Source organism: Centruroides vittatus, unplaced genomic scaffold, assembly GCF_030686945.1.
Source record: "Centruroides vittatus isolate TY-2023 unplaced genomic scaffold, ASM3068694v2 contig_620, whole genome shotgun sequence".
In the NCBI taxonomy this organism is placed as follows: domain Eukaryota; kingdom Metazoa; phylum Arthropoda; class Arachnida; order Scorpiones; family Buthidae; genus Centruroides; species Centruroides vittatus.
This window is the reverse complement of record NW_027122381.1, coordinates 6,061-582,776: the sequence shown is the minus strand read 5'-3', so window position 1 is coordinate 582,776 and position 576,716 is coordinate 6,061. Positions and strand designations below refer to the sequence as shown.

At 32.5% G+C, this 576,716-nt stretch overlaps 20 protein-coding genes and 2 long non-coding RNA genes across 31 annotated transcripts; 10 read left to right on the top strand and 12 right to left on the bottom strand.

Annotated features, from left to right (window-relative positions):
* Positions 1 to 41,015: 41,015 nt before the first annotated feature.
* On the top strand, positions 41,016 to 48,398 carry LOC136979382 (uncharacterized). Its single transcript, XM_067275324.1, has 3 exons — positions 41,016 to 42,003; positions 44,230 to 44,280; positions 48,088 to 48,398. Exons 1-3 carry the CDS (start codon positions 41,016 to 41,018, stop codon positions 48,396 to 48,398), a joined length of 1,350 nt encoding a protein of 449 aa, XP_067131425.1.
* Positions 48,399 to 131,792: 83,394 nt separating this feature from the next.
* Positions 131,793 to 140,901, bottom strand: LOC136979360 (uncharacterized). The gene is made up of 8 exons (XM_067275302.1): positions 140,819 to 140,901; positions 136,727 to 136,877; positions 136,144 to 136,405; positions 135,977 to 136,041; positions 135,316 to 135,591; positions 134,486 to 134,515; positions 132,144 to 132,272; positions 131,793 to 132,007 (listed from the first exon to the last, which is right to left on the bottom strand). The coding sequence occupies exons 2-8, from the start codon at positions 136,866 to 136,868 to the stop codon at positions 131,988 to 131,990; spliced, it is 924 nt and encodes a 307-aa protein (XP_067131403.1). The 5' UTR covers positions 136,869 to 136,877; positions 140,819 to 140,901; the 3' UTR covers positions 131,793 to 131,987.
* Positions 140,902 to 149,096: 8,195 nt separating this feature from the next.
* LOC136979406 (rRNA N6-adenosine-methyltransferase ZCCHC4) lies at positions 149,097 to 166,616 on the bottom strand. The gene is made up of 9 exons (XM_067275354.1): positions 166,405 to 166,616; positions 165,375 to 165,760; positions 162,655 to 162,746; positions 162,044 to 162,116; positions 157,423 to 157,725; positions 155,275 to 155,396; positions 155,130 to 155,205; positions 151,501 to 151,694; positions 149,097 to 149,289 (listed from the first exon to the last, which is right to left on the bottom strand). Exons 1-9 carry the CDS (start codon positions 166,487 to 166,489, stop codon positions 149,217 to 149,219), a joined length of 1,404 nt encoding a protein of 467 aa, XP_067131455.1. The 5' UTR covers positions 166,490 to 166,616; the 3' UTR covers positions 149,097 to 149,216.
* Positions 166,617 to 172,598: 5,982 nt separating this feature from the next.
* Positions 172,599 to 186,635, top strand: LOC136979405 (RING finger protein 37). The gene is made up of 4 exons (XM_067275353.1): positions 172,599 to 172,850; positions 176,045 to 176,358; positions 179,374 to 179,790; positions 185,570 to 186,635. The coding sequence occupies exons 2-4, from the start codon at positions 176,088 to 176,090 to the stop codon at positions 186,352 to 186,354; spliced, it is 1,473 nt and encodes a 490-aa protein (XP_067131454.1). The 5' UTR covers positions 172,599 to 172,850; positions 176,045 to 176,087; the 3' UTR covers positions 186,355 to 186,635.
* Positions 186,636 to 189,844: 3,209 nt separating this feature from the next.
* LOC136979412 (protein FAM184A-like) lies at positions 189,845 to 224,820 on the bottom strand. Of its 4 annotated transcripts, none has more exons than XM_067275379.1 (17): positions 224,568 to 224,820; positions 210,008 to 210,139; positions 206,755 to 207,335; positions 206,456 to 206,510; positions 206,317 to 206,383; positions 204,774 to 204,853; positions 203,757 to 203,915; positions 200,741 to 200,862; positions 200,175 to 200,313; positions 198,812 to 198,991; positions 195,963 to 196,116; positions 195,762 to 195,889; positions 195,505 to 195,689; positions 194,460 to 194,606; positions 194,264 to 194,378; positions 190,444 to 190,527; positions 189,845 to 190,368 (listed from the first exon to the last, which is right to left on the bottom strand). In XM_067275379.1, exons 1-17 carry the CDS (start codon positions 224,688 to 224,690, stop codon positions 189,874 to 189,876), a joined length of 2,946 nt encoding a protein of 981 aa, XP_067131480.1. In that variant the 5' UTR covers positions 224,691 to 224,820; the 3' UTR covers positions 189,845 to 189,873. The 4 variants fall into 4 exon arrangements, with proteins under 4 accessions (XP_067131480.1, XP_067131481.1, XP_067131482.1 ...); XM_067275380.1 differs by having other exon boundaries at positions 195,762 to 195,850; XM_067275382.1 differs by having other exon boundaries at positions 190,194 to 190,379.
* Positions 224,821 to 228,013: 3,193 nt separating this feature from the next.
* LOC136979359 (uncharacterized protein ZK1073.1-like) lies at positions 228,014 to 278,302 on the top strand. The gene is made up of 13 exons (XM_067275301.1): positions 228,014 to 228,177; positions 252,684 to 252,734; positions 258,249 to 258,312; positions 266,261 to 266,378; positions 270,460 to 270,522; positions 271,172 to 271,232; positions 271,714 to 271,800; positions 272,905 to 272,982; positions 276,486 to 276,595; positions 276,681 to 276,719; positions 277,753 to 277,888; positions 277,976 to 278,027; positions 278,104 to 278,302. The coding sequence occupies exons 1-13, from the start codon at positions 228,127 to 228,129 to the stop codon at positions 278,259 to 278,261; spliced, it is 1,068 nt and encodes a 355-aa protein (XP_067131402.1). The 5' UTR covers positions 228,014 to 228,126; the 3' UTR covers positions 278,262 to 278,302.
* A 9,863-nt stretch (positions 278,303 to 288,165) lies between these two features.
* Dhpr (dihydropteridine reductase) lies at positions 288,166 to 342,801 on the bottom strand. Its single transcript, XM_067275351.1, has 5 exons — positions 342,664 to 342,801; positions 311,400 to 311,589; positions 297,450 to 297,590; positions 292,438 to 292,630; positions 288,166 to 288,861 (listed from the first exon to the last, which is right to left on the bottom strand). The coding sequence occupies exons 1-5, from the start codon at positions 342,751 to 342,753 to the stop codon at positions 288,762 to 288,764; spliced, it is 714 nt and encodes a 237-aa protein (XP_067131452.1). The 5' UTR covers positions 342,754 to 342,801; the 3' UTR covers positions 288,166 to 288,761.
* A 138-nt stretch (positions 342,802 to 342,939) lies between these two features.
* On the top strand, positions 342,940 to 393,060 carry LOC136979400 (E3 ubiquitin-protein ligase KCMF1-like). Of its 3 annotated transcripts, none has more exons than XM_067275349.1 (8): positions 342,940 to 343,159; positions 360,487 to 360,654; positions 368,642 to 368,781; positions 382,946 to 383,047; positions 384,689 to 384,842; positions 388,022 to 388,352; positions 389,344 to 389,827; positions 392,312 to 393,060. In XM_067275349.1, exons 1-8 carry the CDS (start codon positions 343,144 to 343,146, stop codon positions 392,327 to 392,329), a joined length of 1,413 nt encoding a protein of 470 aa, XP_067131450.1. In that variant the 5' UTR covers positions 342,940 to 343,143; the 3' UTR covers positions 392,330 to 393,060. The 3 variants fall into 3 exon arrangements, with proteins under 3 accessions (XP_067131450.1, XP_067131449.1, XP_067131451.1); XM_067275350.1 differs by having other exon boundaries at positions 342,941 to 343,159; positions 389,344 to 389,555; XM_067275348.1 differs by lacking the exon at positions 392,312 to 393,060 and having other exon boundaries at positions 389,344 to 390,085.
* Positions 361,031 to 365,062, bottom strand: LOC136979403 (uncharacterized). The gene is made up of 2 exons (XR_010881382.1): positions 364,994 to 365,062; positions 361,031 to 361,232 (listed from the first exon to the last, which is right to left on the bottom strand). It is a non-coding gene; the product is annotated as an uncharacterized lncRNA (long non-coding RNA).
* A 94-nt stretch (positions 393,061 to 393,154) lies between the features above and the next one.
* Positions 393,155 to 395,893, bottom strand: LOC136979399 (hemocyanin B chain-like). Its single transcript, XM_067275347.1, has 9 exons — positions 395,633 to 395,893; positions 395,339 to 395,565; positions 395,040 to 395,260; positions 394,572 to 394,968; positions 394,374 to 394,502; positions 394,162 to 394,302; positions 393,906 to 394,092; positions 393,613 to 393,833; positions 393,155 to 393,479 (listed from the first exon to the last, which is right to left on the bottom strand). The coding sequence occupies exons 1-9, from the start codon at positions 395,823 to 395,825 to the stop codon at positions 393,288 to 393,290; spliced, it is 1,908 nt and encodes a 635-aa protein (XP_067131448.1). The 5' UTR covers positions 395,826 to 395,893; the 3' UTR covers positions 393,155 to 393,287.
* An 8,620-nt stretch (positions 395,894 to 404,513) lies between these two features.
* On the top strand, positions 404,514 to 410,155 carry LOC136979358 (uncharacterized protein B0416.5-like). The gene is made up of 10 exons (XM_067275300.1): positions 404,514 to 404,672; positions 407,062 to 407,220; positions 407,729 to 407,942; positions 408,712 to 408,788; positions 408,857 to 408,994; positions 409,063 to 409,179; positions 409,352 to 409,504; positions 409,577 to 409,737; positions 409,816 to 409,874; positions 409,950 to 410,155. Exons 1-10 carry the CDS (start codon positions 404,595 to 404,597, stop codon positions 410,114 to 410,116), a joined length of 1,323 nt encoding a protein of 440 aa, XP_067131401.1. The 5' UTR covers positions 404,514 to 404,594; the 3' UTR covers positions 410,117 to 410,155.
* A 1,734-nt stretch (positions 410,156 to 411,889) lies between these two features.
* Positions 411,890 to 418,783, bottom strand: Ciao1 (cytosolic iron-sulfur assembly component 1). 2 transcript variants are annotated; one of them, XM_067275342.1, is made up of 6 exons: positions 418,596 to 418,783; positions 414,689 to 414,949; positions 414,532 to 414,620; positions 413,589 to 413,790; positions 413,436 to 413,520; positions 411,890 to 412,140 (listed from the first exon to the last, which is right to left on the bottom strand). In XM_067275342.1, exons 1-6 carry the CDS (start codon positions 418,723 to 418,725, stop codon positions 411,909 to 411,911), a joined length of 999 nt encoding a protein of 332 aa, XP_067131443.1. In that variant the 5' UTR covers positions 418,726 to 418,783; the 3' UTR covers positions 411,890 to 411,908. The 2 variants fall into 2 exon arrangements, with proteins under 2 accessions (XP_067131443.1, XP_067131444.1); XM_067275343.1 differs by having other exon boundaries at positions 413,436 to 413,514.
* Positions 418,784 to 421,432: 2,649 nt separating this feature from the next.
* Positions 421,433 to 423,866, bottom strand: LOC136979357 (uncharacterized). Its single transcript, XR_010881378.1, has 3 exons — positions 423,712 to 423,866; positions 422,866 to 422,906; positions 421,433 to 421,630 (listed from the first exon to the last, which is right to left on the bottom strand). It is a non-coding gene; the product is annotated as an uncharacterized lncRNA (long non-coding RNA).
* A 3,083-nt stretch (positions 423,867 to 426,949) lies between these two features.
* Positions 426,950 to 442,364, top strand: LOC136979356 (nucleolar protein 16). Its single transcript, XM_067275299.1, has 5 exons — positions 426,950 to 427,075; positions 436,890 to 436,998; positions 437,092 to 437,176; positions 438,956 to 439,062; positions 442,192 to 442,364. The coding sequence occupies exons 1-5, from the start codon at positions 426,969 to 426,971 to the stop codon at positions 442,321 to 442,323; spliced, it is 540 nt and encodes a 179-aa protein (XP_067131400.1). The 5' UTR covers positions 426,950 to 426,968; the 3' UTR covers positions 442,324 to 442,364.
* Positions 442,365 to 452,649: 10,285 nt separating this feature from the next.
* Positions 452,650 to 453,612, top strand: LOC136979381 (adenosine receptor A2b-like). Its single transcript, XM_067275322.1, has one exon. It carries the CDS (start codon positions 452,650 to 452,652, stop codon positions 453,610 to 453,612), a length of 963 nt encoding a protein of 320 aa, XP_067131423.1.
* A 2,042-nt stretch (positions 453,613 to 455,654) lies between these two features.
* LOC136979398 (protein SERAC1-like) lies at positions 455,655 to 481,518 on the top strand. Its single transcript, XM_067275346.1, has 13 exons — positions 455,655 to 455,917; positions 457,491 to 457,618; positions 458,202 to 458,360; positions 459,877 to 459,998; positions 464,064 to 464,189; positions 464,273 to 464,558; positions 465,786 to 465,939; positions 473,848 to 474,070; positions 475,689 to 475,789; positions 477,234 to 477,331; positions 477,443 to 477,631; positions 481,043 to 481,186; positions 481,268 to 481,518. The coding sequence occupies exons 1-13, from the start codon at positions 455,844 to 455,846 to the stop codon at positions 481,471 to 481,473; spliced, it is 2,010 nt and encodes a 669-aa protein (XP_067131447.1). The 5' UTR covers positions 455,655 to 455,843; the 3' UTR covers positions 481,474 to 481,518.
* A 2,917-nt stretch (positions 481,519 to 484,435) lies between these two features.
* On the bottom strand, positions 484,436 to 486,474 carry LOC136979402 (uncharacterized). The gene is made up of 3 exons (XM_067275352.1): positions 486,291 to 486,474; positions 485,632 to 485,666; positions 484,436 to 484,990 (listed from the first exon to the last, which is right to left on the bottom strand). The coding sequence occupies exons 1-3, from the start codon at positions 486,322 to 486,324 to the stop codon at positions 484,526 to 484,528; spliced, it is 534 nt and encodes a 177-aa protein (XP_067131453.1). The 5' UTR covers positions 486,325 to 486,474; the 3' UTR covers positions 484,436 to 484,525.
* Positions 486,475 to 492,042: 5,568 nt separating this feature from the next.
* On the bottom strand, positions 492,043 to 513,446 carry LOC136979397 (uncharacterized). Its single transcript, XM_067275344.1, has 2 exons — positions 513,414 to 513,446; positions 492,043 to 497,053 (listed from the first exon to the last, which is right to left on the bottom strand). The coding sequence occupies exon 2, from the start codon at positions 495,656 to 495,658 to the stop codon at positions 492,374 to 492,376; it is 3,285 nt and encodes a 1,094-aa protein (XP_067131445.1). The 5' UTR covers positions 495,659 to 497,053; positions 513,414 to 513,446; the 3' UTR covers positions 492,043 to 492,373.
* On the bottom strand, positions 496,323 to 497,045 carry LOC136979380 (uncharacterized). The gene has a single exon (XM_067275321.1). The coding sequence runs from the start codon at positions 497,043 to 497,045 to the stop codon at positions 496,323 to 496,325; it is 723 nt and encodes a 240-aa protein (XP_067131422.1).
* On the top strand, positions 508,855 to 509,499 carry LOC136979378 (uncharacterized). The gene has a single exon (XM_067275320.1). It carries the CDS (start codon positions 508,855 to 508,857, stop codon positions 509,497 to 509,499), a length of 645 nt encoding a protein of 214 aa, XP_067131421.1.
* Positions 513,447 to 519,667: 6,221 nt separating the features above from the next.
* LOC136979394 (leucine zipper putative tumor suppressor 2-like) lies at positions 519,668 to 545,130 on the top strand. Of its 2 annotated transcripts, none has more exons than XM_067275338.1 (4): positions 519,668 to 519,737; positions 540,231 to 540,470; positions 540,714 to 541,211; positions 544,125 to 545,130. In XM_067275338.1, the coding sequence occupies exons 2-4, from the start codon at positions 540,252 to 540,254 to the stop codon at positions 544,803 to 544,805; spliced, it is 1,398 nt and encodes a 465-aa protein (XP_067131439.1). In that variant the 5' UTR covers positions 519,668 to 519,737; positions 540,231 to 540,251; the 3' UTR covers positions 544,806 to 545,130. The 2 variants fall into 2 exon arrangements, with proteins under 2 accessions (XP_067131439.1, XP_067131438.1); XM_067275337.1 differs by lacking the exon at positions 519,668 to 519,737 and adding an exon at positions 528,695 to 528,853.
* A 40-nt stretch (positions 545,131 to 545,170) lies between these two features.
* On the bottom strand, positions 545,171 to 566,873 carry LOC136979395 (inositol polyphosphate-5-phosphatase A-like). 3 transcript variants are annotated; one of them, XM_067275339.1, is made up of 4 exons: positions 566,765 to 566,873; positions 562,715 to 562,789; positions 549,031 to 549,667; positions 545,171 to 548,174 (listed from the first exon to the last, which is right to left on the bottom strand). In XM_067275339.1, exons 1-3 carry the CDS (start codon positions 566,864 to 566,866, stop codon positions 549,050 to 549,052), a joined length of 795 nt encoding a protein of 264 aa, XP_067131440.1. In that variant the 5' UTR covers positions 566,867 to 566,873; the 3' UTR covers positions 545,171 to 548,174; positions 549,031 to 549,049. The 3 variants fall into 3 exon arrangements, with proteins under 3 accessions (XP_067131440.1, XP_067131442.1, XP_067131441.1); XM_067275341.1 differs by having other exon boundaries at positions 549,631 to 549,667; XM_067275340.1 differs by lacking the exon at positions 545,171 to 548,174 and adding an exon at positions 548,636 to 548,834.
* Between the last annotated feature and the right edge of the window lie 9,843 nt (positions 566,874 to 576,716).

Sequence of the window (576,716 nt, the reverse complement as noted above, 5' to 3'; positions counted from 1 at the left end):
GATCAACACACTAACTAACAGATGTTTTATTTTATACACTTTAAAGATAATCTATAATGATTTGTTTTATTTTATTTTAAATCTTTTATGTTAAATTCTATAATAAATTTACAGACAGATCGACAAACGAACAATTTAAATTTTAAAATTAAAAAAAATAATTATTATATTTTACGTATTTAAAGATAGATTATAATGACTTTCCAAGCTTATCTTTATCGAACTTACGGACAGACCGACAGACTAACGGATCTTTTATAATGATTTATGGTAATTATAGAACTTCAATAAAGACTTGTTTTCTTGTTTTTTCGTTCTAAAAACCCAATTTATTTCGGTTTTAAGCTGAATTTTTCCAATTTTTAAGATTATTATTTGATTTTTCCCCCGTTTAATTTGCATTTTATAAAAAAATTTATATAGAAATAATTTAATGAGAATAATATAATTGATGATAAAAAATATATATTTGATATTTTTAGAAACAAATATAATAAACCGACTGAGTTAAATCATGAAGAAAATCCTGATTCTTTCTACAGTTTCAATTTTTTTTTTTTTTTTGTTTCACAATCATCTTTCTTTACTTTTTATGAGCAATAAAATTTCTTTTTTATTACGTTTTATTGCATTTTTATCTAAAATAAAATATTGTTTACAAATATATAAATTATTATTATATATTTTAATTTATAAATTAATTTTTAGCAAATGTAAAGTTGAATTTTCTTCATTTTTGCTGAATTTATTCTTGAATATTCTTAATTTTTAGTTCATTTTATGCTTAAATTTTTAAAATATTTTTAAGTTGTATTTAATTTATTTTCTTTATCTTCTTAAGAAAGAAACTACGAAATCTTTCGAATGTATTTTTTATTTTTATTATTTTATTACAGTAATAAATTTCTTTTGATTTTTTAATGATATTTTGCATCGATAACTTTACGCAGCCTCTTACAATCCCTATATTTATCAATTAATTTTCTAATTTTTCTTAAGTCTATAAAATCTAATTTAATCTAAAGGAGAGGGGTGGCTTTACTCTTAAATTTAAATATATTTATTGTCTTTGAAGTTCAAAGCATTTTCCGATATATTAAGATATTTCCTCCCTCGTAAAGTATTGCATTTAATTTATCTTCATCATCTTGAGTCGAAAGTCGGCAAGTACAAAAATAACTTTACTCCTAGGGCAATCTTTGAAATTGCCGAAATGTTCTAGAAGTATTGAAGAATATAAAAATCAAAAGATATCCCCGAAGGATCTATGCAATGTATAGCAAATTATGTTTTATATATAACACTGATACGCTATTTAAATTAATAAGTTCTCATTTTCTAGCGATTTTATTATGTAAAATATGTTATTTTTCATTTAAATACTTGATATTTTTCCATTTTAAGCAATTTATGTTCGCTAATTTTACTTTTCTGATGCGGAAATGTGAAGATAGTTTATATAGTAAGCTCTGAAAATGATACTTTGATGCTACGTTTGCTTGATAATTTCTTATTTTAATTAATAATATTTTAGTTAGATAACCTTTAAACACGTAGAAAATATAATTTTAATGTGTTTTGTATGTTTTTTGTTTATTTATTTTAATACTTTATTTATTTAATTTACATAAAAATTACTTCTTTGATGGAGAAGACATCGAGGAATCATCTAAGTTAAACGTGACTTACAACAAGTTTTGTCAAAGAAATTTTTAAAAAATAATATAAATAAATAAAATTAATATAATTTTTGTGTTTTTTAGATTTTATTATGTTTATATTTTTTAAAATTTAAGTAATTAAGCTTTTCCTGATTAACGTTGAAGTGTAATTTTGAAAACTTTTCTTAGACGAAACAATTGGTAAGCAATTTCAATCCTTAAAAGAACTTTAAAGAAAACAAACAGCTAAGAAAAAAAGGAAAAAAACTAAACAGATGAGACTCAGATAAAAGAATCGCATAACAAAAAAAGGTGAAAGTTGTTTTAAAATAAAATAGAAAATGCAATTTAAAGACTCAGTGAAAATGTTGAATAAAAACGCAATTGAAATCGTAGAAAAAACTTTAAAAAATTAAATCTGCAAGGAAAAAATTAACTTTAAAACACATTAAAGTATATGATTATTACAAAAAACACAATAAAAATTAAGAAAATATACAAAAAATAAGTCGTAGAAATGTATAAAAGTATCACACGGTACGTTACTTTCTGGAGTAATTCCTTAGAAAAATTTTAAAGAAACGATATTAAAATAATTTATAAGTTAATTAAAGAAGATTATTTTATAAAATATTTTTTATAAGATTTTAACTGCAGTGCGGATAAAGAATGTGTAGAATAACATCATCTGATGGTTAGCCCCAATGGAATGGAGTCGTCTGAGAGTGCAGGGATCTTCAACAAATCGATTACTGGATAAAGGAATGTATACTGTCCAATCTCTCCTGAACAATGTAGGATAAAGGAACAGAAAAGCATTATAGAAGCCTCTAATATAATAACAATAATTGCAAAACAAAAGGAATTAAAATCTTTCGTCAAATTTATTCATTTATAAAATTACAGCCTGCATTTAAACCGTGATTTACTGCTAAAAATATTATTAAATTGTTTAAATTTAGCAAATTTTGCAACTTTTTGAGAAATAAAAACTTATTTTTTATGTAAAAATTGCGTGCATTTTTGTCCTTTACGCTTGATTTACCCTTAAATTGCCCTTACACGTTGAAGAAAAACACGATTTCTTCACTGAAATTTATATAAAATCTTTAAAAAATTAAAAGTTAATTACAAAGAAAAGAGAGTAAAAAATTTCAAATTAATAAAAAATTGCTCAGAAATGAATTATTCATAGGAAAATAAAGAACATAAATCGTGATTCTCAGCTAAAACCTGACTTAACCACTTTCAGAATTATGAATATTTTGATGAATTTCTTTATTAAAAAACTCAAAAGTTGTTTAGAAAATTTTTCAATTAAACTCTTCAATAAATTTAATTTAAAAAAAAATTACAAAAATTTTTGAAATGTGAAATTTTCAACTTAGAAATCATTAATTGAAATTTTTAAATTTCACAGCCTTTAATTTAAATCTAAAATACTTTAAATTATAGAAAATTAGGAATTTTCATACCATTTTCTTCCATTTAAATATCGTCAGTTTGCTTTAAATTTCTTTTGAAATTTGTTGTAATGTTAATTTATAGTTTAAGAATGTGTAAATGAATAAATGAACGAATAACTCAATTACAAACTTCAAAAATAAATCTGAAATTTAAATAAAGTCGAAATAAAATAAAATTAAATTGGAAAAAAACTAAAAAATTTTCAAATTTCGAATAAAAACACAAAATTGCAATTAAAAAGTTCAAATAAAATCATGAAATTAAATTCAAAAAATTCAATTAAAATCCTAAATTAAATTTGAAAATTTATCTCTATGAATTAAATATTTAAAAAATCAAAAATCCAGAAAGAAAACTTGCGTAAGATACGAACCTTCGTTGATATTTTCATAAAATATTTTGAAAAAATAAGTAAAATTAGCATTAAAAACCATCTAAAAGTTTATTTTTATCCAACAATTTATTTATTTTTTAATTTAAAACATAAAGAAAAACTCGCCATTAATTCGAATTAATATCAAATTATAGACGATATTCCTTTCTAAAATTCCAAATTAAATTGTAAAAAATCCCAAAGGATATAGTTAAATTAAAATCCCAAAAAATAAGAAGAAAACGCGGTATTTACGACGAAACTAAATGAGTTTTAATAATGCAGAGTTTAAGCAAAATTGAATTAAAAGAAAATATTAGTTGCTGAAAGGTAAATTTGCATGAATGACTGCGGAAGATAATCATTTCATAAATATGGAAAAGTTCCATAAAAGTTTCTAATTAACTAAAGCTTGTTACATAAATCATTAATTAAATTATCTTGTTAATCGTTGATTTGTAATCGGTAAATAATTTTCCAATTTCGAATATTTTACTTATTTCTTTGAAAATTTCACGCCTTCATCTTCATTTCTTTCCAGATAACACTAATAAGAACGGTCGCGGGTTCGCACCCGACTGACAGATTGGCCACGTATTGTTTTCTGAGTTTCCTTCACGTGTCTGGCACTTAAAGAGGCCAGTTTTTCATAGAAAATCTTTCTTGAAGGTCCCTCTTGGCAGATTGCCTTACCGTATCAAACCAGAGCTCTTATATAAATAGTATCTGACACGAACCCGTAACCTACAGGCATGAACGTGTTAACTTTGTTGAACGTTTTTGAAATTTTACAGACATAGATCGTGTATAGATCGTAATCACTTGTCATATGTGCTGAAATATAAAATAAATTTGGAACTGTGGGGTGATTTTCACAGAAATTTGAAAAAAAATAAGTAAACATGTTTTTGCCCCTTTACCAAAATGCTATCAGCGGTTGTGCAAAGTAGCATAGTTATGTTATGACCATTATTTAATAATAACATGTGGTGTACAGAGAAGAAACCCAGAAGAATAAACCAAAAAATACAATTTATTAGACTTTAGTATGTGTAATTTCAAACCACAGCCTCGCCGATATTGTTAATGAGTATTGTTGCTCCTATTTGCTCCTGTGTTATACACAGAAAACTCCACATGGCTAGCTCGTTTCTTGAGGCAGGAACCCTCTACTAACTACCAGTGTCTAGTGGTTTTATCCACTCGATTATGGATAGGATCCTAGTACTTCGTAGGCCCAACTCGTCCTACAAAATACTGCCAATACCGGCTACAGATGGGTCTGTGAATTCAGACTACTACAAAAACATGCTATCTGCTAAGCTGATTTCAACAATCAATGAACAATTTTGTGGCATTAAACCTTGCACCTTCCAGTATGACTCTGTGCCATGCCACCCTGCCAAGATTGCAAGTACAGTACTGTAAGTGTGTCTTTTCTCTGCGGTTTGTTAGTACAACTGACACAAGCTGTCATTTAGATAGAAAAATTTCTACAAGAAGTCCACACACAAATAACAATGACGATCTCAATCCTATTGAAAACTTCTGGCATATGAAAGGCGTAGTAATTGGATAGACGAGGCCTGAAAATGAAAACTAACTGAGGGAGTGTCGAAGAAGAGTTTAGTGTATAATACTTGAATCAATTCTATGCTAGAACAAAGAAAAGTTGCATAGAGGTCCTACAGCAGTAAAGCTGTAAGAGGGGCCCTACGAAATAATAGGATCTCATTTAACAAGAAAGAACTGTTAATGTCTTTCAGGCATACTTATGTGTGCCTGAAAGTTTTTAAACTTTCAGGCACGAATTTTAAAAAGTTTCTTCAAATTTTATTTACTTTCTTCTTTCAATTCTTGACGAGAAAAAATAAGTGTAGAGCGTAATTTCGGATATTTAAAGGGAAATTCTTGTAAATTTCCTTTTTAAAATTTTTATTTCATTTTATCCTTTGGAAATTTTGTAATTTTCAAGCATTTTTTTCTTTACTTTCATTGTTTTGTATTTTTTAAACATTTTTCTCAAATTTTTCTCTCATTACTGTCCTAGTGTTATAACAGAGGAAAAGTAAAAGAATGACGCTCAAGATTTTTGCATTTTTGGACCCGGGAGACATCGAAACTTCGAGAAATGAAAAAAAGTTGGGGATTTTTCCCTGTTATGGGGATGTTTGAGTGTGTGGGGGCACGACCATGTTCGTCACTTTCAAGCTCAATAACTCCCGTACCTTTTGTTGAAAATTGCTGAAATTTTTTAGAAACGTTTGTGAATTAGTGTCATTGAGGCTACTGAATTTTGGTGGTTAAAGGTCGAGAGATTAGGGAGATAGAGGGGGTCACATGTCGTATCTCCAGTGAGGTCGGACTTAAAAAACATTTTACTAAAATTTATATATAACGTTTGCAAATATTTACGAAACTCGTCACCACCTCAAAATTAAGCGTTTTGTCATTTTAGTAAAATCGCCTAAGACATGACACGCAATTTTTAATTTTTTGCTGGGAATGTTACGCAACTAGTTGTTAGATCTTAAATTAAATTTTTAATTCTTTTTTTAATGTTTTCTTTTACATTTTATTTTTTATTTTACTTCTTCAGCAAAATTGCAAAGAATTTTCATTTGTGGTTTTCCCTCTTCAACAGAACAAAATAAATTTTTAATAATTATTTTATTAATGAAATGGAGTAAAAATCAAATAAAATTTAAAAATTCTAAACTTAAATAAAATAACTTTTACATAATTTGATTAAAATTGACTCAAAAAATCTCCAAATTCTCTTTATGTTGTGATATAATTTAACCTCCAATAACGGTCACCTGTCAACAACGGACATTATCTTCCAGGAACATTTTTTAATGAAATTAATAACAGATAACCTCCAAACGAGGGACAATTTTTATATTCTCGTTAACCAGTTTAATCTATGACATAATAATAAATTAGCTTTAAAAATTATTCTAAAACCTTTAAAAATTAATTACATAAAATTTTAATTGGTTATTTACTTCATTTTCATATTTATTTATTTTTAAATTATTAAATTATTAATCGATAACGTTGACAGATCGCGGACAGTAAAGATGATAATCATTAATTAAAATGTGTAAAAATTATACGTTTCTACGCATAATTTAACATTTACAAAAGTATAAAATCACATTTAATAAAGAAATTTAATAAAATATTGGTGTCATTTATTAAAATAAACTTAATTATTATAATTAAACTGCATTTTTAAGCGTTAAATATGCTTATCAGGCGCTTCTCATTGTAATTTGCAATGCAAGGATCATGCAACACTGATAAAAATTGTAAATCAATGCTGAAATACAATTTTAATAAAAAATAATAGCAATTCGAAGCTTATATTTATGCTAATTTAATGGTAAATTGCAAGAAGAGTGCAATGGGAAGATCATGGAATGCTGATCAAAATGTAAATCAATGCCATGTTTAGTGGGAAATGATAGCGATGAAGCGACATTAATAATGTCAAAGCACTAATGCAATGAAATGCAATGCAGTGTGATGATGATGCAAGAATAAGCAATTGAAAACGTATAATACAATTGTCCTATTTTAAATTACAAAATAATATCACCAATAGCATTGCATGCCACATGTGACATATACAATAAAAAAAACACGTTACATTCAATTTTTTCCCTTAAAATTCATCAACGTCACGTTCACGTTCGGTGCATTAAATTCACAAATTTCGAAATTAACAACTAAAGTTAAATGTAAACTACAAATTTCCTCATTAATTCATCGACGTCATTCGTAGAGTAACGTAGTAACAATTCCATAATTTTAATTAACGCTACCGTAACGTATCAATAGCGTAACAAACTTCCATTACTCTTTGTTCTTTCCGTTGTTTGGTCTTTAATTAAAAGCGGTGTGACGTTAGTTACGCTGGCATTTTATGAGAAATCGCAGTGAATTGTCATTTTTTAGTTTACAGCTTTTTAGAACGTAACATTATCTTAAAATTGATAAAATGCTATTTATGTTTTTATAAATATTGAATTTAAAATATCTTACTAAAATGTTACCAAAAGTAACTAAAGTGTTTTTAAATATGTTACTGACATGCTACTAAAATTTACTAGTAAAGTGCTATTAAAATGGTACTAAACGTTACTAAAATTTTTAATACAAAATGCTTCTAAAATGTTACTAAAATACTACCAAATACAACTAGAATGCTACAAATACTACTAAAATGTTACTAAATTATAACTAAAAATGTTATTAAATGTTTTAAAAACTGTTGCTGAAAAGTTTAACAGATTTTACTTTTATTCTGTTTTATAGCTGAAAGATTTTAGAATTTCTATTTAAAATATTAGAAAATATTTCTAGAATTCAGAATTTCGACGATTTTAGTTATTTTTGCCCAGAAAATTTTTTAACAGAATTACTAAATATATTAAAACATTTACAGTGTTTTGTATTGTATCTTTTATCCATTGTTGCGTTTTAGTGTGTTTTTCTTATCATTGTTGCGTTTTGTATTGTATCTTTCATCCATTGTTGCGTTTTGTAATTTTTTTTTTGCATTCATTGTTCTATTTTATGTGTTTTAAGTCTATTTTTATCGTGTTTTACGTTTATTGCAGTATCCCGTTTTATAAACCTGCCGCTGAATTTGCGTAAAGTTTTAATCTTAAATACTAAGCTTTATGCTCTATATTAAGTTACGTTTCATTAATTATGCTACGTTTTACATAGTTTGTACGTTATTCTACTGCGCTTCTACTCGTGTAATTCTGCGTATCCATCGATAGACTTACACATAATCTCAAATAAAACATTAAAGTAAGTAACTTGTCATACAAATTCCTGTTCAGAGTAACAATACTGACGAGTATGACGCAGATATCGTGCTGCTTGTAATGTCCCCCCAAATTTCCTTTACGACATCTGTCATTTTGTCACCTATCTCTGCTTTTAATCGTTGACAAAGCAGCTTTGGAATTAAGTTGGAAACCAGATTTTCCGAAGGATACGAAGAAATTTCTTCTATTATTTAATGTACAATTTATCGATTGTAAAAAAGTTACGTTTTTATAAATTTTTATGATGTTTTATAAAGTGTTTTTTTGAAGTTTTGCTTATTAAAAAAATCATAAAGAGGCTCATAAGGGCTATCGAAGTTGATAAGAAGGTGAAGGAAAACTCCAACATCTAAAAATACACCCGAGTACATGAGTTTTGTTTATTAAACATCAATCATTTCTTTAATGTAATATATAAATAGAGCTTTATGTGTGTTTTTTAGATAAGAATTCCATTATTTACATATGTACAGTACACACGCCAGAGGTTATATTGATTTATATTTAAATAGAAGGCTTCTCTGGTGAAGAATGAGAAGTTATATAAATCTTATATTGATAAAAGTATTAAAAAAAATTTACTTTTTTCACACCGAAGTAATTTTTTAATTAAAATTTCGATTACTTTCGAGTGTTTTTGACCCTCTTCTATTCAATCTTGCTTATGAAACACCGTAACTCGTGTACTTGATGCGAAGTGACGTCACTCACCGCCATTTGTAGAGGCGCGTTCACACGAGCGACTTTTCGACGCGCTACAAAGTAATCGCTTCTCGCTAATAATGGCACAATCACTTACACCAAAAGTGCAGTTTCATTAAAATATACCACGATTTAACACATGAAAATGAACAAAATTAACGAATAAGAAATGAGAAACAACAAACGTGTTTCCCTAAGTCACGTGATTGTGACGACACGGAAACGCACCTCATTCACGTGTGGGTTGCGAGAAAACTAATCGCCTGGACGCGTTTAACATCGCGTGTTCAATTAGTTGCAACAGTCGACTGGCGACAGCGACTACAATGGAACATGCTGCGTCTTTTTTTGTCGCTTGCCTAGCCACTCCGTTGAAGTATCTGATTTCAAAGACTTATTTGCAGCAGCGACAAAAACGATTTATCGCTGCTACAAATACTTGTCGCGTCCTCGCAATCGCTTTCGTTAACTCGATGTCGTGACGCAAACGCATGTTTGTCAATTTCTGCAGCAGATGCTGAGTTTAAGACTTCGCGAAATATATATCTATTTTATTTTAAAATATTTTTCGTTGTAAATATTTAAATTATTGTTTCTCGATTTTAGGAAATGAATACGTTAAATTACAATAAATTCATTGTTAATTTAAATAGAAGTAAAATAAACATAGTTAAAACTGTCAACAATACACGTATCCGTGCGTTTACTCTTTCTATACGGAATAAATTTTTATTGAAATATCTGCAACTAATTACACAAATATTATAGTTTATTCAATTTATTTACTTTTAAATTGACAAAACTCTATAAATATAACAAACTTTTAATTAAGTTTTAAAATTTTAATTTAATGAAAATATTCATTGGATAAATATAATTTTATGTTCATTTTTACGCTTATAACACTCAGGTTTATCGCCAATTTGTGTATTTCTTCAATTTTATTACGTACAAGTTTTAAAAAATGACTTCAGATTAATGTAGAAGTGTTCACTGGGCTACAGAACAAAGAAATGTGCAAGTGTACAGAATCAATTTTGTCAGGACGATGTGTAATTTTAAGCCATTTCGATGTACTGTACTTTTTATATTTTCTGTAATGATGTGTGAAATGACGTCAGACTGATGTAACAGTGTACATTTTGCTGACAAAACAAATGCCCTAATAGATTTGTTTGCTCGGTTAGAATATTGCACATTTTTTATGGGGTTAGCTTACTATACATTCTTTACGTCAGTTTATGAGTTACTGTATGCTTTTACGTCATTTCATGGGTTGCTGTAGTTCTTTACGTCAATTCAAGAGAAACGATAAATTTTTACGTCAATTTGTTGTGGTTTATTTAACTTTGTCCTTGTGAAATCATACACCGTTTGTAAATCTAATATTATTTCACACGTCCACTTTACAATAACGTACAGAAATGACGTCAGACCGACGAAAGTGTACACTACTCTGACGAAACAAATGTACATGCAGGTATGTTGTTCGTTTGTGACAAAGCTACATCGACCAATAAACAAATTTTTAAATAATGACGTCAAATCGACGTAAAAGTACTTTTTATCCCAACCAAAACAAACACGTCAATCTGGTTTATTCAGTTCGTCGCACAATTTAAAATTGAATACAGTTTAATTAAGATTATAGTTTTTAGGTCAGAATTTTAATAACGGATTAAAATAAATTTTCTTAACCCGCTTAAATCCGCGTCATTCACACTAAATCTAAGCCATTAACTATAATAAACGAATTCTGTTTACTCCATTGTTAAAACTTGATCGAGTTCCCATTCTTATCTGGATTAATTAACTAAGTTAAGTCCCGTGCTTTGAAGTGTAGTTAGGTCTAAGGAAGCTTAATAAGTTTTTGTAACAATCATTTGATTAGAAGAAAGCACGAAAGATCAAAACCGGAGTCACGTTTGTTTTCTGATAAATGAATTAATTCTGTTATCGAGTAGCAAAGTAATTGTCTAATAAAAGAGTAGTTAACTTTTACTAATTTATAGTTAAATAATACGTGTACGTCGTATACATTCCATCTATATTTAAAGTCTATTATATATAGAATATCTATAATAATAAGAATAGTTTGATGATTGATCGAACTGTTCTTGAGCTGATTTTAGTTCCAATCAGTAAAACGAATATGGTCCTTCTTCTTCTTTTTTTAACGATTTCTATTATATAATAAAATGTAACGTTTTTAGATAAATTTACTTTGCAAACGATATGCTTTATTCATTTTGCATATTTTAAACATATACAGATTAAATTGTAACATCATCATCTTTATTTTCCTTCTCTTTTTACTTTTTCCTTTACTTCTTTTCCTACTTTATCTTCTACTTTGTCTTTTTTTCATACTTTCTCTTTTACATTCCTTATTCCTTATTTCCTTAATTCCTCTTCTTCTACTTTCCTTATTTCGTCTTCCCACCACTTTTTTCCTTCGTCTGCCTCTACTCCTGTTTAGTCTTTTCTTACTCTTTATTTTCTTACTTCTTCTTCCTCTACATCCTCTTTCAACCCTTATTCTTTTCTTCCTTCTACTTTTTTCTACTTCTTCTGCGAGTATTTTACTACTATAGCCATCATTTATTATGGTAGCTATGACACCCTTCTCTATCAATAATAATATTTAGAAAAAATAAATCTAATAAAGCAAATTCTATAAATGAACTTAACGGTTTTGAAATTATTTGATTAATTTGTACACTTTAAATTATAATATGGTTTAAAAGCAATTCACGAGAATTAAGTATTAACAGACACGAAAATTTTATGCTCATCACGTTCCATTTAGGAAAGGAAATCATCGTTAAACGTTTAAAAGCAACGTGCTTTATTTTGAATTTTCAAATTTCTCCATTTCGACCAATCAGCGTAAAGGATATATTTTATTTTTAAAGTATCCTAACTTCTTGTAAATTGCCGGAACCGAAAAAGTAATATTAATTTATCTTTTATGTCAACATAAGTAATATTTACTTTTAAGATATTTTTAGCAATAAACTTGGCTCATCCTTAGAGATTTCGAGAGATTAATGCCCTTTTTTTCGATAATTATTGTGTTTTTGGTATCATAAATCTTTATTTGAATGTTTTAAAATATTTTAAATTTTCTATTCGTGTAAATAATATATATTTACACTAATACCTTTATCAGTTTTCATAAATACATACGTAGAGTCAAACTTGTAGACGACGGCCACCGCAGGAATATAATAAATTAGTCGTTCTTTGGAGGTGGCCGTTGTCTGCAGTTTATTTTGTACGTTCCTGAAAAATGGCTGCCGTTTAAAGGTGGCCGTTGTTAAGAGGTGGCCGTTACGGAGGTTTAACTGCATAAAATAAATCTAATAAAGTAATTTACAATACTTTGTATTTATTTTAATACAAGGAAATACAAGTCAATTAACCAGAGTATGGTCAGAATTGCCATCAATTAATTAATTTATGGTACTTTTACTTTAAATATTTTAACGTTTTAAAGCTATTTTAGATGAATTTTTATCAAGTAGTCTTATAAATAAACTATAAAATTCTATCAAATGAAACATGAAAACGATTATTAATTCATTGGGGCATAATTCTATTAATGATAATGATTATAATTTGCGACCGAGAAATAATATAAATTTGATAATTACACCTGAAAGATGATCATATTCACTAATTAATTATCATATACCGTTATAATTTATGAACTAATACCAAATTTACATAATTTGCACATATTATGTAACCTCTACGTTAAGAAACTGATTTTGAAAGCCATATAAACTCCTTATTTACTAATTAATATTTCGAATAATATATTAAAAATTATGCATAAATTATAATAAAATAGCACCTTCACTTCCCAACAAAGGCCAGTTTAAAATGGCGGCTATTTTTCAAGAACGTTCTTTACACTGCGTTAAAAAATAGTAGTGTTTATAGTTTAGTGTTAAAATCAAACCTGTGAACAACAGCCACTGATCAGAACATAAAAAGTGGCCGTTGTTTGAAGATTATTTTGTAAACTGTTTTCTTTCACACACACACAAAAAAAAAAAAAAAAAAAAAAAAAATTGGCTGCTGTTTAGAGGTGACCGCATTGGGAGGTGTCCGTTATTTGAAGTTCGACTGTGTTATATATATATTTAATACGTCTAAATCAATTATGCACATATGCGAGCATAACTATTGATACTGTATGCAAATTTATAATAATATAATATCTAAAAGCAATAATTGTTCGCTTTATAGTGTATATAAATATAAAAGACCTTGAACGTGTAATAAATTGTATTGCGTGTCATGTCTATCGATCGAAATTTTAAAAATTCTCACTTATCGAAATTCAATTTTTCGATATATTATATTAGCAAAATGTTAATATTTTAAATAAATATAATAAAATTTAATTTTAAATACAGTAAATACAGTAGTCTAGTTAACTGTAAGACTATAAGAAAGTATTTAATTTGGTTACATGCAGGGTGGCAGATTGGCCCAGTTATAATAGAAACTTTAACAATTAAAAAGTATTAAAATTTCTATTATAAAATGATTTATAACGAAAAATAAGTGCTTAAAAATCGATTTATTTGAATAAATTGAATGAAATTATTATTGTGAATATCGGTAGTCCTCCGCATAAAAAGTAAATATGATTTTAAATATGTTTTTAAAAGTTATTGACTAAAGAAATGGCTATCTGAACGTTGATTGGATAGAAAGTTGAGTTGCGTATAATGTAGGCGTGTCATTGATTATTTTGAATTTTTTATTCTTGAAATACATTAGAATTTTAATTAGCCGTTATTAAAATATATTTTGACTAATATCTAAAATATAACGCAAAGTATTGCTTAGATTTTTAAAAATTATTTTAATTTTAATCTCTTATGCCTTTGTTCAAAAATAATTTTGCTTAAAATTTGTTATCTTAACTACAAATAAAGTTATTTTGCATTGTTATTTTCCTTAAATATTTAATTTATAGATATTTTTAAAATTTCACATACAATTTTTACGCTAAAAATCATAGAATTAAGCAAATCTCAAAGATTTTAGTTATTGATCGCGTATTGAATTTCAGCATTGCATTACTCAATTACTATTTATACACTGTAACAGCTATATTAATTTAAATTTTAAAGCTTGTATTAAATTTGTTATAATTTGAATAATTTCAGAATATTTTATGGAATTTGTAGATAAATATTTTTTTAAAAAAATTCATGTTAAAGACGTCTCTCCTTTCTTAGAAAATTATGATAGGTTAGAATTGATGGAATCAGGCAACACATTTCTTGGGCGATCTGCCAAGGGGCGTGCCTCCTGAAAACTAGCCTCTATTTAAGTTGTTACACACGTGAAGAAATCCGGGAAACTCCACGTGGCCAGCACGTTGGTCAGCTGCGAACTTGCGAGTAATTTTCCATAGAAAATTCTCTTCGGCAGTTGGCTCATGTGTCGAGTTGACTTATCTGTACAATCCTACATCAAATTTTGCACCACCATTTCCAAATTTAGTATAAATTTTCGAAAATTCCTCAAGTTTTTTTTACAATTTTTTAAGGTTATGCACAAAATCTAGAAAAATTTCTGTCACTGTATAAATTTTTCCAAATATTTCTTAAAATTTTACAAAATTTTTAAAAATAATTAATTAAGTAATTTATTATTAATTCTAAAATTCGTCTTGCATTCTAACACAAACTGATCTGTTGAATTTCATGTAATTTATAAATTATAGATAATTTCAATGAAATAATTACAATAAAAAAAGAATTAATAATTTGTTACATTCGAACGGAAATGTGTGATTATATTTTATTGATTTAGAATTTATTAATTTCCTGAACGAATATAAATTTATAGTCGACAAGGATACAAATTAATGAATAAAGTGCAGTTAACAAATATATTTAACAAGGAATCTGAAGATGAAATAAAGTGGATGGACCAAGTGATTAAGATTGAAACGAGTACCAAACATTATTTAATAGATTTATAAATTCTGATGATTCAAAAGGTAATAAATTACAGAAAATGCTTGTTTCTGACAAGTTTCGAGTGATAAATCATTTAATAATTCATTAATTAGTACGAAATTAAAATGTAGAATCCATGATATAACGTTACTTAATAAGTCTTAGAAAATTTGTATTCTATCTTTAAATATTAGAAATAATCTATATTTTAAAAATTTATACGTATATACAATTGTGAATAAATGAATAAAATCGAATAATTATTCTTAAAAGATGGAAAAACATAAAAATAAAATTTTATAAACATTACTCGTCCTCTTCAATATATGTAAGATATTAAACCTGAAAACTTTTAAATTGTAATCGGATAAAAAAAATTGATTATCTTAACGATGATTGGTTAAGAATAAAATTTAAATTTTTGCAGAAGTGAGCAAAGATTAATTAATTTAAATTTAGTGGTTAGTTAATCTACACTTGTAAATAAATAAAAGCACCGATTGGTTAGTCTTAAATTTATTTAAAAAGTGACCAATAAGAATTTTATTTATTTAAAAGTTTAAATATTTAACTAATGCTTTCGTTTAAATAAATTTGAATTAACAATTTTAACGCTGATTAATTAGTTTAAATAATTTAAATAATGGCACATATTTTTGCATATTTTTAAATTTTTCCCCCAACCAATCATCGTTAAGACAACCATTTTACGTCCAATTAGCGTTAAAAAACTTAATATTTATCAAGTAGAATGCTAAATTTAAATAAAATTATAATAAAAATGAAAATTAAATTTAAAAAAAATGCAAAATTTTACGTGTTTATTTCTAATTTATTTATTAAAATAAATTTTTTAAAACTATTATTGTATATTACATCCTGAATTAATTAAATAAAACATCATTATAATGACAGATCGATGGTAACGAGAAAAATAAATTAAATTTTTTGTTCATTTTCATATTTTTTGGAGGTGGGGAAAAAACAAATATTGAATGCGATTTTCTCTAATGGGAATGAATAAAAATTAATTACATTTATTCCCCAAACTTATTTAATTAATGGACAATGCTGAGTATAAATGGATTTGAAATCAAAAATTGTGAAGTTACTATTGGAAAATCGAATTTTCCAATAGAAACAAATATGTATGAATTATTTAAGCCAACCCCGATATAAAGCCACATTAGTTCCGGCGTGTTTTCCAGCGTTACGCGAAGGCGGCGTTATATCGGGAGACCGCGCTAAAACGAGGTTTGACTGTGTTTATATTAACATTAATTTACATAGATATATACGTAAGTCAAAATAATTTAATTTAATATATACTCGTATACAATGTTTACTAATATAATACGTTACCGTGTGTATTTATAATTTAAATCTTATTATAACTTAAATTTTAAAAATTTACAGATTTGTTAATTAAAATTCATTTACATCGTTAAAGATGTAGAAATTAATATATTTATTTATGTATTACACAGTCGAACTTCTGAACAACGGACACTCTCGGAAACATAAAAGAAACCGAGGTTGTTCGGAGGTTATTTTGAAATAATTTCAAAACGAAACGTTCCTAAAGGCGGCGGCCGCCGTTTAGAGGTGGTCGACGTTTGCAGGTTCAACTGTACAATATTTTCCGTTGTATAAATCATATGCGAGAGACGTGATATGAATAAATTAGCATTATTTTAATATTTTAAAAAAATTATAAAAAATAGATATAAAACACAGAGAATTCAGTTAACCGATTCTCTGTACACACCAAGTCTATTTTGTGAATGCGAAGTGTCAACTGAATTTAGAACAATGCGTTTTATTAGAAAACGGGTGGAACCGTGCCAAAAAAAAAAAAAAAAAAAAAATATATATACAACAGTCGAGTTTTTGGCTACCCTGTACTTAGGGAATGTAATAATAACGTCATCGATAAATTACTACAACAGGAGTTATGTACCTTTCCAGCATTATACAGAATGTACTGTACGTACTGTACTGTACTGTACATAACCAAATGGGAACCGAACCCATATCCCTTGATACAAAATACAATACATCAACTATCTGTCGAGACAATTTCCTCTTGTTTATTATTATATAAGAGCATTGAACTTTACCTTGGTAACAGTAACAGATCAAAAACAATTTTTTTTGTGTGTGTTTAAAGTCATTGTTTCGTCATTATACGTATTTAAATAGAAAAATAACATATATGAATTAATTTAATAAAACATTATTATTATTATTATAACACAGCACTTGTTGGTAAATTATACAATAATTTACTAACAAGTGAATTAAAATTTTAACAATATTAAATAAATAAATAATATTTATATGAGTAAATATATGTCTGTTAATGTAAATATCTATTATAACTTTAATTAACTTTTTTAATTATAATTAACTTTAATAACTCATTCAAACAACGAGGAGAGTGACGAAAGTTTAAATTGTTTATTAAAATGCTTATAATTGTGTTAATATAATTCATGTTTAATGAATAAATAGAGCTTAGCATTGTTTACAATATTTTTGAAAACTTGTATAAAATTAAAGGTGATTTACTTTAAAATATAATTTAAAAATCCAGCAACAAGTTGCTTAACTTTCCTGTCGATATTTGGTGGCGCCATCTGTTGTCATATTTTATTTTTTTAAATTTTATAATTGTAACCATTATAAAATGTCAGAACGCTTTCTTTCGAGGATAGGAACGGGTTTTATAAAAAAAATTTGTGAATGCTGAGAACGAGTAAAATCGTCATTAAGACAGACCTTACTAGAGATACACATGACCCCTTTTATCTCCTCACCACTCGACCTTTAATTACCGAAATTTAGTAGCATTGATCCCTCTAATATACAAACCTCCCAGCAAAATTTCAGAAATTTTCGACTAAAGCACAGGAGTTGAGTTATTAAGCTTCAAATAGGGTGAACAGAATCGTGTCTCCTTCCCACACACACTTAACATCCACACAAGTAAAAAACACCCGAATGTTTTTCATTTCTCGACGTTCCAAACTCTGCTGAGTCCAAAAATGCAAAAATCTTGAGGGTCATTTTTTGACCGATTGTCATACTTTCCCTCCGTTATATATACAACAGTCGGGAAAAGTAAAAATGAAATAATAATACAGTCGAACCTGCAATCATGGCCACCTTTCAACAACGGCCACTTCTAAATGGAGACTATAAGTAATGTTTCTATTTGAAATGCATACAAAAATAACCTCCAAATAACGACCATTTTCGAATAATTGGTTTTCCCAGGGATTTTTTTAAAGCAGAAATACATACGAAATATCCTTCAAAGAACGGTCATTTTTGTTCCCGTAAGCGGTCATTATTCAGCGGTTTAATTTTATATTTTGGAATTTTAATGAAAAATAATATCTGAATTTCTAAAAGTTAATATTTTTAAAAAGTATAATAATTTCTTATAAAAAGTTTTGTGTTTTTAATTTTAGTATTGTTTTTTAGAATATAAATAAATTCTTAAAAAGTTTAAATAATTTAAGAGAATTCAAAAAATGCCATAAAATAATACAATAAATCAAAAACATTATGAAACAATGCAAGAAAATTAAAAAAAAACATAAAATATCATTAAAAAAGTTTAAAATAATATTTGAATGATTCAGAAAAAAATCAGGAATTCGATCAACGAGATAAAAAGATTCTTTCTTGATGTATTGATGCAGTGAAATGAAATTTCGTGCTTAATGTCCCGAAGAAAATGAATCAATGAATGAATAAAATAGGTTTAAAATCTACTTATTGTTTTATTTTAATCTATATACAGCATATAAAATAGAATGTCTGGCTGTATGTTCCCTATACACTTGTAAATCCATTGACCGATCTGAACATGATTTTCAGAGCCTATAATCCTGCGATAAATATAGAAACATCGACAATCATTCTTCCTCTTTACTTCCCCGCTATTAACTGCTAAACACTATCAGAGATCTGCACCAAATTTTTCAAAATTACTCTATAGGATCCTGCGGACAATATAGTCTATTATAAAATTTAAATACTTAATCTCCTCCCCTCATTTTATCTCCTTATTACCTTCTAAATCTTTTCACCAAACAAAATTTTTCAATCTCTAGGACTCTGCCGAAAACCAAGAGGTATGAAACCAAGCTAAACCAAACTAAGGGGATGGTATCAGGAATTGATATTTTTGATTCCATGCCCTTAGTTTGGTTTAGCTTAGTTTCATGAAATACAGCAACGCAAAACCTGGGCGATATGCCAAGGGAAGTGCTTCCCGAGAGACTTTTCCTGGGAAATTTATGTTTTAGGTGTCAGATATGTTATGAAAATCTGAAAAATTTCACTTGATCAGCTCGTCAGTGAAGCTCAAACATGCGACCAACTTCCAGTGTTCATCAGTTTAATCCACTCAACCACTGTTTAATCCTCTTGATACCGTGGTAATTTAAGTTTGATGCATTATTATATAAGTAAGATTTGCATAATAATTAAGGAAGGCGCTACGTAATTCATGAATCACATTCTTAGTGCTGGTTTCAAAGAATATAGGAACTAATAAATATTTTCCTTTTTTGTGTGAAATATTTATTATTAAATTATAATATTATACAATTCTAAAGGTACTGTAAGAACTTGTTATCTATATACATATAAATTTTATATACCTGTGTTATATATTATCTTAACTATATTCAGTATCTATATTTATGTATTAAACTTTCTAAATATATTAAGTTTAACTCGAAATTTAAGTTTTACAAAAATCTTAAATAAAATAGTAACTATTTTATGAATTTTAAATAATGTAACTAAACTAAAATAATTTTACAAAGAAAAACGGAAAAAAAGTAAAACCGGAAATTGAATCGTGATGCGAGCCATATTGTATTAGATACGCAACAGCACGCGACGCGACTGATGGATCGCATCGCGTGCTATCGCGTAAAATGTTAATAAAATATTTGTTATGTTGGATCGTTCGGAAAATTAGCAATTATCAAGAACATATGACAAACATCATATCTTATATCTGTCCTTTAGTTAGAATGGAATCATACTTGAGCACAGATATGCAGCATAGGCCTACAGACACGCTATACTAAGAAAAACATTCATAAGAGGATATTGTTAATTAACTGTACTGAGAGCGTGTATATTAATCAAAATCTTCATATAAATGATATAAAAAGACGCTAATTAACTTACGTACCAATATGTATCTTACAGGTTAATCATATAAATAATATTCTTCGATAATATTAAATTATGGTTAAAAATGTTTATTACCTAAATAAAATATTTAAGAAAATTAGAAAATTTTTCTTAAATTTACGAAATTTATTATTTTTTAATGAAAAATCCCGAAAAGCTTATGTAAAATTATATTTAAGAATAAAATTACGCATTGTTCATGTCAGTATATTCATTTCCATTTGAATAAACTTATGAATATTGAATATGATTTAAAACCAATTTGTTAAGTTAAAGATAATAAATTTATAAATTATAAAATTTATAGCTTTCGATTAGTTGATGTTAATTTAATGACGAATTCGATGATAAATTTATTATCCTCGGTTTAATGGAGACAAGAGTCATGATAATGACATTGACAGTAGGATGTCGATGTACTCTCGTGATATATTGCACAGAGCACGAAGCCACATCTATTCTCATATCACACTTATACGTTTGAAATACAGGTCATATCTTACAAATTTATCGTTATATTCCATTAAAAACGTTTAAAATCAATGTAGAAATTTAAAATATACTGCTGACACTCGATTTTACAAACCCTGATATAACGAATTTCGAAAACAACTCTAAGCTATGACTGTAACGGTTAGTATGCGGAATATCCACTAGACGGTGCTCCGTAGTCAGAATTAACATCCTGTATTTGGAATTGAATTTATGCAATAAGATAATGCAACACATGGGCAATATGATAAAGAGAGGTACTTTCCGGGAACACTTTGTATGGGAAATAATCCCTATTTAGATAGTAGAGACAAGTGAAAGAAACTGGGAAAACTCCATCAGTGTTCAGTGCTGTGGGCCAAACTTCTGTTTGGAAGCATGTGTTTGTTCCCATGTATTTAACACAATAAAGGTTGTTGGTGATACTTATATCTCATTTAAAGCTCAAAATTAGCTTTAAATGAGATATAAATTTTGAGCTTCTCTTTATAGTTCGTTATAACAGGGGTTAACATTATTTTAGGTGCCAGGCGTTTAAAGATAACAATTGGTTTTATGTGTCTAGCTACGTGGTTAAGTGTAAGTAATGAATATAGTGTTTAAAACAATGTCTACGTATTTACACACTCACGTATAAGCAGTTTAATGAACTTATCATAACTTTTGAAGTGATTTTCAAATAAATTCGCTACTTTATATAATATTACGGGTTTATTTTTATAAAAGCCTTCTATAAAAAAACGGAAACATTATTATATTTCATTCAGCGCGTCGTCGCGTCGCTTCTCGCCGCATTCAATTTATAATGGCGAATACTGTTTGGTGCATATCATATGCCGTAATTCTTTCATATTTTATTTGTTTAAAAAAAAGCTTTCTTTGGCGTGATAAAGTTTCATTAATTTTATTTAAAGTTCATAAATTTTTAAACTGCATCGGTTATAAAATTTGGCAACTTATACATAATATAAACATTAATTCATCCTAAAATTGCAATTTTGTGAAATATGGAACCACTTTGTTAGCTCAAATTTCGAATATTTTAATACTTTTGCTAAATCTCCAGTTTCAACGACGTGAATTTTATAGGAAGATTCAGAATTTTTAATATAAAATCGGTTAAGAATAATGGGGAAAAAAGTTGAAGAAAATGCCATTTGAGGATTTTGACATACTTAAGATGCTTTTCATCAATTAAGATTCAACAAAAAGGATAATAAGACATACGAGATACATCTTGAGAGTTTCGATAAGAACTTGATCTCTGCAACTCTCTAAGGGGATTAAAGAAAAAAATTTGACCTATGCGAGTTTTCTTAAGAGCTCAAGAGGAATTTAACCTAATAGACTAACCATAAGGAGCTGAGGGAAATTTATTAACTTGATTTACTTTAAGTACTTCAAGTCGAAGAGAGCTTAACCAAACTGATTCTCTGAGGAGAGTTTGAACGTTTCGATTCTCTTGGTAAGGAGAGGGAGGATTTGATCAAGTTAGATCTGACATTATAAGGAGCATGAGCAACTGACTGACTTCTTTCCACTTACGATAGTTTAAATAATTTTTACTTTTTCCAGCTGTTATATATATACAACAGAGGGAAAGTATGGCGGTCGGTCAAAAATTGACCCCAAGATTTTTCAATTTTTGGACTCAGGACACCTTGAAACGTCGAAAAATGAAAACATTTGAAATTTTTGTCTATGCCTGGATGTTAAGTGTGTGGGGAGCACGATTCTGTTCACCCTGTTTGAAGCTTAATAACTCATGTGCTTTTTGTCGAAAATTTCTGAAATTTTGCAAGAAGGTTTGTATGTTAGGGAAATCAGTGTTACTAAATTTTGGTAGTTAAAGGTCGAGGGGTAAGGAGATAAAGGGAGGTCTGTCTTAATGACGATTTTACTTGTTATTAGCATTTACATTTTTTTTTTTTATATATAAAACTCATCCCTATCCTCAAAATTAAACGTTTTACCATTTTCTAATAGAAATATAAAAGGAATTTTTAATGAAATATGATAAGAGATGGCGCCATCAAATGTCGTCGGGAAAGTTAAGCAACTCGCTGCTGGATTTTTTGCTGTTGATGTAGCTTTAGGAAGAAATAATAAATTTGATCAATTTAGTGTTTCTGAATGATCTGGATTTACTCAAAAGGACTTTATTTTAGATCGTTGAAGGATGACGAACCATACTTAAGGGAATTTTATGCAAAATTGCTTTATCTTAAGATTAAATCTTCATTTTAGGAGTTTTGATTTAAAGTTGAAATAAATTTTTCTTTAAATTTCCACACAAAAATTTAATTCTAATTAATTTAAGATGATGTAAAATCTGTAATCTTTAATTTCAGAAATTTTGAAATTAATTAAGACAAGTGATTATTTATTGTGGTATTGTCACAATGCCAAGCTGCAATTTTGCGTTACAGAGCTCTCAATTTTAGTAGTGTCTTGCTCCTGTACATCATACTTTTCTTGTTAACAATGAAGTCATGCCGGTGATGCAACTAACTCCTTACAGACAAAAATTTTTGAATTGAAATAACGTAACTTCCGGTTTATACCGGACATTCGTATATAGTTAATCGGGCCTTCTTTCCATACCTTGTTATGACTTTCATTTATGTAACACGAGTACAGTAAAATTGTTTAATATAAAAACTATCCAGATGGAAGGAAAGAAACTGATGAAATCCGAGACCGAAAACTTAGTGGTAGAAAGCCCCGATTAACTGTATACGAATTTCCGGTCTAGACCGGAAGTCATGTGATTTTAATTTAAAAATTTTCCCTTATAAGTAGTTAGATAGATGAAGGCACGACTCTGTTGCTAACAGGAAAACTATGATGTACAGGAGAAAGCCACTACTAATAATTTGAGGTGGAGAGCATATATTTTAAATTAAATAAATTTAAAAAATCATGATTTTAAATAATACTTCAATAAATAATAGCTCGTTATGCTTTCCTTACAACACGAAAGCGTAAATAATACTTAAGATTTAAGAATTTAATAATTAAAATAAAAAGAATGAAGAGAAGTGCCAATTTCAAAGCAATTTAAACACCATTTTTGATGTATTTTGATTTAATTTTCATTAAATTTGAATTAACAAGTCGAATTTCTAATAAGTTCTCAATTAAGAAATGATTCGAACAAAACCGAAATTCTTTCATGTAACAAGTAATTTGATATTTTATACTTTTAGTCGACGAAGAAAGTGTGTTTTAATTAATTTATTAATTGTTTCGACTTAATTAAGATAAGAATGAATGGATAACAGATTTAGTCCTTTCACGTGATTAATTTAATTCCTTTAGAACAGGAGAAATTACTGTTAAACGTGATGTGCAATTTTCCTTAATACACTGTTCTAAACTGGTGAAAACTTCTTAATATTTATTCATAAAATTCTTAAATTTATATTTAATTTATTTTATAATAATCTGTCCGTCACGTTCTATTAAACAAACATGATTGACGATGTCAATTCAATAAAAATATGGCAGCGCGACGCGACGTCGCTTCTTAAACACGATAAATTCCCATTTCTAGAAATATTCTCCATAAAAAGTTAAAGTTGACAAATCTTAATTTAGAATAAACACCATTTAAGATGAAATAAATAAAATTATTTATTTAAAAAAAAATACAATATTATATTGATGTACGGAAAATTGATTCACGCCGCGTCGCGTCGCCCCCCCCCCCCCCCCCCCCCCGCGACGATACTCTTCGAATTTAGCTATGTGACATTCCTCATAATTAAAAAAATTAATAAAATATGTCAAATTAACAAATATAGTGTGAAAAATGTTACATATACATAAAATTTCACATATTTCCTCGAACAAAATTATATAAAAGGTGTATATATATCATTTTCAGGATAGACATCCAGACATATTATTGATGTTAGGTACATAAAAGACAGGAGATTACACGAAGTACTCTGGAGATTTCTCATAAAACAGGTAAGATTAGGAAGCAATAAAGCGTGTAAATGTTTGAATGGAGGAGGTAGCACCAAACAATGAAAGATGTGGATATTTTTCTATCAACATTACAAAAAAGGAAAAATTCCTGATGCCATACATTTTTTATATCACTAGAAATTGATTTATTCCGATTTAATATTTTATATAGAAATAAAAAGAATATATATATACACACACACTCAGTTTATCTGAAATTTTTACAAAATTATTCATTTTAAACTGTAGAAATTGATAAATTCTTAAGACCATCATCAAGAAAGTCAAGAGAAAAAAGTGTATTGCTCGCTACATTTTCTTTATTTGTTGTCCGTCTGTTTGTCTGAATTTTCTTTAGAAAGCCCTTGGAGCACGAAATTTTCAGATTTTATAAATATTTGCTAAATGATATGCGATTTACAGAATTTTTCTCGTAGTCTCGTCCTATTTGCAATATTACAATAGTGAGTTTATAAGGTATTTTTATTGGTGTAAATTCAATTATTTCTTTAAAAATGTATTGTTTTATCTGTTTATATGTCTGTATTTTGTGTTGGAGCTCGGGATTTTTATATTTTTATTAATATCGTTTGAAAGCTAATGCCATATAATTCCATTTATATATAAATTGTTCCCTTTGTAATTTGAAAATAATTAGCTTTTCGGGTGGTTTTATTTTATAATTCCAAAACTTAAAAATATCTTTAGTGAAATTTTTAAATTTATGTATCAGCTATTGATTTGTATGCCAATAGTCGCCATTTTGTTTTATTACAATAAACAAAATGGCGACCGTTTAACGAAATAATGAATTTGTTTTGAAGAAATAGGAAAAAAACAGCAAAACATTTTTAAAATAATTAAAAATTCATTTTTCAAATTCATTCTTTTTTTAAATTTTAATTAAATTATCGAAATTTCAATTTCTTTACTTTCTCAATCTTTTTAAAGTAAAAAATAATAACTTGTTTTTTATAGAAATATTATTATTTTTTTTAAAAGAAAAATATTTACTTTTTTATATTTTATTTATTTTGGATTTATCAAAAGCTAGAAACGTATCAAAAGTATCAGATTATCGTGAAGGGTGTTGAATTTAGTTTTAAGAAAATCGTGAATTTAATTCTATATTTTTCTTTTTTATAGAGTCGATCAATTTAATTTTTCTTTTAAATGTAATTTATTGTAAATTTTTAATAATTTTGCATCATATTAAATTCAAATTACCTTGTTTAAAAGTTTCAAAACGAGTTTAAATTTAGGGTGGCCCAAGATTCGGTTAACCGTTATAAAACTTAAATTGTTGCCTAATTTAAGTATTTAATTACGTTTTTATCATGCTTTCACCAACCTCGGTTTACGATTCATATTCACGACTATCTCAAGAACACACAAAATACACGGTAAACTGATTTTGGCCTACTCTGAAAGCCGGATTTAAATATAAAATAAAGAAGCTAGAGTTTAGGGCCTCAACCATCGCTTTATTCCCGTAAACAATATGTATGATGTATTGTTATTTGATGGAGGAGGAGAAGACCTCTTGTATATTATAGTAAAGAACTATAATTAGCCTAAATCCACCACGAAAAATATATACAGGGTGGGCCAGCGAAAACGAAACGGCAGAGTGTTCGTGTTCGTCCAAGCAAAGCGCTCGGACAGGTCGATTTTACTCTCGAGGGGACATCTTTTGAAATAAAGTTTTTGCGATTTTGAATACAACAGACAACAAAAAATTTTAAAAACTCATTTATTTTGTATTAACTAAACAAGCATTTATTTCGAAAAAAATGTTTGTTTAGTTAATATTCAGAATCGCGAAAACTTTATTGCAAAAGATGTTCCCCTCGAGAGTAAAATCGACCTGTCCGAGCGCTTTGCTTGGACGAACACGAACACACTGCCGTTTCGTTTTCGCTGGCCCACCCTGTATATATATATAATTGTTTTTAAATACAGTGGGTACTCTGTTAACGAACAGTTCGGTTTAGTTCACCTGTAATACCAGGTGAACTAAATAAAGAACATTATTTTTGATCTGTAAGACTAAATATCTGCATCCATAATTTCCAGTATAATAAGTCCTGTTAATATATAGAAACTACTAGTATACAAAATAAATTTTAAATAAAGTTAATTAAGATCAAAAACAAAATTAAGAAAAAAATTTATTTAAAATTAAATTGGAAAATGCCCTTTTTTATGCCTTGAGTGAGGCCCCCGCTTATAGGAGGCCCTATGCAAGAGGCCACAATGGAGAGCAAGTGGTTCAATAATTTCTGCTTCCATCAGAACTCGATCCGGATCCCCTAAAGAAATCGGCCATCGTTTACGTTGTCTGGCAGTTTGTCTGTCCGATTTCTAGCACCAAAACACAAGATTGCTAATTACAATTTGACATTAGTGTAGCATAACACAGAACTATAAAAACAATATCACAAAAGGTGGCCTAAAAGTCCGAGATATAATTACCGTTTTCGATAAAGCGAGTGAACCACAAACAACGTGGATTTGTTCCAAATCAGTTTCAACTGTCCTTAATTATAATAGATATAGTTAACAGATATAGTTTTTGATCCACCTTGTGCAACTTTACTCATATTTTATATACCTTTTTTATATGGAAGTATAATAAATTATTATTTTATGCCTTTATAAAACACAATATAATATAATAAAACTATTTTTCTCATTGTTTATAAAGTATACTATACATATGGGAGTTTCTATTGATACATACGAAGTGAGGTATATCTTTTTATGAAAAATTTAACGTACATTTTATTGGGCATGCTTTACTTCACGGTGCCCTTTTGGGTACTCTACTGCATGCAGTGTTCTTTTGGGCATACTTTACTGGGTGAATTGCTTTGCAAGGTATACTTCATGTATGCCCAGTAAAGCATATCTTAAATGAAGCATACATTTTATGCGTATAGAGAACACTTTATACATAGTGATGCTTCACTTAAATAATATACATAAATTTTGTGAAATTATACAAAAAGTGTGCCTATTAGTGTTTTTCAATCTCCCATAATTGATAATCCCATTTTAACAAACTAAATGGCTGTTGGTCACTGTGCAGAGTTCGCGAGCTACCAGTTGTAAATTGAGAACTAAACTAATAATTCTGAAGGAGTTTTTTTTAAATAAAATTTATTATGATTTTATTTACAAACATTTATTGATAATTATAATTAACAAGATACGTAATTATCTCTTGTCTTAAAAATCCAATTATTCTTTATTTTGAGATAATTTGTAAGATGTTTGGAGAGGGAAGATGAAGTAAATTCTATCAAATTATTAAAACTTTTCCGTAATTAATTGATTCTATTCTTTATATTTTTTACAGTCAAACCTTCCATAAAGGCCACCTCCCAACAACGACCACTTATCCAGGAACATTTCTTTTTGAAATGCATACAAATTAACCTTCAAACAACGACCATTTGGCCGTTGTTAAGCGGAGTGATCGATTTTGGAGTTTTGAAGATAAAACAATAACAAATTAACTGCATTACGAAAATTATAGAGTTTTTATTCATTATTCGTTTAAAATTATTATTTTTGATAGAATTAAAAATTTTAACAAATTTTTGAACAGAAATTAAGGAAAAAAAGAAGAAATTGATGTGTTATATTCTTAAATCGATCAATTTACTGCATAATGCAAAATACACAGCACACTGTATCCCTAATACAACATAATAACACTGCATCACTGATACAATACAGTATAATACACAATACACAGCACACAGTATCACCGATACAGCATTATATAAAATACACAGCATATTACATCAACGATACAGCATAATACACAATACAGCAGACTGCATCACTAATACAGAGAAATATAACATAGCACAATTTATATACTATAAATTGTGTATTATGATACACAGTTATATAGTATAATGTATAGAATAATATGTCAAATTATAGTACAACACACGACCTACAGCACAATATAACACAGCAGAATACTGTATAATTAAAGTATAATTATTTATAATTTTAAATTTTAAATACATAATTATATTTTGAACACTTTTTACTTAATAAAATCCTTAAAATATGATTAAATTTTCCGTAAAAAATCATTAAAATGCAGAAAATTTATAAGCAGTTTTGTGTATATCGTATCATTAAAGAAAGATGTTGTTGCTTCAGTCAAGCAAATTTCTTAGATTTTTAATTTGTTTTATACTTTAAAACATGTTTAAATATATATAAACACTTAAAAATCACTTAAATTTTTTAAGAAAAAGCTTTAAAAATAACAAATTTCTAACTCAATTTACATATCAACTCGTAGAAGGATGCTGCTCTTTAGTGAGATAATAATACACTTAGCTCTTTAATTTAGCTGCAAAACTTAAAAAGAAATGTAATTTTTAGAGAATTTTTTGAAGTTAGAGCTTGTAATTCTATTTCTATTTTATTTTATTTTTTTTTTTAAATTTGATACAGCAAGAAAAATATAAACTTGATCTACAATAACATGTAGCAGAGTTGTTATTGACGATGAAGATGTCAGATCTCGTCAGAGATAAAATCCAAGAGTTTTTCTTGTAAATCCCTATCTAATGGCCATTATTGATTTGTTTCTCCTTTATTTCTAATCGTCATTAATGAAAACAGTTGCATAATTGCAGTCCAAACGTTAAATTTTAATCCAAAACTTATGAACAATTCAAATTTCTTAAATATCCTTCTTTTTATTTTGCCTTATAAATCACTTATTACGTTTAAAAAAAAGTGTTTAATTATAATTAAATTAACAATTAACATCTACTTTAATCCGAATTTATTTAGGGTGGTCCAACAGACGGTTAACCAGTCGCTTTTAACGGAAATACTGAATAAACAAGCAGTAATATTTTAAAATAATATACGTGAATTAACTTATTTCGGGCCGACATCAATAAAAGTTAAACAAATATTTAATTTTTTTATTAATTAAAAAAACACGGCAAATTTTTATTAAATTATCTTTAAAAATACAAATAAAAAAATTAATTAATTGGCCATTAAATTAATAATTTAATTTAATTTATATTATATTATTTTTTATCTCATGGCATCAGTTAAGTTACATTTATTATAAGATAATTAAACGAATAATAATAATAATAAATAGTACAAAATAAATAACAAGTAAAAGAAAATTAAATTGCATTTAATTCTTTTTAATTTCATTTTTTTATTTATATAATTTAATATTTGTTTAATTATTTCGCAAATTTCTCCAAGGCATGTTGCAACTTCTATTGACGTTCTATAAATAAAATTAAAGTTTTTATCTTTTAATATATTATTAGCAGCGATTACATTAATTTTACTGTTTAATTGATTAAATTATACCTTAAAAATTTTCTTTACTAATTTTAATCTTTTTTTTTTAATTTTAAATACGTTTAACTTTTTCTTTAACACAACAATTACGTAATAAAATTTTTAAGATTTTATTTATTTAAGATTTTTTGTAATTTTTTATTGAAAGATTACAAATTTTATCGATTTTATACGTTATTTTAGATATTTAGAAAGTAATTTTTTGAAATTATTTGCTGAAATCTGAAGAATTTTAGAAACTTTACAAGCTTTACAGATTTTTAGAAAACAATTACTGAAAGTATTTTCTAAAAACTTAAAATTTTCTAGTTTTTTTTACAATATACAATTACAATTACAACGGATTTTACCGTTAAAATTTTAAAAAATGTTTTATTATTACGTCATTTATCAGGCCGTTAAAATAACGATACCGGTAAATGACGTAATAATTTAAATGGTTTCCATTGTTACGTCATTTATCCAGTCGGTAGCTTAACCATATCGGTAAATGACGTAATAATCAAGTATATTTTAAATTGTAATTATTATTTTTTTTCTAAATATTTCGTGTGTAAATTCAGAATAAAAATAAGAAACTTATTCTGAACTTATGTACTTTGTAAATATCAATTTTCAAGGATAGAAATTGCTGAAATGTCGAGAAAATCAGGGACAAAATATTCTTTTTATTATTTTTTTTATTTTATTTTTTTTTAAGTGAGTAATCGTTACAGAGTCTGAACATAGTTCTGTATTATATGTCAAGAGACTTCTCATGTAAGATAAATGGAATCAGTTGAGTCTTAGTTATATAAAAATTTGTTTTGCAAAGTAGATTCGAGTAAAGAAGGATATTTTTCTTGCAAAGAATGTTGAAAATTCTTATCTTCTACGATATAAAAATATTTGTAATTTTGATCTATGGTAGTTTGAAATGTATGTTTTCAAATTGGCACATAGGAAGATTGAATATGGATCATCAATTCAAAATACAAACAAGATGGCTGTAAAATATTTTAATATCATAAATTAAATTAGTTTTCCATGTATGATTTGTTGTATGATTGATTAGTCACTTCTTAAAGTCTACTGGAAGAAGGTTGAAAAGATAGTGGAAGAAAATAGAACAGGGAAAAGTAGGGCCGAAAGCAAGAAGGGATATTCCGAAAGCACTGAAGATGAAGTGTCAGGTGAGAATCATCAGTAGCAAAGCAAGAATAAGAATGTAAATCGAACTAAAAGTTAATTCAATGAATTTAAGGGAAGAATTTAGAAGGTTCAGAGCAGGAATAAAAGCCAAGAGAGTACAGGAGTTCAAGAGCAAGAGTAGAGACCAACAGGTGTTCAAGAGCAAAGGGCTTATAATGCTTGAAATGTATGACCAGAAGCACAAAGAAGTTATACAAGATATTATTTTATATATATATATAGCATTTCTAAGAAATTATTCTTATAATATCAATTTTTTAACAATTTTAAAAACGGTTAATTAATATCACAGCATTATTATATAGCAGGAATAGCTGGTAATTGGGTAAAACTCTTATGGATTTAACTCATAGACACAGAGTTTTTAAGAAGTTGAAGAAGTTTTCTCGAAATTTAAAGTGTGCTTTTAAGAAGTTTAAACGAATTTTTTGATATATATATATATATATATTCTTTACTTGAGAAGCTAGAAGTTTACAAGTCTCGAATCAAGAAGCATTAGTAACATGAGAGTCACAAGAGCCATTACAAGTACGAAAATTTTAATTGAGCAAGGTAAAAATATTTATTTTATAATTAATGATTCATTAAGTACTTTATTAGTTTAAATAAAAGACATTATAACGTGATATTTAATATAAATAATTAAACGAATCTCTAAATTATAAACATTTTTAAAAATGTACAAGCCGAAAGTCAATTATCCATTATAAATACTAAACTTTTTGTTCAAGTTTCCAACTGTTTTGTAAAATATATACAATGTTGTAATACTAGTTAACGATTCACATTTGCAACTATATCTGGAATGCATATATAATAACATTAGACCACTCTATATAATATATATTTATTTTATTGATAATTATAAGATTTGCTTATTGAAAAAAAGTTACAAAAAAAAATAGGAAAAAAATAATAATTCCAAAATTCCTTACAAAATCAATAAAAATCCAATAGAAACGTTAAGTATTTTCAATAGAATGTTTTTTTTTTCTTTTCTGAAAAACTCAAAGATCTTCAAAAAAATTCTTCGAGTCAATAATGTTTGATAGGAAATTGAAAACTTTAGAATAAAAATAAATATTCAAAAAATTTCTGTTGCTAAGAATAGAAAATGTATAAAGAATATAAGAATTTATATACAGTATACGTATATAGGGGTTTGTCTAGGCTCAAAATGACCAGTGTCCGAGTGGATAAAACACTGAACACTGGTAGATGGTAGCGTGTTCGTGATCATTGGTCATTTGGGGTTTTCCGGGCTTTCTTCGTGTATTTTATACCTAAATAGGAGCAAGTTTTGCATAGAAACTCCCTCGGAGGCATTCCCTTGAAAGATCGCCCATGTGTTGTATTAAATTGATAGGATGATTGCGTGTTGCATTTGACCGTAATGGAAGCGCTAGGTGATGAAAAAAGGAGCACGACGTACCGGAGACAGACCACCCCCAAAAAATTCCTGACTTTTTTGAGAGCACAGATTCAATTACGGCTCCCCAGAGCAGCAGGCTAAAGTCTCAGCATCCAGAAGACGAAGGGGTCCACAAATAGCCGATTAAATAAAAACAATAAAACACTGATCGTGTGTTCGCAAACTCGTCATTCGAGTAGCCCTGTCACGTAGAGTTTTTCGGATTTTTTCACGTTGGTAATATCTAAATAGGGGCCAGTTTCCTTTAGAAAGTCCTCTCAGGAGGTATCCCCCTGGCAGATTGCGTTGCTGCTAGCAAATAAACCAAACCAAACTAATCCAAAAGATGCTGACGATGCTACTTTTCTTTCATATTTAAAGTGTATAATTATTTTTAGAAAGTACAAAGAGAAGAAAATACATATATATACTGAGATTTTTCCGTTTTATTTGTTGGAGTAGATACAACTTTTAAGAAGTATAACATCTGCATAATGGAAAATATTGATTTATATTCACTTGATTTAATATTTATATTCTGTCTCTCGATTATGATGTGTAAAGTAATATGTATTCAATGAATTAAGAGCAAAAAATTCTCTACCAAGTAAAGGATTTTTCATGTTACCGGTTGAAAAGATTTCTTAAAAAATCTTTTAAATCTTTAAACGGTTTCAAGATTTTATAAAATTCTTTTAAATTTAATTTAAAAGTTTAAATAATCTTTTAATAAATTTTTAATCATTTCTCTTGATCTGATTTAAGCAAATTTCATTTTATTCCTGACAGATTTTAAGAAGTTTTAGCGTTATTTAAACACGTTTCACACACTAATAACATTTTTTTTAAAAATAATTATAACGAGTTTAACAAGGTCTTAAAACTTAAATAATTACATGTCTGGGGCATCGGGGAGGATAAAAATATCAAAAACTTATTATAGGTATCCTCTCTTCATCATCTATCCTTCCCCATTATTGATCTAGAAAAACCCATGGGGGATATAGGAAAAAGGGCTTAGTAGTTCCTACAGGGTAGAAACAGAGGGAAAATGCAGTATTTTGGTATTCTTAAATATAATGGAATAGTTTTAAGCAGAATTGAACTAATTTTCACACGTTTTAATATAAAATCTATAACTTTTAAATACTAGTTTTTACATTTAAGAGTGTGGTATAAAAATTTTAATAATGAGATTGAACACATTTTAGCATATTTAAACATGTTTCGATACGTTTTAACTGAGTCTTATACGTATTTAAATCAATTTAAACACGATCAACAAATTTAAACTTGTTTAAACACGATAAAATTAATCAATTTTATAGAGTATGTTCAGAACAATAGAAAGACGGTTAAAGAACTTTATCTTTGTTTTTTCTTTTTCTTTCGATAAATAAAAGAAGAAAAGGGTGAGTTTCCATTATCAATAAAGGTCACTAATCTTAATTTTAACGAGAAAATTACATAATTACACTTGTGTAATTATTACAGTAGCCATAATTTATAACCTTTAAGACACTTTAAGTGTCTATAAATGTAGAAGTCTTCGTTAATATTTATTAGAAAATTTATAATTTTATGCTCGAAGTAAGATTTTATTGCATTAGTTTGTTTGTTTAATATATTTTAACAATATTAAAATAAATTGACGTAACGTTTTTATTTAATTTTATTAAAGTTTTATGCATTTTTCTTTCTGTTACTATATTTTCAATATAGAAATTTCCTATAAAATTTTATAAGAATCGATACTGCGATTATTCAGTGTATCAAATTCGTCACGTTGCTCTCGTGTGAACTGCTCAAGAACGGTTGCAAGCGATGTTAATTAACGCTAATACATGAAGTAAAATAATTAACTGACTATTATTTTTTCTGTTAAATAAATAGAAATAATTTTAAAATGTTATGATTTAATATTAATTATGAATGCGAATAGTTGATTAATTTAAATGAGATCGGTTGGCTTTTGATAACGGTAATACAAAACGTAACTAATATAGAATTCTGTGTGAAGTGAGAGAGTTAAATTAAGTTTCATCGAATAATTTCGAGATTATAGTCCGTCTAAACATCATTATTATCGATCGGTAACACAGTAAGATATAGTTACATTCCATTTAATAAAGAAGTCATTTTATATTATATAAAAATTAATTTAGAATTTATTATATTTTATAGCACGAAAATAATTTCATTCAAATAATTTAATTTTTAAATCCAATAAATTGAAAGAATTTTACTTAAAAACATTAAAATAAATTAATAATTAACGATAAGATTAAATCAAGTAATAAAAAAAAATTCGAAATTTTAATGATTTTACCGTTAAAATTTAAAAGGATGTTTTCATTGTTACGTCATCTATCGAGTTCGTTAAGCTAACGATTTCGATAGATGACGTAACAACGAAAACATTTTTAAAAATTAAAATACAGTGAAATTTCTGAACAACTATGGCTGGAAAACATAAAAAAATGGCTGTTGTTCGGAGGTTAATTTTAATGTATTTTTTAAAATTAATTAAAAACAGTTCCTAAAAATGTCCGCGGTTTACAGGTGTTGTTGGGAGGTGACAGTTATTGGAGATTCGACTGTATATTTTAAATATTCCGTTATAAATAATAATAAATATTAATTAATGATGATAGACGTGCATTAAACTTATTAAGTGATATCAAAATTATTAATTTAAACTTAATAAAATTGTGTAAAATATAATATACACGCGAAAGATTCACTCAATTTTTAAAATGGGCCATAAATGTTAATTATATAACATCAAAATGTGATTCACTTAATTAGAACCGCGTAGAATTTTTGTTACGGACAGAAGACCAGAATACTATTTTGAAAGAGCAGAGTGTTGGTATATGTTATGTAAGTATATCGAAAAGAAAATGTTAAAATAAATACATTTTTTAACATTTCTTTTATCAATATCCGACGTTACTGGCATTCACATAAAAGAAAATACGATTTAGCCACTAAACGATTTTTTCCCATATACAACCTATTATGAAAGCAGGAACCTTCCACACTACAGGCAAAAATCTTAATAACTTCTATTTCCGGTTTTGGATCGTACTGAAAATAAACAAGTGTCATGGCGCAAATATCAAGAAATTTTTGACGTCATTATCGGTTTTATATGTTAAACTGTTTTTCTATACGTCAGACATTTTAAACTCGTTATAGATATTATTATAAAATAAGATGGATCGATGAATGCTTTATTGATCTGTTTTTATTGAACACATATTCTTCTATATGCTATATGCCAATGTACTGTATGTGATCTATAACAGATATCAATTTGCAAGATATTAAATCAATAGTTGACCGTTTATTTCTAAATTGCATACAATTGAATTCATAATGTAATGCATTGTTTCTTTGTTGTAAGATTCAAAATAATGGCGTAAATTCGTATTAAATCACCGTATTTATTAATAATTAATTGATTTATAACATGAGAATTTTATGTATAATGAAAAGAAAATAAAATATGTTCGGGAAAATCACTCTCTTAAAAATACAGTCGGTGTGACATCATATGGCATCGAAATAATTGAAGCATCATACTCAACTTCACTTGTGAACTATAAAACACAGTGGAACCTTTAATAACGACCACCTGCCAATAATGTCTACCTGTAAACAACGGCAATTTTTTCAGAAACGTTTATTTTGAATAAAAATGCATACAAAATAGCAGTCTCAGAACAAAGACTATTGTATCTTTCAGTCAGTAGTCGTTATTCAGAAGTTCGACTGTCTTTGTTTCTTAGTTATGATACTATTAATGCACAGAATGTCCAATTTTCTGATGAATAATAGTAATATTGTATATCAATACAATCTATTTAATTTTTCAAATGTATTGTAAATATCGTATGCCATCTTCAATGGTAAATGTCTTGTTTTGCAAAGAACTGCTTGAAGTTATGAAGCCAATTACTTGGTTGTCTGATTTAGGCCTTCGCTATTCTAATAAATATAGGGAAATGTCAATTGGTGTGCTTTTTAGATCGAAATTTGGGAATTTTATTGAAGTAATATCACTATCGATATTTTAGACTACTGACAGTTACAATGAGCTTGCTTTTCACAGGAAATTTTTCATTAATATTGAAAGTATCAAAGAAAACCGCACATTTTTCATAGTACTAAAATCATAAATATGTTCTGAGTGAGAATAATTCAGATGAGACTTCAGCGAAACTCGTACTATGAAACTAATTCAAATAAAGATAAAACTGGTTATTTTGTTTGTTTATTTTATTTGTTTACGGCAAAGCAATACATGGGCGATCTGCCTAGGGAATATCTCTCGGAAGAGCTTTTTATGAAAATTAACCCCTATTTATGTGTTAGTAAAGTGAAGAAAACCCGAGAACTTCACAAGGTCAACCCGTTGGCCAATCAGTCAGTGGTTTTATCCACTCGGCCACTGGTGGGCTAAGAAAAACTCGAACTGATGAAGACGATTCAGACGAAGACAAAATTGATTCATCTATAAGATAAGTTTATTCTTGATTTTCATCAAAATTAATAAGAACTTGCACTGAAACTGTAGAAAGTCAATCAAAGCAATTTCAATACAAATAACGAGTAATGAAAGTATTGATCAATGTAAAATAAATTGTGAAATATGGATAAAGTTTCTCATCAATACTTTCATTATTGATGAAAATTTGACATCAAATTCTATAAATTTCGATATTGAGTCGAGAAATTAAGATATCGATTTTTAAAGTTAATTGTCTTGAATATTTTTTGTATAATCAATCAATATAATTATTTTATTTTTTAAAATATTCAGTTTATCTCCATACTCGATTTACTATCAATTTCAGAAGATATGAAACGGTGGCGCTAAATCGAAGTATGAATATACTTTATCGTCGAGAGAGGGGTTTTCCCCTGGCTATAGTGTTACCCACCTCTATAAATTAATGTTATTTACTAATGACGCCAATTTTTATTATAAATTCCGCCATCTTGAAATACCTTCATTTCAAAAATTAAATCATAATGCTGTTTACAAAGATATTTTGCCACCCGGAAAACATTTCCGTTAAAAGGATTAGCATAAAAATGCGCTACTACGGTACTTCTGGCATTTTGGATCTTAATACGTGTGGTTTTTGATTGTGAAGACACTTAAAAAGTATAGTTTATCGAAGACATGTTGTAAATTTGACAGCCTCGAAAGACAATGAGAAAGACATCACAGATAATCAATAATTGTCGGCCGTTGATCACATCGTTTATTGTCTTCAAGTTTTATGTAAAAGCCTTCAGATTTTACATAAAACTTCACTAAGATTTTAAATCTTTAGGGTGGAAACCACAATGAGCAACATCCCCTGAATCACTAAGGTTTAAAGCGGGGACCACAATGAATAGTAAACCGTGCATCACTAAAGTCTATGTATTGCACGAGTGTTTTGTATACGTAAAATGTTCGTTTCTTGCAGTGCCAAAAATGCCACAGTGGTGAGTTTTAGTACTACTTTTTATTTTTAAGTGTTTCCAAATATTCTGAAATGTCATCATACCAGATTTGGTTGCATTTAAACTGATAAATACCTCTCTAAACAGCATTAAACAGGATTAAATTAATTACAATCACCCAATAAATAAAATTTAAAACAACTCTTACTAGTTGAAAAATATAATTTTATTTTATTTTTTTTTATACAGTTAAATATAATTAGAATGAAATTTTATTGCAGTATAAATAAAGAGATACTTCAAATTCATGTAATAAAATAAAATTAAAAATAATATCGAATAAAGTGAGTAAATAATAAATAATTTATTTAATTAAACATAAAAATAAATATCATATAAACAAAAATTTTATTTTTTAAAAATTACAAGAATGAAGTGAAAATCTGTTGTTAAATATTAAACACGTCAAGCATTCAATAAAACGTAGGAAAAACAAAATAAATAAAATCTTTTATTTTCTCTTGACATTTTCTACATCTAAAAATTTATAAATTAGTTTTCTCTTCCTACTTTATGATAATTATAAACTATAGAGAATAATAATAAATTATATTTTTTTATATTATTAATTAATTAAATTATTATTTTCACTATTTTAAAAAATATACTGTATAAGCAATTAATAAGTGTATTTTTATTTATGAATAAATATAAAACTTTAATTTAAAATATTTTAATTATATATTTTTTTTATTTATAATTAAATTTAAAAAATAAATAAAATGTTAAAATTAATTTATTACCATTAGTTTAGATTAATTCAAATCAATTTTTATGTATAATAATAATAATGGGGAGGTACCCAATATAATAATAATAATCAAAACTTGGAACCAAGTCAACAGAATTCACAGGGCTCAACAGGTGAGTTACCCAATATTAACTCAAGTCTATTAACTAATTCGGCAAGTCAACTTGACACCACAACACCGCTTCTATGGACTAAAATATCAGATTTAATAAATGCTTCAAATGACAGACTGTTAGAACAAATGGCCTATATAAAATATGATGTAGGATTAATCCGTCAAGATATACATGAGACTAAGGAACGACAGATAAATATGGGTGAAGAAATTAAAAACTTAAAACAACGAGTAGAAAACCTAAAAAATGAAAATGAACTTACGCAATTCAAAATACACTCCCTAACTAATGATTATAACTATAAATAAATAATTCTATACAAATATCCGATCTCGAAAACCACATCTAAGTTAGAGGTATACAACTTCATGACTAATTTACTTAACATTCAAGATATAACCCAAACTGATATAATAGAAACAAACCTAATAACAAAGCGACCTAATATAACAGTAAGAATAACGTTCAGTAATAAGCAGCTCCGTGATAAATTTTTCTACACCTTTATTAAAAAAACAACAACAAAAAAATTTACTAGAAGAATGGGGAGATACGCAAATATCCCCGATTTAACAATAAATTCAAGGATAAAAAGAAAGAATTTACTCTCAGAATTTCATGAAATGCGAAAACAAGAAGACCAAGTTAAACTCCGTAACGATATATTAATAATAAATCAAGAAAAAATAACATATAGTCTAAATTTGAGTAAATTGGTTTACGTGAATACCTTTCGTTATTTCAATCAAATAAATACAGACAGTTGATATCACGATAAGCAAAAAAATACGTGTAAAAATAAAGTTATAAAGAATAATCAAATGGTTTCCATTGCTAATTGGAATGGCCAAGGAATAAAATATAAAACTTCACGGTTAATGTTACTCTTGGTGGCAAGATGGCGACCATAGGGATTTTTCCCTACATTCTAGACGGCGACGGGGAAAATTTTTCCTAATTCGAGACTGCTACGGGGATAATTTTTTCCCCTGCGTTCGACGTGGCTTACGCGTTTCCGGTCGCCATCTTCGTCTTCTATGGAGACTGCGCGTTGCGCACTGTTTCGTAATAACGCGACCTAGGAACTCCTATACTATAATAAGATACTGTAAACCCTATTTTAATAGAAAAAAAAACATTTTTTTACTCACGTTGATTGTCTGTCATTTCCCTTTTTTACATTTCCTCCCGACTTTCGAATTTTGATCTTCGTTTATAATAGATCCTTTTCACTCCCTTGTTTTGCGTCGGCTGCAACTTTCGATGACTTCTTATTTCTTCTTTTTTTACTCGCGGTGGTTGACGTTTCCTTATCCCGACCCTTCTTTGATTTCTTCTTATTATTATGACAGCGCTTGGTGGCCGTCGATACTGAATAGCCTAAGGAGCCGACAATGCCCTAGAAACTTATATCGTTTATTAACTGACTACTTAGATCACAGATACGCAGATCTTTGTTGCGGGGCACACACCATTCACAGGAAAGTCGAACGTGGATGCCCGCAAGGGTCGGTATGCGGCCCAATTTTGTGGAATGTGGTGTTTGATAACTTTCTGAGACAAGATTTTGGACAACATCATATTATTGCTTATGCGGATGACGCGATTGTTTTGTATGGGGGACGCTCAAGATCTGCACTTGAACAAAATGGCAATCATATCTTACAAAACATTTTACTCTGGGGGAAAGAGTATAAACTCAGTTTTAACGCCAAGAAAACTAAATGCATAATTTTCAATAAGCCACGACACCAGCACCTATATAGAAGGGTTCCGACTATAAAAATGGGCAGAAACACTGTGAAGGTTGAAAAAACCATCAGATACCTTGGGGTAATACTAGAACACCGACTGCTCTGGCAGGAACATGTGTCATATCTCAATGAACGCACTGGCAGAATCTTCAATACCTTCGCTAGCATGGCGAAAAGAAGATGGGGCTTAGCCTCAGAGGCAGTCAGTACTATATATAAACAGATTTTCATACCTATCGTCACCTACGCATGTGGTAGCTGGGGTCACGACATTCACAAGGTACACATTTACAAAAAACTTATTGCTGCTCAACGGAGAGCTCTTATTCAAATTACTAAAGCGTATCGCACTTCACCGAATGCCTCCATTCAGGTCTTGGCTAGAACACCTCCGATCACGAATGTGGTAGAATATTATACAAAACTTTGGTACATCAGATGGGGACGGAATATTAACATCAACGACCAAATCGTATATGCAGCAGATTTTGAAAGACCCGTCCTGTTCTCTCGCTCTAGTCACCCTGCTATGATAAACAACATCCAATTTGATTCTAACGATAATATGGATATTGAAATATTTACTGATGGATCTAAGTCAGAAGCATTGGTAGGATGCAGCTTCGTGGCTTTCCGTGAAGGCACGGAAATTGAACATCAACAATTCAGACTAGGTGAGAGTTGCTCTAGCTTTCAGGCTGAGCTATATGCAATACGCATGGCTGCATCCTGGTGTAGAGATCATTTTTCGCAGCAAAAAATTAACATTATAACTGACTGTGCCTCTGCTATAGCTTCTCTTAAGACAAGAAGCTTTCATCCACTTGTGAATGAAATCCAAAATATCATGAATTCTTCGACCTGCCAATACTTCATAAATTGGATTAGAAGTCATCAGGGTCATTTTGGTAATGAGCGGGCTGATAATCTTGCACGTCTGGCTTCGACTAACACTGATCTTCCAATTGCGTACAAAAACATTAGCATACAAACAATCAAATCTAGATTATGGATGGAAGTGATCGACAAGTGGCAATTAAAATGGGAGGATAATAATTCAATTACCAATCATTTTATTCCTGATATTCCAAAATTTCTCGCTATTAAATGGTATTACCCAAATCACTATCTGACACAAATGTTAACTAACCATGGTAGATTTTTTACATACCAATCTCGATTTTTGGGCACCACCTCTACCATGTGCACTATTTGCGAGTGCCTGGATGGAAGCAAACACTACATTCTACAATGCCCCATGCTTGAGCCTGAGAGATTTGTGCTTAAAACTCTCGCTGCAGCGCATAACCTTGTTTGGCCACCCCCTAACTTGGAAAGTTTATTTATCTTTAAAGACACATACGACGCATTTATCCGGCTTGTCAACATGTACTTCAAAAGAACTACTGTCCCAGCCTACATCAGCAGATAACTCAGAATACAAGCAAGAAGAAGAAGAAATTTTGGCTTCGCACCTCGTCTGTACCGATCATCTTTGCAACTCTACAAGGCAACATCTAGGGACCGTGCTGGCTTGTCTGCACATTAGTGCTGATTCCAACTTCAATACCGCCTCATTGACAGCACTGCAGATTGGTTTGAGTGAACAAGATACACGCTTTAGTTTGTTCACGGATTGTACAGATTTCTTGTACAAAGAACAACTTGGACTGCACAGATTGACATGTGCTGACTCACTCATACAGGAACTCTTCAGACTCCGACAGATGATGATCCATCATTATGCAACTTTAGAACTGTTCAGATCTACGTGAACACAGAACCTACTACTCAATTTGGACGGCGCAGTTGCACACTGGCTGTTCTTTTCTGCTTTACAACCTTCCACAGAATTCTACCTGTGCCGACCCATCTTTACTGAAGAGTGGTGGACTGTACAGCTTAACTTGTACAAAAAGTTGATCACTTGTTACATTTAGGTGTTATTTTAAGTTTTGTTATTTAAATTCAGGTTACTATATTATATATATATGTGTTATTATTTGCTGTTAATATTTTATTTGATGATAGTTAATATGTTTGTTGTTACTTATACATGATATTTATTTATATTTTATTTCTTTATGTTATGATGTTCGATGTCATGAATGTGCTGTTGCTCTAAATGTCTATATAATGCCGAATTGTTAATGTCTTTATTATTGATGTATTTTATGTATTTTATAATATTTAAACCTATTAATACCACTATAGATAATTCTTGTTCTTCAGAAAACTGCTTCATGTATCTCATGTTCTCACCCGGTTTTGTACTTAATGGCACCGGGCCTTAAGTACCTTATGTACCTTATGTATATTCATCAACAAATAAATAATAATAATAATAATTATTATTATTTATTTGTTGTATTATTAATTTGTATTAATTTGTATTATTAATTATTATTATTATTATCGACGTTTTGAACGGGTGCAGACGGAACTGTCTCGGGTTCTACACTAGCTTTTCGAGATATCCCGGATGCTAAAGCCGAAATCGTCGCTCCACATTCTAGACATAGGTAGTGCCATATGAATGACAAGATTCATCCCAAGGACAGACGACCACATTTGCTTTTAAAAGTTCCTTCGTACACTGAATATTTAACTGCACACGAACTGCATCTAAGTAGACATTCATTTCTTTCGCTTCTGTAATATAATTTGCATGTCTTATCGCACGTAGAACACTGCGACTCTATCTGCTGTATACCTAATTGGACCACAAATTTGAATGCATTATCAATTGCCGGGTTCAATCCCAATTCCGAATAATCTGTTTCTATCATTTTATAAAACTTCCTGGTAGTACATTTGGCCCAGAATTCCTTCGAACTCAAATCAACGTCACCCATGACGTGCACGAAATTTCGACAAATTTCAACAAACAAAATAGCAATTTCTTTATGTTTTTACTCGTAAAAAATATAAATTGCCTTTTTAGCAATTCGGAAAGAACGGATATTGTAAAAAAAAAAAAAATTTCGATGCCAACACTGAACATGCAACACACCACTGTCTTCTAAACTCCCTGCAAACGAAATTTGCATAATTCGACGATCTCGGCACCAACACATTTCGTCACAACATTTCCAAAGAGCTCCCTCTCACGTCACAAACGCAAAATCGCGCGTCTCCGTTTCGAGGTTACAGGAAACGCGGCCGCTACGTCGAACGCAGGGGAAAAAATTTTCCCCGTCGCCGTCTAGAATGTAGGAAAAAATCCCTATGGTCGCCATCTTGCCACCAAGGGTAACATTAACCAACTTCACTAATAAACAACTTTTGCGCTAAATATGAACCCGACATTTTAGCAATTACCGAAACTCGGATTACTTCCAATCTTTTCTATAAAACAAAATTTTTCAATAACTTTATAGTGGAATCGGTTCAAGCACAAAAACCTATAGGTCCAGGTCGTCCAAGCGGAGGTATATGCATCCTAATAAAAAAGATTTTTTGTAAAATAATTGACATAAAAAAACCCTAACAACTATATGCTACTTCTAATCTCCCTACAGAATTCTATTTTTGTAAACAAAGCTAACAATCTAATAATGTTATTAATTGTATACATTCCTCCTGATGATTTAATGACTCTAAAAAATACTTTTAAAACATTAGAAACTTGGAATTATATTTCTCCTTTCACTATAGTAATGGGTGATTTTAATGCAAGGATCGGTGAGTTAACAGACTCAAAATACAATGGTCCTAATTCCTATATATCCAACAAACGTCAATCGAAAGACAAACAAATCAATAGACTGGGTAAAACCTTATTGAGTTGTTACAGGAACGAAGATTGTTTGTCCTTAATGGTAGAATTCCACAGGACCTCCCAGCTGAATATACCTGTTTGACTAATACTGGTGCTTCGACCATAGATTTTACAATTTGCTCCGAATCATTTTTAGATTGCTGTTTAGAATTTTATACTACGAACTTCGATATTTCGGATCATTTTCCTACAATAGCAAAATTCCTTTTATTTCCTTTTAAGAATTCGAATAATTCTCATAACAACAATTTCAGGATAAAGTACAAATTTGCCAATTATAAGACTGATGTCGATAATCGTTTTAAAAATATGCCAGAAATAACCAACTATAATAGTGAAGATGTATATAAAATAATGATAAATATCATGAATGATTATATAATATTAAATAAGGATAATAAATTTCCTCGAAATAAAAATAAAAAATTCTGGTATGATTTCGACTGTTACAAGAAAAAGCCGAAGAAGCAACAAGATTTAAACATTCTTAGGCAAAATCCTAATAAAGAAAATTTGAGTAATTATAAAAATTCCAAACGAATCTACAATAACTTAATTAAGACTAAAAAGAAAAACTACCTTCGTAGAATTGAATCAAATTTAATAAATAATAGCAATAATAGTAAAATATTTTGGAACACCATTCGAAAATTTCGACCAAAAGCTAATCTAAAGGATAACAATGTGAAAATTCGAACCCGCCGGAACCAAACCGCTAATAATAAAATATTTTATTGCTTGGTTCCCACGGAGAAAACATGAATCATGAGGAGCAACATTCGAATAATGCTGGTTGGTGAAACCGAGAAACGTGACCGAGACGATAAAAGGGCGGCCAGAGAGGAAAAGAGGGCCGGTTACGTAGTATCACTTAAACTGTGTGTGTGCGCCGAAGTCCTGAGGAAACCCGACGGCGAAAAAGGAATACGTGGACCTAGAGGAAAGACCGACCCGGATCACGAGGTATGACCCAAATTCATGTAAACTCTCCCTCCGCGGATCCGAACTTAGGCGACAGTCGCTCGTCCCTCTTGTAACAGTAGAGTTAGCATTAATAAATCGTTGTTGTTGTTATTATCAGTTGTGATGTCCTTTATTCGATTATCGCCGCCGCTCTACCGTCGGACCCACCCTCTTCCGCACTCTCACTCGCGTAACGCGTGACGCGTAACAAAACCGAGCCGCCATCTTGACGTGGGCAGGTCTCACGGACCTGTTAGCCGAGAAAAAGGAGGAACGAGACTCCGTCCACCTCCCGGCACCCACAACAACATTGGTATAGAATTCGAAACTTGGAAGAAATTCTATCAAAGCTTCGCTGTAAATAATTAAAAAATTCCAATGGAAAAAAATATTAACTACTATGACGATTATTTAAATTCTGACTTGACCATGGATGAACTCGACAAAGTAATTCAAAAAACAAAAAACAATTCTACCCCTGGGGATGATGATATACCAACCAAATTTCTAAAAATGTTACCAATGAACTCTAAAATAAAATTATTGCAACTATTCAATGCTATGTACAGCATAATGTCCTACCCTAAATCTTGGAATTCCATTATTATGACGACGATTTATAAAAAGGGAGATCAGATGGCCCCAGAAAACTACAGACCTCTACTCTTAGAAAATGTTTCACCTCAATACTTGCTAAAAAATTCCAACATTGGATCAAAATCACCGAGTTAGAAGCAGAATTTCAATTTGCTTATACATAAAAACAAAGGCACCGAATTTGCAATATTTACCTTGTTCATGATTATTCAATTATACCTCTTAAAAAACATAGAAAAGTGTATGCCGCCTTTATGGATATTACAAAGGCATTTGATTCAGTATATGTTCCATTATTACAACAGAAAACTTAAAGAGAACTAATCGTATATGGTCCTTCCCGTTTATTTAAAACGTATTATTAAATTTTATTACAGACTCAAATTCAATAGCGACAACAATTTGATCGCTCTGTATCACGAAAATATCAAGCAAAGTAATCTCCAAAGAAACAAACAGCTATGGCATAATAAACTAAAAACTATCTTCAATTTTTTGGGAGTATCAGAATTATTATTTAAAGATAACATTCGAGATTGGAAAACAGGTTACTCACTACTTTTGAACTCAGCTATAGCACAATCCGTGAACAAAGATCAACTCTCCCTATACAGCAGTAAATATCATCCTTGGTACTTAGATATATGGTTGAACAGATGGTATTTTAAATATATGTTGTATTCGGTTAATTTGGATGTAAAACGTCTCATAGTCCAACTCCGTTTAAATAAATATTCGCTTTTTGTTAACAATACTTATATAAACTTTTCAACTAAAAAATGTTTTTTGTGTAACTCCGACCTTACCATTAAAATGTCAAAAATTAAATGATATCCGTCAACACTATGAAATGGCTCGGATTTGTAATTGCAACTCGCTAATAAAATTGTTAATAAACTTAAATAAAATGAGCAAAAAAGACTTATATAAAATTTATAATTACTTTAGTAAAATAGTCGACATTTATAACAACAAAACAAGTTAAAATTAACTAATATTCAAAATATGATATCATTAATGTACTATGACAAAAAAAAATTATAATAATTAAAATAAAAATGTACGAGACGTATTTGTGAAATAATATGTGTAAATTAAAAAATCAAAAAGTATTGTTATGAAAAAAACAAAGTAAATGTAAACCCCTTGTAACAGGGAAAATAATTCCCAATGGATAACAGTAGATGATGATGATAACAGCGATAATAAATACAGTAAAACCTTTTATAACGGACACCTCTCTAAATAGATCACACCTTCGTAACCGGTCAATTTTCGTGGTCCAGTATAAAAAGTATATGTAACTTTATCGCGATTAACCTCTCGGCAGACATTCTCCAACACATGAAATGAACTACTCGACCTCTCTTAACGGACACGGTATATTCTCATAGTCATTCCCATTCTTTGTTTAAAATTTCTGCGTGTGGAAGCAAGTCAATTTTCAAAAATCAGAATAAACTTGAAGATTGCCCATTTCTTATAATGTGAAGAGATACAACACGTGTTTTTTTCGTGTTAAAAAGAGAATCTGCCAGAGTCGATATGGCTCCATTTAAATCACTGAATTAAAAAAAGATGAAAAGTATTCAATATCACAATTCACAACACGGAATGAGAAAATCAGCAGAATTATTCAAAGTTGAGAAAATACAAGCTGCGAAAATTATTAAGAAAGTTACTCAGCCATTGGTGCCATAACAACAACGAGTTGTTGCAAGGTGGGAGCAGCACTCTCGTTGACTAGAAATCAAATAGAAAGGCCTGTATGACGAGAGGAATTATGACAGAGTGACTTTGGATGAAAGCATAATTGAATATTTCACAACAAGTACAAACGAATGTCGTGAAAGACGTGATCACAAATGTAGATTGTGAAGCATCGCTTAAAACGCAGACAAAGCAACGATTTTTAAGCCATTTCAAGTCTTTAGAGACAGGTTCTGCCGTCAACAATTAAGAGTTGTTTCTTCGAAGGCAGATTTCCTTTCGGCAATGGGAATGCTTACAAATATTGCAGCAGATAGGAAGACTGTACAGTGTACCACAAATGCAGCAGGATTTACCAATATGTCGATATCCCCACTGAATCACAAGATACAAAATCGCCTTCAGAAACTTTCTGATATTCAAGAAAGGAAGGATGATGATCGCAACAATGGCTTCACAGTCGAAATAAGACCTGCTACAGGGCCATCAATATGGTAATACAGACAGGACCTGGCTACATGAACAAACTGAAGCAATTTTAAATAGAAGAATATTCAAGGATATTGATAAATTTTCCCATCGAACCGATTGATTGTGTTTAATGAAACTTGACGAGATTAAATCATCATAATTAATATTAATGTTATTCATATCGTAAATATAAATGTATAATCACGAAGTAGTATATCAAATTTAAATTTGTATCGATTGTTACAAGTGACCTATTCAATTTATGCAAATTATAAATGAAAATTTGCATATTTTATAAAATAAATTTTAATTAATTCCTAAACGTATATTGTAGATTTTATTTCAATTTTGAAAGCAAAGTTTTAATCATTTTAAAATTAATAAAAATTATCGAATTAATTAATAATAAATTTATATCATTGAGGCGAATTTCGTGTGTCACTTTATGGAAAACGTATAAGCTGTATACAACGAGCTAGAATACACTATATAGAGTGGCCGTGACCATGATTACAACGCTCTTGGTGACAACGACGGATACTATCAAAGAGAGAATATTCCTGCTCGTTGCTTTTACACAACACAAACGCCACGCCCTTTGACTAAAAGGAAAATGGCAGACGTGTATTCAATTTTCCTCAAACATGGCGTCGCTTCAGCCACTGTACGTGTACATTCTAGTTCGTTGGCTGTATACCTCGAAATATACTCTTATAAGCAAAAATTCACTATAAACTTTTAATTTATTGTTAATTTTACTGTTTCTCACTCGTAAATTATCAAATTAAAACAAGAAATAAAACCATGGCTTAATGTTTATCAGATGAAGATCAGATGACAGGTTCTTATTCGAATTTTTTCATGTTTGTAGAATTTTGTGTCACAAAAAATAGTTGAAGTACAAAAGAAAAAAGTATATATATTAAAAATACTTGAAAAGAACTTTAACAAGACATTTTAACATCGTAAAGGACATTGCAAGGAAGCTTCATCAGGTACAAGGAACAAAACAGTCGGCACCCATTATAAGGACTAAATTTCTGTTGTATCATTATTTATACTCAAGTTTTCATTAATTTTGTAAATAAAACTGCTCATACGCGACTCAGCAGCCCGGCAGCATATTTCAGCAGCTCATTAACATTTTAATATTAAATCCTCAGAAATTCTTGAGTTGCTTACATCAGCTTAACAGCAGCTCTTTGATAAGTCAACGATGTATTGGCAACAGCATTGTAGTTATTGTTTTAAACTTCGTTTACAAATTCACATTTGCAAGTGTATATGGAACACAAAAAAGTACAATTAATCAACTATTCCCAGAATCGGCTTGAATTGAGTTGCTGGAAGAAGCAATGTCACACTGGGGGCAATCTGCCAGAGAGGGTGCCTCTCAAGAGGACTTTCTAGGGAAAGCTAGCTTAAATATAAGTGTTTGACATGAGAAGGAAACCCGAAAAACTTGTAAGCCTGTTTGTGAAGCGTAAACACGCGACGAAATATCCGTGTTTATTCAAGATTTTCGGATAAATTGCTGCTTTTCTTGCAAAAATATGATTAACTAATTTTTGGACTACCTTAATGACTATTAATGACTGATGTAACCTGTATTAAAATATTCATTAAAATATTCACAAAAGTAATCGTTATTATAATTATTCTCGACTTTTGTAATTAGCAATTCTTAAAAATTTAACAAAATTTCCTGAAAAATGGTATTTAAATCATGTACAAACGTGCCTGTTTCTAGTCAACATGCTCATAAAAATAATATTTGATGACGCAATTTACTTAGTGTTATACGGAAATTGAATAATATGTCCAATATTAAATCAAAATATAACCATTGTGATGTTCAAACTATCAGATCAATAAAGACCTAATTTAAATTTATCTTCAGATAAATATAATTAGGAGCGAAGAATTAATTATTTATTCAACATATATTAATAAAAGTTTAATAATTAATTTTAACTCTTATAACCTGAGTGAATAAATAATATCATGAGAAATTTATAAACCTAAAGCGACGTAAGTGTTTCTGTTTGCTTAATTCTCTCGTATGGTTAAATTATGCGTATAAACTACAGGGTGGTACACATCAATATGTTATCTGACCATTTAAGCTTTTATGCTGCAGGTTGTATCTTAGCCAAGTTCATTCCCCTGTGAGAAATGTTAATATCTCAGGTGATCAAAACTTTCGACAGTTCTTTACAATTGAATTGTTCTTAAAATCCTTTTTCTCCTTCTGTAAAGGCCCAGATCAATAGGTATTGGTGCTCGGAAACTTCAACATCTTTTAAGAGTCACCTCTTCATTTACAAAAAGTGGGTGTACGATGTGCGATATTGCGTCGAAAAATAATTGGTCTTCTTTATGATATTGTTTCCGCTCACGTGTACAAAGACATTATCCAACAATTTGTTCCGCTTCCGGAACCAAATGAGTGGCTATGGTGGTTTCAATAAGATGGAGCGATGGCACGTACGGCAAAGCCATCAATGGCTACCCTTGCAAGAATTCTTTGGAAATTGTTTAATTTCAGAAATTTTGTGGTCCTCTAGGTTGCCCGATTTATCACCCCCAGACATTTTTGGACAATCCATGTGATCTTAGAGGCACTGAAGACATCATCAAATATCGCCAAAAACACTCTGCTGCAAATAATAAATTTATACGTTCAGAAGCTTAAATTATAACATATCTTGTATTATTTAATTCTTTATGTTTATTATTATTATTCACAATGTAGTATGCAATACGGAAACCATTAATTGTCCGTGAAAATTTAAAACGTTGATTTGTTGATTTTATAACATCAAATATAAATATTTTTACAATTAACAGACTAAATAAAACTTTAACATTATTTACAGTATTTAATTATTTAAAAATTAAAAAGTAAAGAGAGCAGACTCTGTGTTACTAAAAGATTAGAGATGATAAAAAACAAAAGAACTTAAAATAGAAATGATTTAAACGTAAACGTTACTCAACATATCGATTTTTCTTCTTTATTTCAATGCAAACTTTATTTTATTATAACGTTTAAACTATTTTTACCAATTATTTATCGAGTTTGGACATTTAAAAATAGTGAAATATGCGTTTATAAACATTGGTGGTCCCCTGCAATATTTTATTGCACGTTTTAATAAAGTATTTTATACTCTTAAAGTTGATTGGTTAAAAATTTTTATTTATATTCGAAATAGGCGAAATAGGCGAAATAATTATTTCAACTCTACCAATCAATTAATCTGATATGTTAATTTTGAAGAATGTATTATAGTTTGCGTTCATTGGATGAAAATTTTTTAAATGTAAAGTAATAGGTTTGTTTATAATTATGAAAATTTTGTTAACCAATCATCTTACGACTTTATTTTCATTGATATATCATCAAAATGCACCTATGTGCATTTTGTTTCATTTCTCTTCTGTATTATTGTTTACAGTTAAGGTGTTTAATGTAGTTTACTAGATTATATATAATTCTATCTGTCCTGAATACTAATTATAAATTATTCCAACATAATCAAATTCAAATTTATCGCTGTTAAGTAAACATCAATTCTAATTTGTCGATAATTATAATTACTATTAGCATATTTACAGATTAATTTATTTGTAAATTATCCACACGTTATAAAGGTAATTTTGCATTGAAATTTGGAAATCACACATAAAATTGAATGAGTTAAAAATGAGGATAAAAACAGATCTTTGAAATTTTTATGCATATTTCTGTTTTACGTAAAATAAATTAATGATTTTAATGATTTAGCTCATAGTTACATTGATTTAATTTGTTATAAAATCTAAGCTGTTTATAATGATTAAATCTTTTAGTATAAACGTGAAAAAATAATGAAGTAAGTTTCTGTAAACATAGGCAGACTTCTGCGACATTTATGTACGCTTTTAATGATGTTTGTCAGATTCATTGTGATGATTGGTTGAACAATTTTAAATGTAACGGCAATAGGCGTGTCTACAGTTATTGAAATTTCACAAACCAATCGTTTTTAATATTATTTAAGAACAACATCACGGATAAGTTTTGGGTGTCGAAGATTACAGTCATTAGAATTATGGAACCCTCTATAAATTATGTGTATAATTTAAGAGGAAGAGGGTTGCAAAAAGTTTGTTTAGTGGCATGCGAATTTGTTCTCATAAGGCTACTTACTAGGCATATGAAGAAATTACCAGTAAGAAAATATTCACTTCAAGAGACTCTGTAACTATTATATACGTAATTAAAGGGGAGGGGATTGCCAAATATACTTCATTGTACACAACAGGAATGAAGGGGGATCAAACTCGGCTCAAATCTCTACACATAATTAATAGACAATCTCAAGGAACTATTTATCTAGATACAGAATTCTATTGAAGTGCAGTTATGAGATGTTTCGGAACGGATGAGATGAAAAGATAATCGTCCATCGAAACAATATTCTTAGAATGCATACATCTTTCATTTATGAATGGAATTTCAGATGAGTCAAACCTAATCGCGACAGTCATAGAATAGGCGTTCTATCCTATACTTCAATATATGCAGTCAAACCCATATATAGCTCTAAACAAGTAGTGATAACGTAGAAATGTTTCTCCATGTTAATATTACACCCACAGAAACAAAATTATTCTTAAGCAAAGTAGACTTAATAATTATTATTACTTCATTTGCATGAAGTCCGGTATTTTAAATTCACGATTAATATTTATATATTTAATTACAAATTACCCAAAAATGTATAATTGATAATTATTTATTCTACTATTAAGTAGCTCTTGACAGTTTTTAATTGTTTTATTATTAATTAAATGGAAACAGGTCAAAAATCAAATCTAATGATAAATATATGACGTAATTTTAATTACAACAGAATAATTTATAATTGGTTAATTAGCACGAACGATAAATTTTTAATTACCCAAATTGTATTCTGTTAAACAAAATCCAATTAATTTAATGATTTTAATCAATGATTATTGAAAATAATTAAAATTTTAATCTATTTTCTTTAGAAATATGATAATTGCAGAAAGTTTCGATGTTTTGGAATTTTATTCGAATTTATATAATTAAATTATTGTAATAAGAGGCTTATAACACTGTAATTGTGAGGTAATTACTTTCATGTTTAAACAGGGGAAAGTAATTAACCCATAAACTTGCTACACAAAAGGAACTTAAATACTATCATTATCGATATTTATCATCGTTTTCAGTTTACGTTTTCAGTTTACATTTCCAGCTGTTATGTATAACAGAGGACAGGTATGGGAATAGCTGAAAAAATGTCCCTCCCCACGATTTTTACATTCGTGGACTCGAAAAATCTTAAAACATAGAGGAATGCAAAAAATTTTAAGATTTTTCTGTATGTATGGATGTTAGTGTGTGCGGACGAACGTGATTTGTTAACACAATTTAAAGCTGTTGTGCCTTTTGTCAAAACGTTTTGAAATTTTGCAAGGAATTTTGTATGTTCGGGAGGAATGTTTATAGATATTTTCAGAGAAATTGAGCGATTGGTTCGGGAGATATCTTCCTAACCAATGATCAATGTTTCCAGGTTTTTATAGTAGAAGTTGCCATTCTTATTGAGATAAATGATATCATCATTAACAATGTTGCATTACCATTTTCGTTTTCATAGAAACAATCATACATTCTCATGTTTAATTGTTCTTATATAATGAAATTTCATTATTTTTATTAGGTTTTTCTTCATTATCACGTTTTATATTATTATCAGGTACACTTTTTACAATTGTAGTGTTCAAATCGTAATAAAACATTGCTGTTTAATTATTCAACGCTGTATGAAACGATATTTAGCAGTCTAAATTCAAAGAAATCTGGCATGATGACAACTCACGATATGAGGAAGACATTAACATAAAAAAATGGTACCAAAACTTACAATGGCAATTTGGCGCTACAAGCTACAAAAGTTTTTATTTGTACAAAACATACATGCTGTATAGCGATGCAGAGGATGATCACATACTGAAGATGTAAAACCTTAGCGATGCAGGGGATACTGCTTTATGGAAACCATATTTGAAAGAGTGTCCTTGATAAAACATCTTTCACAAGTGTCCTCAACATTAAAATTATACAGATCAAAATCCTTAAAGCAAGTACCCAGATGGTCTGTTGGAAAACATGAGGGATGTCCATAGTCAAAAGAAACATGCATTTACTGAGATGAATCTTTCTCGTTACCTTTCATATACTTCAAACTATTGTAACACTCCAAATGCAGTATAGAAGCCCTCAATATTATTGACTGACTGTTCAATGCTGTGGTATTATGTACTGTACAATGACTGTGAAGTGATTTGTGTCCTCTAGCGGGTTGAACATTTCTCAAATTGTGAAATTAATTTCTTAAAGAAAATAAGAATAATGTTCAATATTTGAAGCAACTCTTGTCTTCACAACGTGGCTGTAACAAGTGTGCTTATGGAAAGGAAACTGGTTTTCTTTTGCTTTCAGCGCCAAAGGTGCCATTGTACTCTTATAACGTCAGAAGAACCTCTTATAACGTTAAATTAATGCGATTTAATTATAATTCACACTTGTATTTTTTGAAAAAAAATTATAAAATGTTATTTTTAAAATGTTTTTCATGTTTTTAAATTAAATTTTAAGCACATAAATCGATAAATTTCAACGGAAAATGTGTATTTTTTCGTTGTAACATTTACAGACCGAGAGAAAATAAAAGTAAAATTTGAATTTAGAAAGATAAATTTATATTGAATATCTTAAAGTTTAAATTATTCTTTTTTAAATAAATATTTTTGTCGTTCTCTAATGTTTATTTGGATCATTAGAGGCTGCCACCATTGTAGAGCTCATACGAATGTTTACTTTAGTATTATTTAAACCATTCTATTTTAAAATATTCTCGCTTTTCACTTATTCTTTGCTGTTTTCTACTTGCAAAAACTCTTAAATTCTTTATATTTTACTAAAAAACTTGCCTTTATCAAGCCCCTCTTCTCTTAGTTTACCATTATTGTTTGTGTTGCCTCTTCTAACTAATCTGTTATGTAATCTTTTCGTATAAAGGTCTATTTATATCTTTCTTCTGAGTAAAATCTTTATAAAATTCTTACGGTTTCTTTTAAGTTTTGCTCTTTCATCGCTTTAAATTAAACAAAAATCAAAGAATCTGTGTTAAAAGAAATACGTAAATGAATGTAGGATGAATTTTCAATTGGAAATATTAAAATAAACCTTGTTCTTCGAATGAAAGAAGCTTCAAAAATTAAATTTGTGGTTGAAAAGCATAAATTTTCAGGAGTTTTGAAGCATGAAAATAGGGAAAATTACCTAAAACTGTAGGGATTTTTTAGTGAAAAATGTTTCGAAGGGTGGTAAAAAAGTTAAATGATGTAAAAAGATAGTTATTTTTTAAAATAAACTAGTGATATAAACACGAAATAATGTTAATATTTAACAGGGTTTAATTTATAAAGCATTTGTTTTCAGATGATAATGCTTCCAAATTAGGGGTTTTATGCGATTCTACAATTTCAAATTGTATATTATATTGAAAACAATGAAGTCATAAGGTGAAGATTTATCAACTGTTTTAGTCCATTCTAAAGATATTTCTTCTAATTGAATGGCGTTATAAGGATAAAAATTATGCAATTTACAGCATAATTCTCAACGAGTTTCGCTTTAATTTACACGAAAAATTTATTTTTAGCAAGTAATTATTTATTGTGACAGTCACAATGCTAAGCTGCAATTTTTAATTACATTTTTCAATTTATTTAATTTAAAATATATGCTCTCCACCTCAAATTAGTAATGTCTTGCCCCTGTACATCATACTTTTCCTGTTAGCAGCAGAGACTGTTCTAATCATCTATCTAACTGCTTACAAGGAAAAATTTTAAATTGAAATCATGTAACTTCCTGTCTAGATCAGAGGTTCGTATACAGTTAATCTGGGCCTCCTGCCCCTAATCTTTTCATGTCTAGTCTCACATTTTACTTACATAACTCCGTTCTCCATGTTAAGGAAAGACGGACAAAGAATAGGGGAAATTTATAGGTCTACAATATTCGACAAGACTATGTCTTGTTTATAAAATCGTACTGCCGGTTTGTGTTACCAGCTTAGAGATATAAAGGAGTACATGTCAGGAGTTGCAATTTGGCACAGAGTATTAGAGGCCCAAATCATTTGTGCATAAAAAAATCCAGAGTTGTAGGTAGTCAGGGGACCGAGAACCGAGTCAAAATAAAATACAAAATGGCGACCCTCTTCTACAAACAGGCAAAGCAGGCACCTCTCCCCACCGAAGTCAGGTGGAGAGAGTACCACCCACAGTCATTCTAAGAAGTGAATTTTGACCTTAGGACTGAACACGTAGTATTTTCTTTGTTAAATAAAATTTGTAATCTAATTTTGTAAATTTGGGAGTGCTTCAAATATGGCGTTAAAACGGTTTTATGTCGTTACAAGTGGTTTTTTTTTAACATTATCTAGTATAGTAAAATCATGGGACCGATAAAAACTTGACGTGTGGGGCAGAGGGCGCCACCACGTGACCTTCGCCCTCTGACCTCACCTTGTTCCCGAACTCCAACGAGGAGAGACATCTTTTCACTTCATGTTAGTTAACCTTTCGAGTCGACAGCCAAGTCGAAAATCATAAATTAATCTAATCTTCATTGATTATATCGTTTATTCTCGAAGCAATTAGGTATTTGCCTAATTGTAAGCGATGTTTTTCGAGGATACTTCACGCAAGTGGTAAATTCATCTATAACTTAACGAGTTTTGATAACTATATGTTATACATAATACATGAAGTGTTTCTTCATTTGTTAACATGATCCATTCTTCTTGGAGCAGAGAGCATAGCATTAAAAGATGTACCATTAACAATATTGTACATGTTTCCTTGGGGTTTAAAATGAAAAAAAAAAAATGCAGTTTGAGATGAAAATTGTAAAAGGAAAAAAAATTATTTCATTTTTTCTCATTTAAACCCTGAAGAAACGCTTATTTTTATAAGTAAAAAGAGCAATTTTTTTCATCTTTTCTGGAGTAATTTGCTCTTGATTCAATTTGTTTGAAGGACATATCTTCTTCTTTATGTAAGTGACTTTGAATCAAAATTGATATCTAAAGAAGTGTTTTTTTGCCATAAAATACATTAAAATCTTTTTAAAAAGTTAAAGTTTTTACATCAAAATAATATCTTTTTTTTTCTTAAAGTACATTATATTAAATTGATCTAATGATTTGAGTAATGTGAAGATACGAATCTTTAATTCATTAATGTACCCACTACTGATTGAATTTCATGTATAGGACTTATTATTTTATGAAATATTAAACTTTATTCTCATTTCATTTTATCACTATTTGATTTTTATTATTTTTTATAGCTAAGCTTGCCGTTTCAATAGAAACTTTGAAAAATATTCAATAAAATTTCAAATATTCTGGAAGCGTTGGTGAGTAAAACATCCTTGTACAATATTCTAGAGGTTAGATACATAAGGAAGACGTTCTCACATATTTTGTAAGTGTCATTAATGGATTTTATGGCAATCTTCGCATTAAATAATTTATCATTTAAAAAATCCCAAAAAATGGTACATGCTAATAGCTTGTGAGAGTTAACTAATATTCTTTACTCAAACGTAGTATACACGTATATAATCTTTCTATGAAATTTCTTGGTATAAATATGTGTATTAAGTCCTTCAATGTGAAATCTTTATCAAGGTACGGTATTATATAGTTCTTCTATATGAAGTCTTAATCAAGATATAGGTATGTAGCCCTTCTATGTGAAGGCTTTATTGATTCGATCCTGGATCCCTCGGCATTTTATAAGTAAGTGCTGAGGGAATTTTATGGATGTTTAGGAATCGAATAGTCTAATCAAAGCTATAATTTCTCTAAATCTCATCTCTTGCATCCCTCACCATCCATTTCTTGGATTCTGAGGGATGCAAGAGATGAGATTTAGAGTACTAAGAAAGCTTTTTAAAAGACATCATGGGTTTGCCAGGCCCACAATAGTGAGGAATGGGATCCAATGTGTGGCTGGATGGTGTGGAATGGGATCCAATATATCAAGAACAAAATTTCGGGCCACGTGAGATAAATTTCACGATTTAAGTCGTTTAATCTTCTGAATCATGAAACCATTAAGTAAGTAAAAACAACAAAATCCTATATATATCATCCTTAATCCTTCAAAGAGACATGTCGAATTAATAAGATAAAATTCTTACTTTCATATTATTTCAGTAAACAATGTAATCTTTTACTACTTATTCTTATATAAATCTAAATTATATAACATGTCGAGCGATTTTCCTGTTGACCTTGTTTTAGATATTGCCATATCGATTTGTTTTAATGTTTAGAAAAGTTCAATCTGACTTTCTGTTTTTTCTTCCAAGTTTAATAGGTAAATGGAAAGCTAATTTTTCTTTTCTGACACGAAAAACCGTTAAAAGTTTTTTTAAACTTTTATTATTTTGTTAGGAAACAGTGGAAAGTAGTTTTAATGCCTACTACCAGTATAGTTTCACATATGTTTGTCTGTGGCACTTTAGAGAGGCAATATTGAACCCCATGGGTGCAATATTTAAAATATATCTAAAGGTTACAATGTAATATTCATTTATATATTTAGATAATAGTATTGTTTTATGGGTTACGTGGTTTCGTGAAGAAACATGTGAGCGATCTACCTTCAGCAAAGACTTATCGTGAAAATCTGGCATATATGTAAAAGAAACCATGTGACCAGTATGTTGATAAGGTGTAAACCCTGTGACAAACTGTTCAGTAGTGTTATCTACTTGGTCATTGATGGATAGATAATACTGCAATATTTGATACTGCTCTGTAAAATGTTTTTTAAAAAGTATAATTTATGCTTGTAAAATGATTATATAGTAAACTACAATTAAGAATAGCTTGAAATTATTTTTTTATTGAAGTTCAAAATTCTTCATGCAATATGAATTTCAAGCTTTCATTAATGCGTTGTAGTCCCAGTTTTTTCATTCACAATTCGCTTAAAATGGCAGTTTTGTAAGAAATTTTAAGCATAATGCATTATTAAATCATTTACACTGAATAAACAATTCTAAAACAACTTACAATTTTTTAATTTATCTTTACAGTTTAGCACTGAAGTGTAATTAAGTCGTGAATGTCACGAATCATGGAAGTGGATTCGATTTCGGATTTCTCAGCATCCACTTCTATAAGAAATGGATACCGAGGGATGCAATAACAGCCATAACAGATGATTCATGTAAAAATCTTGTCAGGTAATCAAAAAGCATACAATTTACATAATAATTTTAAAAATTTCTACAGAAAATTACAATAATTCTTAGAACTTTTTTGAAATTTTTTACGTAAAATTCAATTTCGAATGCTTCAGGATCATTTGTAATAAAATTTTAGTACATAAAACTTAAAGTTTTACATTTTTATATTCTTTTATTCTTCAAAATGATTTCTGTATCAATGTTTTCTTAGATCAAATCATAGTTTTTATTATTTTTAAGTATAAAATGATGATCTGTTCTAGAAGATCTTCCTGAAGACCATTCATTGCACTTTGCATATTTTCTTAATTTATAATAAAATTACTTATATTTATATTAAATGCATATTTTACGATGATAATTAGATCAATTACTTTAAATTTAAATAAAAACTAAACTGCCAAAAAACATTTTTAATATAAAAAAGAAGAAATTTTAATCTATGGATAAACACTTTAAAAAATTCAATTATACTTTTTCTTTGCCAAACACGAATTTGCTGATTACTACTGAAATTTTATTAAATCATTTTTATTTAAAATATATAAAAAAATCAATATATTTTTCTATTAAATTTTCAAAGGAAATTTATTTATTCCTTTTTTATTATTAAATCACTTTCGTAAAATAAATTAATAAATTTACTTTTACTAAAAAATTTTGAAGTTTACACATAACAGCTGTTGCATTAGTAAATCTTTTAAAAAGTAAATTAAATAAAAAAAATTGATATAAGGGGCCCAAAAGCCGGTGAACCGTCGTAAAGACTCACTCGCCGTTATTCAAACAAAAACTGTTCAATACACAGCTCTTTCATACACTCAAAAGCCTTTAGAAAATTTGATAAAATTACATTTGAACCACCCCTTATATTAATTTAATAACAATTTTAATTATTATTTTAAAAAATTGTTATCTGTGTATGAAATATCTTTGTTTTTTTCAATGGGTTTTATTTTTGTGATGTATCAGTAATCTATAAATAAATCAAAATTTTATTACGGAATGTTTTTACTGTTTTGTATAAAAACATAAAATTTATACGGCAAAATATACTTTTTATTTGTATATATTATGAATAGAAGAAGTTCTTTGACGTGCTTCAATGATTGAAATTCTTGAGCAATGGAATACAACAACATCTAATTCATATGATCCAATGAAGAAAACTTCTGTATTCTTTTATGTAAAATTTTATTTATTTATTCAATGAATCGTGAAAAATTCAATTTTCATTTTCAATTTATTTGTGTAAGAAACTATATTTTCTTGTTAACATAAGAAATTCTTTTATTATAAGTTACACCAGTAAAATTATCCTTTATATGTGTTGCTACAGAAGAAAGAAATTTAGAATCATTAATGTTTATGGGGGTCTGTGTGTATAATAATGCAAAGTAAGAAATTTTGATAAAATTACTCAGAAAATCATACACATTTGAGCGTATATCTGCATAAATCTACACTTGCAATTATCTATAATTAATTTATTTATTCCTTAACTAATTTTTTCAATATATTTTGCAAATTGAAATATTATATAGACATCATTTTGAACATTTTAAACATATAATTGAAATAGATTCCAGGTTAAATTTCGTACAGACAAACGAACAGATAAATTTCTTCGATGTAGGCCCATAAACAGTTATAAGATACCCTACATTGTAGGGTATTTTATAACTGTTTATGGTGTATAAAATTTGTAAAAATAGAAAGACTTTTTATTATATTTTTGGCTTCTACTTGTAAAATTGAAAGATCAATTTTGGAAAGGGAGAAAATTAAAATACAAATATTGAATTCAATTTTGCAATATCAACAATTGAAGTACAAAATTCAATTTCAATTCTGATCCATTTTAATACTGAAATTTGTTGTAAAAAAAGGAAGAAAAATTTTCACAATTTATATTGTTAACAACCGTTAAATTGTTATTGTTTAACAATATTTATTCGAAACACGAGAATATCTTAATTATAATAAGAATTAATTGCATGTTTTTAGGTTTATAACTGAAAAAATTAAAGTATAAACCTCAACATGTACTTAATTTTATTTATTTAAAATGTTAAATTTAATTACAAATTCCGTACTGTAATTAAATATAATTACTTTTAAAGATAAAATTTTGTACAAAATAATTTAAATATATAAACAATTTATATGAACATGATTACACAATTAAATCCGAACCTATTTACATTAAAACTCAACATCTTTTACATACTTTTAACCATAAAAAAGCAGAATTCAAATATGTATTATGTTTAAATAAATACTTAATTATGTTCAACTCAATTCTTTACAAAATTAAATTCATTAATTCGTTCGAATACAGAATAATGTATTTAATTATGCATAAATGGAGTATTTAAATATACTGTATATACTTATATTTACAATTTATTTCTGTATTAATGGTTTAATTACTTAAAAATAAACTAAATATTTATCAAGTATAAAATTTTTATGAATAAAATTATGTAAACTTTTAAGAAAATGACTTTTAATCCTAAGAAAAATGCAATTAATTCTAATGGTAATTATCAAGTAAACGGAACTAATGTCAAATTGAAAATGTAGGCTAAATTTCCTTAGTTCGGTTGAAAAGTAAACTTTAGTAAAATATATAGTAAAATATACAAAATAATAACCATAATCTTTTTGATATAAATTTTGCTAATTATACAAATTAATTAAATATGTAATAGTCATCGATAAATATAATATGTAAATGTAATAAGTATAACATCATTTGTTTTCTAATCTAAATTTTCAAAATTTTTAAAATAAGCAGGGACTTAAATAGAGAATTGCCAAATAAGAAAACAGGAAACCAAATAATTGTGACACAAGCGGATACAATTGTAAACAATTGTAAAATGTTCAATTACATAACCAAAAATTTGTCAATTCAGCAAGCAAAAAAGTAGAAACTTGTCAAATGAGCAAGAACAAAACGTTAAAAATTGCGAATAAGAAAACACAAAACTACAAAATTGTCAATTGAGAAAGCAGGGAACCTGAAAATTACGAAATGCACAAACAGAAAAGCGAAAAAATGTGAAATGCACAAGCAAAAAAACTGTAAAATTATCAAATGCATACGGAGAAAACTACAAAATTGTCAAATGAGCGAGAAGAAAATCAAACAATTATGAATCAAAGAGAATTAAGCACAAAACTACAGAATTGGTAAATGAGAAAGCAGAAAACTAGAGATTTTTGAAATGCTCAAACAGAAAACTAGGATATTGTCGAATGAGCAAGACTAAAACTAGAGAATTGCAAAATAAGCAAACACAAAATTTGAGAATTAATAGATGTAAAAGCAGAAAACTAGACAATTATAAAATGTGCAAGCAAAAAAGCAGAAAAATGTGAAATGCTGAAGCAGAAAACCAGACAATTATGAAATAGGCAGAAAAAACTAGAAAATTGTGAAGTTTGCATGCAGAAAACCAAAAAATTGTAAATCAGCGCGCAGAAAACTGGAGAATTGTTGAAAAAAAAGCAGAAAACTAGAAAATTGTGAAATGTATAAGCAAAAACACAGAAAATTGTCAAACGCAAAGGCAGAAAAATGTGAAATGTACAAGCAGATTAAAATATTGTAAAATTCACAAGCATAAAACTACAAAATTGTCAAATAAGCGAGTAGAAAATAAAAGAATTGTGAAATAAGCAAGTACAATTATAGATAATTGTGAAATTCTCAAACAGAAAACACCGGAAAAATTGTAGAAATTTAAACAGAAACCTACAGAATTGTCAAATAGACAAGCAGAAAACCAGAGAATTGTGAAATAAGAATGCAGAAAACTATAGAGTTTTGAAATGTTCAAGCAAAACACGAGAAAATTGTGAAATTCTGAAGCAGAAAATTAGAAAATTGTCAAACTTGAAAAAAATTTCTCACTAGAAATTAATCTATTTTTTTATTTCGTCTCCAAAGTTCAAAATAAAATTGATGTTTTTCTTTTAATTATTTCCTAAAATTATTTTCAGATATAAAATATACTAATTTTTAACCATAAGTATTTAAATACAATAAACGAATTTTACTTATAATTTTTCAAGACTATTTCAAAAGAATTTAACTATAAATTGTTTAAATATATATATATATTTGTCTATTTTAATCTAAAACATAAGATTTTTATAAATCATATATAAAATAATATACGATAAGCCCAATAGAGAAATAGAAATTTAAAGAAAAAACAATACAGAAATTATACCGAATAAAATTAGCGTCATAGTATAATATATTAGATACAACTTACAAAACTTTTAAAGATCTTAACGCTTATTGGTTGTAAATATCATCTGCTATACAATAATTGGTGTAAAAGTTAAAATGGGCGGAGTTAGATTTATTTTTGAATTTAGATCGTTGATTTGGAACAAAAATTTGTGATTTATAAGCATAAATCTTTTCAGTCTATAAAGTGGACCTCACAAAATTGTGGATTATTCAAAGTATTTATATTAAAATTTATTTTATAAAATGTTTTAAATACTTTTAATTTTAAACACTCGTACTCATTAAAAACTTATAGTTATTCTTTTTACTTTCCCGGTGTCACATATAACAAAGAGAAAGTATGGCGATTGGTAAAAAAATGACCCCCAGGATATTCACATTTTTGAACTCGTAGAACTTTCAAACATCGAAAATGCAGAAAATCGAGGTTCCTTTCTGTATATTTGTGGGTGAGGGACACGATTTTGTTCACTCATTTTCAAGCTTAATTACTCCCGTGCCTTTTGTCAAAAATTGCCGAAGTTTTGGGGGAGGTTCATGTGTTTGGGCCATCGATACTCATAAATTTTCGTGGTTAAAGGTCGAGGGGTGGAAAGATATGGTATCGTATCTCGAGTAGAGTAAAACTTAATGAAGATTCAACATAGAGTTTACCATTTTTAAAATTTCGTTTCTACCCTAAAGATTAATGTTTTTTTGCCATTTTATAAGAATAACATAAAACATTTTAATGAAATCTACTAACAGATGGTGCCACACGCAAATTAACTCTTGCCGGAAAAGTTCTGCAACTCGTTGCTGAATTTTATTATTAGTAGATATCCGTCTGTTTAGATAAATATAATATTATATTAATAATTTTTTTTTGTCTTTAAACATGTAATAAACTTAAGTAAATATATTTAAGTTTGTTTTTTGAAAAATTAAATATCAAAATTAAATGAATCTAAATGTCTTATTTATTCTTTAAACATTTATTGGGCGGAGTAAGGTGAAAAGTTTAATTAATGTAGCGATTAGTTTGAAAGAATTTTAATTAAATTCTAATTTCAAAATTATTTAACACATCAATAATTTATCACAGAAAATAAAATCAATAATTTCATTTGTATTTAAAGAGCCATTTTTTTAAAGATTTCAATTTGAATTTTTTTTTCTAATAATTGGCAATTTAATGCGTGCTTAAGGCATAAATAATTGTTTAAGTTATTTTTTAAATATTTTTTTTAGAAAATAAACCTTCATTGAATGAAAAAAACTTTTATATGGTACTTCATTGAAGTAGCTTACGAATAAATTGATTTTTTTCGCTTTAAAAAATTAATTTATTTGGTTTATTCTTATAAAATTTTAAAAAATAAAGTAAAATTAATGTAAATATCATAAATTGAAAGCAATTTATTCATTCAATTTATATTTATTATTATGGGGAGGGTTTGTATTGATACAACAAGCAATGCCACACGTGGACGATCAGCCTCTAAGGAGGAATTTCTATAAGTAAATGGCTCCTATTTAGGTGTTAGGCAAGTGAAGAAAATTTGGAATAACCCACGTGGCAGCCTGTTGGAGAGATGCGAACCCGCGATTAATTTTGTTCAGTGATTTTATTCATCTTTCACTGATGATTAAGGGGGTAGATCCTGCTCAAGAGAGTGAGGGGATGATACAGATGATAAGAAAAAGGTCTTTAGTAGAATACTGAGCAGATAGGGGAATGATAAATTTAATAAATAATGTTTACATAGTATAATTTGTTATTTAATACCTTTAAACTTTAATAACTTCGGAAGTATACGTGATAAACATGTACTGTAAACGGTGTATAAAAGCTTAATTTTTATAGTTTTACAGCATTTAATTGAGCTTAGATTTTTAAACAGTAAAACAAAATTAAACCTTTTTTTCATTGTCGCTATTTTCTATTGCTTAAAGGCTCTGAATATACAATTAATATATAGAAACTTTCTGTTATTCAATCTTTATTATATTCTTTTCTTGATGATAAGTAAAAATTTCCTGTGTATAACACATAAGTTATTATTTCTTGTTTAAAAATTCAGACGAAAAAGTATCTTATTTAAATTTGAAAATTAAATATTAAAAAATGAATAAATGATTATCTTTTCCAAGAATTTTCATTTTTTCTCCTGTAAAAATTCTATTATTTTTCTCATTTCTACAACAGAATAATGCAAATTTTAAAATTGTCATTTATTGAATTTATTAAATTTAATAATGCACGCAGTAAACATTTTAATATAATTTTGTATAACGTTTAGAAATAATTTTATTCATTTATTATCCACATGCAAAAAATTCAAGAAAATTGTCTTATTTCGTGATAATAAAACTGTATAACTGTGTAAGATTAAAATTTATAAATAGTATATAATAAATTTAAGATAATTTTTTCTAATTTATATATTAAAATTTAATAATTGTTTAGAGATTCAGCTAAATTATGATTCAGAAGATGAGAGGATTTTACCAAAACGTGTTAAATTTTGCATTTTTAACATATATTATTTCTATAATTTTTAATTTTTTAAAGAATTTATTATCTTTGTAATCAATATAAGTAATTTTATACAAATCTGTAAATAAAAACGAGAAATTAATACCTAAAAATTGGCGAATTCACTGTAAAAGTGGCTTTCCCGCATAGCAAAGTCATGCAGGTTTGCTACCATACAGGACACATTCTTGTTATAAATGCGTTAATTTTTAGGATTTATTTTGTAATTTTGCTTAATAATGTTATATTTAATTAATTTTATCGTTTTCCTTTATTTATTATAAGAAAAATTATATTTTATGCTTATAAATTATAATTTTTTAACTTTTTTACTCGTAGGCTACATATACATATCTAATTATTTTCGTAAGTATCGATTCTAAATTTCAAATTATTATTATTATTATTAATGGTATGGCATATTTAAAGGTTAAGGCTAGAAGAAAGAAGGGGGTGAAGGTGAGAAAGTGGATAAGAAGGAGGAGAGGATGTCCAAATACAGATGCTGAGCAGATAAGATAAAGGTAGGAGCAAATAGGATCAGATAGGAAAATAAGAAAAATAAATATGATATTATATAAAAATTTCCTTAAATTTATGTTTTAAAGATTCTTCCTTTAATAATATTTAATGATAAATTAGTTAAAAATAGCATCTTATATACAAAGATATGATTTTTTCATTTTATAAACAGTTATATAAATTTTCAGAAAGAACTCTTATAAGTGTATCACTTGAATATAACTTAGTAAATTATAAAATTTGCTTTTTAATGTAGCTATTTATCAAAATTAATAAAGTTTAGAATATATTTTTAAAGAATATCAATATTTTAACAAGCAGAGGTAAATTTTTATATAATCAATAAGAATATTAAAAAAATTATCCATTAGATACTATTATAAACTGTAATAAAATGTTAACTTTTAGAATTTTTCAGTTTTTATTTAAAATTTCGTTAGTATATAATCTTCACTAGCAGTTGATTTTTACTAAATAAGGCATCAAGTCTTCTGTTTTAAAGCTTGTTGCCTCCTTCATCACTTTACTTCATCTTTCTCAATCCTCTCATTATTTCACAGCATCTTTTCTTATCTCTTCTTTTCATCTTATCCTTGATCGACCTCTGAATGTTGATTTATTAATATCCAGAACATGAGCATCAATCTATCGTTACTCAGGAGTACATCAATCTATCGTTTCTCCAGTCTTTTGCTCTTCGTATTGCCTGTAATCAAAGATTTTTCAACAAATTTGTTGTTTATTCTGCTGTGAATGGACATATTTGAGTAATTATTATAAATATAATATCTCAACTGTCATATAGATAAAAATTGTTAATTTAGTTTTCTAGTTAACACATTACAGATTCCATAATTTACCTATAAACTTATTAAAAATACAATGAGGTGACATCACATGACGTTCGAGTCAATGCTAAATGGTTTTGAAATGATTAATTTCCTTACTTCTTGTTTTTTCTGAGACAAGAAAGCCCGTTTACTTAGATAAAAAAATTTCCAAATGACTGAACATTTATCACTTATCTCATGTATGAATAATATATTTTACAATGTCATCAATTCGCTGATTTATGCCTAAAATACATTGTTACGTGTACATAATGCGTGCTACATTTTAAAGAATTTTAACAAATGACTCCAAAAACCTATAATTTAATTTTCGAAAATATAATTTATAATTTAAAAATTGTGAATTATTGTTTACATAATTCAGCTTTCCTGTGAAGCATTATCTTAGGTATGTTGACTTTTGTATAAGACATTACAGGTTAATGAGGCAGGAATAACGTTCTTATAAGGCAAACGTTTTGTAGTTCAACTATTACAAAATTGAAGATGGTGGCTTTCCTGTAAAACAAGATAATGTCTTACAGAAAAGCTATCTTTACAGGCTGTGAGATTGTAAGGAATTATATTTCAGGTTACCTCTGTCTTAGTAAGTTTGACAAATTTTATTATAAATTATACCGTTTATTTAATTATATATAATACATTTTATGCTAATTTAGTAACTGTATTTTATTCATTACGTTTCACTCGTTTTAATTGGCGTGGAAGAAGAATTATTTTTAATTTATAATGAATTATCTAATCACAAAAACACTAAAATAATAAATTTACAATGCGTATTATTCAAATATAATACATTTACTCGTAAAAAAATTTCACAAGAATCTGTAAAAAATTAAAAAATGACAAGTTTTATAACACAAAAGTCATTAATTTTCTTATATTATTTTTTAAAATTAAAGAAATGGCGAAAAAATGGATACATAAAGAAAAACAATCATTCTAAAACGTTAAATTAATGATTTTTCAAACAAAAAAAAAAATATATTTTTCGGGAAATTTGAACTTTATCCAGATTAAATTTTATTTTTTTATTTTAAATGTTAATTAATCCTAAATGATGCAAACTAATAAAACTAATGGTCTTGGCCACAAAATATAAATTTATCAGGAAATGAAAAAAAGTAAAAGATCATTTATCAATTTTTTTCCCTTCTTATTTTTTCTAAAAAATGGTAAAAATAAATATTAAACTAATTTACTTATATTTAAAATGCTCGTGTAAATAATTTTATTTAAATAAAATAGTACTAACTGATTAAAACGTTGCTTACTTTGTTAGCTTTGTTCGTTCGTATGTCGATACTAACTTTAATTTTGAGTTTATTGAAATTATATGTATTGAACTTTTAAGACATTTTTAATTATAATATATTATTAATTTAAAAATACGACTATTATATATTATTATCGTTATTGTTATTAGTGTCAACATCATCATTAAGTTGTGTTTTACATTAACATCATTATTTGTCGCTATTAAATTCATCATACCTTTGTGAATGAAGAAAGTAACACGGATAACTGGAAATTACGATGATGCTATCATCATAATTCTCATTATCAGCATCATTTTCTTGATATCATCGTTATCTCTAACATCAATATCATCTAATTTTTCATATTTTTCCTATCTACTTAGATGGATTTTTCTGTAATTATGTTCAAAATATTTATTTATCTTAAAACATCTTACAATTATAATTTATATAACTTATATAAGAAAATATCTATAACAAAAACTTCTTGATACATGAAATCTTCTGTGAAAAACAGTGTAATACATGAAATTTCTCGTAAATCTTTAACTATTGACAACAAAGAGAAAGTTTTACATGGGCAGGTTGCATTGAATAGACGAATGCTGATTAACTGGAAGAAAAAACATTCTATGCTCTAAAAATAAACGAAATAATGCCCATAGACTAAGTCTTCCTTGATCTATGGGCAGAGATGAACGAAGAGTAAAGAAAGATGCTATAAGATATAGAGCCAGGAATTGGAAGATTAAATCAGAGAATAGGTGATGAAGATGGAATTACTTCTCAGTTTAGTAAAATTATCATCATCATCAGTTGATTATAAATAAATAATTAATTAAAATAAGTTATATATACACACAGATATACATTTGAATAATTTTTATAATAGATATTTTTTCTAAAAAATATAAAAGCTAAACCGAAAAGTGTTTTGATACATTAATAAATAAACTAAATCAAAAACTTTTTATTTTTAAAAGTGAAACTGAAAGTTAGGATTAATATAATATAAGAAATCCTATTAAAAGTTTCGATGAAAAAATCTTAAGTTTTATGAATTGAATTCTTTACTAAAACAATAATATATATATAAATTAAAACAAGTTTCACGTAGACGAAACTTCTTTAAATTAAATTTATATATAAAATAAACAGGCTATAAATTGCACGTAGCCTGTGAGGTGCGAACCCACGACCGACTTTTATTCACTCGCCATTTAATGAAAGGGAATGTTCGACAAGTGTAAATTCTTCCCTACACTTTACTATATCATTATTATAATTCATTATTTCTTAACGTATATTTGAAATATTTTTTTTTAAATTCCTCATTTTTTTTGATCATTCCTCAATTCTTCTGCTGATCTTCAATTGAAATTTAAGCATTCCAAATAAAAATTTTCTTCAATTTAATAGTTTTTTTTTAATATTATATTTATGTTATTATAATCTTATATATATACAACAGCGGCACCAACAACAATAACAACAATATTGGATGTATCATTCACATCTTGCTGAATTATTGACAAGATTTTTCTATAAAATATTTTTGAAGAACGAAGAAGGAGAGGAGATTTAAGAATGGAACGAATAAACGTATACGAATTGTTATAAAAAAACTCTTATCCAAAAAATTCTTATTTAGAAATACAAATTCTGAAGATGTAAGAAGATGGATATCTTTGAAAAAATTGTCAAAAATATTATTTAAAAATTTCCTCTAACGTTTATTAAAAATTATTAATAACGGAATTAAAAATAATAAATTTTTAAAATACTCTATACATTAATTTTATTTATGTATTTAAGCATACAGTTTTATTTTAAGAATTTTAGCGCATTTAAAACATTATTGTAAGAATTTTAGCGCATTTAAAACATTATTGTAAGAATTTTAGCGCATTTAAAACATTATTGTAAGAATTTTAGCGCATTTAAAACATTATTGTAAGAATTTTAGCGCATTTAAAACATTATTGTAAGAATTTTAGCGCATTTAAAACATTATTGTAAGAATTTTAGCGCATTTAAAACATAATTGTGAGAATTTTAGCGCATTTAAAACATTATTGTAAGAATTTTAGCGCATTTAAAACATTATTGTAAGAATTTTAGCGCATTTAAAACATTATTGTAAGAATTTTAGCGCATTTAAAACATTATTGTAAGAATTTTAGCGCATTTAAAACATTATTGTAAGAATTTTAGCGCATTTAAAACATTATTGTAAGAATTTTAGCGCATTTAAAACATTATTGTAAGAATTTTAGCGCATTTAAAACATTATTGTAAGAATTTTAGCGCATTTAAAACATTATTGTAAGAATTTTAGCGCATTTAAAACATTATTGTAAGAATTTTAGCGCATTTAAAACATTATTGTAAGAATTTTAGCGCATTTAAAACATTATTGTAAGAATTTTAGCGCATTTAAAACATTATTGTAAGAATTTTAGCGCATTTAAAACATTATTGTAAGAATTTTAGCGCATTTAAAACATTATTGTAAGAATTTTAGCGCATTTAAAACATTATTGTAAGAATTTTAGCGCATTTAAAACATTATTGTAAGAATTTTAGCGCATTTAAAACATTATTGTAAGAATTTTAGCGCATTTAAAACATTATTGTAAGAATTTTAGCGCATTTAAAACATTATTGTAAGAATTTTAGCGCATTTAAAACATTATTGTAAGAATTTTAGCGCATTTAAAACATTATTGTAAGAATTTTAGCGCATTTAAAACATTATTGTAAGAATTTTAGCGCATTTAAAACATTATTGTAAGAATTTTAGCGCATTTAAAACATTATTGTAAGAATTTTAGCGCATTTAAAACATTATTGTAAGAATTTTAGCGCATTTAAAACATTATTGTAAGAATTTTAGCGCATTTAAAACATTATTGTAAGAATTTTAGCGCATTTAAAACATTATTGTAAGAATTTTAGCGCATTTAAAACATTATTGTAAGAATTTTAGCGCATTTAAAACATTATTGTAAGAATTTTAGCGCATTTAAAACATTATTGTAAGAATTTTAGCGCATTTAAAACATTATTGTAAGAATTTTAGCGCATTTAAAACATTATTGTAAGAATTTTAGCGCATTTAAAACATTATTGTAAGAATTTTAGCGCATTTAAAACATTATTGTAAGAATTTTAGCGCATTTAAAACATTATTGTAAGAATTTTAGCGCATTTAAAACATTATTGTAAGAATTTTAGCGCATTTAAAACATTATTGTAAGAATTTTAGCGCATTTAAAACATTATTGTAAGAATTTTAGCGCATTTAAAACATTATTGTAAGAATTTTAGCGCATTTAAAACATTATTGTAAGAATTTTAGCGCATTTAAAACATTATTGTAAGAATTTTAGCGCATTTAAAACATTATTGTAAGAATTTTAGCGCATTTAAAACATTATTGTAAGAATTTTAGCGCATTTAAAACATTATTGTAAGAATTTTAGCGCATTTAAAACATTATTGTGAGAATTTTAGCGCATTTAAAACATTATTGTGAGAATTTTAGCGCATTTAAAACATTATTGTAAGAATTTTAGCGCATTTAAAACATTATTGTAAGAATTTTAGCGCATTTAAAACATTATTGTAAGAATTTTAGCGCATTTAAAACATTATTGTAAGAATTTTAGCGCATTTAAAACATTATTGTAAGAATTTTAGCGCATTTAAAACATTATTGTAAGAATTTTAGCGCATTTAAAACATTATTGTAAGAATTTTAGCGCATTTAAAACATTATTGTAAGAATTTTAGCGCATTTAAAACATTATTGTAAGAATTTTAGCGCATTTAAAACATTATTGTAAGAATTTTAGCGCATTTAAAACATTATTGTAAGAATTTTAGCGCATTTAAAACATTATTGTAAGAATTTTAGCGCATTTAAAACATTATTGTAAGAATTTTAGCGCATTTAAAACATTATTGTAAGAATTTTAGCGCATTTAAAACATTATTGTAAGAATTTTAGCGCATTTAAAACATTATTGTAAGAATTTTAGCGCATTTAAAACATTATTGTAAGAATTTTAGCGCATTTAAAACATTATTGTAAGAATTTTAGCGCATTTAAAACATTATTGTAAGAATTTTAGCGCATTTAAAACATTATTGTAAGAATTTTAGCGCATTTAAAACATTATTGTAAGAATTTTAGCGCATTTAAAACATTATTGTAAGAATTTTAGCGCATTTAAAACATTATTGTAAGAATTTTAGCGCATTTAAAACATTATTGTAAGAATTTTAGCGCATTTAAAACATTATTGTAAGAATTTTAGCGCATTTAAAACATTATTGTAAGAATTTTAGCGCATTTAAAACATTATTGTAAGAATTTTAGCGCATTTAAAACATTATTGTAAGAATTTTAGCGCATTTAAAACATTATTGTAAGAATTTTAGCGCATTTAAAACATTATTGTAAGAATTTTAGCGCATTTAAAACATTATTGTAAGAATTTTAGCGCATTTAAAACATTATTGTAAGAATTTTAGCGCATTTAAAACATTATTGTAAGAATTTTAGCGCATTTAAAACATTATTGTGAGAATTTTAGCGCATTTAAAACATTATTGTAAGAATTTTAGCGCATTTAAAACATTATTGTAAGAATTTTAGCGCATTTAAAACATTATTGTAAGAATTTTAGCGCATTTAAAACATAATTGTAAGAATTTTAGCGCATTTAAAACATTATTGTAAGAATTTTAGCGCATTTAAAACATTATTGTAAGAATTTTAGCGCATTTAAAACATTATTGTAAGAATTTTAGCGCATTTAAAACATTATTGTAAGAATTTTAGCGCATTTAAAACATTATTGTAAGAATTTTAGCGCATTTAAAACATTATTGTAAGAATTTTAGCGCATTTAAAACATTATTGTAAGAATTTTAGCGCATTTAAAACATAATTGTAAGAATTTTAGCGCATTTAAAACATTATTTTAAGAATAACTTCAAAATTATTAAATAAAATTTATTTTTAAAAATACTTTACGATGTATCTTCATGAATATAAATATGGAGAGGAAAAAACAATTTTTATAAAAATATATATTGGAAACGTTTTATAAAACTTATTGATGTAAAATATTTTGACATAATTTATGTCAAATATTCTAAATTTATGTAAATTAATGATGTATCTTCAAAGTATTAAATTATTCAAAATTTTCCGGAGTATCAGTAGAAAAAAATTTAATTCGCAACATTTTAAGTAAATTTGTTACATTATAATTTATAAAATTGCTTTCAAACTTTAAAAGTTATCATTAAAAAAATTTTTTATATCAAATTCCTCCAAAAATTTCATCAACAATTTAAATTCTCTTGAGGATTTTATATAATTTAAAAACTTCTTTATTATTCATTAGATATGAATAATTAATTATTCATTATTACTGCTTTAAAAAATTAAAAAATTAAAAATAATCAAGTTATTATTGGTTGAATTTTAAATTAAATGAAGGTAAGTTAATTAATTAATTACAATAATACTAATAAATTTAATGTATTATGCTTTTTCTAAATTTTTGGATGATTTTAATAAGTAATGATTTATATATTTTTATGTTTCACGTATTTCGAAGAACGTGAAAGAAAATATTTTACACCTTTTCTTCTCTCTTTCTTTCTTCCTTCTTTTTTCCTCTCTTGCTCCTTCTTCCTCGACGTCTAATTCATTCTATTTTTCTTTTCCTCTTTTTTCCTTTTCTTCTCTCTTCTTTCTTCCCATCTCTTTCTATTAAGAGTGATGATAAGAGTAATAAGAGTAAAAGTAATCATAAGAGAGGAAGAGGAATGAGGAGAGGGAAGGAAAAAGGAAGAGAGAAAAGGAAAGGGAAAAAAGAGGAAAGTGGAAAGAAAGAGAAAAGAGAAGAGGAAAATTGAATGGCGAGGACGAAAATGAGGGGGAAGGAAAGAGAAAATGGGAAAAAAGAGAAGGTAGGGATAAGTGAATTATGAGGGAAAAATGGAAAGAAAAAGAGGAGAAATGGAGATGGGAACAGTAAATAAAGAAAGGGAAACTAGTGACAGATTTTCTTTTACCTCTTCCTCTCAAATAAATTGAGAAATAAATTCAAAAACTTATTTATAACATTAAATTAATATAAAGAATACTGGAAAAGAAGATAACATCACCCTTCAAATGTTTTCGCGGGATAAGAGAAAATCGAGTCAATGCATACGTACTACATTTCTGAGAAATATATTTGAAAATATTCAAAAATTTATAAAGTTTTAAATTTCGGGTATAAATTAATATAGAAATCGTAATTTATACTCGACTGTAGATCTATTATTAAGTTTATTATCAAAATTGTCTTTATTAAATCATATGAAAATGCAACAATGTATAAGCGAATGAGATTTTGAAAGAATAAGAGAGATCTACAAGGAGTAGCTGCGTGGTAAGGGCATATTATGGTGGAAGAGATGATAGAGACGAGAGTTAAAGAAAGAAAAAACTAAGAGTAAGTTTTGGAGAAGATGAAAGAACTTTAGAGGCTGATATAAACGCAAAAGAACTGATTGTAAAGAAGATAAAAGGAAGGGAAAAGTAGATACAGATAATAAGGATAGAAAAAATTAAAAATTTATATCATTTTGGTATTACAAAATGTTCTGTATTTATTTCCACCCTTGCTTTTATTAAAACAAGAGAAGGATAGATAGATACGAGATAGACAAATGCAATTTTATGTAGAACACGCCATTGCTCCGGTGGATAACACTAATGAATAGTTCGCGGGTTTGCGCCTGACCAACAAACTGGCTACGTGGAGTTTTCTGGGAATGTTTGCGTGTCTAACACCTAAATACGGCTAGTTTCCATACAATTCCTCCCAGAAAAAAACCTTTTTCTTGGCAAATCGCCCACGTGCTACGTTGCCTTATTTCCATCAATAAAATTTAATTCAATCCTACATAATTCAAGATGAGACCAACAAAATGTTTTCCTTACGATTAACTTCATAAGATAAGGTAGGGATTAAAAATGACGTAACACATACTCAAATAATAACTGTATAATTCCTAGAAGTGTTTTTACTACGCAATTTGTAGAAATGTAATTATTTTTTTATATTACAATTTTTATCTGTTTAATTTATGAGGACATTAATTAATTTAGCAGCAATATATTTAAATGTGGTTTCCAAATATGAAATAACTTTAATAAATAATTAAACTAAAATTTAATAAATTAAATAATAGCGAGGTTGAGACCGAAGTTTTCGACGTTCGACGTTCACGTTTTACAGATGAAAACTTCGGTCTCGACCTCGCTAATAAAATATGCGCCACCTGCAATTGTGATCATATAGCAGGAAATGACATCACAAAATAATATACGCCATCTGCAATTATCATTAAAGAACAGGAAATGACGTAGCTTCTATTTTATTAAATTATTTTTTTGAAACTGTCATTCAAACTGGATATAATTTTTTTCATCTTTCATAAAAGAATTATGACTTTTATCAATGTTAATAAAATATTACAAGCTTTTATTATTGTCTCTTCCGGATATTTAATATTTATAGACTAATTTTCGGAAGTTTATATAAATATGTGTTAAAATATTTATTATTATACATAAATAATGTAACATTTTTATTTAATAATACTTTATTTTTGTTAAAAAGATACTGTCTAATAATAAATATATATATCTTCATTATAAATACAGTACAACACAAAGAATTCCCAGGCTCAGTTAAATTAAAACAATTTTGATATTTTAATGTATAGAAAAAAATACATTAAATTAAATTTTAAAAATATTATTTATTACTTTTTTAAGATAATAACAATTTTTTTATCTTAACTTAACCGCTACGCTACCTGGCTTTCTATATCAGCATACTATAAACTATAAGATTAACCTTAATTTTAGTTTAGTTTGGTTTTATTCGTTTACGGTCACATGGGTGATCTGCCAATGAGGGAAAGCCTCTCGGGAGGTCTTTTATGGGAAATTGGCTCCTATTTAGGTGTTACAAACGTAAAGAAAACCTGTTGACCAGGCGCAAACCCACGACCAACTACCATTCCACTCGGCTACTGGTGGACCAACCTTAATTTTATCTAATTCAGACCCTAACCCGAAATAATATCATAGATAAAAGATGAGAAATGAAGTTTCAAACCGTTTGAGTCCGGATTGGATTCGAACCCGGATTCCTCAGATGATATCTTATTATGTATTATTCACCGACTTTATGAGGGTATTATAATCAAGAATAATTGCTACAAAGTTGTTTATAATACAAAATAATCTAAAATTAATGCTGAAATCTTTTCCCAATTCGAACAAGATGTAAATAAATACATTACTAAATGACTTTTATGCTTATTTATGAATAAAATTCATTTTATTTTATTCAAGTTACTTGTATATGTAATTATCTAGTTTTAATGATGGTAATTAATGACCGTGTATCGTGTTTATATCGTAACTCAACTTTAACACGTCGACAATGCTGTAATTAATTGTTTTGTACTCCAACGATTTTGTTTTAGAGATAACATACATCGAATTACAACGTAAATTATCTGTTTCCAGACAAACCGAAATAAATTAAATGAAAAATTTAAATTTTCTATTGTTCGAATTAAACAAATAAACAGAGTTTTTCTATATATTCTGCATTTTACATTGTTGAATTTCTCATTATCGTAAAAGGTTTCAGTCTATATTTTTGATTTAACTTGTAAATACAATTCATTTTAATTAAAACTTTATTTACATTTATTCTATACTTTTTAACTTTCCGTTTTATTTTTATAAAAGATAATTTGGTTTGGTTTAATGAAATGCATCAATGCGGCACTTGGGCGATCTGCCAAGAGGGGGTGCCACCAGGAGGACCTCCTATGGTAAACTGGTCCCTATTTAAGTGTTAGAGACGTGAATAAAACCCGGAAAACTTCACGTGACCAGGTGAGGACGAAACCCGCGTCCAACCCGTGTTCAGTTAATGAGGAGCAAAGTATCTGTGTTCAGTGATGTTATCCACTGATGGGCTTTTATGAGAGGAGAAAGCAAAGATTTTTCACAGGTTCGTCATAAAGAATAATTTAAATAAGTAATAAAACAATTAAAAAGTTATGTTTTATTACTAAAAATGTAGTAAAATTAAACTTAAAAATTATTATTTCTCCTAAATTTCTTGAACATTGTAAGAAAATTTGAGAGCGCCTTTCTTTCTTGATCTGTTAATAATGAAATTTGTTCAACGATATTAAATTTCGGTAATTTAAGTACTTAACACATATTTACACCAAATTTTAAAAAATTTTAGCTATTTTTCAGTTCCTATCTAATATAATTTTCGAGAATTCGACTACACATACAGGCAGCAGGCACATAGATAGGCACAACTCATCTGCGATTGTAATTAAACTTAATTAATACAAGAATAACTAATATATTCAAAGTTATATCCAAAAATGTACATATTCAGTCAACGTGTACTGATAGACAAATGGACGGACATTAATTTTTTTTCGTTGTAGTTAGAAACTATTAGTATATATTAATCTATAAAAAATTAGTCTTTTTTGAAATCCATTGCTCTACTGTAAATTAAATTATGAGTGCGGTAAAGTCGGTTTGTTTGCTGTTAATCTACTCAGAGATTCATTTATACTTCGTTAATTTACTGTGAATTCACTGTATATTCGTTTGCAGTGCATTAATTTACTAAGTAAATTTTATTTAATTATCTAATTTAATTACCAATTTTTTATTCGCAGCACATTAACACATAGGTGTACACCAATATTTTAATGTGCTGAGTGATAAAGTCGCTGAACAATAATAGTTGTGGGTTCGTACCTCTCCTCGTGGACTTTTCTGGATTTTCTTCACGTGTATAACACCTAAATAGGGAACAGTTCCTCATACAAAGTCCTCCCAGGAGTCCCTCGCGGTAGATCGCTCATGTGTTGCAATGCTCTACCCAAACAATCCAATTCGTTCATACAAAGAACACCACGTTTACTGTTACTCTACAGAATAAACATATGTCTTTCCCCTGTACAGTACATCATACTTTTCCTGTTAGCAGCAGAGTCTATTCTGGTCTTCTAACTCTCGATGGTCGTACATAGTTAATCGGGACTTCCTGTCCTTAAGCTTACCGTATCTGGTCTCTTCTTTCATTTGTATAACTACGTTCACGACATTAAAAAAGGACAGACAGAAGGACGAAGAGAGTAGAAATTTATAGGTCTATAATTTTTTTCAAATTATAGCCCAATTATTAATAATTTTTAAGAAATTTTTCTTGAATTTCTACTTAAATAAATTATAAATTTTATCTTCAAAATTACTGAGAAATTGTACCATACGAGAGATGCATGCATTAATTTTACTATTTTCAAGTATACATTTTATAATTAAAATCGATTAATTTTTTAATATACTAAACAAATTAATTATTATAAGACAATATAATTTTAATTAAAATTTAAAGAATTTCCTAATCGTATACCTTGAAAAATCTATTTTAATTTAAAGTTTTTAAAATATTTATATTATTTTATTTATTTTGAAAATAAAAATTAAATTTAAATTAAATAAACTTAAAACTTAAACTAAATATAAAATAAATTAATTAAATAATTCTACGAGTAAGATTATAACCGGATGGCCGAGATATTTAAGGCGTCAGCATATCACTCTAGGAGATCCTGAATCGAATCAGGGCGAGCAATTCTCGGAAAATTTTCAAGGGTGATCTGTTCCGGATATTTTAGGCACGTTCCCTTATTGCCTGGCCTCCTTAATGAGGGTTCTCTTAGAAGTTCCTACTTACGTGCTATTCACGTAGAGAATATCCAGAAAACTCCACGTAGCCAGCCCATTGAAGGCTCCGAACGTACCGAAAACCCTCAAAATTCTTTCTGGCCAACCCACTGGAGGCGCGAATTCAGGGCACCTGCCAAAACCCGCAAAAATTCACGTGGCTACCCCGCTGGTGAGGTGTGAACCCACGACTAGAGTTAGTGATGTTATCTACTCCGTCCCTGGAGGGAAAAGTATCGATTCAGATTTCCTGATTCTAAATTTAACAGAAGGTATTGTTGAAGGAAATCGCCTGTAAGAGAGAGAATTTATTGAACAAATAAAATAAAATAAAATAGAAAATAAGGTTAAAGTAAGAAATTTTAAACGTTTACATAAATTCCTATTTATTTACTGAATTTTTTTAAAGTAAATTTTCTACAAAATTCCTCATTAAATTAATTTATTAGCAATTTATTTTATTTATGAGGCGTAATTTGATTGATTATACGTCCATTCATTTGTTATCTGTCCGTCACGCTCTATATCTCAAGTAGTGTTTGTTTTATTACAGAAGTTTGATAGATATTTTATGTTTTTATGAACAAAGACATCCATAAATTTTATTTCTCGTGATATTTAGGTGTTTTAAAGAGGAGAACATAAACGGTGGCGCGACGATACTTTTCTTAATGTAATGATTCGTTTCGATGCTTATTCCTATACGAAATTAAATAATATTAACATAAAAACTATGCTTTATTAATAACAAAAATTCTGTTAGGTAAATGAATTAATTTAATATATATATATAGGCTATTTCATGTTTAATAAGCGGCGCGAGCAGCGACGCGTCGCACACCAAGAAGCGTTATTTGTATGTAAATACTCAACATAAAGGATTATGCTAATAAAAATATCATTTTCTACACTACAATATAATTATATAATCATTAAAACAGAGAATGAACCGTTTAAAAACAGGTCGCAATGCGACGGACCTCAACAACGCGTCGCGTCGCGTCAGAAATAAGCCGATATCATTAAAGATGAAGACAATTCCCAAGCAAGATTATATCAATTAATTGGAATAAAATGAAGATGAGGTAACAATTATCAACGGGAAGTCTTTGAAACTCATTAATTAGTCTCTGACACGAACATTTTCTTAAAGCTCATTAACATTCACAAATAGTTAAAAATCCGAGCGAAGGAATCATTAAACTGAATAGCACACACAAAAAAAATTAAAGTAAATTTATAAATTAGTCGATTTTTATAACAGTAATCAGCACTCAGCGCTGATATACTTGAATTTTAATTCAAGTATATTAGCCAACACTGTCATGGTGAATTATGCTGTGTTATGTAACTGCATATATGTAATTTGCACACCGCAGGTACGAGTATTCAAATCAAACTTGACTATAACTAAGGTATAATTCAGTTTTCTACTACCAGATTCTACTAATATCAAGGGCCACCAATAGCCAACTGGATAAAAATAATTTAACACCGGTCGTGATTGGCACCTCGACAACAGAGCTGCCCACGTGGATTTACGTTACGTGTCTAACACCTAAATAAGGGCCAATTTCCCGTAGAAAGTCATCCAGGTACCCCCAAAATATTGTTTAGTCTAGTTAATGATAACTTTTTTGTTTAGAATACCTCCTAAAAACCTTTAAATTTATTTACGATAATATACAGTGTGACGAGAGAACAATTTTATACACAAAACAAAACGAATTTCCTTAAAGCTTTATAGAATGCAACGTTAATGTTACCTATGGTTCCAAGATGGTGGCTTGTCTCTGATTCCAGCCAATAGAAGAAAGGAAACGGTGGGGACGCACGTTCTAACCTAACCTAACCTATTTTAAAAAATTACCATAATCATTACCAACAAAATTATTAGAATAGGTTAAGTTAGGTTAGAACGTGCGTCCCCACTGTTTCCTTCCTTCTATTTGCTGGAATCAGAGACGAGCCGCCATATTGGAACCATAGGTAACATTAATCAAATGCAAAATAAGTTTTAAAATTATAATTAAAATGGCAATTATAATTTTTTTAAAATTTAAATTAAAATAAAATATTCATTTTAAATTTACTTTGTATCGTAGTTAAAGCTTGTTTAAACGATCGAAACTATACGATTTGTTCTACATTCCCGCCTTTTATCGATATCCGTGTCAACATGTCACAAACATCGATACGTGTATTTCAGACAGAGTAAATACTTTCTTAAATAATCAAGTTGTAACATGTTTAAGTAAATATTTAAAATTCGTTATTTAAGAGAATGAATGTGTAAGGTACTCCTATATTAAAGATATATTCGTATATTATTTATCAAATTTATAAAAAAATAATAACTATTTTAAAAAATACAGTTTTCACAAGTTTCATTTTAAAATGTTATTGCTTAACGACGATTGGTTGATAATGCGTTGAGCCAAACGATAATTTGTTAAAGGAATGACATATCTGAACGGAGATTGGTTAAAAGAATAGCGATAGTCGAAGTGTATTTTCGCCTTTTTCGACACTCAGAGCTAATTTTACACAATGCTTATTTTAAATATTCTATACTTGAAAACATATATTTATAACACGGAAAAAAATTATGCCTATACATTTTGTTTTAATTTAATTTTGCTCTTTTCATTATTCTTTTCGGGACTAATTTATTTATCAGAACTGTAATATTAAAAATTTATTCAAAAAACTAAATATTAATTGTTAAATAACTGAAATATCAAACCTCACCTCTTACCATACAATTGCCGCATTGTAGATTTGGTCGAGCCTATGAAGGGCTTTTTCATGCGCATATTAGGTTCAACTAGATGTACAATGGACATTTTTCACTCTGCTCTGTGAACTTTAAAAGGTCTTTTAATCAAAATCATCATAAGTCTCCCAAAACCACAATGGGATGGCCGGATGTTAAAGGACCAGGCCCGACTTATCCGGGACAGATTATTCCCGAACTGCTAGGGATTTTGAGCACGGATTTGATTCTGGATCTTTCAGAGTAGTATGTTAAGGGAATAAACCCGACATATTCGGGGCAAACTATCCACGAAAATTGGTTTCGATCCCGTATTCCTCTGAGAGTTCGGCCGAACCCACAATGGGATCAAGCCCGACAGATCCGGGATAGACCATCCAAAGAATTGCTAGGATTCATTCACCATCTACAACGGACCATAAGAAGACCCATTCACCTATCTACAATGGACATTAAGAAAACCCTATAGATATGAAAATTATAACATATTCAAAACTTATTAGTATTATTTTAGATGTATAATTACATAATGTTAATATTAATATTAATATAATTAGCTATATATCATAATTAAAAGACAAATATTTATCTATAAACGTAAACTAATTAATTACAATAAACATCCAGCCTTTGTACGTGTACTTATGAAAGTCTAGGATTTATTGTTTTGATACAGAATGCGATTTATTATTAAAATATACTTTCGAAAATAGCCGTAATAAATCTTTAGATTTATATATAACAATAGAGTTAGTGAAATATCCTGGTTCTGTATTGTCCCAGCATCTAATGAAATAAATCCACATGAAAAATTATTCTATAAAATCGTTAAATTTTATTTTCGGTGCATACAATTTTGAATATGTTATTAAGGTATCTTCGAACCGACAGAAATAAACATTAAAGTTTAATAAATAAAAGTCAAATATATCACGTTTCAATCATGCGAAACATCAATAAAAAAATCAATAAAACTGCTTACGAGAAACTAATATTGGTTTAAAGCGCGAAAAAATAAATAAGTACGTAGTAATAACATGAAATAATAATTTTTATAAAATTGAATTTTTAATTTCATGTGTCATTTAAAAATAAAAATTAAAAAGTTGAATAATCAAATGATGTTAGAGCTCCGTAATAAACGGGGAAGAAGAAAAGGTGATGGAAGGTGATGGATGGTTACGACTAAACTGACATTTTTTCAAAAATCTTTATACAAAATACAGTACCATCAGATCAAAAGGAGGGAAAGGTATCTCCTACCATACCCCTGCAACTCTGCCCATTACAGGGGTAGAGTTACAAGACAGAGTTACAGGGGTATGGGGGCATTTCTTCCCCCTTCATTGTAAGTTTGATCCGGGATGCATACACTATTTACAGATATATGTATAATAAACAATTAGTTGTAATTACCCATAATTCTTAGTTACTTTTATCGAAAAGTTTCTAGGATTAGTAATTGTAATCATCGTCGCTCCGACCATTATATCGTGGCCCCCCAATGAATAGGTTTTTTGGGAGCTTATATAGTGCAAAGGAGTAGAGCGGTTATCTTTTGCCAATTTTTTAAGAACAAATGAAATACGTATGTGTTAAATACGGATGAAAAAATGAAATACGTACAATGTTTCTTTATTAATAAAAAGCAGTTTTAAAAATTTTATTTTTGCAAGTAAAAATTACATTAATTTATATGGATAGGGAACCACTAGGGACCTAAGTTTTCTCTGGGTTCAGAAAATTTCCTAGGTTTTCTCTTGAAGACTTACGTATCATTTAAGTATTTCCGTACCTAGGACCATCAGAGGTGAAAGGCCTGAGCAAAATACATATTGGGTCCCTATAAAAAATTAAATTATTATGCTGAACAAATAAACGAAGGAAACATTGTTTAGGCATTTTTAGTTCCAGGGTTTAGTTTGGTTTTAATCGATTACGGCAGCACAACACGCCGAGGAGAATGCCTCCCGGAGGTGTTTTATGGGAAAACCGGACCATATTTAGGAGTTACAAGCGTGAAGAAAATCCGGAAAACTCACGTAGCCAGCTTGTTGGCGAGGCGCGAACCCTCGACCAACTACCAGTGTTCGTTGAGTTTATCTACTCGGCCACTAGTGGGTTTTTGATCCCAAGGTAATTTGCTTTTTTGCACCTCTGTCCCCATACTTCTTAACTTTCTGCTGTGTTGTGTTCCTGTTTAACCTTGTGGGATGCATCGAAGATGTGTGAGCTTCGCTATTCCTTCAAAAATTCGAAACAGCTTGAACTTTAAGTCTTTCTCCAAAGAGCGAAGACCCTAATATGCATATGAAGAGTAGAAACGAGGAGAGAAAGACGGAGTAAATAAAAAAAAAATACTTCATTCAGTTCAATTCAGGAATATAATTTTACTCACAAATTTGTTTTTTCTTTCAATAATAAAACGGTTTTTATTAAATAGAAGTTAAAATTCTTGTGTCGTCCAGTCCGTTCCATGACAACTCTTATAAAAATTTAATTTAATTTTTTTCCTTAGAAATTCAACTATTAGTTCTGCATGGTTACTTGCAGACGTCATTGGTACACATTATGCAAATTACGATTTATTCTTACAAAAATATGAAATTTTCATTTAAAATATTCTTTGACGTGTTTCTCTCTTGTTGATCAACATGTTGTAAATTTAATTCCAAATTATCATAATACATATTTATTTATTTTTGTATTTTTAGTAAAATAAACGGTGTTTATTTTTTATTTGGTAAATTCAATTACAGTATATAAAATGAATACGCTAATGATTTTCGTGTAATTTTATTAAATACAATTTGTGATAATGTGATAAATTGCGTTATAATTTCAATTCGTAATTTACAAGCTCTCGCATGAATTTATTTTTATTTATTTGCTAGATTTATAAATTAGAAATGAAGATGGAACATAAAATATAGAAGAATCTGTTTCGTTGCTCGACGCCATGTTGAATGCGCGGCGCGCGTGAATAATCGCGCAAACTTAGTATGCATTTAGAAATCTTTATATATAGTTAATTCTTATTATATTCTTTAAAAATACAATTTAATAATACTTTTTACACTTAAAAAATAAATATGAAGCGTTAGTATATTTAGGTATATATTTAAATTTTGTTACGAGTAATGCAAATTACTTAAATTCCAAAATTAATTTTGTAGCCTTAAAAACAAAATATTAATATTTTAATTATTAAATAAAGATTTATTTTTATTTTCAAGCTTAAATAAATAAATTTATAATAATATTTATTTAAAAAATTAATGATTATTCTATTTATTATAATTTATATTTCAAAATTTTCAGTCGGTTCCATAACAGTTTTCACATTTTTTCCAAATGGTGGAAGTTATTGAGTAACAATTCTTAGTTACATTTATTATTATTTTTATGGAAATTATTATATTTCAATTAGTAATTACAGTAGAACATCGATTATCCGACCCCCGATCGACCGTCACATCGGTTAACCGACCGCGTTCTAGTCGGCAAATTCTAATGTCCGCTAGTGATGTGGCGCTACAATATTTGGCTATGTCTTGGCTACTTTAATATTGTTTTTGTGAAATTTTTGCGTGTTTTAGCTGGCAACATTGGCTCGACCATGAAAGGGAGGCCAGTATTTAAACCAGGCTTAATTTTATTTAACGACGCTATCCGATTGCTGTTTTTAAAATGTGTGCGAGATTTAGCGGCAAAAAACGAGTGTCAGCTGTCAAGCAAAAGAAAATTTTGGACTTCTTTTTCTAATGTATAGGCCTACTTTATATAAAATATGTAACCCGAATATATTTTTCAATATACAGTACAGTACTGTATTTATTTTGTGCAAAATAAAGAAATAATTTTTAACGATACAATAGCGACAATTATTATTTTTAAAAATTTTGTTAGGTTTAACATCGATGAAAATTCAACGCGAAGTAGGTTAATAGCGATATACTAATATACTAATTACATGAGATATACAAATATACTATACTAATAACGTATTTTTTCATACTTTTCGGTTATCCGTTTTTTTCAGTTATCCGACCGTCGGATAACTGAACCGATTCCCAATTGAGTCGGATAATCGATGCTCTACTGTATATTTAAAACTATTCTTAAATTTGCTAACTTTATTTTTTCATCTTTCCTCTTAGAAAAGTGAAGCGTAAGGAGAGATAATCTCTCCTTACGCTTCACAGTAATGAGCAATTCATTACCCCTTTTATTTCTTCCCAGCAACATTAAAGAATGTCGCCCCATAATAATGGGGTTCAAACGATATTCCACATGTTTTAAATGCCAACTCTCTACAGAAATCCTCCTATTCTGAATCATTGAAGATGAGACATTTCTAGATCACCCATCAAACAGTCCTTCTTCTCCATAATTCAGAGTACTTTCTGCCACAATAAAACAATTAAAATAATGAATTTTGTAATAAAAATTGTGTTAGTTTGAATATATTATAGATAAAATGCGTAAATAACCAAATTATAATATTCCAGGATTTCTTAACCCTCCGTAAACCAAAAAACCTGACTGTTACCTCGTGGTTTTATATAGATTTTAGTGTATAAACATTTAAATTTTCACAATATCTTTAATTTTTCAATTAATTATATTGGTTACAGTGCCCGTACCATGTGTACCAATACAGTATAATTACATTTTTGTATAAATCAGCGAAAACGCCTTTATTTATTGATAGCTCAAGTATTGTACATAAGACAACCCTTCAAGCTGCAATATTGATTAATCTACCAAAAAAAAAAAAATCGTTTCAGGATAGAAGATTGACCTTTTTAACTATATGTCGACTTTTAAGCTAACGATACGAGTGAATGGTTTTGCCATTGTGTTGTGTCCTATTATTGGACGAATGAACCATTTGTATGTATTGTAAGGAAGCCGAACCTTTTCTGCTAATGTAAAAAGTTTTATGGAACCGACTGTAAACACATAACAAATTATAAATTTCACTTTAACGATATTACACAGTAAAAATAACAATGTTCTTTCGGTAATAAACATAATTATGTATCATTATTTCGATTTAAATAATACGTATGTTAATGATAATGTAAACAATGTTGCGTCGCGTCGCAACGTCGCTTCTTGTCGCATGAAAATTCAATATGGAGAATGATTTACGATACAAACAGCAGACTTTTTTTTATATTTTCTTCAAATTGTAATCTTACAATCCTTATATTGAGGGAAACGAAATTATGAAATGTTTATATTTGTAAAAATTTACTATTTTCACTAGTACATCTTTAAATGAGTATAATTTTTTTTATTACACAAGAATATACTTTAACTTAAAATATTGCATTACAAATATATATATATATATATATACCTCGATTTAGTGTCACAATTTGTTTGGCTAAAGCACTAGCCAATAAACAGTAATAAATTTTGTAAACAGCATAGAGAGTGGCGCTAAATGGAGGTACTTGGCATTTATCTGAAAAGCCACATCATATGTAGTTTAAAACCAGTGTTTTCTCTGACTAGTGTTCAATTTTATTTGTGTTTTATTGAAATTTGATAAGGATAACAGCGAAGAATTTCCGAATTTATCGATTCTAATCACTCAAACTCTTAATAGTTTATTGAAACGAGAAGGTCAATTTGTAAAACGTGAAATTTTTGTTGAAGTGGTTCTTATGTATCATTAGGATCTGTATACTTTTCAGTTGAAGGAACAAAATCGATAACACGGAGTATGAGATTTCTACTAAATACGTTTTCAGCGTGTACTGAATATTATAAATTTCAAAATGATGTCTGTACAGAAGATAATCTTTTGATGGTATGCTTTTGAAAAATCAATGGACTGTAACGGCAAATTATTTCCATTTGTTTTATTCGTAACAGAGAGGTTTAACGTTCTCATTTCTGTTAACAAGATACATATTTTACTTCCTTAATTGATATGTAAAATTTCTAATGACTAATTAGATGTATCTATAACACTTTCCTTTCTTAAAAAAATTACAGTAAAACCTCGATTTAGCACCATTATTTTGCAGTAAATCGAGTGTGGCGCTGAGTTGAAAGAGCTCAAACAATATGAATTATATATAATTAATCAAATGACAAATTTTCAATTTAATATTTATTAAGTATTTGGTGGCGTTTTACGAGAATGGAGTTAATTATGGCCGCTATATCGAGGTTTAATAGTAATTACGAGATACGCGTAGGTGGACTTTTGCGTTATCATACAAAATGAATTTGAAGTGACATTATAAGAACTTTATTATGATTGGTTAATTTTATGGCTGTTTTAAAGATGATTTGTTAAAGATATGGTTGTCTTAATGATGATTGGACGTGGGTTAAGTATACGCTACTCTACTAGTTTTATTGTTGTAATTTTAAAGACGATTTTAAGAAATAAATTTATTTAATTCTTTGAAAAGAATCTTCAAATTTCTTAGCAAATTCTAGCAGTTTGCAGGCGTACAAGTCGAGTGTAAATGAATTATTTTACTTTTGTAGATAAATCACAAGGTAAATAAGTAATTGTAATTAAATAAATCTATAGTGCAATTGTGTTAGATAAGTAGCTAATACATCGAAAATGAAGAACAAAAATATACCCAAATTGCAAAAATATGCTTGACTTTACTTAGAATTATTTGGTATGCTTTTAAGTAAAGTGAATTAGAATCCGTGATACAAAATTATTTTATCTGTAAAGATCTTAGATAATTTTCTTATAATTTCTTATTTCGATCACGTTAAAGCATTTATTCAATAATAACATTTATCAAACCTTTGTAGAATTCTCTTCGAAAGAAAGAAGATACAAATTGTATTATCTTATTCTTTTAACAGAACTTTTTTCACTTGCATCATCATCAACTTATTCTTCTGAGAGAAAAGATGCAAGACTTGTAGCATATTCCAAAAGTTAATTTTCGCTTCAATTCTTCCTTCAAAAACTTAATTTTAAATGCAAAAATGTTAATTATATTGTTTTTCTAAAGTAAAATTAACAAAATTTGGTTACTTTTTCACGTGAATGGCATTGTTTTCTTGTAACAAAACTCAATACTTTTTAATACAGAAAGCTGCAATTACTGACATAATTTTACCATGTGCTTATAAATTTAATAACAGACAGATACTATTATACATGCGATTATATTTAGATGAAAATTCAAAGAAATTCCCGATTATGAATCATAAAAATCTCGGAAAAATATTGATTAACAATATCTCACACGAGAATTACAAATTTGACCAGTGACAAGAAAATACTTTGTCTTTTTATTATTTTCTAATTATAACTTACGAGTGAATTAAGAGATAATAAATCAATAAATTCTGATTTTTTTTATTAATAATTATTCTTTATTATCTTTCACATCATATAATTTCCTTATCGCCACATGTAATAATTAAAAAGGATCTTACACAAATAAATTGTAAAAATTTAATAAAATTTAGAACTTTTTAAGTAAATTATTATATAAAATTTAAATTTTCATATATAATCTATTAAAATTTTAAATTATAATGCAGTATATGTATATTATAATTTAATTAATAATGTATAAACAGACAAACGAATGACTAATTTAAAAAACTAATAAATTAACTAAATCAGTAATATGTTCGTGTGTTGTCGGTATAATTTCATATTTTAATAGATGAGCTCGCTGGATTTCTGACAGTTTTAGAAAAAATATTATAAATTATATAATTTCCCCTAAAATCAAAAATAGAATATTTATAAATGTAAAAGATTTATTATTATTTAGAAAAAATATTTAAAATAACGTTGTTAGTGCGCTACATCATTAGCATCATCAATATCATCCTCAACATCAACAGCGTTATCAGTATACTCGTCAGCAACTATAACAAAAAGAATACTAAACATCATCTTTAAAAATTTCCTCTCAAATATCTCTCCAAAATCATTAGTTTCATCAACATCATCCTGAACAATCTCGTCTAAAATATAGTCCCGAAAGCATTAGCATCAGCAACATCATCCTCGACGTCAATAGCGTTATCAATATACTCGTCAGCAACTATAACAGAAAGAATACTGAACATCATCCTCACCAATTTCATCTCGAATATCTTCCTGAAATCATCAGCATCATCGCTATCGTCCTCAATAACTTATCATCCTCATTCCTCTACTTCTTTTCTTCTTCATCATACAACTCCCTTCATTCTAATTGCTGTTGCTAATGATACCCTATCACTAATAATGTCACGATTAATTTCTTTAATTAAATTATTACATTTCTTCTTAAAAACTTTTAAATTAATCTTAATTTAAAACAGATAAAATTAAATTTAAACCTGATTTAAATTTATTTCAAAATTTTATAAATTTTAATTAAATAATTTATACTTTAAATAATAGTTTTCTTTATTTTTAAATATTTAATTTAAAACACGATTTTATTGTTAAAATTAAAAATATATCATTTGAAAAAATATATAAATAAATTATTATTTTTAAGCAGTATTTAATCTTTAGTTTATGATTTTTTAATTAATTATAATTAAATTTCCTTACAGAAATTATAATTTATTGAAAATTTTTATAGTTTTATAATTAAATAAAGTTTATACTAAGATTAATTATAATTAAACAATGCCGGTTTTATATTTTATTCAGTTTTATTAAGCTTAATTAAGTAGAGACAACGATCGTAATTTAATAAATTTGGATCCACTTAACATTTAAGAATTATTATTTTTCCATTATAATTAATGAATTTCTAATCATTTATAATTTTTCATTGTAATGAAGAATGTATATTTCAATTAATTTAATGCAAACAGACACACGAACGTACTAACGAAAAAAATTCAGTACTTCATGCATTTGCTGTCTGGACATGAAGAATTTCATTTTTAATCATTAACATTATCATATTTTATTAAATTTTTATAAATTTTAGTTAATAAATAAAAAATAGTAAATATAAATTATAAGTAAATCTAAATGAAGAGTTTTAAATGTATAAGGATAATTATGTCTTTTAATTTGATGATGATGATTAATTATTTAGAATAGAAGTAATCATCTTATTTTATTATGTCAATGGTATTTTATCGTCCGTAACACCATGAATACCATTCTTAACAATATCATCAGCTTTATCCCATCAGCTGCATTATCAATTGCTAATATCAACGTAACTCAACACGTGGGCGATCTATCAAATAGGGCGTGGGAAATTGGCCATATTTAGGTGTTCGTCACGTGAAGAAACCCGGAAACTCCACATGTCTAACCAGCCACGTGGGGTTTCCGGGTTTGTTCACGTAACCTGGTGGGTTTCCTTCTAACCAACAGCATGTTGATGAGGCACAAGCCCACAACCAAAGTGTCAGTGGTTTTATCCACAAGTCAATGGTAAGCCAACTGTGCCAAGTCCCAAACTATAACAAAGATTTTTTTAAAAATTTTATGAAATTTTCTCCCTTTTTATTATGCTCTAACTCAAATTCATCCACTTTATTTACGTTGCAACATGAAAGAAGTGCATGTTACTGTCACGATAATTAAAAATTTTTTAAATAATAAAGTTTATAACATTATCTTCTCCGAATTTCTATAATTTGTTTATTTTTACTTCGATAAAGAAGCAAATTATTAACTTTTATTATATTTATTCTTGTGGCATCCTCCTCCCAGAGAGTTGCAACTGATGAACCATTTCTCCTCCATCTTTCCCATTCATGAGCACTTCTCAGACCAGTTTCCAGATGTTAATTGCCTGAGATCCCGTGGCCAAATGTACAACAAATTCAGATCTTTGCTTAATGCTAATACAACGATTAACAATTTCTTTAATTCCATTCATCTTAAATCAAAAAACACCTTAAAATTTCTGATGGGGAGTATAGAAAGTTGTAAAAAAATAATAATAAAATTAATTGGAATAATAATTAGTAAATACAGTATTATTCAATGTTCTTACAGCAGAGAGTAATTATAATTTAATTTTTAGGATATTTTATTTAATAGGATCCAATTACTTAATCGTTTTAAAGAGCTGTTTTTACTTCCTATATCCGTTTTTTACTTTTAATAACTTTACAAATAGAACAGATTTAAATACAGAATATATCAATTTATATATTCAGCAGAACATCTAATAACGGGCACCTCTAAATAGCGGCCATTTTTAAGTTACTTTCGAAAAAAAATCTGACACAATAGAACTTGTAAACAACGACCATCTTTTATATTTCCATCAGTTGTCGTTGTTCGGAAATTATACTATATGACATAGGCAAGGTTTAGTATCTGTTCTATGTTTCTTCAAAGCAATAATTAGAAAACGATAACAGCACAGAGCAGAACAGGCAAATTACATGTTAAAACATGTCAAAACTTGTTATAACGTGTTTACACATATCTGGCGCCACAAGACTCACACTGTTTGAGAGTGGTTTCAGGGACACAAACAGGAGTTTGGCGTGTTGCCCCGACCACCAAATTTTCCATACTCTGAGTATCAGCGATACGAAAGATCCACTCTTCCATTCTTTCACAAAGAAATATGCAGAATAAAAGACCTACTTTTTGACTGCATGATACCAGATACCACGAACATCTTTAGATACCCTCGTTAAGTCCATGCCTGGAAAAGTCCGGGCTGCTTTAGCAGCGAATGATGAAGCAACGCATTTTAGCCACGTAATTTTAATGTTACGCTTAATGAGTGCATAATTATTGAATTATGTGTGATAGCTCAATAAACATATAATCCAAATGAGTGTCTCTAGCTAATGTGCATAAATGACGTATGGATCTAGTGTTACGGAATGAGGAAACTCAACACGAGGGGATCCAACGGGTTACCTGACGAGAAGATTGGAACCTATTTCGGTGTTAGACACGTGAGAAAAATCCGGGACACTCCACGCGATTAATATTTATGTACTCGGCATGGATTTACATGGATTTATCATTTTTCTTTCCTAATCTTTCTTTTCCTAAAGCTGTTAAAGTGTTAATACAAAAGCTAAAGTTAGTAGGTACTATTGTTTGAGGCCAAGTTTTTGTATTTTTACTACCTTCAGAAGTTCATCTTTATTGTTAAGTTTCACACTAATTTCTGTTTATAAAAAGGTATTATAAAAATGGAAGAAATTGGAATCAGGAAACAACCGTAGAGAAGAGATAACTTCAGATTAGTGACGGTACTATTTTTCCACTTTCCAATATGTGAAAATATTGAATGTTTCCATGTGTAAGCCACCGCTAGAAACATTAATGAACATATTTTTTAAAGTTTACCTGAGAATTTTCAATTACTTATGTGCAAAAATTTTATATTAAGAGTGGAAATTTAAAAAACAAGTAATAAAAATCCAGCGACTAGTTGTGTAACTTTCGAGGCAAGAGTTAAAATTGTGTGTGGCGCCATCTGTTACGAGATTTCATTTTAAAAACTTTTTATATTACTAGTTGTTATAAAATGGCAAGAACTTAATTTTAAGGGTAGAGACGAGTTTTATAAAACGAAAAAAAAACTGTAAATGCTAATAACGAGTAAAATCTTCATTAAGTCCAACCCACTCGAGATATGACACACGACCGCCTCTATCTTCCAACCTTCTTGACATTCAGCCACTAAAATTTAACCGAATTTGTGCCCATAATATACAAACCTCCCTGCAAAATTTCAGAAATTTTTAACTAAAGACACAGGAGTTATTCAGTTTCAAAATGGATAAACGAAATCGCGCGCCCTAAACACACTAGCATTCGTACGTACAGAAAAACAACCCGACATTTTTGCATTTCTCCAGTTTCGAGGTCTCCGAGTCCAAAAGTGGGGGTCATATTCTTATCACTCGCCATACTGTCCCTCTTATATATAACAGCCGGGAAAATAAAAATAATGTGACCTAATCAATGAATGACTGTTCCAGAACACTCATTCATTATGTCTTTTCAATAATAATCTTGTTATTGTCTTGTTAAAATCAATAAAATAGTGTTTCTATATTGGAAATTTATGTTGTATCAATATTATAAAATTTCCATGTGTTAAAGATGATATAATCGAACGTTTATCAATATAAATCTCTAAAACAATGATGATGATAAGCGATAATTATGATGATAAGCGAACGTTGGGTTCTATAAATGATGAAGACGAATAAGTTTATATAGAAAAGTAAAGATCTAAAAGATAAGCGAGTGTTGTGTTCTAAACACACTGATGACAAGTGAGTATTAGAATTAAGTATCTAAAAATGATAATAACAAATGAGTGTTGCGATCAAGACTGTAATTATTATAAGTGAGTGTTGAAATGTCAAGAATGACGACAACGATAATAATGATGATGATGAAGTTTCAGATTTAACTTAGTGAAATATAATAATAATTAATGTGTAGAACAAAATTTGAGCTCACACATTTTATTGTGTTTACGTTTAAAAGGGCAAGAAAACGCGGAGAAGTAAGAGAAAAATGCACCGATTTGATTCGAAAAGCATAGGAAAGAAAGAGGAGGAAGAAGTAAAATTCAAGATTAAGATAAGACTTTTTGTGTTTAGCTTCTAGGATTTAGGACAAGTGTTTTCTTCAGATTACTCGTTAATCAGGAATAAAAAAAAAATACTTACAATAAAAGCCCACATAAATCAGATCTGTAGGACTAAACAATGGTTAATTGCTGTAAAAATTCTTGTAAATAATCCAATTAAATCAGAAATATTCATTACTTAATTAATTAAATATCATTTATTTAATAGATAATATTCAAAATTAAACAATTTAACTGATTTTTATTTAAATAAATAAATTTATTGTAGCAACTAAGCGGTAGTTAATGAAAATTAATTGTTTACCATATGAATTTTTATTGTTAATTGTTATTAATTTATTTATAAAGTTAATTTTAATTAATTTTTATATCGCAATTTAATTCTTGTATAAACTTTTCGAGTGTAATTATATTACTAATGAGGTTTCATATTTTCTATTAATTAAATTTCTGTTGTAATTATTTTTAAAATATTTAATAATTGCTAAATAATAATAATAATAATAATAATCAACGAATGTTTCAAATTCATGACGTAATAATCAGAAATTTGAAAGCTGAGATTCAACTGTTACGTAATAATCGAATTTCAAGTTAAATTTTAATTATTGCGTAATAATTTGTATTTCAAATTACGCAACAATGCAACAACTTAATTAGTACGTAATAATTACGTCGTTGTTTAATTAAACGTAACTATTATGTTTTATTGCCACGTAATTTTATGTGCATGGGTGCAACAGTATTTGCTTAGTAATTGTTACGTAACAATCAAATTGAATTTGACTTTCAGTGTGATTATTACGTAACAACTTTACAAAGTCTGATATTGATAGTTTTCAGAATCAGGCCCGTCTTTGGCATAAAGGAAAGTAACAGTATAGGGCCTAGATGTGACGAGGCCTCGTAAATTAATTATGAAGGTCCCAACAGTTACCGAGTGAATGAAACTACTAAAATCTAGTCATGGGTTCGTGCCTCAGCTACTGACTGACCACGTGGAGTTTTCCCCGTCTTCTTTACATGCATGATACCTAAATAAGTGTCAAATACTTGACACTATTATTGGGCTACAATTTTCAAAGTTTGCAGACAAACTCCCATTGGCGTTTGTCTGTCTGTCTGTCCTTTTCTAATCTCGACAACAGAGTTAAATAGGTGAAAGTGAAGACTAGATCTGAAAAGAAGGGAGCAGAAAGTCCCAATTAACTATACAAAAACTACGGGCTTGGACAGGAAGTTATGTTATTTCAATTCAAAATGTTCCTCCTGAACGGAGTTAGATAAATTACCGGCATAACTCACAGGAAAGTATGATTTACAGGGGCGAAACACTACTACAATTGATAGCATTGTGACAATGTCACAATTAATAATAGCTCGTATTGTTACGTAATAATTAAAATAAAATTAATTTCATACTGAAACCTAAATTATTACATAATAATAAAATTAAAGTGTATTTTTATAATGCATATTTACAGTCAAACCTCTGAACCACGGCCACTGATAAAATGGTCGTTGTGGCAGCTGTATGGAGGTTTGACTCTATCTAAATTATAACTGTAGAATGACGTACAAAAATCAATTTAAAAATTTTAATTTTATATTTTAAACTTTATTTATTTAATTTTTAAATAAAATTAATAATTATCATAATAAAAACGTTTAAAATATAAATAAATTTAAATTAAATCTACGTATTTAATGTGATTTTTAATGACATTTTAAGCTTGACTCTGTTAAAAATGTCATAGAAAAATTAATAAATAAAAATGATATAAATTCTCCGCTTGATCTGATACAATTTGCCTTATAGTAAGTAAGTAATGTTTATTGTAATAGGATTGAACCTGTTACATGGGGTGTTTCAATTATTAACCAATCACAATCATATTACAACATATTAGTTCCATATAATATATCTTAGTTATTTAGTTTAACATTGACATATATTCATTATTGAAAGGTTTAACTTTTAAATAAGATGCTGTATAACTTAATTACAAAAATTTTAACAAATTGGATATCTTATAATTAGTTACAATTCTGCTGTATGAGAAGAAATTTGTATTTGCTATTTACGTTGATAATCATATACAACACACGGAAGTAATATCCATTTCGGGACTAATGCTTCTTAACAAGAACAAAACATAAATTGGGAAAGATCCCTACGTCCATAACAATATCATATCAACTTTGTTTAAGGTTAACTGTCATATTTTTTTAATACTTTTAAAATGATGTAATTATAGTACCTCCTTTAAATTGTCCTAGTTCCTATAAGATTTTTAATTCCCTCATGCGATAATATGCCGATACTATTGTTCCGAACTCTGCTAGAACTCACTGTCACATGAACCTTCCTCTCATCTCCATAACTTGGTATAGGTGAAGCCTAGGTAACTACAATATTTACTTTTTCGGAATTCCCTCTTAGTATTAGTTGTATCGAAAAAGATATAGCTCGTCTATCTTTATTCCTTGGCCAGTAGCAATAGGTCACCAGACAGATGCACAATCCACTAATACACCGCGCCTTGCCAATGTATGTTTTCGTAGTAAAAATCCTTAGTTTCTACGCATTCCAGATAACCATGTCACTATTAAACCAATGATGAAGTAGAATTTCATATTAGCTTAGGCAACACTATGAAACTTTCCTTACAGACTTGGAAATTCCAGAACCCATTAGACGTTTATTATTATTATTACAGTTTGTATTTATAGAAGGAAAATTTACTGTTAAATTTACATTGACTAATTGAATATCTGTATTTCCGATTTTCTTTCATCCAGTACGAATTTTCCTGGGTTTATTGTTGTAACATTATAAATATTCGAATCACTATTCGGATTTCTCAATGGAGGAACTTAAGTCAATTTCTTAGGAAGAAATTGACTTAATTGTATTACTTTATCTAAATTAATGTCGTACGTGAATATTTTATTTTCTATGATATAACAGTCATCTCTGATAATAAATTTGTTACCTTTTAATCTTTCTTGTTTAATTGTCGTTTGTAATTTTTTCCTTCTTAATCTGGATCTTTTGCATAAATCGGCTGTAAAAATTGTTTTATTTTTTCTCCTTTCTTCGTTATTAACTTTAGCTTTTAATTTCCAAAATTCTTTTAATATCAAGTTTCTATTATACAAGGAATCTATTACAATCTTCACAATACGGTTAGATCCGTTATAATTTATCCTGGTTAAGCTTTCTATAGAGATATTTTTAATTCTCAAATCCTCTTTAATAAACTGATTGATTTCGTTAGCATAATCGGTCGAAGTAAAAGGAAAATTTATGATTATGATATTTCTATTAGTTCTCTCATTTTTTAATTTATCTAGTTCAAATTCGAACATACCTCTGAAATGGCTATTGTTCTTAGATAATGTCTCTATTTCTTCCATTTTCTGTGACACTCTCACTAGTTCTTCTTGAAAATGCTTTTTTTCTTCCTTCATTAAATTAAGTTCTGTCTTGATTCCTTGAATTTCCCTATTAAGCTGTGAAAAGTTATTTTGTAGTAGTTCGTATATTGATTTTAGTGTGTATTGTGAATCTTCCTGTACCAGGGGATCCTTATCTCTTAATGCTTGAAAATATTCAGGTATTTTCGTAGATCTTGTGGTATCAAGACTACCTCCACCGCACTCCTCCTCAATTTGAAGAAATTCTTCATTCAATAGATTATCCACTTGATTTTCTTTAACTATTTCTTTAAAATTTTGCTTACGTGGCCTACCACGCCCCCTGTTTTGCATCTCCATTTGACTCAAATGTTGGGGAGAACGGGAAAGAGGACCTGGATTAGGTTCTATTCCACCAATTAATAATAGGCATATGATTAATTCCAAAATCAATCTATTGACGAATATCCACATCCTTAACTCGACCAAAATACGGTTATAATTTCCTGGTACGTTATAATACAACTGTTAAGCTCTGCGAAAAGTTCACCAACACCTTCAACAACCAACTCACACCCGACACAATTTGCCTTATAGTCGAATATAATTTTCTGATAAAATATTAAAAAAAGACAATAAAATAAAATTAAATTTCAAAAAATTCTCCGCAAATTCCTCAGAGAATTCTCTTTAGAAAGGTTACGTTTTATTTGAATTCTCAAGTCAATTTTTTAGTAAATACTTCCATATCTTAATAACAAAAAATACGTTTGTTTTTATATAAAATAAAATTAAAATATTTTGAAAATAATAAATAAAAAGTTTCTATAAAGATAAGAATTTAAACCATAAATAACCGTGTGATTTCCTTATTTTTTTGTACATGATATGGACTGAATTCTTTTCTTATCAGAATTATTTAGGTGAAAATTTCGTTTAAATTATTTTTAAAAATTATTTAAATTTAAAATTAGAATTGCTAATAGTGCTTTTCGCACTTTTTCGTGACAAAATTTGTCAAAAATATTATTTAAATTGTCTTATTTTTGCCACAAAACGCGAAGGAATGTATTGAATGCGACATACTTTCTTCTCTTTCACCACGAATAATTGTTTAATTTATTATTATATAAGTATTATAAATGAATTTATTTATAATTATACGTGTTTACTTATGTATCACGTACTTATATTAAGTGTGTTTTAATTTAGATTCGTTATATCGAGTGTTTAATCGATGTAACGATTGAGTATGATTTAAAGCCTGCAATTAAGGGACCATCTAGAAAAGGTTACTGCCATCATTTCTACTTTAATTACTACTGCACCTGCACAATAGGGTCAAAATTTTCTGATTTTTTTCGCCAAATAAATGCTCATAAATTTGCAAAGTTTAATAATTATCATTGTAAAGAGCTTTCCAAGGAGGTTAGAAATCTGGTTATTCGCCAGTTGTTGGCTGCCAAGTTACATACCCCAATGTATATCGGAAATGACGTATCGCGTAATTTTGGGGGTTTGGCTCAGCAGCTATTAAGTACACGACATTAAAAACGCTAAAATTCAACAATGTGTCTTAAAGTTGTATTTTAACCAAATTCTCATCAATTTTGCATATGTTTTAAGGATACAGAATCCCTAAATTTACATATTTATCGGTTTTGAGAAGAGACGTCGTTTGGCTCGACGTCTTACACATTTTTTGAGATCAGTCTCATCAATATTGAACCAGTAGTTTGGGTTGTACCCTGGTTACATTTTACCATTTCTTATATGCAGATTAAGGAGCTGCGATACACTCGAGTAAACTTTTAACATCAGAGTCTTGTACATCTTCGGAAGGAGATTTCAACAAAAAAATTTGGCTAAAATCGGACTATTGGTACTTCAGTAATTTAGTTTTGAAACATCCGCTGAAGTGTTTTAATTGTGGGTCAAACATTTTATGATGTTCTTCATGAAGGTATTTCTTTTATTTTTATGAATTTTATGTTATATAAATACCCAAATATCTTTTGTATTATGTAAATTAGCATGTATGATTATATAAGACTAGCTGTTACCCGCGACCTCGCCCGCGCAAATTTCGCAAGCAAACACTATTTATATTCAGTATTTCAACAACCATAGTAATTGTTATATAACACCTACAGCTGAGAATGATGAGAATTGCTAAAAATCAAACGAACTGTTTTCAATTTGATCAACTTTCTGAAACGTTTACAAACATTCTATAATCGAACCAATATGCAATAACAAATTCGAATTAAAAACGGTTCGAACATTTAGTTAAAAAATCGAAATATATAAAAATATTTATAACAACGTCTGAAATGTTATCAATTTAATACACCTAAGTTCTCAATGAAGAATAAACGTAGTTAAAAAGAAAAAACGCATCTAAAAGAGTACAATAGAAGTCGTTTTTCATATTAAGCGTTAATGCTCTCCCTCTCCCCCCGTGTGAACATTTCGAAAAATCCCTTCTTAGTGTGCGTTTCTTCGACGTACCCTAACTGTGTACCAAATTTCACCTCTGGGTTCAGCGGTTTGCTCTGGGCGATGATGAATCAATCAGTCAATCAGTCAGTCAGTCAGGACAAGTAATTTTATATATTTAGATTGTGTAAGAGCAAACAGAAATACTGTTCCTGGAGAATCGTTGTTAAGCGAGCTGTTGTAAGTCGAACCCTAAGTTTTCACAGGCTCAGTGTTATAATTTAATAACGAGGTTGAGGCCGAAGTTTTAAACGCGAAAACGTGTACGTCGGACGTTCAGCGCCGCTATCCTGTAAGCCTAGAAGTTTGACAATGGAGTTTGGAATGTCGAGCATGATTCCACTGACTTTCCAAACACCATTGTCAAATTTCCACGCTTACAGGAAAGCGGCGCCGAACGTCAGACGTACACGTTTTCGCGTTTAAAACTTTGGCCTCAACCTCGCTAATTGTTGTGCTCCTGAAATACCAATAGGTAATAAAGAATATATCATGATAATGATCAATAATCAATCATTTTTCTTCAATTAACGGGGATGCAAACGTACGCAAATGTAAAATTTATATAGATATAACTGAAAAATTTTTAAACTATGTAATGTTAGTTGATACTGTACAATAATAAGTATTGTAAGGCCACATTGAATCCTGTTTCAGCCTTACGCTATAGCATATTAAAGGCTCTTCTCTATCAAATAATAATAAACTTAAAAGCGTGAAACCTTAAACTGTATCCTCAAAGCGTGAATTTCCAGCTCACCGGTATCTTAATGGATAAAACCAGTGAACAATGGTGGTTGGTTGCTGGTTCGTGCTTCACCAATGGGCATGCCACGTGTAGTTTTCCGGGTTTTTACGTTTCTAACATCTAAACGGGTACTCACAGAAAACCCTCCGGGAAGAACTCCTCTATTGGCATATCACAAATATTATGTTGCTTGTCCTTTCATCCGATAGCTCTTGTGATAAGGCATACGTTACGACGTTTCAAAAGTATTAATTCAGTTTTTAATCGTACTTTTTTAGATAAAACATTTATTTATTGTTAAAATTCATTATTTTTAAAAAATATAATACAGTTTTTAACTCTGGAGGCATCAAAAAGGTAAATCATGAAGGCCTCTGGGGACATCCGAAAGGCACCGATTTCATTAATTAAATGCTTTTATTGCTTTTAATAATTAAAATATTTTATAAAGTTATATAAAATTAATTTAAAAATGCCAAGTTTAAGAAGAAAATGAACAAAAGTTATTACTGAAAACAGTTACGAAAAGGTTCAACATTAGTTTCGGGTACTGAAAATTTTGTCAATAAAATAGTTTTTCTTGCAGAATTTTTATTTATTCTTACAGAGTGAGCAATACATTAGACTAATTTACATATTATATAGTATTTTTCTCAATTTTTACAATAAAAAAACTTATCTGAAATGATTTATCATCATTAAATTGTCATCGGTCAAGTGGTCATTCATCATCATAGAATTGACATTCATCGATGTAAAAAAAAAAATTGTAATTCAACTATATGTAAAGGAAAATAATATTTAAAATATTAATTTCTAAGTTTAAAATGTTGAAAGAAGCCAAAAATCTACAAGCTGGAATGTTTCGGCCTATAATTTTGCTAATCATTAATTAACCAAATTATGAAACTTCTTATAATTATATCGAATTAAGGCGCCCCCTTCTGCTAAGAATAATAATTAATTGTATCACATGATGGCAGCTTGAAAAAAGGCCAAATATCTATCTGCCTTTATTATTTTTGACTAAAATTTGGTGAATTATTAATCAAACAAATTATAAAACTTTGATAATAGTAAGCTGCCATGTTCTGATGATAATAATGATCTTGGCACCAGATGGCGCGTTTTAGGACAAATTATATACTTGTATTAATTAGTTATAGCCAAAAATGTTTCAACTTATAAAACATTCGGCATTAGGAATCAAGCTACGGTTGTTTATCATCTTTTAAACTATTTTTTACGCAAAAATAAATAGAAAATTAAACAATTTGAAAGAATTGTTAAATACAGGATATTGCACAAATCAGTTAATTCTGTTTAAAATATATTTAATTAAGTAACTTTTCAGCCGTTTTGTATACTATTATTTTAAAAATTCAAATTCTTTATAAGTTATAAATAAATAATTTTTACAGTGATAAACAGTTTGCATGTTATCCCAGTATTTACATATTCGTTTGGTGTAACACAGACACACTTTACTAGAACAATTTCCCGATTGAAAACACGAACAGCATTAACTAACCATAAAATCCTGAAGGACATAATCCTGAAATAGGGCCTCCAAGGAACAGGCCCTATTCCAGATCCTCCTAGGATTGTGGGATAGCTTCACATAGCTTATCTACGGGTATTATACAACATACCATTATTTAAAAATATTTACAAAATATCAAAATAGAATATTCAATATTTTAAATAAATAATATAAATTATTAATTTTAGTGTATTTTTAAATGGTGTAAAAATATGTTCTTTTATTATTTAACGTAAAAAACTAAACCTCCAGTTTAAAGTGATAAATAAAAATGTTAATTCTTATAATTATTTTTATATACTTTAAAGTTAGGAGTAAGTAATTAATTTAATTTATAATGTAATACAGTCAAACCTCTGAATAACGGACACAGACATAAGAAGTAACCATTGTTAAGACGTTATTTCGTATTCGTTTATCTTCATGTCTCCGAAAAAAAATGGCTGCCGTTTGGTGGTGGTCGTTATTGGGAGGTTGGACTGTACATAAATAAGAAATTTAATATCTTAAAGTATTAAATAAATAAAATTGTGAATTAAATTGTATAAATGAAAGATTTTGAAGTACTTTCTTTCCCTTTTTTACTCGGTTTAAAATTATTTTTCTTCATTCAGTTTAAGAGCAATCAATAATCACGAAGCGATTAAAGTTTGCTGAGAGAAATTGGATCTTTCGAATTTAATTTCCATAGGAAAACACGTTTTGAGGATATTTTTATGAGAATTTACAAGAAATGAAGCAAATTAGATAGAAAAATATTAAATATTTACTCGAATTTCAAATCATTAAGATGAATTTTTTTTTAAAAACTTCCATTATTACTTTTTTTTAACTTTCAATAATAAAATTTGTTCATTATTTATTAAATAAATGTATGTATTTTTTAATAAAGAATTAACTAAATTTAAGAAATTTTATGAAATTTTTTGACAGATTTAATAGAAAAATGATCTAAAAAGCTATTTTTTTATTCGTAAATTTACTTTGTGTCTTTATTTAAAACTTTTCCAATTTATAAAAGTTCGATTTTTTTCTATTTTGATTTTATAGAAACTGATAAAAGTAAATCATTCTTACAGACCTGTAAGACATTATTATTATTATTATTTTATTTTAAACTAAAAAATAATGTTTTTAAGTAATTTTACGAATTTAAAGATTAAAAACTTATTTTAATTTAAGAACTTACTGTATTTATAACTAAAAATTTAATAATTAGACTAAAAATGGTTTTTATTATTTATTATCGTTATTTTTTTTTATTATTATACTATTACTTTTCAACTTGAACCAATCAATGTTTGGATATCTGTGCATTCAGCCAATCATCGTTTAAATTTAATAAATTCTTTCTGGTGTTACATCTTACTTATTTTTAGTGGACCTTCTGTGTTCAAATAAATTTGTTCCTGGCTTAACCTTTCTTTCTTTATTATTTATGTATTTTATTATAATTAAACGTCACTTTTTTATTTAATTACGTAATTATACTTAAATTTATATTTAAAATGAGATAAAAACGTTTTTTATAGATAATTACATATCAATAATATTCAATTATTTGATATATAATGAGAATCTTTCAATGATTATTTATGAAAAACAGATTTTATTAATTTAAATCTGATTTAGCCCTCATATATGGATCAATCATAATTTTCATCTTTCATTTGTGCAAACTGACCAAATTGACTTGAGAGTCATGCTTTTACATAATAAGCAAAATTCTGGCAAATTATGTAGCTTATAACAAGTTAGTGTTATAAGCTACCCATAGAAAGCCTTCCTCAACAGATCGCTTACGTACCATATACAAACAAATAAACAATAGACCCAATACTCTACAAAGGATCCGCAAAGCCTTTTTCCTCGGCCCTTATTTTTAAGGGAGCCTCAAAAATATTTGTACGAATAATTCATTCTCTTATAGGGTCTAAAAAAAAATAAGATTCCACGTACTTCTCTTAGCTTCTGAGAGATCGAGATGTCCTGGCCACTTCCAATAATATCATTTATTTTTTCAATAATCCATTATACTTCAGATATTAGGAAAAAATAAATCCGGAAAATCCAGATAAGTACATAAGTGGAATTATTGAGATAAAGGTAATAGAATGACGATAAAAAATTGGCTTTTATTTCGTTAAATTCCTAATTATTGTATTTTTAATTAAACTGTGCAACTTACTGCTGTATATTTATGCCCCAAAAATCATTTAACTATAATAAAAACTAAATTGCAATTAATTTGAGCAAGAAAAAAGACGATTAATATACAATTGAAGTATTATTCTTCCATTTTCTAAAACTATGTTGTTTCGGATTCAATTTATGATGCATATTAACTGACTTTGGGTCATCCTGTATTGTACAAGATTACATGTTTAAAATAAAATTTAGTCTGTATTCGTTTAATTCTTCCGTTATGCTAATAAATGTTATCGGTGTATCTAAAATAAATCTGGTCAAGGTTAACATTTGAGACGTAACTTCGTATCTTTTAAAATATACAGCATGATCAAAACTGAGACATAAAAAGTAGCTCAATTTTAAGTCACCCTGTAGACTAGTGCATTAATAAGAATTGAATTTATATACTGCAACTGACTTTTAATAAAGGAAAGTGTTGCACTTTTTCTCTGTTCTGTTCTCTTTTCTCTGTTCAGAAGATATGAGGAGGGGAGAGAAAATGATGTTTTAATTACAATAATTAGAGTTAAGTGACGTTTTTCATTCTTTTTTGTCTCGTTAACAAGAGTTATAAAGAAGTAAAAACACCATTTAGTTTGTATCTAGAACGATGCTATTAATTATAAAATGTATCACAAAGAGTAGTCATTAGCCATTTCTAATGTACTTTTTATTATCGCGTTAAAAACAGAATCGCGTTTTTCTTTTTATTTACGAAACAATTATACTTGGCATATTTTGTGGTAAATTACAAGAAAAATCACAGCCCTTGGAGAGTAAAATATGTAATTTTTTTAAATTACATTTCCAATGCCAAAGTAATATTTTAAAAATAAATAAGTACGTTTGAATATTGAGGATAGACGGCTAGATGGATGGCAGCCTACTGATCTGGGAAAACCAGATCAAAAAATTTCAGGACTTTTTCGGGGTGGTCTGTCCTCTTCGGGTGACCTGAAATTGTCTGTTTTTGGTATCCCCGTTCCTCACCACACACTGTGGGCATTGGTTTTGTCATGCTGTGTTCAAAGAATAGGGTTCAAATCTGTTGCATCCTTATGATTCTCTATAGTTGGCTGAGAGTCACCATTCCGCCACTAGCTGTTCTTTGCTTGTACTTCGGGTTCGAATCCAGACGAATCCGAACTCGAAACGCAAGCAGGTGTGGTTAAGAGTTTCTTCTATAGTTATCTGATAAAAATATTTCTAGATAATAAACTCTTCGTGGCAGTGATAATGAAACGAACTTGCAATGTGCTTCAACTATTGTTTCTTGTGTCGTGTGAAACCTAAACTGTCTACTTGAGTAATCGGATACTATACGTCGTTGTAAAAACATTATTTCCACCTCACCAGCTGAAAATTTATGGGGAGATAATTGCATAAACTGAGTTTAGAAGCTTCCACATACCACAGAATCATGATGGGGGCTCTAGAGGCCCCATCCTCAGTTGCAATCCATAGATCGTTAGCATTTGTGGAAATTCCATCCCGGGCCCTTCAGAATAGCAAGACAAAATTAAGCCGCTCAGTCATAGGGCCGAATTCATTAACTGGTAATCATGGAAGAGATACAGGCAGACTTATCAGACAGCTACACTTATCAGAAAAATGTTCATTTAGTACAGTATAAGCCATTTATTTATTGAGGCCTTTAGTATATGCAGTAGCAAAACAAAGTAAGAAAGCTGCGTTATATTTTTAAATAATAAAATGCTCCATAAAATTTTACTTTAATATATACAAATGTAATGAAATGAACCCTTCGTAACGAATGTTTTCGAGGGCCCAAGGATATAAAACCCAGGCAAAATAGTCATACTGATTTTCCCGTGATGGAGCATGATCGTAATATCAATTGTATTGTTGGCATTCCATTTAGAAAATTATATTCAAATCAAGCAAAATATTTGACAACTCAACCCCGAATGTTCATTATACGCAGAGTGAATAAAACCACTGAAACCATGGTTGCAAGTTCGTGGGTACGCATCTCACCAACGAACTAGCACGTGGAGTTTTCCTGGTTTTCTTCACGTTTCTAACACTTAAATAGGTGTAGTTTTGCATATTTCCGTAGAAAATTTTTCTCGGAGCCATTCCCCTATGCAGATCGCTCATGTGTTGCGTTGCCTTATCCCATCAGTCAATCCCAACCCTAAATATTTGCATTATTTAAATGCAAATTCTAAAACTTTTAAATAAAGTTTATTATCGTCTTTTATAGTTTTAATTCTTTGAAAATATGAATTTTAACTGTTTTTATAGTTTAATTTACATACCTACCGCTATTTTTAAATGGCGCTACTGTACAATTCACTTACAATTTGTAAATATCTTCCTTTCCTCTTCAGATTAGGCTTTACATTAACAAAATTTTCTTGTTTTTAATTTAATTAATAAATAATTTATGCAAAATTTATCTAGAATTAATCAAATAGTTTCTAAGCACTTTACATACTTTATTAAAGCTTTATTTGGCAAAATTAAAAGCTTTTAATTTTAAAATTTGATTAATTTGTAGCTTAGATATTTGTTTTTATTCATTAGTAATTAATAATTAATTTACTTAAAAATTTAAATTGTTCACGTACAGTGATCTGGCAATATGACAGATCTCTCTAGGCGACGTGCTGTAAGAACGGCATAGGATCCTTCACTAATAAAAATTAAACAAAGTAAGTTTGTCTTTATATATTGTAATTATATTCCGTAAAGCGTGCCTAAACATTAAACAACGACACAAGACAATTATAGATAGGAACAATCTTTTATTTTACAGAGTGATACAATATGCAAATATTTTCTCGTATCATAAGTAATATATAACTTACAATATCGCCGTTAAAAGATGCGGTGAATATGTAAATTAAACTATTCAAATCGTTGCAAATTATATTTTCAAAGAACATAGTGGAAACATTGTATAGGTAGCAACCAGTAAATCACTGGAAACATAGTTAACGTTTTTGAATAACGTCCGGTCTCAGCAGTTAAAATTGTAAGCATTTTCAGACTCATGCGTATTAAAAAACCATTCTTAGCTTGCTGCAGTGACTAGCAAACGTTAGAACGTGTGACGCCATATTCCCCTCGCATTTGGAATGGAAGTATTGTTGATAACGCCGCTTGGTAGTTGAGAACTCGGCCATCGACCATGAGCGTCGCCATTTTGTTAAAATGAAGCGGAGACAGACGCTTCAGTTCAACAAAATTGGCAAACGTTAGCGCTACAATTTTTTAACAGATTCTTCAACAGAACCAAAAAGAACACTATTGTTATCATTTCCATTCTTACGTTGCGCTACCATAGATAAGAGATTAAATCCAACATGGCCGTATAATGAGGACGTCTTGAATGTACGCGATCGAGTGAAATGTATATTATTCGAATTACTTTTCGACAGAAGCTATTTTAGTGAATGAAATAGTTGAGATAATGAGCAAAATTTTCAATGTTGATAACGTGTGCTTTCAGTGATAATTCATTTATTTATATACTAAGTCTGGCAATGTTACAAAGTTCTCTTATGCCGTGATAGAAATGGGCCTCAAAATTCAAAATAATGCAGTTATAAGACGGCGGATGGCGAGCGGTAAAAGGTAGGCAGCCTACCGCTCTGGGGACCCGGGATCGAATCCGAACGGGTCGAATAATCCCCAGGAATTTTTCGGGGGGTGGTCCGTTCGGATATGTCGGGCCCCGTCCCTCACCACCCGGTCGCCCCATTGTGGGCCTGGCCGAACCCATAATGGGCCTACTAAAAGAGGCCCTCTTAGTGCCCACAGGGCGGAAAGAGTTAAAAAAAAAAAAAAATAATGCAGTTATAAGAAAAAATTTATTGTCGTAAAATTAACAATAACTTTTAAAATTTGCGAAATTCTGAATTGTAAAACAATAAAAGCCAAGATTATTCGCTTGGCCAGTGTCAATCAAACAAGTTGATGTATAGACGGACTAGTTTCTTAAAAAGCAAAATAATATAAGTTAATATTTTGAATATGCATAATACATTTGTATTGTTTATGTAATTATAAGCATAGAATTGTAATGAAGACATACAATGAGCAAAATGACTTCTGAAATTGCAGCAATAAATTAATTACTCAGTAATTTGCACTACAGTATACCGGCCTCAGTTAGCGGCCATCTTTTTCGGTTTTGACCTTGATCTAGGGAGTATGTCTGCCGTGCTAATATTTACTCTATGGTTAAGAGAAGATATTTACATATTGCTTGCTTGCCCGCCCTCTGGCGGGATGGGTATTTACATATTGTAAGTGGCGTATACAATAACGCCATTAAACAGTAGCGATAGGTATGAACATGAAACTACGAAAACCGTTAAAATCTATATATCTGTACTTAAAAGTTAAAAATATTTTAAAAAATAATAATAAACGTAAAGTTGTAGGATTTACATTTAAATAATGTAGATATTTTGGGGTTTGAATACAACTTTCTCAATGTTATTGATACTATAGTCATGCCCTATTGCAGGAGATTCAGTAAGACTATTTGGTCTGGCCCTACATTTACGGGACCTTAGTGGTATTTGTTACAAATGGTTTGTTTCATTAAATTTGTGTGCATTAATAAGAAATAATTTTGGCATTTTGGCATTTTTTTTTTTTTACTTTTTGCTCTTTTCGCCCAGCCCTTTTTATCATATCATCGTGAGTACATCAGGTTCATAATGGAGTTCCGGGTTGTGAGGGGTGAGGTTGTACTAATTTTCATACAAAAATATGTAAATTTAAAGTATAAAGACATGAAAAGATGCAAATTTCTTAATTAATTTATGTATCATCATTTCAAATTATTTGTACGCAAACACTTAGAAGAGTTGTTTCCTGCTATGAAAACAATTACAGCCGAATTTTCAATACGGCCACTGTTTAGAAATGCATTTTGTATGCATTTTTGTTCAGAAAAAGTTCCATTTTCTCAGGAACTTTGCTGAAACGAACATAAAATAACCTGAAAAGAAAGACAACCTCCGAATAACGGACACTTTTATGTTTCTGTCAGTTGCCGTTGTTCAGAGGTTTGGCAATATTAGTTTCAAGAGATTAACGAAATACTAACGATTTTCTAAAACTAACGTTTCCACACATTAATACAATTTTATTGAGTTTTGGTAGGTTTATATTTGATTTAATTTAGAAATTATATTATGCAAATTCTTGTGTATTTTTAAATTATTGAAAACTTTTTAAATCCATTCTTCGATCAAAATCACGTGAAAAATAAGAGAAACGTTAACATTACAATGTTCGAACTTCAAAATATTTTAAATTCATTTAATTCAATTGATTTTTAATATAAATAAAGAGAAAATATTCAAATTAAATTATCCGAAAATATTATTTTGGTGTTAAATTATTTATTATTTTCATTTATGTCATTAAATTTTTAATTTATTTCTCCAATTTTTGACATTTAAGTTTATTTTTCAAACTGTAGAATTTAATTTATTATTTAGCATTAAAATAAATCTTAGACTAAATTTAATAAAAATAAATATATTCATCATAAATAGAATTACTCAATTTGTGTAGTTTGTGTTTACATTCACTTCACGTAGGATGATCCTGCACACGATAAAAACACAAAAGTTATTGTGTTTGTCTTCATTTGTGTTTGTATCTAGGTTTTGTATTGTTAAATGCCTGGCAAAATAGTTAACATTGTGTGTGGCGCCATCTAGTACGAGAATTTATTTTAAAAACTTTTTATATTAATAATTATTAAATGACAATACGTTTAATTTTGAGTTTTATATTAAAAAACAAATGCAAATAACGAGTAAAATATTCATTAAGTTCCACCTACTCGAGATATGACACACGACCGCCTCTATCTTCCCATCTTCTTGATGTTTAGCCACCAAAATTTAATAGAATTTGTGTCCATAATATACAAACCTCCCTGCAAAATTTCAGAAATTTTTAACTAAACGCACAGGAGTTATTCAGTTTCAAAATGGATAAACAAAATCGCGCCCTCCATACACACTAGCATTCATACATACAGAAAACAACCTCGAATTTTTTTTTGCATTTCCGTCGTTTCGAGGTCTCAGTGTCTAAAAGTGTAAAACTCTTGGGAGGGTCGTATTTTGAACACTCGCCGTATTTTCTTTCTTATATACAACCGGGAAAATAAAAATAATGTGACCTAATCAATGAATGACTGTTCCAGAACAATCATTTATTATGTCTTTTCTATAATAATCTTGTTATTGTCTTGTTAAAATCAATAAAATAATGTTTCTATATTGGAAATTTATGTTACCTTATAAAATTTCCATGTTTTAAAGGCGATGTAATCGGATTTTTATGTGATCACTTATGTAAGTGTTGATCGAATACTATATATTCTATTTTCAAGAGATTCAGTTTGCGGATTAAATTATTTGTAAAATAAGGAATTAAAACTAAATTTTTATATTAACTTATTTATAAATGCATAAATTAATAGCATTAAAATAACAGAATATTAAATTTTGATTTAGGAGAGAATATTGTGTTTCGAAATGAACAAAATTCGAATCGTAACTGTATAAATTTCTGTTTTTTTTTTAAACAAAATTCAACAAAAAAATTAATAAAGAAAATTCGTAATTATACAAAGTGATCATAATTAAAATTGTTCTGTTCAGAGGATTCTGCACCTCCAACCAATAAGCCGAACGACACCAAAAAATTCGTGTACACGCTATTCAAAAGAGGAGAAAAATTTTGTAGTTCCAAAATTGTCCGCTTGGGGGCAAACGGCGCTGCACGCATAGAAATGTGAAATCGTTGCAATATTGCAACATTGGCATACTTAAAAGATAGTATCGCGTTACATGTGCGAAAAATCACGGGGTCTACATCGAAAGTTCGTATGTCATGGTCTCCGATCCCTCACCTTTTCATACCCGGTCTCGATTATAGTAGTATTTTGCTTTTGTACACTAATACTTCTCCTAATAACAATCCAGTCGTGTTGGTCGCCTAACTCTGTTCTCTTTTAAATTGGGACCGGAAGTCACGTGATATTTTTTAAATTAAGACCAAAAAATGCAGCCTGGCATGGTGACGAAGCTGGTAAGGGCTCTTGTGTGACTTTCCTGTCACTCAAACAGTTAGTTAAGGATGTCATTAGGGAGATAGAAAGTAACAAAAACTTAAAAAAGTAATTTTGTTGAATTATGAAAAAATCTTCATTTAAAAAAAGATTTAAGTATACAAAATACTATGACTAGGGATTGCAATCCAGCAGTGTTTTGAATCCAGCTGGATTTTTGCTGGATTAAAATCATCCCAGCTGGATCCAGCGTGGATGTATTTTTGGTGCAATAAAGTGTTATCTATCTGTCTATCTATCTATCTATCCTGCAATTTATTATTATTATTATTTTTAATGAAATAAAACATTTTTAAAAAATACTTAAGAAGCTTTTATTATTTAGACTGATTACTATAAATCAGTAAAACTTCTTACACATTTAGGTAGTAAACTTAACTTTGGTTCGGTTTAACACTCGAGATAGAGATAATTAACTTTAAATGTTTAGTTAGATTATAATTATAATGTAATCTTTAAGTTAAATAATAGCAAAGGCAATTAATTTAATGATTAATTTATACTAATATATTATAATAATGTAAGGACGGATAATCAGTGGCTAAGTGGCTATCAGTCTTGCCAGTTTTCATATATAGGCTCTACATCAGGGGTCCACAACCTTTTTGTACCTAAGAGCACATTCTAGAATACCGGCCGGACGGCGGACACCATTTATTTTTTCAAGGTGAATTTATACTTGGACATAGTTAATAATACATACACATAATGTACAGAAGACATTTAATTCCAAAAGTGTAATAAAACATACACAAGACTATTAACAATAATTTTTACAAAACAAGTAATTACTAAACAATGCATACAAAATCTACAGAGTATAAAAATTCTTTATAAAAAATATAAATCTGAAAGTAAATGTGATTTTTGGCATTGCATTTCATTGGCCATTGCTTCGTAATTAGGAGAGTATGATGATATTCCTGCTCGTAAGCAATCGTCAAGGTGTTCGTCTGTAAGTCGTGATCTGTACTTTGATTTTATGATATTCAGAACGGACCGGTTTATTTCATTTCAGGTATGGGAAATTTGGTTGGTGAAGATTTGGCGGAGGGGAAAAAGAGATCGGTCGCATTTCGCTTTGTGCTTTTATCTATGTTGGACGCCATTTCTACTTTTGTGCGGTTAATCATTAAAAACGAAAAAACTTTTACGTAGCATTTTATTGAATACCGAAATATTTTCATTTTTATCGTGATCGCACAGCGGCGGGCACACGTAAAACGATCGGCGGGCGCTATGGTGCCCGCGGGCATAGGGTTGGGGACCACTGCTCTACATATTAGTCTGTAGTTATTTATAAGTATATAAAACTATGTACTGGAAGTAGAATAAGTTAAATAAACTACACCTTTATCAATCCAGCAAAATTTAATAAAATAATAACGTTTTCAATCGTTTTTAACGATCTTCTTCGGTTACAAAAAAAATAGAACATTAAATATAGAACATAAAATGTGTTCGGAATAAATATAAAAATTAACGGAAAACGCCCAAACGGACAAAATATAGATAAATAAACAAAATAAATAGCGGAAAAAATATATACAGGATGTTTTTTTAAACTGACGGTACTCAGAAACATCTGTAGAGCAATCCACCCCTACCGGCAAATTTGGGTACTACTTTTTTCTTCGCGGAATCTCTTTCCCATGTCGTCCTTAGTCACTCTCCCAAATTTGGCGACAGATTGCTCTACAGATGTCTCTAAGTACCGTCAGTTTAAAAAAAAACACCCTGTATATAAGATCCAACGAAACCAGCATTGTCCGTTAATAACATTAATTAATGTAAAAGGATCTCCACATGTTAGACAATGAGTCCGCATCTCTATGGTTTATACAACCAGTTGTCGTGTGCGCCTTGCAGATTTCCAATCTCAAGATGTTTTTTGACCGTTTGCCTATTCGTCGTCGTTTTTATAATTGCCGCTCGATCCCATTGGACGTTAACATCCTTCTGTCTTGCGTATGATGCCAGCGCAGTGTTGTCAAGGTTCTTACTGATTGTATATCTGTGCTCTTGAGCCTTTGTTTTAAACTGCGCATCGTTGCACCCACATAAACAAGCTTGGAATAGAAACGTTGGTCGTGTAAAGGCACCGAATATATACCCGTTGTTGAATTCCGATCCTCTTTCTTTTTATCGTTTCTTAAAAGTTTGAAAACAGTGGGATTACGTCGGTATACAATACGAAAATTATCAGACCTGGCAGTACATCTATGTATCTTGTTTAAAAAAATGGGATGTAATTAAGCACTATTATTTTTATATTTATTCCAAACACATTTTATGTACTATAGTTAATGTATTTTTTTGTAACTGAGGAAGATCGTTAAAAGCGATTAAATACGTTATTATTTTATTAAATTTTGCTGGATTGATTAAGGTATAGTTTATTTATAAATAATTTAATTATTAGTGTTAGTAAAGTAGTGAGTAAGTAATTAGTAGCAGTCTAGTAGTTAGCAAAGCGGCAACGCGACGACGTTAGACAGGGCCGGATTTACATAAGGGCATTTGGGGCCTGTGCCCAGGGCCCCCACAAAATAGGGGCCTCCACAAAACTAAAAAAAATTATGTTTAAACATAATTTTTTTTCTATTACCGCGACAGCCTAGTGCGGCCTAATCATGAGGGCAACAGGCAAAAAAAACCAAACCCGGGAAAAAACCTATGAAACATCGGAAAATTTCGGGAAAAAATTTCACATAGGTATTTTTCAGTTAAATTATAATACATATATTTTATTGTGTAAAACTAATTATGTTTACAATAACCTTATTTTTAAATGAAATTTACAACTTCCTAGTTCAAATCTAATTGAAAGTACAGTATTTTGTGTAAATTTTCTAAATCATCAAATTTGCCTACTCTTAAAGGGGGGACCCCCACCGAATTTGTGCCCAGGGCCCCTGGATTGGTAAATCCGGCCCTGGACGTAGAGTTTTGCGCAATTATTTAGAAAGTTAGTTGAGTATTTGCGGATCCGCAGCGCTGGAACCAGCACTTGGTGCTGGATCCAGCAGACCGAAGAATGCGCTGGATCCAGCACCAAGTGCTGGATGAGAGACCAGCAATTGCAATCCCTAACTATAACATCAATATCAAAGTTTAAATTATGTGTGGTGCCATCTATTATGACTTATTATTAAAAATAGCTTTTACATTATTAATTATTATCAAAAGGTTAAAAAAACTTAAACAACACAAAAATACTCCAAATTAACTTTATATATCTGTATGTATTTTTAATTCCGTTTATATATTTGTTTGTGTTTTTATTTTTTATGTTTCTATTGATTAATTTATGAATTTTTTTAGTTTTCTTGCTTATGCTTTATACTATTTGAGTGCGCATTTTTTTTTGTAACAGCCATTTTTATTTGTGTTTGCCTCAAACAAATGAAGTGAACACATAAATATAATTACATCAAATTAAACAACGATAAAAACGTATGATAAGAGGATCCATTAAAATTAATCAATAAAAATGTTCTTTACAAAAATATTTTTTCAGCTTTAAATATTTATCTCACAATAAAAGTGGAGGAGGCGCTTTAATTAAATTCTTTAATAAAGACTAGATTCTAGAATGGATCCTGCATTATTATTGTTTTTATAGTACAGTTATTAAATTCTTTTTCTGTTTTATAGTTAAATGATTAAATTATCTCATTTCAAAACTATATAAAAGCTTAATTTTGTTGTTGAATAAGTGGAAATTGCTTTCAAAATAACGAAAATTTTTAATGGTTTAATGTTATACTTAATCATAGTTGTTTTAATCTTATTCCCATTCATTTATGTAAGTTATTCGTAATAATACCTGAAACATTCATTAACACGTGATTAACTGAGTTTTGATCCGCCCTGTGTTATATTGTACAATTTCTTATAAGATTATTTGAATTATATTTTGAATTTTGTATATTAATTTTCTATTTTTTTTTAATGCTAAATTGTTTAAATTATTTGAGGAACCTCATAAATCTATTATGCTTAAAACTTGATGTTAGCTACACCCAAGTAAACGCTGATAGTTTGGTTACGGGTTCGCACATGACCAACGTGGAGTTTTCCGGATTTTCTTCACGTTTCTAACGCCTAAATAGAGACCAGTTTCTTCATAGAAAGTCCTTTCGGGTGCATCCCCTTGGCATATCGCCCACGTGTTTTCAATTTTGCATATTAATTTGCATTGTGTTGCTTTATTCTACAGTCCAATCTTTTAAGAGTATAAGAGTACTTTATGGTTGGATATTGCAGCGACCACCAATGCGCGAGTCGTATATTCACTGGAAAAACTTCTAAGATCTTATGAATGCACTTAAAAAAAATTACATTTTTAAGTCATAAAAATAAAAGGATAAAATCTAATAAAATCCTTGAAATAGTTCTTAGATTTTAACTATTACACAGAATGTAGGATACCATCTTTTATGGATGAACATTCGCATGCAATATCCAATACAACCGGAACCGCCCAGTTTAAATTGCGAAATTCTGGAATGGATTCGAACCGGGATCTTCCATAATCATTACATATGAGCTAAAGTTTTAGCCAATAGTATTTTTGGAAATTGGCACAACTTTCAGTAAAGGAGCTAGAAATAGCACAGATCACTTCAATATACAAAGTTTAATTTCATAAAAGTTTCTTTCGTGTCCTTTGAAAACGAAATTTACTAGCTTTTGCGTGATTTCCGCCATGTTTGTTTATAATGTTTACAATAAATTATGATAAAATTCTGCTTTTGCTAAAGAATAATTTCAATTTACCCATTCTTTACTTAGGTCATGGGTTCGCGCGTCGTGGAGTTTTCAGGGTTTCTTCGCGGGTTTACAAACGTGAAGAAAATCCAGAAAACTGCACGTGGTCAGCCCGTTGAGAGAATCGAACCCACGACCAATTCTACCAGTGTTTGGTGGTTTTATTCAGTCGGTCACTAGTGAGCCAATTTATTTCATGAACCGAATTTTAAGCCGAAAGATGAAGATTAATGCACAAAATCAAGAATTTCAAGTCGAAAATTATTCAGTAATTTTATATATTTTTTATTTAAAATAATGTAAGGATGAGTTGTTATAAAAATAATTCCTTTGTTTGTTTTTTTAAAGTTTAAAACTATTATAAAATGGCGATTTACAAAGCCAGCCGGATAAATCCTTTATATAAATAAATATATTTTATTATTTATAAGTCTAAATAATTTATTTTTCAAATGATAAAAGTTTTCTGTCTTAGTTTATTTATTTCTTAATATATCCTGTTTACTTCCATTAAAATCTTAAATCAGAGATTACTGTAAAGTTCTTATTTCTTTTTTTACGAAATTGTACTTTACCTTAAAAAAATTATATATATATAATTTTACAAAAACCAGAAGATTTTACAAATCTTGTTTTTTAATTAAAAACTGTAAACAATTCTTTATTATAATATTTCACATATTTTTTATTTACTTATAAATATTGTTAGAAAATATATTGAAGAAAGTTAAAATAGTCACATCAGTATAAAAATTTGATATCTTTTTCGATTCTTACCCACCGTTGGCCGAATAGAAAAACCACTGGCACTGTCGCGGGTTCGCATCCGATCAACGTCCTGCTCGCAAGTTTTCTTCACGTTTCTAACACTCAAATAAGGACTATAGAAAGACGTCTCCAGATGTATACCCTTTTGGCAGATCGCCCATGTGTTATGTTGCCATATTTAACCGAACCAATCAAACCTTTACTTTAAATATTTACAGACAAATTCGCTCAAGTAGCGATCACCATCCATTAGTTTGTGTTCCAGACGATACATTCTCGGCGACCGACCTTTCTTTTTAGGCTACGAGCCGTCGAAAAAAGCTAAAAAGTCTTTTTTTAAAACACAAAAAAGTTTCCAATTAAAAATAAAATATTTTCTAAAATCGGAACTGGTCCTTGTTTCTCCATCTTGCCTATTTGGGGTGTTTCGTCCTTTTGTCCACAGAGAGGAGAGCGCTGGAAAATGCAGATTAAAAAGGTCCTCCTGGCGACGATATTTCACATTTATAATTTATTATTTTTTCGTCCGATGAATGTATCGTCTGGAACACAAATGGCTGGTGATCCCTACTTGGGCGAATTTGTCTGTAAATATTTAAACTTAAAAATAACCATCGGACGAAAAAACAACAAACCTTTACTTGTTAAACAATTAAAAATAGTACAGTATTTATTTATTAAATATTAATGAGTTTCAGCTTCAGAAATCTTTTTCTTTATAGCTGTTTTTCGTCCTGCGAGAAGTAGGAAGGATTTTTTCCCCTATACATCGTGGGTTCGGTCAGGCCGATCCAATGAGGACTTGGCCACGATGTAAATAGAAGAAATGCTCTTTCACTTATCATTAGATCGAATCCGGGCAAGCAATTCCCCAAGAATTTTTTTATGGTTTATCCTGGATACTTCAGGCTTTGTTACTCACCAACTGCTTGTGCCCATTATTAGCCTGTCCGAATCCACGATGGGTTTGGAAAACAGCCCCATAGAAGGAAAAGAGCGAACATTTAAGAAAGACCAACAATAAAAATACGATTGATGAATGTGACATAATGATCAACGTATTTAAAAGATGGAAAAATCAATAGATGAAGATTGAATTTGAACCCGGAGCCATATTCAATTGCTACAAAGACCATATTTAACAATAAAAATAAATCTTAAACATAAATGATAATGCTCAAAATACATTTTTAATGTAAGATTATCTAAATTGGGAACAGTTTACCATAGAAAGACCTTCCAAGAGGTGCAACCTTGACAGATCAATGATTAGGTTAGGTTAGGTGTGTTGCATGGCCTTCTTCCAACAATCCACGCATTCATAAGTAATCAGATAATAATTTTTGAAAAATTTCTATTCAAAATATTCAGAAATAATTGCATTGTCAGCCGACTTCACGACAACTTATTTAATTTAATCTCTTTTCCCTAAAAAAAATGAATAAAAATTATTTTTATTGTTACTAATCATTAATTATTATTGAAGAAAGAGAAAAAATGTCGAAGAAAGTTATTTCCTTGTACAAAAAAATAATCATTATTAATTTTATTGATTCTACAAAATTAACAATCAAATTTAGTATTCAATTAAAGATTCCTGAACTTTAACGGTTGTTAAGCAAAACTTGATGATTTCTGCTTAATTAAGCGAACTAATTAACTTTAATTACTCGATCATAAAATGTTGATTTATAATACCTTTTAATATATTTTATATTTAATATATATATTTTTTAACTTGTACAGTAAACTTTTCGATTATACAATAGTAAAAATAAAAATTCTATAAATCTTAACACTTAAACAATACTTATACCATAGTATACTACCTCTAGCGGATAGAAATTAAACTAGTATATTTTGAGGACCGTTCATCCTCGATATCCATATTGAGACACTATATATATATATATATATATATAGTGTCTTAACAAGTAGTTCGCGAAACTGCATAATATATCAAGACTCAATAATAAAGCTCAGTCATCTGTAAGTTTGAGAAGCTCTTAAACAAACGAATATATTTTTATTATTTACATGATTTTACAATTTTTTTTTAAATATTTGAAAATATTGGTTAATGTTACCTATGGTTCCAAAATGGCGGCTCGTCTCTGAATCCAGCAAATAGAAGAAAGGAAACAGTGGGAACGTTCTAACCTAACCTATTCTAATAAATTACCATAATTATTAGCATCCAAATTATTAGAATAGGTTAGGTTAGGTTAGAACGTGCCCACTGTTTCCTTTCTTCTATTTGCTGGATTCAGAGACGAGCCGCCATTTTGGAACCATAGGTAACATTAACCAAAATATTAATTTAATTATATAATTTAAAATAAATTAATGAAAATGAATTCGTGCGAATTTATCAAAATTATCATTAACATAAAATTATAGTTTAATAATTAAAAAATGTTATTTATTATTTTTTAAATAATGAATAAATAATTATGGTTAATGTTTCGTAAAATTTCTATTCATTTTTTAAATGTTAAATTGCCTTTAAAATTATTTAAATGATGATAAATGATGCGTTTTATTTCATTAAATAACGTTTATCATTAAATTAAATTTCGTTTTTTAAAGGAAATTAAATGATTTTATAAATATAAAAGAAATTTAAGTAATAAAATTATATGTTTTAAGTGATATTAATAAAGAAAGTTCAATGTTTTTTTCAATAACAGATGCTTCGGATAATATTTTTCTTAATTGAATATATCTAATTCATAAATAATATAAAATTAATGATATTAATTTAAAATATTTGTTGGCGCTTCTTTGCACAATATTTAAAGCTGTAAACGATCTCATAAGAATCGTTATAAATAGCCTTTAAACGAAGATCCTTCAAAGATCTGCGAAGAATTTCAAAAATACCCGTGAAAACGTCAAAAGAAAACTAAAGAATCTCAAAAGAAGTTCCAAATGAACTTGTAAAAGCCTTTGAAAACTTCCAAAAAACCCTCAAAAATGTCTAAAAACTGCTGTAAAATCTTTTAAAGAGCTTCCAAAACAGCTTCAAAAGAATCTTCAGGGGGATTTCCAGACGAACCTCTAAGAAATCGTCAAAGGAACCTCTAAAAGAACGTCTAGTGTTGAAAGTGTCACTTGATAGGGATTTCAGAAATCCACGCCACGTGACATCTTTATTCGGAGGTTGTGCTGATAGCAACACCACTATTCGTGTACTGGCATAAATAAAGGATTGGCACTCACAAAGGCACCCATATCGTGAAGATCATTTCTTGTCCAGGTAAAGATGGCAGGCCAAAACAAGAGATAGGAAAAAAATAGAAGAGATTTCATCTGTCAGTTGTGCTGAAAGGTGTAACAAGATACATCTTAGTTCAATTTAAATGAGGTTGCTGCAGAGATACATCTCTCTATTTACTGTTACAACATGGTTCAATCCCAACTTTATATTCCCTGCTACACAATTCCTTTATTTCCTCTCTTTTCCTCTATAAACTGTTTCATTCTTAGAACTGGTTGTGATAATCCAGACAGAATTAGCTGTAACAATGTTACAATCTTATTTTTGCTTCTAGAACCATTTTACAGAAGAATGTATCCGTACTCTCTGCTGACTGACAAGAATCTAATCCCCTATGGAAAATAATTGGAGCATCGTAATTATTCAAATATATGGAGGAAAACAGCAATATGTGCATACAAGTGAATTGGAGCTCGTAATTTAGAATACCTGAAAAGAAATATCATTTCGTACACCTAGAAAAGTAGGACCCCGAAGGAATTTTTTTGATTATATTTGAAAATGGTGGCCAAATTCGTTGTTTCATTTTGTAACGGATGAAAATCTTCCTTAAATCGATTGAAGCTGCCAAAAATGGAAGTAATTTTTTGCTTAGTGTAGTCAAGTGTAATATTTCAATATTGTATTCATATTTATTTATTTGTTAAATATTTTAAGAGTCCTCTTTTAATTACGTCACATATTCTAATTCAAAACTACCTTTTGTCGTTTAGGTTTCCAAAATTTCGCCTTTTTATTTAAAATTTTAAAGTGATTTTTAGTGATTTTAAGTGACCTTTAGTCGGGGTGCCATTTTCCGTCCTCGTTTCTACAGGCTAATATAAAATATTTTACATCCTGTCTATTCTTTAATCTAATTTTCTAAGTGTTAATTACGATTAACAATTTAACTGCCGTTACGCCTAAAAATTCCGCTGTACGCAAGTTATGTTACGCAGTCTATACACCTTTTAACGTTAGACAGGTTTATGGCTTATATAATAGTGCATTGTTAGAAAGTGAATCACGGGACGGGGTGCTTTCTGTTTTGTAGAGTGTCCGTTTTAAGCAAGTTTTGCGAAAATGCATTTCTCTTCGTATATCTCGTGTATTACCTTAGTTACTGAACTACTCCATTATAAATTCTTCTAGTAACATTTTCGGAATATATTTGCTTTCTTGAGGCGAAAAAAAGTGAAGATAACTTTCTGCAATTTTTATTGCCATCGAATTTTCGAACGAACGATGGATTTATTTGTGATAGATTTTATACTCGAATGACCACAATAATATTTTTCTGCAGCTCATCCAATCATATTCTTAAATTCTGTGGAGTGTATCGGCTTGTTTCGTGGCTAAGAAAACTGGTGTTTTTGAATAGCAAAACGCGAATTCAGTGGTCCTGTTTAATCCAGAGATAAACGTAACCGAAAACTTAATTTAATCGAAAATAATCACTTTAATATTTTTTGTTTTATATAAATTTAAAAAATTAATTACCCTGCGCTTATGTTGGTTAATCTCATTGAGAGTTCTCAATGGGATCAACAAGCCGAATAGATAAAACCACTAAACACTGGTTATTAGTCGCGGGTTCGGGTGCGACCAACTGGCTGGCCACGTGGAGTTTAAGGTTTCATTCACGTGTTTAATAAAAGCATAACGTATAATATTTGTATTATCGGTTACAATTTTACCCATTATCAAAGGAATTGGATTGTATTGATAGGATTAAGCAACGCGACACATGGCAACACCAGGGAGGCATTCCACTTTGCAGATTTGCAAATATGGTACCACCCTCGCGAGGACTGTATCTGGGAATCTGGCCTGTTTATTTGTTAATAGAGCAGTCGAACGAAATAAGGGACGACCCCCGTGGTCACTAAGAGGGCATTTCTATCATGGGTTTAGTCAGACTCGAGGAACGAGGCTGGACCCAAGAGAGTCTTGAGGTTTCCGAATAGGATTAATGTGGTTTAAAGCTTCGGAGTGACGGGTAATGCCTTTACCGCATCTACCTGCCTGTTGATTAATTTATTAATTAATACATCATTAGTATCAGCGCACTTTGAGCTATGTAGTTAATTCTCCACTTATATCATTATAAGATCCAAGGAAGTATAGGCGAGCAAAAGTTTGGTTTGTTTCAGTTTGGTAAAATAGGCAACCTATACATGGACGATTTGCCAAGCGAGAATGAATCTCAAGAAGACTTTATATGTTAAAGTAGCTCATACTTAAGTGTTAGACACGTGAAGAAAACCGGAAAACTCCACGTTGCCAGCCCGTTGGTGCGGCATAAACTCGCAACCAGTATTTAGTCCATTTGGCCACTGCTGGGCGCAGTCATGATCAAAATATTCACAGAAATTTTCCAGGATCCATAATAGATTCATATTTGGAGTACTCACACACTTAGATTTATATTTTACTAGAGCCGCCACATGGCTTCTCTCTGCAATGTAAATTCTGAATTCCACTAACCTTCGAGACATATCTGTGAGTAATCTGTGCATTACATCTAACTCTAAAAGTTAATAATAAATTACACGAAAATCAGCGTGATAAAATACTTTAAAACATTATTTTACTAATTAAATAATTTAAATAAAAGCGAAAATGTTAAACGCGTTATGATTCTACTAATTCAAAATTTGAATTTTCGATAGTCACGCCTATCGATTACGTGTTTCCTGCTTCCAACCAATCACCGGTAAGAACGTTTACAGTTTTTAAAGGGTATTAACTGTCCGTGGATTACATATACCAAAAAATTGTATTACATTATTATATTGAAATTTAAGCATTTACATGATTAAAATTATGTTAAATGCTGCATAGCCAGTCAATTAAGAGTATAAACATGTATTTTTACCTAATAATAATTAAGAATTATGCTCGTTTTATAACAACGACATGTTTAACATGTTGTACTTAAAATATCATTATTATTATTATGCATAAATCTATGCTTATGGTATGCGTTAGCGTATAAATTATGCAAAAAATGCATAATTCTTTTATGCTAATCTCGAATTTAGTCACTACAAAGATAAACGATGAGATGGAAAATTGTAATCTATGTTTAAAAGTCACGATAACAATTAAATATGGCCTGTTAAAGATTATGACGATGGTAAATTGAGGCAATTAAATTAAAACTCGAGAGTTATTGTACTAATTAGCTTTGAGTATTAACCATGAAATCTTAAAGGCAATAAGATTCAAACTGATAATTATGCTTAAAGACAGCGCATAATTTTAATATTTTCATACATTATAGTTACCATAATTAAGCAAGAGACGAATATAACCTAGTAAAACAGCATACAAAACAGAAATAATGGTAACTATTATGGGTCACCTCATCTTCAGAAGGATTTATTCTGTATTATGCATTTATGTTTAAGGCAAATATGTCTACAGTAATCATAATAGTTGATTATTTACGATCTGGCAGAACGTTGTGGCCCATTACCATGCGTTACATCATTCATGATGTAATTGGGTTGTTCCATGAGTCTATGATTATAGTTATGGTAGGTATACCATAAGTGGATTATCTATAATAAATTACAAAGACAAACCGAAAAATTCAAGATAATTGATAAATTATGCACTGTGATTTATGGAGATTTATACCATAAACTATCCGAAATTTTAAAGAAATTAATGTAGTAAAATAATACAGTGAAACCTGCTAATGTGACCCCTGAAGGGACCAGCTCAAAGTGGTCACCTTTCACAGGTAGTCACGTTAGCAGGTTTCACTGTATTTTGAATGTTGAGAGATTTAAATATTTTCTAATTATAAGTAATGCATGTAATTTTTTTTAAAATTATACACAAATGGGAATCGACATCATGAATTACATTTCAAAATTTCCATAAAGAATAATTGGATATATCAAAAATAAATGGTTGTTTCTCGGTATAAAATGCATTACAAGAAATCAATTTTTGGAGAAATTAATCAAAAAAATTTCTGGTAAAAGCTTTACAGAAGCAATGTCTTGTAATATTAACGTTCGAATTTGATGTCATTCGAACAATTTTTATTTATTTTTTAATGGTATTTAACAATTTATTTGAAATTTTTCTTGTATTTTTATGGAAAACGAAATTATTAACAATTTATGCATAAAAATAGTTTTACAAATAAATAATTTCTTTTGTTTTTGAATATATTTTAAAATTCCAAAAGAATTATTTATATTTTTAAAAAATCTAGCGACGAGAGTTGCGTAACTTTCCCGGCTATTGAGTTTTTATTTAAGCAAAAATAAAATTGTGTGTGGCGCCATCTGTTATCAGATATTGTTATAAAAACTTTTTATATTTTTATTACTATAAAATGGCAAAAAAAAACTTAATTTTGAGGGGAGGAGTGAGTTTTATAAAAGAGTGAAAATGTTAATAGCGAATAACACATTCATTAAGTCCTCCCCCTCTCAAGATACGTGATCCCTTTATTTCCCAACCCTCTGGACCTTTCACCACTAAAATTTAATAGCATCGATGCCCCTCATATAAAGTCTGCTGTGCTTTTACGTAATTTTAATTGAATTTGTAAGTTGATTTTTCTTCAAAAGTACAATTAAATTCTGAAAAATTTATTTTTCTACATTTACATTTGCGAATTCTAACAAAAATTTCTTTGAAATTCAAAAAGCAATATCGATAGTTCGGTTTTAATTTAATTCTGTTTCAATTTATCATCATTAACTTCTTGTTTCTTTCCAGGATCTTCTGTAATTAACAGAGGAAAAGTATGGCCATCGGTCAAAAAATGTTTTTTTAATAAAATATCGTAACAGATGGCGCCGCCAAATGTTGCCGGAAAGTTAAGCAACTCGTTATTGGATTTTTTTCTTCTTCTCTTGTTGTTCTTGAACTATAGGTCACAATTCTTCATTGTCGTAATCATTATTGAAATTGAAGTATTTTATTCTTTGCTATCATCATCAAGCTTATAATTTAACTGTAGCTCCATCATCTTTTAATTCATTATCATTGATTAGTCATCAGAATCGACTTCCTCATCGATAATAATAATAATAATAATCTTAACCATGCTTCTAATTAGATGATGATAAATTTGATTTGATAAGATGATGATGACCTATTGAGTATCATCATCTTAAAACTACCAAGTTTCAACTTACATCGTCATTATTTCGTCTCGTTTTTAATATATTATCACCATTATAACCGATTTTATCTTATCATCTTCAATATTAATTATAATAACAGTATATTATCATCATTATCATTATCATAAATCATTAACGTCAACAATAACAGCAAGCTTAGATTGATACTTAAGTTTACCGCGTTGTAATTCGCATCGTCATAATTTCTTTCAGTTCTTTAACACGTTATCATCATTAGAAAACTATTATAATTCATCATCATGGCCATCATCATTAATAAAAATGCGATATTCGCCAAGCTCGACATTCAAATTCCAGCTCTATTATCTTCGATTGATTTCTACTCCAGCAATTAACTGAATAATCGAACCCTTTTTTTAAAATATAATCTAAGTTCGTAATTAATTTTATTTAGTGAAATATAAATTTTATTCACTTATCGTTTGCAACTTCATTAATTAATTTTCGCCATTAATTTGCACGATAATTCTGTTAATTAAAGATGCACGCTACGCTTGCTCTTTATACAATAATCATTTTAAGAGAACAAACAACTTTACACCTTAATGACTTTAAGTAAATTAATTTAATTGTATTTTCGGCGATTTAAAAATTAGTAAACTTACAATATTTAACTTCAATATTTTCGCCATTTTTAGAGCCCTAAACGTCATTAAACTTTCACGTGAATGGTAGAAGAAGACGCAGTTTCGTCCATGTTCAATCGTTTAAATCAGTTTTACTAAATATTAAATTCTAATAAGTTAAATGTAATTAATTAAATCATTAAATATGATCATTTTTTCGATTGTAAATGTAATTAACTTAATTAAAATTACTATTCGTGTACTATTTTCTTAAATAAATTAACGCCTTCGAGCTGTTTCAATGGATGTATTAGTGATACGAAGTTTATGAAATAAACTAAAGGGAAACGTTTAACAAAGGCCACCTCCCAACAGCGGCCATTTTTTCAAGAACGTTTCTTTTTAATAATAAGAAATAACTTCCAAACAGCGGCCACTTTACTATAACGGCCATTTTCTGTGTTCTCTCCAGTGGCCGTTGTTCAGAGGTTCGAGCTATATTTACAAATTTCTGGTTTTAAACACACGCCTTCTGCATAATAAAAAAAATTCGCAGGAAAGTTTGTTTGTCGCACCAAAATTAATTAATTTAATTACTCTTGATATTTTTATTAATTATCTACTTTAATTTTAAAAAAATAAATTTGACCTTGAGAGGGTTCGGATCCGATCAAGGATGTGAATGAAAGTGAAAGGAATCGATGCAAAAAACATGCAATTATCTTTGTCACTCATCTATGTAAACATTGAAAAAAAATCGATTAAAATACTAGCACGAACTCACGACTAATAAGTCGTGGGTTCGTGATAACGAAATAAAACGAAACGAAACCGCGGTTTTTTTCTGTTATAGAAGAATGTGAGTTCGGTTCTTAGTCGATATAAATGTATATATTTTTTTATTTTTTACGAAAATAAATTAACGAAAACTTCGTTAATTAAGTTTACTTTGGATCCGAACCCACATCTTTTCTTGTTAACAGAAGCATGGGTTCGGGCTACAATTTTCATTGATTTTTTTCGAATGTGTTTTTGCCGAATAAGAACCGAACCCACGTCTTTTATTGTTACTTAAAAACGGGTTCGTATCCGATCACATCTAAAAACATACATGATCATGAGTTGAATCGACCTCTTATATGACAATGAAGAAGGGGGTTCGGTTCCTACTTAACAAATATTTTGTAAACTAGAAAAAAATAGCGTTTACGTCCAATAAGAACCGAACTCGTGTTCTTTGATAAGAGAAAAAAATCATATTGAGTAAGAACTGAACCAATATGCTTAAATAACAAAAAAAAAGTGGGTTCGGTTCTTGTTCGATACGGCCACGTTATTTTTAATTTAAAAATGTTAATTAATTAATTTTATAAACGAACAGACGAATTGTTATTGGACTACATTTCGGCTAATTAATTAATAATATATTAAGCAATTTGGCTATAGGTAAGAGATTAAACTGCCATCTATTTTTTAAATTTTATAATAATTAGAAATGAATTAATTTAAAAAGAGATGGCGCTTAATGGCTACCTATAACCAAATTGCTTAATATCGTATTAATTAATTAGCCGGAATATAGCCCAATAACAATTCGTCTGTTCGTTAGATTGGTGAAATTTATCGAGTATATTTTCCGTATTTGTTAATTAATTATTTTATTTTAAAAATACTTTTGGCATTTTTAGCATTATTAAAAACTATTTTTTAAAAAAATAACAATAACAATAGAAATATTTATATCGATTTAAATATATTTTATTGTTATTTTATGTTTACTTTACTCTTGAAGCTTAATATATTTGCCTTTGGGGATATCATAAGAGTTATATTTTTCTGTATTTTTATATTAAAAAATGTAAAAAAAAATCGCGTAAAATATTTTTAAATTTATTTTGAAAAACACGTAATTCGTTATTTTCATTTTGTCGTTTCGGATGTATCTGTCTGCTTGTCTATCTGTAATGGTAAGAATTATATTAAGTTGTTTTTTTTCATTAAAATATTATAAATTTCTGAAAAATTTTAATAATTTTAAGGAGGTTCCTGGCTATAGTCTACTACTCTGAGGGATCCGGAATTGAGTCTAAGCCGGTCTCTAAATTCTCAGAGTAATGGACTTTGCATCCCATTATTTGACCATGCCCATTGTGGTTCTGGTCGAACCATAATGGGCATTCTATAGAAAATTTCATCATGCACGCAATGAGGAAAGAGTTGAAGAGTTCATTGCTTCGCTTACAACATGCCAAAACACACTATAAACTCATTATACGTTCACTATAAACTCTTATACGTTAATTGCTCTGCAATTTGAAAAAATTGTAGACCAATAAATTCGTCTGAATGTCTGTCTGTCCATTCTTAAAACACGTTGGAAAGAATTCTATGAATAAAAATTTGAATTTGAATTTGATAAGTGTTAATGTTCGTCATGCCGTCTGGTTGTAAATATGTAAACTAAAATTTTATTTTTGAACGAAGTAATCGTTACGTAATAATTACACAAATTTTATGTAATCATTCAATTATTACAACGCAATTGTTACGTAATAATTTAATAAACTTTTAGCAAATTGAAATCTTTTGTAGAAACGGTATAAATTTCGACAATTGTTATGTAACAATGCTATATTTTCTTACTGTTACGTAACAACGATGTAAAATGTTTATGTAATATTGCAATAAATTTGATCATTGTTACATAACAATGAAAAATCGTTTTATTACGTAATAATCCAGTAAGAATAAAGATTAAAAATTCGAATTTAGCGTAAGAATAGTGATAAAAACAGCTCTATTAAACCACTAACTCGGCGAGAATTACAAAATTTAGATATTAAAAGACATTTTGAACCGATAAAAGTCTCTCTTGATGCGAGCAGACAAACAAGCAGACTCAACGTTAATTTTAAACGAAAGTTTTTAAATTATTAACGTTCGTTTCAATTTGATTTTCAGCGTAGTAAATTAGAAATTCGTCCGAAAATTTGATCGATTTTACAATTATTTTTAACACATTATTTGTAAGATTCATTATATCAATTTTTATCCTATCAAACTACATTATTTTCGATGTGACAAGTTGATAAAATCTATTTAAATCGCAATAGGGAAAATTATCATCAATGTTAAATCTAATTAAATTAAACCTAATAAAATTAAGATCGTGCTGACTTTTTTTCCTGAAGTAATTTTAATTTTTAATGCCGTAGAATGAAAGTGGTAGAAAGTTTATTCAATTAATAATAATAAGAATTTGTTATCAAGAATAATAATAGTTTATTTAATTTATTCTCATTCCTGTTTTTTTTTTCTTCCTTTATCAGAAGACTAACAGGAGAAGGGAGGAAAGAATTAAATAAAATTTGAAAAAATGGTGTTAAATTATCAAAAAGTTTTACTTTAAAAGCTTTCTTGCAGTACATTAGTGATAAAACTAATCGATAAAGGTTTTTTATACATGAAAAATGTCAAAAAAAAAAAATTACAAAATTCTATCTTCTCCCCGAGGGTGTGAAGGTTCTTTCAATAAAGTAAGTTGAATTTATGTTAAAATAACGTATTCATTTACAACAAAAAAGATCTAAAACATCTGTTACTTCATTTATACTCTTTAAAGAATTTGATCCATTTGACAAATTTTCAAAAAACTGTCCCTCGACCTTCCGCCGGATAAAAATTACCATGTAAAATTTGATCCTGATAAACCAATTTTGCCTGATTCACGCGGAAAAGTACCGACTTTTTTACTATTATTTAACGAATTATAATTGTTTAATATGAAAAATACTACATTAAAAAGTTTCCAAATTTTCTTATCTCCCACCAGAGTGGCTGAAAACCCATTTCAAAACAAAATTGCTGTCTTATTCAATACTTTATGTTCGACTTTTGTCGAATTGCCTGCAAAATGCATAGTTTTGGGCCATACTGTATATTAAAAAATTCTTCTTAATTAAAGAATAAATGAAAGAATTAAAATTCGCAATTCAAATTTGCAATTGTTTTTATTGAATTGCGTTAAATAATTTAAATATAATTTTATACTTTTTTTTTTATATTTAAAATAATAATTTTTATATACATTTTTAGTGTATTACATTCTTCCTTTTTTTCACCCGATACTTTGTAATACAAAATATTAAAATTTAAATTCGAAAATTCGATTTAGGATATCGAGAACATTTTACTTAAGTCTGTAAACATCGATATCGAATTTTTTTTTCCTCCTTTAATCCTGAAGCAAAACTTCTTAACATTCAACTTCACCATAAATAAATAAAGCTTCATCCTCTTCAAAATTGAAAAAAAAAATGATATAGATTTAGATTATATATATATATATATATTCAGTTTTCTTCCACCGAATAAAGTTACGTAGCATCATTGACATCCATTGAGCATTGTTCGTGTCAGTTTATTCCTCATCATCTCCATTTGGGTAGCGACTCTTGAAGCTGCATAAGGAAAACACAGTTTTCACCTTGCGCAAACTATAATTTATCCTCTTCTCGTACGTTTCCCTTGTTAAATTATTATTCAAGACACAATTCTCGTTATCATATACGCCAAGGTGGTTCTTTGTGAAGCCATGCAAAGAAATGGCACTCATAAGATGTCATGGTAAAAGAAGCGGCAACGTGAAATTTACTGTTTTCTTCTAAAAAAAATCTTTTAAAAAATTATTTCTAAGATTAGGTAAATTGTATACTTACTGGTGCAGTGTGTTTTATGGACTGGTTGATCGTTTCGCATGCACCTAATGCTGCAATAAGACACACGTCCGCAATCTTGACATTTATATCTAGCTTCTTCTTCGCAATGAATGTTGTAACACTTCTTTCCTGTGGATAAAATGTTTTTAATTTTATAAATTTTTATTTAAAAGTTGTATAAAGTGATATTATTGAGAATATCTTTTAAAATCCTTTGATATAGAAATAATTGCATCATAGAAATTTGCCGCCATATTTAATCCTTTCTACTTACTAAATATTGCAGTTTATAGTTTAAAATGATTATTTATTTATATTTTATATAAAAAGAGAAGACTAAAAGTCTATGACTGTGATATAAAATACACGACATATCATATTTTAGTAAAGAAAATGGTAAAGGTGGACTAAATATGTCAGATAGGTGGCTCAAAAGAATGCGCTATTCTATTATTGCTAGCCCCGGAATTTCTGCAGAAGCTGCCATCTATCGGAAGGAAACTGCGACTATTAAAAATTTTCTTTTTTTTCTGTTTTTTTTTTTTTTTACTTTATTTGAGGCCAAATGTTTATTCACATTTTTCAACATTTATTTTTTATTATTATGTATTTTTTATTAATTGAAATTTAAATTTATTACATTAACATCTAATAATAATTATCAAAAAGTACCGTAATTAATTTATACTTTGGCATTTCATCTTCTCTACTGAATTTTAATTACAAAATATTCTTTATCTTCATGATTAAAGTTTATATTCTTTACTTGAAACAATTAAAAACTATTACAAGTATGTAAATAAGCTGCGAGAATTCTTCTTGAAATAACAATACCTTAATTATCTTCATTTGCTTTCACGGTGGATTGAGAAATTTTATTTTATTATGTTTTTGTGCAAAAAAAGAAAAAATAATAATGGAAATTAGTATCTTGTGAATATTAAACAGTATTTAACACGCATGAAATCTTAACAACGTGACGTCATGTGTAAGAGGCTTGCCTGTGGTCTAGTGGATAACACTAGTTGCGGGCCGATGGACTGGTCTCGTGGAATTATTCCGGTATTCATTCAGTGCCTAACACGTAAATAGAGGTCACTTTCCCATAAAAAATACTCTTGTGAAGTACCCTACTTTGCCTTACCCCATTAATCCAATCTATGTGTAAGACCTTTACATCACACTGTGATCATGTGATGATTGAATTTTTAATGTAAAATACCATCACGTTAAGACTATAAGATCGATTTAGAATTCAATATAAGCTTTCAGTCACATTAATTTTATTCAGGCTTTTTATAATGTTGTAATGTCGTACAGTATGTTACAGTTGTATAACGTAAATAGGGTTATGTGGATATTGTGTTTTATTGGCTCCTTTTATATATTATGGTTATAATGCCTTATATTCAAAGTGTATTTATTGTAACCTGGCTCGGGAGGACTATTAAAAAAGCCGGAATGCATCTCGGGATATTAAGTGTTAATTAAAGAAATCGGTGTGTGATAAGTCTGATAATTATAACAATAAGACCAGAAGGCTTATGTGGTTATTTACTACTTTTTAATCAATGTAGAATTTTACCCGTTATGAATAGATTATAAGTACAGTGACGTCAGCCAGCAAAGGTAACAACGTCACGTTTTTAGTTTGGTTTATTTGTTTACGTGTAACGCGACACGTGGGCGATATGCAGAGAGGAGATGCCTCTCGGGAGGACTTCCCATGAGAAACTGGCCCCTATTTAAGTATTAATAACGTGAAGAAAATTCGGAAAACACCACATGGCCAGCCCGCTGGCAAGACGCAAACCCACGATCGTGTTTAGTGATTTTTATCCACTAGGCCACTTGTGGGCAGCATATTTCTACATAAATGAAAAATTTTCATATTTTTTGTAAAACCTGACTTTTAATCGAATTAAAATCTAATTAATTAATTAAACACAATACACTAACATACTGGGGACTTTGTAGCCAACTACCTGGTACAATTACGTTATAGGAGGGTCTAGCCCGCAATGGGATCGACCAGCACGGATATTAATGAAAACGATACTGTCATAGTGTATAGGATAAATTAGCTTGGTATGGACTGGATTCATCACCGGATTCCTCGTAGCGGTAGGCTAATTTATATTTTTTTTAGCATAAAAATTTAAATATAAAATTTTAAGTCATTCATCGCAATTGTTTCATGTGATTTTACAGAGCAATTTTTTATTTAGGATCATATTTAAAATATATAATACATATTCAAACATAACAAAGTCTATATAATTCTACAAATATTATTTTATTTTTTAATAATTTAGTAAAAAAATAATTCTGGAATTACATACCAAAACCGGAAATTTTCTTTTTATTCTTTTCTGTTAAACAAAAATAAATAAAATTTAATAGAACAATTTAAGTTAAATGATAATGAAAAGCTATTTTGTATTATAATTTTGCCTATTCAAAAGAAATTAGCGTAAGGACACCCTCAAGTTGTGTATAATGAGTAAATCTGATCTCTCTGAGGTATGCTACTGTAAATGACAGAGAGAGAGAAAGAGAAAATGAAGTTTAGACTCTAACCATTATATAATAACCAAGATCAAATTCGAACCTGAATTTCTCATAGCAAAACTACTGTAATATTTTCAATCACTTCAAAAATATAAATATTGTATCAATTAATAGCTTAAAATTATATGGGGATTTTTTCTTAATTTATAGAGAAATTCGTTAAAAACTAAAACCTAAGTTTAAAACTTTGAATACATTCTATTATTATTTTTAAAATTTTTATTGATAGTATATAAACATATTATGTATCGTTTTCTGTGATACGCGTTAGATATCAAGTTTAAAAACTTTTATAACGATGATTGGTTGAATATATGATTATCTCGACGATGATTGGTTAACTCTAATCAATTTAAATTTTCAAATTTTCATGCGTGATATTCTATTTATATTTTAGAAAACGTTGAATGTTAACAATAAATTTCCTATTTGATTTTATATTATAAATAAATTTTTGAAATTTTATATGATACATAAACTTAGAAATTGTTCGAGAAATTCATAAAATTAGATTAAAATTTGTATCAATGATGTTAAGTGTGGATTAGGGTTAAAGATTTATAAAAATTAAGTTTCTTTTTATATCTAAAATTGAATTTACCGGGTAAAGGACGAATAATTACGCTGCGTGACGGATACACTTCATCTACTCTAGAAGTATTTTCGTGTAAAGAAAGATCTCTGAAATCTTCTGAGAGGAAGCAATACCTTTTGTCAACAAGTACACTCAATGATTCTTCTTTCGTTAAGTAACTTCTTAATTGGTTCAAAGTGATGGAAAGCTCTTTAGGTACAGTCACTTGACCCATATATTTTACAGCTGTTCTATCTCTGTTTGCCTGACACACGAGATATTTTATTGTTTCACTCTTTCTGTCTACAAATATAATTATTTTTACAATTATTCTTATATTAAATACGCTATTGTTTAAAGAATAACATTATTAAATTAGGGAATAAAATGTAAAAAAAAAGAACAAGAGAAAGATCCTCCTGTTAGTGATAAAGAGTGGTGCCATCTATTAGCTAAAAATTAAGCTGCAAGATAACAGCTACACGTGCCAGCACGTCACGTAGATTGTGCGATGCATTCTACGCGCTGCTCGCGTAGAACGTATCGCATAAGTTTAATATATTAAAATAAAATCTCTTCGTCTCCTCTCCAACTTTAATTCACCACTCTTATCAATTATGTACCACATAATAATCAATATTAAAGCTATAGAAAGGTGGAGGGATGAAAACATTTCTTTCATTCTTACCATTATTGCCAACCCAAACAACATTCTGCTTGTTGATTTTGTATGCTTTATTGGAATAATTATTACTAAAATAAAGTTATAAAAGAACATTTTAGACATACAACTCGACCCTTCTATAGAAAAAAAAATTAAACGATTAATTTGAAAATAGGGTGGTGCCAACTTACTTGGAAGTAATTCTTTCGCCAGACATTACCCAATTATTTCTTTTTATATCTTCTTCTCTCCTTTTATTCTTCATACAGGAACACGAAACTAAGTTACTGTTTTTGATTGGAATTTCCTCCAAGCTGTCGTAATTTTGTTCCACCGTGAACACGTTGTAACCAATGTCTTTGTGCGGGATCAAAGGAGAATCAATGGCGCGTCTCCACCTGTTTTCCACGAATTTCTCTTGCTTTAATTTCTGTCTTCTTCTCGATTCTGTTTCTAAAAGTTCAATTTCGTATCCTGTTTGCCTTTTATAACAATTCCTTAAGAGTCTAGCGTGTTGTTATGGAACAGCGCGTAGTCGCGTCGCATCGCATCGCCTCGTAAAAAAACCATTCAGATTAATAACAATAATACATTTGCTTTATTATATCCACTAAAAATACAAAATATGTCGCGATTTCTTCTATATTTTAAATGTTTTCTTAGTTTTTATTAATGGAAACTTATTTTAATACGTGTTTGCCTTAGTTAGGAAGCGACGCGACTTCGCGCCGAAGCGCCTTGTAACACGTTAGATGTTTATTATATAATACTTACTGCTTTTGTTCCTGCAGTAGCAATATATCACCACAGCTATAAACAACATAACAAGTGCCACATTTATAATAATTGCAGCGATCCAAGCAACTGGTTCGGATTTTTCTTCAGATCCTGAACGATCATCGTGACTATCGCTCATCTCATAAATCTAAATAAAAATATAAAACAAGTCAATGTATTTGTCTTTTAAATATATGTTAAATTATGCTTTACATAATAAAGTAATATAGATTTTATGCATTATCTAAAAAAGCCGTATATATAATTTTTTTTTTGTGAGTCGGGAGTTTCTAATACTATTATCTGAGCATATATCCAGCTTATAAATATACTTAGTGCTTAAATTAGTATTAAACTGCATAAAGAACAGTAGAAACACCCCATTAGCTCTGAATTAGCTGACAACACTTTGTAGTTATGTTTATTGCTTACATTAGTGTTAAGCAGTGTTGTCAGTGGTAAAATCGGAAGTTTCTAATGCTGTTTTCTTTCTATTTTATAAATATATTTAGTACTTAAATGAGTATAAACTGGATAAATAGCGCCATTTTACTCCTGACAACACTGCTTAACACTAATGTAAACACTAAGCGTAATTATAAACAGTGTTTTCAGAGCAAAATGGGAAGTTACAAGTGTTCTTTACTCAGTTTAAAACTAATTTAAGCACTGAATATATTTATAAACAGGATAAATGCTGATATAATTGCGCTAAAAACTCCCCATTCTGTGAGACTATCGACTTAATTAATTTTGTTAAAAATTAAATAAAAACGTATTATAATTTATAAAGATTTTTACAGGTTAATTGAATGTAAATTTCCAACAACCTTCGAATAATATCGATTCAAAGTTGATCAAAGTGACTAAAATAAAACCTTGACGTGCAAATCTTATAAAGAAATCTAAAAAGTTCCTAGAAAATACTTTATTTCCTTTCTAAAACAAAAAAATTAGAAAATAAAATTAGTTTTTTAGAATTTACATTCGTGTTTTATTCATTTTAATATAGTCTTTACACGTTATAAAGTAAAAAATTAAATAGAATTTCTCGTGATTTTTGTAGATAAAGGACTGAATTTATTAGTTTATTAATTTATTTTTAATTTATTAATACTTTATACTAAAAAGCATTGCTCTAAACTTATCAAAATTACATCAGATAAATTTATAAATATTAAAAACATGCTTAGTTTATCAATAACACAAAGTCAAATTATCGCAAGAGTCGCATCGCATTCGTCGCGCGGAGAACGCGACGAATCCTCTCTCACTTCTTAATAATACTTAGAATTTTATAATAATTTACGTCTTTTCAATAAATCGATAATGAGAAATTTAATCAATAAACCAAAAAATTTATAATAATTTACCTGCTTCTATTAGATCGCGGATAAATAATCTGCGGTCGCTTCGCGTTAGCGCGCGTTAAAAGCGACGCGACTGTATATCACTTAATAACAAATTTAATCATAATTTAAGTTCCTTCAATTGGATAATTTTAAAATTTAGCGCACATAATCTTATAAATATTAAAATTATTTGACATAATAATTATATTCATATGTTAAATCATTTATTAATTATAATAAGATTTGTAAGAAATGATAGCAGCATGAAAGAACACGAATTATACACAAAAATCCTTAAAAATAATTTTAAAAAAAATAAACAAACTGTAATTTAATTAAGACTTTACATAATGTTTAAAGTTTTTATCAATTAAAAGTGAAAAATAAAAATTAATGTATTTAAACACAATTAAGTGTATAGACATAACACATCAAATTAAAAGGAACGGGTTTAAATGAATGTTAAACTACTTCTTTAGTAACAAAAGTCAACATTTTTCCAATTTTTCGTTTACATAGAACAGTTGCCATGGCTACAAGCCAAAGATAAAAGGTTCAATGCTGCTATTATTCTTAGAAATGCCCAATTTACTAATGTAAAGAATGAAGAACATAGAAAAAAGCAAGAAAAAACCCAATTTTCTTAATTTATCTACATTTAATTAATCATTTCATTACTAAATTTATAAAAATTCCTTATATAAATACTCATTTTTAAGAATTTTACCTATATTTTTAACATTATAACACCTATCTCCACTATAGAAACATGTATAATTAATTATAATTAAAACAGTATAATTAATTATTAAGTATAATATATTTTAAATTAAATTCAAATTATAAAAGTTTATATTAATTAAATTAGACAGGAATCAAATTAAATCTTACATTAAAACAATTAAAACACATTTAAATAATCTTAAAATATATAATATTAATTTAATAAATTTAATAATAAATAAATAAATAAAATATTATTTCGAGTATAGAATTGTAATTATTTTTAATATATAAAAATATACTTTATTTATTTAAAATTAAATAATAAAATTAAAATATTTGTAAATAAATTTAATTCAATTTCTTAATTTACTACTTTTAAACAATTGAAATGCTTAATTTTAATTTTTAAATTAATTATATTTATTACACTTTAATTACAATCAACTTTTACTATTTAATTTTTCTCATCTAAAATTTAATTCTTCTGAATTAATTTATATATTAATTATTTTAATTTATTATTATTAAATTAATATAATTATAATTTAAATTAAATGAACATAATTTAAAATATTTTTAAACATTTTCTACTTAACAAATCTTAATAATTAGTTATGTAATAAGGTAAATAATTATTAAAATATTTAATAAATAATAATTATAATACTATAAAATAAGAAGAAAAAAAGTCATTTTAAACAATAAAAATATAAATAAATATTTTTTAAATATTCAGTTATTTAAAGTTTATTAATTAAAAATGATTTAATAATATTAAATATAATTAATTATTTAAAAAATTTTTTATCATAATTAATTCTATAAAATTACTGAAAATTACAATTGATTTTATCATAAAATATAAAATTAAATTAAAATTATTCTATAATAAAATTTTAATGATAATAGGGCCTATAGTTTAAAAAATTCAATTTTAATTTTCTTTAAAAACTACAGTTAATTAATTAATTACTATTATTTTATTTAATTAATAAAAAATTATTAAGAAGAAATTTATCTTTATTGCATTTAAACATGTCGAAAACTTAATCAGTTTTCAATTAATTAATTAAATTTAAATGCAAATTAATCGTAATTTCATGCTAGTTTCATGCTAGTTTAATTCCTAATTCCTCACTTGAATCATCTAACATCTAAATTAATTTCTGTGATAAATAATTTGCGATTAAACTGAACTTTAAAGTCGTGATTTTTTGAACTATCGCGTCGCGTGTCGCGTGTCGCGTCGTAATTTGTTAGTTAAAATTATAGCAAAAAGAATTATATTTCTCACAGTTTCAAATGTTTAATTCTTTTTAATTTATAAAATATATTTTCGTTTCATTTAAAACAACCTAAATTAATAAATTGAAGTTAGTTTTAAGGCATGAAATCGGAAGCGAATGGATGCGACGAACACGTGTTGTCGTTCGCGTGTAGATTTAATGTTCAGAACAGATAATAAGTATTTTAATCTTTATCATTCTGTTTAAAGTGTTAAATATTTAAGTGTTTGTAATAAATAAATAGTCTATAAATCATTAAATAATAAGAGTTTTATCGGTTTTTTTTTAATAGTTCAATCAGTAGCATCGATTAGGCGTCGAGTCCCGTCGTCGGATCAGAACGTCTTAATTAAATTTATATTTCTATATTAATGATCATATAAAAGTGTTTAAAAACATATTAAATATCAATTTAATTTCTTTTGTTATAAAATATTTTAAAATAATAAAATAATAAATACTTTCGTACCTATCGAAATCCACGCGACGAGTCGCAAACTATGGCGACGCGCTTTAATGAAAATCTCGTAATAATATATATTTATTTGTTAAAACACTTAAATATACAAAATATTAGACTATAATATAAAATAATTTATGTTAATATAATATAAATTATCAATTAAAACATTTTGAAGTATTTATTTCAAGTACATGCGAAGCGACGCGACGCGACGCGACATCTGATCGTTCGCATCCGTCATATTAAAATTCTAAGTTCTCACCTGAATCCCAGTGTTTCGATATTGCTTTTTTAACAATTATATTTTATATATTTTCATTTTTAAGCATAAAATTTAAGATAAAATGTATTTAGAAGGAGAACGGAAGGGGTTCTTCACGCGTTTAACTCGATCAGTCGATACGAGAAACTAGAACAATGACGTCAACAATAGTATTAAATCGGAACAGGTGTTTTTGTATGAAGTGCAACCAATCCCGTAATACGTGTCATTCTACTTGTTTCATTTATAATTTAAACTTTGAATTTTTAAGAAAAGAAAAAAAACACATCAACAAAATTAAGAACAGAAAAAATTCAAGGAAGAAAGTTTCGAGTGGAACAATTTCCATAGCAACCAAACTAATTTCTTGAGTTATTTGACAATATTTTTGAAGTCCTGAATCTATAAATATTAAAATAAAATATTAAAAAATGTATTTTAGTATCAGTTTCTTTCTACAAATCAATACATTTGTATTGTGTAAAGTCTTAAATCAAGCATTAAATTGGTCGAAGAACAACGGCAAATAAAGGTGCTTAAAGAAGATAAAATAATGTTTTTCTCGTTAATTATATAATAATAATCATTAATAAATAATCTCATGATGATAATTTTATCATTTTTATAGTTCAAGACGATGCGAAACAACACAAGATAGAAGCCTACATTCAGAGTTAATTAAGGTAAGCGGCATTTTCCTGCGATAATTTCTCTTTTAAAATAATTAATTAATCATCACTAAACAAAATCGAGGAAAGTGATAGAAATCTTATAAAATGTATTGTTTTTTAATGTTTTTTTTTTCCCTGATTTACAGCTTGTGTCGCATACGGCGCGGCGCGTATGTCGCAAAAGCGCCGCGATTGTCCTTAATACTCTATTTTAATTTTAAAATTACAAAACTAATTGAAAAAATTTAAGTAAATAAAGCAGAATATTATAAAGAATTTTTTAAATAAAATATAATAAAAAGATTTTTGTATAATTTCGTGTGTTGCGGGATGCGCAGTTTATATATTAAAATGGGCGCCATTTTGTTTCCGAATGGTAGAATTAATTAGAAAAATAAATTTTCTTGGCATTTATATGTACTGTACATTAACGTTAAGTTAATAATAATTAATCAGAGAATTGTGCAGTTTTAATTATTGTAACAATATAACAATTGTAAGATTCTCTACATTTACTAACTCGTGACAAGGATATAAATGTGATGTATAATGTGCATACATTATATTTAAATTTAAATTAAATAAACACTTAAAAATTATTTAAAAGTTTATTTATCACACTTTATTCTGTGTTTAAAAGTATATATAAAGTTATAAAAAGTATGTCGAACGTGACTACATAATTTCTGAAATTGCCGGATTACGATGAAGTTTTTTATTAATTATAATTTGGCTAATAAATGAATTTTAGTTTAAAGTAATTTGATATTACATATAGGCCATTCCGCCATCTGTTAAAAAATTCATGAACTATTTAAGATTATAGAAAACAAGTTTAGATAATTCGCAGAATGTATACTATAAAGTAATTTGAATTAAATTTCATTTAACTTTGTAAAATTATTTTCTAATTATTTGGAGAATATTTATACGAATGTGTGTTATAGTGCTTTATACATTTATTTTATTATTATATAAGAGCTGGCAACATTGCATCTGTACAAGTACATGTGAGGTTGCCAGCTCTACTATACACTGGGCAAAACGGCTTTTATATAACTGGACAAGCAAGCCGATAAAATTGTTCGTTTCATATGAAATGGGTTATAACAATGTAATCTTCATTTTCCCGTGTCATTTTGCAATCTAATAGAGAGGTTGAGGCGCACGTATTCAGCCCAAAACGCAAACGGCGGACGGACGAGCGCCGCCATCTGGCAATTCTATACGGTCGGTAATGACGTTCGCTACGTCTAGAATGGCAAGTAGACGACCGGCTTAAACTTCTCCATTTTTTTGTGTTTGTGGTTAAAATTATGATCTATTTTATTAAAATAATGATTATTTAAGCATTTACGAATAATATTGTAGAGAAACAGACGATTTTAATCCAGAAATTATTTAATTATTGAATTTTTTAGCAAGTGATGTGAAGAATTTACATATATTAGTCTTCATAATAGTTTATCTTAAGGTAGGTTTGTTCTTCCATGGCATCTTCTACCATCAACAGCGTAATACGTTTGTAAATTTTCTAAAAATTAATTTTCCGAATTTACATTAGCCACTACTTCTCTCGACAAAAGTATGAGGTAGTCCTATCGTACGGTAGGGGAATTAAAAATAATTATTCAGGGTCATTAAACACCTTATAAATACTTTTAAACAGTTTAATTTGTTTATTTACCTTTGCTAGTAACCCTCGATGTTAAATGTATCCGCCATTTTTTCACCAAATTTCTTCTTCTTCTTCTTCTTCTTCTTCTATGTTCCAGTTTATATGGAGATTTTAGCCTGTTCGCCTTTTCTCCGATGTACAGTACACCGCTTAACGATTATACGAAGCGGTTCGAACGATATATAAAACGTTCTAAAGCTTCCACGTGCTGACGACGAGGAAGGTCGACGTGAGCCCAGTAAATAGAAGTGAGGGTTCGGACTACTGTTAGATCTATTGATAAAGTGCGGCCGAGGTCTTGACAGGCCTACTTAAATTTTGGACAAGTAATCCAAAAATGGCGGGATGTTTCCGGAGCGCCATAGTTCGGGCAGTCGGGAAAGACACAAAGACCTCTGGAATAGAGAAACCCGTTTAATGGGGCTGTATCGGTTCGAAGGCGGGCCAAGAGGGTTTCGGCATAGCGAGACGAGGCGTATGAATATCGCCAGGGAACAAAAGGCCGGAGGTGATCCCGACCTTTTTGTCTAAGACTAGTAGACCAGGAGTCGATGTAGGTATTGATAATAATATCGCGCATGGCCCGGATTAGATCGCGTGCCAAGAGGGGCTGCCTCCAGGAGCCGGATGGGTTGTATTTTCTTGCCGCCTTGCCTGCTGCTTCATTGATTTGAATGCCGACGTGGCCCGAGATCCACCCAATCTCGACTGCCTTGGGATGCAAACTGATTTCGGCTGCTAAGTCGATTATTATTGCCGGAGATGAAAAATTAACATTACCCACCGCCTGTATGACTGATTTGCTGTCTGAGAGAATGACAGTCGGATTGTGGAAGCTGGAGCTGATTTGCAATGCTCGTTTTATTCCTAGAGCCTCTGCGCCAAATACGCTACAGTGCTCGTGAAGGAGTCAAGTTCCTCGGAGTTCGCGAGCCGGAAAAACTACACCTATCGCCGTACGGGTACTGGATTTGGAGGCATCCGCCCCCAAGAAGAATTTGCCCTACCAGGAGGACTCCAGAAGCTCCTGAAAACGTGCGCAATTGACCTCCGGAGGGTCAGTGGTAGAAAATGATAACTCGTCGAAGCAAAGATGAGGAAGAACACTAACTGTGCTCGGCGCCATATGCCTTTGACGATAGATACGTGACATTGGCAGACCCTCTCGGCGGAGATGGGATAAAACCCGGGAAACGTACGGACGCTGGTACAGGCGCCAATGATAATATTCCAAACAGGGTGCCGTGAGAAAAATTAAATATAGGGGGCTAAACGGGCCTCTGGAGATTTGGACGATGGCGTGGGACATCGCTCTTTGGCGTATTTTCGTCTGTAAGGGAATATAGCCTGTTTCGGCATAAAGCGAGATAAGGGGGGTAGACTTGCGGCCGGATGGCCGAGCGGTCAAGGTTAGCAGCCTGCCGCCCTGGGGGACCCGGGATCGAATCCGGACGAGTCGAATAATCCCCAGGAATTTTTCGGGGGGTGGTCCGTCAGAATATGTCGGTCCCCGTCCCTCACCACCCGGCCGCCCCATTGTGGGCCTGGCCGAAGCCATAATAGGCTTGCTATAAGAGGCCCTCTTAGTGCCCACTGGGCGGAAAGAGTTACAAAAAAAAGGGGGTGGACTTAGGAACACCCAACGCCGTGCGAAGAGCGGTGTGTATTGGTTTTTCGATACGACTAATCGTGGTAGGAGGAGCGCCGAAGGTTGCCATAGGACTTACAGTAGAACCATGTATACTAGACGAAGAATGTCAACTTTTCTGGCGCCATTCCGGCGCGAGGCGAAATATTTTAATAAGGAGCTTGCGCGAGTCAGTTTCGATTGCAGGAAGGTTTCATGTACATGCCACGTAAAGGTCTGAGAGAAATAAATATCTAAGATACGTAATGACGAACGTTGGGGAATAATTCCCGAGTTTAGAGACAGTGCTTAGGTGGGCGGTGGATTTTCGGAGAAAAATCTATAGTTGCACTTTTGGTGGCTGAGAATGACAGGCTCCATGTAGTTGCCCAGTGTTCGAGGTGGTGAAGAGCCGTCTGGATGCGGCAAGCGGCTTGGGTAAGGATAGTAACTTGTGGTTAGAAGGTAAAGATCGTCAGCGTAGAGAATTGCCGTTACATTGGCTGGGAGTGCTGTCCATAGGTCCGCCATATAAAATGTGAAAAGAACAGGGGCGAGAACGCTTCCCTGCGGAACACCATGCGGAAATGCACGAGGTGCTGATAAAACACCCCGCCAGTGGACTTGGAATGTACGATTCAGAGAAACGATGAGATCCAAGTGAGCAGCCTCCCTCTGATGCCAAAATATTCCAGTTTTGCCAGGAACCCCTCCTGGCACACTGAATCGTAGGCCCCCTCTAAATCGAGGGCGACCAGGTATACCCAGTGAAGTCTCGCTCGGGCTACCGCTATATGGTGATGTAGTACCACTAGCGCTTCCTCCACCCCTCGGTATGGAAGAAAGCCAAAGTGATGACTATTGAAGAAGTCGGTATGTATGACCAGGTTCAAGATGCGATACAGGATCATCCGTTCGAACAGTTTGGTGATGTGGGAAGTTAGGGAGATGGGCCGATACGAGGAGCAAGATGTCGCTAAGCGGCTTGGTTTTGCTATTGAAATAATGATGGCTGAAGTCCAAACTGGGGAGCAGGTCCCAGAGGTCCAGATATCGTTCAAACGGTCCAGTAAGATAGAGAGGTCCACGGAGGAGAGAGACCGTAACGCTAGAGCCCTCACCCCGTCTGGACCTGGAGTAGTTGATCTGATCTTGCGAAGAGCCCTGTAAAGTTCTATCTTATTGAACAGACAATCATCAATTATGAGTGGCCTCTGACGAGGGGGTCCCTAGAGAAACGAAAAAACCCGTCGGACGGGCTCGCCCGAAAAAGGAAGCTAGGGCGTCTATTTGTTGAGTTAGAGTTAATAAAGGGTCTCCTCGGGCGCCTGTGGAGTCCTCGGGAGACGAAATATCCGGTAGAGAGTGGACTGGGATGGAGGGGAGGCGCACAGGCGCTCCCACCACTCCCGTCGAGATTGGCGAGATTTTCTTCTGAGTAGAGCCCCATAGAATTTGTATCGGTACCACCAGTCAAGAGAAGCTAATTTACGTGCAAGACGGAAGGCACGACGTTTCTTTGCTCTTATCTGGCTGCATTCAATGGTCCACCACGGTAGTTGTCCCGACACAGGGAGAGATAGGAACGTGGTACTGGCCGCCACCGCCTCTTGGAGATGGTCAACAAAGGCCCAATACGAATCGGGTTGACTTTCATCTGGAGACCAGCTCTGGTCTAGGCAGCCGGAATATTTACTCCAGTTTGTAGTATAGTGTAGGCGTCGAGGAATCCGCCCACAATGGGTGCCCGGAATTGTGATTGTAATGAATATTGGAGCGTGATCACTAGTGAGGGTGTCTTGACACCAAATTTTCCGTGAGTCAATGCGCGACGTTCACTGAGTCACGTGATGATGTGAACGAACTCAGCAAGGTCTTATACTTGGGCTTAAAACGTCAAACGCGTACTTATGCTTGCCATACAAGTTTAACGCTTGTACTTGCGCCTCAACCTCTCTAATGAAGACAATATTCATGAGGAAGTACATTCAAACTAAACTTGAACAGATGAAAAAATGAGAATAAACTGTATATTACTACCTTGCATATTATTAGCATAGATTATATTAGTATTTAGTATACTAGAGGTTAAGAGAAACTGGTCTTCATTTACATGACCAAGTCTGTTGGCAAGGCACGAACCCACGATCGGTGTTCAGTGGTTTTTTTCCACCCTGCCACTGTTTGGCTCGCGAAACTTCTGGTAAAGGTGAATCATATATTAAGCTGGTCAGAATGGATATTAATTCCATAAAAGTTAAGCGGGAAGTCAAAGCCTTTACTGAAAAAAACAACAAACCGTTATCTACATACCGATATAACTACTAATCACTGAATAGTACCCTCTCGCCGTACAGAACCTTCTTATTTGTAATAGTGACGGAGTTCTGCGCTGCGAGAATAGAACAGAAAAAAACAAAAATATCGACACACTTGCATAAAGCAAACGAAGACGGAACTGATCATCCAGCTACTTAGATGGCAGGGAAATCCTCATAAATTTAGAGAGGGGAAGCTACCCCAAAGCTAAAGCTGTGCATCCAAAGTAGGAGACTGGGTTCGTACTTTATCAAATCCTCGTTTTTTGATCTATAAAGTTCTAGAACACTTTCCTACATCTGGCTAGCCACAACTTGTGTAGTGTCTTGCCCCTATACATCATACCTTTCTTGTTAACAAAGAGTCATGATCGTCATCTAACTCTGTTCTGGAGAAAATTTTTGAATTGAAATAACTTGACTTCCGTTCCAAACCGGAAGTTCGTATATAGTTAATCGGGGCATCCGGCTCCTAAGCTTTCCAAATCTGGTCTCGAATTTCATCTAACTCCGTTCTGTAGATTAAAAAAAAGACAGACAGCCGCCAGTAAGAATTTATAGTCTATAACTTTAAAACTGCAGCCAAAGAAAAACCTGTATAAAACGGAATGCGAAAATGAAACTTGTACAAAACGACGAAAATCAGCGGTCACGATTGTTCATTGGTTCTTTAGAGCTACGTCACGAGTGAGCGCAGCCGACAATCATATGAATACTGTACTCGAATATGACGTCACGTCGAAAGGCATCCACTAATTTGCGACGGGCTTAACGAGACGTATGGTATAAACCAAATAAGTACAGTACAGTAATGAAGGTGTTATTTTATATTAACAAAATTTTGAACGGAAGCTCATTTTGTAATTACAGAATAATATATGGGCAGAGCTGGCTCTAGATTTGATGATGGTTAGGGGTCAAACGTCGGCAAGACATGCATTTGACTCCTTATCTTTCTACATAAAATGAAAAAACCAATTGTTTTAAAATGCCATACCAAATAGAAGTGTCATACCTTGCTCCGTCGATTAATATTCAACTCACACTGTAATACAGTAAAGAATCGAAAATCGGAATCAATTGGGGACTGGGGTTGTTCCGATTAGTCATTTGTTCCGAACGATTATGTACGAAAAAATACATTAACCTGTCCGATGTTCAAATTTTTCTCCGTTGCGTGTCGCTTTGTGTTGAATTTTCGTCGATTTTAAGCCTAACGAAAATTTTTATAATAATAATCGAGGCTATCGTATTGTTAAAAATTATTTCTGCATTTTGTACAAACAAAATAAATATATTAAAAAATATAAAAAACATGAAAAAATTATACTTTAGAAGTAAATCTAGTATCAAAAACGTTCGATTCAGCACGACACAGTCCGACTGAAAATTGTTCCGATTACCGGCGTTCCGATTAACGACTCTCTACTGTATAAATTTATGAAAATTTGCCGCCCTGGGCAAATGCCCAGTTTTCCCATACGGTAGCACCAGCCCTGTATATGGAGACACAGGTATAATATACTTTCATCTATGAAAGACAATCAGGATTTGAATGATTGTAATATAACACCTTTATCCACAGGTGTTTACAATTGCTTCTCGTGCCTACAATAAAGTCCTTTCATTATGATTCTAAAAGAAATCCAAGATTTCTCGTCTTTTTTTAACTCTACCTCGTGGTAATAAGAGCCTTTTTGGCAAGTCTATTATTGGTTTGAAGTGATTCTTCTACAAGAGTCTAGATGCAGAAACACATTGGCTGAGACCAACCGTAGCGCCTCTAGCAGAATGTAAGCGAAATTGTAACCAGTAAGACGAACACGTGTTAACACATAAAATTAGGAAAGAAGCTTGGGATATGATCCCCTTTATCTCCACACCCCCTAGACCTTTAAATAATTGCTGGTTCAATATAGATTTTAAATTATTATTAAGCATAATATTGTTTAACGTTGTGATATTGTTCTTAATGCTCTTCCAATGGAAAGAAAATAGAAAAAATTTTTTATTATTACAAATTTCCATTGTTTTAAGGTTTACATTTAAAAATTCGTCTATATTAATCTTTCACATACTTTATTTTTTGTTCTTCTTGTCCTTTTCAACTGAGTACATTGTGTTTCTTTATTTTTTTAATTCTTTTAGCTTCTTTTACTTCTTTATTTTGAATTTTTCTAAAGAAAATAATAAGTCATAAATGAATAATATAATATTTTCATGCTTAATATGACTGGGAAGTGCATACATAAGACCATGACCAGTGGCTTCCAAAATGCAATCCGAAAGATGTAATAAATCCTGGATAGAATCAATAGCGTTTGAATTGTCTCTCTCTGCCAGATTGTCCGTTGAAAGCCACTAGTTATGAATGAATAGTATATCATCATTATAAGTACTTAAAAAACTTTTAAATTTTTCAAAAATTAATTTAAAATTGCAAATTATTTCTCTACTTTTTACTATTATTTGAATATTTTTAATATAAAAAAAATGCAGATCTTATATAAATATCTTATATAAAAGAATCATTGATGCCACACCACAGATCTGGATAAAGCTTTACTTTAATGGATATATTCAAAGAAACATTTTCCATTTTGAAGTAAGCCTTTCTTAGCATTGGATTTAACAAGTGAGCTCTATTATTTTCAATACTTATAGACATATTTTTTAAACTGATATTATATAATTGTCGATATACAGTAGAACATCAATTATCCGAATACCGATCGACCGAAACGTCGGTTAACCGAAAGCGTTCTGGTCGGCAAATTCAAATTTCCGCTAGTGCCGTGGTGCTGCAATATTTGGCTATGTCTTGGACTACTCCAATATTATTTTTGTTGGTGTATGTGTTTTAGCTGGCAATACTGGCACGACCATGAGAAGGTACTTAAGGATGTGCCAGTATTTGAATGAAGCTTTTTTCCCCCATTGTGAGTGGTGAGCTTTGATTGTTTTGTGTGGTGTTTTTCTGAGGACTGTGTGTCGGGACGTGTGTCATGCTGAATCGGAATGTTTTTGATACTAGATTAACTTCCAAAATATAATTATTTTGTTTTTATATTTTTCAATATATTTATTTTGTTTTCACAAAATAAAGAAATAATTTTGGGAATACCATAGATTACCACCTATGGAATTTCAGGTCTTTGAGTATACATCTGAACTCAGGAGACCGAGACGAGTTCATTGATACCCTACTTTTGGACCAGAGACGAAAAATAATAAAGTTATCATACTTTTTTCCAGCAATCGCGCAATGATAGGGAGTCGCGTCACTCTCTCCGCTAAATCTGCCTCGCTATCGCAATCGGGAGTTGCGTCGCTTGCCGTTAAAATTGCCTTTAGTAGACGTTTCCCCCCCTTTTTTTTACTTTGTTCAAGAACTACCGTGAATCGATAACTAGTGACGTTTAGCACACGGCGGCCTGCCGGCGGCTCCCCTCCGGGAGGTCAGTCGAAAGCATGAACAGTGGAAACAGCCGCCATGTACGCTGCCATAAGTAACATTAACCAAAATGGCGATCGCGCAATGATCGGAAGTTGCGTCGCTCTCTCCGCTCTCATATCGCGTGTTTAACCCTACTGAAGATGACCGTAGTCCGACGTCATGGTTTGCAGACTTTACCACAAGATGGCAGTACTAGCAACTATGGTGTCGTCTTCATGAGAGCATTAAAAAAGTATGATAACTTTTTTATTTTTCGTCTCCGGTCCAAAAACAGGGTACTGTTAAACTTGTCTCGGTCCCGAGTTCAAATATATAATCAAAGTCCTGAAATTCCATAGGTGGTAATCTATAGTACACCCATAATTTTTAACCATACAATAGCCACAATTATTATTTTAAAAAATTTTCGTTCAGTTTAACATCGACGAAAATTCAACACGAAACTACACGCAATGGAGAAAAATTTCAACACAGGATAGGTTAATATATTTTATCGTACATGATCAGTGATCTGAACCCCAGTCCTGAATTGTTTCAGATAATCGATGCTCTACTGTAATTATCTTGTCGCACAAGCAATGTGCACAAACATTGTGTAAGTGTAAGTAAGTGTGTTTCTGCATGCAACATGCATGCAGAAACACACTTACTCACACTCACACAGATGTGTTAATAGAAAGGTTGAGGCCGAAGTTTTAAATGTGAAAACGTGTACATCGGACATTCAGCGCCGCTTTCCTGTAAGCCTACAAGTTTGACAATGGCATTTGGAATGTCGAGCATGATTTCACTGACTTTCCAAACACCATTGTCAAACTTCTAGGCTTACAGGAAAGAGACACTAAATGTCTGACGTACACGTTTTCGCATTTAAAACTTCGGCCTCAACCTCGCTAATATATTCAAATAATACTTCAAATTTCAAACCGACCTTTTCAGACTTTCAATTTTCGGACAATTCTTTCTCTTGTGACCGGGATCACCACATATATGACAAGAACTCTCTCTTTGTATCAATTCACATTTATGATTTATTAAGACACACAGTTTGCAGTTATTGCAATGAATGTAACTTTCCTTTACGCAACGTTTGCATATACTGCAATGTTTGTATGGCCTTCCATCCTAAAAATAATTAGAAAGACATTGTTATATTCACAATTTTTCTTCTTAAATTATTTTTTAAATTTAAAACTTAAGATTACAATGAAATATATGGCAAGTCTCGTTATTTTGTGTGTACTATAAGAATTTAACTGTATTCCAGCAAATGTTAACAGTGTATGTTTCTGTAATTTTAAGTTATTGACATTGTTAGGTAATGATAACACTTTTAACATGCTCTGTTTTAATCCCTGGAAGAGATGGCCAGATGGAGAGTAGTTAAGGTGCCAGACTACCATTCTGAAGATCTAGGACCAAATCCAGACAAGTTGAGAAACCCCAGGAATTTTTGAGGGTGTTCCGACTGGATATGTAGAGTCCTATTCCTTGTCACATGGCTGTCCCATTGCAGGCTTTAAAATCCATAATGGGCTTGCTACAGTAAAAAGTCTCTTAATACCCACGGGAAACAGTTAAAAAAAAAAATCTGATACAGTAGCTGTGATTAAACCCTTAAGCTCAGAGTTAATATGTTGTAATTTAGATTATACATATAGCAATAAAGTGTAATACAATCCAAAATGAACTGCTATAAGAATTAAAAGTAAGAATCAAGTGAAGAGAATTAAAATACGAGCAAATATTTATTGTGACGTCATCACAATGCCGGGCTGCAATTTCTATTCAAATTTTTCATTTATTTAATTTAAAATATATTCTCTCCACCTCAAATTAGTAGTGGCTTACCCCTGTACATCATACTTTTCCTTTAACAAGAGTCGTGCAGAAAGGTGACCGGCACGTTATTTTTTAATTAAAATAACGTGACTTCCAGTTTGCATTGGAAGTTCGTATACAAGGTCTGTTCAAAAAATAACTGAACTACTTGAATTGGGCAAAAATGGAGTGCCCTAGTGTTGTGAAGTTGACAACACTATGTTTGTGATAACAACACTACCAAGTAAGCTGTTTTTTTCAGATTGCTGATATCTCATTTTGTTCCCATGTTATTGTTTTTTAAGTGAAACGTGTTTTGGTGTTTGTGGATATTTTTACAATGTGCAATTTATGGGAGCAACTGTACAACGTAAAGTTTTGCATGAAAGTGAGAAAAACTTTTACGGAAACATTTCAACTTTTGAATCAAGCTTATGGAGGTGACGCTCTAAATCGTATGCAGTGTTACAAATGGTTTACCCAATTTAAAAGTAGTTGTCAATTACTTGAAGATGACCTTCAACCAGGAAAGCTTTCAACCTTGACTGATGACACTCACATTCAGAAAATCAGAGTTGTGCACTTTAAATTTTTGCCTCAAGGTCAAACAGTCAATTGTCAGTACTATGCAGGTGTTTTGAAATATTTGTGTGAAAAAATTCGCAAAAAGAGACCAGGTTGTGGCGAGACAACTCGTGGTTCTTTCACCATGAAACATACCTGCTCACTCAGCCTTGCCTATTCACCAGTTTTGTGCCAAAAATCAAATGACTGTCCTCCCTGGCCTTCCTACTCATCCAATCTGGCTTCTTGCAATTTTTTCTTGTTTCCAAAATTAAAATCAGTGTTGAAAGGATACCATTTTGACATAATTGATGGCATTAAAACAAATTCATCACAAGCATTGAAGGACAGTCCAAAATTAGTTTACCAGGACTGCTTCGCAAAGTGGAAACACTGCTGGGATAAGTGTGTGAATAGGGGAGGGGAGGACTTTGAAGGGAACAAATAGCAATAATCTGTAACTTGAAGAACAAAAATTAAAAAGTAAAAGTGGAACAGACCTCGTAGTTAATCAGTACTCTCTCACCCTAAGCTTTCCATATCTGGTCTTCAATTTCATTTATCCAACACCGTTCTAGAGATTAAGGAAGGACAGAAGAACGACAGTGGGAATTTATAGGTCTACAATGTTCTTAAATTGCAGCCCAATATTCCAATTATATTACTTTTGATAATATATATTAGTGCTGTTCAAATCCATTACTGTTGAGAAACCGGTACATACTGAAATCAGTACTTGTGAGCTTAATATTCATTTTCAATACTTGTTACTTTGTTACTCTTTAGGCCAGTGGTTCTCAAACCATTTCTGTGGAACAGCTGTGTTCCATAAATTTGCCTGAGTATTCCACTAAAAACAAGATTTTAGAGTTTTTATTGCAAATTTATTCCAATATACTACAATATATTATTTAATTCATAGACAATTCCATGTTGACTGTTTTATCCAATAAAGGAATGTTTATTAATTTATTTCTTTATTGTTTTGTGACCATAGTAAGCATGGAATTGCTTGATTTTTACTTTCCCGGCTGTTATATATAAGAGGGAAAGTATGGCGATCAATGAAAAAATGACCCTGCACAAGATTTTCACATTTTTGGACTTAGGACACCTTGAAACATTAAGAAATTTAAAAAATTTGGGGGTTTTTTCTGTGTGTATGGATGTTAGTGTGTGTTTGCATGGAGATTTGTGTATTAGGGGACTGATGTATTTTCATGATGTTCAAAACTTTTAAATCTTTATTCTTTTAAAACACACATTCTATTAGTTCTAAACCTGACAATAACCATTAAAAATGGAGGAAAACACTTGTTTTTTGTTTAATTAAATCTAATTCATGCCGGTTGTCGGTAATTATGTATTTTACAGGTTTTGTTTTTTAATATAAAGTTTTGCAATTTATATCATGGGAGGAGTTTTGAGATTTGTGAAACTGATTAAGATCCTCAACAGAAAAGTATGGACATTTAACAACAAAAGATTAGAAATAAGAAGCAAGTTTGTCTACCAATGCTAATGAATTTAATAGAACAAAATAATATAACAGTTTTACTAGCACTTTCAACAGTTCTCAGGAGAAGAATTTAAGAATTGAATGGCATGTTATGAATTGGAATTGATTATAAATCAGTTTGAATAGAACAAATAATTAGAATTGTAATCAATTCCAATTTGTAACATGCCATTTGATTTTTGAATTCTTCATCCGAGGATGATAAACTGCTTGTAGCACTCATAACAGTAAAATTCAGAAGTTAGTACTCGTATCTCAAAAATGATGCACAATATAAAAAACGAGTGTTACAAAGTTGTAGAGCTCGACCAACTTAGAATAAAAGGACATTCCACGTAGGTGAATAGCATGAATAGAAGGTGCGAAATGCTAAAGAACACATTGTGTACAAACAATGTGTATTTCTTGTGTTCGTTCATGTTTATTTATAATATACTTATATCTCAATTCCATGTCTTCATGGTGCATTCATGACTGTGTCATATGCTGTGAGCTGTTCACAAATACCAGTGTATAAGGACTCTAGTGCACTCTGTATATACGACTGTGTTATTTATTTCGAATTTAAGAATAGTTCTTGCAAATTTTCCTTATGTACAAAAAATAAAATCAAAATATTCCTCAATAAATAACTCAGATATAACATTTATACTAACCTTAGAGGTACAAGCATTACATTTGAAGCAGTGCTTGTTTTCTCTGGCAACATACCTCTTACATATTTTACAATACCTGAAATAAAACATGGATATGAACTTTCATTAAATTAATATAATTAATGGTAAAAAAAAATAGTTTTACCTGTAATCGTCATCTGGTAATTTGAAATATTTAGCTTCTATATTAGTAAAAATGCGCACTGGAGAGCCGAACTTTCTTCCTTTCTGATTATTGTGAAATGAAGAGTGATTTATATATTGAACCTAATTCGAAAATAACAATTATTAAAAACTCTTAGAGTCTAGATAAGTTGGAAAAGTATGCATATTTAACATGAAGTTGGAGTGCTTTGTTTACACATAATGAAGCTAACTGTTCAAAAACCTCATGCTCTCAAAGATTTATTGACAATACGAGTTCTAATCTTTTGATAATACCAGAGTTTCAATATCCAATAGTAATAGGATTACTATTACTATTACTATTGGAAGCTAACATGGCATATTTGAAATCATACCCATTGTACCCAGCATACATATATTGTATGTTAGTACAAGGTCTGCATGACTCTTGTCACAGTTCGATATTGAAAGATCCACTGGAAAGTGAGAAATTCCCAAGAGAATTTTGTACGCCAGACAGTATTATAAAATGGGATCGTGTATGAGTGTGTGTCTGGTACGAAGGCAAGATCATTGTTTGATATAACCATTTATTGCAAGACACAAATCCTCAGGTTGTTGCTAAATGTATGGAAAGTCCACAAAGTTAGATTCTCTGTGTTTGTTCAATTAGGAACCCATGCAGAGAGAGTTTGTCAGAAAGAGATGAAAAGTTCTGGATCCAAAGAGTAGAGAAGGGTTGCCTGTTTTCATTAAAAAGAGGCACAAGCACACACAGTTCAATGAAAAGAAATCAGTAGTGATAAGGAATACAGTAATAGCACAGGATTAATCCAGTGTTCTTGAGACACTTCCTAACTGGGGTCTTATCTATTTCCAGATGGTAATTTGAGACTGACTTGGGCTATGGGAAAGGTCAACACCAGCATTTCATTCAATGCCAATTTCCAATACCAACCACAGATGTTTACTAATGTTGTCATTTAAATCGAGTTGTGTACTTCTCTTCGACAGTTACTAATTCAAGGCACCACTCATTCAAAATTTTGACTGCAAACAATTTATTAAAAATCGAATCTTTTTATTTCAGACTAGCTGACCCGGCCACGCGTTGTTGTGGCTCAAAATGTATCTATTATAAATGTGTAACACTTCCCCCATGGGGGGAATTTCAAAAAATCCCTTTTTAGTGTATATTCTGTTGACGTCACCTATTCAAACGCAATTAAAAACGCAAAAAACCGCATGTAAAATAGTATAAATAGAAGCCGAGTTCTTCACGGTAAGCCTTAATCCTGTCCCTTTCCCCGCTGGGGAATATCGAAAAATCCCTTTTTTAGTGTATATTCTGTTGACGTCACCTATTAAAACGCAATTAAAAACGCAAAAAACCGCATGTAAAATAGTATAAATAGAAGCGGAGTTCTTCGCGGTAAGCTTTAATCCCGTCCATCTCCCCCCGTAGGGGAATTTCGACATGTATATTATATAAAAACACGTGCATATTCGAATGCAACGTTGTGTCAAAATTTCAAAGGAATCGGTAGGAACAAACAAACGTTGTATTTTATTTATATAGATAAGTAGAAAATGATCTGCTTAGGTCCATTCTCACTGAAAAGCATAATGCCTTACAGAAAAGCAAACTTAGGTCGTCGGAAGTTAGCGCCATCTGTTGGACATAAAAGCCTTAATCCATATATAAATATATTTTTGAAAGGGGGGAAATGGTGATCTTCACATATGCCACAAACCTTCGTGGGAATGTATTAAACAACTTCCCAAAGTTTCATGGCAATCGGATAAATGGTGTGGTAATGCATGAAGGACAAACACACACACACACACACAGACATACATTCGTTTTTATATATATCAGATTCTTTGTAAGCTTTCCAACTGATAATGGAAGTAAATTCATCAATTATTGACAATTAAATAAAATGAATCCATCATTTGATTTAATTTTCAAACAGGATGATTGAGGAATGGGGATGATAAAATGACCCATATTGCCCTTATAAAACTATGATATCAAGCAAGGTTCAATCCCAGATCCCTATATAGGCTAACTTCTTATTGCGTAGCCATCAATTATTAATGTAATGCTTCTTTGATAATACTGAAGAATGAATTGAAATATGTACAGTACAGTACTTTATCTCACCTTATAGTCCATCATAACTAATGAAGGCATTGCTTCGGTCAATCTCGGTTCCATAAAATAGGGATTAAACAGCAAGATTGGAAGTTCGGTCTTAACACCAGTTATACTTGTCCATTTGCGAGAAATAGTCTTGTACGTTTGCATCAAGGCATCGACGTGTCCGCCAAAAGGCGGATCTAACAGGACGACGATCTTGTCGTCATTCAAATAATCATAAAAAATTCTTTCGGACTCTTCTCCGTCAAAAAAATAATTATTAAACATATTGTAATGGCAAAATGTTTCTTGATTATAAAATATTTTCTAAAAACAAAAGAAAAGAATAGAAAATAAGTTAAGTATTTAAGTTGAATAAATACTGCAAATTAAATATAATTTCTTAATTTCATTAAATAATAAAAATGGCTAAATATGATATAAAATTTGATCAAATGACATTATACTAAATGACTACACAAGAATATTTGAGTGTCCTGATTAAACATGACTTATTTAATGAGACTGTGCATTATCCAAATTGAATCATGAAAGTACACTTTGTCAACAAAGACAAGAGAATTGTATAGTAGTTTGTTTCGTGAGTCTTGACAAGGCAATGTGTAGTATTGAAAAGGGACTTTGAAAGCTTTAGAACCAATTTACTCTATTGACTTCTCACAGCAATATGAAAGATAAATACTTAAAAATAAAAAATAAAAGTAGGAGAATAATGTTTAAGTAACTTAAAATTAAATGGAAATAAAAATAAGAAAGTTTGATGTACAGTACATACAGTATATAGGGTATATCTGAATATCTGTCAGAAAATATGCACCCAAACTGCATTATATGTATGTAAACATGGTCCTAAAAGCATCCATTTTTAAAATACAACTGATTCTAAATGTCCTACATGAGGCAAACAAAGGCACAAGCAATGCATAAAATATGCGAAATGTGTAAATATCTTCCAGTGAATTAAATGCTGGGATACATCTTGAAAAATTATCAGCAGTGATTCTGTTAGTAATCTCTCTTGAATAGGCATTAAAAAATGTTTATTCGTTTGCAGAAACAACAGACATGCATTTATGTTCTATCGACGCCATTTTTTTTTCTTCTGCTGCCATTATCCCTCGTACGAGATCTCCTCTTTCTCCCCTTTGATTCCTCTCCACTTATGGTAAGTCAAATGGAAATGACTTTGAGACCCATAGAATTTATCAAGATTTGTATACAAACTGAAATATCTCATATATTAGATTAATTCTTCCAAATATTCAATGACTTTGTAAATCTGGAAAAGTAAACATCCAGCTTAATGAAGGAGATTAGGAAAGACCCCTGAAACTTGCAAGTGATGGGGCATGTCCTAAATTGAGTTATCAATTGATCTTCAATTAGCACTGGAGAACTGAAGTTTTGGAGTGGGTTGGTCACATAACCACTTGTATGGAAAATTTCGAATGAAGATAGTCTGTATCCCTACCATTTTAATCTGTTTAGTGACTGAAACTGAAAGATTACTCACAACGAATGAGCATTGATGAGCATACATGTGGAAACATGCATCAGTTCCTCTCCAAAGTTAATTCACTTTTTAAAGGAAGCAATGTTTTTACGAGAAATGAAATATCTAACTTCTACAACTATCACATTTGAGCCAAAGGCAATTTGTGTAGGATTAAACATCATCATCATCAAGAGTCTTTCTCAATGTTTGCGCAAGAATTGTGGGAGATAAGCCAATCAGTCCATAAGATGTACCTCCATGTCTCATAGGATCTTTGTACAATCAGTTTTTGAGGCAGCTGACAACAAGCATACTTCCCAAGTCATTATGTTCCTTTGCAATTTATTAGACATGGGATTCGTGCATGATGACGAACTGCTGCATTTTAGCCCACTAGTGCTTGGACGAAAAGTTTCCAAATAAACAGATAGGCTAAAATGAACCCATGGAGTGGCCACCTCACTTCCAAAATTTCATACCTCTTCACTTTTATTTATGGAGCCATGTAAAACAATTAGTGTACCATTAGACATTGATAATTTATGCAGATTGTCCAGGCATTCAGTAGATGTTGGCAATAACCTGGTATCTTTGAACAAGCACAATAGTCTACAATGCAGCTTGTGAAAAGTTATTTGGTTGTTTGGGCATACATTTTAAATACATGTTATGAGGGGCATTGACCTGTTAACTAAGTCTGCAGACTTTTGATTAAACACAAAACATGTTCAAACCTTGAATCAATCCAGCACCAAGGCATAATTCATTTTAGAATGTTAAACCTGAAGCATTCTATTCCAACAGTTTAAATCTGAAGAAGATCAAGAACGTTTGTTACAGAAATTATATCTTGGTGCTGGACCAATTCAAGGTTTAAGTGTATTTTATATTTACTTCTCATCCAGTTGTGTAGAAGATTTAACTTCATGATTTTTGATTGCTTTTAGGACCCACATTTATGAGAACTTTCTTACTTTAGTATACAGTTTACATATGCAAATTTTTTGATGAGTTCAGATACATCTTGTACATTAGACAGACGAGATCCTTAAAAAACAACCAATGAGCATAAAAAGATATTGCAGAAGAGAAAATTATATATCCTAAGTGTACACTAACAGAATAGGAAATATACAACAGACAAAACAAGAAAGACAATTTTCAAGAAAAGAAAGAAACACTATAAAAGTCATCTATATTAAAAATGTAAGGTTTGCCCGTTGGATATACAGGTAACCCCCGTATAACACTGGAGTTACGTTCCGAAAAATTGCCGTGTTATGCGAAACAAAGAACTACTGTGAAAAGTGGGGTTAGGTTCCAAAAATTAAAAAGCATGCTGTTAAATCCTTCTTTAAATTGGATTTATTATTCACAAGTCGAAATGCCGGATGCAGGCAGGCGTCGAGGCATACAAACTTACAAGTAAAAATAATAATATACTGAATATTATACTGTAAAAATATAAAATAATATTAAAATATTGTTAATTTAAATAGTTAATTTAAATAGCCGGGCACTCCTAGTGGCCATTTTTAGGATACAGTGATAGAATCTGCTTTTCAACTTTATAAAGTAGATTTTTTCATGGGTAAAATACTCATTTATTATTTAAGTAAATATTTTACCAGAGGATTATTCATCCTATATGATGATCTCAGCATGAGCATCATCAACTGGTAACAGTTTTTATTACATTTTATGTTGTACTGTACAAGTGTTTTACCTAATTCCCGAACCGTGTTAGAGCGAACCCGTGTTATACGGGGGATGTTCCCAATTCTCAAACCGTGTTAGAGTGAATCCGTGCTATAGAACGTATTCACCCCCGTATAACACGGCACGTGTTATACGGGGGTTACCTGTACATCAGAACTGGCAAATATTTATTGAGAATATAAAAAAAATGTCCATGTTCGTTCAGGCAAAGATCCCAACATCTCATGAGCAGATTAATGCACCTTGTGTAGAATTTGGTAGCTGCTGGTAAAAAAATTCTTCCACCCTAGCCTTCACTTCATTGTCTGAAATGATTCTTTGCCCTTGCAAAGCTTTCTTGAGAGGTCTGAAAATGTGAAAATCGCATGGCAACAGGACTATATGGCAGATGTTCTAGTATCTTCCAGTAGAATTTCTGTAATGTGGCACTGGTTGCACTTGCCTTACGGGGACGAGCACTGTCGTGAAGCATGATGACTTTTTGCAAGAAAAGTCCTGGGCATTTTGACTTTATTGCTTTATGCAGCATTGACAGTTTCACAATAGCATTCTGAGTTGATTGTCAACCAACAGCAGTCCATGGCAGTCAAAAAAGAAAGTCAACATCACTTTTTCAACACTGGGCATCATTACGGACTTATGATGTCCCAGGGAGGACGAGTGTGTTCATTGCTTGCTCATGTTCTTTGTTTCAGGGTCTTTGTTACATCACGTCAAGTGCTGCAGACCCAGAAACACATGCACAGTCTTGTGATCTCCAGTGAGGTTTTGGTATCTATTGTGCAGAGACTTTTTTGAATTGGAGATGTTTATAGATGATTGTTTGCACTGTCCCTTTGCTCAAATTTGTGGATACACTGATTGTGCAAGTTGTAACTAGTCAGTCACTTCTGATTATGTCGTCCACAGCAACAATTGATGCAGTGGAGATTACAGTGTGTGCTTGACCTGGTCTCGGTTTATCCCAAATTGACGTGCGGCCTTCTGTTGCACCAATTATTCACTGCTGTTTGTCCTAAATATTGTTCATCATAAGCACGCTTCATTCGTCTATAGATGTCGGTACCCATTTTCATCAGCTTACTAAAAACCAAACTACCATTGTTCAATTACGGACACCTCCTTTGTAACTAACTTAACATTAATCTGCCCACCCATAAGATGGCCCACCGATTACTAGTTCGCATGGCAAAATATGAACACGTGTACACTTTTCAATTGGGCAATCCATATATTTTGCGTAAATTGCAAGCACATTTATCTCATAAAACTTTCAAATTTAGTAATATTTCAGCTAATGTATAAATAAATTTGAACTTTTTAAGTGGAATTTGACAAACAGACAAAACATATTGAAGAAAATGTCACTTGAATATTACAGTAATAACATAATAAATAATTTTAGCATACATATCTTTCATCCAGATCCAAAAGCAGGCTTTTGAGACTTGATTCACACTTGGAATGTATCTGCTCATGAATTCTGCAATTAAACAATATCAAATTTTACTTAAATTTCATAAATTCTAGAATATAATAATTTCTAAAAATCTTTTATTTGTTTATTATTTTTAATATTACTTATATTAATCTGTAAAAATTTAATTTTTCTGTCACAATTTACTTTTATAATATATGCAGTTCTTGACTTTCTGACAACTCGGCCTTTTGTACTACGTAAAGTCCCTAAGTTGATTTTCATACATTTTCGGCTGGCAAACAGAAATTTCAAGCTATCATACATTGCTTCTTTCTGCCAGTTTCAGCACTAATAACAGCAAAATCATTTGTAAAATGAATTTTTATTGTCGTGATATAAGCTATACATTATAACAGGAATGACCAAACATTGTCTCAAGACCCATATAGTACCTATCAGAAATATGCATGAGCCACATCCTCTATTGAAGCGTACTTTTGTTTATTTATTGAAATATATAATAGATAATAAAAATATAATACAAATAATTAATTTTAATTAAATGAAAAAAATTTAATTTCCAAATAGTTGTTTGAATTACCTTGGTGTTCCAATACATAAACATCGTTCGTAACCCAGTAATTCGATCGATTCTATAAGGAATTTCACGGTGTTTTCGGAGAAAAAGAATTGCTAGAAAAAACAATTTTTTTTAAAAATAAATACTTTATCAAAAATTATTTTAATTTAAATGATGATTGTTTATGATACAAAATATTTATTGGTTAATGTTACCTTAGGTAGCCAAGATGGCGGGCTCTGTCTCCCAGCAAGGAAACAGTGGGATGCACGTTCTAACCTAACCTAACCTATTCTAATAAATTACCATAATTATTAGCAACCAAATTATTAGAATAGGTTAGGTTAGGTTAGAACGTGTGTCCTACTGTTTCCTTGCTGGAATCAGAGATGAGCCGCCACCTTGGGTACCTAAGGTAACATTAACCTATTTATCTAATAGCATCAGAATTTATCAAAATAACAGTAAACTAGCTAACAAACAACATACAGTGTGGCCCAAAATCTACCTAACAAGTTTAAAATATTATCATAATTAAACAATAAAATATATAAATCGAATTCAAATACCATTCGTATTAACTTTTTTTACCATGAATTCAACTAATGTGTTTGTCCCAACTTCATTTTTCCTCAATTTTATCTCAAGGTTTAATGACACACTTTGGAAAAACACTTCTGAGAATACAGAAGCTTTCACAATCAGTAGATGACCCAAACTTTTCCAGTTTGAGTTAGTTTAGTACATTCTATATCCAAGATAGCTCCTCAGAAAATTACGCAAATATATGTGTAAATTACACCAACTCACCAAGCAATCCAGCAATCATATTTTAAAACATCAAGTACCTGATAATGGCTATTAACATAATTGAAAACGTTTGTACATTTTTAAACTTACGTTGTGGACGTTTTTGCTGGATTGCTTGGCGAGTCGAGCGTAAATCTTAAGGATTCCGATCTGAAGAAAATGTATGCCAATCAATTCTCTCCTAAGATGCAAAGATTGTTAAGAGCAAACATATTATACGCATAATATAAATAGCTTCAAGTGCTTGAATGATACTCGAGTAAGATTTATATACCTTTTTATTCAATTTAGTAAATACAAAGTGCTTTTTAGCAATGTTATATCGCAATTTTTCACAAAAAATAAATCATATTAAATCTGTAAACAAAGTAAATTGTTAATTCTAAACTAAATGTTCATAAAAATAATCTTAATTATGGATACTTTTTCAAAAATGTCACATGATGCTGGAGTACATCTTACCCTCGGGTAACAAAATAATTCACTTTTGTTTCCAAAGTTTTACGCAAGAACCCATACTATTTGCATCACTATTTTGTATGTTATATATGTAATTAATAAAACAATGTAACATTTGCGGTACCCTGTGCTGTGTATAATTTCTTAGCACAATTAAAAGGATTGATCAGCAATATGCATTATGTAATTTTGGAGTGGGTATGTGTGACAAAGTTACAGAGCATTACAGGAGGTGGGATGGCAGTTGAAAGATAAAAAAATAGCATTATGTAATTTATGGACTATACCTTTCTTTACTTGATATATTTTCTGGAAAAATGTACCAACATATAAAATTTTTATTAATAATTTACTGTTTTCAATCAATATTATATAAAAATTTTCAAAATGATTCACTACTAGAAATTAAATCTTTAGAAATAGCATAGAAGCAAAAAGTTGAAAGTACAAAACACTGTATATGGTATTTCACTACACGCATTTTGAAATATAGGTATACCTCGCCTTACGTCGGTAATTGGTTCCAGGAGAGGTGATGTAAGTCGAATTTACACCGTCGTTACGATGTAAGTTGAATTTATGGTGGAAAATGCCAATAATGAGCACTTAAAGACCGCTAAATAAAACGACGACACAGAAACACAGATGTTTTCGTGTTTCCTTCTCTGGGATTTATGATGATTATATTAACATTTACTGTAGATATACATATTTTAATATGATTTTACGTGCTTTTACGCTTTTCTAGTGATATTACGACTTCGATATTTGTGGCAGATAGAAGTAAAGTTGAATAAAATGACTTAAACTTGATTTTTATTTTTCCATATACTTTTTTGACAAATGACGTATAATCGAGAACGACGTAACTAGAGGTATACCTGTATTATGAATAATCAATTATGTAGTACTGCATTTAATTTTTAATCTAAATTTATATCTTTATGCCTCTACATTCCCTTCTGCCATCTTAATACCACAATTATGTCTTTTTCTATCATTATTATAAATCAGTAGCAACTATAAGTTGCACTTGGAATCCCACATAAATCTGTCTGTAACAAAGAGTACACAGCTTAATTTGTTAATTCTTATTCTAATTAATTTATTATTTTTATATATTTGTTATTGTTATTTTGCATTTTATTATATATTTTAATGAGATTTGTTTATTGTTTATCAGGAGATGGTAATTATTGTCTTAGAAACATTGCCTGTATAAAATAAATAAATAAATCACATGACTTCTAGTTCAGACTGGAAGTTCGTATATACTGATACTTAATTGGAACCTCCAATTCCTAACCTTTCCATATCTGGTGTTGATTTTATCTGCCTAACTGTTCTCAAGATTAACAAAGGACAGACAGACAGCTACAGTGGGAATGTATAGGTCTGTAATCTGAAAATTGCAGCCCAATAAAATAATAAATAAAAAACTTTATCAAAATAATCATCATAATATACTTAACTGCTTCTTTCTTGTTATTTACTACAGGTAAAATAAAGTTACTTGGTTTTCCTAAATCTTCTTGTTTCACACAACAAACAACGTGCTGACTGTGAGCTTTCTGTTCATTGGGTAGAATAAAGCAGAAACAAGTCTTACAGAATCTTCTCTCAGACTCTTGAAGTTTAAAAATTTGTTTCATTCTTTTTATACATTGCTTATGTGATAATTTATTCTGTGTTTTCTTTAATTCATTCTCCCAATGATTTTTCCTACAAGAAGACATCTTCTCATCTTCCCATTGAAAAAACTGGCATTCTTTTCTATCTCTGCAAGCAGAACAGGCATAAAATCTTCTTCCAGTTTTTCTAGCATCTTTCACAAATTTTGTAAACAATAATGTTGGACCTTAAAAGATACACAAAATTAATTACTTTACATCTTTTCATATCTTAATTTGGGGCTGGACCGATTGGCTGGATCTCAACTTTGCATTATGTCGACACCGGGGCCCATACTGCCTTTCGGCATTGTCAATGTTCTGGAACCAGAACCTGATCATCATTAGAGCCCAAAAAGGTAAAAAGTGGCATTGTCAATGCCGAGTCGCCCACCATCATGTACCGAGACCTCTGACTAACGCAACCCAGAGAACACTTATGTGGCTTTTCGCAATGAACCACCCTTCCACCCGAAGGCAGTTGATACACCCATTGATACACCGAAGGCAGTTGCCAACCATCTGTCATAGGATACGTTTGGAAATTGTAACCAGTGTTACCGGTAACTGCTGTTAGTTACCAATGCGTTTAGAAAATGTGACGTAAATAACCAACCGTGTTTAAAAATCACATTTCTAAACGCATTGGTAACTAATGGCAGTTAATGGTAACGCCGGTTACAATTTCCAAATGCGCCACAGATACCACTATATATGAGGCTGTGCCAGCAAGGAGGGAAATGCAGTTCTGTGCGTTTCAATGCAAAGTCAATGATGGATCCATGAGGGTCAATCCAGCCCTCTTAATTTATATAGTATATGAATAACAAACCATGTGAGCATCTAGGGTTACTCGAAATGTCTTCCTGAATAACTAAATCGACGCCTAAACTTGTCATTCTTATATGTAAAATCATTAACTAATAACAATATATTTATATTTTTAAATTAGTAATATTTAGATATAACCAGTGATCACATTCTATAAACATTAAAACACGTGGGTCAACGCATGGAACGACGATTATTTGAGATGCGCCCTCTGCGAAATATGTACGAAAAATATCTGGAAAATTAACTTTCAAAAAGTGAAATGTTCAATTTTAATTTAATTATTAAATTATTATTTGAATTAAATTAATTAATTTTTAAAAATATAAAAATTTATCTATAACGGCCCGTGTGATTTTTTTTATTTTTTGTAATCTTCTCCCCTCTTTTTTCGTTTACTGTATCAAGGACACTAAGAAGGCTATCCATTGTGGATCGGCCACACTGACAATAGAGAGATTGGACAGAAATATTCATGATAAACCTCCATAAAAATTTCTTGAGTTCCTCGACTCGGTCTCTAATTCAATCTCCTTTGACAATCTCCTTATCATTTCGTCCATTCGTATCTCATTGAGAAGGTCGAATAGCCGAGCAGTTAAGATATCCGGCATTCGTTCCCAGATCCCACAGAGCGGATTTTATATAACATACTTTATACGTTTCTTTTTAGCAATTGCCAGCACTATTTACAGAAATAATAAAAATCAAAAATTAATTGAAACAACCTTTGTGTTTTTAATTGCGCGAATGATTTTTAATTAAATAGTCATAAATTTTGATGACTATTAGAATCTATCACTATAAATGTTTTCTATTGAGCCCTAGCAATGGACATTTGATACAGTGAGGAGTAAATAAGTTTTCATACTTTTTAACTTCGGAAAATTTTGTTAAATGGCTGTCATTGTCATCGGCAGTGTTAACAGCTTACGCACCAGTGGCGTGCCGTCATTGGAAGCGATGGAAGCGCTGCTTCCACCTTCCAATGACCTTCCCTTGTATTTTATAAAATATAAATTTTCATATTTTAACGTACTTTGAATTAATTAAAATTAATATTTTATTATAACTGCAACATGTATCTTTTACAAATTTCTATACTACGTGTGAAAAAAACGATAAGATTGCTATTGTATATTCGAATAATTCAGTAGCGGAAGGAATGTCGAAACCGGGTCAGTTTCCAATCAGCCGGATTATATAGAGGGGGTGCACGTGACGTCATATGACTCCACTCACATATACAGGCGCTATATTGGTTGCTGATTTCACGTTACCCTGCTTGATCACTCTTTTACGTTGATGTAATAAAGTGATCAAGCGGGGTAACGTGAAATCAGCAACCAATATGGCGGACGATTGTTTTGTTGGGAGGAGCGATGACGTTATATCACGTGACTGCACCCCTCTATAGGCATTGGCACATGCAGTTTACAGAGCACCAACCTCACCCGGTTTAGCTGGTAGAAGCAACACGCTCATAAAGCATCCAATTTTATATCACGGAGCGGTTCTGGGCTGTTAGCCGCCTGCCTGCTAGATATTCGGCTGCCTTCTCCCATTATGTGAATTGCGAGTAGAATTATAACTTAACCCAACTGATAGGAGTTTACTGGCATGTTTTTATGATAGTTCTGTATAGTTGACAGGAGTTTTAAAAAAATCCATTAAAATGTTTGATATATTTATTCTGCGTTTATTCCGCTCTCCCATCTAATATTACTTATGGATTTCAATGTTAAACCGGTGATATTACGATTATAGTATGTCCCATCTGTAAGGGAATGCAGAAAAACGTGTACAATTTTTGTATAATGTTAAAAAATTAACTGTTACTTTGGCAGCATCATTTACAACCAAATTTAATGAATGAGACATACAAGGTACAAAAAAAGTTCTAGAATAGAAATTTTCCTTAAATCTACGATATATATATCCATTGTCATAAAAATTTGTCTTTCCAATGTTTTCCCAAGACTACAGATATTCAAGTACAAAGTAACTGGTGTCGACTTGTTTCTACTAAGAAGTAGTTAAATAATTAAGAGATCAGGGAATGGGGACATAAATAAAACCCTGATGAAAGAGCCGAAATTTTACTTAAACAAAAGCTTAACGAACCAATCACTAGCTCAGTACAGTGGGGACTGATTTCCGTGTACACCTGGTATTAAAACGAATTAGTTAGAAAACAAATGACTATTAAGTTTAAATTCCGGGAAACAGTTCACTTTTTTCCCGGAAACCCGGGACAAGCAAAAGAGCGGAAAATGAGTAACCTTACATTTAGTAACGAGTGACGACCGATTAGAAAACGGGGTGAGTAGAAACAACCTTACTCGGCACTTACTCGACAACAGTCTGCGAAGACCGCCCACGTTGTCGTTTCGGATGGCTTTTTATCGCGTGGTGAGGGAGGTGAGCAAGTCAATAGGTGCAACAAAATAACTAAGTATTTATTGAATAATTAAATCATGAGTACAGGAGGCTATATAAATCCTAAGGTTAAATGCGGTTATGCTATACTACTTACACAAAATGGCGACGAATCTAGGAACTATGTCGCGTGTCTAATCTGGGTATCAGAGAGAGTTTACGAAGTTCAACCCCGAAATACCTCTAAGGCCGAATATGGAGGGCAGTATGCGACGATCGTGTGTGCATGGAAGCGGTAGGAGTCCTCGGTATCTTCCAATCGGTGTCTTCTCCCTTTAGCTGGATCGGGTCCGCTGTATAGAGGTCCGGGAGTCGAGGAGGCACTATCACCAATTATAACTTTCTATGAAGATCGCCCAGAGCTTCCGGTAGCTCTCGCTTTTAAACTATTGTCGTGGGAAAGGGGTCACGTGATCGTCAAATGTTGACGATGACAAAGCATTTTTGACAGCTAAGTGTCAACTTTCCCACTGACTTGTTATTACAATCGATGACCTACGATCTGATTCTCCGTTTTTTCTGTCGGGAACATTTATATTTTGGAAAAACGATTAACATAAATTTTAAAATCCCCTTTTAAAATCCGCGGGCTCACAGTAGTATTCTTGTACAACATACTTTTCCTGTTAACAATGAAATCATGCCTGTCATATATCTAACTACGTTCAGGAGAAAATTTTTGAATTGAAATAACGTAGCTTTCGGTGCAACTAGAAGTTCTTATACAATTAAGCGGTTCCTCCTGCCCCTAAGCTTTCCATATCTGGTCGCCAATTTCATCAGTCTCACTCAATTCTGGATATTAAGGAAAAACAGACAGTAGGAATTTACAGGCCCCCCAAAAAAACTCTACTTCATTCTAGAAAGATTTTATTTTCACTCTTGGATGCTTTACTAAATTGGTAATTTAAAATACATTAGCCAAATAAAATGCAATACCATGATGAACTGTAGATATTGCATAGTGTTGCATTTTGCATGGCCAGCAGTGTACTTATTTATAATAAATATTAATATGGGATATATAAATATTAATATAATTAATATTAAAGGAATATTACAAAACCTTTAATATTATAATTGTCAAATATTTTTTTATTTTCGGTATTAAAATTTATAGGGCATTGTCATAGTAATCCAATGATCTGGAAGACCAAAAATGGCAGTGTTATAACAGCTGTATTTATAATAATGATTGGCTAAGACAAGACACTAGATCAGGGATGACGAACCTTTTTGAGAAGTGGGTCAAATTTTGTTTATTATTTTTTTTTTAGTACTAGCTCGTGGGTCACTAAATTAGTGACGTCACATGGAAAGGAGAGAGGATGGTTAAAAACTAATTTTTTTTGTTTTCACTTTTAAAATCCTCTAAAAAGTTTCCTTTTTGTTTTACAACTTTTACTTTTGCAAGTGAAGAGCAAAAAATAAAGGTCGACGTCAAAAAATTGATGTCAATGGGGTGATACTATGAATTACTGCACCAGGTGACACTATGCCCAGTCGGAAGTCGCCCCTGCACCAAGTATTTGAATGAACAAGGAATAAAGAAAATCACATATGCATTATGAAATATTATTTATTAATAGATATGGTTATAGGTATGTGTATGTATAATAAAGTTGAAGTATATTTAATGAGAAATCTGTTGTTTATTTTCAGATAGTTTCTTAATATTAGGTTACAACTGGCATTACATTGGAAAATGTTTTTAAACCTTGCTTCGCACATAGAACTTGCTGGTGTATTATACAATGAAATTCAATCAGAGAATGTGTAATATTTTGTTTAAGATACTGAATAAAACCAATGTTTTTCCCCACCATATTGGGTGCACTGTCTGTTGTTATAGAAACAATTTTCTGTAGGTCAATATCAGGGCCGGCCATCGGGGGGTGCGGCGGATGCTACGCACCGGGGCCCCGCGATTGAGGGGGCCCCAACATTATCAAGAATGCAGTATTTTTAGTAATTTTTCTGAAGTAATTAATGTATTAGCAAGAACAAAATCACGCTTTAAATAAACATGCATTAATATATGTTCGTGTTTGTAAATTTTTTTATTTTAGAAAAACATTTGGGCCCAAATAGTTTCTTGCACCCGGGCCCCTTTATCGAGAAGGCCGGCCCTGGTCAATATCCATTTCTTTAAATGCAATATCAAATTCTTTAAAAATATCAAGACCAGTACACTTCCCTTTCAACGTTATTAGTTTCATTAGCTCTTCTTGCATTATATTGCCTGATTTATATCGAGCAAACACTGCTAATTGTGGATAACCATTTACATCATTACTCTCATCTAAAGCAATTGAATACATTTGTGCATAATTTAAGTCATTATGTATTTGCGAAAAAATATTTCTTTCTAATTCTATTACTCGATCTTTAATTGTATTGCGACTTATTGGTAACTCATTTATACGCTTTATAATCAAGTCCTTTTCTTTAAAATCTGCAAAGTAGCACTACATTCTAAAAACGCTTGTTTTACAAACTCTCCTTCTGAAACAGGTTTCCCCTGGCGAGAAATGCAATGGGCAACTTGAAAACTAGCAGCTGTAATGTTATTTTTTGGAATCAAAAAAGTTTCTAAAACACTGGTTTGTGAATGATTCTCTTTTTTTCTTTTGTAAAAATATATTCTTCTTTCTTCATCTGTTGAAAGGCTGAGACTAGAATGCAACTTTTTAAAATGTCTTTTTACATTGTATGTACGCGATGTAACTTTTTCGTTACAAATTAGACACAAAGTTGTTTTATTCTTTTCAATCACACCATATTTATCAAACCATTCTGTTTGATATGGTCTGGAACTTGTATCATTTGTTTTTATTTTTTTAACCACCGACATAGTACAGGGCTACAACTAAAAATATTTATATTTAGTGTACAATAATTTGAGAAAAAATTTCTTATTAACATTCCTGATATACATACATATGTAGATGAGAAACTTTAATAATAAAAAAATAATAATTTTGAATTATTAAACACTTTTAGACGCGTATGACAAGGCTGCCGTTTAGTTCAACACTGGTATATCCCCGAGCTGGTACATCTCCCCGTTCTACAATGCAACGAATATGTATGAGCGTCAAGTTTATGACTAACTGTCATGAATGCACAAGTGCTGTGACACAATAGAAAATCAGCTGGCCAATGTCCACTTGGAAATATCTACTATGTAAAGTATTGGCCTTTTCGCAGAGAGGGAACAAAAGAAGCGCGACCTTGTCAATTGGACCCACTGCGGTCAGGTAATATACCACTTGTAAGGTGTTGACTTGTAAACAGAGGAAAAACAAAGGAAGCGCCGACTTTGTCAATTGGACCCACCTGTGGTCAGACGATAGGCTGCTTGCCATATAAAAAACTACTAAAAATGAGTAGCGGACGCTAATGTAAGCTCATACTTTATTTTAAAAATATTTTTGATTGTCTGTTCTCTCTTTTATGATATAAAAAATAAGTTTATAAAAATCAACGCGTGGGTCATTTAAAAAGCCTGCGTGGGTCAGTGTCTGACCCGCGTGTCATAGGTTCGCCACCCCTGCATTAGATGCCCGGCCAGTCCGAAGACTTCGGTCTGTTACCAGGTCTCGAATATGTCGCATAGGTTACGATTCTAATATTTAAACATTGAGATATTGCCCACTTTTACGCCAATTTGGCATCATTTTTTTAAATTAATATTGTTCCTTGTTAAATAGAAGAGATGACGTCAAATCAACGTAAAATTTTATCTCATCTGGCAACACTTTGCGTCACGTTATTTATACCGTCGTAATGGCGGCTACTACGCGTTTTAGTGGGGCATATTCAGCCAACGGCGCTTTTACCAAGTTAGCACATAGTAATTAGGGGTTATAAGCGCCATTACGATATTATCCCAAGTATGCACGTTGATCTGAACTAATCGGCCAACTCGTAGTTAGAGAGTAAGGCATAATAGCCATAATCTCGACCACCGCTCAAGAACGACTTACGACGATTATCCGAGACGACGTAAGTCGATAGTTACGTAATTTAAGATTTTTCAAACGTAAATTTCCGATGCAAATTCATATTTAACTTCCTTCTTTTGTTTATATTTTACTGAAGATAATTACTCAAACAACCCGTAATTCGCCAATTTTTATTTTTCGTAGGACCAAGTTACTTCTAGGTCACTTATTACGTACTTAAAAGTAACGCCGGAAAATTGCGGCTCTGATTACGTGGGACCGTATCAGAGCTGTAGCCACGTGTCTGGGGTCAAAACCTCAAAATTTTAGATCCAAAAACATTCATCATGAACCCCAACTCCCCTAAAAGGGTAAGGTGTGAACTCTGAGTGAGGGATTTTCCACCTCTCGAAACATTTGCTGATGGAACCGTACTGGTACGTGTGACCCTTTGCTGGTTATTTGCCTCTGAAGGTTGGTTTTTACTGCCAACCAGTATACTGCGGTTCGTGACCGATGCTCTGTGTGTAGTCGTGTGTTTCGGTGGAGAGGATTCCCCGCAACCACCCGACGACTGTATAATACAGAGTACTTTGCAAACGGTTGAGTGGACTACTTGAAGCAGATGTAATCGCCTGGGCTAAATAGTTAAATGCGATGGTCTTTTCTGGCACGATGTGACTGCCGATCACATGCGGCCTGGAAGTGGGCCGATTTGGGGAGATGGTTCTCGCTGAGGGTAGAATTTGGTGGTGTGGTTCCGTTGACGTTTTTGCTTTTGTGAGTGTGGTCTATGGCTCTGATAAGGTCCCGACTGTCTGGTTTGGAAGTGTAAATGTATGGTGTTTTTGGTTGTCTGGAGGTCTAAAGTTTGGGAGGATTGGACCTTCCAAAAACCCAAACTTCAGACTCCCAAACCCCTTGTTCAGAACTACATTTGTACCCAAACTCATGCCAAATGAAGAGTTATAGGTGCTGATTTTCAGAAAATAATCCTTAATTAATCTTCTTTTTGTGACAGACTCTAATGCTTATAAAGATTACTATATTATGCAACATTGGTTAATGATGTGCTAAAAAGAAGTATTTATTGTGATGTGCTGACAATGTCAGGATGCAATTTTTATTTATTTATAAATTTTAAAGAATCATGTGACTTATGGTCCATGCTGGAAGTTTGTATATAGTTAATCCTGGCCTTCGACCCCTAAGATTAATGAATAATGGATAGACAACAGTGGGAATTTATAGGTCTGCAATTTGGAAATTGCAGTCCAATTAAATTATTTATTTTAGAAATTTTTTAAACATGATAATGACTATAATTATTTACAAGTTTGATTGCGTAATCATCATTGATATGGTCTGTTAGATATGCTCTACTAATGAGAAATGTCAATTTTGTCTTTATCACTGTACCAAGTCAATGTAATATTCATAGGTACCATATTACACAAATTATTATTTTCTTATGGATTTCTGCTTTTATGAGATGAAGGCATATTTCAGTTAGGCAAATTTTTGTTAAGCTATCAGATTTGACATTTGAATTTCATTTGGAGATGATTATTCTGATTAAATTCTTTCTGTTTTCTGAGGAAACCATTAACTTCTTGAGGATATATTCTAGATTCAAACTTATTGTGTTTAGAAACCTCTCATATCATTTCTCCCAAGCATTGATATTTTTATCTGTGTTATCCAGCCAGACAACTACTGTTAACCAGTTAATTGATCAGATTTTGAGGCAAATGGATCAAAAATAAAGTCACACTCTTGAAAGACCTCTAGGTACTGTACATATGTTTTGCTTTATTGTAATGTGCTATTCAATAGTTCTCCTGTTTAAAAGCTGCAGTCTTTTTGTTTGATACGAAAATCTGTTCCAGACGTGAATGAAGTTAATTCAACAAAAATATTGTAGGATAGCCTTGTATTATTAGGCTGCAATTTGCAAAAATTGTAGACCTATAAATTCCCACTGTCATCCATCTGTTATTCTTTAATCTTATGGGCCAAAAGCCCCGATTAACTATATATGAACTTCTGATGCAAACCGGAAGTCAAATTATTTCAATTCAAAAATTTTCCCCTGAAAGAGTTAGATGACTGGCATGACTCCATTGCCAATGGAAAAGTATGATGTACAGGGGCAAGACACTACAATACTAATTTGAGGTGGAGAGCATATATTTTTGTGAAATCCACAAATATGTGAAAAAATTGTAACACAAAATTTTTCGAAAGATTGTAAACATCTGCCAATAGAAAAACTACCGAATAGTTTCGGATCAGAGGTCACCCCGATTGTCAGCAATCTGATGGAAAAGTTGACACATAGGTGTCAGAAAATGCATTGTCATCGTCAACATGAACGATCACGTGATCGCTTTCCCACGACAATCGAATAAAAGCTTGAGCCCCGGGAAGCTCGGGGCGATCCAAAGGAAGTTATACTCGTCGATGTGATACATTCGTCTCCCAGCTCGACTAAAGGAGAAGACTCCAGTAGAAGACAGATCCCAGTTTCAAACTTCCATACAGCTCGCCATATCGTCTAGGATGATGATTCCAACAAACTGATTGACACATACCATTCGTTTCTTCATAGAGGTATTTTGTTAACCAATTGTGAACACACTTCAGCTATGGGAATAGGCTTAGCCTAGAGTAGCTCTCTGTATATATATCTTAGTAATTAATCGCATTTAACCGAGTTAGCCTTGTAGACCTTCTGTATGTCAATTTTAGACATTAATAAATGCTTAGTTATTTTATTTAACCTGTCTCCTGTCACTCCCAACCATCTGTTGACTTGCTCACCTCCCTTGCTACGCGATAAAAAGCCATTCGAAACAACAACGTGGGCGGTCTTTGCAGACTGTTGCCGAGTAAGTGGTCAGTAGGGATTCACCCCTGGCCCACAGTTTCTCACATTTTAAATTAAATAAATTAAAAATATGGTAAAAAATTTCAGCCTGGCATTGTGACCATGTCACAATAAATAATTGCTCGTTATTTGTTACATTTATTTTCTTTGAGGAGATACTTTATTAAACAGATTATCATACATTCGATCTTTATGGGAAATTTACAAAAACTAATGTTTTAATCAAATAGGATTCTTTGGATTTCCCTGAAGATGGCAAAAAAATATATATATATATATATATTTTTTGTTTTATAGAAAATTTCATTTATTCTAGATATTTAAGAAATTTTCAGTATTGATGTTTACAAACATTTGTTTTACAGATAAATGCAGAGCTACAACAGAAAGCTATAAAACATCTCGAAGATGGCTGTTAATTTTTGTCAAGAACATCATTTTCCAGCGATATCGAGCAGCCACGTATGCCGCGACGGATATGACGTCACTAATTTAATAGCCATCAATCAGGCCGTGAGAAAGAATGGATTTTGTGCTGAATACTTTATCAAACCTCCGGTTAATATTATTATTAAATTTCCCATACCTATTGAAATAAGTCATGTATTACTTGGTGTAAAATTAGGAGAATATCAGACAACCAGTTTGGAAATTTGGTCTAAATATTGGCCGGCAAATTGTAAGTATTTTTATATATATATATATAGAACTAATTAAATGAGATTTAAATTAGATATTATTTTTATGCTTAAAGCAAAGTTAGTTTTTTCAATAGCCAACATCTTTTAACTCATCTCATTAACCCATTCATGCAATAACTTATCAAATCTATATTCTTAATCTTCTAAAATATGCCAAATGCTGTTTAATAATCTACTATGTGGATTTTAACATTTATATTTTTCATCAAAAAGTCTAATTCAAAATGATGTAACCTACACTTGCATTTGTTTTTTATTCATATTGGGCACTTACCTGGCAAAGTGACTTTAATACAGCTGGATAAGCAAGCCAGTTTCATAGTCTGTTTCAAATGAAATGGACTATATTGTTGCTTGCTTATCCAGTGGTAGTAAAGTTGCTTTACCAGGTATTGCAACCGTGTTACCGGAAAACTGTTTAATATGCTGTTATTCTGAATAGTACGTGTGTTAAAATAGCACTAAATAATTGAAGGATGTTTAGTCTTTGTTTTTTCATTATCACATATTATTTCTCTCTTATGTTTTCTCCCTACTTCTGAAGTTTATTTAGTCAATCAATTTAGGATTATCAAAGCATTTGTAATGTTACATTAAGCATTAGTTTTGCACATTTGGTCTTCAGACTTGCAACTTTTCTCTTGAATTTCACTTGCCAAGGAAAGAATTTACATAGTATTCATACAGTTCAAATTGTGCCCGTTTTAATTACATCAAGCCGCTCTGTTCTCTACAATCTATAACTTTCATTTTCTTTTAATTTGAGGGAGCCGTATACCGTGTATCAGAAGTACACAAGAACTGTATCTGATATTGGAATGGTATTTTATACATAACCTACATATTGTATATATACAGAGGAATAGCACAAATGTCAGATCCCTACTCCTAAGAAATAAGATAGGGGGTCCCATATACCAAGCTGCAATAAGAGTCTAGGTCAGGGGTGGTGAACCTTTTTGGGTCCATGTGCCATACAGTAAGCATACTTAGCATTAAAGATGTTTATGTGCATCAAAGTTTAAGACCTTGAATAACAATATTTAAATAAATTAAACAAACAAATATGCTTTAATTAGAATAAATGTAAAAAAGCTGTTTGAAAAAAGGAGAATTGGGTGATAAACTGAAAGGATGATTGAAAAAGACAGATGATAAATCTAAATCATACGATACATTATGTGCAACGTGATTTCTCCTTATGTGCCATGGGTTCACCAGGTGAATCATATGTGGCTAGCAAGCCACAGTTTTCTAACTGTAGGTATATGATATATGACAATGGACATAAATGGGTCATATTGGGCTGTTCGGAAAATTCATAGTGATTTTTGATAGCTGACTGTTGAGGTACTGATTGACGCAAAAATGATTAGAATTGTACAAACCAGTGAATATTACAATAATTGACCTTGAGACGCATCTGTTACCAAAAATACCATTAAGATTATTCAAATATTGTTTTATTTGTCTCACTGCAATAATGGATGCAAACAACGTGCATTATCGACACTTGTTTCCTTCCTTTACCGTAAAGGCAAAAATGCTGTACAAACAGCAAAAAAAATATGTGATATTTAAGGTGGGAGTGCTGTAGCAGAATCAACTGTTCAAAAGTGGTTTGCAAAATTTAAAGCGGGTAATTTCAGCCTTAAAGATGCTTCTTGCTCAGGGAGACCTCCCATTATTGAAGAAGACCAGATCAAAGTATTATTGGATGAAAACCCTTATTACACAACTCTAGAGATTGCAGACATAGTGAAGTCATCAAACAGTACTGTATTTCAACATCTAAAGAAGCTTGATTATGTGAATCATTACGACATTTGGATACCTTACAATTTAATGGAAAAGAACTTACTGGATCGCATCTCCATTTGTGATTCTCTTGAAAGAAGAAATGAAAATGATCCTTTTCTGAAGCATTTAGTGACGGGTGATGAAAAGTGGATCGTTTGTAACATCAGCCAAAAACGATCATGGAGATAAGAAAAATGAACCACCATTAAAAACTCCAAAGGCCAGTCTTAATCCAAAGAAGGTCATGCACACTGTCTGGTGGGATCGGAAAGAAATCCTTTATTATGAGCTGCTTCCACAGGATCAAACAATTGATTCTGATAAACTGAACATGTAAATTAAAGAAAAACGTTCGAAACTAGCCAATAGAAAAGGCATTGTGTTTCACCAAGATAATGCTAGACAGCACACATCTTTATGAACATGCCAAAAATTATTGGAATGTTTTAGCATAGTCTGGGATGTTTATGGGATGCCCTAGACTGGGATGTTTTATCCCACCCCCATACTCACCCGACCTTGCCCCGTCGAACTACCATTTGTTCCGTTCTCTGCAAAATTTCCTTTATAATAAAAACTTTGATACTTTGGAAGCTTGTAAAAACCACGTGGATCAGTTTTTCGCAGGAAAAACTGGAAAGTTCTACGAAGAGGTTATGAAGCTCCCCTTAAATGACAACAGGTCATTAAAACCAATGGTGCATACATAATGGAATAAAAGTATATTTTTAGTTCTAAACAGTTTCTTTTATTTCTCTTAAAAATTACTATGAACTTTCCAAACAAACCAATATTGTGGTAAATATAAAAGGAAACAAATGCCACATTTAGCACAGATGCAAATAATGACTGCCTAGCACACAGTTGTAGTATTCTCAGATACTGTAAACTCTCACAGATGTCTCTAAACAGGCAGATTTAGCCAATTGTTTCTGAAAACCATTATATATGGGTCTGTAAAATTGAAGGTCAACAGTACAATTTTAAGTACCATATGTAATACTGCAAAAAGTATGGCATTTTATGAAATCACTATAGAAAACTGGTCAAAGTAGAGGAGTAGAGGTGTTGTAAAGAAAGTAGTTTTATAAAGTGGGGATCTACTGTCTAATTCATGTCTAAAAATTTTATAATTCTAATATTTTTATCATAACACAATCTCTCAATTATTTTAAATTAAATCTTTATTTCAGATGACGATAAAGATGAGAAATTCGAGCTAATAGGAAAAAGTACAAATATCATAGAAAGCAATGTGTTGTTTGCAAATAACAAGTATGTGCCGAGAAAACTTTTTTCCAAGTTACCAAAGAATATGTTACCAAGTGATGTGGCTTCTCGACGATTTACCGCAAAGCAGTATACTAATTTGTCCAGCATTGGTTCTCTACAAATAAGTTTAATCAAAGTTTCACGTAGCGGTTCTCCCCTTCTCTCTAAATTAGAAGTATGGGGTCAACCTGCCAGATCTTGTCTGGAATCTGTAGTGATGTCCGTTCTGAAAGCAGAACAGAACTCCCTCCCTTCGTCGTCATCGTCGTCTCTTTTTAAAAGTGGTAAAGACCGTTTTGACAAATTAAAGAATTTGGATTTGGATTTAGGCAAGAATGGTAAATATATTTTTTCTCCCTCACTTTTTTAGTAAATTTAACCTTAGATAACTGAACTTAAATCAGTGTTACTCTGTAACTAATCATTCGACTCAGACTACGATACTACTCAGACACCTTATACCTCTGAGAAATTATTAATTTAATTATGCAAACGTTTTCCACCTGTTCCACAGGTCATCTTCAAGCAATTTCTTACTTCTGGAATGTTATCTCGTGCAGGTGCATTTGCCAACTGCGTGGAAATTCATGATTGACAAACACCCCATTTAATCAAGCATATAGCATATCCTCATCCCCTATAAAAATATAGATATATATTATGTTAGTTTACGTCCCTTAAATTATTATTTAGCGGATCAATATGTTTATTGAATCAATTTTATTAATGTTTTTATTATTGTTTATATTTTAAATTTTACATGGAATGTTCCAACGGTTTTTTTAAAAATTTTGAAATATCGTGCTCATATATATTCGAACCTGCACGAGATAACATTCCAGAAGTAAGAAATTGCTTGAAGATGACCTGTGGAACAGGTGGAAAACGTTTGCATAATTAAATTAATAATTTCTCAGAGGTATAAGGTGTCTGAGTAGTATTGTTTTAAAACTCTGAGCATTTTATTCAGACTACGAATTAAAAACAAGTATATTTTTATATTTCTTTTATTTATAAAATAGCAACGAATTGAACCTTTAAAGAAATTCCAGGATAATTAATTGCAAATTTGATAATCAATTGCAACCTCTAACTACTTTTCGATCTACTTAGGAGATCTTCCTCGGGATTCATTAAATTGGATGTTTTAAAAAATTATTTAAAAACGTATAAATGAGAATTTTTCAACTAATTCTCTTTAAAGTTTAAAATAATATTTTAAATTGATTAAATCGAATTTAAATTTCTCCAAAATAATTTTTAATTTAACTGCTCCCTTAGGTACAATGATTGCCATGCATAAGATACTTGTCCTTCCTCTTTGAAATTAGTGCAACAGCCGCTCTTTATGGATTTAAATATTTCAAGAGCTTCCAGTGTCCTTATTTGGTCGTCATGTTTAGATCGTCTTATGATGAAAGCTTTGTCCAGGTGGACTTGAATATCGTTGTCTCTGGCATACCTGGCTAGGGCGGTGTTGTATTTTCCTTTACTGATATCATATTTGTGTTCAGCCAGTCTTACTTTGAGAGATCGTGTGGTAGCGCCGATGTATTCAAGATCACGCTGGGATCTATTGTCTCTCGGCATAATCTTATAAACGCCAGGGACCCTAAGCATGTCAGTGTTGTCCTTTCTGTTTCTAAGGATGTTATAAATAGTGGGAACATGCCTATAAGCTAATCTATCCCTTCTGTGATGGGCAATCTCTCTATATAAGCTTTCCATGTTGTTGTTATAATCTAGAACTATGCAGTGCATGTTGTGAGCGTTTCCACTTAGTGATACAATGTTATTGGGCATATGAGTACTCGTGTTGGAATAGGCATTTGCTAATTTACGAATAAGATGTTTTTCGTAACTATGCCTTTTAGCTATGCCCTGAAGACGTTTAAGATCTTTTAACATGTCCTTGTAGTATGCGCAGTGGGTAAAAGCATGTTTAGTTAAGGTGCGAAAGGCAGCTATTTTGTAGCTATATGGGTTGTATGTGTGACCGGAGGGTTGGCACTTCTTTAGTGCCTCATCAGGATTGACACCACTGTGTGTAGGTTGACACAGAAGCTGTGGTCTATTGGAACTAGGTCACGCGAGCGGTCGCATTACTGAGTGATCGGATTTAGGATGGAGTGAGAGAGACAGCGCACTGGAAGTGATTACACAGAGTATGGTAATAAAACAACAACATAAATTCTGTATCATTTTTATCTGTATTTTTAAAATTTTATACACCGTAGAGTCCTGCTAGTTCGAACTAATTGGGACCGAGCCCCGTTCGGATTACCAGATTTTCGGATTAGCCAAATAATCAAATAATGCCGAAGAAAGCAGTAAAACAGGTCTGGTATATATAGATCCAACACCATCAATAACATCAGTGCCCCACCCTGGACAAGGGTGAAAGTGCAACGAAATTGGCAGTAGAGTTTGGAGTGGGCAAGGCCACAGTAATTAACTGGAAAATAATCTTGCAGTTTTGTGCCTCTACTTCAGAAAAATCAGTTGAAAATCAACAAACAGCAAGGCCCTCAATGTTTGACAAGCTTGATGAGGCCTTATTCATGTGGTTCACCCAGGAAAGAAAAAGGGAAACACCCCTAAGTGAACCTTTTGTCGAAGAAAATTTCCTCTCCACCGACCTAAACACGTTTGGATTAGCGGGACTCTACTGTACATTTAAATGTACCATTCTATAAATAGTAATAATCATGTGCTGATTAATAAATCAAACGTGCTATAATTTATGAGATTTAAGGCATCTGAAACGAATTCTACCATTTTAAATTACTGCTATTATGTTAATTATTATCCAAAAAGTACACACCATAAGAGTTTCATCTCCCATCTTAATCTTTTAATAAAAGATTACATCATTTTGTTAAAGATTTGTCTATTATGAGTCGGCATGTTACTTAATTATATCAATTAACATGAGGATATGAAGTGATGCTTCAATTCTTATCACCCATGTCAAATTATGATTATTCAGATCTATTTCAAACTCATATTTTTATAGCACTAGACCAACACTTTTAGGATGTCTGGCCAATAAGATTCTAATTGGAGTATTTAAAAATTTTTCTAGTAAATTCAATTTGACACAATTTATAGTCAGTTATTACAATCAGTTAAATTTTACTTGGGATCTGTGGATAGACTGACATTTGAGCTTGTCTAGGAGTGATAATCACAATGGTTACATATTTATCTAAAATTGGAATTATATATTTGGAATATCCCTCTTGGAATATTTGAATATGTTAAAGATAAATTGAATACTACTTAAGCTTATTACAAGACGTATATAACAGAGTGATCCAATTCTTGGTGCAAATTTATACTTTTGAGCTTACTCATAATATACTTTTTATGTAAAAAATGTGGTAAAGCCTGTGTAAACTGGATTCGCACAGTACCAAATTATTTTTTAAAATTTTCATCTTTAAATTGTACCAGATAAATGACATACAGCTACATTTGTTTTTATAGTAAAAGCACTTTTACATAGTAAAAAAAATTTATTACAAGGTATAATCCAAATCTATATATATATATAATCGAGACGAGTTGATATTAATAATAATATAAATAAAAGTCAGCGCAGAGCCCAAATGGTTAGGAGTTGAAAGTTGAAATTTGGTACACAGTTAGCGTACGTCACGAGAACGCACACTAAGAAGGGATTTTTCAAAATTCCTCCCCATGGGGGAGAGAGACAGGAATAAGGCTTAACACTTCCATCAACAATGGAAGTGTTACGTAACAATGGAAAATTGTTAAGAGAAAGCGACGTGCAAGACGCAGATGCAGTTTTTTTCGTTTTTGCGGGAAATCGAACATATTTTTAGACCCATCTAAAAATTCTCTAGTTAGTCTGGAAACAGGGAAACCCAATTTTTGCATTCTGTGAAAACGGGTAAGGTTGACTATAACGTAATAATCTTAATCTTCGCTATCGTTAATTTTGCCCGAGCAATGCCGGGTCCACCCGCTAGTAATCAATAATTCAAAGTGATTACTAAAGAAAAGAGTATTTGAATGCAAGATCTAGACCTATTTGACGGGGAAGTTCTAGTTGAAGTTCTGAGAACAAGTGCTAGGTATTTGAATGCTTCTTGGATGCTATCGTTGAGTTAAAATGACAGTGAATAGGATTGAAATATCAAGAGCTATTCTTTTGTTCCTGCTCTGTATTGGAAATTCTAATCACGTTATAGTAATACAGAGGCCAAGTTATACGATGATCTGACTCTGCATGCACACCATTCTGACAGTATCTGTGCCAGATGTCTGGAAATACTCTTTTTGCTTACTGCCTGTGTTTTCCTGGATCATTTGCATATCCCATTTATCTGACAGCACACAATTAGTAGGTGTCCCAATACTTCTGTGAACATTGTGTATACATGTGATGATTTATGTAAAATTTCACTAAAGTATATTACTTTTGTTATCATTATGAATGTCAGTTGTACTATGTTATTTCTGTAATTTTTTTAACATATAATGACACAATCCAATTAAATGCGGGAAGATTCAAGCTCCAAATTTTTAACCCGCAAATTGTAGATCCCCTGTATGAGCAGAAAGTCAAAGGAACCATACCTGTACATGCGACCTTTTGCGAGATATTTGCCTCCAAAGGTCAGTTTTTAACATGTGTCAAGCAATGTCAAGGCTCACTATTGCTTGCCTTGACTGATGCTTTGCATGTAGTCATACACTTTGGTGCGAGCGATATCAAGTACCTCAGTTCCCAGGTGGGGGAAAACCCCCACACCCCCTAAGACTATATAACATGAAGTACTCTACAAACAGTTGAGTGGGCTACTTGAAGCCGGCATAGTCGCATGGGCTAGATAGTTAAACGCAATAGGCTTAATGGAGTGACGCAACTCGTGATCTCGCACGGCTGATTTGGGCACTATCTTGTGAAGGTTCACTTGTAGAGGTATAGTTCCTTAGACTTTTTTGCTCCTATAGGTATGCTCTACAGCTCTAAGGTCCCAAATTTCTCATTCAGCACTTGAATTGAGCTTTAAATGGTGTATCTATATTTTATGAATCTGACATTTCGTTAAAATAATACGGTGATACCTCGGTTTTTGTCGATAATCCATCTGAAAACAATTGGCGAAATCCGAAACCGACGAAATTATTTCCATATGAATCAATGTAAATCCAATTTATTCGTTCTAGACACTCCAAAATACATACCGAAAACACATTTTATATAGAATAAATATAGTGTTTAATACTAAAAACAATAAGAAATTAATATAAAATGAATATAAAAGTGGCCGATCTTAATGTCACTCATATCTTTCAATGGTTTCCTTCTTCAACTCGATCATGTTCTTAGCCTTCTTCAAGGGCTGCTTGGTTCTGGAAACTTTCTTTGGTCCTATGATGGAGCAAAAAGGAAAGGAAACCAATGAAATTGTTTGGCTAGAGGCACGGGGGTAATAATGCTTACACAACGAGAAACACCACCACACTGAGCAGGAATTTGGGTGGGTTGCCCTTTGTTTTCGCAAAATTAGCGAGGGCACACCGACGAAATCTGGAGCAACGACTAAAACCGAGACAAATTTTTTGCAGAAAAAAATCGACGAAAACCGAAACTGATGATAACTGAAGTCAACGAAAACCGAGGTATTACTGTATATAAAATTTTTAAAATTTTATACGTTTCATATTGCTGTCCTTATTCCATAATTACCATCACTCAGTATGTTTTATAACCATGAGAAGTAAAACCTAATTTCTTATTGACCACGGCTGACCGAAGTGGTGGTGATTCCATTCTCTTGCTACAAGACACTAGTTACTTTGTCATTAGCAACATGACATTCTGCAACAGCTTTTGTGAGGGTCTGTACATCAGATCATTAAACTGTTACTTTTAATGATATTGCTGATGTGGGAAGTTGTTAATAATGATCCTTTTGTGAATCCCCCTCTCGATCTGAAGGATTTCTCTTGACTCCATTACAATTAAACTTACAAAACACTAAAGCTTCTAATGTTTTTTCCCCTAAATCAATACCATTACAAATTTACCAAAAAGTTGTTTTAGTTACTTATTTGAGAGTAATTATAAAATTTTAATTTCAGATCATCACTTAGATGAAGACGAATTAGACATTCCTGCAGAATTTATCGATCCCATTACTTGTAGTATTATGACGTTACCTATTGTTTTACCATCCGGGCACACCATTGACCAGTCGACTTTGGAGAAATATGTAAAAACGGAAGCGTCTTGGGGGAGATTTCCAAATGATCCATTTACGGGCGTACCTTTTAACAGTTACCAGAAGCCCGTTCCGAGTGCCAGTTTGAAAGTGCGTATCGACCAATTCTTGTTAAAAAATAATAAGCTATATTCAGAAGTACCGAGAACCGTGGGAACCAAAGAACAAGAGAATTCTAAGGCAAGAACATCGTCTCTTGTGAATTCGGATGGAAAATTGGAATCGACGCAAGGAACAAAGAGACTGTCCCCAGAATCAAATACATGTGTAAAGAAACACAAACTCAACATTAATAATGACAGTTCTGGTGTAATGAATATATTTAATTATTATAATCCTATTTCGGAACACCAGAAATCATCATCCTCTCCTACGAACGAAGATGATTTAAAGTTTTCTTCAAATTTGGACGAAGCGTTAAGAGCAACTCTGAGCAGTTGTAAATCGTACACGAAACCACTTTCGGAAAAAGTGAACGATCTGTTATGTTGCGTCTGTCATTCGGATGCCATTCTTTACTCGTTATCGTGTCTTCACTTACTATGCAGGGAATGTCTAGTACAAAAATCAAAGAAAACTAGAGTTATCTGTGATAAATGCCATGCACCTTCTACTGTTGGTAACATTGTACGGGTACACGCATAACAAACTTAAGACAATATCCTTTTTTCTTACATTTTGTACCAAGAGTACTTAATTATATTTGATATAATTGTTTAATATACCAGATTTTCTTTCATCCTTACAGTATTTATTATGCGAACGCTCCCATAAAATGCAGAGCGATGTCTCAGCGATTACATTTTCTATTTTTTCAATGGTAAATTAGTTATTGCAACAAGATAGATTCTAAGGAAAATATTTTGTAATTTTATATTACTGTGTTTTGTTTATTTAAAATAAATTCTATAGAAATTATACAAAAATTTTTTGATTGATATTTGCCAGTTTGCATACACGACAGGGGGGACACCTATTGCAGGCTGTGATTTTGGAGCATGCGTGACGGCCAGATGTTAAGATATAAGCCTACTGTTGTAGTGGATCTGGATTCGAATACAGTTTGGACTCCAAAATGTATTATGGGTCATAAAGTTGGGATGTGCTCCCATTCCTCATCTACTCTGACCAATTCCATTATAACTCGATCCATCATCTGGAATGAAATTGCGGCAATCTATACTCTGCCTCATCCCGGTGTCAACAAATCGCTGTATAAATTAGATTTTCCAAGAAACACGAACAATTATGGGCCAGATCTATAATAAAATCAACTAATATTGGAGTAACACAGGTAAAATCACGAGTGCGGATTAGCTTTTGATCCAAATTGTGTAGATAGGTAAATACGACGGTCAAAGGATTATGTGCAGAAATATTTCATTTTGTCAGAATTTATGAAAATTATTGCCTTTATCTTGAACTGGTACATAATACAAAGAGAAATCTTGGCATAACTGAAAATATTCTCTTTATTAATTGCTTCTCTTTGCTTTTTAAATATAAAATACATTAATCAGAATATTGCAAAAACTTCTAATATACAATCCTCAGAATACGAGTTAATTCAATTACCAAGAACTAATGCTTCACTCTACCATTAGAAATTTTAATTACATTACAGTAATAGAGACCAAGTTCTTCTAATTCACATCTCCAGTAATTTTAATAATTGATTGATAATTATAGAAGTGTTAACTTTTTCTTCAATTGGTTCTAGTTAATTCACTAACTAATTCATACAAGGCAAATTGGCAAAATGTGTTACCTTATTCTTGTTTTTGTGAATTACGTTCGTAACTCTTCTTGGACCCCCATTCAATTCTTGAAAGTTTTCAGTTGTGTAGATCCGGTTAATTCCAACAAAAACAAATATTAGCACTGTGTCTATGTGTGCCCTTGACGCAACTGGAGGAACCATTTTCCTGACGTTGGAAATGGTTTTCAAAATACAGTTTGTCCTGCTCTTTATCCAGATTTCGTTGTGTTCTTCGTATCCAAAAACCTATTCTAATTCTGCACTGTACAGGTTTTCTGTTTGAGGTATTTCAATTTAACACTATCTTTGACTTTGTCTACCTCTGAATCTGATACCATTATAGTAAAAGTGAGGTTTGACCGTGTTTTGGATCAAATATGTATGTACAAACGTGCACCTATGCACCTAACCTGATGTAATTATATTATTTTAATATTTAGCCCATTGTTATATATATTAAAAATAAACACCTTACTTTTGCATTTAGGATGAGATTGCAATGCCCTTACAGAGGACGATCGTAATGGTTATGTTTTAAGGCCAGATGCTGCCATCACCAGTCTCGTTTATCCGGACGGGTTTGACCAGAGCCATCTAGCAGGAGTAAGAGACGGCATCCTTTCTAGTTGTGCACGAATAAAGTACCGTCCGGGCCGTATCTGCTTAACTTCGGCAATCTAACTACAACCGAATGTTTGGCAAGGACCAGAATCGCTCTTATCCATGTATTCAACAGAATAAACCAAATGTTAAAATAACAATTGCAAATCAAATTACATTGTACAGAGATTTCACTTTGGGTTCAGCAATTTTTTTAAATCCAGAGTTATGTTTCCACCGATTATCCACGTGAAAACACTGGCATTTTCCGGTTTGCGGACGACAGAGCCGACGTATATCGAGTTCGGTTTGTTGATTTCTTCAAAAGAGAATCTGGTCCGGATGGATCTTTCAGAGATTATACAGTAGACAGATCGGCCTGTCAGTTCTTCGGACTTGGCAATCGATAGAGCGTGCAGCATAGAGACAAACTATAGCTGTCTTTCCATCAATGTTTCATTAAATTCTTCACAACTCCCTGCTTTTACATAATATAAAAGTGTGTTGCTGCCTAGTATAAATTTATTATTACAATTGTACGAGATATCCTGCGTAAGTACCGTATTTTATATTTTTTGTTATCCATTTTGGTATAGTGACGATATGAAATTAAAACTGTATTTGTAGGAACACAACATTGAATCTATTGAAAATTAAAATTTGATCCTTTGATGTAAGTAATTCTAAAAAATTTAATTTTTTCAAGTTCATATTTCAAATAATTTTGATAAATCTAGAACACAGTATATTAGTCATCCCGATAAATAAAATTCTTATACAGGTGATCCCTGTATAAGATCTACTGATTGATGATATTTCTGACTTCCAGAGCTGGCCAAAAGTTAGCTATCGGGGCCAGAAATCAAAAATATCGCGTTCAATAGAGCATACTTGATTAAAATGAGTTAGAAGCTGTACGAAATTAAGAGATTACTACCAGCTGCAAATGTATATGATACTGTGAAATGTGCATTATGCACAGTGGTAATTGTGAATGGCATTTTGTAATTCTGTCTGGATTAAAAGATCGGTTGGAAATTGGCAGCAAACCTCTATTAACATGTTTGCCATTGGTTGATGCAATTTTTCATCATGTGACCTTTGTATAGCATTAGCTGCCAGTTGCCATAATTTACTGGTTGATAGAATGGCCAATGCAGCCAGTGCCATAACTAGCCATTCCTGTGCCCTGTGCAAGAATTTGCATTTAGGTCCCTTAATCAGATTTGGGAAAATAAAACAAAATACATGCATTTTGGGCTCCCCTTCCATGTGGGCCCTGTGCAGATGCATCTGTTGCACCTGCCTAGTAACGGCACCGAATGCAGCAAAGGATCGGTCTGCTGTTCTGGGTAACCCGTGGCACGTGTTTTCAATCATCCTTTTGTTTTATCACCCAATCATCCTTTTTTCAATCAGCTTTTCTACATTTATTCTAATTAAAATATATTTGTTTAATATCGTTATTCAAAGTCTAAAACTATGGCACGGGGTTCAAAAAGGTTCACCGTCCCCGGTCTAGATTATCTACTCTTGATTTATGATAGTAACAACATAGTTACTGTCTATTATGTGGTACAGATGTGTTCAGCAAAACCATTCACCGAATGAGTTCATACCATGTGATGAACATTTGCATAAGTTGGAACTAAGTGTACAAATCTGAGCCATAGAAAATTCACAAGTGTCATATCGGATATCCTTCTTATTTTAGGGAATTTAAGATTGGCGTGTAAAAGAAATAGATTTATCTTAATATCTTGTAACACACAAAAATTCTGTAAGTGTTAAATTTATATTTTATTTTACAACTCACTTTCTAAAATCGGTAATTTATGGCAAATATCAGACTTCCGACTATAGGTCACATCATTTTGAAAATAATGCGCACGAGGATCCGACAGACTGCTCTCGCTTTCTTGTAGAGATCTGGGTTCTTCGCATTCTACTATTGTGTCGCAAGCATGTTTCGACAGAGGTTGCATCGCAGACAGCGGTTTAGTGAACGAGTCTGAACACATGGAAGGAAGATCTACGCAGCTGGAAGCTTTCTCTTCTCCTCTGCTCTCTTGTTTGTGATGACCGTTTGGTAAGTCATGCAGCTGATTCAGAATGTCATTTTGAATGTTTTCTCCAGACCAGCTCGCTCTCTTGTCGGATATTCTTAGACCAAGTTTGTTTGAAGAACCGTTGTGAGTCTTACTCCTCTTTTGGTTGGGATCCACTGCAGAGTTCCTTCTCAGTAGAAAAGGAGAACATAACGGTTTTAATATTGTGCGTTCGTACACAGTTTTCTGAATCTGAAAGTAGACTAAACAATATTTTATTCTGATAATATTGATGCTTTTAATATTCTGTAAGAAAAACTAACTTACGTCTAATAATGCGGTGGAATCGAGTACGGTGGACTTGTTTCTGTCTTGATTTAAAAATTCTAGACTCAAAGTCCTTTTATCGTCCTGCAAAAAAATTGTTTACAACTTTGTTAATGTTAGAAAATTAAATTTAGACAATGAATCTTCATTCAATAAACAGAATTTATTGAAAATAGTTGTCTGATGTTATTAAAGAATTCAAATATTGCTTTACGTCACTCTCTGACCGGCATGGCTGCAAACCTAAGCCTAATTTTTTCCATCCATAGAAACCTTTGCATCCATTATCACAATTGTTCTATGCAATAATGCTTTGTTCTGGCCCAGAACAAAGTACAAAATATTCAATTGATCCAAAAGAGAAAGCTAGTCTGCAGAAACAATCCCAATTAGCTAGCCCCAGGGAAAAAGTCACAATATTTGAATAGAGGAAGGAAGTGAAGAGAACAACAGATGATTGTCCAAATCAACTTTAGTTCATGAGTTCATAATGGACTGACAAAAAGGGAACAGGTAGAGAGACAAGTAAATAATTGGAAAACAAGATCGATCAAGGGATTTTCTCGTCATCACTCAAACCATCTGAGACAGTCAAGAACTTTCTGCCTGATTTATATCCGAGTCCAAATCTTCATTTCTCGTGCATCAACCTTCATTAACCTTGGGAGATCAAATTTAATGCTTTCTCTCTTGGGAAACCATTTGTACAAATATGGTGCCAAACTGACATTTACCCTTAAATTATGTTAAATATTGATTTAATCAGATTATGAACTCTATCAGTATCCTTGCAATATTCACCTACCACTAAGGTGTGGCATTCTGCTGTAAGTTGAGGTTTGTGTAGTCCTACTACCCACACTTGTCGTAAACTAACTGAAAACCTCTCATAAACGCCATTAGCAACAACATAATTCATTGATGATAATTTAATTGGTCAGTTCTTTTCTTCCAGATGGTTCTAAATTATTTAATAAATTATAATTATTAATTTAGTTAAGAGATGGGATGGTGCCTAATGTCTACCTCTAGTAGCAAATTACTTTGTATTATTTATTAAAATTAGTGGAGTTATAGCCCAATTATTTAGGCAATCATTTGGTGGTAATTTAATCATTGTAAAATAAGACAATTTTACTTTGCATCAGTTATTGGTTGTAGAGTAAGTCTTGAATAACAAATGTTTTCATAACCCCTTCTGGGTTCTTCCTTGGGTTACTTAATTCTAAATGAGCTGGATCTTCCAAAATCATAGGTGAATATAAAATTCAAACCGTAAGATGAAGAGTTTGAATAACGAAACCTTATGTGCATGCGTTCTCTGTGACGTCATTCGAAAGCTTCATCTTACAGTTCAATTTTATGTTCGAATTTTATATTCGTCTATGATTTTGGAAGATCCGGCTCATTTAGAATTAAGAAAACCCAAGGAAGAACCTAGAAGGGAGTTATGAAAACATTTGTTATTCAAGACTTAATTGTACTTTGCACCAGTTATTGGTTATACGGAGTCTTATTTTATCTGCATACCGTACCGGGATAAATATATGTATTAATCATTGTAATTTGTTGTTGCTCAGCAGGAGGCGCTCAGGTATATTCTCTTCCCCTCCTTCAAGCATTACTAATTTCACTTCCTGACTCCCAATTCATTTTGTTTTACAGTAGGATGCTTTTGGACTAGCCTTGGGACTAACCGTAGCCTCTAGGTGCTGGATGGGTTATCAGCAAGTCCGCATTGTTGCTGACAATGCACTCTGATTGGAGACAAAGTCAAGTGGTGAGAGAATCTGACAAGAACTAGTGTTCGACAAAGACGGCATTAAAAAATAATGAAATATTTCAAAACAAATGATGGACACTATTCATAATGATGATCTACAACTATTCATGCACGCACGCATATTATTTATTCTATTGAGAAACCTTAATTACTCAACAGATCCATCTCAAGTTATGAATACATTTTAAATAAAGGAAAGCATAACTAATGACAAATCTCACTCTAAGGCTAGTGTCACATAAAATGATTTTGCTTGTTGCTGCTTGAGTAGCCATTACTAATTGTATCGTATGACTAGCCAGTTGCCACTATTAAACCAAGTAGTGGCTTTAAATACTTGCTGCTACTGGAATTAAATGTGCTTGCCAAGGCATCACACTCCTGGCGAGTAGAAACAATCAAGCAATCTAGTTACCACTAGAAAGCACTGGTGTCTACTCACGTGACAACACGGTCATTACTAGACTAGGGTTCCAGCTTGTGTAGTTGCAGACAGCAATTAAAAAATGAATAACTATAACAGAACTTTTCGTGATGTATAAGGATTGCCAAGCCTATGTTAAATTTTAAAGACGAAAAACAAATATTTAAATCTGATGAAAAGTGCCATTGCATATTTCTAATACTTTTAGTATCCTGTTGGGGTCTGCGTGTTTTGTTCTCGACGACGGTAACCTTGTCAAAGAAGGCATGCACTTCATTATCTGTTGCATATGTGGCCAGGGCGGAGTTTTGTTTCTTTTTGTCAATATCATTTTTGTATTTGGCTAGTCTTATTTTGACTGACCTCGTGGTTGAACTGATATATTTGAGTTCGTAACCAAATCGTCTTTCAAAGGAACTTTTTATACCCCCAGTACCCTAAGCTTATTAGTCTTATTTTTTCTGTTCCCAAGGATGTTAAAGATGGTAGCATTGTGTCTGAATGTCAATTTGGTCTCTTTTAGATTTGCTATTTCCTTATACATATTGTGGTTATATTCTAGAATGATAGAAACACAACCCATATGTTGATTGTATCAGTTTTCATCTTTAGGGTCCAAGTTGTGAGTGTTGTTGGAAATAATATTGGCTAAATTCCTGATGCAGTAACCATGTGTTGTGGCTATTTATTCAATGATAAGATTGCGCTTTTAGAGCCTTTACCAAAGGGCTTTTACCCACTGTACAAATTATTCTGACACAATCAAAGAACTAGAACACACACACACACACACACACATATATATATATATATATATTATATATGCTTGCCAGTATATATATATATGAGTGTTATGTTGATTCATAATAAACTTTTGTATAGACCCAGTTATTTCTGATGTTGATTTTCGGATCTAGGAAATATACTTTTGTGCTGCTGGCTTGATCTAATTTAATGGTGAGACCATAGGGAATGGTTGTTCATTTGTTGTATCAATTTATTAATCTCTTTTGTTTTTCTTTCCACATAATAATATCAACAAATATATCTTTTGTATATGTGTATTTTTGATAGGAAATTACATAGAACTATTTTTTCTAATAATCTTACTACAATCTCACAGAATTCACTGGATAGGGAGGGAGCTGCTCATGGATACTTGTTTATCTTGAACAAATATGCTATAATTATACTAGAAGAATGACGAATAACATATCGTATGGGCTAGCTCTAAGATATCTTTGTGGAGTGTTGGTTCTTGGTATGATCAGTGTTGATGGTACTATAAACATAATATTGACAAAAAGAAACAAAACACTGCCCTAACCATGTACTCGACGGATAACGAAGTGCACGCCTTCCTCGACGAGGCTACCGTCATTGAGAACGAAACATGCCGACTCAACAAGATACTAGAAGCATTAGAAATATTTATAGCTGACAAAAAGGCCATTGCATAAATTTTAAAGACAAAAAACAACTATCACAGGTTTGGCAATCCTTATATGATCACAAAGTGTTTTTTGTCATATCATTCCAGTCTACTAAGAGGTGTTTAACTCTACAAAGTTAATTATAAAAATGTAAAAAACGAATTAAAAAACCAAAAATACCTTTAATTTAAAATCTGCCGAGTGATTTTCCATCATATTCTTTCTCCACAATTTGGCATTTTCGAAATTTTCGTTTCTCAGTTTTGGATTTTTCAAATTATCCGACGACTGTAAACTTTAAATAACGGAGATTAAACTTTGTGCGTCGAAACGTCCGAACGATTTACAGTTTTAATAATTAAAGGGAAATGGATACCGATTTTTCAGCAAAAAGATCTTGTCTTTCAGCAAATCTTGGGCTTTAAGGAAGTTATTCAACATGTTCTGTTTTTCTTCTCTGTGGATCTGTTTGAGCTTCCTCAACTCTTTACATAATCGACTTTGCCAGTAACTTTCTAAATTTCTAGAAATTTTTAAAAAGTATTAGTAGCAGAAAAAAAGATGTTTATACAGTACATAATTAATTGTAAATTATTCAAATCTGCACGAAAACTTTGATTATTGAACATTGTCTTTCTCGATTAAGTTTATAAAACATCTGCAAAAAGTCGGAATCGGAAGAAATTATTTTCAAACAATACGTTCCGTCTGATTCGTCTTCACAGGCAATGTAACGCGTGGAATTCAATTAATTCCAGAATGTAACGCATGGAATTAATTCCAGAATTTTTGCAGATATTTTTTATGTTTGTTATTTTTTGAACAGAAAAGAAGTGAGTTTGATACAAAATGCTTTTTCTGGAGCAAATGGAAAAGGTAAAAAAAGAATGTTGTATCGTGTACAGGACAGGATACTGGGACCCATGCCTCGTTTTTCAGCAAATATATAGTACATTTCACAAATCTTGGCCAGGATACTGTGATGTGCAGTAGGAAGAATAAGTCTGTTAGTATGTGAAGAAGCAAAGGGTACAAGTTACATGAATTTAACAGGTTCTAAGATGGCAATCAGGAAGATGTTTTCCTAATTAACTGAATGGATATTTTCTTTTAAACTTCATCTCATTTAGGAAAAAATCTATTTGATTATTAAGGAAGTTCCTTAAACATATTCCGATTCAAACTACTTTTCTCAGAGTGAAAATGGAAAACTCTATTGTTTTCAGGCTGCGTGCTTGTCAGAAGATCCCTCCTGTTGACTTCCCAATTGTCTTGAAATGGAGAGTCAACAAGAGATCTAGCTCTTTGGCTTCTGAACGCAGACTCCAAAAGTGCTTAACTCTCTGCTCCAAAGAAAGCAATTTAAATTGGATTAATAATTTAAAGCTTAACATAATGAGAAGTTTACAATCGAGTCTCACTTTATTTGATGGGTGGCTTCTTTTCGTATACACAAAACTTCATTTCTTTTTAGTTCTAATTCTTCATTGGTGGCACTTAACTCGCTTTGTAAAATTTTAATTGTGGCGTGAAGTTTATTTTCTTCACTCTTCTGTAAGGCCAATTCTTTCTTCAATTGTCTCTCCTTTTGAAATGCATTTTCATCCTGAACAAAAAAAGAATTTTCGTTATTTTTCATATTTTAATAAACCTAAATTTAAAATGATTTCGCATTTACCTTCACGTGTATTTCCTGTAGTGCAGCGTCCAGTTGCGTCTGCATCAACTTAATTTCCCCCAATAAAATTTTCTCTTGTTCTTCGAGAGCTTTGGATTTTTGAGATTTAAATTTTTCATGTAAAATGGCTTTAATGAAGAATATTCTTTTTTGAAATCAACATAAAATTTTGAGAAATTTCTTTGAAAATTTTTAACTCACAATTATGTGCCTGAAAGATGTGTTGAAGCTTTTGTTTTTCTTCGTTTAGGCTATATTCCTTTTCCAATTTTAATTTTTCTAATGTAAATTTGTGGGCCAAGTCTTTTGCATTGAGTTCTTCCCAATGTTGCCTTTTCATATCTTCCATTTTTTCCTACAATAAATAATACAAATTGATAAATCTAATCGAGATATCATCAAATATTTGAAAATTGTCAAAGAAACTAAAATAAATTACAGTAATTTTGTATAATATTTTTTAATCCAAACAAAGTAATGGACATTCACTTATCAACAGTTATCCTCATACAATATGGAGTGTAAAAGGTCTCTATTTAGCTTTTGTTTTTGTCTCCGAAACCACTGGTCTACAGACTGTTAGGATTATGATGATATCAATGGTAAACTGTAAAACTAGTTTATTTTTCAACACTCCAAAAATTGCTTTATTGGAGTCAAAATGATTAAATACAAAACAAAAACAACTTTTCTAGTAATTTTGGAACTCTTCAAAGTTTATGAGACTAATTGCAATTTCATTAACTGGATGTCTTCACATAATAAATAAACTAAAAAAACCTAAAATCCAGCAGTTTAAATACTAACCATCATTAGGTTTATACAAAAATTTGAATGTAACATGTGCAATCAAGTGCCAAGTTGATATACATATCATATATCAACTTGGCACTTGATTATAAGTACTGTATGTATCCAAACAGACGTCATTTTAAAGAACTTAACGTGTGTAACATCTTCCTAGTGTTATTCCTACACTGTGACATGGTTCTCTACTTTGCACATCTGTCTCCATCTAGCTCAAACCAAGACATCCTCAGGAGCTGCATTCATGGGTTGCATGTCCTCCTTTATTTGATCCATCCATCATTTCTTAGGCCTGCCATGAGGTCGATTGCTGCCAGGGTCAAAGTGCATGACTGATCTTTCTACTGAAAATTCCTGGCTATGCATAACATGTCTATATCATCTAAGTTGGCCTTTGCATCTTTTTGCCCAAAATCATTTACAAACGTCCTCATTTGTGGTATGGTTAAATTGTTGTTAGCCTGAGGCACCTTTCAAGCATTCACATTTCCATTAAATATAACATTTGCTCATGTTTTGCTATCACAGCCAGCACTCATAGAGAGCAACTGAGCATACCACTGTTCTGTACACTTGAGTTGAGATACAGTGGTATTTGACAGTCACACAGGACTCCAGAATGTGGCACCATTTTATCCAAGCTGAATTAACCCAGACCTGGGCATATAGAATGCTGTCTCCATTGCTGAAAATGAGAAGCACCTGAAGTGTCCTACCTTCTTCAGGTCTTCTCCACAGATACAGATGGTTCCACCAATCTGGGGCCCACATTCTATGTATTTCATTTTTCTTGATGTTCAGTCAGAGCCCAAACTCCCATTTGTTCCACTGCTCTGTTTCTTCTTGGAGTTCATGATGGTGTCCATTCATCAGAAATACACGATCAGTGTAGAGCAGTGTCCAAGGTTGGGGTGCCTGGAAATCAGCTATCAGTGTGTTCATACATAGGATGAACAAGAGTGGTGAAAGAGCTGAGCCTTGATATACTCCAACACTGATGGTGAAGGGAGGTGATGTTCCCATGGCACAGTGGACCACACAGATGATGTGATAAAGCAATTAGATCCATTGAATATAGGCTTTTGATGCTATGGGACTTGGTCAAAAACCTTTTCCAGATCAAGGAACATCATAAGAGCAGGTCTAGTCAAGCAGCATGTATCACATCCCTTTATCAAAACCACACTGATTTGGGATGATGGTGACAATGTTGCATAGCCTGGCATCAATAACTCTTATATTTTCATGGTGTGAAATAGGAACTAAATTGGTCGAAGTTCATGCATTCATTTACCTCCCCCTTACCCTTCCAAATCGGCACTGTGGTGCTGGTTGTCCAAGCTGGTGGTGATACTCCTTTGTTAATGAACCAGTTGAAAAGGCCAGTGAAGACTGCAATGGCCAAGGGCCTTCCAAATTTCCACCAGGATATTGTCAGGGCAAGTTACCCTACTAATTTTCATCTTCCTCACCCTTTTGCCCAGAAACTGGACAGCACTTTGGATCAGTGGGTGGTTAAATTCTTCGTTACCGATTTTGGAAAACTAGTTACTCCAATGATGAAGGATAGTATGTGGATCTCGTAGGAGCCGATGACAATCATCTTACACATTCTTGATCTGGCCAATGTCCTGGGTGGTTTGATGACATACATTGGCCAGGTGGTAAATTTTCTTTTCTCCCACAGGTGTCTAATTCTTCATACACATGGTCATAGTATGTGGCTTTAGTTACTGCTGCTGTGCGCTTAGCCATCGATTTCAGCACCTTGTAATATTTAATGTCTTCATGTGCCTTCGTCACCATGTCATTCTGCCTGTTGGATACCTTTGCCATTGGCCAACTTCCCAAAGGTCATTGTTTCCTGTGGTCACCATGAGAGGTGGTGATAGGATTTTAACCATCTACAAGACTGCCCAATATTGGAGTGAATTGTGTTTTTAAGAGATTTAAAAACACAAAGATGTAATTTACTTTGGAGGATTGAAAGAGAGAGAACTTGCCTTCAAACTCCGCTTATGATAGTCAAAAGACCTAAAACAGCTATTAGAGACCACTTTGACAACTTATCATCTGGAAAAATGAATTTGAGAATAGAATGAAGGCAAGCTTCAGAATAAGTTGCTAACACAATTTCTTCATTTTTGGCTCTAAGGGAATTTGTGGCTACCCTAATCTATCTTTCTTTCCCAAACTATTTTAATATCTATGAATTTATTTAGGTAAAATATTAATTATATTACTTTATATATAGTATCTTGCTTTAGCAATGCCGACTTGAGTTTTTCTTGAAACAGTTTTTGTTCTTTTCTGTCTTCACTTTCTTCCGACGTTTTATACTGTCGTCTGTTTTTCGTGTCAAAACTCTTGCTGTCTTCGGTTCTGTTTTCTTCCACAGACTGATTACTTTCCAGTTGAGAAATCTGCAAATTAAATGAAGGTATAGTGTATTAATTGTTTTGTGAAACATTTGTCAATTCAATTATATCTCATATTTTAAATGAGTTATATTTAATAATATATGAAGTATCAAAACTTAAATAGAAATTAATATAAAATTATGTATGTATGTTTTTTAAACTAAAGGCTGGTTTTTGTAATATGACTGCTACTGGCAAGACTGTTGACAATTCGGTGTTGTCGCAATTACAGGAATATGACTTTTGAATCATTCTGAGCATTTGTTATTTTTTTAATACTAATATGCAATTTTGATCTTGTTGTTAATTGATAATACAATACAACAATAAATGAAGCACACATACTGAAGTTAACAATTGATGAAAAATAAATTCATTCATGAAGTAGGTCATTAAGAATTTTTATGTTTATATTTGCATGAGTGGTTTACATGAAAAATGAAGAAATCAAATCTTTATTGAAGAATTAGTCTAAAAACTCTATCTTCTAAAGTAGCAAAAAAAGTAAAATATTTTAAAAATTATGCATTGCCTACACAGAAACTCCATAAAGAAAGAAAATGAAGTAACTGTTTTAATTCTTCAGCATTTACAGTAAATTAAACTGTCTGAATAAAAGCATTGTACTAGAAAAACTAAGCTTAGGTTTCTCTACTAACTGCAAGCAGGAGCAGAGAGACTGGATTGGTGTAGTAATTATGCTAGTTCCAAGCTCTGTGAAGTTCCCTCAGAATTGATTGGAACTGCATGTATAGAGGATAACCTAGACAGGTATACCTCGCCTTATGTCGGTAATTGGTTCCAGGAGAGGCGACGTAAGTTGAATTTATGGTGGAAAATGCCAATAATGAGCACTTAAAGACCGCTAAATAAGACGACAACACAGAAACACGCATGTTTTCGTGTTTCATTCTCTGGGATTTATGATGATTATATTAACATTTACTGTATATGTACATATTTTAATATGATTTTATGTGCTTTTAACACTTTTCTAGTGATATTACGACTTCGATATTTGTGGCGGACGGAAGTAAAGTCGAATAAAATGACTTAAACTTGATTTCTATACGTCGTTTGTCAAAAAGTATATGGAAAAATAATCGAGAACAATGTAACTCAAGGTATACCTGTATATGTAAAGCCTCTTTGTTCACAAAATATATAAACAAAAAATTACGGATACCTGTTTCTCTAAACGATCGACCGTATTCTGCCATTCCTTTTGTGCATTTTCAAATTCTCTCAATTTCTGGTTAATGATTTCGTTCACGGCTGCACTTATATCTTTCTTTGATTGTTCTTGTAATTCCTTCTCCTTTGCACTGTGGAAGAATTTTATTTTAATTATTCCAATAATACAGGGTGGGAAAGAAAAATCACTTAACACCTCTGCTACAGAATTTAGATTGTATCCAAAGAATGTACAGTACATTGTAATGTCATGTAATGTGCATAACAGTATCTGTTTGAGGTAGGTCAATAAAATCTTTTGGCAATCAATTCCTTGTGAAATTGTGGCCCTAAATGATGTGTTACATGGTCCCCTTTTCCCAGTTTTGGAATTGCATTCAAGATGGCAGCTGTGTGTGTAACACACATCATTCTGTTTCCCCTTTGATCCTTGGTCTAATGTGTTCTTGACATGAGTGAATTAACTGTGGGTACATTCTATATTCTGTCGCAGGGGTGTTAAGTGACTTTTTCCCACCCTGTGTGTGTGTAACTTTTTTAAGTTATAATAATGCATACATCAATCTTTCTCTCCATAGTTTATTCAAAAATGCAGTCTGTCTTTTCATCTCGGTCTGGTAATTTTTTATTGCATCTTTGTGCTTAGTTCTCCATTCTTTGGTCACTTTTGATGAATCACACTATAAATTATGTATTAAAAATATCAATCATTATGCATTTGATAAAATAAGTAATATTTTACTTATATGGATGTTGCAAGATAAATCGGAATTGGTTTCTTACCTGAAAATAAGTTTAAAAAGGTCACGTGTGCATATGCTCAAACTGTTACGTAACTACATAATGGTTATCTGTCAACAGACAATTGACCGGGAAGTGCTTTTGATCCTATTACAGTTGCGTAACCGTAATGGTTTTTAATTGGGCATATGTTCACCCAACCTTTTTAACTTGAAATTACCTTATATTATTAAATGAGGATGTTTATATTCTATTCTAATGGAGTCATGACACTAACGATACATGCACAAGTTTATATATTTTAAATGTTACTGTGTAGTTAAATGTTTAAATTTTATGTATGCTCTCTTCATTTTTCTAAAATTTCATCTGGGTTGTGTCTTAAATTCAAGATGTTCTTTGTTATGCTTAGAGTCTCAAAATTCCTATTCAAAGAACAACAAAGGAATATAAAGCCAAATATAAAAAAGTGCAAGAAAACTAAAATCATTGGAATCAACTTTCACAAGTAAACAAAAATACAAAGGAGGTGTAAATAGGCTTTTCAACCAAAGCCATTGTATGGAAAAAGTGATCTCAATACAATATTCCCAGAAAGGATGGGCTTTGTTTTAGTTTAGTATTATCATTAACAAAGCTCATCCTTTCTAGAATGGTAGCACTCAATAACATACTTCAATTATAATTAATATTTTCAAACGTGATATTTTATGTTCGGCAAGCTAAGGTGATGAAAGTGTTGGCTCACTATTTCTGAGGGATCTGTGTAAAGAATGGACTGGATCCTTGGAAATTTTTATAATGATTCTGCTCAGATGAGTCGGCCCTATCTGTTGCAAACATGACCAAACTCATGAACATGAAAGGGGGAAAGGGCTCTTTTAGTGCCCTCAGGATGAGAAGAATTAAAGAAATAACTATTGTATACACCCTTGTCACAAAAGTTCCTTAAACATAAAAATCAAATACAGCAATAACTGAATTGTATGTTTTATACCTACTTTAGCAGCACTGCATTTCTCACAATCCAATTGTATCATTTTAACATTGATAAACAGTTGGGTGAAGAAAAATAACAATTTATCATAGGGCATCTTAGTCAAAAGGTTTTTAGGAACTAAGATAATTCTGTTTACTAAATGCAACACGATCATACAATTATGCATCTTATAACAGTCAAAATTAATATTGCAGCAGATTATAGTAGAATTAATTGAATATTGCATATCATCTTAAAAATAAGCAGCCACAAATGTAAAATATCTCAGATATTCATTAAGATACATACATAGGAAATTTTGCATGGATCATTAAAAATTTTAGTAGTGTAGTGAAATTCTGTTCTAGATTAATATTTACAGAGATAACATTGTTAAATTCCAAATAATAAAATAGTTTTATACTTCAAATATAATTATATATTTTTAAATAGTTGTAATATGACTGTGGTTTGAATGTTTCTGAATGTTAATGTTCATCATCAGGAACAGAACAAAAAAATTCTGGATTTTCTTTGTTAATTTTCATGTTTATTTCCCAAAGATGGCTACGTTCCACTTTCACATTTACTGACGTACTTGAAGATGGTTACCACAAATTCTGCTTTTGAGGTAATCATTAAAATCATGTTCTCTTTCCATGGTTATCACTCTAATGATACCAACTTGCTTACTGGTAGCTGAGTGGATATGACTAGTTTCCCGTAGTAAGACCTACCAGGAGACCTCTTATTGCATCCCTTTATCCAACCAAATTTATTTCTCCTACTTAGAATATAAACGTTTCTGATCATCATTTGGGATCTAAAACAATTTTAGTGTCCCAGAAGATGTCTAGAAAGCACCCAACTTGGGCTACTGGGGAGGAGTGCAGAGGATCAGGGCCGGATTATCGAATAGGCAAAGTAGACAAATGTCTAGGGCCCGTAATTCGGAGGGGCCCGGCTTCAGTGCAGAAGATTTCTCTGTTTCAAAACGAGTTAAAAAGTATATAAGAAATTAGATAGGACAGAAAAGGCTGTATTTAACAATTCCTACTAAGTTCCGCTCGACTAGCCATTATCTGAAAAAAAAGGTCAACAGCCACCCGTGCGTCAGAAGTAATGTGCGCCACGAGATCTCTCGCACCATCTAGAAATATTCCTAGGGCCGCCTCTCGTGGTAGTACTGATGTATGGTTACGATTTATTTTCTAAATCTAAACTTATACGTCGCGACATCGCATATTCGATGTAGCGTTCAAGTTGCTCGAGTGCGAAGATATTACAATTCAATAGTGTTTTATAAAAGAGTTAAAAAGGGTGACTTGGGGTGACACCACGATATCCGCACCGGGTGTCATCCATGCTAGCTACGCTAATGTCACATTATATACGATTTGTTTAGAAGCAACTTATTTAAATGGGGCCCCAATTTAAATTTTGTCTAGGGCCTGCTAGATGCTTAATCCGGCACTGCAGAGGATCATAATTTCGTGTAATGATCCTGTCACATGCCCCTTGAGAACTAGATGTAAAGCATTGGGGTTTTAGCGGAATTCTTTTGTCCTGATCTCCAAAAAAAAGTCTTCTGGAACCGAACACAAAAGACAAAATAGAATGTTCTAATTTTGTTTTATTTTTGTATTCGGTATTCAGTTCCCAAGAATGGATGTTAGCCTAAAAATATGCTCAGACAATGCTTCTTTTACAATTATTTGTCTCAAATAATGTAAATTAAAGTTATTTTTAGCTAATTTTGGGATTTATTGTTAATAATTACCTTTGTTTCAGTAACGCTTTCTCACGGCAAATTAAATTATTGTTAGTTTAATATGAATTTTTTAAATTACATACCTTTGCAAAATTGATTATGTCTTCGTGGGATTTATTAAAATTCTCTTCGTTTAAATCAATGGGAATATGAATATTTTGTGTACTACTCTGAACAAATTCTAACTCACTCTCATTATTTTCAAATGAAATGTCAGTATTTGTTCCAATAGTCTTAAACTCCTATAAAAAATAAAACTATTTGAATTAACTAAGCATTAACATTATCATCATCAATAGTGGTTAAGTTCAAAAACAAATGAAAGAATTAAAATTATGTTAAGGAATTAACAAACCAAAATGCTCATTTTCTGGAGCAATTTTCTGTTTTTGCTGTCCAGAAAAAGCAATTTAGTCAAGCAATACAATTTTTAAAATCTCATAAAACCTGCTTTCAGGGACTAAAAGCAGTTTTTACCAAAGTTAGTAACATTAGAAACAGAAAAAAAATAACAAAAATCGAATTGTATACTTGAAAGTTTTCATGACAAGGGTGCGTTTGTCCCAATAATGACAAGATTATTATGAGAAATGAGGATTTAAATTCAGTTTTGTTCTACGTTGTTTTTTAATGACGGAAAACTCCGGTGCAAGTCGGGCCCTCGATTTACCCCGGAGTCGACTGAACGAGTTCGGTCGAACGACGAATAATGTGTAAAACTACAAACGACCTTTAATGATCTACTGCTTTGCATTGATAAATTAACCAAACAATTAATCTCATCAAATGCAGCAATGCTTGAATTCCTTATGAATATGTTGCTATTTACAAGGAAATTCCTTAAATAGACCGAATATTGTATGCAGCATAAATGCACTAGATGCATTTGAAGTTTTTAGGTGAAAAAATGTACACATTAAATGTCATACTAATGAATCTCATAATAATAATTCACGTGACAGAGCAGACAGTTTAAAATTTCTCAGAAAATATCAGTTATATAATTAATATTTTCTAATTTTAAACCGTTAGCTATTTAATAAAATGATATAAATGAATTTTAATTTGACATTTTGTTTTCAAAATTTTTTACTACTTACCAATTGTTTCCGACCTTCGTTTTCTTCTCCACACTCGATATCGTCTGACTTATTTTCTCCACTTTGTGAAGTACGAGAATCTGAACATAAAGAAATTTTATAATCAATTTATGTTTTTCCTCGTTATAAAATTAACATCCACCGAGATATTGTGCCGTACAGGATGTTACGAGCTTATATTGTCTTATAGGTAATTTGGTGTAAAATTACACTTATGTAAGTGTTAATTGTCGAAACACTGACCAAAATATTAACTTTTGTGCAGAGTCAAATTGCTGAAAGTTATTAATGGACTAAATCTGAAATAGATATGGGCCTGCATCTGCGAAAGAAATTAATGAAAGACTCGGCCTTTGAAATATTTCGCCGGATAAGGAAGATGTGGTTATGCAAATGATTTTTTAAATTACAAATAATTAAAGTTAAGGTCAAGCTGCAAGCATAATTACCTCTTGAAGACACTTGAAACAAATCAATATATTATATTTTTCAGAAGAAATTTGGTCAGCTATCTTAAAAACTGAAGCTTGATTTTGCAAGACCACTCAAAAGATTAAACTTAACTAATATAAATTAAGCAACTTTTTACTTTTTTGCATGAGGTTCAAAATAAAATCTTAAATAAAGTCTTTTGTATATATAAATTCAATATTATGGTAATGAAGATAAAAGTGTGGGAACCTCAGGTTTAGACAATGTCTTATGCATTCACATTAGCCTTATGCCTTGTATTTCAGATTTAATTTATTTCGGGAGGCCATTTAAAGCCCAAACTGTCAAAAATCCAAATTAGTTTTTCCCATTAGAAATAATGGAAAGTGAATTAATCCATCCCAGACCCTAAACAATAACCATTTCAATAAACTTAAAACATTCAAATACTCTTAAATTAAGGTAGAAATAACAGTTAAATGCCCTAAATAATAAATTACGTGAAAACAATATGTAAATACTGTATAATAAAATGAAAATTGCAATTTTTTGGTCACACACTGTCAGCTTTGGCATCTATAATAGAAGGGTTTGAAGTACGAAAGAATCTAATAATCTTAACGTTGTTAGTTTTTGCCCAAGCAACACTGGGCTCGTCTGCTTATAAATATATATATATATAACAGGGATGGGCAAATGCGGCTCCGAGAGCCGCATGCGGCTCTTTTTGAGTTACATGCGGCTCTTGCTGAAAGTGTTAATTTCTTCTTTTTTTTATTATTGTTTTTACAATTTTATTTTTATAATTATGTGAAAATATGTTTGTTAAAAAATTCAATATTTGTTTTATATTATATTTATATTATATAATAAAATCGCGCGTTACCATACTATCCGCCATGACAGTACAGAACTGCAGCTCCCATGCATTTTGCAAAACCTACATTTCGGCTCCCACTGAACTGTTGCTTGCCCACTCCTGATATATAACCAAACATAACATTATTAAAGAAGTGAAAAACACATGAGCATAACATGAGATGCTTTCACACTTATCAAAACTTGCTTGAAAATGGTTAAAATGTACATTAAATCATACAATAATACTTACTATATTTTTCTGCGTAATCCGGACTATTACGTTTCAGCCTCTCTAACTCTTCTCTAATGTCATTTGTCTGAAAGAATTTAAAAACATTATTCTCGTCGAAAATTAATAAAGAAAATATTCAAAGTTATTTAATATTTACCTCTTTAACTTTAATTTGAATAATTTCTTTCAAGTGATTTATTTCTTTTTGATGTCTAAGGGAAGGAAATAGATCTGAAATTAATGTTATTTAGTTTTAATTTTTATTTTAAGCAAATCAAATTTATTAATAAATTAATTCATCTTAATTAAATGTTATTTAAGTAAGCAGGTTAAAAATATAATTGAATGAAGCATTAGCGATGGTAGTTTTAGATCGCGCACGATCTTGCGCAACTGCCTTTATATAATAAGGTTTTAAAAGAAATTATAATAAAATGAATAATATTTAGGAAATACCTTTCCGATTGTTCCTCGTTTTCGGATAATTGGAGCAATAATTCGTTTAACCGTTTCTTAAAAAAAGTTTCGTGATTGGAGAGGTCCTTAATAAAATTTGTTCCGTTGCACTGACAGTTTGCTGCATTATTTAACGGCTGCAACTTAATCTTCTGCACTTCTAATAAAATTTCGTCGTACTGAGTCTTAATCGCATTTAAAAGGCACTCGTATTTTTGCACGAGCAAAGTATTTTCTTTTTCTAACGTATCACAGAGATTTCTAAGAAACTGAACGTTTCCACTGGGAGGAGTCCGTTTGTCTTCGGAATCGGCACAGTTTTCGATCTTCGTGCAACTCGATTTAATCCGAAGGTTGCTACGTAGATTTTTATGGAGGACTTCGAATTCTTTTAAAATGTTTTGTAGATCACATTTTGTAGTTTCTAACCTTTCGGTTAAGAAAGATAATTTGTTGGGCTGTTCTAATTTAGCAATGTCTACAGATTCGGCACAGGACAATTTATGTAAAAGCGATCTCGCTTCGTGTAATTGATCTTCCAAAGTTTTGATTTTTTCTTTCATTTCGGTTTCTTGGTACATCTATAAAAAGAATTTTAAAACTGTTTTGTTTTTTTTTTTTAAATAGTATAAATTAAGTAATTTTTATTAGTGATGTAACAAATATTCGGTTACTACCCGGTATTTGGCCTATTTTTCGCTATTCGGCCGAATACCGAATACCTAAAAACAGGAGTAAGAAATAACAAAAACACAGTAAACTAATCATTTTGGTAACTTTTATTAATGCTGAACATTAAATTATCATTATTAAGGTTAGTAAGATAGCATCTAACTCTAGTATTAAATTATTTCATAATTAAATAATAATATAGCCTTTATCTAGCCGAATATCTTATGGCATTGATGGCGTGTAGGTTAGAATGTATCGGGCATTAGTGTTATTGTTTAGTTAATTATGTTATATTTGTGTTCGCATATATTTTAATATTTTTTACAATATTTTAATAATTTATGAAAAGTTTTATTGAAACTTAAATAATTATTTCATTAAATATGATATCTATTTCTAGAAGATGAGTAACTAATATATAAAGCAAAGAATGAGTCTTTCTCATTATATACAAAAGATAACATTTGAAATCATGTTAATTTTAAAAATATTGACAAAAACAATAGCAACAAAATATCACAAATAGAAACACCCAAATAATATATTTGAACTGTTCCACAACTGGGGAGAAACTAGACCATATTATGTCCCCACTAAAGTATATCCTTAGGGTACTATTTAGTCTACAAATACGTAGTAAAATCAAAATTTTGGTGCTTCATTAAAGAGTTAAAAAGATTGATTGCAAATAAAATAACATAACTTACATCTAAATACCAACAACTGCCGAATCGTATCGGGCTATTTACAGCTATTACATAAATTATAAACCAATTTGGCACTAGAGGTAGACGTTAGACTTCATCTCGTATTAACTTTAATAATTATAATTTAATTAATTAATTTAAATAATTTAGACCTACTGGAAGAAAAAATTGTAGTGACAGTGGGCCAATAGAGAGCAGAGTGCGCGATCCTTGTCATAATATGGTTTGCGCGCCAATTTTCGTACGCGCGTTAATCGAGCCGAATAGTTTGGCCGAATATTCGGCCATTTGGCCACGCTCCTGGCCGAATATTTGGTATTTGGCCTGAGCCGAATATACTATTCGTTACATCACTAATTTTTATACTAAAATATTGTACAGAGTGATTAAAAATTTTTAATGGGACTGTCAAGAGCTCATATGGGGCCCGAGGATAGGGTGGGCCCCGTACAAGCTCTTAGGGGCCACATTGGCTTCCTAAGTTTTCTCCGGGCTTAGGGAAAAATCCCCAGTTTTCCCTTTTCAACAACCCCAGTTCTTAAGTATGCTAATTAGAAGCTAACTATAAGTTTCCTTCTGTTTTTCACACTCTTCCAGACATCTTTGCTACATAACCAATTAAAAGCCACTTACGTAATCTCCGATAGTTATTTTTGACTTTTCCACTGTCATAAAATGGAATGGAGGAATTCTCTTTTGTAAATTCTCAAAGTGAATTGTCACATGCAGACTTTGAGGAAAGGACACTTCTGTATCCATTCAACTAGTCCACTGTCCACACCACTGTCTGCCGAATTTGTCACGAAGATAAAGTAGATTGCTCAATTACTTGGAATCAGGTATACCAGAATGAAAAACAAAGACGAGTTATTAAATCATCCCAAACTGTTTTATGACTCATCTGTTTTGCAGGTTATTGGCCAGGAGGAGGCGAAGGAAAGCAATAAACTTTGCCAAAGTGTCTAGTTTATTACAAATAATTCTTTTCATTTCTTTGTAAATTTACCTGTTCTGTTTACCGGATACCTGTTTACCTATTAACAATTAATTAATTGTATCAAAACAACAATTGTGACAATTTATTTTACAAATTATATATAGTTCTCAATGTATCCACAGTCTCTAGTACTTCACACGGAACTAAATGAATGATTCCTGGAAGGAAGCCAGAGGTAAATCAACAAATTTATTTTGGAAACTCTCTGTTCACACAATTCATCTTGTATTTCAAGACATCTACTGATCAACATACTACTTGACTTCTCCATATTTCAGTCTCTAAGCTTAAATTCAAGTTCTAGGATGCTTTAAACTTCCATTGACCAACTTTCTGAAACTTCTCCCTTACTCTATGAAATTCTCTATTTTGAGGGTTGCCTTACTCGCAATTTTGGTCCAAAATAAACATGAATAACCAAACAATGTATGATTCCAAAAAATGTTCATAATGATGAATAAGCAAAATTAATGTAATATATTCAATTAGTAAGAGATGACATTAAATGTACAACCTGCTGCACTGGAAGGATATGGGTTTAAGTTTTGGATCATCCTTAGAAAATCTTCTATGCATAGGACGAAAAGTTAAAAACAAAAATGTGTATTAAGCCCAATTTATTAAATATTAATGCAAATACCTAATTGCTGGATTTATCGAGCAACTAATTTAATTAACTACATAATTCGGCCTAAAGGCAGGTGGTTGGGTGCCAACGTTTCAGTTAAATTACGTAATTAATTTAGTAGCAGAAATGTAGCTCGATAAATCCAGTAATTAGGAATCTGGATTGACAGAAATGTGCTTTTGGAATCCACTACATTGAAGAGAATAAGTAATTATTTAAATTTTTTACTTTAAAGACAACACTAAATACCTTTTCTTTACATTCTGTTACTTTCTCTTTTGAATCCCTTAAAAGTTTTTCAATTTCTTCTTCGTGGCTACTCTTCATTGTCATAATTAAAACGTCTTTATCTTCAATTCTCATATTTAAGTTGTATATAACCTAACAAGTACAAATAAATTAATTTAAACTAAAATCTTTCATCTAAATTTTGAAAGTAATATATTGAAATGTTATATCTGGACATTTTGCATAATATTAATCAGCAAATTTACCATTAACTAGTTTATATTTTCATTATTTACTATGGAAAAATTACAGAAATATTGTTTCCTAAACATTTAGATTATTTTGCATAATTTTTATATAAAATATTCAGTTCTTTAACATAAATTATCATTTATACTTGTAAAAGTAAAGCCAGTGTCACATTATACATTTAATGTGACACTGGCTTGATGTCTCCCCAAAAATTCCAAGTATAACTAACTAAAACCACTGCCCTGGACCAAAGTGCAGCCTGCTATCCTCGTAATTCAATTTACAAACATATAAGAAAAATGTTAAAGATAAATTTACACAGAGGTATAATGGTAGAGTCAGTGGGTTTTTTTACATCCCAGAATGTCTCGACAAGCTTCTAGGGATGCCGAACGTCCGAGGAGGCATTTGAGGTGTCGGCATATAACTTCTGGTAGTTCACTATGGGTTCACACCTCACAAATGGGCCGACCATGTGGAGTTTTCTGGATTTTCTTTACATTTGTAACAATCTAAATAAGGGCAGTTTCCCCATAGAAAGTTCTTCCAGGAGGTATCCCTCTAGGCAGAATGTCAACAAGTTACGTTGCCATATACAAACAACACACTTAGGTTTGCCAAATAGCATAATAGCACCTCTACTCCGTAATCATCTGCCATCATGCTTTAAGTTTTAATGGAGGATTAATACATAAACTCAAAGTCATTCAATTACATCAGATTTATGCAAATTTTTCACTCCGGAGAAAGTGTTTTTGCAAGAATTTACAATAAAACCTGTAACCAATTTTAGTTTATTATAAACAAAAGAGTTTCTTTTAATCAAATGTTATGATTTTATAAAATCATAACAGAAATTGTAACCAAAAACTTAAGAGTTTTCTCTTACATGAAGTTTATTACAATTAAATCTATTGTCAATTTTCTCAGGATTTATTTTTTAAAATGCCATTGATATATATGTATCAAAGTATAAATTTATTTTTAAATAAATAAAAAAAAAAACCATTAAGACTGAAGCAAGTGATCTATGATTAACAGCTGTGTTTATTTTTAAGTTACAGCTGCTTGATTTTCTAATGTAAATTATCATGAAGATAATTTATAAAATATGGTGACAAATTAAGATAAACAAACAAACAAATTTTGAAATAAATCTCTAGCAAAGGGAGAGCAAAGTTTTCTAACCCTATAAATTTGTATTCTTTATACTAACAATAAGACTGCTATTTATTTATTAATGAAGTAAGAAACAGAACTCTCTGTGTCCGCATACACAGGCTGATTCAGAATGGGTTAATAATAATAAATTTTAAAATTATTTTAGAATCGTGAAGCCATTTGAAATGGTGGCTTGTATTTGTGATCCAGTCATTTCGTCGATCGAATGACGAAATAAATGAATCAAAAATACATGCAACTGTGCTAAACCAGTTTAATGAACTAAGCAATATGCCAACAGTGGGTAAGGCCGCACTTAATGGACAATCTTTGGGCATAAATAAATGCAAATCTTACACCTCTTGTGCCTTCTTACATCTGTTTGTGCCTGAAAATGACCCATTAACCAGGTCAAAAACATTTGTGTTTTTCCAACTGTATTACTTTTAAAAAGGTATCACTCTTTATTCATTAAATTAACTATAGTAGCTACCAAATCAGTTTTAACTGTCCTTAAAATTAACACCTGGTTAATTAAAACTTATCATTAAAATTTATGCAGAAAAATATTTTTATAAAAAAATTCAAAATTATTTAATTAATATATTTTAAAAAAAAATAAAGAAAATTTAAAGAAGTTCTTTTAAGAGGTCAATAAACCGAGCTTCCAGAATTACGCCCTGTTCTTTAAAGTAACAAGGAAGTTCTAGGAAGAGGCGTACAGACACGTTTTTGTATTAACATCCTGGTAGAGTACGTCGTCGGCAGGAAGTCGTACAAGACCGATCTCGACAAATAAACGAAAATAACATATTTATTATTTCCTAACAAATGAGTAAAGAGAATTATAATATAGAAGCCAAGATAGAGAGAGGCTAGTAGAGAACTGTTTAGCTCCAATACCACATATTGAGGAGCTTGTAAAATATCTTTTACATAAAAAAATACAAATGTGATATTTATTTATTAAAAGAAAGTTTAATTTATAACAGATTTTTCTGCACTTGTTAATAAACTTTATTAATGTATTTTTATAACTTTAGTCTGGGATGATGCTCAACAGTTGTGACTAACTTGATCCCATTTCACTTCTCTTAGTTCCTAATAATAAACAAAATACATTAATTTTATATATTAACAAAATGCATCCTTGATATGCCAAAGAATTTAGGCTTAAATCAGGAATTTATCAGGGTTATTTGGCATGTATATGTTAGATTCTGTCCCAATAATATTATGACTTAATCAACCCATCAATATGCCAAACGACTGTTTATATACAACCCGCCTATGCAACAGAATTCAGTCTTTGTTTGAACCATCATTCTAAACTTACCTTGCTGTGCAGGGAGGGACTTTCCATAAACTAAATAGGGTTTTAAACTCAAATGTTAGAATTATTACCAACTGTTGCACAATTCACCCTAATAGAGTTCCTAAATTTTTTTGTTTGCTTGTCCAACTCTGAATAACTGTAGCATATTTCTATTTTGGTTATTCCAGTATGCAATAAAAATGAAACTATTAATTTAGGATAAGAAAATAAGTATATTGGAATGGCATCTGCCAGTAATTCAGAGATAATAAAGTAAAATTAAACAAAAACTATTAAAATATTCTCACTTTGAGTATACGATAGATAAAAGGAGGATACAGTTCAATGCAGCACTGTCTTCCCTAATGGAAGATGGCTGGCAATCCTACCATTATATAAATAAATAGCCTACTAAAGAACTTGGACACTCAAAGACTTGTTACAATAAACCAACCACTTGAAAACTGGGTAACTTGATAACAGCAGCATACAAAATAATGGAGCTAATGTTTTTGCTTGTGTTAAATGGGCATCATCGGGCTAAATGAACTTTTATCTTTTGGATCATTTAGTTTGACAATGCTCATTTAACACGGGTAAAAATGTCATCTTCGTTATTTCGTATGCTGGATTTTGGTCTCGGACATTGTCGTTAGCTCGTTACAATAGCAAGGAATCACAGAGCGAGATATCGACAGGCAACGAGCAACCTTTATTGGATGCAGGCCACAAGGGAATTTTATAGGCATTTCTTATTACATTAGTTACAGGTTTTAAGCTTGCCATGTACCAACATACACCACAACTGCCAGTACACTAGGTATGAAAATAACACACGCAAACTAGTAATATATTCTTTAGTCTCATCTTTACCGATCAAGTTTAGTTTGAATATTCTTTGTCAAGAATATCAGCTTAATTAAAGTCATCTAATGGCTCAAGGCAGAAAACAGGAAAATGAAATTACGTTGCCAAAAAACGAGGAGCCACATATCTCATCTCATCAATCTCATTGGCCAAGGTTTTTCATTAGTATAAATCATTACTATAGCAAGCATGATAAAAAAGATCCTCTTAATGGCCATAAGATGAGAAGACTAAAATTCTTCCGTTTACAATGCTATTACGTTTCCATTTTATAAACTGTAGCATGGTTTTTACAATGTTTTAAGTCAATTTAACATGAATTCAGTCATATAATAAAATGCAAAATTAGTTGAAAATTTTGAAAGAATTATGTTCAGTTCAAATAACAAAAACAATTATTCAAATTTCATCCGCTAGAGGGAAGCACATATTGTAGGTTTGATAGCTTTGTTTTCCATATGACCAACATGCAGTCGAAAAGTATTTCAAAATTGATAAGAATGTTTATTAATATTTTTTTCTTATTAATTTTGATTTTATTGTAAAGTACAGTAACACCCCGAACTTACGCGATAGGTGGGACCGAACGATTACCGCGTAAGTCGGGGTATAATTTCGCATATAAATACATACAAAATATTTTTAATTGGGGCCGGAGACTATAGAAAACAATAATTTAGAAAAAAATGTTTAATAAAATCTTAGATAATACATATGTATAACAAATTATATTAAAATTGTAAACCGAAGTTATTTTGATGTAGAAGGCTTCATAAAATCTTATAAATTCGTCTGACGGCCCAAAGAATTTTTTTCTCCCGCAAAATTTCCTCGTAGCATGCTAATAATTTTTTTTATTTCTCGTTTTGTAGAAGAAATGCGCTCTTCGTTGGAGTCTATTTTCTAAAATTTGTAGCTCCTTTTCAATTGAACTGGGGCCTTCTGTCAAGTTTTCACAGCTTCGAGAATTTTTTCTTCGCCTTTTATAATTGTTCTGACCGTCGATTCCGGTAGATCAAACTTCTTTGCCAATTCACAAATTTCTATTTTTGTATTGAAGTCTTTGATAATGTTATCTTTGGAATGTAAAGATAACATTATCAAAGTTTTTCTTGTTTGATGCAGAAGAATCAGTTCTACTTCGTTTGAATGACATAGTAGAGTCTCTCGAGTCTCCGTAGATATAACAAACGCAGAAATAAATAACACAAAATAAATTGTAGCTATGCGTCGATTCCGCGCGACATGTCTGAACACGTAACAATAGTGTGGGGGGAGTGAGTAGTCAAGAGTTGCGTGGCGCTCAAATAAAAGACGAATCGACGAGATTTGAAAATCGCGTAAGTCGGGGTAGCATAAGTCGAGGTATTACTGTATTCACACATATTTATATATATGCAAACGATTGTATCATTGAACAACTACGCATGCTCAGATTAATTTTAGTCAGTTCGGTGCTTCTGTAAATAATAATCAAAATCTACTTTTAAAAAAGTAATATATTAGACGACAATTTTTTCTTCATATTTAAAATTCCAAAATTTTTTGTTAAAGATAATTATTTACGTCATGTTTAATCTGTCAACAGGTGACACTAATTGTTTTCAAAGCATATGAATATATATATATATTTTTAAACTTTTAAAATATATATTTATTTTTAAAAAACGAAATAATGAACCTAATTTTATTTTAATTACACAATTTTAATCAGTTTATTTATACGTAAAGATTTCTAATTAATAAGTACAGTACACCGTAATAAAAAGAGAAGTCCCGCAACATATAAAATTTTGATCTGGCCGCTAGAGGGCTGATGATAATAATTGAAATTAATAAATTGATTTTTTTACAATTCCAATATGATATAATTAAATAAGGAAAATTCAGGAGAAAAAATTACAAAAATTTAAGAAAATTATTAATATTTTATCATTAATTTCAGGTTTGACAGATGCCGAATCATTTAAAACTGGGTGAAGTCCGGCGGGACAACTGTTTGATATTAATATTTTAGCTTTTCCTAAGAAGAAAATATTAAATTTATACATAATTTTAAAAAATTAGGGCTTAAAAAATGCCACACAAGTCAAAAAATAAGTTTAAATAGTGGAAAAATTCGAAGAAAATAGCCGCGCCCTTATCAGAAGGTCAATGTATTATTTTAAAAATTAAAAACAAAAAAGTTTTGAGAACTTAATTTTTGTTGAAATTTCGCAAGAAAAAAAAAATAAATTTAAAAATTAGTTATCAAAATTAAATTAAATATTCTACGAATAATACAGTTTAAAAATATGCGAAGGTCGCACGCTACTCTACTAAGAAGCCGACACGAATGTGCTATAACTAGTGATTTATTTAACCGAAAATTTAACGTGATTAATGTTAGTTATGAGTGGAAAAGTGAACTTAATAAGAAAGATTATCGTTTAATTTAAATAATTATTATTAAATAGATTGATTGATGCATTAAAAATATATTCTTTTAGTTAAAATGATTTATTAACACATTATTTCGAGGCAAGCGATTCGGAGAATTAAATGTTCTAACTTGATCGATCCATAGAAAAACAACTAACTCAATGGGCAGTGTAATGTGTGTAAATTCTATATTTACGTATACAATGCTTAGAATTTCTCATAAAATGGAAATTTTTAGGATTTAAGAAGAAATCGCATGTGCCATACTTGAAGATAAGGCATATGCGATTTTTATTTACAATTTTTAAACTGTTTTTCTAGGTTAATTTCCAATATTTAAGTAATGATTTATGAGATCCCTTTTATTGCAAATAATCAAATACAGACTTGCAAAGCGTTTTTTAGAATGGTTTCTTGGATTTAACGAATTTTCGAAGCTATTCTTGTAATTTCTCATGCAGGAAAAAACCAGGAAATGTAAATAGGATATTATAATTCATTTTTTTAAAAATTCATATTGTAGACAAGACACTAAAAGGTGAAATGAGGACAGAAGTAGTCACAAATGTGAATTTCCCTAACCGAAAGTCATAAATACTGTATATATAAATGAAATCAATAAAAAATTAAAAACAGATTCATCATCATTTATCAAAAGAACTTTTGTATCGTATATTTTGTATAAAAGACTAAATTTTGGTGGCCCTTACGGAAATTGGATCTATTGTTCCCCTTTATCTGGGAATCTGCCAATAGATTACATAATAAATAAATGGACTCAACGAGCAATGTCTTTATTGGACATTTTACAGAATGCAATTAAATTATTCGTAAGTATAACAAGTATTTGATGCACGAGTTTCCACATAGCTGTTTATCTCCAGCTGCCTGGATATTATCCGTAGAACTAATGGAATTTTGTGTGTTAGACATGCCTTGTTCCGCAACTTCGTGAACTTGCCTAGAACTAATCGGTTCGTGTCTTCGTCATGGCCTCACTGTTAAAGATTCTGTATGTTCAAATCGTTACATCATTTTCCTTAAATTTGTTATTTTCATATCCTACCTCGTGCCCTTTTTTCATATCCTTCAACCGCTGGAATTTTCAAAGTGTGGCATTAGTATTACCGCTTTGTTGATAGTACAGATTGACTTGCAAAGCACGTTCAGATAAGAGCGAACTATGGCTTTTATCCTATCAAATTCTTTCCACTCTTCCTAATATTTATCAAACTGTTAGCAGAAAGTGGAAGATTAACGTTAATGCACATTTCACGCGCTTCCAGCGTCACATATCCCCTGGTAACGAAATTTTGTACTACTTTTTTTTTCTTCTTTGTGGATCAAAACTCGATGTTCCATGATACTTACACCAAATTGAGTTTCGACCGGTATATGTTTCGCTATAGGGCATGAAAACCTCTTTAAATGTGCCCTCCCCGTGTATCACTTGATAATTTATTGTATAGTTTTACATAAAACTGCAAATATAATGTATTTAATTTATATTTCGTTCTGTAGCCTCTTCTTCCACATAAATCTCAAATGGTGAACGTGCGAAGTACGAGGTCCATTCTCATTGCAAATAATCTGAAATTATTTGAAGAATTTAGTAATTGGTTTTTGAGTTACTTTCTTTAATTTGAAATATTTTAAAGACGACTTTTGAATCTCCAAAACACGAAGGAAGTGGGGTAAAGTTCAATTTCATCCATTTACTACTAAACAAAATTTTTTATACTTTCAGGAGTAATGTTTTAAGACATTTTGTAGCCAGTTGCAACTATTTACTACATAAAAGTTATTATAATTCGAAGTTTGTTGGGTTAATTTGCGTTTTATTGAACACCGTAGCAAAATTCGAAGGAAGAAGTCAACGTCTCTCTGCTTCGATTGAGTCTAACAGCACAAATCATGTGCAAATATTTTTAGAATAATCTATGACGGAAAACTTCCTTAGTAATTAATTAAAATACAATTTTGTAGGAAATACTGTACTCGAAAATAGATAGCTCCATCGCTAGTTTATGGCATCTATAAGTCATGTTAAGATTTAAAAATACAAAAAAGAAACCTGAAAAATTTTAACTTTAAACAATCAATAATCGTTACATTTAAATATATTAGAAATATCTTAAAATTAGAATTTAAAATTTAGCATCTGAGTATCCGGCCGTCAAGTTCTACTGTATTGCCAGATGGCCGAGAAGTTACGGTGGCAGCCTACCGGTTGGGGGATCCGGGATCGAATCCGGACGGATCAAAAAGACCCAGGAATTTTTCAGGATACGCTCTTTTGTGGGTCTGGCCAAACCAATAATGGGCTGGCTAAAATAATGCTCTCTCAGTGCCCACAGAGTGGAGTTTTAAAAACACAGTAAAACTTTTTAAGTCGAACATTCCTATACCATCAACTCCTATAACTTGGGACTCTCTTAATATCTTTTCCTCTCTAAAGTGGGCACACTTCCGTAAACCCATTAATCTCCAACTTTACAGGTTTTATAGCATCGTTAATCTGGCTGAGGAACATTCAAATACGTGCCATTTTCATTGATTCCTAGAACGTTTCATGCTCTTAATTCTTCACTTAATAGGCCATAAATCCGAAAGCTAATAACTAAAATTCAACAGAATACTTTTCAGATTCGAGTATTAATAACATATTTTATTATCCTCAGGTAATTTTTCCAGTTAAACTCAATGGCAAAAATTTGTAAACTTTGGAAAGTGACTATCGTAATTTAGAAAATAGAAGAATGAAGTGATTTGGAAATGCTCCAAAAATTCGAATAAATAGCACAAAACAAGAGTTCAAAAGACTAGACACTCAGGTAGATCGAGAAGATAAAACAAAATACACAGTGTGACAATGGGGTTAATTGGATCTAACTGTCTTTAATGGCTACATTAATTGATTTTTCTAAATTCTCTCTTAATTTCTTGATCGATGTATCGATTCAATTGAACAGTTCAGAAATTTCTACAAAAGAATGAATCATTCAACAATATTTAAAAATCAAAGTCTATATGCCCTTTAATGCGGGTGGTCCATTGATTCAAGACACAAGAAAGCAGTTTTCAAGAGACTTAAAGAAAAAGATCGATCAATTTCGTATGTATGTTGAAACAACGTGACAGATCATTCAAACAACTTCACTTTATAAATGCGATTTAAAGTGATGTATCAAAATTTGTTTATTTTTATATTCGTGACTTCCGCAAGATGTGCTCTCTCTACAGCATGTAATTTAAATACGATTTTTCTTTGTTTTTTTACAATAGTCTTAACATAATGGTTAATTGTAAAGAAGCAAAGAGAATCTCTCCCTACTTATTTATAATTATTTACATTACATTTTTCTGAGATTCTTTGTGAAAGATTTAAGTAAATATACTCCGAAACAATTACATTCCGAGACGATTACAAATTCCGCCAGCTGTTCGTGAGAGTTACTTAATTATATTCAAATTTTACACGAAATGTAGGGAAAAAGTTTTTAAATTCTCGCAATTAATATCCGAAAGATTAATATTTAATATTTGATTACTTAAATATATTTAAAACATGCGAAATTACTAATTCTGTAACTCGATTTAAGACATGAATGGCCATAAAATCAAGTTACTTATAAGTTGTATTTTTATTATTTAAAATGATTTTAAAAAAATTAAATTTTATGTATTTAAATTTGTTTTAAAAACATTTCTAACGTTTTTATAATAGTAATAATATACTCGATTAGTCACTAATCGATTTCGCAAATAATAATCGATATGTTATTAAAGATCGATTTTTGTAAAGATTAATAAAATCGATGAGTTACAAATTTCACTAAGTTTTGTATTAAAATTGATAGATAATCCTACTAAGTAACTGATTCGATTGTCATAATTAATTAAAATTGATAATCGATTAATAAATTAATTTCGATATTTAGTAAGATTTCATACGAAATCGATCAGAATTAATCGATTAATTAGTAGAATTTTACATAAAATCTGTCGGAATTAATCGATTGTTTTCATATCAATTTCTATAATTGATTGAAATCGATTATTCGTGATTGCGCGAATCGATTTTTTGTTACAGAAATCGATTATTCGATCGTGAATCGGGAAAATCCATTTCAATAAAGTGTAATTTCGGAATTAAGCAGGAGGAATTTAATAATCTAAAGTGAAAAATAATTTATTTTAGGAATAATTTCAGGAATTTTTGCGATTTTTCGCGTTATTTATATATTAATTTCTGAATTTTTGGCAAATTTCATAACTTCTAAACTCGAACAAAAATACGGAATTAATTTTAGAAAGTGTGAAAAAAATAAATAAGTGGTGATGAGAATTTTTTTAAAATAGTTTATATACTTAATTAAAAATAAAATAATTTATATAATTCAATTATTTAATATTTAACTGAATCAAATTAAATAATAATAATAATAAATAAATAAATATCAAATTTATCTTTAAAAGTACACTTTAAAAGAATTAAATTCATAAATTTTAATGAAGGAAGAAGAATTAATATTGGGTGTGGTTAATTATATAATACAGGAATAATTTATAAAATAAATTTAAAATCTTTTTGAATATTTAAACTGAATACAGTGATATTTAAAAAGAAAATGCGATAAGATGTAACATTAACATGTGCATTCTCACAGTTATATGTTACAGCTTATCACACTGCTGCCAAAACAAACTAAATTATCTCAACATCTTTTTTCTCTTCTTCTTCTTCTATGATCACTTTTTTTATATTTTTCCTTAATAAACAGACAGAAAAACTGACCCTTTTATATTGTTTTTCATAAGTAAATGATACAAGCATTTCTGGGAATTTAATATAGCGTGTTTAATTTATAAATCGATTTTTTAAGTGAAATACAAACTAACACACTTTCTTCATTAAAGTGTTTTCATATGTTAAATTTAACTCTTTCTACGCTTTAAAGCTACTGAATATCTTCTATATATATGCAGCTAGGGTATGAATAGGTGTTTTCAAAACAAGATTTCTTCATTAAATGTAGTAAACATATCAAATTTTACTGTAAAAACATGTCCAATTTTAAAATATTTTGTGTAGTAAATTATATATTAACCATTTACTACCTGAAATTAGAATTTAAGACCCCTAAATTAATTTAATTCTGAACTTTTGTCATGGCAAATAGCAAATTTGGTTGTTGTAATTCATGTAAATTAATTTATTCTAGGTTATTTTTAGTGTAAGAGGGTTTATTACTTTATACATATGAGAAAATTCATGCTAAATCTTATAGAGAATTTTTAATTCTGAGCACTTTTAATTGTAAGTGATAATTTGCCTGACATTTATGTCACATCACATAATTTTGATTTTAAATCAGAAAAAATCTTAAAATATCCTGGAAAATTTTTGTTTTTATTTTTTTCTACCGTTAAATTTCTCCTCATTCTATAAAATAATTAGTACAGAAATTCAAAATTAAATTTATAATTTAGCAGCAATATCTGCCTACTCACCTCTGACAAAATTCTAACATTTTCTATAATTAAATAAAGTTTTTCAACTCTAAACTATAATTACATTATACAAAAGTGTAATTATTAGTAATTAAATAAAGATTTTCGACAAATATTTTACAAAAAAGACCGTAAACACTCAATAAATTTAATTCCTATTGCTATGGAAACCTCACACATTTAATTAATTAATTTTAGCACTTTAAATACAATTTAATTACTTTTTAATTAAAGAAACTTTGTATATACAACTGCATTTAGTAATTCTACAAAATAAATATTTAATTTACCCATAAACAATATTTAAAATAAGTAAAGTAAAATGTCCTGACCGCTATTGGATTTTTTTCGACACATACATTATGTAAAAGTGTCATGTCTAGTTTAAGCTACTGACAAAAATGTATTTTCTCACTTCCTTTTCCGGTTTCTGAGGTTTAAAAATCAATAAAAACTAGAGAAAGCAATAAAAATCCTCCAACACCCAAACCACTTTTTAGCATTGGAAAGCATCTAAGCCATTGAAAAAAGTACATAGAAATAGCATTATACGAAGATTTCTTATCAAATATCTTTCATAGAATTGATTTTTTTAGCGAATAAAAATAGAAAAAAATGTAGAAAAATAAAATAAAAATGGGAATTTGAAATGTGTAATTGAATTTTATAACTATTAAGCTAAGTGAAAAAGATCTACATTGAAGACCAGAATAGATGTAGTTAAAATGTAATTTTAGAGTCTTAAAACTTTTTTGGAATTTAAATATTGTCTATTGAATATGTTAAATTCTTTGGGATTCTATCACATCTCATTTTTCTGTCTGACCTACTTTTTTCCATAGATTAATCACAGAATGATGCATATCGTTCCACCAGAATCCTGCATATCTTATTTTGAATGATAATTTATCATTATGTTCTATTTACAAAAATTAAATTATTAATTTTTTAAAAAAATTGAGGATTCCTTTTTTAAATTTTTAAACTGCAATCTTTAATATTGATCACCTATAATTAAAAAAAGCCTTTAATGAATCCTAGAAGCTGTAACTTAGGTTAGCGCATCCTTGGAATCTGATCAAGACTCGACTTATAGCCGTATTAGCCTGAGATATAGCTTTCTATGATTCATTAAGGATTCATAATCTGTATAATTAGTTCTATTTTGAATATTTGGTTCACACTGTGAATAATCAATTTATACAATAATTTTAAATGTAAAATATCTTTAATTTTGAGTAAATATGTTTATCTCAATCCAAGAAGTCAGTTTTATTTCATTTAAAATGTATATATAAATGCATTAAAAATAAGAAATTTTAATTTTTTCAATTGATTCATTCAATAAAAAGGTCCTAGTAATACCCTTTATCCATCCAAAACATTGAAATTTATGCTTATTTAGATATGTTCTTCTACAGGATGTATATTTAAAATCATCAATAAATTACATTTCGTGTGTGTAAATATAAAAAAAAAAGGAGAATGTTAACAAGGTTTGTTAACATTTTATCCTCTCCTTCAGACTTCTCTTGTTTATCTTAACTTCCTTGTTCCATTTTTCTTTTTTTTTTAAAAAAAGCTTAACTGCACCACTCCCCATGTTTATCTTTATACATAAAATATTTTTAATGCTTCTGAGAAAACCCTTGAAGTTAAGTGCGCCTTATAAAAATTTGATGTATTAAAATTTGATATGAATGCTTTCAAAATAAAAATAACTCAAGGTTTTGAAAGCAGAAAATAAACCGTAACACGGTATGTCTACACGAGATGCTGTAAGTCAAGGATTCGAAAAGGATCGCCAAGTTCTGAAGTGAGTTATATAAAATATTTAATTAATGCCGTAAGTTCTGAACCATTGAAGAGGTCAGACACAGATCAATACATCAAATTTCACTGGGATTAACTTAGTTACTCTTAGAACATAACGGCTATGACACGGTTAAAATCAATAAATTAATGCAGGAATGTATGAATTTTGTGCTAATCTAGTGACTCGAGAAGTGTTCCTACAAGCAAATCAACAAACAAACTCCGCTTACTGCCTTTATTTTTCGGCTGTTTTCAATAAATAATCCACAAAATGAATAGTTTAAAACATAAATATGCTTCAAATATTATTTGAATTAGGTAATACAAGAATGTAAGCACTCTTCCAACAAAATAAATTGTGTGTATCTTGCACTATTTGTATATATTTTTACATAATGAGGTTTCAAATTTTCTAAAATGAATTTTGAAGGTTGACAAGTGTTTCTCCTAAATATAGATAGCACCTAATAAAATCAGTTGGTTGGCTGCCAGAATGCCTACCACAAAGGAATGGATAGCAATACTGAAAATATGTCTTTGTATAGATCACATCATACATAAAAAAATCATAAATATATATATACATACATATATATATATACATCCATTAATGTAATTTAATTAATATAATAAATCATTTTAGTCTTTCAAATAAATAACTTTCTTTCGGCATAAAATTATAATTTATTATTTAATAATCTTAATTCTTTTATTTAAAAAATATTTTATTTAATTATTTTTTGTATTACTTTTTAATTAATAATAAATATATTAAATAAATTCAAATGGAATAAAATCATTTCTTAATTGTTTATTAATTAAGTTATTTTTAATAACTAAAATACAGTATCATCATTATTAATTTTAAATATTTTTTAAAAATTCATTTATTTATTTATTTAAAAACTAAGCTTAAACATTTATTAATATATAATATTTACATATTATATAATATTAAATTTTTTAAAATATATACATTTAAATTTATAAACATGACATAAACATCAAAATAAAAATTAGTAATAAAATTTTTAAGATTTTTCAAATATTTAACACCCAAAACTAAGTGTAAACTTCTTTTAAAGGTTCTATTTTTGTCGTATAACCCGCATTTTCAGACAAAGTATGCCTTTTTATTGTACGAAACTTTAATTTTGAGACAAATTTAAATATTTAAGTATATAAACGTAATAATACTCGTTAACGAACTTATGAATATTATTATAATACACTTACCTTAGTTAACTGTGCAATTTTTTTGGACATTGAATGCAGAAGTTCTGGACTCATACTTAATTTTGTTTTTATACGCACCTTCTCCTCCCTAATATAGGAAGGATTACCCCAATTATATGCCATTTTAATGTATCAAAGTTATCTAAAGGTTAATGACATCATATAATACTCGTAAGTAATCCTCCAGGTTCGTACCCAAACATGAGTAAACACCGTCTGCTTACTCACGTGGTCCTCTCACGCTTAAATGCGATCGTTGGACCTCTAGTGGAGAAAAATACAAATCAATATTTTTAATTAAAAATAATTTTTAATAATTAGCTAAATAGAACGTTGTATTATTATTATTAACAATAAATTAAAATATATAGACATAAATTAATAGGTGTAATTAATTTTAGTTTACTTAGCGATTTTAATAAACTATATAATTTGTCAATCGTGACGACGTGTTCGGTTACACACAGAATTCAATTATGTGCTTTTATATAAATGACGCAATAGAAATGTTAGTGATAGCAAAATTATGTAATAATTATATAATTGTAATTCAAAAACCTTTCGGGAGATATAATTATGGAGTCTGTTCCTATTGCGATCCTTGTAGCGATATAATTATAATTTTGGAGAAAATAGTTCTGAAATCACTATTATTCTATAAAAATTGTATTTTTTCCACGGCATATTTCTTTATTTCATTAAAACCTCTTATTTGATAAGAATTTATGTAATTTTGTCCAAGCAGCGCGCGCTTGTTCTGAAAATTTTAATAACTAAGCTATGTTTTACTTTTTTTTTTTTTTTTTAAACTCTTTCCGCCCTGTGGGCACCAAGAGGGCCTCTGTTAGCAGGCCCATTATGGGTTCGGCCAGGCCCACAATGGGGCGACCGGGTGGTGAGGGACGGGGCCCGACATATCCGAACGGACCACCCCCCGAAAAATTCCTGGGGATTATTCGACTCGTTCGGATTCGATCCCGGGTCCCCCAGAGCGGTAGGCTGCCACCTTTACCGCTCGGCCATCCGGCCGTCGCTATGTTTTACTTATATTATTTTGTTATATTAGTCAGACTGAATGGTAACAGGCCGACCCTGGCCAGGTCTAAGATACCGTACTTTGTTTAGTGCAACCATTAGCCATAATGATGTAATAGGTTTTTTTTATGGCTTAAGTATGCTTAAAATCGTTTGCTGTAATGCTATTTACAATTATTTCGCGTAACTTCAATAAAAATCTCCTCTACTTAAAAATTTACTTTATTCAGGCGTAATTAGATTTTAATTACACTTTTTAAATGCAATTTTATCGATGAACGAAAGATTTTGTCCATGCAAATACGATAACAAGAAAGATTCCTCATCTACGTATAAGAAAGATTCCTACAGGATATAATGGACCCGTACGGATTATATTAAATTAGCAAAATAAAATCCATAACGTGGATATAGCCGAGGGTGGCAGTCTACCACTCTGGGGACCCGGGTCGAAAAATTCCTGGATTTTTCGGGAATTCACTCAGGATATGTAAGACCCCGCCCTCACCACCAGGCCTTCCCATTGTGGAGTTGGCCGAAACCATAATGGATTTGCTAAAAAGTGGCCTTGTTAGTATCCAAGTGCAGAGAGAGAGTTAAATAAAATCCATAACACGGAAGTGTTTAAAAAAACTTTTATTTCTTCGTAGATTGCATGATAACTTGACGATGGCGATCGCGTGACTGCTTATTATCGCACATTATTTATCTTTCACTTTTTTCTTCATACGTCTTAAACACGTGTTATTCAATTAATACTACGTTTTTGGTCTGAATGATGTCCGCTTTAGATCCTTTCTTTCGAAATTTACCTTTTCGTATATTTGTATAATTATTCTTTCTTAATTATAATCGTGGGAAACGAGAATATTTCTTCAGATGTTTCGCAAGTACACCTTTCCACGTAACAAATAATGCAAAATAGGAAGCCATTTTGTCTCCAAGAAGTAAAGAGCCAATTAGCGCACCATGTTTAAATAACCAATCACAGATAAGTACTTTGTCAATATATCGATTTTCGTTGCACAGATCATGCACACTTTTATTATTATTATTATTATTTAAATAAATTTATATTAATTAACTGTTTTATTTTGGATTGACACTTTCGTAAGGTGTTTCAAAATTATAATGTCGAAATTGACGATGGCGTTGGAAAAGTTGGAAAAGAATTCTTTTTAAAAAATTTATATTGATATTTAAATTTAAAAAAAAAAACAAAAATATAAATTAGTTTGTAATAAAATTTAATGATTTAATCTTCAAAATAATCCCCTATACAGCATTTTATATGAATATATTGAAAGAAATTGATATTATAGAAACTATCAACGAGTTTAATTAATATAAAACCAATTTTTGCTTCAATGTAATTGTTTTATGATTGATAAATTTCGTTCTTAATCTGGTACATAAGCTTTTTCATTATTAAGATATATAAAAAACCCGTTATAAGACTATAAAAATTAAGTAACCGAAGCCAGAAATAAAGAACTAGACAAAATATATGATTGAACTCCAGAGGAAAAACCGAACCCACATCTTTTTTTAGTATCTGGATATCATTAGTATTGGATCTTAAATAGGCACATATTTTATAAAATATATTTCACGTTATCTGATAATTACACTCTTTCTTTACAAAAATTACTACAATGGAACCAAAAAGTGGATTGGATTAATAAAATAAGAAAACGCAATTCATAGACGATCTGCCAAGGGGATGCTTTCCGAGAGGATTTTCTATAGAAAACTAGCTTCAATTTAAACGTTAGACACGTGAAGAAGACCCGGAAAATTTCACGTGACCGGTCTGGTGAGGTACGAACCCCGACCAAGTGTTTAATGTTTCCTTTATAATTATTCAAATTATGTTGTTATGCCGCATGTTTTCAATTAATTAAATATTATTTTTCAATGGATACCGTTTGTAAATTCAGATATATAACTATATATTTGAAATTTAAGTCGTCATCATTGTTATCATCCTCATCATCAATCGATCTAAACCCGATTTTCTTCAGTGACAAACACGCACCACCAAGACCATTAACAAGATTAATTAATGACATCGACAGCATCAAAGAAATCGATAAATCGAAAACAATTACTAAATTTTAACCGTATAAAACACCGTTTTAATTTAAAATTTCCTTCAATAACTAAAAAAAAACAAATCGCAAATAAAATCATTTACAAAATTTTTAAAATTCGAACCTGGCATGTAAACTTTCCACGCCGAAATAAAACCGGCTTTAATTAAATTATAAAAAAATTCTAAAATTAAAATTTTCTTGTAATTTACGTAAATATCAACCCGTAGATTACAAAGGGGTTATTTTCCGTGGGAAAAAAATTTCGGGTGTTAGTATCACAAACTGTCAACAGAGGGCGACAGGCGTTAGGAGGATTTAACCATCTGGGATCAAGACGAACAGAGGTCAGCAGATTGAAGTAAAGTGTTTATCTCTGTGGATGAGATATATTCAAATACATCTTTGGCTTATTAAAATTCGTGGTAAAGATGACGGATTCTGTAGATGCAACACCAGAAACAGAAATTGTACAGGAGAAGGTGAGTAGCAAGATAAATTATCTCCTTTCAGGATCTATCTCCATCTTTAACTAGAGCTGGTCGATCAGCTTCTCTCCTGTTTTACCGTTTCCCAAATATATATACATATATATATTTATACCTATATTTATTTAAAATTTACGTCGATTTTAATTGTTTTAACAGATGTTTGGTCAATGTTTTTTAATTGTTTTCCCGCTCCTTAACGAGTTTCATTTTTTAAAATTTTTATTACAGGAGGTAACGTCTTAAATTTTAAAACAATTATTATGATTATTATTATTTTATAAATTTATTTATATTTTTTTCCACTTTATTAACGTGAAATTCGATGAATTGTTTTATTTTTATGTTTTAAAGCTTACTCCTGTCATTTTAAAATAATTCTTTTTTAATTATGAAAGCTTAAAAATTAATTTAGTAAATTATTTATAAAACATTAAATTATTCTCAGATTAATATATATATATATATATATAAACGCTATTTTTACTACTCACATCCAAGAAAAATAGTAATGAAATCGTAAGAAAATATAAAAATAGAATTATAATTTATTTCTAAGCTTAAAAATAGGAAAAAAATATGTTAATTTTTATATTTTTATACAAAATACCCGAATTTTTAATGTTTTTTTAAACATAAAAGTAGATAAAGGGGTTGACTACGACAAAGATTTATGTAACTTTATAAGGCTATTAATACTTTTAAAATATTAAAAACTTTTAAATATTTTATTAAAATCTTAAATAATTTACTATAAACGTTCATAAATATTTTTGAAAGGGATTATAATACTTGTTGCTCCTTCTTCAATTCCTCCTCCTCCTTCAGTTATTCGTTATAAAAGTTTTACTAGTAATTACATTAATGTACAGAAAATTCCTTGAATAATCCTTTTAAAATCATTTTATTTGCTTACAATACAGTATATAAAAACTTCAACAAAGTTTCATTAACTTGTTCTAGGAAAAATGGATTTAATTATATATTTTTTAGGATTTTTTTACGATAAGGATGTACTGTGTGCCTTATCTTGTTACTTCTTCTTAACAGTAACTCATGTAATTAGTTTATAGACGGGATGTAAAATAACTTTGTTATCATCTGCTTGAAGGAATAAATAAATAAATATATATATACATATATTCCTGAATTAATTTTGCCTTCTCTTCCGTTAATTTATATAATTTTTTAAGAATTAAATACACGTTATAAGGGTGTAAAACTTATTTAAGAATTAGTTTATTCGTGGATAGAATGGCAGAATGGCTAGGGAATTGATTTTTCTAAATAAGAATGGTAAAGTATAGGTGTTTAAACTGCAAAATAATCCAAGAATCCTTACATCTGGCCATTTTCTAATCAGCCAACGCCCTAAGGTAGTGATTTATAATGTGAAAACACCACAGGTAATTTGAAAAGAGCAAAGTTTTTTCAAATATTTACACATAAAAATTAATTTTACTGTCTTGAAATCATCTTTTTAAGCAGTTTAATTCATAATTTCTGATTAAAATGATTAATCGTAGTAATTAATTTATTGACGGTTTCACAGTAAAAATATTCAATTTTTCAAGAATTTGTACGGTGTAAACGAAAAGTTATTAAAAATATTTTGTCATCTTCCTTCAAATTAGTTGATTTTTTAACTCAATTTTATACATAATTGATATTCACCACACGTTAGTATAGAAAAAGGTAAATGTTAGGCTTCTCTGCATTACCGCGAGTATGAATGCAAAGCCTGAACAGCAGGGGCATATCCTCTGACTGGAGATGAGCGAGTGCTTTCTTCTATTTCTGTTCTAATTTATTATTTAATAAATGGATGAAACACGTGTCAGACTTAAAGATGAATAAATTTTCTTTACTGAAGTACAAAAATTTATACTCTTTTGCGACAAATAAATGAGAAATTACCAATTTAATAAATCATAAAATAGTTCTCAGTAATACATTTTATATAAAATATTTAAAAAAAGCTTATTTATTGATACAAATTACATTTATTGTTGGGCAAATCTCTTAAAAGGATAGCTTATAAATATTTATAATTTCGAAAATGTTATCACTTAAGGCGATCGATATTGAAATCATTAGTAAAATTAGTTTAAAAATCTGAAGATAAATTAATCCGTTTCAAGTTTTAAAGCACTCACACCGTATAAAACACAAAATACAGCGGTTTATACAACTATTTTCAACACTCTTCCAGGCTTAATGAGACTCGCAAGTCTGAACTTCTTTAACTGATTATAAAAACATTGCTGTAAGAACCTATTGGGAATAGTAAGCCTTATGCTAATTTAGTTATTTATTTTCTCAGTAGGTGACAGGAAAACATATAATTTAAATTTTTCTGGTATGTTTCAGAAGTATGTAAATGGCAACTTATTTATAGAATGTTTTTACGCTTTAGTTAGATCGTAAACGGGTGAGGACACGAGACTATAAAAAGGGGGCATGAGCCTATGAAAGGAGACATTGTACATAATGCAAGAGGCTTCAAACTCTATGATTTGACGTGGGATCAGAGCTCTCACAGGGTGGCGCTGGTTACACTCGGATGCACATAAAAACAGTTGCACAGGACAATGGACAATTGTTTTTTATTTGCATGATAGGTTAGATTTATGGATTTTCTGTTGTTTGTCGATAATGAAATTTGGGACCCTCTTGGGAATTAGGAAAAGGGCAACCCAGACGAAAAAGTGGTACGTGCCTTAAGTGTCCAACGTAAGGGCGCCCCTGGGTGAATATACATTTTCATTTTCATTAGTGTATTTATGTTATAAGTATATTAGCAAACTTTTAACTGGCTTACTCTTTAAATATACTTACGAATAAATAAGTAAGTACATTAAAAACGTTGCAATGCAGAATTAATAATTAAGTCAGGCCTGGACGGCTTCGGATAATATTAAAAAAAATGCAGAATCATATATTATTTATAGAAATTGTAAAAGAACACATTTAGAACATGATAAAGATCTGTTCTTCATCATAAACAACAAGAATAATCCAATATAGGCATTACAAAGTAGAGACGAAACGTGACGAAGATGCATGATGACGATAACTCTTGTATCGGATAAAGTAACACTTTATATACTGTGTTAGGCTGAATACAGCATTTGTACACGTTAATTTTATTGAACAGGAAGCATTTATGTACCTATTTTTATATGAAAGTATAATATATTTCTTATGACGCAACGAAAAAAAATTTTCATGCATTTTTTAATGTTAAGCATCATCTTATTTTTGAAGTTTTTCAGGGCAGTTTGTAACAATAAATTATATATTTTTTCGTTTTAAAATAGTTTATATAAAATCTCGAAAATATAATTTTCGTGCGGGAATTGAATTTATTGAATAAAATCTAAATGAAATCTCATAAATATAATTCATATCTTAACCTTTAACATTAACTTTAATATCTGTAAATATTTAAAAATATATCTGTGAAAAATACTTTTAATATTTTAACCACTTAAAAAAGTATTAAATCATTCTTGAGCTGATTTATTAATTATTTTTAAGGATAAATTTATAAAATGTGAAGTTTTTTTCAGCACTCGGTGCTCTTGAAAAGTAGCGGAATACAACGACTATATGTTATATATTTAAGAGTACCTTATATCTCGGCGGAAAAGACGATAGTTGAATCATAAAAAAAGGCCCCCAAAATCCGGGGTCGTCTTATAGGACAGATACAAAAAATTAAATTAAAATTTATATAAATTAAAACCATTATAAAAAAAAACGGAGAAACCGTAATTTTTTACTAATAGAGAGTAGGGTATGTTTTTGTGAATAGTCCAGGTCATTACCCGAATGCCGAATCAGTGCGTCAAGGCAGTACTGCCAGATGCAAGAAAATAAATTTGTTCATTTGAAAAATTACAAATACTGTAGGGCATAATTCCGTATACGCTATACAGTATTATTATTCAGATGATGATCGCTGATCTAAACTAAATTCATAGGCAGTTGATAGTTTGGGGTCGTCTTATAGGACAGATATAAGCTAAAACTATAAAACTTCGACGAAAATTTATACCTCGTCTTATCTGAAGGTCGTCTTATCCGCCGAGATATACGGTATATGGATATAGAGAAGAATATTGTTTAAAATACTACAAAATTGCTTTATTTCAAGAAAATTTTCTTAGTTTTTAGTGTAAAAGACAAGAAAACAAGTATAAAAATTAGATTAACACTGGTTTTCATAGCAATCGTGGGAAAGATCATAAAAGAATCAAAGTGTGATTCGTGTCGAGATGAAAGTGGAGCAAAAAAAGAAAAAAATCAACTAAAATTTCAGAGAAAATAGCGGAAAATATTCTAAAATTTTGAATATTTTTAATTTTTACTTCTATTTCTTGCAATTCAAATTATGTTAAGCGCTACAAGCGCTTATCATAATTTGAATTGCGATTTATTGATCAATCGATTGCGATTGATCAATAAATCGCAATCGATAAAATCTATAAAACTATAATAATAAAAATTCTATAAATCAAAAAACATTTTAGTATACTTTATCGTTTTTTTTGTTTCAGAAGTTTAAATATTAAAAATTTTAAAAAATTACGGCTGTGACCAGCCAAGTATTTTACTAATTCATAGAGGCCATTTTCAACTTTTATAAAATGAATTAATTATTAATAACGGATTCGTAACTGATACACTTGTACAAACTATAAAGTAATTAAGTTAATTACTACTAAATGAGAAAGTTTTCATTACTATAAAATCGAATTTTCTCTATTGCGTATCAAGTAATTTTGACTTAATCACCAGAGGGCTAAATTCGAACTTAAAAATCTAATACAGTAATTGTATAAAGTTTCAAATTTTAATTTAAAATAGATTTTAAAATATATAATATTTAAACAATTGCTTAACAATTAATGCAAACATTTTTAAAAATAAAGGTATTTTTATAAAATTTAAAATTAAAAAACGAAAAAAATAAACAGAAATAAAATTATGATGGCAACCTCTTTTTTTCAAATAGCCCCCTAGTGGCTTAATCCGTTTTAAGTTGGGCAGACGATAATAATAATAATAATAATTAAAAAATTGCTAACTAAATTAATTAAACATTTATTATAACGAAGATATTTTCTATTGTATGAAACATAAAAATAAAATAAACAATTTCTTTTAAATTAAAAAAAAATTATATTTCTGTATTAGCAAAATACAATTTAAATATAATTCAACTATGTAAAATATTCAAAAAATGCTGTAATGATTACGTAGTAAATAAACTTGTAAATAAATAATATTATAATAAAAAATTAATGTCTAACTCGTAAAAGTTTTATAGCAAATAATACAACATTAATGATTTGACTGTAAGAAATTAGTGTAGAAACTGTTGAAAATGAAAAGAAAAACAAATACAAAATAAGAAATATATCCGAATATATATATATATATATATTTCGGAAGAGAGAAAGAGTTTTATTAATTAAAAAAGCCATCTAATTTTAATTATAAATTTATTTTCTGCCATGTTTTTTAATCGAAATTCTTCAGCTGCTATCAACATCGCTCAGCGCGCTGAAGAAGAAAAAACAAATTATTCATCGTTCAGTATTAAATTAACTTAACTTAAACACATTTACGTACTATAATTTTTTTAAATTCTTGTATAAAACCCACAATTTTTACAGTTTTCATACTTTTTTATACGGCGATCGATATTCTTTATTTTTCTTGAAACGAGTCATAAGCCGCCGAAGAAGAACAATGCGTATTTTCGAATTTCTATACAACATATTTTAGAGAAAATTGCTGAAAATTTTGCAAAATTGATGATATTTTAACATCGTAGTGGTTCGAACTATTATCAAGTAATCGATCAACTTAACATCATAACTTTCTGTCACACGAATGAATATGGACATGTGTTATCGCAGTTCTCGAGGAAAAAGTCACTACATCGATGACGTATGATGATATTATCCATAGAATCATGATGATTTTACTGAAAAATTGCTATAAAAACTTCTACGAGCAAGAGCCTGCCCACCGCTCCAAGTACATAACCACTACTGATAGATGATGACATTCTTTATGGAACTGGTATATAAGAAGTGATTTACAGAAAAAATTTAGAAATTTCTGCCATCGATATCACATATTTAGAGCTTTATAGAATCCATTTTGATATTAAAAAAAAAAAAAAAAACTAAAAGCGGATGCGACAGTATAAGTGCAGTAAAAGATGTTTTCGGCGCTTGGAAAGTTATGGAGTTTTTAAATAATTTTCTATCATTTTAATTATATGTAACCAAGACTTAGCTCTACAGCGCTTATTCATTATTAGAAAATGTACATTATTCTACTCTTCATTGAAGAATTAGAATTGAAGATTTGCATTTTGGGGAGTATATGCTACATTGAAGTGATTAATCAAGGAGTAGTGCTATAGAATACTCCTCGATTCATCAGGGAAGGGATCTGGAGCTGAAACTACAACACTTATTTGTTATAGTCTAGTATTAGAGAAGAATTAGCACTAGGATAATATATTTATTTATTTATCTTAAGTGGTTAGCTAAGAAGGAGGCGCCCATTTTTAAAGAAAGAAACACTTTAGTCAACTGATTGTTTATGAGCTAATACTATATAATTAAGTTAATATACAGTAGTTTAAGCCAAGAATTGGCATACTTTTGGAAATACATTACTCAATTGATAAGATAATAAAAGATACTTACTCAATTGATAAGCATTGTAACATTTATCATTATTAGAACACTTACACCTCAACGGCACTTATATCCAATAAATGAAGTACATTAAGTAAATTTAGCAGATATTAAAGTAGCCTAATATTTGTCTAACTCATGTCGATGATAAATTATAAAAATTTAAATCGATTTTCAACTCGAATATCTCGATGAGTTATTCTTGTATAACAGATTCGTAAAGAACCATTATAACCAGCACATTAAGGCTATACAGTTGGTTACTTTAGTAACGTTATACCTGCCGGTTAGTTTAAATAAGGTTACTCAGTTACTTATAGCATGACAGGCAATTAGATTCCAATATAGTCAATTAGCATGGCTGAGATAAAGGAACGATGCTACCGATTATGGGCATCTAAACTGTGTTCGAACTCGAATCATCCATTACGATAGGCAGTTCTTGTGTAATCTGACTTATAAAATACAAATAAAAATTTAATATTAAAACGATTACTATTTCGTATTAGTTCTATCCCTCTTCTTCTAAATATATTTTAAAAAGTGCAAACAAAAGAGATTTATTGAAATTAAAATCTAAACTTTTCAGTTTGGATTCTGTTCGTGACTTATTGAAGAATTTTGTTCCATTAATAAATAATCCATTGTGTAATTTAGTAAAAATGACATAGATATCATCTTAAAAGCAATAAAAATTATTAAGACACTGAGACTTTCGTGATATACCTCATATATATATAAGAAAGGTAAAAGCCACGTTCTTGCTGCTATGGTTTTATGTGGTCACGTTTTTATCATTTACAGAAATGTTTACTTCTCTGTTTCTTGGATATACTTGCAGTTTAGTTGATAATTTTATAAGAACTTTAGCATTATTTGTAATATTCCACGTGTAACATACGGTAGCCATATTAGTAACTTAGCAGATGTGATGTTTATGAATATTGATAATTGCCTTTAATTCATTCTGAATGATTGATGAGTCACGAGATAATGGCTTTATACTCTTTCACCAAATTAAATTTTATGCTGAAAATTATATTAACATGTAAATAAGTCATAAAGTTTATGGAACGATTTTCTAAATGATCACATTATCTTTAATACGATAATTACGAATAACCCAAACAAACTTGCTAGAACAAAAGTAAAAACGCGTTCAAAAACGCGTGGAAGAATATTGAGAAATTTTCATAAAATATTCATTGGCAATAGCATAAGCCGGTGTATCTTTGACCATATCGACCAATAAGGTTCGAGAATGATCCCGTGGACAGAAAACGAGCCAATAGTTATTTTTAAAAATTATTTAAAAATCTAAGAAGGAAACAATTTTCCTGTGTTTAAAATAATTTAAAATATTCATTTTGTTTATTTATTCACTATTTGTGTATTCATAATTATAAAATTTAAGAAAATATAAGGTAAAGTTAGCTTTAAAACATTTCCTAAAGCAGTTTTCCGGTCGTGGAATTATACAACAGATTACAATACTTTAATGACGTTATAAATAATCATCTCTAATTGGTGGAAAAGTCAACGCCACTACCTTAACGCTCGTATTTACGACCTAATTGGCATTTGAAAAGTTTTAAGCGAGCCGTCGTAAATCGAAGTCTAATTTATCATTGCTTCAGGGGAATGAATGCAGGTTCCGTTCCTGTTAATAAATTATGCATTATATAAAAGAAAGCGCAGAAATGGCCGACAAGATTCTACAATACTGAAATATGTCATTTTTTGTAATCATAATTAATATTTATCGGTCTTAATAGAGAAAGGTCGTAAAACGGGGGTTAGTGTACCGATAGTTCGTGATTACAATATAATTGAAAGTTAATTTGGCCAATTATAATATAGTTCGTTCGCTTTCGTATAATTATCTAAATGAACATTTATCAAAGGATCCTCACTAATTAATGAATAAAATAGCAAATTACTTCATTAAGGAAACTTGACAAACTCTTTAGATCCATAGAACTAAAGGTTCGATATTGAATAAGCTATTTTTAGTCGCTCACTACACATTGCATTGTATGGAGCTAAAAATAAAACCTTCTGCAGTAATTTAGTAACAAATTTTTCCAGCCGATCTTGAAAATTTATAAATTTATGCCTGTTATATAATAAGCATAAAATTTGTTTGTATTATCACTAGATGATTCTGAAGGCCCACCAATGTCAAAGCGAATAAAACCACCGAACACAAGAGGTGGGTTCGCATGATTTACAGGCTAGTCACGTGGAGTTTTCCGGGTTTCTCCACGTGTCTAACACCTAAATATGGAGCAATTTCCTACACAAAGTCTTTGACAGATAGCCTATGTGTTTTGTTGCCGTATCCCATCAATATACTGTGATTTTACATTGTTACTGATTCGTTGACTTTTTACGTTTTCTGATTGGTTTTAACGAATGTCAGAAACTTATAACTTCCAATAGTTGCAAATTTAACAGTTGTAGCATGTTTTGAAAATGAAATTCATAATTTTTGAATGGTTTTTAACAGCAATTTTCGTCTTGAAGGGCATTCACACTAAAAATTTTATTATTGTAGAGGTTCAATGTAACTTAAAAAGATTATTATTTATATTTGTATTATCGATTAATACAGCTGAATCATTCATTTGTCCTGTTAATTCTTAATGTGTTTACCGTTGCAGCTTTATGCTTTATTCTTCAAGGTTAAATTAATTGCAAAATTAATATTTTAATGTAATTTTCGGGTAATATTAAGTTTTCTTTGCTATTCTTGAAGAAGTTTTAATGTTTTAAAATTCAATAAACGATTTCAGGATCGAATTTACAAATAAGCTAAACAAGTTGCAATTAAGGCCAAACTCCATGAGGCCTTTCTCTCTCTTAAATTATAATAAACTTACAAGCGTTATGGCGTTAAATTTACTATTATTTGGCAAAAAGGAAGGCTTCTTAGGGCCTGAACAAGTCTAAATTCGGCTTCGATTGAAGATTTTAACGTTAATTATCTACAATAACACATCTGTAAGTGTCGCAGAAGTAACACATCTGTAAGTGTTAAGCAGAAGTTTCGGGTTCGAGTTCCGCTCTGATCTTTTATTCCCGAATATTTTAAATTAAAAGCTAATTTATTTCTAATTATTAAATATATCGCTCAAAAGATGGCGGCCTAACCGCCAACCTCTAGCCAAATTGCTTTCTTGCTTATTGTTAATTCGCCATTATATAGCCCAATAAAAATTTGTACATTATATACCCATGTTTCAGATTTAGATATAAAAATATATCGATTCTTAATTCGAAATCTTTCAAAATTTATTAATTATTAAATAAAATTAAAAAATTATTTTAATATATTTTTTAAAATATAAATTATTTTTATGTCGAGGAAAGAATTTGCAAATCTTTAGAAGTTGAGGATTTGCATAGCGATCGTACGTATCGGTTTAGCATTTACTCAGTAAACTTTGGTAATTGTACAAGAATCAATAAATCTTTTTATGATACTTCGCTGATGTTTTCGAGCACTTCTGTCCGTCTTCTAAGCCGCTTTATAACCCGAATAAGAAAATTCGAGTGTCGTTTAGTGAAAGAACGGGAAACACAACATTCAATTCATTGTCTATTGTCAATTCGACTTGTCTTTGCTTAATTATAATAAAATGTAATAAGCAATTACAGTTTTTATTGTTTTTTACATTTGATTTAAATGATGTATCAGAAAGTCGTAAAGAAATTTATTGAGATTTTGCTTCTACGTATGGGTGATTTAACTAAAACTGAAAAAACCAGTTTTCCTCCTCAATTTATAAGCAATGGCTGGTGTAAATAATATTTTTTCCTTTTTAATTACTTCGGATAGATTTCGTTATAACGCCTCCTAATTAGCGCCACCCTCGTAAAAGCGCTGCTACATACTTGTGAATGGATCTACCTCATAAATATTAATTTAAAGTTAGACGTCTCAAGTTTACCTGATTTATTGATGATAATGTAGTTTGTAGCTCAAAATTATATAATTACTAATTCGCAGTTACTGAAGAACGTTCTGTTTAAAAGTTCAAACTCATTATTGCATACAACTATCATTGTTTGAGGTTCTTCGATTTAACGTCGATTTAGTGCAATTTTCGGAGGCTAACCGATGATCGCGCTAAATTAAATTATCTGGCTGTGTTTTGTAATTATGGTTTGCAGATGAACCGGTAAAGATTTCATTTTCCGCAGTGATGAGATTGGATCGATAGAATAAGGACAACGCGACACAGGCCATGTGCCTTCAGGGAGGACTTTCTATGGGAAATTGGCTCCTATTTAGGTACTATATACGCGGAGAACACCTGGAAAACACCACGTAGTTGGTCCGTTGGTCGGACCCGAACCCGCAACCAACTGACGTGTTCGGCGGTTTCATCCACTTGTCCATTAGTGGGCTCCTCACTGTAGAAGGATACGGATTCGAGTTGCGTTCGGCGCATCAAAAATTCATGAATATATCGGACTTTGTTTTTCTCTCCTGTTGTGGAGCTGGCATAATCCATGATGGGAATAAAAAACAGTCTGTTTTGTTTCCTCGAGGAATCTACGACTCACGTGTTACCCAGTTTATTCATAGTTTTGCTTCTTTTGAACGCCGTTAGTTGGCAGATGTGCTCACTCAATATTTTTGTTATATCTTTATTGTATGTACACATAGAAACACCTGCGTTTGTTATCTCTATTGTATTTATACGGGTAGGCACGGTAGCCCAAAAGTCATTATCTTTGGAATCCCTTACAACAGTATGTGACTGTTTGAATGACTTTTGGGCCACTCTGGACAGACGTAAACAAACTTAAACCATAAAGATTTGAAGAAAATAGCAATTTTTTAAGGATTTGTCATAATTTAGTTGACGATTTATGTATTTTTAGACAATAAAATTGATAAAATATGACTGAAATGATGTCTGGCAACCGTACATAATTATGATGAATTATCTGTCAGTCACGCTTTATAATTCTTGTAAAATAATAACCGCTAAAAGTACTTTTTCCCATGTTCCAAGAATAAAATTTGCATGGCTTTTTCCGCTTATAACTGTCGTTTGAAAATAAATCATTATAAAAAGTAAACCAATTTAAAGATTTGAAATTAATGGCAGCAACGCGTCGCGTCGTCGCTTCGCTTGACGCACGCGAAGTGCCACGCCCGAAAATAATGACGACTATCGAAATGTGTTAACTAATGGCCGATTCAAACTTATGTTTTGTTTTCGGGCGTAAAATTAATTACTTTTGTACTTAAATTTGCCATTTTAGAGCCCAAATAACAGTCGCCGAGAGGAAAGCCTGCGAGACCAATATGGCGTAATTAACCGGTAGTTCATTATTATTCCATTAAAAGTCGTTTTCGTAATTATTTCATTTATTTCAGAGTACAATTGAAAATTTATTAATATAATTAATCGAAAGCGAACGTGAAAAATTAACTATTGTAATCATCTTTAAAATTTATTAAAAATAATAACAATTTTAAATGATTATTTTCCTATAAAACTTTTAATTTTTAAGCCATAATTTAAATTATTTTATAATTATCTAAATGTTTGAAATATTTTCTGAAAAGTTAATATTTTTTAAACTTATTTTCCAAATTTTTATGGAATGAAAAATAAAAACTAAAATTTTGTCAAATGTCGATTTATCGCCACACTAAATAACGCTATACACGTAAAGCCCCAAAGTATACTTGAGAATAGGTCTTCCCCCTAAATAGCACCACCCTCGTATAGCGCCAACAAATAATTGAGGACGGATTTTCCCCATATAACGCCGTTCTAAATTGCTCTACTCGTAAAGCTCCAAAGAATACTTGAGAACGGATCGATATTAAAGAAAAAAAACCTCCCCTTCATTAACTGTGAATTATTAAATCTACAATTTTGCATAAATCCCGATTTTATCACCAAATCACGCGACTCCAAACGAGCTCGTGTGGCCCCCATTACAAACACATAACACGAGTCTTTCGGTTCACTGCCACATTCGATTTTGTGCCAATTTCAGAGGCGATAAAAAAATGGCGCTAAATCGAAATTCCACAGTTAAAATGATCAAAATTCAGTTTAAAGTAATCGCCATTTAAACAGATTTTACAGAATTAAAATCATCTACTACGTCATTTCCTGCAAAAATTCAAAATGGCAACCTATACTACGCAATCCTGTGATTGCAGCGAATTATAAAAATCGACATTTTAGAAGAATTTTAATCGAAATTAAATATTTACGTGTTTAAAAAATGATAAAAATGTATGTATTTATTTTTTTTTGTAATATTATTTAGCAATATCTTATCGTAAAATGTTTGGCTTCTTTACCTACGAGCGCAGAAAACTAATCTTCTCCATAAATAAAGATTGGAATTTTAATATCCACGTTTAAGTCTCTTAGAATTTTAATTTATTTCTTAAACAAATATTTTAATTCATTAGTCGAACTTCCTTTTTCTTGCTTAAATTTCTCTCATGTTTAATTTTCATCCTCGCTCCACTCATCGTTTATGTATTGACGTCAACGTTACATTTACACTAATACAAATTTTAAATTAGAGAAAATAAGTAATGAAAAGTATAGAATTTTATAACTAAATAAATAAATAAATAAATAAATATATATATATATATATATATATATATATATATATATATTTAATTTATTATATAATTAAATAATAGTTGTAAAGACCCGCCACGCAATTGCTGCGAAAAAAAAATTATTTACAATTTACAACGTTATATTAAAAAAATTAATAACGTAATAATTTCATTAAAAAAGCATATTTTATGTTTTTACAATTGATTTTTCTTTATTTTTTAAAATTTGAATGACGTAAATTGAATTGTAAAACACGCGATATTCATCAATTTAAAGGGAACACCCCTATTTTTAAAAATAGATTTTTCCAATTTTACGTCATCTTACGCTGTTCAACTGTTTTCTTGAAGCGCACGAACAATGCTTTTTTTTAATTTAATTTTTTAATATTTAATAAATACAATAAAATACATATTTAATCATGATAATAATAAAATACAAAAGTGAATACAATAAAATACAATAAATAATTAATTAATAAGGCTTAATATTTTGTAGGTTTTTACACAATGTATTTTGTATAAACTACGTAAAAATTAGGCCTATATAATTTTGTGTACGGATTTTTTATGAATTAATAATAATAATGATAAATATAAAGTGTACGACAGTACTTTTAACTTATCTAATTAAGTTTAATGTTCAAATATTGTCATAATACAAAAGTGGAAGCGCGTGGAAATTTAACTCTGAATAAGGGTGCGACTATGCAGACGTGAGCGAGAATATGTGGCGTGACGCGATAAATATCTAAACCTGTCAGATATGTGCGAGAACCAGAAATTCGCTCTCGCCAGCGTTTTTCTCGCTTCTCGCTTGTGCATGGTTTTCCTTTGCGAAAACAAAATCGCTCGTTCTAAATTCGCTTCTGCATAGTCTCACCCTAAGTTTTGTATAGATTTCAAGCGATAAGTCATGCGAATAACAGTAATTTAATCTTTACAACTGTTAACTGACTTTAGAGGTACATCTAAAGGTCAAGGCAGTTAAGGCGTCAACCTTCTGCTATAGAAGATCCGGGATCGAATCGAGGCGCTCGAAAAACCCGGTAATTCTTTCGCCGGCTGATCTGTTGGGCTTCGTCTCTAGCATCCAGACCCTCCCATTGTGGGCCTGGCAGAACCAACGATGGGTATTAGGGTCCCGTAGGCCATTTTAATGTCCACAGGGCGTAAACAGTGTCCAAATTGAAAAAAAGCCACCTAGCGTTTTGCGTAAAAACTACACAACTTAATTAATTACATAATACATTTTGGTTTAATTTAGCTTTTCAATTGCCTCTAGTTTTATATTAAAACAATATTTTGACAATAAACATTGTATTTTAATGAGATAAATTTAATTTACCACAATGCGATGGATCCCAAGTCATATCTTATTTTCCTTCATTAATTATATATAAATATTTTATCATAAAATACGTATGTACTCGTGTGTTTGTTTTTATTCTTTGTTTACTCATTTAAACGTAGCCTTCTATTAATAATAATAATAATAATATTAAACAATATTTGATAAAATATTTATAAATTGATTCCATAATATATTTAATGGATAATTAAGGAATTCTAATTTACAAATGTGTACTCATTAAGAGTCTAAATCTATATTAATTACATTATATAAATATTAAATAAATTATCTGGGAGTTATTGAGGTAAAATGGGTGAGCGAATAGGCGAAGCCAATCTGAAGAAACCTTTTACTACAACATATAGTGTAGAAGAGTCACCGAAGTATAGAGGGCCTAGAGCAAAATACATATTGGGGGCCATAAACCAAATTAAATTATTACATTAAAATTTAAAGGAAGTAAATGAAGATTTATTGTATAGGAGCCCTACTTGTCTCAGGCAATTCGCTCTTTTTGTCCCCTTCTGGGCGCTCCTACAGAAGTTCATTTGACATGCAATTTTGGATATGAGACGTCGATTTTAACAAGGGACAACTCTAAAGTCCATGCAAACGTGAGTTTTTTTTGTGGAGTCAGAAAATAAAACGCTATTGGATCGAACGACGAATGAAATGAAAAGGTGGATAGAAGCGAAAGAAAGTTTTTCTGAGAGGATTTAATGGTGTGGGCGTGTGATAAGGATGACAAAGGAGTGGCTACCTAGAAGAATGTTCAAATTGAAGGTGGGGAGTAAACAACCGAGACGGGAACCACCGGAAGAAAAGGTTAGAACAGGTGGAGAGGAATGTGGAAGAAAGTAATCTGATGAACTATTCGAGAAGAGGAATGAAGGATGGACTGGAACAGATGGGCTTAGATGACTTCAATAACGTATTTTAAGGCATTATGAACATTTTAAAATACATTATTTACCATTACCAACCGGTATAATAAATTATAATATAGATTTATTATTAATTTTCGGGGCGTTGTAGTCGACGGTGGATATTGGCGAGTCTTTTTGTTAATAATAATATTGTATTGCAGAGATTAAATTAATAGATGAAAGATACGCTTCTTTGCAACTGAGTGAAGGTATGTTTTTGAGCATTGCTGAGAGATTGCATGTTGTGGTATCTCGCCAAATTGGTCGTGGATTTATTAGTTTCTTAATACACGTGAATTGTTGGATTAACAACGTTATGAAAGATAATTACTTTCCCGGATGTTGTATATAATAAAGGGAAAGTATGGCCATCGGTCAAAAAATGATCCCGAAGATTTTTACATTTTTGGACTCGGGAAACGTCGAAACGCCGAGAAATACAAACAAGTTGGGGTTTTTTCCCCTCTATGTATGGATATTAGCGTGTGTCTGTATAGGGGCGCTATTATGTTCACCGAATTTGAAGCTCAATAATTAATAATTCCCGTGCTTTCAGTCGAAAATTTCTGAAATTTTGCGGAGAGATTTATGTATTAGGGATATTGATGCTATTACATTATGGTGGTTAAAGGTCGAAAGGTGAGGAGATAGAAGGGTCACGTGTCATCTCCAGTAGGATTCGGACTGAATGAAGACTTCACTCTCTATTAAGCTTTTTTGCCATTTTATAATAATTACTAAATAAAACAAGTTTTTAAAATAAAATATCGTAACGAATGGCGCGTTATGAAGTTTTAAGTTTTTGCCGGGAAAGTTACGCAATTCGGCTGGAATTTTTTCAGCGGTCATTTTAGTATGTAATAATGCTGTGAATAATATTTGATATTATTTCAGGCGTAATAAAAAAATATCGAAAAATATTTCAATAATTTATATAGCATACAGTGTTTGGTGATAAGATGGTAATTTGAAAGTATATAATATATTCTATAAGAATTTGAATAATAATTTGTTTAATTTAAATGGCCGGTGTTTAGTGATAGCTCTGCTGAATATACTTGTTTCAAAAACAGGCAAATCGGTTATTGATTATATTATTGTGTCAGAAGAGATTATGGAATGTACTAATAAAATGCATGTTAGAGAAATATTTCTGATCATTTTCCTATGATGCTTTGCTTCGAGTTGAGCATTAGAGATAATTCAATAAAACAGATATTCTGTGGAAAAGGCTTTAAAAGTTTATATAAACAGATTATAGGAAGATATAAATAAATTAAACGTTATGAGTTATGTAGAGGAAGAGTCAGAATTTGAAAAGTATTATGGCATATAAAATGGCATAAAATCTAACATAACACTGTTTGGCAATAGTCTCGTGTATAAACCAAAAAATATATGGTTTAATATTGATTGCTACGAATGGAAAGTGCGAAAGGCTGTTAAAAAATTTCTAAAGTATTATGACCATGAATTAATAATAAATTATATAAACGTGAAATATATAAGAACCTAATCAAGGCAATGTCGTCTTAACGCATGAGCACTCTGGACAGTTGCCCGGGGGCCCCACGCTAATTGATGCACAGACACTAATTTTCTATCACCTGCCTGTTGTGTAGACAGGATCCGGTAAACTGCTTTGCCCGGGGGCCTATAATGCTGTTAAGACGGACCTAAATCAAGGCAAAAATACAAAAAATTCAATCAATTCAATTCAATTCAAGCTGAAAAATGTAAAAGTTTTAAGGCATTTTGGACAGTGGTAAATTTTTTTTTTGTAAATAACTAGCCTTTGTAACAAGCACGTGCTTAATACGTTTAATAAACATTATTGTTATTAATTTTAATAGGGGAAAAAAGTGAAATCTACTCCGCACGCGGCGCGTTATTGAAGGTCGAGCAATATTATTATTATTTTGCTATAAATCTCTTTAAATTATTTGATAATAAAAAATTTCCATTTTAAAATTTATTTGTTACAGAAATATTTATACCTTAATTAAAGTTTTAATACAAAAATGTAATTATCTTAAAGTATTTACATGTTAATTAATTGACGAAACATCTACGATTGTGAGGTGGCGTTGTGAAAGGCAGTGTCCCCTGGTAGACGATAAGTAGACGACGAAACAAAAATACAAAAAGAATAAAAATTGAAATAAATGATGATGTTGATTTCGTGCTCTTTAATCAGTTATAAAATGTATTTGATTTTAATTACATTAATTTAAAATATATACAAACGTTATATTTGTCATCGATTATCAATTAGCGCGAATAATTTGCATATCAACCGCTCCGGCTTCTTATTACCTCATATTTCTTATCATTAATTTTCCTCTGTTAGTAGGTGCCGAGGCAAAACAAATATTATTATAATTATACATAATAATGCTATTATAATTATTATATTCTTAGAAAGTCATTGTTTGATTTATTGATTGATTGATTAACTCTAGAAAGTAGCGCATTGTAGACTATGTAGGCGGCCATTATTACACCATTATAAAAGAGTGTGACCACAGTGGTCTCAAACAGAATGGCTGAGGAGTGGAAAAAGCCATTGTCTTACATTAACAATGACAGTTGAATTTCTAAATTTTATAACTAAATTTAGAACTTTTAGAATTCATTTTACTATGTAATTTTTCTTTATATATTAATAATTAAAATATGGAAACCATTCTGAAAATACTTTATTAAAAAAGAGAATTAATTAGTTTTAATTAAAATCATAAAGCATTATCTATTTAAAAAAGATTTTTAAATTTAATTATAAAATTTAATTTTCTATGAAATTAATTTTAAAAGTAAGTTTATTAAGTTGATTTTTAACCGTAAATAAATAATTATAATGAAAAATTAAAGTTTGTAGGAAGTTATATACTTTTGGGGATATTATTTCAAGAGTTTTTGGTTAACTTTCTGCGAGAATGACAGTTTTGAATTTTTTAAAATTTATTTTAATCCCCAGATATTAAGTTTTTTGCGGAATAAAAGTGAGATTTTGTAAGAAAGTTGTACATTATTTAAATGAGAATCAGTTGAAGAAGTCCTGAGAAAACTTTTGTATGGATATTTTGCATTCATGTATTAAAATTTAAAATTCATTGGATGTCGTCTATGGTTTCTGGTTATTCTGTCGAATAAATAACCTTTTGTATGCAAAGTCTTTTGATTTAATTTGAATTATTGCATTGCGGATGTAACTTTTAATATATTTTAAGTTTAAATTTCTTTTTTATTTCATTAATGAATTTCTAAATTAACTTTTCGTCCGATTAATAAGCACTTTGATTAATTTTTGAATATATATTTTAATTCAGCAATTCGTTAAAAAGATTTTGAAGCAGTTTTAAATGACTTTTATGAAGTAATTATTTTATTATATTATTTCTTTTTACAAAATTTATTTTTTAAAAGTAAGATTAAGAATATTGATGAAGTAACCCAGTCCGTCATACTAGTACATCCATTACAGGTTCTTTATATTGTATTTCTTAAGTCTAATAAATTTCTTGTTTTATCTGCTATTCTGGCACATCGTTCCTAACAAATCAAATTTTATTTTAGCCTGTTTTCAACTTGTCTGTCTTTCCTTTCTTCACTGCTAGGAATAATACTAAGTTCTTCATGGCACTATCATTTTTATTCTCTTTTTGTAAGACAAAGTAATCTTTAGTTATTATTAAAAAATATCTGTTTGTTGTAATCAAAGATTGATAAAAATTTTTAAAATGTGAAGAAATATTTGCAGTTGATAAATGAAATATTTGTAATTATCAATAAATTTTATATGAAAATAGTGACGTGTCATTTAGCAATTAAAAATTTCCGATAGAGGGCTTCAAAAGAAAAATCCCTCTACCGGAATTTAATAAGTTATCTCTTTGCTTATAATTTGCTTTTTTAAAACAATATTTTTAATAGTGTGTAAAATATTTTAAACACATGTAAAATTTTAATTTATTAAATATAAAATTATTCTATTAATAAATTAATTGTATGCTATTTGCTTAATTAAGATATTTATTATATAATTAAAACTTAAATTTATTAAAATTTTATATAATTGAATAGAGATTAAATAATAGTGAATATTTTTTTAAAAGTAGAAGAAATATAAATAAATATATTTTAAATCAATTTTTAAATTTACCAAAATACTTTCTAATAAAGGATTTTTCTACTATTATAAATTTCCGGTAGAGTGCTGTTATATTGGAAGCCCTCTGCCGGAAATTAATAAAAACGTTGACTGTCTGACTGTGCTTACTTCGAATTTTCTTTAAATATTTAGAACAACTTATAATATTTTAAAAATATTTTTAAAAATTAAAAATTAACTTATATACACATTCACAAACAGTCAGAAAAAATATTTACATAAAAAACACAAGATGAGGCTTGAAAAAATATTGCTGTTTTCAAAAAGTATTTAGTAATTTCATAAGATTTTCTAATTTATTTCATTTAAATATTTTAATTTAAATTATTTAACAACATCTTAATTAATTAATGCAGAAAAAGATTTTTTTTAAAAGTCATATATCTTAACATTAGAGTCCAAATTCGATTACCGTCATGAAACTTAATCGTATTTCTTTCTTTTTATATTCCCTGAACACAGTTTGTATTATTTTATTAATATAAATTATTTACTTAATAAATATAATATATTCTACATGTATATTAGAATAATTTTTGCATACATTAACATTATAAATCAGTTGAAGCGGGTGGAATTTTTTTATTTTTCATAAGGATTAGTGTGTTTATACATACATCTAATGAGAGTTTAAAGTTTATTTCTAAAATAGTTTTAAGTAAAAATATATTTATAACGTTATTTTCTATCATTTTATGTTTAAAAAACTTTTCAATCAGTTTTAATTTTCACGCTTTTCAGTGCATTTCAAGGAATTGGGCATTAACCGAACTCTATTAATTTGCATAAATCTGATATTAGTTGTTAAGAATCGCTATAAAGTCATACTTTTTTTAAAAAATATCATTCGAAAAATCAATTGTAAATTCTGAAAAATTTTAACATCTTTCGATCGGCACGAAAGACGTAAATGTCGGAAGCGCAATGTTAAACTTGACAACTAAATCTTCAAATTGAATATTGTTAAGTGGATCGATTGATTTTTATGTAAAATAACTTTAAAATTTCGAATTAAATATTTAAAAAGATTAATCGAAATTCAAAATATAACAAAAATTAATGTTTTTATCCCCGGTATTTGCATGAAATGACATAAAAATTCAGTAAATTCAGATATAAATGATCCTAGTAAGTATGGAGATTAACTGGAGGAATATTGTATCTTGCATTAAATTTATATGAGTTTAATCAGCTTTATACACGTTATACAGTAGGATACTGTTTTAAGTTCGAATTAATCGATTTATTGACACGTATAGGATGAACCAAAAGTGATTTAACTGTATATATATATATATTTACTAATATTAATAGTTTACTATTAATGGGATTCTTCTTCATGAATTTGAATATCTAAACTTTAACATCACAATATACAAATTGACTTTAATTAATGTCGGTTAGAATTTATGAATTTTAATCTGTTCCTTCGAGTAAACACGCGAAGAAATCTTGATATTTCGTATACACTTTATAAAGTAAGATAGCCTCAGGTCATTTCTAGACCAACAGGACAGGAAAAAAAATCGATTTCCACTTCCAGTTGCTGCATTTTTTGTTGTTCTTGGATCACTTCTACTCGATTGCATCGCCTTATACATCAACATCCTCCACTTGGCTTTGTGCTCGAAACAATTGGAACTATTTGGTAATCGGAACAATTGGTTAATGGTACATTTTTCCTGTTTATAGAGTAGGAATAAGTGTGCTTCAATAAATAATTTCGATGATTTGAACACGATTTAACCATTCAAACGAGATTAGTTTACTTGTAAGAAATGAAACCACCGAAGGTATCTTTACAGGTGTTTTTAATAAAATAAATTGTCTTGTATATGATGCGCCGTGGAAAATAGAATATAAAAATAAAGTTTACAAATAATTTTTTTCTCGTTTTTTTTAAGTTAATAGCTGGTCGAGTCCAAATTCCGGATTCCACACTAAGAGCATTTTCATGTGAATATAATTATTGGAACAATTGGATACTGGTTTCTTTTTTTTCTATTTGAAGTTGAAATTAGTATGCTTGAATGGATATTTTTTTTATTTGAACACGATCTAATCAACTAAACATAAATGTTCTAGTATACATGTGAGCAGAGTCGGATTATCGAATAGGCAAAGTAGACAAATGTCTAGGGCCCGGAATTCGGAGGGGCCCGGCTTCAGTGCAGAAGATTTCTCTGTTTCAAAACGAGTTAAAAATTATTTAAGAAATTAGATAGGACAGAAAAGGTTGTATTTAACAATTCCTACTAAGCTCCGCTCGAATAGCCATTATCTAACAAAAAAAAAAAAAAAAAAAAAAAAGGTTAACAGCCACCCGTGCGTCAGAAGTAATGTGCGCCACGAGAGCCTATCGTTTAGGAGCAACTTATTTAAATGGGGCCCCAATTTAAATTTTGTCTAGGGCCCGCTAGAGGCTTAATCCGGCGCAGCATGTGAGGATCAAAAACACCAAAACGTTACTTGTATCCATTTAAATGTAGACAGAACAAAGAATTTATATTATAAAGTAAACAGTACATAACAGTTAAAAAGTCTTAGTTTCTTTCAAGTTTTTTTTTTTATTATTATTTTTTGAAATATTTATGTTATCAGGTCTAGTCTAAATTCCGAATTCCACACCAAAGCCATTTTTTCGAATTATTTACTGATATACTTGGACAGCTCGATCGAATGACATGTCTGAGTGTTATATATTACTGTGAAGTATGTGGTAAGCTTACAAAAAGTTATATCTATTGTTTAATTTATAAACTTAAGTTTCTGAGATGGATAAATAAATAAGAGTTGAAGTTAAGGTACAAAGCGGGATAAAATGAATTTTTTTAAAAGGCCCGATCACAGAAGATCTTGTAGTCCTCAAGGGCTTAATAGTAATTAAGGATTTTTTATCTTTAATTATGAGATGTTAAATATATAATAGCATATGAATTAATCCGATTACACAATTGATCCGGCTATAACAAGGCTAATTTAATGATTAGATATAAAGCAATTTGGCCGTAGGTAGGCGGTTAGGCGGCCATCTAGCGATAAATTTAATAATTAAAATTAAAAATTTAATTTTAGAATATTCTAAAAAAATATTTCTCGTAAACAAAATGGATAGTAGGTATCACATCTGGATAACAACTTTCGTGACATTTGTGTCAACAGAAGCTTGATATCTAATTGGAGGAATCTCTTGCAAACAGCAGGAGGCGACAAGAAAACTCTTCTTGTTTGTTCCTACTGCCAACAAGATAAGAAACCAAAAGAATAAGATAAACAGGAGGGTAGAAGGAAAAAAGAGCCAGTGGAATGATAATTGGAAGAGGAACAATAGCTCTTGTTGGCTCCTATTGTAACAAGATAAGGATTAGAAGATTCAAGAAGCTAGAAGTGAAAAATGACCAATAGAATGATAATTAGAAGAAGAAGAATAGGATTAAATACAGTTTTTGTTGACTCCTGTTGTCAAGAAGGAGGTAACAAGAGTAGAAGGAACAGGAAGAAGTGAATACAAACCATTGGAAAGTAACTGGAGAAGGAACAGAAGGATTGGAAAATAATGAGAAGAGAAATCAATTGAAAGATAATTTAAATTACTTCTTAGTGGCCTACAAGTCTACCATTTCAGAGCTTTTCTTCTCTAATTCTCAAAGAACGTGATATTATCTAAGCACATTGGTTTTTTATGGCCATACGAATAAAATTTGTGAAATATTATTATTTAAGAATGTTATATTATGATATCACGTGTCAAAATTAAGCTCAGGAGCCACAGATCTTCATGCATGGTTCTTAAGTGAACAGAAATCTGTATACAGCATATGTTAAAGAAGTTTTTTCGTGTATACACTCAAACCTGTGAACAGCGGCTACTGACGAAAACGTAAAAGTGGCCGTTATCGAAAGTTCGACTATAATGTATTATTTGTTGTATATCGTTTAGTGTTTATCACACACAAAAGCAAATAGAGTTATTTGCATTTGGATATAGGATGAGATTACATTGCTTAATTGTAAAGAGCAGAAAGAAAGGTTAAAGATTAACGCAGTTTGCATTAAGGACAGCAATAATGGCAAAAGAAAATAAAAATCCAAAACGCGAGAACTTAATTAATCTTCTTATTGAAACAAGAAGATAATATCGACGAACCATTGTTGTTACTAAATGTACGATGAATATCAATTTATAACAGGAAAATGGCTACGCAAACCTCCGATATATCATGCAAATGTATTGTTTTCTTTATCAGTTTAGTCGCTGTAAAGTTTAAACTGCTTTTTTAAAAATACAGCAAAAGAATTGGTGATAGGAGCTTCATCGGGTGATGAAAGATAGCGTCAAAAACATAAAAAAAGTTTAATATTTTAGAACAGTAAGAAGATTTTTACAATACAGTGATACTTCGTACTTCAAACGCTTCGGGGTTCGAACGGTTTCCTGAATGAATTAAATTCGAAGTACGAGGCACCACTGTATTCTGTTCGGTAACATCTCTTCACAAAGCCAAACTTATCCAATATATATCACTTATGTTTAACGCGGACAAATTCATATACTAGGAATGGTCCAACCTGTACAAATTGCATGCGTGCAGGATCTTAACAAAATGTTAACAGTTTAATTTCGATCTTTAAGTGTTAAATATTGGACAGTAATAAAAGGATTTCTTCTCCTTGTTTGTGACAGACTAATATTTAACTTTCTTTACAGCGTATGGAGGTGGTAACACAGAAATATGGGAAGCTGTCTGTCTACATCCAGGTTAGTACATGTAATTGATTTATTTGACATAAGAAATTTAATGCTATTTACATTACAAATATTGTCGTTTATAATGTAACTAATTGTATAAATGGTAGTTAAGTGTAAGATGACTTCCTTTTTATGAAGTGATAAATAACACGGAGCATAAAATGGAAGGTAAATATTGACGAAAGGAGTAAGATAGGAATGAAAATTAATGTAAGATGCAGCGTGGACGGTGGAAAATAATGTAAGACGTAAAAACAGAAGGTAAAAATAATGTAGTGTGTAAAAATGTATGACGTATACCAAGGAATGAAAGATAACACATGACGTTAAGATAGGAGATAAACAGTAATCGCTGATGTAAAACAAGGAGTGAAAGATAATACATGACGTCAGATATGATGTAAAACAAGGAATGAAAAGTAATATATGGCATAGATTGGAGGTAAAGAGTAATCTGTGACGTAGAACAGGCGATGAAAAATAATATAAAGTGTGGAATAATATAAGAAAAATAATAAAAAATATTAAATGAGATACAATATAAAAATTGAAAAATAATATATGATGTAAAATAAAGGTAAGAAAAATTATTCAATATTAAAATAACTTCAATACGTGAAAACATTTTAAACATTTTATTAAATTTATATTAAAATTGACTTTTTTAAAGTAAAAATTGTATAAAATAGCATTACAAAATATAAAAATTAAATCAAAAAATATATTTTAAACTTATTAAAACTAAAATTATAATCATAAAAATTTTAAAAATTTAAGTGTAATTAACAATAATAAGATTTAATTGTATAAGAATTGATTATAATTAATTTCTTACGAAATACGAACGAATTCCTTAAATTAAGTAACGTTAAATCCGATTGGACGTTGCGAGGAAGTTGTTAAATTGTAATTAAGTTTATTTTTAAAAAATCAATAATTTGTATTTATTTATTTGAGGGGTTCTTAAATAACGTTTATTACAAAATCTGTTCCGAATTGATCGCGTGCGATTCGTGTAAGAAGCAAAGGTCAAAGTTCACCGAAGAAACATTCCACATTCATATTAATATAACTGGAAAAATGGCATTTTTCTCACTTTTATTTTATTATTTTTTTCGTTAAACGTAAGTTTAAAAACATACAGAAAATAGTACAAAAAAATCCATTTTATTTTTTAGGTATGAAATTTTCTTGTATTAATTTTTAATTATTTATTTTATGAAATTTTTCATTTAAAAAATATAAAATTTCGCTTTAATTTTCACGAAATACTTTTTAAATTTGAATGAAAATAAGCACAAAATTCTACACTTTTTAGTGAAAAATTTCGCGAAATTCGCCTCCATTTCGACACTGCTCAAATTTCGTTGTAATTTAACATTAAATAAAAAAAATATAATTAATTATTTTATAAAAATTTCTTTAAATTTTCTTCTAAAAGAATTATTTTTATATATTTAAAGTAATGTTATTAATGGTGAGAAGTTACTTGAAGTATGACTAATTATCTAATTAGTTGGTGTTGTTAAGGGAACCAAAAGAGCATAAATTAATGGAAAATATTAGAATGATAATAAAGAAAAGAAACTTCAATAATTATTTTATTTATTATCTTTCAAATAAGATATAAAAGGAGATTAAATATTTTTAAAAATAACCATCTACGTAATCAAGAACGTTAATGAGAGGTTCAGCAGCCAGTTGTCATCTGTAAATGATGGACGAGAACAAAGATCTACCCTTATATTTATATAACAAATGATATTTTTATGCATTTAATCTCGTTTTTGACTGACCAAGATCATTTATTTGTATTTTTATTCATTCCTCATCGCGGAAAAATGATTAATTTCCTTTGGAAGTCGCATTAAAATTCCCTTTTTCACCCCCAAAACAAACGGTTAATTAAAAATCTTTAAACGAAAATTACTCGTGGACGAGACTATAAATAATATCTTGTAATAGATGGCGCTACATAAAGTTTTAAGTTTTTTTGCCGGGAAAGTTACGCAATTCGGCTGGACTTTTGAGAAATGAAGCGAGTTTTTATAGGGGTTTTATGCTCCTTCTGAAGCTAGTTTTTTAGCGACAAAAAGAATATCTATTGCTAGAAGTCAATACCCTCAGCAATAAGAATTTTTAAGAAACTTTACCATTATTTACTATTTTATCCCCAATTATGCAGTTCTTAAAATCCTTACCGTGTAGTGTTTTACATAATGTGAACACTAGTGGCAAGCAGAAGAAAACAGATGAACACCGGAACAACGTGGAGTTTCTGGATTTTTCACTTATGTAACACCTATATACGGACTAGTTTCCATAGAAAGTCCTCCAGCAAACACTCCCTGTTTGGCAGATCACTGGTGTTTCGTTGCCACACCCCATCGAGCCAATCCAATGGAGATCCTTCTTACTGTTATCCACAATTACACAGTTTCTTAAAATAGCTGTTACTATTACTGTCATACACATACATAATTGAAGAATATTGGGAATTTTTACAAAGAATATAATTAATTAATTCCTTAATTTAATACCCGAATCACTATAATTGTAAGATTTTAAGTTACAGCTTAATTTTTACGAGAAATAATTTACAAGTTCTTTAACACATTTATTTACAAATTCAGGAACAAGAAAACATTAAATATTTAATGTTTATAAATAATTTATATATGCAAATTATTAAATTTAAAGAGGATTCCTTAATTAAAATTACGAAGAAAGATAAATGACACTTAGCAAGCCATTACATAACATCATTATACATGATGTGAAATCATTTAAGTGTAAGCTACTATGAAAATCAATTATATTAAACAGATATAATCCTTTATTTCTTCAGGAAGATATCGATAAAAACGTCAAAATATCGTTACAACAATTGTCCACGTTGCCAAAAAGTAGGGCATTATAAAAATATTGATTTAAAGAAAATCAACTCTGACGAAATTTTTCTCATTCGAATTCTATCGAGCGAAAAATTGCGTCAGAAATGACGTTTCATTCGATTTCGCCGATAAGAAATATGTCGATTGTGACGCTGAAAAATGCATTCGATAAAATTCGAATTCGGAAATTGCGTCATAGTCATCGTCCACTTAACTTTACACCAATCAAATTTTGAATTTAACAGTTACGACTTTATCAATGACGTAGTTACCGCACACGATAAGATTCGAATTCGAAAACTGCGTCAGAGAACGTCTAACTAACTTCTCACCAATCGAATTTGAATTTGCGAATTATGACGTTTCAATGATGAAATCACCACATTCGATAATATTCGAATTCTGAAATTGCGTCAGCATTGACGTTCAATAAACTTTTCCCAAATAAAATTTGAATTTGATACTGTGACGCTATCAATGACGTAACTGTCGCATTCGATAAAACTCGAACTTGATATTGACTAATTTTAAATGTTCTATTGCTGAATGTGACCATTTTAAATTAAATTAAAGCAAAATATTGCCAAATACCAAGTGATTAAATGAATTTTTTTTCATTATAATTTTTAAAAAATTTTTAAATCAGTAAAGTATTTAAATTAATGTGTTATTAACTTAATTTAACGAATTAAGAGAATTATAAAAATGTGTTTAATACTGATTTTTTTAGAGTTACAAAAGAATAATTTATAAATAAATTAATTAAAATATGTACAAAATCGATTTTTTAATGAGGAATTCAATATTACACTTTGTAGTAACAATTGTGTTGTGTGTTTAGAACACGAATTTTTTCTTTTTTAGAAGGAAAAAGTGTGATTTTGATAGATGAGATGAATTTTTTAGAAGAAGAGAAAAGGTTTTAAGCTTTAGAAAATGTCATTAGGTGTCCAACTTGGTGTAGTGCACGTGATCAATGTATAGATTACAATAACGACTGTTCGATTTCCTTGCAGGAAGCCATTTTTTTTCATTTTTTCTGTTTGATTTCGAGTTAACAATTTTACAAAAGAAGTGATTACTTTTACTGATTTTTTAAAAATAAAATAATAATAAATTGCTACTAAAAATGTAATATATTTAAAAATTTATAATTAATTAAATATTAAAAAATAGTTTTTTAAAAATTAATTATGTATTTTAGATTAAATTTTTTAAAAATTTTCATTAAATTTAAGAGTTTTAAAATATATACAAAAAATTTAACTATTCAAAAGTAAAAATAATTAAGAAAAAATTTAAATTTTTTAATAATTAATTTTAAAAAAAATTAAATTAATTTTTAAATTTAAAATTGCTAATTAATTTACTTCAAAAATTTTTAAGAAGGAACTTTATTAATTTAATTTGAATATGTAATTTGAAATTTTTAATTATTAAATTTTATTTTTTTTAATAAATTAATTGCACATATATATTCTTATTTATTTTGTTTTATATTAAGATAATCCAAATATTTATCTGTGAGAATTTAATTTAATTTTTTATAATTATAAATATTTTAGGTATTTTTATGTATAAGATATAATATTTATCATTAGAAAATGCCAAAAATAAAGATTTATCCAAAGAAAAATAATATGCCATCCTTTAAAGGTGATTGATGCCGTCAGATATAAGTTGACAACATCAATATTCTCTTTCAATCTCCCTAATGATGATATATTAATTCAAGATATTTTCTGTCAGGAATTAAAACCAGGATTTATTTCACTCGAAAAACTTTATAGCAATATACCTGACACCATTTTACTTATAGTACTTTCAATATCCTTTTGTAAATAACCTCCTGAAGAATCCAACAGGAGTATTTTGAAGGAAGAGAATTTCGCTAACATTACACTATTTTAAGGAAAATTTTGATCGAAAATATAATAATTTTGCTTTCTTATGAACTGGTATTTAAATTTTAACTTATATTAAACCTTATAAATAAAAAAATATTAAATAAAATTGGGTAATTTAGATCAAATTCAAAAAAATTCAATTAATTGGTTTACTAATGAAGTGGAGGAGTAGAATTGATCCTGTGCCATTAAAATGACTTGGGGTTGACTACTAATTAACCTCTGCTACCATATTGTTCGAATTTATTATTCAAAGTAATTGTGCGGAAAGAATTAACAATCACCCCAACGACACTTATATCATATAATCAATTTTACTCTTCAGCGCTTTTTGAAAGTTTTATTTCACTTTTAAGCATCGTTATATTGGCTTTTTCTTCTCATACGTAAAATATTTAGATTTGATTTTTAACTGTTTAAATACATTTAACTATGTGACAGTGCTTTCATGTTTAATTTTCAAACTATATGTAAATATAGCTTAATACAGTATAACTTAAATTAGGAAGTTTTACGATAAACATGTGATTTTTAAAGAAAATGCTAATGAATATCACATAAAATTAATTATATATCAAACAAAATGTAACTAGTGTTTAAATAAATATAATTGGAGACATCCGTAACATATGTATGTATATATGTACTGTACAGTGTATACGCGTTGATCATTGTATGTGTATAAAGTTAGTATCTTTAATCATTCATTTTCTTTCTTACAGGGAGATTTGGATAATTTAGAGAAGAAAGCAGTGTTTTTAACCGTACACGACATTGGTAGTAATCGTAAGTTATTCTTTTTCAAGTAACAATTTCTTGTAATAATACAAAAAGTGAATCAACGTTCTCGTACAATAAGGAGGAGGCTCGCGCTTCGTTAGTAATCAACAAGTGTAGTCACTATCAATGACGTAAATGGATCAATCACGAATAAATCTCGCTATAAATGCGGTGTGATTTTTATCACCTAAAGGCAAACAGGAACGTATCATGAACAAAATTCTAAGGAAATCCATAGAAAATGATGCATTTATTCATATCAGATGAAGAGATAGAGGAAGATAAAGAAGTGGAAACGGAATAAAGAGAGTTTGTATCGTAATTGGCTCCTAGGAGAGTAAATTACCCATAGAATTTTATGTTTTTTCTTTAATAAAATGTGACATCTCTCCTTCTTCTTATTCTGCCAGAACCGATTCACTTTGCTGTAATTTCTTTGAAATTTTAAATATGACACTTGTTCTCTTTTGCTCTTTATTTTATTTATCTACAGTTTTAAACCAATGTGTAATTTAATAAATAGATTAAGATAATTCATAAAAATGTTATTGCTTTTCGTATTTAAACAGTTTTTAAGCGATTAAATTTGAAATACAGTAAATTAGTTACATCAATTTTATTAACACTAAGTAACTTTTACAAGGGCCAACCAGTGGCCGATTGGACAAACCCATAAACTTTGGTAGCAAGTCGCGGGTTCGCACTTCGCCGACGGGATGGCCACTTGGAGTTTTAATGATTTTCTTCACGTGTTTAACGCCGAAATTAGCCGAAATTCATGTTTTTTTCTTCCATTTTTTTACATATAATTTCTTTCATTGCACGTTACTAAACCTGCGTGGATAAAATTATATTTGTTACCAATAAATTTCTGCAAAGTAGATTTGGAATTCATGTAATACTTTTCTTGCGCCACTTAATTGCAATTACCTACACCATTATTCGTATTCATTATATGATATTGATCTTAATGCTTATCTTGTATGACACTATCCTTGTGGGACATCTGGTGATGGGGTATGAAATAAGGCCCTTACCCTACGTACTTTACCTTCCCTATGTCATTTTACCTCATACCTCGATAAATCTTTGAATTAAATATATATATATATAATTTGTAATGACAATGATTAACGACAGTAAACTGATCAATTAGCTTTACGTCCATTCTAATTACATATCATTACATTAACAATTCATTCTTTCCAACGAATTGAAAACGATTTATAAGTTTAGTTCGTGAACTAATTACTCAAAACAGTTCACAGATGATCTAGTTCCATTTGTTATTTTGGTTTTTAGTGACATTTTTCAAAAAAATTTTCAAAATATCCTTATCGACTAGTTTCGATCGAAGTTCACATCATGAATAATTTTCAAGAATATTACACTTTATAATAATGTCGCCAGATCGAGCGTTTTAATGATAAAAATACTCGGAGGAGTCGTTATAAATATTTATCCATCAGTTTTCGTAATAGCGTGGGGAATACGTTGACGAATGAGAAACAAGATTTTAAAAATCTATTCTTTCTAGTGTTAAAATATTATTCAACTCTTGTCATAAAAATGAGCAGATTGGCTACATTCTTTAAAATATTCATTTTTATTCATTACAAATAATAATTTATTTGGTTTGTAGATTATAGGGGAAGATTCCCAAACCGGGTTTGGCTGTTTTTATTCTTTTTACCCCGTGGGCTTGTTAAAATGGGTTTTTTAACAAGCCTGTCGTGGATTCGACCAGGCCCATAATGGGCAGCCGGGTGGTAGGGGTCGATTACTTTGATGGGATATTGCAACGATCAGTCTCTCGGGAGAACTCTCTATGGAAAGCTGACCCTACTTAGGTGTTAAACGCGTGAAGAAAACCTAGGAAACTTCACGTGTTCTACTCGTTGTTGAGGCGCAAATCCACAACCAACTATCTTGTTCAGTGATTTTCTGAACTCGGCCGCTGATGGGCGGGTGGTGAAGGAGTGACCCTGACATATCCGGGATGGACCACCCCGAAAACTTCCTGGAGTTTTTCTGTCCAACCAGATTAATTCTTGGATCTCTCGGAGTAGCAAGCTGACGCCTTAACTTCTCGACCATTCGGCCTGTATTCTATGCTGGTCAGGATGCAGGATCTCTCAGAAGCCCTCAAGAATAGCTTCAGACATACTTACCTACTCGATACATTAAAGATATAAAACCAGCGTTAAAAATTTTACTATATTTTAAATAACTAAACTTGGAAAAAATATATAAATTTTTCCTTAATACACAAGAAATGCAATGGAATAAATAATTTGTAATAAATGATTTTCAGGCCTTGTGAATGCGAAGTCTTAGCTACATGATTCTTCTGACAACCTGGGAGAGGACTTTGTTCTTTAACGCTCATTCGTGAACTCATTACAAGTGAATCGTAAAGTGGTAGTTAGCAAATAGTAAGGCAAAATACTTCATTACAGCTCAAGGTTGCTAATAATACCGAAATCGTGTAAGGCCACAATTTTAATGTACTAATGTATCTCACAGAAATGGTAGCCCACCAGTAGCCGAGTAGATAAAACCAATGAACTCTGGTAGTCGATTTGATCGTGGATTGGCGCCTGGCCAACGAGCTGACCACGTTTGTAACACCTTAGTAGAGGCCATTTTTCCATAAAAGACCTCCCGGAAGGCATTTTCCCTTTGGTAGATCGCCCGTAAATAGCGTTGTCGTAAACAAATAAATCAAATCAAACCTCATAGAAATTGTATTATTTATTACGCACTACTACATAGTTTCCCGTCAAGCATGACAGAAAACTATGCCGTTAATGGTCTGGCCTTTTGTCCCAGTCAGGTCGGTCGGATCGCCCTTGTTAATATGTTATCGTAACATGAGGAAAAGGATGAAGTGTATTTGTCTCACCCGTCCCCTAGCTAATATAATACGCTCCCATCGAACGATTATCACTTATTACACTGACCCGACCGAAAGAATATAGCGGACCATAATGGTATAGAAGCTTCCACCATTTGTATTCGAAATACAGAACCATACCAAAAATTCTATAGCTTCAAGTAAAGTTTTCTCGCTGTCTTTCTTATTTATGAGTAATAAAGACCTTAATATTCTTTGTGAGACGAGGCAAATTCTAAATAAAAAATAACAAACAACGAATTTTTTCAAATCGCAGCTCAATAATACAGTATCAAGGTCTATAAACATAAGACTCAAGACACTAATGTTCCCTATGGAGCCGCCATTTTGGATTCGCATATATATTTCCTTCCTTTAGTAACTTTCTTATGCATATAAACTAAATTTAAATATTTTTATAGAGAAATAAATATGCACTAAATTTCAGTTGAAGTTTTCTTATTGAATATAGTGAAGATCCTTATTAATCCGTCACGATCTTTACGATGAATCGTCTCGAGTTCGGTTTTGTGACTCGAGAATGTCCGTAAGATGGTTCGAGGAAAGCTACACCTCCACACTCAACAAGTAAATATATACAGCTTATTTACACAACAAATATTTACAAGATGTACAATGTTCGACACATTACATACGCTATGCTACAAAGATGTAGTATCTCACGTCAGCTTGTCTATTGGGGACTGTTAAACTTCGGGGAATTCAGGTCGCCTTTCCGGAGTTGGCTCAACTATACGGCCTGTCCAGTCTCCGCACTTACCCGTCCCTGAGATCGTTGTCAGAGGAGAACACTCTCTCTACGTTCAGCGGGCTGTCCAAGTGCCTGAGACTACCGTATTATCAGTCTCTTGCCCTTCTCCCCGTTTCTCCGCCACACTTAGCTTTTAAGGGATTCTACGGCGACAACTTGCGGCCAATCAGATTCTTCTTCTCCCCTGGGAGCTTCCAAAAACGTCCGCCCTATTTCCCGACGACGTAGCTTACGTTCGCGTTCGTCCCTTTGTTTACATTTTTCCCAAGCCGGCCGGCACGTGGCAAACACATTGACCCTTAAACGGAGACGCTACTCCTTTGATCTTTCCGGCCGTTTATGGCCCCAACGCCAGGTGGGTCCAATTATCTCTGTCGCGTGGCTTTTCGACGTAGGACGCTAAAAGCGACCTTTACAAATATATTCTTTTTTTTTTTAATTTTTTATTTTTTTTTTAACTCTTTCCGCCCTGTGGGCACTAAGAGGGCCTCTTTTAGTAGGCCCATTATAGGTTCGGCCGGGCCCACAATGGGGCCACCGGGTGATGAGGGACGGGGCCTGACATATCCGAACGGACCACCCCCCGAAAATTTCCTGGGAAATATATTCAAGAAATCTTGTATGGCAATCTTGTTCCTGATAAAACATCAACTAGAAGAGGAAAATAATTTTCTGTAGTCTTCTAAACAAGTAATGATTTATTATTATATTACAAATCTCACACAGCAGAAATCTTCACAATAATTAATGAATATTAATATTAATTAATATAAATAAGATGCTTTTGAAAAGTAAATGATTAGTGAATATTTCTTACGAAAGTATCATGTGGTTCTTGTGATAAATATATATTTTTTAAATCTGAAAAAGCAAAGTTTAATGTCCTAAAAACATTTGTTAAACCAAAGCTTTATTTATTTAGAGTTAATTCTCTTTCTCTTGGTGTTTTTTCCTTTTTTTTTATATTTTGCAAATGGGATGGAGGATTTGAAACATAAAAAAGGGTAGGAATTGCATTTCTTCCATCCGTTCTTTTAAGTTCAAATTGCGACTGCTCAAAATGTATCTAAAAATTTAGTTACATTACATTACAAAAGTTATTTTAAACACTTCGTAAATGTATATTTTCAACATTATTTTATCCAGTAACCTCACACAGCCTCGAATTCTCAGTCTCAGTCGACTTCCATTTATCTCTTCTGCAATATTGATGCCATTTAGCTCTGCTGAATTTGTCAGCGGAAAAACGAAACAATCTTACACCTTTGGCTGTCGAATTTTTACAATTCGATGCCGAACGCCAAATCATATAAATAAATAAATAAATATATATATATATATATATATATAACAAGGAATCCAAGTAATTGAGATCGAAAGAAACAATCAGCTTCGCTCTAGAAACACCGTACACATAACCTGAAAAGGATCCAACATGGTGACTGCCGCGATGCATCACGGTATCGTGTATAGACCTTATGTTTATGAAGTAGCGCCATCTGTGGAGAAAGACCACAAACAAACAGACTTAGGTTATTATATTAAATTAATAATGTTTGTTACATTTCCTTAGCCTTGTATTTTTAGGGTCGGGGATTGACAAGCTGATTAAATATGTATGAATATAAATTATGCTATATATAGTAAAGGTGTGCATTTCGTATTATTTGTATAAGCTATTTTTAAAAGGTTATATTTCTATAATTTTTATTAAATAAAATAAATGTTTTTGCTGTGAAAAATGCAGTTTCTAGGACGAGTATGCGAACAGTCGAAAATTAATAAATATTTCTGAATTAAATGTTCTAATTTTTCTCGACATTTTTCATATTTTTTAAAATAAAAATGTTTGGAAACAATTATCATAACAACGAAGAAATTGGCCAATGTTACAGAATTTATTATTAAAATATTCTACTGCCGCAGTGATGGATCCGAGATCGAATATCGATCCGGACTCGAGTGATTTGTAGGAGATAGTTCTTATCCAGACATCGATCCTTGCTTGTAATGGACTGACACGGACCCCAAAAGGGAGCAAACATGTGTGACTAAGCTAGGAGATAAGTGTAAGTTTAGTAAATCAAAAACTGGATGGCCGATTTGTGAAGTTCCTAAAATCGAGTCGAAAATTCGATTAATTATAAAAATTTCTAAGACGGGAAATTTCGGAGGTTAAAGCGGACCAAGAGCCTGTGTCGGCGATGTAGACCAGACAAAAAGGAAAACCACATACTTTAAAAACGCGACGCAGTGATGAACGACGGAGGGGAATGTCCACCGAGTGAGAGGGGGCTTTGTCAGGGTGCTCGTATACAAGAGTCGGGAGGTAAATAGTCGAGAAAAAGGGGGGAACTATAGACCAAGAGGACACCTGTTAGGTCATGTGAGGCCTAAACCATTTGGGGGAGGGTAAACGGTAGCAAAACATCTGGCAAATCGGTCAAGACAAATGTCCGAGAAAGACTATAACAGGGAATTACGAGCGCAGACTTCAAGGCTCCGTCAGCACCTGTCTCGCTTGGAAACAGAAGAACTAGGGGAAAAAGGAAAAGGGACACAGAACCAATTAAAAAGGGGAAATTCGAGGGAAATCGTATAAAATCCTCGAATCAAGAAGAAGAAGACAGAGTTCTCTGCCCGCCAAGAAGTGTATTCGTTGGACCGTCGACCTGCCGTCCACTCCGTACGCCAACATCCCTCTACCGACTCTAAGGACTCTTCTCCCCCAACGCTCCCGGGCACACCACTTCTGTACCCGACCACCGTCATCCGGAGCTTCTTATCCAAGACTATCTAGATCGCACTTTGGGTTATTATTATGTAAGTTATTTTTAATGTTAAAATAAACGGTTCTTGTAAAACACTTGTCATTTTTGCCTCTGCCGCCACCACCCGCATACGATCAGTCCCTGGGTTCTTCTTGACGCGTAATTAACTTATTGCTCCTAAAAGTCGGCGCCTTACAGATTCAATGAAGTCGTCAGTCTGCCACTCTGGGTCCGAGTTTGAACTCGGGTTCAGAAATAAGGATGTGGGCACTCACCCACATCCTTATTACTAAACCGTCCCTTTGTGGACTTGATCGATTCCATCAAGCGTAATAAAAAGGTCTTAGTGCCCACGGGGCGGAAAGAGTTTAAAAAATAATAAATTGCTTGAGCTAACTTCAAACGTGTTTATAAAAGTGCATAAACCTGATTCTCGATGAGGTTCGGGCCCAACAGTGGCCGAGCAGATAAGATTACTAAACAACGGTAGTTGGTTGCGGGTTCGCACGTGACCAACGGGCCGGTTACGTGGAGTTTTCCGGGTTCTCTTCACGAGTGAAATAGGAGCCAGTTTCTCGGAGAAATTCCTCCCGGGAGGCAGATCGACCAAGAGCCGCTTTGCTTCATTCCATCAATCCAATCCAATCCAATGAGGACAATAATGGACTGAAAAGGGACTGTTTGTAATGGCCAATACGAGATGACGTCAAATCAAATTATATCACAGTATGAGTGTCATTGTTTTAACATAATAATGTAATATTTACGAGTTCTTACTGCGATACGAGGTTTGCAGATACGAGGTATCGCATTTTTTTTCTCATTTTAAAAAGTAAAGTTTCAATAAAAATCACTCTTATTTTTAACTGAAAGCATTAATACTACGTTTTTTCATGAGAAACAAAGTATTTTCTTAAACGTCTACGGATTTTTACGGGAGGGATGTATTAAGATGAATTAATAAACCGAAACAATGCAATTTGCCTGGAGGTAGCAGATTAAGCTGCCATCTCGTGATAAATTTAATAATTATCAATACAGTAAATTCATTTTTAATTTAGTATACTTCGGGAGAAGAGAATCGAGGGACTCGAAACCACAGTTGCACGGTAACAAAGAGTTGTGGATTTGAGTCCCGCTCTTTTCTTTCAGAATATTTTAAATTAAAATTAAACATTTACTTATAATTATTAAATTTATTATGAGAGGGCGGCTTATCCGTTTATCTCCAGCCAAATTGCTTTGTTTCGTTTATTAATATAGCGGCTATATTATAGCCCAATAAAAATTCGTCAGATTGTTTGAAATTACTAATGTATTGGATTAAGTTTGTTATATGTATATAAAATATTTCTCTCGGGAAAATTGATGTAAGTATAAAATATTTGTAAATTTTTAGAATAACGATCTGTCATTTCACATTATAACTTCATTTTTAAACAAAAGAAATTTAAAAAATCGATAGAACCATATTATATTATTAACTAAAATGAAATTATAACGTTTCTACCGTAGACTCTGCTTTTCACGAATTCGTAAATCTCCCTTGCATGACCGAGATAAAGCAAAGATCTGTTTTTGTCCATGTTGACATCCCTGGTCAAGAGGATCACGCACCAGATCTACCCAATGAGTAAGTCAAGTGAATTATTAATAGTTTATTTATTTTTACTTTTAAATTAAATTAATTGTCTTTTTATTGTTTATTTTATCATACTTAATGAATTGTGTATTAGAACATTCATATTAATAATCTTTAAATTAAAAATAAGTTTATTCAATTTTCTCAACCAATCAGCAGCAATAGAATCATTACGTCAATTGAAACTTTTTAGACGTTACATCGCAACGTATTTAACAGAGATCCACCTAAGTTTATAAAAACTTCATTTTAATTATTTCCTTCATTACTTACAAAAATTATTAATTAGATAATTTAACAAACACAATAAGTAAATAAATTTTACATAAATAAAATAATTATTTATTAATCTAATTTATCTAAATTCAAATTATTAACGAGACGTAATGATAAGTTACGTCGTAAATTAAATTATGAATTCTGACAAACGAATGTAAACATACGGGGTGGCCCAAAAGTCGTTGACTGAGTGAATTAGGAATATTTGTGCTTATAAATGGTAAATTAAATTTGTTCAAGCGTTTTGATTCGTAAAGAATAGGCAGGAATGTTTCTTTCTTTGTTCTCCCTGCTTATTCTCGAGGACGGATGCTTTATAAAGTTTACATATAATGAAGTATTTGAATAAGCCAATGGGTGCGTTGCTTGATAAAGCATCTTTAATACATTTGGGTAAAAACAACCAATGACATATTCATTTTCATTTGAAACAAACTATGCCATTGGCTTGGCTATCCACTTAAGTTAGAGCTGCTTTACCAGGCAACGTACAGTACCCAGTAATTTAATATTTACAAATGTTAATTAACTTTTGGACCACCCTGTATATTTTTAACTATCTTTAAATATATATTTATAAATTAACTTAAATTCGATTTTAACAATAGATATAAATTTAAATGACATCCAGAATATAAAGATTTTAAAAATTTATCCTGAAGTTTTCTTCGTTGCTTATCAATTCTTAAAGAAGTTTACTGTTTATTCTTAATTACATAATCAAAAACGTTTACAGACGTCACTTTGTCAACCAATCGGTGTCCAGAGAACCGTGTCGTCAATTATTCGTTATTAAAACGTTGCATTTTGATATATTCAGCAAAGAACCACCTATATTTTCAAAAACGTAATTTTATCTATTATCAGAGAATGCATTGAATATTTTTTAGATTTCTTTCCAAGATTATAATTTATTTAATATTAAATACAAAATTAATTAAATGTGAAGTAAAAAACGATATTTAGATTTATGTGCTAAGAAATACTTTTAAGTAATCAGGGTAGAAAAATAAGCAAATACTGAAGAGCTTTATACGTTATTTTTATTAAATTACACTATACAGGGCATGGATTAACCTGTATTTTCGTAATAACCTCATGCTAAATTTCTATTTTCAACATGACATAATCAAAAGAAATGATATAAAATGTAGAAAATTACGCAAAATTTTAAGAAATTTATAACGTTATTTTAAATATAAATAAAATATTTATAATTTGCAATGATATTTTCTATTTCCGGAATGGAAATGGAAAATATTTATCTTTAACCATTTATATTCAATAATTTTGTGAATAATAAATAAAAAGCACATTAAATTATTCAACAGGGAGCTTATTTTTATTAAAAATATTTATTATTAATCATAAATGTATTTATTTTGTGAATTATTAAGCCATTTTAAATAAAAAAAATGTCGTCATTATCATAAAATTTTTATGAAATTTTTAAGATATTTTTAGTAAGAAATTTAACTTAAAGTCAATTTGATTAAAAATTTAAGTTAATTTTAATATATTTAAATAATTTTATATCAATTTATGAGTAGATTGAGTGAATCAGAAATGTAAGAGCAATAGAAGGAGATAGTATTAAATCACAGAAATGTATTGAGTTACTCGTTAATTATAAGTTTTGCGTGTGGGATGATTAAAAGTTATTGAATATAAATTATAAAATGCAAAATTACAATAAAATATAACGTTAGAAATTAATTTCTAATATTTCTACTCCGAATAAAGATTGATGTTTACAAATAAATACAATAGCCGGCAGGTGGTTTAGACGTCGCTACTGCTCTGGGAGATCCAGGATCGTATCTGGACAGACGAAATACCTCAGAAATTTTTTTACAGATGAATGTAAATTCTCTGAGAAACCCACTTTGGGCTTAAATAACGGCCCTCTTAGTGCATACAAGAAAAAAAAAAGGGAGAAACATACAACAATTATAAAATGAATGATAAAGAAATTTGCTTTAGAAATAATAAATTGAATTTAATATTTTAACGGTTTTATTAACTGCTATGACTGGTTATCAAATAAATTGTGCGAAAACTTTTTGACCCTTTATAAGTAAGCCAAAACGTCTATTTTTAAAAATACATTTAAAAATAAGGCCTAGACGGGAGGGCAGGAAAGTCCTCTCTGACCCGTCTCGTCCTCAGTTATTGCATCGATGAACTTTTTCAATCATTTTAAAATCGTTATTTACACCGAATATTAATATTTGGGGCCCTCTATCAGAGCGTAGATCGAATGACCTACCTACACTCTTTAATTCTTACAATAATATTCTAACGATAAATGAGTTGAATAACCTTTCTTAAATATGCAAACCGCACTGACAAATTTGTAGTTGCAGATGTGACTATTGAAGAATAGTCTAACTAATTTACAAATGTTATAAATTGATAAATATTAGAATTAATCTTCAGTCACACCGATCAGTAATCATATTTTGAGACTTGTTATCCTCGAATTTATCATTCCCGCCTTCAAATTTAAATTACAAACAGAATCGAATAATAAAATTTAAAATAAAGATTTACGAGTAACTTTCAGGTGGAATGAAATTTCCTAAAATTTTATTCTATTAAAGCAGTAGAAAATTTCAGAGCCGCTACTTTTGAAGATTCTCTATCTTTCTATCGTTTTATGATCACCAGCCTCTCTCTATCACTCTTTTATCTTTTATTTTTTCTTCTTCCTTTGCTACTTTCTGATTCTTTCCTCTTACTCATTTCATTTCTTACAGTAATATTTTTGCTGATTTTTGTCACTAAATCAATACTTTTCATATTCATTTCTCGATTCTAGACTTGGTTTGGTTTATTTCTTTATTTTATTGATCCAGTTCTGTATTCTGAGCTGAAAGAGTAAGAAAGTCAGCCTGTTACGTAAATGTACCATTGGGAATATGTTCCATTTCTAGAATATGATGACTTTTCCGTTCGACTATTGGGAAAATGGTTTTCAGGAAAATCAAGTTAATTAACAATGATTTTCCAATTTTGCCTGCACTGTACAATCAAACCATTTGCCTGTACGCTACGGTTACGGGCAAATGGAAAAATTTACAGTATGTTAATTAATTAATTAATAGAGAAAAAGAATTAAGAAAATAAAGAAAGTTTTTGAAACTAAATCACAGATAAATAATTATTAATAAAATAACCTAGCATACATATGTTTAAACAATGGTAAAATATATTTTAAATATACGTAAATAGTATTTAATGAGTTAAATTGAAAGTCGGTTTTATTAACTGCTCTATTGTTAAATTAATAGTGTTTAAGCTATAAAAACTGGCAAACATATTAATAAAATTTAGAATTATCTGTGTATGTTGTAGTAAAAAACAGTAAAGAATATCGAGAAATTGCTTAAAAATCTGCGTTTTATTTGAATGAAGGGCGCTAGATGGCGCCACTGACTATATCGTGCCGCTGTAGCGACATCGTTGACAGGCCTCTGTCTGTCAATGATGTCGCTACTGATAGATTTGTTTATAGAGAAACTGTGATTAATTAATACATTTTTTTTCTTCAATTCACTCAATACGGTTACGATATTTATTCGATACGGTATTTTAAATATTCAAATTTAAACAAATAGTCAAGTAAGTGTGCATACCTAACGTGGTGTGCACTTATGATTTACAAATGATTGCATATTAAAATGTCCCTTTACCTATTTGAGTTACCCTAAACAAATGATCAAATTCCAAACTTTTAATTAATAGGAAGCATTTTCTGAAATGTTTACTCATTTGTAATCTTATTTTACAGTTTTGTGTTTCCAACAATACAAGTTCTGGGAGAAGATCTAGTATGTGTGTTAGATCAGCTTAAGTAAGTATTTTAATTTTGTATACACAAAGAATATTATCAATATGAGGCTAAAGTATTATATTAATAAAATTTAAAATATATACGGCTAAATTAATTCTCCCACCTACCTATTTGCTACATCATGGCCTACCCCATTGTGGGTCGGACTCAACTGTATGAGGTAGAACAGCGTGGGTGAACGATAGGGATCGGGTTCGAAACTAGCTTCTTCACAGTGTATCACGTGGCCATCTGGCCGACATTTGTTTTCGATATTCTGTACTTCTCACTGGCAACAATGAAATGATAAACTGTTTTATTCAGTTCTCCAAAGTTTTGATATAAGCGAATTTTTATATTAAAACTTTAAAATAATATATACAGGGGGGCCTAAATATCAGATAAATAGAAGTCTATTACTTTAAGCAGTTAAGTTTCTACTAAAAAAAGTTACAAGAACCGTCCCAAATGAAATCTCCCATCTTCGATAAGTGAAATCTTGTTCAATTTAAAGCACCCAAATTACATTGCCCCGAATATTCAGTTGTATAGATCTTGATTAATTGAATTATAGGTCATCCTGTATAACTAATTTCGCTTATAATAATAATAATAATGATAATAATAATAATAATAATAAAACTTATTAAATTATTACACTTTTTTTCAGAATAAAATTGGTCGTGGGTTTTGGAGAAGGAGCAGGTGCTAACGTGCTAGTTAGGTTTGCTGTAAGTAGGATAAATTGCAAATATTGAAACTTACTGTAATATATTTGAAAATTTGTAATGAAAGTAAGCTGTTCTAGTTAAATATATAAGAAAAAGTTTTATAACTAAAACACTGTAACACCTTATTTTAAAAACAGTAAACCTGGCTTTACAACCTAATTGTAATGTTCAGGACTGGCCGGATGGCTTAAGCGTGAAATCGTAATTCGAACTCTGATTTCCCATATGTTCAGTTTCATAAATTGCGGTTCTGTATGTAGAAAAATAGTTTGAAGTGTGGCATTTTATAAATAGAAACTGTAACAATCGTAAAGAGAGCGGTCGTAAAGCGAGGGATTACTGTATAAGACGAAATATTGTATATATTTCTATAGTATTTCTTTTATTCCTTTACGCCAAAGGATAATTGTATTTAATTGCATTTCTTATACATTTATTGATCAATTTTTTTTGTGTGAAATATCAATTATTTTATTTTTAGTTGGCTCACCCTTCTAGAGTATTGGGTCTTGTACTTATTCATTGCGTTGCAACTGGAGTTGGCATGATGGAATACGTCAAAGATAAGGTGCCATTTTCTTTTAATTTTTTACTATTATATAAGGTATGCCACGAATAATTGTCGATAAGAGAGTCTTACTGGGACGTTCATGCTGTCTGTGAGCATTGTGCTGGGTTTTGCTACACGAATAGAGAAATAGTTTCGGTTATATCGTTAATACCAGAATTTAGTATTGATGATTTAGAGAGTGAAACCGAACTATAGAGTAATTAAAAATCATTAAATTGAATGAAATTTAAATCTGTAAACCTGTAAATTAAATTTTTGTCATTTGTATTACTCTTCAGCCTAATTGTTCCCAGTATTTCCCATGTCATTTGCGTAACACTTTAATTGTTCATAGTATCAGGTATTAAGCCCATGTCAGAAAAGATACGATCCATAATGGATTTCAAGAAACCAATAATGACTAAAGAACTCCAGAGATTTCTAGAGTTATTAAATTACTATCAGCAGAATATACCACGAGTAACATAAAAACCAAGCCCCGCTTAACGAAATATTAGAGAAATACCCAAGCATAGAAGAGACATCATCGCATGGAGTAAGTAAGAGCATCATCATCAGAGACATCATCACAGGCGATGAAGTAAGAGATGAACAATAGACACAATATAAATTTTTTGTTGAGTTGCTGGGTTTAATTGTAAAAAATTGTAAAAAAAATTGTAAAATTTATAAGGAATATAAATTACCACATGTACCCGTATTACCCATGTCATTTGTTTTCAGTATTATATAGCATTTGGGTTAATGTGTACCTAGGTAATGCAAGATGGCGGCTCGTCTCCAATTCCAGCAATCAGAAGACGGGGAACAGTGGGGACGCACGTTCTAACCTAACCTAACCTAACCTATTCTAATAAATTAGCATAATTATTAGCAACCAAATTATTAGAATAGGTTAGATTAGATTAGAACGTGCGTCCCCACTGTTCCCCGTCTTCTGATTACTGGAATCGGAGACGAGCCGCCATCTTGGACTACCTAGGTACACATTAACCAGCATTTGTATTACCGAGCATTGTTTGGAAGGTTATTCGTGGCGCACCCTGTATAATTTTATGATGAAGTCTTTTAAAATGATTTCTTTACGTCGAATTTTTACAGATTATGAATTGGAAATTACAAAATCAAGGAATGCATCCTTCAGCAGAGCAGTACTTAGTACTACATAAGTTTGGAGCGGTAAATAAAATAAATTTTTTGTTTTAAATAAAACTTATTTTAATTTCTTAAAAATTAAAAAAAAATCAATTTACATTTTAAAAAAGTAAAAGTAAAATAATAGTAATTATAATATTACTTAAATAAAGTTTTTAAATATTATTTAAAAATTTAATGATTTTACAATTTAAAAGAAAAATGATTAAAAATTAATTATTTTATTAAGTTGATCTTATTAGTTTAGTATTTATCAGTGATCAAGAAAGGTAAGTCGAATATCTGAAGATGATAATGTTAGAAGTAATGATGATAAATTTCAAAAAAATTGCTATAATAAGACAAAAATGAATTCTAAGGCTGACTTGATGATTCATTTTTTGGGTAATGTTTTGTGGAAGATTTTTCTGTCTGCTTGTATTGTATCCTTGTTTTTTTTCTCTTTCTCTCCATGTCTCTCCTAAACGTCCGTCATCTGCGGAACAAAGGAGGTAATAAAGTCAACTCTTAGATGCATGAAAATGTTCTTTGTATACTATAACACTCGTTGCACTTTTATGTTTCTTATTTTATTATACTTTTATAAGTTTTTTAATGTTATTCTGTAATCAGAAAAAGAAAATCTTGAATGCTTATTACTTTTTCTTTTAAGTAATTCACTGTTTAGCAAAGTTATATTTATTACTTTCTTGTTGTAAATAAGATTTTCACAATACAAGATGGTCTTAAATTGAATTCTTTTAGATTGCAGAGGATTTGAGAATTGTATAATGAGTGATTTCGTGAAAATCCAGTAAAAGTATGATAAAATGAATAATAACTTGTGTTTACGTCAATAAGAAAAGTTGTGTTTTTTCTTTTTTATTATGAAAAGGTTTTGCCTGTAGTGACAGTAATCTGGCAAAACCTTTTCAGTAGTGGCAAAACCAGTAGCCGAGTGGACATAACTACTGAATGGTCGTGGGTTTGCGCATTGCCAACGATCTGGCCACATGGAGTTTCTTATTCGTAACACCTAAATAGGGCAGTTTCCAACAGAAAGTTCTCCCGGGAGGCATCTCTTCTCGGCAGATCGTGTTGCCGTATACAAACAAACAAACAATCACGCGAAGATCAGAGGAATTGTTCATGCAGTATCTCGTATAATCAGCATGGCCATATATCAAGAATAATCACGATACATCTTACATGGTCAGTAGTGTTATGTCACGAACAGCATATTTTGTATTTGGAATATTCACGACACAGTTTCTTACATTGTTATCTGGTTTGTCGGAAGTGTTGGTGATTAGCATCTTATGCGATCAGCTGGATTTTGTCAGGAATATTCGTGATCAACACACTTTACGCAGTTAGTGTAGTCGTGTATCAGGAATTATGGCCGTGTACACGAGGAAGTTTGGGGTTTAACTTCGATTTGGGAAAAGTTTAAAATGAAATTAAGTAAAAAGCTGTTAACGATGTTACAACATAGAAAAATAATAGAGAAAATTCGAGAAAATATAAGAGCAAACAAATTGAAAAGTTTCACGAATGTTCTACAATGTTTTGCTGTCGAAGAAAATAAATGTAAAGTTACAAAGAGTTTTCGCTACTCTTCCGCCCTGTATACATTAAGAAGGCCCTTTATTAAAGGCCACAGTAGCCCATTAATGGAGGAGGCCGAGTGGTGAGATACGGAGCCCGACGACCCTCAAAAATTCCTGGGGTTTTTCAACCCGTCCGTATCGGATTCCACATTCCCCAGAGAGGTAGGCTGACACCTTACCGCCTCGACCATCCGGCAAGATTGTGGAAGTTTATAGAATATAATGGAAATTTCTACAATGTTTTTTGGGTGTATAAATGGTACTTCTGTGTTATAGCCTAAGAACGTGTAAAGCCTACATTGTAGTACAGTACATAAGTTATATTTTCTACTCGCTCAATTTCTCCATACTCTACTTCATTATTTTTATTATTTTTTTTTTAACTTTTTCCGCCCTGTGGGCACTAAGAGGGCCTCTTTTAGAAGGCCCATTATGGGTTCGGCCAGGCCCACAATGGGGCGACCGGGTGGTGAGGGACGGGGCCCGACATATCCGAACGGATCACCTCCCGAAAAATTCCTGGGGATTATTCGACCCGTTCGGATCCAGAGCGGTAGGCTGCCACCTTGACCGCTCGGCCATCCGGCCGTCCTACTTCATTATTACTCCACATTGTAAATATTAATAAATTACATTATGGAAAAATAATGTGATTATATAAAACTCCACTCTAAAAATGCCATACAAATGCTTTTTTTGTTTTATTCTTTCTTCTCTTCGGATACTAAGAGGGCCTTTTTTCAAGTCCATGGGTTTGGCCATTCTCACAACAATGACGGCTGGGTATGACATATCGAGGACACGAAAGATTCCTAGGGTTTTTCGACCACCCGGATTCGGTTTCGGATCCCCCAGACTGACGTCTTACCGCCTGTCTTCCGGCCGTCATACTGTCACTCTGATCAGCAAACTCGATTCGTATCAAACAGCAGTATTTATACAGTAAGGTGACCAACCGTCCTCCTTTTGTAAGTTCTGTCCTCCCTCGAAAAGTGTTCTCCTAAATGTCCTCCTTTATGATATTTGAAGACTAATCTGTAAATCTCCATATTTGATTGATGCCGAGCCGATCCGTTGCATGTATTGTGATGTGATGTGTTTGTATTTGACATGACGGTTCATCAAGGCTCGCTACGGTGCAGCAAAACGCGATTATGAAACGCATGTGCTCTGCACAGGAGATCTGGATAACGCGCTTTAACAATAAGTCATGGAAAGTTCGACCGACTCAACAATTCAATAATCCGATACAGTTTTATAAAACAGTTAAGAAGGGTGACACCCACGGTATGACTTGGGGTGACACCCATGCTAGCTACGCCACTGCGCATGCAGTAGAGATTATTATAGTGTATTATTATAGCAATGAATAAAATGTTTCTTTTATTTACAATATTTTTTCCTTCAATTTATGTGTCCTCCTTTTCATTATAAAAAAGTTGGTCACCTTATTATACAGCGCCATTTTAAATTCTGGCGATGGAAATGCAAACTATTATTTTAACCTGCCATCTTTTGCTGCATATTTTTTGCCAGATTTTTGGGAGTTTTACGCATTTCACTCATTATAAGGTTCACTAAGTGTCATAGAAAAGGGACACATTTTAATTGAGACCAACTTGTATTCCTTTCCACTTTACTATTTATAGTAGTTGCAATGATTACATCTTCATTTCCATTTCCCATCTTTTCAATAATAATTTTACCAAAGAAATTTAATATTGAAAACGTTAAATTGATTAAAAATCTAATTATTTTTTAATTCATTAAACATAATTAAATATCTTTCAACTTATGACTCATTTTAATTTAAAAATTGTAGATAAATCTTAAGAAAAATTCATCGTAAATTAATGTTTTTAAATGTCATGTCAAACGATTTTAATTAAAATATCAAGAATTTTGTTAAAAACAAAAAAGTTTCTTTTTATAAAATAGCAACTAGAATTGGTGGATAATAAGGAGAAATTGATTCAGGATTATACAGAAAAGTTAAAAAAAAGAATTAATCCTAGAAATTTAAGAAGATACGTTGAAGCTTACATGAAGTAAAATTATTATTTCTATATTTATTTGTAATATGACAGTATAAAATTTATATTTTGATATATTTTTTTAATATTTCTCTTCTAGTCGTAAAGATATTATGGGTTTAATCGAAGCTAATTTAAGGTAAGGAATCCATGTAAAATTCTTTTATTTTATGGTTAAAATATGTTTAAAATACGTAAAATTCGTATACAACAGTGTTTCTCAAAGTGGGCGATAATGCTCCCTTGTGGGCGGTGAATAAATCTAGGGGGGGTTGGAGGCAGGGTACTGAACCAAAGGCAAAAGTTGGGGTCACTGACAGCCGTTCCCTTTCCTCTGTTAAACTGATAAGAGGAAACATTGCGTTTAATGGTTTCCACATGTCGAGAACAATGTACGGTAAGGGCACAAAGTGTGAGATTCATAGAAAAGTTTTCCTAAGAATATTTCCAATCCTTTCTCACACAAGAGAAAATGAGTTAGGGGCGTTGGGTATAACTTTATGGAACAAAGGGGGCGGTAAATCGAAAAAGTTTGGGAATCACTGGTATACAATAAAACCTCGTTAAGTCGAACTGCGTTAACTCGAAGTCGTGTACAGGTCCCGGGCACAATATATAGGGTTTTCATATTATAATCATAACTCGAACCCGTTTTTCCGTGTATCCTCCGCCCTTTAATAGGTCCGCGATCTTCATTTTCTGTTATGTTTCGTATGAATACAGCTGCTTAAGATGAACAAAGACTACAGTAGTATATTAAGCCCTACAGGTACTGTATACAATAATACTTGCAGTGGCTTAGCGTTTTGAGTAGTTTGGGACCTACAGGATTTTCTTGAGTGCTAGTGGTCTCTAAAACTCCAACGGAGGGTGAGGCAACTACTCTATGGAATTCTTCATTATGTGGAAGTTGTAGGTCCAGGTTGAAGAAGTTGTAAATAGTTTTATGAGTCTTCAGAAGAGCAGAGTGGGCTTCGGAAAAATGGTCATTTCAGTACCTATGATCTATCCACACAATCTATATTAATTTATTGTACCGTCATTGTATATTTTATAAGTTTGCATACAAATTTCGGTGTCAATCCGCTTATCGATTACAGCCACGGAGTGCTCCGAGTAGGGAAACTTTAATTATAACCATCCTGTATATTAATTTCCCATTTGTCTTTCAGAGAGATGGATGTGTTGCTAGTATCGGGGAGTAAAGCAGCACACGCTCAATCAGTACAGTTTATGTACGGACGAATGGACAAGAAAAAAACTTCAATGCTAAAAGTAGATAGCGTAGGTGACGTGTTAGCCGAAGCTGTAAGTTTAAATCTTTAAAAAATAAATAAAAATTCAATATTGATTTAATAAATAATCATCGTTATTATTATGAAACACCATTTTCAGCCCGACAAACTAGCACAAAGTTTGTTACTTTTCGTCAAAGGTCTTGGTTTCTGTGAGCATCAACATCTCATATTTTTAATTTTTGCATTCGATTTATTTGATAAACTGAAAATTATTTAATTTTTTAGTAACTTCGGTGACATTACCGGGGGTCGAAAGGCAGAAAACCCACCCTCCAGTCCATCCAAAATCGTTGGGTGCAGTAGGAAGAAGGAGAACCTTATCCATGGAAGATTATGACATGCCCAGATTGAGGAGAACATCTCTCACAGCAAACCAAAAATAAAACAGGGATATTTTGGACTTTTTTTAAAGAAAAAAAAGAAATTTTGTTTAGAATATTACCCCTTATTACTTTAAAAAAATGAAAAAAAAATTGAAAGGAATTAAACTTCAGGAACACATTATTTAAAATGGGGAATCTGCAGAAATACTTTAAATTATCAAGGAAAAAATTCTTAATTATATAATTTAATTTGCAAAATATATTAATTTGATAGTTTCCTTTGTAAATATGGTGCTGATTTTTTAAAAAATTAATTATTCTTTAATTTATGTAAGATTGAAAGGATTGTTATGTGAGAATGATCAGCTTCTGTTAGCCATTATTTGTTCCTTTATTCATTCATTTTTAGTCATCATCTCATAAAAATCAAGTAAAAATTATACTTAAAATAAGAAAAACTTAAAATTATATTAGTATTATATAAAAAATAATAATTTTTTATAAAAATTTTAATAATTATTATATATAGTAACACATAAAAGTGATAAAAATTTTAAAGAAAAGGTATAAAAATAATTATTTAATATTTCTATAATTTTATACATTAATTTTAAGAAAATTTATGCATTTATTTTCATTAAAATTAAAAAAAAGTAAAATTTTTATAAAAATACAATACATTTTTTAATAGTAAAAGTTTATATTTGACCAAATGTATGGTCTATGGGAAAGATTTTAACCCAATAATCATAAAAAAATCATTATTTTTAATATTTTTTTTGTATTATAAAATGTAAAATTTATACTTTTCAACTTTTAGAAGTTAATTTTGATTTAATATAAATGCATGTATATTTTAATTAATTTTTTCCTTTCTACCAATGTATCATACAGTGTCATAAATCATTTAAATCAGTATTATTATACAAATTAATGATGATAAAAATATAATTTTCTTATCCATTATCAAACTAGAATGCAATTCTAAAAAAATTACAAGTGAAATTTTATAAAACATGTAAAAATAAATGAAAAAATCTGTATCGAAGATTGCAACAAACTAGCAACGAAATTTTTTTATCATCATGGAATTTATTATTTATAAATAATTTATATTATAAAAGACAGGATTAAGTGCCTTTGATAACAATCAAGAAGATTCAAAGAAAAGTGAAAAAAATTAATTAAATTTAAAAAATTTTAATGAGAATGAATCATAATTTTAAATGGGAAAATGTAGTTTATGAAGTTGTTGTTGAAGGAAGTTTTTTAGATTTAAGTTTTGAATATGGAAGGAAATTATCTAAAAAAAAACACAACAAAATTGTAATTTTTTTTTCTCAAAAATTAATGATTTATCACACAAAAAATACAAAAAAATCAGTATTTAGATATTAAAGAAAAATAAATGGTTAGTGAAGATGTAAAATTTTTGCTTGCAGCCTATTCATTTTTGATGCAAAATTATGTAAAATTATGCAGATTTATTGTACAGTTTTAACGTCCATTAACCGTTTTTAAAAAGAAAACACATATTTTAATTAATTAATTAATTAATTAATTTTTCTTTTATTTCCAATGAAAACTTGATAGCAATTTTAGTAGAGAAAATTATAAAACCAAAGGAAAAAAACTGAAAACAACTTTTGTATATGATTATACAGATTAATATAGAGGTTTTGTGAAAAGTACATACAGACATACATACAAACAGAAGAAAAAAAAGCATATGTATACATTATATAGATCAAAGTTAATGTTTTATATAACTTGGCCAAAATGTTTGGTTTGCATTGCTTTAATATAGTCGCGAGTTGTATAACTTAGCGTAGTTGTTCACTGAATATCATTAATTAAAGATGTTGTTGTGATATGGTTATTGTTATATATATATATATATATATATATACACACATATACATACATAAAATTATATGAAGATAATTAAATATTATTATTATATATAAATAAATATTATATACACATATATACATATACATAAACATATATTAATGTATAAATAAATATAATATTGTGAAATATTTCTGTACATGTTGGTGAAGTTGTTGATATGAATGTTGATCAAATTGTATTTAGATAATTTTAACATTTGTATTAGTAAAGATAATAAAAAAAAATCATGTGAGTGACATATATCTGTATTGTCTGTATGCTTATAGAATAGCCTGCAGTGAATAAAGCCATTACACCTCACCACGTGGCGTTTTCCAGATTTTATTCGCGTGAATAGCACCTAAATAGAGGCCTGTATCCTGTTTTATAAAGCATTTTGTTTTAGTAGGATAGAGCTGGATTTACACATAATATACACTAGCTACAATTAGGGGACGGCCGGATGGCCGAGCGGTAAAGGTGACAGCCTACCGCTCTGAGGGACCCGGGATCGAATCCGAACGGGTCGAATAATCCCCAGGAATTTTTCGGGGGGTGGTCCGTTCGGATATGTCGGGCCCCGTCCCTCACCACCCGGTCGCCCCATTGTGGGCCTGGCCGAACCCATAATGGGCCTACTAAAAGAGGCCCTCTTAGTGCCCACAGGGCGGAAAGAGTTAAAAAAAAAAAAAAAAAAAAAGCTACAATTAGGGGCCTCGTGTTTATTACTTGCTGGAGAAGCCAGCATCTTATGTTATAAATTAAGGCCCGCAAATTAGGGCTCCAAATCTGGCCTTTGATATTCCGCTTAATTGGATAAACGATTTAATCCCAATATCGTTCAATTAACATTTTCGATAATTCAGGACTCACGACAGTCGGCGTGTCTGTATCTTTCGGCTCTGGAAATCTCTGATGTCCATAGTGATACAGATGTAAGATTCGCCGACTTTAAAGGGGGATACAATTAATCCCGCGTCACTGACACCAGTGTAAGATTTGGACTGGTGTAGACTGGGCTTAAATATCCCGCGTCAGGATGAGCTTAAGGGAACCCGTGTATGTGGGCGATTCCGCAGGAGGCAAATGATGACAAGTGTTTACATGCGGAAAACCGTTTATTTGGACGAATTCATGCTTACATCGGTTTGATTGTTCCAAATCTCAGCGATCTTCAGTAACGTGCACGAGTTCGGTTGGTCGATCTATCCAGTCCCGGGCGGACGAGAAGGGCCGTTGGACGATGGTGACTGGCGGTGACACACTTAAAGTTCCGAGTGACGACACTACACACTGTCTTAATCCAGAAGAGACGTGTCCGTCCTTCCGGAAACCCCCTTTTGACCTTGAAGTCCCAGTTTTTATACGTTTTTCTAGTGTACTATCCACCTTTCGGATTGGTCCCTCGTCCCCTTCCTCGTTTCCCGATTGGTCTCCCCTTTGTTTTCGAGCGCAAAACGAGACCATGTCGGGTCGCGGGAAAGGTCCGATTCGAGGTGTCTATTTGACACCCTTTGTCGACTATGCTCCAAGATTGTTGATAGAACCACAACACCTGCACTCATAATTTAATCCGTTGTTTGTAATTGATGTCATTTTGGAATTTTAACAATCACGCGATATTTTTCTATCTCTTCAATTTTTCCCTTTTCCTGAAATTGTTTTTCTAAGTTCAAATTTTTTTCTTTGTCTTGTGTCAAACTTATACCTCTTTAAGAGCGCGTGTGTCAGAGTTCTACCTTTGGACTGAACATTAACAGGTCGTTTAACACGCGTTGACGTCGTCCCGAGACTCGTTGTTTACATTTTTCATTACGTTGTTTTGATCAAGAGTTTTTTTTCTCTCTCTCATATAATTTATCGATATTTTTTTACAACAGAATTTTGCATTTTTGCGATTTCGGACCTCGTCTGGGTCCTCACACAGATAGTATTTTCCCCCACTTACTGGTATTAGAAATTCGACACTATCAATACTATATCATGAAAACTCACTTGGAAAATTGCACTATTTAATACAGTAATACCCCGTGATAGGTTGGTCCGACGAAAATCGCTTAAGTCGAATTCGCGTAAATCGGGGTACAACTTTGTATAAATACGAGGGTTGTTCGGAAAGTTCGCGGCCTCAAATAGAACAACAAACAAAATAATGTTAATACTTTTTTTTATTTTTCAATGTAGTCTCCTTTATTAGCAATGCACTTATTCCAGCGATGTTCTAGCTTTTTTATGCCATCACAATAGGTCGATTTGTCAAGGTGTGCAAAATACTCGTTCACTTCAGAGATGACTTCGTCATTTGAGTGGAATCTCTTTCCAGCCAAGAATTTTTTTAGGTTTGGAAAAGGGTGGAAGTCACTGGGGGCCAAATTAGGTGAGTACGGTGGATGTGGAACTAATTGGAAGCGAAGGTCGTTTACCTTTTGTTCAGTGATTCTGGCGGAATGTGCAGGTGCATTATCGTGGTGGAACAGAATCTTTTTCTTCTTCAAGTGTGGCCTCTTTTCTTCGATTTCTTTCTTCAGTTTTTCCAAAAGTTCACAGAAATAGACAGCATTGATGGTCTTTCCTCTTTCTAGGTAATCAATAATGATGATTCCTTTAGCATCCCAAAAAATCGAGGCCATCACTTTCCCCCGCTGATGGAACTGTCTTTGCCTTCTTTGGTGATGACGAACTGTGATGTTTCCATTGCTTCGACTGTTCTTTTGTTTCAGGAGTGTAGTAGTAGACCCACGTTTCATTAGTAGTCACAAACCGACGCATGAAATCCTGTGGGTTTTTCTGATAGAAGACCAAACACTCCTTTGACATCAAAGTGCGAACACGTTTTTGCTCGGCGGTCAGCAGACGCGGCACCCGCCTTGCTGAGACCTTCGTCACAGTGGCGTAGCATAGTGGGGGCGGCAGGGGCGGCCCGCCCCGGGCGGCACTTTTAGGGGGCGGCAAAATTTCACAATAAATATACAACACACAATACACCTGTACAATACACAATAATGATGATTGCTCTTTGCCGAAAAGTTCTTTAGAATTACTGTATATTTTAGTCTTTTGAGTCGAGATACCTAAATAAGAGAGCGGCGAAATTTTCCTCTGCCCCGGGCGGCTGACACCCACGCTACGCCACTGCTTCGTCATACCCAAATTTTCGGTTAGGATGTGGTAAACTCGGTTGACAGAGATGCCTGTTGTCTCAGCTATCTCACACGTTTTCAAACGGTGATCTGCTAACACCAAATCGTGAACTTTGTCGATATTTTCTTCAGTGACAGCAGTTGACGGCCGTCCGCTGCGAGAGTCATCTTCCACACTCTCTCTGCCAGATTTAAAAAGGGCTGTCCATTTTTCCACAATGGTGTACGAAGGAGCAGACTCTCCCAAAACTTCATCCATGTCAGCTTTGATTTGAAATGGGGTCAACCTTTTTTTCGTCAGGTATTTTATGACTGCACGAGCCTCCATTTTTTCCATTTTTGACAAAGCATGTGCACACTGACTATCTGATAAGCTGTTGTGAAAAAACTTTACGACAAATCAAGCGGAAATTCGTATCGTATCTTTAGCAAAGATGACTGAATTATTCCCGCCAAAAATTAAATTGATCGCAGCGCCGCATATAGGCAAGACCGCGAACTTTCCGAACAGCCCTCGTACTGTACATGTAAACTTTGTTTTATTGGAACCAAGGACTAACAAAAACACTAGTTTAGAAGAAAAATATTTAATAAAATTGCAGTTCTTTATACATATTAATTAATACAAAATATTAAAAAAAATGTAAAAAAGTTATTTCAATGTCAATGGCTTCATAAAATTTAACAAATTGAGCTGAGACCTTCTGTCGAGCTTGCAATTGTCATGTGCTTTTCTGGTGGAACTGGGTCTGAAGTGTCGAATACTTCAGTGACGTTTTGCTCACGCATCTCTATGAGCTCATAAATTGTCAGCTGCTATGTGAACCCAACAGCTGGTTGACATCATCACTGTTGACTTCCGAATCTAATTGCCTGGCAAGATTAACAACTTCTTTCACATGAGTGACATGGTTAGTTTCTGGCATTATTTTTGAAAAAATGGACAAAGTTTCTTCCAGACACTATTTAGTGTTTTATTTTTTTTTTGAAGATTTTTCAATGATTCTTAGGGCATCTAAAACATTGAATTGTTTTCAAAAGTCTTTAACAAAAAAGCCTAGTGTAGTAAGCCTTAAATGTTTTGATGAATCTCTGGTCCATCGGTTGAAGCAAGCTGGTTGTGTTTGGAGTCAAAAACACAACTTTCACACGTGGATCGAAATTAATTAGGGTGGCAGGAGGATAACCGGGTGCATTGTCAACGAGAAGCATCACCACGCGGACTGAAAAAGATTCGCCACCCGTTCTAGGGACTTTTTCGCGATTTCCCCGTAGGGAGCACCGCAAGTTTAGAAGGTTAATGTCTGGCAACGAGGACTTATGAGCATCTTGTTTCGTGAAGCGAAGACTTTGTTTTTGGAGAGGAGAGGTTTTTCTGCTGTGAACTTATCAACACCCGTGTGATACAGGACCAATTCCCAGAGAGAAGATTAACAACGCGTACTAATAACACAGAGAGAGACACTGGAGGCAGATACGACCCTCTCCTCCAGGAGAAATCATTGGACGGCCGGATGGCCGAGCGGTAAAGGTGGCAGCCTACCGCTCTGGGGGACCCGGGATCGAATCCGAACGGGTCGAATAATCCCCAGGAATTTTTCGGGGGTGGTCCGTTCAGATATGTCGGGCCCCGTCCCTCACCACCCGGTCGCCCCATTGTGGGCCTGGCCGAACCCATAATGGGCCTACTAAAAGAGGCCCTCTTAGTGCCCACAGGGCGGAAAGAGTTTAAAAAAAAAAGGAGAAATCATTGAAGTCAGGCCGCGACTCCACTAGCCGTAAAAGGGCCGTAAAACCCCTCACCGTAAAAGCTTTTAATCACGTGACCATGATATTTTACGCCTGAGCAGGTCGTAAAATATCATGATCACGTGATTAAAAGCTTTTACGGTGAGGGGTTTTACGGCCCTTTTACGGCTAGTGGAGTCGCGGCCTCACTCCGCTAAATCTACAAACACGTAACCGTAACAGCAACGAACTACTCGAGCAACTCCTCATGAACGACGTAGAAACAATCTTAGACAATTTTTTTTCCATGAAAGTTGCACAACACATTGTTAGATGTTTTTAAATCCTGCGTTAGGAGCACGGGGTGCAGGTGTATCCCAGCCATTTTTGCGTGTATTTTTTAATCTATTACATGCTGAAAATAATGTCCTCAGTACGTTCCTTCAAAGTACTGATGATCGCATTGAAAAAGTTTGAAATTTGTACGAAAAAAAATTTTTACAAGAAGCCACACCGAAGTTCAGGGGAACAGATGTACTGTACCTCCGCGCCTAACGGAGGAAGTTTTATTAGAGCGACTAACCAAGGGGGTGGAACCGAGTTAGGGTTCTGAAAGAACGCTCATTGCTTGATATCGGGTCAGTCATGATAGAAATGACCAATTGGAGCACAGAAGTCGTATAAACAGGATTTTCAAAGCCAATTAACAGCAAAAAAACTCTCCCATAGACAGCATTGAAAGTTTGAAAGGTGGAGTTTCCCGGGAATATTTATTGCTAAACGGTTTTGGAAACGTGTTTATTCGTCTAAATAGTGTCAAACATTTTTTCATTAGCAAATTAGAAGTGAAAAAACGATTAAAAAATGAGATTTTATAGCGACTCTTTACATAATTCGAAGTGGTAGTCTGCGGGGGGACGTGGCATTTCGCGGGAAATTTAGCCACAATTGTTTTTACTGGTGGATCTAATAACTGACAAAGAAATTAACCAATTACAGTGTAAAAGAAGTATACTGTCGATGTTATCAGCGAATAATCTGCTTTTTTACCTCATACTAATACTTTACATACTTTTTTGTTTTCGTTATAAATAAATAAAAACGATATATTTTGAGTAGTTTTGTTGATTAGTACTTCAAAAACACATTCCCACAAACATCCAAAACATAAAAACCACGGAAAAAAACTACGATTTTTACAAAATTGATTTTTGAAACTAACTAAAAAATTAATCCCTCGCGCCCAACTAAGTGACAAAACCTTGCGCGCCTGACTCAGGGTTAAGCTAAGGTGTTTTTCTTCAACTATTCACTCCGCAAATATTTAAGAACTTTCCAGCAGATTCACGATTTTTTTAAAAACATTTCTGACATATCCTTTCTCCTTTGGAATTAAATAATATTAATTTATATCAACATTAACCAATAAAATCATCATATGGTCAGTATTTTATTAGCTTTAGGTTTTCAGTTTCTGAATGTGAATTGAGTAGGGTTGACATCCGTTTGTAATTTCACTTATTTTTTTACAATTGTTCAGAAATGTAGTGATTAATTGATGAGAAGTTGTGTGTTTTTTTCAAATTGTCCTTTTTTCTTTCAGAATTTGTTACTCTGAATGCTGGCAACCCAATTGTGACAAATGACAAAACAAGCTTTTGCATTCTTCCTGGGGCAGAACATACTGAGAAAATTGAATAGGTATCTATAAAATCAGTTAGTGAAAACCAATTATTTTTGTATAGTAAAATGCTTGTTCCAATTAACAGTTAATTATATGCAGGTATAACCAGAATTTCTGATAGAATTCCAATAATTTTATATATGCATTCTTAAGGTACCCGCTCTTAAATATAGTTCTGTATCTTATCGAAGAGAATTTCAGAAATTTTTTGTATTTTGAAACACAGTGAAATAAAATTATTATTATTATTATTATATACACTATTGAAGTTAGAAAGCAATAACTGTAGAACAACAGAATGTAAAGTTTATACCTTACATTCTATAGGTTTATATCAGTGGCACAATGTGATTTGACCAAACTGGAGTCCAGAGATGACGTGGTGCGAATACATTGAGCGAGAAGCCTACGAACCACGATCAGAAAAGTTGTTCTGATCGTGGGTCATAGAGAAAACAAGGTTGCTTTGTATCATATCCTCAAATTTTGTCTACTAATGAAAGGTATGTCCTCAGAGTTTCAGCCTTTGTACAATGCATTTTAATAATGATGTAGGGGAGTGGCCCTACCCAAACTGTCCTTCCTGCCCAAAACTCAATAAACATTTCTACATTTGGTTAAAGTACATGTAAATACATTATAATGATGTATATGGTGGGTGTGGTGTCACCATATATCACTGCCAATCTTAAATTTTTAAAACAAAAGAATTTTAAATTTATTTATTGATAAATTTTTATTTTTTGATGTATATTATTACTTTTTAATAGTTACTGCATCTTTTCAAAAGCTATATAGGAATACAATAGAAGGTCTATTATCCAAAAAACTGACATCAGACAGTATTAATTCCAGAAATTACAGTCTATAGGCTCTTACTATTGAGCAATCTTGCTGTCGTTAATTTTACTATTACATATTTTTTAATTTTGAATTCAGTTTCATCAATACATTGTAGATTGAAAGGAAAAACTATAGTATTTTTTTAATGAATTAAAATAAGAAATAACAAAAGACGTCCAGTATATCATAGTTAAATCTGTCATACAGAGAATATTGTACTTTATGTTAATGATAGCTTGATACATCAGAGTAAAACTAGAATTATATATTGCCGTAACATTCTGTATCTTGAAAAGTTCTGTCTAAACGTTCAACATTGTTCAACAAGATGGAAGTGAAAAGTCCAAAACACTTAATCTGAATAAATAAACTGACTTCTTTAACCTTTTCGAGTTTCTTTCTAACAACCATGATTATGATAAGTGAAATGAAATATTCAAATAAAAGTTCACAATTCTGAATTTTTATAAACTTTTATGCATGAAAAATACTATTTTGTTAAGTTCATTTAGCAGTAGTGTATGCCACAATGCAGATTGGAAGCCAATTTAAAAATGGATGTTTGCATTTCATGGAAGTATAAGGATGTTGTTAGAAGGTATGTATGGTGTCTTAGTTTTCAAAACTGTGAGATGCAGGAATAAATACAAGAATACCAAAGCTTTAAACATTAAAATTATGCTTCAAAATATATTTATTCAACAAATTATACATAGGAATGTAACATTATGCATATTTTGATTTTATCATTTTTTTTTCATTTGGTCCAATCAATACAACATTATTGTACATTTATGTACGAATGCAACAATTTATATTGTGTTACACATACAAGTTCACATACAAGTTTAAAAAAAAAAGCTTTTGTAAAAAATGTCATTTTGGCACTCAAAAATAATTCTATATAATTTTAAACAACAATATTATCACTTAACAAAGTTACATACACTTAGGAATTTTATTATTTGGGGATTGACAACCTGATTACGGGGATGAGAAAATCCTTTTTTTAATGGTCGAATGTCCAGTTTAATACTTTGAAATTTTTTAAAATGCAGTGCCAATTTAACAGATCTTTATATCAAACGAATGTCTTTGTTACAGACATATTGATAGAAATACGTCCTTTGTAAAAGTTAAAAATTTGTGATATGCTTGCTTCGAGAATATAAACAATTTATTTTGTTCGACATTATTAACTTAGTCACCAGAGATTACTTATAGTTCAGGTTGCCAATACCCGTCACAATCTGACAAATATTGGAACTTTATTTAAGCGATTATCAAATCGGTGTTGCTATCGTTAGTCACTAGCTGCACCAGGCTTCCGTTTGTGGGACGTTCTTTTCCGGTGGCCCATTTGAACAAAAGCCTAAAAATAAATTACATTCTTATTATTCTTTCTTTAAATAACAGTTTTAGTTTTATTATATAAAACTGAACTTATATAAAAATTTATATCTGATTTGTTGATCTTGAAAGTATCATTAAAGATAAATGTATACCAGGATAAAATTATTCAAAAGTATAATGTGGATATGGAATACTTATTTTTAAACAATAGATCTTTGTATTTACAAGGATCTGATTTGTTAAACATTTCATGGAAGAGTACAGAAATAGAATGGATATTGCAGTTTTTAGCAAAACAATTAGATTTTCATTTGACCACACTTTGGTCATTAAATCTGAATAGCTTACATAGATATTGCTGTACTGCTCTATCATTAAATGAGTTAGGAGCAAAATATGCCTTTATGGGTGGGTGTATTTGAAAAGTGTTTTCATGTATTGTTTGCTTTTTTTTTTTTTCAAAATTAATTGACAATCACACTTAGAATAATTAGCAGCATTTAATTTAGGGAAACTTGTAATATAGAGAGAATGTTATTGCCAAAACACTAATTTTATAGAAAATATATTAGAAAAATCTTGTGTAGTACAGACTTTCAAGTAGACATGTACAGGACTAGCAAGATATTTTCAATTGCCAGCTGGTTTCACCTATGACTTAAAGAGCATAAAAGACCAATAAGACTAAATTATAGTCATATATAGTCACCTATTTATTGTCATTTAAGGACATTTAATTGTATAAATGTCATCTCATTGAGCCTGTAAGGGCTATTTTCAATAGTCAATAAACAGAAATTATTAGAACATATCATCTAAGTAAATAAATATTATATTTAGTTTTTCTATCAAATTCACAATTCTTTTGTAGGTAAAAAGTGGTGATTTCTAATTAGTCTTTTTGCATATTTACATAATCCATTTAATCCATTTAAATGTAAGTCGCCTGTATATGTTCAGGATCATTTATAATCTGGATTGTAATGTACTGTTGAAATGTTTTAAGCTATTTTATAATTTTTAAGGTTTTATCATAGGTAAAATGAGTAGCTTTGCAAAAGAGAAAAAGACATCCAAGGAATGTTTGCACAATGCATAAATGTTTGTTTATGGGAGTGTTGTGGTTCCTGTGCTTGTGTATGGCTGAAGAGTCACAGAAGTGTGTGATATAGCAAGAAGAGACTATGTGAGAAATGAACATATGCTGGAAGAGTTTGGGTGAAAGAGAATGTGGTCAAAAGATGAGGAAATTGGTCCTAAGATGGTTTGGCCACATTGAGAGAATGGAAGGAAAAGAACTGTTCAAGAGAGTATATATGGGAAGGTAGATGGAAAATGCAAAGTAGGAAAAGGCCTAGAAAATCTTGGTTGGAACAACACAACTGGATGAGTATCTGAAAGAACATAGGTGTTGAGTCAGAAAAAGGATGTGAGTAAGTGTGTCTGGACAGGAAGGTGTAGAGAAAGTTGCTGAATGGATAGTTTGTAAGATTGTAGTCTCCTTTTGTCTGCTGAACTATTTTTGCATTATAAGCTTGAGGGTATATATGTATGTACTGTACAGTACATATGTATCATAGATAAGTCATGTATACATAAAGTTATTATATTGTACTTTGTAGTTAAATATTTTTAACAATAATATATAATAATTTTATTGAAAGAAAACTAAAACTCACACAGAATACCAGAAATCATTCCAGCACATTACCAAATTATTGATATATTGTCTGTGGTGGGCCTTGCTCTATTTTTTCACAAGTTTAATCATTTAGCATAATGATGAAATGTAAACTTTCAGTCATTCCAATTAAACTTGTACTTTTTAGTACATAAATAAAATAATATGAAGCCCTTCATGATGTACAGTGCTAACCCTCAGAATCATGTTTCTGAGGTAGAGTTTGAATGTTTGAAAAAATCCTATGAAAAATCCCAAAACAATGAGATGACAGCAAAAATATTATCATCATGATTTTAGAATTTTTCTTCAAACAATCAAACTCAACTACCTCAGAAATGTGATTCAGAGGGTTAGCACCATACGTCCCCAAAAACATCATATATGTGTTGAGTTTTTTCAAACTTCTCTTCAGCTTAAAAAATACAATAAACTTCGAGTGTGTGCAGTTGTCACGTTTGCTATTTGAAACAATAGGAAATACATTATCTACATTGTACTTGTTGGGATTCAGATGAAAACAGTATTCTTTTCTTCTACTGTATATGTATTATTATAGAAAGGTGTGAAGTGAATGATAGTTTTCAGTTTATGGTGTATTGGATTTGAAAGAGAAGATAAGGAATATAACAAACTGAAAACATCAAGAACATAAATATTGTTGTGAGGCATTCAGTTCTTGAGGTAGAAAATTAGCATTAAGTATGTCGGGTTGGAATGTTGGGTAAATTAACATCAATTTTATTCAGGTTTATAATGACAATTAGCTTTCAGACCTCAATACAACTATTCAATATTTTATCTTATGCCCATATGATAACAAACATAATATGATAAAACCTGGCTAACTTATGCTATTAGGCTATCTACAGATATCTAGTATCTATTGATAGAGTCCATTAGGTATGCCTAATATCTGTGTTTGATCTAATTAAGGGGAATTTCAATTTAGCAAAATAAAGTAGAATTCAAATAATTTTAATAGCAACATTATTTATCTGATATTTACTTTCTATCTCTATACAATCTGCCAAATTATTTGGCTATGATTAAGTTAAGTTAATAATTACATTCAAAATAATTTGTCTAGAGATAGGCAGTTAAGATGCCATCTTGCAATTTCCTTTCTTCCAAATACTTCTAAATTAAAATTATCAGCCTGGAGTGGGACTAAGACCTGCAACTTCCACTTGTCATGCAGTTGAATTTCTAGTTATGCTACCCAGCTTCTATCTGATTTTTACCTGCAGAACTACTAATTTAGATATAACCATACAGATCACTCATGGCACAACTTTAAGTAACCACATCACTCCTCCAGCTATTGCTTTACCTTTAGTGTGTGTGTAGGTGTATGTAAACAACAACACAATAAATCTATATATATATATATATATATATATATATATATATCATGCTGACCAGGGTAAAGCAATAGCTGGCTGAGTGACATGGAGGTAAAGCTGTGGACACACAAAGTCATTCTCAGTTGGCACCATGAGTGACCTGTATAGTTACATCTAAATTAATAGTTCTGCAGGTGATAATTAGACAGAAGCTGGGTAGCATAACTAGAAACATAACTACATGACAAGTGAAAGTTGTGGGTTTGAGTCCCATTCTAGACCAAATCTTTTCTTCCAGAACCTTCTAAAATAAAATTAATTTATAATAATCATCACAAGATGGCATCTTAACTGCCTACCTCTACCTCTAGGCAAATTTGGCTAGGTTAATGATTAGAAAAAAGTAATCATGGTCCAAAAATTTGGCATATTGTCTAGCTTAAATAAAAACAACTCAATAAACCCAATTTTTGATTAATCTGTTATATTCCTTAGTATTTGGATTTATTGAAATTTTCAGGTAATAATTAACTAATTGATATAAATCCTTAAATATTTGTATACTCACTCTGCAACAAAAGGAAGAGGAGTCCATTTAGAATGATCGGCATCTGGCATAAATTTTCTGTTCATAGGAGTGTCTAATGTGATCGGAAGTATTGCTAATGAGTACGAGTTTGGAGGAAGACCACTTTTAGACGAGGCCAGACTTTCCACCAGCTGGTGAACGGCTGCTTTGGCTAAACCATAGCCTATCATCCCTAAAGAAAAATTATTACCAGAGTAAAATTTAATAGCTTAAATCAATAGCTACAAGTTTTGATATCTTGGAAATAATTCCATAGCCAGTTTAGAAAAACAAACTGGTAGATGCTCGACATGAATTTTAATAATAATAAGTAGAAAAACAGATTGAATAGTTCTTTTACAATAATTTCACTGAAGAGTTGTTTAATTAAAAATTTTGATCTAATGTAATTGGTGATGAAAGATTGATAAAATAAAATGTGTACATATTTTTTGAGGGGACACCCTGTCACCCATACACAGCTGTCACTTAATTTTCTCTCCTTTTCAGGTTTAACCAATTTCAAATGATGGATGAAGCCAGACTAAACTATGAACAAAGGAAATTTATCCTGAAGTGCTACTGGAAGTTTCAAACTGTCTTTGGACTTCAATTGCATTATCAAACAGATCCACCTATGTAACTTACTTTGTATTTTCACTTGAATTAGAAATAAGTTTGAAAAGAAGAATCTCGCTTTTAAAAATAAAATTTTAAGTACTAAGCTAAAAGATTGATTTTGTGTTGCTTACATAGCATTAGTTGAATAATATTAAACAACTTACTACTACACCTTGTGAACGTGCAGCCCAATTTTAAGCATTCGATTTTTACAGTCGTTTTAACCGTTTGTTTTTTATTTTGTTCTTAAAGGCCTCGCAATCAATTTCCGAGAATCTACAAAAGTATCGGCAGCATGGTCTTCTAGCCTAATATAAACCTTATTATTAGGAAGATAATATGCATCATTAAACAATGCATTTATGTGAAAAAGATGATCAGGGGTCATAATTCTGCATGTATTATTTTTTCGGTATTTTAATTTTCTGTAAGTTTATGCCTTATATAATACTGGTTACAAGGTTAAAGATGATGTACATAAATTGCAATGAAATATATTTCAAAAATTCGAAAAGCTTGTTTGTTTTTTTGCTTTTGTACTCTAGTTGGATGTTTTTTTTTTCTGTTGGTAGTATAAAACTGGGAAAATGCCATTCGGATAAACATAACGGATTTTCATGCGATGGTCAGCCGCAATGAGATACATGTCTGCTTGTATGAAACTTTTCCATCACTTCTCTAATAACAGACATTCAAAAATCAAGAAATTATATCTGATTCTTCGTATGTTGGCAATACAAAACACAAGCATTATATAGTGCAATATCCAGCATATAAAAAAACACTTTTTTAAAACCATTTCACTGTTTTTCTCATGCATGGATAATTGTATATCACTCCATCACACAGATCGATTCCACCCATATTACGATTATAATCTAAAATGGAATTCAGCTTCATTATTACATCCCCTCTTCTGTTATGTTTACCAGAATCAGAGAATTCGTTGTTACTCATCATACTTAGAATTGTCACATCCCTTTTATCTTTCCAACAAAACAGACAATTCATCTTTCTGACAGGTTATAAATTCCCCTTCCTTCAATTTATGGTCAGGAAAATTGCATGCCATTCCAATCTGATTGTTCATGGTTCCACATACATATGCTTGTTTCTGCAGAAGTGTTTTAGCTAAGGTCGGTGAGGTGAAAAACCTGTCTAAAAAAACCTTACCAAGCAATGGTTCTAATAAGGTAAACAGAGCTTTCTGACCTTGCCCACCTTCAAAATTTCCATATTCCATCGTAGCTCCCATGTAAACCATAAAGTCCCAAACATATTCTGTTTGTGACTTGCAAATTTTTAAGCCTTTTATGCCAAAATGGGCAGGATTGCTCAGTATAGATTGTCTAAATCCCAGTCTGCCTTTCCATAACATAAGACTTTCATCTGCACAAACATTTTCATCTGGGATGTCAGCATATTTGAACCTGTGGCATAAATGATCGATAACACTGTAATTTATACAGTTTATCATCACCACCTGAGGCTTGATTATTGTTTGTAAAATGCAAACATGCCAATAAAAGCAAAAAGTGGTTGCTCAACATCACACTCGAAAAAAATGGTGTACAAAAAAAAAATCATCTTCAATTGTAAAGTACATACTTAGGCATGGTTTTCTAATGATACTTGTGACTTAATGATACTTATAAGTCCTATAAATTCTCTAATTTCTGGATTTATTGTCAGTTTCCAGTTTTTTATACAACTATTTTTTCATAAATCATCACAGTTCATCAAACTATCACCATACCGTCATTTCTTCAATGATCTTGTTCACAAGTTCATCATCGAAAAATATACTAAAACAGTCGAATGATGTAGCATCACTCTGTAAATTACTTTGGATTCCTGCTGGTCCTGTGAAACTGTTTACTTCAGGGCTTCTGAAGTTTGTACAAATTCAACCATCTTCACTACTAGGATTCCTCAAACGGGATTCCGGTTTTTTACCCAGGAAATCCCACAAATTTCTTAAAAATTTACTTTTTTCTTATCTTGTGTTAAGGTTGAGGAAATTTTGCAAATAGAAAGTATAATTAACTCAAACTGTCAGAATACATTTGTATTTATTAATTTTAAACCTACTTATTAGTTTTTTAAAGTTTTGCTCGTTATGGCATGTCACAAATGGTCAATAATCAATACGTAGCTTATTTGTGGCAGGACTCTGAAAATTCTTTACTTGTCAGAACCTGTAATATCCGAAATAATTGTTGCTTACGCTGTCTTAATTTTTAACCATGCCCAGTAGCTTCAAAAACTGCATAATGTCAGGTTGTGCAAATTGGGCAAGGATACAAATGAATATGAAGTCAGCAAATATGAAGTTTTTTCTTCATAAACCTGATTATTAAAGACAAACAAACTGCTGAATTATTGGGCTATAAGTTTGATGTTTCTATTAAAGCAGCCGAGGTAGACAAATCAAGAATACTAGAGAGCAAAAGACATACTACATTCTCAAAAATGAACTAGAAATCTTCCAGGCTACAAGTGAAAAAACACAACATCTGTCTTCTCTTAAATGCATTAAAGACAATTTCACTCACATGAATTGAATCAGAAAGGGCATTCTTGGAAGCAGGCTTTTCATTAGTTAAATAAGAACCAGATCGAGTGATTGCAGTATTGACCATCTTTGCTTTTTAAAATATTATGAAAATTTACAATAATATTTTGTATTATGTTTTATTTAAAAACAAAAATTACTTTTTAAGTTAGACGTTTGATCTAAGTTCATTTTTTTCAAATTTTCAACTCAATTCAAAGCATTTTTTGTTGTCGTCGTCGTTGTAAGCAGTTTCCAGCAAACTTTAAAAAATTTTTTCTATTTGTGAAAATTTCTACCAAATTCTAAGGTAATTTTTAATATATATCTTACACAGCATTATTATGATGATTTTGGAGGTTGCAGAACGTATTAAATTACTTTAAAAAATAAAAAATATCATTTGATTTTAATATATTTTGTGTATCTTAAAAATAATTAATTCTATCCCAGGAAACAGTTCACTTTTATCCTGGAATCCTGGGACAAGCAAAAGACGGGGAAATGAGAAACAGTAGTCACTACTAAATCACGGACATTTTGCACCATTACCTCGAGTACTACCACGTGATCGGCCTAGTTCACTAAGCCGACGTGGTAGTACTCGAGATCAGTTTTCACATGTATTCACTTGTAGTTGGTATTTCATGATCAATATTGCCACTATCATCACTTACATTTCCATTTTGTATGTACTCATCGTTGCTGTCTGAAAATTCAGACTCATCCGAACCTAAATTAAATAAATATTCGATCAATTCTGACTTATTCAGAGCACTATTTCTACCAGTCGTTGCGATGTCGAAACAGACAAACTAATGGTCTAATTTCCTTTGTGATTTCTTGTAAATAACTCTTCCTAGAATTGTAATATCCTGCCATGCAAAAACTAGATAACATAACAGTTCTTTTGATATGAGTCACTAATTTCGGAACTTCGTACAAGTAGCAACATCTGACGTTTAAAAAACATTCCGCTGCAGAAACGAGTATGTTTGGGTCACCCACGCAGGTCAAATGAGGTCAACACGAAAATATTTGGGAACAATGTGAAACAGGTTGATCTACAGAGTCATTATAATTAAAGTTCCACTTTGAAATAGCCATAAAAGGAAAACTACTAGACAGAAATCAAACTTGGTAATAGTTTACAGGAAGTCATGGGATTTTATTTTTTGCAAAACAAAAATAGTTCAAAAACTCACTCACCAGTGGGGAATGTTGGTGTATGCAATATTGTTAAATGAAATAAGACATGAAGACATTGGTTGAAAATGTTTTTAATCGTTTGATCATGCTTTATAACACATTTTAGAATATGGCATCTATCATTTTGTGAAAGCAAGTTAAATTCCTCCTGTTATGCTAACAGCTACTGTTGAGAACACAGTAATGCGATTTAACTTGCTTTCAGAAAATGGTAGATGCCACACTGAACATGCTTTGTAAAACATTTTAGAAACAATTAAAAATATTTTCAACCAATGTCTTCGTGTCTTATTTCATTTAATAATATGGCATACAGCACCATTCTCCACTGGTGAGTGAGTTTTTGAACTATTTTTGTTTTGCAGAAAATAAAATCCCATGGCTTGCTGTAAACTATTACCAAGTTTGATTTCTGTCCAGTAGTTTTCCTTTTATGGTCATTTCAAAGTGGAACTTTAATTATGATGACCCTGTATGTACCTGAAAATACAGATTCACTGTTATAACTCACAGCAGCATATAATCTGAAGAAAATTTCTGGAATGAAATTAAAACCTTCACATAACATATCCCTTTCAAATAAATATTACTGTTTTGTACATAGATAACCAATGGGGATGATGATTACCTGGTGTTCCTTCCAAAGCAGCTTTTGCTCCCGTTAAAGTTAACAATCCACCATTTTTCAAATATTTGGCAGCCAATTCTGCAGAAATGACTGATGTCCAAACACTCTGTTTCCACATCAGATCTGAAGAACCCACAAGATCTAAAAACAAAGTTAAAAATGATTATTTTAAAAAATGTTTTCGTATATTATTATTAATTGCTTTAAATAAACAATATTTTGTATTATATATTTTTCAGAAAATGAAAAAATATAAAGTAATTTTTATGACTGAGAAAATTAAGTTTGATAATAGAAATGAAAGATAACAATGCTTCAGATTTATACTTACAAATCAAGCTTGAATAGGTATTGAATTCATATTTGGGGACTTGCAGTTTAGGCAAGAAGCTCAAATTTGAGGCTGTTCTACAGACTACAGTGTTTATGTTCTGTCAATTTACTTCTAACTCATGATCGATCATAAAATCCTCAAGAATTACATTACAAAAAGTTCCAGTAACTTTAAAATACTAATTGTAACAACTGCACTTGCAGTACAAGTAAGTGTTGATTTATACTACAAATTTTAAGATGAAATTATTATTATTAGATTTCACTACAAATAATTATTACAGTGATTCCCAACCGGTGGTTCGCGAACCCCTGGGGGTTCGCAGTGTTTGCAGAGGGGGTTCGCGAAAATAATATTGTAATGGCGGATTTTTTAAAACGCCATTAAAATCAAAAGCAAAAAAAAACCAAAACAAAAACACAAAAATTAAAGAACGTACCCACTGTAAAACAGATTGTTCGCTGCCTGTTTGTTAAGAAATCTATAATAAATTTCAATATTTTCATTTCTTTTTTCCTTATTTGTTTTTCAAAATTACTTCATCAATATCAAATTATATCAACAATTTTATACATTATAATTTATTCCTCTTATTCAAGTAATCAAATACTATTCTCTTTTTATTACAAACATTTATTTATATTTAAAACATTTTATCAATGTGATTAGTATCATGTTCTGCTTTATATTTAAAATCATTGCAGCAGTTTTTCCTTCTATGTAATATTTTTTTTACAATACAATTGGAAATGAATATCAAATTAAGGCAGTTTACTACAGATTTTAGAATTAGATACTTGTTCACAACCGGAAACTGGGAGAGTAGTGTTGTATTAACCGACGTTCATACATAGGCTTAGCACTTGTAAAGCTTGAGTAATAGTGATACTGTGTGTAGTGATATTGGACCTTTTCGTTCTCCCTCACTTACGGTTTGGTCAGAAAGGGTGCAATTCACCTACACGCGGTAATAAAGGGTTGTAAAAGGGGATAATAAATATAGACAAAGAACCATAAAAGGAAGGGAGAGAAAAGGCGGGAAGGGGGACAGAGAGAAGAGTTCGGGACACCAGAGAGAGAGGAAGGACGAAGTTGTGGTCCCTGAGTGTAGATTAAAGTTATTTTGTGTTGAATATCTGACTGTTTTGATTTTGTGAGACGAACCGACGGTATGAAATCCGCTGTTTCAGAACGGGTTCCCTACACTGTGACTGTCAAGTTCTCGTGTAAATGATTTAATAATTATTCATTTAATTATTATTATAGCTTATTTTTATTATGGATCAATGGTTAAAAACGGTTCGTTTAGAAACGAGACATGATAATCGAGATGATAGTACTGAAAGCTGTAGTGAGGTACTGTTTCACCAGACGAAAAACAAAGGAAATGATGATAGAAAAGGGAAAAAGCGAAAATATGACAGCGACTATCTACAATTGGGTTTTCATTTTACTGGGGATGAGTCGGAACCTAAACCGCTTTGTGTTATATGTAACGAAGTTCTTGCCAACAGCAGTTTAAAATCATCACTTCTTCGTAGACATATTGAAACAAAACATCCGACACACAAAGATAAACCTCTTGAATATTTCAAAAGAAAATTAGCAGATATCAAAAAGTGTAGCTTTTCTTCTTTCTTGACTTCAAACAAAGATAGTAAAATGGCCCTTGAAGCATCATTTCGAGTAAGTTATAGAATTGCAAGATCTGGACAAGCGCATACAATAGCAGAAAATTTAATTGGACCATGTGCAAAAGATATCGCCAAATGTATGCTTGGGGAAAAGGCAGCAAAGAAAATTGAGCTAGTTCCCTTATCAAACAACACTGTGTCGCGTAGAATTAATGACTTGGCTAATTATGTGGAGAACGAACTTCTAAAAAGAATAAAATTGAATTATTTTGCAATTCAACTTGACGAATTGACGGATGTAACAAATGCTGCAGTCTTGCTTGTCTACGTTAGATATCTTTTTGCAAAACCTTTGAAAACCTACACTACTGGAGAAGCGATTTTCGATATGATCAATGGGTATTTTGAAAAGAATGGAATAAGCTGGTCTTATTGTGTAGGTGTGTGTACAGATGGTGCAAAATCAATGACAGGAAAATTTTCTGGTTTTGTGGCACGGGTGAAGAAGATCAACGAGAAAATTCAATGGACTCATTGTTGTATTCGTAGACAAGCTTTAGTATGTAAGCATATTCCTGCAGAGTTATCTACTACTTTAAGTGATGCTGTGAAAATTGTGAACTTTATAAAATCGCGTGCTACAAATTGCCGTCTATTCCGTACGCTTTGTGAGGATTTTGGAAGTTTCCACGTTTCTTTACTACTTCACACAGAAGTTAGATGGCTTTCCCGTGGTAAAGTTTTGACGCGTTTGTTTGAATTGAAGTCTGAAGTTCAAGCATTTTTTATTGATCATCCGTTTCATTTGTCTTCTTGTATATCCGATGTTCTTTGGCTGCAAAAGCTTGCGTATTTAGCTGACATTTTTTGTAAACTGAATGAATTAAATATGTCTTTACAAGGCGAGGGTGTCACCATTTTCAGTGTACATGATAGAATTGAGGCTATGTTGAAAAAGATCAATTTTTGGATTCAATGCCTGCATATGAATGAGTATGGATGTTTTGATTCTGTCAGCACTTTTTTATCAGAAAATTCAATTAAACTTGACGAAAACATCAAAAGGAGTATATGTGAACATCTGAACTATCTTCGATTAACTTTCGATGACTATTTTCCCAACAGATGCAATATATCCATCTCAAACAACTGGATACGTAATCCATTTCAAGGAAATGTAAGTTCAGAAACCTCTCTAAATATACTGGAAAAAGAAAAACTCAGAGTTATCTTGTGACAGCTCTCTAGAAGCAATTTTTAAAGATCAATCTTTAATTGACTTCTGGCTCAGTATACAAAATGAATATCCTGTTCTGTCAGAAAAAGCCATTGAAGTTCTATTACCATTTTGCACAACATATCTATGCAAGAAAGGATTTTCAACATATACTTATCTGAAAGATAAATACAGAAACAGGTTAAATGCAGAACCTGATCTAAGACTGAAATTGTCAGATATTGAGCCTAATTTTGAATTGCTTTGTTCTATCAAACAACCACAAATATCCCATTAAGAGTTTTTCCAAATGTAAAACATAAGAACCAGTTTGTTAAATTTATCTTGTTTTCAACTTTTATAGCCATCATTTTAGTCTTATTAATGTTTTATTTAAATGTTTCACGATTAATATAATCAATTATTCTGCAATATGTAAAATATATATTCTATCAAATTTTATTGCTTTTTTTTACCTGTCATTAACGACTACATAGGGGGTTTGTCAAATTTTTTCGAACCTTTCTTTTGGTTCGCGAGGAAAAAAAGGTTGGGAAACACTGCTAATTCAATACTATTGATTATTATTATGTTTAGGCATTATGAGTAGTCTGCTTTTCAGTTATATTACTAGTATTGAATTAATAGTACTACTGTATACTCAAAAGTTATACATTTTTTTCTTATATCTAAACTTGCAAATGAAGAATGACACCATTGGCTATATGTATGATCAGATCGCTTACTTATACTCATGTTATTTTTAATCATGGAGACATTTGATTTTTACACGAATAAGAAAATGTACAAAAATATGTACTACATATTTTCCAAAGTCATCAGGTACTTGTACTGTTGGGATTAATTATTCTTCGTTTGATGTTTTGGTTAATTTACCATTTGCTTTGGCATATTCTAAAACTAATGGAGACTATTGGAAAGTACGGTTTCTTGATTCTCAAACAATGGAAGTGTCTCTGATTTATTATTAAGTGATAAATTATTTTATGCTTTTGACAAGTGTGTGCAAGGTATGAAAGAGATGAATATTTGGTTCTTTCAAATGAAACACTCAGAAGTCCAATGCAAGTATGCAATTTATTGTAGTATATATGGATTTACAGACACTGTACTCTTGACACTAAAGTATGCTCCTCTCCAAGTGTACAGTGGTGCCCAATTATCCCTCAATAGCATCAGTGTTGCTACTACAATCTATGTTTCACTTGAAGAAATCAAATACTTTTATTCTTGTGAAAGGAAGTAGAATCCAAAAGTGATTTATTATTGAAATCAAACTAGAGGAACTAAGTTTTAATTGTAAGGATTAATTTAAATTATTTTATTCTCATCACACCAATTTTAATCCAAGACTGATTACTTAGAAGACAATGCTTAAAAACTATTTATTAGTAATTAAAATAATTTCCTCTTCCTATTTGATCAGTCATATTTAAAAATATACGTCCTTAATACAATATGAAACCTATAATTTGTTTTTTTATTAAATTTCATCAGACTGCAGATAAAAAAAGGTTATGGATTTTTTGAAGGTTTATTTAATCACTCAATTAGGAAAAAATGTCAGTAGTAACATTTTAAATCTCATTTCTAATGTCAGATTTAAATGATAATGTTAATGGAAGATAAAAGACTTCAAATATTGAATAGCCAACTATTCCTTTATCAAGTTATTAAGACTAAATAGCTATAAGTATTATAATTTGTCAGGAGATAGCGAGTTATGCCACCATCTCTGTTTGAAGTACATTTCAATATAAATAAATATTAATTATACAGATCATTATGCAGGCTTGGGAGTGCCATTTCCTCTCTGAAAAAGCGAGAAAAGTGAGTTGAAATACAGTAATAGTGAATAAAAAGCGAGTGCAATAGTGACAAAACAAAGTGAAAACACAGAAGGAAAACTCAACAAAATAGCAGTAAAAGTTGTTATTTTCGTTTTATTCTGTTATAGTTAAACACATTTTAAAAATTTCTGTATATACTGTTTAGCGATGTGACTAAAATCCGTTGGCGTTTAATTGGTTCGAGTTTGGTCCTACCTTGGATGATGATCACTTCGATCTTGACGGCACGTCCTTTGCTCGTCTGTGAGGATTAATGGAGACACTGATCCTCGCAAAGTATCTTACTTTATTCGTCACGTTTGCTAGATATATACAGTAGTATCATTTACTATTAAGAGGTATTTACAGTAGGTTAGGTCGGCATGGAACAAAAAGAAAAATGTCTTTCCTTGACAGCATCCGAGAGCCAAGTTTGGTCAGCGCACCAAAATCGTGGTGGCGCCCTCTGCCCTACAACTGTAATACAGTAGCCACTCGTTATACCGCACTTTTTTGGTCCCCCAAATTTTAAAAGCATTTGAGTCAATAAATTTTAAATTACTAATTGCCACTGAATTTCTATTTGCAATGAAATACATATTTTATTTCTACTATTGTCCTTGAAACTACCACTGAAGGTGAAACAATAAATTTGTCAAGAGCTAAATATGCAGAACAGGTGGCTAGATCGATTATTATTTGTTGCCTTTTGATATAAAAGTTGTTTATTTATTAGTTTTAAGTACTGTCTCCTCATTTACAAGTTTCTGTGAATTAAAATTTCACACCTTTATGTGAATTGAGGCAATACCATTAATTCACATAAAGGTGTGAAATTTTGAATTCAGGCATAATGTGTAAGGAAAAGATTTCTTTAATTCTAAACTGAAAGTTCTAAAGTTTTTATACAGTAGTAACTTTATTTTGCTTCTTATAAAAATTACAGAGTAAAAATTCTCTAAGTTTTGATGTTCTATTATGTATTCAATATTTATTTTTTAAAATTTTCAATTACAGCATTTATAATTTTTATTCAAAAATATAAATTACACGAATTTCTAATAAGCGATTTATATAGTACTGTATAATAAAATCGCAATTGATATTTTGTTTTTATATCAACAGTATTTGTCTTTCAATGTCATTGTTAAAGAAACAATAATGCTAAATGGGCATTCATGGTATCGATGTTTACGTAAACGTCAATTAATTTGATATAACCATGAATAAAATTCAGGATTGAAAAACTAAGCTTATTTTATATCAGAAACATTTGCTGATGAAAGAATAGAGATTCCATAGCATGTATAATCTGTTTAGTAAAAGCCCAGAATTTTTATTACTCGGTTATATCACATTTTTTCTGTCTCCCGATAACGAGTGGCTACTGTATTTCCAGTAAACCATGAATACTTGAAAAGTCTTTGGCTTCTGTAAATAATCAGTCACCGAAGATGATGTTCTTTTATTAAGATTATTCTGAATGTTTTCAGCTTCCTTCTTTTTCTCTTCCTCTTGCTTTTGGACACTTAACACTAATAAGCATCCCATGTGCTGCTTGTACTTCATTCATGTTCTTGCTGTTAATAGCCTTCTCCAGTATTTTTGTTTGCTGTTTCTAACAAAACTTGGTCTGTTGCATGTATTTCATTTTCTTCTACATTTTTCTGGTTTAAACTCAGCTGCAGTTCCATAATCTTCATATTACGAACAGCTTTCTTTTGTTGTTCTTCAAAATGTTTCTGTGCTCTTTTTTCCATTTGTCTTATTCTTTTAACTTCTTTTCATTTTCCAATTGTTCTTGATAATTTCTGTGCGCTGAGGGTGCTAATTTCAGTAGTCCTTTGTAATGGGTACAAGGTGAGGCTTTGGTCATACATGTTTAGCCCCTCCTTAACAATCAAAACTGAATTAAGCATTCTTTCCAACACTAATGCTCTATCAGGAGAAAGTGCCCAGCATGAAATTGACCCCCCCCTCTCTCTCAAGCCCTGGTCACACCATGCAATTTCCAGCCATGCAGGCGAGTCATGCATGTCTTCTCGTGGTCACACATTTTCACTGGTGTTGCAACTCAGAAACATGTGACCCTATAATAAACCAATAAAATTACAGTAGCTTGTTTTTGACTTCTTTCGTGAGTTTACTGACATTTTACGTTTCACTTCATATTATTTACGGAATTTTAGCTATTTTTTTTTTTATTATTAAAATGGCAAGCAGTTCCTTTTCTGGAATGAATAAAAGAAAAAAGGCGATAATTTTGTTAGAGCTGGCAAGAATACACAAAGAGAAAAATAAAAGAAAACATTCATGCTGGGTTAAAACTTGGTGAAATGAAAATCAACAGGCTAAACAATCTCACTTTCACCAGCTGATGAATGAATTAAGGCTTTCGGATGCCGAAGGTTATAGGGGATATATCCGTATGAATACGAATACTTATATATAATTTAGGCAAAATGTTTCGTAGTTTGGCATATCAATTTAGAGTGGCCCATAATTCAATATCAGTCATTTTTGAAGTTTTGGATGTTTTGAAGTTTTGGATGCTATTTATCAATCTTATAAAAGTGAATATTTGAGGGTAAGTGTTGTTTAGAGGAAAGCTTGAATGATTTAATTCATTTATAATTGATATATTCAATTGTATATTATTAAAAGTAATCATACTTTTTAAAATAAATCTAACAATAACTTTTATAAATTCAGATTTGATTTATATCAAATATAGCATTTAAATGTACTGAAACCGAGTTAATACAAATGTTATAATCAAGATATGTTGACAAATATACAACACAAAGTATGACGTGGCACAAAGGCATTTGCTGATTGGATGCGCTTTTGCAATCGGCGCAAGTAGAACAAACTTTTTGTTTCTAGTTGCGGTTGCGCCAGTTTTTGAGGGATATTACTAGTTAATGGGAACAGCTGTCGCGGTTGCAGTCGCTCGCGCAGCTGGAAATTGCATAGTGTGACCAGGGCTTCATGGGAATGCTGATTTCACTAATTTGGCTATACTGGGATAGTTATCATTATCAGAAACTGTTTATTTTTTAATGCTTCAAGATGTGTAAATATTGATTTCAAAATAAAATAATAAATCTGAAATAAATATATTTCAAATAATATAAGTAAAATAATATTTTATTAATGATTTCATAAATAACAAGGAACTTTTTCCTGAAGATGAATAAAAACCAACATCGTTGTAACGTTGTTAACCTTTTGGGAAGCATGTGAAAATTTTTCTCACAAGCAATCACGTGTTGTACTTTTTACAACGAATATTCGAAACTTCGAATATTTTAATTTATTTGGTAAATTTTATATGTAAATATGAATTTACATATAAAATTTACTTTTTTTAGTCACTCAATTAATGCACAATTATAATCAGCATAAGAGAAAAGATTAAAATATGGATATTTCACAAGTAAAGTAATCATGCATTTTATGAAAATAATACTTACTATATGGAATAATTATACTTAGGAAGATATAGATGTGATTTAACGTTAACAATATGCTATGAAATCATTAAAATAACTTTATTTAACTCAAGTTTATGAAATTATTTAAAGATAAATCAAGTAAAAAAATATTTTTGTAAACGACAACTTCATAACCGAAATTAATTAAATTTAATTAATTTGTTAATTTGTTAATGTTAATTAAAACCAAATAATCTGCTAAATTATTGAGCTACAAGAAGGATAACTAAATGGTCAGAAACAAAATAATTTGTCTAGTGGTAGGAGGTTACACTACTATCTCGTGTTAATTTTAATAATTATATATTTTGAATTTTAAAGCGGCAGCAGTGTTGTCAGCTTGAGAGATTAATCCCTCGGTGTAGTGTGTTTTCCCCTGTAAAAAGATTTTAGTGATTTCTTAGAAAACAGCCAAAAATGCAGCAATGCTTAGAATACTCATTTTTAAACCCTGTAGAAGGAAACACAATTTGGAAGAGGTAGATTTTGGCAAATAATAAAAATATGGCATGAGTACATAACTTTACTCAACACTGGCTTCTGAATTTGTAATGAGAGGGATTTTTTAAGTGCAGAAAGGATGTTTTTACATATGTGAAATAAATTTTTGTTTCCTATAACCTAACAACACTGAGCAGCAGTTGTGATTTTGAGTTCCGCTCAGGGCCGAGTATTTTCTTCCAGAAAATTCTATTCCGATAGTCTGATAATTCAGCAGATCGTTTGGTTTTAAAAATATTTTTGATTTGTCCCACATCTTAATTAGGCACGTGAAAATGACCAAAACAGTGAGAAAAGTGAAGATACTTCAAAAAAGTGAGTACAAGTGAGAAAAGTGAGCGATTCCAAGGCCTGCATTATGGTGTGTAATGATATTTAAAATGTGTCATTATAAAAAAAATTTTTATATTTCAGCATATAAACAAATTTTAATAAAGACCCCATATAGTAAAAATCATTATTGGCTTTAGTAAGTCTGACTAAATATACTACTATCTTTACCTCCATCATTGTTTGCTTATTTATCTGACCTAAGCAGCTGCATTATGCTGAGAAGACATTTAATTCTTTATTTATTTATCTTGGCATAAGGACTACCATATTGTTATCACATTACCTGTCAATTTGTGTCCATCTACTTCCCTCCTTGCAAGTCTAGCTTGCAGTCCCTATTGACTCTACATTTCCAAACAAGCCTCAATCGTGTTGGAAGGAAACTATGGAAAAGGACTGAATAACTGTTGTTTTCATGGAGGCACAGAAAACTTCTAACTTGAAAAAATGGAATACAGTGGAACCTCGCTTAATGAGCACCTCGCACAATGAGTATTTCGCATAACGAGCAAAACAAATTGCAAAAATTTGCCTTGCTTAACGAGCAATGTTTCGCACGAGTGATAAGGAGAGGGAAAGTCCCGAATTGTGCGCATGCGGCATGCTCCATCAGTTTGTGTTTAGCACTTGTTCCGCTAGCACCTTAGTGTCATTTGTGATCACATATTTTTCCAAACTTGTGTTCACACATATTACTTATAAACATCAACAACCATAGCCCGTTATATAATAAATACGTCAAACGATATGCCAAATTCTTGGGTCATTAAATTTAATGAACGATTCCAAATTAAACTTTAGAAATGTCTGAGTTAAAAATTAACTATTTATAATTATTAAATTTAATATGAGATGGAAACATAACTGCCTACCTCTAGTCAAATTAATTAATTTCTAATATTTAATTATAGCCTTTACATAACCCAAGAATTTGGCATATTGCTTGGAGTGTTTATCAAACATATTAGCTGTGATTTTTTTTTCTGCAAATTGAATTCTCTTTCCAGGATGGTTCATTCCGTGCTAGAAGAAAAGATGATGATGATTCACGCTCCTTAACTCTTTCCGTGCAGTTAGGTACCGATCGGTCCGTATCACATGACTTCTTCGTTTATCGGTGATGCGAAACAGACCGATCGGTCCAAATTAAAAAATTTGATTAATTTGTGCTATATTCGAGTTTTCCAGAGACCTTTGCTTTGATTCGCTCTTCTGTATGTCGATTGACTTTGTTTAAGCCAATAAACGTTTTGTTACCACCCCTGGGCCATAAATATTTTGGTAAATACATCCCCTACTATTCTACAGTAAATCTTCGCAGTTAACTATACAGTTGGCTGAAAACAATCAAAGGGAAACTCCTTCTACAGTTTTATTGAGTCTCTTCTGTCTTTGTTGACATTACTTTAACTAATCACAGACTTATGAAACGAAAAAATTGCTGCGAAAAGCCCTGCCTCCAACCTTCCAAGTAAAATGTAAACAATCACTGTAAATTCGCTATTTAAATCGATTTTTAATTCTAATTAACTAATTTAATGCACTTAGACATTAAATTAGCTAATTCGACAATATTTAGGCGAGTAAATATGTTTTTAAAACTATCTAGCGATAAATATTCCCGGGAAACTCCACCTTCCTATAGTAAGTCTATGGAAGGTGTTTGCGCTGTTAATTTGGCTTTAAAATTTTTGTCAAATGAATTCATATATATTTTGAATACATTTAATTATTTTACAAAAGTAAGAGCAAAGCTCTACGACTGATACAGTCAGTCGTACAGCTGACTAATCGGTGTCGCTTCACGATAACAATCGACTACTCTCCCAGCTAAGTAATTAGAGACATAGTGTGAATAATGGCAATAACTTCTCCCCCGCTCCAGCTAGAGAGTTGCGGTTTGTTTTATTTACAAGAAGACAGATGTGTCTAACTAATAGATGTGAAAAGTTTAGCGATTCCCTTTAAATGGATTTTTTTTTCCTTTTGTTACTAAGCTTCAAATTTTAATATTATTTTAAATTTGTATTAAACTAAAAATTAAACAATCGTAAACTATGATATGTTTTTAATCAAACACAAAAAACAGATTGAATATAGCGCGATATTGAAGCGAAATATCGCGATTTAAAAAATTACCCAAAAAACGCAAAAATGCGCCGCATAACGAATTCCACCTATTTACTTAATGCTAAAGGTTTTCCGCATGGAAAGGGATAACAGTGTATATTGTACAATTTTTTTTTTGAATAAACGTTATACATAAAATATTTGAGTATTTTTCGGTGTGAAACACATTATCGTATTTTACATTAATTTCTATGGGAAAAATTGTTTCGCTTAACGAGTATTTCACATTATGAGTAAGACTCTGGAACAAATTATGCTCGTTAAGCAAGGTTCCACTGTACCTAGTTTGTTTCCTTGAACTTAGATATTTGATCTAATGTAATATAACATAATGTAATAGCAATGGATATTTTTCTATTCAAACATAAAGCTGAAGATGTTTTGAGATTGGAGCAAAAATGTTTCTTAGCAGAATTTTTGATCTCCAAAGTAAGCATTTTTAAACATTTTTTTAATACAAATAAAAAGTTTTTATTGTAAAAATTGTAATTAAAAAACAAAAAAAAACACATCAAAAAATCTTTATTATGGATAACAGAATAAGATTTATAAAGCCACGACAATGATCTACTATAATCAAGTGAACAAAAACTAATCTTCACTGATATTTCCATTAAAATTCCATTATTAAAACAGAATTTTAATAAATGCTAAAGCTGTTGATAATACAGATAACCCCCGTATAACATGGTACTTCTATAGCACAGATTTGCTCTAACACGGTTTGAGAATTGGAAACATCCCCCGTATAACACGGTGCTTTTATAAACACGGGTTTATTCTAACACAGATCGGGAATTAAATAAAACCCTCGTACAACATGAAATGTAATAAAAACTTGTTACTAGTTGATGATACTCATGCTGAGATCATCATATAGGATGAATAATCCTCTGGTAAAATAATAAATAAGCATTTTACCCATGAAAAAATCTATATAAAGCTAAAAAACTGGATTTTATCAATATATGCCAAAACGGCCACTAGGGGCGCTCCTAGCAAGTATTTAAATTAATTTAAATTAACCTAACCCCCCTTTTTGCACTAGTTCTTTGTTTCGTATAACACGGATTCGCATAACACAGCAATTTTTTGGAATGTAACTCCCGTGTTATACGGGGGTTACCTGTAATTATAGAAGAAATATTAGATTATTAATTTACAACTTTGGTAGAAATATCTTAAATTAAAAATAAAATGCAACTGCCCAAATAATTTAAGAAAATACTACATCCTAATTTCAAAAAATCATTATCTCTTAGTTATCACTAAAATTTTCAAAAAAAATTTTAGCTTCATTGCTGTCATTAATGGTCCAAAACAGAAAATTTCATCAAAAACTAGCCAAAGTTTTTTGAGAATTTTTTGAACAAGAAAGCTGTTAGCTAATTTGAATCATTCAAATATAATGATGGTAAATGAATATAATTGAAGATGTTCCTTTGTACATTAAACATATTATTAGTTGACACATTCAGTGAAATAATCAGTTTACGATTCATTAAGGTTTTCAGTGATGTTATTGTTATTTTCATAAGATATAGTCCAGTCACTATAACTTCATGAATGCTTTGCAAGAAATAGTTTGCAAGAACAGCAATCTTTCTTAACAGTTGTCTCCAAAACTAAATTTATAATAATTAACAAACTTTCACATTTTTATTAGGCCACTGCTGTTGCTTCTCCAACGAGATGCATGATTTAGAGGGATATATTTTGTAGTGTACAACAATAAGGCAGCTACTTCACTACTACATTTTAAAAATAATCTCGTTGGTGATACATTAGTCTCCGTGCAGAAATTCTGTTACAACAAATTAGAAATAGCTTTCAATGAAAACTAATTTATACAGTCAAACCTGTTTTTATGCGCTCTTTTTGTTTGTTATGTGCGATTTTTATTTGTGCGATTTTTTTAATGCCAATTTTTAATTTGTGTGGTATAGTTGGCGACTAGTCTCGTGCGATTCGTCACGTCTTACGTTGACTTATTATAGCTAAATAAACTTATTATAGCATAAATGCACTTATTATAGTAATATTATTGCATGAATATGCGAAAAATGAAATAATTTACTTTTTAAGTCAACAAAACACCACCTGGACAAAAATATGTAAAACAGACGATAGACCAGACGATGCAGTCAAGTGCTGACATCTGTTGTCAATAAATTCTATTTCGTACGGTTTTGAGTTATTTTCTATGTGAGACTTTTTTTATGCTGTCCCTGTTGACCGCATAAAAAAAAATATTTTTTAATTGTGTTGCGAAAACTACTATTTACAGCCGTTCGTGAAGTTTCGTGAGATTTTTTTTAATGCGTTTTTTTTAATGCGGTCCCTATCCCCCGCATAAAAACAGGTTTGACTGTATTTTTAAAAAAGTTGCTATAAGGTGAACACTTATATAAACTATATTTAAAATCAATTTATATTAACTGAAAAATTTTCTGACCTTTCGAAGCAGCATTTCCTCCCTTCCAACCACCGGCAACACATATCACTGCATCGACTTTTTCTCCATTCAGCATCTTTTCAACTCCAGATGCAACTTCATTTTCTTGGTCTGTCCAATTATTAGAAGGTTTTACAACCACATTTTCATTTGCTTCATCATTAGCCGCCAGATCTATAGAACCTACCCACTGAAATAATAAATATAATTCACTCTTAATTTATCATTTATTTTAAAAAATAATAATAATCAGAAATTTTTTTTAACTTTATATACAAAAGCAAAATACATCTAAATTAATAAAAATATTTATACTAGTATTTCTATTCTTATACCAAACAGACACAAGAAAATGGATTATCAAACTGAAAAGTAAATTATAAAACTAAGCATTTTAGTCTTAGTTCTGCCTGTGTACTTGCACACCATTGGACAACAAGTTCTCTCCAATGGCACCACCAAGGGGGTGAACTGCATCAGGTGATACTATCAGAGGGAGTGAGTGACATACCATAAAATTTTTGTACAACATTTCAGCAAAAATTATTATTATTTTTTAAAAAGGTAATCTATACATACATAATCCATAATTGAAAATCCATGTATCTTGTATCAACAACCTTCCTATTAACCATTTGGTTACCCAAAATGTAAGGAATTTAATTTTTCTGCTGTCTAAAATTTACATAACATTACATAATTACAACATTATAAGCTCATAAATATATTTTTAAAAACTTTTTTAAAAATGTACATACTTAATCTATAGCTATATAGGCATTAACCATACAGGGATGATTTTTCAAGCAATCCACAAAATCTAATCACTTATATTTCCAAGGCTTTTCACATCTTTTTATCCTGTTTGTCTTACAAAATATTTCACAATATCTTATTTACATATTTTAACAATTATTTAACTCCTTGGGACTCCGGCGAATTAAATACTTTTTAATTTTAATGTAGTTAAACATAAAAACGAAAAAAAAATTATAGAAATGTGTTAATTTTGAAGAAAAAGCTTCAAAGTATAATTTTCTTTGTCTCGCCTTAGCGCGAAACTTGACACCGATGTGTCATTGTTTACACAGCTGGATGACCTTGAGAACAGCTGGTGAAGTCTTTCGCGGGACATTCTCATGAAACTCTCGGGAGGAGAAGGGTAAAAAGTAGGGTGAATACTAGATGGCGGTATATTTCTAAATATTTTTTTAAAATTACGATTTTAATTGAAATTTCCGACCCCCCCGACTTAATTAAACGTATATATAATAAAATCTATTAATTAAAAAAATTAAAAAACTATTGGATGCTGTTTTTGACATCAGAAAATAGCTTTAAATAACTTTACCGAAGTAAAATCGACGCACTAGAACTTTAGAAAGATGAATAAAGTTTTATAAAAAAATCCCATAAAAAAACCATTAAGCGTTAATTGCGTGTCATTAAAGGTTAATTAAACTCGCAATAAAATTTTTTCGCGCGGGTAAAAATTTTTCAAAAAATTTGGAGACTTAGAAAACATCCGAAAAATCAAAAAAAAAAAAAAAATTTTTTTAGGGGTCCTAAAGGACCCCATTTTTTGTAACGCTATACAACTTGCCCGAGATATCTCGGGCTAAGGGCTGAACGCGTTAAGCATGTCACCTGCTAGATTCTAATTGTACACCAGTATTACTGTTTATCTCACATTATCTACTATATAAAGCTAAAAAAATGGATAGTCTCTTTCTTTCTGTCATGGTATGCCAAAAACGGCCACTAGGGGCACCTCAAGCTATTATTTAAATTATTTTATATTTATTTGTAATTTAGTATGCCCCGATGCCTGCATTGAGCCTTTCGACTTGTCTTTAATCTTAACAATTTCTAAATGCTTATATAATTTATGTTTTATTGGATTCGATTCCAATGTTAATACTTTTAACGAATCTTTCGTAATTTCACAGTTATAGTTTATACAATGTTTAGCTACGGCCGAATTCTTGTAAATTATATTTTATCACATTAATACGACTCCTTAAATCTTATTTTCAATTTTCGTTTTGATTCTCCTACATAAAAATGGTTACAGATGCAAGAAAATTTATATACTAGGCCTATATTACTTTTTTCTGCTATATTGTTGTTACTAAAATACTGAACCTGTTACCGGTGTAATTTGCGTGAAAAAATCTTTTTTTCACAAACGTTTTCGAGCTTTCCAAACAGCTCTTCTTCAGGTAGAGAAAAATTCCGACGAAACACTTCGAAAAATGGAACGTAGATATTTAAATAAAAAAAAAAAAAAAAAAAAAAACGACATCCTCATCATGTGGAAGACAATACCTGACATCTCAAATTTCGTAAAAACTGTTAACGATAATCCCTACGGCCTAACGCTGGAAATAGATCAATCTAGCAATACTGAGGTCCATTTCTTGGATATAAACATTAAAGTAGAAGAATCCGCCATCGTCACATCGGTATACCGTAAACCTTATGCTGACCCTATATACATACCGGTAGGTTCATCTGACCCATTCACCTACAAAGCTGCAGCATTTAGTACTTTGATTAAAAGGGCATTTTCCCACTCGTCCACCACGCAAGCCCTCAACACTGAATTGAATTATATCAAGAGGATAGCAGCCAAGCACAGTTACCATGGTCTAACACACCGTCTAATTGAGCAACATCAACGCTCACAATACGCACCCACTGCGCACACGAAGACCAACACTGACCAGAATGAACGTACACGCCTCCCGGTCACCTTTAACCCATATGTTAAAGCGATATACGCTGAGATCACTGGAAAACAACGATTACAAATAGCCTATAGAAGATGCCCGACAATCTACGACATCCTCAGAAATGGAAAAGGCAGTCCGGTTCGTGGCAGGCTTCCGGGCGTGTACTCTATCCCGCTGAAAGATAACAGATGTAACGAGAGCCTTGTATATATCGGCTCAACCAAGCGATCCTTAAATACCAGAGTGCAAGAGCATCAAGCAGACCTTCGGCATGGGCGGTACACCACGGCCCTAACCACCTTTGCATCTGATCCCGATATAGAACCAAAGTTCGACAAAGCTGACATCATCGACACTACGCCCCACCTGGAGCAACTAAAATGGCGGGAAGCTATATCCATCTGTAAGGCTAACCACCGGACCACATGTATAAATCGGAAGAATGAGATTAATCTTTCTACAGCGTGGCAGGCCCTCATAAACAATGATCTATAAATAGCAACATCAGCGCACAAATGCGCATGACCACCGTAATGATCGTTTAATATGCGAGTTTCATATTTTTTATTTAAACATCTGCGTTCCATTTTTAGATTCGGTTTTTTATTTAAATATCTACGTTCCATTTTTCGAAGCGTTTCGTCGGAATTTTTCTGTACCTGAAGAAGAGCTGTTTGGAAAGCTCGAAAACGTTTGTGAAAAGATTTTTTCACGCAAATTACACCGGTAACAGGTTCAGTATTTTAGTATTTCATCCCCGGTGTCAGAGTGAAGTTTAATTTTGCTTATATTGTTGTTATTTTTATTATTAGATATTTGGTTTTCTTTTGTGCTAATATAATCAGGGACTATATGTACTGTACATTGTAATGTTTAAATTTACATTTATTTTTTATATTTTCAAAAATGTTCTTAACATAAGGAATTTTATATCTCCCCAGAACTGTATTTTTCTGTTCCAAATTGGGTATCCCCTTTTCTAATTCAATTAATCATTTTTTTTAATATGACTTCTGGATAATTATTAACAAGAACAATTTAGTAATTTCATTAATTTCTAATTTTTGTTCAACAATTTCAGTAGTTCTATTTTTAATTTTATTTATGAACATTATAAAGGTTTTTTGTTTATATATATTGGGGTTTCAAATTTAAAATTTATTACTTTTTTAACTTTGCATTCTTTTATAGGCCTATATCTATTAATTTTTAGCCTATTATCTTCCCTGGTTATAAATATATCTAAAAATGGTAACTATCTTTTTCAGTTTTTATTTCAAATTGTATGTCCTTTATCCAGATCATTAATATTCTTAAAAAATTAATTTAATTTAATTTTTGTACAATCATAGACCAGTAAACCATCACCAACATAATGATAATAAGCCAGTATTCCTTGTTTGTCCATTATTTCTTTCTATATATTAATCTTACTGATTTCAGCTAGTTTTGGTCCTATACAGGTACCCATGGAAATTCCTTCTGTTTGTTTATAATATTCCCCTCCCGACTCAAAATAATTACTACTTAATATTAAATTAAATTGCAGATCATCAACAAGGAAACACAATGGACTTGAATTTAAGCATGCTTCTACCTTAGAGAGCAATGTGCAGTATTGCTTAAAATTTATAATGGTTTTATCAATTATTTTCTATAGATGAAATTTCATAGACTTAATTCCAGATTTCCGTAATTCATCAAAGTGAGTCCGTATTCCCTTATGGATTCTTGCACCTTCGGGTCTCGTAAAAATTTCTTCAGCAGCTGCACCCACAAAGTTAGCACTGTCGTCACTCATCATCTGTTGACATTTACCTCTTCTGGCAATGAGCCTCTCAGTACAAAAATAAAGACAAAAGTATTCAAATCAAAAACCAATTCTAAATGAACAGCTTTGGTGACAAGGCAAACGAAAGAGACAATACATGCTTTACTAGCAGCATTGCTACAACAAAGCATGACTTTTAATTTAATGGGTCCTGCATAATAAGCTCTAGAAATTCAAACAAAGGCATGACATATGGGACAGCTACCTAAAAGCAGAGTATAAGTTAATTATTAGCAGTTGCTCTGAAGTTCTAAAGAGCAAGTTTTGCACTCAGGTAATTTATTACATAATTCATTAGGCAATGCAAATTCTTTACCAATTAATTTACCAACAAATAAATTTTGTTGTATAAGAAATCTTGAACCATTCCACCATAGTTCTAAGTGAAGACAATTGGTCTCGAAATACTCCATGAGTAATCAGATCAGCAGGATTCTCCACAGTAGAAATGTGATGCCATCATGCAATATGAGTGTCATTTTGAATTTTAGAGATTCTGTTTGCAACAAAGATCTTCAGATTTATTAAAGATAAATATAATCAACTAATAACAATGGTAGAATCAGATAAGTATACTTGATCCAATTTACTTAGCTTTAATAATGACAAATCTTTCTTCAATAAATACGAAAGTAATAATCCACTATATAGTACTAATTTAGGTGGAGATTGTTCTTTAATGGGAACCAGTCTAGACCTAGATGTAATCAAAGAGATGACAACTGAATCATCATCAAATATGGATTGGATTGGATTATCATTGTTTAATGGCACAAAGACCTCATGAGTCATGCTGCACTATTTAGTTAAGAATTAAAATGCATAAAATAAAAATTGCTTGTAAAGGGAGAAGCAACCATAAAATAGAAAATAGTAATATGTAATATTTTGACACATTAAAATGATAACAACAAAAAGCCTTAAAACAACAGTAAAATAAGTAAATAAAAACAAAACCTTTAATTACCAGTAACAAATTGACAAAAACTCCAAACGTTTTCAGTCTTCACCAAGGCCTGCATTAGGTTTTTTAACAAATTCCAGATTGGAATGTTAGAACAATACTATTCAAAAAACAATTTTAGATTTTGAATAACCCATAACATAAACTATTGGCTCAACTAAACGATCAATATGAAAAAGGATATGTGAGCATCAATACAACATTAAAAACAACAAGCATACCACTGCCTTGTCTGTATGTCACTGATCCGAAAGTGCATGAGGACTTCCAGAACACCAAGTTAATTAGGCAGGCCAATCAAACAGACCATATTCGTAGCCTGGAGGTTTTGAAAATATATGACCGGGCAAGTGTATTAATTTTAGACTGCAATACGATATCACATGCGTGGAGGTACCTTTATGAAAAATTCGGGCAAAGTTAGCCCATATTAACTCACTCTGTACATCTTAAAAATGTATATGTGCACAAACAATTATAAGTTCTAATTGTTCTACCATTTGAATTCAATTTATGTTACGAGTTATTCGAAATTTAAAATTGTTTTTCCGAATAGTATGTTCTAACGTTCCAATTTGGAATTCGTTAAAAAACCTGATGCAGCCTTGGTAAAGGCTGAAAACTTTGGAGTTTTTGTCAATTTGTTACTGGTAATTAAAGGTTTTGTTTCATGTGATTACCTCAAGTAATCTCGAAAGGAGAAAGTTTTAAATAAATAAATGATCACTAACAAGGAGCTAAAATAATAAAACTATATCAATAAGTATAACAACAATACAAGAATAACAAAACTGCATAAAATCAGTCAACGAAAAGATTATTAAAAGCACTCAGCTGGCTAATGCTTTACTCTGGCATGGTATAAAGCTGGGATAAAATGAAAGCCAGCTAAAATAAACTTTATGCATAGAAAATGATAGCCAGCTGAGTGCCATAGTGGCTGTGGATGTCAGAGTTGTCCCCACTAAACACCATGAGTAACTGTGGATGGTTATATTTAAAATTAAATGTGTGTGGAAGCAAAGAATCAGAGATACAGGTAGCATAACTGGCAATGCATCCACACAATAAGCAGTTGTTTGAGTCACACAGGCTGATTCTTTTCTTCCAGAATATTCTAAATTGTTTAATAAATATTCATTTAATTATTATTATTAAATTTAATAAGATAGTGCCTAACATCTACCTCTAGTACCAAATTACTTAAAATTTAATTAATAAATTTAAAAACAAAGTCTGTCCAAAAGAAACCAACATTTATTCACTTTGTATTCCAGAATACAAACTTTTTTGACAACTGACCTTTCTTTGAAGGCTACTTGGCCATCAAAATGAAAAAGGCCTTTAAAAAAAACAAAAAGTATCCAATTAAAAATACAAAATTCAAATATTGGAACTGGTGACATTACAGACGTCTTCTTTCCTTTCCATCTTATCACTTGGGGATGTTTGAGCTTTATATCTACTGGAGAATGAGTGCAGTAAATGTAGATTTTTTAGCTGTCCCTGGTGATACAAACTGTAGCCTGAAAAGACAGGTCAATTGTCAAAAAAGTTTGTATTCTGGAACACAAAGTGAATAAATGATGGTTCCTTTTGGATAGACTTTGTCTTCAAATTTATTTTTTAATAACTGCCATATGACAAAATTTTACAATTAGAATTTAACTATTAATAGTAGTGAAAAAATAGCATGATTCATTATGGCAATCCTTTGACTTTGATTAATAATATTGGGTTTTGAAATGTTTATATGTAAATGAAGAAAATATGATGTCAATATTTCTGAAAAAATAGTTTGTAGACATTACAATGTGATACACCTTATGTAAAAACAAAAACCAAATTCTTTTTTAACACCATGGCAAGTAGAATACAGGTTGGCTTGGGCAAGTGAGAACAAATATTGGGCCACTAATGACTGGAACTGAGTTATATTCTCTGACATGGTCATATTTGCCTAGAATACAATGACAATGCAGAAACCAGAGAGTGGAAACAACCTTTAAATAAATTTAAAAACAAATGTCTCTAGAAGGAAGTGAAATTTCCTTTAACTGTGATGGTATGGGGATGCATGTCATTATTTGGCACAGGAAAAATATACATCTGTAATGGAATAGTAAATGGTAAGGCATACATTGACATTTTAAACAATAATTTACTTCAAGTAATTATAATTGCCTTACAGTCCTTATTTCTAAAGTTATTTTTAACTGTTTACATAGACATTACTCATTATTAGGACTTTACACTGATGTTTAGATATTGACACAAGAATGAGAATTAGTCCAGAAAAAACAAATTTTCTTTATTATATTACCAGTATATCACAGGGAAAATTACTACAGGTGATATAATAAAGAAAATTTGTTTTTTCTGAACTAATTCTCATTCTTGTGTCAATATCTTATATATCAATATATCATATATCACCAGTGTAAAGTCCTAATAATGAGTAATGTCCATGTAAACAATTAAAAATAATAATTCACTTCCTACAGTTGAACAGTTTGGGGATAATCCATTTACTTTCTAAAGTGATAATGTATCATGTCACAGATGCCACTGTGTAATATCCTAGCTAAAGGCTAAGTATATTTCTTGTTTGGATTGGCCTGCAAATAGCCCTGATCCTAATCCAATTGAAATCCTATGCTGTATTTTAAACAAAATGTCAGAAAAACCACCCCTTGTACTGAAGAGGAAGTGAAAGATGCAATTCCATTATCCTAGTCTAAAATATGTTCTGAGGTATGCCAACATTTAGTTCAACAAATGCCACAACAAATCAAGGCTATGTTGAAAGCAAAAGGAAGTTCAACCAACTTTAGACAAATTAAAATAATAATTGTCTTTACCTTAGGCTGGTCTAATAATTTTATCTTTTATTTGTTTTTGCTTTTTTATTTTTTATTTTTTTGTAATGACACATGCAACAAGCACAGCATTAAAATATCAAATAAATTTCTGTAGACATTATTGAATCATGTTATATTGTTATATTCATTTTTACTTGTTTTCACTTAGTATATTCAGACTTAATAAGTTGTGTGTTACATTTTAATTGAAGTAATCTAATACTTTTTCTTGGGGTTGTACATTTTTCTAAATTATAATGTGTTGCTAGTAATAGTGTTGTGTAATAATGTGTTGCTAATGGATCTTGGGCTATTGAGTTTTTATAGCAGCTTATCTACCTCTGCTAAGTTATGCAAGTGACCCACACTCAATTTCTAGTAAAATCCCTGCATAATGAGACTATCATTAATCCCACAAAAGCAACATTATCCTCAATGGTCAGGGAGCAAAAACAGTAATGATACTTTACATGAAAGTCCACCTGTAGTGTCCTAATACCCCGTTTGCACCGAGCATTTCAATCTAGATTGTGACCAAGGTCGGTGACTATGCTTTGGTGTGACCTCCCTCGACTGAAACGAGGTTCAATCGTGATTGACTGAAGAGAGTTCTTGAAACTAGATCCAGTCATAAGAGAGATCCCACAATCCCACGCACGCATGAAAATACAAGATGGCAGCGGAACGCATGTCGGGCTATTGACAGAGAAATAAAAAAGATACTGTATTTGGAGAGATGATGACATCTGTTTATTATTAGATAAATGGCAAGTACTGTATTTATTTCTAACCAAAACTTCCATTTTGTTTGTTGGTGTTTGTGACTTACCACATAGTTATGTCAGTTTTATCATTATGTAATAGCCAGGTTCTTCTCAAGAGGACTGCCTGTGCAAACAGCACGACGTTCAACTGGCGACAGTCACCTTACCTACAATCCAGATTCTAGGTAAATCGAGATCGAAGTGAGTCGTGGATTGTGTGCGAACATAGTATAAGTCACTAAGATTGCATCATGTTTTAAAAATTATTCAAAGAAGTTCCAATCAGACCTGAAGCAGACTAGTGAATATAGTCAAAAACACTCATAAATCATCTACTTCAGTGCTGGAAAAGTATGTAGTTTGACTTGATCAAACAAGGACAAGGTTAGTTTAGCTGAAAGGACATCTGGGAACACTAGGTTTGGGTTTCATTTCCATTTTAGCAATCTGCCAGGTATATGCTAGTACAAGTTGTTCACAAAATTATGAAAATAGTAAACTTAATTCTAGCCAAAAAACAAATCCATTTATGGTTTACATTTTCATCAATATAAAGTAGCACTTATTGGCATTAATTGTTCTTTTTTTAAAACTTAAAACTGTCAAGTGCAAGAAAATTAATAAAATGAAGATATCAGAATTTTGAGCATTGTCATCAATTTTATAGTAAGACTCTGTTACAAAGGGAAAATATTTCACAGTTATAATTTTAATAATTATCAGTTTAAGATATATATTTTGCATAAATAACTTTTAAACAAATGCTTTTTATAAAAGCTTATCTATTTAAAAATTAACAACACCACTTGATAAAATTATTAATTATAACAAATATTTCCTGTGTTTACAGGAAATTTCTCACTCTTATCAAGTTATTTATAATTAGAGTAATAAAGAATATTCATTGAATAAAATTTAATAACTGCCAAAATTTATGAAAAAGTAATGATGCAATTGATAAATTTATTGAAATCAACTGAATTTTTTTAGAGTTTGTAGTTAATAACTGTAAAAAGTTCACAAAAATATTTAAATTTGATTAAAAAATGTATGAAAACTTTGAATGAACAGATTACTCAGATGAATGTAGAAATTAAAAATTAAAATCCTGTAGCAAGGATTAAACACACTCAAATTTGGTTAAGAAGCCAGCATAAGTCATTTATTAGGTGGAAGGATGAACATTTTTGGAAGCTATGTCATTCCATCATCAGATCCAAACAATTTAAAACAGCATTCTAGAATACTGGGGTTAAATCATTGTTTATAACCATTTAGATCTGTTGGTGGTATGATGAATTTACTGAAAACATTTATTTTTCATCTAACAAAGGATTTTTCTCTGGCTTCTTAATGATATTTGAGTATATGTTTAATCCTTAGAAAGCATACATTTATTGCAATAACATCAAGATGGGGGAAGGTGTTGATGAATGCTGACATAGAGAGGGGAGGTCATCAATGTGTGTGTTGTGTGTGTGTGTGTGTACAAAATAATTCATTTATTTTGGAATATTCTGTTGTTAATTGATGTTTATTGTACACATGATTGCACAAATGGGAAGGAGGAAGGCAATGGTGATGACAAATTGTACACAGAAGGGGATGGGAGTAAAAAATGAAGCAAAATCTGTTGCCACAATATGTACACGCCACCTTACTATAATCACACGGAGCAGTCTTATGCTTTAAATAAAGTCCGATAAATATAACTCTTCAAACCCTAACCACAAATATCTATTAGATCTACACTTGGCTTTTCATTCATGAACTGTACCATTTATTTCATAAAATTACTTTGTAAGTCTTATACAGAAAGAATTTGTAGCCTGTTTGAAGATTTTCTATCTGTAATTATCTCATATTTTTTAAAGTAAATTCTAAAACTGGGGCCTTTCAAAAGCATTAAATAAAAGGCAATACTTTTGTCTTGTAAAATAAAGTCTGCTGATACAAGTATAATGATCTAATAACTGCCATCAGTTCTAATTTACCATATCATTAATTTAAATCTTGTTTTCAGCATAGATGACTGTATTTATCAAATTTTAATGGGCTCATTCTAAAAGAAATTTAACATTATATTTTGAAGTACAATGCTACAACCATAGTAAAATGTAGTCTTAATCAGAATAAAAAAATATAGTGAAATTTATAATTAACAATTTTTTTTAAAATTAACTGTAACTCTAGTAACAGAATCACATAATTTCGAGAAACTGCTAATTTAAACAATTTAATCAAATAGAAGTACAGTACATCTTCAACAATCAGTTTTCTAATGTTTTGCTTCTGAAAAAAAATTAGATTTACAGAAAAACATATAACCAATCAGTTATCTATCTTTATATGCTGTCTGTTTCTTGCTTGAATAAATACATTAAATTCATGCAGCAGTATCTGGTATTTTCTGGAAGCTAGAAAGAGTACTTTAAACAATTCTATCACTTAATTATTAAACTGTTAAGAAAAACATTCAATATACAAGTATTAAAAATAATTGAAGCCATTGACATCTATAAAGCAGCATGCTAGGGACTTTGTATTAACAACAGAGAAATCATCAACATATCACAAGCATGGCAAGCATTACTCTCTAAACTTACTTATAACAAACAATATTTCATTAACCATCCACTTCCACGTGCTTAATATTTATTACAAGTTATTGTATATTATCATCAAAAAGTAATTCTATTTTTTATTTAAATCTATAAATAACAAATTACAATGTAAGAATTTTAAGTAACATCATGGAATCTTTGAATTACTCCACTTTAGAACCCAACATAACTCCTTTGTATTTGGGTGGCTTCTGGCCTGATGCAGGTCTGTAAATTAGACTGAAAACATTTGATTAAGTGAGCGCTGAAAACAAATGAAAAGTGTGTTTGCATAATTTAACCAAAACTTCTTGTGTTTAGAAGAGAGGTGAATTAAAATTGATTGCTCTAAAAAAATTTGAATATGATTGCCATAGTAACATGTGTTTCACTAATTAAAACTACTAGTTTTGTCATTCTTTCATTTTTTTTGTTTTTTGTTTTTAAAGGATTTTGATTTTTTCCTGATTTCTACTTTTGTGCAATGAAGAATGCATATTTCAATCAGGAAAGATTTCATTTTAAAATGTTAATTGGATTGCAATTTGAAAAACTTGTAGACCTATAAATTCTTACTGCTGTCCATCCATCTGTCTTTCCTTAATCTCTATAATGGAGTTAGATGGATGAAATCTGAAACCAGATATGGAAATCTTAGGGGGCAACCCCCCAATTAACTATATATGAACTTCTGATGCAAACCAGAAGTCATGTTATTTCAATTCAAAACATTTCCCTAAAAGCAGTTAACAGATGATCAGCAATTAATAAAGAAGTTAATAGATGATTCTATTGTTAAAAGAAAAGTATGATGTACAGGGGCAAGCCACTACTAATAATTTGAGATGGAGAAAATATATTTTAAATTAAATAAATCAAAAATTACAGTCTGGCATTGTGATATTGTCACAATGAATAACTGCTTGTTTAGCTATAAGATTTGATTTTTAAATTTTGTTCTTAGACTTCTTAAAAACAATAGTATCATCTCTACGTATAACAGTTTACATAGCAATGGACAATACAGTCATATGTCAGTGGGTAAACATAACCAATTATATATCACTATTTGAGTCACTATTAATGATAATAGATTTTACCCAAAAAATATTTTAGTACTATATATTTGCACTTTGAGTGAAAATAATTTCATTCCAGGAATACAAATCTCAATCAAAAGTGAAGATCATCATCAAATCAGAACATCACCTGACTGTTCAGGAAATTGGGGTAAGGTTGAACATACTGGACATTACTGAACCATTCCTTGACATCTAAAAATGTTAGGGAAAGTCAAGAAGCTCAACAAATTGATACCACAAGAACTCAGTAAGAGATAAGGAGCATCATTTGGAGGTCTGCAGTCCTTTAATTATTTGTCACAAAAATAAAAGTATTCAAATGAAATTCTTCCCCATCCACCTCATTCTACAGACTTTTTGTCAAGGAAAGTCTTCAAGGAAGAGGATGCAATAAAAAATACCTTTAATGACTTTTTAGCTTATCATTCTCGTGATTTCTATCAAATTGGCATTAATGCATTTCTATTAGTGATGGGACGATACTAAAATTTCTCCCAATTTTGCCAAAAACTCCAGATTCCGATTCTTTCGAATACTTTCTAAAATTTATTTTAGTTTAGAAAAAATTAATTATTTATATTATGAGCATGGTACAGTACATTCATTTATTAACACGTTGACTGCCATCTACGAGATGACTCGTAGTTACCGTTTCTGCCTAGGACGCCACCTACGAGTTATATCGTAGTTTGTTTCCTTGCCATATTTGTGCAGCTACGATGTAATTCGTAGTATATCAGTGTAAATATGAATAGATAGCTTCAGGGGCAAGAACAAAAAATCAAGTTTGGCTTACATGAACAGAACATTTATTAATAAATGAACAGAAAATATAATCATAAAAAGTTTATTCAAAATCGAAAGCAAAACAATATTTTTATTGTTTGTGATAATTTATAAAACAGAAATATAAATTTAAACGAACAGAAAATATTATAAAATGTTTTTTCAAAATCAAAAGCAAAACGATATTTTTATTGTTTGTGATAATTTTTAAAACAATCTTCTACGCAAAGGGCTGGCTTTTCAAGACAGATTGGACAGAAATAACGCGTTTCTCGGCGTTTTTTAGCTTTGGTACAAATTCGACATGGCTTTGTCAGATGTTGTTTTTTCTGAGTAGATGGGATACTCTGTAAATAGTGGAGCTTCTGCAATTTAATTTTTTTTGAAACTGGTTGAATCTCTTCTCCAATCAACGCTTTGACGAATGCTTCTCTAAACTTTATAAGTTTTATTTTAGAAGAAGTTGCTTTTTGAAAGAGTTTGTGCGCATTATGTATATATATTTCTATAATATGTAATGCAACCTTTTTGGGCCATCTAATAGTCTTTCTTAGAGCTGTGTAGTACGATAGCATTTGATCTGATCGTCAATGCCAGACATTCCATGATTATAATCTCGAATTATATTCGGTTTCATCGAACATTTTCCATTGCGATTGAACACCTCTACCATTTCAACAACGTGCATGTTTGAAATGGTAAGGACTTCTCGTTTGTCTTTCCATTTACATACAGTAACAGGACCATTTCGCTGCCAAATAAACTCCCCCATCCTCACCAAAAATTTTGTCAGATTCTGAATCACTTAGATTAGTGTAGTAATCAAGTTGTTTTTTAGTCAGTGGTCTTTTCTTATCCATTTTGGGATATTTATAATTTGATTATAAAAATAAATAAAAAATAACACTCTCAAAAAAGACGTAAATGTGATGTGCTCGCCTCTATATCCGATTTATTACTAATGAATTTAGACGCACATCTCCGATTGGCTGTAGCGAAGTGACAGGACGAATCGTGTCTGTGCACGAATTAACTCGTAGTTTGGCTTTAGCGAAGAGCTTTCTGTTACATAAGCCAACTACGAGATAATTCGTAATACCTTTATTTTAAGAAAAACACATTCTATATGCTATTTGATTATTACTATATACTCTGATTAGAGTTTTTAATAATATAATATAATTAAATTAAGTTGGCGTTTTACAACAGAATCCTAAAAAGTCACGTGGCAGTCAACGTGTTAATAAACATCAAGCTTAAGAAGGGAAAACAATTGGAAAATCCAGAACCAATCTTTCGAAAGAAATGTGAAAATTCTCCATTTATATGTGGATACACATGCTTTTAATGTATACTATCAAATACATTTGTAATCTTATTTCAAATGAAGTTAATATTGCAATAATACCCTGAAAGAAATTACAGCTAATTCCCTTTTACTCAATGAACTATCCCATCATGTCATATAGGATTGCCATCTTTGGAAACTGCTTCATTGGCCGAAGCAATGATAGGGCGAAGGAGAAGGTTAACAAGACACTTCTCACAATGGGCTCATCTTGTAAATAATTTAACTCCATCATATTTAATACTGAATGAGGTTTGGCAAATGATGCAACAAGTCGAACAAATGTCATCATTACAAGTTAAACAATTTTTGAATTCATTCACTGGAGTCATGAATGTCTAGACTGACTCATCTTGAATAATCAATTTTTAAAACTCAAAACAGTATTAAACTTAGCAAATATTTTTACTCAGAATCAATGAACTGCATTTCAAAATTTAACATATTATAGCATCATCTCTGGAATCATAACAAAATCTTTCAAAATTACAATGAGAAAGTTGGGTTAATGTTACTTATGGTTCCAAAATGGCGGCTTGTCTCCAATTCCAGCATATAGAAGAAAGGAAACAGTGGGGACGCACGTTCTAACCTAACCTAACCTAGTCTAATAAATTACCATAATTATTACCAACAAAATTATTAGAATACGTTAGGTTAGGTTAGAACGTGCATCCCCACTGTTTCCTTTCTTCTATATGCTGGAATCGGAGACGAGCCGCCATTTTGGAACCATAAGTAACATTAACCGAAAGTTGTTTTATCATTATAAGTGAACATGTTAAATATTAAAAATAATTTTATGTAATGTTTTTCAATTAAAATAATTTTGTTTACATTTTAAACTATTTTGCTGAGAACTGGTCTTGATTTGAAACTAGGTAGTTTGATAGTTCAATCAATGTTAACTCACTTATAATTAAAAGTTTTAAAAAGTGGGCAAACTTATGAAACAAAAATTAATGAAATAATCAAATTTAAATTTATTTTAATCTTTTTAGCAATCTTTTGTGCAAAACAACACAAACAATTTCTATAGTTATATCACAAAAAGTTGAAATTAATTTAAAAAATTGTAATTAAGGATTCAAAAAATGCAGGCAAAATTAAATAAATAAAAATTATTAAAAATAATGATTAAAACCAAAATCACAAATAAAATCAAATTAATTAAAATTAAAATCAATTGAAAATTAAAACAATGTTTTTAAAAACTGTTTAAAAGTTGTTTTGAAATTTTCAAATTGTAAATCAATTAATTTTTGTTATTTACATCATTTATGTTTGGTAGTGATAGAATATTTTGATTTTAATACGTATGTACAGAATACAGATTGCCAATCAAGCTGGCCCAATACCAGCTGGGTGGTATCCCTAAAGTCATCCTATCTTCCCTAAAATGGAGACAGTTAGCACTGATCAAGTGCAATCTCCTGTTACTCCAACTACACAGAAAAAAAATCCACTGTGACAGATGTCACCTTGTGTATGGGCCATTGTATACTCTCTGTTTGTCGATGTGAAAGTTTCCAATAAACTAATATTTAATTGTTAATATCATAATTCGAAAAATTTTTAATCTGACCAAAACAAAATCAATTTTCTTATAAAATGTAGAAGAATCATTTTTAAGAAATCGGAAATCATAATGAGATTTTCTCAATTCCGATTCCAGGAAAATGTCTGATTTTTCCAATTCCCAAATCTGATTAATCGTTCCATTATCAATTTCTATAGCATCAGAAAATTGTATTAATGTTGGTAGAGACAATTTTGATTGAATATGTAAGTTTTAAATTAAATTAAAAAAATATTCAATCAGAAGTAAAAATCAGCCATTTTATTTGCAAAAACCTAATATTAATTAGGACATCATGTGACTTTGTCATAGCATGATAAAATTGAAGTAGAGCCAGAAAGAAAGAAGTGATCCTTGTACCTGTTAGGCACAGAAAAGGCAATTCTTGTACAGTACAGTACCTGATGGTCACTGATAGATGAACTTTGCACTTGCCACCACAAAAGAGGATATCCTCATACCTCCAGGCCACAGGAGACACTATGGCCTGCAGGTCACTAGGCCTAAATTCTGTTAGGTGTACTGGTCGCATCAAAGAGCATGGACATTGTCACTAATATCTTTGTATATTAAAAATGAAGTCATGGACTCCTATTTTTACTTTCCTGGTTCTATCATAGATAGACAATTGGTCAAAAAATAACCCCCCAAAGATCTTCCTTGAAACATCTAGAAATGCAAAAAAATTCAGGGGTAATTTCTGTATATAATGGATGCTAGTGTGAGGGGAGCACAATTTTGTTCACCCTGTTTGAAGCTTAATAATAATGCTTGTGCTTTCAAGAATTTCTGAAATTTTGCAGGAAGGTTTGTGTATTAGATTCATGCTATTAAACTTAAGTGGTTTAAGGTCAACGGGATGAGGAGATAAAGCAGGTCATGTGTCATATCTTGAGTAGGGTTGGACTTAATGACAATTTTACTTGTTATTGGCATTTATAATTTTTAATAAAGCCCATTCCTACTCTCAAAATTAAGCGTTTTGCAATTTTATAATAATTAAAAATGTAAACAGTTTTTTAATAAAATATCGTAACAGATAGTGCTACCAGAATTTTAAATGTTGCTGGGAAAGTTAAGCGATTCATTGCTGGATATTTTATATTTAAATGGACCCACATTACATTTCTGGATTCCTTGTCTCAATTAATGGAAAATGGCAAAGTTTTATCAAAATTGATCCATTAAATTTTGAGAACAAACTCGATTCTATAACTCTACACAAGACGTGCTAGGAACTGTGAAACATCACACAGTCGTGTAATTCATGCAATATCATTTTGTTATGTGTGCTCATGAAACAACCTTATATCTTGAAAACTAAGTCATGGACCCCCATTTTTTTATTGCATTTTTGGATTCCATATCGCAATTAATGGAAAATGGCAAAGTTTAATCAAAATCTATCAAACAGATTTTGAGAACGAACAATTCTATAAGCCTCATAGAAGAAGTTCACTAACATTCCACTTCAATCCAATATAACTTCTTAAGCCTTTTAAGTTTCCGGTACCCAAGACGAAAATTAACAACCAACTAACGTTTTCGATTCTCCTCCGAGATCTTCATCAGGTTCTTTGATGGTTTTGAAATAGAATGCAATGAAAATAGAATGTTTTTGAAATTCAAATGATAGAACATCTCCCGCGTGCAATCATTGAGACCGATCTAATATGCATTTAATATACATGATACTATCATAAAAATGACGCTGTCCATCCGTACAGGAATACTACACGGCTACCATTGCAGGTGCACCTCGGAGATATATCGCCACGCATACGATAAAATGTTGCCATCTTTGAAATTAATACACTTCCCCGATTTTGATGCCTTGTAAATCTCAAGGGTCTCCAAGGCCCTGACGCGGTCCGTATCGAATGATGTTTTAACGAGGCTGGTTTTATCAAAATCTGCCTTTATATCGGGGTCCGTGGCATACATCAACAGGGCGGTGGTGTGTCTTTTTTTGGCAACATCATACTTGTCTTCCGAGATCCTTCTTTGAACGGACCGCTTAGTAGATCCGATGTATATTAGGTCCCTTTGGGACCTGTGATCTCTTATCGAGATACTATATACCCCTGGCTCTCTTAGAAAATCCGGCCTGTCTTTGGCGTTCCTGAGTAGCAAATAGATCGATTGGGTTCTTGAGTTTCATTTTCATGTAGTAAAGGCTCTATGCCTTCATAAAGTATGTACTTTTCCTTTGTTTAAGGGTATTTGAGCAGTTTATTTTCTGTTGTATTCTCAAACAAACAATACATACAAGTACATTTTTTTTTTTTTTTCATTTAGAGGGTCATCATGATGACATACAAGTACAGTACAGTACAGTATTTTCTGAAGAAACACTCATACTAATTCTTTTTTAACCCCATTCCCAATAACCCTGCATTTTCACAAACTCAGCCACCCTTCGGTCCACATTAGGCCGAGTTTTCGGGACTCTACTGTACTGAGCTTTAGACTTGGAATCAAAGTGCACTACTGTACCTTTGTTTTGTATTTCTCATTGACTGAACCTTATTCTGCTTGCCATGTGGTGTTAATGTGTTGTTAAACATTTTTTTGTCCAGTAGCATCCAGAAATGCTTTCTTTTAATTTGAACTGTTTTCCTCTCAGTTTGAATTAAAAAGAGACTATTGTAATTAGTTTCAACAATTGCTGCATTAATCCAATATCATATTCAAATAGTGTAAAGCTTAGGTGAAACAGAATCAATTGTTTTTTAGTTTCCATTATCATGTTTTCATTTTCAGGCAATAGAGAGTCAGAACTTACAAGAGCATACACTTTTTATTAAACACTATGAAGTAATTAGCTCTGAACTGAGGTATCATTTCTATTTTATTCTCTTTTCTCTGTGGGTACTAAGAGGGTTTTTTTATCAAGCCCATTATGGCTTTGACCAGGCTCACAATGGGATGAATGAGTGATAAGGGATGGGACCCAACATATCCAGAATGGACAATCCCAAAAACTTCCTTGGGTTTTTCAAACCATACAAATTTATTTCCAGGTCTCTGTAACAACAGCCCATAGGTCTTGTGGCACAAGGGCCTAGGTAGGCCAAAGACAGGGCTTAAAGCAGTCATGGCAGTGAAAAAAAGTGAAAAAAGAGAGTTCACACTGAAAAAAGCTAAAAAGCTAATAGTGTTAAAGTGAACTAAAAGAGACATTATTAAAAAAACACACATTTTGTATCAATAACGTTGCAAATGATTATTAATTTTTTCAGTCCACTTAATAGTTGACTGAAAAAATTAAATATGAAAATAGTTAGGCTCAGTTTATACTCCAGAAAAATGACCAGCAAGACTGCATTAAGCCAAAATGGGCCTGCATTAAGTTTTCATGTACCCTGTACAGAGTTCCCACCATTATACAGCAAAGGAAATGGAAGAGTAACATAACTACCAGAATGCGTCTCCATATAACATTCCAAAATTCAAATGCCATTTATTTCAAAGTACATTTTTTGATTTCTTGTTAAAAAAAATTTGTAATTGAAGAAGATTTTCTTTTGTTTAAGTCATGCTGCAGTTTCTGCACTTCTCGTTTTCTCTTCATCACACTGAATTTTCTTCACACCTTCCAATAGCCCTTGGGCAAGATGTGTCTCTTCAACATTGTTTTTCTCAATAGCATTTCGTAGTCTATTAGTGGCTTCTTCAAACACTCTAGACCTAGTTTTCCTTTGCATTTCTTTTTCTTTTTTTTCTTCAGCTCAGCTTCAAGAATATCAAGTTTCTTTCTCTCCTGTTCGAGCTCTTTTATTTTATCCTCCTCTTCTTTTCTCTTCTTTCCTTCAGTGGCGTAGCGAACATAACTGGCGCCCAACACTTTATTGGCACCCCCTCCCCCTCCAGAAACACACAAAGTTTGTCTTGAAGACCATTTGGCACCCCTCTGCGAGTGGCACCCGGTGCATGATACACCTCCTTGTACCCCCCTCGCTATGCCACTGCCTTCCTTCTTGTCTTTTTTCTTCTTCTTTCAGTTTACTTTGCTTGTCCAAAAAGCCTTGTAAGTAGCATATGCATTGCAGACTAAACCAAGTAACTTCTTTGTCATTGGCACCAAAAAGGCATTATTGTTGTATACATGGAGTCCATCTTTTACTATCAACAATGAATTCATCAGAAATAGAGAACTCTCTTTCAACATCTGCACTGCCATGACTGAGAGCCAACAATGCTTTGACTACTTTAGCAATAGTTGGGTATTTTGGCATCATTAACCCAATATTTATTTTTTTTTAAATTTTCACTGGAAATACCTGTGGGAAGATTTCCCTTTTCTTTCATCCCATACCATAGCGAGAAAACAGTGCAGATGGTGATGGGTCATTCCATTTGTAATTTAAGGTTACTAAAAGGAATTTTCTAGTCTGTTATAACTTGATTCCCTATATTATACTCCAAAAACAAGTCTTGTTTTTGCTTTTGAGATAGCTGAGGTGCAAAAGCAAACTTCTTACCAAGTCTTGATTTAAAATGGTTCATAAATACGTGCTGACTGAAAATACGACTCACATAGTAAGTAATATTCTTTTCAGTTTCTTTACAAACATTATCAATGTTTGTCATAATGGAACAATAATTGCCCTTAATCCAGTGTGTTTCTTGTGTGTTTTTGTGTGTTTCTTGTTCATTGGAGTGTGCTTTAGTGACTCTGGAGTCAGATTTTGTAAAATTCAGATATCAGAATCTTTATTGTGAGATTAATTGAACAGAAACAATAGAATGCATTAATAAAAATATAAAAATAGTTATAGATAAAAAGATAAATAAAAATAAAAAATACCATTTTCCCTAATACAGTATGTTTCACGTTTATTGTAGTAATGAGTAAAAATTTGCCATGGGATTACTTCAATGGCACAAGAGAAAGAGATGCTGGAGCTTGTAAACTGTGCTTTAAAACAATCAAAGCAGTCAGAGGAAGTACTAGAGGACTGCATAGTCAGTCATCTTGTATGATGTCATGATATAAACTGATTAAAAAGAAAATCTGAGGAGACAGCAAAAACAGTGCACAAAGTGAATCTAATAAAAAAAAAAATAAATAAATAAGTACGTTTTTCAAGAAAGAATTTGAAGTGTCTTTGCCTGCAGTATTATCTCGTATGGCTTCAGTTGACGAACTGCCATTATCCAAATTTTGCACATCGAAAGACCTAAGATGAACTTTTCTCTGCAAGCGAATATGCAAATCTACCTAAATCTTCTCATTCAATTAAAAAGATGATCACTGAATTCGGAATAAAAATTCAGATTGAGATTATTAAAGATATATCGGAGTGAAAAGTTTGAGGAGAATCTTTCAGTATATCTTGTGACAAATGGACATCACTTAACAACCGTCGATATATGAATGTTAATCTACATGCAAGTAACAAATTTTGAAATCTAGGTTTGATTCACCCACGTGGATCTGTGTGTGCTGAAAAATGCATTGAACTTTTAAATGTCAAATTAAAAAAATTCAATGTTGATTATAACAACCTAATTTCAATTGTCACGGATGGAGCTGCAGTGATGAAAAAAGTGTCAGGATTAGTCAATGTAAACAGCTAAGTGTGCATTGCTCACGGCTTACATTTAGCAGTAGCAAAAATTCTTTACAAAAAAGTACATGTTAAAGAAAACAGTACTGAACTCATACATTCGAAACTGGATGATGATGATTCTGAAATCTGCTATAACAATATCTCCCCCTCCAGTTTTTACAGAATACCACAATGATTTGTTATAAACAAATCTGTACTTCTTCCTCCATACCCACTAGAAAGAAAAGTTGTCTCTCAATGGGGCAATTCCAATTAAATATTTTATAGTATAAACAGATTTATAGTAGGAATAAAACTGAGCTTGTCTCAGATAAAATGCATATGCATTCTTTAGTGGACTCCTATGTATTATGTAAATACAGTCAAACCTGTTTTTATGCGCTCTTTTTATGTGCGATTTTTATTTGTGCGATTTTTTTAATGCGAATTTTTAATTTGTGCGGTATAGTTGGCGACTAGTCTCGTGCGATTCGTCGTGTCTCACGTTGATTTATTATAGCTAAATAAACTTATTATAGCATAAATGCACTTATTATAGTAATATTATTGCATGAATATGCGAAAAATGAAATAATTTACTTTTTAAGTCAACAAAACACCACCTGGACAAAAATATGTAAAACAGACGATAGACCAGACGATGCAGTCAAGTGCTGACATCTGTTGTCAATAAATTCTATTTCGTACGGTTTTGAGTTATTTTCTATGTGAGACTTTTTTTATGCGGTCCCTGTTGACCGCATAAAAAAATTATTTTTTTAATTGTGTTGCGAAAACTATTATTTACAGCCATTCGTGAAGTTTCGTGAGATTTTTTTTAATGCGTTTTTTTTAATGCGGTCCCTATCCCCCGCATAAAAACAGGTTTGACTGTATTTGCCACCAGGACGGCATGTGAGTAACTTGCACTCGGGGTCTATATACCTGTACAAGTGTAGATGGCGGTGTGGTGCACAATCACACGATAAGGCTTATGGAAATGTGCTGGTTGCTATTTTGCTCTTGAATGTATTTACAAAAATAAATAAATAAATTCCACATAGGAAGTGAAAAAAGCTAAAAAAGCAAGTTTGCCTCAGAAAAAGCTAAAAAAAGAGAGGAGCTATGAAAAAAAGTTAAAAAAGAGAGTCACTTTAAGCCCTGCAAAGAGTGTCAGGTCTAGCCAGATGTTGCTGTATGCCCTTTGTCTTTCAGAATGTGATAATTGTTCTGTTGTATGTCCTAGAGTTCCTTCATAAGAATAACAACGAAGTATCACATATTATTGAAATAAAATGGCTATTAACTTATTTCAAACCTAATTTGGCAAAGGTTAAAATATACATAGAAACACAAGTAAGTGTTGGATACAATAACATACAAATGGTAACATACAAATCAAGTTAGATGAAAAACTCAGATGAAACCTTTAAAAACAGCAAAAACAATTTAATTACAAACTTTTTTGGTCATTTGTAAAGACCATCCTGAGATAGAATACAAAATTGAGCTTAGTGAAAAAAAAAATAGAATATAACAGATCTACTATATATAATATTCTATTTTTGCTTAAGTTCAATTTTGTATTCTACCCGAGGATAGTCTTTAAAAATGACCAAAAACATTTACATATTTACATTTTAAGTATTTTTCATATGAGCAGGCTAAGTTGACTACTCTTTGGTTGACATCCATAAGAAGAACTGAGTCCTGCTTATACAAGTCTTCTTCTAAACATATCAGTTTATGTAATAAGGCAAAATAATTTTGCCTGGAAGATCTGATAGCCTTATTACGGCAAAGATACTTCAATCTTGGTAATAAAGAACTATAGCCCATTGGGAGTCGCATCCTGTGAATGGAACCTGACAAAACATCATTTAGTTGGCATTGCGACAGGAATTCAAATTTTCCTTTGGCCCTGTATAGTTTGATAACTAATTTTCCGTATTCTTTGGCCGGTGTAGCCATTAGTGTAATAAAACAAAAAACTTGCTGAAATATAAAATACTTTAAAATAACCAACACCTTAGTATTTCCAGCAATGATATATTTAATAAAAATGTTTTCAACTATTTTTAATAGTCTTCTTCAATTAAACAACTTTAAAACGAACAGAATGTAAAATAGAATGCAAGCAATACAATGGTTTAAACTTTACACTCTTCTAAGACTGCGTTAATTTACAGCACAGACTCTTATAAGTATAAGACTGGTAGTGAACAAAGCATGTTCGCCCACAATACTACTAGAAAGGTTTTTAAAAGAATACATAAGCGCACATAGCACGCCGCATCATTTCAGCATAAAAAATCCTACAGAGCTTCTGCAAAAAATAAAAACCATACATATACAACAAAGATGCGTTATAACAGTGCTAGACTTCAAGGCATTATATCCGTCCATAAACCTGGAGCCTTGCTTCTGCCACATAAGGGACTTCTTACTCAACAAGATTAATAATGCAGAAAAGAAAAGGGACCAAATATTGGAACTAGCACATATTACCACTTTTTCCTCAATTTTCAACTTTAATGGAGTCACATATGAGCAGCAAAGAGGAGTAGAGATGAGCAGCCCATCTCCGGCCTATTATGTGAAATGGTACTAAGAACACTAGAGGATAACATCATACCTAAATACGCACAGCATATTCTCATATACACAAGATATGTAGACGATGTTCTTGTCATCTGGAAGAAGAAACCAAACATAAATAGTTTCATAAAAGAAATCAACAGCAACAATTTCGGGCTAGAAATTGAGCTGGAACAAATGAATGACAGAAATATACATTTTTTGGACATAGATATACAAATAGATGCGAGAGAAAGAGTTGTTACTAAAGTATACAGAAAACCTACATACACCCCATGGTTCATACCATGGAACTCCCACGACCCTGTATCATATAAGCTAGCAGCCTTCCAAGCACTAGTGACAAGAGCGTACATGCACTGCAGCAAGTTGCAAGATAGAAACGAAGAGTTGAAATATATCAATACGTTGGCTAAGCAATTCGGGGTGTACAGCAATGTTTTCTCTGACTACAAACCACCAAACAACAAAGAGCAAAATAGAAGAAAAACAGACGAGTATACAATCATGGAATACAGAGTGCAACTAAATAATGTAAACAAAAGAATAGGAGTGGCTACAAACAAAAAAATAGTATACAAAAGGAACCCGACAATATATCAGCTGCTAAGAGCCGACAAAGACGAGCCGAACCTAGACCTCATTCCAGGGGTGTACAAAATCCCGGTAATAGATAATAGACGACAGAACAAACTATACTACATGGGAGCAACAGGAAGATCCCTTAAAGAAAGACTAACCGAGCACCAAAGAGATATAAGACTCGAACAACCTAACACCGCCCTGGCAACGTATATACTAGCAGACCAACAAGAAGTAAAGGCAGATTGGGATAAAGCAAAGCTCATACAAAAAGTATACAGCAAAAAACATCTAAAGTATGCAAAAGCATGGAATATCTTCAAAACCAGCTACAAAGGGCAGGCCATTAACTTCAGGGAAGCTAGCAAGATCTCATCGGCATGGAGAAACAGCGTGTTGTAAGCAAGAAAAGGTAGTGGCAGATAAGAAAACCAGCTACAGCAGATATTTATACGAACGCGATATTTGGTTCACAATTGTAGTAAGCATAGTAACAGGCAAGGAAATTCATGTACAGCAGCAATTTACAAGAATCATATGGGTATTATACAAGTATAGTAGGTATAATAACAGATAAGCAGGTGAATCAGTTAAGTTATTGTAATACATATCACAAATGAAGAGCTGGCATGAGTATTAAGGATATATCTTTATCTTCATTTTTATAAGTTTATGGTTTGTAAATCTCCCATTAAGAGATCGCAAATAGAAGCATTTCAAAAAAGTTCCATTACGATTGGCGACATTTGTTCAAATCACGACCGCATTCGACTGTAACGGTTCTTGAAAAAGGTTATTAAAAATAACCGAAAACGTCTGAATGATAGCAAAAAACGGCTGTGTGTAAAAAGGTGTATAAGAGTCTGTGCTACAACGGTTTAAAAATTTGAAAAATAATTCCAACATATAGCGCATATGATTTACATAGGAAAAAGGAACAAAAAATGAAAGTAAAAACAAAATAAATTAAAATAAAGTATTAAGAAAATTAATCGCTGTGGTAAAAAGATTTCCAGGTGGAAGATAAACTTTCCGCATCTCTATGGTTGATGCATCCCTTGTCAATATGGGCCTTGTAAATTTCAAGTTTTTCAATATGTTTAAGTGCTTGTTTGTTGGCAGCGGTCCTAATTATGGATGCTTTGTCCCAATGAACATTAATGTCTTAATGTTTAGCGAAGGCTGCAAGGACGATACTGTCCAAGTTTTTAGTGATGGAATATTTATACTGTTTAAGCCTCTGTTTTAAAAGCCTCATAGTGGCACCAACATAAACCAGATCTGAATTAAAATGACTTAAAGGAATAGAATACATTCCTGTACTATTGTTTCGGTTTTCTTTCTTCTTATCGTTTCGTAAAATTCTATAAATCGTAGCATTATGTCGATAAATCATTCTTAAATTATTCTTGTGGGCTATTTTTTTAATCATCATATGTAGGAAAGGAATATAGTTGAGAATTACTTTTCGTCCATGGTTCGTAGTTGTAGGCTGCCTTTTTGTTTGATTACCGAATTTAGCAATAAGTGCATTAATTTTACTTATCCAATATCCCTGTTGTACAGCTATTTTTTACATTATGAGTGCAAAACAATTCACATGGAAAATATGAGTAAGAGCAAACCTTAATATAAACCCCAAAGTTTAGATTAAGGTTTCAAGTGCAACATTTCCTGAAAACAGAAACTGACACTAGATGATTAATATCCAACAAGAGCATGACAAAAGGAACAAGAAAAAACAGTGGATTGAAAAGGACCTTGGCAAAAGAACACACAAAAGGGATCTCGGAGAAAGAACCTTAGGGATGGCACTTTGTGTTTTTTTGAAGGCAAATAACCCAGTGTCCTCGAGACACGAGGTTTTATTTACGTGGCCATTTTGATCAATCATCCCGATCGGCTTTAGACCCCCCTTCTCTGTTGCATCTGTTGCCAAGTGACACCGGATGCAACACAATTCCCAATTAGGTTGCAGGAACAGTCAAAATCAACATTTAATCCGTTCCAACCAAAGATGTCCAATCTTAGAACACACAACTTTACTTTGTCTATACATTCACACATTCACATTGCATTTCTCATGTACAGTCAAGATCATTTCAAAGTTGACAACTGAAAAAATTGTTTTTTAACATTTTAAGAAAAAAAAAAATGCATAAAAAAAATAGATAACTGATTAGTTTGTTTCACCAATAAACAATTGAAGAGTTACAAGTGAAGTATTGTTATATCAATTGAAAGTTAACAGCAAAGAAAACATTGCAAGTACAGTAAGAAATTAATTTCAAATTGAGTGTAACACAAAATTTAATTCCAGAATTGTCAATTAAATAGTTTTTTTAGTATCAATAAGAAACTATGCCAAAGAGGAGAGAATTGAATCTCGAAGAAAGAGTGCAGATTGTACTGTACATGAGTGTAAAAATGGCAATTTTCTTATTATTGAAAAAGAGCATCAAATATCATGAGCAGGTGTCAGAAAAATAATGGTCAAATATTTAAATAACAATATAGTGAGAAATTTACCAGGAGCACACTGCCCTAAGGCCACAACAACAAGGGAGATGCAATGATTTACCATGAGGCCAACGAAAACTTTTATAACAGCTAAAGAAATAAAAGAACAGCTTACTCTTGAAGCCAGTGTTTCAACTATTAAGAGAAGATTAAATAAAAAGGGTCTCCACAGAAGAATGGCTCGTAGAAAACCAATGATTTCAGCAGTAAATCAAAAAAAAAAAAAAAAATTAGCTTTTGCCAAAAAATTTGTGGACAAGCCCCTAGAGTTTTGAAAGCATGTTATTTGGAATGAAGTGTCAAAATGAGAGTTGCAGGATGCTAAACGGTGAAAATTTGTTTGAAGAAAGAAAAATCAAACATTTGATAAAAATAAAACTGTGGGAACAATAAAACACTCATCTTACATAATGGTTTGGAGGTATTTTTCGGGGTTCAGAATGGGCAATATTGTTCAAATTCACAACTGTATGAAAGCAGTAGACTACAAACAGACACTTGAAGACAATTTAGTAGCATCAGCAAAAAAAATGGGGATTGAAAATGAATTTGTCTTTCAACAAGACAATGATCCCAAACATACAGTATTGCTTCTCAAAAAATATTTCAATGAAAATGATATCAAAGTTTTTGAATGGCCACCGCAGTCACCAGACTTAAATTTAATAGAACATCTGTGGGATGAATTAGACCGCTGTATTCTTCTTACAAGGAGACCTTACGATCTCGGAAATTCAGTTCGAGATGAGACTTTGCAGGTTAGTAGTATACCTCAAGGGTGTCCACCTAGAAGAATTGTAAAGCACACTAGCCAGAAGATTCCAAGAAAAGGGGCTCTAAAGTTTTAAGCGCAGCTCATATACCTATCGATTTTACATTATGGCAGCACGGCGAAATGGCTGAGCCAAGATGCGTGGCAAGAAAGTTTGAAAGCAAACTTTCTTGCCACGCAGTGAGCTAGGTTCGATCCTATCTCTGGCAAATTTTTTTTGTTTTAAAGATTATAACAATTTTTAAATAAAATTAATGACCTAAAAATATTGTTAATTAAACCATAAATAATTTTATTTTATTTATGAAATGACTGTTACAGCTAATTAAAATGTGAATTAAAGATAATATTTTATTTTTAAAAAGTTGAATAATTTCAAATGCAGTTTTAATGGAGGTAAATTAAAACTTTAATTACCACTATAACAAATTTTCGGGTAGGGTTTTATTTATATAAAAATTTTTACAATATCATCTTTATTTTTCAATTTTTTATTTTACATACAAGCACCAGAATGATAATTATCATAAAAACATTGAAAACTATTTTTCATAAATAAAATAAAATTATTTATGATTTAATTAATATTTTTAGGTCATTAACTTTATTTAAAAATTGGGGTGCACTATAGATTACCCCCTATGGAATTTCAGGACTTTGATTATATATTGGAACTCAGGGGACCGAGACGAGTTCAACAGTACCCTATTTTGGACCGGAGACGAAAAATAAAAAAGTTATCATACTTTTTCACTTACCATACTTTTTAATGCTCTCATGAAGATGGCACCATAGTTGCTAGTACTGCCATCTTGTGGTAAAGTCTGCAAACCATGACGTCGGACTACGGTCATCTCCAGTAAGGTTAAACACACAATATGAGAGCGGAGAGAATGACGCAACTTCCTATCATCGCGCGATTGCCATTTCGGTTAATGTTACTTATGGCAGCAAACGTGGCGGGAGTTCCGACTGTTCGTGCTCGACTGACCTCCCGGAGGGGAGCCGCCAGCAGGCCACCATGTGCTAAACGTCACTAGTTATTGATTCATGGTAGTTATTAAAAAAAGTAAAAAAAAAAAAAAAAAGAAAATGTCTACTAAAGGCCATTTTAACGGCAAGCGATGCGACTCCCGATTGCGATAGTGAGGCCGACTTTAGCGGAGAGAGTGACATGACTCCCTATCATCGCACGATCGCTGGAAAAAAGTATGACAACTTTTTTATTTTTTGTCTCCGGTCCAAAAGCAGGGTATCGTTGAACTCGTCTCGGTCCCCTCAGTTCAGATATATACTCAAAATCCCGAAATTCCATAGATAGTAATCTATAGTATCCCCAAAAATTGTTATAATTTTTAAAATAATTAAAAAAAAAAAAAAAAAAAAAAAAAGCCAGAGGAAGGATCGAACCTAGCTCACCCGCGTGGCAAGAAAGTTTGCTACAGACTCAGCCATTTTACTGTGCTGCCATAATGTAAAATCGATTGGTATATGAGCTGCGCTTAAAACTTTATAGCCCTTTTTCTCGGAATCTTCTGGCTAGTGCGCTTTACAATTCTTCTAGGTGGACGCTCTTGAGGTATACTACTAACCTGCGAAGTCTCATCTCAAACTGAATTTCCAAGACCGTAAGGTCCTGGAAGCTATAGAAAATCTTAATCATTAGCTATAGAAAATCTAGTTGTTAGCTATAGAAAATCTTAATCATTGTACAAAGAAGAATTATTTAAGATTTGGTCAGAAATTAAGCAGGATATCATTGATAAATTAATTAACAGTATGCAAAGTCGACTTCATGTAATTCAGGCCAAATGTGGTCCAACAAAGTTCTGATTTGACTCTTTCTCAATGTTTTATTTCTTGTCAACTTTGAAATGGTTTGACATACAACACAAATTTACGATCTGTAAAACATGCATAATATTTTCTTCAAAAGTTTTTGTTGGATTTAATAAAAAATTAAGTCTGAAAAGTAAAATTAAGGTTAATTCAATTTTTACATATTGATAAGATGAGGATTAACTCAAAAGTTCAAAAAACAGGCTATGTCGACTTTGAAATGATCTTGACTATAGAAAAACATTTCTGTCTTTTCTTTTTTCATTGTAAAATATATTTTAAAACAAATTTTAGCAAGGGGCCAGAGCCTAACAGTCTGTTCTTGGGTGTATTGGTAATAAAAAGATAAAATGTGTAGTAATTCTATTTAATTTCATAATATCCTGCCTTTTTGCAACATTGCAATTTTCAACATATTTAAATCCTTCTTCATATTAAATTTCCTGTTATTTTCATTAATTAATTAAATGAGGTGATCATTTCAAAAGTTAAATACTGTACAATATTTAAATAATGAAGTGTAATTGTTTTAAATACTAAAAATTGATAAGCATATTGTTATGTAAACATATACCAATAAAATATATTTAAATATAATAAATGTAATGTAAAACTTAAGCATTAGAGGTTCTACATAAATAATACAATTCCTGATAACATATATCATTAAAACTTCAGTTTTTATTAAAAAAAAAACACATTTATTTATTTTACAGCATTTATATTAATAACAAGTAAATACGATAAGCTCAATAAAAATTTATTTAATTTTCTACTTGAAAATTTAGCTTTAGATGGGGTAAAATGAAAAGGCCATTTGTAAGCAAGTTTAAAAATGAACCTACCCAATTTCTAGATCTAAAAAACGAAACGCAACAGCTTCCGAGTGCACCTTTACCGCCGTATATTAACACACGATTAACGGGAGCCGCCATTTTGAACTGGTAGAAGCCAGCCGAAGAAGAAACAGGACCGGACGGAATCTAATAACAAATTAATAAATAATTACGAAATTATTTAGAAATTAAATATATTAAAACTACTTAACGATTTAAAATAATTTGTAATTTAATATTTTACATAAAAAATTTATCGAGATTTTCAATTTTTTGATGAAAATTTTCACACCACGCGCCATGACGTCACTGTCGTCTGGTTAGTTATCGGAAGAAGAATGCGTAAGTAAGTGAAGGGAAGCCGAAATTACATTTAAAATGAATTGTGAAACGATTTTGTAATGTCGAATTAAAGCTTCTTTAAGCTTTATTTGAATATACTTGCAACAATATATAAAATATTTGGAGGCGTCAGCATCAGCAACTGCGATGTCCCGTCATGAAGGTGAGTCTTGGTTTAAAAATGACTGTTTTCATGAAGGTTTCCTTACTTATTTAAATAAAATATCGTTATATTTTATCCTAGAGTATTACAAAATCACGTAATAAGCAGAAACTTATAAGAAATAATCTAAAAAAGCTACAAAATCGACGAATGATTCGTTAGGCCTAATCTTAACAGTGTACTTAGGCCTATTTTTGCGCATTTCAGTATAAATCCAGTTAGAAAAACATAAAATTATGTTAATAAATTTCGTGTAACATTTAAAAAAAAAATCCCCTCTTTAATGTCGTGATATTTATATATTTAGTTACACAATGATTAAGTTGAAAAAGTTATTTAGTTTATTTTAAAAAATTAATAATTAATTTGTAGTTTGGTGTGAAATATTTTTTCAGAAATTCCATGTTTTTCTACAGAAATTAAAATAATGTAACGTCACAAATGTTTGTAAACATGTCCCAAAGCTATAATGATGGTTTAACAGCTTAAAAATAGATAAGGAGCTGCAACTGAGAAATAGAATGAACAACAATCTGTGATACAGTAATTAAGAATCAAATAGCAAACGTTTTCAACCATATTTATCAACTATTTTCAGGTTAAAAATATAGAATAAAAAAAATGAGTGATTACAAAGTAGACCACTGTGTGAAATTCTATATATATTGAGCCTGAAGATGGCAGATAAATATAGCCAAAAACGTTTCATTAATTGCAATTAATTGCTGGATTAAGAAGCATTGTTTATTAGGTTCCAGACATCCTCTTTTGAGTGCTCTTCTGCAAGTGGAATCTGTGGAATTAATTCGAATAACCAGTTTATAATTTAGAAGATTAAGTTATTACAATATATATATATATATATATATAAAAACCTTTTCATTATTATATATGTGATTTCAGTATGGAATGAAACTAAAAGTATTGTGAAATTGGGAAATGCCAGCAAATGTATAGTCAATAGATCAATGCTGTTATGACTTTGCAAACTAAGACAAATATATTTTGTAGGAATTTTTCTATATGTGAAAACAAGATAAGCCATTTAATGTTGAGTATATTTGATATGATTTTCTTGTACTGCTTAGTTGTATCACACCTAGATGAACTGTAATTTTAACAAAATGTTGCTTATTGTTTCTTATTGACATAACTGATATAAAGTTGTAATTATAATCTTTTTAAAAAATTTTTTTATAATTACTCTAAAATAATAACTACATATTATTAGAAGTTAAGAAAACAAAAAAAAAATAATAGCAATAACCTATAACTTTTTTGCCACAAATTTGATAAGTTTTATACCTAATAAAATATGTTAAGATTTAATTACAGTTATGATTAGTGTTTTCTTTTAATTCCAATTTATGCAGATTGATGACCTAAACTTACTAAGCAAATGTAAGACTGTAAGAAAAATTTATTCTTACAGAAATTTTCGAATTCTGATTTTAACATTTTTGGTATTAGAAAATCAATTTGGGGAGAAATGGAAGAGTCAATTCTAAAACAATAAGAAAAATACTGTAATGATAGTTACATGTGTAACTTCTTTTGTAATAAACATGTATATTTATTTAGAATGGCTTAGAAAAGCCATTTTAAGTTTAAACTTCAGTAATTTCTTATATTGATTTTTCTTTTTAGCTTAGTCTAATCAGATTAAAACTACTTTTCAATCTAATTTTCTTTTTAAGTAATAGTCACATTAATGATTTTATATTGATAGCCATAACATGTGTTTTGATTTAGCCTAATCTATAAATGCAGTCAGTTGTTTTGAGAATAAATTTTTCTCCCAGCCTATAAAGAAAACAAATTATAACTATAGTGTTACGTTCTGTTTTCATTCCTTATCAATAATAATAAAAAAACATCACCTTTATGCTGCAAAAGTTTTTTGAATCTAACATTTTTGGCTTAATTTATAAACCATCATCAATAACCTTCCGTAACAAACTAATCAGGAATTTATTATTCCCACTAATGAAGATTCCTGATTATCTATAAATTAGGCCAAAAATGTTAGATTCAAAAATCTTTTTTGCTGCATAAAAGTGGTGTTTATTTGAATCTTTATCAATAATTAACCAATTGTTTGGGTTATATATATAGTGTGTGTAATACATATATCTACTAAAAAAATTGGTGCTGTTAATTTATTATATATCATTCTACATTTTAACAACAAATAATTCTATAATTGAACATCCATATGTCAAATAAATTTTATTTGTTTGAATTGAAAATCTGGAAATTTTTGAAGAGACGTAATTGTAATATTTGGATTATTATTATGTTTGTATACATAATTGGTACATTTTGGTATTTTAAGTGTCTACACTATAACCAGATAATACTTATTACATTTATCTGTTTATAATGTGATTATAATAAAATAATGAATCCATTGATGAATGATTTTAATATAATAGTTTAATAGGTGGTTGTCTCTTTAATCCGAAAACATTCGGTAGACTAACTTACAGCTAAACAGGCTTAAAACTTTTTTATTGGTTCTTCATCAAATGCATTTCGGACCAGTTTTATGAGTCCTGGTCCCTCATCAGTGCTACAGGAAACCAAAGGTTTTTTATTAACATGGGTGACGCGAGTGCGTACATAATAAGATTTACAAAAAATTCCTTAAAGAACATTTTTAACTAAATACATACTATATATACATATAGTACATATAAATACAATTTTAACTAAATACACTAAAACTAAACTAAATACATTTTTAACTAAATACATACAAATAAATTTTTGTAAATCTTATTATGTACGCACTCACGTCACCCATGTTAATAAAAAACCTTTGGTTTCCTGTAGCACTGATGAGGGACCAGGACTCATAAAACTGGTCCGAAATGCATTTGATGAAGAACCAATAAAAAAGTTTTAAGCCTGTTTAGCTGTAAGTTAGTCTACCGAATGTTTTCGGATTAAAGAGACAACCACCTATTAAACATATATACAGCTACTAAACAAATTTAATTAAGATTTTAATATAATTTAATATTTGATTTGTGTTACTTTTATTGGAAACTGTTACATATACACACAACCTTAGAATTATCTTTATATATAACCAATATGAAATAGTTTTTCATATTGTTTAATTTCAAGTCAGTTATAAAAATCTGTTAATTTTTCATATTAAAGCAATATTACCACAATGTTAAATGATGATAAATTGAACTAATAATCTTGCCCACTTAATGCTTTTCCTCGTGAGTATTTGTTTTACCATAATTATCTCCATCATTTTTTTTCCGAATTTTCTCTAAAATGTTTTTACATTTTATGAGAGAGAATTTAACTGTCTTAAATCCCATGTGTCTAGCCTACTTTTTCATAGCTCTTCTTTTGACTATTTTGTTATTTATTTAAGGAAATATTGCTGAGATTCATTATTTATTGTTTCACTTGCTAATGTTATTTCATTTCATTTGATTCATAAAATGTAATTAATCTGGTGATATTTATTTTAGCAATTTAGTACATTACATACTAGACAGTTCAGAATTACTGTCTGGTATGTGTGTATGCCAATATATATTTAAAGAAGCATTGCTACAGCACAAAAGAACTTGTTGTGAATCAGTATCAGAAATGACGTTTACAATAATTAGGATATATTTATTTGGTTTTAAGATGTTGTATTTCAATGTTTATGAAAAACTAAGAAATAGCTTCATTTTTATTTTTTAAATTTTGAGATTGAATTTAAAAATGTCTTGAAAGAACAGTTTGAATTTAAAATTAAAAGAATTTTAACTTTTAACTGTCACTATTTCTATATCTTAGTATTTATATTACTCTGGTTTGATTCCCATAAACAGGCTCTTGAGAGCTTTTATGGGTCTTTTTTTTTTTCTAAATGAAAAAAGTAGAATACTTTATTAATAAAAAGAAACAGTTTGAAAGATTTTTCGTTTTAGTAAAAATAATTTATATGGATAGTCTGTAATAGTTTCTAAATTTTCTGTGGTTTTAGGGAAAAACTCTAGCTCCCCTCTCCATGGCCCTGACAATAAATTAAATTTTTTACAGAAAAATGGGTTGTACCAATTGTTATATAACCTATCTGTAAATGCAGTCATTATTTCCTACTTTAGAAGAGCTTTTATGTATTTGTATATTACTAACTCTTAAGTGCATATTCCAAATGGAATAAATGTCTGTCTAGGAATTAGATAAAAAAATTTGACTTATATGGAAGCTTGAATGTTCTACTTGAGTTACAAGATCAGTGGATTTTGTTTTTAGGATGGTTAAGAGAGAGAGTTATTTCTTAAAGCATATTGGAAGATTTTAGTTTTAGAAAAACTAAATTGTGTTTTGTTTTCATAAAATTAAATTATCTCAACTTATAATGAAAAATTATCTTGTATATTTAATATACTGAAATAAGTAAGCAAGCAAATAAAATTAATATTCAAGTCATTCATAAGAATAGTGTAACTATAGATTAATGAAAGAATCAAAGATTTATTTTGGATCAAACATTTTTCAAGACTATCTGTCTCATCAGATCAACAAAGTTGGAACAAAACACATCAAAGAGGGTGTTTCAAAGCCTTTTGGGTTTTTGGGAAGTATGAACAATTCCAAAAATGCATTGTTGGTGCATAAGGCAATGTGTAGTCACTTGGAATATAAGACATCATCAATTTTAACAACTTCAGACAAATAAAACCAGGGTTTTAAAAAAATGTCTTAAAATTGATGAAATGGTGTTTGCTTTCATTATTATGCAGCATGAACTGAAAATACATTTACATCTGAGAAATCAACTTTAGCAAACAGTTTAATGAAAATTATTTAAATACAATAGAGCATCAACTATCCGACTCAATTGGGGACTGAGGTGGTTGGATAACTGAAAAAATGGATAACCGAAAAGTATGAAAAAATACATTATTACTATAGTGTATTAGTATATCTCATGTAATAAGCATATTAGTATATCGCTATTAATTTACTTTGCATTGAATTTTCATCGATGTTAAACCTAACAAAATTTTTTTAAAAATAATCATCGTTAAATTATTTCTTTATTTTGCACAAAATAAATACAGAAATAAAAAAAATAGAAAATTAAGCCTAGTTTAAATACTGGCCTCCCTTTCATGGTTGAGCCAGTGTTTCCAGCTAAAACATGCAAACATTTAACAAAAATAATATTAAAGTAGCCAAGACACCAAGACATAGCCAAATGTTGTTGCGCCACATCACTAGCGGACATTTGAATTTGCCGACTAGAACGTGGTCGGTTAATCGATGTGACGGTTGATCGGGGTCAGATAATCGATGCTCTACTGTACATCTATTTTGGAATATTCAATTGATGATCTATCAACTTAAGTTGAAAATGTTGTTTTTTTTTTTTTTTTTTTTACTTATTTTGAAGGTGTGACTTTACTTTGATATTCTCTCCAGTTTCTGTATTTTTCTTACATAAATAATCTATGTATTTTCCAAATGGTAATAATGCTCATGCAATAAAATATGTAATTTGTTGTAATACTCTGAACAGTATCAATACAAAAGTAATAATAGCTAAGTAAAAGTTATGAACAAAAGCTCACTTGGAAATCATTATTATTTATTGATGATTTCAATGAGTATCATTGTATATAGTTATTGCAAGGGATGATTGATAAAGTTTAATTATTATAAAAATTTGTGAAATCAAAATCACACTTTTTTCAATAAAGGGGTTTACCGAACAAATGATTTTGGTTTATTTTATAAACCTGCCTCAGGTTTCAAACTATAAAATTCCAAATTGCAATGTTTCCAACATTTGATGACATTATTTTAAAAAAGTTTTATAAATATTGTGATTTTGTATATATAAAAATATATATTTGAACAAGTATATGTTAATGACAAAAACCGAGTATATAAAATATAAATAATAATAAATAAAACTAATAAAATTTAAAAAATTAAAAATATAAATAAAGTGAACAATAATAACTCAATATGCTTATGCATTTTTATGTATAATTAATCTGTGGGATTATTGTAGAACAACTTTCAGCATAGGAGCCTGGGGTGTCTGCAAATCTAAATGCAGCAAAAATAATAAGAGTCTATGATGAACATCTTTTTAAGAATGCTTGGAACATTAAAGATATTCAAGACCATGTTGAAAAATAATTATATTAACCATAGACTCAGAATCCCTATCTAATGCTTGATGGTCGTTCTTTGATAATCCCACAGTGCCACAACACGAATATCACGCTGTGGATGATTTAAAGAAACCACAATGCATTGTGGACATTTTTTTTGCTCAGTGAGTGTTTACACCAACAACTGCCATAAATGATCGGGCTAAATTTTGGATATATGATTATAGATTAGAAATAAATTTGGTACTAGAGTTAGGCATTAGGTGCCATCTCTTTATTAAAATTAATAATTATAATATGTAATTAATTTAAATTAAACTGGAACAAAAGAATTGGCTCGAAGTGGGACTAAAAATTTATTTCTAATCTATAATCACGTATCCAAAATTTAGCCCAATCATTTATGGCAGTTGTTGGTGTATTTGCTTATGATATCGGGTTTCGTTCGATGTATATTTGTCAATGAGTGTTTTCGTTCTTTGAGCCTAACATGTTTGAAGACTTTTTAAAAAGTTTTTTTTAAACGTTGGAAATATTCTAATTTGGAATTTCAAATTTTATAGTTTGAGGTAGTAAACCTACCTCAAACTATAAAATTTGAAATTCCAAATTAATTTATAAAGTGAACTGAAAATGTTTGTTTAGTAAACTTTGTTTGCTGGAAAAGAGTGAATGGTTTTCATTCTACAAGTTCTCTTTCAATTCTAATTTTATATTTTATAAAATTGTTAGTGGTAAGAATATTGTGGCCTACATTAAATATAGTAGTTAAAATTATTTATGTTAATCTAAACAATTTTTCAATATAATCACTATACTTTTGAATCTTCCAAACTACATAATAAAATCATACAAATAATTATAGTCCTTTAGTGGAATTTGCCATGTAATATTAAACCAATAAATTAATGCAAAAATTTTTTAAATGAAAAGAGTGCTTTAATTTAAGCATGTTTCATGATCATAAAATGATACCATGAATGATATAGCTTTAACATGAGGATGTTAACTCTATGCTCTGAAAATATTTTTTTTAAGTACCTGGAGAAATTGTTTTACCTTTTTCCAGGGGCAGATCTAGATTTTAGTTGCCTAGGGCTTATTGAAGTCCAGTGGGGCCCCATTTTTTGTTAGATTGAGAATCTTTTAAATTGGGGTTTAAAATTCATTTTTAATAACATCAAAATCAGAGTTGAAATATATTTATTTATGAAATGGTGTTGAATGACAAACTATGTCTTATATTAAAAAAAAAAACATAAGAAATAAAGAAATATTTACATTGATTACAATAAAACAAATAATAATATAAATTATTATTATTGTTATATTATAGTAAAAAAATAGTTAGTTAATATTAACTATGATAAGTGCTCATTGTTAATGAAAAAGTATTAAAAATTTATGATGATAATTCAATTTTTGTGGGCCCTTGACATTTGGGGCATAGGGCTAAAGTCCTGTTAGTCCCTATGTAGATCTGCCCCTGCCTCTTTGGCTACAAGGGGAATTAGTATAACAGAACCAATCAAACAATTTTCTTTTTGGCTGATTTCATCTTGAAGCTGATTTTAACCAATTTTGTATTTAAAAATTTGGTGGACTTTTTAACATCCAAAAATCACAATCTATTTATGACTATGGCATGCATTTCCCCTCTGAAAAATTATTGAAGAAATACATGAACATTATTAATTCTTTTGAAAACGTGATCATATTGTTAATGTGTTTTCTAATAAACTTTTTAAAATAAGATATATTTTGATGTCAATATTTATTAAAAATACAGGAAATATAGATTTTCTTTCTTGTAACTGAAAATCACCAGTCCGAGATTACATCTGTTTTTCAGCAATCTGTATTGATCAGAGACCAAGACACTTAATACTTAACTCTGAAATGCATTGCTGAATAAAAGTGATATAAAATTTTTCAATTCTTCTCAAGCTACAAAATTTTTTAAAAAATTTAGGAAAGAACATTTATACAAGTTATGTCTGTTTCCATACGTAACAATTTTTGATCATTTTTAAGGAATATGGGAAATATGTTTATAAAATGATGCAACTTCTATTTCAAGACAGTTCAGAAAGTTTAAATGCAGTTTATTAATTTTCAGATTTTCTATTGGGAACAAGTGAATATTTCATTTCAATTGAATATGATACAAAATAGCACTCATTTAAATAGCATCAAGAGTTTTGAAATAATAATGTATTTTCTTGGTTCTTTTTAAAGCTGCTGTTTTGGTTTCAGTTCTTCGTAAAAAATCAAAATTGTGGTTTTATAATCGAGACCAACTTGTCCCTACTGCAATTGCATAAATCATGCAATGTAACAAGTGACTGCACTGATCAAGAACAAAGTAAACAATCTTCCAATTTCATTTTTGAAAAACACGATTTGAAACCTGGATTTTGGTGAATTTTCCCATTAATATCTACGTACTTAGTTGAGATGCTACTCCATTTTATCATAATGTTTTTGCAGCTATTGTCATAATTTTTCTACAGCAAATTTCCCCAACCTCATTTGTACAATTGGCATTCTGCACTTCTGGATGATAACAAATCTAGACTGTGTGAAGATGCAGAATAATTCATGAGTTCTTGAAGATCTTCACTGTTCTCTTACTGCAGTATAGCCTTATGTTGTTGTGGTTTAAGAAATTAATGAATTAATTAAATGTTTTAAAAAATATATATAAACTTAAAAAGCTTTTTATGCAGAATTTGTTGATAAAGTTTATCATTTGTTTTCATGACAGTATAATTAGATCACCATTACTATGGTAATGAGTTTGTTTTAATTGTTTCTGAAGATGATATAAATCTAAAAAAAACTTGAACTGAATGAAAAATAAATAAATAAAGATTATTATTATTATTATAGCTTGCAGCTTTTGTATCATTTCAGCCTTTCTGACTTGACTGCAATTCTCATATAGAAATTAAATCAATGCAGAGTTGAATATCACTTTCTGATTTTCTTTGTATGACCATTTTAGAAGAGTGAATGGTGAAAACTTGTAAACAAAAGCTCATTCTTGTTTATAGTAAACAACTACCAACAATCATGTAATGTGGAAAGTGCAAAATTATAGTCAAACATGTTTGACTCAAGATTCTGATAACCTGTATATTAGTATCTAGTAAACTAGCAGTTATGGAGTATATTGATACTCAGCAAGCTTAGACTACAACTCCATAAGAAAAATCTGGCCTACTAGAAGCATACTTGTAGAAAAGATTACTCTTTAGTGAATATACTGATGATAACTTTATCATATTTCAGAAAGTTTTTAATAGCTTGTAAGTTGTAAAACAAAATTATAATGCAGTCTCCTGTTATAAAATTAGCTTATATTTTATTAGCAATTCCTGTTATCTAGTACAAATTAGGGGAAAAAGCTGTACTGAAATTATGAAAAAAGGTTGAAGCTAGCCAATATTAAATTCAATCTCTACTTGGAGCATCTTAACTTCACTACAAATTTGTCAGTTGATAAATTTTTTTAGTATATTTTGAATATTTTAAGTAAAATTTTTATTTTTAAGCAATGACTTAGTTTGCATTTCATAATATATTTATAAATATCATGTTTACTATACTAATTTTGATACTATCAAAATACTGAGAAATATTTGATGTATACTTGTGTCAACTATCTTATTTGTTAAAATCATATTTTGAAGTAATTGTGTAATCAAATTTTTTTTCTTAATTATAGGCTAGTTGAAGCTTTTAAGTTTCAAAGAAATACCTTTTTTAAATAGCAAGAAATATTTGGATCCAAATATTTCTTGCTTTGAATCTTTAATAAATAACCTTAATGCTATTAAAGTAAACTATGAAATTTTGATTATTATACTAGCAAGTTCATCTTGTATTCTTTATTATTTATATGCAACTATGTAAATTATTAAAAACACTGTCATCATTATAGTATTTTAATATTAGCAAAAAACGGTTATGCTACTAGTTTTAACATTATATTACATTCTATATTGTCTGAAAAAGACATTATTTAGAATACAGTTGTTATTTAAATGTACCATTTAAATCACAACTGTACACACTTTGGAATATGTTAACACACCATTTAAATTTAGAGAAGCATCAATAGAAATAAGATAAAATTCTCAAGAACTATTAAAGTGGCAGGTATGGATTTCATGAAGCTGTTGTGATTACATATTAAAGGGAAAAACATTAAGCTAACTGCAATTAGATACTTAATGTGTATGGTCTAAAAGAGGAAGAGGAAAAAATCAAATACATAAACACACAAGAATACTTGAGATAAACAAAGTAAATAATATTAAATGACATGTTGAGAGGTTGGCTGCATAGTACCAAAATATTATTATTAAAGTGCCAATAAAAATATAATACTGGCAAATTTAAAACCTTAGTCCACTTATTTTGCCATTCAGGGTGAAATTGAATCAAAAAGCCTGCTTCAGCTAAAGTGAAAAATTTTAATATGACAGAACATGTTAACTACTGTTTAAGCATTGTGGTCAAATGTGTTTGGAATTATTCATTAAAAATTATTCAAAAATGATTTTTACTTCTAAGTGACATCTTAACATGTTAGTTTTGCTTTTCAAACTCCAAATTTGATAGAGTTACCAGCATCTGCAGTAATTAGTAAGCAGGACTGTGGAGTCATGTAAAAATCTACCGACTCTAACTTTGCCCTACCATCCGACTCCTACTAGAGGTGGACTTGTTAATAAAATAGGCCCAAAAATTCTGATGGCATCACATGACCTAAGAATAAAAGCTTCAATAAATAGAGTTCTAATAAACATAGAAACTTTTTTATTTCAAAGCTATGTTTAAGAGACTCCTGTAAGTAATGACATAGTCAATATATAAATATGTATTCAATAATTTTTACTTTCCTAGCTATTATATATAACAAAGGAAAAGTGTAGCAATCAGTCAAAAATGACCGCCCCAAATTTTTACATTTAAGGATTCAAGACACCTTGAAACGTTGAGATAATGCAAAAGATTTGGGTTTTTATCTGTATGTATGGATGTTAGACTGTGTGGGGCATGATTTTGTTCAGCATGTTTGAAATCCTGTAGTCTCCGTAGAAGAGTAGGCTTCTATTGAGACTACAGGATTTCTGTACATGCATTTTCTGAGGAAAACACTATTGGTCACTGCTATAAACATTTTAAGTGGGTAAAAATTGCTTTATGGAATTGATAGTTTGTAACATCTCATAAAGGAACATCTTATACCGGAATTTTTAACAAGCATCTTATAGGTAGGACCGATGAGAGAGTAGGGATGATGGGGTAAAATTTCTCAAGTCCTGGATTCACAGGAATCCGAACTTCATTCCACAACTTTTTTCAATTATTCCTGAGGCCCATGTAAATTTTTTCCCTGGAATGGTGACATCTTTCGACACTACTGCTTATGGGCAAAATGACGATACTGCAGAATTTGAATGACTTAGGAGAAAAAACATCTCAGGCAAGAACATCTTAACCAGGTTTTACTGTACTATTAAAGCCTTTGTTTGTTATAAAATGACAAAAAACTTAAAACTCATCTCTACCCTCAAAATTATAAAAAATTGTGAATGCTAATAACGAGTAAAATATTCATTAAGTCCGGCCACACTGGGGATATGATACATGACCCCTTCTATGTCTCCACCCTGTCGACCCTTAATTAAAAACCAAAATTTAATAGCATTAATGCCCCTTTTTACACAAGCTACCATGGCAAATTTCATTTCTTAAACTTTACCCATTTTATGATATTGTTTAATATCTCAGAACAGAGAATAAAGAAGGTAAAAAAAAACGAGACGTCCCCACACGCATGCACTAATTTTCCCTCTTTGGTGTTATTTGGGTTCGGGCGGTCTCAAACGCGTAGATTTGCAAAAAACTTCAAGAGTCAAATTTGACAAGATTACAATACTTTTCTGTTTTATATACATAACAAGTTGGGAAAGTAAACAGGAGTCAGAGTCAGCAGATTTTTGACGACTTCGACTAAAACACCAAAACTCCATGACCAACTCAACAGCCCTGTTAGTAGGTAAAACTAGTGGCAAAAAAAATTTTAAACAGGCAAAATGGCTGGTGTTTTTTGGGGTCCCCCAAATTTTAAAAGCACTTGAGTCAATAAATTTTAAAATAAAAATTGTCATTAAATTTATTTTTGCAACAAAATATGGTATTTTATTCCTATCATTGTAAGCAAGCAACGAGAAAATTATCATCCAGGCATTAAGTGTGTACGACTATGGCTATAATTACTAGCACTTTCGACGAAATTATTTTCGTCTTCGTCAGGTAAAGACGGCTTGCTTATTCAGAGATCGGCGTGAAGTCCACCATCGTTCTAATTTCCTATCATTGTCTTTGAAACTGCCACTGTGGGTGAAACAAAACATTTGTCAAGATCTAAATAAGCAATACAGGTGAACAGATCAATTATCATTTATGCCTTTTTTGATATTGAAAGTTGTTTATTCCTTTTAAGTACTGTCTCCTCATTTACAAGTTTCTGTAAATTCAAAATTTCTACCTTTTTATATGAATTAAGCAATACTGTCAATTCACAAATTTTGAATTGACCACAGAATGTGTAAAGAAAAGATTTCTTACACATGTTGGTCATCTGGTGGTAGTTTCGCTTTAAAAATTTATTTGTTTTGTGATGTTTATGTAAAAGATTCATTATTTCTGAATGTAAAATTCTAAAATTTTTATACATTAGTAACTTTAGTTTGCTTTTTTAGAGAATTTTTCCTCTATTATAATATAAGTTTTGATGTTCTATTATATATTTAATGTTTTTTTTTTTTAATTATCAATTACAGTGACGTTTAATGTAATGGGCATTTGTTGTATCAATGTTTACGTAAATGTCATTTAATATGATATAATCACAAATAAGCTTAGTTTTGCAATACTGAATTTTATTTTCTTCCAGTTTAATCTAAAAGTATTTAATTATAATTATTAAATTTAATACAATGGTGCCTGACATCTCCCTCTAGGGCCAAATTTATTAGTAATTTATAATTATTATTGCCAAATTATAGCCCAGTGATTTATGGCAGTTGAAGGTGTGTTGTTACTGAATTTTATCAAAGCTCTTGCCGATAAATGAATAGAGGATAGAGATTTCGTAGTATGTATAATCTGTTATTTAGTATAAGCCCATAATTTTTATTACTCGGTTGTATGCTGCTTTTTCTATCTCCTGACAATTGCAATGTAATGAGGATTACTATATCTGTTTAATTTTGTTCGGAATGGTTATCCATTTATGCAATTTGGTGTTTTTTCTAATGGCCTCCCTCTCTCTTCAAAATCGCTACAAATGTGTTAGTACAAATTTTAAAGATAATGAGTACATGACTTGTAACATTCACAACTGTATCATTCTTTAATTCTCATCAACATTGTCATTGGTAAACCCTACTGTTTCTGGATTGCACCTTCCAATTCTGTAAATCAACTGTTACCTGCTGCTTTTGTAATTGTCACAAATCTTCAATGTTTGTATACTGTGACAATTACTGTATATATTATGTACACATATTGCAATCTTCCGGTTTTATTTCAATAAATGTGATGCAGGCACCCATGGGGCCTCCCATGCTTTCCTTTCAAACTTTACTATTACCTTTTCTTTTCACACTTCGACCTCTTGCTTTCTCCTCCTTTCCATTTCCAAATAGGGCAAAGTCCGTAGCCACAAATGGACAGCTCTCTTATCTCTTTAACTTGGTAACTTGGTATATTTAGAGAGTACAGACTATGATACCCACTTTTTTTTGTTTAAGATTGGTCATCATTCTTAAATAACTACTAAAATATTGGGAAAAAATGTTTTTTTTCCCCCTTGGTACAAGATTGTCATTGTTTCAAAGATGATGTACAATTCTGCATTTGTGACTAATAGAAATTAAATAAACTGAAAATTTATTTATTTTCTTAGCATAAGGCTGCTGTTGAAAACAAATCACACAGGAACACTTTTAGTGGAAAAGGTTTGGTTTATTGATAAGGTTATGCATATGTTTGGATAGGAAAAGATATGCATTATATGGAAAAGATATTAATAGGAAAGGATATTACTTATGGATAAAGGATAATAGCCTTTCCTATCAATAAACCAACCAAATAAACACAGGAACACTTTTCCACTAAGTGTTCCTGTATGATTTGTTTTCAACAGCAACCTTATACTAATAAAATACATATAGTAAAGAGAACAGCAAGCAACCAAGATCTGAAAATTTCTGGTTTAGTAGTTTGAACAATGAATTCATTTAATTCTTTATTGGTTTCTGTTCTGATTTTATTCAATTCTGATAACAAAACATACTTTTCTATTACTGGAAATATAATAACTTCATACCACATTCGCAATATAATAATTTCATTTAACATTCATAATTCAGTGCATTCCAATTTAAAATGACCTGTATATAGGAAATATAACTCACTGTGTACGGTGTTATTACATATTTTTCTTTTCTGTCGAGCGCTTTCGACGAATGTACTTCCGTCGTCCTCGGGCAAATGAACGATTTTTTTTATAGAATATGAACGTTCAAAACGAAGGAGAACACATACAAAATTTAAATTTAATGCTTTTTGGTGACATTCGATATGAATTCATGATTTCCGTACACAGTGAGTTATATTTCCTATATATAGTAAACTTGGTGTGAGCAACATACTAGTCTTTATTAAAATGACCTATTTAAACCTGAAGCTGGAATCTGATGGATCTCAAAAACATTTTGTGATTTGTCATATCTTTTATTTTGCAGACATTACAGAAGTTACATTTTCTTTTGGGAAATTGAATAAATACTCTTTCTTGATATTTCTTGTTTTCAACAACTCTTAAGCCGACTCTGTGTAATTAATTAATTATAGCCTTTATTGCTTCTTTTTTACTTTACTTTATGCTTTAAACTTTCTACTCTTCTGTTATCAGAGGAGGAGAGAGAAGGAATTACAGTATTTACTCTCATATAAGACGACCTTGCATATAGGACAAGGTGTGACTTTAAAGATCAAAATAAAGAAAATTAGATTTATTAATACAACTCCAGTTTTATTTAATTTAATCACAAGTAAAATATCAAATGAATGTAAATGCACATATTGTCCTGCAAAAATTACTGGCATTTTAAACTTTAAGGAAAAATCTTGTAAAATCAACAACATAATTTGTCTAGCTTTACATAAACAATTGGGAACCTTTTTTGCCAATTCTTAACAGTCAAATCTACTATCGATTACATTTATGAGTTTTTCCAAATTCTGATTTCCGAATAATCGTGTTTTCACTCCTGACAGTATACAAGAACGTTTCAAACAACTCAGATAAAATACTTATATTTTTAAATACAAGAGGGTAAGCATCCAGTAAAAAATGCCGAATACACGGTTTACAAAAATTATTTGCAAAAACGCAAAGAATCTTTTGCTCACACGTATAGGACTGCCTAGGAATTTGAAGTTGTGATAAATGAATAACACAATCATCTTTTGTACAAGTAAATATGGTAAATGAATCCTCCAGAAACTTACAACTGATTCTAGTGTATAATCACTTATTTACAACTACAAAAGGCTATAATTAATTAATTCAGAGTTGGCTTATGAGTTGTTGAAAAGAAGAAAGATCAAGAAACAATATTTAATTTCCTAAAAGAAAATAATGTAGTAGTTTCTGTAATGTTTGCAAAATGGAGGTTGACCAAGGAATGTCTTGATTTTTGGAATTTAGATACAATCCCCAAGTCTGAAATACAGAACTAGTCAATTCTGATATGCAAATTAGTTACATGTTAAATGAATTTAAGTGAAGGGAACAACCATTAATTATATATTATAAACATTATCTTAATGCAATATTCCTACATATCTTATGCTGTCTTTGCACTATGTAAATAGTTTATTGGTTAATTTATCTGTAATTCAGAAAAGATGATCAAAAGCATCTTTTTGTGAATTATACTTACTCTTGTACTTACTGTAGCAGTCAAATTTTAATATAAACACAAACATTTTCAGCTACATTTTAGGGTTCTTCATAAAGTAAGAGACTACTGAAGGTCTCAAAATGTGGCCAGAAATGTTTGTTTGTATTAAAATTTGAGTACTGGAGTTAGTACGAGTGGCATATTTTTACTTCTAAATGATGACTATAGTCTGCTCTCAAGTTGATTCTTTCCATAGACAATGTCATGTGTGGTGTTGTTTCAGTTAAACCAATCAGCACATTTTGTAATGAAATCAGCATTTTTTATTTAATGTCAGGCAATATGTGAATTTTATTTTCTCTCACTAGATGGCAGAATGACTTCTCTGTTAATTGTGTTATTTTTTTATAGCATTTGTTAACTGTAAAGAATTATGTTTAACTACTGCTGTAGCAAACTTGTTCATATTTCATTACCACAACATGAAGCTTCCATAACATTGTTTATAATAGCAGTGACATGTTTACTTCCAGTTTCTTCCTCATTTGTTAACTTGCCACAACTAAGAGATCAATGGTTGATGCTCATTGGTTAATTCCCAAGTTGATTCTTACCATAGGCAGACTTTTGTATAAGAAACTTTTCATTTTTAATATTTAAATTGTCTTAAACTAATAATCCATCTATTTTTACAACACCAAACCTGTTGCATTCTTGCATAATTTTGGGATAACCTGTGACAGAGTATACTGTCACAGGTTATTAACTTTTAAAAAACAAAGTGCAAAATTATTTTAAAGAATTTTTTTCCTTAATGTTTTAGTTCATTACAAAAAATACTGATGTTTAGCTGTATACATATTTTCTCCCTTTATCATAGATTGCTTTTTTTGGATTTTATGATTCTGTTGAATTTATAGAATTTATACATACTTAGTTACTCACTTTTAAAATTTTTAATATGAATAATTCTGCCTAAAGAGAAATTTTAATTTATAATCTAGTACAGTTAATAACACTTGTCAGGTACATAATTAATGTTTGATATTTACCTTGATTTATGATACCTTGCATTATTAAATTAATAAAACTAATTTCACAATACTTAGGAACATTTATTAGAGTTTTATTTAATGTATTGACTATTGAATTTGTTTTAGAAAAACTGAATTTCTTTTTCTAATAGGCGTTAGCTGTGATTCCTGTCTGAAAGGCAACTTCAGAGGAAAACGTTACAAATGCCTGATATGTTATGACTATGACTTATGTGCTACTTGTTACGAAGCAGGAGCTACCACAACTCGACATACTACAGAACATCCAATGCAATGCATTTTAACTAGAGCTGATTTTGGTAAGTACAAAAATTTTCTTGTTAAAGTAAATGTCAAAGTAAATATACTTTTTATGACTTAGAAATTTTGTTCTTAATTAAATCATTAAATTGTTCTGAATTATCTTCATAAAAAAGCATGATAATCCCTCTTCCATAAAGAAAGTTTAGTTTGCTTGTATTTCATTTAATATGTATTATTTACCTAATTGTTAATGAAATCAAATATTAATGATTTGATCAGTTGCATTAGATTACTGGTTATATATCTATAAATTTGGTTAAATAATTTAGAATAAATTTAGTGTTATAGAGAGAGAAAAATTTCAATATATATTAATATGAATGCTTACATAATATAATTAAATTGTGACAAATCTAGAAGTGCTGAGCCAAGTTAAAAGTTAAATCACAATTTTTAATTAACTTTTAATGAGAATAGTTACATAAAACCATATTTAGAAATTCTGGACCTCCCTTATCTTTGTATTTTATCATCTAATGGTTTTATAAATGGTTGTATTTTAATCTTATGGTTGTATAAATGTCATTTTAATTTTTGTGGCAAAAGCCTTTGAAGAGTCAAGTGTAAAATCAGCCTGAAACATTTAAAAAAATAAAAATTAGGCATTTATTTAAGATAAAATTAACACATTCTAGTGTCAATGGGAAAAGTTGTTCATGGAACAAAATAAATAAATCTAAGTAGCAAAAGTTTTGACTAAACCTTGGATAACAAGGTCAGTTTTTGGTCATAAAAGAATTTCTCATTAAATGGCTTGCATGTCCAATATGCAGTGCACCATTTCATCATGTCACCTCAGTCCAATATATGCAGGAAGTCTGCATTACGAGAAAACAGCAAGGTACAAATTGGCAAACAGCTAAGGAACCATATGCTAGGAATACAGGAGAATGAATATTTGGATATTACATTGTTGACAAAACAACTTGATAAGGCACTTTTAAATGTTTTCCAGATTATGATTTGTTCATGTGTTGACAGTCTGGTAAGAGCAGGATTTAAGTTGTTAATGTTATACCAGAGCAGGAAAAAAATAACTAATAAATATTAATTTGCAATCTTCAAAAGTGATAAAATGCTGAAGTTTAAATTATGCTGCATAAGTACACAAATGACCAACTTTGTGACATGATTGTTATTTATGGTGGTGGTGGCAGCCACAGCAGCAGCTACAATGTTTGGCTCTAGTCTTCAAGTGATTCTTTAAAGTGATCAGAAATTTCAGAGCAAGTGGATGAGTTCAGAGCAGACAGTTCTATTAATATTCATCAAATACTGGTATAGCTAAACAAAAAATCATTAATGCAGTAAAAGTTTGAATAAAAACATTTCCAGTGGTAGTGGTCTACAAAGTTTACTAATGGCTTTCTCTCACTTTATATGGTGTATTGGGTGGCCAGGAAACAATCTTCTATAGCAAAATCACAGATTTAACTCTGATGGACTTGTTCTGGAGGGTACATAAAGTATGTGTTTCTCCACATAGGATACCATGGAGAAAACAGTACAAGCAGTTGCATGTTTTCATGCCTGATATGTAACAACATCCCAAAGCTCGATGCATTGATACTAAACCAAAAGATTGTCGTAATTAATCCTTCGATTAATTTGCTATTACGGGTAGACATTAGGCACCATCTCTTATCTAAGTTAATAATAATAAGAGATGGTGCCTAACTTCTACATGTAATAGCAAATTAATTGCAGGATTAATTACAGTGATAGTTTGGTTTAGTATCATATCTGATATGTTAACGATACTTCAACATTAACTAAATGCATGCAAGCACTTATTGTAGCTGGATAAACATATCAAATGTATTTTAAAAAATTGAAGACTGAATACAAAAAAAAAAATTTATGTCTTCACACATCCTGCACAACTACAGGAACACAATTAACATGAGTGGAGTTGACCTTTCGTTCAAGGCTCTTCTCTGCTTACAAATATGTAAGTTGATTAAAACTGGAGAATTCTTGTAAAAATATTTTTTGAAGTTGAATATGCTCATGTTAATTGTGTTCTTGTGGTTCTGAGGGATGTGTGAAGACATCAAATTTCTATTTATATTTAGTCTTCAATTTTTAAATATATTTCATCCTGGATTTCAAAAATTTTTCAAAAACATCAAATGCATCTTTTAGGTTTATGAATTATGTTCATGTAGAGCAAACACTTTGTTGACTGTACATTAGTCTAATAGTCTTTGTCCTCCACTGATTCATCAAAGGACAGCCTCTAAATTTTTTTTGTTCAGAAATTATAACAATCTAAACGTTGATTTTAATTTTAATATTGAATTTTTTTGTCAACTGGATTAGTTTGCTTACAGCAATGAGCTTAAGCCAAACTATTGAAATTTTGAGTCGATTGAGGACCAAACATTGTATGGGGAAAGTAACTTTCAGAAGTTTATTTCTGTTTAATTTTGTTTTATAGCTTGTAAAACTTTGAAATTTGTATTGTGCTTGTAGCATTTCTACAGCCTTCACTTAAGGTTCCCTAGAAGCTCAAATATATGTTCCTGTGACCTATTATAACTTTGTACATTGTAGTAGTTTCAGAAGTTATGGAACATCTCTGCCAACTTATTTAAATTGGATATTGCCATCTGTCATATAGGTCCACTTGACATGCAATGATCTCTTAGCTTAAACATGTATTTCATATTGTTGATAATATATTTTTTGACAAATAATAGTTTATCATATTATGGGCAATTAGTATATTATATATATATATATAATACTACTGAATGAGTCAGGGTTTGCTTACCTATTTTTTACTATACAAAGAAAACAGTCATTTTCATTCTTTCTGCTCTGTGGGCACCAAGAGCCCTTTCATCAAGCCCCTTGCGGGTTCAGCAGATAAAAAATAGAGGAGCTGGGTGGTGATGGATGCCCGGCCACCGCCAAAAACTTCATGGGATTTTTGATTCATTTAGTTAGATTCATTCCCAGGTCTCCCAGAGTAGTGGTCTGACACTTTAATCACTTGGCCATCCAGTTATTTGTTTTCATTCATTAGAAGTTTTATCATTATAATACAAATATGAAAGTAAGGTTGATTTAAAATGAAATAGAGCCTAAGCCTGTATTAAAGAAGCATGAAAAAACTTGCTACCAATATAATAAAATATAAGTTGAAATAATATTTCAAGATGGAAATTTTGGTTGAAAATAATTTTAACATTTTTACTCACACTACTAAGTTACTACTATTTTTGTTGGGTGTTGACATTCAAGTTATACCAGGTATTGGACAGTAAGAGGAAAAATTTTTAAATATCAAAACTGCCAGGAAGACTGGGGTTAAAACCAAGTAGGAGACCAAGTGAAGAAGAGTACATTTAAAGAGCCAAATTATGATAGTTTTTAAAAACATGGACAAGGCAGTAACATGGAGGCGAGAGAATGCAGAAGTTTCAAGGCAAGACATCAATGAAGACTTTTTTAATCTACATTTAATGAGAGTATGGTATTTGTTGATATGGGGTAGGGTATTGTCTATAGCAGTATAGTCATGATCATTTATAGGAGAAAAGACAGATGTTGATGGTAAAGAAAAGAGTTTGTTATAAGTGGTTGACTGTGGGGTTTGTTGATAACCTCAGTGATGCAATCTGGATAGTTGGAAGCATAAAGTACTAAAGAGCAAAAACCAGAGAAAATGTTTTCTGGTGTGATGAGGAGGTAATCATGAGCTATAGGAGGTGGGTTAACTGCCAGAAAATTACCATTCTCATTAAGAATGATTTGTCTGTGGGCAAGAAGCCAAGCAAAAAATGACTTTATATTTTCTAAACTTGTAAAAATCTCTTATACAGTTAACTTTTGCCTAACATTATAGTTTTTTAATTTTAAAATATTTTTTTGTATTGTATAAAAATTAGGCAAATTTAATTAATGACAATAAAATAAGTACAATACAAATGTTTGGTAGAAACTGTTAAAAACTTCCTTTTCCTAATAACTGCAGATAGCACCACATAGCTAATATTGGCATAGTGTTACACCACGAACTTGGAAACTATATATATGAAACATGGGCCTATCTGTCTTCCAACTACTACAAATGTTTTTTAGTTTATATTGGGAAAGTCATCAAGCTATACAGTTATGGAAGACATTAAAGTCGTGTGTTGTTTGCTGGATTGGACTATATTACTGCTGCTATTAATAATTAAATGCTAAATAATTTGGCACTAGAAGTAGGCATTAGGTACCGTCTCTTGCTAAATTTAATAATTAAACTGATATTATAATAATTTAGAAGGTTTTAGAAGAAAAAAATTGACTCAAAGTAGGACTCAAACTTCAACTCCCACTTACCAAGCAGTTGCATTGCCAGTTACGCATCTGGAACTTCATCTGATCTTTGCTTCTAGGACTTTTAATTTTAGATATAATCATACTCTGTTACTTATGGTGCCAGCTGGAGATGACTCAGCATCAGTGATTGCAAATTTACCAGGTATTACATTACCAGTAATTATATTCAGGATTACCAATTTATTGATAATTTACCAGTAAATTTGTATTAACAAATGATTTAAAATGAAACTGAATTACTGACAGAATTATTAGATTACCATTTATTTTCAAGTTTTCTATGAATTTAGACGAACAACATTCTTGTAATAGCAATTATTATGACATAACAGACATTGAAATAATGCTGATAATTAATTATGTTTTTCTTTATTTTGAAAGTAGGCTTTTAAAAAACATAATACATTTAGGCTCTCGTCATCTAATCTAGTTCTAATTTTCGTACAAATGGCAGCTGCATTAGAAAAAGCTCTCTTGGAATCAATACTAGTCGGACGTACTGTCATTAGAGCATTGAAAACCTTTTCAAGATATGTTCCTTGTATTTTTTACTCTAAGAAATAATTAATTTCTTTCTTAACTATATCTTTCACATTTTTAAACTTATTTATATTACTGCCATTTAATGAATAAGTCCAATTTCTCTTTCATTATTAAATTTGACATTTCTATTGTGCACTTTGTTCTCGTGTCGACATGAGAAGTTGGTGTGGTAATTAATGAACACCTCTCATTAGAATCTGAGTCTGAACTAATTTCAGTGACATCCACAAGTCGTGATTTGTTTTCATTGTCTGACAAGTGCTAGATTATTTCTACAATCCTATTCAAAATTATATTTTTGTTAACATTATTGAATATTTGGTGTGACTTATATTTGTTCAATTTTTCTGGGTTATTTTTCTGTATTATACTCCAAAAACAGGTCTTGATTTTGAAGTATAATACAGGGAATCAAGTTATAAAAAAACTAGAAAATTACTTTTTAATAACCTTAAATTTCAGATGGAATGACCCATCACCCCCTGCACTGTTCTTGTCTCCCCATACCATAGTGAGAAAACTAGTAGGATAAAGGGAATAATATATTATATACAGGATATCTTTTTTGCTGGAAAGAGTGTGGATGGTGTTGCGTGCTTATGCAAAGTTTGGAAGATGATGATATATCATATGTAATATAAATTTATATTACATAATATAAGAACCTACATTGTGTTAAAGAATACAAAATGTGATTATAATATTATATATATTTTTTAACAAATAAATATGGAGTGATCAAAATAAAAAATTTTCAAGGACTTTAAATTATAAATTTGTTGTGTACAGGATTGAACCCATATAATAATGCTCTTCACGCAACACCTTAACTAGATAGGCCATGCCATGAACATGGGAATTATGCTTCTGCACAGATATTAATAGTTGTCTGAATTATTATCTGTGAAGTTTTTCCCCCTGAACTATTAATATCTATTGTTATTTCTGATGAGGACCCCGTGAAATAACAGCCAAAAATGTTTGAGCATTAAAGTTAATTTGTTCATTTTCTGCTGGAATTTGCATTTAGGGGTCAAGTTGTTTGTTTATTAATAGTTCTCAAGAAAATCACAATTCAAGTTTTTATAGAATGCCTGAATATTGGGTCTTGCAGCTTTGGCACCATTTATGTACTGTACAAGTAAATACTACAGAAAATTTCATTGAAATCTGTGATGACACCCTCTCAGGTTTCCGTTTAAGCAAGAGTTGTGGATTAGAGTCCTGCTTCAGGCCAATTCTTTTCTTCCAGAACCCTTCTAAATTAATTCTTAAAATATAAATTTAATTATGATTATTAAATTAAGCGAGAGATGGCACCTAACACTTATCTCTAGTACCAAAATTTTTAGAATTTACTTATTAAGTAGTCTGATATAATCCATCAACTGTTTGTCTTTAATATATAACTGTTGTTTTTAGACATTGATATTTGTATGGAAGGTATTAACAAACATTAGCCCGATATCATACAGTAGTGGTTGGCTTTGATATTAAAAAAAAAAACTAGATTTTTCCAAGTATCATATATTTAACTCAGTCTGCCACAATGGTAGACTGAGTTAAATATATGATACTTGGAAAAATCTGTATTAGAATATCATAGAATGCAACAGTGGTAAATTCCCATTTATATACATTGACTTAGTACTGTTTCACTTATTATAGCAGAGTAAAGTTGCATAAATATTTTTAAATCTAATAGAAAATAAACAGGAGAATTGTCAATTCACAGAATGTTAAACAATAAGTTGACAAGAGTATGGCAAGTTCGTTTAAGATCAAGGGGGGAGAAAAAACTAAAATTATAGATGTCGGTTTCTTATTGGTAAAATATTTTTTGGGACTTCCTTTCATCTTCAGACCACAAAAATTTGAAGAATTTTCAAATGACTTCAGATGAGGATTTTACTTATTAGATGTTTGTTTGTTAAATTTATTTTGTTAATTGTTTATAATAATTTGAGAATACAGTAGAGTCGAAAATCAGCATCAATTGGGGACTGGGGTTGTTCAGATTAGGGATTTGTTCCGATTACAGTCTATGTACGAAAAAATATATTAACCTGTCTGATGTTCAAATTTTTCTTCATTGCGTGTCGCTTCGCGTTGAATTTTCGTCGATTTTAAGCCTAACGAAAATTTTTATAATAATAATAATCGAGGCTATCGTATCGTTAAAAATTATTTCTTTATTTTGTACAAACAAAATAAATATATTGAAGAATATAAAAACATGAAAATTATACTTTAGAAGTAAATTTAGTATCAAAAACGTTTGATTCAGCACGACACAGTCCGACTGAAAATCGTGCCGATTATCGGGCGATTCCGATTACCAGGGTGCCGATTTTCGACTCTTTACTGTATTAGCTTTGAATTCAAAATACATTCAAATCATGGAAAGGTCATGTAAATGAATATTCTGAAAGTGAAAAATATGTTCTATTGAATTTGTTGTGAGAAAGAAAAAACAACTGTCAAAAATTTAAGAATGATTGATACAAAATTTGACTGCTTGATTTTGTGTTTTAGAATGCGTTTTGCAAATTGTGCTCTCTGTAATTTGGCCACAATGTAATTTTTTTTATGCTGTGTATTTGAATTACTGTAATGTTGAAAGGTATGCATGGAAAATAATTGAAAGTACCTGTTGAAAGTTAGATTAAAAAAAATAATAATAATATTTTTGTTAAATTTTTTTCATGTAGTCATTGCATATGAATTCCCTTACCTACATGACTTTCTTTATTCCTTGATGTTAATTTATAATGCATTTTATAAATAAAGAATATAAATTAAAGTAGTATTAAATTAATAAATAAATAGGTAAATACAAGCTTAAATTTATTTTGCTAACTATTTGTTGCTAACTTATAATATATAGTAAATAAAAGCTAGCAACAATTAGCTAGCAGAATACTTAAAATCTTTAAAAAACATTGAGCCAATCTTATATTAAAAATTTAATTAAGTTGTATTTTGGAAGTCAATTATTTCTATGTATTAATACTTGAATAGAGTAAGGAGTATTGGATAAGAAATATGACATATTTAAGTTATTTATTCATTTGATATCTCTTAATGAAATTTTTTTAAATTTAGATTTGTACTATGGTGGAGAAGCAATATCTGTTGATCAGCCTCAGGCATATACTTGTCCATTTTGTGGAAAGACTGGTTTTACAGAGACTACATTACATGAGCATGTAACATCAGAGCATCCAGATACATCATTTGAAGTGGTAAATTTCAGATTCTTTTTTACTATGTAATGAATATGCAATACCATTCCAAAATATTGGAATACAAGTATAGAAAGAAAGTACTATATTATATAATATGGAACTCAAAATAACTGCTAATGTATATTACAAAAAAACTGAGCATTATTAAAAATTGAAGTTTTCAAATGTATTTGAAAACTTCAATAATTTTTCAAACACATAGAACACTTGATTTAATTATAAATATTTTGAAATGAAACATGATTATATAGTGTGACAAAATTTGGAATCTCTTTTTCCTTATGCCAAAATATTGGAATAATGTAGAAAACAGCAAAAAATTAACATAATACAGTTTTTAAGCTAAAGTAACAATGAATGAATATTTAGTAATTTATTGGTGTGCTATGTTATATGCCAGGGGTGGGCAAGCAAGAGTTCAGTGGGAGCCGAAATGTAGGTTTTGCAAAATGCATGGGAGCCGCAGTTCTGTATGTCATGGCGGATAGTATGGTAAGGCGTGCAACTTTATTATATAATATAAATATAATATAAAACAAATATTGAATTTTTTTAATAAACATATTTTCACAAAATTATAAAAATAAAATTGTAAAAATAATAATAAAAAAACAGAAATTAACACTTCCGGCAAGAGTCGCATGTAACTCAAAAAGAGCGGCATTTGCCCATGCCTGTTATATGCCTTGATTATCGCTTGCTATTTTTTACTCATTTGGCACAGTTTTCTTAATGAATTGAATGTCAAACATTCCTTATTTTCTTTATTAATCCACTTTTTGTAGTTGTTTTTTCTTATGGTCAATCTTTTCATGATTCCTCACAAGTTTTCTATAGGAATTGGGAATCCATGCCAGTACTAGAATATTATATTCATTAAGTCATTTGTTAGTAGAGGATGATGCATGAACTGGAGCATTATTATGCTGGAAAATGCTATCAGCATCATGTTTTCCATTGAAAGTAATAAGAAATATTCCAGAATGTTCTGATATATTTTTGAACATATAGTCATGTGCAATAATGCCAGTTTTCTAATGCCTTTACTATTCATGCAGTCTAGATCGTCATGCTGTAGAAATTAACATTTTTCAAAACCACCAATGATGTGAAAAACAGATTTCTTTTGTTGTGTCTGAATCAAATGATTTAGTCTCTAGTTATTTTTAATAAGCAGTCTTAATTATTTCATTAGCTGGTTTAAAAAAAATAAAAATTTTAACTTTACTGAGCTGCTTGTGGTAGTTGGAAGGAAGGTTTTGTATTTTGTTCTCCAGACCCTTATTCAGTCTCATACGATATACAAAATCTTGATTCATGAGTGAAAAATCATTTGATTGCTACTCTTTATTTCAGCAAGCATGTCCTTTGCACCATGTATCTTGTTTTTTCTGTGCAGACATTAATAAAGGCCTGCATTTTGTACAGATGTTTATCTCATGCAGTTGTTTGACAGTTGTTCTTAGAGAGATCTTGTTACTGTGAACTTTCCACAAATGATATAATTCATAGATATGGAAATAGTTGGCTTTCACACTTTATCTTAACTGGTGGTTTCCCAAAGCAGACTTGCATTTTTCCTATTATTTTTAAATCCATAATTAAGATTATACAGTACTTCAACATTTTAAACAGTAGATTGAGTACAATTAATGATAAATGCTATAACGTTATGTTTTACATTATTTTCTCTTGATCAAAAATAAGCAGTTATTTCACTAACTGAAAGATCATTTCATTGAAACATTTTAGATCAATGTGGAAAAAAGTTATAGCTAATGCATTTTTTATGCAGATAATGTTTGGCATTAATTTGCATGTAGAATGATTAAGTTTACACTTTTAATAAGTTATTCTATTATTTTGGAATTGGAATTAATGTATTCCAATATTTTGTCCTTTTGAAATGGATAATTTTATTTTTACAAAAAACATAAATTGTTTAGTTCTACTGGAAAGCTTTAGCAGATGAGCCCGGCATTGCTCAGGCAGAAAGTAACTGTAGCGAAGATTAAGATTATTAGATTATAGCCAATATTACCCGTTTTCACCAAGTGCAAGAACTATGATAACCTTACTTGAATAAAATCATCAATTTTAAATTCTAAAATCTAAGAAAACTTGTTTGGAACATTATGTGAGGGGCTAGCCAGGGGTATCAAGTTTGGCTCGACTCCTATACCACTTAATCGGCTGTCCAGTTGGGAAAACTGGCCCACAGAGTTGAAGGATGGCTTCCTAAGATTTTAATGAGAATCAGGAGTTCGTGAGGATTCCCTGTAAGTTGTTTTTCCTGACACCAGCCTAGTTATAGCATTAGGCATGCTAATATCCATTTGCAAGGAGTTTTGAGTGGGAGTGTAGTGAGTGAGTGGAAAGGCTGTCTGCTTGGATTCGAGTCAAAAATGATATCATGTTAGAACAATAACAAGGATTTATTAAAAACATCATTTAAATGAATTACAAATTAATCTATTCAAAAACCTATTCTTGCGGAGAGAGAGCATACAATTGTTCTAAATATTATACTACCTTCACTTGAGGTTTGATTTCCTTAAATCTTGATGTGTTGATAAGTATTCTGGAGAATGCGGAATGGGAAAATCAATCTTCTATGCGCTCAGTATACATTATGGTTTATGTCTTCTTTATGACACCTTCAAGACTGTGGAAGACTGCCTAGCTATTATGGCAGTTTCTGTCTTCTAAGAACTGTACTTATGTGGCCAGTTCGGGTCTCATTGAACCTCTGATGAACTGCGTGAAAAGGTGAGAAATTACTCCTTTTTATAGGGACGGCTGGGTAACTGACTCATTGTCATAGGACAGTGAATAGTTTTTAGTCAGCCTAGCAAAGTTCATTTCCTCCCTTTCTTGGAAATGAAAAATGTTCATTTTTTTTGTTAAAATTTTATCAAAGAAATAAAATATTTTATAATAATTAATCCCTTAATCTGCAGATCTCATATCTACTCCCTTTTCTTCAAAAAATCACACTAAATTAAAAAGGTGTGATTTTCCCCCCCCCCCTATCCTTAAATGAAAAATTGAAGAATGCTCAAATCAGCATTGAAATAGGACAGGTAGTTGATGAGTGATGAGTGGTTACAATACGTGTTTGCAGGGGAACTATTGGGAGGAATTCTGATGCAACTCATGATGTAATGTGTTCTAAGTTCAATTTAGGTCCTGGTGTTGAGGATATGAACTGTCAAGAGTCGGACGTGTCGATGAATTATTGACACTTTCTATCTGGCATTGTTACTCATCTTACTTCAAAATTGAGATGAGATTGAGATAACCACTGTCGAACATACTAAATTAATTGCCGGTAGTGACTCAGGTCAAGATTTGTATTGCAACCTTAGTAATAATTGTTTAAATCAGAGAGACATTTAATTGGTCTTATCTGCTAAGAAATTAGGAGAAATTGGATGTGTGTGTGGGTTTCTCCGTTGACTTTTTCCTCTTCATTTCAAAATCTTATGATCATAATTCTTAATTATTTAATTACTTTCATTCCCCCCTCTCAGAATGTCACATTTATATTTTGAATTTGGAATGAATTCAAATATTCCTTCAAATTTGTTTATTTTGGATTTAATGTTTTTGGGTTACCCAAACAGCGGAAATGATTAAAATATTTATTAATTTTCAAAATGTGTACCATATGCTTTCCTTCTTTATTATTTACACTTTACACTGACTAAAACTACCTCTCTCCTCCATTTCCCTGGGAGAGTTGAATTTCCAAAAATTCCTTCTTAATGTGCATTCTCATGGCGTACCCTACTAAAGCACAGTTAAAAATAAAAATTTGCATCTAAAATGGTACAGTAGAAGCTGTTTCTTAGGATAAGTCTTAATCCTCTCCCTCTTCCCTGCAGGGGTGGAATTTCGAAAAATCCCTTCTTAGTATACATTCTCATGACATACCGTATGTACCAAATTTCAACTCCTAACCATTTGGGCTCTGCGCTTATTATCATCAACCCATCTCGATTATATTATAAGATACATGTTTATTTTACATTAATTATTCCTCATTAATTTATAACTGTATTTTAATTACATTGTTTTTAAAAAGTATTCCAATATTTTGGCAAAGAGTTATATACACACACGCAACAGATTTTTACATACTGTAAGTTTTATAAATTAAGAAATTGTCATCTTACATTTTTGATTTAGTTAAGGAAAATGAATGAGCAAATTTTGAAATATGTATGTTTGTATATACTGTATATATTGAATACGTGGGGCCTTATGACCTTCAGTTGATTAAATGCTTTTGTGGTTTTATTTTGTGCCCAAAAATGCAAATAAAAAAAATATGGTCCTTCAGAAAATCACCTCATTCATCCTGTCATTTATTTTCAATTGAAATCATTTTACATTGTCCCATGCTATCCCAAAGTTTGTAGTACTCCTTATGGGAGTCTGGTCAAGAACACTGTTTTGTAAACAAAACACTCTCTCTCAAACTAACAATCTATGATGATGATGATGATGATGATGAAATTTGGCATGTGCAGAGAAGACACATTGACAGTATTTTTCAGAATTGTCAAATTCAAGGAACAACTCTTACATACAGTTTAACTACACGTGAAAAATCAATTAGGAATTGCTGCCTTGTGCATGTACTGTATAGTACATCTGTCATGGGTTAATATTCATCAGTCAGTAATTTTAATGCTTCAGCTAAAATGCTGCATATGTGGGAATAATCTATTTTAAAAAAGCTCCCTTTTTGGACTGCAATTTGAAAAAATTGTAGACCTATGAATTTCCATTGTCTTCTGTCTGTCTGGCTGTCTTTCCTTAATCTCAAGAATGGAGTTAAATGAAATCCAAGACCAGATATGGAAACCTTGGGCAGGAGGCCTCGATTAACTATATATGAACTTCTAATGCAAACTGGAAGTCATGTTATTTCAATTAAAAATTTTCTCCTGAAAGATGTTAATGATCAGCACAACTCTATTGTTAAAGGAAAATTATGATGTACAGGGGCAAGCCATTACTAATTTGAGGTGAGAACATATATTTTAAATTAAATGATTAAAAATTGCAACCCAGCATTGTGACAATGTTGCAATAAATAATTTCTCATTGTGTATTAAATCTGTTTGGGGAAAAGGATGAGATAAACAAAGAATGTCACAAGAAATTATTGATAAAACTTTTTAGATTTTAGATTACACTGTTTGATGAAAAATAATTTAAAAGTTTTTAATAAAATCATATAAATAATAGAAGGCATAAACAAAAAAGGCCATTATAAATAGGTTTAAGTAAGTTGTTATATAATAAAGTTTGCTAATATTAATAATGTTATAGATCAATTTTTCCATGTATTATTAATTTTAATATGCATGTATTACAATTTTTGTCTTGTAATATCAGTTTGTATGTTAATTCAAAGATATTGATGATTTATGAAAACTGAGTAAGCATTCATAATATGGGAAAAGGTCCATTTGTAATGGAAAATTAACAAGAAAATGTGCTATAAAATATGATCGTAGTACCAAATAATTTATAAATTTTATCATATCTAATATTTTAAGTGTCATGCTCATGTACGGTTAAGGTAAGTTACTGAAATTGACAGATAACATTAACTAAACTGACAGACTTCTGATCTTTCCCAAATAGCAATTTAAATTTTTCATTCAGCAATTCCTGTAATTTATACAATATTTTAATAGTTGGATTTTTTTAATTCAAGTCAACATGAAATTTTACTTATTTAATAGTGTCAAAGAGTGTTTATAATAATTCTTCTTTCATAGTTCATAGTTTTTTTTGTTTGTTTTTGTGCTCCTGTTTCGATTTTGGTTTTTTGTAAAAAGTGAAAGCATTGTTCTGTAACCATGATCAACTTGTCTAATTACTTACATTTATGAATGTAAGTAAGCAGCAATGTAACAAGTGACTGAATTGATCAGAAACAATGTTCCATTTCAGTCTTAAAACAAGATCCCTGCATTTTGGTGAATTTCCCTAAGTAATGTCTATAGGCTTAGTCCAAATGCTACTCCTTATTGTAATGTTCTTGTGGTGGTTGTCATATTTTTCTACCACAGATTATTGGGTGAGTGGTGATAGAATATCATCTAAGTTAGACTTGAACCTGGGAGCTCTGAAGACCCAGGGCTCCCATATCAGAGTTATATCAATGATCTCCACTATCCAGTGGCTCAGCATTGCAGAAGTTGCTCTGCAGTGTTGGAGATTGACTTGAATAAATTTTAACATAATGTGATTTTCCTCTAATGGGAGTATTAATGTTATGATGGAGCTCTTATGAGTCACCAGTAACAGGCCCAGTAACAGACTTGCTACTAAGCCCTAAAACTGTTAACTTTGAACTAGCCAAAAAGAGTACTGCAGTCTTAGAGCAGTCAGCTGTTCTGTTGGAGACTTTCAAACAGACATTTCACACACTTAGAATCATCCATGCATGGGTTGTAATAAAGAAGGAAATATATAGTCGAGTCTACTGAGCCTCAATGCAGATGTAAGGCAGAATATAATGGAGATGTTTCCTGCTGCCCTAACAGGATTGTTTATGGCACCCATTATACCACCTAGTTACCTCCAGCACTTGGCATTGGAGAGTGTCTCTCAGATGGATTCAGCCATACCTGTACATTATAATAATAATTTTATTTATACTTCTATTAAAATGTTATGTATATCTTGTTCATTATAAGTTCATTATTAATATGTTTTTTAAAACATTCAATTTGACTTATAGCAATAGCAGACACTTCTTTTAAGGTTAGTGTATTCGTATGTTTGTATGTCATCAGTCCATGTATTTTAATTACCGTATTTTATGGACTATAAGACGCATTTTTTTCTTCGAAAAATTGCCTCTAAAATTCAGGTGCGTCTTATAGTCTGTAGCGTCTTATAGTCCGTAAAATACGGTATTTATTCACGGACTTGCACTAGTTAAGTTTTAAAGTTTAAAAACATTCCAAATTCAGTTTTGTTTGGTAAAAATTGGAATTTTTTTCAGTTCTTTCTTGAAGGAGGTCAATTAACTGACTGAAAGTGTTAGATGCTGTAATAAAAAATAAAGACTGCGTTTTTAAGGTTTATTTACTACTACTACCAGTTAGTACATTAAATCAAGGACCAGAAAATCCAGGAAAAAGTTTAATTATATAAATGAATGTTTTCAACTTGATTTAATTGACAAACATTTTTTTAAAATGGTCATTTGTTTATAAAATTAAACCTTTTTTTTTTTGCTGGTTTTTGTGAAGGGATAATGTCTTAATCAATGTCTCTTAATAACTGAATAAATCAAGAGCCTAATGTAATTCAACAGTTCTAATGTAAATTATAAATTACTTAATTATAAATTTTTTACTGAGGATTAGTTGTATTTTGTAATTTTATTATATATAATAAGCATCTTCTCTTTGAATAACACAGTTAATAAAATCATACTTAGAAAATTTGATTTAGTATTCTGGGTTGTTAATGATACAAATAAAATCAAAAATTGCATAGTAAAGATCAGATTATAAATCCATATCTCTTTAATATGATTCATGTAAGTTAAGTATTAAATTGCTAGAGGATGGAATAAGTTCTTCAGTGTCATCCTGATGACTCAACATGACCACTGCAGAAAGATTTAGCATTTCTGAAGAGTAGAAGTAAATCCATGTTTTCTGCACAATGATTCAAAGTAAATTATCGTCTTACTAACTGAAATATATGAACAACTGTAATTTTATATAGTTAAGAATGGTCTACGAATGTTTCAAAACTGATGTAATTATTATAATTTTCAGTCTAATAAGAGAGAGAATATTAAGTGTTCTAAAACAATTTATTTTATTGGTAACCTGAAAGTAGATTCAGTGAAATGTTTTCTTCCTATTTAGGCCATCTTCAAAATTCATTTATTTGACGGTGAATTATTTAATACATTATATTATTGTACCAAATCTTGTAATATAATCAGCGCCGGATTAAGCTTCTAGCAGGCCCTAGACAAAATTTAAATTGGGGCCCCATTTAAATAAGTTGCATCTAAACAAATCTTATATAATGTGACATTAGCGTAGCTAGCATGGGTGACACCTGGTGCGGATATCGTGGTGTCACCCATAACTTTTTAACTCTTTTATAAAACACTATTGAATTGTAATATCTTCGCACTCGAGCAACTTGAATGCTATATCGAATATGCGATGTCGCGACGTATACGTGTAGATTTAGAAAATAAATCATAACCATTCATTCATCAGTACTACTACGAGACGCGGCCCTAGGAATATTTCTAGATGGCACAAGAGATCCCGTGGCGTACAGTACATTTGTTAAATACAGCCTTTTCTGTTCTACCGAATTTCGATTCGAGTTTTGAAATCGAAACAGAGAAATCTTCTGCACTGAAGCCGGGCCCCTCCGGATTAAGGGCCCTAGGCATTTGTCTACTTTGCCTATTCGATAATCTGGCCCTGAATATAATCGAGATGGGATGATGATGATGATGATTAATAATAATAATAAGGCATCTCGCCCGGGAAATAAGGCATCTGTGGAAGATGGATAGGGTGCTTATTGTACCTGTTGTTCTCTCCTCTACAGGTGTGATACCACACACTACACAAAAGCCTGGGCACATCACAATTGAATAGAAACATATACATCACACTACAGAAGGCCACTATATTGAATACATGTCATATTGTGAGAAAATTCCTGAATACAGACACACACACTAATACACTTCTTTAATTTCTGTTTTGGTTACTATGCCTTGACTTTGGTCCGGCATAGTACACAGCCACCGGTGTTAACCGAGTATATCTCATTTAACCCAACATAATAATAATAATTCCAAACACTTGCAATATACAAAACGCATGCACTGAAAAAATTAGCAAGTACACAGAACTCGTCCAGGAAATAAGGCATCTGTGGAGGATGGATAGGGTGTTTATTGTACCTGTTGTTCTCTCCTCCACAGGTGTCATATTACACACACTACACAAAAGCCTGGGAACATTACAATTGAATAGAAATAGTGAAAACTGCTTAGGCAACCACCTGCAATTGACAGGCAAAAATTTCTGGCACGGAATAGTTTATACATAGTCTTCGTATAAGTTACCCATATTAAATGACCACCTGTGTAACGCAACCGCGGGCATCGATTTTTGATCTGAAACAACATACAACAACTGTAATAAGCGACACTTCTGCAAATATATCTAGTCTAAACTCTTGTTTGAACCCCACCTCTGGCACTTCTCCCACCCTTGAAATTAGTGCAGGTGTTAATGAATTAGTCTAGCAACAAAGGGAATTTATTTCAGTTTGTTTGAAATTGTCTGAAAAACGAAAGAAATGCAAAGTGCTGTGTTAGAAAATCATGTTAGTTATCAGAGAAAGTGAAAATGGATTATCACAACGGAAATTTTGCTGCGAAGTTTAACTGTGAAAAAACAAAATTTATTTTACCGTAGACCTATAGTATTTTCCTTGGGGGCATAAAATATTGTACATTATACAATTAATCGGCTGATCTCATCATTTAATAATTTATTTTTTTGACACTCGTATACAGTGCATGTGCGATAGTTTGTATCAACCTATCTTATTTCCATGATATTTTTAGAAAAATAATATCCAAGTAATTTTCGCACACAAAATATTCAAAAAACAATAAATGCATTAATGCAAAAATCAGTTTTACAGGCAACCTTCCTTTTTTGATTCTGCCATTGTCATTGGACAATTGCAGAAAGTAATAAAATCATATTACGACAAAAATTAATAAAATTGTTCTATTATTAATTAATAATTTTTCTTATTGTGCTTAAAAATATATTAAATATTAAAAAAATACAGTATTTTTAAAGTTAAAATAAGTAACAAAAACCAAAACCAAAGTGATGGAGAGATATATATTGATGACTTAATACATGTAACTGAAAAGTGAAGGAAAAGAACGAAGTTGAATTAATTAAGTCGGAAAAAAGAAAGTGTGCATTATAATTGAGAAAATGCGAGTATTGTATTTATCTTTAAAATATTGGTATTAAATCTGTCTTATAAAATTACGATTCCTGTAAATAGAATTGTCCGATAAGAGTAAAATACAATATCAATATAGCTCTATCGTTGAAAAAATTTGCTTATTTTTGTTCACCTTGAGTTTTGCTTAGTAGAAATGGCTAAAAAGTGTGCAAAATACGTACAGAAATACAGTATTACAGCATCATCTGTCTAAAAGACCACTTTTTGAAGGAACCATGGGTGGTCACCATAGACAGGTTTTACTGTACATACATTACACTACAGAAGGCCGCTACATTGAATACGTGTCATATTGTTAGGAAATTCCTAAATACAGACAGATAGACACACACACACTCAATTTTTGTTTTGGTTACTGTACCTTGACTCTGGTTGTCTAGCAGAAACTTAGATTACAGCAGAATTACAGAACAACCATAAGTTGTCCAGCAGAAACTTCTGTAATGAAATCATTTATCCAAACTGCAGGGTGCATAGTTTTCTTTATAAACTATGAAGTAATACCAAAAAATTAGTGCACATAAAAACATGTGCAAGCAATAAAATAAAAAAAAAAAACATTATGCAACCCATTCATTACATTTGCACACAGAAATCTTGGAAATCCTACAAGGTATTTGTTTACAGTAGGTACCAACTTAGAAACATTGAGTAGGCCTATAAATTCTTACTGGATATGTTGAAAATTTGGCAAAAACAATTTTTTTGATGAAGTAAAATTTATATTTAAAAACTCAGACGAAAATAAATTGATTTTTAAAAAATGCAAAAAGCTATAATTGGTTACAGTATGAAAATCATGCTAATACAGGCAATCCTCTACTTACAAACAAAGCTGACAGATGGCGGGTTAAAGTGCAGTTGGTTATTTTTTGTGTGTAGTCAAATTTATTTTTGAAGTTTTACGTTAAAACATTTACAGTACATACATATGTACATTTGTAGTTGTTTTAAATGAGTAATTTTAATAAATAATGTACTGTACATGTGATTGATTTGAATTTATACTTCCCTTTAACAATCTTAATTCAACATTATTCAAGTAGCCTAAACATTACATAATTGTAAAAACAACGTTGTATTTGAGTTTTTGCGCCAAACATTACGAACTTTTCGACTTGCGAACGACCACTACGAACGGATTAAGTTTGTAAGTAGAGGACTTACTGTATTCTTCTTAATAGATACACAAAACCAGTGACTAATTGGATATCGAATAAAAAAATGAGAAAATATAAAACATGGCCGACAGTAATACATTTAATTGTGTAAATAAATATATAAAAGACGTTTAACAAAATTACTTTGTTTCCCTTTTTTGCATTTTATTGTGTAGGCAGTAGCCTCTAAAGAAAGGTCGCCTCTGTGTTTGTGAAATTGGACGTTCAACTGGAGTAAATGACGGATGAATAAACAGAAGCAAAGTAATTTTGTTAAACGTTGTTTTTTATATATTTATTTACACAATTAAAATAATAATGATTTACTTGTATTTTATTTTGTATAAAACTGAAAATAAAAATTAATATCACAAAATATTAAAGGTGCTTTTTTAATTTAGGAAATATGCTGTAGAAAATTTGTTTGAATCAGATTTATAATTTAAATACAGCAAAGTAAAATTATTGAATACAAGACAATATAATAAGAAATGTTTCTAAATTCTTTTATTTGACATTATACAGTAAAATTAATGTTAACAAAACCAAAGTGCTATGGATCAGAGAGAATGGGTTTAGATATCCAGGTACTTGGCTAAACCTTGAGTGCAGAAGTAGGAAAGGAGAATTGAAATGGCAAAAGTGGCATTTAGCAGAGAACACAATTTTGTGTGAATCTCTGAAATTAGCATTTGACCAGCTTTTTTCTCAATTCTATATCTGGAACATTTTCCTCTATAGTGCTGAAACTTGGACTTTATTCTCCTAATGTCATATTGTGTCAGAGGCCCTAGAGATGTGGCTATATAGAAGAATAGAGAAAGTCAGATGAAGCGATAATGTGAGAAATAAAGAAGTTCTAAGAAGAGTGAGAAAAAAGGAGCATATTAAAGACAACAAAGAGTCAAACAGGTAATTAGATAGAACACATGATTCAAGAGGAAGGCTTATGGAATGATATTACGAAAGGAATGGTTGCAGACAGAAAGAAATGAGGAAGAAGAGAATTAAAATGGCAGTTATAAGGAGCTAAAGACAAGAGTGCATGATAAAGTAATATAGAAAGAGTTGGTGCTCATCAGACCTGCGTTCTGCTATAACTAGCAGAAAACTAAAGTTCTACAGTTCATACAAATAACTATTACTTCATAAATTGTCAATATTTTTCTTTCAGTTGCCAATGCCAACCGTATTGGATTTATTACTGTAACTGAGTTTGATATCTCAAATGAACTTTTGGTTGTTTTGTGGTTGTTGTTCTTCTTCTTACTAGAAAGGTACTTATTACTTAATAGGATAAAATGCACAAAATAGGAAAAGTTATGAAAAATGAGCAATTTATTGTTACATCATCACAATGCCAGGCTGCAATTTTTAATTTATTTAATTTAAAATATATGCTCTCCACTTCAAATTAGTAGTGGCTTGCTCCATACATCATACTTTTCTTTTAACAATAGAGTTGTGCTGGTCATTTATTAACTGCTTTCAGGGGAAAATTTTGGAAGTTTTCTATTCAAAAAAACAACAGAATTTTAAAAAAATAATTTGATATAAATGATATATATTTGTTTTTGCCAATTATAATAAAGACAACAGCTTAACTGCCTACTGTTTTATTCAAAGTATTAAATTATTTAGTAACTACTAGCCAAAATGTGTGTCAAAATAATACAGGATTAATGAATAAAATTGAAATGGCTTGGTTCTAGAAGTTATTAATTTTTTTATTTTTCATATGCTTCATCATTTATCTTCAGAATCAACTTAAGAATCTGAGAACAGAAGAATGACTCCTAAAATTGAGCCATTTTGATTTTATTAATGTATTTAGATATGACAGTCGAATACAGTAGAGCATTGATTATCCAAAACAATTTGGGACTGGTGGTGTTCAGATAATTGATCATTTATGAAAGAATATATTAAACACAAAACTGTACTGTATATATTTTGTATCAAACATCTTACAAATACATAAAGTAGTACATTAAAGTAAAGTAGGCCTACAGTTTAGGTTGGCAGGGGGGAGGAGTGCTGCAGCGCCACAGCACTAGCGAAAATTTGACTGACTGGAACGCTTTCAGTTAACCGATGTTTCAGATAATTGATGCTCTACTGTAGTTAGACTTAAAGTTGTATATTTTTACAGTGAATTATGATGTAATTTTTATAATTTCTATAACTTATTTAATGCTATTTGTTATGCTTGATTTCTTTTTTGTAATATTATTTAATGATCAAAAATGCTCGAAATTAATTGGTTTTCAACGTTTATCAAAATTTTAGTTAGTTGTAAGTAGGATAATTATTTAATATTTGGAATTATTCAGTTGTAAACAGTGACTTTTTGGAAAGTTTTTATGTTAATATAAATAATAAACATTTCTAAGACTGATGAGTATATAATGAATTACTAATAATTGCCTTAAATATCAGGCTTTAATCTGGCTAATTAAATGATTGATATAAAGCAATTTGTTACTAGAGGTAGATGTTAGGTGCCATTTCTTAACTAAATTAATAATTATAATTTAAATAGATTTAGATCCTTCTGGAATAAAACCTGGATCCCGAGCGAAGACTCGCTCGGGGTCCGGGTGGCATAATTGGCAAGTGCACCACATGGCAAGCAGAGGTTGCGGGTTCAAGCCCCACCTTCGGGTCAGTTTTTTATTCTAGAAGGTTCTAAATTTATTTAAATTATAATTATTAATTTAGTTAAGAGATGGTGCCTAACGTCTACCTCTAGTAACAAATTGTTTTATATCAGTCATTTAATTAGCCAGATTATAGCTCGACATTTAAGGCAATCATTGGTAATTCATTTTATGTTAATATAAATATTTTAGTATTTCCAGACATTAGCTTATCAAAATTATTTTATTTGTGCATATTAAACTAAATTTTGTCTTGTATTATAGGTATGTCCTGTTTGTGCAGCTCTTCCAGGTGGAGAACCAAATAATGTTACTGATGATTTTGCAGCCCATTTGACATTAGAGCACCGAACTCCAAGAGATTTAATATCCTTTCCTTCATTTTATTTAATTGTTTATTAAAACATATTTATAAACAACAATTCTTAGTACAGCAGAGTCTCATACAACACGGGGGGATACATTACACCTTATAGGAAATCATATTATCAAGATAGTCATTATCAGATGATTTTATGCAAGTTTAAACCTATGCGTAGAAGTTGGAGAGGAAAACACTCATTTCTGGACAACAAAATTAAAATTTTATATGCATACTAGTCACAATTTTTTCACTGAGTTATATGAATTTGCATTATAGGGGACATGCTCCCCTATAATGGATGCATGTTATATGGGAGTTCACTGTATATAAATAAACAATTTTTGATTTTACAGTATATTTTATCTTAAAATATTAATGTACAATTATTTTTTGAAAGTGGATTTTTTTTTTTTTTAGTAGTTTTATAAAATTTACTGCTGGGACAATTATAAATTTGGTAAAATTACAAAGTTTGCTATGGCCGGTCTCTAAAAGTGTCTTCCTTTCTTTCTGTTCCTTATACACCTTGTGTACAAAGGGACAAGAAGGAAGGAGGACACTTTTAAAGTCTATTCATAGGAAATTTTGTAATTTTTCCAAATTTATATAGTTTTCAGCCTTTCAAGCTATTGCTAATTTTAAAATTTTTATAAGTTTAATAATTATTTTTCATAAAGTGGAATTTACAATATGATTAATATTTAATACGACTTAATACAATTTAATTCAAGCCAAAAACACTATACTTTTCCTAATTAAGAAATCCATATTTATCAAGATAGTTAAAAAAAATTTCAAATGTTTTATCTTCAAAATTGTACTTGTGACTTTTGGAATTTGAAGGAAAAAAAATTTAATTTCTTCTATGATAACATTTTTGGTTTAAATTTGATGATAGATTCAATTTTATTGTGAAAGTAGTTTTTTGTTGCATATAATAAACAAAATTTATTTTGTATAGTTAAAGCAAACTTAAATTTTGGAATGTGGTTAATTCAAAATTAGATCCTTTGAAGTCTTAATAATGAAAATCTGTGATTTTTATTTATTGTACTCCTTTAACCTCTTTCTATACATCTTTAACTGTTCTAAGTAGAATAATTTGTTAATGACAACTAATATCAATTAAACAACTTTATTGTCAGAAATTTTTACTAGAATATTAAAGACAAAAATTTGAAGAAAATTTTAACTTTAATTTAATTAATATTTTTACTATAAAACATATCTGCAGATCAATACTACAGATCAGATAATTAATAAGTAACATAAATAAAACAAATAACTGCATTCCTCAAACATTTTTGCTAGTAAAATTACAAAATATCTCTTCTAGTTTGGCCATCAAAATTGTTATCTTCCGACATTATCAAAATATCTATATTCTTATGTAACATTAAGCATTTTATAACAGTGTTTGTGTGCTTACTTTTCAATTAGTCTTTTAATGGTGAATAAAAGACTAATTCTTAAATTCTCGACCATTATTTAAAATTTACTCTAAATAAAGCAGTTATTGAATGGAATACTTCAACAAACTGTAAATTAGTTTTCTGTGGAATTTTTAAACTTTGCTTTTTCAATGACTATGATTTTTTATTTTTGTATAAAGGATAAAAACTAGATTTCTTTAACATTATTACGATGATTCCTCTAGTTCTCGTCAAGTTCGTCGAATACCTCATCCTGGTAGGGGCATGAGTAGTGCTCGACCACGTAGGTCGCAAATGCAGTTTACTTCAAGTGGCTTATCTTCTCTCTCTCCAAGCAGTCGGGAATCAATGGATCCTATAGCAGGTAATTTTTACATTTTATTTGCTTATTTTGTCATACATAAAAGCATGGTCAGAAAATAAGTTTGCATACCCAATGTTATAATAAAGTAAACTTCCTGTATCCAATGAGGTTTTTACTGACATACCATTTTTTTCAATGTTGATCTTTTAATTATTGGGGCATTTGTCGTATTGTATGTGTTTGGGGTAAATTTATTTAGCTTGAATGCTGCAACAAGGATATATAACTGTTTATTACAGATAAAATATTTTCCTGACAATTGCTCCTTCATGCAAAAAATAGATGGACTGTATAGAGAATGATCTGTTATTTCTAAGCAGAAGTTTTGCAGCAAGATTGCATCTGCCATGTTACATGCAGTATGGCATTGTTTCAGAAGAGAATTCATAATACTAACATAAGATGTTTGTGTTACTATAACTCCTTAATTTTAATGCAAGACTAATTTTTTTAGAAGCATAATCATGTTTACTCTAATTTACAATCTAAGACAGTACTTCTACAACAATGTTTTGTTCTAACAATGTTTGAAAATTGGGGATATCCCCCATACAATGCAACTTCTGGTTTCACTCTAGCACAGTTTTGGAAATCTTCTGTACAGAATTTCATAATTTTTAAGTATAAACTTCATTATTCAATAATTATTATTATTATTAAAGTAAATTTGCCCATGGATTTTACAATATTGAAATTTTCAGATTTTGTTCTTTTTGTCAGATTTACTTTAATGAAAACAGTTTTTTCTTCCTTGTCCTAACTTTCCAGGTGTCGTCATTGCTCTCAGACTTTAGCCCTTAACACTATCACTGTGTATTTTTCTTATAGGTTAATCTTCGTATTTAGTAAAGTTTATTTAAACACTTTTAGTTAAGTGGTGTTAAACTTTTTTAACCATAGGTGTTATTTACGTATGAATGGTTTTTTTTTTTTTTTTTTTTTTTTTTTTTTTTTTTTTTTTTTTTTTTGTTCTCTTGGAAAGTTATTTTGTCCATTTATTGTAACGTAATTTTGATTACGTTACAATAAATATATTTTAATTGGAAATTGTGTTTTTCTCTTTCCTCGGTATAACAAAATCTTAGTTCATAAGGACATCTAAGTGGACAAAAGTATAATATAAGTAATTAGGAATAAGAAGCACATATAAGCTATAAATTATTACTTCATTCATAAAAATGGCAAACGAAATACAGTAGTAGAGAGGTTGCAGCCAACGTTTGCAACACGAAAACGTGTACGTCGAGCATGATTCCACTGACGTTTCAAACGCCATTGTCAAACTTCTAGACTTACAGGAAGGTGGCGCTGAATGTCTGATGTACATGTTTTCACATTACAAATGTGAGATCCGAAATTTTATTGGATTTTTCTAAATTCTAATGAAACGAACAACGGAGTTAGTGGAAATTTTTATAACCCTTCTTCCCAAAGAGAAACATTCTCACGGTGTAACAACTTAAAGTTTATAGTTAACGTTGCGAATTTGTCATTTGTTTTGGTCCCGGGAACACCTATAACCTTAATCGCCTACAACAATCGATCACCTGACCGATTTTCCCAGACTAAAGCTATAAAAGATGCTTCCCCCCAGGAGAGTCTCTTATCGAAAGCTGGACTAACGCCATCGCAGATTGTCCCGAAGAATTCACAAAGTTGCCATCGCTCCAATCCTTAATTACCAGTGTCAAATGCGTTCAGTCACAAATTTTTATAATTGTGCAAATCTTGGATACCTATGAACAATTCTTGGATATCTATGTGCCATTAACGAACTCAAATTGCCATGGAAACCTACAAAGAGGTATGAAACAACCCTGTAAACTCTCTCTCAAGCCCCTGTGCATTTTAGCGTCGAAATTAGTATTTATAAGTCTTGTCGATTTTGATTATTCTAATAAATCTTGTTTTATTTGTTGTCCTCTTTGACTCGAATATTGCTTTTGCCTTATCGTCGACCCCATATCATTTCCCCTCTACTCAGCCGACAAGAAGAGTCCCGACCCTCAGGACCGCAAATAGTAAACTAGCCATCTTGACAAGTGAACAGGTCAGCAACCTGGTGCCGGAAAGGGAGGTGACGACTCCCTCCTACCTCCCCAGCGGTTCACACAAACGTCGGCCTCAACCTCTCTAATATCTCAGTACTCAAATAATTTGGTATTTGAATACAAATTCTGGAAAAAGCTGCTTGGTACTCAACTGAACAAACATGACCCGCAAGAACAAATTTTCAATTAATAACATATTTTTATGCTAAAAATAAAAAACATGAAAATGTTGCTGATACTTCTGATCAAGATCAATAAAAAGCCTGAGATGATGATGATACTTTGTAAAAAGAAAACATCATTGTTTAACTAAAATTAATATTAACACATTAATTGTTGATTGGAAATAAATTATCAATTGCTTTAATAAACATATTTCTCTTAATTATGATAAAGAATAGTATACTTCTGCTAACTTCTGGGGTGTAACACTATGTTTTGCATTAGTCCTTTGTTTTGTATAGCACAAATTCACATAACATGGCACTTTTTGGAATGTATCTACCATGTTATACAAGGGATACCTGTATGTATGTATGTATAGCATCACTAGATTTTGAAAGCACTATCCTCTATGGGAGAAAACATTGAATCATGCATATACTCCATCCTTCTTTCAATTGTCCACAGCTTCTTTTTTCATTTGCTTCATCCATTGGTCCCCCTCCATGGCCTCCAGTTTCATCATTAGAACTGAACATTTGATAAAATCATTGTTTTTCTGTTTACAGTCTGATCTGTAAGAATTATATTTAAAATATATAAAATTTTTGTTTAAAAAGACAGTGCTCAGTTTTATATGAAATTATTTTAAATATAATTCTTATTATGAATGCAATAAAAATGTAGCTGTTATTAATAAATGTTTTATCAAAGATGTAAAAAAATTTATTGGCGTAAACAGGTGTTGACACTATCAAATATAGTAAATACATTGAAATTCAATGTCAAGCTTCATTTAAAAATAAATTATTTTAAGTTATAAAAGAAGGCTTATATTTTATTTAATTTTGAAATAAAAACCTAAAAAGCTGTTAAATTTTTAAATTATCTATTAATTGAAATTTTTTTTTGGTGTATCTAATAAAATAGTTGTTTAACAGTAAAATGAATTTTTGATTTTTACAGAATTGCTTTCTCAACTGTCTGGAGTGAGACGGACATCCAATCTTGCTCAGTCATCAACTGCATCCACCACTACTACACAACTTCAGCAACTCCAGATGCAGTTACAGTTAGAACGCCAACAAGCTCAGGCAGCTCGGCAACAGTTAGACCGTCTCCCACGGAGACAATCTCAAATTGGAAGCGGAATGGTTACTGGAAACTCAGGTGCCTCTTCTGGTGGAACAGTTGCTGGTAGCAGTGGCGCTGTTCTTTCACATTGCACTATTGTCCTAGAGCCCACGCCTTCTCCTGCAATAGCTTCTTCTGCATCATCACAATTTTTATTATCTAGGTATTTGAATAGTTTCATATTTTGACTTCAGTATATTTTAATTTGAATATTTTTCAGTTACACTGAGTTTAATGTGATATTGCTGAGAACCAGAAACTAAATTGCATGTATATGCATAATATATACTGTATAAATTTATTATGTAAACTTTTCTCTGGTATCTGATTTATTTTTAAACATCTTCATGTAGTAACTGACAAGTTTTAGTCAGTCAGTTCTTTAGTTGCTAGATTTAAAAAAAAAAATTAAGAGAAACAAATATATTAATGTAGCAATTCTTGTTTTCACTTTTCAAAAACGTAAAAAACATGAAAAATTGTTCATAGTCAATAATACCCTTGTATTAAGACAGACACAAGAACAAAATTCTTTTTGAAGTGTCAGTTCAAACGATGGTTTGCCGAGTAATTTTCATATGTTATCTATCATATTTTAGCCTATTTGACTGTTAGAAATAATGAAGAAATTTCTTAATAGTGCAGAAACATAAGATTTTAGCGTAAAAATATATTTTGTCATAGGTTCCTCACAATGTTTAAAACAGTGACTATTAAATTTATTTTGGAAAATACATCATATTGTGCAGAAGAGAGAAGTATATTAAAAATCAGAATGCTAATTATCCTGTGAAATATTTTTTGTAGAAATAACTGGCTAATTTTTCACTATCAGTATTATGTTACCGAAAGGTTCTGTATAAGGTTCTTCCTAAATATCAGTAATGATTTGAAAGTATTTTATCACTATTTTGCTCTGTTAACTTTATTTTTATACTTACTTAAAAAATGGAGCAATATAGTTGCAGAAGTTCTTAGGTTTAAGGCAATTGGAATACAAAAAATTTAATTTTCTAGCTAAATTGTATTAATTAGGATAAAATGTTCTAATAATTTTGTTGAACCCTAAAATATTAACATTATTGGAATATATTTATAAATGCAGAAGTGTTTGCTTTTATGCTTGTGTTAATTTTTATTATTTTTTCATACAGATGTATGGATCCTTCTCTTTCCGAAAGTGAACAGCAAAATTTGGAAATAGAAAGTGCTGATCGTAGTTTATTTGTTCAAGAGTTATTATTGACTTCATTATCTGAACAATTTGCAAATACTCCAGATTGGGATGCCATTGGAAAGAAATTAGGTCTTCGTTTAGGAAGTGAACCCAGTGAATTTTCTTACTTGCAATCAGCTGCTATTGCAGGTGTGAATCAAGATGAGTCTGTAGATGAAATTACAAATTCAGTTTCACAGGATAGTGTGCAATGCAGTAGTATTACACAGCAGAACCAATCAGTAACTTCACAATTACATCAAACACTGGGTCAGCCGTCTCAGATCAACCAGCCGTTACGGTCTTCAGGCACATCACGCAGGTCTCCAAATCTGGGATCTTCCTCTTTAAGGCAATCTGGTAGAAGAGGAGGTGGCAGTGGTACAAATTTGCAATTGAGTGGAAATTCTCAGTCATATAGGGTGGGTGCTCCTAGTCACCTACAACAGTTGCCGACTAGAGATGGACTAAGCAGTAGTCGTAATAGATCTACTACTGGGAGGGATAGTGGTACTTCACCCTCCGCTGCTCGTAGGAAAGTTGTAAGACAAGTAGACGATAGGAATAAATCTAGTGAACCTCCTCCGCCACATTGATATGCTTCTAGTTTTGGAATAAAAGGATATTTCTTAATGTTTCAAACACTATATGTGTTCTAGTATCACAATTTAGTCACTTAATTTTCTGTCCAGTTTTGTTTTCTTTATGCATAGAAATGATCAGTTCAAACTTTCTAGTTAAAGTATAAAATTTATTAAATATGTCAGGTTTGTGGTCATTTGGCTGCCACTGGTGATGTGATTTTTTTTTAATTTTTTCCCCTTTCCTGTAATTGAATTTAAAAACCCCACATATTTAACTTTATATGGATTATAGTAGTCTGTTAATTCCAGTTTGACGGTGGCCTCTTCAGCAGATTAACAGTTTTATTATTTCTCTTGAAGTTTATATTTAATGCCAATCTTGTTGATACAAATAACAAAAATGTTTCAATAATTCCTAATGTTTGAATATGTGTAGAATTGCATATGAATTGTAAAAGCCTGTACATAGTCTTTGTATGCAAGAATATGTGACATGTTCCTTAGGAAACACTGTGCAAAAAACAATGAATGATTGTGTGCATGGCATAATCAAATAACGAAGATTGATTGCATCATACTGCTTGAAATGCTGATAACTGCTTTACAAAGTTAAATGTATTGAAACATTAATACAGTCTGTGTGTATTTTCTAATTTTGTTTTCATTATTTATCTACATTTTTACTTAAAAATTGAACTTTTTCTTATTTCTTCAATTCTTACATGATTAAAATCTAATTTATTTTATTAAATAATAGTAACATTCTTAATTTGCCACTATCATTAATAATGACATTTCCCCTTTGGGAATTTTGTTTGATAAACAGTTATGACATTAATGTCAATAATTTATCATACTGTTTGAGATTTGTTTAAAATTAAATGCATAATACTGATTTATTAACACATTTCTACAAAGGACATAGTAAATATTTTTTAATACAGAAGAAATAGAAAAATTTATTTATTTATTATTTTTTTTTTTGGTTTGTTTAAATACTACTTTTAAAAAGTTAAGTTATGCCTTTTAAATACATTCTAGATTAAAAATATTACCTTAAATTATATATTATATATAATTTATGTATAAATTTTAAAAAAATTAATTTGCCTAATTTTTATTTTAAATACTTTTTTGCATTTTAGTATTTATTTTTAGCATGGATACAATTTTCCTTATGACATTGGCTGCAAGCAATGAGGAAACATGATTTTGTATTAGTGGAATTATTATTGTGTGTTAAGCTGTTTTTGAAAATTACTACAGTATCTAAAGTATCTTATGTAATTTTATTTCAAGCTTCAAGGCCTTTCTTTTTTTTTAAGTTGATTAACAACTAATTTTAACTAGATAAAAATGTCTGAAATATGAAAAAGTTCAGTTTTGTTATCATTTCTATAATAATTGTTAGAATGTTACTAACAGGATGCGTGTATGTAACCTTAAGAAAAAGATCCTTATTCTAAAAATATAGACTTGAGCATGCTTAAATTGGCAAGCAATGCTTGAAATTTGGAAAATTTGAGAAGCTAACATTTCCCAAAACAAAATTTTCTAATTGCATTTATTGAATTAAAGGAAAAATAAAATGTTTAGTATATGCTACTCACATGTATTATCTTGACAAGTTTCATTTTATCATTAATTTATATTATCTAGTCTTTTCTATTATTTTGAAATGTATACGCGTGTCACGTATGTGTATGTAACTTTAAATAAGTTATTATTATATTAATTTAAATCTTTTTATTAAAATTTTTCTATTGTGGAAACTCAGATTTATATCTGTTGAACGAACCCTGTGTTCAATATTTTTATTGACACATTAAGATATAATTAAAATTCTAATACTGGAAACGTATTTATGTAACATTAAAATGCGACATAAACATTTCGTACGAAACCTTATTTATTTTCCAGGTATATTGCTATTGCATAGATTGTCTTTTTTCTTGAAGTAAACCAAATAAAATCTGAGTTAAAATTTTAACTTGCATGAAATCTGGAAGGTAATACATGTAAAGCATATTTGTTTCATAATCTGTCATTTAATGATTTTTGTGAATGAGCATATTCAAGCAGTGTGAGGACAAATTTTTCGCTTCAAAAAATAAGTCTGTATGTTGTACGGAGTGCTATTGTGTATGCTTCAAGAAAGGAATAAAAACCATTTGAAACACTGGTGTTAACTGGTGTTAATTTAACCTATAGTTATATATTTAAACAATATTTAGTTATATTATTTATTCCCAATCCTATACATAAAAAAAAAAACTTGTTCCATAAGATATTATTTCTTGATTATAATATTTTTTGTTTCAGGACAATGAACCAGTTTGAGAAAATATTATGAGGATAAGAATAGCAAAAAAAAATTGTCCAAATAAATTATTGGAAGAAGAAATAAACTAAATATATTGACAACTAGAAATAATGGTAAAATCCATTAAAATAACTCCTTTGTAATATATTAAAACAAAGACTTTTTATATACAGATTCTGAATAAATGATTACATTTTTTGGATAAATTGAAGAATTCTGAAGATTTTATTCTGAAAAATGCATAAGTTCAATTTATTTAAAAATATAATTCCGAAGTTCATTGAGAGATGGAAGGGAAAGTAATAGTTGTCTTTAGTGAGTAGCGATTTTTCAGTTTTTTAAGAAAAATGAACGTTCAACTTTATAATTTGAGAATGAATTCTGAACTTTTAACAGTACTTAGACAAAATTTAAAAAAAAAAAAAAAGATCGAAATTTTTGAGTTATTGTGAACTTTGAATCTTTTTGGAATGTTTTTTAGATGTCTCAACATATCCAATGCACTTGAACACTTGTCTCAATCTCCAGCATATCCTGTCACTTCGGATAAGACAAATTTTAAATTAGTACCCTTATCTGGGAGAGAATTATCGCATATTTTTTTCAGATTAATCTTCTTCAGGGAATTCCTTATCGATATCTATACTACTCGGGTTGTTAATACAAAGTTAATGCTCTTGAAAGGGTTGTAAAATAATAATTGTAAATAGCATGTCTAAGAATAAATGCTGAAGTTTAAACTTTTAAATGTGGTCTGCGTAATAATGCATTTTATCTTAATATTCACCAGTTAAAGAAATACTTTAACATTCTTTGTTATAGTAATTTTAATAAATACTAGGTAAATTTTCAAATTTATTTTTATTCTTTCGAAAAGTTACAATTTAGTATTTTCATTTTATATAATATAGTTTTTATCGAGTGCTATTCTCCAGTGATTTTAATGTTCTCAAATAATTGTTTTATTATTATTTTTTAATTGTCGTCGTGCACAATGGTAATAATAGTGTCGGACATGTTGGGCAGGAGCCATTCTGAGAAAGAGTTGGCTTCGATGCGACGATCGAATGGGAAACCCATAGCTCGTCTGTCAGGATATAATTGATCTTTAGCACCACAGTAGCTCACTGCATCCACGCATAATCCAGTTTGGCCTGTTTCTCCGATCTGCAAATGTATAAGCTCGTCTTAAAATTTGTATTCATTGTTTTTGTGTATAACGAACGTATCGAAAGTCCCACGTGGCACTCAACGTTTCGTATTGCAATGGCATAGGTTCGCGTATGGATTATTAACTTACCGCATCGTCCAGCCAGTCTGTTAGCATAACGAAGAGGTGGAAGTCCATTCCTCTAGAGTTGCCCTTAGGAAGTAGTAAGTGTTGAGGCCATCCGCAACTACAGTATTCACTAGCACTCGAATGTCCTTTTCCTTTCAGAAGTTCGCTGAAGGTTGACTCGTTAGACAATGTTACACTCGAATCTTCAGCTTTGCGTACAATTAAGTTAGATCCCGGTTGAACTGTATAGAGAATGGTGTATGTTAGTTAACGAATTTCGTAATTTAAGCAATTTTTATGGTAACTTTACGTGCCATCGTAATTGAATTTGTCCAGCTCGATCATCAGGGATCGCAGATTGTTAATAGTTATCTCGTTTCCGAGTTCATCGTAAACGGGTGCTAAAAAGATACGCACAGTCGATGGTCTCACTCTTGCTGATTGATTCACCACGTGGATTTTGTAAGAGAATTCCTCGTGAGTCAGATGTGGCCACCTGATCTAGAAATAAAATATACTTTTACTATAAAAAATTTATTATATTAATCGTTTTATATTAACGATGAATACCTTGACCACAGCGTTAGTTCCTAAGGGTAGAGAGTTTGTTATATCTAAGAGACCAGAGACGAAGGTGGTGTGCACTTTATGAGGGTCGGTGTGTTTGGTTGCCAGTGTGACGTTTCTTACTTCCATACCGGTAAATCCGAGCTTAATGAAATTTAAAATTAGTTAAATTTATCCACGTTTTAACGGAATTTTATTAATTTCAATAGTTTTACCTGATGCTTGTTGTAGGGAGGTAATTTGTTTTTGTATTCCTGGAAAATGTTATCGATGAATCTGTGCCAGCGATAGAAGATTGGATCTCGAAGTGAGGTGGCGGTATCGCTCATAACACCTGGATTGGTCTATAATTGGAAAATTAGCATTGAAAATTTGAAATTCGATTGTATATTTTCGTTTTTATCTGAACTTACAATGTATTTTCCCGTAGGATCTTGAATGGCAGCCATCATAACGTGACCCCAGTTGTGTAAACTGCCATAGAATTCTTTGTTGACAGAATCGACACTAGCTTCCACTAGCGATCCGAGTATGTCGATGCCAAAGGTTTCCGTTAGTGCAATTTCTCTGCCTTCGTCGGCTGTAACGTATCCTCGGTGGATTCCCGATAATATACGATCTCTCCATCTTTCCAAATCTTGGACCGATACTTCTTTCATGTCTTGCAACTTGAGACCGGCCGGGCGACTGGCGTATGGAAGACCGTTGATGATGGATGTCAAGCGTGGAGAATATCCATCCAGAGCTTCGTGAAAGTTGTGGAAAGGTATCATTTTCGGCAAGTCGTTGGACAATCTCTCGCAATCGTAACTGGAAGGTTTGACGTTAGCTGTAGTGCAAGTATTTCGTCGCAATTATTAATTTAAGAAAAGATATCTTACCGTGCACACATCTGTTGATGCATGTAGTAGAAAAGCTCTCCCTTTCTGTTCTTTATTTTATGAGTTACTTTAGCATCCCACGTTGCTGGATACACCAAGTGCCAATGCCAATGATGAGCATTCAGACCAATGTCTTCTCTGTAGTAGAACAGACGAAATTCGGGATCTTGTACTCGTTGATCGTGTCTAACAGATGTCCTCCAATCGACGATGATCTCTGTCTATAAATTGAAAGTAAATATTCTGACGGTGTTGGCTTCATTTCTATTTTTTCTCTAACAAAGCAATTCAAAACTTACTCCAACTTCAACTTTTCCAGCTTCCTGAATCTGGTTGAAGGCCGCGTGCAGAGTTTCGACGTTAATGAATTTGTCGGGGAAGATCTCCTGGATCGGGGGTAAAGTAATACCCCTGCAATCTTCACGGTGAAGTATGGCGACGGAAAGACCGTATATGAACAATCCTTCGTTGAGATAATCACGGGCTTGATGGCACAGGTCCAGAAAATCATCGAAAGTCGGAGCGGCTGTAAAGTTTCAAACGTTAGAACATTATCAAATTGGACATAAAATACGCGTAACACCTAAATTTACCGAGCAGCATCTCGTAGAACACTCGGGCTTCTTCTAGGTGTTCCTTGTGGAAACACGAAAATAGCTGTCCTCGTCCGAGTATCCCGAGATGTTTTTCTCCCCTTTCGACGATCCTGCTGAATTTATCCTTTGTGTTCAAGTTCACAAATTCGAACAGGGACAATATTCTCTTTTGTACGTTCGTAGGAGCCATGGCGGAGAGAGGGACACCGTGCAGACTACACTCCAGGGATCTTACCGGACCTCGGCCCGCCCTTTCGTAGGGTCTTTATATAAGCTAACAGCAACCCTTCCGAGAATTGTTTATCTGTTCGATGCGTTAATTTAATTTTTATATAGTAACATTCGTAGGAAGTTACCTCTCTCTCCTATACTAATTATATACGTCGATATCGTTAAAATTATCTTTCCGAGGGGCATAACAGGAAGCGATAGATTATTTATATAGACAGGAAACTCGGTAGTGTTTGAATCTGAATTCTGAAGTGATCTCGTCGTTAATTTGTCGAAAGGGGTGAAGTACTGTACGTGCCGTCATGCAACAGGAAAATTAATTGGTTGTATTAAATCCAAATGTCAGCCTGTGTAAGTCGGAAGTTGTTCTAGAAATATAAATTCGAATTCAAGTGCAAAAATCGATATTAATGTACTTTAAAAAATAACCTATTTTGGGTGTTAAATAATCGATTTTTATCATCAGTTTGTTGTCTGATTCATTTCAATTATTCGATCTATTTATCGATATTTGTAACTTCTGTACGAATTAATATAAGTAATTGTAGAAAATATAATAGAAATATAAAGACGTAATACAGGCCCGGTGTGTAAACACTTAAACGATAAAGGTTTATTTTACTCCGAATTGATCCTCGTTCAGAATGAAAATCGCCACTTTATTGATGTAAAATTATAGCACATTATTACTATATTAACTTTTTTATTTAGAAGCTCTGCTATTCCGGAAGTAAGATTGTTACATCTGTTTTCATTGGCAACTCAATTCGTGCGTCATAGTTTTAAAATTCGGACTTCTCTAATAGATGTGAACGTTTCAACGTAGAAAATGTTGGAATATATTTAGGTTGCATAAGCAATTTTATCTTAAGTAATACGCTTTCATCTCGACCTGGATAAACCCGATAACAGCTCTAATAAATGACCAAAAACACCAAATTAAACGTAGTAGCGGTATGACGACATGGAATAATTGCAAGGACACTTTTTTTAAATTTAAATAGTTTATCAGTTACATCAGTTAAATTACATTAATATCCCGAAATATTTTTTTCTGTTAAAAATATTTCTCAAAATTATTTTTAAAAATTTATACGCAATATTTTTTTTTCGTGATTAAGCTGCAGGTTATTTTTATTGACAAAATTCTGTATATAAAACTGTGAACAATGGGAACAATTACTCGCGATTTAGGTGGATATTTCACTCGATTGTGTATTACATTTACTGGTGTACGCCAATTATTCAGTTTAAAGATGATGATTTGTATATAAAAGTTTTGAAACGGGTTATAAATTAGCTCGAGTAGTGTAGTCGTATCTCGAACAATTGCGCTTAAAACTCTCTTCGTCGTCCTGGTTCCAGCCAAATGTCAATTATGAAATTATTAATAGTTTATTTCGTTAGGTAAATTGTATTTTCGGAGTGAAATTTTATGGTACGAACATATTAATTACGTAGTTTAATCTGGTAAAATGAATGCCGGTGTACAGTCTAAATGAGCTTTGGTGTGATATTTGAGAGAACGGGAATCACCCTACCTATGTAAGACTTCACAATGATCGTTATGATTTACTATGGAGGACGGAAATAGCTGTAGATGGATCAACCTTGGAAGGTAATGTCGTATCGCGACATCAGATCATGCTGTAAATTTATTAATATCTATTCGATAGTAGCTTTCGGTACTCGACACGCGCGAACCCGAGACCGATTATCTCAAATATTTTCGTGTTTATACAGAAATTTCTCACTCCTTAACGAATCAGTTTTACTCTTTCATATAGATCTTTTACGTAATTGTCGCGTTAAATGATTTTGAAAGACGTAGTGCCTATTTTCTAGTTAGTTCCAATGGAATAAAGATAGTTTTTAATCAGTCCAGATGAACTATAGCTACTACATCTGTAGTGTGCAGAAACGCGAACATAAATACAGTTAGCGACAATGCGCTAAATGAAACAGCGTTAAACGAGATCATTTTAACCCGAAGTAAATGGGAAAGGAAACGCGACCAAAAATAAACAAATTTTACTTAGTTATGTAACATGTTTTTATATTAATTTGAATAATATAACACACAAACATACGCGCACACGTTAATCGAGGAAGCGCTAAATTATACCAGTGTTTGTGTACAGTTTGGATTGTCTGAGTAATATTAACATACGTCGCGTGTTTAAATTCGGATGACTTATCTTTCCGCCATTAAACAACAATCAAAGAATGTCTTAGATTATGCTTGAGTGACATAATTACGTACGATATACTTAAATGTTTACGTAATCGTGCATATTTTGTTAGAAAAACAGAATTTATGTTCTTATAAATAAACCATATCAATGATTCTCCCAAAAAATAAATTATTGTGTAAAAAGATTACAGTCAAACCCGGGTTTTCGAACTCGATTCGTTCCTAAAAGTTGTTCTAAATCCGAAACAAGTAGTCCTGGCCGTCGAATTTTTTTAGAGTCACACAGGTCATGATCATTACCAAATTTTATGTAATTAAGACAATCTGCTGTAAAATGTACCTGACATTTGTGTGAAAAGCGATGAAATAAGGCATACCGATACGCTAGCAACATTAATATGATACAGTAACAATGGTTATGCTATAAAATGGCATAACATCGCAGCAAAGTTTAAACTATGACAATAATTTGACTAGTCCTATATAACATTTATTAAAGTAATATGCTATAGTGACGTAGAAACTTGACTATCGCTGTCACCACTCTTTTCTAGTACTATCTTCTGTTATATAGAGTAGCAAAATACTATTAATGTGTTTTAACAGAAGTGATTACTGAGTAGAATCGTAGGCCTACTTTGACAAAACCGAATGCGCTGCACAAACATAAAACCTAGGCTATTGGTTGTTTACATATAACAGGAGGTATTAACTTACTAAATGGAAACGTACTATGACAATATGGCATAGCAACATCTTGCGGAAAACACTGAAACTTGGAAGCGTGTAACTTACTGTATTGTAATATTGTATTTAAACTTACGGGCTTACATATATTGTATTTATATCTATTATATGTATATATATTATAATATTCAGGCAAGAAGTGGTTTAATAATTACCGTATTGTGTCAACAATGCCTACCATAAATTTAATACAAAAACATTGTTATACTAATATTTTCATAAATTATAAGATGTATTAGTGTACTTTTTCGTTATCTTCTAAAGATAGATCGGTGTTTTCTATAAGTTGGTATACATCTTCCCAATCCATTTTCATTATTACTATTGAATACGGTTTCCACGATAACGCAGAAAATTGCGCGAGTGATACAATTCGAATTATATTTTCTTCATACTTGTGGACTTTCCGCGACTTTCGATTCTTGTATTGTTTTTTGTACTGAATATAACACAATTGATTAGATATTTACCGAGTTTCTACGAAATCCAGATATATTCTATCATTTTTCTCACAAGTGATATCAAAATAATTGTTTTAAAATAAAAGTAAAAGAAAATTGATATAATTCAATAGTTTTATTTTAGAATCTCCTATTATAACAACACAACAATCTGATAGAACGGCGTTACAGAATCTACTTGAATGATGGTTTCATTATCAAAGAATTGATTTCGATGACTATAGTCTACTGTATAACAAAATTATTAAATTGTAATGTATCTCGCCAGTACCGAACAATTGTCTGCAGAAAACCATCGAATATACAAGTCGAATAAATCTATGAAATAATTCATTGTAATATATCTATTAGTATTAAGTTAGTAGATAGCAAGTTACACAACTACTTAAAAGGGTTTTTTTAACAAATGGTGCGTCTGTAATGCTCTAACTCCGACAAGAGGCCAGGGATCCAGATGATATCTGTCGGTATTGTTGTGTAGTGGGCGATTAATTATCAAACAGGAGGATGTGATTCTTGTTGCAGATTGCATCTATTTACTGAAGAGGGATCGCAAACTTATCGAAATGCATCTAATAAAAAGAATTTGTTAATACACATCTGAGTGATTCTTGGACTCAGTCAATTGTTAGAATTAGAAGGACATTGCAGATGCGCCAAATTGTGGAAAAAAAGATCCCTTTTACCAACAAACAACCATTTAAAAGAATGGTTGTGCTCCTTACATCGTTGATTGTTGGTTACAATGATATTAAGTTATTTTTATAAAATAATTCTGTTAAAATCTTAGATCAGAATTATATGTATTATTCTGTATAATATATCTCTTTTTGTAAAATCTAAGGACTGAAGAGTGGTCATTAAGACCGAAATGAATCTCCTTCAATAAAAACTATATCAACAACTAATGCTTGTGTGATGTGTTACCTAAGAAAGCCAATAGCTTTTAATACTTTAGTCTACAAAACTAGTAATTAATGGTTGTGTTTGTTCGTCTCTACACGACAACGCGACATGTGGGCGATGTGCCGAGAGGGATGTCTACCGGAAAAATGGGAATGCTTCCCTTCTATGGGAAAAACTCTTGTTTACGTGTTACAAACGGGAAGAAAGCCGAAAAACTCCAGGTGGCCAGGTCTGATCCAGTGTTCGATGGTTTTATCTACTAGGCCACTGACGAGCAGGCTGTGTAAATAACTGAAAAATCCGATAGATAATGTTAATTTTAGCTTAGTCTTTATTAAAAGTAGATAGTAGTTTCTGCATTGAGCTTCGACCTGTACTTGACATCAATTTTTCTCTATCTCTAGATGATTTCTTGAGATAGCGAAATATGAATTACGGAAGATTCGAAGGTTAAGCTGGAGGTTCTATTTTAAAAATATTAAATAATGATTTTTAAAAGTATTTAAAGGTCCATAAACGTGTTTCTCCGATTTCTTCGTTGTTGCCAAAATTTAGTGAGAAAGCACTTAAGATGAGTGCGTGGATGTACGAACCAAAATTATGAGATGTAAACGTGCCATCTCGGAAGATATTGATGAAGAAATTGAACTTATTAATAGACTGAAAAAACACATTCCTCCACACAGAAGATTTGTCAGGTTTAGCTGGAGTTAAAGCGAGAGAGAGAGAGATGTATTTAAATTAGTTTTAGTGGTAAGAATTTCGTGAGACATTAAATATTTTTTAATGTATGTCAACAAATATGTTGTGAATTTCATACAGATAGTGCAAACGTTAGGGCCTAAGTTCGACCTAGAATTTTCTGGACAAATCCAAGATGGCTCGGCGCAAAAGAGAGAAATTCGAAATTTCGTTTTCGGGCTTTGCTCTGTTGCGGCGAGCCTCGCTTGAAATTAAATTAAAATTACGGCATTTAAAATATTGCTTACGATTGCTTGAGGTAAGTAACCTTAAACCCTCGACCGTGGGACGCTTTGTCTATTTTTTTGTATTGTTACAATACTGTACTGTACAATTATCCACTTACGAAACATTCCCAAAAATTTACGTCGATAAATTTTTATTTAATTATCTGTTTCCAAGCTTTGCCCCCTGGAAAGTTTTCGATGGCCCACATGCATAATGTAGGCTATTGACAATTCCATCTTTTGTTACGTTCGGATTTCACAAAACGACGAAAAAAGTTAAATAGTATTGATCAAGCAACGAGCCAATAGATCGATTGAAAAATAAACAGTAAATATCAGAGGTTTGACAGTAGTGGATGGAAAAAATCGAGGACCCGATAACTTCTGTTAGTACGAATAACCCCTGTTCTGCTCGCAATTTGCTTACGAGCGATAAGACAATTGCAAATTATTCTATACTCATTGGACGAATCTAAGGTTTTCCGCCGCCAGCTAGGAGATCCCAAATTCCGGAATAGTTTTGGACTTGGCTAATTTGCGCCGGGCCATCGAGGTTTTCCTGGAAAATTTTGGGGTCGCTACTGTATCGGGTTCTGAACACAACGCATCGATGGATAGAAGCTGTAGAATTCGGGTTTGAATTCGGATCGAATCGGAAATTCTCGTGGACAGCAGCCAGTCTTTTATACCAACTACCCCATTGTGGATCTGGGCCAATTCCAGATAAAGAAAAAAGTCTGATTGAATGGGCATGGCCGGTATTATTTTTTTCAAGAATGTTTACAATTGCAAACATTTTAATTATTTGTAAAATAAACTGATCTTATATTAATATTTTATATGAATTAACGTTTTCTTTAGTCAAAAATTTCAGAAAGGAGGAATCGACTTTACCACTCGTCTTCAGAACCTGGACGTAAATAGATTCGACTACACTCGCATATCCGTCTTAATAGGCTATCTCTGGGCCTACTTAAACAACTGTCATTTAAATTCTGAAAGACATCCAATAAATCTGAACTTTCGTTTAGCAGGAAACGTGTGAAGTCCCAACGAAACACTGTTTCGGAGAAGCGCTTCGTTGGCATCCTTTCAGATATGAACGTCAACATAGATACGAGCTTCGACGCTGATGCAACCAATAATTGATAAACTAGTGTTGTAAAGGAATTCTGTAAACGCCATTTTGATCGATACATCCGGCTAAAGTATTAAAAATACCTGAATGTTACCAGTATATTTGAATTATGCTTCGTTTGATCCTTGGCACACTCGAACTGGATCGATTGTACAACGTTTTCAAGCTAGTTTATAAGTTTGTTTTCGTGTTTACGCTTGAAAAAGAACTATAAATTAGCTTTCCGTATACAAACAAACTAGCTTTTTTTATTTGTCTGTATAAAACGTGGACGATCCGTCTTCTGGGATGAATTTCTATGGAAAACTGGGCCCTATTTAGTGAAGAAAACCCGAAAAATTCCACGTGGCCAGCCCGCAGGCCAGGTGACAACCCACGACCGACAAGCGTTATGTGGTTTTATCCACTCGGCCACTGATGGGCCATAAAAAGCTTTGAATAGTTACGCTGGCTTTATAAGCTTGTGTTACTCGTTGGCATCCACGAAGAACGAGAAAATCGATGTAAGACGATTCTGATACATTGCAATTACCACATTTCATTGGAAGGATTTTAAGAAAATGGCCTTAGAGCATTATGATAAGGCGCGAAACACTTTCAGAACTGCTCAAACCGGAAAAATCGAGATGGAAAACGGACTCAAACGTTCACATCCTTAGTGGTGTGGAAGATCAATGACATCGTCGCTGCCGTAACTCTCGACGCAATTTATATCCATTATGTTTTTCAATATAAATAATTCGTGCTTTTATAATTTATATTTATTACGCCAATTATGAATAATGCAGATAAGGCGAGAGATTATTACCTCCACAAAATAAACAGTTTTTTGCTGATATTCGTTAGTCAATAAGAGACCGGGTACTATTCTGTTAACTACACCCCGGGAACAGAAAAAAAGTTTTATTTATATTTTTATTTAAATTTACTTATTTCGGAAATCAAGTTAAATGCAATATATTCGATTTGAGGAATTTTTTAAACGGATTTGTAAGTCTGTTCGATTGGTTGGCGCAGATTTTTTACGTAAATTTGACGTATTCTTTAGAATTTCTTGTGGTAAAACCCGAAGAAATGAGTCAATTTGACGTAAAAATGTTCAATATTTCAACCAATCGACAGGCCGAGAATGAATTGAGCGATGAGTGAAAAGACGTCGTGTTGCTGATCGTTTACTTACATAAGTGTCGCATCAGTAACACCGGCTTAAAATAATTTACATATCAATATTTGGAATAACCTAAATTACGATGGGGTTTCCATATTCAAACTGTGTTAAATAAATAATGTTAAACGTAACCCTTTGTTCCTTATCATTACTTGGTGTAATTTTACAATCGTAAAAATGTTGCAAGATAAATTCTAAAAACAAAATTTGTTCTGTTCTACATTATATTATATAGCGACTATTATAGGAACCATTCTTACATAGCCACAACTTCCGATCCATCTAATAGATTATGAATAAAAATCCCAACCTAAAGACGCAGCCACCAGAGCGGTGGCTGCGTCTTTAGGTTGGGACCCAAACCGAATCCGAACGGTCAAAAACCCAGAAATTTTCTTGGGGTCCGTCCCTCACCATCCGACTACCCCATTGTTGGTCGGATGGCGTAGGACCTCGCAAGGGTACAGAATTGTGGGCCGAACTCTTAATGGGCTTGCTAGAAAGAGGCCCTCTTAGTGACCACGGGGCGGAAAGAGTTAAAAACCTCAAAGGCGCAATGGGCCTTTCGGAGGGCCAGCCAAAGGAGTGATCTACTCCAATCACCATTGTACCGGAGACATCCGAAGGGATGTGAGTTCTTGCTGCACGTGTATTGTGAAGAAATACAAAAGGTTTTCCCATTTTTACGATAAATATTGATAATACAGTCTTTTCTTGAAAACACAATGGGAAAAAATATTATATAACTCGTGATCCGCCATCTTCAAAGCATAATAAACATGTCCTGTCATTCCAAGATTTCAAAAGGATCAGATAGATTTAGCGGAATCCCGAGATAAAGTTTATTTTTTCAACGTACTTTTTCATAAGGCGCCATATTGAAACATTGTATTATCCTTATCAACAATACAGGTTATCGTCAATTTCAAAATAAATTTATCTGTTTATCACTATTTCTAAATCAATAATAGGAATGAAGTATCTTATTTGTAAATAATGTTTTTTCCTGTATTTATTTAAATGATTTCATTATAAATCCAATTATGATGTCAGCTTCTACAATAACCAATGAAATTAAAGAAGGAATTACTATAAAATGAGACGTAAGTCGGGTGGTCTGTTTGTTTATCCACTTCAATTGATATAATGAGTGCACATAAAGTGTATGGAAGGAGATGGTTCGTCTTATTGACGATAACTCTGTTGAATGTTTCGAATACCGAGGTGAGTCATCTTAATTTTTCTAAAATTAATACAGCACGTGTTAAATTTTATTGTTTCTGAGAGTTACCTTCTTGCATTTGAATATAAATCTATAAATCTTCTAGGTATAATTTAATTTTACATTTTTAATGACTTTCGAGTGTGCGGTTCTCGTATAAATGTATAGGATTTGTTACTTTATGACTGTACAGGGTGGCCGAAATGTCGGTTAGCCATTCTCATATTTACTAATTTTGTAGGAGGAAAGCACAAATCTAAACACATATTTGTAAAAATCTATTCGGAATATATAAAGAAAAATTTAGATGTTGTCAATGCTGAATAAAAATAGTTAACTCCGCCCTGTGGGCACTAAGAGGGTCTCCTTTAGCAGGCCCATTATATGTTCGGCTAGGCCCACAACGGGGCGACCGGGTGGTGAGGGACGGAGCCCGACATAACCGAACGGACCTCCCCCAAAAAATAATTCCTGAGAATTTCTCGACCCGTCCGGATTCAATCCCGGGTCTCTCAGAGCGGCAAGCTGCCATTTTAGCCGTTCTGCCCGTAGGATAACGCGCCACTGGTACTATGCCTGCCGGCTATAGTCCAAGTGTAAAATTACTTAACAGTAGTTTAAGTTTACGTGATGAAAGCGAAAGCATATATTACGCATACTGCCTTACTTGATATAGCTCTGGGCAAATAATTTTTGCCAGCCAGTAACGTGATTTTGAGACCGCCCTACTTGTTTCAGTCCAATAGCTTTCTTCTATTCGTTCTGTAAAGCTCTGCCTACTGTCTATCATTTACAATAGTTCCGCCTATCGGATCGATGATTGGTTTATATTTATGAGTGACTGTTAACTATATCGCAGTTTTCTGTAGAACTGGTTCCTATTGGTTATCTACTGTCCGTAGAATTGAGCAAAGCAGTTAAGTGGTGGCCTGTATTTTCTTCGCTGGAAGGATGTTTTATCGTTATTGTTTGTCAATTTTGAGATGAAATGTAATAAAAACAACATAAAAACATTCAAGCTTGATACTTTTCGTGTTAAAATATACTCTTAAAATAATTCTTTCATCAATAATAAAAGCACACGCGCTTTCACACGTCACGACTGCGCCAAGGATCAACTACATAAGAGCTGAACTTAGCTGTGACTGTGAGTTGCTTAACTTTCCCGGCAACATTTGAAACTGCGTTTGTGGCGCTATCCATTACTATATTTTATTATTATTAAAAACTTTTTATATTTTTAATTATTATAAAATGACAAAAAACTTAATTTCAAGGGCAGAGATGGGTTTTATAATAAAAAAAAATTGTAAATGCTAATAACCAGTAAAATCGTCATTAAGTCCGACCCTAATGAAGATACACACGACCCGCTTTATCTCCCCACCCCATCGACTTTAAAACACCAAAATTTAATCCCCCTAATAAACAAACCTCCCTGCAAAATTTCAGAAATTTTCGACAAAAAGCCCAGTTATTAAGCTTCGAACAGGGTAAACAAAATCGTTCCCCCACACACTAACATCCAAACACGCAGGAAACCCTCCCCCCCGAATAGTTTTTTATTTCTCCACGTTTCAAGGTGTTTTGAGCTCAAAAATGTAAAAATCTTGAGGATCATTTTTTGACCGATCGCCATACTTTTTCTCTGTTATATATAATAGCCGGGAAAGTAAGACATCGTAGGTTGCCGTATCGTCCTTCGCGACAAATACGATGCAGATGACACTCTTGAATGACGAATGGCGAAATTAGTAGCAAAAGGCTTACACTACCCAAAACATGCTAATGGACTAAGACTTTTAAATATGAAGTCGATCTTATAAATCATGTATTAAGATCACATTTATTATTACACCTTGGTCTATAATTTAGTAAGCACCCACCAGAATGAGGGAAAGTGTTGGTGACAGTATCGTGACACTCTCCTAGGGACACTGCAGATGATGTCTAGACTTTTGTGTTAATGTTACCTATGGTTCCAAAATGGCGGCTCGTCTCTGATTCCAGCAAACAGAAGAAAGGAAACAGTAGGGACGCACGTTCTAACCTAACCTATTCTAATAAATTACCATAATTATTACCAACCAAATTATTAGATTAGGTTAGGTCAGATTAGAACGTGCGTCTCTACTATTTCCTTTCTTCTGTTTGCTGGAATCAGAGACGAGCCGCCATTTTGGAACCATAGGTAACATTAACAGACTTTTGTTTATATAACTACATTCTTGTACTTCACATCTTATCTCCCTTGGTTTTTTAGTATGTGTAGTATGTACTGTACAGCTTAGATTAAACTCTGTGTTCAAACCAAGCAGTTCGCTTTAATTTATAGAATATTAATTTATAAGTTCGATATTCAAATTTACTTAACTTTTGTTTTATTTTTAGTTATGGGCCTGTTTTTCTTGCGTATCGACGATTGCTCAACGGTACTACGACGCCAGCGAGAGTCAAATTAGTCTGTTGTCCATGATTTACTTCATATGTTGCATCCCTACGGGAATATTCGCTTTGTGGTTCGTGGATTACATCGGATTAAAGAAAGGAGTAGGTATCTTTTTCATTTAATTCATTAACAATAATGGGTAGAAGAATCATCTGTGTGTTGGATCGGCCCATTTACCAGTCTCTAATTCTAAACTTTTAATTTTTTTGTGGACTTTGTGTCCACTTATCAGATTCTTTATCGGTTTATCGCCGACCTCTTATCAATATAATTTTAGAATTGAGGTTCTACAAAGACCAAGATCAATCATTATTTTTATGTAAGTTCTGTAAACTTGGCACTGAACAATCTGACTTTTTTTTCGGGGAGACTCATTCCTCAAATTTCATACGGTGGCGGTCACTCTGACACCTTAACCGCTTCGGCACGTGGGTGGACGTCACCAGAGCACAGCCCCAAAGCGGCAGACTGAAGGCCATCCGGTCATTTATAAAGGGATCTAGTGTACTTGTTTTTATAGAAAGTAATCTTGTTGATCACCAAATTCAAATAATCTTAATAACAATCTATTCGCAGATTATGAAATGTTTTTTTTTTTTCTAATTGCAGGTATGGCTCGGCGCATGGTTAAACGTAGTTGGAGCGGCTATAAAATTCATGAGCAACACGCAATTCGTAGAACAACAATCAAGATTCAAAATCATCTTATTTGGCCAAGCTGTCTGTGCTTCGGCACAGATGTTCATTAACGTACCAACAAAAGCGGGCGAACTGTGGTTTCCTTCCAACGAGAGAACATTAGCAACATCTGTTATTGCCATGGGTATGATTATTTTATTGGTTAATTTGACAAACGAACTCGATTGCTGTCCATAATAAATATGCAATAACTACATTCAATTCACGAAGATTGGATTTTTAAAACGAGCAGTATTAAGTCTATACAGTCTTTGAGTAATCATTTAGTGATCGCGTGTTTTGCATTTAGAGAGCTTTTTGTCTAGCCCGTCGTAGGTTAAGCCAGATCCAAAATGGGGTAAACGAATGGTGAGCTGCCCGTCATATCCGGAAAGAACCACCCGAAAAATTTCTGGGGATTTTCGACCTATCCGGATTCATTCTCGAGTTTGCCAGGACAGTAAATCGACACCTTAACCTCTCGGCCATCTGACACATAATGGTCGTTTGTTAGAAAAATCAAATGGGAGAAACAATGAACATGATCTGCAAAGATCTGGTATTCCTCATTCACTGCTTATGGTGGCTATGATACCATTACGCATGTACTGTACTATACTATTCTTATCTTCTTCAGAGTTATTCCCCACGAAAGTACTTTACAAGCGATAAAAATAATGATTAATTTCCATTTACTGCATGCTAGATAGCAATTAAAACTGAAATTGCACGGTTCCAAACCCACCAACTTAATTAGAATGATATAAATTAACTAATACCAACTTTGGGACCAATCACCAATTCTTGATTAGATTCCAATCAGATAATGTTGATTGATAATTAAATAAACTAATTTATATCTACAATCTTAAGAATGTATTAGTTAATATCTGAATTTACAAATTTTATTGAAGGGTGTCCTCTCGGAATCATGCTGGGAATTGGAATGGTTCCTGTATTTGTGACGTCACCGGAAGACATTCCGTGGCTGGTAAATGTTTATTTCTCTCGGTATAAAAATAACTACTTTCAATTTCTCAACTAATTAATTAATTACAGAACTTTAGTTCGTGTGTGTTTGCCGTCGTCGGTGTGGTCGCCACGTGCTTCACCATGACTTCGTCCAAACCTCCCACTCCACCCAGCGAGAGCGCGGAAGCACACCAGACATATTCTTTTCCAGCCGCACTTAGAGAAGTAATTAAAATTTTAACACCGGCCGTGAATAATGAAATATAATTACTAATTATTTTTCTAATTTATAGTTATTTACGAATAAGGCCTACATAATATTGTTACTCTTTGCCGGAGCAATTACGGGAGTTTATGCAGTTTTTGTTAGTTCCTTAGAAGAAATTCTACTTCTCAAAGGATACAGCAATGTAAGTGATGACGAAAGTTACATTTAATTGTGTCATTTCTATTTCCTGAAATCCATAAAAATTGCACGTGTGTATTTAGGCACCAGAAATCCTTCAGTATTACTGAAGGATTTCTGGTGTTTTGCGTCATATCTCGGGAATGGACAAACCAAACGTTCTGTTTCTATTCTAGAAATTTTCTGGACTGTGCGTGGTTCTGATGATCTCGTTTGGATTCGTGGCAGGTTTATCCACTGGAATATTCCTAGACAGAACCAAATTATTTTCCATTACTGCAAAAGTTTTGGCAGGTGTGGCTTTCGTTCTTCTGGATATATTTACAGTGGTAAGATTAATACATCTTACAAGACATTTCCAGGATACCGTATGCGAAATTGAGAATGTGTAATGTTTTCAGATTGCGGGATATTCGGACATGCAATACGCAATTGCCGTACTCATTGTGCTGTTCGGTATATTTATTATGTCCGCCTACACCGTAAATCTGGAGTTGTCCATCGAGTGTACGTTTCCGTTGGTGCCGGAAGCTACGAGCACGGGAATACTGTTTATCGTGGGGTAAAATAACCTTTAATTCTCGACTCCTCTTAATTAAAATTAGTTAATGGATCATTTATATTTACAAATTGGTTACAGGCAAATTCATGGCACCGTTTACCTTTTTATTATGCAAATGGGTATCATCGACATGAGATGTGAGTGCTTTAAGAAAACCTTGTTTAAAGATTTTTATTCGGGATTTGATATTAATATATTTGCTTAATTTTCAGCCTCGCTATTCGTCGTAAATGCAATTTTAACTCTTCTGTATTTCGTTTTTGTCGTATTCTTTAAAACGGAGTATAAACGCCTCAAGGAAGAAGAAAGTAGTAAAAATGGGAAGAGCATATTACGTGTTGAACTCGGGAATTCGGTTACTTATGGAACTATTCAGTGACAAGAACGTTTTTAAGACGTTTCCACAATGATCTGATTTGAACTATTTCCACCTCGTGGACACTAGAAAGCCTAGACGACAGGCCGGAAAGATTCGAGTCGACGGACTCGAACCCAAATCCCTTGGAGCCAAGCAGGTGCCTTCAGTACTTTGGCCGAGCCAACAATAAATTATGCAAGTAGACTGGAAGAATAATTTGCAATTAAATTTTAGATCATGTTCGTTCTGTACAGAGAAGTATTGACTGTTGCCATATTTATTTTCATATAATAAACTTATTATTTTTTTATGAAAGAGTTTTATTTTTATTCTGAATTAACAAAACAATTAAAATGAGAAATTTGTTTCAAAAATTTTTACATAATTTTCATGTGGAACAAACCACGGATACAGATTAAATGCATTGTATTTTAAAACGTTTGTTAGATTTCAATTAAAAATGCTTCTCGAGATATTCTCACAATTCAATTTTTATTTATCCCCTTTCTAAGCACCAGAGAAAATAATTGTTCGCATTGTGCCCCTTCTAAGCACCGGAGACAATAATTGTTCACATTGTGTGAACCCAAGTTTGGCCAGCATGCTTCCTTTAGGTTATTAGTATATTCTGTTCCTTTTTATTTCGTTATGATCCCTCTTTGCAAATGTAGTCCACATGGGCACCGTGAACACAATTTGCTCAACATGACTACACCAGGTTCCTACACAAATCTTCCATTTTTATTTATGATTTCTCTGCTGATGGACAAGTTTGCCACAGATTGAACTCTCCCAGTGAGGATATGCCAACACTACCGGCGGAATGGAATTATTTAGCAAATCTGAAACGACGACGATCCGCTATTTAATGAAGACTCGAATAAAACAGATTTATCGACATCATCATTTACAAAACCTAAGTGATGGCAGCATGATATTAGGAAGTTTAAAATTGAATTAAATAACAAACATTTCTACAATGCATCCAAGTTTTGATATTTATAACACAATACACAGGGTGGGTGAAAAGTAATTACACATTGAGAAATCACTATAATTTTTACATTTCTATACAAAGATTATGAAAATTACATGATGTGTAACTTATTAAATGGAAATATGGATGAATACCTTAGAATTCAATGTAGGCACTGGCATCATCTGCCAATTATTTCAAACAATTGGAGATCTTGATGCGGATGAACGGCCACATCTCTGTGTGTCCGCAACCGAACTTGCAGTCGTTAGCATCCGATGTCGGTTTTTAATTATTTCTAGACAGATTGTGGCATCACTTTGACTTCCCTTTGCCATATGCTACCGTCTCTGCATGACAACCAATGATTTTCACGCCTTGCAGCATGCACCGATCTACACTTGCTCCCAAATGGACAAGTGTTTGGCCATCTTTTTTGCCACTGTGTGTATGGCCTTTCTTAGTTGTTGTCCACGCCGTCGATATGGGAATTATAACCCATGTCGACGTACACGGACACACGCATTTTATTGTGATTTCTATAATTTTTGTAATAATAATGCAATTTCCTCAATATCTAGTTACTTTCCACTCATCCTGTAGTAAAAAATAATAATTATATTAACAATTATTATGTAACCGAGACAATTATAATTAATCAAGCAATTTTACAGCATATTTTTATACAAAATTTAATTAGTAATTAAATAACAATAAAAATATTAAACATTTCCATTTAAATTTTACTTTGCTATTTAAAAAACTAATTGTAATTTATACTAACCAGCGAGTTGATTTACTTGAAAAAATAGTTACAATTAAATAATGAAAAATGCTTTATTCCTCCCGTGTTCTCCACAATTTTACAGTACAATCATCACCCCCTGAAGCTAACAATCCGGGCACTTTTGGATTCCACGCAATGCCATTAACATCCTGAGAATGGGCATTTCTGACAGTCACAATGAGACTGAAAGTAGGAGAATCGGGATCCCGAATGGCATCTTCTTGAAAGAGACGAATGCAGTCGTCGCCGCATGCGGTTGCAATAATTCCGGTTAGGTCGCACCTAAAGATATACATTTGTTATTATGAGCTGCTTATGACTGGAATACTATCGTGGCACAAGGCACGTTAACATCAAGTGATCTGATGGGTGTCGAACATGCTATCGTCAAATTTTTCCAATTTCAAACGCATATTAATAAAATATCTCTTCTTCAATAAAGCATCTTATGGGGAAACTAATTATGAACATCTATACTAGGGGCAAATCCTGATCAAAATTTTTGGACATGCTGAAAGTTATAAAAATAATAGCTTTTCTGAGGCCTATCTCTAGCACTAAACGATAGGCAGAAACATTATTTGGTGAGAATAAAAATGTATGGACTATTATAAAGTCCATTATATCTACACATGAAATATATGAAATATATTATAATGAAAAAGTATTAAAAATTTATGATGATAATTCAATTTTTGTGAGCCCTTGACACTGGGGGTCTAGGACTTTAGCCCTAGTCCCTACATAGATCCACCCCTGTATGCAATACAGGTATGCTGATAGAGTACCACAAGCTTTTGATACAATCTGGCTCTGTTAAATGCTTAGAATGATGTCATGTGCGGGCACTTGTTTGCCATGGAAAACCTCCAACGAGCAAGCAATAGAGTTCCTGCAAGCATTGCACTAACTTAAAATGACTAGCTGCTAGCTGCCAACGTAAAAGAAATGACGAGCATGATTCCATTGACATTCCAAATGCCATTGTCAAACTTCTAGGCTTACAGGAAGGCAGCGCTGAACGTCCGACATTCACATTTTTGTATTGAAAACTTCGGTCACAACCTTGCAATTATTTGTCCGTGTAAATAACGCAGAAGAATAAAATTAATTTGAAATTTATGCAATTTGAGTGAATATTTTACTGTCACTAAGAGTACAGAAAACTTACATTTTTTCAAAATGAAAATCTTGAAATCTTTAAATCTAAGCTATTTTTAGCCTTTCTAGCTCACCTTTAGAGCGTAAATTGTTTCAAAGGGATAGACATAGCATTAACATTTATACATGCCCCGTTCAACTATAGAAATTGTAACAAGTAGCTCACATGTTAATTCTGCTCTTTAAACATATCATATTTTCAGTAAATTTTTAAATATATAAAAATAAAGCATAATTTACTTATAATTTTGAACTATTTTTATGGCTACAAAGAGCAGAGAAGTCTGTAAAGATGACAATAGAAGCTTTAATTGTCATTTAATTATATTTCTGCTTGCAAGCTTCAAATTATGCAAATTCATTTGTATATTTCTCTCTGCTTTTTAAAGACAAACAAAACAATACCATTTACTTACCAACTTATGTCGTAAATGGGACGATAATGATAACCGGATAACGTTGCGACACATTTCCACACTGGATCGTCGGTCACAACTATTCCTTCGGAGAAAAATATCATTAAGAATATTTGAAACATTTGTCTGATTCAAAATGATTTTTAAACTTACCTTGCTGATTATCTGCTAAATACTCCTTCCATATTTTTACGGTCTTGTCGTCGCTGCAGGAAGCCAATCTGGTCCCCGTGCAATCAAAATCGAAAGACCAAACGGTTGAGGTGTGAGAATTCAACGTGCAAAAGCAACTCCAATCGTTTCCATCTTCCTTAAACATTTTAATAGTGTTATCGTAACTGGCAGATGCTAAAATCTGTGACAAATAAGTCAATATTTAAAAATTTTATGTAAATAAATTAGAAAATAACAAAATTTGTTAAGGAAATTCTTTGAATGTAAATTCAATTCAACCTTCTATTAACTTGGAGTGAAAATTTGAATGCTTTTGCACTTTATACCCATCATCACGAGTCAACAAGAGAAGCAAAGATCAAGAAAAAATGTTGGATTTTTACTAACTGAGGTAGAGTCTAGTATCTTCTTTTGTTTGTCCATATTATCTTCTCTCGGCTTTAAGCCTGTCGTCAAGACTATTACTCACTTCCAACGACAAGCATAAAAACCTAAATTTTCTATAAAAGATCCTCTGGGTACATACAGTATTTGACTTAAATTCATATTTGTAAATCTTCTTAAACAACTGTGTTAATATCTTACATTAATTAAAACTTGTAAATTGCTAGAATTAAAAACATTTATTTATTAATGAACAAAATTCCAATTTTATAAATTATATAAACAGAAAACCTTGCTTTATTGGAGCTTACTAACAAGTCTATCATCAGAAGAAACAATAACAAATCATCAAGACTATAGACAGCTATACTGTTTAGATATGTACATTATAAAATAGTAAAATTACTTGAGAAAAATAAACTTTTAATGTCTCATTTCATAACTTCAATGCCATAAGATGACTTAAATTTCAATAATTCTGTACATTAAAGAAAAATGTTGATATTTCTGATAAATAAATAGAAACAATAATAATTACATCTTTATGCGGATGCCATTTCACTCTCTTCACATCTTGCATATGATCGCTAAGTACACTTACGCACTCGTATTCACTGTCTTCGTTCACTGTCAATAAAACTATTTTATTAAAATATACAAACATACAAAATATATGAAAACGAATATAACTTTACCTTCCCAGATCCAGACGGATTTATCTCTGCTACACGTGGCAAGATACTGTCCAGATATAGACCAACAGACACTTTTCACTTCATTCTCGTGTCCTTCTAACGTGGCAATACACTCGAATTCTCCGTTCTTCTTATCCCATATGCAAGTGGTGGCGTCGAAACTGGTCGACGCCAGGTAGTTACCGCACGGAGACCACGCTATGCTTCTTATGGTTCTCTCGTGACTATCCGTCAGGATGACTTTGTTTATCCATCGATCGTCTATCAAGAAAAAGTAAATGATACAAAAATTAGTCGACGAAGTAATTTCCATTTAATAAATATACAAATATTAACAAACAATTTACATCATAACTGCAGTCAGTTGGATTATAAGCATTCAAGTATTAAATATTTACATATGAATATAGCCAAAATGCAAGCAGAAGCTATAAAACCAATAAAAATACTTTTGTAATAATAATTATTATTACAGGGTATTTTTATTGGTTTTATAGTTTCTCATAATGGTTTTATAGCTGGTCAAATAGACGACGTAACCAAATTTGCATTAAATCCAGTTTCCCTCACTGATCAGAATTCAGTTGGTATCAACTGAGCTGACACAATATGGTCAAAACAGATCAATTTATAAAAAATGACTGATAATATTGTGTTGTGTGCAAAATACTGGGTACATTCCGGTATGTGGAACTTAAGCCACAACCTGTGCACCAATAAATAGTTTAATAACCTTTTACTAAAACTTAACAAGATGGCAGAAGTAAAAAGCACAGCACGTTGGCATTTGAAGTCATATATTTTGTCAAACTAACTTTTAGTTAATACAGATGAGTAGTAAAAATGGTGTTAATAATATAACCATAGCTTCCACAACCAGGTGCATATTGTTTGATCAGAGCTCACCATATCCACATCACTCTGATGTGCATTAGTCCTATTAATACGCATTCTAATATTCACCGATTTTATCAGTGAATATCGGAACACATTTTATTACATTGCAGTTCACCAATGCACTGTTTGATGCATACTGGAATGTATCCACTGTCCACATAATGAGCTCATTCAACTCTAAAAATTTACTTGTAATTCTGATTGTTCACTACAATATACAGGACCATTATAATTAAAATTCCACTTTGAAATGGCCATGAAAGAAAAACTACTGGACAGAATGTTATCAAACTTGGTAATAGTTTACAGGAAGTCGTGGAATTTTATTTTCCGCAAAAAAAAGTTCAAAAACTCACTACCAGCAGGGAATGGCGCTGTACGCAATATTGTTAAATGAAATAAGACACGAAGACATCAGTTGAAAATGTTTTTAATTGTTTCTAAAACGTGTTACGAAGCAGGTGCAATGTGGCGTCCACCATTTTCTGAAAGCAGGTTAAATTCCTCCTGATATGCTAACAGCTACTGTTGAGAACACAGTAATGCAATTTAACTTGCTTTCAGAAAATGGTGGACGCCACATTGCACCTGCTTCGTAACACGTTTTAGAAACAATTAAAAACATTTTCAACTGATGTCTTTGTGTCTTATTTGTTTAACAATATTGCGTACAGCACCATTCCCCGTTAGTGGTGAGTTTTTTAACTATTTTTTTCTGTGGAAAATAAAATCCCACAACTTCTTGTAAACTTCCCAAGTTTGATAACATTCTGTCCAGTAGTTTTCCTTTTATGGCCATTTCAGAGTGGAACTTTAATTATAATGACCCCTCTAATTTGTAAATTGTGAGTTCTCTTGACTTACAGTATATTAAAGATTCTCTGGCTTTGTCTCTCCTACATACTTCTGTAATTATTTTACTTTCCACTTTTATTCCTGTATCCAAATAACTCATAAATGTTTCTTCCATTCTTTCTAGTTTGTTAGAAATAGAAAGAATGCAGCCACTGTTATTTCTGTTTAGCTCTTCCACAAATTCAATAATCCCATTAATTTTCTAAATCAGCGATTCTAAACCTTCTTTGCTCCGCGAACCCCCAAATAGTAAATATAAATAAAATTAATATTTTGCAATCTCCACCCAAAGGAATAACAACAGTAAGCCGTACTATTACTAATTGAATTTTGACTGTAATTATAAATGTAAATTTTTTAAAATATTATATAATCACATTGCACTAATTTTATACATTAAGAAAATACCGAAAGTATAAAAAATGTAATACAACTATTCCTATTATTTTATGTCGCTGCGTTTATAGCGACGGATACGAACACGACCGTATGACGTGTACAGTACATGAGGAATTTACAAGTTCCAACTTGATGTGTACGTGCTCTTTGTAATTTGATCCACGTATGGAGAAAATTTTAAATGAAAAACAAATGCAACCATCACATTAATTTCTTTTCTTTACATGTGTACTTATTGTAAGTAAAACGTTTATAAGTTTATAAGAAATGATTTTTTTCTCATAAAATGATTCCATTATTGTCTTGTGATCCCCCTTTAATATCACCGCAACCCCCAGGTTATGTAAATGATTATTTAGAACAGCATTTCTCATCTATTTATATACTAACATCATCTTGAAATTTTTTGAAACAGCTTTTATTTGTTTTTAATTGTAGTTCACAATACAGAAAGAGCAGTTTTGAAAAAAGTAAAATATTACTCTTTCAAGTGAAATTCAAATAATTTTGTATTTAAATTTTAATGCGTTTATCACTAGATGAAAGCTCTTGAAAACACTACGATAAATAAAATATTTGCCTCCTCAAGTGAGATTTTAGACGGTTTTATGTTTAGTTGCAATGCAATGCAGATGAATACAATGTATAATTGTGTTTTCTATTTTCATTAATGATATCAGGCCATAAAACTAAAAAATTATACTTCCAATTCTCTTTCCTCTCAAGGAAACTCAGATTTTAAATAATGTTTAACACAAAATTAAGATTTACTAATTTTTCAGTAGAAACGATAAAACAGTTTCTAAACTCACTTAATACTTTTTGGTTAATGTTACCCTAGGTATCGAGATGGTGGCTCATCTCTGATTCCAGAAAAATGAAAGCAAGGAAACAGTGGGGACGCACGTTCTAACCTAACCTAACCTATTCTAATAAATTACCATAATTATTAGAATAAGTTAGGTTAGGTTAGAACGTGCGTCCCCACTGTTTTCTTTCTTCTGATTGCTGGGATTGGAGACGAGCCACCATCTCGATACCTAGGGTAACATTAACCTACTTTTTATATGCTTTTCAGTACCTAAAATAGGTTCTAAAATATTTCTTAAAGAGAGGATATTCAAAAAAATAAATAAATCACATAAATAAATCACAAATCTAACCCAGCAGAATTAAATAAAAAACTTAAACCAACACCTTAATGTTCGCTGAGAGATTTTTTAATGTAACGAACGTTTTCGGTCTATTCAATAGACCATCATCAGGTTAGAACATACAAAAATGGAATACATTATAAATAGGATATTCAATTAAATTATATATAAGTGCTCATAATAAATAAATTATTAAATCCTAGAATAATTTTCAGAAGTGTTTTGTCATGTATGCATTCCATAGAGTTAATAGAAGAGACTAGAACCAGGGTGACAACCATTAAATAAACATAAACACCCTAATATTGTTGCTGTTAAGAATTTATGTCAAAGATTTAATTTCTTTTTGCTCCTCATCTGTAAATATTACTATAATTTCGCATTTAGTAAACATTTTATTTATTAATTAAATCAGTATTAATACCAAAATTTAAACATCGTTTCATTCTAAATATGTATACAGAATTGCCACGCTCCTATGAGAACACCGCCCATAGGAGCGTGGTCTACAGCTCTAATGGCTTCATTCAAAGCTGCATTTGTACCTCAAAGACACGTGCCTAGGGCTGTGGCTACTATCAGATTTAAACACGAGTATTTACCTTCTTCCGTCCAAATTCGAATTGTCTTGTCGCCACTACAACTTGCTAAAAGAGTACCTTCGAGATTCCAAGAAACGCACCAAACGCGATCGTTGTGTCCTTCTAAGCACCCTATTTCTTTCAATCTCATTTTTTATTTGAAAATAAAACAATCACGTGTTTTTCAAAAACGTAAACACGGAGGCGACCATTAATAGCACAGCACCACCTGCCGATTAATTTATAAATAACAGTAATAAAAATAATTCAAAATTAAATAAAATTATTTTTTGGTATATATCTATTTTTATTCAATATTCCTTTACTAAATGTGATTTCTATAAATATTTTTATTCAACACATACTTTTATTTTAATATTAATTCAAAAATAGTGATTTCGAATACAACAACTGTAATGTCTAAATCTAAATATTTAAGCGAAACAATCAAGTTTTTACAAAAATAGTACAAAACACAGTTTATTTTAAAATTGAATTTTATTTGTATTTAAAATAAGAATCAAAATATTTTAGATTAATCGAAACATCGAATCGAATTTGGTCACCAGAGGGCGTGGATACGTTACAAACAAATTAAGAAATATTTATAATAGCCTACTGTGTTTACACAACGAAAGTTAATCGGGATAATTTATCCCGATTAAGTGAACCTGTAATAACAAGAATACGAGTTATGACAGTGTTCCCGCGGAAGTTAATCCACATTATCATGACGTCATCTTTCTATGTGTTAATTCCGATAGGGGGCGGGAACAAAATATGTTCGCACGAATTCCGCAATTAAATGTTATATAGTTAAAATTGTTTACGTAAAATAATAACGTTTCTGTTTACAGTAATATGATTTTAAAAAGTCTTTATATTTTTCACATTCGAAACAATAGATTGAAACGTTACAGAATCGAAAAGACGCAAATACAGTACAAAACAAATGGCGTGACGTCATGCTAGAACCTATTTTCGTCCCACGCTCGTGTCCGGCAAGATTACCCCTTTACTTTTTTCCTAAAGCTGACGTAGGATAGAGATAGAAACCATCAAGGGGCCGTCCATCAATTAAGGATCCACTTTTTTATTTTTTTTTTTTTTAACTCTTTCCGCCCTGTGGGTACTAAGAGGGCCTCTTTTAGTAGGCCCATTATGGGTTCGGCCAGGCCCACAATGGGGCGACCGGGTGGTGAGGACGGGGCCCGACATATCCAAACGGACCACCCCCCGAAAAATTTCTGGGGATTATTCGACCTGTTCGGATTCGATCCCGGGTCCTCCAGAGCGGTAGGCTGCCACCTTTGCCGCTCGGCCATCCGGCCGTCTATTAAGGATCCACTTTTAGTTGTATACAATGATAAACTTTTCGCAAACTTTTCTTCCCTTAATTTGTACACCTATTTAATAGACGGCCCCCACGGGAAACGAAGATTTCTTCACTTTCTATATTTCCTTATTTCCTTTTTTTTTGGCAATATTCGGAAATAAACTCTGAATTTTTAACGTACGAATAGTGAGACTGGCGAGATCAAATCCATAGCGTGACAATGGTAAGAGTGAAACGTAATGTCAAAGGATCGTTTCCCTCCCCTCTCGTTGTCATATAAGCTGCTTTTTCTGCCGAAGTAATTTCGCTAGTAGCAATATCTTCAACTCGACGAGTGTATTGACGTGTTAGTACTAAAATTCAACTACGGTACCTTTTGGTACTGTACTTATAATCGATCGTAAATGGCCGAGGTGTTTCCCCACGATTATAACCGCCCATTGTATCGCATTCGGGATTACCCCCTCCTCTCTCTATGAGGAGTGACATCATTTATGGGCAAACCCAAAAGAGGTTTGTTACGAAGTTCGATTGTAGCGACAGTGTATATAATGTAATCTATATGAAGCAATTTATTACATTATAGCCGATCTTACCCGTTTTCACCGGGTGCAAGAATTAGCATAGTTATTTATTTATTTATTTTTTAAATTACTTAAATAAATAAATAAAAATTTTTAAATACTAAAGCTGTATTCGGTTAAAATTCAGTAATGATTTTAACTTATTTGATGATAACCTTACTTGAATAAAATGATTAATTTTAAATTCTAAAACCTAAAAAACAAAGTTATTTGGAGCATTGTATTTCGAATTTTTCGTTTATTTTGGATTTATTGTTTTGGGGTATATTGAAATATTTATTAATTTCCAAAATGTATACTATATGCGCCACTATTTACTTTCCTTTTTTATTATTTACACTTTATACTGACTAAAACGAATTCTCTCCTCTTCTTTCCCCGGAGGAGGGTGGAATTTCCAAAAATCCCTTCTTAATCAGCTTAACGCGATACAAAACCAGGTCAAATTAACACCCGAATTTAATTAAGTATTTTAATTTGTCGTAAAAAGAATATAAAAATTCGTTTTTATTCGTCAAAACAAAAGAAAAATACGCAATGCATACTTTGTAAAATCCATTTACCTTTTATTTGTTAATTAGGAAAATTTGAAATTACATCTCTGGAAATGACGTAAAGAGAAATCGTCTGATTTTACTTATTTGTTTGATTTATTTTATTATGTATTACCAAAACCTGAATAATTGACTAGCACATGGTGAAAAAGAAAAAATTTCAAGTAAAGATTTAACGATTGCCTCAACAAGTTTGTAAAGATTATTTCCATCAGCATTTTTGATAAGATTGTCAAGTTGATTCGCTATACTATCCATCATGTTACATTCAAGTGTTACGTCGTTAAGTCTACTTACATATCCTTCAATGCAAATAAAAAAATCATCTAAATTATCATCTAATCTTGGAAAAAAAATATTGAATAACCAAAATTCACTAAAAAGTCCTAAGATCATATTTCGTTCATACTGTATGATGCAATTCGCAAGGATTGGAACAAATTCTCTATTTCCCACGTCACAGACAAACTTTACTAGCTGTGGGGTATTCAATATACAATTCAGATCGGGGCATGTATCGTCGATGCTCATTTCTAGCTCATTTACAGCATTATTCACGCATCGAATTAATTCTTCAAAATCCTAGAAATAAATAATAAATATCAATTATTAAAACATAGAAGAAATTTTATATAAGGTAAATTTATATTACTTTAGATCACACAAGACATCGATACTGGGTAATATCACACCTCCTAATCCGGGTTTGGATGGCATTTTTACCGTAAACGTGTTCGAATGTAAAGTTTTCTTACAACGATCCGTTAAATGTGAATGGTTTAATCGTTAATCGTTTTATTAACCTTACATTTTTACTTTTTCGGTTGTTATATATAAAAGAGGGAAAGTACGACCATCGGTCGATAAACGAACCCTCCAGATTTTTACATTTTTGGACTCGGGGGACTTTGAAACTGGAGAAATACAAAGAAATTTGAAGGATTTTTTTTTTCTGTATGTACGAATATTTGTGGGTGGGGGCTCAATTTTGTTCACCTTCTTTAAAACTTAATAAATCCTGGGTCTTTTGTCAAAAACTACTGAAAGTTTGCATGGAAGTTTGTGTATTACGGGGATCGATGCCGTTAAATTTTAGTGGTTAAAGGTTGTCGGGGTTGTGAGATAGAGCTGGCGTGTCGTATCTCGAATGCGGTCGAATTAATGAAGATTTTACTGTTCCGAAGCTTTTCATATCTAATTTTGAATTTATCTAACTTTGTTCTCGAGATGAAAGAAAGACGGTCAGATGGTCCACAGTGGAAATTTATAGGCCTGCAGTTTTTTTCAAATTGCAGCCCAATAATGAAAATTACACAATGGCTAGACATTGTAACAAAAATATTTGTAAAATTATAATTTAAATAATTACATTTGTAAAACACAAATAGATAAAATGTTATAATAGTTGATTAAAGTAAAAAACATAAAAGGTCTACAAGTGTATACTGTTAAAAATGAAGAAAATACTATCTAATTAAGGAAAATAATCTTTAAAATTGTATACTACTGTAAGTTAAATTTTAATTCTCGTGCTTTAAAATATAGGTGACGTTGTAGATAAAAATTTTAATTATGTAAACTTTATTACATAAAATTGTAACGCTCCAACCGAAAAAAAATGGAAAACCCGAAATGTGCATCTTGGAGGTTTAGACTTTAATTTAAAAAAAAATAAAAATAAAGGGAATAAAACAAGTAAAAGTACAAATTAATAGCCAAAAAAGTAGCTATAAAAGATTAAAATCCTAAGGAAAAAAGGATTAGAAGCTTTAAGAATGAAGTCCTAGTTTTAATTGTATTATTTTATTTATACATACCGAACCCGATTGTGCCTCACCAGTTCCAAGAAAGACAATTCCTGCAAAGAATAATTTTATTGTGTTAATAATGATTACGTGTCACGTTAATACGGGGTTATTATTCACTAATATAATAATAAATTTTCAAAAATAGTTGCTACTTAAAAGTCAAATATTTTAACTGTTTTAAATTCTTTCTCGATAGTTCTTTTTCTCGCGTTTATTCATTCCATTTTCGAAATTTTATTCTGTTTTTAAAAGTAATTTGAAAGTCGAAATCAAGATGGAGAATTGCGATGGGTTTGGTGAAGTGCTGTTGTGTGGCAATTACTGTTGTGTATCATAAAAGAGTTCTACCCAGTAATTATGAACTTTGAGACAATGTTTACTTCCAGTTCCTCCTATTAGGCTCTTTTACTGCTTTCGGACGGAAAGTAAAAAATGAAAATATACGTCCAACGAAATAGAGAAGATTTAGTCGATTGGGGGAAGGCGAAGAAAGGATAAGGCAACGTAATACACGGGCAATCTGCCAAAAAGGGAGAACTTTCTACCGAAAATCTGTTTCCGTTTAGGTATTAAACACGTGCAGAAATTTACACAGGGCCAACTCCAAGTGGCCACTCCGGTGGCCAAGTGCAACTCCGCGACCAACAGTTTTTGGTGGTTTTATCTACTGTACTTGGTCAAGAATTGTTAAACCGTTGAAGCAATAGCAACGCACGGATAGCCTACATTTTCGTGCTCGACTAAAGGCCAACTCCGAAGAATTTACGTAGAAATAGCAATAAAACTTGATTAAAAGACCAATAAAACATTATTTTTTAATTTCAGCAATAACTTGAACACGATACAATGACTTACCAAAGACGGAAAGAACGAGTAGGCCTTTGTTAATCATTCTGTTTTCAATCGAGTCGGTAGATCTGAAGAGTCCTTTGATTGCAAATCACGACGGGTGCGGGCTCTTCTCAGTTTGTTGTGAACAGTTCCGTTTTCGCTGGGGTTTAAATACAGTTTCGCTTCTACGCAGTAAGTTCTATTCATTGTGATTTTACTACGCAGCCCAATGCTAAACAATACGTAATTCTGCCCACACAGAATTTACCTGCGGTATACTCGACATCTGCGAAAAGTCGTAAGTGCTTACGTGTTTTTAGGCATTTGTTTGAATTGCAAACATATGTTCATTAAAATGTATATTTTTTCTAAATTCAAAAATTAATCAGATCCCAGGTCCATAATGGGGCGGTCGCGTGGTGAGCATTATTCGAAGTTCTAAAACTTTGGCACGCATGAACATCTTTAAAGTGAAGTATGCTTACTATGTGGCACGCGGGCTCAAAAAAATTGGCCACCCCTGGTTTAGTCGGATGAGGCAACGCCATACTTGGTCGACCTGTTTGGGAGAGTGCCTTCTGAGAAACCTTGCTATAGAAAACTGGCCTCTATTTATATGTTAGACACGTGACGAAAACCCGATAAATTTCACGCGGCTAGTCCATTTGTCGGGGCGAATCCGCCATGGTTATAGGGCCTTTTAGTGCCCACAGTATAAGGCCGGATGGCCTAGCGTTTATGAAAGTAGCCTATCAATTCTCTGAGAGGATTGAGATCGAATCCAAACGGATCGAAAACACCAGGGATTTTTCGGCAGGTGATCTTTCTGAATAGGTCTGGCCCCTTTAGCTCTCCACCCTGCCGCCCAAATCTGGGCCGGGTCGAATTTGTAATGAGCTTGTTAAAAAGTTTCTGTTAGCAGACAGAGGGCGGAAAACGTTTTTAAAAAATGTTAATTGGGATTGAAACTGGTTTCCCGAATTGACAGGCCCTCCGATAACTGTCACAAGATCTGATTTTGAAGAAAATTCCAACTTCTGATAATTTAATCATTGTATCGCGAATTACTTTATTTGAAGATTTTTAAATTTATTTTCCTTTTAATTTGTAAAACAAAACACATTTATTCAAAACTGACGTTGCTTCAAATATTACGTCAACAAGTTTGAAGGTTATCTCGCACATTTTTATCAAGTGGCATACACGTGTAAAGTAGGTTTATTGATGAAAACCGAGGAAAGTATTATATGAATGAACAAATATGACGATAATTTCGATAAATATTATTTTGTATTTAAGAACTAATTTACTGGTTGGAAATTCGAGTGACATTCTTGTAGGAATCCGAGTGTTTTCAGTGTTTTTCTCGAAATTTGTCTTAACCAGTGATTAAAATGAATAGACGCCCACCACCGGCCGAGTGGATAAAACCAACGATCACTGGTAGTTAGTCACTGGTTGGTGCCTAGTCATGTGGAGCTTTTCGAGTTTTTTTTTCACGTTAGTAACACGTAAATAGGGGTCAGTTACCCGTAAGAATTCTCCCGGAAGGCATTCCCCCTCGGTAGATCGCCCGCGTGTAGCGTTGCCGTATACGAATAAACCAAACCTGAAAATAATGACAGTCATTACGTTGCTAGAGTAGGAACTTCTTAATCACTTTTTAATTAATTAAACTCGATATTTTTAGTACTTAAAATCAGGAATGTGTCCCTACGCTTCATCAACAAGTTTAGATTTCGTATTCGAGTTTTTCTTTACATTGACAAAAAAGTATAATTATATATTTTTTCTAAACCAAAAGCACGACGAATTGTTTCAAACGTATAAATTTTTATATACTTTTTACACCCTGTGGGCACTAAGAGGGCCTTTTTTTATCATTAGCGTCATTAAACCAATCAGCAAACCGAGTCCCACCAAGTTAAAAGTCGGTCTGATTATTGCTCCGAAAAGTTCACTCGCCTCTCCCTTCGATTGTTGCCAAAAATTAAAGGTCAAGCCATCGAAATGAAGGTCCATTCTCACCGATTACGATACTGTAAGTCCTTTTACCGATGTTGCTATGTTGTATAAAAAGACACGTGGCGTGTGTGCATCTACATCGATCGATGTAGATGCACACACGCCTCGTGTATTTAACTTAATGTTTCTACGTTCTATATTTATTACACTAAATATTCACTTTGTAAAATGCGAATTTTTCTTTTCAAATAATAACTCCACATTTCTTTCAGATTAAACCCTTTATATAATTCTTTTCTTAAAAAACAAAAGACTGTTGTTGTCACTTTCTCAAAATGGCCAAAAGATTAAGGTATCAGTCACCCACTCTGGAGACCCGGAAACTAATCCGGGAAAAATAAAGTCCGAATAAAACTGATAAAATGTAGTTTTAATAAATAAATATTAGTTTATTTGACTCCGCCCTGTCGACATTAACAAATAAGATTTTTTTATCGGGCGCATCGTGGTTTCGGCTAGGCCCACAGTGGGGGCGGGTGGTGAGGAACTGGCTCGACACATCCGAGACGAAAAACACTTGGCGAATTCGAATCCGAGACTTTTTCGGAAACGAATCCGAACGGATAGAAAAGCCTCAGGAAGTTTTCGAAAAGTGATCCGTTCGAATATGTCGGACCCCATTCCTCATCACCAGGTCGGCTTATTGTGGCTTGGCCGAGCTCATAATTGGTTTTGTAAGATAGGCCTTTTTAGTGTCCACAGGGCAAAAGAGTTGGACGGCCGGATGGCCGAGCGGTAAAGGTGGCAGCCTTCCGCTCTGGGGGACCCGGGATCGAATCCGAACGGGTCGAATAATCCCCTTTACAGCCTCTGGGGGACCCGGGATCGAATCCGAACGGGTCGAATAATCCCCAGGAATTTTTCGGGGGGTGGTCCGTTCGGATATGTCGGGCCCCGTCCCTCACCACCCGGTCGCCCCATTGTGGGCCTGGCCGAACCCATAATGGGCCTACTAAAAGAGGCCCTCTTAGTGACCACAGGGCGGAAAGAGTTTAAAAAAAAAGGGCAAAAGAGTTAATAAAAAGCAAACAACTTCAATTTAGACGAATTTAATTTCGATAATGTAAATATTAATAATTTGTAGAATTTTTAAATTTTATTACAAATTTCGAAATCAAGTTATAACACAATATAATAAAATTGGTAGTAAATTTCAAAAACTTAATTTAATTATTCTTAAACGTGACAAAAATGAGATGGCGCCAGAGTAGGATCGACAGTTTGCACGTCGTGGCACGTCGTGGTCGCCGGTAAACATGGGGAAAGCACGTGGTGTTTCGCGACGTCGCAGGAAAAAGTACAATTATAATGTTAATAAGAAACGACTTCATAAGAAGTTACTAAAATTGCCAGATATCGAATGGTAAGTCTGCATAGAATTTGATTTCGTATAAACGAGTAATTATGAAGCGTAACGTGGAAACACGAATAAACGCATTCCTTTAAATACAAATGAATTCGTTTATGTAACTTCCTGGAAGGAGATGGTCCTATCAATTCAAGTACATGCCTGATGTTACAATAAAGAAAAACAATTCATATAATAAATGTTAAATACAAATTGCAAACTCTAAATAATAATAAGTGAAACAAACATATGTACATAATTGTAGATTACAGAAAACAGCATACAGCAGCTGGCTGTGTGTACTGTAGCTGTACAAAATGGTAAATGGTAAATGTCTTCACTAATTGTCAGAAGTTTACATTACAGTCCTAAGTTGCAACGGTAGTCAAATGATTGGCTGCGTTTGGCAGACTTTACAGTTGTAACTGATCGAATTGTTAGCTGTACATAGCAATTTGGATCTGCTGAACAATGAATGATGTATGCGATGGAAGTGTTGCTTACAAGATAAGAGAGGCTATCGCATTTCGAGAATGTGCAGGGGAACAAAACGGTTTCTCACGGTGGCCGGCAGGGGCACTACTACACTTCTAAGCTCGAGCATTGCAACATGTAGAAAAAGCTTCTTAGTGCCTCGTATATATTGTTGCTGACAAGTAACGCTCGTATATGTTTGTTCTGATTTATATGAGAGAAAATGTGCATGGGATTACATGCTAAATGCATAAACGATGTGAAATGTGCACATGATTCAGAATACACTCCTAGCAACCAAGAACTATATACTACATAATTAATATAGTCCCAATATTGTTTTATAAAGTAACTTTCTCAAGGGAGTAATATTTCCTTTCACTTGTGTTCTCCATAAACAAGTGCATTACAAATGCATTTAGTATTTGCAATGCACTCGTTTGTGGAAGGAAACATTATGCCCTTGAGAAAGTTACTTTATAAAACAATATTGTACCTGTCATCTGGTGCTCCCGTTTTTTATACTTAATCTCTGTAAAGTGAAATGTCTTGTCTACAAGGACTATATTATGTAGTATATGGTCCTTGGTTGCTAGGAGCGTATTCCGAATCACCTAACGCAATCGGTGTAAATACACCATGGTTGGAAAGTGAATAGGGGCGTGGTATTTTGTCTTTTTATTTCAATTTTGCTGAATTAAAAAATATAAGTGAAACAGAAGGCACAGAGTTAATTTATTACAAACAAATAGATGATATCACGTATATTGACTTATCCTTGACATTCGTTCTTCATTAATAAGTTCAGGATATAAATTTTAAAGATTATTCCTTCATTCCTTCCATAAAGCAGCTTATTTAAATCATTTTGTTAAAGAAGCGATTTCTCATACTCAGAATAATTTAAGAGGATATGTATAAACAGGATATATCCTCCTTTCACCTGGTTTATTTATTTACATTTTTAAAATATTATTTTAAGAATCATATGATATATTATCATAATATTATGACATGATTAAATTGAAAAAACAGAAGGCATAGCACTAATTAGTTTTAAATGACAAATGCTCTCTTATAAATGATTGATTGATAAAATCATATTTTGTATCTTATTTTAATATTGCTGACATAAAGATAGAAAAGAGGAGTATTTTAAACATGCTTTTGTGTATTGATTTGAAAGAAGCATTGCCTATGATTCTATTATCTAATCTTTCAAAAAACAAAATTCATAAATTTCTTTAACTGTATCATATTTTTGTTTTATATTTATATTTTTTATAAATTTATAAAATTTTCAAGTGTCTTACATTTGATTTTAAATAGAAAAAAAAATCTTATCCAGGGAATACTGCCTTAGCTGGCATGCGTCTTTCTTTCAGGGTAGTTAAGATGCCACCTAGCAACAAAATTTAGCAACACTAAACGGCCTTCTTTTCGAAGCGAAAAGTTCAAAATGCAATAGCCATTCTTATCTCTTAAGCAACGGTTGGAAGGGGAAGTTGGTGGCACTAGAAGTAGCTTCTGCTTTCACGTGTTCAAACTTTAATCGATATTTACAGATGGAGTTAGCAATTGCATTTGCATTGGACAATATCAATTGGAATATATATACATCGTATCAAAATTTTAGAGACATATATAGTGATCCTTAACATCTCACTTAATATCCAAAATCTTGTTTCTGTAGAATTAATTAAATTCATAAAATTGCAATTAGGGGCCGTCCATAAATTACGTAAGATATTTTGGGGTGGGTGGGGGTCAAGGATTTCTTACAATTTGTTACTCAGGGATAGGGGGTAATAGATCTCGTCTTACATAATATTCTTATTTTTATTTTTTGATGTCGTTGAGTGGTGGTGGAGTTTTGAATTTGACTTTAATTTGGCGGTTTCTATTAAGAATGCTCGTTGTACTAATGACATCAAGTGTGACGTGATAGAATAATAACGCTAGCAGACACATTTTTTTATCATGGGAGAAAGGCCATGTAGTTGTTTCTATCTCTTTTTCTCTTTCTTTTTTTTTTTTAATAAGAGCACCACTCCTATGGGTGGTAAGAGCACCACTCCAACACTAAGTATACATGAACCGAAATACATGATACGAAGTAAACATAAAATTAGTATTCGGTTTTTAGTGAAAACTAAAATGTAAAACTAGAAATTATAAATTATAAATAATCTTATCTTCCATATTTTTTGAACATAATTGTAAAAAGCATCAAACAGTGGCTTCTGAATAAGCTTATCAAGTGGATATGGCCACCTAAAACCAAGCATAAAGATTTCTAATTTCAGAATAAGTATCTTGATCATAAATTGGACAATAATAGATCACATGGTCGACAGTGTCTAGGTTTTCTGGAGAGCAAAAGCAAGAGGCAATTTCTGCCTGGTTATACATGCTCAATAAGTAGTTGAGCAGTAGCAAATGTTTAATCTCTAAGTGGTGATGAGAACCTGCATTCAACACTAGGAAAATAAAGTTTTGTTATTCTACCAGTTTTACTGCTCAACTATTATTGATTCCACTTTTGCATAGTGTTGTCATAAATATAATTTTTAAGGCTGCTGCGTGAGAGAGGGATGTGAATGTAGTCCAAGTCAGTGTCATTTGCAGCTGACTTAGCCTCAAAGTTGGCTTTTTCATTTCCTAGTATGTCAGTGTGGCCACGAACAAACACAAAAGTTATCTTGTTTACAAGATTTTTAATATGGTGCTGATATATGTGATTTTATTGCTATTGTAATTAGGATTTAATAGAGCTTTCAGGACAGACTAAGAATCACTGTAAATGTTGATAGACAGAGTTTTGTTTGGTAGTGAAGTGGCCCACTGAACAGCTTGGTAGACAGCATCTTCCAGCTTGATATGTGGAGGTATCTGTACCTTCTAACATATTTTGAGCAAAATATGTCAGTTTGGAGGAAGATACAGATTCTTGAGCCAACATAAAGGGTGCTTTTGACCCATCTGTGTTGATATTAATGTCAATTGTAACGATGGTGGATTTCACACCGATCACTGAATAGGCAAGAGATGAGAAAATTAACATTCAGGCGTTAAACTATGTATGAATATCGCTATAATTACTAGCGCTTTCAACGAAACTATATTCGTCTTTGTCAGGTAGATAATAACGGTTAAAATCCTTTTTCGAACCAAAAAATTTTTTGAAATGAACAAACCGCTTTAGAACTTTGGAACAAGACCAATGATGGAACTGGGTGAGAAGAAATTTAAACATGCGCACATGGTGACGTAGCGCATGCACTATAAAATACTGAGACGTGGAGCTAGAGGCGGTACCTTAATCTGTTATACAAGTTGACCCACATAACAGGCAAATCAAGCGTGGGTGTGTTGCACGGATTTAGTGCAGTGGTAAGAAAGGCCTCCCAAATAAACATGATGCTTTTGTTATTACAATGGCTGAGCATCATCACCTGGACCCACAGTGGGGTGTATAGGTGCTGTAACACCATTCTTGCTAGCTCGGCCTTACCTTTGCCTGCCCTGATGGAAAGTTGGTATTCGGAAATATGACCGTGCATTCTCCAAAGGAATGCATGGTAGTCCTTCCCGCATTACCATTCTGTGGCCGAGTCACCATCCATATTTGCCCTGTTTTTAGGCAACCCGCGCTTTTTCTACCAGTCTCTTCGCGACCAAATCTTAGGAGGCTACTGTGCAATGACAGGGAAGCTACCTCCGTACTAGAGAGGTCTGGAGTTTACTCTATCCCAATGGAAAATACTACATCTGGTATCACACCCACTATGTTGGTGCGACAACTAGAATGTTTGCTTGTCGTCTGTCCATGCAGACATTACTGCATGGTTATCCATGGAGGAAGCAGATGACACCAAATGTACAGTATGGGGGTAACCTCGTTTACAGGGTGATGATCAGAGATAGGGTAATTGCAATTTGGTAGCGTTTGAACAGCCGTAGATAGGACTAGAGACTGTTGTTGAGCCTTGATGTTTGTAGTTCTGATATAGTAGTTCAGAACCTTTTCTAAGATACATAGTGGCAAAGGAAGGAGCTCAGCTAGAATCAGAGAGGCATTAGTACAAACAGTTCTGCAGCACTTTGAAATTCTGATCGCAAACTGTCTTTGTAGAGAGAGTAATTTACTTGCTACTGAATTTTTACTAGTTACATGACTCCAGCTATGGGTTGCGTAAAGTAGCATTGGTTGTGTTGTCCCATTATATAGAGTTTTATAAGCTTTACGATTTAGTCCCCTGGTGCACGTAGCACATTTTAGCAGCGTGTAGTTTATTTTCTTGGTCTTAGCCAAGATGTAAGCAATATGGCAACAGAATGTGGTTTCTATTATCTCTTGTTTTATTTTGTATGAAGTTTCTGTTTACACAGGCACTAGCTGGTCGATTCGTCAATGTTTTTTGCATCGTTTTGTGAAAATTAAAATTAATATAAAAATGAATATTATGATGTTGATTAATGATGATAATAATAAAAAGATTGTTAATAATTAAAAAATAAAGTTCTTAAAGTAAATTGTTTATTCGAATTCATTAAATTTTTATATTTTTAAATTTGTTCACATAGTCTTTTATAAATAATAGTACATATTAATTAACAAATTAATAATTATATATTTTGGACCTAAAGTTTTTAGGGTTTCATTAAAAAACTTTATTTTTGTTAAAATATTTCTATAAAATTATGCCTAAATATTACGTGAGATAGGGAAGGGGAGGGGGGATCAAAGAAAATATTACGGCTTCTTACACAGGGGTGGGTGGGGGTCCAGAATGGCTAAAATTGCCCTTACATAATTTATGGATGGCCCCTTATTAATACCCAGCTCTAATAACATTATTTATTGGTCATGATTTATACCTATTCTATTTTAGCGGTGTGGCTAAAATCCGTCGGTGTGTTTCGGTAGAACTGATTCGAGTTTGGTCCTACTTTGGATGACGATCACTTCAATCCTGGCCGTGAGTCCTGAGTCCTTTATTTGTCCGTGAAGATTAACGGAGACACTGATTCTGGCGAAATATCTTACTTTATTTGTCGCGTTTGCTAGATGTATACAGTAGTACTATTTACTATTAGGAGGTATTTACAGTAGGTTAGATTGGCATGGAACAAAAGGAAGGCATCTCTCCTTGACAGTGTCCAAGAGCAAAGTTTGATCAGCGTGCCAAAATCGTGGTGGCGCCCTCTGCCCTACACTATCATTAAGATGAAAAATTTGAATTAATTAAAGTTCTAATAATAATGTTGTATCTGTAGTACTTTATTTGAAGATTTTAAATTTATTTTCCTTTTAATTTGTAAAATAAAACACATTTATTCAAAACTCTGACGTTGCTTCAAATATTGCATCAACAAGTTTGAAGGTGATTGCACACATTTTTATCAGGTGGCATACACGTGTAATGTTGTTTAGTGATGAAAACTAAGGGAAGTATTATACGAATGAACAAATATGGCAATAATTTTGATAAATATTTTTTTGTATTCAAGGACTAATTCACTGGTTGGAAATTTGAGTGACATTCCTGTTTGTGAACCCGAGTGTTTTCAGTATTTTTCTTGAAACTTGTTCTAACGAGCAATTAAAATGAATTGATGCCCACCACAGGCCAGTGGTGGGCATCATTTCATTTAAATCCCTCCTAAATGCATTAAAAACGATTCCACCAACATCAATTGAATTGGAAAGGGCATTCTCGGTAGCAAGGCTTTTCATTACTAAAATAAGAACCAGATTGAATGATCGGAGTATTGATTATCTTTGCTTTTAAAAATCTTATTATAAAAATTTGCAATAATATTTTGTTTTATGTTTTATTTAAAAAATGAAAATTACCTTCTATGTTAGAAGTTTCATCTTAGTTTATGTTTTTTCTTTAAATTTTTAACTCAATTCAAAGGGCATTTGTTTTTTGTAAACTGTTTCCAACAAACTTTAAATTTTTTCTATTTGTGAAAATTTCTATGTAGGCTAATTCAAAAGTAATTTTTAATACATATTTTACTCATCATCATCAATATTATTATTTTGGAGATTGCAGGACATATTAAATTACTTAAAAATTGAAAAATAAGTATATCATTTGATTTCGAAATTTATTTTATATCTTAAAAATATTTAATTGTATCCCAGGATGCCGGGATACAGCAATGGGTAAGATTCGAGCTCTGAATGAGGTTTCACACCAGGTGTCGACTCTTTATGAGCTATTCGTCTTCAAATGTCAGTTTTTAACTTGTATCAGTCTTCCGCCTTTTCTACATGCTTCGCATGTAGACGAGTGCCTCGGTGCTCGCTATCGCCTACACTGAGGCTCTCTGGTGGAGACAAGCTTCTACATCCCCATAAAACTATATAACATCAAGTACTCTATGAACGGTCAAGTTGGCTATTCAAAGCTGGCACAGTTGCATGGGATAAATTGTTAAATTCAATAGTCTATCATGATAGTCTTCTGGTGTCCCATTAACTGAAAAGAACCATTGTAACCGAGCAAAGGTGTTTCGGTCGGTAGCGGTTACGTAGTTGCAACTTCTGAATGACGGGTGACATATGCATTGGACGACCGTCTTTGGTTGATTTCAGCAAGCAATAGGTAGTGTAGATGAAAGACGCTACCAAATGTGACGTGAAAATGCCAAACACATTCCGAAACGGTGCTACCGTGGAGGGCGTTCGGCAGAAAAATACTCGACGGCTCCGGAACTGTCAAGTCTGCTGAATGCAGCTAATGATAATGCCAAAGTAAGCATACAGCCATTGTATCTTTTATTTTCACCGGAAACAACTGACATCATTATCATCATCAAGATTAGTTAGACATTCGATTTTTTTAATAATTTTATCCACTTTAATAACTTTCTCATATCTAATAGTTTCATTTACAGCAAAATTAATAATCCAAAATAGTATGAGTTTTTAAAACATGCAATTTTGCAGTATCTTTTGTAAAGATAATGTTTCATTTTTCATATCAATTTTGTATTATAAAGAAATATTATTTACAGTTGAATCATTTATAAAAGGATCTTTGTTTTCACTTGACTCAATTAAATCTGGAATATTTATATCTCTCTTGTTATATAACAGACATGGGCAAATGCGGCTCTTGCCGAAAGTGTTAATTTCTGTTTTTTATTATTATTTTTACAATTTTATTTTCATAATTTTGTGAAAATATGTTTATTAAAAAATTCAATATTTGTTTTATATTATATTTATATTATATAATAAAATCGCACGCCTTACCATACTATCCGCCACGACAGTACAGAACTGCAGCTCCCATGCATTTTGCGAAACCTACATTCCGGTTCCTACTGAACTCTTGCTTGTCCACCCCTGTTATATAACATCCATCCTTTATTAAAATAATTCTTATGGTAATAGCCCAAATGTCTATCAATTAATCTTGTCTACCTATTGTTTCTATGTAGCTCTTATATGACTCCAAATTTTCTTGAAGAGTTCTTACCATATTCTCTTCAATATCACAGTTGTCTGGGTTTTGTTCCACTGAGTTTTCACTTAAATATTTCACTTAAAGCTATAAATTTTATTATTATTACTTAAAACTAATTTTAATATTTAAATCCTGTTTCAAAATAACAGAATTTACAATATTAAAATTATGGTTAAAATGGCAATCTATAGAGTATATATTTCTTATATTATGGTAATTTAATTATACACTATTACCTAAAGTAGAAGTTACGTTTGGATACTTTATGTATAGGAGTCTCTATACACAAGGTAACTAAAAGTGAAGTAACTTCTAGCTATGTAATGTATATTATTATCTAGGATTGAAGTTTTGTATGAAATTTCAGCCAATTTTTGGATTTAAAGAAAAATTTTTACTATTTTACATTATAGGATAATTTAAGATTGATTACACTAGGAGGATATAGAATGTAATTCAAATAAAAAACAAAATTACTGTATATGCATTTATGCCTAATCTTTAACATTTTGATTCGACAGATCTACGAACATTGTAATTTAAATAAAATACTCACCAAGTAATTATAAGTGGTTTAAGTTATCCTATTGGTTTACAGTGACATGCACCGGTAAAAGGCTTTTAGATACGTGAAACTGTAAGTTATCCTACATTGAAACATCAGTCCTTTGCATATGTAAAAGTTTAAAATATCTGTAAGATGTCTCTCTGTTTGAATAAAACACAATTTAAACATGGTGGTAGTTTATTGCCTCTAAAGGTTTCATGACGTCATTTCCAGTCACGTGACTCCACACCCAAAAGGGAATGCCAAATTTTCACGAGCGCAGTCTCTGGGTTTTCAGAAAGGCTTTGCGGCCAAAAAAATTGTGTTCGTCTGCATTTGTGTGTCCTCTCTTCTCTTGCTGCTACTGCCATTTCCCGTTTTAATATTGCTTCTACACCCTTTCTTCTATATTCACATTTTATAGAGTTATCATCTGTTACCTGTAATTACAAATTTTATTAATATCACATCAATTACCCAAGCCAGGATATGAGAAAGAAGTGGACTGTTGATGCCCAGGTCCTTGGTGGCAACAGTCCACTTGTTTCGCTATTTCTCCAAGAGGCAGCCTGGTGGAACCATTTTGGAACTTATATTTCAGGCATACAAACACAAGAAAGCTACTGCACATATCAGTTCACCCACACTTCTCTCCTTTGGGCAAAGATGCAGCATGCCCCGTGTACCCATTAAGGCTCGAGATGTCAGTCACGTGGCCGTGGCTCTTCCTCCCAAGGTTATATAAGCCATGCGATTGGCCGCCTGCCCTTCCAGTGAATGTTTATAAAAAAAATGTAAACACTCACTTTAAGGGCAGTAGGCTGACTGTATGACTTTTTTTTGTTTATAAAAAACAAAAATCCAAAACAAAAGAAGGAAAAAAAATTAAGAGAAATATACTTTATGCACGTGATCCAACAGCATCTCTCATTTTGGATCTCACTGACATTTTTCAAAATATAACATCATATGATTTTATTCACTACTCTCCACCAAAGAGGCCATGTAGAAATTTTGTAATCCCTCGGAGCTTGTGTCTCATATGGACTTGACCGGTTTTGAACTGCCACACCCTCATTGCAGAGATAAGCATTAATTGAGTTTTACGTGTAAAGGAATATCATATGCAGATTTCAAAGTTTTGAGTCGTAGAGCATGCCTTTTCTTGTCGGAACTCTCTGAACAATCATTTAGATTATTCAGTTATAATGCATGTCACATTAAAAAATTATCGTAAAAGCCGTTCAGAAAAATTAATTTCGCCGTCGTGGAATATTTATTCTGCAAAAAAACCTGTTTTAATTGATAACTTGTTTTTTAGTTCACAAATAAGAAGAGCCTGGGATAATAAAAAGAGCATTTTGAATAATATGCAAGAAATGGGCTTATCTGCCGATCCTAATAAAACTTTAAAAGTACCTTCTGCAAAAGTAAGTGTGTGATTATATACATAAAATATAAACGAATATAGTTATTTGTATTTACAATGGATTATTTATTTTCAATTGTTTGTTTATAATAAGGAGTTGTTAGAACCAATGGAGTTAGACAACGTAAAGAAACAAAAGAAAAGAACTACGAAACCTCCAAAATTATTTGTCGCAAAAGGTAATTAAATGAATTTTATCTTTTTAATTTATTCTTACAATTTAGACGTGTTTAATCATTCAATTTATAATATAATTACTGATTTATTTGACAGGTAGTAATAATAAATCTCTACAACAAACCAGTCTTTAAATGTGCTTCAAAATTCTGTGTTTAGTTTTACAAATATTTCAAAATCTTTACAATAATTAATTTTGCGGATAAAATTTTTCTAAATTTGATTCTATGTCGAGATATCGGATATGAGACTGAATATGAAGAGACTACGACTTTAACTATCACTATTTCTATCGGACAGTTGACATTATACGGTGTGTTTCGTAACTATCTTACACTTTTTCTTATAGGGATTAAAGAGACTGTGTGGTTCGAAATGAATTTGTCGTAAACAACAACACACAACACCAAGATATAGTCACAACGTATCCTATGAACCAATGACCGCTGTGCAAAGAAAACCATTTAATGCCTGAGGAAGAACTCTGGGGAGTTTAAAAACATTCTGAGAATTTGAATCAAACAACTATTTGTACATAACTTTCTGGACCTAACTGATTAACATTACAAACATTATTTAACAAGGCAACAGACACTTTTAAATTACCAGTATTTGAGTTACATACAAAAATTATAACAAACATGAAATAACAACATCTGTGCATAAACTAAGAAACAAAATACAAATAAAACTAAACTAAAAGGCAAATAAGGTAACAACAGCCAAAAGTGGTAAAAACATAAAAATAAATACAAAGTAACAGTAAATAAAAATGTAAAGCTAATTAAGTAGCATGCATAGACATGTAAGTGTTAAAACGCAACTTGAAATGTCGCTCTGACCAACAGAAGTTTGTACAACATAAATAGCCGACTTGGGGAGAAGGTTAACCTGGAATTTTCGGGACGGGTTTGTCACTGTAGGGATGAAATAAACCTTATCCAAGAATTTAGTTCATTTCCTTTTTCTGTTTATGATTGGAAGTTTGGCAGTGGCTATGGTCAACTCTCCCACCATACTAAATTGCAAATATCTTGTATTTTTTCCTCTCTTTCTTTCTTTTGTATTGGAATCTTGGTGTCCTTCAATTGAGGAACACTTTTTTTTTTTTGTGCCAATTTGTTCTGCTGGGGCTGTACATAATTTTCTTTCTTTGAGATTGTCTTTAAGCTCTGACTCTAATCTTAAATGCACGATACGTGTTGCCTGTCAAGTACTCTGTTCTGTCATATATTTTACTTGGGGAATATATGGTACTTTGTCGCTCTTTTTCTATCAGTTCTTTTTTATTTTTAATCATGTCGTGTATCATTGGCTGTCTTACTCTCACACTTGTACATTCTACATTGCTTTTGCCTAGATGTTTCAAAAGTTAGAAATACTTCTATAATCATCCTATTCCCTTTTCATTCATAAATAACATTCAAACCTGTTAAAAATTACAAATTTTCATCGAAAACCACTTGAAAATTTTCTATATTTAACATCTAGACACCTCTGATGATGAGATGTGAGGCTTGAAAGTACTTGTAACTTTATTTATTATTAGCTGATGTAGCAAATTAAGGATAGGAATTGATCAATATAACTTATCTTTATAACTTTCAATGAATAATTAACCGTAGGAAGTTTATCATAAAAGTAATAAAAAGCTATCTTATAGCTTTCAATCTGATGTTTTCTAGATAATAAATTGTTGAAAATGTTATCAAAGTATTTTATTATATATTTTTCATTAAAGATGTATGAAAATATTTGATACGTAATATTTATTTTTCCAGAATTGGAAAATGAAGCAAAAATGCCACAGCCAAATAAATTTCGTCTACCTAATGAAATTGTGAAATATTGCATATATATGTTGGAAAAATACGGAGAGGATTACAAGGTAATGATGTAACTAATTTCTAACCGTAATTAATGGTATGTACTGTACAAGGACAGGGTAAGTTCTTGGCCTGACCTACTTAATAAGAAATACAATACAATAAGAAATAGTATATTAGGTGGAAATGCATGATGCAACACAACAATAAATCTTTGACGGTATCTTACGGTTGCACTGTTTTGTGGAAAGTTATAAAGAAAAAATGACATAGAGCAATATCTGATTTGAGAAAACAGAGTTTTGAATCATCAGTAAATTCCCATTTCTTGAGGGAATGTCACCACGAGGATATGATGAAAACATTGGAAGTTGTTATCCCAGTTATTTCAATGTAGAATGTGGGTAAGCAATTTTCATTGAGGTGACTTTGGCATTTAAGATGCGGTCTGGCCAGGGAGGCCGGTTTTCATCTATGTGCCAGAAACCATCAAGGCCGTGCACCAGCTGATTCTTGAAGACAGCCAAATTTTATTGGAATATGTAGCTGGATGTCAGTAGATGTCCATAGATTAGGTTGGACACATCCCAAGAACGGGAGAATGTACTCAACTCGCAAAAACGTGAGAAGTTGAAACATCAAAGCTTGTTTGGCTTTTTGAGATTTCATAGAGTGATTGGTGGCAATGGATGAAACCTTGCACTTGTATGAACTGGAAACAAAGCAGCAGTCCATTGAGGCATGAGCATTATTCATGATCAAAGAAATTTCACACACATCAATCTCTCGAGAAAATTCTGGTGTCGATTTTCTTCAATAGTTGAATTATTAGTTTTATTGATTATTTTGCTAAAGGCCAGATTATCAGTATCGATTATTATACATTATTACTGATGCAGCTGATAGGAAAACTGAAGGAAAAATGTCCTAGTCAAGGGTATTCTTATTTTGCATGATAACATTCCTGCACACACTATCCAGAAAACAGTATCTAAACTGACTCAACTGGAGTTATTAAAGTTTAACATCCATTCTGTTTCATATCAGGGTGAATGTTAAACCTTAAACCTGTTGATTCAGCATTTGCATTTGATTTAAATTACAGAAAATGGCATCATATCAACAGTTCTTAATTTTCCATACCCTTATTACAATTAATATTATTTTCATTTGTTGTTATTTCTGCATCATCATCATCCATTCTTGCTGATATCCAGAGGGTGTACAGGTCAAAATGGTAAAAAATCAAACTTTTATACTATCATTCACTACTTTTCTCCAAACTTTCCTATTGACAGAGAAGTTTTTAGGCTGGAGTAAAGTTAAATTCTTTTTCTGTAAGATCTGCTTAGCACTATCAATCCATCTTTATCGAGAACATCTCTTTGGTTTTTTTCTAAATCGCCAAACTGCCTCAGATTAGCCTCATTTACTCTTGACTGAATATTAGTTTCCTTGAGGTTTTCTCTTATGTCTTTATTTTTAATATGAATTTGCCACTCTATCCATCCATTAACACCACTAATTTTTCTAAAAACTCTCATTTCTATCGTTTCTAATTTTTTGTCAATTCTCTCAATTCTTACAGTATACCCCCCATAACACGGTAGATACATTTTGTGTTACACGAATCCGTGTTGTACGCATTACTTAGATTTTACAAATACACGAATCATTCACAGCTGAAAGCAATTAACTTACTTATTATATTTAAAATAACTTTCTTTAGTAATCAGGCTTGAGGCACTACATGACAACAATTATTATGGCCGTCGAATAATAGGTTCGCTGCTCATCCACTATTGGTCCAGATTCGACCAATCTCGTCGAGACACGAGTTGGCCATGACGATCTGTCTCGTTTTTTTACCGTGTTATACAAGCCTCTTTTAGCGCGTTATATGAACACGGTTACAAATTTTCTGCCGTGTTATACGAATTTGTCTTATATGAACCCGTGTTATAGGGGGTCTACTGTATTAAATTATCCATGAAAATTATAAATAATAAAGGGAACAATGTACACCCTTGCCTCACTCCTAGTTTTACTTGGAATCAGTCACCTATTTGTCCTTCTATCCTTACAGCTTATTTACAGTTCTTATACAAGCTTTGGATTCCCCTTAGTAGAGTATCGTTATATGCCATGTTTCTCAAGAAGTTCGAAAAGTAATCCTTTAGGCACTCTACCAAATGCTTTCTCCAGGTCACCTTATTCCAAGTATAACTTCTTGTTATATTCCCATGTTTCCTCTGTCAATTGTATTAGTGTAAATATTTGATCTGACATCCTCTGTTTGGTTTAAAGCCTGTCTGTTCTTCTCCTAGATCGCTTTTAATTATATGCCTGACTGTTTTTTCTAAAATGCTGGCATAAATTTTAGCTGGTACACTGAGGAGTTGAGGTTCCTCTATAATTACTATATTCTGTTTTACTTCCTTTTTTATGAATTGGTTCAATTAAATCTTTTCCCCGATCCTCTGAAACCTTCCCTTCAGACTTTGTTTCACGTTTTAATGTTTTTCAAGAAACGTGTTAACATTTAAGCTTTCTGGAAGCTATCCAGATTTGTCTTCCTAGTTACCTCTCACGTAGTAATTTGTGTAAAGGGGTAAGATTCTTCCTCTAACGCAAAGCTCATTTCTACGATAGTTTGAATACTCTTTGAACATCATAAGGCATGAGTCAAGATTATTAAAGCATCTTTAGACATATTTATGTTGACAACTTGGCAGAAGTTAATTACATTTTAACAGCAGTGCTATTTGTATTACGGATACCGGATCCTCCATACGTGTTGTATGACCGAGGGTGCAGCTTCTTTTACTCTTCATTCATGCGTTGCCTTGGCATTTTAATTTTATGGTAGCAAATAGACATTTTATATTATAAATTTGATTCTCAGTTCCTGCAATTTGTTCAAACAAGAAATTGTTTATTACAGCTGGATATGGATCAAAAGAATCAAAATGGTTTTAGCTCTTATGCTCATGAATTAATATTGAAATATAAAGAATTTAACAGAAACAAAATGAAAATGTAGTAAAGATGATATGAATTTATATATAGTATATGTTAAGAGTTTTATAGCTTAAATCCTTCCAAAAAATTATAGTTTTAAAATGTAATATTAAAATCAACTTTACATTTATTGTGTATTTATAACGTAATCGATTTAATGTGTATTGCAGGCAATGGCCCGCGATCCGAAGAATTACCAACAAGATACTCCTGCCCAAATAAGAAGAAAGATCCAAAAATTTCAAAGTATTCCCGAACAGTGGAATAAATATTTAAGGAAAAACGAAGGTTCTGAGATATAAAAATTTTTTGGTGTATTAAATAGAAATTTTATTTCATAAAACATTTATTTTTATTTCTAAGCTTCAATGCCATTATGAGGCCACAACTCCTTAAACTGTAATTATATTGACTTTCCCACTATAGTCGAGGTAGGTTGGACATAATAGACAGGTGTCGTTTATTATTTCGGATCTAATTTTTATATTTGATTGCATAAAAGTGTCTTACGTTTATATATTTTGCCTATCTTTTGTGCATTTATAACGATAAGAATCACAATGTTTGTGGAACCAGTTTGTTTCGAAATAATTATTTGGAAATATGAACCGGTCCTTCAAATGTTTAATTGGAACATTTAAACAATGGAGTATAACAATAATTCATGCGGTTTAGGCTCCGTTTCCACTTTTTACGACAAAGTTTCCCTGCAGGTTAGAGGATTTCTAATGGGTAGCCCTTTATTGAGTGTCTGTCTGTCTCCAGACTCTTAAGATTGTCATCCAAGCAATTGAGACGTTAAGGGACAAAGTTTTAATTTTTAGAGTACAAAGTTTAAACAATTTAGGGCAACTTAATCTAGAATACAACAAACCAGAAACAATTTGGGGGAATAAGTATAACATTCAATATTAAAAATGTGCAGTTTTTCAATCCATGAACTAAGTTAACTAAAATTAGTATTATGAAGCAGTCATCTCTTGCTTATACAAGATGTTGCTATTTTCAGTTTCATGAGGTGGTCTAACAATGTGGCCCTTCATTGCCAAACTTTACAATTAATTATAATCATGTTCTCTAAGATACCAAAAAAAGGTAAGCAGATTAGGTAAATCAGGTAAAAGGTAATCACCTTAACACAATACAAAATGAGGTCAGATTAGCATTCAAATTAAATTAAGAATTTTAATTTGCCAAAAAATGAATATAAATTAATTTATGTTGGATAAAACAAAAACACGTGAAATTTATAATTTTTAAATCCATTTATTTATCTTTAATTTGTTAATTAAGATAAATTACATTTCCGAAAATGTCACAGACATTTATTTATTTGGTTTATTTCAGTATACATTATCCGAAAAGTGTGAAACGACATTGAGTAGTAATAATAGTAGGAAGACTGCCAGTGGTGGCATTGATGAGGGTGATTAAATTTGTTGCATTGGGTGTAATTACAAAATTATTAAGTTGGGAGATTATACTATTTCTGTTGTTACAATCACGCTGTTTGTAAAGTTCATTTTGAATGCATGTGAAGAAAGTGTCCAGTCTACAGCAGATATTTAAATAGTAATAGAAACCTTCACAATTACAATCTCCAAAGATTAGACGTAGTGTAGATCGTATGGTGCAATTCAGAAGGACTGCTACAATTCGTCTATTACTCAGGTCACAGGTAAGATTTGCCAGCTGTGTGATATTCGATATACACTGTAGATTGGGGCAAGTAGTGTTGGTACTCATTTCTAAGTCATTTACAAACTGATTCACGCATTGAATTATACTTCCAAAATTCTAGAAATAAATAACAAATATCAATTATTAAAGCATGGAAAAAATTTTGTATTTTGCACCCGTGTCCAAAAAATAAAACTACAATTTACAAATAGGAGTGTGGGTACAGCTTATAGAACGATTCTTGTCAGTTAGAGCAGTGGTTCCCAACCTTTTTTTAATCGCGACCCTTTTTTAGTTTTTTAAAAATGTTTGCGACCCCCTTCGCATCCGTCATATTTGATCAATAAAACAAAAAATAAAAGCGCCACTTCATTGTGCCAGTATACCAAAAAAAAGGTTTCACTAAATATATGTTAGGACTTAACAAGGGTGTACTATAGATTACTCCCTATGGAATTTCAGGACTTTGATTATATATTTGAACTCAGGGGACCGAGACGAGTTCAACGGTACCCTATCTTTGGACCGGAGACGAAAAATAAAAAAGTTATCACACTTTTTAAGTTACCATACTTTTTTAATGCTCTCATGTAGAGGGCACCGTAGTTGCTAGTATTGCCATCTTGCGGTAAAGTCTGCAAACCGTGACGTCGGACTACGGTCATCTCCCGGAGGGTTAAAACACGCGATACGAGAGCGGAGAGAGCGACGCGACTTCCGATCATCGCGCGATCGCCATTTCGGTTATGGCAGCGAACATGGCGGCCCGACTGACCTCTCGTATGGGCGCCACCACACGCCGCCATGTGCTAAACTAGTGATCGATTCACGGTAGTTCTTGAACAAAGTAAAAAAAAGGGGGAAAACGTCTACTAAAGGCAATTTTAACGGCAAGCGACGGGACTCCCGATTGCGATAGCGAGGCCGACTTAGCGGAGAGCGACGCGACTCCCTATCATCGCGCGATCGCCGGAAAAAAAGTATGATAACTTTTTTATTTTTCGTCTCCGGTCCAAAAGTAGAGTATTGTTGAACTCGTCTCGGTCCCCTGAGTTCAGATATATACCCAAACACACGAAATTCCATGGGGAGTAATCTATAGTATACCCCTTAACAACACTGATGATATTTTTTATTAAGTATTAATTATTAATGTGATGATTGAGCTTGAATCTGCTTAACTTCGGACTATAGAGCTAGTGGAAGGAACGACGAAACTAGATTAAGGCGCCTCTAGCGACGAAGCCGAGTAACAGAATCGGGGTTACAAAGCCCCACTAAAAGTATGACGCGCGAAATGGCCTTGTTAACGGAGGTCTCAACTATACCTGGCTAGTTTGCCACACAGAGGCCTAGCTAGGGGGGGTGGGGCGGCCCGCCCCGGGGTGGTCACCCGTGTAGGGACACGGGTGACACCCGGTAGGACTGTACCCAAAAAGAAGAAAAAAGGTCAACGGCTCGCCTCACATGACAGTTTCTTCGCTATGAGGAGACGCCATGAGAGTTCGCACCAGCTGAAAATCTTACTATGATTTATTCTATAAATCTAAACTCATACGTCGCGATATCGCATATTCATTATATCGTGCAAGTTGCTCGAGTGCGAAGATATTACAATTCAACAGTGTTTTATAAAAGAGTTAAAAAGGGTGATACCACGATGTTCGCACCGGGTGTCACCCATGCTAGCTACGCCACTGTTGCCACAATCGAATTTCATCAGGCATAAGGAGAGGTGCGGGCGCCGGCTGCCCACTGATTACGTCGCATATCTCGCGTGTTGCCAAGCATAAATAAATAATTAACATTAAGGCGACCCACCGGTTGGGAACCGTTGAGTTAGAGTCTCGAGAGAGTGGATAACACGATCCAATCTCGCGAGCTTTGTTTCGGGTTAGTGATATTGTGATCGCGAGGGACGTTATTACGTTTTAAAGGCCTCACCCAGCTCGGCAGTTTTTGGCAGGGGTGCCATTCTCGCAAGAAGGTACAAAAGCAAGATTTCGGAATTCCACGTGAGAATTTCTGAGGTGCTGAGAGTGGTTTCTTTAAACCCACATGGATATTGCCAACATTTGGGACATACTGTGCCGTTTATAACGTAAATCAAACATGCATGTTTTGAATACATACGGAAACAAACTGTCATAGAATACAAATGGGATACTCTAGATCAGTCATTCTCAACCTTTTTTTCATCATGGTACACTTTTAATAATTTAAAAATTTGGCTGTACTTCGATAAGTATCGCAGGATAACCGGTGACGTCATAACAGTGATTCTTAAACGCAATTGGTTATTTAGGTCGCATTTTCTAAACGCCTCGGTAACTATCGACAGTTATCGATAACACCGGTTACAATTTCCAAACGCGTCCCAGGAAGGTAGAACCTATTGAACCATACATAAGCAACATCAGACTACTTGTCTGACGATGCTTATGTGTGGGTAATTGCAGTGGCGGCACAGTGGTTGAGAATCACTGCTCTAGATAGACGAATTTGCATTCCATGAAGAACACTTAGATGGGCTTGCTTCCGAAAGAGCGGATGAACATGTGAGCAATTGCAGTGCATCAAGAAACCACACGCCACATTAATCACTTTATACAAAAAGATTTAGGACAATGCTTTTTCTCTATCGGTTTTGGTCTAACATAATTTTAAAATTGCGTTTTAATTATTTCATTTCGTAAAGAATACAAAGTTTTGTTAAGATTTACATTGTTCTGGTGAGTGGGTCTCGAGAACTATGTCGAATTAACGGTTATACTTATTCTTTGGACACGAGAGAAATAACAATCTTTACATAATGCTGAGTGATAAATTTTGTGTTTTCAGTTAAGGTAAATGCAAGTTATCTAAAAACACAAGAAAGGTTAATACAGGGTAATTTCACACCTCCAAATCCATGTTTGGGCGCCTTTTTACGATAAACGTGTTCGAATGTATAGTTTTCTTAACAATGATCCGTCGAATGTGAATGGTTAAATTGTTAATCATTAGCTTTATATTTTTTCTTTCAAGATGCTGTACTTTTGTAATTTGTCTCCGTTTTGTGGGCATTAAAAAAAGTCGTTCGATGCCCATCGGCCAAGCCCACAATGGGGCAGCTGGGTGGTGTTAGATGGGCTTGACCTATACGTGATATTTCCTGAAAATACAACCCACGAAAATTTTCTTAGTTGTTTGTCGGATCGGATTCCGGTCCTATTTCTCTGGGCATTACCCCACCGTATTTACGTGGTCAGATGGTTGCGCAGCAATCCGATATCTCGACGACCGGGACAGATAAAGTGTCGTCCTACTACTATGGAGAACCAGGATCAAACCTAAGCTGTTCGAAAAACTTCAGAAAATTTTGTGGGTAGTTCATTGCAGATATGTAGAACCCCTTCCTCACCATGCGGCTACTCCCATTTCGGGCGAAGCCACGACAGATAAATTTATAAACGTCCCGAGTGTCCAAAGGTAGGAGTTAAAGAGGTTGACATTGGATTCATTTTACGCACGAGTTTTTAACTAGGAACTCGCATTGAGCTTACCACGAATTTGGAGGTGTGATTTTTCCGTGTAACACGAATTCTTGTAAACTAAAGTCTGACTAAATACAGACACACTTATGATTACAATTACATTAATAGAAAAATCATTTTATTTATACTTACCGATTGTGCTTCACCAGTTCCGAGGAAGGCAATTACTGTAAAGTATAATTTTATTGTTAATAACAATTATATGAGACTTAAAACAATCATTTGTAATTCTATAATTCAATAAATCCTCAATAATGATTCGTACTTAAGAGTCAAATATTTTAACTATTTTAAATAGGTCAGATGGCCGAGCGGTCAAGGCGGCAGCCTACCGCTCTGGGGACCCGGGGTCCGTTCGGATATGTCGGCCTGGCCGAACTATAATAGACTTGCTAAAAGAGGCCCTCTTAGTGCACACAGGGCGAAAAGATGGCGGATTGCGATAGTTTTCGTACAGAGCTGTATATCGACGTGGTAATTATGGCCTATAAAAGATATTTACCGTTCCGATCGAATAATTTTGAACTTTTAGAGAATGCTTCCAGTCCCTTTGACAGAATTAGGCTTTTTTATTGCTTTCCAGTGGGAAGCCAAAAATGAAATCGTTTGGGGAAAGGTCAGAACAGGATAAATAGTAGTAAAAGATTACTTATTATAGCAGCAATGGCTTGCGCATATTACAAATCCTTACCAAAGACAAAAAGAACGAATAGGCCTTTGTTCATCATTCTGTTTCGTCGGTAGATCTGACCAGTCGTTCGGTTGATAAACAGAAATGGATACAAGTTTTTCCGGAGTAGTTAAAAAGTTCTGTTTTATCTGGCGTTTAAATACAAAAATTCCGCCCATTCTCATTGGTCCACGCTGCCTAACGTCAAGTAATGCATAATTTATCTTCTGTACACGACATCTGCAAAGTATTGTAATTGCAGATCGGTTTTTAACATCTGTCCGTAATCCCTATAAATCTTCGTCTTTATTAAAACAAACATTTGTAATTCTATAATTCAATAATAAATCCTCAATAATGGTTCTCCAGTGGGAAGCCAAAAATGAAAATAAGCCTCCACGGAAATAGAGTAGTTTTAGAAATCGTTTTTTTTTTTTTTTAACTCTTTCCGCCCTATGGGCACTAAGAGGGCCTCTTTTAGTAGGCCCATTATGGGTTCGGCCAGGCCCACAATGGGGCGACCGGGTGGTGAGGGACGGGGCCCGACATATCCGAACGGACCACCCCCGAAAAATTCCTGGGGATTATTCGACCCGTTCGGATTCGATTCCGGGGCCCCCAGAGCGGTAGGCTGCCACCTTTACCGCTCGGCCATCCGGCCGTCTTAGAAATCGTTTGGGGAAAGGTCAGAACAGGTAAAAAAAAATAATAAAAGATTACTTATTATAGCAGCAATAACCATTTTTTTCTAATTAGAAAAATAATTAGTGTAAAACATTTTATAGAGCGATCCAAAAATGATGCCATGGTCCCACCGAACGTTCGGTTCGGTGGGACAATCCAATGATGCGACACTTGGATCATCTGCCAAAAGGGGTGCCGTCGGGAGGACTTTGTACCGGAAACTAATACCTATTTAGGTTGTTAGACAGATGACGAAAACTCCGTTGTTAGTTAACTAGGTTTTTTAACCCCATTTCTTCAACGGTGTTGACAATTATTAAGTGGATTAGCGACACGACGTCACGGCTCTCTCTCTCTCTCTCTTCTCTCTCTCTCTCTCTGCCGTGGAGAAAGTAATTATAAAAAAAAAAACATTAAGACAATTTATTATTGGAAAATGTTGCCCAAATCTCGATGGACCAACAATTTCTTATGGCGTCACTTGTATTGTCACGTGAAAATAAACCCCCGAAAATCGGCAAGTTTGATTCCTGTATATGTAGTCACTGACTGACTACATATACAGGAATCAAAAAATAATATTTTAAAACTAAAAAAAAAAAATTATTATTCCTTTCCTTGGCTAGAGGAGTGTGTAGCTCATACGTGGCTTTATACTCCAGAAGAAACAGGAGAAGTGATCGCACAGCGACCGAAGAGACGGCCTTATAGAAGAGGGCCAATCCGGGAAGACAGAAGAGAGGTCACGAGCGCGACCAAAGCCGGCCTTATAGGAGACGGCCACCGCGAGAAAGGGAGATAGAAATGCCTTCCAGGAGGACTTGGGGGGGAAGTTGGCCCCTATTCGGGCGTCATTGGCAAGGAGGAAAACCCGGAAAAACTCCCGCTGCCAGCTCGTCCGAGTGAGGCGCGAACCCCCGCTCGAACTCCGGTGTTTAGGGTCTGGTCCGTCTCCGCCAGTATGAGCGGAGACGGAGTCCACTCGCCCACCGGTAATAATTATTATTAAAAATATTTAAAATATTAATTAAATTTGTAAAAATGCGTTTATTTTTAATCTCTAGTGTAGCTGCAAATGTTACGTTAAGTAGTTTGAAGGCCATCGCGTGCATTTTTATCAGATGGCACAAATTGTCGGTGGCGTAGCGAACATAACTGGCGCCCGACACTTTATTGGCGCCCCTCTCCCCCTCCAGAAAGACATATAGTTTGTCTTGGAGACCATTTGGGCGCCCCTCTGCGAGTGGCGCCCGGTGCATGATACACCCCCTTGCACCCCCCTCGCTACGCCATTGCAAATTGTCGTACAGCAATTCCGATTAATAATATTACATATCCGAAAACTAATTCACCGGTTGTAAATTCGAGCGACATTCTTGTTTGAACTCGATCGTTTTTGGTATTTTTCTCAAAACTCGACTCTAGGAGAGATTAAGGGCCGTTCATAAATTACGTAAGGTATTTTGGGGTGAGTGGGGGTCAAGGATTTCCTATGATTTCTTACTTAGGGATAGGGGGTAATGGATCTCGTCTTACGTAATATTCTTGTTTTCATTTTTTGATCTCGTTGAGTGGTGGAGTTTTGAATTTGGCTTTAATTTGGCGGTTTCTATTAAAAACGCTCGTCGTACTGACGCCATCAGATGCGACGTGATAGAATAATAATGCTAGCAGACTCACTCTCTACACATTTTTTATCATGGGAGAAAGGCCGTGTAGGGGTTTCTCGTTGTTTTTTTTTTTTTTTTTTTTTTTTGAATAAGTGCACCACTCCTATGGGTATATAACACTAAGAATACATAAACCAAAATACATGATACAAAGTAAACATAAAACTAGTATTCGATTTTTAGTGAAAACTAAAATGTAAAACTAGAAATAAGAAATTATAAATAATCTTATCTTCCATATTTTTTGAACATAATTGTAAAAAGTATCAAACAGTTATCTTATTTACAAGATATTTAATATGTTGCTGGATATATGTGATTTTATCGCTATTGAAATTGGTATTTAATAGAGCTGCTAGGACAAACTAAGAATCACTGTAAATGTGGATAGACAGAGTTTTGTTTGGTAGTGAAGCGGCCCACTGAACAGCTTGGTAGACAGCATCTTCTTCGGCTTGATATGTGGGGGTATCTGTACCTTCTAACATATTTTGGGCAAAATATGTCAGTTTGGAGGAAGATAGATACTTGAGCCGACACGAAGGGGGCTTTTGGACCCATCTGTGTAGATATTATTGTCTGCATGGTTATCCATGGAGGAATGTACCCTGAGGATAACCAGAGATAGGGTAATTGCAATATGGTAGCATTTGAACAGCCGTAGATAGGACTAGAGACTGTAGTTGAGCCTTGATGTTTGTAGTTCTGGTGTAGTAGTTCAGAACCTTTTCTACAATACATAGTGGCAAAGGAAGGAGCTCAGCTAGAATCAGAGAGGCATTAGTACAAACAGTTCTGCAGCACTTTGAAATTCTGATCGCAAACTGTCTTTGAAGAGAGAGTAATTTACTTGCTACTGAATTTTTACTAGTTACATGACTCCAGCTATGGGTTGCGTAAAGTAGCATTGGTTGTGTTGCCCCATTATATAGAGTTTTATAACTTTTACGATTTAGTCCCCTGGTGCACGTAGCACATTTTGGCAGCGTGTAGTTTATTTTCTTGGCCTTAGCTAAGATGTAACCAATATGGCAAGAGAATGTGGTTTCTATTATCTCTTCTTTTATTTTGTATGAAGTTTCTGTTTACTCAGGCACTAGCTGGTCGATTCGTCAATGTTTTTTGCGTCCTTTTGTGAAAATTAAAATTAATACAAAAATGAATATTATGACGTTGATTAATGATGATAATAATAAAAAGATTGTTAATAATTAAAAAATAAAGTTCTTAAAATAAATTGTTCATTCGAATTTATTAAATTTTTATATTTTTAAATTTGTTGATGTAGTCTTTTATAAATAATAGTACATATTAATTAACTGCAGTAGAAACTCGTTAATCGGAACCCCGGTAATCGGAACCGCCGGTAATCGGAACGATTTCCAGTCGGATTGTGTCGTGCCGAATCGAACGTTTTTGTTACTAAATTTACTTCTAAAGTATAATTTTCATGTTTTTATATTCTTCAATATATTTATTTTGTTTGTACAAAATGCAGAAATAATTTTTAACGATACGATAGCCTCGATTATTATCATAAAAATTTTTGTTAGGCTTAAAATCGACGAAAATTCAACACGAAGCGACACGCAACGGAGAAAAATTTGAACATCGGACAGGTTAATATATTTATTCGTACATAATCGGTAATCGGAACAAATCACTAATCTGAACAACCCCAGTCCCCAATTGATTCCGATTTTCGGTTCTCTACTGTAATTAATAATTATATATTTTGGACCTAAAGTTTTTAGGGTTTCATTAAAAAACTTTATTTTTGTTAAAATATTTCTATAAAATTATGCCTAAATATTACGTAAGATAGGGAAGGGGAGATGAAAGAAAATATTACGGTTACACAGGGGTGGGTGGGGGTCTAGAATGGCCGAAATCGCCCTTACGTAATTTATGGACGGCCCCTAAGGTCGATTGATAATCATTAAGTGGCTAAAGTAGAAACCTCTTAATCGTTATTTAATCGTATTTAATTGATCCTGAAAGTGCCGTATTTCCGTCCTCACCATCGGGCCATCCCCATCTTCGGACCAGTGTCCGAGTTTAATATTAAAATAGTTTTTACGAAAAATATCTTTAAATTCATTCGTAATAAAATAAAAGTTTGCTTTTATGACGTAATTTGTTGTCCGGTTACGTGAAGTTTTTCGAGTTTTCTTCATGTTTGTAACAGTTAAAATCAGAAAAATTCATTGAAATTATCTTAATACAAAGTGACGGGAAAAAGCTTGGTTCCCGTCACACGTTAAGTTTCTCACAATTTAGATAAGATCCTTATCGGAAAGCGTTAACAGATTAGCGAAAAATCAATTTTGTCCGCTGGAAAGAAGGGAAACGGTCGAGGCCGGAAGGAGAATTTTCCACGGAGGAAGAATGTTTTGGTCCACGTCGGACGGGACGGAAGTGACTCATTCGGAATCGGCCCACAGCTTTCTTCTGACCGATCGCCTTTCCGTCACGGTGGTGGGAGAAGTGATTCTGTCCGCGCTCATTTTGGCAGCGAACACTTTGGTGGTTTTCGTGGTCGTCGGCGCACCCTCTCTTCGAACCCCCGGCAACTACTTCGTCCTCAGTCTGACCGCCGCCGACATCCTTTCGGGCACCTCAATCGTCTTCGTCCTCTTCAGCATCTGCCACCGCGACTTTTCCTCCGCCGGTCTTCTGTGCAAGTGGAGATTTACCTTTCTGGCCGTCTGGTGGTCGGCTTCCCTGCACGGCCTTTTGGCCATCGCCCTGGACCGATCGTTGGCCATTTTGAAACCTCTTCGTTACTGCAAAGTTGCCACCGAGAGGTGCGCTCTCTTCGTCATTTTTGTCGTTTGGACTTACAGTTTGATCCTCGGCTTTTGTCTTTACGTCAAATTCGACTCCAGTCGAGTGAAACGATGCGACTTATTCTTCGACGTCCCTCGTTTCTACTTGAAGTATTTCGTCTTGAATTTTTCCTTCGTCCTTCTCGTAATCGCCATTTGTTATTGTAAGATATTCTTCGTGGCCAGAAAGCAGGCCAAGAAATGCTTCGGAAGATCTCCTCCTTTTTGTACTCGAGCGTCGAAACACGTCCGAACTTTGGCCTTGGTGGTGGGAGTTCTTTTTGTCTGTTGGATGCCCGTTGTTGTGGTGTTGTTGCTGGAATTGGCCAGAAACGGAAACGGGCGCGACCTGCAGACGGCCAGACTGGTGGCGTGTTTCTTTTCTCAAATTAGCTCGGCCGTTAATCCTGTAGTCTACTGTTTCGGAAACGGAGAATTCCGTACAGCCGCCAAGAATATATTCTGCAGAGGAAAAAGTGTCGCGCGGAGGCAAACTGTACCTACCGTAACTACGGCTTTGTAATTGTTCCATAAAATTCGCGAGAAAGGTTTTCTTTTATCTTCATCTAATCTTACTTTATAAAAATGTTTACTCTGATCTCTTGTTTCTAGTAATGTAACGGTGCTTGTGAATGTAGAAAAGTAAATTTATTCTTATTAAGTGTCTGCAAATATCTTCTGTAGGCTTAACTTTGCATATCGAGACTAAATAAATATATCCATGTACCGTATGTACCATTGGCATAGTCTTTTATTTTGAAATCTGTTTAGTTAAAGCCTTGAAGTAAATAGCGAGGTTGAGGCCGAAGTTTTAAACGCGAAAACGTGTACGTCAGACGTTCAGTGCCGCTTTCCTGTAAGCCTAGAAGTTTGACAATAGTGTTCAGAATGCCGAGCATGATTGCACTGACTTTCCAAACAGTCATTGTCAAACTTCTAGGCTTACAGGAAAGCGGCACTGAACGTCTGACGTACACGTTTTCGCGTTTAAAACTTCGGCTTCAAGCTGGCTAATGACAATATGTCAACGACCTCTAATGAAAAGATATTCCATTTGTAATTATATAAAGAATTTTGTGGTTTGAATTCGAAGGAACACGTAGTTTAACCTGTCAAAAGTCGCGTTAAAAGAAGAACGGGGATACCAGGGACTCCATCAAAAACTTTCTCCGAAATAAAATGTTTGAAGTCAATACTGTACACGGGGTCCCCAAATTATAATTTTTCCGGGCCCCCGTGAAGGTATAATGCGCCACCGAACGTGATGGATTTATTATGTATACTGTACCTCTTGTTTATCCCGAATAGCGTACTTCAACACGCTCCACCCTAAATAAAACTGAAAATATAAATATAATCAATAAATATAAATTATAATTATATTGTATTATATAATATATACCCATTCTGTTAATATAAGCCCATTTTACTGCAACACTACATTATATTGCTAGATAGATACGTAGACTAGTAGCACTAAGTTTGTCACGTGATTTGCCGACGTTTCCACCGAGCGCAGGCCCGTCTTTGGGTGCGTTCTTTTATTCCTCCGCGTAACTCCGCGCGAGCGACACCTGTTTAAAAATTCCTGCGGAACGCGTTCCTAAATTCCGGTGGGAGAGCGCGCCGTCGAACGGCAAAAACGGCTGCTTGTAACAGTATTTTACGGTGAAAAGCAACATGGCGTCCTGCATGGCTCAGATAGTTTTGTTTCGGGGTCCATTATGTTCTTTTATGAATGAAAATTTAGAAGTTGTGAAAGCGTAAGTAAGCGTGCACGCGGTGATGTAAGTGTCTTTTCGAATTTTTTTCGAATGGTAGCCGGCATTCTAATTTTTTTCGTGGCTATTTTGAATGCTCTTTCAACAAATAATCCATTTTATGGTTAAATTTTACAATTGGGACCCTTCTTTTGCCTTTAAAAGCTCATATTTTAGAATTATAGATTCCTCCATCACGATACTATCGATAGTGCGGGCGCCGCCATCTTTCTTTCTTTCGCCGTCGTTCCTAAATGTCCACAAACAGCGGCGTACTCCCGTAGTAGCGAAAATGCAGAGCGACCGCTATTAACGAACGCACCCTTTCTGGTTAGCCTGGGACAAAGAAGAAGTGACGTCGACACGACGTGACGGCCGTAGCCAATTACCGTGACGATTCATTCCTACTTCTAAGCGCATCTTTTATTTTAGCTTGGGTCAGCGCTTTTCGGTGCAAAATGTTCCAATAATGCCCACCGGACCGAATGAAGTTAAAAGTGAAAAAAATGTGTCTTTGGTCGTGAAAATATCTACATGTTTTTTTTAACCGTCTCGGCTTGACCGCTGGCATCACCAAATTCATTTCCAACAAACCGACTTTCTTTCGCCATTTTTGAAAAATACAGCGGCTTAATCGAGTAGATGAAGTATTTCGCGTAAGCGCGAAAACTGTAAAACAATTTTGTTATTTAATTTATTACTCCATTTCTTACAACCGGTAATTTTTCGGCCGTTTTTCTAGCGAATATTAACATTCGTCGGGAAAGTTAACTTCACCCGTCTGGCAACGTCGTCTCACCTGTAGTGTACTGTGTGTGTTTTTGTGGTGTTTAAACAATTGGGCGACGTCGACAAATTAGGACAGAAATCCTTTATGGAAAGGTCGTGTTTGTCGGAACTGCGCACGATATTAAATCGTCTTAGATTATTATGCATTTTCGTCTTCATTTGACGTTTGTTTACGAATTATCGGCAGATATGAAATCGTTTTGAAATGAAGTTTACCAACAACTGGAATTTCGTGCAAAGAAAAGGCGTTTTTGGGGGACTTTTGGCCTTCTGTATTGGGTGAGCGCTACCTTTTATATCTCTTCTTTCTTTAACTTAACGGTTAATGTTACCCTTGGTGCCAAGATGGCGGCTCGTCTCTGGTTCCAGCAAGGAAACAGTGGGACGCACATTCTAACCTAACCTAACTTAACCTATTCTAATAATTTGGTTGCTAATAATTATGGTAATTTATTAGAATAGGTTAGGTTAGGTTAGAACGTGCGTCCCACTATTTCCTTGATGGAATCGGAGACGAGCCGCCATCTTGGCACCAAGGGTAACATTAACCAAATTGACTTGCGAAAATGAAAACAATTGGATTATGTCTTTTAAAAATACAGTATTTTTCTGTTAATTGCCAGGCGATGTTTATAGCGACGGGTAAGATTCCAGCCTGTGGTGAGGGGTTTCGCACCCCCCTTCGCAATTGTCGATCTCTCCTATACGAGTAAAAAAGTCAAAGAAACGATACCTGTATGTGCGACCTTTGGTGAGATATTCATTTCCAGAAATCTGTTTTCAACGTGTCGGTATAGTGCTTATTCTCTCTGCTCCGTGTTGTTGAAGCGAGCGACGACACGAGAATTGACCGACACCGTACTCACCGGCTTCGGTGCTTGCTGTTGCTTGCACCTTGGTGCCCGGATGGGGCGTGAACTTCCGAATCGCCCTAAAACTATAAAACGTTGAGTGCTCCGCAAATGGTTAAGTGGGCTACAAGGAGCGACGACGACAACGGTATTGCGCGTCGGATTAAAGTTACGACCAGTTTCCCGTTAAGGCACTATGTGTGGTATGAGTGGGTTCCAAACGAGACGGTCGGGACTCATCAGAGCCGTCGACTGCACCGTGGGAGTAAAAAAGTCGAAAAGAACCGGTGGTTCGCATGTCACCCTTTGGAAGATATTGCTTAATCCCGAAATTGGCCCATCTGGAATACTAAGGCCCACAAAAGTGGAGTGAAATTTGAAATTTAAAAAATCTAGAACTATTAAAATAATGCTAAAAATTGATCGTTTTCCACTTTAGTAGAGACGGCTAAAAGTTTGTAAAACTTGAGATGCCGTCTGATCGAGTACTTCCGGGACGCGACGAGTGTTGTGCTGCGAGCTTCGTTAAATCCGTCAAGCGTTTCGCCGGTGGCTCGGTCGGTGGGTCATGTCTCGCAAAAGGTTACGCGTAGACTTGTCGGTTCCTTTTGACATTTTTACTATTGCCGGCACGGTCTGTGACTCCGACGAGATTCTTGCCTCCTCGTTCGGAGTTGCATATGTACTCGTGCACTTAACATTATTAGGAGGAGTTATAAGTCAGTGGTTGAAATAAAAATTCAAAAGTTGTTTGTGATTAAAAAACTGTATAATTTAAATAATTTTGTCATTTTACACTGTACGTTAAATTTTAATATGCTAAAGTCATATCTACAATTAAATTTGCAATCTGGCTCTCCAATATATAAATTAAATGACTAATTTACATTCATTAGGGATGAGAATGTATTATCTTGTTAGAAATGTTTGCAAGAAACACATTTTATTAATATGCAAATTCTATACATAATTGTGTACTTACGAAATTTTGATTTGTGTAGCGGAGGTTACTTGGCACGTGAAGTTTATACCAGCGAAGACATATGGAATGTGTTAAATTCCATATCTTCGAAAGCTCCGAAAGAAGACAAAGAATCGGATTATATATATTTATCCAAGAGCTACAAAGGTGAGCAATTAGAATAATTACATTTTAATTTTGTAAAATAAAATGTTGTAAATGAACCTTATGTAAGCAAAATGGCCTTTATTAAAATTCTTTGATCACTCGCCAGTGAATAACGAATGTGCTCGGACAGAATATCAATTTCAAATGGCGAGAAAGAAAATAATCAGACTTGCGATAAACTTCAAGTTTAATTTGTTTCTTTTTTCCACTCTCTATTAGCAAAATTAACGTTAATTCATTTGCAACTAAATATAAATTGATATTAATAACACATTCTTGAGATTTACGTAATGCGTTGGTCCTGGGATCTCCGGAATGATAGGCCAATGCTTTGGCCACTTTGGTCGATCGATCGTCTTTGTCTATATTTGTGTAATTTGAACTTCTACTTATTCTAGTTTTGGTTAGGCCGAGATTACGTTTGTTCAACTGATCGTGCAAGATATTTCGCAAATAGAACTATGACAAAATTCTAAGAAATTCTTATGATGTAATATAATATTATTATTACAAAAACTAAAATTGTGTTTATAAATAAAGTAATAATATAGTTTGAGTATAAATTTTTGTTTCCTTTTTTTAGATGATTTAGATAACAAAGAAGTAAATAAATGTAGCTGGTGGCCGTGGAATAAGAAAGAACACAAAATTCAATGGCATCTGTTGAGACTCGCCCAGTCCAAAGATCGGCAGGTGCGGCACGTGGCCGTCAAAGCGCTGTCCGAATTGCCTCATTTAAACGGTACGTAAAATGGAGTAGACTACGTCCGTGCGCATTAACACGTCGACTAGGTTAAAACTTAGAAATTATTTCAATACCAATCTTTTCTAAGACTATAATATCATTATGTAGATGATTTTGAAATAATACAATTTTATTTTTTAATAGTTTAACAAACTTCTACTGTAATACAAATATAATCTAACACATGATAATCTGTAATGTCTGCCTCCGAAAAGCTTTGGATAATTTAGAATTGCCCGACAATAACTAGAATTTGTTTGGATGTGTGCCACACTAAAGAGTGCAAAAGCAAATTGGAAGTATATAGCTGTAGGCACTGGTACAGAATGTAAGGCAATGCATCCACCATTCAGATTGCATGTAACTCATTGAATTTTACAAAAATACAAAAACATTGATAATTGGCATTTTTTATAATTTGACATCATTCCAGTCTTATACGTGCCACTGTAAAATTGTTGTTCTGTTTTGATGGCAGTTTTGTTGAAATATTTGAAAGTAAAATAATTTTTTGGTTAAATTCGAGGGTGGTTTTTTCAACCTCTGATGGTCCATAAAACAAAGACAAGTGTAAATAACAAAATGAATTTATTACCAAAAGTTAGGTACAAACCTGATTACTTTTCGACATAATCACCGTGAAGATTGAGGCATTTGTCATATCTGTGGACGAGCTTTGCAATCCCCTCTTTACAAAATGTTGCCGCCAGTGACTCGAGATGGGCCTTAACATTGTTTTGAAGATCGTCATTAGTTTTGAACTTCTGCTCTCCTAGCTATGTTTTCAGTTCGGGGAAGAGGTGGAAGTCTCCACACATTAAAGGTGGCGAAGACTTCCACCTTTCAAAACTTTCACCCAGCTTGAAACTTTAAACACTCTGTGTATAGCCCCGATTTTGCACCAAGCGACTTCCACCTCTTTCCTGAACTGAAAACATGGCTAGGAGGGCAGAATTTCGAAGCTAATGACGATCTTCAAGACAACGTTAAGGCCCATCTTAAGTCACTGGAGCGCCAACATTCTATGAAGATGGGATTGCAAAGCTCGTCCACAGATACGACAAATGCCTCAATCTTTACGGTGATTATGTCGAAAAGTAACCATGTTTGTACCTAACTTTTGGTAATAAATTCATTTTGTTATTTACACTTGTCTTTCTTTCATGGACCATTGGAGGTTTAAAAAAAAAAAAAAAAAAACAGCCTATGTAGTAATGGTATTTCAAATACAACACTTCATGAAATTCTACGTAAATAAGGGTAGATTGCAAATGAGAGACCTTACTTGACAACCAATCCTTAAATTTTAGAGGTAACATTTCATATATAAAATTATTGTAAAAAAATAAAATTTTTTAAAATATCTATTATTTAAGAATTAAGAACAGATAGGGTGAATAGAAATATTGAATTTTTCAATCAATGTATTATTAACTTAATATCATTACAGATTTTTTCCTTAAAATAACCCAGTTTATTTAAATAAAAAATATTTATCAATTGTATTTTTTAGATTCCGAATTTAGAGAAATTGCCCAAGCCTGTGACATGCGTACGGCGATCGGTTTAGCCAGAACTCACGGGACTGATCTTCGATTCTTTTTATTGCCATCAATACATACGGAATATTCGGAGGTGAGATTCTGATTATGTTTAATATATATAAACTAAATCTCGAATTTTATTAGCTCGTAATCGTCTAATAATGTTTTTACACTATATTACTCTAATCTAAGAAGCGTCTTAATTTCTATATGTTCACTCATGGATATTTTTTCTTTTGAAAAACATCTGTAAAGTAAATACTTTACTTACAATAAAGTTATACATCATATGAGGGTCGCCGCCATGTCACGGGACCCATCATGCGCACACCTTTTGATATTGCAACCTTTCTAATGGTGCTTTGGGAAACCCCGAGAACCAAAATGCAGAGATCATCCGGAGTGATTTGCCGGTCTTCACGCATAGTTTGCTCAACTTTTGCAATTGTCTCGTCGGAAATTGATGGTGTCCCGCTTCTTTCTTCGTCGTGAATTTCAGTACTATCAGTTGCAAACTCCCTACACCACTCGAGGATGTTTTCGACATCTATGCACGACTCGCCATATACTTCTGTCAATTGGCGATGAATTTCAGTCGGTTTAACACGACATGGCAGCAAGATGGTATGACATGGACATACAAAAACTGCCAAACCGCCTACAAAAATGCATCAACTGAAATGGCAATTATGCAGAAAAATAGATAAATGTTCAAACTATAAAACGATATGAACATTATTGAAAATAAACATTTCTTTGTATTTTTAAACAGATAGGAGACCTTACTTTTGGAATTACCCTCGTACATCACTGTTTTTTGTAGTATTGCCGTCAGAAATTGCTTCACTTGCTGTGTTAGGCTCTTCCGAATGAATAACAATGTTGTTTTAGTTATTTAATACGTATGAAATCTTAATCAATGTTGGATTTAATATTTACATCTTTCCACATGCAATTATATTCAATGCCATTTAAAGCATTAGTAATGCAACATTTCGTGCTGCACGGATTCATCCGAGTACTTACAAGGTTACTGTTGAACTGAGTTGATCTCTTAAATATTTTCTATTAGAAATATTGATCTAATAAAATCATTTAAAATGAGATGATGTCATTAGAGAGGGGGGAAATAAAGTGCAGAACACTAGAGATCACTAATTACAATATATTATATCAAATATAAGATGCACCCTATTTTCACAGATACTAAAATATGAAAAATTACATCTTAGTTTTAAGATAATTTAACTATAAATGAATGGAAATTATTAAACAAGAGAGATTTTGATGCATTAAGTTGACTGAAAATCTCTATTTTTACAGAAAGTTTTCAGCTTTGTTGAAGTCATCATAGGCTATGGCTTCAATAAAGCTGTAAGTAGAATGATTCAAACGTTCAAATACAGAATGAATTATTTCACAAATAAATATTTTGAAAGCTTGAACATCAAAATACAATTACTACATGTATTCTAATATGTTAATTTTTAAATGTTGTGTATTAGGACGTAAATAATAATTTTGTTACGACATTTAATTTTTCAAAATATTAATGATTAATGAATTTTATCATTATTATTTTATTTACATAGTTTCATGATTTTTTTAAGAAAGCTGAAAATATTTACTGATTAAGACAACTGAAAATGTTTGTTTGTACACAACCTGAACTAATCTAGTTTCTTTTTGTATTGTTTCAAGTAGTAAGATAATTAGGAGTTTACTTATAAATTTATTATACATTAGTGTTTGTGCCAAGTATATGGAATTTCATTTTAAACTAGAATTCTAAATAGCATTTAAATGACAGTTTAGAACGAAAAAACTTTAAAAATTTTTTTTTTCAGTGTTTCCTCTCCTATGAATATATATATATATATATATATATATATATTTTTTTTATTTTGTCTATCACAGTTTTATCCAGTCCACAATATGAGTAGTGAGATTGAGAGATGGCTCAACATAACCTGACCAAACCATTAGTGAAAATTTTAGACTATTAGACTTCTCAAACTTCAGTCTCTCAGAGCAACAGGCTATTGCCTTTAGGCTCTCCACGTACTGCAATAACTTGTCTCGGAGACGTTTTGTTGCTCGGCAGAATTCCGTTGCAATATATGGGAGTGTGCATACTGTGGCAAAGACAAAAAGTTCTGGCAATGGTGTGGCAATGAAACATTCGTACCCAGTGTGTTTAGATGAGAGTACACACCTTGCGATTTTAGTTGCCATGACAAGTGTTGCAACACAATTAACGTTTGTACTGCTAGTTGCACGTGCCTTGAAAGACGCTATGAAAGATGCCACAAACAAGGAAATTTTTATCAATAACGACATTTTTGTCTTCTATAAAACATTTTACAAAATACAAAAATCATTTTGTGTTTTGTAGAAGTCCCACTAGATTTGTCAAAACTATTGACATTCGTTTCAAAGTAAGTCATAATTTTATAAGATAAGTTTGTAGCTCTTCATATAAAGTCCAAAATTTTCCTTTTATGAGTAGTCTACTAATGTTGGATGTATCCAATAGGTCCTTTTTCTCTATAGTCTTTTATGGCATATTTTCAGAGCACAGATTGCCATTACCTCTGTCAAGATTTGTCTTTGAAGTGAAGGGTGACATTTTGTCTCGATATGTTTACATTGTGGGACAAAACATTTTGTCACTCGGGGTGCAAAATGTTTTGCCACCGAGCCTGGGCGAACAACAAAGCATCACTGAGACAAAATATCATGCAAAGGCAAATAGTTTATAGTCTTACTGCTTCGGCCGTTTGGCAGAAGGTTTAAATTTCTTATAGTTTTGTCGTAAAGATTGATCTCGACTTTCGTAACTGGGTAACTTAATTTGACAGTAAAACGGTTAACAAATTTTAAGTTTTATTTTAGCATAAGTAGTTTTAGTTTACACATAAATTGCATATTTTGATAAAATATTATTTAAATTTGTTATAAATAACATGGATATTTTCATATAATAATTTTTATCTGAGAATTATCCTACATACTCCAATTCATAGAGTAACAGTCAGTGTTTCGTCATCCATCTACATTCAACGTCTATCGTCTATTCCCTGTAGGAAGTGACATAAACAAAAATGGTGACTCTGTAACAGAAGGTATTTTGTGTTCTGAAGTTTGCAAAGTCTGAATCACTTGCCGTCGTGCAACACGAGTAATCTGCAGCCGAATTGTGACTGTTGACAGGAGTAATGATGGATATACTATAACAAACAAAGGAGGAATTTGAATATCAGTTGGATATGTGCCATATCACAAGATTTGCACACACAGAAATTATAATGGGAAAATGGGAAATTTGCATAGTTTTCCAATGTTTTAATGTACATTACAATGTTCTGGATAATAATTACCATAATTACAATAATTTAAAATGGTAGAATTCATTTTGAAGACTGTATTTTGATGAATGTTGAATCTTTTGTATGTGTGTGTATACAGTAACCTGCTGAATGTTTTATGGATGTGTGATGAGTGTATACACACACACACACACACACACACACACACACACACACACACACACACACACAAAAAGAAAAATTCAGCAGTTATTAAGAAAAATATATATAGTTAGTGAATAATATAGTTAGTTATTCAATACAGTACCTTTCGTACTACCACTCGTATGAAATTTACCTTTAAAAACTACATTTTCCAAACATTTTCGGTCATCTTAAATGACCTTCCTCAGGATAGAAAAACAGTTTACAATTTAAAAAATAAGAACAAAAGGTGTCCTCTATTTTTAAATTGCTATTTGTTTTTTTTATCTCAAGGAAGGTCATTTAAGATGACCGAAAACATTTGGAAAATTAAAATTATACTGCATTTCTAAAGGTACGAATGGTAGTACTGTAGTTTACACACGTGCAGTTTTGCTGAAAAGCGATTATTTTATTCATTGTTAAAGTACATTTTAAAAATTCAAAATAAATAAAACTCGAGTCCATCAATCACAGGAAATCAAAACAAACTGAAATATTTTATATAGAATCAGTTTTTCTTACTGTTATTAACTAATAAAAGTAATTTAAGAATGTTATGCATAATTTAACACAATTCATGTATATTTGTTTTAAATTTATCAAGAAAACTATTTTTACTAAAATAGTTTTTTTTAATTTAGAATGAAATTGAAACAGAGCTTAAAAATTTATTAGCAAGTTTGCCGGACAAAGATATCAGCAAATGCATTCAATATTTCACTCAACAGGCTATCAGAATTGGTTATCAGAAAGTCGAGTCTGACAATGTAAGTTTCATAAGTTTTTCAAAAAACTTTCTATAAATTATTAAGTCTTTAATTAAGTAATTTTTTATTTAAATTGTATTTAGAAACTCGAATGGAATATTGACAACGAACTGAACGGAGTTTCTGCTCAGTTGGAATTTCGTCCGCGTTCGGTTTCTCACGAAACGATCGTAAAAATGTGTCTTCGAGCACTCTTAAGTCACAGCACCGTTTCGTATCATCGAAAATTAATGGTCGAGAAAGGAATATTATTACTGCTGCATCGCATTAACAATCATCATAAAAATCATGAAGTAACGAGTTTAATCATTCAAATATTAGGCAATCTTGTCGAAGACAAAAGCCTTCATAAGCATTTATTTATGACTGGTAAGTCTCTTTCCAGAAATTACTTTATAATTTTTTTTAACCAAGATTATATATTAATAAATTTAATTAGTCAAACCCCACTTGTTAATAATAGTGGAGTGTTGAAATAAAAGTCTAAAATTCCATACCAAAAATACGTTTTTAATTATCAAAAATAAACTTAGATGCTTTATTGACTTTAAAACAATAGGAACATTAATGTTACATAACTAGGAACATAAATGTTACTCGATATGTACTTTTATCCTTGCAAACAAGATTGCTACATGGGTACATATTAAGCTTTTAAATAATTTTAATTAATATTTGGAGACAAAGTTCGCCCATGCAGGGACCACCATTTATTAATTCTGTGTTCCAGAGAACAATACAATCTCGGAGACCGATCGTCCTTTTTAGGCCACTAGCTGCCAAAACGCTAAAAAGTCCTTTTAAAAAACACAAAAATTTCCAATTAAAAAATATAAAATTTTTCTAAGAAAGGAACTGGTGATACGAACGTCTTCTCGATGACCATCTTGCCCTCTTGGGGTGTTTCGGCTTTTTTATCCACGACAAAGAAGCGCTGGAAAATGCAGATTTGAAAAAGCTTCCCCCGGCGACGATATTTTCCAATTATGATTAATTTTTTTTCCGTCCTTTGTCTCCAAATATTAAAATTAAAACAACCATCGAACGGAAAAAAATTAGTTTTAAATAATGTTTCAATGGATTCACAAACATCACAAAAAGTAGTAATTTTTTTTAAAATTTGTAAAATTTTAAGGAGAAACAACTGTTCAAACCATCTGAATATTCTGGAAATCCAAATGAAAGGAATCTGGATAAATGGAGTTTTATTGTAATCAAAATTTATATAGATATATTGCTTTGTTTATGTTTATCGTTAGTAAATATATTGTACTTCATTGATTTTTTATACATATTAGAATTACACATGATAAAATGAAAAGTTTACTTGCAAGGAGTTTTAAATGCTCTCCTCAAATCTATGGAAAATAAATGTTCAAGATCTGTTGCAATGTTTGTAGTAGTAGTAACTAGTATATTGGATCGTAGTATCGTCGAGCGTAACGCTTGCAAGTAACTTTGTTTGATCACCTTATTTGCATGCCACAAAATATTGTATATGTAATTATAAATATATTTCTAACCTTTATTTTTAGAAAATTGTTGAGTATAATATACTGCAAAGTAATTATGTAACAATTTTTCTCTTTATTATAGGTTGGATTCGAACGTTGACTCTTTTATCGAGATCACCACACTTGGAACTTTCGTTGCCCGCCAGTAGAGCTTTAGTCAATTTAGATGGCGATAAATTTTCCGACGAAGTTTACGAAGATGGAATTTATCTTTTATATCCACAACTACGAGGGAGGTGAGTAATATAAAGATAGTGTTTAATGTGTTTTATTGTATTTTGAAGGAAATTTTAGTTTAATTTATAACCTGAAAGAATTTAAGTACTTTATCTCAATAACAAACATATTGTGTGCAGTAAAGCTAAAGTAGGATAATTTAAACTTAAAATTTAACGACTTTTATTTTAGTAGAAATAATAATAATAATAAATTAATTTCTAAGCTAAGCTTGTAAAGTACTTAATTTTAGTATCTTAGGAAACCGACTATAATTACGGTCGGTGAAACTTCCGTTAACCTAATGGGTACTTTACGCGGATTCGAGATTAGTTTGCCAGGCCTGGGCTTTTAAGCGTGCACCGAAAAATTAGTAGTAATAACGATAAATATCAAGTCAGATCAAAAGTTCAAATATATTTAATTATCAACTAGAATGTACTACGTACAAATGTCAATAATTCAAACAAAATTTATTAACGAAAATCAACAAGTCAACCCGACAATAAACTTAGCTACTTAGCTTAACTTAATAGTAATTCCCCTTTGAATTTCGACAAATCAAATACTTAGAAACTATGAACAAAATCTCTTACTAATTAAACGTCTATCCGTCACCTCACTATACGAAGAAAACTATTTCCTCATTCCTTTCGATATCGTCAAATTGTCAATCGAACTCCTCTTTAACACCTTGGATCGTCCAATTATCAATCTGGACTTCTATCAGAAAATACTTCGCTTTTGAATTAACCTCGCTCTCACAGTCGCCTCGATTTGGAATTCACCTCAGTTTGGAAATCACCTCGGTTTGGAACTCACCTCTCCTTCTTCGGTTAACGTACGGGTTTTATACTGTGAGGTGACGTCACACTTGAGCTGGGTTACTCCTCTTATTTACTTACTTAGTTGCTAACATTAACTTTCTGTTCTGGCAGCTTTAAGTTTCCGACAAAGCTTATAAACCGTTTACAAAATATTTATCATAGTTTTCTGGGATGTTTAAGACGGTTTATCAAGTATTTCTCTACTAGTGATTGTGGGGACTCCCCCTCCATTTTTTTTCTGTGGACTGTTACTTCCGCCGGGCAGCGCAAGTGCGCAAGATTTTTTCCTACGGCACTTATTTCTCCGTGAGTTGTTTTATCTTCATTTTTCATTACTAACAAGAGAGTGGTGGGGAACCTTCGTCCTAAATAAACATAAGCCCCAAACAAAAGATAATAAAACGGAAATAATAATAAAATAAAAATAACGTTCGGACTCAGTTCCTTACACCCCTTCTTAAAAGCTGACAGTATCATGCAGGACTTAAACTTACGAGTAACTAAGTCTCCCCGTTTCACCTTATAAAATATGCACTGCAGCATTGTAACATATTTCGTAACAATCTATGTTTATTCAGTTGTAATTGAACAACTATAGATTTAATTTTAAAATTTACATTAGTCATTACGTGTTATTGTGGATGCCAAAATAATCCTGTTTCAAATATAATGTTTCTTTTGGATAAAATTACGTTTTTCTCTATATTTCACATATCTCTAATAACCTGAGAATATCTCCTAGGTTCTTTAGTGCCTACAAATTTTGCGAGGAAAAAATAAATGAAAATCCACATCATCCAATATGTGTTTAATTTTACAGACCACATTTCTTTTACCAAACATATTAATATTTCTATCATTTTTTCATAAATTTGCACAAAAATATCGTGTTTTGGAAAAGTAAGCAACCCACTCTGTAAAACCAAAGTTAGTTTGGTTGACTGTAACACGAAGGTTGCTCTTACTCCATCTTAATACATGATTTAGAAGTCAGTGTGTCAAAATTAAAGATACCGCAAGAGTAGATTTTCAATTATTTTATCAAAATTATCAGACAGACTCCATACTGGATATACTACCCCATTCAGTATCAGAGATCTGGATAATCTAGCATACATTTTCACAGAATTTAATTCTATTTTGCCATAGAGAGAAAAAATTCAACGTGGCCCTTCGGCATCTTTTGTTTTATATGTTCAGATTGTTAATTTGAAGTCTATTGAAAGAACAATACTTATCTTACTTTATAATGTTAGTTTTCCTCTGTAATTCGGTCTTACTGTCTGCCGGGAACAATGTCGTCAGCATAAAGCAAGCAGTTAATTTCAATTGAAAATGATAACAAATAGCCTGCCTCTATTTTCATTTTTTACAAAAGTTTCTGGCAAGTTCTTGACAACAATATTGAATAAATGAGAGCTGAATGACTCCCCCGAGGTTTCCCAGCTACACCATCTAATGATAAATTATTATTCTTAATTCTATATTCTATTCCAGAAAATAGAAAATTCAATAGTTGAATGAATTGAATTTAAATAATTTGGCCTAGAGGTAGGTGTTAGATCATACATCAGGTAGAATGAATTTACTAGATATACTCAATAATGAAAGCTTGTACCAAAGATGATCAATTACTACTGTGTAAAAGACTGTAAATCCACAAAAAATGTAATTATAATGATTTTTATACAGAATCAGCTGTATTATGCCACTTAATATAAAAATATTATATTCCATTCCTCTTGGTAAAGAACCCCTTGATATTGTGATAAAATATAATTTACAATCCACTGTAAAAGTCTTTCCTGTAGCATTGTTGAAAAGATTTTCCTAATTACATTAACCAAATTGATTAATCTATAATTAATGAGGTCAGATTTATTACCTCTCTTATAAATTGGTATTAAATTTGTTTATTTCCAAGACTTAGCAAAAGCTTTTGTTTGCAGCTAAAACAGTTTAATTACAAATGTTTTCAGTCTTTTCTAAAGACAACCAACTTCAAGTAAAACAGAGAATCAAACAACAAAAGAATAGAATGTAACATAAAGATAGTTCTAAAGATACGCAGCAAAGATGCGAAACTCACCTTTCACAAAAAATGCCGAAATGTAGTATAAAGCGATGATAGAGATAGAGAAACCCTTTTAGAAATACTGGATCTGTCAAGTCAAAAGGAAGAGTCACCAAAAGCCTTAAATGAGGTAATTCAAGGTATCGTTACTAGCTCAACTGATTACAACAATGAGATAATAGTGAAGAATAAAAGTACAAGATTATATTATTAACTGTAAATTTAAGATTCAGTTTTGTGTGAAACAATTAGAAATAGATACTTCTGTGGGCATGATGGCTCAAAGCCTTGTAACTCTACCTAAAGTTAAATTACCAGCACTTCTCTTGAAGATATGAAGAATGGAGTAAGTTTAAAATGCAATTTAACAAAATCATTTAGACAAACAACCAGTTATCATCAGAACGAAAACTATATTGTCTGAGGGCTGCACTAATAGGGGAAGCTAAAGTCTTAGAAAAATTAAATTTATTTGCTTCACTATTTCAAGCATTAGAAAAAAACTGTACAAAAAAGAAAAAATGGTTTATCATGATGATCAAGCATGTATCATACTTTACTTCTGATTGTTAAGTTTTTTATCTTGTGTTTGAGAGTTGGTTGGGGTAACTGTTCTTTCTTCTCGGTTGTACTCTGCACTTAGCCCAGATTAAACATTTCAAGTTACAATTTGCGTGAAGTCTTCATGATTACAGTCTGTTAAAGGTTGACGAACAACAATTGAAACTCAAGACCACCCTAGACACCAGACCTAGCCCCGTGTGATTTATTTCTGTTTCCACAACTGAAGAATGCTTTCAACAGTGGCGTGCCGTGACATTTGATGATAGGGAAGCTGTGTTTCTGTAAGAAGCCGACTTACAGGGACAATCAATTAATTGTGCATCAGGGCCTATTTGTATTCGTTTGTTCGATAAGCCAGTAAAAACCGTATACTTCTTTAAATGTATTTTTAATAGATTATCTGACGTACTTAATAAATAAGAAAGTTCAATATAATTACCTCCGTTATTAGATTCAATAAATTCCCTACGCCCTCTAAATGCCAATTCTTGCTTTGAGAAAAAACATATAACATCTATTAATTTAGATATATCTATTAATTGTAATTATCTTGTTATAATTTTCAATATTTATTTTATATTGTCTACCAATGTTATTCTAATGTCTACTTACTTTATATTGTCTACTAATGTCTATTCTATTTTGATTTCCAAATTGCTTCAATTTTACGAAAGAATCGTCATTCGTCATAAATTTTATTGTCAAAATGTCTAAATTTTTTTGTCGACGAATTTATATTTAATTTAGGCATTGGTCTTTCTCTTTTAATAATGTTTTCTTTTTTATTATACGGTCTTGAGCCAAAACTTTTTTAAAATAAATTTTTGAATCACTAGCCACGATATAAGGGCTAAAATTAAAATTATCAGAAAAACTTACTTGGTAAAACAAACTGTGTGATGAATATACATACCTAGTACAAAAAATTCTTCAATTGTATGAATATACTTTTAAAGAAACTTATAATTAAATATAACTTTGTGAAGAAACATACATAAAAATAACAAAATATTCTTTAATTTTTAAATCTTAAAACAATCCACTTAGTGAAATACTGTAGCTCCCTACGAGTGGCTAATGAATGGAATCAGAGACGGCTCAGGTAGGTGTGTGCGTGCCAAATCCCTAGGGTGCCGATACCGGTCAGTGTCAAATGCCTCTTTTGTCACATCACTAGTATATATCAAAGGACGCAACAGGGTTGTTGTAGATTTTAAACGTTTCTCACCATAGCTGTAAAAATCTAAATATGTTAAACTTAACAGATTGTTCGTCGTTCGTTTTCTAACTAATTAGTTTTAGGACCGAGTGTTCACGAAATTTCCAAAATTTACAACTTTTCGGTCATTCTCATTGAACTGGAGAAATTTCTGTCTTTATTACATCTAATATTATGAAGAGATCAGACCCCACTGTACTCGGCAAGAGATTGGTTTGGTTAAGCTTTTGTTTAAGTAAAACTTTGGCTCTTTCGTCAGGGTTTTATTTATGTTTCTATTTCCCTAATCGCTTAATTATTTAACTACTTCTTAAGTAGAAATAAGTTGAAACCGGTTACTTTGTACTTGAATATCTGTAGTCTTGGGAAAGAAGTGGAAAGATATTTTTATGACAACCGATACATAAATCGTAAATTTAAGGAAAATAAATTCTAGAGCTTTTTTTGTACCGTTGTACGTCTCATTCGTTAAATTTGGTTGTAAACGATGCTGCCAAAGTAACAATTAATTTTTTAACACTACTAGAATTGTACACGTTTTTTTCTGCATCTCTTTACAGATGGGACATACTAAATCGTAATATCACCGGTTTAACATTGAAATCCGTAAGTAATATAAGATGGGAGAGCGGAATAAACGCAGAATAAATATATCAAATATTTTAATGAATTTTTTTTAAAACTCCTGTCAACTATACAGAACTATCATAAAAACGTGCCAGTAAATTCCTATCGGTTGAGTTAAGTTATAAATCTAGTCTAGGGTGGGCAACCTTTTTTATAACATGGGCCAGAATAAATTTTACATTTTATCCGCGGACCGTAGTAGTTTATTGACGCCTTCTTGTGACTTGTAATTTTTTTAGTCTGCAAATATGAAATAAATAAATAAAAAGTTAATTACTACATTTATTTCTCTTATCGTTTTCGAAAATTACAAAGAATTGGAAAAATAACTATTTTTCCAATTTAATAATCTATTAAAGATCTCGCAGGCCGGATAGAAACTTTTCGCGGGCCAGCTATGGCTCGCGTTGGGCCGGGGGTTGTTCGCCGTTGATCTAGTCTACTTGCGATTCACATAATCGGGTGAGGGCGGCCGAATATCTAGCAGGCAGGCGGCTAACAGCCCACAACCGGTCCGGGATATAAAATTAGAAGCTTTATGCGTGTGTTGCTTCTAACAGCTAAACTGGGTGAGGTTGGTGTTATGTAAACCGCATGTGTCAATGCCTATATAATCTGGCTGATTGGAAACTGACCCGGTTTCGACATTCCTTCTGCCACCGAATTATTCGAATATACAATAGTAATCTTATCGTTTTTTTCACATGTAGTATAGAAATTTGTAATAAGATAGATAATGCAGTTATAATAAAATATTAATTTTAATTAATTCAAAGTACGTTAAAATATAAAAATTTATATTTTATAAAATACAAGGGAAGGTCATTGGAAGGTGGAATCGGCGCTTCCATCGCTTCCAATGACGGCACGCCGCTGGCTTTCAAAGGCATGTACAGTACTTTGCATTCAATGGGGGCCATTCAAAGCGTCAATGATGGCTCTTCGATATCTCTCCAAAAATAGATTGCAGAAAGTATGTTATAAGCAGGTATGGCAAGAGCAGAAGCGTGTATGTGCTAAGAAGAATATTTTAAGCACGACAAATCCTTGGATGTAGACGACGACAATAAGGAAGACTCTAGCATTATTCTGCAAATGATTGGCTCTTGAAAATACAAGTTTACGTAATTACATTTGCTTTCCAAAATGTTGTCGTCTATTAGAAATGGCAATATAGTTATTGTTTCTTATTTCAAACTGCAGTTAAGATTTTTATTGAGTTGTTGACAGACACAATGATAATGCATGCATAATGCATTTTAATAGCTTAATTTGTACGATAAAAATTTTATGCTAAGAATATTATAGAAATGCTCATCTTTTAAAACATGTTTCATTCCAAACAATTATCAAAACTTTGGTTGCAGATAAATACTTTATCAACAGTTATTGACTTCTTATCTTATGGATAGAGCCATAGCAATATGTTGGCAATGGGGCAAGTACCAGAGGCACGAGGCATGAGACGTGCTTGGTGCACCTTGTGTCTGGTTAACATTTAGCCACCGTGGACCGAAAACTTAAAAATAAATCATGTTGCCACAATATATTCCCACAATTTCCGGTCGGTGCATTTCCTCTTTTAAATTATTCTATTTAATTGTGAATAAATTTGTTAATATAACAATAGAGATTGTTCCTGACTAATTTGCCCGCATTTCCAATTTTCAGATTTAGATCAAGCTACAATATTTTAATTCAATATTCTTGGGAAATTTGAAGCAGATGAGCAGAGTGTTATGTACAGTATATCAATCAGTTGTGTGTTACATGTACAGTACACAGGTTATGTATAGAATGGTCAGTATTTTTATGAATATTTAACTAAAAACTTGTGCTCCGTCTACAGCCAAACATTAGGGTTGTCAGTACATAATTCGGGTCCACCCCATATGTATCGAGTGTTTTACTTTGAAGTTATGTTTTGGTTTTCTATAATAAATTCTTATTTATAACAAATTATTTTTTACAATACAAGTCTTCATCATTTGCTAAACAAAAATAAAACAAAAATTAAAACAAAATAAATTAAAAAGGTGCACCAGTTTAGGTATTTGCCAAGGATGCCGAAACATTGCTACGGCTCTGAATATAGGAAAGCATATAGCTACGTATTATTAGTATTATGTACAGCAAGTCCTCACGTAATGTCGTTGAAGGAAGATACAAGTATGCTCGTAATCATTGCAATTATTATCTTAAAATCTGATTAATATAATTTGCATTCATTATACTTTTAACTTTATTTTCACCTCTTGGTTTAACTTTCAGTTTCCAAGAACTTACTGGTGACATTAAGTGAGGACTCGCTATATACAAATGACGAAAATTAATCTCGTACCACATTGTTTGGAAACATTAATGTATATTGTTAGGTACTAAGAGCATCACAAGCCTATTAAAGTGTGAGAAAATAGTTGAAAAGCTAAATAATAATACGTCAAGTATGAGATTGAGTTATTGATTTATTTGTTAAAATATTTATAGTTCAAAAAATTAATTGTGAAAATTCTATAAATTTATAGAAAAATTTTTATCACATAAAGAGTTTTTTACAAATGCTAATAGTTTATTGGTATTGTGTTAGTATTAATAGTTCCATTGTTTACATTTTCAGGGACAAACATCTCAATGCAGACGTCATTTTTATTCACGGTCTTCTCGGAGGAGCGTTTCGAACTTGGAGGCAGAAGGACGAAATGAAATTAGAAATTAAAGACCAACAAATCACTCCGGAAAATGACAAAGTTCGGGTTACTTTCGACAGACAAAAAGAGCTGTCGTTTCCTCCGTCTACTTTTGGTACCATACTTGAAGATTACACATTTTGTTGGCCAAAGGTTTGTTATACATTTACCTACATACATATACACTACATCTTTTCTTAGATGAAGAATGATTCACTCTTGCTCGTATAAAAAGTATTCTCACGAAACAAAGCTAGAATGAGACAAATCATATTATAGGCTAATAAAATAGTAAGCTATAACAGATACTTAGTTAAGCATTAAATTAATTAGCAGTTTTGTAAGATTCAATTGGATTTTTAATGCAATTCTTGCTTGTGTATAACTATATCATATAATCGAGATGGCTTGATAATGATAATAATAAGTGCAGAACCCAAACAGTTAGGAGTTGAAAGTTGAAATTTGGTACACAGTTAGGGTACATCACGAGAATGTACACAAGAAAGGAGATTTTGAAATTCCCTCCTCGAGAGGGAGAGGATTAAGGCTTCTGCTGTACTATTTTAGATGCAATTATATTTTTAACTGTGTTTTAGTGGGGTAGGCCATGAAAATGCACCCTTATAATAAAGTTTTGGAAATCCCCCCACAGGGGAAGAGGTAGAGGGTTAAGGATTGCCTTGAAGAACTCGGCTTCTACTGTACTATTTCAGATGCGATTTTTTGCGTTTTTTGACTATATTTTAGTAGGGTATGCCACGAGAATGCACATTAAGAAGGGATTTTTGAAAATTCAACTCTTCGAGGGAAAAGGAGGAGAAAGTTAGTTTTAGTCAGTATAAAATGTAAATAATAGAGAAGGAAAGTAAATAGTGCACATATAGTATACATTTTGGACATTAATAAATATTTTAATCATTTCGAATCTTGAGTAACCCAAAAGCAATAAATCCAAAATGAACAAACTCAAATGAATATTTGTTCAAATTCAAAAAATTCGAAATATAATGTTTCAAATAAGTTTTTTTAGGTTTTAATCATTTTATTCAAATAAGGTTATCATCAAGTAAGTTAATTCTCCATTATAATGAGAATTAACTTACATGCCTGAGCAATGCCGGGCTTATCTGCTAGTACAAATATGAATATGTTACGTAACCATTTGAAACCGATTTTAAATGTTAGTACATTTGAAATTTAATTACATAATTTAACGCTTAACTGCTGAACAAAGGAACCGTAGTTGAGGAAAATGAATCGTAATCTAACATTTTAAAAGGGGAAAGATTGTCGGGCATTTCAAATTTGCTAAAGTTGGAGTAGGACAATTTGTTTACCGACTCCTCCACACTGCTCGCGACATCGTGACGGGTTCACCACCGACCGGCCCGGTGACCTTTTCTAGTTATCGCCGCTATCGGTTGCATCATCCTTAAGTTTTGGGCACGTAGTAAGATATTGTAGAAAGAAAATATTTTTAAATATATCATTTCTACAATAGAAAACATGGAATAATATAGTTTGACTATTCCATGAATCATGCTATTCCATACGTTTCATGTTATGTAATTAAATAAGAAACCTTTTTAATAAATTCTCATAATTTAAACATGATTTTGATAAAAATGTTTATTAATTTATTTATTATTAATTAACCAAACAATTTTAATTGTAAATTAATTAACTTATTTAAACTTTTTGTTATTTTTAGTTCTTTTATGACTTTTTGATGTTAACAATTATTCTGAAATGTATAAATTTCAAATAGGATTGGTTGTCTCGTGAATGTCCGCATCTTCGAATTCTGGCAGTAGATTACTACTCTCATTTTACTGTCTGGAAGGACGAGTGTCGCTTTGAAATCGAAAAGTATGTTTAAATTATTTACATTAATAAAGAAAATGATTATACAATTACTAATCTGTTTGATCATTGTTTTCATAATCAAACACAATTACTATTGTGTTTGATTATGAAAATATTTATTAAATTTATATAAACAACAATGCTCCAACATATTAAAAATCAAACTGTTAAAATATCAGATTATCTTGGGCCATTTTTGCCTACTAATACTTAATGACATTATATTGTTTAGATTAAAAGTAGGCAGTTAGACCAACATTTCGCACTAATATTAATATCGGCCGGAGGACCCAGAATTGAATCCGGCAGGTCGAATAACCTCGGGAATTTTTTGGCAGCTGTCTGTCCAATCGTGCCTGGTCCCGTTCCTCGTCGGCCAGCAATTCCTTTGTCGGTCGGGCTAAACCCATAATTGGCTTGCCAAAAAGGTCTTCGGGGTCTATAGGGGTGGGAAGAGTTTTAAAAAATTTGTTGATATTTGTAATATGTTCTTGGCTTGGTTGTTTTTATGTTCAGTAAAGTAAAAACTAAACAAAACTTATAATTAATATGTTAACATTACAAGTCTTTGAGGTATTTACTTTACGCAAGTACACATTTCTGCTAGCACTCGTATCATTTTCTCAAAGTAGTACGGACGCCATTTTTGTGACGTCTTTAAGGGTGCTAATTGCTTCCGTTAGTCATTTCTAGTTGGCAAATATCTGACTAAGGCAGACATAATGGTGCTTTTCCAGTATTCTTACTCCTTAATTTTGCTTCTGTATATTACTATCTGTTCTTTAAAATGAAGAGAAATTGAAGGATAAGCTGTAGTGATGAAAACCATTAAAAAAAAATCACAAAAAATGATTTCCGGAACTGCTTTGAAAATGATAGAGATGCCAGGAGATATAGAAGTTAACTTTGAAGGTATATATACACACATACATACCATGCTTGCTAGAGTAAAAGCTTAAATTGGCCAAGAGGCATAGAGCAGAAAAGAATATAATTGAAATTTAACTTCAAAGGTTTACAAAGTTAAATTTAAGTTATGTTCTTCTGTTCCATTGCATATAGTAACTGATAAAACCTTAGTAATAATGACAAAGATATTTTCATTTATATTTTTTTAAGGTTTTACTTTATATTTTTATAAACAACATTGTTTCACATTTTTCAAACATTAAAGAAGTGAAAAATAATAACAAAAATATACTTTAAAGATGAGATATTACAATGATTGTTATTCACTATTATTAACAAAGTTTTACTTAACCATCCACTGCACGTAACCAAGTACTTTATGTGGATGATTGAGTATTTTGAAGCAGACAGTTGGAGGAAGATAAGGTTTATTTTATGACTATTTTGAAAGCATTATTTATTAAATTATATTTCTAAATATATAAAATTAATAATTTTATTATTTATTATATATATATAACAATTTAAAATTTTACAGCCGCTCTCTATTAAGTAGAAGTAACGAGATTTTGAAGAAGTTAGTCAGCGCGGGCGTCGGTAACAAACCCATAATATGGGTCACTCATTCCATGGGAGGTAAATTACTTTATTTAAAATCAATCTTTCAATTAAATTCCATTTGTCTTACTAAAGATGATAAAATTTAAGAAAGTTCAAACTTAATATCGATTTAACGATAAATTTCAGGATTGTTAGTAAAACAAATGCTTCTCGAAGCGGCCGAAAACAGAGATCCTAGCATTAGAAAGGTGTTAGAGAATTCGGTCGGCGTAGTGTTTTGTAGCGTACCCCACCGAGGAAGTTCTTTGGCCACTGTGGATTCCGGCTGGAAAGTAATATTACTTCCGACTAAAGAAGTGAAAGAATTGAAAAAAGGTCTGTCTGTATTTTTATTGAAAAAGTTAAAAAATAACAGTTAGTCATTTATTTATTTGATTAAATTTTAACGAGAAACATTGAAAATAACAAATAATATAAAAACGAAAAACGGCACATAACGTCGATATTGTTTGCAAATAAGGCAGAGGATCGTCTTTTGGTAATAATTAATTCTACTCGACATAACAAAATAAAAAAATAAAAAATTCAGAAAATATAAAGTTTACAAGTTTGGTGAATACATTGTAAATTTAGAGAACTAAAAGGTGTATTTTTCAAAACCTGACACGAACGGCCACATTTCTTTCGACCGACAAGGACTAAGCAGACGAGAATATCATCCAAAATATTTTATTACCGCTCTTGATGTAAATACATTTTGGTCTTTAGCCCCTCTTCGGTACTTGCTACAACGATACAATAAACTTAGTAAACAATTATATAAATGAGAACAAACGTCCAAATTCTACATACCTTTATATAAAAAAAAATAGTAAACTTTTTTATAAATAACATTTTTTGACTGACAAACACTGCAAACGATAAGCACTGAACTTGTTCAAAAAAAAAAACTTAAGGTGTGCCAATTATTAAATATAATGCTGGAGTTTCAAGGTGCACTATTTCTTTTGTTTTTTACTCTCCAGTTAGATTTTATTTATTTTTATTCATACTTCACTGTAAACTGACAACAGATGCAACTGATGTTTATAAAAACATTCCTTACTTTTTATTATTGCAATTAGCCCAATTTAAAATACTGTGTCATCCCAATTTGTATTAAATAACATACCATCCATGTCACTTTGCCTATGTTTTTTATATTCCTTTTTCCTTTATTAATATTACTATATATGTTATTATTAAGGCTAGGTACCAGAATGACGTTATTCAGTAGATTATTCTTTAAAAAATCAAAAACTTTTTTAAAATATGGGAATGATGTGGGAGACTTGTCCCCGGATTTCGGCTTAACCAAATTATACATAACCGTGCGGCTTAACAAGGTTTGTAGGACAAAATTATTGTTATTATTTTTAAACAAGAGAATCATTTGCCAGAAGTGTGTTCTGCCAGGTCACTCGGTTAACCGACGTAAAAATAGTATGACCTTATACTACGTTCGCACACAATCCACGACTCACTTCGATCTCGATTTGCCTACAATCTGGACTGTGACTGTCGCCAGTCGAACGTCGTGCCGTTCGCACAGGTAACTCGCTTGAGAATAACCCGGCTATTGTAAGCGATGATAAAACTGGCATAACTACTCGGTAAGTCACAAACACCAACACACAAAATGGAAGTTTTGATTAGAAATAAATACTTTTTCTTGCCATATATCTAATAATAGACATATGTCATCGTCTCTCCCAACATCTTTTTTATTTCTTTGCCGATAGCCGGACATGTGTTCTGTAGCCATCTTGTATTTTCTTGCACGCGTGGGATTGTGGGATCTCTCTTATGACTGGATCTAGTTTCAAGAACTCTCTCCAGTCAATCGCGATTGAACGTCGTTTCAGTCGAGATTGAAACGGTCGAGGGTGTTCGCACCAAGGCATAGTCGCTGACCTTGGTCACAATCTAGATTGAAATGCTCGGTGCAAACGGGGTATTAGTCTGTTTGTTATAACTTTCCGCACGCTTCGACAATAAATAGTTCGACGAAAACAGGGTTCTTTCTTCGTGATTTTCTCCGGGATTAAATTTATAATAATTAACATTTTTATTAAGTCGCCGCCGTTACTTCTATAACGAGACCGGTAATGCCGCAGGATACATTTTGTAGTTTTTATTCTTTGTGTCGCACACAAAGTTACAGCAAATAGGCTATAGTTTAATTTTTAATATGTGAATTTATCATAATTATAGATTTTTATTTTGTTTTTACCGGTGCCAAAAAGTAAAGGTTTAATAATTTTTTTTAATGTGTATTATTAATTCTTTCTCTTTTAAAAAAATGTAAATAAATTTATAATGGCTTAGTTAAACTATTTTTTTTTAGTTATTTACACACAAACTCATTCTTGCCTCCATTTTTTCTGTAGCTCTATAACTAAGTATTCACAAGGTATTTACAATCCATAATTCCTGTTTGTTGTCCCGAATTATTGATAATATTGAAAGTACACTAGTAAAAAGATACATTTAATTTTTATAGGAATATCACATGATATCAAGGCTTACCTTGAATATTATCCCATTTCTACTCAGTGTTGCACATTAATACCCAGTCAAATCTCAATACTGTATGGTGTACTCTCTATAAGAGTGCCAGCCTGGTAAAGTGCAAGTGAATAGTTGTAGATGGACCTTCCTAATATGTGCATTTTGTACTTTTTGAGATACTTGTACAGTACATATGAAATGCAGCCAGAATTTGATTTAGTGGCACCGTCGGTATGATTATTGAATTGGCACTAAATAAAATTTTGACTGCGATTTGTTTTTGTTCTTAAATCCGTCTCTTTTAGTTCCCAACGCCTTAAAAAATTTTAGTTAAGATTAAATAAAAATATATAAACAAATTATCCAAATTTAAGGGCAGTAATACAGACTTTAAATTAATATTACAATGTACAATTTTTGTTTTTGTAAATATCTTCTTTTAGTTTTCTGCTAGTAATAGCAGGTCTGGTGAGTACACCTCTTTTTCTGCACTCGTGTCTTTAGCTCCTTATAACTGCCCTGTTTTAAGTCGTTCATCATTTTAATTCTCCTTCTCCCTCATTTCTTTCTGCTTGCAACCATTCCTTCCATAATGTCACTCCGTAAGCCTTCCTTTCGAATCGTGTCCTATCCGATTAGCTTTTTGCTTCGTTATTGTCTCTAATATGCTCCTTTATTTATCCACACTTCTCGGGACTTTCTCGTTTCTCACCTTATCTCTCCGTTTGACCGGTGGCGTAGCTACGGTTCTCCGGGCCCGGTGCAGAACCAGATTTCTCGGCCCCCGAAAACATTTTTCGGATCTTTGTTCTTGTGATTTTGGGGCCCCCGGGGGCCCGGTGTGGACAGCACCTACCGCACCCCCTAGCTACGCCCCACTGCATTTGACTTTCTCTATTCTTCTCCGGGGCCTCCATTCTCCGAACGTCATGTGGTCTGGAGGTCCAAGTTTCGGCACCGTAGAGGAAAACATTCCAGATGTATCATTTGACCGGTCTTTTTCTCAATTCTAATTTCAGAAGGCCACACAAAATAGTGTTCATTTTGCTAAATGCCTCTTTTGCCATTCAAATTCTCTTGATTTCTTTCCCACTTCTGCACTCGGAGTCGAGCCAACGTACGTTTCTCCAGTGGTTCTCGGCACCCCTATCACGCCTCTAGTGACTCTTCCGTTTCCAAATCCAAACCTTTCTTCTGTAAATATACTTTATACGAAAATATTGAATTTTACGACAGATTCCTCGTATCTTTTGGACATGCACGAGAAGTTTAAACAGTTGGCCAAGAATCACGACATCTCTTGTCTTAGTTTCGGAGAAACCCAAAAAACCAATCTGGGCTTGAAATTAAGCACGTTGATGGTGTCTCTCGATTCCTCAGGTATCTCGCACCCTCAAATATTAATAAAATTAATTAACTTTTCGTCGTTTCCGCCGGTTTCATTTGTTTTCTTCCCCACAGATCCGTCGATCGGAGAATTTTACGCACTTCCGGAGAATCATCTCAACACCTGTAAGCCGGAAACGAAGTCCTCCGTCATGTATCAGCTGCTGGTGGATTTCATCCATCAGCACGTGCCGCACACTCTGGTGGAAAATTTGCTTCAGGACCGCAACGTCAGTGCCGAAGATTTAGAAACCAACGTGGTCATGGGATTAGTGCAATAGACTTTTGTATACAATTTAATTAAAGACGATATTTTTAAATATGTATATGTAATAATGTCTTTGGTTTATCATAATATATTCTTGATGCAGATGCCTTAGTCCATTGTAAAACGTCCATCGAATTTACGGTGGAAAGTATGTATTGTACTGTACGTGCGGAATTGCAGATACCACCGGGCCCAATCGCCTTTTCGATTCTCTCCAATGCTCAAAGTCGTAGTTTTTGTTTTTATAAAGAAATAAATTCCTTCGGGTAATTATATTATATTTTCAGATTAAAGTTAAAAAGTTATTACGATTTTTACGGTTTTAGGCAAGTTAAAGACACAAATTTTCTTCCGAATGTATATTTACAATTATGCATTTTTTTGATTTCGAGTTCCGAACTCCAGTTCCTCTATATTTGAATCGTCGTCCCGCTTCATCCAAGTCCATACGTAAGCATAAATACTTAAAAACAGACACACGAGAACATTCCATCTTTAAGGGGAATTCTGTTGTTAGAACTGGTAAAGAATTTGGTTAATGTTACCCTAAGTATACAAAATGGCGGCTAGTCTCCGACTCCAGCATACAGAAGCGAGGAAACAGTGGGGACGCACGTTTTCTAAACCTAACCTATTCTAATAAATTATCATAATTATTACACTAAATTATTAGAATAGGTTAGGTTTAGAAAACGTGCGTCCCCACTGTAACCTCGCTTCTGTATGCTGGAGTCAGAGACTAGCCGCCATTTTGTATACTTAGGGTAACATTAACCAAGAAGTTCCCGTATGGATGTTAAAGTCCAAAAGTTGTAGTGAAATCTGTTTTTTATACTTTTTCTTTATTATTTATGTAGTGTGGATTCCAAGAAAACGGGGCTAAGTTTTATAATCTGAGAGAATTTCGAGAAAAGTATTATGAAAACCAAAGATATTACCGAACGGTAAAATTTGCGTATTAAATTGCCTATAACTCGGATGCAGCGTATGATTTAGGATTGTTGCCAATGAAAACTTTTGACTGGCAAATAAATTTGTTTCATTTATAAACCGAATTTTTATTAGTAAATATTCAAAAGAGAGGGAATTTCCAGTGAAAATTAAGTGACAGAATTGTGAAATACAGTAAATGATCTCCAAAATTAATATATATAATCTAAAATAAATCATAAATCCCCGTGGGCGCTAACCTTTTGTAGCCAGTCCATTAAGGGTTTGCCACAAATGGGGTGGTGAGAAATGGGCCCCGACCTGTCCAGGCGGACCACCCCCTAAAAAATTGTTGGGATTTTTCAATTCCGGATTCCATCTTACCTCTCGATTATCCATCCATCCGTATTACCACATTAGGATCTATCACCCTTTTCATGTGTTAGGGTTTCATTATCGTTATTTATTACGATTTTCTTTAGAGATAATACACTCGAAAGCATTCTTTATCTAATGCTGCTATTGTTTCTTTCCCATTTCTTTTCAGCAGTTATTGCTTAGAAAAAACATAAAAAATGGGAGTATTTTCGATATGTATTTATGCATACGTTAGTATTGTGTAATGTGTATTCTTTATTATATATACAGTCAAACCTGTTTTTATGCGCTCCTTTTATGTGCGATTTTTATTTGTGCGATTTTTTTAATGCGAATTTTTAATTTGTGCGGTATAGTTGGCGACTAGTCTCGTGCGATTCGTCATGTCTTACGTTGACTTATTATAGCTAAATAAACTTATTATAGCATAAATGCACTTATTATAGTAATATTATTGCATGAATATGCGAAAAATGAAATAATTTACTTTTTAAGTCAACAAAACACCACCTGGACAAAAATATGTAAAACAGACGATAGACCAGACGATGCAGTCAAGTGCTGACATCTGTTGTCAATAAATTCTATTTCGTACGGTTTTGAGTTATTTTCTATGTGAGACTTTTTTTATGCGGTCCCTGTTGACCGCATAAAAAAATTATTTTTTTAATTGTGTTGCGAAAACTATTATTTACAGCCATTCGTGAAGTTTCGTGAGATTTTTTTTAATGCGTTTTTTTTATGCGGTCCCTATCCCCCGCATAAAAACAGGTTTGACTGTATATAAATTGGAATTAATTAATTGAAGAAATTAGGTGATGATTATTAAATAATGACTATAACCATTACCTTACTCAATTTGCATAATAGAAACTGTATCCTAATGGTAAAGGAATGAACTCCGTGATATAAAAAGCTAAAGTATCGACTGTTTCATCAGACCCGGTCCAAAATTAGTACGTTAGCGCTTTCCACTAAGCACTAAAATACTAATTTTTGAACCGAGTCCGGTTGATGCGTGCGTATGTCGGAATCCATTCCTCGTCCGACCAATCACGGTAGTCACGGAGAAAGATCTTTAATGCGTGCCAAGCAGAAAGAATTTTAACTGTAATAAATACAGAAGCTGGCGAATAGAAATTACGTGACCCCGACAACGCATACAACCCTTCTAAAACCAAAGGAAGCGAGCTTCATCAAAAATCTTAAAACTTTCGATCGGGTACTCTCGTGTTTACAATTTTTAGTTACACACCTATCGAAGGCGTGGTCTAACGTATGTAGTCGTGTTTTACGTAGGGTGTTAGGTTTCCCGATACAGTGTTAAAAAGATTACACCGGGAGATTGCGCGTGTAGTTTGCTCGGTCCACAAATTACGAAGAACGAATTACAACTTGCTCGAAGTACTTTCGTGTGTTTCTCTTCGAAACCAGCGAACCACTCCACGGGATTTGCGAATGGACCACAAAGAATTCCAAACAGAATTTGTATGGAACGGGTTTTTAAGTTCATTTTATTGGCGGTCGACAGGCCGTGTTCTAGACACCGTACAGGTATTGTAATCATACATCTGCGATGGATTCGTCCAGGATATTCAAAATTATTGGTTAATTACGTTCGGATTTTGTGGGTTTTATATATAATATTAAATCGAAAAGAAGAAACGTTTTAATTTCAAAATGGTTTTTAATCGGCAAATTTGAAAGTCGAAAATACAATTTAGCTAATATCACCGAGACAATTTTTATGCTTTTGTTCACCCGGACGCCATTTTCAAACATTCTGGTGAGACATCGGCAATGCGAGCGATTTCGTAGACAGTGGAGGGGGAAAGGTTAAGGTTCTCTATAGTTTGCTGTGTAAAGCAGTCCTTCATTGTCTGGACCGAAGCCATTGTACTCTTGTCGTCACAATTAGCTGTATTGTACTTCTTCAGGCCGTGTTGTACGCAACGAATCATATCTTTCGCGTAGCAACAAGCAGTTTTAGCAGGGGGAAAACGAGATACTATGCATATACCATATGTATCGATTAGGCCGTACACGTATTCTAAGGTGCAATCCAGAAGAGTTGGAATTATCCCGCTATTGTCTACGTCACAGACAAAATCCGTCAGCTTATCCAGATCCAATATGCAGCTTAGTTCGGAACAAGTCCCGTCGAAGCTCGTTCCTAAATCGATTACACTCTTACTTACGCATTGAATTATTTCCTCGATCTCCTACAAATAAATAATCGACAGTTATTAAATTTTCAAAGTTTCGTGTCCTATTAACAAATATTACAGTACGTGAGTATAAAGTTAGTTTATTATTATACTTGTAGGCGGGCAGCGAACTTATCGTGGCCTGTATTAAACGAACCGAAACCTGCCAAACCGGAGGATACCGTGTAGTTCCAGTTTACACAGGTTTTACTATATCCTGTATTAACGAAATTCCTTTTGTAATGCAACGTTAAATGTATTTTTTTTTTTCTTTTTTTTTTATGCATCGAAGTAGAGGGTTCGCCCCTCTTGTTCGAGAATTTCGCGACGATTCGTCAATTTCTGGTGTCGTATTTTAACCAGTGTTTAAGGCGTGCGGACGGGTGTACGTGGATACGCCACCCGTCCACACACCTTTAGCAATCTACAGAAAAAAAAATCCGGAAAACGTCCACGTCGGAGAGTTAAATAAATAAATAGCGCGTCTGCGAGAAATTCGTGGCACGCGGAGAAACACCACCTGTGACGTATAAATTTTGAAAATACATTATCCATAAGTTACTATACGAGAAGTAATTATCGAAAAAATCCGCGGTACTTTCAAGTTTATAATTAATAACGGAGTAATTTACTCTATTCGTTTTAATTATACTTACGCCTATTCCTTGGCCACTTGCAGAACAGGCAATTCCTGTAAAAAAAGAATTTGGTTTATAGAAATGCAGTCTGGAAGTCGTCGTTTTTTCGTTAAAATTTTACAAAAATATGCAATTTAAAATTAAGAAAATTTTACTATTTACTAAAATAATGGGACCCGGATGATCGAATCCGGGAGACTCAACCCGGGAAGTCTTCGTGGGTCGTCTTTCTCCGATATGGTCCACAGCTAAACAATTTTTTTGTGTATGGCAACGTGACTCTCGGGCTATCTGCCGAGGGGGTGCCTCGTAGGTTCACTAACGCGAAGAAAATCCGGATAATTCCACGGGGACAAGTGCCAACCCCGGTGATTTTATCCATTCCGCCACCGATTAAATAAAACCACAGAACACTGCTAATCGGTTGCGGGTTTGCACCCGGCCCGGTGGATTTCCGGGTTTTCTTCGCGCGCCTAACACCTAAACGAGGAGCCGACGTCTCCGCTCGGCGGATGGCAAAGGCGCAAAATCCGTCAGCCAAATTTCCCGAATATATCTGTCTCGGACCCCGACGACTGTCTTTGTGGGTCCTAATCGAATTTACCGTGGACACGGGTGGAAAGCCCAGTTAGTTCCTACCGGTCAAAGGTCGCGGTACTATTTTTGGTGTAACTTACCGAGAACGGATAGAACGAATAGACTTATGCTCATCTTTCCGTTACGAATAGGGGTGCTTGGATGGCAGATGTAACGAGTCGTCCGGTGTAGAAACAGGAATTTGTGGAGTTTTGTCGTTTTCGCCGGGGTTTAAATACGATTCCTTTACTACGCAGTAGAATTCCATCCCCGTCGTTTTTGAACCAGACACGATGCGAGGCGCCACGTTATTCTTCCTACGCACCATTTGCCCGTTCGACAGATGCGTTGGGTACGTGATTTGGCACTACCCCGCATTGCAAATGTGAACTGATTATAAAATACATTTATCTTAATTTAAAATTTTGTTTTCGTCATAAATTTTATACAGCAATTTGAAGATGGTCCTCCGTGTCTCGTGGCCATTTTAATATTTTCGATAACTCTTAGGGAAGGTGAAGAACCATTCTCTTATGTCCCAGTATAAGATATAATATGGCTCTTATATACGTGGAAGTATTTAATAAATTTTAAAGCAGAATTTATTCGTCGCTCGTCCCTTTCCTCGAAACTCGTGCCTAACTCCAGATGTAGTGTCAATCGTTTCCAAGCTGTTTGGCACATTTTCGTGACGTAAACGAAAGCGGGTGTTGCAAATTACGGAAATTTTTGCCATAATTTTGATAAATAATATTCTGGTAGGCCTAAGAGTGATTACAATAAGTTGATGATCATTAAGTGGCTAAAGTAGGAACCTCTCGATCACTAATTAATTGTATTTAATTAATCGTTAGCAGTAAAAAGTAGGAGGATGGGGCGTTGGTAGTGTTCGGCGTGTATTTGTGATTACGAATTGTTAACCGAGTTTATGGTAATATTTTCCTGTTACAAATTTCTATATGATATTGGTATACGGTAGACTCTGGAAAGACCGATCGTCACTATTACCGTAGTACGTTCGCTTTATCGGGTGATCGTCATACCCAGAACCTCTTCGAGACAGAAATTTAGTCTTTACGATGTGTTAACCGATAGTAGAGCTTTTCTTTAGGTCGCCTGCCCTAACTTAGGGAATTTTGGCTCCCCTCTCCTTTCGTGGCATTTAGCGTGGCACCGGATACCCGCCTACTGGGTGAAGCGAAACGATGCGACTTATTCTTCGACCTCCCTCGTTTCTACTCGAAGTATTTCGTCTGGAATTTTTCCTTCTTCCTCCTGGTAATCGCCATTTGTTGTTGTAAGATATTCTTCGTGGCCAGAAAGCGGGCCAAGAAATGCTTCGGACCCCTTTGTGTACCCGAACGTCGAAACACGTCCGAACTTTGGCCTTGGTGGCGGGAGTTCTTTTTGTCTGTTGGATGCCCGTTGTTGCGGTGTTGTTGCTGGAATTGGCCGGAAACGGAGACGGGCGCGACCATTTGTCAGATTCCTTTGTGGTAAGAATAAAACGAATGTGTAAATAAAAGCGAAATTATGTGTTTTAGTTTTTACCTTTGGGGTGCCATTTATATTTTTAATTAACAAATTACCGGGAAATTTTTAATATTGTAATCTTAATTCGGAAATAAAAAAAACGAGTAATGAGATTTCGAAGCGAGCGTACCCATCATTCACTCTTCAAACCCCGGAAACCCCTGGTATACGTCTTGGGCCCAGAGGCGGCGCAAGGCGTGGGCGACGTGGGCCACCGCCTACGGCCGCGCGCCTCGAAGGTTTATGTATTACCTAAAAGCCGTGAACGCAACGAAAAAATTTTACTCGTCATAAAACGATAAATATATTGACATACGAAATTTGTTTTTATTTAGTCTAGCAACATTTGCTGGCGTTGCGCTGCTATGGCGGGGAATCCCCGCCAGCCGGAGCTGGGGATTTCCCGTTCTGTTTGTTTACGTTAACTGCCAAAAGGCTTTTAAAATGAAAGGGTAGCCAAAAAGAAAAGGATGTTCGATTACGAAGGCGGCGATCAACTTATACAATCTCCGAAAAGCCGGTGTAAAACAGATTTTTTTAACACCACGATTGATTGTATAATAAGCAATATGGATTTTTCTTTAATGTTAGTTTGCATTTTTATGAATAAAAATTTGACAATTTCCGTATGCGACCGCTCACGTGTGGTCGCATGTCTTAGGAGGGCGAGTGGAGTGGGGAGGTGGCGAGTAAGACGGTAGGTGTCTCGGTTACCGAAACAATAGACAGGTTTAAACTTAACAAATAAAAGTTTAATATAACTATGACTCTAAGATGTACATTTTATTACAAAATAAACGTTTAAATGCGATTAAATATACAATCGTATAAAGCGGTGCGACGAAGGTTCTTCGTGCAGCTCGCCATATGCCTGCTCGTTTCTTTATGGACCTTATCTCAACGCGGAGAGAGTCTACAACTTTGTAATAAAAGGGATACCTCGGAGAAGGATAATGGCGACGTCCGTTGAGAACCGGAGAGGCGTATCTGCCGTATGACGTCTCGGAAGGTCCGTCAACGTTCACCGGATATGGCCAACCAGGGCGGGTGAATGGAGCTCTTCTATGCTCTCCGAGGACGAACGCTACTTCGTTGGTACTAACGTTATTCCATTGTGACGAACGCCCCGAAGTGTCCTTATATACGAATTAGCCCGGGAAAATGGTCGTGCGCTCGACGAAGGTTGATTTTGCAGGTGTTGGTTCGGCGATGACTCGTATTGACGCAACGGTGTCGCTTACTTTCCTCTCTTTTCACAATCGGATGTTATCATTTAGCAGACTAATTGTTAAGATTCTCATCCATTTGTTGACGACAACGAAAAACGGATAGTTTTCAAATAGTCTTAAAAATTATATAGTGGAGGGTAATATTATAACAACAGAAATTCTCATCAAACTTTTAAAAATTAAGCGCATAAAACTTTCATATATTAAGTGCATCAAACGTGCCTCGTAGGAATTTGTAATGTTGCTAGAACGCCCACTAGGGGGCGTCCCGGGCTACTAGTTTGTTACTATAAGGTGAGGACACGCGTACTGGAGCCGCCATTTTGGGACTTTTTGAGTCGCGTGTTTAAAACAAACTTGTAGTAGCAGTCAATTTTATACATTAGTTAAACTAATTTATGCAATTTTAGTTAATGTCGTATAAAATTGACTGCTACTACAAGTTTGTTTTAAACACGCGACTCAAAAAGTCCCAAAATGGCGGCTCCAGTACGCGTGTCCTGACCTTCTTATATAGACCTTGGTTTGTTATAAACGATGGGAAGGGGCGAGGCATTGTCTACTTGGACTTTTTCGGTGGAATATAAATATCTTATAAGCCTACTTACTAGCCTAACGAATAGTATATCAGAAAAGATTTGCAGAATTTAAAAAATCATTTTTTGGATTTTACGGGTTATTGAATCGGTAGAGGAGGATCTAACGTAAATTAAATTTGCCGAAAATACACTATTGTAGACAACGGGGAGAAAGGCCTGGACTATATACGTAATTAATAGATAGTTCCTTATTTTAAACAATGATAAATCGAATCTAATTACGGTTGATTCTCGGTAAGTCTACAACTGTCTAAAATGCTCCTCCCACTTCGGTAAGGTTTGCCACTCGTGTTACGTAGGTTCATTCGTAGTCTCGAAAACGTAATACCTCCTTCCTAGAACAATTTATTTTAAAGATCTTCGTGCTTATCGTATATTTTATCGCACTTGCAACACGGCAGCCGGTGTTTTTTTTTTTTTTTTTTTGTTTTGTTTTGTTTTGTTTATCGAGAACTGTCTTAACCTTACCCATTTTTGGTTTCCTAAGATCCACAATGTGGGCTGCCGGACTGTATGGAACGGGACTCGACGCATCAAGTACAGACCGCCCCGGGTTCTTCGACAGCCCGAATTCGATGTCAGAGCGGAGACCGAAGTCTTAATCGCCGAAACATCCGGCAGTCACCTTGTTATACTATATCTTGAAAGTAGCGACACTTCCGTATAAACAATTTATTGTACACTAGACACTCGCGCATAAATTGATTTTTAGTTGGTCGGCAATGTACCATATTTCAGCTTAATATATTATTTTGGTGAGAAATTGACATCATTTCGTTCACGACGCGTTTTAGCAACTTAAGTATGGCACACATTGAGGACGTTTTGTATTTAATAATAATGGATGAAAGTTGATCCAATAATCTAGTGTCTTATATCGGGAGACACGGTAGTGACTTCCTGACAAGTAAAAAAGTGACTAAATGACTACATATACAGGAATAAGAGTTGCCGATTTTCGGGGATCAATTTTTCCGCTCCCCAAACACCGATGGTAATTTCGAATATCGAAGGAAAATTATTTTCTTGGGTAGTGTGCAAAATTTCAAGATTTTCTATAAAGCGGTTGCCGAAATATAGACCGAAAAGTGCAAAAATCTCCAAAACTGTATTTTCTTCTCATTTTTCTTTGTCCCGCACTGCAGACGCTTGTAGAGAAACCACTGGGTACAGAGACCCAAGTTAAGAATAGTTGGGCACTACAGAAGGGTTCTTCGTTAATGTTGGTTTACATCAGGGATCGGCCCTTGGTCGGTATTTGTTTGACCCGATAATTGACGTGTTCGTGTGTGACGTGAAATTTGAGTCGTGTGGGGAGTGCATAATCAACATATCGTCCACCTAGTAGCAAGTTTGGAAAGTGCAGTTCTAGATTCTCAATCTGACAGAGGTGATATGGACATACAATAGGTAGTGTTGAAATATATTTTATGGAGGTTGAGTAAAGACCATGTTTCAGACTATGATGCAATTTATCAACGGTTGGAATTAAAGTTTTTAATGGGATGTACAGTATCCAATACTTTTTATCTTTCTTTTTTTAAAGAATTGACGTCCCAAGAACACTACTACTGCAGAAAATCAGCATCCATAGTGACTGGCCAACCGAGGCCGGCTAAGATATCAGTTTTTCAGGCCTCAGACTGAAGCCTCGTGCTCAGAGGGGCCCCCACTTTCAAAGTTTTAAGAAAATTTTATAATAGTATGTAATTTTTTGTCCAATATGTAACTATACTGTATGTATATGATATTTGTAAATTATGTTTAATAAAGTTATATGTTTTCAATAAAAAAAAATTTCTGCAAATGTTTTGGGGCCCATCGAACTTTTCCCCAAGCTCCACAAAACCTCCAGCCAGTCCCGTGGACAACTCAAAAATTCTTTTGTCTTCTGCCCAGTGTCTACAGAAAAAAACAATGCACTGTATGGTAACCGCGTGGTCGCCATTTCACTGTTTGTTAGAAACGCTAACTGGAAATGTTTGTGACATTAAACATTTCTTAATTATAAATATCTTGCTATACAATAAAATGTCATCTGCGTGAAAGTACATTAACACTATGTCAATTCGTCGTATCAAGATCTAATTGTAGTGATATTACTGGACCGTTGTGTTTTCACATTGTATTTTGTTATGTAGTTGTAATTAACATATTGTCAGTGTTTTAAATGATTGATTGTTCTTTATAAAAGACAATTCAAAACAGTAACCGAACTGAAATCTAGCAGGTTTGTAGAGAAAAGACCATTCCGAGCACGACCACTATAGGATCTTTTACCCCGATCGCCTTCTTCCTAGAGCAACGGGCCAACGCATCGATTGTCTCGGTCGTCCGGCCACCCTTAAGAGGGTCCAAAAATAAAATCCGAAGGGCACTGGCCGAAGAGGAAGATAGAACCCAAAAACAGCCAGCATTGAAGATCGGCAACGATTTATAGAAAACAAATGGCTCGAGTTCAAAAGCTGTTAAAGAATTATTTAAGTAAGACATTGTCAAATATAAAAGCTTTTATTATGTACACTTAAAAGATGAAAGACTACAGTTTTTACGGTTAAACATTTTCGTAATTTCAAATAAGAATTTCTTCTCGAAGAAATTCAACTAATTCAACGATATATTTTATTTAAAATTAAAATGTTTTTCTTACATTTTCTTCTTTAATGGTCCGATTATCAGTTTCTTCCTGTATAAATCTCATCATTTATTTCTTGGTAATCGAAGATTTCTTACCTCAAACAGAATTTAACAAATACAAAAGAAAAACTAAAAGCAAAATATAAAGATACTGCAATGAACTTTTTGTACAGAATAAAACAATGACTACGAATCTGTGCATTTCAGTTGGAGACAATTCAGAACTACACGACTCTGTTTCACTCCGTATCTCCTGCACCAGACCCGATCTTTCGCTTCAGTAAATTTCTTGTAAGACTTAATTACGACCAGGGAAGGTTTAACGATCTGTCCGCTAAACTGGCAGCAATGAGTCCTTCCTAACAAAACGCAGGCGTCTTCTTTGCCTCTTTTCACGGCACTTTTCAGTTTCTCTACGTCGATAAACTGTATGGCATCTTCCAAATTAATTCCCGCGTTATTGAACTGCTCCCTGAGATCGAAATATTTATCGTACGATTCGGGAGATGTGGAAATCTGCGAATCGCTTTTATTCGCGTGGCCATAAATACTTTCTTCATTTTCGTTTTGGTACGGAATTTCGGAAATTTTGGTCACGTCCAGCGAGTCGGACAACTCCCATTCCGACGAGCTCACCTGACGAACGTCCAAAATAAGGGGTAATAACTGGCAATTTTTGTCTTCGTTAGCTGCATTATTATTTATAATTAAATCGTCAATCTGCATATTGTTTGATGCTCCTTCTGTTTCTAACGAAGATATGCCGTTAGAAAACCCGCAACTGTTATCTTCTTCGATTTTAAACGGTTTTTTAACACACTTTTCCACCCGATTCTTCTCCGAATCACAAGATTTATCTGAATTTTCTTCCATTTTTCTTTTGACGTTTGAAGATTTCTGTAACTTTTCTGAATTGTTAGCATTTTCCGGCTTATTGGCAATTAATTCGTCTGTTGATTTTACTTCTGTATCGTTTTTTTCCTCGCAAAACTTCTTTGGTTTGAATTTGGTAATGTTTTTAAGTACTTTCATAGCTATAGATTTTATCGTATCGTCTGTGGATGTTATACTTTTACCTACTTTATCGTCACCCTTTTGAATGCTTTCGGATTTATCGACTGTTTTAATTTTCTTATCGGCAGAAGCAGCGACGTTCTCGCCTTCGTCCCCTTTCGAATTTTGTAACGTGTCCGCCGCCAATGCCGTTTGGCATTGATCGCGACTCCTTTTTAAAGTACGCGACTCTTTAACCACGCTGATCCGCCTGTTTGAGGGATCGGAAGTATCCTTTGTTATCCTTATATTATCTTTAATAGTAAATATTTTCACCCCACACAACTTTTGATTCTGTTGTTTCTCTTTCTTACTTACTGTATCTGATGTAGTTTCTTTACAATTTTTCACTACGTTTTCTATATTTTTATCCTTGGATAAGTCATCGTCGTTAATACCCTTATTAGTTTTGGCTACACCGTCCTTTTTATCGTCATCGGACAAGTGACTAGCCGATAACGAACTGCCTTTACTGCTGTTTTCTGCAAACGAACCGGTTGATTTTGATGTCGTTTCCGACTTTAGAATTCTCGGTTTGGCAATATTATTTCTTTTTAGTTTTCTAATTTGAAAGGGAGGAGTTTCGACAGTTACATCTTGTCCAACGGTTGGCGTATCGTTTATTTTTGTCTCTCTAGAAACCTTTGTTTGCTGGACGGATTTCTCTGGCGATAATTTACCTTCCTCCGTCGACTGCTTCTTTGTTTCGCAAACTTTCAATCTTTTGTTACTTAATTTAGCATGGTTTAAACTTTCTACGCACTCTTTTTTGTTGTTTTCGTTACTTTTTAAAGGTAATTCGTCTTTTTTATTAGGAATTTTAGTGTCTTTCTTTATGGAGATAGCGGCAGAATTTGTATTAGTTTTGGACGAAACTTTGCCTTGATCCGTTTTATTTGCACTGGCATTTGACGGCTTTTCTTTACCCGAATCTTCTGTTTTACGTTTTAAATTTAAAACGTTCGTTGTTGTTTTCGTACACTTACTTTTATTAATGCTCGAATGTTCTGTCTGGCGAGTAGAAGAATCGTTACGATTTATATTTTGTATTTTTCCAATAATCGGAGACTCGGATTCTTTATTTTCGGTTGCCGAACTTTTAATTTTTAATTTTTCTTCTGATTGTTCTTGTTTGATGTTTACTTCTTCGCTGTCTTGCGAACCGCTTCCTTTCTTAACGGGCGATGGAGGTTTGATTGTCGACTTTACTTTAGCTTTGTTGTTATTATTAATCGGTTGCGTATTAATTTGTAATCTTCTTAACTTTCTAGCCTTATTTTCTGTTTGCGACAATTGTTTTTTGGGAATTTCTTCTTTAACCAAATCCTCTTTATCCGCCGATTTCTTATTATTTTCAGTTTGGTCTTTTCCGCAACTGATATTGTGTGTTTGTTTTTTAAGTTCTTGGTCTTTATTTATTGATTTATCTACATCTTTGCACTGTTCCTCCCAACTAACTTTATCGGTTGGACCTTTGTTCTGATCCTTAACACTTAGACTTCTATTTTTATCCTTACTGCTTTGATCCACGATACTTATATTTTCATTTTTATCTTCGACTACTACTTTTCGTGATATCTGTTCGGTTAACTCCTCTTTATTGACAGATCTATTTACACTTTCATCCTCTTCTTTAATTAATTGCCTTTTAGAAGTTACGTCTTGTCCTACCAAACTCTTTTTGTGTGTTAATTTAGTTTTGTTTGCCAGAGTTTTGCTTTGAACTTCTTTTGTTCGCTTTTCGGCCAAATCTGTTTCCGATGTTTTCTTTTCATCTTTCTTAAAATCTTCGTTATTTAATAATTTAGCATCTGTTGGAGTCCATTTTGGCTTTTGTGATTGTTCTTTACCGGTACTCGAACATCCCACTTTCTTCGCGTTATCATTTTTGAAACTAAACGTTCTGACGTTCGTTCTTTTAATTTTACCACACTCGTTAACGTCGTCCACCTTTTCGGCTTTTCTTTCTACTTGCTTATCCGATAACTCATCTTTCTTTTCCCGATTTAACTCTAATGACGACGATTTAAATACGTTCTCGCACTCACTTAATTTACTAGAAATGTTCTGATCTTTACCGTCTCGTTTACTCGTAACATTTCCCCCCTGCATCATCATATTCTGTACATCTTCTCTTTTCAAAATGACGTAACAAGATTTAATTAAAGAAGTAAAATCTGAAATAGATTTCTGTTTACTTTTATTCTTTACTTCTTCCATTTCTCTGCCGTGCACCCGTTTGTTCCCGCATGTTTCTTCCTTTTTTGTTTCGGACGTAGCGGAAGTCTGCCGGGCCAGATTTTTAAGATCGCAATGTGTCGAATCCTGCGCGGTCTGCTTTGAAATTTTCCGCTTTTCTTCCTCTTCATTTAAATCTTTTTTAAGTGGATCTAAAACCGATTTCCTCTTACTTGCCATTGTTTCTGCCGTTCTATTATTGATTTCGTCGTTACTCTTCCCCCCAATTTTACTTCTAACTTCATTTGACGTTTTGTCTGCCGTAGAAGTTTCTTCGGCCGACTTTGATAAATCTTTTTGAATTTGAACCGAACTTTGTTTCCTTTTTAAATTTCTTTTAGAATTCGTTTGTTTATTTGGACCTGACTTTGACTGATCTTGAAAACTTTCTTTGTTTTCCAGGCTTTCGATTTTCAGCTTTTTTGTAGTTGTTATTTCGAAATTTTTCTCACTCTTCCCCTTCGAATCTCGTTGATTAATTAATTTCTCCTCGTATTTGGAAGATTTATCAATGTTACAAACTTTACTATCATCAGAGTTATTGTGTTTCAAATGGTCCTCGACATTTTCCTTCTGAAGCCGGTTCGTGTTTTCGAAACGTACGTTCGACTTACTGTCCGAACAACAACTCGACACTACGTCAGATTTCGAAGCTCTGAATTCGGAGGTAAAACTCTCTCTTCTTAATTTTTTCCTAGCATTTGATTTATTACATTCCGTGTTTGAATGTTCCTCCTTTTTATCCGAATCATCCACATTGCTTGCGGATGCATCTGTTCTCTGCTGAGATTTTACATAGTTACTTTTCAAATTACTGTCTGTTTTCTCTAAATTCTTATTTAAATCATTTTCGTTGACTATTTTGCTTAGTCGTAGAATTTACTTTTGAATCTTTATTCTTTGGTATTTCCCATTGACTTATCCCCCTTTGTGGGACATTTTTCTGGCACTTTAAAGATTTTTTATCTGTACAGAGTTTTGGTTTTTTTATCGTTTTATTGTTTGTACTTACTTTATCCGACTTACCCGAATCATTTTTCAATAGACTTACAGACTCGTCAGTGGAATCTTCTTGTATTTCTGAATCGCTCTCACACTTACTCCACGAATCTGCATCTGAAACCCGCGACGTGCAAGAATTCTCTAATTCGGAAATGGATTTTTGTGAACAAACCTTATCCGAAGATGCTTTTTTTCTTTTGACGCTAGATTCTTCGGACGATAATCTCTCTTTTTTACACCTAAGAGTTTTGTCACTTCCAGATTTGCTGCAACTTTTACCATTTTTGTCTTCGAATTTTTCCTGTTTATCGGAATTGTCTTGACTCGTTCCATCACTCTCCGTGTTTGAACCTTTACCTTTGGATTTACTTTTCGCACTATTTACATATAAAATCTCGTTATTTGAAATTTCTTTACCTTTGGCTTGAGAAATGACAAGAGCCCCATCTTCTAAGCAATTAGAGGTCACGTTTAATATTTTTCTTACTTCGTCTTCACCTATTTTTTTCACTAACTCACTGATGAGTTCATTTAATCCGTTCTTCGATGCGGAATTAACTGACATTTTCTCTGCTAAAAAATATATAATATAAATTAACAATTCTCGAGAACAGAAACGTAAGATAAAAATGATAAATCTAATGGATATTTCTTTTCTTATTACATGTAATGGACAGTCTGCTACTTGTAAAGCATCTGTCTGATCTGCTTTTAGTACAAGTCCAGTTGTTCCTCCAAATTTCCTCAACTCTAAATTATATTTCAGTATTAACTTATAATAAAAAAGACATTAGCTTCGTGTCATAATAAATACATAAAAAATAAACAGAGTAGCATGTGTGAAAGAGTAGAAAATTTCTTGACTGCATTCATTTATATAATATTAGTTTTATTAAATAGTAAGATTTTAACACAATTGTTGTGTTATAACATTTGTTGGTTTTCTTAAATAACTCTATTTTCTTCTTATAACCTATGACTTGTAGAAAATACAGAAAAGAAAGTGTAAATTTTCCAACAAACTGGAAAAAAACAATCATCACTTGTAAAAAAAGGGAGAATATAATGATACTACCAATTGTGCTATTTGTGATATGGATTTTTCTATAAGGTAAGGATATAGCACTACATGCAAGTACTAATCTAATATCAAACAGACTTACACAAGCAGTCTTTTTATCTTCCACCTCAATGCTCCACATTTGTCGGGTACATTGATTCTACGAATTGATATCAGAAATTCGATATACCGAGAATATTAAGTATAGAGCATTAAATGAGCTCGTAAAACTAGAAAACAAAATGCATTTTGAGAAGCCGAACAACTCGGTAAGAATTAACTTAAGCGTGGTTAAATGAATGGATCGAGTGCAAACTAATTTGAAGACGAAGTACAAAAAGAAGTTGGACTGGATTCATACTAAGCAAGCAAGAAAAAGAATAAAGCAATCTACACCATTTATATTGTGGGACTGCATCAATGTTCCAGAGGCATTAGGAAGTTCCTTGAAAAAAGCCCAAATTTTTCACTGGATAACATGTATTGGAAAGATAAGGTATCTGAAATAGAAAGAGGAGTCGCAGCACTTGATGAGGTGAAAAAGGACTATTTTAGATGAAAGGTAGTCCTTAGAAAACAGATGCACAAAAAAGAAGAACATTAAATGCACGTAACAATGGTTAACAATGAATAATTTAATCTTCACAAGAACAGACAAGAGTAAACATTTAGCCACGATGAAAAGACAATCTTATAGTAAAGCACTAGAGCAGGGATGGCGAACCTTTTTGAGTCCATGTGCCCAGGGCCGGATTATCGAATAGGCAAAGTAGACAAATGTCTAGGGCTTGTAATTCGGAGGGGCCCGGCTTCAGTGCAGAAGACTCCTCTGTTTGAAAAGGAGTTAAAAATGATTTAAGAAATAGGACAGAAAAGACTGTATTTAACAATTCCTACTAAGCTTCACTCGACTCGCCATTACAAAATAAAAAAAAAAAAGTCAACACAACATCCAAACATCCACCCCGTGTGTCAGAAGTAATGTACAGTACGCCACGGGAACTCGCGCGCCATCTAGAAATATTTTTACGGCCACGTCTCGTGGTAGTACTGATGTATGGATGGTTATGATTTATTTTCTAAATCTACACTTGTACGTCGCGACATCGCATATTTGATATAGCGTTCAAGTTGCTCGAGTGCGAAGATATTGCAATTCAATAGTGTTTTATAAAAGAGTTAAAAAGGGTGACACTACGGTGTGACTTGGGGTGACATCACGATATCCGCACCGGGTGTCACCCATGCTAGCTACGCTAATGTGACATTATATAAGATTTGTTTAGAAGCAACTTACTTAAATGGGGCCCCAATTTAAATTTTGTCTAGGGCCCGCTAGAGGCTTAATCCGGCGCTGCATGTGCCATATTGTAAGCATACTTAGCTTTAAAGATGTTAATGCGTGCCAAAGTCTTAGGGTGCGACTATGCAGATGCGAATTTAGAGCAAGCGAGAGGTTGCGAGTGATTTAGTTTTCGCAAAAGAAAACCATGCACAAGCGAGAAGCAAGAAATAATGCTGGTGAGAGCAAATTTCTGGTTCTCGCACATATCTGACAGGTTTTGATATTTATCGCATCTCGCCTCTTCTCGCCACATATTCTCGCTCACTTGCGCCTGCATAGTTGCACCCTTAGACTTCAAATAATGATATTTAAAGAAATTAAATGAATATGCTTTAATTTGAATAAATGTAAAAAATCTGATTGAAAAAAGGATGATTGAAAAGGACAGAAATCATATGATACATTACGTGCCAGATGATTTCTCTTACGTGCCACTTTGGACACGCGTGCCATAGGCTTGCCACCCCTGCACTAGAGGAATACACTGAGAAAATGGAATGCAAAAAGATAGAAGAAAATAGAGTCGAAAAATTAGACAGAAAGGTCAAAAGACTGGAAAAACACCCCTTGCTTCTATCTTAACATTTCTTAAGGGTTCCCATAACCCCAGCTCAGGGGTACCTAGATTATTCGGTTTTGCAAAAACTCATAAGAACAAGAAAGAGATCTGACCAGTGGTCAAGAAATGCAAAGGATCAATATGCATTGTTAAAAACACTTGTACTGGTTCTTAGCAAGCAAACTGCAAACGTAACAAAAAATCCACAAAGCCTGGTAACTGAACTGCAAACTCTATCATTAATGGATGAAGAAATTGGAATATTACGGATTTTGATAACCTATGCCCTTCAATTAAGATAAAGTCATGCTATGATGCACTAATGGACACCATGTATCTCTTAAAACCGGAAGTAACTGCTTTCCCTAAGGAGCTGAAACAACTAGCTGATCTTATATGTTACCAATTGTTCTTCAGCTTTGAAGGCCGGATATATAGGCAAAGAAAAGATGTGGCCACGAGGAGCCCAATTTTGGGTTTGCTATGTAAACTGGTTCTGCGTAAGTTGGAGAAGAATACCGTTACACATTTTATGGCTGACATAGTACTATACAAAATGTATGTAGATAATGTCTTCATATTATCGAGAAACAAAAATAGGATTCAACAATTTTTGTATGAGGTCAACTCAAATAATGAGGGATTGAATCTTAAAATCGAGCAAATGAGTCAACACAAATACATTTCTTGGACATTGACATCATTTTTTGTGAAGGATCTTTGAAGACAAAGGTATACATTAAACCCATGCATGATCCTCTGTAAGTTCCTTCTTGGTCAAACAACCTCTACATTTATAAACTCTCAGCATTTAGAGCATTGATAAGAAAAGCCTTCGTGTATTGCTCTGACTTTCATGACAGGATAAAAGAGCTGGATAGAATTTAAAATGTAGTGGTATCCTTAGGATATAAAACTACTGTAATTGAAAAATTGATAAACAGCTATACAGAGAATAGAAAGAGAATGATAACATGAAAGTGTAAAATAACTAAGTTTACATATAACAAGTACACGACCAATGTTACAAATGAAATTGTGGACTACAAAGACTCCCAATTGGTTTTCAAGAGGACACCCACCATTTGTAGCCTTTTAAGAAATGATAAGAATAAACTTAAAAAAGGAGAGCAGACTGGAGTATACAAAAATCTCATATAAAAATGAACAATTGGGTTTGGAGAAAGAATACATAGGAGTCACAAACAGAAACCTTAGTAAACATCTTAAAGAATGCAAATATAACATGGAGAGAGTGCAGTATTGTACAGCTTTGTATAGAACGGCACAAAGCAAAGGATTGGTGGTAAAATGGGAGGAAGCTAGCATTAAAAAAATGGGTCCCTCGCACAAAATTAGCAATGAATTCGGAAAAAGTTGAAATTTATAGAAGTAACCCAAGCAGATGTATGAACTATAAAGATGTCACAGTATTACTCACAGAGTGGAAATATATAGTTGAAAAGAACTTAGAGAATATTACATAATGTCAATACAATCGACAACAGATGTTCAAAATGTAATTTTTCTTTTTTATCTGATTATATTTTACTATTTTGTTAAATTGTGTATATATATAAATATTTTATTATTTTAAATTATATATGTATTACTATATTTTGTTCTTTAGGTTCAAATTGCTCAGTATTCCAAAGATTTTTATATTATAACAGTTTAGAACACAAATGTCTTCTGTTATATTCAAAAAGAGCAGTTATCAATGTTCCATAATTTTAAAAACTTGAAGATGGCCTATAGAATAGGTTGAAAATGTTTGTTAAAGTTAATAAATAATTCTCAGTGAGATAAGATGGTGTGGAAATTAAAACTACACCTAATATTATAACAATATTTGTGCACATCTCAAACAAACACAATCTAAAATTAGCACCAGTTATGTTAAGGTGTTATGTAGTGTTGCCACCTTTTTAAAATTGCTGACCCGGACAACAATAGGTTTGTTCCAACACAAGTTCCTGATTGGTTTGAATTTGAAACCCTACGAGGCCAAGAACTGAATAATGCGCATTCCAGTTAGGGACTTGTGCTGGAACAGACCTAATATTTGGAATTTCTACAAAATCTGGAAAAATTAATAATCAATCCAGACCATGAATTTAAAAAATGGTTTGTCTGGGTGAAAACCAGCTTGGTGGAAACACTAGTGTTATGTTAATGTCATATCTTTTAATAGATTGTGATTTAAAGTTCTTGAAAATTATCAATTCACAAAAAAGTAATTTGCTACCCTTCGATAAACACTCATGTAAGATAACCTATGTAGTTATATAAATCAAATACTATAATGTAATATAATAGAAGGGTTAGAAGTATGAAATAATCTTGATTATTTTGTTACCTTCTTACTCTAATCTTAACCTTTGTTATTTTTTTTTCTTTGCCCGTCAACGCCGGGCTCATCTGCTACTTGTATATAAAATGAAAACCCAAGCATTAATAAATGTTTGTAAATTTGTAAAACTTGAATTTAAAAAGGTATTAAGCCACTCCAATACTAAAGTTTTAAGTTTGATAACTTTGGTAGAAAGATTATAAACATTCGTTGGACCAAATTCATATTTTCTGTTGTCAAAAGACAGTAATTGTCCAAATATATTAAAATAAGTTTTGAAGATGTTGCAGTGAGCCACAGAGACAGAGGTTTGGTTTTCTGATACAGATACCAGGTAATTGTAATTTACATTAATTCAAACTGGTTGTACATAAAAGCAAAATCACGCTAAACACTAAATGGTGTTTGGTTAGCTGTTATATACACAATTGTTCCAGTGTTCTTCTGATCAACAACTCTTTGTTGCACTCATAAGTAACAAAGGATAATCTCAGATCAACATAATCAAACTATTTTATGCTCAGTGGGCTAAAGAGCTATTGTCAGCAGGGTTTTACTAACAGATTTGTAACACTCCTGCATTCTTTTGCCAAGGTTTACTGTGGTTGAAGGTTGAGCCTCTACAGTAGTGGTCTTGGACCTCACTAAATAATTTTATGATGTAGGCCCCAGCCAGGTTTGTGGATCTTGATATAAGAAACTATGACTTCCAGTGGCCCGATTCTTCGATTTGGATATCTATAAAGACCTTTGCACAATGGATGACAACAAATAACATCACTGCTCTTAGGACAGACAAATCAAATGCCAGTGTCCTTATAAATAAATCCACATACAAGGATGGCATCCTCAACTATATTAAGATTACACAATGCTCATGGCTCCTACCAGTCATACGATAAAAAATGCCTTTAAAAATCCAGCAAAGAAAATTTACTAAATAAAAACATTTTCAATTGGTTTAATCATTTTTGATTAAAAATGAAAAGTTTTCAATCAGTTACTTAGTAAATGTTCTTTGCTGGATTTTTAAAGGTGTATTTTTATCATATTCTATTTATCCACTAGATACAGAATATATGAATAATCCTACCAGTCATATTGAAAAACTCCAATCCAGAGTAGTTTGTCTATCTGTCATACCTCTAGCTGACCTACTACACCTTCACAAAGTTACAGTAGACCCCAGCTTTTGGCCTCGTGTGCCTCTTTATCCTTTCTGTATACTAATCTGTAAAGAATAACTTTCATATAGTGTTTGAGCTGGTTATATAATAGACATCCAGTGATTGATATCTAAGAGGTATCCTTCCTGTTTTTGGAACTTGGATGGGTTTGAATAGAGCAGATATAAAATGGATTGTTTACTCAGAAACCTATTATAATCTGTAATGCTTATATCTACTGCAGCTCCTGATCTCTTCCTTTATTGGTGTAGAATGTGAGGCAGCTGTTCCTAAGAGTGTACAGAGGACTGTAAAAGTTTGTGCAGCATTCTGTTCTGTGATTGCTGTTGTATGTAAGTATCGACAGAAGTACATTTTGGAAGACTTTTATGGTGTATGTCTTGAAAATAGTGATATCCAAATGGTTCACCAATGTTCTGGAGAACTGTTGTAGTTTTAACTTCATCCCCACATTATTGTTGCTGAAGTCTATTAGAAATCCTTAAGTATACTTCAGAATGCCAAATAATAAGATCATCCATATAGCAGCAAAAAATTTTTATATATCTGTATTAGTCTATAATAGATTCTTCTATCCAAGGAACATCTTCAGCTAAACCCCCTGAAATAGGAAAGCTCGTGGGGACACCTGATGATTGCAGATAGTGTATGCTGTTCTGTTGAAATAGATTGTTTCCAGCATTCCATTGATTCCATTGTTTCCAGCATAAGTAGAATGCATGAATGCTCCTATACTTTCTACAAATTGGATGTGGTGTCCTTATACCCATCTGTGCCTGTTTTCGAAGCCGTAATGCTTGCCAACTCCTTGATCATCAGAAAAGTATTTAATATACAACAAGTGCTAGACATACGTGACACCCTAACTTTCATCACCAAGCACAACTATTTCCTTTTCAACAAGAATGTCTACTTGCAAAAGTGAGGAGTTCCTATGGGCTCCCCGCTATCTGCAGTCTTAGCTGAGCTCGTTATAAGAGGAATCGAGCGTAGAGTTTTCCACTCCCCTCTTGCCATCAGTTATCCATCACTATACCTGCGCTATGTCAATGATATCTTAATAATATGGGAGAATACAGAGGAGGAATTTTTCAAATTTGTTCAGCAACTATCAAGCATATACCCTACTATCAGTTTCACTTGGGAGAAAGAGCAGGATGAATCAATAATGTTCTTGGATTTGTGCATACGAAAGTTGGTTGAGGGGCCACAGTTTGCAGTTCATCACAAATCTAACGAGTTACGTCTATTATCCCAGCAGATGCTTTCCAACCGTCGTGGTATATCAATGCCACCATTGCTGCACTTGTTAGAAGGGCGCTATTGCTTCCATCAACGCAGCTAGCAGTAAAAATTAGTGATGTAACGAATAGTATATTTGGCCTCAGCTGAATACCGAATATTCGGCTAAAAGCGTGGCCGAATACCGAATATTCGGCCAGGAGTGTGGCTGAATGGCCGAATATTCGGCCAAACTATTCGGCTTGATTAACGCACGTACAAAAATTGGCACGCAAACCACATTATGGCAAGGATCGGGCCGCTGGTCCCATTGTGAGCTTTAGCGAGTGCATTTATTTGCGATTTATCGGAGCGTTTTCTCTGTGTGTTGCTGATTTTCTCGTTGTGCTCTTGGGAAAGTGACTACCTACCTTCAAGCGGTGCGGCCCGTCAGTACCTTCTTAGGGAAGCTAAAGGTAGTTGCGCATTTATAGCCTTTTTCAAGGCTACTTTATTTTGTGATATGGCAAGTAAGCCACCACATTCTGTCGTCCTAGCAAGGACAGACGAGAAGAAGAGGCCCGAGGTGGTGCCTGAAGGAGAAATGCCCTCCCTACCAAGTAAGCGGGATGGCAAGCAGGGCAAAAGAGTTGCTGCTGCTCAGAAAATTCTTGACAAATTGCATGAATATCTTGTGAATAATTCACATTCCAAGATTGGATCAAGAGACCATATCCCACAAATTTTGGGAAAGGTTGAGACAATAATAGAAATCTTTACGGAGAGAGAAGACATAAAGAAAATGATGACGACCATACAAGAGCAATTGGAAAACATCAAAGCTAGAGAAGAAAGAAGAGGAGGGAAGACTTTTGCGCACGTTGTGGCAAGTCCACCTCTTGTTAATAAAAGGGTGGTGAAGTCTGGAGAAGTTGTAATAGTTCAACCAACAGACGGCACAGGTGATGCTGAGAAGACCAAGCAAATTATAAAGGAAAGAATAAATCCCCAAGCTTTAAAGATAGGGGTGAAGGGACTCAGAAAGTTACGAAATGGAGCTATAGCGATTGAAGTAGAGAAGAAAGAAGACAAGGTAAAGATACAACAAGCAGTGGAGGAAATCCCTGGGATGACAGCCCGGGAACCTAGGAAGAGGACCCCAAAAGTTATTATTCACTCCATCCCAAAGGAAATTGAAAAATCAGAGATACCGAAATTTGTTTATCAGCAAAATGAAAGTTTACAAGAGAGTTTTGCAGAAATAGGACAATTTGAGAGTGGCTTTGCTGTAAGGTTTGCCCTTGGAAATAGGAACAGGCCCACTTCCAGTTAGGTGGTTGATGTTAGTCCACAGACTCGTACAAAACTTCTAAAAATAGGAAAATTAAATATTCACTGAGTTAAATGCCTGGTAGAGGACTTCGTACCAGTTGTACAGTGCTTTAACTGTTGTAAAATGGGACACTTTGCAAGAGATTGTAAACAAGAAACTCCCACTTGTAGTCAGTGCGGAGAGGAACACAGGTTCAGGAATTGTCCAAATCAGAACACCATTAAAATGTGTTGTAACTGTAAACAAGAAAAACAAACGGACACAAAGCATAATGCTCTAGACAAAAAATGTCCGATTGTACAAAGAGCAAAGGCAATTATAATAAGTCGTACTGACTATGGCGATAGCTCAGACTAATAGTATCAAGGAAATCAAGATCATCCAAGGAAATCTACAAAGAGCAATTGCAGCTAACTCTGTTTTAAACAAAAGGCTGGAGACGTTTGATGTGGCTCTTATGCAGGAACCTTATACAGTGAAAAATAAAGTGGCTTGTCTCGGCAGGTGGATACAGATTTTGCAAGTTGAGATGGAAAAACCACGTGCCGCTATAGGTGTGTCCTCTTGGGACGTGGATGTCCTTTTTCATATTGACATTAGTTCTCAGAACTGTGTGTGTGCAGAGTTTGTTTTGGCTGGCCACAGGATTATTATGGCAAGCATTTATAGAGTCTTTGGCGAGAATCTCAGTGAAACGTATGATAGTATAGAGAGGATTCTTAACAAATTTCCAGGACAGGCCGTAATTATTGGTGGTGACTTCAATGTACTGTACATTCCCCTGTCTGGGGAGATCCAACTCACGACACGGAGGCAGATGACTTCATGGAATACGTAGCGATGCAAGGACTTCACATAGTGAATGATACTATGTCCCCACCAACTTTCGTTGGTCCAAGGGGTAGTAGTTGGATAGATTTAACTTTATGTAATGATATTGGCTTGATGTGGCTATACGATTGGGAAGTGGAAATGGAAGGTTGCTTAAGTGATCATTCCTCAATTTGTTTCAAAGTCAGGGTTCCCGGGGAAGGAACCAAAATTGAAGAAAGGAAGTATGACATCAACAGGATAAATTGGAATCGGTTTAATGATAGGTGCAGGAGAGAGTTGAGGCAGATCATGAGTGGAAATAGTAATGATAGAGAGATGGTAAAACAAAGGATTGATGACTTTATTCGGATCATAAATGAGATTTGTAATGAGTGCATACCTGTTAAGACAAGGAGCAAGCACCTTGTTCCATGGTGGAACAGGGACCTCTCTCATATAAGAAAACACAACAATAGGTTGAGAAGACGGTTCCAACACTGCACTAATATTGAGAAAAAAGAGCAGAGGAGGGCGATTTATCTAAGGTTTGAACGGTTCTATAAAGATAAAATAAAAGAATATAAAATTTCGTTGTGGAGAAGGTTCTGTGAGGAAAATTCTGGCAATCCTTGGAACTTCTGCTTTAAGCTAAGTACTGGTAAATTCAAGACCAGGTTAATTGCTTCATCTATTAAAACCCCATGTGGGCCAACTTCTACCTTAAAAGATACAATTACTTTTTTACTGGAAAGGTTCTTTCCAAAAGATGATAAGGCTGAGGACTCACAAGGACAAGGGGAAATAAGGAAGAAGGTGGAGGAGGAGTCAGATGAGTGCGATGACCCTCCATTTACATTTGAAGAAATTCAAGAATGTATTAATAAAATCAAAGCCAATAAGGCCCCAAGCGGAGATGGTATAGTGATACAAATTGTGAAAGCCATCTGGGAGTGCAGTTCGGAAACTCTTACTGAGGTATATAATCAATGTCTTAATTACGGGGTTTTCCCGAAGAGGTGGAAGGAGGCTAGGGTGGTGATCATCCCCAAGCCTGGGAAAAAGGACTTAAGTGATCCAAGCAGTTATAGACCTATTAGTCTCCTGCCTGTTATGGGTAAGGTTTTAGATGATCTTATGATCAAGAGGATAATGTGGCATATGGAGCGGAAAGGTATACTAAGTGAAGTACAGTTTGGCTTTAGACCACAGAGAGGAACAGAGGATGCCATTAACAAGGTGATTGGCAATATTAAAGAGGTACTTGGTTATGCCAAGTATGCGGTGGCAATAAGTTTGGACATCCGGGGCGCTTTTGATAATGCCTGGTGGCATTCAATTCTTTGGAAACTTAAGATGAATGGCTGCCCAAGGAATCTTTATAGGCTGGCAAAGGACTACTTTAAGGATAGAGTAGCTATATATAATTTGAATTGGACAAGGATTGAGAAAGGGCAGGAGAGAGGCTGCCCGCAGGGGTCGAAGTCGGGCCCCAGTTTTTGGGTCGTTCATTTTGATACTATCTTAAAGAATATAAAGAATGCGGCAAGATGTACGGCTTATGCCGATGATGTAATGATTGTTATGGCAGGACATTCACGTAGAAATATAGAACTGACATGTAACAAGCTTCTCAGTGATATTTATTCATGGAGCAAGGAGGAAAAGCTGGAATTTAACCCCACTAAGACTCAAGCAATGATTTTTGCAAAAGATTTTGTGAGTGCGTTGGATAGAAGAAAACCTATACTCAAGATGAATAATGAGAAGATACAGATAGTTAAGAAATTAAAATACCTAGGCATCGTCATGGATAGCCGGTTGAGCTGGAATGATCATATAAAAGAATTAAAAGTCAAAAGTAATATTATTTTCAACAAGCTGGCCCAGGTTGCTAATGGCATCTGGGGCCTGAATGCTGAGGTGATGGACACTGTCTACGATGGCATGTTTATTCCGATTTTGACTTATGCGGCATCAGCTTGGTGTGAGAAGGTACAAAATTGTACACAGAAGAGGCATCTAAGGCAGGCTCAGAGAACTGCATTGTTAAAACTTACTAGATGCTATAGGACCACCTCGACTGAAGGACTTATGGTTTTGGCTGGAAAAGCCCCTATTGAACTGGTAATTGAAGAAAGGGCCAAGCGCTATTGGTTGAAGGTTAAAGATGTTACCAAACTGGCAAGAATGGATCTCAATATCGAGAAGTATGAGAGGATGGTTCCGGTGAAGGACATGCCGCACCCTGCAACGTTATTCAGGGTTCGAGAAATGAGGCATTTAAAGATTACTACTGAAATTTATACTGACGGGTCTAAGTCCGAGGTTGGGACAGGAGCTGCGTTTGTGGTGTACGAAGCGGAATAACGAAATCTATAATGAAAAATTCCGGCTAGAAAAATATTGTTCGAACTACCAGGCAGAGTTGCTGGCGATAAGTAGGGCCATTGAATGGTGTGTTGCTAATGATAGGACTGAAAATGTTTGTATTAATACGGATAGCATGAGTGCACTTCAGGCACTGTTAAATCAAAAGTCCAGCGATCACCAAGTTTATTCGATTAAAAAGCTATTGAAAGACCATAATTTACTTGACCGTATCGAATTTAAATGGGTTCGCGCCCATGTAGGCATTTATGGTAACGAGAGGGCCGATTACCTGGCCAAGGAAGCGGTGGAAGGCGGCCAAGTGGTCTTTGACATAATACCCGTTTGCTGGGGAAAGAGGATCTTGAAAATGAACACAATACAGAAGTGGCAGGAGCTTTGGACTGAAAGTACCAAGGGCAGGAGGATCTATGATCTTCTTCCAAACATAGGAAGACTCATGCACTTAAATTGGTTTCCGCCTGGTCGGGAAACTATGATTTACCTATCTGGGCATGATGGCCTGGGGGTATTCAAAAGGCGGTTTAACCTTAGTGAACAAACTGAATGTATGTGTGGTCAAGCAAATGAGGACATACATCATCTTATCTTCGAATGTGTAAACTGGCAGTATAACAGGAAAAGACTGGAACTCATTGCCCTGGAGGAGGGGTTGACCTGGCCTTGTGGCTTCTATCAGCTCATAAGAAATGAGCACTCCTTTAAGGCGTTAACGGAGTTCTTCAGAAAAATTTACAAGAGCAAGAACGCTCGAATGTAATTATCTCTTTCCTGGGTGAGCTGCCCAGTAGTTTGTTTATTTATTTTACTTTATTGTTAACTGTTACTTTGTGTTCTTGATGTAAAGGATTAAAGTTTCATATATCCCCGTTGTGCAATGCGGTGCGGGGTGTATTGATCCCTGTTAAGGGAAGTTAAAAATAAAAATTAAAAAAAATTAATTATGGCAAGGATCACGCACTCTGCTCTCTACTGGACCGCTGTCACTAAGATTTTTTCTTCCAGTAGGTCTAAATTATTTAAATTAATTAATTAAATTATAATTATTAAAGTTAATATGAGATGAGCCTAACATCTACCTCTAGTGCCAAATTGGTTTATAATTTATGTAATAGCCGTAAATAGCCCGATAAGATTCGGCAGTTGTTTGTATTTAGATGTAAGTTATAACTTATAAGTTATTTTATTTGCAATCGATCTTTTTAACTCTAAAATTTTGTTTTTACTACGTATTTGTAGACTGAAGTAGTGCCCTAAGGATATACTTTAGTGGGGACATATGGTCTAGTTTCTGCCCAGTTGTGGAACAGTTCAAATATATTATTGGAGGTTTTCTATTTGTGAAGTTTTGTGATATTTTAATGCTATTGTTTTTGTCTATATTTTTAAAATTAACATGATTTCAAATGTTATCTTTTGCATATAATGAAAAATGCTCATTCTTTGCTTTATATATAAAATAAATTATATTTTGGTTACTCATCTTCTAGAAATAGATAAATAATTCTTTCATTAAATATGATAAGTTTCAATAAAACATTTTCGTAAATCATTTTAAAATATCGTAAAAAAATATAAAAATACAGTAGAGAGTCGAAAATCGGCATCAATTGGGGACTGGGGTTGTTCAGATTAGGGATTTGTTCCGATTACGGTTTATGTACGAAAAAATATATTAAACCTGTCCGATGTTCAAATTTTTCTTCGTTGCGTGTCGCTTCGCGTTGAATTTTCGTCGATTTTAAGCCTAACAAAAATTTTTATAATAATAATCGAGGCTATCGTATCGTTAAAAATTATTTCTTTATTTTGTACAAACAAAATAAATATATTGAAGAATATAAAAACATGAAAATTATACTTTAGAAGTAAATTTAGTATCAAAAACGTTAGATTCAGCACGACACAGTCCGACTGAAAATCGTGCCGATTATCGGGCGATTCCGATTACCAGGGTGCCGATTTTCGACTCTCTACTGTATAACGCGAATACGAATATAACATAATTAACTAAACAATAATATTAATGCCCGATACATTCTAACCTACACGCCATCAATGCCATAAGATATTGGGCTAGATAAAGGCTATAATATTATTTAATTACGAAATAATTTAATACTAAAGTTAGATGCTATTTCTTATTAACTTTAATAATTATAGTTTAATTTTCAGCATTAATAAAAGTTACCAAAATGATTAATTTACTGTGTTTTTGTTATTCTTATTCCTGTGTTTTAGGTATTCAGTATTCGGGCCCGAATAGTGACTAAATATTCGGTATTCGGCCCGAATAGTGATTTAAATATTCGGTATTCGGCCCGAATAGTGAAAAATAGGCCGAATAGGCCGAATACCGGGTAGTAACCAAATATTCGTTACATCACTAGTAAAAATCGAATTAGACATCATCAGAGTGGCAGTATCTCATGCAGGATTCACGCGTAAACAAATATGGACATGTACTCCGCAGGGTAAAGGAGTCCCTATTCTCACGTACCAGGCTGCACAGAAAAGAAAAAACATCCATGATCCAGACTTTGTTGCCGTATCTCGGACCACCCTCTATACGCACCAGCTGCATCTTTTGGCGGTACAACTTCACTCTACCTATAACCCCTCTACCAAATCTACGTAGGTGTATCTGTAATGATCACAACAAGCTAACCACTTTAGAAAAATCAGGAGTTTACGCAATACACCTAGAAAATCCAGCAATGGGAACTAGCACATGATATATAGGAGCAACAACAAGAATGCTCACCTCCCACCTCGCAGAGCATCGGGATGATGTAGCCAAGGGAAAATATACTACAGAGCTCGCTAAAAAAGTTCTCGAGCAAGGCTACAACCCCCTGTGGTCCAGAACGGAAATAATAAAATGTTGCAACAATCGAAGTCTTGTGTTCATCTGAGAAGTGCTACTCACAGCTACTATTGAAGCATGCAATGTTCCCACCTTAGATCTACCTGGGGTGTGGGTAGCATTGTATCGACGTTTAAACAACGAAACGCACCTAACATCGTATCGCCATCGCGGTGTCAATTCCATGCATGCGCCGCTCACATCGTAGATTTAAGAATTCGAACATGTCAAAATCTTTTTGCACATTCTTAACGGAATTACCGGATGTCTGTTTTAAACTCAAAAATTCTGAACTAGATTTTGGAACAATTACAATAGTGTGAACACAGGGAGCAACAGGTACATAACCCTGACTCTATATTGCAATTTACCTAACACGAAGTGTGTAAATATCTAGTAGGATCCAAAAGTTCAAGAACTTGATATACAATTCCTTGCCTTGAATAGTTTATAACACCGATGCTCAACCACCTTCAAACGTCAACCACCCTTGGGTGACGATACACTTTTACCAGAATTCATACAACTTTTGGAAGCATTGTCATAAGCCATCTTTTGCAACCACCCATAATGCCTCCCGTGACGCCACTTTTATCTCATTTGACGACTCGAAACAATCTTGGTCCATTTATGACGAATGGGTCCATCTGTCACAAATGGTCAAATCCAGTCCAGAAGCCACATTCATCACATTGAATTTTTTAAAATTTGAAAATTCACAAAAATGTCAAATTAAAAACAATTGTTTAAATTTTCCCTTCATATTCCAATCCAATAACAGCTTGATCCCAAAGACAGCTTCTTAGCTAAAAACATTTGATTAATAAAATATTGATGCTGGTAAAGGCTAAAACTGTTGTGCGTATATTTTTCATACATGTGGATGCTCGCGAGGGCAAAATTGCAAATCCAAAAGAGGAGTTTCATTCCCCATAATAAATTTTTGACCTCCCAGACGAACAAAATAGCAAAAGGAATCCCACTGCAATCCTGAGCAAGACATCCACCTCCAAAGTTTTTGAAGAGAGGGGCTTAACAGAGCAGGCAGCATGATATAGACCACATCCCAGAAGAAGTCGGCGCAACGACGTCTCTCACATATCACAACCTTTAAGCCATCTCCAGTTCATTTTTAGCATCATCTTGAGAAATACTCCCAGATTTTTTCACTCTTAAACTTTACCTCATTTTTGAGGGTCTTCAAAACTCCAAACGAGCCTTTTTTCGGAGGACATTGTGTCCTCCAAAAAAAGGATCCACGAAGGATCAGACCTTCCAATCCTTTGACTTTATTTTACTTCCACCCCATGCCCGCCCATAGGAAGTCCCAACCATCCACACAGAGATGCAATTTTGCCATTGCTAGTATGGACAATCAAGACACTCGTGGACATCTGCATTCTCATTAGATGTTCCTTGAGGTAAATTGTAATACTGTCTTTCAGATAGAGGTACATACTGTAACAAGTATCTGATATCCTTGTCATATACAGTATATATATATATATGTGTATAACAAGGATATCAGATACTTGTTATATATATTGTCAGAGTAATAAATTTGATCCTGTTTCTTCTCAACAGGTGGCTCGATCGAAATATTTAGCTTTCTTTAACTAGTTTTGATATATTCCCTTTTAATGACAATGAAAGTTAAGCATGACATGACTTAAAAAGCGTGTAACTGTGTTTAGTGATAATCGTGACGTTATCGTTATTTATGCACGTTATTATTCATACAATAAAATATACCTCTCGATTGTGTTATAGATTGTTACAATTGAATTCATTGGCGTGTATAAACTTACCTTATGCATTCCATTCAGGCGACCATGTTTTTACCGACAGCGCCCTCTCACAACGAGAGTTTTATTTGAAAAAATATTAAAATTTTTTTTTATGTTTAAACGTTTTTCTAGTTTTATAAATTCATGAGTAGTTTAGAATTGTTTTAAAGATAATATTAAATATTTTTAGATTATAAATTGATTTCTCAAATTAAAAAATTATTATTGATTTTACAACGGTGATTTGATCCGCGCAACGAAAGAGTAGACGCTTGTTTCTCAGTAATACAACTTGGAAAACAAGTAAAACAATAAGATTATTCGTGTTAAAGATATAAAAACGTTTAAGAAATGTAAAAATACTAAACAGCCGAAATAGATCGAATCCATGTTGTGGCATTGTGGCCTAGCGGTAAAGGCATTAACTTGCCGATCTGGAGAACTGGGTTCGCATACGGATCGGGAACGGCAAGAATTTTCCATTGGCCATCCGCTGCGGACGTGTCGGTTTCCGTCCCTCGCCTCCCGGCTGAATTTATTGTGGGCCCAGCAGAACCGATGATAGGTATGGAAAAAGTCCCTCTTGGTACCCACGACCGGAAAGAGACAAAAGAAAAATCCCGTTTGGAAGATCGTATTGAATTGCTAAGTTCTGTCAGCTACGTATACAGCAAATCTGTATTGTGAATCTCGGCATGGTGGATTACTGAGATTTTTAGCAAATTATTCTAAAAACTTTATACAAATATCCAAATATTGAGTGTTTACGTTATTCTTTTTATACGTCCAGGACCTCCCTGGTTGTGGTCGTCTAGCTGCAGCTGTGCCATTTGTTGCATTACTGCAATTACGTCACCGCCGTCTAGATATACTGTGTGCAGTTTATATTATGGAAGTGTTCGAGGGTGGTCCACGCGTTTATCCGTATTGTGTCGTATTGCGACGAACATGCAGTAGTATGAAACTATTGACGAGTTATTTAACACTTGAATAGACGAGTTTCCAACAAGTCATCCAGAGAGGCATCGCCCATGCGTTGCGTAACCTTATTCTATCAATCAAAGTATGACTCATTTTAATGGTGACAGTTTGGAAGCGTGTCGTGATTCCACAAACGGGCTCCGGATTCGATTCTTGCCGGGTTGTACTCTGTTCCTTTTTGTAATTTCTTAATGCTTGGTGAGTGGAAGAGAATGAAGTACCAGTTTTGATAATACATTTCTCAAGGAAGAAATGTGTTACGAAAAAATGGTTTTTACAGGTGATCGTTATCGAGAGGTGGCCGTTATCGCAGGTTCGACTGTATCTTTTATTCGTAAAACTTTTTCCCTTGCATAAATTTGGGAAGATCTCTCGGCGATTTATTCTGTATTTTCCAGGTATGATAAATGAGGGTGTTAGACCCTATCCAATAGAGTCATTTTTCAGGCACGTGCTTCTCTCTGTATACTTTATTATTTATTTTACTGTTTACTTCGGCCATCGGAGATAAAGATGATGAATAATGGCAATAAAGATTGAACAAACGAACTGTTTAATTATATAAGTATTATATCGATGTAACGATATAGTGAACAATCCTTGCTATTCTTTAGTAAATCCCTGTTATAATGAATGATTCGACATTTTCGCTGTATCGAGTCAGCTGTGTATCAAATTAACGTATTTTAATTTTAATTTAAATCGATATTTGTGTAGCTTTAAAGAAAGCTATCGCAGGAGCAACAACTGTTAAGGGATGGAGTAAGCCATCTGTATATTGTTAATTTGCCATTTGAGCCTTCCGTTGGCTTCAATACGGTTCTAATTATTTGGCATGGCGAATTTAATTCGCTGGGTAAGTTTTAAATGTTATTATAAGCGATAACAGCAGCGTTTTCATTAAAAAAAAACTTGTCACAGTAGACACTTAACGAGAAAGGACTAAGAGAAAACAAGCAGACAGGCCAAAGATATCATTGAATTATGGCCATTGCAATTAAAAACCGTGAATAAATTTACCAATCCAAACTGTCAACGATATTAATAGACTCTTCAGAAGGGGGGAGAGAGAAGAAAAAAAATGAGCCGAGTGATTTAAAATAAAAGAAACGAATGCATCCTTAAAGGCCGAACACTGATTAACCAGAGGGATGGGCGGAGAACCCCGAGAGATAGTTAACAAATGGTGGAAGGAAAGATAAAAATCCCTGACTTGTTTACTCGAGTCTTTTAACCCCACCACCCAGGGTGATATTTGACAGCTGTAAAGGTGCTTTCCGCAGTTAAAAATAACTGTTCTTTCATCGTCTCGTACTGCTGACAAAATGCCGGAACAAAACAAAATACCATTTATCAAGGGATCGAGTGGCGTAAATCATGCGCGAAATTACAAAATCTTCTACACTTTAACCAATAGGAAAAGGATTTGATGTCTTACCGATTACAATAAGAGGTTCGGGCTTAACATAAATTACAGTATAACCATTTTAACTATTATAACGTCTTAATTATAATTTATCGTAAATTATACGGCGATATCTAAATATTCATTACGGAGGGAAGACATACGGCGAAACCATACACCGGCTACGTCATTTTTTTTATGGTGGATGGAGGCCATAATGTCGCCGGTCACGTGGTGGCCGGGAATTATGCCCATGCAAATCACGTGATTGGATTCGATTTCTTTCAATTTGCCGGCGGTTAAGGTTTAATTCCTGCATCGAAATTTCCAGTAAAAATCGGAGGATTTGGTGGAAAATTATGGAAATTTTGAAATATTTTTAAAGTTTTACAGAAGATTGATTGCCCGGTGTAGTAAAAAGAGTTTAAAATGAGGAAAAAATGGCGAAATTTGTAGAGACGACAAGATAAATCGAACGCATCTTGTATGGCGTAATGGCGTGTAATTTCGTTAAATGGTCCAGCCAAATGTGAGAAAGTGAAAGGGGGGAGGAAAGCGCGACTAACCCGGATGTGGCCGGTGAGAGAAGAGTTGTTTAACTACCGACTATCGTATCTCTACAGCACGACCCTGTTCGAACTTTGACTTTACACCTTTCGTTAGCGGCAACGACCTCCAAATTCTACTGGTAAGCTACATTCGAAGGATGTGTTTAAGTTATATTTAGGTTAAAGCCGAGGATATTTATATGTTTAACACATCCCAATCTCGAGAATATTTATGGCTTTTGTGCATTTAAATGCGGGATATGTACAGCACACAAATGCTAATCGCCTTCCTCGTCAACTGTTCACCTTTAAAAATGCTCATTTTTGGGTAATTAGACCCCATCCGGTTACCAAAAAATTATATAGTTAAGATTTATAAGCTACATACTACTGATATAAAGGACTAGAATAAGCTAATAATGAAATACTGGGTGGTTCGAAAGTCACTTAAAACCGCGCTTTTGTATGTTTCGGGTGAATTTGTCAATAAGGAACGTATTAATATCCTTTTCGAATTAGAAAATTAAACTATTATCGTGTTGTAACTCGGTGGTTCTCGACCTTTCTAGGCTAGTGGCACACCGACCTGCCATTGTGGCGCATGAAATATGCCATTAAATGCATAAATGAAACAGCAAATTGAGGATCTGCAGCCTTTCTATATACAAAAATTGATACTTTTTAAAATAATTCCTTAAATACTTTGCCGTACACGCAAGCTACAGAGACAAAGGGACATACAAAACACAGAAACAGTATTTTTCTGTGTGTTTTGCGTGTGTATGTGTGGCTCGCTTACGTATCGTACGCACGCAGAGTTTTTATAATTTAAAATGATTACATTTATACGTTACAAAATGATATCAATGCCAAAAACTTCGACCTTTAATTATCATTTCCTGTATTTTGATCTATTGTTTATGTAGAAGTTTATCGACGGGTGTTGCCTTCCGATCGTGTCAGCAAGACTTGGTTCTATTGACGGATATTTTATTATTTATAAATCACTTATATAAATTCTTATTGCGTGTCGTAACGTTTATTTTCCAATAAATAAGGCGCTTATTGCGGCAAAATAAATTTTGTTTTGCCCAAAAATATGTAATAGATATAGGAGGAGTAACGTTATCGTGAAAGAATGACGTCTAGATTTTGATCGAAATACACGTTTTCAGACGATCCGAACACGTTTTGATTAGTTTTGCGGGGATGTCTGGCTGTCTGTCTGTTGTGAACAGATATTGTATTTATTACATATAAGTTTATATAGGAAGTTTAGTAAACGTAAACGATTCCGGTATCAAAATGTCTGCACACCGAATCCTTCCTTATCTTCGGTTATTTAGGCCTTATTTAGGATACTGGACCTGGTGCAAAATCGTGTAATGCTGTTTTTTCATTTACATGGTTTTCAAGACGGTGTAAATGTAATTAAATCGTTTTAAAATCATTTAAAATCATGGCGGCACACCAGAGACTCGTGGTGTGCCACCGATGGTCGTGTTACGAGCCCGAAGAAGGAAGAAAACCATATAGTTCTGATGGATCCGGAATCGAATATGTCGGGCCCCAGTTCGTTGCTTGAGACGGGCCTTTATAGCAGGCCCATTCCAGACGAGGCCTCTTAATGCCCAGGGTGTAGAAGGTGTAAAAATAAAGTACATAATTCAAAAACTGTCATCCTAAGCCCTCGGCCATCCTTGTAGTTTATGTCTCCAGGCTTATCATGGATCCCGGCATAAGCGGAAAAGTGTTAAAAATACAATTACAGTAGAGCGTCGTTTATCCGACGTTTAACGTCGGATAAACGACGCTCTACTGTAGTCGTACTCTCCCACGTTTAACCGACGCTTACGAAACGTTGGTTAAACGTCGTTTAACCGAAAACTTTCCAGTCGGACTGTGTCGTGCCGAATCGTTTTTGATACTAGATTAACTTCTAAAGTATAATTTTTTTGTTTTTATATTTTTCAATATATTTATTTTGTTTGTACAAAATAAAGAAATAATTTTTAACGATACAATAGCTCGATTATTATAAAAATTTTCGTTAAGCTTAAAATCCACGAAAATTCAACACGAAGCGACACGCAACGGAGAAAAATTTCAACATGGGGTAGGTTATATTTTTTCGTACATAATCGGTTATCTGAAAATCAGTTATCCGAACAACCCCAGTCCCCAATTGATTCGGATAAACGACTCTCTACCGTAGTTACAATTTAACGAAGCAAATTACAAATTATATAACACAGGACTGTGAATTTCGGTTTAATTTTTGGCTAGTATTTGGCTTTACATTATCGTAGTACTTTAATGTCGTAATCTTTAAATAGATTAGTCATTCGTACAGTACGTTGATATTTTATTTATCTTATATCGACGATACGAAAATAGCACAATCGGTTGACAGATTAAGACCATTAAAGACTGAATTTGTAGTCGAAAGAGTGCAATTTCCACCAACGGAAGTAAGTTTTTAAAATACAGTTTCTTTGTTAATTAAGAATAACTTCGACTTGCTTTGACAATTGTAAGGCGTGTACTTTAAAAAATCAATTTTAATATAGTCAAACCTGCAAACGACGGCCAGTTTGGAGGTGGTCGTTGTCGGAGGTTCCATTGTAAAGTTTGCTTGCGTCAAGACGTACTGTACAATACGATAATTGTAATACGAATAGACGTTATATTTATTTATATGTTTACATGTAATCTACACTGTCTGTCGCGCTTTATTATTTGATAATTGTGTAGAGTCAAACTTCGATATAGCGCCACTCTCGCAAAACAATCATTCCCATAAAATTTTGGTAAACAGTACGTTTATTACTAAATGCACGATTTTTCGCTGTAAAACTGAATTAGCTGTATGGAAACCCCCGTGAACTTTGACCTATGGACCCGTAAGTTTAGCCATCACCTCCCGGATAACCAGAAAGGATTAAGTTTAAAATCTGAGCTTTCCAGACCCGGTAGTTTTTCTCTACGAGAGTCTGCAGTGCCAGATGAAGAAAAAGAAGAAAATACAGCTTTTTTGGGCTACTTTTGCACTTTTCAATCGCTTATATTTCGGCAAACACTTTATAGAAAATCTTGAAATTTTACACATTAATTAAGAAAATAATTACCTTTCGAACGAGATATTCGGAATTGTTTTAGACGTTTCGGGAATGGAGAAATCGGCAACTCTGATTCCTGTATATGCGACTTTTTTACTTGGCGGGGAGTCACTACCTTGACTCCTGATATGTATTTTTCTCAATTGTTGCCAAGTGACAACAGGTTACACCGAGCTGCGTACGAAATTAGTTTAAACGTATCGATTGGAAACACCGTTCGTGTAGGGGGCACTGTTTTGTAAGTGACGTCAATAAGTACAGTATTTGTAGGCCTTAAGGTGTCCGAACAGACGTAAGTATAGAAAAATCATTTTGAAGTCCTACTAAATTAGAATTTAGTGATGTAATTTGCGCATTGTTTATTGGTGACGATTGTATGCCACATATACAAATATGAAAAGTCGGAGCAGCAGCGCCGCTAGCTGTTTGAGCCCCGTGTGCAATACCGATTATGCCGCCCCTGTTTAACTACGACTACCTACGCTGAGCTTGCCAGCAATACCAATTTGCCGCCCACGTGCGGTGCACGTCCGCTTACGGCGGGCCTAAGTCTGAGGGATTATTAATGTAGACCAAGTTATGCCAATTTGTAACGAGCGACTGGTTCGGGATGTTACAATTATTCCTCTGGAGACCTTTGAATTACGTAACTCTTGCATTTTGGTAGGAGTTACGGGTGCCAGACCAATTCGGGATTTCAAAATTTGGTCTTCGTAAGTCTCGTGGATATTTGGGCTATAATGGATCGAGTACAATGAAGTTTTCCAGCCGTTCTACGGACGGATCATTAAGGAATCGATGTTAATTCTCCATCCGAATCTAATTTACATATTGATAATGAATACGGTTTATGGTTTTTATCAATAGGATAAACATAAACTTTTCGTAAATTCACTTATCGCTCGTAAATCCGGAATAAATAGTTGATAATTTTCTGTTTACATCAGCAATGTTTATGTATGATGATAACAGATAAAAATTATGATTTAGGTATATTACGAGATTTTACAATAAAGATTATAAATAATAGAAGACTCCGGGGATTCGGGTTCGAATCCTGATCAGAAATTTTAGGGATCGATCGTGCCATTCGTCCCTCTTGGGCCCGTCGAGCTTACGGAAACGATCAAAAAGGCCTTAGTGCCTTTACGAGTAGAAAGTGTAGAAAATGAAACCCTGTTTTACGACTGATTCGAATCAAAAAACGACTTGCTGTGTATAGGCTATTGTATTCCAAAGCAAGTTCTGAGGTTCGGCACGCAAACTATAAACTGTATACGAATTGCCGTGTATCGATCTGTTGTCCTACGTGAAATCACCAACTCCACTACAATAGCTCGTCATATACATATGAAAGAAAATTTTCAAATATACAACCGCGAGTCTCCAGTATAACACGCGATTCGTACACTCAATTTCACAATACTGTTTGCAAACGTGTTTTCTGGGGTTTTTCTTCGTGGCTCGACTCGGAAATTTTCGTGGTGGGTTGACCCGAAGCGGGAATTAAACAATGAAAATAATTTGCAGCCGGAACAATCCTCGGATAGGATCCAACTTTTCCAACACCCGCACCACCTAACACCGTCATTGCAGACGGAAATACTTTCGTGACGTGACACAGAAGGGCATTGGCTCATTTGTCTCGAACCTCACACGGAGGCCTTGTAACAATTAGATTACGCGAGAATCTATTGTCTTTAGATTAATCGCGGATCAACCGAAATCTGTATTTACCATACCTGATACCACGTGTATTGTAGCTAGACTGGAGACTGACACGAGCAGGGAGGCCCGAATAAAAATACGAGTTTCTTACGTTTATGACGCTTAAATTTTCATGAGAAAATTTGCTCGAGGAATTTTTGTACGATTAAACTGAAAGGGGAAGAGAGTCGTAACAGTGTTCGTCATTGTAATAAATTCACTTAAACGACAACAATTTTAATCCCTTTGCGTGTTTGCGTGAACCTTCCGTGTCTTTCTATCTTTCGACAGATCAATCGTTTGTTAAATTGTATGCTAATTCGGTCACGTGGCATCACTTCCGCGCCATAAAACAAAAGAAAATAGCGCATTATGTAGCTTATTTTCCATTACTCGTAAAGCGCTACGAGTAATGGAAATAAATGTAGTTGAAATATATTTATTTTTATTATATTTGGTCGAATATAATTGAAATGGGCACCCGAAGCCGTTTTATATAGGTGTTCGATGCGCCCTCACCTTCCGTTTCTGTATTCCTCGACCTCGTAAACTAATTTTGGCGTCACGCTCTGAAGAACACCTCTCGAAACGGCTATTTTCACACTGGATAGATGCGGTGGCACCATTAGAATTTATTGATATTTTACGGGGTGCATCGGTGCGCTTAATTGAAGGAAGTGATTGAGATTAATTACTGCCGTATTAGTGTGACACCTTGCACCACGAGTGAGGATCCCGCGGCACCCCGGAATAAGCGAGTGGAACTCTTCCAAAATCTTCGAGTTACTGAGGTTGTGGACCTTTTGTACGGTAGATTAAGAAATATATTTGCTCGGAACTTCGATAAGAGGATCCACATGAGCTCTTTAAAGGTATTATTGTTAGTATCGACCTTTATTACGAGTGTGTTGTATCGCCTTACTCCATACATTTAAAGTTGACTAATATCTTTTGGGTCTTCCTGAGCGCCGGACGACGACTTATGTAATGTTAAACACTACAACTTATACCCAGCCTGGAATGTTTACAGTACGACTTCACCGAATGCATCTGTTTTACTTTATTGTAGTAGAAAGTGTAAAGAAGGAAATCTGCGGATCGAATGCCCTTTGGAATGCTTTGCCGACACACAGAAGGCATTCCATTCGTAAGAATCTCGTATGTCATCCGGAAGATGGAAGAGCCGACCAACAATTAAAAAAAATACACTTTTAAGTATCTGTATCGAGATTAAAAACACAAAGAATGTCGTATGACGGTTCGATCTTCCAACGCGTCTGTCTGTAACGTTATCTTTGCCCCATTTTTTTAAAAGTTCTGGCTTTAAAACACGAGAGTCTTGTCTCTATCGTCGGCATACTTTTTCTTCCGACATTCCGCGTCAAAGCCACGTTAGTTCTATTATATATATATATATATATATATATATATACGGGGTGCCCAATAGTTCGTTAATTCTGCTACTCGTAATACAATTGTCTTGAACAGAAGCACAATATGTAACACGGACTGTAATTACGTTGGGCCTTTCTAGTGTTAACAGAGTCTACTCTTCCAGGCCTTCCGGTATATTTTTTAGATAAGAAAATTTGGCAAAAATAAAGACGTTTTCGTACTACACAGACTGGAATAGCGTGCAATTTTCCAGGCCCATAAATGCCAGGCCCGGGTCAAATGTGTCCCACAACAGGCGTAGTTATGTTATTCATATAGATACGCTTTATTCGATCGAAAACTGTGCCTTACTAATCAATGTTATTTCATTTTTTCTTCCTCTTCCCTTAGTCCCCTGGAGAACCATCGGGGCATAACTAATTGTTAACTGCATTAAAGGCCCTAAGATGACGAGGAAGAATTAATCATCCCTAATTTCTTTCGGGATCGTCCAGGCGTAGCTAAATATTCGCAGCTAACTGTTGATTGCATTAAGGGTCCTCCAGAGGACTAGGGGTATAAATTTCCTCCTCATCTACTTCGATAGTGGGAGCATTGTTAAATACTTCATAGCTAATTGTTTTAATAAAGACGGGCCATGTTCGGTTGCTTCGACACGAAATATCTTAAATTATATGTCGATATTCTATGCTAGGAGATTAGATGCCACCCGCTTCATTTTTTTTGAAACCATTCGATAAAAAATTTTCAAAAAAGCCGCGTGTATATTTCATTTCTCGTGCAGTGACGTCATTTAGCTTCGGGTTACAAACTCTGTGTTAATTGATGTCCAGATCTATATCGCTTCACCACCGAACACGTGTTCTGGGTTCGCGCCTTACGAATGGGGTCACGTGGTGTTTTCCGGATTTTTCCCAGTGTCTAACTTTTAAATAGGTACCAGTTTTCTATTGTGACACCAAATAGGGCCAGTCTCCCTTACTAAAACAGGGGCCTCCACTAATAGGGGGTCTGAAACCAATCTTTTCTAAGAAATATTCCCCCAAAATTCTCCGAAGAAAAATGTCTGAAGTCTGTACATGGGGCCCCCTAACTCAAATTCGTCCCCACGAGGCTATAACGCGTCAAAGGTTAGTTTCCCATAGAAGTCCACTCGAGAGGCATTGCCATATCCCATGGCAATCCAATCTAAAATCAAGATAACTGGACTAATCGACCGAGGATCTTTTTCCAGAACCACGTGATTTAAACTTTACATTATATAAATAAGAGCATCCTCTGGGGTCCACTCCAGGACTTCATTTAAATTGTGGGTCTAACTATAGGCCATTGTCAACATTAATTTGACAGCGACGTATGATTAAATCTCGATTTCAAACAATGACTACGTGTAATAATAATTACAATTATAATGGAGAAGCAAACCCACCACGAACAATTGATTTGCGGACAATGCAGTCGACTCGAACGTAACGTTGCTTACGTTATTTAAAAGAATATTGGGCTACGCAATACGAATGCAATAAAATTATCCGGTGACTCCTTAGGCTAACTTTTGGACCTCCCTACAGAGTCCAAGTAAACTTTTATTCGGTACTCCTTGGCGTTCGTTGGGTTATTTTTTAATGGATTTTTGAGATAAAATTATGATTTGGGGTGTTCGCTCGGGCTGTCGAGCGTGCCGGTCAACATTCAAAACAGTAGTTTTTAATCATTTACATTTCTTAATGGCATAAATTTCTCGAAGAGTCTTGAGCAGAAAATTGAACGAACTTTTTGTTTTTGTCGTGCGTTGCACTTGGTGTTTCGTTTTGATTTTTCTACACGTGAAGTTTTCTTCGTCTTGTGAGAGATTCGATACTTTTTATAGAATTAAATTGCAGTCGTAGACCCCGTTATGGTCGCGTGTACGCGTATAAAATAACTGCGGATGCCTGTAGGGAAAGGGGCAGGAATCCAAGGGTCTTCGTTTCGGAGGGGACGTGGTGGGCTCTCTCCCACGAGATCGTGGCTTCGACTGGCGTTCCATTGGGGTCAAAATTCGTCACAGGCAAATTCTCACAACAAAATAACACTTCAGCTTCTTAAAATGGTAGAATTAAATGTTAAATTTGATAAACGCACCTTTAATTCTCTGTACGAATTCCTTTTTTATAAGCAGACAATAATTTGCGTGGAGTGGCATCTTACCTCTTCATTTTTCTAACATTTAAAAATGTCCTTTAGCCTTTAAACGTAAATACGTCACCAATTACGAAGAAGATTCTTCGCATTTTCTAATATTTTATGTGTTTTTCTTTGTCAGTTTTGTAGAAGAGACACTTAAGATATTCATTTTTTCCAACCCGTCCGGTACATAAAATGGGCATTTAAGTAGTTTGAATGATTTACGACGGAGTGTCCGAATGAGAGGGGCAATAAATTTTTAATTTTACAGAAGACTTAGCTTTTTTCTAAAAAGAAAAAGTATCTGCTCCGACTACATACAACCGGGAGTTCAAAAACACACGTCACAAGGGGATTTGTTCACTCTTCTATGACGCGAGAAACTATTAAACAGCCGCATTGGACTGTGCCATAAGATTATCTCGACATTTCACGGTGGTTTCCCGTGTTTTCTCGCTAATAAAAACAATTGTTTTTTTTTATTAATGAAAACCCTTCTAGTGTACTATTTTAGAATTTTAATTTGGGAAATATTCTCGGCGTATTATTTCTAAATTGGCCGGGGGAGGGAGGAAAGGCACTTATTTAAAGGAACGCAATAAAGGTGTGGTCGCAATTTCCTGTCCTTCGAGAAGAAAGAAATATAAAAGAATAAAGAAAAATCACGCGTGAGGTATCGCCTCTTTTGTCCTCTCTCGGGGTGGTCTCGTCATTCAATGTGGTCACTTTTATTTTCTATGGCAACAAACTGGATTTTCCTTTTAAACTCGATAAGAAATATTGTGAAGGTTGACGGAAGGAACAATCTCTCCCCCTCTTTCTTTTGTTAATTTGCAGTGTTTTCGAAGGCGAAGTAAGCGATACCGCGTGTTTCTTTGCCACTCGAAAAGTAGGCCTACAGAAAGTACGGAAAATGCGAAGAGATTGGAGATTAGCCTTGGAATTTCGAAGGTTAAAATCTACTTCTTTGTGTGGAAAAACACAAAGGACGTTTCTTATTCAAGTAAAACGACGTCCCGCCTTATGTAACATGAACCTTTTGTGAGGCGGTCCTTGCGCACTTAACTGGGAAATCCGCGGTACAATGTCGTTTATACGCTCCGTTTCGGGTTAAGTAAGGCCTACCGCTCGAATATTTTACACACTTAACAACCGGAAAGACGCGGCAGATGGCCTTTAATTCGAATAAATTGTCTGGCATTTCGGGCCAGTGTCGTTTATATACGCAATCGGCAACGAAGTACGAAAGTAACCTCGATTTTGATAGGTTGTTACTCTTTGTAAACCCGAGCAATTTCGAAAGTCAAAGATTGCCTCCTTTATGTTACGTTTCTGTGCAGAAAAACGATGGCGTGAACTTCAATTTTTCACCCAATTAGCATTCTTCACAGAGGGACAATAGTAAGCGGGTCGTCTTGCCCCCCGTTTTGATAGCCTGCCGCCTAATCAGCGTCTCCATTCAGCACACGCTAACCACCATTCTAAGCTTAGTAATGTATTATCACCCCGGGCTATCGGCGGTAAGCTGGTCAGTGTTTCCGGACACCTCCTGTTACCTCCGGATCTATAACGGAAGAGGGCGATTTCCTCCGTGTGTTTTTGCCACCTCGCCTCTTTATATCGCGTTTAATGCTAATAATTTACAATTTACAAATCGTATATTTTAATTGTAAAAAAAACCCCACGAATTTATATGCTCCGTCGTCCATAAATCCTACTCCCTCTTCCACGCGGCGTGTCGACCAAACCAGTTAAAATGCTGCACCTAACAATGGTTCCGTTCACTATTTAACTCGAATTTTTAGTAGTAATTCGCTCCTTAAATTGGTTTTCGTTTACTTCTTTGTGGTTTCCAGTTGGGAAGGTTTTCTTCCACCTCGCTGCCTTGTTAATGTAAGAAAGTTGCACGACTGGTGTGAGATACCCCGAACGACCTTGCGGCACCCCTTTACAAAGTAAAAAAACCTAACGTAATTCGTAATAATTTATTTATTTATTTATTTTATGTAACCGTGTACGAAATTGTTTATTATTGTGTATAGTTTTGTAGTCAGCGATCTGGCGGGAATTGACAAATGTCGACATTCCTATTATTAAAATTTTCCCTAATAATGTAGAAATTTAAATGATCCGGTGGAAAAAAGTGAAAAGTGTATTCTTGGTATAATCAGGTTTGTTCTTGTACTGCAACAGTTACCTCTGTAATCCGGAATTCGTGCTGCAACAGTTTAACACGTGATCCATTGTTTACGCACCGTTTATCAATTATCGACTGCTAAAGATACGAAGGACACTTTGGAATCGATTTACATCACTTATCTCGTAACTTATAATAGAAATGACGTGGAAAACGACGCCGTAATTAACGATAAAAGTGAAAGTAAACCGCACATCCGACAAAGCAGGACTAACACATCGGAACTTAAAAAAATCGTTTAATATATAAAAACGCGAAGGAAATTTTCGAACAGATCTCGCGTTACGACCGAGCGACACGCGATAATTCGGAAAGCGATTTAACGGGGCGCGTGTTACGAACAATAGAAGGACGCGTCGGACACAAGCCACAGCGGCAGATGCCTTATCTACGGGAGGTCGATCTAGTAACATTTCTTGTTGGGAATTTAATCACGTAACGCTCGTGACACCATCTCATAATCGATCCTGTTTCCAATACAAATTGTCTTTTGGTAAAAATTGATAAATAGGCCACTTCCGTATTTATCTAGAATGATCGTAACCGAATTTTTCATTTAAATTTCTATTAATAACGGCATTTTTGTACGCTGCCATCCACATTTCGAGTAATCGTAAGGTAGTAGACGTAACAGTCGAAAGTGCGGAAAAACTGTTCCCCAACGCTTCCTTATTGTAGATTTAAAACTTTTCTTTGTTTTACCCGTAATAAAAACATAAATTTAACTATTTTTTCAACAGAATATACTCAAATTTATCACAATATCGGGTGGTAACCGGACCGATTGTACCGGCAACATCGTACTGCGGAATGGTTAAGTTTACGGCGCATTTTAAGGCGGAGTAAATTACCCCTGTGTTAAAAAGTAATTAAATTTAAGTATTTCTATTGTGAAATCGAAGCCGGAATAAAAATAGAAACCCGCCAACCACCAGAACGTTAAAAAATGGCTGCCGTTGGAAGGTTATTAACGATTATTAACTTCACTTAAATATGCTAGTTAAGTATATTTTTTTGTTACCAATAAAGGTAACCGTTCTACGACGCTGTAATGGCGACCGGTACAATCGGTCTTTTGTTACTACCGATTTAAGTGCATTTTGTAAGAAAAAAAGAGGCTTAAAAACGTAAATTCGTGCGGTTTTTGTCGTAACCTTTTTGTAGACGACCCGATTTTAGCCCGGTTACCACGGTTACGATAAGATCGCCTGCATCGAAACCACTTATTAGCATATTATCGATAATTGTTATCGTCGGGATAATATCACTTTCGGTTAGTTTTGCAAATTGTTAGCTTTCGGCGGCGTCATTAATCTAAAATACCGCCGGAAAATTCGGTTACGGTTCTCGGGGAAGCCAATATTTTGGCGGGGATCGGCTAAATGCCCAGCGAACGGCTGTTAGTGTAACTCCGACTGCACTTTACTCTGTTCGAAACCAGTCGGCGTTTAAAGTTAACACCCTTTTTAATTCGAATAATTCGCGTTCTTTCCCGGTATATTCCCTAAAATCGGTGGAGAATTCGGAAAAAGAAGAAGAAAGTGAGGTAGGACTAGGCGCCGAGACGTCTCCCACCCTCCCATTTAGTCGTAGAAAGAAAAACACCCGCCAGCAACTTTCCGAGTGGCGTAAGCACGGTCCGACGCGTATTCCCGCGCGTAATCGCCATTAACGGCGCGTAACCGGCGACAATTAGGCAGTTTCGCGGCCGAGACGCGCACCCCCGTCGAAAGTAATGGAATCGGCCCGGCGGATTTTCCGCCGGCAGCGCCACCTCGCGTCGAAACGAGGAATCGGAGGGAAGAGGGTACCCGTCGCGCGTCATGTTATTCGCAGCGTTGGATTTACGCGCCGATCGAGGAAGATCATGAGCCAATATCCCGAGACGAAACGACTGGCCGATTGTCGCACACCGGGCCTAGTTCGACGCTGTGTTAAAACAGGTGAGTGACGAGTTACCTTTATTCGACGGTGGACCCGCTCGACCGACGCCGGACGAAAGTGCGCCCGATTGTTTCGCCTGGCCAATTACCGCCGGGACGGCCACCCCCCGGGCCCGTTCCCCCGTTTGTAACTTCCCTTAAACGCGCACTTAGTGTCATCCCGGTGTATTCAACGAATCGAAAAAGTTTCGAGACACTTATTTTCTCCGGGGGCAACCTCTTGCCGGCCGTGCCAAAGCCGCTGCAGGAACCAAAAACCCACGAAAAGCTGCAAAAATTTCACGCGCGACGAAAAAATACTCCCCCTTAAAAACAAAACAAACCATTCGACATCTTCCGCGTTTAACGTAGGCCCTGTAATTACGAGAACAATGGATTTATTATTATTTTTCGTCGGCTTTCCCTTTTCGCTTCACACTCGGTCAGTTTTTAGTTTGTAATAAAACCTCCGGAAGGTAGGGCCAGAAGAAGCCGGGTCTGCAACAATATAATAGACGTCCCCGGGTCGGAGTGGGTAGCCTGCCCGCGCGCTTGGCATTTGCCAAACGATACAACGTCGCGTGCCAAATTTTAATTGTTATTATAATAACCAGAACGCTTCCTCCTCGTGCGGGGGGTTGGACTAGTCGAGTTTTGGCACCGCGATTCGGGTGATCACTCGCGCTTTCTATCGGGGGAGTCGAGGCGAGTTACTTCGACTGCCCTTGGTGCTGTTAGAAGCGGTGTGTAAACCTGTTTCGGTCACTATCGCCTCTGCTTTGTGCTCACTTCGCAATGACTCTCGGTCTGTGAACTCGTTTATATCTCATCATCGGCATCGTATACAATGTTTCTTGTTATTTTCTGGAAATTCACCCCGTTCTTCGCTCTCCACTCGCCGCGAATATTAAACACCACCCCTCTGTCGGATTTGCAGCCGCCGAAACCGGCCGGGTGTGAAAAAACCACCGTTTTTTTTCAGTTTTTAATTGTTATTCCACCTGGAAGATGGTAAAACACACCGGTGGGTGGGTAAAAAGTAAGTGTGCCACTTAGTTTTACGCACCCAGAAGTGTAATTTATTTACACCCGGCTGGTTTTAGTCGGTTCGTACGCCGGAGCCACCTGTGACGTAAGTTTAAATTGGCCTTCGAACGAAATGCACCCGAGGGAAGAGAATCGATATAACTGCAAAGATTTCTCTTTCTGTGGCTGCCTCCTCGCCGACCTGTTCGTGGCCGGTTGCTTACTAATCAAGTTTTGATCTGGGGCGGAGTATGGCTACGTGTCATTTTTCGGTGCGGCCAGTCGGTGGCTTTGATATAAACCTGTTGAGAAAAATGTTTCTTAGAAGGCTTTTTTCCCCCTCTTCTAAAATCACAAATGAGTTCCTTTTCTTCCGTTCCCGGCAAGCGCCAACGCCAACCGAGTGCCATTCGTTTTCGTAATGGACGGTGCCGAAAGTAGGTGAACTGGTGGCATTTTCTAATGGATACGTCGCTGTTTACGCGGGGATAATCGGCTAATTTAATAGAAGACCATTGGTGACCCCGAGATTGACAAAGGACGCGTCCCGGCCGGGATTATCACTTTTAATTGAGGAAATGGCTTAACCAGTCCGTGTTTTTCCACCCGTCGATTGTCTTGTTTACGCGCTCGAGCATTTATTTAATTTCGTTCGTCGTCTCCCCCCTCCCGACAAAGGGCCGTCGGTTCCGTATGGTCCTTTCTGCTCACATCTGGCGCCGGAACATCTGCACTTTGTGTTCCAAGTTCGAACATCTGCATCTCGTGTTCTAAGTTCGTACGGGCTGGCGGCAGAAACACCTGCTTTTCGTTCGGGAACTACGCCGAGTCGCTCTACCGAATCGACCGGGCCGAGGGTTAAGAGGGCCAAGAAATTGGTAAATGTTATTTCGTGGCGTTAATTGAGGCGTAATTTATGTGTAATTACTGCATCCGCTTCCGGTTAGCAACTCAGAAGGAGGAAGTAGGAGACGTAATAAACAGAAATGCGTTATCCTACATCTGTTTCCCGACGTGGGTGGTGTCGCTCGGCTGGATACGTTCGAGATACGCGCTCATTAGCATATTTCTACTTAAATTCTTAATAGCCGGCAGCCGGGCTTCCTCGTTCCTCCTGGCGGGGCCGAATAATCGGGTAATTGACCCATCGGCGGGTAACAATGGTTTAATTAGACGAAAATCCCCCGTCCTAAAAAGCATTTCGACTGTATAAATAAATAAAAACCCATACAAAACTCCTGTCGACCCCTTTAAAATTCGCAAGGTGTACTGATAATTAACGTAACGGGGGTAACAATACACAGTTGCCCGTATGAGAACAAGAGTGTTGGATTCTGTTACGTAAGCGTCGTTAAGCGCGTTTATATTGGTGAACATTTACGCAGCCCAGAAGTGGGGTAATTGTGCCCCGTACGTTTCGAATAGGGCCATTAATACGAATCCTAAGCCTCAATTATTGTTCGAACGGTCAACCGACGTTTGGGTTGTTATTATTTTAAAGATACTTTCGGTGTGACGAGAAAAGTGTCGAGCGTCGTACGACGACGGACATTTATGGAACAGGCGAGAGGCAGATTCATTCAGCCGTAGATGAGGGGAGGGGGGCAAAAGAAAAACTTGAATTAAGACGGTTTAAGCGGAAGTGTGCGGCAGGAGCCGCGGGCCATTCACATCCGTCCTTCGTCCGGGGAGGAGAGACAGACGAAGGACGTCGACGGCGTTGGCCGGACTTTTATTAAGGACCCGCTCTCCCCCGGGGACGGAGAAAGGCGCACGCAACAATGGCGGAGAATGCCATTAATTTGGACGGGGACCGGCCCGGGTCGAGTAATGACACCATTAGAGAAGAGCGAGAGAAAGAGGCCCTCCCGGGATTGCGCGCCGTCGTCCGGAGGCGCCGAATGGGCTCCCGGATTACATATGTTCCTTTTAAATCACTTTACGCCACCGACGCTAATTTTAATTACCGCCGGGCCCCGGCCGCGGCTCCCCTACGGTTTTGGCCAATCGGCCGCGGCCCCGGGAATGACGTCACCGTTGCCTTTGCATAAATTGGGACGGCCGTCAACCCGTGACGTCGACCACTCCCGGGCTCGGTGCGCGTCGTTTGTCGGCGCAGTCGCGCGCTTTCGCATCCGAGCGAAAGCGCGCGACCGTCCTGTTACGCGCCGTCGGCCCCTTTACCTCGACCGTACTATTACAAATTAACCGCCAAACTTTTAATTCCTCCAGTCTGATCGGGCGGTTTCTACGCGCTAAGCGTTAGGACGGGATCGTTAGCGTAAACGTTGCGTAACGCTTAGCACTTACGACACCAGCTTTACTCTTACACTTAATACGTCCGTACGTTATTAATATAGATAATACGTATTTATTTAGCATGGTTAGTACGTATGGAATTGCAGCAATTTGCATACGCGTCGATAATAACGCGTTAATAATTATAGTGTTTACGCATTCCGTATTTAAAATGCTTTCTGTGTGTATATAAATGTAGAAAAGTGGAATACTCCGCCGTACAAAGGCCCGCACCCTTTAATATCTATGCGTAACAAGAATACATCACGCGTGTCATTTACATTTGAATTTGAGTTTCTATTATTATAAGCAAAATACGATGATCGGGCGTTATAATTCCGCTAGGATTGTTCCGATACGTTTGGGGTCATATTTAATAATAATAATAATGCATTTTCTATTAAAATATCAAGGCACGTAACCGTAACACCCCCTACTTTTCCATTATCACTCCTTCGACGTACGAACTTTCGTAGTCGGATGGGGCGATTTCCGTAAGTACGTGTTGACAGATGCGTAAGACCTGTCAACGCTTACTTTATGGAAGGAACTGCGAGTCTTGACGTGTTCGACCCCTGCCACGAGTCTCGTGCAGAGTGGGAAGAGCCGACGACACTTTTACTTTACGGAAATCGCCGGCTCGGCCTCATTAATGTAACCATTCTTGTGTTTATTTTATGCCACTCCGCTTCATTTAAACAGCAAATGCAGAAATTTCTAATATCCGAACCCATCTTTGGGCCGAAGAGTATCGATCGAAAGGTGGTTAAATTGACATACTCTCGATTATCCGTACGTCACTAGCTACTGTAATGCTTTAGAAAATTAATTACCCAATCCCAAGAGTAAAGAAAAATCGCCGATCGATTACGAGTAGAACCGTAACTTTTCCGTTTCGTTAATACGAAAAGAATCGGAGTAAACAAAACGGAAAAATGGGTCGTTTATTTTTGAATAACTTCGGGGAGCCAAAAAAGAATCGCCGAACGATGCACCCCGCCGGCTCCCGAAAATAGGTGCCACGCGTTCTAAAATATAATATAGAAAGGTTATTTCATACTTGCGAAGGTCGTTGGTTTATTGTTAGCCAAGTTAATCCGGTGCCAACCCAGCCGCAGATTTTTATTAACGCATCCTTGAGATATTTCGGCGGTATTTACCTTCCCTTCTAAGAGCCGCCAACGCACGAACATGCCAGATGGTCCCCGACTTATACAGTAATAATTCTTCTTATTTCGGATAATTTAAATGTAGGAAAGCGGCGAGATCTCGCCAATCGAGAAGCCATTTTGCTCTTTTCTCGAGCGAATCGGGAAGCAATTAATAAACGAATTTCGAGCGCTTTTAATGTTGCATTTTTTTTCAAAAATTCACGATTAAATTGCATTATTTTTTTCTGCGTTGGGTTATGTAAGGTTTTATCATCGGACGGATGATAAAACTAGGTTTGTCAATTAATATCGAGTAAAATAGGATGTACTTAGTTTAATATATTTCAACATGTCGAAGAAGGAGGAAAAAAGAACCGATGCTGAGATGATAGTGATTTAACAGGCGCGACTAAACGCATCCGGAATACCAATAACGGAATAAGAAAAAGATTAGATGGATGAAGTTCAACTGCTCCTTATCAATTGAGAAACTCGTTTGTTATACTAACAGCGAAATTATACTTGTCGAAAAATGAAAAATGCTCCCCACCGCGGAATGATTTGCAAAATATCCGTGCTGACAATTACTTTCGCTACTTTTCCCTTCCCAGTATAAAACTTTCTGTACTTAAACGCGCCACGCAGCGGGCGCGTAGCTTACTACGATCGCGTGCGTGGATTAGAAAGGCGGAATCCGCAGTGGTGGCGCCATTACGGAAAACGGCCGCGTTCGGTTCGAACTGTTCGAGGCGAGTTTTCCGAACTCCGTATAACTCGAGCATTTCCACTCGTTCGCTTTTGTTCTGGCATCTGCTCTATTGAATAAGGAATAAGCCCATTGCTTCTCTTCCCTTTATGTTGTGTTTTTATGCGTTTATAGCGTTTAGTTATCGCATTCGTTATTCACTGGCATTTGTTAGGCAGTTGGGGATTGGTCGGATCGGTGTGTAGACGAGTGTCGATAACACGAAGATTTCGACTAGAATGTAGAAAGCGTCGATTGGTGATTTAACAATTACCAGAAGTTTCCAACAGATTATCTTTTAATTTATGCGTAATTTACCACGTTAACAAAGAAGTGCGCCAGTGTGCCGATGGATAAAACCGCCGAACGGTGGGTGGCGAGTTGGCACCCGATCACGTGTTTTCCGGTTTTCTTCTAGTGTCTAGCACCCAAGTAGGGGTTGTCCTCCCGAAAGGCACTCCTTTTGGCGTATTGCCTACGCCGTATCCCATTGATCCCGTCCTGTCCTATCTTTATCGCACGTGAGGATCATTCTGACGGAGTTTCGTAGGTTTACATTCCTGCCGAAACTTACCTTAATTACCGATTTACATATTTGGGGATATCTCCTAAAGTACGAATTTCTGAGCTAACTTTAAGTAAACCCGTGGTTTGTCTTCGGAAATCATAAACGTGTTCGGGGTCCTCGTCCTCGATTCGGGAGGCCCTCCACCAAAATCTTCTGATAAACATTTAATACTCTTCTAATGGCTAAATAGTGTTTGGTTTATTTATTTTTGTGCGAATTAAGTCTTAAATTTAATGCCCATTCTCGATTGCCCTCCTCCTCTTTGGCGAGGATCTTTCGACATTTTTTTTTCTTTTTTCATAAAATGTCAAATGTCAAATATTTTAATTAAGCATCGTCGCGACCCCCTCCCAAAAAAGCAGCAATCTTTGCCACGCAATTTCGCTTCTATATTTTGATTTTTTCCCCGTATGAAGAGAAACGGTGAACCAATTACTTAAATTTCTGTTTTTCTAATAAAGTTTTATCTGCTTCCATCTTTCTTGGTCGATTTAAAATTTGATTTTAATTGAACCTCCGGGATTCCCCTTGAGGAATTTTGATAAAGCGAGTTTTTTTCTTGTCGAAAAGATCGATCTATCAACGTGTAGGCAGCGATTTTAGATTTATCTGTTAAGTCGAACTGCTTTTTCTTTTATTTTTCTATAATTTATTCGATGCTGGGTACAATAAATGTAAAGTTTGTTACGATTTCCAAAGGTAACCACGCCAGAAAGGCAGTAAATCGATAGTAGTAACCGCCGTATGTAAGAAAACCTACTAAACTGCGAAGCAAAACGGTTCCTTCTGCGTGCATTGAGCAATGGTCGTGTGTGATTCCAAAATGGCCGCGCCACTTTCGAGTTGCGCCGTTGTTCGTATCTTGAGTGACCGGGGAGTGAGTACCAGCCGAAATTTATCGCCGAATGAATAGTCCCGTGGCTGTGTATCGGTGGGTTCAAAGTTTCGGCCTACAATATTAGCGCAACGAGTTGATACCATAAGATTTTCAGAAGATGGATTCGGGTGACTTGTGCCATAGAACATCTGGAATTCCAGGCATTGGAGCATCCATCACAAAGTACCGATTTGGCTCCTTTAGATTTTTCTTTTTTACAAGCAATGAAGAGTAAAAAATTTTCGGTGCGGACTTGGCTAGGGAACCGACCGAAATCGTTTCTTTAGAGGACACTCGGAAGCTTGTACACCGGTGGACCCTGTACATTTAGGAGAAGGGGGACTACACGGCAATGAACCATTCTCCATGGCGCATCTATGGATTTTATTGCATTTGTTCTAAAAATTAGGCCTAGTGAGGTGCAAAAATCTTGTTTATGTATTAGAGCTGACAGAAGTTTCGAGGAGTTGTCAAGTACGATGCGCGTACTCGGTCGTCATACGGGAAGAAAAGCTGGTACTCGCAGCGCCATTTTTCCCCTATCTATGACTATTCGAACTATTTTTATAGCCAAAAGCTCTCCGTGACGTATAAAGAACGCATCAAGTCCGACAGTGTTGCTCACAGGCACGATTTAAATCGCAGGAATATTTTTATTTATACTTTAAATCATTCCGTATAATAGTTGGGCAAAGTACACGGCGCGTGATCAAAACATCATTACGCACCTACATTGTATCCTTCGTAATATAAGCGCACAGCGTATTATTGCGCGCTTAGAATAACTACCGTATTGTTACTTGCGCCGTATGACACGGGTTTCGAGTTACAATCGATACTCCGCGCATAAAATACAATAAAGATGGTCCTATATAATTACCATTGTTAACGCCAAGTGTAAAACTAATTAAAATACAATATAATTTCCATTTCTGTACCTTTTTTTAAACAAGATTCTTCTATGTGCTTTGTATGGGATGACATTATTTTTCGATTTACGTTACGCTCAATTGCATCAATGTAATTTATAATACGAGTTTTTATGTTGTCTTTCGGCTCCATTTCTCAGCGTAAGTGTGCCAAACGGGCCAAAAACTCTTCCCTCTTCCTCCATACGAACGGCAGAAATTTACTCATTTTTCAATTTTTCTTATTTAACGTGAAAATATACACCAGACTCGTATATTTGCGTGTAAGAAAGTAAACACAGGGTAACCCAAAAATCACGTAAAAATGGCCCCCTTTTAGAGTTTATATTGCACGCGTTAGCAAATTAAACAGCGTTTAATTGGGCCACACTGTATTTATGTAGATTTTTAAATTTATAGTAGGACAATTGATAATTAACAATAGTTTTATATTGAACTATTGCAAAAATATAATCTATTGTTTCCTTCTGTCTGGATTAAACCGTTCTCTTTTCAGCGAAATTTGCATAAATTCGGCGTATTGTTTGATTATAGTCGACTTGTTCGTATTTATTTATTTATTAAGGAAAAAGACGTAAAAGCCTTTCTTGCGGAACCCCATTTATTATCTGTTACGATGTTTATAAATAACTTTTTATTTGTTTAAAGTTCGTTAACGTTTGAACCCAGATGCGGGGTGGCTCCTTTTGGGCCATTTGTTATTTCGGTTCGACGATTTTAACAATTTTTTTTACATTATTTTATTGCAACGCGCGAATCCCGACACAAAAGTTAAAAGTTGTGGTGGCGCCATCTGTTATATTTTATTTAAAACTTTTTATATTACTAATTATTATAAAATGTCAAAAAGCTTAATTTTGAAGGTAGCGATGGGTTTTATAAAAATTTATAAATGCTAACAAGGAATAAAATCTTAAGTCCCACCCCATTCGAGATGCGCCACTCGACACCCTTTATTTCCCCATCCCTTCGACCTTAACCACCAAAATTTAATAGCATCGACCGCCCTAATGAACAAACTTCCTTGCAAAATTTCAGAAATTTTCGACAGAAAACACGGGAGTTATTAAGCTTTAATGTCCCCCAATTCAAAAATGTAAAAGTCTTGGGAGCCATTTTTGTCCCGTGGCCACGTTTTTCCCTCTGTTTATACGGTCGAGAAAATAAAAAATGGGAAGATTTAAATTATTTAAGAGCCATTTTAAGCACATAATTAATTGGTATTTAATTTTTTGCCAAGTGTCTGCTGGAAACAATGGGACGTGGTGTTTTGTAGATAACCCAATTGATTACTCGACTCGAACACTTAAAGTGGAATTCAACCAGGCAAATTGATTTTAATGCGAGAATAATCTTTTTAAAAAGAAAATTGTCCATTTTTAAAGGAAAATATTCCATTCTATTAGTAGGAAACAGGATATTTCTGATCGTCTGTCCTTTTCTTTTAAACACGTGTCTCCGCTTCTACTAATAGAAGAGGCTCCGTTGTGATTCCAATTAATTTAAAAAAGCATCCGCTCGGGCCCGATCGTCTCTGGACCCGAACTAATTCGAAAGCCACATATGTAAAGTTACAAAAGTGTTATCTTGGAATTTTCGGTCGTTGCGTCATACGTAAAAGGGCAGAGTTAACAAAAGAAAAAAAAAAACAAAAGACAGCCAAAAGTTGAAAGACACCATTAAAAACAATGCGCATTCGCGTCCAAGTGGCTGGAAAACTTGGTGTATCACCAACATCGGCGTGATGTGGCTTGTGTATTACCCAGATCGGCGTTGCAACGTGTTGTTTTTCGCGTCGAACGTTATCTATTTCGTAAAATGTACGCAAACACCTGGAAGGACGACAATAGCCCACCAGACAGTAAACTGCGAAACGAATTATTGTTGCAAGTACGCACTACAGTATTTGGTTTCACCCGCGTCTTCGTATCTCTAACATAGTGTTTACACAGTTTCTTCTCCACGAGGAGTCCGTCGGGTTAGCAAATCTCGGTATTCCCCAAAAGGTCGAGAAACTCGGCACGCGGAGCGAATTGAGCTAATTACGCACGCGTAGCGCAAGCGTCACGCCCGGCCGGCCCCGACCGGAAGTTACGACTCTCTCCGGGGGGGTGAAAGTCGCTTACGTTATTAACGACGTTTTCGACTCCGGCAAAACGGGCGGAAAGTAGAAAGATCGGCGTTTACTATTGTCCAGCTCCGAGCAGTGGTTAATTGAGACGTTAATAATGTCACGAAGTCTACGGTTCGTGCGCGCCTGAACCGTCATTAATCTCGTGCGAAGGCGGGCCAAGGTCGACGGCACCGATTCGAATTTTCAATATAAGGGTCGAATTTATCTCCCGCCAGTCAGCGGATCGGACAGAGGTACTGTGACTGACAAAACGCCTTATCGTTGACGGAAGTGGACTTCCATTGTTCGAAATCGTTCCGTTCAGTTACCTTCCTCCGCATTCGGGACGACATTCGACTTTTACTTACGCCTTCTTAACGACGTTCCGGTTTTTTAATTACTTCCGTTTAAACGTCGTTAATTCGAGTAAATTAGTTGGTTGGTAACGGCTGTTTAAAAAGCAAGAGCGAAAGACGAGCGACCCTCGTTACAAAGGGGTTTACCCGTTATAACGAAGTTTGGCATAGCGTGGGCTTCGGACTAGTAAATGTAATTGTAATAGTTGTGTATAATCCGGGAGTGGGTAGCGAGTGACGAGACTCGAATGCGTTTTCCGTAGAGGTGGTAGTCGGGGGAGGGAGAAGTACACCCCGGGCCGTTGTTCGGAAAATGTGTCGGGTTTCTAATAAGAAACGGTACGTTTTATTGGCTGCATTTACGTGTAGAGAAAGGATACACGCAAATGCACCTCCCGTGTTCTTTGAATGTAAATTAAAGTACAGCTTGGCGGAATGTTCTTTGGAAAACTCATCTCCCACAGGACGCTGGGAGTGGGAGAAAGTGTGACGCGTCTCCGACTTGTATTATTTACCGTCGTAGTTAAACCGAACTTAGAAATCTTGTTTTCGTGCGTTTCTATAATATTTTAAGGCACATCTTCGTCACAAGACATTTGATTATTTCAAATACTCGAAACGTTAACTTTGTTACTAAGTTACTATAAAATGCGCACAGAACAACCCTTAAAGTAATCAAATTAAAGATAAAGTTGTAACAAAGTTTCGGTTAAACTTGTTTTTCATTTTATTGGTAAGTTATAAATTTCTTGTGTTACTTAGTTTGGACCCGCCATTCCGGTTTTTGGCATTTTAAAAGATCCACTCCGTTATTACGCAATTGTTACGTAAACGAGAACATTTCGACAAATAATAACGAGTTTAATAATACCGACGATGAATAATATGACGAATTATACGACGATGAATAATACGACAGATGAATTTTCGAATTTGACGGACGAGTAGTCGAATACCCTAATGTACTGTACAACCCGTGTACGTATCGGAAACGTTTATACCCTCGGGTATTGTACATGTACGCATCGAAGCGTACGCGTGGATACATTACCCCGTGTTACACGCATTAACGGTGGGTTTAACTCGGATCCGCGTAGTAATAACACCCTAATTTACAGTAACACCGCGTTAAAGTGTCCGATTATTCGGATATCGAAAACCTAACGATGCATTCTAGTATAGTCATATGTATTGTGATGCCACGGCCTAGACGAATTGTAAACAATGACTAACACTCCTCGTTTATTTATATTAGGGGCGACACGTCACACCGCGTGACGCGTGGCGCCGAGTGTTCCACCTCATCCGTAGTAAGTGTGACTTTTTCTTTTGCAGTGATGTAGGTGGACGAGCAGTATGTCGACCAACGCAACGCCAGAAGCACAGAGCGGTGACGATTGCCTGCCCACCATCAATCGAGATTCGCCCATTTCCAGCGGAACCGGGAGCATGCGCGGCTGCAACCACGGCAACAGGACCAGCGACAGCAGCGACGAGTCTCATATCTACGAGGACATCGGCGACAGCCAGGGTCCGCCTAAACTGGCGCCCATCAGCGGCGTCCTGGGCTCCAAGGTGAGAATACCTCTTTCCACTCGGGTCAACGCCCAAAACAGTCTTTTCCTATACTTTCCCAGAGTAAGAGGAGGAATACGGCCAATTTCCTCAGACCTTGCCTTTGCGGCCTTTTAATCGAGTGCCCAATTAATAGACCTTGGATCCCGGGCATTCCAAGGGGTTGGCAATGTTTGTGGATCGTTTTGCTATTTTGTTAATCCTCCTCTACCGCCAAACTAACGGCCAGATTGCCCATTTCAGGACAGGTCGGTGGTTCGTCCGGTGGCCTTCAAGCCGGTGGTGTCCACTCCGTCGGTGCGCTACGCCACTCCGGCGCCCAGGATGGGTTCTTCGGCCCAGCCCAGCCCCTACAGCAGCGTGTCGTACCCCCTAGAGGACGACCACCGGTCGCTGACGTACTCGGTGGACAGTTGCATCAAGATCTCGGATCTGTTCCAAGGCCAGGTGACGGGCGGGGGTTCCGGCTTCCAACTGGACGACTTCACCCAGACGCCGTCGCCCAGCGACAGCGGCATCGCCGAGCTGGAGGCCATGCTGAGAGAGAAGGATTCGGAAATCTCTTACCTGCGAGAGACCCTGGAGCAGAACGAGCAGGTGATATTCAAGGTGTACGAGGAGAAGGAGCAGAGTTGGCAGAGGGAGCTCAAGAGACTCAAGGCGGTGTACGAGAACAAGCTGAGGGCTTGCCAGCAGAGAATGGCCAAGGCCGAGCAGATGGTCAGCGTTCAGAATTATCAGGTGAGCCTCTTTCCCTCCTCCCCGGGTTTCTCTCCTTTCCGAGTACCAGTTCGAATTGGGGAAAAGTCCGATTTCCCCAGTCCCTCTGCGTTTTCTTTTTCCGTTGGGGTGGTTTTAATTTTATTAAGTTATGGCAACGCAACACTCGGGCCATCTGCCTAGGGATAATGTCTTCCGGGAGGTCTTTGTAAGGGTAATTGATCCCTATTCGGGCGTTACAGACGTGGAAAAAACCTGGAAAACTCCCTGTGGCCATGCGCGAACCCACGACCACACTCCGTGTTCGGGGAACGGAACCGCTTGGCCATTGGTGGGCCCCGTTGAGGTGGAATGCCGGTCGTATCTGTTTGTAAAGATGCCACCTAACCGGGCCAGGAGCTCGGCCCACCCCTTTTGTCCACCATGCACTGGGATTGGAATTTTCGCCCATTCTGGTCGCACGGTACACCCGTCCGAATCCTCCACGCACGACAGAAAGGCCCTCAACTCTCTCCGCCGGCGGACACTAACTATAATTTTCTCTTCCCCACCGGAAATTACCGGAAAGTTTCGTTCGACGGAGTTCCCAGAATCTCGTCACTTTCGGCGCTAGTGTGGACCTGAACTTCTAGGCTGCCATTCTAATACTTTTTTTCACGTTTTCATTAATTATCTGGCCGAAATATCCAATTACTTCCACCGATTAAAGGTCCTAATGCCATTAAACTTTTTAAACATATATTTTGAAGAATCCATTTTGTCATCGACAACAATAATATCGGTTTTCCTACTGAACCCAAACCTTACACTGCCGGTGTTCGCGCGAACCCACGACCGAACTCCCGGTGTTCGGTCGTGGGTTCGCGCTGGCCACGTGGAGTTCTCCGGATTTTCTTCGGGTCTAACGCCTAAATAGGGACCACTTACCCTTAAAAAGACCTCCCGGAAAGGCATTCCCCCCTAGTGTTGCGTTGCCGTAACTTGATAAACAATTTTTAAACAGTGAATACATAGCACGATAGACGAAACGGGAAGCTACCCATCCATAACCCGATACTAGCGCCGCCTATTATTTTCGAAAAGTGCACGCCCTATTAAAATATTTAGGGCTTCTCCGGCATTGGGCAATATTGCTCTGTTAATTAGCCATTCCCGCCTGGCCAGATGTGCTAGAGATTAAGGGCCGGGTAGCTTAATACCCGGCGTATGTTTTATATATAATTTTGCGGTGGATTTGTATCTATTTCGTATAACGTGAACATTTTGGTGTTTGACTTTTTGTTCGGGGGGTACAGGGCCTCTTCGCTCCCTCTGGGCGCATCACTTCCGCCACGGGTGCCCGAAGTTAAAAGAAGTGTAGCAACGAGTTTCGTAACTTTCCCGGCTGTTAAGTTATTTTTTAAATAACAACATCGAAAGTTTTCATAAAATCTCGTATCTTTTTAATTATGACAAAATGGCCAACTGGTTAGTTATTTTGACAGTATAACCAGTAAAATCTTTGTTAAGTCCGACCCCTCTCGAGTACGACAGTATCTGTCCACCTTTCAGAACCGAAATTTAATAGCATCGATGCCCCTCGGGGATCAAATTTGAATACTTTCCCGTTACGTATACGTAACAGCCTGGAAAGTAAAAGTAATAATCAATGTTTTGTCTCATTTTACTTTCCACTTTGAGTTTAGGGTGTTGAAAGAAGTAACAAAGTAGGGAAAATTCCCTGTGTGGGACAGTCTATTTCGTTTAATATTTCGGGATGGGGTAAAAATTAATAAACAAAATTTGGCGCGGTAGCTTGCGTATAAGAGGCATCGCTGCTGCTAAATTTTGGTGGTGAAAGGTCGAGGGTGGTAGCTTGTCGTATCTCGAGTTGGGTCGGACTTAATAACGAGTAAAATCTTAACATTTATAATTGCCGGGAAAGTTAAAAAAAAAAAAAAAAAAAAAAAATTGTACCAGAGGGAAAGTATGGCGATCCGGCAAAAACGACCTCCCCAGATTTTTATATTTTTGGACTTGGGACACCTTGAACTTGAAATGTCGGAAATTTTGTAGGAAAGTTTCCGCATTAGGGGGTTAACACTTCCATTGTTAAGGAATACACTTCTTTCATACCCACGTGGTACCCTACTAAAACGCAGTTAAAAATAAAAAAAAACGCACCTAAAATAGTATAATAAAAGCCGTGTTCTTCACGGTAAGCCTTAATCCTTTCCCTCTCCCGGAATTTCGAAAAATCCCGTCTTAGGGTACTGTACATCATGAAAACGTACACTGTGTACCAAATTTCAACTCCTAACCGTTTGGGCTCTGCGCTTATAATATAATCGAGATGGGTTGATGACGATAAGATTTAAAACTTTTTTAACTATTATAATGATTTTAACGAATGATGCCGCCGAAATTTTAAATGTTACCAGGAAAGTTGAGCAACTCGTCTCTGCCCTCAAAATCTGGTAACAGATGGCGCCATTTGTTTGTTACGGTTAATAATATAAAAGTTATTTTTTACGGGAAATATTCTAAGAGCCTGGAAAGTTGCCCAACCCGGTGCCAGATATTTTCTTTGTATAGAGAACAATGGCGCGTGGTGCGGAAGTCGTATGTCTTTCATTTCTCCTCCTCCTTCCCCACGGATAATACGGAGTTTTCGTGCCGTTCGGATTCCCTGACGAATTTCGACACGGCCGGGTATCGGTGCTATTAAATTTCGGTGATGAAAATAGAGGGTGAGGCACGTGTCGTTGAGCTCGACGAAGGTTTTACTGCTCGTTAGCATTTAATTTGTTTTAAAACGCCTCTCTGCCCTCTATATTTTTAACCACACCATTTATTAACGGTACGATTACTAAGATAAAAGTTATTTTTTAAGTAACAGCGGGAAAGTTAGGCTAGATGATATTTTTATTAAAGACAATATCTTTGGAATTTCAGATTCAGCAAGAGAAGAGGAAACTTCAAGTGGAACTGGACGAGAGCAAGAAGGAAAAGGAAGCGTCGGGGGAGCAGATAGAAAGACTGCGACAGGAACTGGCCATGGTCAAGGCGCAGTTGGAGGAGACGGAATGGTCTCTGTGTCAAAAAACGGGTGAAGTGTCGCTGTTGAAGTCGCAACTAAAGGATTCTCAGGGCGACCAGACGTCTCGCGTGGCGGAAATGCTGACGCTGAAGTCCCAGCTGAGGGAGACGAGACAGTTGCTGGAGGAGAAGGAGAAGCGGGAGGCGGAACTGGAGGAGAGACTCGTCCAGGCCCAGCAGCAGCTGGAGCAGGCCCTGCAGAACTTTCAGCTGCAGAGTCGCGAGATCCAGTTGGACAGAGAGGGGAGGTGCGGCGCCGTGGGCCAGATGAAACAGGAGGTGGACAGGCTGCGAAACGAACTGGCCACCGTGGGCAGGGAGTACGAACTGGCGCGGGAGAACATCGAAATGGAGAGGATTCAGTGGATGGAGGAGAAGGAGAAAGTCATCCGCTACCAAAAACTGCTCCAGCTCAATTACATTCAGATGTACAAAAGGAACAAGACTCTGGAGAGCGAAGTGGAACAACTCAGTCTGGAACTGGAACTGGAGGGCAGGGACGCCAAATCGCTGGCCAACGGCGAATCCCACTGTTGACGTCCGAGGCGGGCTGGGCCAAAAAACGCCAATATCTGTGATACAAACACCCTAAACGGTTCTGCCTCTGTGATTTTTTAACGCGCCCGCGTCGATTTTTGTGAAAACGGTCGGACGCGTAACCTTCAAATGCACAAAAAGGGGGAGAGAACCGTCGGAGGCATCGCGTGGTCTCGGCGTCCGACCGGGCGCAAAACCCTAAAACTTCGCCTCGCGCTTTTCGTGGCGGCCACAACAATTCGTGCCAAAGCCCGCCGTCGGCGCGGAACTGGTTTTTATACTCTTAATCACGCAAACTTCAATAAAGGTAATTGAAAATATCCAAGTCCGGCCGATTTTCGTCTGTAAAACGTGAAAAATTAACGTGCGTCATTAAATTTTTATTTTTACATATTTCTGGAACATAAGTACAGATCAACAACTGCGGATGCTACATATAGTCACCAAGCTATCTATTTTCTTACGTAATTACTTGTGTTTCGTCGTTAACACACGATTAAATATATTATTCTACAGCTGCTCGATTCGGTAACATTATAAAATAGGGACTAGATAATCGAATATTTACAATCTCTAAAACAGCAATTTCCTCTAAGAATGCAAAACTCTAACTTTTTCCACAATTTGCGTTCGACCAATAAGAATAATTCACACGTTTACGGTAATACGGATAAATATAGTGCATGCCACACGGGAGGAAGATAGATCACAGTCATTTTTGCAACTTGGCACAGTTATGTATAAATGTTTACAAAAGCACTTAGGCCGAATTTGTCACCGACAACAACTAGATATTGCGTTTGAACTCCGATTGAAAGGGTGAAACGGAACAGACGATTCCACGCAAACTTCCGGGAAAGAAATGCCTAACGAAATATACCGAAACTTGTACTGTCTACCGACGGACGGTAGACGGCCCAAAATCCGACGGGGCCGAGAACCCCGGAAATGCTACCGAAGTACTAACGTCTAGCCAGCGTCGGCGGGTGAAGGAAGGAGGCATGGAAATTGGAAAAGGTCGGATTTTAGGTCGTCGGCCGTATCCGAAAGGACTAAAAGGGACCGGTGTTAAACGATATTTACACGGGTTACCACGCGGAATAAAACTAAAATAATTCCGTTTCCGGATGAGAACGGAAGAGCGTCGACGAAACGAAGGGCAAAAATAAAATAAAAAAAATAATAAAAGGAACCGAAATATGGCACGGGCACGGCGGAAACTACCGATTAAGTAATGCGTATCCGACGCTATTTACATAATTATAAACACGATCTGTACAGTTGGATAAACGACGACACGACGACAGAAACACACTTATAAATTTCAAAGATACGAATAGGCGGGGAGGGAAAGCGATAACGGCAGCAGCATGATGTAAGTCCGTTCCGTTTTTCCTTTTACTCCCACGCCCCCAGACGGAAGTTTACGGATTCCGAATCCGGACTTTTAAATTTAACGTAAGCAGTGAGGAAATCTTAAATCTGCCTTCTTCCTTATCCGCGCCCCGCCCGTTTTCCGTAACGTAACCGCCACCCGCAAAATCCTTACCATATTTCACCCGTTACGTTTGGCTTTCTCCAATCGTGGGGGAGAATTTCCAGGAAATTCTCTCCGCCCCAAATACTAAAACCGAAAGTTTGGCAGTCGGGACGATTTACGGACAGACGTTTCTCCACTCCTTTCCGGAATACCGGAAGATATTTACGTCGCCCACGGGTACCCGGTCCCGGGCCAAACGCCAATTTTTCGATTCTTACGTAAAAATATCCCATTCCACCCGTTTTTAATAGTAAAGTCGAAACTACGAATGGGAATTATCCATCCGTTACTCCTCTCCGCCTCCCACAGACCGTCGACGTAAAGGTAACGACGGCAGATCGTATTTATTTAAGGAATTTCTTATCCGAGAGTAAATTTTCCTAGATTCGGACGGGGTCGAGAAATCTCCCTCCGCGCCGTGTTTTCTTTTTTTATTAGGACGACGGAGAACGTAACGGTACGTGGAAATATTTAGGAAAATCGTATATCGGATACGACGAGATGGGGGAATAAACACTTTGAACTTTCATAACGCTCGTAACACGGAACGAGGGTACAATAGAAAAATCTATTTTTTAAAACAATAAATATCCGGCCAACGATTCTTTAACGCGGTTTATATATTTATTATTATTAAAATCTTTAAACTTTAAAGCTATAATAACTCGGTTTTTGATTGGGGCGCCAAACCGGTAGGAACGATCGGCGGAAGGGCAAAGTAAGGCCCCGCCCGTATTCTCATTCTGTTTTCACAACTCGCTAGGATTAATTCGGCGGACGAAAAAAGGATTCTGCCAACTTTACCTTAAATCCGCTGTCCTTCCCAATAAATAGGAATTTCCTTTAAATTAAAATACTTTAAAACCGAAAGAGAAAACTCCCCGGGTTTTTCTATTTCCGAACTCGGGTACGGAATTATTTCGGACCGGGTGCCAAAGCGAAGAGGAGGGAGGGGAACCACCGGACTGGGGTTTAAAATCTGCCTAATTTACACACCGACCTATTATTCTACCGCGCATTTAACGGTACTCGGGCTTTCCCGGACAACTTCCTTTCTACCCGTTCCGAATTTAGAAAGACCGGAAACGAACGTGCCTTTTAAATCCCAAGTGGCGGAAGCTTACGCCATTTTCGTCGGGGGTGAAGAAGTTTACCCAGAAACCCGGGGAAGGTTTGGCTCCGGCCGAAATCTGACTAGTCGCGCACCCGAATTCCCTTCGGTCCGTTAGGGTTTTTCCCTAATTACTTCCGCTTTTTCCTCGGACCGGATCACCGGTCTAATTTCTACGGGACCGGGCCCGTTGGAAAATCGTTCCCACCCGGCCGACCTATTTACCGACGGTTTTCTTCCCCGGTCCGCTACTTACATAATGCTGCAGATAATTATCGAACGGTGATTTTTGGCATATTATTATTATTAATTATTATGGCACGGAGGACACCGAATAATACTAGAGGCGACGAAGGAGGTTTCCCCGGTTTCCGGAAGCGGAAACGGGAACGAAATACTGTTTCTTATGTATAATTATACAAAGAGGCCGGCAGGGGGCGTCGGCCCTCCGACGGAAACGGGGCTCCGCCGGGGTTTTATTCGAACGATCGTGGGGAAATGACCACTTGGACGACGAACCCAAAAGGTTGCTACACCGTCGTCTCGCGGAATATGCGAACGGGAGAACCGGGATACTTGACGTGAATGTATCTGGTGAAGGTGGCGGAGTCCGGACTGGTCGGAACCGTCAGACTGATTCGAGGAAGCGTCAGATTTAAGCTGTCGCACGAGAGTAGATGGGGCGATGATGCGGATGAAAAATGGCGGTGGGCAACTTCTGAAAAAAACAAGAAAAACCTTCCATTAATTCCTTTACTTCCGTTTCGCCCGATAAACCCTTTCTTCCGCCGTCCGCTCGGAAGGGCGGCAAAATTCCTTCCCCCCGTTAAATTACGCGGAAGCGCGTGGACGAAACGCTTTTCGAAAAGATTAAACTACGTGGAAATTTAACCGCCGCCGTCAAACAATCGGAATCCGCCTGGCAAATTAACCATCGACGTATCGTCGAACGTGGCCGCCACCCGGAGACACAAAAATCCCAGAACGGCAAGTGCGCATGTACTCCACGTTTCCTATTTAAAACCCCCCACTACCAGCTCGGGCCTTTTAATATATTTGACACGAAATTAAAAATATAACCCGATATACTCGAGCGTGGCCAGAAAATAATGTTTTCTCGGTAATCAAGTAAAAAACAAAATATTCTGCATACAAGTTTCTTAAAAGCAATGGAAGGTTCTCTAAATAAATAAATAATTTACGGTAAATAAAGGGTGGCAGACGAGAAAATTCGTTATAAATTCGTAGGTGCTAAAAACATAATTATTTGAAAACACAGGACGAATTAGAATTACGGTTAGAAATAAAGAAAATTTTCTAATGAGCGCGCGTTAAACCGGTTTCGGGAGACAATTAAGTGCGTTAGTCCAGCGCAGGCCTAGAAACGAAAGTTTTAATAATTATAAAACAATTGCAAACTCTGCGGGCCAATTTAAAACAAAAACGTGCAAATAAAGAAACAAACGGTAATTTAAATAATAACAAAACGGCGGTAAACAAATTAAAACATAATAATAATAAGACAAAAAGGTTAAAATTAAATAAAAATATAAAACAAAAGGAAAAGAACTTACTACATGCAATTTACATGCATCAAACGATATTGCAGGTGGAAGGGCAACAACTCCTTTTTAGTTCCCGACTGGAACGGAGGTAAGAAACGTCGCTGCGGACAGACAGCCGGCGCTTGCCGTCGGCGGGCAAAACGGCACCGTCGAAGCGATTGTCTCTGTGGTCCGGGGGGCCTTCGCCCTTCTCCGTTCTACCGAAGGGATCGTAAACCGTCGACCTTCCCACTTGGGTTTTGCCATCGCGCGACGGAGCGTCGTCGCCGTTAGCGCAGTTGGCGGAATGTCCGTTTTTGAGGAAATTGGCGCCCATCTCGGCGTACCATTCTTCGGAGGAGGACGAGTGATGGCTATTGAAACGACTAGACTGCGAACCCACGTGCAGTTGGTTGCGCAGAGGAGCGCTATCTATCGACAACCTATCTAACTGAGGACTGTTCGTTATCCAGTTTCCGGTTACGCTTCTTCTCTTTTGCCTATCGTTACCGTTACCGGAAATGGGCAAACTGCAATAATTCCTAAAGCCCGACCGTTTGTAGTTGCTGGTCCATATTTCCGGTGCGGGACATATAACAATTGTCGGTAGGAGTAGAGGATTAAGCGTACCTGTTGCGGGCAGGAGTCTAAACCATAATAGGACTGGCTACAAAAAGAAACAAAGAATTCACATGTTACCTTCAAATATTTTCTACGTAAAATAAAAATACAAAAATATATTATATGCCTATTCTAATTCGTTAATTTAAATACTTTTACACTAGGTTCTTTTTAGATAAACCAAAACTTACCCGAAATAATTCGACACCGGTAAATAAAATCTGTCGTCTTTTGGCGCCAAAGACGACGAAATAAACGAAATATTAAGTTTAACAAACAAACAATTACCGACACTTTTCCGAATTTTAACTTAATATATTCTTTATTTCGTCTTCTCTAACACTGGAAAAAGTTTTAAATCTTCTAAAACTTATAAATAATACAATATATTTAAAATTTCTTAACCTGACTAATAACTAGACTAAAAAAGTTTGAGGGAAATTTTTGTAGTAACTGGTATACCGCTTTTGTGGCAAAACACAACAAGATTTCATTCGCCATCCTTCTACACACACGAAATTCCACGTTATTGGACTACAATTTGAAAAGAAAAAAAATTGTAGACCTATAAATTCCCAGTGTCCGTCTATTTGCCTTTCCTTCATCTCGAGAACAGAGTTAGATAGACGAAAGCCGGAATGGAAACCCGATTAACAACGTACGAACTCCGATGCAAATCGGAAGCCACGTTATTTCAATTCAAACATTTCCCCCCAAAGGAGTTATGTGACCAGCATGACTATTGATTGTTAAAGGAAAGTGTGATGTACCGGAGCAAGCCACTACTAATTTGAGGTGGAGGGCATTATTTTAAATTAAATATATGATTAAAAATTGCAGCCCTTCATCGTTGTAATTGCTCGTTAATTAATAAATACTTGTTTCAATTCTTATACTTTAAATATATATAATTGTAGTCTTTTTTTCCTTTAATTTAACTTAAAATATGTCAGACTAATAGTGACTTGCCCCCGTACATCATATTTTTCCTTTAATAATAGAGTCGTGCCGGTCGTCTATCCAGCACCTTTCGGAGAAAATTTCTAAATTGAAATAATGTGACTTCCGGTTTTCATCGGAAGTTCGCGAATAGTTAATCGGGACCTCCTGCCCCTAAGCTTTCCATATCTGGTATCGACTTTCATCTATCTAACTATGTTCTCGAGATTAAGGAAAGACAGACAGACGAACGACAGTGGGAATTTATAGATCTACAATTTTTAACACACTTTTCCAGTTGTAATTTCAAAATAAATAATAATAATTTCTCCCAAAAAGACGAAGTAAATCTTCGATAGTGGGCTAACGCAAATGCGTAGATAATGAGGGTCACACGAAGAAACTACCTTCGAATTTACGGCGTATTAGATGTACTGTACAACGTATTTGTACGGTTTTCGTCGGCAAATTCCAGTTCAAAAACAAATCCTTTATTTTGTTTATTTTTAATTTTATAATGTATAGAGTGTTTTTAAAATTTCGTTATTTTTACTAGCATTTCTTCAACGTATCCCTATTCAAGTTCTCGTGTATACGTAAATACCACGTATATGCTTGAATAGGGATCGTGGAGGATGAACCAGTTCTCCTTTAAAATGCTTACGAAATTCACACACTTTGGCACACAATATAGAGTCATTACCCATTTGCTTACCGAAACATTTAATTTGGTTAAAGTATTTTCCAAGTTTCACCAGAATGTAATATTATAGTAAACCTTCGTACCAAAGAAAAAACTTCCAGTCAACAATTTAATACCCGACTTTCTCAAACTTTTCTATAACTTAAACTTCTCTTTATCAAGACATCTCTTGAAAATACGAAGACAAATATTACAAAATTGTATAGTTTATAGCGCTTTTGAGTGCGGTGCTTGTTTACCGTAATTGTCTTATTATTCACACGGAATACAAGTGAAAATGAAGACGGTGGACCTATCAAAGGACGAACAATGCGCGGGAGAATAGGTTGGAGTTCGAAGTATCCACAATGTCGACTTGACCAGACAGTATTATTCGAAAAACCCTATATACTGTGCTCGGGACCCGTGGACGTACAAATTTTCACCGCAAGCCATTGCTGGTGATGCACCGTTTCGGAATTCTGCTGGCGCGAAACTACATATTCCAATACTAAGTAAACGTTCTAATATGAGCGACCCTCGTCGGTCCTCTTTTAAATTTCACAGCAATCTGGTTACTGCAGTTTTAATCGCATTTTCTTACACTTCCTTTTATAATTTACTTTTTTTTATTTGGTTACTCGAAATACAATTTTAACAGATTTTATTTCTTTTTTAGATCATACAAGTCTCTCTATACCAACTTTTAATAGAATTTTACCTTAATCGTCTTTTATAAAACACAGGTGTTCATTTTATTACAGATACTCCTCACTTTACGACCGAGTTCCGTTCCGACGACTACGTCGTTAAACGAATTGGTCGATAAGCGAGGAGCTTGCGTCGGGACTATAGAATCGTTGTAAAATTATACAAATTATGCAACAAACTTCAAATTTATTCATAAAAAGACTATTATAGTACGCTTAGTGCGCGTGTCACCATCCGCCACTGACCGACACTCAAGCCGAGAAAGGGGATTCCCCGAATTGCAGATCGAAACTCGATTAGTTGTTAAGCAGACAGGTCGTAAAGTGAGGAGTACCTGTATTAATTTACATTTTACTTAGGCATTTTTATATTGGAATCCAGCTGTCTGTAACACAAAATTACCTGGATGACAGATATTCAGATATTACTTGTATGTTCATTATAGCTTTATGAATTTTTTTAACTATAACTAAATTTTATAATGTTTTAACCAAATTTAAAAGAGAACCGACGGGGCACGATGTCCAAAATGCGTATCCTCAGAAATCAATAAAAGCTTATATTTCCATCTCGATTGTGTTCCTGTATGATTCGTTCTCTCAAGAAATCTTATGCTTTCTCGTAACAATTACAACGAAAACAAAAGGCAGTCTTAACATGACAAAAGTAAAAGTAATGTCTTTTGTATAATAATGGATTATACCTATGAAATGGTATAAACCATTATTGAGTCCAACAAGAAATGCCAGGAATCATATAAAGTCGGGGACGACGTGTGTGTGTGTGTGTGTGTGTGTGATGGATGTGCTGCGATTCAGATGAACATTGAAGTTATTTTGTGTATGCACGTAAGCTTGCACATGTATGTACGTTTGCAGATAAAAGTGTAAGAGAAAAGATTACAATAAAAATTAGTTCGATTAACAATATATAGGCTAAAGTATCCTCTCGCGAAATTAGCAATGTATTACCACGAACTTATCCACCCGTACGCAACATAAGAAATACCCCTATAAAACTAAGATATAAATATATTCATGACAATAAGCCACGCTGTTATCCTCAACGCGCAGCCTCTTTATTAGTATAGTTAACATTTCCAATTACGAAATATAGGCTACGTAGGATAATTAAAGAATAATTAATTTTATCACGAATTTATTAATGTTTACCCTACAGGTATCCCTCGTACAGTACGGTTGGAAAATTGGAGACATCCCGGTACGAAACGTCACAATTTTTAATACAATCATTGTCATTGGATATTTTTTTAATTCGAGAAAGCATGCGTGTCGTCTCATTTGTCCACGGATTTTAGAATATTGAAATTTTCAAATTTGTTTCGTGCCTTCCTCACGGTTTTGTTTAATGAGAACTGATCGTAATTTAGATAAAAATATCAAATTTTATGAAAAAAACAAGTAGAGAAAAACGAGCAATTATTTATTATGACAGTCACAATGCCGGGGTGCAATTTTTTTATTTATTTAATTTAAAATATATGCTCCACCTCAAATTAGTAGTGGCTGACTCCAGTACATCATACTTTCTGTTAAACAATAGACTCTTGCCAGTCATCTATTAACTCCTTTCCGAGGAAAAGTTTTGAATTGAAATAAGGTGGCGTAGGAGTTCGTATATAGTTAATCGGGCCTCCTGTCCCTAAGGTTTCCGCATATGGTCTCGTCTTTATTGTATCTAACTCCATTCTCGAGATTAAAGAAAGAAAGACAGACGGACGGACGACAATGGGAATTTATAAGTCTAAATTTTTTTCAAATTGCAGCATAATCAAGATGATGTTGATACTTCAGATTAAGGTCAGCGGGAAAGCTTGGAAGACGACGATATTTTGCCAAAAAGAAAACGTCCTGTTTAACGGTGTCGACGTAAAAATTTACATTAAGGTGCAAAACTTTTGATTGTGATTGTTAATTATTAATTGCTTTAATAAACATATTTTCTCTTAATTATGAAAAATAATGCGCTTTTGCTAACTTTTGGAACACAACCCCACGTTTTGTTCTAATCCTTTGTTTCGTATTGCATAGACATTCGCATAACACGGCACTTTTTCGGAACCTAACTACCGTCAGAGTCGATAGATATACTGGTTCTTGAGCTGCCAATAGCTCTAATGCTACGATAGTGGCGTAATAAATATTTCTGCCACTTCGAGCGCAGCAATTTCTTCACGGCGTAATGTGAGGACCACCATTTCCCCCCTCCAAAAATACCTCGATGTTAGCATTTGTGAACTACTATTTACATTTGTAATAATTTTTGCTTAATCACTTATTTTTACTTATTTTGCTAATTATGTATTCGCGTGAACTTTAACTGTACCTTAAACAACTTTAACTGTATCTTAAACAACAACCGAAGTTGTAAGAGAAATTCGCCTATTTTACTGATCTAGGGACTCCCCCTTTTCTAAATTTTAATATCAACTTAAAATGATTTAAATAAGCGAATTAGAATAAAACGGTTTATTATCGAAATCTCACAACATGCCAAGGAAAAGAGGAAGAAGTAATTAAGTAATTAAACTAATTTATAAAGGATTATAAACATAAAAATGGGAAACATCGTACTCCTCTCTTTCGGATTTCTACAATGTTTACATATCAAACGAAGAACTTAGTCAAAGCAATCAATGAATAATGATGAGAACTGCCACAAAACAAAGATGAGTCACATCAACTCAATGATGACTTTGCTAAAATTCGATGTCATTACCAAATAACAAAATAAAAACAATCATTTCAGCTACTATGACGACACCGCCAGTAAATCATCACCCAATGACGACACCACCGATAAATCATCACCCGATGACGAACCTTCTCAGGCTGGAAGTATTTAAAAGGAGAGCTCCAGCCCGACACAAAAGAGAGAGAGAGACACACACAGGAGAACTCCCAAAAATAATGTTCGTAGGGTCTCTTCTGTGTCAGGAAGGCACAGAAGAGACACTACGGACGAAACAGGACAGAAGAGAAAGTGCCGTCAGCCAGTGTAGCTAGTCTAGTGGAGGCTAGGCCAGTCCAAGCTAGTGCAGTCTAATCCAGTCCAGTGCAAGCTAGTCTAGTCCAGACTAGTGTGGTACAGCAGACAAGGAGCAGACAAGACGAACCAGAGAGAGAAAAATACCGAGGACAACAGACAAGAGAATAGACCAGAGGCGGTCAGACACACACAGGACCTAAGCAGCCAGAGAGTGCAGTCCAGTCCAGACAGTACCAGAGCAGTACGAGCAAGAAAGAGAGAGAGTGAAACAGGATCAAGAGACTGACCGACTGTCTGAACAGACGAGAGAAGACATCTTGTTTACCTGGTATGTTGTGAGTCGCGTAGTTCGAATACCCCCGTTAGGTACCGCCCCTCGTTGTATAGATAAAGATATCAAATCCGATTTTTGGAAATTTGCCTAACTTTGTTCGGAACTTTCATTTTTTTTTTGCTAATAAATTCCCTTTAATTGATTATATCTGACTCTGTATTCTTCTTCCCGAGAGGCTCATTCTTGGATTTCGGAGTGACTCTTACCCTCGCGCCTTAATCATTTACTTCGTCTCAATGGGCGGTGTGTCTGGTAAAACACACCTGGTGGCAGGACCCTATCCAAAACGTGCGTAATATAAATAATAACGGCCCCGAACCCCACAGTAAGTTTGGCTCGAGCATAAGGAGAGTCAGCTGTAAACATTCGAAATTCTTTTAATATATGAAATTCTCTCGTTTTCAACTCAGATATTTCTTTTTTTGTTTTTCTAAGGATTGCTTATAAATACTATTTTAATTCGGTTTTGAAAATTATTTATTTGTGAATGTCGTTAACATTTCTATTAACTGTCACTTTCACGATTTTAGACTTTAAATTGATTAGACTGTGTCTACTTACAATTTGCGTTCATTTTTAAATATTTTTGGGCGTTTTCGTTAGGGTCAAGAAAATATAGTGAGAAAAGAGCTATATGTTATTCACAATTTATATTTTTTAATTTAATGAGATAGAGATTAAAGTTGAGGCAAAAACAGGTCAGAGAAAAGGATTAAAAAGTAGTAGATTTAGTTCTTGGATTTCAAATATAGGCTGTTAGAGGAAAGAGGAAATGCCAACTATTTAGACAACATATTCAACATATTTACACACACAATAACTTAGAGATAATTAGAGGATGATGAGTTAGAGGTTGACAAATAAAATAGGTAAACATAGGATGGCAAGAGTTCAGGCAGTATTATTAGATTTTGACAGTGATAGCTATTAGTGATGACATGGAGTCTAAAAGACAGACATATTAGTGATGTTTTAGATCTATGTAAACAAAGGACAGGTGTAGTAGGCAATCAATAAATCTTCGTTCCTATTCTACTTTTGATAGTGCAGAATCTTATAATCGAGATGGGTTGACGATGATGATGATAATAAGCGCAGAGGAGAATGTACACTAAGAAGGGATTTTCGAAATTCCCCCCTCCCGCGGGGGAGAGAATTAAGGCTTAGCCTAAGAAACAGCTTCTTCTGTACTATTTTTAGATGCGATTTTTTATTTTTAACTGCGCTTTAGTAGGTTACGCTATGAGAATGCACGCTAATAAAAGCTTTTTGGAAATCCCCCGCTGGGAAGAGGTAGAGGGAATTAATCTTCGCTACCGTTACTTTCTGCTCGAGCAACGCCGGGTTCGTCTGCTAGTATTATATAAATTACCAAAATATGTAGAGGCAATATGATGGTCATATAATAAATGTAATTTCTCATGTCAAAAATACAAAACTATTTCATCCCGAATACTATTTCTCACTATACGGAATCAAGTAAAATTGTACATCACACTTTATGTAGTGTTAAAGCTAATAAATTATTTAAAAAATACTTTGTCTTTATCGGAATTAAACTAATATGGTTATTTAGATATATCAGAGGATAAGCTATGGTTTTCCTAATTATATTGTCATACATATGTAATAAAATAAAACAGTAAAATGCAAATTTATTTTACCATTACTTACGTATTGAGCAGATATACTCGATACTCAGAACATTACTCGACATTACAAAACTTTCATTCTCAATATGTAGCAATATAACAGATCTCTATTTAAAACCTGGATAAATTAAATCGAAAATCATCTTATTTTCGATTTATCCACATCCTCATCTGTAATTTCAAATTATCATCTTATTAAATTTTTTTTTATAAACCAAATATACTTCCTCTTTCTTTATGCATGATATGAAATTAAAAAATGTAATTACAAATACGATTTTTTGACAGAATAGTAGAAAAAAGTTACAAAAATGCTTTAAAATGGTAAAACCACCTACTAACCAAATGGATAAACCAACATCTCACTGTACTGCAACTAATGCCAGCTATCAGCAACCTGACATATTAACTCTACTTGAGAGCATAGTTCAAGGACCAGTATATCTACCAACTCTGCTACCACACGCTGAGGACATTTGTATATAAAATGTCTTTGCTGACAATTTTAAATTTGAAATTAAGTGCATTATTGAAATAACCAAATATATTTTTACAAATGACAAAGTATACAAAATTAAAAATGTGGTTTCAATTTGATATTGTTCTATTCTAGAATTGTTTCGGAAGGTCACATTTTGTGTGTATTAAAAAGATTCAATTTTATTAAGTAACTGTTTATTTATAATTTAACACCACTAGATTAAATTCGTATCTTATTGTATTAATAAATGTCTTGCATGCAATTGTAATTTTGTACTTCCATTTAATGATTCTAAATCTTCAGAAAGGTTAAAATTTTCTGATACACAGTAAGAATTAACTGATACATGTGTGAACAGAGTGTAGAAGAAGTTAGGCCACAGGTATCCAAGAATTCTCAAAGAGAAAAGCCCATCGCTGTATCGTTAGGTAGACCAAATTGTCAACCTAATCAATACAGTAGGGCTAGGAGATGTAGACTAGCAGGATATTGAGGAGTTACTGCAGATTTCCGGTGAGAGACTTACCGACGATGACGTTCAAGAACTGGCAGAATAAGGAATTGGAGAATAGAGATTCTGAAAACGAAGAACCCAAAAAATTTCTCTACGGACTTCCTTAGTAAAAGTTTGGTAATGATAACTTAAATCGTTGATCAAATTGTAGCGAACGATCCAGATTTTGAAAGGAGTGCAAAAGCAAATGAGGAGTTTTGGATGCGGTCTTCTGCTAACGACATTGGCTTAAAGAAAGAAAAAAGCGACAAACGAAACTTCATGACTATTGAAAAAAAAAAACAAATTTCAGAAAAGTTAAACCTTTATCACAAAAAATGAACTTTACATTTCTGTATGCATGTGTTTGTGTGTTATTTAACATATATTATTATTCAAATTAATATAAAAATAACTTAAAATTAAAGTAAAATCTGTTTACTTTTGGTCGGGTGTTCACCTATCCCTATTTACTCTATGTTAAAATGACCTCGTTTAACGCTGTTTCGCTTAGCACTTTGTCCTCTAGGAATGCATGTGGGGTCTTAATGTATTTATTAATTTTCATATATAAAGTTGTGTACAACTTTATATATGAATGTAATCTGTAAAATTGACTGTTTCAAAGCATGAGAAATGATCTGCTAATTTGATCAAATTTGGCATCTACACACTTCTACCAATGAGAAACAAGAGGACAGTTGTCTTTCTAAAAGAACTTTTGAAAACTTCCTCGTCTACCATACATCAAGGCTTGATACACTGCCATTTGTTACATAAATGTTTTTCAGCTAGGGAATGATACATGTTTTTGGAAAAATGAAAATCTCTTGGTGAAAAGTCCATGTGCCGGATGAAGAGAACGAGAGAAATCTCAACAGCTACATTTTTAGTATTTCCTATAATGCATGGGGATGAGCATTATCTTAAAGTAGCAAGACTGTCTATTGGCCAATGCAGTGGCGTGCCGTCATTGGAAGCGGCGGAAGCACCGCTTCCCTTGTATTTTCTAAAATATAAATTCATATTGGGCAATTATTTTCATATTTTAACATACACTGAATTAATTAAAATCAATATTTTGTTATAATTGCATTATGTATCTTATTACAAATTTTCTTGCCCAAGCGCTATATAAATATTTGAGTTGTTTGGGTTGCTTTGGCTGTATTATGCTTCAGTTTGATTTCATAAACAAAAGTTATACAAATTTAGCTCAATTGCATGGTTAAATTCAAAGCCCACTTACACACTTCTCACAAATACTGAATGAAACTACTATGCAATATACATATAAAAACTATATAATATGTTGTATACATGGGAACAGGTTTACAACTTGTTTTATGGAACAGTCTGTAATTGTCACATGTTCAAATTTGCAACACTAAAATTGCACATGCAATAACCTTAGCTGTATAGCAATCAAACTAAGAAGAATTAACATTTTTTTTATTATAGAGTAAAGTCTCAATAATTCTAATAGCAAAAGTGCTTCCAATAAATATGTTTTTGACTTACAAGTTAATAGTATTGCATCATCAAGTTTGTGTACTTTTATATATATATATATTACTGTTAGAATTTTGTGTTCTTAATTTGATTCAAACCTCTTTTGCACACACTAGCATATCTAAATTTGGTCTGCAAGTCAATTAAAATCTACTAAATCCTATTATAATTTATTATTTTTATCCAAATTTTAATTATTCTTATGAATTTTTTTCCAACAATTGTATTTATTATATATCTAACATAGATTGCTCTTTCTATTAACATAAAAAAACTGATCAACTGAAAAACTATTTTAGAAGTAATGCAAAAGAACACATTCAATAAGACAACACGCTCCAGTTTTGATATTATTATTATTATTGTTTTAAATGAAGATATCTTAATTTATTAATAGTAGAGATTTATCAGATCCTTTACCGAAACTATTCTGAGATAAAGACTAAATATGCCAGCATATAAACCAACTTTTTAAGCCGGGGGTAAACTCCAGAATTAAAGGTCAAATTACATGATGAGTCTTCATTAAATTTAATGATACAATAATAGAACATTAAACAACTTTGTTACTGATGAAAGCACATTTTCCTTTATAAAGAAAAACCTTATATGCTTCTGCCATAGTGAACCGTATACAATATCTATACTTTAGTTCTAGACTATAAATAGTATGTACTGTACTGGGTCAACTTATACAGATAATGTAAGCTAAAACCAATATTCTGAGCCAAAAAGCTTGGGACGAACTTATATGTTGGCATATACAGTAATTCAAATCATATGCCGAAAGGATAACATTCTTATATATAATGTAAAATTTCTCTAACTCGTAGCTCCGAGGGGCAGGAAAAAACTTTGAGTTACAGACGATTCGTGTTAGAGAACAATAGAATAAAAAATGCCAATTCTGAATAGATTTGTACTGTTACCTCTCTTGCATTATATAAAGAATTTTTTGATAGTTTTTTTTTGTTTTAAACAGCCCATGTAATGCCTTTCACCAAACTATTCAATGTAACTAATTAAATTGAACAGTTACTCAGGTACATCTTGTTGAGATAAAGCAAAAGAACAAAAGAACCTCTTACTTTGAACTGGAACGTTGTCTGAAAATTGGCGTTGGAGGGTAAATACAACTAACTGTCTGAAAATTTCATGGAAATCTGATAATTGGATCACTTTGGATAGAATAAATATTAAAATTGAAAGTAACAAATTGGTGTGGGAGATTGTGAAAAACTTTGACTTAAAGAAAATTAGATTTAAGAAATTCAAGTTGGAGACGACTAATCTCTATGCTATTCCATTGAGACCTACAGAGTACTTTGTTTCCTTTGAGTTAAAGATGTTTAAGTTTGAGAAGTCATGTTTTACTGTATGTATATTTCGTTTCCATAGTAGATATCTGTAGTTATTCCGCAGATACCGATTACTGAAACATTAGATCGATTTGTAATGATTAAACAGACTGAATTTAAGTATTAAAAATAATTCAAGAAAATACAAATAATGACATTTTCATTTATCATATATGCTACTATTCATAAATCATTTTACGAACGTATTTATTCCTACCAATATAATACTACTTTAATTTATATTCTATTTTAATTATTATTAATCTGTATTTGTTTTCATTGCATTATAAAATAAAACAACCTTGATAATAAATATGATTCATTTAAATTAAATTACAAATTTCAAAGAGTCAATTTTAATCTGTCAATGATGGTAATCAGGATGAATCATCCAGATGACTTCAGAATTATTCATATTGTATAATTTGTCTTTAAGCAAAAATTTAAACAGTTGTACAAAAGCGCATAATAAATATTTTGGTTCAAAAAGAATTAACAAGAGAAATAAATTTCATAAACTGCCCCGTAATAGATTTATTTCTGTCGGCATTATTATTTGTCGATAATATTTAAAATACCGAAAGTTTTAATAATTTTATATTTGTAAATAGTTTATAAAAATCTAAATGTTAAAACCTCTATTCTCATAGTCCTTAGTAGTTGCCATATATCAATAAAAATTGAGAAGTCATCATATATATATATTATAAATTCTGTGTTTCATAAATACAACAACACAGTAAAATTTCAACAAGCAAATTTCACATGCAATTTATTTAGAAACAATATTTTATAATTTTGTAAATGGGTAGGGGGGAAAAAAACTTTATTTGAGAATAAAGATGATAAATTTTTATGCATAACATCACCAAATAAGAAAAATTAACATGAAATAAAATCTGCAAGTATGAGAAAATATACCTGCATCATGCATCAGATCAAAGTCCAACAGCACCGGCTGCATGACAAGAAATAAAAGCCAAACTGTTAGTTCATAATAGTTAGTGTAGAAGGTTGCAATGCACATGCAAGTTTATTGCAAATTTAATCATGCAATGTCATTTTTATAATTTGAAATTAAGTTTTTATTGAGTGAAAAAATAAAAAAAAAAATTAGAAAATTAAAAAAAGTTACTTCTCGTTATAATAAATCTATTAGTTGCAAAGAAACTAAACTGATTTAATAATATAACTTCATATCAATTTGAGTGTCTATACACACATTATACTACTATGCAAAATAATTCATTAACCAGATCTCCAAAATAATGCTTAGAGTAATGATTAAATTAAATACAGTCTCAGATTTTTCTTCATTTATTATAAATTAAATTAAAATAATAGAAAAATATTGTGACACACCTAAAGATATTACTAAACAGTTTATACACATGGCATTGATTTTGGCTAACTGAATAAAAAAAAAAAGGAGTAATTGACACGATGCTAACAATCAAATACATTTATAGTACCTACAAAACTGAAATCTTAAAAAACTGAACAAACAAGATGTTCAAAAATACATTTTTGTAAGTATTTAACATTAAATTTCAATTAGTCACAGTTTAAATTTAGTAACAAAATAGCATTTTCGTTATAAACAATTAATCAATGGCGAAAATAAATTTTTATTTGCACACGCTCGAATTAGAAGTTCTGGTAGATCGAGGGCATTGGTACGTTAAAATTTGCTTAGATCATTACATATATAGCTAATATCTGGCTAATATTATTTGGCATATTAGCATAATACAATTGATTTATTCATTAAATACTTTTTTAAAGAACAAAATTAATTTTAATTGTAATTTTTAAAAAAAACTAATTTTTTCAGTTATTTTTTAAAACTTAAAATTGAAAACAGATTGAAAAAATAAATAGATAACTATTTCATTTATATTTGTACAGTACTGTTTACTTACTTTATGGTCACCCATGGCAACATTCGATCCTACTAGCTGATACCGAACTTGCGGTTGATTATTTTCGTCGTGATTCTGTAATTTTATAATATTTAATTGTTTAAAAACTATTAATAAATAAAATGAAATAAAATAAAGTTTAAGCAGTAATTTATTGTTTTAAAAATTGGATTAAGAAACAAGAATTTATTATTAAATACAAAAAAACAGCACCTTTAATCATCCAGCACAAATATTTAATATAAGAACGTTTTTGATCATTTAAAAAGTGCTGTTTTTTCATATTTATTCTAATTTCCAGTATAATTTAGTGTTGTTTCTATTGTTTCTATATTATTAAATACAGTGGGTGATATAGATGCCATTAAAATGTAGTTGTAAAACTACATTTTAATGGCATCTATGAGTGGTTTATGAAACAAGACTTTCACAATTGTATACATAATCTTTACTGCACCGGTTGATTTCTGTTCTCTGAATCTTTGTATGTGCTTTTTTGAACTTTTTATTAAAAAAAATTGATAATATTATGGAGCCTAAAAATAGGGGATTGTCAAGAACTGTGTTCACTATAGAAACTAAGCAAGAGATAATAGCCAAAGTAGAGAGTAGACAGAAAATGTCTGATGTTGCTACGCAGTATGGCTTCAACAGGTCTACAGTAGGCACAATCTTAGCTAAGGAAGATATAATTATTAAGACTCAAGCAAATAAATAAGTAACAAAAATCACATCTGAGAAACAAGATGTGCCATCCATAAAAAAAAAAAAAAAAACAGAGAGATTGCTTTTAGTTTATTTACGTATAAATAAAAATAGTAAGAAATTATATAATTTATTTATTTATTTTTTTGGGATCTCCGGAATGAATCAATCAAATTCCCATAAAAAGCTATGATAAATCAATGTAGTATACATTGTCTTTGAATGGATTATGTTCGTTAACAGATTACCCACTGTATTTATTTAAATTAATAACTAAAAATAATATTTGAGTTTCTCAAATCTGAGTAATACATACTAAAATCATCATTTAAAAAAAAAAAAAAAATGAAAAATTGTTTTGTGCACCATCTGCCATTGCTATTTTCCCAAAACCCCTAAATGCACATATAATTTGCTTTTAGTTCTCTCCAGTTCATTTTCTGTACATCAATTCACATATTATTATTAAACAGTCCTACTTGAACTTTTATCTTGAAAGCTATTCCATCTCTATATAATGACTCTCAGAGAACTTTGGGTTGATGCAAAAGCTTCTGGAGTTTTATAAGTACTACATTTACTTCAAAAACAAAAAACAATTTACTCAAAAAAGTAATTACCATGACATTTGAGTATCTTTGTCTTCAATTGAGCGGGACACGAATTCCTGCCGAATAAACCTCTGGTTTTTTTGACAGACCGAAAGTGTGATTTTTTTCCCTCGTTGTCGTCGGCAAACTGCTTTCCATCCAAGAAACGATGTGCGGAGCGGAGAGATGGTGCAATGTCTGACCTATATGGGGTGAGGAAGAACCTCCCGGCAGAGATGAAGCGGCATCTGCCGGTCGACCCAAACGTTGATCTTGCAGACCTTTCCAATGACGGGTAAGTGAAACTATGGTGGACCGGTCGTGACCGAGTGTCTTAGTCATTTCTCGTGCAGCCGGATGTGGATTGGCCGTTCTGGCTTGTCGTCCAATGGGACGAAAAGCCCGAGCGTGGCTTACTTTTGACTTTACATTGCCCTGCTTTACATTTACCATTGTACTTTGTAGACTCTGAGACGACGACATTCTTGCCAAATGATTGCACTGTATGGCAATAAAATTTGACTTTTTATACCAAACTGATAATTGTAAAGTGCACCCATAAGAACATGGTTACAAGAAAGCTCTGGAATACTTGACATATTTAAAAAGTTGGTATCGCCACACACAACATCTTTTCACTTATGACTGTGCACCTCAACCTACTTCATTTATATACCCTACAAACTTATAGATGCCATCTGTTGGAGAACAATTTCAAATATTCTGTAGAGGTCTAGAAAATTCCAGTAACTTTTGCATCAACCCATATTTAGAAACTTACTGTCAATTTTATCATATATAAGGTCTGTCCAGAAAGTTCACTAACTTTTTAAATTACACACCAACTGATAATTGAATCTGAATGCAGCTTGCACAGTTAGTACAAAAAACTTGCTGGTAGAGACCAGCATGTTTTTTATACTATCTGCCGAAAGCAGTTTGTTCTATCTTCATTTATTGTTATGTTCATTCGCACAAACGCATGTTGATTGTGTTTTGTGATTCTCTTTCTGTGAGTGCAATTGAGTAGAGAGTTTTGGAATGGGATAGATCTGATAAAAATTTCATGACAAATGTCTCACTGGAGATGAGACGTGGGTCTATGAGTTTGACATGGAAACAAAACATCAGTCATCACAGTGCATGGGAAAGTCTACTGTGACCAAAAATGACACAAGTTGGATTAAATGTGGAGGTCTTGCTCACTGTTTTGTTTGATTCTGATAGTGCCATTTAACACAAATTTCTTTTAGAAGGAAAGACAGTAAATAAGGAATATCATCTGGAAGTGATAAAATGCATTCATGAAGCAATGAGGAAGAAAAGACACACTGCTTGGCAAGAACAGCATCATGACAATGCTCTGTACACAAAACACTATCAATAACAGAGTTTTTGGCTAAGAACTAGATGCCGCTTGTTCTCCAACCTCCAAATTCACCTGACTAAACCCCTGCAGGCTTCTTTTTGTTTTCCAAATTAAAATCTGCTCTCAAAAGTCACTGTTTTGAACCCATTGATGCAAATTAAAGAAAATTTATTAGTGAAGCTGCGCATCATCCCAAAAGAAGCATTTCAGGAAGCATTCTTTTCAAGGCAAAAATGCTGAATTTGGTATATAGATTCAGGAGGGAACTACTTCAGACAAGACCTTGTATGAGTCTTTTTTCATTAAGTAAGAGCTAAGCAATCAACTCTCAAGCCCATGTTGTTAAATGTTGTAGAGTATATGCAATTTTCTTAGTAAAATCAACTGTGATGTTAAAGTCATTTACTTTGGTACCAATTATTCATTCTGCATCTGGTAAGATAGTCATTCTCACCATTGCCTTCTTAGACACCAAATAGCCAGCTATTTATGCAACAAGTACACTACAGATTTTCTAGTTACATTTTTCAAGGTTATTTCAATTATTATTATTCTTATAATAAAGTTCAAAATTACAATTGGAATGGATAGCTAGTATGAAAAAACACCTTACATAATTTTCCAGTACCAACAAATATGGAATTTTGTTCTTTGCAAAAATTATTTTAACACAAATAAGTATGAATGTTAAATATTGAATGATTTTGGTAAAACACTGATTTCAGTGAAAAATTATTATTTAAAGTTTCAGAATAATAATAATATGCCTGTAATTAAGAGAGGTACTTCTCTTACTGATATATTTGAGTTATGATATTTTATTGTAAAGTATTCTTAACAGGTTGCGAAACAATTTGTCATTTATATCGGACAGAAATAATTATAAATTTGTACTATTTTAATTAACATTTTTAAAAACGAATTAAATTTTAATACACAACACTATGGGTGAGCGTTTTAGATTGGAGTAAATATGGCAGTTAAACATTTCTTTTGCATTTGAGTTTCAGTTTGCATGTTAATTGGAGGAGATTTTGGATAATAAAAGCAAAAATAGTTATTATAATTCAATAAATGTGTTAGTGTATATATATATATATAATAAAATGTGAATAGCAATTCAAAAATTAATTAAAATAAACCAATTCCTTTACAATGCCAATGTTATAAGACAGATTATTTCATTATATTAAACATTATGAACTTTTATAACGTGATATAATTGCAAATTTTTAATTTAAATTGTCATTTAATTGGAAAAAAACAAAAATTTGAAAATTGTCATAAAACAGTGCAGAAGTACAGAATTTTTTAAAGATAAGAAAACATCAATAAAACAGAAAAATTGAGAATTATAAAATATTAAAAATGTTACAAAGTATTTACCATGTAAACAAGAGATTTTGCTGACTTACTAAACAAGATGCGATCGCACCAGGACGGGCAACGAGTTCTCATGTAACAATTTGCACCGCTAGCATCTTCCATGAAAGGATAGCTGTTAAATATTAATTCATAAGTTTTAAATAATAAAAATTATTTATAAATAAATTATTTTAATTTATTATTTCTACAGTTTAAAAATCAATCGTATCCAGAATTATTCAGCTAAGAAGAAAGTCAAAATTAAAATTTTTTAGGGGCATTACATTGTCCCATTTTGAGAGTAAAATAATTTGCGTGGTTATACGGCGAGTCTACAGAATAAAAAATACTAAATATTTCTCTAATTTTTCTTAAACTTAAAGTTAATGATTAAATTATTTTGGTTAAGGGTAAGACTAAATTATAGATAATTCTAACTATTCATGTTGAAGTCAATGTTATATTTGTTTGCAAATGTTATTTAGGGGTGATACTGAAGTTGAATTGAAATGTGAACCTAAAATGATTTAAGAAAATAATACGAGATCAACTGATCTTACTAACAGAAAATTTATTAACTAAAAAAGCAGAATCATATAGTACTGTGAGGCCCCAGACTGAATTCAAACCTAATAAAGGTTTATAAAAATTTATAATAAATAACAAACATGACGTGGAAACGAAAATGATTCCACAAGGTGCTGAATTTACGTGTCGAATTAGCAATGCCACACTTTGACACCATCGCTCGTATACAATAGCTAGAAGTGAACTTGATCAGGAAAGGAGGTTTGGCAAACAAAAGATGTAGAAAAATAGATATTAATGTTCTAGGATGTCATAAAAGGAAATATGAGTGCAGGTGTCTTAGTTCTCCGGCCAGAGTCGAGGGATGGTGTCGAATAGACCGTCCCGGGCAGACCTTTCTCGTGACCCAAACTGGTCTCGATTTCCACCTGGAGACAATAGGAAGACCAATTGAGGTGTGGGAAAAGGGAAGCCTAGCTAATCAAAAGAAGAATTAGAAATGAAAAAGTTTATAAAACCCCGATGTTCGAGGACACCGAGTTGGTCGTTGTCGTCATAAACGTCTTTCTCTAAGTGCAGTCACCTTTCTGGATCAAACCTGTAACAAATCACTGCTGCCCCAGGGCTGCCTGATTAACAAGCCGTGAGGACCGATTCAACCTGACCGGGATAACGAAGCCTTTGTCTTTATCCCGAAGTATTTATCTTTATATGTAAGAGCAACCTTTGTTACAATAAACAGTTTTGTAAAGGCACTTATATTTTCTACCTCCTACATCAGCACCCACATACACAAGAGCCCCTAGGTTATCCTGATGAGGGATTAACAATTTCCCCCTGTAAGTCAGCTTATCCATACTACTGACAGGTATGAGGATGACAACTCTTGATTACTTTTGATATAATTTCCCTAAGTAAAAGCCTTCTTTTAAACAGTTCTATGTTATTACAAAATCAAGGTTTCAAAGTTGGGATACACCATGTGGGTTGTTATAATAATCTCATTTGTTAATAATCTCGATTGGAAATTCCCAATCATAGCATATGCAAAGAGAGGGCCCACAAAACAATCCATTACAAAAAATACTAAGTTACCTTATATCTAGACTTAAAACTAAAACATAAAAATTAAAATGGTTAGTAGACGGAAAGAATAAGAGAAAGGAAACTTATACACTGGGATCCAATATCAGTCAAAGATCACCAAGATTGAAAAACCAAAGTCAAAGTGTCCATGTGGCTTATTGTATTTCCTCTTGATCTTCTCTTAAGACCAACAGGTCCTATTCCTACCCATAATGTTGTATCAAAATCCTTCTAGATCTCTGCCATCTGAGGTGTTAGAATCTATATCCTCCACCCATATCACCAGGAAAAATCCTTTATCTTATACCTCTAAAATTCCAAAGATGAGTCAAACCGAAAACTTACAAAATATTTTTGGCTCTCTCTGTCTTCCAAACCACCACTCAGGTCAAATTGAGGAACGAACAGAATGTCTTCCCTTCTGGCTCACTCAGTTTTCCAGTCCCCTCCCAATCATTGTTCCAAAACCAGAATTATCAGGAGACAATATGATAATTTACAAATGAAAGAATAGTTTTATTTTATCCTACAATGATAATTAAAAGTTGCAGACGTAAAGCCACAACATATTGAATATCCCAATGCCTTTGACTTATAAGATCATGTTTCTCCTACATGTATCAAAGGACCCACTACAAAAATTCTATCATAAAGGACCAAATCTACATGCATTTCAAATCATAATATATGTGGACATGTATATATGTTTTTTTACGATCATATAATTGAAATGCCTAAAATATGCATTATGCATGTTAAAAGCACCAGTAATATATGCTAAAATTTATAGGTTGAAATGCATACATACTTTGCTTCTGACTAAGTAAATCTTAACCACATCTGTTATGTCATACTTTTTAGATAAGAAGGGTAAACATGCAGAAATAGGTGATACAATGGATTTGAAAATTATGATACAAAATGTACAGTATGTTAAAATAATGTTTCACATAGGAGGTGCATAATTGAACTAATTACAAATAAAATTGCATGTTAGAAAATTATAAAATCATGTTGAAGTTATCTAAATTTATTTTTATGTATACAATTGTTTACAAGATGTTTGAGAATGACTGGATTAACCTAGTTTCTCCTCATTTTACAGTCACATCACCAGTCTAAGGGGCTGTCCATAAATTACATTCACATTTTTCTTGAAATTTTTAATCTCTCCCCTCCTCTTGTTCCAGTTTGTCCAAGTTTCCATAACCCAGGGGTCCCCAACCCTATGCCCGCGGGCACCATAGCGCCTGCCGATCATTTTACGTGTGCCCGCCGCTGTGCGACCACGATAAAAATAAAAATATTTCAGTTTTCAATAAAATGCTATGTAAAAGTTTTTTCGTTTTTAATGATTAACCACTCAAAAGTAGAAATGGCGTCCAACACAGATAAAAGCACAAAGCGAAATGCGACCGATCTCTTTTTTCCCTCGCGCCAAATCTTCACCAACCAAATTTCCCATACCTGAAATGAAATAAACCGATCCGTTCTGAATATCATAAAATCAAAGTACAGATCAGGACTTACAAATGACCTTGACAATTGCTTACGAGCAGGAATATCATCACACTCTCCTAATTACGAAGCAATGGCCAATGAAATTAAATGTGATTTTTGGCATTGCCTTTCAGATTTATATTTTTTATAAAGAATTTTTATACTCTGTAGATTTTGTATGCATTGTTTAGTAAAAATTACTTGTTTTGTAAAAATTATTGTTAATAGTCTTGTGTATGTTTTATTACATTTTTGGAATTAAATGTTTTCTGTACATTATGTGTATGTATTATTAACTATGTCCAAATATAAATTCACCTTGAAAAAATAAATGGTGCCCACCGTCCGGCCGGTATTCTAGAATGTGCTCTTAGGTACAGAAAGGTTGGGGTCCCCTGCCATAACCCCTTCTCTCTTTAGACATCCAACAAAATGCAACTCTCCTTAAAACCTTTATTGCTTTATGATAAAGAATGATTGACAGGTAAGTAGAAATGAAACATACAAGAAATTTTGAAATATATATAATAAAATGCAGCAACTGCATACACTTTAATGAAATAAATGTTGTCTGCCAAAGCTCAACCCCTCCCCCTCGTCTAACTTCATCCGACTTGTCATAACCCCCCCCTTCTGGTGTGATCATCATTTATGAACAGCCCTAGAGGTGGTAGTATGTTTTTGTTTATGGCCTTGCAAATGATGAAAATTGAATAAGTGCTCTTAAGTTACTGACTTTACATTTTTTGTGTCCAAGTCAATGGTACTCTGCAATATTTCATTTTTGACTGATACCATAAACCAGTGATTCTCAACCTTTTTTTCGTCACGGTACACTTTTAATAATTTAAAAATTTGGCAGCACACACGGTTACTTCGGTAACAAACGGTAACGTCGTAACAGTGATTTTTAAACACAGTTGGTTATTTAGGTCACGTTTTCGAAACGCCTCGGTAACTACCGGCAACACCGGTTACAATTTCCAAACGCGCCCTTTGTAGGTAGAACTAATTGAATCACTTGTCTGACGTCGCTATGTACAGGTATTTGCAGTGGCGGCACACTAAAGTGCCACGGCACAGTGGTCGAGAATCACTGCCATAAACTCTAATAAAGTTAAGTTTCAGTGCAACTAGAACTCGAAATTGCTGCTCAGTTCATTTTGACATCTCACGTTGTGCCGACGTAAGGATGTTTTGACATGGTGAGAAACCCGAAATCATATTTTAGCAGGAAAAGATTTGTGGCATACATTATAATAGAGAATTTTTCTACTTGTTTTGAATATGTAGCATACAAATTTCTGTAATACTTTCTTAGCAATTTAGAATTAATGTTTGCTGTTTCTGTAATAATTCATCATTTTCTGAGCATGCTCCAAATACACAAGTTTGACTGCTTTACAAAAAGAAATTATTTCCCTTATATTTAATTAAACATTATACAATTTTTAAAAGATTTAAATTTAAACTGATGCCAGAGTGATATTTCTCATGTCTGTGTACAAAAAAAATTCACCGAAAAGTTTGCAGAAACAGATTATAGATAGGTGACCAGATATCCCTAATTTCTGGAGACTGTCCCCAGTTTTGCCTGTTTGTAATATTTTGTTGTGACAAGTATATCAAGGTATATTACGTCTATATGAGGGGTAGAAAAATGAGGACTTCACAAGATATTCATTAGGAAATTGGCAACAAAATTATTTATATACACCTCATGGATCAGTTAACTCAACACTATGAAGTACAAGGATTAGACACCATGCTTAATTGATTAACAAATATTAAGTTTATTCTGGCAATCAAATGAATATAACACACGAAAATGAGCATAGAAATCTACAATATTTACAGGATCAAATGACACGTGTATCTCAGTCCTCCTGGCGCAGAACAGGGGACCTTTCTAGTTATTGATCTTCTCTTTCTTAGAATGTTGTATACAGCCACCATGTGCTCTTAAACAAAACCTGATCATATTAAAATAACAGTTTCAATTGATGTTCAATAAAAAACACAATGGGATTGGTAGTATTTTAAACTATTTGTAAATTTTAAAAATAAACTATTTTTAGAATTTACAAATAGTTTCAATTGAGTCCCAATCTTGCATATCTTCTATCTCAGTCTTACTGTTAATACTCTGTGATTAGTCTTCGATGGAATTGGATTACCTTTACGAAGAGCAAAACAACTAGTTCATTTCTTCATCTGATGATAACTCGGATTCCCTTAAAGTCCGTCCAAACATCCAAAAGCGCAAGAGAGAAAGGTCGTACATTCACCATTTATATTTCCCCCATCCAGGGATCTTTCCAGATACGTGATATAAAGTTAGCCAATTGACAATGTGTAGCTTCACGACCCGATATATGGCGAAATATGACAAAACGAAACACACGCGTGATACAAACAAAAACCCGACATGGATAACGGAACACAAAAACATATAAAATCACAAAACAAGATAAAAATTATTTACAAATAGTTGTGTAGCACTACAATTTGATTATAGAATCAATTTTTGAATAGAGAAATATTATCAACATGCCAATGTATCACCAATTTATAGATCAACAAGTAAATAAATTTAAAAAATAATCAAAGTTCAATCAGTTTTAGATCCCATTTTCACTGATTCTGAAATGTGTTTCCAGTTGGAATGTAAATGTTATAGTTAGCCTACTTTAGATTGCCAATTTTTTACATATTGTGCAATCAAGCTATAAAGTTTATAAAGCATTTCTTTAGTCTCAAAAATGGTCAAATTTGCAAAATATGCATTATCCGCATTGATCCACTTGGATCCAAAGTGCATATATCGAAATTTCGACATCACGGCATTTAAAAAGAAACATGCAGATCCATACAAATCTGGCACTTAATCATAAGAGATGTTTTAAGAGTATAAAAATGAAGAATACAACAGATAGGCACTTTCGTTGTCTCTTTCATAGTGATGTAGTTGATGATAAAAACAGTGGAAGACCCAGGTAATGCCAGTATATGCTATACAAATGATTAAGTTTACTTTTATTTTTAAATAAAAATCTCAGAATTAATACTTTGTATTATTACTGGTATATAAGTTTTGTCTCATAACTTTACTCGTCGACTGCCAACGGATCGACATAAATTCGTACGTAATTTTGCTATCGTATTTATTTTTTGGAAGTTAAAAAATTACTATAACAAATATTTCCTGTCAATCCTTTCTCAAATGTAGCATTTTTTAAAAATAATCATTTTGCAGTGTGAACAATTAGATTCGTTCAATGCAAAGAATGTTACCATAACATTATTGACTCAATCTGGGAAACTTTTAAGAATTAATGATAAACTAGAAAACAATAACATCATAAAAGTGAGAAAATAATGTGAAGTGGTTTTTATTAGTTACAGAATCTTATTTACAGGAGTTTAGCTGCATTTTTGTGTTATTTACTTTTTTATAATAAAAAGAGCAGTGTTCTATAATGTTATTCTTACTTATGCATTTTATTTAATTTCCTTCATATTTCTAATTTTAATTTTGTAAATCAAATAACTTGAATATTTTGCATTAGATGATATCTACTGAAATTCTCTGGTATTGTTTTATTTGTTCTGCATTCTAATTACTCTAACAACAGTTTGTATCTAAAAACATATTAAAATTGTGTTTGTCTACAATTCTTTCTAACACAAAGCAATGTATAATTTAGGTACAGTACATCTTGGTTCTATCTAGGAGTGAAACTTTCATTTAATGATGATAATGCAGTAATAATTTTTCAGAGTCTGAACTGGACAAAAGGAACAGGAAATATATGATCTAGGAGCCTCAGAGTTAGTCTGGTAAGAATCATATATCGCTTTTTGTGATACAGGTACTCCTCACTTCACGACCGAGTTCCGTTCCAACAACTACGTCGTTAAGCGAATTGGTCGATAAGCAAGGAGCTTGCGCCGGGAATATAGGATCGTTGTAAAATTATACAAATTATGCAACTTCAAATTTATTCATAAAAAGACTATTATAGTATGCTATTAGCCTATTATAGTACGCTTAGTGCGCACGTCACCATTCGCCACTGACCGACACTCAAGCCAAGAAAAGGGGATTCCCCGAATTGCAGGTCGAAACTCGAATGGTCGTAAGTGCGAGTGGTCGTTAAGCAGATAGGTCGTAGTGAGGAGTACCTGTATTTGGTTCTTGCCAGACTAAGTCTGATGATAATGCAGTTCATTATAATAAATGTTGGTATATTATTACAATTCATTCAACAAATTCATTTTCAATCCCCCGAAAAAGTAAAAGTGTGTTAGTAACTACTATCGCAAGCAAAAATTTCAATTTTATGTAATAAAAGTTTGGTCTTTTACAAAAGAAAAAAAGTGATCACTGTAATGAAATCTCTAAATTCGTAAATTAGTTACATTTTGTTGCCAATTTGTATGTTTTGACATTTACCTAGAGAGTTTTTAGTCAACTGTTGATTTAACTTGTAATTACGTGTCATTATTATACTGTAATCTTAACTTCATCTAATATTATAGTAAGTGAACACAAAATGATCATTTTACATGTAATCGACACAATATGAAGCCCATGCCATTTTCTAATAAAAAATATGCTAGATAGTATATCAGGATGCCGTGACGTGGTTTGATTAAAGCTTTCAGTTACACATATTACAATAAAAAATTACAGCCTTCTTTCAACAATAAACAACCAGTGGAGATTGAAGAAAATGAAATTATAAACACCATCACCCATGCATGTTGACTGTTTTTTTCAAGATGGTGCTAACAACAAACTTATAGTAGCATATACATATGACCAGACAATCAAGGTAACAAAGGAATTGGTTTTTCACTTTGTGGAATTGGACTCTAAATTTTTTTGTAGAGTAGCTGACTCAGAAATGTCAACTTCCATCTGGGCATAATTAAAACAAGTTGCAGGACAAGACAGATTAAAAAACATTAAAAATTCAATTCTAGATTGTGTAAGAAATCAGTGACTTGTCTATTTTAAAAAGTGTAAAATTGTTCTAACCAATACTAGAAAAACTTATCTAAAGATTCTTACACTCTTAGAGCAAGAATCTTATTAATTTAATAACTGACATTCTGACTGTTTCAGTGTAATGAATGTATTTCATGACCACAACAATTTCATTAAACCGACATTTTACTGTATTTATTCTATAACTGCAATGTTGTTTGAGCGTGTTATCAATGGTATCAGAAATTACAAAAAGAAAAAGAACTTTTTGAGATTAATTATGCATAAAACTTTTACCAATCAAACCTGAAATTTGCTGTTTTGTAATAAAAATCATTAAGTAGAATGCAACAATTATTTTATTGTTTACATAGCTTAAAAAAATTTGCAATAGGAAACAATGTAAATTTTCTTTCAAACTGAGGACAAGTGCTTTAATTTTCTTCACAGCATTACTGGTACAGAGATATATTCCTTCATTCTAGATTGTGGCAATAAGTACAAACTAATCTGTTTTCTCTAAAACTAAAATCAATCTAATTCTTGCCATGATTTTTTAATATATCATTATTAACAAAGAAATCATCGCATAGTCAATACTATCAAATCCAATGTTAGAGGGATTTGCAAGAATAATTCTACAATTCCAGGAGACAATGAAGCTGGTTTGTTTCTATGTGGGATAATTAAAAAGTATTTTTACAAGTTTTATAGTTTAAAAATGAAATATGCAAGTAACTCCATTGTAAGTAGTCAGTAACATCAAAGTTTCAACACTAATTAGAATGACAAATGAATATAAAACAATTGTGACATAGCATTTTCAAATGTCAACTAAGTTAGACAAACAGTCTTGCAAAGAAGTCAGAGTAGTTATTTGAAAATTAATAAGTGAGTCAATAAAGTAAAGTCAGAATTTGGGGTGATACACAATAAAACCACCGGCAAAAATAATTTCGTAAAAAACAATTTTAAGTTAGAAATCTTAAATTATTCACTTGATTATATATAAAGCAACCTTGACATTTGCATGCATATTATATAAATTTAAACATGAAGTTAATCACTTTTGTTTAATTACAATTTAATATCAAATAAACAACCCAATTCCTTTGTTGGGCTATTTAAAGCTAATTAATTATTAAGTAATTTGACCAAAAGGTGGGCAATTGGGCCACCATCTCTTATTACATTTAATTAGAATCACTGTTAATATACTAGCTTTACGGGCAAATAAATAACCTCAGACTTTCATTAAAATTATCTGCTTGTGGTAGTTCTTAAAGTTTGTAAAGTTATTTATTTAATATTTAGAAAGAAATAAATTTAATTTAGAATATTCTGGAAGGAAAGATCAGCCCCGAGTGACATTCAAACTCGCAACCCCCTCATACCGTGCAGGCACATTGCCAGTTGTTATCCAAATCTCCATCTGATTTTCACTCCCAGAGCTATTAACTAACTTAGATATAACATTATTGCTTATTCACAAAAACTTCTGTAACAAATCTAAATAAAATTACTATAAAAACATACTTTTCTTTTTATATATATATATGCAAATAATAGTTTTCGGATTTTAGTATTGAATGAAATATTGAATTACTGTATTAGTGTATAATTTGAAATAATAAAAGTAAAAATAATATAGAAAGTATTATTAATTACGATAAAAATAGTTTATTATAATAATTTAAATACACTAGCAGTTCCAAATTATTATTATTTACTATTAAAAAATATGGTAAGAGTCTTACAATAATTACTGTTGAACTAGTTAAGAGAGAAAAATAACAATAAGTAGCTAATTTATTTATCATACAAAATAAAAATTATTAGTAACATAAACTTAAGAAATAAAGAAAG

What these genes read in the sequence shown, in the direction of transcription:
- LOC136979382 (XM_067275324.1), top strand. Translation starts at nt 41,016, where the DNA reads ATGGCGAAAAGAAGATGGGGCTTAGCCTCAGAGGCAGTCAGTACTATA. An exon ending in ACAAATGTTAACTAACCATG is followed by an intron (nt 42,004 to 44,229) that starts GTAGATTTTTTA and finishes ATAACTTTATAG; the next exon opens with TGGAATCGGTTCAAGCACAA. An exon ending in TCCAGGTCGTCCAAGCGGAG is followed by an intron (nt 44,281 to 48,087) that starts GTATATGCATCC and finishes CTTAAAACGCAG; the next exon opens with ACAAAGCAACGATTTTTAAG.
- LOC136979360 (XM_067275302.1), bottom strand. Translation starts at nt 136,868, where the DNA reads ATGAGCGATAGTCACGATGATCGTTCAGGATCTGAAGAAAAATCCGAA. An exon ending in GGCGAAAGAATTACTTCCAA is followed by an intron (nt 136,042 to 136,143) that starts GTAAGTTGGCAC and finishes ACTTTATTTTAG; the next exon opens with TAATAATTATTCCAATAAAG. An exon ending in TGTTTGGGTTGGCAATAATG is followed by an intron (nt 135,592 to 135,976) that starts GTAAGAATGAAA and finishes TTATATTTGTAG; the next exon opens with ACAGAAAGAGTGAAACAATA.
- LOC136979406 (XM_067275354.1), bottom strand. Translation starts at nt 166,489, where the DNA reads ATGATTTTACATATAAGAATGACAAGTTTAGGCGTCGATTTAGTTATT. An exon ending in TAAATAACAAGAAAGAAGCA is followed by an intron (nt 162,747 to 165,374) that starts GTTAAGTATATT and finishes TGTTTTTTCTAG; the next exon opens with CAATTCTTTTTCTCCGAAAA. An exon ending in GTAATGCTTGTACCTCTAAG is followed by an intron (nt 151,695 to 155,129) that starts GTTAGTATAAAT and finishes AATTATTTTTAG; the next exon opens with GATGGAAGGCCATACAAACA.
- LOC136979405 (XM_067275353.1), top strand. Translation starts at nt 176,088, where the DNA reads ATGGCTGTTAATTTTTGTCAAGAACATCATTTTCCAGCGATATCGAGC. An exon ending in TAAATATTGGCCGGCAAATT is followed by an intron (nt 176,359 to 179,373) that starts GTAAGTATTTTT and finishes TCTTTATTTCAG; the next exon opens with ATGACGATAAAGATGAGAAA. An exon ending in TTTGGATTTAGGCAAGAATG is followed by an intron (nt 179,791 to 185,569) that starts GTAAATATATTT and finishes TTTTAATTTCAG; the next exon opens with ATCATCACTTAGATGAAGAC.
- LOC136979412 (XM_067275379.1), bottom strand. Translation starts at nt 224,690, where the DNA reads ATGGCATATAATTGGGGTAATCCTTCCTATATTAGGGAGGAGAAGGTG. An exon ending in CATCTTTCAGGCACATAATT is followed by an intron (nt 195,890 to 195,962) that starts GTGAGTTAAAAA and finishes TCTTCATTAAAG; the next exon opens with CCATTTTACATGAAAAATTT. An exon ending in ATTCCACCGCATTATTAGAC is followed by an intron (nt 190,369 to 190,443) that starts GTAAGTTAGTTT and finishes GTCTACTTTCAG; the next exon opens with ATTCAGAAAACTGTGTACGA.
- LOC136979359 (XM_067275301.1), top strand. Translation starts at nt 228,127, where the DNA reads ATGACGGATTCTGTAGATGCAACACCAGAAACAGAAATTGTACAGGAG. An exon ending in AGCTGTCTGTCTACATCCAG is followed by an intron (nt 252,735 to 258,248) that starts GTTAGTACATGT and finishes TCTTTCTTACAG; the next exon opens with GGAGATTTGGATAATTTAGA. An exon ending in TGGAATACGTCAAAGATAAG is followed by an intron (nt 271,801 to 272,904) that starts GTGCCATTTTCT and finishes GAATTTTTACAG; the next exon opens with ATTATGAATTGGAAATTACA.
- Dhpr (XM_067275351.1), bottom strand. Translation starts at nt 342,753, where the DNA reads ATGGCGGCTCCCGTTAATCGTGTGTTAATATACGGCGGTAAAGGTGCA. An exon ending in TTTTTAGATCTAGAAATTGG is followed by an intron (nt 311,590 to 342,663) that starts GTAGGTTCATTT and finishes TTATTATTTCAG; the next exon opens with TGGGTAGGTTCTATAGATCT. An exon ending in TGCTTTGGAAGGAACACCAG is followed by an intron (nt 292,631 to 297,449) that starts GTAATCATCATC and finishes ATTTTTCTTTAG; the next exon opens with GGATGATAGGCTATGGTTTA.
- LOC136979400 (XM_067275348.1), top strand. An exon ending in TTTAACTAGAGCTGATTTTG is followed by an intron (nt 360,655 to 368,641) that starts GTAAGTACAAAA and finishes TTTTAAATTTAG; the next exon opens with ATTTGTACTATGGTGGAGAA. An exon ending in ATCAATGGATCCTATAGCAG is followed by an intron (nt 384,843 to 388,021) that starts GTAATTTTTACA and finishes TGATTTTTACAG; the next exon opens with AATTGCTTTCTCAACTGTCT.
- LOC136979399 (XM_067275347.1), bottom strand. Translation starts at nt 395,825, where the DNA reads ATGGCTCCTACGAACGTACAAAAGAGAATATTGTCCCTGTTCGAATTT. An exon ending in CATCAACAGATGTGTGCACG is followed by an intron (nt 394,969 to 395,039) that starts GTAAGATATCTT and finishes CAAACCTTCCAG; the next exon opens with TTACGATTGCGAGAGATTGT. An exon ending in CTCCCTACAACAAGCATCAG is followed by an intron (nt 394,303 to 394,373) that starts GTAAAACTATTG and finishes AATTTCATTAAG; the next exon opens with CTCGGATTTACCGGTATGGA.
- LOC136979358 (XM_067275300.1), top strand. Translation starts at nt 404,595, where the DNA reads ATGAGTGCACATAAAGTGTATGGAAGGAGATGGTTCGTCTTATTGACG. An exon ending in ACATCGGATTAAAGAAAGGA is followed by an intron (nt 407,221 to 407,728) that starts GTAGGTATCTTT and finishes TTCTAATTGCAG; the next exon opens with GTATGGCTCGGCGCATGGTT. An exon ending in GGGTATCATCGACATGAGAT is followed by an intron (nt 409,875 to 409,949) that starts GTGAGTGCTTTA and finishes CTTAATTTTCAG; the next exon opens with CCTCGCTATTCGTCGTAAAT.
- Ciao1 (XM_067275342.1), bottom strand. Translation starts at nt 418,725, where the DNA reads ATGAGATTGAAAGAAATAGGGTGCTTAGAAGGACACAACGATCGCGTT. An exon ending in TCGAATTTGGACGGAAGAAG is followed by an intron (nt 414,950 to 418,595) that starts GTAAATACTCGT and finishes TTTTCTTGATAG; the next exon opens with ACGATCGATGGATAAACAAA. An exon ending in CCCATTTACGACATAAGTTG is followed by an intron (nt 412,141 to 413,435) that starts GTAAGTAAATGG and finishes GTATATCTTTAG; the next exon opens with GTGCGACCTAACCGGAATTA.
- LOC136979356 (XM_067275299.1), top strand. Translation starts at nt 426,969, where the DNA reads ATGGGGAAAGCACGTGGTGTTTCGCGACGTCGCAGGAAAAAGTACAAT. An exon ending in AAAATTATTTGTCGCAAAAG is followed by an intron (nt 437,177 to 438,955) that starts GTAATTAAATGA and finishes TTATTTTTCCAG; the next exon opens with AATTGGAAAATGAAGCAAAA. An exon ending in AATACGGAGAGGATTACAAG is followed by an intron (nt 439,063 to 442,191) that starts GTAATGATGTAA and finishes TGTGTATTGCAG; the next exon opens with GCAATGGCCCGCGATCCGAA.
- LOC136979381 (XM_067275322.1), top strand. Translation starts at nt 452,650, where the DNA reads ATGTTTTGGTCCACGTCGGACGGGACGGAAGTGACTCATTCGGAATCG.
- LOC136979398 (XM_067275346.1), top strand. Translation starts at nt 455,844, where the DNA reads ATGAAGTTTACCAACAACTGGAATTTCGTGCAAAGAAAAGGCGTTTTT. An exon ending in GGTCACTCATTCCATGGGAG is followed by an intron (nt 477,332 to 477,442) that starts GTAAATTACTTT and finishes GATAAATTTCAG; the next exon opens with GATTGTTAGTAAAACAAATG. An exon ending in AGTGAAAGAATTGAAAAAAG is followed by an intron (nt 477,632 to 481,042) that starts GTCTGTCTGTAT and finishes ATTTTACGACAG; the next exon opens with ATTCCTCGTATCTTTTGGAC.
- LOC136979402 (XM_067275352.1), bottom strand. Translation starts at nt 486,324, where the DNA reads ATGAGCATAAGTCTATTCGTTCTATCCGTTCTCG. An exon ending in ATTCGTTCTATCCGTTCTCG is followed by an intron (nt 485,667 to 486,290) that starts GTAAGTTACACC and finishes CTTTTTTTACAG; the next exon opens with GAATTGCCTGTTCTGCAAGT. An exon ending in CAAGTGGCCAAGGAATAGGC is followed by an intron (nt 484,991 to 485,631) that starts GTAAGTATAATT and finishes ATTTATTTGTAG; the next exon opens with GAGATCGAGGAAATAATTCA.
- LOC136979397 (XM_067275344.1), bottom strand. Translation starts at nt 495,658, where the DNA reads ATGGCAAGTAAGAGGAAATCGGTTTTAGATCCACTTAAAAAAGATTTA.
- LOC136979380 (XM_067275321.1), bottom strand. Translation starts at nt 497,045, where the DNA reads ATGTCAGTTAATTCCGCATCGAAGAACGGATTAAATGAACTCATCAGT.
- LOC136979378 (XM_067275320.1), top strand. Translation starts at nt 508,855, where the DNA reads ATGAGTGCACTTCAGGCACTGTTAAATCAAAAGTCCAGCGATCACCAA.
- LOC136979394 (XM_067275338.1), top strand. Translation starts at nt 540,252, where the DNA reads ATGTCGACCAACGCAACGCCAGAAGCACAGAGCGGTGACGATTGCCTG. An exon ending in GCGGCGTCCTGGGCTCCAAG is followed by an intron (nt 540,471 to 540,713) that starts GTGAGAATACCT and finishes TGCCCATTTCAG; the next exon opens with GACAGGTCGGTGGTTCGTCC. An exon ending in TCAGCGTTCAGAATTATCAG is followed by an intron (nt 541,212 to 544,124) that starts GTGAGCCTCTTT and finishes TTGGAATTTCAG; the next exon opens with ATTCAGCAAGAGAAGAGGAA.
- LOC136979395 (XM_067275339.1), bottom strand. Translation starts at nt 566,866, where the DNA reads ATGGAAGATGCTAGCGGTGCAAATTGTTACATGAGAACTCGTTGCCCG. An exon ending in CAAAATCTCTTGTTTACATG is followed by an intron (nt 562,790 to 566,764) that starts GTAAATACTTTG and finishes ATAAAATTACAG; the next exon opens with AATCACGACGAAAATAATCA. An exon ending in TTGCCATGGGTGACCATAAA is followed by an intron (nt 549,668 to 562,714) that starts GTAAGTAAACAG and finishes TTCTTTTTGTAG; the next exon opens with CCAGTCCTATTATGGTTTAG.